This window comes from Aulostomus chinensis, chromosome 14 (genome assembly GCF_037954235.1).
Source record: "Aulostomus chinensis isolate RoL2024-O1b breed Wild chromosome 14, RoL_Achi_v1.0, whole genome shotgun sequence".
Taxonomy (NCBI): Eukaryota; Metazoa; Chordata; class Actinopteri; order Syngnathiformes; family Aulostomidae; genus Aulostomus; species Aulostomus chinensis.
In genome coordinates, this window is record NC_141333.1 from 8,507,165 (window position 1) to 9,075,822 (window position 568,658).

At 41.1% G+C, this 568,658-nt stretch overlaps 37 protein-coding genes and 2 long non-coding RNA genes across 73 annotated transcripts; 14 read left to right on the top strand and 25 right to left on the bottom strand.

Moving 5' to 3' along the window:
- Positions 1 to 490: 490 nt before the first annotated feature.
- On the bottom strand, positions 491 to 12,309 carry arrdc2 (arrestin domain containing 2). Of its 2 annotated transcripts, XM_086224283.1 has the most exons (8): positions 12,150 to 12,309; positions 10,934 to 11,188; positions 2,779 to 2,996; positions 2,596 to 2,698; positions 2,247 to 2,503; positions 2,012 to 2,174; positions 1,271 to 1,431; positions 491 to 1,053 (listed from the first exon to the last, which is right to left on the bottom strand). In XM_086224283.1, the coding sequence occupies exons 2-8, from the start codon at positions 11,184 to 11,186 to the stop codon at positions 1,000 to 1,002; spliced, it is 1,209 nt and encodes a 402-aa protein (XP_086080409.1). In that variant the 5' UTR covers positions 11,187 to 11,188; positions 12,150 to 12,309; the 3' UTR covers positions 491 to 999. The 2 variants fall into 2 exon arrangements, with proteins under 2 accessions (XP_086080409.1, XP_086080408.1); XM_086224282.1 differs by lacking the exons at positions 10,934 to 11,188; positions 12,150 to 12,309 and adding an exon at positions 4,498 to 4,928.
- A 2,330-nt stretch (positions 12,310 to 14,639) lies between these two features.
- LOC147249626 (uncharacterized) lies at positions 14,640 to 15,789 on the bottom strand. The gene is made up of 4 exons (XM_086225569.1): positions 15,623 to 15,789; positions 15,236 to 15,336; positions 14,808 to 14,929; positions 14,640 to 14,728 (listed from the first exon to the last, which is right to left on the bottom strand). Exons 1-4 carry the CDS (start codon positions 15,760 to 15,762, stop codon positions 14,717 to 14,719), a joined length of 375 nt encoding a protein of 124 aa, XP_086081695.1. The 5' UTR covers positions 15,763 to 15,789; the 3' UTR covers positions 14,640 to 14,716.
- Positions 15,790 to 18,636: 2,847 nt separating this feature from the next.
- uba52 (ubiquitin A-52 residue ribosomal protein fusion product 1) lies at positions 18,637 to 20,493 on the top strand. The gene is made up of 5 exons (XM_086223236.1): positions 18,637 to 18,734; positions 19,158 to 19,269; positions 19,475 to 19,561; positions 19,890 to 19,992; positions 20,338 to 20,493. Exons 2-5 carry the CDS (start codon positions 19,167 to 19,169, stop codon positions 20,429 to 20,431), a joined length of 387 nt encoding a protein of 128 aa, XP_086079362.1. The 5' UTR covers positions 18,637 to 18,734; positions 19,158 to 19,166; the 3' UTR covers positions 20,432 to 20,493.
- A 1,042-nt stretch (positions 20,494 to 21,535) lies between these two features.
- Positions 21,536 to 69,622, bottom strand: LOC147249628 (homer protein homolog 3-like). Its single transcript, XM_086223238.1, has 11 exons — positions 69,204 to 69,622; positions 65,646 to 65,694; positions 51,744 to 51,900; positions 49,222 to 49,353; positions 48,620 to 48,727; positions 41,165 to 41,173; positions 39,328 to 39,464; positions 35,340 to 35,496; positions 30,488 to 30,598; positions 29,121 to 29,201; positions 21,536 to 26,145 (listed from the first exon to the last, which is right to left on the bottom strand). Exons 2-11 carry the CDS (start codon positions 65,666 to 65,668, stop codon positions 25,960 to 25,962), a joined length of 1,101 nt encoding a protein of 366 aa, XP_086079364.1. The 5' UTR covers positions 65,669 to 65,694; positions 69,204 to 69,622; the 3' UTR covers positions 21,536 to 25,959.
- Positions 69,623 to 71,155: 1,533 nt separating this feature from the next.
- On the top strand, positions 71,156 to 77,888 carry ddx49 (DEAD (Asp-Glu-Ala-Asp) box polypeptide 49). Its single transcript, XM_086225419.1, has 13 exons — positions 71,156 to 71,420; positions 72,037 to 72,160; positions 72,790 to 72,875; positions 73,215 to 73,336; positions 73,827 to 74,014; positions 74,826 to 74,966; positions 75,207 to 75,282; positions 75,649 to 75,725; positions 75,833 to 75,930; positions 76,070 to 76,144; positions 76,333 to 76,421; positions 76,627 to 76,698; positions 77,604 to 77,888. Exons 1-13 carry the CDS (start codon positions 71,306 to 71,308, stop codon positions 77,769 to 77,771), a joined length of 1,431 nt encoding a protein of 476 aa, XP_086081545.1. The 5' UTR covers positions 71,156 to 71,305; the 3' UTR covers positions 77,772 to 77,888.
- Positions 77,885 to 92,800, bottom strand: LOC147249630 (regulator of nonsense transcripts 1). 2 transcript variants are annotated; one of them, XM_086225418.1, is made up of 24 exons: positions 92,416 to 92,800; positions 91,851 to 91,993; positions 91,158 to 91,247; positions 90,020 to 90,187; positions 89,062 to 89,242; positions 88,652 to 88,813; positions 88,262 to 88,346; positions 87,886 to 87,984; positions 87,622 to 87,730; positions 86,947 to 87,106; positions 86,207 to 86,325; positions 85,601 to 85,765; positions 85,047 to 85,161; positions 84,790 to 84,933; positions 84,145 to 84,358; positions 83,923 to 84,040; positions 83,393 to 83,549; positions 82,941 to 83,083; positions 82,564 to 82,738; positions 82,327 to 82,408; positions 81,866 to 82,030; positions 81,529 to 81,749; positions 80,855 to 80,977; positions 77,885 to 80,698 (listed from the first exon to the last, which is right to left on the bottom strand). In XM_086225418.1, exons 1-23 carry the CDS (start codon positions 92,584 to 92,586, stop codon positions 80,858 to 80,860), a joined length of 3,306 nt encoding a protein of 1,101 aa, XP_086081544.1. In that variant the 5' UTR covers positions 92,587 to 92,800; the 3' UTR covers positions 77,885 to 80,698; positions 80,855 to 80,857. The 2 variants fall into 2 exon arrangements, with proteins under 2 accessions (XP_086081544.1, XP_086081543.1); XM_086225417.1 differs by having other exon boundaries at positions 88,259 to 88,346.
- A 279-nt stretch (positions 92,801 to 93,079) lies between these two features.
- On the bottom strand, positions 93,080 to 101,345 carry LOC147249631 (pyroglutamyl-peptidase 1-like). 2 transcript variants are annotated; one of them, XM_086225420.1, is made up of 5 exons: positions 100,925 to 101,345; positions 99,220 to 99,272; positions 97,987 to 98,103; positions 96,971 to 97,203; positions 93,080 to 96,168 (listed from the first exon to the last, which is right to left on the bottom strand). In XM_086225420.1, the coding sequence occupies exons 1-5, from the start codon at positions 100,956 to 100,958 to the stop codon at positions 95,973 to 95,975; spliced, it is 633 nt and encodes a 210-aa protein (XP_086081546.1). In that variant the 5' UTR covers positions 100,959 to 101,345; the 3' UTR covers positions 93,080 to 95,972. The 2 variants fall into 2 exon arrangements, with proteins under 2 accessions (XP_086081546.1, XP_086081547.1); XM_086225421.1 differs by lacking the exons at positions 97,987 to 98,103; positions 99,220 to 99,272; positions 100,925 to 101,345 and adding an exon at positions 97,323 to 97,648.
- lsm4 (LSM4 homolog, U6 small nuclear RNA and mRNA degradation associated) lies at positions 100,970 to 104,507 on the top strand. Its single transcript, XM_086225126.1, has 7 exons — positions 100,970 to 100,982; positions 101,028 to 101,195; positions 101,503 to 101,600; positions 102,232 to 102,273; positions 102,519 to 102,617; positions 102,888 to 103,068; positions 103,383 to 104,507. The coding sequence occupies exons 1-7, from the start codon at positions 100,970 to 100,972 to the stop codon at positions 103,499 to 103,501; spliced, it is 720 nt and encodes a 239-aa protein (XP_086081252.1). The 3' UTR covers positions 103,502 to 104,507.
- Positions 104,508 to 110,353: 5,846 nt separating this feature from the next.
- LOC147249633 (transcription factor JunD-like) lies at positions 110,354 to 112,401 on the top strand. The gene has a single exon (XM_086223394.1). It carries the CDS (start codon positions 110,523 to 110,525, stop codon positions 111,348 to 111,350), a length of 828 nt encoding a protein of 275 aa, XP_086079520.1. The 5' UTR covers positions 110,354 to 110,522; the 3' UTR covers positions 111,351 to 112,401.
- Positions 112,402 to 113,801: 1,400 nt separating this feature from the next.
- On the bottom strand, positions 113,802 to 133,173 carry rab3ab (RAB3A, member RAS oncogene family, b). Its single transcript, XM_086223335.1, has 5 exons — positions 133,087 to 133,173; positions 121,799 to 122,023; positions 117,977 to 118,095; positions 117,451 to 117,575; positions 113,802 to 117,095 (listed from the first exon to the last, which is right to left on the bottom strand). Exons 2-5 carry the CDS (start codon positions 122,021 to 122,023, stop codon positions 116,905 to 116,907), a joined length of 660 nt encoding a protein of 219 aa, XP_086079461.1. The 5' UTR covers positions 133,087 to 133,173; the 3' UTR covers positions 113,802 to 116,904.
- Positions 133,174 to 134,790: 1,617 nt separating this feature from the next.
- On the top strand, positions 134,791 to 139,846 carry mpv17l2 (MPV17 mitochondrial inner membrane protein like 2). Its single transcript, XM_086224024.1, has 5 exons — positions 134,791 to 135,321; positions 136,371 to 136,532; positions 136,861 to 136,937; positions 138,095 to 138,223; positions 138,412 to 139,846. The coding sequence occupies exons 1-5, from the start codon at positions 135,132 to 135,134 to the stop codon at positions 138,508 to 138,510; spliced, it is 657 nt and encodes a 218-aa protein (XP_086080150.1). The 5' UTR covers positions 134,791 to 135,131; the 3' UTR covers positions 138,511 to 139,846.
- Positions 139,847 to 140,282: 436 nt separating this feature from the next.
- cist1 (colon, intestine and stomach enriched 1) lies at positions 140,283 to 145,739 on the top strand. The gene is made up of 4 exons (XM_086224318.1): positions 140,283 to 140,374; positions 140,760 to 141,110; positions 141,723 to 141,886; positions 144,771 to 145,739. Exons 1-4 carry the CDS (start codon positions 140,314 to 140,316, stop codon positions 144,813 to 144,815), a joined length of 621 nt encoding a protein of 206 aa, XP_086080444.1. The 5' UTR covers positions 140,283 to 140,313; the 3' UTR covers positions 144,816 to 145,739.
- Positions 145,740 to 147,025: 1,286 nt separating this feature from the next.
- pde4cb (phosphodiesterase 4C, cAMP-specific b) lies at positions 147,026 to 229,115 on the top strand. 4 transcript variants are annotated; one of them, XM_086225453.1, is made up of 18 exons: positions 147,026 to 147,227; positions 152,754 to 152,801; positions 157,262 to 157,464; positions 212,333 to 212,524; positions 213,114 to 213,155; positions 214,459 to 214,495; positions 215,157 to 215,230; positions 215,315 to 215,364; positions 215,664 to 215,776; positions 217,925 to 218,018; positions 220,730 to 220,902; positions 220,989 to 221,087; positions 221,379 to 221,543; positions 221,647 to 221,746; positions 222,574 to 222,728; positions 223,204 to 223,326; positions 224,068 to 224,250; positions 224,530 to 229,115. In XM_086225453.1, exons 2-18 carry the CDS (start codon positions 152,787 to 152,789, stop codon positions 225,085 to 225,087), a joined length of 2,376 nt encoding a protein of 791 aa, XP_086081579.1. In that variant the 5' UTR covers positions 147,026 to 147,227; positions 152,754 to 152,786; the 3' UTR covers positions 225,088 to 229,115. The 4 variants fall into 4 exon arrangements, with proteins under 4 accessions (XP_086081579.1, XP_086081581.1, XP_086081582.1 ...); XM_086225455.1 differs by lacking the exon at positions 213,114 to 213,155; XM_086225457.1 differs by lacking the exons at positions 147,026 to 147,227; positions 152,754 to 152,801; positions 157,262 to 157,464 and adding an exon at positions 202,444 to 202,661.
- Positions 229,116 to 229,131: 16 nt separating this feature from the next.
- Positions 229,132 to 234,111, bottom strand: LOC147249638 (uncharacterized). The gene is made up of 4 exons (XR_015119379.1): positions 233,982 to 234,111; positions 230,885 to 231,037; positions 230,707 to 230,775; positions 229,132 to 229,347 (listed from the first exon to the last, which is right to left on the bottom strand). It is a non-coding gene; the product is annotated as an uncharacterized LOC147249638 (long non-coding RNA).
- A 4,557-nt stretch (positions 234,112 to 238,668) lies between these two features.
- Positions 238,669 to 243,003, top strand: LOC147249639 (gamma-interferon-inducible lysosomal thiol reductase-like). The gene is made up of 7 exons (XM_086223642.1): positions 238,669 to 238,882; positions 240,076 to 240,264; positions 240,584 to 240,655; positions 240,730 to 240,819; positions 241,489 to 241,641; positions 241,736 to 241,804; positions 242,858 to 243,003. The coding sequence occupies exons 1-7, from the start codon at positions 238,751 to 238,753 to the stop codon at positions 242,915 to 242,917; spliced, it is 765 nt and encodes a 254-aa protein (XP_086079768.1). The 5' UTR covers positions 238,669 to 238,750; the 3' UTR covers positions 242,918 to 243,003.
- Positions 243,004 to 246,099: 3,096 nt separating this feature from the next.
- On the bottom strand, positions 246,100 to 261,469 carry LOC147249640 (phosphatidylinositol 3-kinase regulatory subunit gamma-like). The gene is made up of 12 exons (XM_086223755.1): positions 260,922 to 261,469; positions 258,270 to 258,982; positions 255,696 to 255,833; positions 255,119 to 255,224; positions 254,225 to 254,323; positions 253,486 to 253,666; positions 253,244 to 253,366; positions 252,878 to 253,020; positions 252,218 to 252,391; positions 251,706 to 251,777; positions 251,170 to 251,331; positions 246,100 to 250,821 (listed from the first exon to the last, which is right to left on the bottom strand). The coding sequence occupies exons 2-12, from the start codon at positions 258,496 to 258,498 to the stop codon at positions 250,632 to 250,634; spliced, it is 1,617 nt and encodes a 538-aa protein (XP_086079881.1). The 5' UTR covers positions 258,499 to 258,982; positions 260,922 to 261,469; the 3' UTR covers positions 246,100 to 250,631.
- On the top strand, positions 261,133 to 277,118 carry LOC147249641 (uncharacterized). The gene is made up of 3 exons (XR_015119171.1): positions 261,133 to 261,196; positions 276,900 to 276,941; positions 277,076 to 277,118. It is a non-coding gene; the product is annotated as an uncharacterized LOC147249641 (long non-coding RNA).
- LOC147249642 (uncharacterized) lies at positions 268,672 to 270,861 on the bottom strand. The gene is made up of 6 exons (XM_086223964.1): positions 270,460 to 270,861; positions 270,128 to 270,237; positions 269,460 to 269,515; positions 269,285 to 269,316; positions 269,116 to 269,200; positions 268,672 to 268,959 (listed from the first exon to the last, which is right to left on the bottom strand). The coding sequence occupies exons 1-6, from the start codon at positions 270,728 to 270,730 to the stop codon at positions 268,830 to 268,832; spliced, it is 684 nt and encodes a 227-aa protein (XP_086080090.1). The 5' UTR covers positions 270,731 to 270,861; the 3' UTR covers positions 268,672 to 268,829.
- Positions 277,119 to 278,411: 1,293 nt separating the features above from the next.
- kank3 (KN motif and ankyrin repeat domains 3) lies at positions 278,412 to 307,512 on the bottom strand. 6 transcript variants are annotated; one of them, XM_086224437.1, is made up of 13 exons: positions 307,356 to 307,496; positions 306,483 to 306,603; positions 291,477 to 291,551; positions 290,267 to 290,347; positions 287,970 to 289,754; positions 287,586 to 287,682; positions 286,996 to 287,220; positions 286,702 to 286,792; positions 285,073 to 285,292; positions 284,670 to 284,812; positions 282,655 to 282,855; positions 279,966 to 280,067; positions 278,412 to 279,367 (listed from the first exon to the last, which is right to left on the bottom strand). In XM_086224437.1, exons 4-13 carry the CDS (start codon positions 290,301 to 290,303, stop codon positions 279,308 to 279,310), a joined length of 2,961 nt encoding a protein of 986 aa, XP_086080563.1. In that variant the 5' UTR covers positions 290,304 to 290,347; positions 291,477 to 291,551; positions 306,483 to 306,603; positions 307,356 to 307,496; the 3' UTR covers positions 278,412 to 279,307. The 6 variants fall into 6 exon arrangements, 5 of the variants coding, with proteins under 5 accessions (XP_086080563.1, XP_086080566.1, XP_086080564.1 ...); XM_086224440.1 differs by having other exon boundaries at positions 290,267 to 290,343; positions 306,478 to 306,603; XM_086224438.1 differs by having other exon boundaries at positions 306,478 to 306,603.
- Positions 307,513 to 321,083: 13,571 nt separating this feature from the next.
- LOC147249644 (angiopoietin-related protein 4-like) lies at positions 321,084 to 325,105 on the top strand. 3 transcript variants are annotated; one of them, XM_086223923.1, is made up of 7 exons: positions 321,084 to 321,822; positions 321,994 to 322,101; positions 322,219 to 322,306; positions 322,925 to 323,038; positions 323,373 to 323,468; positions 323,559 to 323,840; positions 323,936 to 325,105. In XM_086223923.1, exons 1-7 carry the CDS (start codon positions 321,334 to 321,336, stop codon positions 324,100 to 324,102), a joined length of 1,344 nt encoding a protein of 447 aa, XP_086080049.1. In that variant the 5' UTR covers positions 321,084 to 321,333; the 3' UTR covers positions 324,103 to 325,105. The 3 variants fall into 3 exon arrangements, with proteins under 3 accessions (XP_086080049.1, XP_086080050.1, XP_086080048.1); XM_086223922.1 differs by having other exon boundaries at positions 321,135 to 321,822; positions 321,991 to 322,101; XM_086223924.1 differs by lacking the exon at positions 322,925 to 323,038 and having other exon boundaries at positions 321,085 to 321,822; positions 321,991 to 322,101.
- A 414-nt stretch (positions 325,106 to 325,519) lies between these two features.
- Positions 325,520 to 338,615, bottom strand: LOC147249645 (dipeptidyl peptidase 9-like). The gene is made up of 21 exons (XM_086223921.1): positions 338,055 to 338,615; positions 336,646 to 336,736; positions 336,211 to 336,455; positions 335,280 to 335,392; positions 334,761 to 334,934; positions 333,932 to 334,100; positions 333,746 to 333,856; positions 333,377 to 333,505; positions 333,149 to 333,210; positions 332,916 to 333,016; positions 332,636 to 332,813; positions 332,394 to 332,553; positions 331,954 to 332,033; positions 331,243 to 331,413; positions 330,614 to 330,749; positions 329,255 to 329,400; positions 328,903 to 329,049; positions 328,555 to 328,707; positions 328,328 to 328,470; positions 327,986 to 328,097; positions 325,520 to 327,719 (listed from the first exon to the last, which is right to left on the bottom strand). Exons 2-21 carry the CDS (start codon positions 336,699 to 336,701, stop codon positions 327,627 to 327,629), a joined length of 2,679 nt encoding a protein of 892 aa, XP_086080047.1. The 5' UTR covers positions 336,702 to 336,736; positions 338,055 to 338,615; the 3' UTR covers positions 325,520 to 327,626.
- A 120-nt stretch (positions 338,616 to 338,735) lies between these two features.
- Positions 338,736 to 358,243, bottom strand: dazap1 (DAZ associated protein 1). Of its 4 annotated transcripts, none has more exons than XM_086223981.1 (13): positions 358,109 to 358,243; positions 357,050 to 357,090; positions 354,971 to 355,137; positions 354,469 to 354,534; positions 353,471 to 353,578; positions 353,238 to 353,286; positions 349,913 to 349,995; positions 346,405 to 346,552; positions 346,172 to 346,204; positions 345,476 to 345,625; positions 344,078 to 344,242; positions 341,244 to 341,336; positions 338,736 to 339,631 (listed from the first exon to the last, which is right to left on the bottom strand). In XM_086223981.1, the coding sequence occupies exons 1-13, from the start codon at positions 358,138 to 358,140 to the stop codon at positions 339,459 to 339,461; spliced, it is 1,308 nt and encodes a 435-aa protein (XP_086080107.1). In that variant the 5' UTR covers positions 358,141 to 358,243; the 3' UTR covers positions 338,736 to 339,458. The 4 variants fall into 4 exon arrangements, with proteins under 4 accessions (XP_086080107.1, XP_086080108.1, XP_086080106.1 ...); XM_086223980.1 differs by lacking the exon at positions 338,736 to 339,631 and adding an exon at positions 339,652 to 340,808 and having other exon boundaries at positions 353,471 to 353,575; XM_086223979.1 differs by lacking the exon at positions 338,736 to 339,631 and adding an exon at positions 339,652 to 340,808.
- An 8,944-nt stretch (positions 358,244 to 367,187) lies between these two features.
- gamt (guanidinoacetate N-methyltransferase) lies at positions 367,188 to 372,509 on the top strand. The gene is made up of 6 exons (XM_086224250.1): positions 367,188 to 367,564; positions 368,938 to 369,083; positions 370,141 to 370,204; positions 370,562 to 370,629; positions 370,811 to 370,921; positions 372,243 to 372,509. Exons 1-6 carry the CDS (start codon positions 367,387 to 367,389, stop codon positions 372,381 to 372,383), a joined length of 708 nt encoding a protein of 235 aa, XP_086080376.1. The 5' UTR covers positions 367,188 to 367,386; the 3' UTR covers positions 372,384 to 372,509.
- A 1,423-nt stretch (positions 372,510 to 373,932) lies between these two features.
- ndufs7 (NADH:ubiquinone oxidoreductase core subunit S7) lies at positions 373,933 to 378,558 on the bottom strand. The gene is made up of 8 exons (XM_086224251.1): positions 378,463 to 378,558; positions 377,653 to 377,689; positions 377,152 to 377,223; positions 376,946 to 377,066; positions 375,991 to 376,170; positions 375,581 to 375,627; positions 375,065 to 375,153; positions 373,933 to 374,371 (listed from the first exon to the last, which is right to left on the bottom strand). The coding sequence occupies exons 1-8, from the start codon at positions 378,476 to 378,478 to the stop codon at positions 374,274 to 374,276; spliced, it is 660 nt and encodes a 219-aa protein (XP_086080377.1). The 5' UTR covers positions 378,479 to 378,558; the 3' UTR covers positions 373,933 to 374,273.
- Positions 378,559 to 380,993: 2,435 nt separating this feature from the next.
- Positions 380,994 to 391,617, bottom strand: LOC147249649 (uncharacterized). The gene is made up of 5 exons (XM_086224143.1): positions 391,404 to 391,617; positions 388,009 to 388,293; positions 385,401 to 385,961; positions 384,661 to 384,874; positions 380,994 to 381,692 (listed from the first exon to the last, which is right to left on the bottom strand). Exons 2-5 carry the CDS (start codon positions 388,280 to 388,282, stop codon positions 381,452 to 381,454), a joined length of 1,290 nt encoding a protein of 429 aa, XP_086080269.1. The 5' UTR covers positions 388,283 to 388,293; positions 391,404 to 391,617; the 3' UTR covers positions 380,994 to 381,451.
- A 1,443-nt stretch (positions 391,618 to 393,060) lies between these two features.
- ctdspl3 (CTD (carboxy-terminal domain, RNA polymerase II, polypeptide A) small phosphatase like 3) lies at positions 393,061 to 401,434 on the bottom strand. Its single transcript, XM_086223750.1, has 11 exons — positions 400,980 to 401,434; positions 397,639 to 397,756; positions 397,385 to 397,525; positions 397,081 to 397,189; positions 396,565 to 396,676; positions 396,078 to 396,164; positions 395,784 to 395,846; positions 395,535 to 395,614; positions 395,141 to 395,267; positions 394,590 to 394,685; positions 393,061 to 393,541 (listed from the first exon to the last, which is right to left on the bottom strand). Exons 1-11 carry the CDS (start codon positions 401,106 to 401,108, stop codon positions 393,476 to 393,478), a joined length of 1,128 nt encoding a protein of 375 aa, XP_086079876.1. The 5' UTR covers positions 401,109 to 401,434; the 3' UTR covers positions 393,061 to 393,475.
- Positions 401,435 to 402,105: 671 nt separating this feature from the next.
- On the bottom strand, positions 402,106 to 446,319 carry arid3a (AT-rich interactive domain 3A). 3 transcript variants are annotated; one of them, XM_086223749.1, is made up of 9 exons: positions 446,003 to 446,319; positions 429,302 to 430,039; positions 428,936 to 429,218; positions 413,457 to 413,529; positions 411,704 to 411,887; positions 410,685 to 410,932; positions 410,102 to 410,389; positions 408,862 to 408,951; positions 402,106 to 408,246 (listed from the first exon to the last, which is right to left on the bottom strand). In XM_086223749.1, exons 2-9 carry the CDS (start codon positions 429,643 to 429,645, stop codon positions 408,110 to 408,112), a joined length of 1,647 nt encoding a protein of 548 aa, XP_086079875.1. In that variant the 5' UTR covers positions 429,646 to 430,039; positions 446,003 to 446,319; the 3' UTR covers positions 402,106 to 408,109. The 3 variants fall into 3 exon arrangements, with proteins under 3 accessions (XP_086079875.1, XP_086079873.1, XP_086079874.1); XM_086223747.1 differs by having other exon boundaries at positions 410,102 to 410,392; positions 446,003 to 446,312; XM_086223748.1 differs by lacking the exon at positions 446,003 to 446,319 and adding an exon at positions 445,530 to 445,990 and having other exon boundaries at positions 410,102 to 410,392.
- Positions 446,320 to 447,329: 1,010 nt separating this feature from the next.
- r3hdm4 (R3H domain containing 4) lies at positions 447,330 to 457,132 on the bottom strand. Of its 2 annotated transcripts, XR_015119311.1 has the most exons (9): positions 456,913 to 457,132; positions 455,339 to 455,496; positions 454,669 to 454,790; positions 454,445 to 454,562; positions 454,283 to 454,368; positions 453,641 to 453,726; positions 452,857 to 452,912; positions 452,325 to 452,545; positions 447,330 to 449,813 (listed from the first exon to the last, which is right to left on the bottom strand). XR_015119311.1 is itself a non-coding variant. In XM_086224821.1 (8 exons), exons 1-8 carry the CDS (start codon positions 456,951 to 456,953, stop codon positions 452,442 to 452,444), a joined length of 771 nt encoding a protein of 256 aa, XP_086080947.1. In that variant the 5' UTR covers positions 456,954 to 457,132; the 3' UTR covers positions 449,824 to 452,441. The 2 variants fall into 2 exon arrangements, 1 of the variants encoding a protein (XP_086080947.1); XM_086224821.1 differs by lacking the exon at positions 447,330 to 449,813 and having other exon boundaries at positions 449,824 to 452,545.
- A 613-nt stretch (positions 457,133 to 457,745) lies between these two features.
- Positions 457,746 to 466,134, top strand: LOC147249653 (uncharacterized). Of its 2 annotated transcripts, XM_086225195.1 has the most exons (4): positions 457,746 to 458,697; positions 458,824 to 459,041; positions 459,476 to 459,660; positions 465,034 to 466,134. In XM_086225195.1, exons 1-3 carry the CDS (start codon positions 458,029 to 458,031, stop codon positions 459,615 to 459,617), a joined length of 1,029 nt encoding a protein of 342 aa, XP_086081321.1. In that variant the 5' UTR covers positions 457,746 to 458,028; the 3' UTR covers positions 459,618 to 459,660; positions 465,034 to 466,134. The 2 variants fall into 2 exon arrangements, with proteins under 2 accessions (XP_086081321.1, XP_086081320.1); XM_086225194.1 differs by lacking the exon at positions 465,034 to 466,134 and having other exon boundaries at positions 459,476 to 460,007.
- On the bottom strand, positions 459,317 to 486,765 carry abca7 (ATP-binding cassette, sub-family A (ABC1), member 7). Of its 4 annotated transcripts, none has more exons than XM_086225191.1 (50): positions 486,558 to 486,765; positions 485,104 to 485,202; positions 484,813 to 484,906; positions 484,005 to 484,146; positions 483,307 to 483,431; positions 482,041 to 482,159; positions 481,369 to 481,560; positions 481,194 to 481,286; positions 480,471 to 480,708; positions 480,183 to 480,322; positions 479,720 to 479,836; positions 479,423 to 479,620; positions 479,115 to 479,320; positions 478,762 to 478,938; positions 478,339 to 478,561; positions 477,825 to 478,046; positions 477,466 to 477,670; positions 477,245 to 477,358; positions 476,944 to 477,115; positions 476,536 to 476,667; positions 476,240 to 476,379; positions 476,010 to 476,147; positions 475,225 to 475,451; positions 475,081 to 475,138; positions 474,768 to 474,970; positions 473,150 to 473,276; positions 473,009 to 473,032; positions 472,387 to 472,532; positions 472,154 to 472,278; positions 470,857 to 470,964; positions 470,565 to 470,754; positions 470,308 to 470,402; positions 469,560 to 469,592; positions 469,371 to 469,476; positions 469,222 to 469,296; positions 468,532 to 468,701; positions 468,176 to 468,353; positions 466,577 to 466,692; positions 466,230 to 466,374; positions 465,830 to 465,953; positions 465,420 to 465,549; positions 465,025 to 465,154; positions 464,839 to 464,901; positions 464,308 to 464,414; positions 464,081 to 464,222; positions 463,847 to 463,981; positions 463,255 to 463,358; positions 462,959 to 463,051; positions 461,728 to 461,977; positions 459,318 to 461,402 (listed from the first exon to the last, which is right to left on the bottom strand). In XM_086225191.1, exons 2-50 carry the CDS (start codon positions 485,167 to 485,169, stop codon positions 461,025 to 461,027), a joined length of 7,035 nt encoding a protein of 2,344 aa, XP_086081317.1. In that variant the 5' UTR covers positions 485,170 to 485,202; positions 486,558 to 486,765; the 3' UTR covers positions 459,318 to 461,024. The 4 variants fall into 4 exon arrangements, with proteins under 4 accessions (XP_086081318.1, XP_086081317.1, XP_086081316.1 ...); XM_086225190.1 differs by having other exon boundaries at positions 470,565 to 470,757; XM_086225192.1 differs by lacking the exon at positions 473,009 to 473,032 and having other exon boundaries at positions 459,317 to 461,402.
- Positions 486,766 to 486,892: 127 nt separating this feature from the next.
- Positions 486,893 to 494,762, bottom strand: LOC147249655 (amyloid-beta A4 precursor protein-binding family A member 3). The gene is made up of 11 exons (XM_086223485.1): positions 494,480 to 494,762; positions 492,691 to 493,633; positions 492,463 to 492,493; positions 492,226 to 492,371; positions 491,689 to 491,775; positions 490,898 to 491,086; positions 490,144 to 490,323; positions 489,333 to 489,545; positions 488,406 to 488,525; positions 488,137 to 488,277; positions 486,893 to 488,009 (listed from the first exon to the last, which is right to left on the bottom strand). Exons 2-11 carry the CDS (start codon positions 493,618 to 493,620, stop codon positions 487,938 to 487,940), a joined length of 2,109 nt encoding a protein of 702 aa, XP_086079611.1. The 5' UTR covers positions 493,621 to 493,633; positions 494,480 to 494,762; the 3' UTR covers positions 486,893 to 487,937.
- A 297-nt stretch (positions 494,763 to 495,059) lies between these two features.
- On the bottom strand, positions 495,060 to 497,646 carry pex11g (peroxisomal biogenesis factor 11 gamma). Its single transcript, XM_086225376.1, has 5 exons — positions 497,453 to 497,646; positions 496,905 to 497,102; positions 496,499 to 496,677; positions 496,291 to 496,362; positions 495,060 to 496,185 (listed from the first exon to the last, which is right to left on the bottom strand). The coding sequence occupies exons 1-5, from the start codon at positions 497,513 to 497,515 to the stop codon at positions 495,972 to 495,974; spliced, it is 726 nt and encodes a 241-aa protein (XP_086081502.1). The 5' UTR covers positions 497,516 to 497,646; the 3' UTR covers positions 495,060 to 495,971.
- Positions 497,647 to 498,054: 408 nt separating this feature from the next.
- Positions 498,055 to 507,642, bottom strand: LOC147249657 (FYN-binding protein 1). 2 transcript variants are annotated; one of them, XM_086225360.1, is made up of 16 exons: positions 507,516 to 507,642; positions 505,001 to 505,601; positions 504,077 to 504,188; positions 503,620 to 503,675; positions 503,341 to 503,378; positions 502,934 to 502,965; positions 502,381 to 502,513; positions 502,044 to 502,206; positions 501,097 to 501,247; positions 500,894 to 500,910; positions 500,505 to 500,565; positions 500,256 to 500,298; positions 499,262 to 499,427; positions 499,013 to 499,046; positions 498,535 to 498,572; positions 498,055 to 498,421 (listed from the first exon to the last, which is right to left on the bottom strand). In XM_086225360.1, exons 1-16 carry the CDS (start codon positions 507,516 to 507,518, stop codon positions 498,387 to 498,389), a joined length of 1,683 nt encoding a protein of 560 aa, XP_086081486.1. In that variant the 5' UTR covers positions 507,519 to 507,642; the 3' UTR covers positions 498,055 to 498,386. The 2 variants fall into 2 exon arrangements, with proteins under 2 accessions (XP_086081486.1, XP_086081487.1); XM_086225361.1 differs by having other exon boundaries at positions 498,056 to 498,421; positions 504,077 to 504,185.
- Positions 507,643 to 507,991: 349 nt separating this feature from the next.
- Positions 507,992 to 524,769, bottom strand: LOC147249658 (uncharacterized). 10 transcript variants are annotated; one of them, XM_086225367.1, is made up of 14 exons: positions 524,557 to 524,768; positions 523,042 to 523,243; positions 522,223 to 522,913; positions 516,967 to 517,102; positions 514,921 to 515,198; positions 514,667 to 514,765; positions 512,545 to 512,684; positions 511,458 to 511,556; positions 510,537 to 510,668; positions 510,089 to 510,175; positions 509,954 to 510,001; positions 509,812 to 509,874; positions 509,010 to 509,124; positions 507,992 to 508,818 (listed from the first exon to the last, which is right to left on the bottom strand). In XM_086225367.1, the coding sequence occupies exons 6-14, from the start codon at positions 514,734 to 514,736 to the stop codon at positions 508,472 to 508,474; spliced, it is 1,101 nt and encodes a 366-aa protein (XP_086081493.1). In that variant the 5' UTR covers positions 514,737 to 514,765; positions 514,921 to 515,198; positions 516,967 to 517,102; positions 522,223 to 522,913; positions 523,042 to 523,243; positions 524,557 to 524,768; the 3' UTR covers positions 507,992 to 508,471. The 10 variants fall into 10 exon arrangements, with proteins under 10 accessions (XP_086081493.1, XP_086081492.1, XP_086081494.1 ...); XM_086225366.1 differs by having other exon boundaries at positions 515,744 to 517,102; positions 522,223 to 523,243; positions 524,557 to 524,769; XM_086225368.1 differs by having other exon boundaries at positions 516,973 to 517,102; positions 522,223 to 523,243.
- A 4,231-nt stretch (positions 524,770 to 529,000) lies between these two features.
- LOC147249659 (prostaglandin E2 receptor EP4 subtype-like) lies at positions 529,001 to 533,957 on the top strand. The gene is made up of 2 exons (XM_086225363.1): positions 529,001 to 529,868; positions 531,648 to 533,957. Exons 1-2 carry the CDS (start codon positions 529,062 to 529,064, stop codon positions 531,975 to 531,977), a joined length of 1,137 nt encoding a protein of 378 aa, XP_086081489.1. The 5' UTR covers positions 529,001 to 529,061; the 3' UTR covers positions 531,978 to 533,957.
- A 1,104-nt stretch (positions 533,958 to 535,061) lies between these two features.
- slc35e1 (solute carrier family 35 member E1) lies at positions 535,062 to 547,715 on the bottom strand. Its single transcript, XM_086225362.1, has 6 exons — positions 547,327 to 547,715; positions 545,010 to 545,080; positions 541,814 to 541,951; positions 540,997 to 541,122; positions 540,664 to 540,909; positions 535,062 to 539,430 (listed from the first exon to the last, which is right to left on the bottom strand). The coding sequence occupies exons 1-6, from the start codon at positions 547,652 to 547,654 to the stop codon at positions 539,203 to 539,205; spliced, it is 1,137 nt and encodes a 378-aa protein (XP_086081488.1). The 5' UTR covers positions 547,655 to 547,715; the 3' UTR covers positions 535,062 to 539,202.
- A 790-nt stretch (positions 547,716 to 548,505) lies between these two features.
- On the bottom strand, positions 548,506 to 553,689 carry LOC147249661 (mediator of RNA polymerase II transcription subunit 26). 2 transcript variants are annotated; one of them, XM_086225196.1, is made up of 3 exons: positions 553,297 to 553,689; positions 552,059 to 552,136; positions 548,506 to 551,946 (listed from the first exon to the last, which is right to left on the bottom strand). In XM_086225196.1, the coding sequence occupies exons 1-3, from the start codon at positions 553,657 to 553,659 to the stop codon at positions 550,414 to 550,416; spliced, it is 1,974 nt and encodes a 657-aa protein (XP_086081322.1). In that variant the 5' UTR covers positions 553,660 to 553,689; the 3' UTR covers positions 548,506 to 550,413. The 2 variants fall into 2 exon arrangements, with proteins under 2 accessions (XP_086081322.1, XP_086081323.1); XM_086225197.1 differs by having other exon boundaries at positions 552,059 to 552,133; positions 553,297 to 553,685.
- Positions 553,690 to 554,765: 1,076 nt separating this feature from the next.
- On the bottom strand, positions 554,766 to 556,933 carry smim7 (small integral membrane protein 7). The gene is made up of 5 exons (XM_086224038.1): positions 556,828 to 556,933; positions 556,566 to 556,607; positions 556,401 to 556,453; positions 556,174 to 556,264; positions 554,766 to 555,460 (listed from the first exon to the last, which is right to left on the bottom strand). The coding sequence occupies exons 1-5, from the start codon at positions 556,851 to 556,853 to the stop codon at positions 555,445 to 555,447; spliced, it is 228 nt and encodes a 75-aa protein (XP_086080164.1). The 5' UTR covers positions 556,854 to 556,933; the 3' UTR covers positions 554,766 to 555,444.
- Positions 556,934 to 557,383: 450 nt separating this feature from the next.
- On the top strand, positions 557,384 to 565,885 carry tmem38a (transmembrane protein 38A). Its single transcript, XM_086223925.1, has 6 exons — positions 557,384 to 557,930; positions 561,994 to 562,150; positions 562,679 to 562,863; positions 563,961 to 564,048; positions 564,643 to 564,760; positions 565,060 to 565,885. Exons 1-6 carry the CDS (start codon positions 557,807 to 557,809, stop codon positions 565,252 to 565,254), a joined length of 867 nt encoding a protein of 288 aa, XP_086080051.1. The 5' UTR covers positions 557,384 to 557,806; the 3' UTR covers positions 565,255 to 565,885.
- Positions 565,886 to 568,658: the final 2,773 nt, after the last annotated feature.

A 568,658-nucleotide genomic window follows, 5' to 3' on the forward strand; every position in this document is an offset into this window, starting at 1 on the left:
GGGTCAGAGGTCTCCTCCTCCTCCCCCTCCTTCTTTTGCTTAGCAGCTGGGAGAGCTAATTTCTGAGCCTCGTGCACCTTTATACACAAATCGCTCATCCTATTTTATCATTGTGCTAAAATCACCAACCACAACTATCTGGTACTCAAGTGCCTTACTCGTTGCATCAACACGACTAACTGAATTCATCCGCATACAATCCAACTCTTTTTGTTGTTGCCTTTCCGAATACATTCAAATCTATGAGAGAACATCTCCCTGAAACTCTCATGCAATCTTTGACAACAGATATTTAAGGCATAAGCATTTTTCCCTTTTACATATGTTTACCTGCATGCATAACATACAACTACATCTGCTTATTTGACTTGTCTGCACCACCATCACACCTTCGGATACAGTATGTGCTTGGTTAACAGTAGAAATCATCATGTTGCATAGCAATGTAGGCTGTTATAATCCACTGTGATGACTGGTAAAAGTGAGTTGGAAACCAAGGACAATAATTACGCCTCTCTCTTTACGCCATTCAAAGATGACAATGTGATATTAAACATGAGTCAACTTATCAAAAGCGCTTTTTCCCCCCAAACACCAGACGCAACTTCAATTCTCCACTTGACAAATATCGAGTGACCCCCTCCCAACATGTCCCGTTAAATCTCAAAATTCACTTCAGATGAGGAAATCGTTGATTGGGAGGTAGCTCACTTCGTCGGGAGCCAAAAATCACTTGGGGATTGGACGGGAACCGATGTAGAGAAGTTTCTTCCTTCACAGCAGAACAGCAGTGTCCTCTGTATGGGCTGGAAACAGTTTCCTCCACTGTCTTTCAGCTCCTGTTAGTCCGCTGACCCGCTCTATGGCGCTTCAGTCCCTCTCCACCACACTGGGTAGGACCAGGTGCCGTTTATCAACGAGAAGTAATCCAGAAGAAGACAAATCTCTTGATTTGTTTCATTGCTTTCAGTTGCTTGACGCTCAGGCAGGGCTTGTGGTTCAACACGTCATGCAGCGAGGTCTCATGTTGAAGGGCTGAGGGTTGGGGTCAATCTGTGAGCAGGGAAAGGAAATAAAAGCAAATGAGATTCAACACTGCGTAGGTCGATGATTCGATCCGTTTCCAAGACAAATACTCAAACCTACGATACGTTCTACATTCTGACTACACCTCCACACTTGTTTTTATATAGTTCAGCAGCGGTCGAGAGTGTTTCAATCTAACCTAGTAAACTGTGGGAGTGAGTGGGTGTGCATTTTAGTGACTCACCTCACTGTACACTGGTGGAGGTCGAAAGCGAAACTCCTGAACAAAAGCCATGAGGGGGCGCTCCAGGATCCCACTCAGGTCCTCGGCAGGTTGCGGGACCACTGCGTTATTGCACTGCTCGGCCTGCTCCTCGCTGACCACAGAGCTGTAATCTGGAGGAGCTGCAGGGAAAAGAGGCAGGATTAGTTGGCTGGCCTGACTCCGAACAGTACAGGTCCAAACATGAAGCTGCTGAGTCACCACTGCAGTTTAAAAAAAAAAACCTGATTAACATTTACTGCCGTTTTCACCAACAAACACTGATTTGAACCTCAGCTGAAATGAAACCTTTGTTTGTTTACACATGTTGGCATCTGACCCGGCGGTATGTTGGCGTTCCACCGCTATGAAAATATATGAGGGGGAAAAAGCCAACAAACTCATTGAGGTTTAAGAGGCTGTTGGGATGCAACCATTTCGTAATTTATCAAACTAGAAAAAAGTTACTACAGTATTAGGGCAATAAAAAAAAAATCTAGTTTCAAACAGACAGCAACAGACATTTGCATTCATTTGTCTGGTTATTCTGCTGCTCTTGTGTACAGTTTTGTAATCTGGACTTGAATCTTAACAAAGATTCACTGCACATTTCAAAAAGGGACAGACAATGAAGCCTGATTATAAGATAAGTAGATAATATTGAGCCAAAATCTTTTGGTTTCGCATCTTGCACATTTTTGCCAGTAATTAAAGGACACTCACGCTCAGGCTGCTCAGGGATGGCCATGCGCAGCCACTCCAGATTAACGCTGTACTGGCTGCTGACGCTGGAGGTTCGGCTTCCGAACGGATGGAGGGGGATGGTGCCGATGACCAGCGGTAGCTCGAGACACAGCTTGGATGTCCCAGGAACATCAACACATACCTGATGGGAGGAAACCTTTAGCGACATCTGAGTAAAATTGGTCGTATCTGGCAGCTGTTGAACTGAGCTCACCTTGAGCATGTACTCCACTTTGATGATGCGGCACTGTAGGATGGAGGGACCCACAGGTGGGATCTTGATGGCTCGACCATGCCAGGTCTCTCGGCATCTTGTTCCCACAATGTCACCACAGAGTGTGGCTACGACTGAACGCTTCTGCTTCATGGTGCCCCGAGCAATAAATGTCTGAGTCTGAGTGATGTAGGCTTTGGGCACAATCGACCGAGAAGTAGAATTGTCAAACTCCGCAAAGACAGGTATGACTTCACCTGTGGAGAGAGGAGGAGATGTTAGGAACGGTGTTCAGCTCTAAAACCAACCAACATGGGTTTATGGATTATTTTTGGTGTTCAGCTCTCACCCGGTGTATATCCTTTGCGGTCGATCTTTGCAGTTACGGACACTTGTCCAAAGTTGCGGTACCACATCCGGGCCATCTTGTCCTTTGTTCCAGCTTGTGGTGCCTGAGAGGAAAGCCATGAGTGTCAAATATCTGCAACATCAAGAGGTGTTTTATAACACAATCTTAAGCTGAGAGACTCACCAGCAGGGCCGGTGTGTTGATGTCAATGGGCTCGATGACTGTAAACTCCTTCTTGATCTTCTTGACAGTAGCCCAAGGCCTGTGTAGCTTAACTTTGACCCAGTAGCGAATGCTGCCATGTTTGCCCTCGAAGGAGGTGACAAGTGTCTCCTCAGGCAACTGGAAGCTGAATGGAAATTCATGGCGGCCAGCAGGAAGGATGGTCACTTCGCCATTATCTGAAGGAGGCAAGAAAAAAGTACATTTAGGTTGCGATGCATTAATTTGTCACCCTTTTGGTTTTCCCAATGTGAAATACAGTGATTCAGCAACTGAAAGCTCAATTCCTTCATGGCCAGTTTCTGTAGTTAAATTTAAAAACTAATTATCATATCATTCAAATTAGTACAACAAAATAAAAGTTGCTCTGACTTTCAACTTCATAAACCACCAGAATGAATGGCCCCAAAAGGCATCATGCTGAAACTACGCCTAACTCACACAACTGAGGCAAAACATTTCACACCACCAGTATTCTTTACAAATCCACATAATCAAATTGACCGGACAAGAGAGTGAGAACTCAGAAGTGTTCATCATGACTGCTGCTGAGACAGAAAACTCTTTCTCTACTATCACATGGCCTGTGCTTGCTCAGAGGGGCGGTTCCCGCTCCATTGTGCTGACTGGGAACATGTTTTCCTCAAGCTGTACTCGACAGCCAGTCTCAACTGCTGTTTTCTTTTTTTTTCTTCACTTGCGCAGACCCACCAACACGTGTTTGTGTTTAACAGATGCCATGTGTTTTTAGGTCCCTTTGTTAGCTGCAAACTCCTATTTGATTTCCACCACAATACCCATCATTGTCAAATCCAATTCATGGGTCAAGTAGGTTGAGTAAGGAGGTGCATGTTTTCATGCATCCCTGCAAAATAAATGTACTTCTAACACCAGATAGCAAACACCATTTGATTTCTGTTTGCAAGCAAATTTTGAAACTGCACTGGGCAACAAACGACCGAAGCCCTGGCTTGAATTTGCCATCTTAGCTCTGTGGTCAATGAATGAAAAGTTTGAAACCTCAGGCACCCAAGGAGAAAAACAAGCCAGGATTTACCTCTAACCAGGACAAGTCTGATGTCAGGACTATTGCTTTCAACAGATGTTTTCACAATGAGAAAGGAGCAGACAGCTGCCCCAGCACAATTTGCTCACTTCATATACAGTGGTGGGGGTGGGGGGTCTTTTTTTGCGTGCGGACTGAGAAGCGACAACAGCAAGTCTCTAGATGGAAGTAACCTACTGTAAAAAATAGTAAATGAAAGACTGAATCTTTTTAGTGCACTTTCTAAATCTGTGGGGCTTCTTTTTTTTTTTTTTTTTGGTTTCACTTCCTCAAGGAAGTACCCAACAAAAAGGACAGCATCATTCCAGAAGCCCCTATGAACTGTGCTAATTCAGATTCTTCATTCATTAAATTTCATCGGGAACAAATTATATTAAGTTGATCCAGGCATCTCTTTGTTTGAAAAACAGACCATAACTCAAATGAGTTGAAATTAACTCACCACAAAAACAAATGCATCAAGTTGTTCTGCGACATACAAATCAAATATGAAAACGCTACTAACAACTGTCACTGGGGGAGTAAACAACCACTGATACACAAAGTCTCCAGTGTTCAGACAGGATGCCAACTGTGTTCTCTGCCCCATCACCGCGCCTGCAGCGAGGACTGACCTGCCTGCAGCAGCACCTCTCTCCGGTTCAGGTACTCCACCTCGTCGCTGTAGTTCTGGGTGTATGCGGTGCTGGAGCCAGCGGACCGAGACTCGGTCCAGTGCACCTTGGCAAACCCTTCGGCATGAAGCTTCAGGGAGTCCACCCGACTCTCTCCGGACAGCTCCAGAACCACCCGGCCGGACACCACGTCCCCGCTACTGTACACAGGCGGGCAGTCCACCTCCGGGGAGTCGAAGACGATGTCCAACTTTTTCAACTTATCGAAAATCATTTTTTTAGGGGGGAGTTGTGCAAGTCCTATCAAACGCAAAAGTATTTCCTCTCGTCTTGTTTCGCAGTATGTGCAAGTTTAGTGAAGCGGATCTCCGGTAGGAGACGGAAGGCAGTCGTTCAAGGCTGAAAGTGTTGTTGAGTTTCGCACCGCAGCCTTATTTGCAGGCTGAGAAAGTGGGCGGTTCTCTGTATTTATTATGTAAGGCCGCAGGAGAGGCTTCAGCGCTGCCTTCAGGTGCTTCTCCCCCGCACAGACTTCTCAAAACCAGCGTTGAAAACATGATCTTGTTACTTTTGTTTGGCTCATTTTCAACAATAAAAACTTCAAATATTCTCTCCAGTAATAATCACACTTTCACCCCCCGGGGTGGTAAGAGTGATATATTAATCTGGAGACTGCTACTGAAAATCACAAGCACAAATCTCATAGTTGGAGACCAGCTTTGTCAGGTTTAAGCAGTTGTTACTGAGTTTTAAAAGCCACTAAAAACACCTCTAATGCACTTCGTCATAAACGCAGGCATGAGTATAAAAACGTGTCCCGACAAAGACCAGGGACAAAACTCCCTGATGTGAAAGGGAAACAAAATCACATCACATTTACAGTGATGAAGCTTAGTAACACATCAGCCACCTTCACAAGGCATCTTTACCATTTCGAGGTCCAACATACACTTCCCACTTCACTTCCTCAACCCTATTTACTATGCAGCTGAGTTACTTTTTCTTCGTCTCTTTTCAAACAAAACCCATATTTCCGGATTGACCCCGAAGGCAACATCATAAACATGTGGGGTGTGGAGGCAGCAGTGAGGAAAACAGGGACTGATGATGACTGATGGTTACAGGTTCTTAGAAGAAAACAGGCTTACTGAGCATGTCTCAGTCTGGCATAGATCCTCCCTGAAGAGCTCAGAGGAAAATAGTTTCACTCGGGAGCAAAGCTGTTTACTCCACTTCTTGCATGTCGCTTTGAACATGCTGTTACCAGCGCGTACATGGAACACACACACACACACACACACACACACACACACACACACACACACACACACACACACACAGCTATTCACAAAAGCATGCAACTTATGACACAAAATCCCCTTCTAGAACAAGTACGAGCCTGCTGTTGCCAATTTCTACAGTCATACAAAACAATTAAGTACTTTAAAGTGAGCATCAAGATCTTAATTTATTAAATAATTACAAGGAGATCAGATATCGAGCGTTAGCGTTAGTTCTGTCAGGCCGTGGTAGTCAAGCGCTATTGGCTTCCCGTCCATCAATCAAACTGATCAATCAGCTGATCCCAACTGCTCAGCATCAGCTGATCAAATCCCTTGCTTCTGATTGGCCCCTCTCAACTTAAATATCACCCAGCCTCAACTCCCGCTCTGCTAACTTCTGCTCTGCCTGCCTCATCGCTGCTATCTGCTGCTACCTTCTGCAATCTACTGCAATCTACTGCAATCTGCTGCAGCCTGCTGCTGCTGCTGCTGCTGCTGCTATTTGCTGTACAGTTGCTCCTGCTCACAACTTGCTACCCTCCACCTCCCCAGCTCCACCTTGTCGTGTATACATGGCATAGATCGTTCCATGTCATGTTGCTGCTCTGTTCACGGGGGTATGTTTGCCCTTCCAGTCTTAAACTGGGAGAACCTTCCCTCACGCTGCTGGTCCCCTGTTTCATGGTGCTCATGAAAAATTCGCAGGGGACTCCTCTGAACAGAGCCATACCGCCAATTTGTACAATAATAAACAAATCAAGCTCATATCATCTCTTGTGTTTCTTGACGTGAATGGACCTGACAGAAAAGCCATTTTGGGGTGTTAGGCCCCTGACTCAACAGGTCAAAGGCCAGCATTTGTGGTCTTGTCTGTGCCTGGTTTTCTGACTGCTGGCACTGGTTGGTGGCAGACCAGTGCTGTATCGGTGCCAGAGGCCATTAATGAGACGAATCCCTCTGATTGGTTAGAGGAAGACATGCTAGGTCTCACCCCCAGTTTGCTGTGTCCCCAGTCTTCCAAGAGGAGGTTTTCACAGAGAAGATGAGTCTTCTGATTGTTTTTGTTTGTTTGTTTTTTTAGAAGACACAGTGGGACTGTCCTGTTTTCTGTCAGCTCATTCCACCATCAGGGAACCGCAAACCAGAACAGTGCATAAGGATTGCAACGCCATATGAAGTTCCTCATCTAAGACGCTGAGAAGGAGCATGAGTTTGTGTTCAAGTAAATGTGTGCAGACCCAGATGTCACCCTGTCGGCAAGCACTGGTGACACGCATTTTATTAGCACAACCATGGGGAGCCTGTGGATGTGAGCAGCAGAGTGTGCCCTTTTAGGCTGACGGAAAACCAGGCGCCCCGCCGCATTCTGGACCATCTGTAGTGGTTTCACCATGCATGCGGGGGGGCCACTTAACAGTTATTGTAGTAGGCAATGTCACAAGAAGACTCCATATAAACAAAACTAGGAACAACTAGGTCACTCACATTCACCCGTTATGCTCTCTCTGAACACTACAGACATTTTCAAGAGTCAGTTCATGAAAGATCTATTCATTGGTCTCAGTAAACTAACAAAATACTGCTTCATTTCTAAAAATGTTCTGTCTTTCTCAAATCAAAGTCTGGGTCTTGAAAAACGAAGTTGTTTACTCCTTTGTTCGCTAGTGATGGAGAATTAACTCTTTACTGCCATCAACTGACGATCTGGAGGCAGTGGTTGCAGAAACATGACTGCTGGGATGCTGGCCTGGACCAGCCAGGAAATGAATGTGAACCTGGGAAAAGTTGGAAAAGTCTGGGTAAACAATGATTGCTCATGGAATGACAAGATTTAAAAGGGCCCATGCCATCTCAAGAGGGCTCCTCCCTTGAGAATATTTTTTTTCCTTTCTTTTCTTTCTTTGAAAATGTTTATGACATCCATCAAATATCTACTAATTTGTGGAAATAAGTAGGAAGCGGAGTTATCATTAGGAGCAGTCGTATTATTACTGTGTTGATTTCAAAGGTTTGTGGTCCACTTTTCATCAGTTTGGCAGTTTCTGTAAAAACATGCACTGTTTTGGGTTGTAATAAAGCCAAGCACGCCACCTGCTGGTGATCAGGGGTAAAAGCCCAGCTCAGTGGTCCGTCATCACCCCCACCTCAGGACTGATAAGATAGGCATCTGGGTCACTCTCTGCCTCCTCCTGATAAACGCGCCCACTGTGCAGATGACTCTGTATTAACAGTCATAGTGTAGCTGGAAACACTCCTGTAGTAAAACTATTTATCCTTCACGCATCTCTATTTTGTTCCCCTGAGCACAAAACATTGGAAACAAACATTTAAAATGAAGACGTAAAAGATTGCAGAAGTTTTTGGTTTTTTTTAAATGCTTTTTTCACAAGATCCCCCTTTTTACACTAAGATCTACAACCTCTAAAGTTGGAGCAACCAACCAAAATTCTCCAACACAACCGGACCGACTTCAATTCAGCTTTTTCAAGGGAAAAGTCACTAACTGAAAATTCTGTTTTTAAAGCACAATGACGTAATATTGTTGAATGTACGAGGAGCCAGAGCTGGCGATGTGGCAGATGAGAGCAACCCGAGAGGGCCATGTGTTGTTTTCCTTGTTGTCATGGTGATGCAGGCTGCATTTTGTTTTAAACTGCCACCACCCCTTCCTTCTTTCTTCCATTCTCCTCCATTTCACTTTTTCCTCCTTTCTTGCTTCCCTTTTCTGACATGAACAGAACCTCACTCAACATCCTCGTGTCTACTTTGGAGCATCAGGGTTTCACAGCACTTGAATACATTTTTGAGCAGCTTAAATAACTGAAGTGTTTTGTGAACGATGGTTAATAAAAATGATTCTGCCCATGAAAGATTTAGGGTAGCATGTGAAACACTTAGCAAAACCCATTAGTTAATTACTTACCGTATTAGTTACTTTGGATTTTATATTCAAAATGAGAAAAGAGGGCTTTTTGGGAGAATCATCATTTTAGCCCTGTTAAACGAGTGTAAATCATTATTATTATTATTATTATTATTATTATTATTATTATTATAGTTATTCACACTATAACAGAGGGGCAGCAAAGTTTGTTCCCTTGGACGAGGCCTTGAATTATGCCCCCCCTTCCCTCCATACTATAGCATTATTTCTGATCTGTATTATTTCATAATCTAAATAATGACTCCAAAAACTCACCATTTAAACATTTATTTGATGTAAGAGCAAGTGCGCGGCCACCGTAAACGGGTGATGTGTGATTTATCATAAAAGCTGAAAGCTGGACTGGATATGGACCTACACAACATGCCCAGCGCACCTTTAACTACACGGTATACATGACGCAGTTATTGAAGATCTCATGATCACGTGATCTGGACATCGGATGCGAGATTCAGATACTTAGATACTGGTGTAACTGTCTTTTGCTAGAGCTGGTAACAAAAGTACTGTCTTTTTATCCGAAGCTCACTTGCATTTACCACACATATATGTTTATTTGTTTAACCAGACTGAGGGGACAAACTAACAGAGGGACCAACTAACAGAGCTTTTGATGAAACATTAACCGCTCTACTGTTTATTTGCTCTGCTACAGTGCCTTATAAACTCCCTGCCTGGTGCTTTCCACAACAGGGAAATTTCACATTTACGTCCCTTACAACAGAAAACTGTGCAAACCAGCTAGGTGTCAGCACTAATGCTTTGTGTTTAATTTTAGGATTATGTTATCTGATGACTGTATCGGTGCCGCCCGACGACGGCACATTTGGCCCAGGCGGCTTCATTTTGATAACTGCAGAGAGACTTCGGGACACAGCGGCTACCAGCTGGTGCATGACAAACTAAATCAGTTTAACTTGAATCAGAATCAAAAGGAGGAATGTTTATCCACCAGCTGAAATGCAGGAACTATGGATATCAAAGCAATATTATTGCGATACATAAGTCGTGCAAAGTCAGCACAAATTCTTTTCATTATCATTCCCCTCGCACCTTTGAACTGAGGGTCAATTGTGCCAGAAATCCCTAATCTACATTTTCAAATAGTCATGTTTATTTCTGGATACCTTTGGACTACTTTAACTTCCATCACTGCATCACGACTGAACCTGTTGACCAGACACCTCTGACACTTCCCTTAGAAAATATTTTTTTAAATCCTTTATCTTGCTCAATTATAATTAACATGAGAGCATTCACCTTTGGCCCAGTGCTCATTCATGTTCAGTACGTGTTTAAAGCTGCAAGCTGCAATGAAAAGGTCCTCACCCCCCCCCCCCCCACCCCCATTGGATTTTGCAATGTAAATATCACTTCCTGCATCCGCTAGAGAACATTTGTTACTGTATATTATATGACGATAACACTGTAGTTTTGCTTTCTTCAGGCTGGGAATCTCATCAAATGTAAAGTTTTGGAAAAGATCATAAACATTTTCTATCCTTAATGGCAGGTACCATCAAGCAACCAGCTAAAACCCACGCAGACATGGGAGGAACATGGAAACACACAGAGACACAGAGAGGATGTGGGACCTGCAATCGTGTTCTTAGAAGAGGAAGAGGACATTCACAGAAGGTGCTAAAATGTGGGAAAAGAGAGTCACAAGAGTTTTACCATCCGCTAATGGCTCAGTCAGGGTGAGGCTAGCCGAAGGCAAATGCAAATGGACTTGTATGCTAAAACTGTTGTTCAAGAAAATGGTCACAAACTTGTGATCGATCATAATCAAGAACAATGTGATAGTAGAAGATCAAAAGTATTTTCAGAAGATGTTTCCTTTCCTCTCTGTCCCATTCTTGCTGTCAAAAAAACAATTCTCAAACTAAAAGAATTGAGAGAAACAGAATCTTGTGATTCACAACTTTTCACTAAGAGGCTGCTGCCGCTTGGCTACATAAAATGCTTCAACCTTATTATGTTTGCATAACATTTTAAGGACACTTCATAAGGCTAAATCTTTTACATATTTCAAAGCAAAAACACAAAAACAAAACAAATAACACATTAAAAATGGGAATACACTGCAGGACATTTACTTTGTCTCGCTCCTGGAAGCTATAAGTCACCTGCATTTTAATAGTGTTCACAGTAGGACAATAACTGATCAACACCAGGACAATGACACTCTTCAGCTTTCACTACTGACCTCGGATCAGGTGCTGTCTCTTCCTGAAGTACGTGATCTTGGATGTGTAGTCATTATAGACGGAGTTCATGCCTCGGTTTTCCAACCAGTGTGCCGTGGCTACACCTCTTCCCTGCACTTTCATGGAGTGGACTCTGGTGTCCCTGCGGAGCTCCAGCATCACCTGGCCGGACACGACCTCTCCTCCAGTGAAAGCAGCATCACACGGACCATCCAGCTCCAGCTTGAAAGATTTGATGGAGCTCAATGTCATTTCTATGTGGGAAGATAAAATAAAGGATGAACTCTGACAAAGCTGATGGATTACAGTTATATTACTTATGTGTGTTAAACGTGTGAACATTACTAAACAAAAAAAATGTATCTTACTGCAAAAATAGATGGAGGCAGATAACATCATATGCAGGAAACTGTATTGTATATGCATGCTCGTTTGTTCTGTGTGTAAAAACCAGGGTGCATTCTTTGCCATGCAAGTGACTGCTGCTCATGCCTTTTTTTTCTGACACACATTTTGAAACTGTTTGACAACATGTGAAAATGTAGCATGCTGTCAACCTTTAACATTATGAGATTATTTACATTAATATCATGCTATCTAACACGCACATGCTAGCATGTAGGAATGTTCAATTCATCATTTTAAATCACATATTTAATTCCTGGCTTTTCATGATGCACACACACACACACACACACACACACACACACAACATATATATATATATATATATATATATATATATATATATATATATTCAAACTGCTAAAATCTCTCAGTATCTCTGTTGCTGTGGTATTGCTTAGTGTGTTGCTTTGCCTGTTATTTTTTGTTTTGTTTCTTTTGGACAGTATACAGAACTTTGGTTGTTTCTTTTAATAAACTTCATAAATTAACATAAAAACTTTAAAATTAACTTAAAATGCTGTATATATACATATAGATCTCTATATAGAGATTTATATGTTGTATTTAAAAAACAAACAAACAAAAAAACATCATACAACATTGTAATAACAACCGTCACGGTCGCTCCCAGGCAACGAGCTCTGTGACAGCAGTGAATGATGATTATTTTCAGTCTTCCTATCAATATTGACAGCTTCCGTCGACCGGTGTGATGGACAACGGTGATATTTATAAAGCGCTGAGACTAGACATCAACCAATCAGGGTTGAGAAACGGAATTACGTATTACAGAGAGTTAAAACTCACCGGCGGGGCAGGGGCAGCAGGGGTCCTCTCGAAACCGAAGACTTTCACAGAAAAGTCTTAAATGTGTTCGAGCTAATTGCACGTTCCGTCGGAGTCCCGTACTTATCAACGAAGTCAGGTTTCAACGCCCAGAAGCACGGCGCTTCTGCGTTCTACACCAATGACAAAGAGCACATGTGAGTCACGTCCACCCTCTTAAACATGGTGGAGGAGGAGCAAAGCCATGGCTTTCCAAATTAAAATTCTATTTCATTCATTCGCTCTTAAACAGTCACTTAGACCTCTCTAAAAGCAGACTCTAAAAATCCAGAGCATCACAACAAATTGCTAAAGACACTGAAACAAATTATTACAGAGTACACACTCCAAATTGAATGGCTGGTGGGCTGGAAGCTTTTATTTTGACAATAAAGTAGCTCAATCGTGGCACTCTCTCCCCATCGCACACACATACACACACACGTAGACTATGTGATTTAAGAGACTAGTATGATGAGATATTTTTTATTTTGTGGAAAAAAATTAAGATTCCTTAAAATTCCTTAAGCGTCACGGGGGGCTGGAGCCTATCCCAGCAGCTTTCATGTGAGAGGCGAAGTTCACCCTGGATAGACAGACAACCTTTCACACTCACAGTCACACCTACAGTCAATTTAGAGTATCAATCAGCCTCGTCCCCTCTTGATGTCTTTGGACTGTGGGAGGAAGCTGGAGTACCAGAGAGAACCCACGCAGGAACAGGGAGAACATGGAGACTCCACACAGAAAGATCCTGTGCTGGAGCCAGGACTCAAACCTTGAACTTTCCTTGCTGTGAGGCGACAGTGCTGACCACTGCACCACCGTGCAGCCTAATGTGTTTTTGATTAAATTAAAAAATAACAACCAAGGAGTTATATCAGAAATAATTGAACCAGAGCTGTCTGGCTGACTTAAAAACCAGGGTAGTTTAATCAAGTCAGATATTAAACCATGTCTGTGCACCTCTGGTCCTTGGACCTGAACCTGACTGGGTTGGCAGACTCAGGTGCCAGCTCATGCCTGAACTGACAGCGTTTTGGAGGGTTAATGAAGTCTAGTTTAACCTTATTTACATCTGTTTGCTTGCCAATACTTTTTTTTTTTATCAGCACAACCTGCATCTTCGGGTCGAAGCTGTGTTATTGTTACAACAAAGATTGCTTTTATGGCGTTTTGTGGTCAATCATGCTTGAAGGAGGGGATGAGAATCATTCTGCCAAACAAATGCTAACCTTCTTCTAAGCTGTTAAGGTTGACTGTGTAAACAGGGTGGAAGTAGGACACTGAAGTCCTGTGTTGTCCTAAATATGCCAGTTGAGGCTAAAGTTTATATTTAAACCACCTAACTTCTGGCTGGAATTGCATGTTGCTTCAGCATTTGACGACACTCTGATAGCCTCTGCACTGTTCTTGGTAAAACTTTGTTTATTCATCAGCCCAGTGAAATTCTTAGTTTTGATCTGCAGCTGAATAAGAAGCAGACAACACAGAGTGATGATGTGATACACTGGCTTTGGTTTGATATGCTTTGTCAAAAAGAACTTTGGGTAATGTAGGAAACATTTATTCAAGAGAATTCATTAGCGAGCATTTTCACAAACATACCCCCCCCCCCAAAAAAGGCTCCATGTGAACACTGTCTCATTTACAATATGCCCCATAAGTTTTATGTCATGGCCCATTGAGTGCTTTCAGAAATTTATTTCATTCCTTTCAAAATCACATGCTTTTATTAATTTAAAAAAAAATTCAAAAATAAAACTTGAGTGTTTTTTTTTTACATAATATTGAATATTTTTATGTCTCCACGCCAGCAAAATTTCTCTGAAGTGCCTTTTTCTTGTCTCGCTGTATACGTTGTATTTGTGAAAAATGGTGACCAAAAAAAATGTACCAAAGTATGCTTGAGGGAAGAAGTTGTGATCCTTAATCATTGTATGACAAAATGAGTGAGGAACTGGCTGCAGGCAGGACGCTGCAAAAACAAAGGTTTGGCTACGTAGTCTTCAGTGTGGGTGGTGCTGTAGCCCTGATGGGACAGAGGGAACCGGACGTTGCTCTGTTTAATTAAAGATATGAGAGAGATTCAGTAAATCATATAAAATAGAAATTATATAAAACAGAGTGAACTGCTGCTGATGCTACTACACTTGCTACTTATGCTACCAGTTAGCTCACTACGATGACTATTACACATAAATCTGACCGACTTTTAAAATGAATGTAATTAACTCTCACCCTCTGATGTGACAGACAAGGAGTCTGTGTGCAGGTCTTCAGTGGCAGGAAGTCAGCCCTGTTCGTGCTGAGGTTCTGTCCGTGTTCTGTCAAACAGATAGAAAAACAAGCTCAACATCAAGTAGAGTCTCCTTTTATGCTCGCAAACTACAGTCATCCATCACCTGGACCACTCAGTATTTTGCTGGGCAGCTGGTTGATGGGTCTGGGCTGCTCCCCGTTCTTTCTGCTGAAGTGTTCTGTTGCTGTGGTTGTGTAGCACAGGTCTGACTGATGGTCCGGGCCAAACTGCACGTGGCTTTTGGTCATCAGGTCAGCACCTGTTACATGTACAGTCAAATCTGATATGATAAGTTTTCTTTTTTTTTCTCTTCTTTTTTAACATATTTCAAATCTCACATTGGAGAAGGAGGCTCTGTTGGTGGTGACGGACATCCTGTCTTTGGTGCGTCCTTTATCACTATCACCCCTGGGTAAGGAGCTGAAATTTTGGGTCCTCTTAATCCGCACGACTGGATTTTCTGGGAAATGAAACAAATTCAGACAGAATCAATTGATGAGGCGAAGTAAATTTGACACTCGTGTCATAGTTCTCCATTTTAGAATTGAAAACTTTTGAGTTTTTCAATGAACTGTTAGCAGTATTAGAAATATTAAAAAAAAAAACACAATAGGGTCTTCGCCTGAAGTACCTTCAGGCTCAGGCCCTAATTATGCTGCCTTTAAGGTTTGGGTGACAATTATCGCATTTTTAATGGGACACTGAAGAATTAGATCTGGCTTATCAGTAAGCGCAGACCAAAAACATAAACACAGACAACACTCACCCAGTTTGTGGTTACAGAAGGTTTCTCTAGATGTGGATGACCACTGGTCCTTGGAGAAGTGCTTAATGTCGAGCTTCAAACACTCCTTAACCAATGGTGCACTGTATCAAAAAACACTCCTATTTATGACACTTGTGTATGGGGATTAGCTAACACTGAGTGATATGTAATACTGCTAAAGTATAATATTTCCGATTTTGGGGTAAGTGAACTAAGCACCTCCAAACTCCTGACCCTTTAGACCCCCACATATTTTAAACCAGGCAAGTAACATACGCTGAAACCAAAACTGGTCAAACCCATCTGATTGCTTTACAGCGGTGGTTTTAACTGCGTTTGACTGAGATCTAAACAGAGTTTTTCCAGTCGAACAGAAAAACCACAGACCTGCAGACAGTAGGCCAGATGAATGACGCAGCTTGTGTTGTCTCTCTCTCTGCAATCTTCTCAGGATTACCCAAAGCCACTGAAGAGGAGTGCTGAGTAAAGACACCATATAAAAACAGTTTTGTGTTGATAACACCCATTTCGTGGAAAGTTTTATAGAAAGGTCAACAACCTTGTGAGTCTTGTGTCTACTTAAAGCTGTAGGTGCTGGTACTTCAGGTTATAGAGTGTTTTTATTAGCATGCCTACTGCTGGGCATACAGCAGCTTCCCTAATCTGTCTGTCTGTGAGTCAGAGAAAATAGCTGCAGGTTTTTTGTTCCAGTCATGTAGTGTTCAGTTGGAATAAAAATCTCCTTTGATCATGATGGCTCATGGACCTTTTCCACTGGCTGAGCAGGTCTGCCCCAGGCTCCTTGGAAGGTGTTGTGGTAGTGGGAGACAAAACTGCGACGATGCCCGTCTCCTTTTATAGTTGGAAAGCCCTCTGCTCCAGACAAACAAATCATTTCTTAAACAAAAGGTGGATTTTCACAGGATTCACAGATGAGCATTAAAACAAATTACATCATCATTAATCATGATAGTGTAAAAAAAAAAGACGTTCAGCCACAGTTTGAATTAAGATTTGAATATTCAAATCAAGACTGAATGGTTCACCACATAATCCTTTATCAGAAAGTAAATTCAGAACAATCATTTGAGTTAATTTACACTGACACTGACCTTGATGCGTGACTGTGGCTTTTACAACAGGAGAGCTGTTGTGTGAGGTAAAGGAGGCTTTGTGGGTGGTTTCTGGAATTTTCTCCACTTGCTGGATTTGCTTGAGGGCCAATGTTGGTCGATCCAGTGTGAGAGGGTGCTGCAAAGACTGAGGCCAGAATTTCTTGGACTGGATTGCTGAGAGGGCAGCTCCACCTGGGTCTGCTGACATCTTCATGCTGGTGATGGTCCAGCCTGTGGTCAGCGAGGGCTGGGGTGAGCTGATTAACAGGATCTGCCTTCTGGAAACCCTCCTGGAAATGGTACAGACATGGAGGAAGACCTTGTCTACAAGCTGGACCGAAATCAGTGTTCTTACCTCTGCAGTTATGTTGAATTGTAGCAGTGCCACCTTGACATTTGCTACAATGCTGTAGTTAAGCTTAGCCAATGTCTTCTGAGGTTGGTGAAAAATGTAACAATGGCTCACCATGGGAACCTCTGTGATGTGGAACATGAGGATGTTGATACTGTTTCTGCTCCTGCAGGGAAACGAATGCATGCCGCGGTGTCCTATTACCTGCTAAGAGGTACTGAGTGGACATAACAAACAATTCAATTGTAACATTCTGAGCAGCCCCCACTTAACAAACAATAGAAAGTCAAATATGAAGAATAGTTTATTTGTTAGTGTGATTAATTAGTCTTTCTTTGGTAGTATCATTGCAAAAGACCCAGCGTCGCTCTACAACCACTTGAATTAATGAATGATTGTGGTGAAAATTGCATGATTGTGTCTCATTGCAGATTAACTGCATGATTCCATCTCCATTAGAATTCACATTGCAGTCTAATTACATCATATGTGCCTGTTTATTTAAAATGAGCATTCTGAGGAGAGCTCTTATGACATATGAATGTTACTATGCATAGAATATAATACATCTTCAAATTTTACCAAATGGTACAAACTGTTTACTTTGTTTGTTTCACAGTGTCACATATAATCACCATCAGTGTAAACCAACACAAATCTGGTGTTCCTGCTTCGGCTGCACCCCGAGGCATTGGCTGTACTCATGCAGGGTCACCATGGTGTGACCCAGCATCACACTTATAATTATCATCATTACAGCAGCTCATTCAAACTTCATGTGAAACAATTAGCCCATCCATACGGTGGCCTGGGAGTGCAAAACAACATTACAAAATGTGAAACACTTTTATAAAGCTTGAGACACATTTACATTTGAGAAAACAGTTTTAGTATCATAAAAAATTACATTACCAAAACACATTTACAAAGACTGAAAACAAATTTACAAGCGGCAAAACACTTTTACAAATGACAAAAAAAATTTACATTTCCCAAAACAAATTTACAAGTGGCAAAACACTTTTACAAGTCCTGAAACAAATTTACAAATAAAATTTCAACCGGAAAAAGGAATGTACCAGCTCCTGGGCTCCACACTAACAACAAAACCGAGTCAATTGGCTCATTTTTTGGCCACAAAACGGACAAAACATCCCTAGAGCGCTGTCCATCCTCCATCTGCAACAAAACCTTGATTTAGCTGCTTCAGCTAATCAGTCCGTTCTGCCCAGGAGCTGGTACGTTCCTTTTCCGGTTGAAATTTTAATTTTAAATTTGTTTTGGGACTTGTAAAAGTGTTTTGCCACTTGTAAAATTGTTTTGTGAAATGTAAATTTTTTTTGTCATTTGTTAAAGTGTTTTACACTTCCAGGCCACTGTACATCCACCATGAAAACCACAAAAGGTCTTGACTCGACAAAAATAACAGTCGACGCTAAACCCAAACTCTGAGCGAGAAATGTCAGTGTGACAGTATTCTTTTTTTTTTTTAAATCGTTATCATTTATTATGACTGGTTTTAAATTTTGATGAAAAAAAAAGCCTAAATGCCTTTGATATTTTGCGCAGTTGGAAGTCGGTCAAATAAAAACTTTAAAACAATAACAAACAACAATAACAACAACAACAAATGCATTATAACGTTTTGGGAATCACAAATGTCTCTGGTTCACTCCTCAGTTTGTATTTAGGATCAATTGTTAAATGCTCACGATAGGCGGACATATCCATGTAGTAAACATTTTGAGCTGTAGAAAGCACTGCTTTTATTGTGTGTTTAACTTATATTTAGCTTTTTTTCATGCCCGCAAGCTGTTAAATACGAAACCGTTTTTTTATGTCATTAGTCTTGGGCGTGAATCAGAACAAACAACAGGATACAACAAGCCCTAATAAAATATATATACTGTATATATATATATATATATAGCCACGGGGACTTAATTTTCATCATCATCCAGCAGGAGGAAGTGACGTGTCCCTGACACAGCTTGTTCCGGTCTCTTTTCGTTGAGGCTCAGCTAGCGGCCGGGTGGGTTCACATTTTGTTCACTTCTTTCATGTCAGTTTAAATCGATTATTTGGTCTTTAGTTGCGTCTGAAACAACATATCATTGATTATAACACGACCGTACGTACATTTGAGTTACCTTCAGGTCATTTCTGAGACTGAAAATACAGATAGTGAGACTCCACGCTAACTGTACGCATGTGGCGAGGCCCCGTGTCTGTTAGCATCAGCTAACCATGACATAGACGTCAAGTCTACACATTCTTTCATTGTCGTTTAAACTGATTAAGAATGTGGACAGTGTCGTCCGTGATATATGTACTGTTCCTTGTCATTCCTCATTGATTATGTGAAGAGAAAGATGCTGGCAGTTTCCGGGTGGGCAGCAAGCTAGCCGCATGCTTTAGCCCAGCGATAACGTTGCCTCACTCTCTGCCTGAACAGCCTGCAACCATGCAGATCTTTGTGAAGACATTGACGGGGAAGACCATCACCCTCGAGGTTGAGCCCAGTGACACTATCGAAAATGTCAAGGCAAAGATCCAGGATAAGGAAGGTGAGCAGTTTCACTGAACTTTAAGTTGTCATCAGGTTTGGTACTTATGAAGGAGTGCTCGTCTACATTGCGTGATTTGTCATTTGTAAGCAAATATTAGTTGTTAGAAAGACGTCAGAAGTTGTAGATCTCAATTATGAAGCTGGGTGCAGAGTTTCTTTGCCAGTAGTAGAGTTTTTTGGTTATGCATTTGTCTGGTCCTTAGGAATCCCCCCTGATCAGCAGCGTCTGATCTTTGCTGGCAAACAGTTGGAGGACGGGCGCACACTGTCAGACTACAACATCCAGAAAGGTAACACTTGTCAATTCAGAGTGTCTCAATGACTATGAGCCGTCTTTGTGCAACAATGAGAAAAAGACAAGCCTTAAAATCGGGGTTGTCCTTAGGGGTTGAGTGTTTGTTGCAATTGAATGTGTTACCAGTAAATCTGTAAACTTGTGCTCCATAGTTGCATAGAGATACAGTCAACAGTAACATTGAGGAGTTGAAGTAGTAAGCTTCAATATTTTTATGTACCTGGTAATATTAACATGTCCAGGGAATGAAAATGTACTACAGCTCTGTTTTTGAATGTGACTGGACTTGAGATTGACATCTAGGTGTCTTAACTTCCTTCCAGAATCCACTCTGCATCTGGTTCTACGTCTGCGTGGTGGCATTATCGAGCCTTCTCTCAGACAGTTGGCCCAAAAATACAACTGTGACAAGATGATCTGCCGCAAGTAAGTCGTGGAAAAGTACAGGTCCTTCTGTTCCACATTATATTTTTTGTGCCAGGAAGGAATCTTCAACTAGTACCGCTACCTCTTTAAATCATCTGTTAGCAGAGACCCGCGGTCAGACGGGATTCTCTTCAAATTGAAAGTGTATAAATGTGAATAAAGGCAAAGTGACAAAGTAGTTGCTTGATATTACAGCGTCAAAAGCATCGTTAAAGGGCAGTGTTTGAAGTTTAGGTGTCAGTCTAGCTGGTGTTTCTCATTAGGTTGTTGGAATAGTGAAACATTACTGTAATATATGATTTCATTCTTTTGATTGTGTTGACCTCTGACCTCCCTGTTTTTCAGATGCTATGCCCGTCTGCACCCACGTGCTGTTAACTGCCGCAAGAAGAAGTGTGGGCACACCAATAACCTTCGCCCCAAGAAGAAGCTGAAGTAGATGTTTCGACTGAACAGGCTCTTCATGCCATTTTGTGTTAAAATAAATCTAACAAAACTTTACTCCATTGGCTGATTCGCCTCATTCAGCAGAAAGAAATTAATCCATAGCTTGATACTAATTCCCGGGTTTGCAATACACAGTTGAGTTTGTTCACGGTTTTTGCAAGAAACACAAACCTAACCCAAACAAGATGAAGAAATAAACTCATTACAGTTTGCCAAATGTTCCCAAATAAAGATTAAATGTATTCACGAAGAGTTGGGCAAACAGCTGGTGTCAGAGGCCTGTTTTAAAAAGATGTCACTGAATTATCTGGGTGACTCAGTAAGCCTTCCTGCCTGCCTGAGCAGTCCCCAGTTGAGACCAGCGGGTAGGAGCTACATCCAGCCGGCTCAGTGCCAGTGTCTATTTTAATTTGGCACAGAAGTTGTGGCAGACAGAATCAATTGCACAGTGCAGCATGTGATAAAATGCCACAAACTCCCAGGAGCATCATTGATTATAAGGATGTATCATTTTGTATGGCTGTTGGGATTGAGTCCAAATGGAAATGTTGAACTCAGCCAACAAAACCAGTAAAAGGTACATGCTTACTGCTGTCATTACAGTTTGGTGTTCTGACTTTCAGATGGTCATACACACCTGCAAGTATCAGTTCGATGTACCTGCTTTAAAATTCTCACGTTTCTGACAAGATATCACTGGAATAGAAGAACTCAATTAGTCAACCAGCGTTTTCATTCTAATATGTCAATGAAAAAAAAAACCTATGTGGAACTTGAAGGAATGTTCAATAACACTGATCATCGTCTTCCGCTTATTCCTTACTAGTAAGGGTCGCAGGGGGGCTGGAGCCTATCCCAGCGTCTACGGGCGAGAGGTGGGGTTCACCCTGGACAACATAGAGAGACGAACAACCATTCACACTCACATTCATACCTACAGTCAATTTAGAGTTTCAATCAGCCTAGTCCCCATATTGCATGTCTTTGGACTGTGGGAGGAAGCCAGAGTACCAGGAGAGAACCCACACAGGCACACACCGTACATCCCTCAATAACATTGATCTCTCCATTAAATACAGCAGTGATTAAGCATGAATAAGTTTTAATGTTAATTCTATACAAATATAAGGAACTCATTTCACATTGTCACAGCTCATACAAACATCTTCTATCATCATATTCAGTAATTTGTCATGAAAAATCAGAATCATGGCCTTGGGCTGACCAACACCAGTCCACAGTTTTGCTTATTTTAATGAAAATACCCTGAACTGAAGTGGTTTGAGGTATTTGGAGTCATACTGAAACAGTTGAATGATTAGGACACTGCGCAACTGTGAGAAGGGTTTTGATTATGTGATGAAGATTAAGTTCATCATACACAAGGTGCGTTATTAATGAACAGGTACTGTGTTTTCCTGTAGATGATTGCAAAAACGAAAAGGCCTTATTCCAGTGTATCAAGCATGGAACTACTATCAAAAAATTAGTTTTGTTTTTTTTATATAACTTGGTGTATTATTTACCTTACTGCTTAAATTTCTGTCGATTTTCATGCAAGTCATAGTAAATGTTACTATGTTTCTTTCAAAGACAGAAATTTTAGTGCGTGTGTGGTCAGAGGTCATGGAGAACAAGTGTGCATCAAGATGGGATGTACCACTGTAGCAGGTCCCCACAAATGTCAAATATCAAGTGGATTCTTTTAAGGATCAGCTAAAAATCAATTGGAGATATTATATGGGGTTACTTTAAAACTATGTTTTGTAGAATGTCTCAGAAGAGTAAACAACGCGACAGCCCAATAGGTGCTTCAAGGAAATGTGTTTTTGCTTCCTATTGTAGCTTCTCCGCAGGAAGGTCAGAGGTGAAAGTTGAATCCTTGTGATTCCCTGATTTCAGGGGGAAAGTTTACAAAGCAAGGAAAGGACAACAAATAGAAATAGAGATCTGTCAAAGCAGTGAACGTATGGAACATGTGACAATGAATTAAGGTGTAAAATCATTTGAAAAGTTGAAAACTGAGACGATGAATCTCAAACTCTGGTATGAACAGTATTGTGTATGTTTTCTCTTCCATTTTGTAATGTAGAAACGGTAGCTTGAGCTTGTGTCGTTTCAGTCTAGACGATTTCTTCGGTAAAATGTTATGTCTAAAAAAAGGTTTTCCAGGACCAAAATAAATTTCTACTCTTACTGGTGTATGAACAGTTCTGTACTGTACGTTTACGCTGGAATAAGGCTGTTGTGAAAGCACTGATGATATCAACCATGTGGTGCTCATGTGGAGGAGCCAGCTAGCCTGTATTTTCTTCATGCTTCATATATGCTGGTAGCAATCTGTTATTGTCTGATGAAGCCACCAGGGGGAAAATGGATGAAAATATCCTTTACAGAGGTCTCATTACCTACAAATTACAATTGACAACTACAAATAGGCATCTATGCTAAAAATCTTATTGCTAACTCAATGAAGCTTGTACATAGCAGCTGAAGCCAGAACTGTCAGATAACGAAATGTTAAAATCCTTATTGGACTGAAAGCAAAACCAATGAATGTGACGAATACTTAACTGCCATGTAGGAGAATCGCTGATCTTTTGATGTAATAATTATCGCTTTTTCAGACCTTGAAAGAAAGGTAATGAAGTAAGCCAAGCCATAACAAGCATAAGACAAACCCTCTGCTAATAATAAAGGTTTAACCCCATTTAAATACAATAAATTGAGGTTCATATTGAAATCAGGTGCCAATAAATTATCTGGCAATTTACCACATTTACCACTGTTAAGGGTGGCGTGGGGTTGGAGCCTGTCCCAGCTGACATTGGGTGAGAGGCGGGGTTCATCCTGGATGGGTCACCAGTCCATCACAGGGTCATCAGGAGCAATTAGGGGTTCAATATCTACAAAAGGATACTTCGACATGGTCACTGGGGGAAGTGAGGATCGAACCAGCGACCCTTCGGTTGCTAGACGGCCACTCTACCTCTGAGCCTTGCTACCCCGAATTTTTGTCTTAAGACGTTATTATAACTGGCAGTTTTGCAGCATCCACTGCAAAAGCCTGCACCTTATTTGTACCTATATTACTGGCATTTAAAGAAAAACAAAAAAGTATCTCATCAGGGGTGCAAAGCAAAGATTCATCGCTATTGTGCATCAGAAGATCACAAACAAAGCTGATAGACAAAAATCAATTCAGTACAGGTTTACTAAAGCTAACTGCAGTTGTGCTTCTTAGCTGGAGCAGTGTGAGGTCGCACACTGTAGAGGCACGTGCACGCACGCACGCACCTTCACATTACTTGGCAGGTACAGGGTTTCTGCAGAGCTCATGCAGCGCTCTCTTAGTGATCTATGCTCTGCAGCTCTGCTCAGCTTCTCTGAGGCTTATTACTAGAGATGGTAGATGGTAGTATTGGCCAAAACAGAGAAAGTACAGAATGCAAAACTGGGTCTTTTTGTGAACACTGGAAAATGTAAACAACATAAAACTTGGCACAAACATTATCAAGTGCAATCTCAGTATGTCCAATGCTTTCACGAGAGCAGAAAGGGAGGACGAGCCTTCTTCGTTGCTGTTTCAATTTCAGCCGGTGCTGCCCTCCCATCATGACTGTGAGCAACGCATCAATGAACATGATTATAGAATAAGTGATGAGAAAGAGCAGTCCACTTGAAACTAACATAAACAGTCGTATGCTGGCGATCTCCAGACAGAATGGGAGCAGGTTATGGAGTCTCTTGAGTTGGTGGATGTTCTGGCTGGTGTGAGGCCCGTCAAGGCTGCTGATGGTGAACTGGAACCGGCTTTCATCAGGGTCCTTGCTTCCGTATGTCCTAACTTGGGTGCATCTCCACTATCTTGAAGCAAGACTACCAACAAAGTGGACTCATGGTTATGATGCAAAACAGACTTGCATATCTCATCTTATGTCATTAGGTCTTGTTTTAGATAACCAGAAAATACTGGCTTACAGGAACACAACGATTATGGGAAATACATGTATTTACTGTCCTCCTTAAATCCAGACAAAAAGATAGATGCCTTTCTCTGCTGCATTAGGGAGCTGAGATCCATAGAGACCAGCTGATTGCTAGTTAGCTTAGCACAATTAACAATAGTGGATGGGCTCTTTAGCATAGCACTTCCATCTTGCCCGCTCACCTTGTAAAACCTGTAGGATTCTGGTTCACATAGATAATATTCTCCGTCTGGAAAGTCATTTCCAGGTATGTGTCTGCTGTTTTAACATTTCGTAATTTAAATCAATCATCACAAAAATCATGCTCAACTGAAGTTCTTCATTTGTGAGGAAAATAAAGTGGGGTTTTTTTGTGACTCGTTACCGAGCTACGCAAAAACCCATCCATGACCATACATTGCGCTAACCTAACTAGCAGACAGCTGATCTCTGTGGGTCTCAGCTCAATAAATACACGTGCAGACTAGTGAGGGCTCTCTGTCTTCTGCTGGCTCTGAGAAGGACAGACAATAAACACATTTTCCAAAATGGTGTAGTCCTGAACAAGTCATATTAATACAGGCTATTAGGTTTAATGTGAAAAGGCTTTTATGCCAAATTGCACTGCAAAAACTCTTCATGAATGGCCACTTTGCTGTTTCTCTAGCACAAATGCCAAGAATCATGATATAACGTTGATGTTCAGTGCAGGTATAAAATGTTACTGTCCATAAAACCTGAGCTTTGAGCCATCTAAAGCAATGATTCAACTCCTGCTGTTTCAGGACTACAGTTGTACTGTCGACATGGCTGAGATTAAAACCCACTGCTCTTTATGAATATAGAGCCCCTCTGGCTTTTATTAATGCTGTGAGACTTTTACCGTTGGATTTGTTTCAAGTCTTCATTCTTCTCTTGTATTTTGAGCTAGTAAGAAAATAAAGCTATAAAATGTATTACATGGGTGGCAAGAAAAGCTGTTCTAATCCTGTGTTTTGTTGTTATGTTTGCTTTTGTAAAACTGAATTTTATTCTTTTAGAGGTGCTTTGTGTATCGTTTATTGTTGTTTACTTTGAAGCATCTGTATTATTACCCTCAAACAGGTATGATCATCACTAAAGACTGTCAGCTTCTAGTGTCCAGTTCTCTGCATTTTAGATCTTAAGACCTTAATTTAAGTGTCTGGTTTGTTTTATTGCATCAAAACAAGGGAGGGAAGTTTCAGTGATCACAGATGTTGGAAGAAATGAAATCTTGGTAGAAAAAAACTCCTCTGGGTTTGGGTGGAGGTGTGTGACAAATGGAGCTCGTGGTTTTTCAATTGTAAAACGGAAAAACAAGTTGCAGTGGTTTATCATTTTGCCATATTCCTGTGACAATAATATACAGTATAGATCTTTAACTATGCACATAGCACCTTTAATATTCAGTTTACCTGCACTGATCCCAAAAACAGATCCTTGGTCAGTTCTTACATCAGTATAACTAATCAAATCCAAGTGGGGGAAACCTGCCTTTGACTGTGGAGATGCAGCCCACCTGCAGCTGAGACTATTTGTCAATTATTTTTGCCAGGCTTTGTCGCAGGTCATTCAGGTCACAAATTTTCACATCCAGGACTTCAATGATATGTCGGACCTCAACCTCCGCTTTTTCCCGCTCCTCCCGGCTTGAGGCCAGCGTCTGTTCAGCACTCTGAACTCGATCCTCCAACTCGGTGTTTCGTCTCTCCAGATCCTTCAAACACATGAACAGCTTTTAATGAAGTGGCTACATTTCTGGATGCTTTCTGCTTGGTTTGGTGACAAAATTGTACATTTGACACATGCTTTATAATCTTTTTACACTGAGGAAGTCCTGCTTGATGTCGTCAAGGAATTTGTTTTGTTCAGCACACCTTGTGTATTATAAATCATTTCGGTCAAGGTATCTGCTATAAATGTAAGCCTCAAGCACAGTGTTTCCTGATATATATGCCACCTCTGTCTATAATAAATATTCTAGTAGGAGAAAAAAACTAGCAGTGATGTACTTGAGTTGCTTTTTTTCTGCCTTGTAATCTCTCCATCTAATGTTTGGCTAAACAAGATCAATCATAGTGATGAAAAAAAATGATACCTCAGTGAATGTCAACATACCTTTTTGTACATTATTTGTGTATATTTAACTCCACTGTCATGAAGAATAAAAGCATTAACTGCAGGACATCGAGACAGTTACAGTTTAAAGAATGAGATTTGGCTCAGAACTCTGGCTATAAAACTAAGAGAGCCTATAACGTCAAAGACTTCATTTAAAATTCAACATTCGCTTGTGAAGATGTTTTCTATCTGGGTCGGAACAAATGTTGCTTATGTGACCAATTGGTAAAAACAAATATGATCCATTGGAACAGGTTATGGGATTGTCCTCCCAGGGGTGAAGCCCCTGTTACATACAGAAGGTCTAGTGTCAGGCCATGTGTGTTAAAATGTCTCCTCTCTGTGTGTCACTGCCCCACCTCCATTTCCTCACCTGTGCCTAACTGACATCCAAAGGAAAGTGTCACTTTTTCAGCTGATCATATCATGAAAATCTAATAGAGAGTCTACAAAATTATAACCTCACAAAAACAGAAACTGCATATACAGTGACTAAACATGATTGTATTTTAAGGTTTTTTTTGTTGTCATTTTCACATTTTCTAGTGTAATTTGTAATGTTCCTTTACATTTTCTACTGTTTTACTTGATTTTGGGACTGTGTAAAGGCTGCCTTGATGAAGTGATAATTGTTGGCATCTGCCACGTTCTAATAGAGGCTGTTTAACGCTTCTCTGCCCTGAGGGCCTGGATCTACCCATCATTCCCAAGTCTACAATCCCATGTGAAACCAGCCTTACAGGATCACCATGTTTGGACTTCCTTGGGTGTTTAGTTGTCATAAGTATGACTGTTTTAGATTGTCTTTATTGAGACCTGCAGGTTTGAAAACCCAGCTCAGCTTTTTCTTTAGAGTCTGTCAGTTCTTTTCCTGTGTGGTTGCTTTGCGCTGGAAAGTTTTACGAGAAAAAAAAAATATTTGTAATGCAAATTTAAATGTGCAATTGTGTTCTTTACGAGATCACTCTGTATGGGAACTGCATCAATGAATATATTATAGAATGAACACAAAGACAGAAAAGGTCAGATCTGAATAGACATAATTCATGACTGACACCTCGACTAAATATGATCGACAGCCTAATAAAGGGCATGCAGTATGCACCTGGTACAACCTCCTGCATTAACATGGAAATTCAGTAATTCAACATAATTTGTTTTCTCCTTGAAGACTTTTCCTGTCCTAACCCACAGCTGAGCTGATGTGAACTTTCATAGGTGCAGCATGAATACTTTGATTTTTCCATTTGTTGGCTGTGTGGTCCTGTTTGGTTTGGAGAGCAGATAAAACCAGCATGTGAGCACAAGCCATCTTTGAGTTACTCTTCTGGTCCAGCCATTAAAAAAACTCAAGAATGCAGTGAGCCAAGCTCAGAAATGAAATCTGAAAATCTTTTACTGCCCACCCAAACCTTTGATCAACAAAAGCTCTGATCAAACGCACGATATTAAGAGGGAGTGTATCACAAACAGAACAACTGTGAGGGAACACAGAGAAAATGAACTAACAATTCATTCACTTATGTAACAGTTTGATAAGAAACATGCAGCATAATAATGAATAGTGAATTGATAGTTTCCTTTACACTGCATATCTTAATACTTACACATGATACCCCACAATATCCTACCTAATATCAATGTGATATATTTAATCATAAATGTTTTAATGAAAGTTCATTGCAACATTGAAAACAATTCATTGTAAATGAAATACCTTGATAACCCACCAGGGGGTAGCGGCAAACACCTTGGGAATAGGTGTTGTAGACTGAATGTAATAGTAAAAAGAAAATAGATATACAGTGACATCAAAACACTAACTAAATAGATGAAACGGTTTCTGTAAAAACATCATAATGAGATGAGAAAATATGACCAGGGCAGATTGTTCTGTTAAAATAAAGCTTTAAAAACTGGTGACCTCTCAGCAGTGCGTACTTACAAGCATCAGCATCAAAAAATGAATTCTTTCACTTTACTTTTTGTATGTATCTCTGTTCAGCCTTGCCAAAGCAATTCATAAATGACAAGAGAACCAAAGTGCATCAAAGATAAATCAATAAAATAGAAACTAGGAGGTGAATGTATGTGAAATCAAAAACATAAGCTCTTTTTTTCCATCCGCCTGAATGTAGCAATGACTTGTTTTCTGAGTTTTAGAAGTGAAGAAACTAACTAAGAACTGTCTGAGCTGTCCACATGTCAGAGAAATGAGCAACTTATCCTGTGCGATGCTGCTCTCTAATCTATTTTTAACAGTGTAGCATCTGTGAATGTAAAATTCTGATACGCAGCATTGTCTTATTCACCCCTCTTTCCGTACATACATTATTGTATTTCTTAAATTTTGCAAGATTTTCCAGGTGGCGGTGACCTTTACGTGCATGGCTGAATTAATTTGGTAAAGGCTTGAACGTAAGAAATGTTTATTCATTTGAAATTGAGCTGCCACTGTATCTTTACGGTAAAATCTGAAAACAAAGCACCTCGTTCTCACCGCTTACTGCAGTGTCGAGTCACTCTGAGAACAACCTTTACAGGCGGAGAGAAACCACACACTCAGCTCACCTGCAGTCTCTGCATGGCCTCCTCTCTCTCCTTCTCTAGCTCACCCACGTCCGTTTTCTTGCTCTGCAGATTGTTAATTTCCTGAAAACACATTAATAACAGACTGTCACAAAAACAACTTCACATGCCATCCTCATCCCCACGAACCCACTGTTTATCACGACACGGCGTGTTCTTGTCTCAAAGTTCTTTTAAAAATGTAGTTATAAAAGAGTAGAGTAATTAATCATACACAAGGGGTCAGTGATAAAATCTGGGACACATTGATGCTCCTATGCTGGAGAGGAGCTTTAGCCCCGAGGGACATTTACCACTGTGACCTTGAATGAATCCTGTTGCTAAAAGTGTGTGTTGAATTTGTTTAGACGACACCACAGACATGTTAATGTTGATGGGGCTGGAGAACAGAGGCGTGACAACAGCAACTTTCAGGAAAATATCCAGGGAGCATAGCTTTTGGCTGAGTGTGCTTAGCATTTTGTTGACCCTGCCTTGGAGAAAACAGGACAATAATTCCGTATCATAAAATCATGTATTGATGTAAACTCGGAAGGCGTTATTTAAGAAAATCAGAGAGGTGATTAAGTCTTGATTACGGCGAACATGTAGACGTCAGCTCCTCTAGTCGTCTCTGTCACATTATATCAAAGCTCTCTTCAGCTCAGCCAAAGCCACGAATCAACAACAATGAAAAGTGCCTTGAGGATAATTCAAGGTCTTTGCATCAATAGAGACTTCCGGGGGATAAAAGAATACACACTCTCTTATGTCCACTTGAATGAGAATACACACTTGACTGAACCACTCCAACACTCTCCCAGCTCCTCTATTACTGAATATAAAGTATACTTTCTGATCTAACTCAACACCCAACGGATATTTAGGGTATACTATTTCAGTGTTTCTCAACAAATGGGTTGGGGCCCATGGGTTGGCCGTGAACAACCTCTAGAGATGCAAAATACTTTCAAGTAGAAGCTCACTTTATTGAGGGATTGTGCTTCAGTAAAGTTGAATATTCATCTAAAAATATGGTAGAAGATAAATTGCAAACCATATACATTTTTTAAAAAATAATAAAATAATTATTAGGTCTTTAAAAAAATCAATCCATATAAGCAATATCAGTAACATATCGTGTTGTGAATATTGGACAAAAATCTTGAAGTGTACACCAATACAGTTTTTAATAACCTGGTAGTTTCCTCTTATATTTGTGGTGTTGTTGGAATTCATTTATACATTTATATCATTAGATTAAAATAAAATACCTTTACATTTCAAAATACATTTTTAGTAGGTTCTTTCATCACAAGTATGACTGGGTAGGTCTTGAAGTAGAAAAGCTTAGGAAAGCTGTGTCTTGCCTGGTCTTTGGCGCTAAGCAGGGCTTCCAGCTCCTCCACTGAGCGGCTCAGCTCCTCTCCACCAGTCTGACCAGCAGCAGGATGCCCCAGCTGGGCCTCCAGCTCTGCCACCTGGAACGCAAATGTATATCATTTTAGATGCATCACAAAATCGTTTTTACAAAATAGATCTAGATATGAATCTGTAGTCAAGCTATTATGGGGCTTTTTGATTAAATGCTTATGTGAATATGCTAATATGTTCATAGTGACAACAGCAATAATAATGTTTATAATATTTACCATTTTAATTTGGGAGGTGAGCAGAAAATCCATTGTTTACGCATTATAAAGTGGGAAAGGATGCATTTGGGTCTCATTCAAGCAATTATCCAATGAGAAAAAGGGGTTTCGTAAATCTAATGTGTGTTAGTCTGTAAGTATCAGAAAAGCACACATGACCTTTCACCTCCTGTGAAAACAGGGATAAGAGCTCGATTAGCATTGAAAGGCTTTTGTGAGATTATGGCAGCAACAGTGATACAATCATACACAAGTGCGCACAGACACACTCAGACACACAGGGATATACAAATATATTTCATACATTTTATTGATGGAAATGAGGAAAAGCAACAAAGGGTCATCACCAACCAGCCCACACACACAGACACACACACACACACACGCACACATACACACTCATGCAGAGCCGATAAAAATAGAGTGTAGTATCCATCAAATATCACTGCTGTGAAATCTGCAAATGAATCATGGACATTTTACCGACTCATTTCCACTCATGTCTCTTAAATCTCATGAACACACACACACACACTCAGTTTGACTGACAGTTGTCTTCCTAACTGCTGCAGGGGTGTGACCTTAACATGACGTAACGTATTTTTCCCTATCTGACCCACTTCCAAGCATTTAACATATTAATAGAAAAGCCAACGATGGCGAGCGACATTTTTACTAAACAAGGACAAACTGTTCAGCCTTTGAAGTCTGAACGTAATGTGATTTAAAGTTTATGGTCCACTGTGTATCGGAGCAAGACACAAACTGGGGGTTCAATTCCCAATGGGCTTTTCTTATCACAATTGAGAAGAGCATACATGTTTACTTGCATGCTCTGGATGTAATCAGCTTAAAGCAATAATCCAACTGTGTCCCCAGTGTTTACTCAGCATGACATTACATGATTTGTTAATAAGCCTTTTTTTTTAAACGGGCATTTATTTTAAACAGATGAGGGTGTCATTGCATCATGTAAGACCTCTGACATGCACAGTTTGCAAAACTGAATTAATCTGAAAGTGTCTGATAAATATACATAAATAGGCATGTTGAACAAATACGGTCAAACCGTTATATGATGGTTCGACGATCGAGGTGATGTGAGCGTTGTACCGGGTCAAACAGATCAAATATATTACACAAGTGTCCTTTTGTGCTCACTACATTCAAAACCAGACTTGAAACATCATCACAGCTTATGATTCTTACGTTTGATTGTTAAATACGGTCTGAGCTGCGGCCGCATTTTCAGATTTTTTTCAAAACCTTAAATATCCCTTTTATGCCTTGATGAACAATCTCCTTATCTTAATAAACTGTTCAAGAAGATAGGATGCTTCATTTGAGAAATGTTCAATTTGTGGATACTGGGTTGGGTTTTTTTTTGCCCTTGTTATGACCACTGAGCTGGAAGGGGTGGTTGAATAATAGTGCGAGGATGAGCAGGCCACATTTAGCAGATCCGGCTGCAGTTGCAGGCAAACGACCATATCGAGTTCACACTTTGGCTGTTAATCACATATATAGCATATATTCAGTTCAACAACTGAATCAGTCAGATAAATATTCAACTTTGTGGAGCGCAAGGATTAAATATCATGGTAAAAGTATGTGAAGACAACAATATAAATGGACTGGAAAACTGATGGAATACAGATGAGAAACTTTTTTTTGGATAATTCGCTGTTTAGTCACATTTGAAAGACTTGTCACATTTTTGAGTAATTGTGATGGGACATTTTTCACTGTGTTCTATTATTCTGTACTACATGGTTTGGAGAGGAATGGAGAAAATAATTGATAGCCAGAGCCATAATTTGTTGAGAAGTTCCAGCTGGGTAAACTACAAAGGCCGGAAGTCTCAAATTCAAATGTTTTTTGTGACATAGTTTCTTGCGTGTCAACAAATCCCTTTCAGCATTTTCAAACCACGTTCTTTATACACACAGCTTCCAAACCGAGCTGCAAAAATTAAGTGGAAGGAGGGGTTGAGGACCACACAGATCCTTTTAAATCTACTCTGTATGTGGTAGCTTCAGCCCCAGAGGCTCCTTCTCTGTGAGCTCCATACAAATATGCATGGAGAGAAATCTCTGATATTGATCAAAATGAACGTTGACATGTTGAAGGTGGTTTCATCTTTGTAAAGACAGAAGAAAATATATATTGTTTTTCACATCCAGGAGAATTGAGCTTAATAGGACAACAGATCCAATTTTACAGTCAGATCAATGAGCTCTGCCCTGTTGTAGTACAATTCCAAATATTCCACAGAATTCAACTTCCGGAAGAAATCGAATATATCTACAGCCGGGGGGGCAACACCACTTAGTAGAGCCCAGTTTGATTGCAGAATTCTCCATAGAACCCTTTAGTCAGTAAGTATCCTTCAAATGCTATTTTTTTGTAAATCCAGGGTCTGATAGTCTGTATCAAGTGTTATAAAGCCCTCCGAGGCACGTTTATAATGGAGTTGTGTTCTGCTGCTTTGTTAAAAGTATGAGCTCTCTGCCTGGTAACTAGCTTTAGGGTTGTACCTGGAATAAGACAGTTGATATTAAGTACCAATATAAATTTCTCTAAATATGAAAATGTGTGAAAAAGTATGAAATTACCAGGGATGCTGCGGTGCAGGGTTGAGCTCTATGGCCTCACAGTCAGAGGCTTGAAGATTTAAACCTGCCGGGGCTTTTCTATGAGGAGTTGTCCTGTTTTCTAAGTGCGTGGGTTTCCTCCCACAGTCCAGAGACATGCAGGTTATGTTAACTGACTGCATTAGTTTGCTTGTAAGTATAAGTGTGCGTTCACTATATACAACCATATTGTTTATGTCATTAACTTGCAAAGATAATGGATGGATGAATCCAGACACACAAGAAATGACAGCAGTCCAACGCTAATAGCAATGCATCATATGACAAAACACCATGGAATTAATAAATGTCTGTTGAAAAAAATGCATCAAAACAAAAAACAAAGATGGACACAAACATGATGGAGCTGAGAGTGTGAGAGTGAGAGTGTGAGAAAAAGCCAGTCAACGTCCCTCCTTCTGCTCCTACGGTGATTTATCATCATCCTCTAACTGGGGCAGGGGGTGGGGGGTGGGGGGCAGTATAGGGTGTCCCCCCTCCGCCAAACCCTGGGGGCCTGCTCTACTTCCAGCCACCTGGTTGACTTTGCTGCAGTGCATGCGTGCACACGTACTAGCGTGCATGTAATTGTTGGGGGGCGGGGTGATAACCTTCACCTGGAATGGAGACTAAAGACGTGATCCGTCATTGGCGATGACGGTTGTGTTGAAGGCTGGCTGCGGCAGCACTTAATTCTGTCACCTTGAAGAGGCTTGTTAAGCTTGACCAAGGGCATAATGTTCTCTCCCTAAATTAAAGATGAAATGTCTGCGTTCTCGCCCTGCGATTATCACGGGAGCCTGTCAACAGAAATATCCCCAGGAAGGGGGGGCCGGATGAAAAATGCATCTGCAGTTTGGAACAGACCAAGTCTGTGTGGGGGTTTTGATATGATACTTTTACGAGTTAGAATAAAAAAAAAAAAAAACTTAGCACAGCATCTAGATGCCACGTGAGCACTGGTATAGTGGAGGGGAAAGATCTTCAGCTCTTTACTCACCTCCTCTGATGTAAATTCAATTCAGGTAAAGTGCAAGAAAAAAAAGACTCCATATTTTGGAGTTTTCAGATGAATCTCTGCAATAAGCTCTGTAGTGAATACAAGCTTTCGTATTCAGGTTTTGTTCCATGCTGTTAAATACTTGTATACTACCACGTTATAAATACATGACCACAATACAAAGCTTGAATGTGTCTTATGTGATTTGCTAACGAATGGCTAAATTAGACTACAGATGTTGACGAGGAAATTAAACATCATCGAGCCGAACACGTAGAAAAAGAAAGAAGAAGCCCGAAGTTCAGTTGTGATGTTGCAGTCGTGCATCCACGGTGTGGTTCAGTCACTGCACAACATTAGCTCTTTAGCACTCTCAAAGTCATTAAAGTGGTGTTAGGTCATGAAGGTTACCTTGCTGGAAAACAACATAAAAGTCTAAAAATCCAAAATCCCAATGTGAGAAATCCCATTGGCTTTTCGTTGAGGGAAGCTACAGTGGTGCTGGAGTAAAAGTTGGCCCGCAAAAATACGTCAATTTCAGAAGTAATGCTGCTTTGAGAAGAACTGCGGCAGATATCCATCCTAAATATCAGAAAGAGACAATGATAATACCTGGTATTATCGTGACTAAAAATGAATTTTAGACTTAGTTGAAGTTGAAGGATAAAAGAAGCAGAGTCAGGAAACCTCAAGAATAAAAAAATCCTCTGCCATTGTTGATTGTTTTTGAGGCCTACAAGTAATTTTACAATATTTGTTCATTATGATTTGCAAAATAATGCAATGAATATTCTGTAAGTACACTCCTTGAGTACAGAAATAATTTTGCTTGAAAATATTTCAAACCACAGCCTATTGCCACAAACTCTCTGAACCCTAATCAACAGCAGTTTGTTTTAGAAAGCGTTGGTCGTCACCCCTCTGGCCGCATGGTCACCTGATCTCTGAGGCGATCCGTCTCTTCCTGATACTCGGCCAACTGTTTCTTCCACTGTTCCACGCTGCTGTTGGCTTCCTGCAGCGCCGCCACCAGTTTGGCGTTACTGTCCTGCAGGGTGAAGAGTTCGGCCTCCAGGTTGATCTCACACATGGACCTGAGGGCATTACAAGAAGACACTGAGACTTTGTTGACCTACAACAGCGACATATGGTCAGCTTGATATATCATAAGTTTCTTAGTAAACGGTTGGCTACATACTTCATTTAGACTAGGATTTCTGATTTTAAAACCAGGTGAATGAAGGTGTAATATTCACTCTCCTTATAGCTGTTTCTGGTCAACTTCCGGAGGGAAAATATCCATCTCTTAAATCGCTTCATGCTCAAAGACATTCAACAGCTCGCTGTTAGCTGTGTACGTTCATCATGTGATATACTGTTATTACAAAATCTCTATCCATAAAACTTAATTGTCTATCACATGGTCTCAGGAACTTTGGTTTAGGCTCACTAATATTCCGAAAATCATATGAAATCCAAGTTAATATTAATAATTCCAGTACTTTTTCTCTGACTAACTCTGCCTCTGACCTGTAGTTGGTATAACGGATAGACAAGTGCTGAATGTACGACTAGAACAGAGGGTTGTTGATGATGATGGAACAGAGAAGCTAATAAGGTTTTAGGCTGCATTAATATCTGAGAAATCTAAGGAGCAGCAAGGCACAAAAATATGCGGTTTACTTCATTTAATTCGTGAACGTACTTCAATTTAAAAAAAAAAAATCACATTTTGTATTTATCATCTTTCAAATGGACCACATTTACATGGTGCCTCAGCTAAAAGCTCTATACAATGTTCATGTCACAGATGAATGTGAATCAAATGACTAACCCTGCCATTAATGGAATACCCACTCTTCCTCCTTGAGAGGCTCTTTACTATGGAATCCTGAATAAAGGACTGTGCTTTTCAACAAGTTCAGGCCAGTTCCGCGACCCTGCAAACGAAGCGGTGAGATATTCATGCTACGTAAGAGTGATGCAGATCTTGGACTGTTGCATTACATCATACAATGTGATGATAGTTTGTCTCACGTTGCTTGATAGAAATTCGGCTTTTACAACTTGTAAAAGAGCAGATGAGTAGGTGTGGATCGATGGATCATGGCAGAAATAAACCAATATAATTAATGTGTTATCCTTCATTAAAATGTAGGAATGATGGATCCAGTCCCGTCTGCAGTAAAGGTCAGGATTCTGCAAGGATTTTTAGTAACCCAGAGAGCTTTACCCATGACGACCATCTTGGCAACCATAAAACTACTCACCATAGCAACAGGAGGAAAGCCTGGACTGGCTTATACGAATCATAAAATAAAATTATTGAGATAATAGGCTGTAAAGCTGCTGAAGACGAGTGAGTGACTCCTTCCTCAATGGAAGTCTGAGTGTCCAATAATGGCTGCCGTAATGATAATTGTGAGCAGCTAAATTCAGCACCAGTCAGGCCTGGCTGGACCCAAGTCACGCATGCACACACATGCTTACACACACACACACACACACACACACACACACACACACACACACACACACACACACACACACACACAATAAAAATTGTGCGAAGCTATGGGGGTATGATTCATGTGTTAGAAAGTTTTTTTTGCACAGTTGGGTCTGCATTGTACTTTAAAATAAGTCTTTCTCTCAGACACACAAACACAAACACACACACACACACACACACACACACACACACACACTTATAGCGCTGTCTTCTGTGTACTTATTTTGCTTTGTAATAAAGTAGTCTCTGACTCATTGCTGCTGAGAGTCAGCCTCTCTAAACACACCTGCCACTCTCCGATGCTTTCGGACAAAAACAGAAAAAGACAATCTTTTTCCGGGTGCAAGCTTTTCTCTGGCTGTAGCTCTCATCCCCTGCTGTCAACGTTTCTCTCATTGTTCCTTCACTTAGATGTTTGACCTTCACAGTGTTGAACGATGTTTGTGCAGAGTTTGACAGACTCTACACCTGAGGTGTAAAGTGCTGCGTCAAATTACTGCACCCCGTCAGGAAAGTAGTTCCAGTATCTGACTCTAAACAACAGCTTGAAATTTTCAACAGATTTTCCATCCATCCATTTTCTAGCGCTCATCCTGTTAAGGGTCGCGGGGGCTGGGGCCTATCCCAGCAGCCTTCATGGACGAGAGGCGGGGTTCACCCTGGACAGGTCACCAGTCCATCACAGGGCCAACACATAGAGACAGACAACCATTCACACTCACAGTCACACCTACAGTCAGTTTAGAGTATCAATCAGCCTCGTCCCCTCTTGATGTCTTTGGACTGTGGGAGGAAGCTGGAGTACCAGAGAGAACCCACACAGGAACAGGGAGAACATGCAGACTCCACACAGAAAGACCCTGTGCTGGAGCCGGGACTCAAACCCAGAACCTTCTTGCTGTGAGGCAACAGTGCTGACCACTGCACCACTGTGCCGCCCAAAAGATTTTCTTCACAGCCAACATTAAACTCAACATTAGTTCTATTAATGCAGGATTTTGAGACAGTTTGCTCCCTTGCTAGCCAAGCCAACAAGCAGTCAGCTGTCCGGCGGGGGCCTGGAGCTCCGTAAAGCACACAGGGAAGATAGAAGGGTTTGTTTGTCACTCTGGAAGCCTCTGTTTTTTTTGTGAAAAATCATGTGTGAGATTATTTAATATTCCAAACAGAGTACCTTTATATCATGCAACATGCCAGGAGTGGATTTTAACTAAAGAAATTAATTAATCTTTTTGAGAAAAAAACACATAGAAAATCAGCCTTTTTACAGAACCCGAGTGCTGCTTATCATCACCATCTACACGTGTTAAATCGGTGAGGAGCCCCTTAAACAGCAATACTCTACTGCCAGAACACCCCTTTAACTTTGGATTTATGCTCTGAATGGGCATCGGCCTGTCAGGTAGTGAAAACTTGATGGTCCTTTTCATTTTCTGCTTCAACTTCTTTGGTAATATGCCACTTTTTTTTTTTTTTCTCAAATCACTGCTTTCATTTCAGAGAGAAATCCTTCAGTAGCAGTTTGGGAAGCAGCTTGGCTCTCTGTGACAGTAACAGTTTGTGCTGTTTGTCGACAAAATCCAGACATCTGGTGCCTCTGCTAAGGACACGATGTGCTGAAATTTGGATGATATATTTCTATATGATGGATATACCTCGAAAACCTAGGAGCCACTTTTAGTGAATTTAGATGAAAACATGGACCAAAAACCACGAGTTGGCAATGGGATGTTTTCAGTGTAAATACAGATGACGTTAAATACTATATCACACGCTATAATTGCATGTTTGACTGTCTTTTGACATTTATGGTACAGTCTCATGAACTTCTAAATCCTGCAGAAACAAAACAAGTCAACAGCGGCACGGTGGTTCACGTCAACATTTTATAAACGTGATTATGTTTTGGATTGTGATGCTATGTAATGGTTTCTTTTCATCTTTTCACTGAAGTGAAACAGAGCAGAAGTGATTTGCATGAGCATCTGCTCATGTAGCCAAGCTGAGGTTAAACACTTTGTAGTAAATTTTCTAAACTCTCCAACTTCTGCCACTGTCAAACTCTTTTCAGTGTGTGTTTTTGCATCACTGTAAAATGCGTGAGTGTAAATCTGCTGTTCTTTCTGCTGGCTGTTTTCCAGATGACATGTTTTTCACCATAAAGAAAAAAATTAACATTTTGTACAATTTTCCTGGAGCCTAGAGTGATGTCTTGAGTTTAAATTGCACCTTTTGAGTAACCACCAGCCGAACGTCCAAAGATAAGCAGTTACACAGGAGGCTGGAACAATGTTAACATTAGAAGATTGTGATTTTGGGTCGTTTTTGCTTAAACAGGTTTCTATGGAATTCAAACAAGTAACTCTTTAAACTTCCTAGAGAAATACATAGATGAATAAACCTGCATTATTACCCTTCGGACAACATCTTCTTGACCCTCTCCTTCTCTGCCGTCAGCTCCACATCGGCACTCTTACTGCGGAACAGTTTTTCCTCGCCCGGACCGTTGACTGTCAGCAGCGGCGGAGAATGACGCTCCTCTGACAACTCCTGGACCGGCAAAACACAAAGCGATGAAATCCGAAACACACATTTTAAACAGTCTGCATAAAAACAACCATGAGAACTATGATAAAGAGAAATTAAATGCAAATTTAGTGTAGTTGTATTTTGGACATGAGCACACAAGCATCTCTAGTTGGAACCAGTACAAAGCGAGCATGATAGCACACTTGCAGATGGACACGAGGAGGTCAAGATAAAGCAAACTGATCTCCAGAGTTTTGGGACAGAGGTAATTTGTATACGTCCAATTGTTGAAGTTGAGAGTGACTTTTCATTAGAATTAACATGTCTGCATCTACAAGAATTTGCTACTTTATCAAAGCTTGGTTTTTGAGTTTGAACATTATTATATGTCATGTGGTGGCCAGAATGTATGCAAGTATAAATAACTGCAACAAAGAGTCTGATGTTTTTGTCTTTGCCCTTTGTGTGTGTGTGTGTGTGTGTGTGTGTGTGTGTGTGTGTGTGTGTGTGTGTGTGTGAGTGAGTGTGTCAGTGCCTCATTAGGAGAATCTTACTGTAAAAAATGATTAAATGAATAGTGTTACAGTACTAGCAGAGCTATTCATCTTCCTCTCGTTAGAAAAATCATTTTCAGTATGACTTAACAGCATACTAATGGCTCTACTCCCGCCTGGCGCAGTCAAGTTCAACCGGTCCACTTTGATATTTTCCCTCACTGCTGCCCAGAAATGGGCTCAAGCCTCTTCTCACAGAGTTTTGTGAACCATTTTCCTCACTGCCAGGCTGTGGGCTAAAGACTGTTCAAAGCATGTAGATGAATTAGTTGGGGCACATTTCTGGCCCCCCCACCTCCACCCGTTGCCTTGTTTCTTTCTATGTTGAAACCTAAACCTGTCAACGACCAAGTGCCTCACTAAAGTCTTACAACCCTGCACTTACTGTAGAAAACCCTTGTATTATTAATTTGAGCGAGCCTGACTGTATTCCCCCGAGGATGATGGTTTATTATCTACAGCTTTGCAGCTCTGTCTTTCCTTAAGGATGAATATGGAAATACAGCTGCCGCATGTGGATGAGCACAGTGTCCAGAGGAAGGAACCCAAGAGCAACGAAAATCAAAGTAAAGACAACTCCAGTCCAGCTCGAAAGCCAAAGGATCAGCTGTGCATAACCCTGAATAATTCATACTGTGGATCATGTTTAAGTCATAAATGAGATTACAAAATTACAGCAGTTTTCTGTAAGTTGTTGGCTAACAGGCTGAATGGAAATGAGTCAGAAACACTTGAGCTCAAGACTGAAAGCAACCAACTAATTATTACCCAGAGTTCAAAGGACCTGCGAGGAACTTCCACTTTTAAAGGATATGCATGTTTTGTGAAGTGAAGCAACTACAATTTGAGGATATCATTTCTCAATAAAATGTTATTTATCTCAATATAGTTGCACTATTCCATAGCTTTTACATTTTAAACAATATGATTTGATTGTATTTACATTGTTGTTGCCATGGAAAGCAATAGCTTCTCTTCATGGCCAACTCAAGCTGTGTTCTGAAGGTACTTTAGCTCTGAAGTCAAACTTGATCAGACTCCAGATGAATTATTCAGCATGATAGTTCATGTAACACAAAGATGCACGACTAAGAACACCACAGACAAAAGAAAATGGTTGTCCGTGTGTTGCTGTCGGATTTTGTTTTTTAGTGTGTGTTCACGCACCTGGGACAGCTGGAGGGGATGAATGTCCCATGATGCATCAGAGAGGAAACAGGAGAGGGGAAAAAAACAAAACAGTTGTTAGTTAGTAAAACCAGTTGTACTCCTGAACTGCAAAAAACAAACAAACAAACAAACAAAAAACCCACTACAGCTTCTTGCGACCCTGTACCTAGTTCATCAAAGATTCACTGCTCAGATTACATTTCTGCACAAGAACTGATGCCTTTTATGTTTCTCATTTAACAGGAGCAGAACAGACTGTGTATATATCATATATATATGTATATATGTTCTTTTAATTATATATATATATATATATATATATATATATATATATATATATATGTACGTGTGTCTACATGTATATATATGTATGTATGTGTGTGTGTGTACATATATACACATACATACATATATATATAAAATTAAAAAGAACAGACTGTATAAACAGAAGAGGAAGAGTCTCTCTGTGACACTGTTTGACTGGCAGGTAATCCTGCAGCTCTGAGGCGGCACCAGTGAGCATTTGGCAATCAGGATGGAGACGGATTACAGCTTGGATGTTTGTTTTAGTTCTCAAGACTTGCTTTTACTCACTATAACCTTTTTTTCAAAAGAGAAATCAAGTTAAGAAAAAGACAATGCAACAAAAACCATTCACATGTGAATGTGTGTGTGTGTGTGTGTGTGTGTGTGTGTGTGTGTAGTTTTCTCATGTCCTCAAAGCAGCAAACTCTAAGGTCTTGAGAGAAGTATTGCTCTGTAATCAATGGAATCTCAGATTTACTTTAAATATTAAAATGGCTTTCCTGAGAGCTTTCATCATGACGTCTCAGCTCTGCTGTTCTTCCAAGTACATCTACACTATTTACTTATTTATCTGAGCATCAGTCCATTTGCTCTCTTAGCTTTATAAAGCTCCTGTTCCTACATCCCGAGTTTCATTGAGACCACAAACCTTTTTCATTTATTCATGTTTCAATGCAACAGAGGTACAGGCTTCTCCTTGAAGCACCTGCCCTCCCCACTATACAGCGGACACACACACACACATTTTAAGGATGGTTTTAATGCCAAGATGATTTAAAATATTGATGACTGGCATTTCTGTTTGCCTTTCTGCCTGTCTCTGCGTGGATACTGTGTTTGAGAGGAGATCTCAGAGGGAGAAAAGGCTCCAATCAGCAGGCACCAACAAATAACAGCATCTTTTACGTCCTGCTGCACTTCAGTGCAGCTACCTGGAAAAAGACCATATTACTTCTATGCTGTTTCTGGCTTTTATTGACTGTCACTGCATGGTGGAATGGTTCTTAACCTATATTGTAACAAACCTCTCATCCCTGTTGGAATGTGTAGACTTCAATTGTGTAAGTAGATTGTATCCAACAGTAATAATTACATAAAAGTGAATACTTTGGCAATAACTTGTTAATAAAAGTTACTGTGCTCACTGTCGGTGTTGTTTCATTCTCCAACCTCCAAGAGAGGCGGGGGCAAGGAGTTCCCTCCATTTAGCCATGATTTCTAGCAATCAATGCTGAGAAGACGTGCAGTGAGCTGGTATTTAATCGTATTTGGTGATAACAACATGTACACACTCATGTGTAGCACCGTTTCATGATTTGACTAATAAACACAAATGTGTAGATTTTGATTTATTTAATTTTTCAAGATCACCAGATCCGGAAAGCAATGCAAAAATCCCCGTCTGCAATATTTCAACCCAGAACATAAAGTTTCATCATACGTTTCTCCTTCTGAGCATGATTGCTCATATCAGACACAAATAATGGCGAACTATGATTGAAAGATCATTGTTAATGCAACACTGATCAACATGAGTACTTGTGTTGGACTGTATAAAGCAGTCTCCACATCTGAAGAGAAGAAAACACCATGATTTCTCGTCAAAGGTCAGCAGGATATATTTTGCAAAAATAAGTCTGATTGAGTCTGATTAAAGCCTATGAGACGTATTTTTTCATTTATTTAATTGTCTCAGTAAAAAAAAATTGTCCTGTTCAAACTTTTGTGTTAATAGCGAGTGTCTTTTTCAAGACATGATGTTAATTTAGTCAAATATGGGCTGAAATAGGGAATAAAGCAGGGTACGTTTAGAGTGTACAACCAAAATACTAAATCATGTATGCAGTCTTCATTTATATATGATATTTTAGCATTAATTCATGACATCATGCAGTATTTGTCAGTTTTTTTTACAGCTCTCATCATCATTCTTCATGTACATCTCACTGAACCTCTCCATCTTTTCTCTGAGTACATCAAATACACCTGACAGCTGAAGCTCAGCGCCAGCAGATCCCCTGCTGCCATCCGCATATCACAGTTGGACTATGCGGTCTGCAAAGCCGGAGGCTGCACACATAGATACCAGTGACATAGATGGTTCCTGACGAGCTGCAGCCAATACAGAACAGGACACATTGTATAAACCAACTTCTGTCAGCACGTCAGTTTGTATAGTTTCTGGCCCTGATGGATGTTTTTCTAACATGAAATATCCCTACTATTACACCTTCATCATCGTGACATTGTGAGTCTGATTTTTGGCTCTTATGTGTTACCAAACAAGGGAAGCTAGTGATCTCTCGGATGTTTTATTCTTTTTTACAGTGTCTAAGATGATTGTGGGGAAACTTTAAATAACTTGTATAGGTAACTGTTGTAGAAAAGCTGTGTCATCCTAATGGAATTCTGTGCCAGCTTTAGTGGTGACACGGCGCCGCTAACAGTGCTTTGCTGTCGCTCATACATGTAAAACCCTCTATGAAAGAGAGTCCCTCGTTCTTCTATGAACGATTTAATTGGACAAATACTGTATATAATAACACATAGGTTCTGACAGTGAGAGTCAGAGAGGATATGATATTAACCACAGCACCTCTGTGTTTACTGTCTGACACAGTCAATGGATGGCTGCTGTCCTATCTGGAAATCAGTGCAGGCTGATGTGTGTGTGTGTGTGTGTGTGTGTGTGTGTGTGTACATCTGTCTGTATTCCTGTTTGCACAGTCAAATTGTGGGGACTCGCCTGCCTTTGGGGGGACAAAAAAGGTCGCTGTCTAGCTGAAACACATTTCATGAGTGTCTAACTGCTCTACAGTGACTTATTCTCCAGGATAGAGAGAGATTTGACTGAATCACTGAAAAGTGGTGGGTGTAACCGGAGTGTGTCATAAAAGGTTAGGTGAGGCCTCGTGGTATAAAGGATAGAAGTATCCATCAGGGGAAGAGAGAGAGACAAAACCCATCTTGTGCTCCATGCAGTCACTGGAGCAGTCCTGTGTAAAATGCCTTGTCTGGAGCTGTCACAGATCTCACTGTCCTCAGCATAAATAACTTTGAGTCAGGGAGCCAGTCACCAATTGTTTGGAAGACAGAAAAGCTTTGAGGTCACAAACAGCCACTTTGTCATGACAGTATTATTGGTTGAAATTAGTTGGTACTTTTATATGTGAGCAGGAGTTATAATTTGTTTTACTGGGAGAAATACATTGACGTTTGATACAAAGAATACAAAGAAGTATCTTCTCTTTTTTTCTTGGCACATGTTATTGAATAGGTGAACAATGTTTTCAGCTAAACTTGATCCCATTCGGGATATTTACACTTAGAGAAGTGATCCAACATTTTTAAATTTATGCCAGCTTTTTCCCCCACAACTAAACGACACTGTGAAGCCATAACTCCGGGAGGCTGAATTACAGGAGTTCTATAGAAATGCAGTTCCTTCCCCGAGGATAGTGTGAGGATGAGGTTAGATGAATAGTGGTAATGGCCCCAGGACATGAACTGAAGCCAATGATGTGTCCTCTGAACTGATGAAACGTGCATGTGTGTGTGTGGCCTTGATTAATTATATTTGTGAAGGCAGAGAACTGGGAGTAGTATACTTGTAAGCTGTGACATGGCAAGAATGGCTACTTGATTATTATTTGCAAGGGAATGCAAACAATGTGTGTGTGTGTGTGTGTGTGTGTGTGTGTGTGTGTGTGTGTGTTTTCTTGCATTCAGCCAATCACTGCACTGGTTTCCATGGTGATTCTACATTGCTTCACTGCTGTTCGGCTAGCGACCTTGACCTCTGTGGACATCACACTGACACGCCGATAATGCAAATCCAGCCGTCTTACACCGATTTTCCTCACCGCCATCAAAAACATCCATTCACTTTATAACCTTCCATTCTGACCAAGCGACATTGGTCATGTTTGTGTGTGCTGGTTTATATACGCTGTTCTATGCTACGGCAACTCTGACATGCAGGGGCAAGGATTTCATTTCACGCAACACCTTTGATCTTGAAAATCAGCACGATGCATATGTGCGAACCAGGATCATGCGCTCAAACCACACTTCAGGAAACTCTTGTCAGTGGTCGCCACATGCTTTGGCTTCACTGGTATGTGTCCTTTACATCTCTGTGTACAGTCATAACGTGACCAATCGTCAATGAATACTGCTTCTTTGTGAGTGTTCCACAATCACAGCATGCCAAGAGAGCAGAGCATCAGTATCAGAGAGACTGGGTCATTGTATGTTTGGTTGCTATTCAGATTCATGTATGTATTGTACTTCAGAAAATGTCATTTTTAAACTAATTTGAAAAACTTTCAAATTTCACAGTGAGCCCATCAGAAGAGCACCGGTCTGACCAACTGTATGGAATCTTTGGTGCAGAGTAAAATCTCTGGATATGGCCAAGATCAAACATAGATGAATGGATCAAAGTCAAACACTCGAAAACATTACAAACAGAGCCCTGAACTGAAGAGAGTCAGAATGCAGTAATAGTTACAAGTCATTTACTTTTTAATGATGAGCGCACTGCATACCAAAGCTAGGAGAATACTATATTCTGGTGTAACGTGTGTAAAGAATGTCAAATTGCACGTGTCATTATTTCCTTCAACCTATCAGCCCCTCAAAGCTTTGAATGGAAGACATTTAGAGAGATTATCAGCATCCAGCACTGGCAGAATACAGTTACATCCGGTCAAATACACTGGGCGGAACCTTTGACTTTCCAGTTTGAGTTCTTTTTTTTTTCTTCTGCAGTTCATTCTACCATTAAAAGTCTGGTATTTCTGAAAAAGCAAAAAAAATTCCAGTTTGATGAAATATGGTTCAATATGTTTTGTAGTATCCAGGAGTTTTTTTCTCCTGGCCTCACTACATAAACTACAAGAACCATCAGCTCTCATCTCCGGGTCTGAGAGCCCCAGGTCGAGGTTGGCAACACAAGCCTGCAGTCCCTCAGACCTGCAAAGTGGCTTCTTGTTATGACACACAGATGTATGTTTATACAACCAATAAAAAAAATGTACATTCAGCAGAACTCGCCAATAAACAAGAGCAGCTGGCAGAGCAGCTATGACACTTCCCAAATGTCTGGAGGACACATTGTTTCCTCCACATTAGCCATCTTTGTAACCATGAACTGTACGAAATCAGTGGCTAAAGCCAGTATGACGTCAGCCATTCGCATGAAGTTTGACACCATCGTGGCTTTTTGGTGAGGGGTGAACTGACAGAGGTAGCCATGCCCTTAAGTGTACCCTGCTTTATTATCTGTTTTACTCCAGCAAACACCCAGCTGGTGTGTTAGTCAAAATCTCATAGACTTCTACAAAATACAGCTCATTTTTGCAACCATTGAAGTTGCCCCCTGTTGGCCATTATAAAAAAAAAAAATGCAGGTTTATGACGCCTCTGCATTGGCTTCAATTTTCAGGCCAAGGAGGGCTGTTCTATTCTTTAATATAGTTTTAACTGCTGATACTGTAAATGTAAGAAAAAAACCCAAGAGGCACTCAATGCATGCTAATTAATCCCAAATATTCTTACATGAGCTGTTTTTATGAGGAAAAAAATGTGAAGGACAACAAGTTTACCACAGCAGCGAACTTTCACTTCCCAAACCTAAACCTCAAATTTATCATCAACTCCTCCAAGAAACCACACAAGCTGGCAGGATAAAAGCTGGCCATTGTCCTTTAAGCAGCAGCCAGATTCCTTTCAATTATAGATGATTCAGCCGCCTTCCCTCCATTTCCCCTCTTTCCTCCTCATTCCCCTGGTCCCTCATTCTTCTTTCTGTCAGCTACTACTACCCCTCCAAACACCTTCAGCTCTTGCATCTCTGTCTGCGTACCATCTTCATTTGTCATGCATGGAACCATTTAACGGTGTGAACCAATGGGGAAATAATGGGGCAGCCAGATGGGGATCCATCTAATCCGTCACGACTCTCTATACGTCTAAAATAGAAACAAAGACACTGGTTTTGTCTGGATACTAAAGCTCCATACTGGTGAACTGGCCTGAGAGCTACAGGTGGCTTCATGTTCCCTCAGGGTCACGGGTTCAGTTTCTGAACCTGTTGTCCAATGCCTCACATCCCATTCGCCAGTCAGCTCCCTTCTGAAGCATGAAGGCATTTCCCTGTGAAGGTCATAATGATGACAGGGATTCCTGTCATCTTTGTCACGATGATCAAAAATGCTGTTGCTCTCATGACCTTAGCATTCACATGAGCTTTATTACTCATAACTGCTTTTTTACTTTTACTTTTTTAATGATTCATCATTAATAATCATTAAACAGCTCCGATGGTAATTCTTGTTCCAGGTATTGATTTAGCCCTTGGATTTTTCAAAGCAATGTAAGTTATAACTTGTAAAAAAACAAAAAACTATTTCATAACTGAATGATGTTCTTTTTTTGATAAGAGAACATGGTATAAGTATGATACTGCTCAGGATGATGCCATTTAGAAGGTTATTTAATAAGCAAGCATCACTGTAGTGACAGAAGTGATGCTTACGTACAATTGTAGAGACACAATAATTACCAACAACAGGAATGTGACTTATGGCTCCTAAAGCTCAATTTAAAGACCTCAACGGTAACAGGGGTATCTGGGAAACAAATGTCTCAGTTATAAAACAGTTCTTCTTTTCATATCATTGACACGTCACAGCAGGGTAAACGCAGCTGAGACTGGTATCATTGTCTCTGACAACCTTCTATTTAGAGTCACAGCCGTTCCACTGAGGGGCTACAATTAATGTTATTAATCACATCTGTGTTTGCCCTGCAACGAAAGTTCAAAATGGCTGCTGTGACAAGGGCCTAGTGGAAAACGTGAAGTATTTTACTGAAGTAAATTATTCCCATTGGAAGGAAAATGACATAAACTAGCACAGACAAATTAGTTTATCAGTATGTGATTTTCCTTTGACAGCATGGTGGTTTGGCTAATGAAGCTTCAACAGAATTACATAGGTTAAGGAAAAAAACGTAAAGATGAAATTTGTTTGCGCTAAGTCACGCTAAGTCAGCTTGAAAACCTCTACAAATATGAAACAAAGACAACCCAAAACAGGCTTGGAAGGTGCAGTAGAGCAGAGGTTTAATAAGGAGCTTCACCTGTGGGGCTGCGATGTTGAGAGCAGGATTGGCCAGTTCATACCTCTCCTGGGATTTCTCTCTGGCCAGACGGGCTGCCTCCTTCACCTCCTTAAACTGCTCTGCAAACTGGAGACGGACAAAGAGAAGAAACAGCCGTCACACTGCATCTGCCAGCAAAAGCTCCTGCTGCAAAAATCAAACAAAAATCCCTCCTCCATACCTCCAGTACCTGTAGGTCTATGATGAATGATTAGTGGATAGGGAAACATCGAGCTTTCCACCTTTACATGATCATCTCTATTGTGGAGATTCATTTCACAATGTCAATGAGGACATTTGCCGAATTTGCAGTCCAGGTACCGTGAACTCATTCATTAAAATGCTTTTACTAATCAAAGGAATGTAAATATCAGATTTCCTAATACAGCAAATTTGCTTTCATCTTTGATGAGCAAATGGCAAAATGTCTGAGAAAATCTGCATCACAATGTGAAAACTAACAAATTGAACATACAAATACCCCAGAAAAAGATTTTGAACATCTTTATGTTGTCTCATCCACCTTCTCTGTGTCATATCTAATAAACGACGGACACTTGGAGGTATTTTGTTGTGTTGACCTGCTGCAGCTGCTGCTCTGTGGAGAAACCCAGGCCGTAGACGGTGTTGGCCCGGCTGTCCGCCCACTGGCCAAACTTCTGGGAGGTTTTAGTGAAGGTCATGTTAGGGGTGATGGTGCTGTTGATGATGGCCTGAGAACAAAGGAGGCAATGCACAAAGAATCAATAGAAAAAAGGATGATGGGGGGGGGGGGGGGGTTGTACGTCTGCCCCCTAATTGATTCAACTCATCTGTCAAGAAGTTGGCTTATTTTACTTTATTCTACTCACTGTCCTTTTGGCTTCATCACTGTACACACCAGCTACTAAGAATAACGGCATAACACTGTCTTGTCTCAAAATTTACTAAACGGTCAACCATCAGAGAGGACAGGAGCATGGTGGGTGTCTGTTCAAGGCTCCGCCACGCTCTCACGGGTACTGTCGCGTGTGATTTTGAAAACAGTGACCCAGACAACCACTTCCTGATTGACTTTTGGATTGATCATGCCTGATCACGTGACCATACCAAAACATACAGTAACAGACAGCTGCGTACATCTATGAGCCCAACCACTGTATTTCTTTCATTCAACATGTATAATGAATTACAGGCGTTACCGTCCACAGTTTCAGTCTTCTTAGCGAGGATAGAGATTATTTGTGAATAATGCTACATCTGAATGGAGATGGTTTTATTTTTAAGACTTTTTCAAATGAAAACATTAGAACAGAGGGAGCATTTTTTTCCCAACTGATAACCAGCTGACAGGGTTGTCAGCATGCAACCATACACGACAGACGCTCTGTGAGGAGCTAAATAGTTATATCACAACAACAACAACAACAATAATAATAATAATAATTACTTATTTGGATATTTGGATTTATACACGGACTGTCCAGGACCCAAGGTCACTTTACAAAGAGGTAAAGATAAACAGGGGGAAAACATGCAAAGCTTAAAAATAACTGACTTTTGGGGGTTACATGGAGCTCAAGATTAAATGCTTTACTGAGCAGGTGAGTTTTCAGGGTGTCTTTTTCAAAGATGTATAACTAGAGTACAGCTAAACTATGGCATCTACTTGCTATTGTTCTGCAATCAGGCACTCTCACATCTCACATGTTGAACAAAGGCATTGAATACATGTGATTTGCAACCATTACTACCCTGCTACATGTTTTTCTTTGTGATGCATCATCCTGATCTACTGACTCAAATGCGGATATGTTGAGACTAACTGAGTGCAACTCTTCATGTTTGCTCAATTAAAGTACGGTACCCAGCAGAGTAATTTATGATATGAAAAAAATATTTTCAATTTCTATTTTATGCGCTTTGTTAATCAGTGGAGAAGATTACAAGAAAACATTATTTTCACACCTTATTTTAACATTTATATGGGATTTATTTGATAAATTTCCATTAGCACTTGTGACTACGGTGTTTTTAGTTCTTATTTTTTCGAATAAATCTAAACTAACAGTATCTGTGGTGTAATAAAAGTACTCTGACTTCATCTGTCACAGCTGAGAGGCTTCCATTCTCTCAGAGGCGAGCAAGAAACCAATCAAGCTACTTCACATGCTCAACAACCCCCTTTCAAAAGGTCATTTTGAATGACTCATATTCAGAAAAACTAAAGCCAGCATAGAGAAACTTGAATAATTCCTATATGAATTTCATTATATGCCATTCCTACTTTTCATTTTGCTCAGCGAATAATCTGATTTCCATATGACTGATGATCCTATGATGATTATCAACAGGCCTGGCTACTATTGATGATGCAGCCGCTCATTACAGGAGGGCCACGCTTTTCCTCTGCATCTTCATTGACAATCAAAAACAAAAAAGCAATATTGATGCCACAAATAACATTTGGATTCTGTAGTATCAGCCGGTGCAGTTTGTGCCACTTTGCAGTTAAATTAGCATCACGGTGGCCAACTGGAGAATAGATGTGAGCGAATGTAATATCCAACAACTGTGCCAGGGAAGGGGAGCTAAGTGAAAAAGCTTGTTGTGGTGGACGATGATCTGTTCAGTCACATTCTCAAGTGAACCATCTGATAAAGTGGATTTGTTGCCAGATCTTTCCCTAAAAGCCTCTTTTCTCTGAGCGGTAAATTGGCAGAAGTGCTGTGCTGCTTTGTAGTTAATGCTGATATCAAGTTAGTGTTGAGACTCTCAGGTGCTTTGCTACGGCTGTGAATGAGAGACAAAAATAGGCTGAATCAAGCTTTCATGCTGTGTTACGCAGCACATCCAGTGTTGTCTTTATTTGATAGAACTGTAATAATCAATAAATAATATTAAGCTTGTTAAAGAGAGCAATTTAAATATCAATCAATGCTGAAAAAAAGGAAATGGTTTATACTTGTTGATCCCATTCTTAACATTTCCCAAAAAGCAGCATTATTTATTTTCGTGCCTTGACCTGAAAGGAGCAATCCGATCATAACATGACTATGACTGTCAGTGAGGTCATGTGTCTGTTTCTGCACATCGAGATACGCATGTACGTAGAGGCTCTTACTTTTGTCCCGCCCACGCTGATGATGCGGTAGACGCTGCGGCTGGCATCGTAGAAGAAGGACACGGTGACGGCGTGTTTGCTCGCAGGTAGCCAGTTACGTTTGGTGGCTGGGTCGATCTGGAAGACATGGGCTCTGGCACTGAAGATGGGCTGCTCCCTTTGAAAACACACGACAGCAGAAAAAACATTTAATCTAAAGAGTACTGGTGAATTTGTTGTCATTTAGAAATCCCTGAAGACGGCTGTGACTGTCATGAAGGTGCCATGCTCTGAAGAGAAGGCCTCGTGGGGGTGATGCTGGTGACTCGCACTAGTTTGCGCAAGGAAAACCCACAGTACATTTATAGAGTGACAACATGTGTATATTTAAGATAACAATTCAACGGATTGTTTGAAATGCAGAAACTTCACTCTAATAAGACAACGCAAATGATTTAAAACTAAACTGAATCCCGTTTGTCTCCACCTTCTGATAGTGAACATTTATGTCAAAACAATTTGATCCATTTGCTACGATAATATTTGGAAGATCTAGAAGGGGCACAATTATGTTCACATCAGCAGAGGGCTAATCGTAATTAGCAAGGTAGGTCAGAGTCTGTGCATGCTCTATATACGGGCAGAGCTCCATGCACACTGTGGCGAAGAGCTTCATGAGCACTGTGTAAACTCGTTTGGCGAGGACTTGAATGTAAGAGATGTGATGTATGTAAACATGATGAACAGGGAAGTCTTTCAGCCCTTCATCTTCGACTGAGCACAAATTTAAGCATCCAAATGTATGAAGCAACCTTTACCATAGTCATCTATCACATAAACATCAGTGAATGCCATCTTATATGCAAATGAGCCACTGACTGTCAATGAGGCAAATAACAGCAGATAAATCTCAGCGTCCCGAACAACTATTCATGTATTGTCATGTCAGCAGACATTCGCTCTTCCTGCACTTGGACAATCACGTCACACCAACTAACATCAACAACAAAATGTTAATGAACAAACATACAAACACACACTAAGACAGAGATTCTGCATGTAAAGCAGGAATTAATTCAGTAGCATATAATTATGACTCTATATGCTAATTCAAATAATTGCATTCAGGTTTTTTTCTGCCTTGTAAAACTTATTCGTTTTTTTTCATTTGAATTTCCCTATTGAAAAATGAATACAGGTTTGGAAATCCCACTTTAGAGTCATGGCACGTTCTTGGAATCATGACAGCGTTTCACGTTTTTTTAAGTTAAATTTCAAATACCCACAGAATACCAACACTCTAAAGTATTATCATAGAGAACAATATCTTAGCAGTATTATCCACCGCCAGAGTACAGAAATCAGGATGTTCTCTGACGTTTGGACAAACAGGAAAGCAGGGGGGTGTTTGGCAGTTTACACTGATGTATTTTGCTATCTTAAGATTACACCCCAACTTTATTGGATGCATTACAGTGTTGTTCCACGTACTATGTGTTTATTATTGTCCCCAGAGCGCCTGCTGGCATCAGTAAAGTAGTTGTCTCCCAGCTGATCACTTTATCCCTTTTTGAACTGAAAGGTATTTTAGAGTTTCCCGGCAAAGCTACTTTGCAAAGTTTTATCGTGCAAGAGAGAGAAGTAACGGAACTCCTTCTGTGGAAATATCAAACAGTGGTTTGTTTGTTCCACCTGATTCATTTTTCTTAAGAAAAGAGAAGCCTTACCAATGATAACATGCTACAATAGAGGACCTAAGCGCTTCCAACATCTTTCACTGAATCATTTTTTTACCAGCATGTTTCATTTTAATCAGAAACTGAAACCTTCACTCGTGTCTATCAGAGTCGGCGAGGTGAGCTAAAGATCACCTGTCCCCTTACACGCCGACTTCTAGACATAAATCTGATGCAAGTGACTCTTCACAGGGTTAGCTTAAGATCAGGAAACTCTGGAAACTCTTCATTATCAACAAACCTGAAGTGAATGGTTATCCTAATATTTTTTTTCTATTTTATTTTACCGCTTTTACTGCCAGGCACAAAACTTGCATGTCTGTTACTCCTCAAGAAATTCCACATAAAATGACCTGAAATAACCTCGTCGCTGTGAATGGAGACCATTACTTTGATTGATACATTTATTTGGCATTTAAATTCTTAACAGGACTGGTATTCCTTTTATTGAAGAGAACAGAAGAATTATATAATCAGCAGTAATAAACAAACCCTTACACTGAGGATGGAAACAAGAACTTTCTGGGCAGTTTGTGTATTTGTAGTGTTACATTGCACTCCACTGATTTATCAGATGACATCTTCCTACTGGCACATAATGTTAAACCAATTTTGGGGTTATATTCAACTTTCTTACAGTCAGTGAGTGGGCTTAAAAAGTTGCTCTGCAATTAGGGAATACAGTTGCATCCTTGTAGTCTTGATACAAAATGGTTTATTAAGTTAAAAATATCAAATAATGATCACAAGAAGTATTGCATTAAGTTGCATGCCTCTAAAATGCACTTAACTGTGTGTTTTGTTACATGGAATAATGACAAATCCCAAGAATTACAAGAGGTCACTGCGACTTCGACCTTTCAGTACTAAAGTCTTTTGAGGTCATCCTTGAATCCAAGTGGACGTTTGTGCCAAATTTGACAAGAATTCCCTCATAGTGCTCTTGAGGTACTGTGAAAATGGGACAGATGCACAGATGGACAGTCAAACTGAAAACGGACCACCTCTGGCCCACATCTGGGCTGCACAGAAAACAAAATCCCAGCGGGAAACCGTATTGATTGTTTAATAATTTATGTTGAAGAATACAAATGCATAATGGAACTATCAGTGCCAATGAATCCTAGTGGCCCGGACAAAGCCGAGAGGATTAAACATCTGTGTTCATCATCATCAATGAACTGAGCATCCTGATTGTTTCATTTTGCTCACCAGCTGGAGTGAGAAACACTTGTTTAGGACCCTCATCTTCCTTTCTCTGATCAGGATGGAGGACGAAAAAGGGACACAAATACACTCAATTTCCAAATTTGATTGCAATTCTTTTTTCCTCCCAGAGACCTTAAGGTCTTTGATGCTCTTTGGGTGTAATGAGGCTATCGGGGCAGCTGCTGAAGATTTGCTAACCGCTAGCAGTCCAATTAGCCATCGTGCTCCCTCTGAAGATAGAGTACATAAACTTGCTACGGGGACTAACGGTGGAATGAGGCTCACAGGACAAAGAGAGACTGCACACACACTTTGGTGAATTCATGCAATATTACACAGCTAATAGAGTTTGCATATTGTTAATGTATGTAATGAGCCATTCCCAGTGGAAGTCAATTATACACTGACAATAATGAGGATAATGTGTGCTGCAAGGAGGCCCGTTCATTGTTTAAGTAAGAAACATAACATTTATATAGGTCAGCATTGGCTATATGAGGCATTGTTCCTTTGGTTGGAAATTCTCTACATTTGCATAAAAACAATAGCCGTTACCGTTTCTACACGGATTACTGAAACTGCAATTGACAATAGACAATAGCAGCAGGGTGAGGGAATCAGCTTGAGGTGTGTTTCAGGTCCAGCGCCGCATCGGCTGGAGATGCAATATGACTAAATGATGACTAAATGATGGCTAAATGATGAGACACACATGAATCTGAGGTAACGCGACAACATGAAGTATATTTGTGAGTTTCATGGTGCTGCATCTTCTAAAATATCCAGATACATTTCCTGACAGAGGTTGAAGAAGTAGTAACATCTTATTTGACGAGCAGCATATATAAATGGCATTTTCATGATAAAGATTGGTGGGGATTTTTTAGGTGGAGATAAAAGTGACAAACTACTCTTCCGCAACAAACAAACAAATTGAGCGACATTTTTGAGCAAATCCCTGATGCTTACCTGGATGCTTTTAAGGCATTAAGAAATCTTAAAATTCTGCTTGAGATAGCAGGAAGAATAGGTCATTTACAAAGGTACAAAACTTCTTTTTAAAAACATTTTTTCAATTAAAAAAATAATTTTAATTTTTTAAATCCAAAAGTTTACAAGGTTTTCAGGATATATGTAAAAAAAAAAAAAAAAAACTTTGATTAAACCTTCTTTTAATATTGGTAAATTTGTTTCTTGTGACAAATGTAAGGAAATAAAAATATTCCCAAATTTTTTGAAAGTAAAATTTGAGAATTAACTGTACAATTACTTGAACTATGCAGCCAACAGGCTGTATGGTGGTGCAGTGGTCTGCACTGTCGCCTCACAGCAAGAAGGTTCCGGGTTCGAGTCCTGGCTCGGGTACAGGATCTTTCTGTGTGGAGTCTGCATGTTCTCCCTGTTCCTGTGTGGGTTCTCTCTGGTACTCCAGCTTCCTCCCACAGTCCAAAGACATCAAGAGGGGACGAAGCTGATTGATACTCTAAATTGACCGTAGGTGTGACTGTGAGAGTGAATGGTTGTCTGTCTCTATGTGTTGGCCCTGCGATGGACTGGTGACCTGTCCAGGGTGAACCCCGCCTCTCGCCTGAAGGCTGCTGGGATAGGCTCCACCCCCCCATGACCCTTAAGAGTATAAGTGGTAGAAAATGGATGGATGGATGCAACCAACATATAATAAAAAATGTGTATGCGTAATAACTTACATATTCACATTTGCAAAGGCAACGTTTCCCACTCTGACTTTGAAGTGGAACAGCCCACATGGCTTTAGATCATTTAAAATTTGAAGCTACTGGATGATTAATCAGCAGTAACCTAATTACAGAAATGCTGCTTTTTCCAAGAGAATGAGTTCATGTTCAGAGATGTTTGACCACGTATCCCTGCCATGACTTTCTTCCGTCAGAGCCCTTTTCACTGCAAAATTTTTGACATTTAATAGGACCGAGAAATTGCAAAGGCAGGGGCAGTTGCACCACAATCATTTGTTCCTCTTTAAAATCGTTACATCTGTAAGATTGGTCGCTTTCAATAACAAAGATACAGGAGGTTAAAACAGTCGACATCGGCAGGATGCTACAGAGACAGTTTTTGGTGCCATTTAGTGTTCAGTCACAGGGATGACATCTGTCTGCAATTTAATTAAATTCATTTATGTTTCATTGGTAATCTAAGAAGTGAACTCTGCCAAGACATGGCCAAACACCGCGACAGGCATCAGCAGGATGACAGATGTGTACCAGATGTGACTCCGTGATCAATCACTGAGCATGAATAATAATCCCTATCACCTTAAGCACCTACTGTGCACTTGCCCTTTACAAAAGCCATTTATGTAACTATACATCAAGTGAGGTGAACAATAGCAACTCTAACAGTCTCCTGCATCTCCCTAATCCAAAAGTGTAATTCTATTAAAACAGCCGTCTCAGCTCTGTTTGGGAGATCCTCCGCTCTGATATTTGTGGTAAACGTCAACCTTTAGCTGTCAGTCAAGAGGTATCATGCTGCTCAAAGCATCCACATGAATAAAACTAATAAAGAGCTTCATGAATTTTCCTCAATTAAACCTAATTACATGGAGGCACAACTAATAACCAAACCATTAAAAGAAATAAGCCATTATGCCAAAATAAATAATTATCATCAAAGCAAAACGTCCACTCTATCATCCTCTAATCTTAATCAGGAGTGATGAGTGACTGCTCGTCAGCTCCAAACCGTCAAACCGAATCACACAGGAATTAATGCGCTGTCACTCATTTGGCTCGTCTCCATGTTGCTCTGTGAAAAGCCTCTCAAGCTAATCAGCTCAGACAGGATGCATCACACTGGGGTTTGATGATGTGAGCAGATTAAAACGGGATTAAATTCCTCCTGGGGTGAGGAAGAGCAAACACGGCACAGCAGCTTGACGGTCGCAGAGAGATAGAGTAAGACGAAGGTCTGTTTCATGTATGCACACCTGAAACCATGTAGCTTCTAATTAAATCAAGTGTGACAGTAAACCCCTGCATGACTGTGTAGACAGAGACAGATGTTAACATCTGGCAGCCCTGAAAAGAGTCATACAAGAGGGCAGAGAGTGACAACTGCAGAATTATCCCACCATCTCCAGCCTGACTAAATGAGAAGTTATCACGTTCAATAAAATAACAGCAGAGGAGGTTTTCTCTTGTATTTAAATCATATATCAACTATATTGCACAGGTCTATGAATGTTAAATTACCCTAAATTTGATTTTTAGACTTTAAACTCTCTGAGGTAAAATGGTAAGTCTTCAGTGTCGGGGGTATTAACGCCTAACTGGATGAGAAATAGGCCAATAATTCCACAGGATTTACTCAAATACAGCCTGGGTCTCTGCCTTGACTCGATGCAGCGCTTTCTTAAATGTCTTCATTGGCTCTCCACAGGTCACCTGACCTCACAAAAGGTGACAGAATTGAGGGAGTACACAAAACAGAGCAGACGATGCTACACTAAAGACAGCTGGCCACGGATACAGAGCCCCATTAGCGTTGTGGCATTTTTCTGTCTATAATCTTTTAATGCTAAACCTCATCAGAGGAGAGCAATTTGTTAAATTTGCTATTAATCTAATTGCTTTGAGATTTTACATACAATGAATAATATCCCAACAAGAATTTCAAGAAGTTTCAAGCATAAAGCTCAGTCCTAGTGGCTGTAGGAAGGATCTGTTAGGCTACGGCGCGCTGTTTGATTCACTGTGGGTGTTTCACAATGTGTCTCAATTTAATTAAATTGCATGTGTCACAATGTGAACTCAAAGTTATATAACTATGGATGCCTATATATATATAAAAAGACATACAACAAAAAGTATACTGTGAATAAAATAGAAAGTCAAATCTTAACTCAACATTTGAAGACTTTCTATTCCTTTTTAGTCATGATATTAAAAATTTAGGTGTTTAACTTTCTAAAAAAATATATGGTACATAGTTTCCTTCATTACGACCTGACACCACAATTCTCATAATGGTGCAAGCTCCCGTGGAAGAGAGAAGGAACTTGGGAAGTACTCAACCCTGGAACATGTGTACATGTTTGCTAGGCCTAAAAACTTCCAACCTCATGATTACATTTCTCTCACGTTCTCCCAGTAGCACCTCGGAGTTGTTGGCTTTCCAGCTTGCCATCATTCAAACGTCTGCTACGGTCACAGATATTAGCCCTGATCAGTAAAAAACCTGGAATATCTGCCAAGATGATCATCAACCTCCTACTGCTGGGTTTTGGACACATTACCGCATGAATGGGACCTGCAGGACCCCACAGTCGCTCACTGCACAGGAACTTTTTTGGGTGGTAGCTTTAGGATGTCTACATCCTTCCTGGTGCATTGACACTGAAGCAGAATTGTGATTGATTTTAATGACTAGTCACTAATCTTATCATTTTCTCAAATATTATACTAAATCTGGGGATGAAGAAACTGTAGCTGTAGCAAGCGTGATCAGCATGACTTTAAGGAAGGCAGCATTCAGACGGTCACATGCAGGCTTGCTGTCCACCACAGCTGCGTGGTGAATGTTCAGTCGTGTGCTGAGCTGAGGTGGACCGCCTCCTGCCAGAGGCCTGGATCCAGTGAGGGGTCAACTGAATTGATTTACTTTCATCAAATTCAGGTCAAAACATACATCCGTTCATCCCCCCTCTGTCACACACACTCACTGCTCCTCATCCACACACACGTCCAGCTGCGTTCACGTTACATCTCTGTAAGCACAATGGGCTACATTTCATATACTTCAAGTTATATTTTTACATAATTTTTGAATTGAAAATAAAAACCCGGTATGTGATAGAGGGATTGACGGGTATAAGGTTTTACAAATTTCATTGAAACACACCGGCAGATGTTTATGGCAATTATTTTGTGACCATGGAGGACGGAGGCCGCCATCTTTAATGCTGCAAGTGACGTCAAGTCAGAGTAAGTAATCCTCTGACTCAAACACTTGGACTGCTTTGAATGCAGCAGAAATTTCTTCATGGTACAGTATATCAATCACACAGTTTGGTGGTTTATTGATATTGCAGGAATTTCCCATCTCTCACTTGGCCTGTCAGTGCCTCTGATGCCCTGCACATGCAGCCTCCGACAGGGGGGGAGTGAGGGGGGCATTTAAGATATTTGCTCACATATATTTGGATGCAAACACGTGCCGGGAGGAGATGAGGCCTAGACGCCAAACTATGGACTGTTTTTGTGATGAATATTTCAAACATGAGTTGTCTGACTGAACATGAAAAATATCTTGTGTTTTAGAAAGTTCCTTGTCGTAACAACTGACTTTTGGACCCGTCCTTGTATCATTTTGTTAAGTTTCTGTAATAAGTTGAGCTCAATTTGTTCTTGCTTGCTTTGCTCATTGTCTCATCTCACATGAGAATCAGAGCTGGGGCAAACCATCAGTTCTGTTTATTCATTTGCCAGTTTTTTTTTTTTAGTTTTTTTTTTTTTAAGGGATGGCCCGATACCACAGGCGTGGGTCTGCCAGTATCGATCGTTTACATCCATATATATATATATATATGGATATACAAGATAGTGATTTGGGCCAGTATTGATCCTAGTTATTTTCTTCATAAATCACTTGTTTGGTGTTGTAATGTCAGCTCAAAAACTCATATAAAGTTATTATGTCTGACCAACGGTCCAAAAGAAAAAGGTATTCAGTTCGATCAAATAACAGAGGATTAAGAAGCGCTGCATATCCTTGCAACTGCGAGAAGATAAAAAGATCAGTCTGTTAATAAGATAATCTTATGCTGTTTTATAAATCAATCAATTCACTTCAGAGAGGAATATCAAATATGAAAAAAAAATATTCATCAAACAATTACAAATAAAGCTGCAGTTTAAGATTAGAGGCCAAGTTACCTTTGTGAGAGAGACTCTGGCAGAGCTGCCCATTAATGAGAAAAAAAACACTGTCGTGTAAAAGAGAGCAGCTAGTGGAGCTTCCTTTGGATTTCTTTCACTCAGAGGACAAAAAAAAGAGACACAAACTGAAATGCAGGACAGAAAAGTGTGCTTTGGGATCTGAGCTCAGACAGACTCCAACCTCTGTGGGACAAACAACTCTTCATGCCTTTGTGGGACATTTTTTATATTTTCACCTCTGCGGGTCTTGAATTCATAGACTGCAGCAGTCTGTGGAAGAGGACTGTCACCACTGGATGATCTGATGATTTGCTGCCAGCTCAGCTTTAAAACAACTCTCTCCCTCAAAGAATAGTCTGAGGGTTTGCCTCCAGAAAACCTTGACTTGATATTCTGCTGTGCGGAGAGAAAGGAGGAGCAAAGCAGCTGAGTTTGAGTTGAAGCTGAGTTTAATCCACTGACTGTTAATGCTTCTTAAAAAGGGCCACAATGGCGCCCGCAACCTTCATGCTATACACTCCACCCTCATCATAGTAAATGTAGTGAGGGTGTCATGTCTACATACAGTGTGATGAATGTGATGAGATGTAGAAGGGCAATAGAATAAATCTGTCCTGGTAAAGCCCCTGCTGAGTATGAAACCTCACTTCTGAGATTCACGCTCACACAGATGAAGCCAGGAAAATATTACAAAGATACTTGGCTCCTGCCTGCGGCAAACTCCATAAACACAGACTTCTATGATAGCTCCATCTGGACGAGCTGGACGGCAGACAATACAAGAGCTGACTTTTCTACAGGGAGCCTGGAGCCATCAGAGAACTCACTTCCTCTTACCTACGTGGCTGCATTCACTGCACGCCATCCATTTCAAATGACTCCACGGACCTCTTTGATGACCTCCACTGAAATAAGAAAATCGTATCCCACGCTGTACTGTACATATAAATACAAAGGGAAGTTGGAATGACACAAGCCATGTGAACAAAAAAAATAAATCAAGAATATCATATTTGGATTTACACCAACCCTTTTCCATCTTTACTGACAAATCAAAAAGTGTATTTCAAATGTAACTTTTAACACAAATGAGAGAATATGAAAAATTTAACAATACTAGAAAATGATACAAACTAAAGGTAGAAATACCGCATTCAAATTTTATGAATATTATGATATTCTGTGAAGCACCTGTAACAGTGACCTTGCCCGCCAAAATCTATCCATTACCAAGTAGAAGTCTGTGCAAAATTTGAAGAAATTTCCTCGAGGCCTTCCTGAGGTACCAAAAAGGGATGGACAAATGGATCAAGAACCATAATGCCTCCAGTCCGCAGTGACAGCGAAGAGGAACACAACTAGCTATCACAGTTCCCTTAATCCCAAAGTGACAAGTCACATTTTTTTTAATCCCACCAAATATCAAAACTTCAATTTTACTGTGATATATAACAGAGAAATTCAAGAGTTTGAACCGATCATTTGGTTGTTGCAGCTCTTTTACAGCACAGTAACCCAGACCAGCACAAATGAAAGCTCTGTGTGTGTGTGTTTTCACCCAAAGTCATCACTTTCTAATCTGATCTTTTCATCACTCTTTTTAACCTCAGCACCCGTTCAGCACCCCAAATCCCTGATCTGTGAAACAGAAGCTGCACCCTCCTGTCAGACCCTGGAGTCATGACCAGCCAGGCTGTTTATATTATTTTACTGCTAGAAAATATCTACTCGTCAATAACAGAGCCTATAGGCTCAGCTGGCAGTAAATAACCAGGAGGAGAAGGCCAAGCTGCAAAACATGATGCTAAAAATCCTGCTGGTTGTACTTAAAAGCCCACGTGTCAAAGGAGGAGACGTGAGGAGGGGAGAGCTGACCGCCAGCTCGAGGCGGGGTCAAAGAATGAGCAGTCACGCCAGTCTCCTCAGAGATGTGGAACAAACGCAGTTTCACTCAACAACTCTGGCGCCAACATTTCATTTTCTCATAAATAAACAGAGGTAAGAAACATCAGCGGGCGTTTCACTGAGATGATAAGTAGTGGTGAACGCAACAGCTGGAACGCAAAGAAGGACATCATGTGACTTTTACTCAGGAACACTGAGTACACTCTGAAACAATCGATGAATCAGTAACACTTAATTAACCCTGAGGAACTTCTATCACGGCACGATTGAGCAAAACATGTTCCACTATCAGCCGGGCAGGACTTGGCTCTTCTCACCGCGACATTTCACGCTTGTCTTTGGGGTTTTGAATGCGTTTTGACGTCCAGGAAGATGTGATGGGGTTCATTCCAGCTTTTATTCCTGCACTTTTATTGCCTGCGTCGGCGATGCGCTTGCTCACTGTTGCCCTGAGATAACTTCTGTTACCAATTCAACCAATAAAAATGGAATTGGTATTCATTTATTAGCTACAGAAGGTGGTCAAAGGAACATTTGCAACAATTTTCATAAGAAGGTCAAGATTTTTTTTCCATAAAAAAGCTTTTTGTTTGAGCTCCTCTTAATTTATAATATAGTCACCTTGTGACAAAAAATATAATGACAAAGTACTCAAGAGCTTCAAGTGATAAAACGCATAGGTGAAGACGCTGCCATCAGCGTTTTCACCACGGTCAGTTATATATTGAAATAATCCCACACTTTTCATAGAATCCCATTTCAGTACGTCAGATTGCATAACGAAGCGTTGACCCATAAGCTTCAGTTTGTCCCGGTTTCTGCTTCCTTCCAAAAACTACAACTCTAAAGTCTAAATGAGAGCATCAGCTTTCTGCTTCAACAAAGCCTCTTTCTCACCATCTGTGTGTTAAGACGACACCAACCAGCCTCTGGGGAGGTCTGGCTTTCCAAACAATTTAAAAGCTTTTTTGTTGTTGTTGTTGTTGTTGTTGCAGCACGTTTTGTTGTTGTTTTGGAATATTTGCTCTGTTCCTCTGAAAGTATTTTGCCTTTACAGCCTTGAGAGCCAATGCCTTGTGCACATTCCCCTGATGGCAAAGTGTCCGGCCCAGTCCAGCAATATGATACGGCTCTGTTACCAAAATAGCACCGTGAGGGTCAACAAAACACCTTAACTGCAGCACAAGAGCCGAGCCAACGTATACATTAAGTTGTGTTTTGTTTTTTTTACACCTGCGCTCAGCAAGGACAAAAACAGAGAATCTGATTTATTATTCCGTTTCGTTGCCTGACTCACAGGCATCTCTTGGTTGTTTGATTTACAAAAATACACACCTACGTCTTGACTATCTGCCAGTGAGAATACGCACTCTGAAGTGGGAAAGATGGCACTTATCTGAAAGCCAGCTGCTCTCACTTGAATCCGTCTGATAACTCACTGCTGTCACTTATTGTGAAGGTGATTCAAGGCTGGAGTGTTCCATAATATCCACAATATGAAGGTCACCGAGAAAGAACTGATCTCTCATCTCCACCCTATGGCGGCGCCGTTATTCTTTTATTATATGCAATGACACGAGGTGAACAGACAAGAAAATGAATATTTGTTCATGCAATTGGAGGTTTCCCCAAAGTTAAGAAGCTCCTTCCCTCTCCTTGGCCGGCAAGAGGACGCAGACTCATTGAAAGTGAGCAGTTTTTATGGTTTTGTGCTGCAGAATAACTGATTATGATCCCCCTGAGAGCAAGGTTTGGCCGGCCTCCGTGCTGAAGAGATTTCTACAGTTAATGGGAGGATATGAGAAGGAGTCCTCCACTCATATTACTTTATGGTCATTAAATAGATTGATGAGACTGTGAGACGCCCTGCACATTCTATATATATAGAAGGAGTATCTTTCAACAGTTGTATGATCCAACCTGCCAATATATTTTCGTGTGTTAAGCGCCGCTGAGCCACAACGCTCAACTTTGAACACAGGATACACACAACGTGAAATCAACAACACGTTACAAAAATGCAGACGCTTTCTTAAACAAACCTTAAATGGAATACAAGTTCATGAGAGATGTAGAGAGGCTCCTTGTTCACGTGAAGCCGTTATTTGAATTTTCTGACGCAGTGCTTCTCTAAGATAGAATAGATTAGAGAGGAGGAATGGGGTTATTGATTGGGGCTTGTGGAATGTTGTTGTCTCATTCCTCCACAATCAGCTTGTTTGCCAAATTGTTGAACTATTCCTGTAGTAACTGAACTACTCCCCAAATGAATAAAACACGGATAAGTAATGACGGCGGTCAGTTTTCTTTAGGCACACCCACTGAGGTTTCAGAGTCTGTGGTTTTATACATGAACCTCATAACAATACAACAGTAAAACCTTCACCATCTTCACTTAGAGCTTTGTAATGTTAAAAAAAATAATAAAAGCTGGCACGCAGGACACACCAAGAGCTTTTTATAACATGTTAAAACCAGACAACATCAACTTTCAGCCCTCCTCCAGAGTCCTAATTGAAGCTATCAACAGCGCTGACCAGACCTCGACACCCCTGCACGTGTCACAGCGTCTGGCAGTTCCATAGAGCCTGAGGACCAATGTGCCCCAAAATTGAAAGGTGGACCCCTCCACCTGTTGAATATCAAGCTTGTTGAATTCCCATAATCCTGCTGACAGAGAAACAAACAAACAAACACACACCGAAGACGACTTTTGCAGCGGCAGCTAGCCAACAATATATGAAACAGAGCAGCCGCAACGGAGCGATTGACATGATAAAATGATGAAAGAGAAAAATCCAGGCAGCAGCGCGAGGAGGAATAACATCTGCACATCATGACAAGCATGAAACCTCAGATCAGACTGTAATTAAACACTCAGATACTGAGAGGGGTTGGATAAACATTGAGGGGATGGGAAGGGATAAACGAAGATACAGGGATGGGCGTTTTAGGGTTATTATTGGATGTGGAGTCTGACTTCTGTTAACTTATTTCAGACAAACAGATGAATTACAAATAGACTCCAACTGAGGCTGGAATTGGTAGAAAGCATCAATATTAGTGAGTGAAACTAATTTAAGGGTAACGACTCCAAATCATCGCCCATCCCTGCCATGCAGAGCCACAACACAGAGGCGACGACGTGTTTGTACCTCTCTTGGTGTATCGGGTACATTTTATAGCTGGCAGACAGCTCCTCTGCTGCAGAACAAGAGAAGAAAAAGAGGATCAAAGTCACAAGCTGAAATGTATTCATGTGTAAAGGTAGGCAGGTGTTATTAAAGCCCATCACAATCCCTCTTTTTTATTTAGTTTTAAGCATCTGCAAACAGTTTCAACAATTATATTCCATTCAGCTGCACAACTTAAAAGAGTTGATAGCTACAATCTGGGTAAAGCCAACACAAATGTGTCAGTAACTCATAAACAGGAGGAGAGTCTGCGCCACACTGCACTGAAATAAGAATATAAAAAAAGAAAGAGGTAGAACTGTTTAAGCTGCCTCGTGAACTTTGACCCAAAGATACTTCTGAGTCCGTCCACAGATCATCAAAATTGAGGATACAGTTAGTGTGTAAAAGATGCATTCAGGTGATCCTCTTTAAAATCAGGGCAAATGTTGGACCAGGTCAGAGGAAAGGCTGGAATGAGCCCCCAGAAGAGCTGCACCTGCGCACCGAGCATTCATGTTGCTTATGGACCTGAACAAGAGTTGGGTACCAAACTTTCCAAGGAATACTTCTGATTTATTAACGTGAGATTGAATGAGGTATTCAGCCATTACCTTCAGAAGATGTGGGTCAGTGCATCTCGCATGCAGAGAACCGTGAGCAGCTCGGGCGTAACTGAGGCTTAACTCACTGAGAACTATTCCCATACTGCTGATTTCAGAGTGGAGGAGTACGCTTCTAGCTCCATCCATTTTCTATATTGCTTATCCGTTAAGGGTCGCGGGGGGGCTGGAGGGCTGGAGCCTATCCCCGAGAGGCAGGGTTCACCCTGGACACGCCACCAGTCTCGCATGGCCATCAGGAACAAATAGGGGCTCAGTAACTTGCTAAAGGATACTTCAACATGGTCACCGGGGGAAGTGAGGATTGAACCAGCGACCCTTCGGTTGCTAGATGCCCACTTCAACTCTGAGCCATGCCGCCCCTCTACACTTCTAGCACAGTTGATGTACCTCCACCCTCAGCAGTGGCGATGGTGGCTTGGCTGCAGCTACAACTTGCTAATGCTAACATACTTGCAGCTGTTGTTCTATTCACTTTAGATGCCTGCTGGACAGACAGGAACCAAACAGGGAGGGGTGGAGAGGAAATAAAACACTGTGAGGAGAGAAAGAAAACATCAGGACACGCCAGTTCCTACATATGCCACTAATTTTCTTATTCCTCAGCAGCACTTTCCAATTGATGTGCTGTACTGTGGAGTAATACAGTGCATGGCATGAATACAAGGGAGTTCTAGTGTTAAACTGTGGTAAAATGGCACAGAAGACATGCTGACCCACATCTACTGAAGGCAAGATCATCTTAAAGGCCAGTAAATCCAAAATATCTCTTTAAAAGTATTACAGAGTATTCATGATTAATAAATTGCTACCACACTCAAGTACCCGAGAGAGTTCTGGTTTAGAGAGAATGAGTTAGAGAACGACAGAACGGGACCGTGTGACATCACTCCTGAAATGCACAGCAAAAAGCAGTATTGCACCTTTATACTTGAATTTGCCACTTAAAGCAGCACATGTAGTACAAAATACATTCAAAAGCTGAATGTGCTGCATCTCATTTTTTCAAGATCTCACTTACAAGCGAAGTTGTGGACTGAAATGACATTTTTGTTATTATAGGGAGCGTAGATTACCAAAGACTACATCAGTACTGCTGGGTACTGATGTTGAATTCCCAGGTACCAGTGCTGGTACGAATTTCAAAGCTTTCAATTGTGCTTCGGATGCTCCAACTGAAGGATTTCTGCCAGGACATTTTGGTCCGGGACTCTCTGACCACCACCCGGTCTGCTCCATCCGCATTTACACTTTTACTTTCCCAAATCTTCTCCATGAACTTGGCTTCAACTGCAGACATGGATGAGTGATGCTGGAAGCTGTTCAAGCCTCTACTTTCAAGAATGTGAGCAGGGAAGAGTGGCTTTAGAGATATGCAGCCAGTGCACAAGTGGTTGGTCTTTAAGGTACTTCAGTCTCCAATCAGTACACGTTGAATATGAAAAAAGACCGATGGTCTACAGTCTCCACTCAGAAATGTACTTTCTATTATCTGCCATTATCTTGGTGGGATTCATCTGATTCATCATGTGTTAAAGTGGAAAATTAATCACTCTAATTTTGTTGGCTGCTTTGATAGTAACAACCAGAATATGAGCATTTGACCAGACCAGTGGTTGAGCATCACCTGAATGCTGTAATATACTTTTGGTCTCCCTGGAGTAGGAAGTTCAGCAGAGACGTAAAGGAACACTAACTCTTTTGAAAAAATACACTTATTTAAAATCCTTTTCAGTACCAGACAAGAGGATAGATATCTTTCTCAGGAGCTGAGTCTGCCCGACCACTATTTAGCTTAGCACAATGAGAGGTGTAGGTAGGAAGTGTTGGCATCCTTAAATCAAACATCCATCCATCCATCCATCTTCTTCCAGTTATCCTGTTAAGGGTCGGGGGGGGGGTGCTAGAGCCTATCCCAGCAGCCCTCAGGCGAGAGGCGGGGTTCACCCTGGATGGGTCACCAGCGAAATCAAACATCAAAAAGATGAAGTTTAGGATTTTGATTTGTTTAGAAGTAAACCTCATCTTCTCTTGGTGCATCAGATTCCAGCAGTTTTGTCACCCTATAGAAAAAAAGGGCATTTTGGAGAAAAGTGTATTTGATGAATTTTGACCAGAGGACTGTTAGCAGGCCCACTTGCTATCACTCATCATGCTAAGCTAACTAACTCATAGGACATAATCCTGAGAATCAAACTTCGGTTGAACTTTTATCAGGGACAACACACACACACACACAGACACACACACACACACACACACACCACAGCTGATGAGAAGGAGCACATCTTGACACCAGGAGCTTCCTAAAGCAAATACACACACAGCATCCACAAATCAAAAAATAAAAAAGAGGGTTTGTGGAAATGGTCCAAGTTTGTGTGTGTGTGTGTGTGTGTGTGTGTGTGTGTGTGTGTGTGTGTTTGCAGTTGGTGCAAATAGAGGAACAGAGAACAGGAAATCACTATAACTTAGTTGCTGGTGACAGGAGGATGCATGCCTGCCCCAGCTTTGTGTCTCATCATATGACCATAAATCCCTGTTAGACTAACTGTCTGTTAGCATGTAGCTTATTAGATGCTGACTAGAGTGTTGGTCAACGTTTGAACCTTGTTGAGGTCAGAAGTGTCAATGTGTCTGCGGTCATCAGATGAAACCAGGTCAAGCTTCATAAATAAAAGATGAGCTTCCTCTGTCAAAGCGTGGCTGCATGAAAACAAAGAAAAGCGCGCAGGAACACAAGAACTGGTGTTCATGTCTTCATATCGCTCCCACATGTGCCCGGAGACAGAGGTGGTCTGTTTGCACCGGATTAATTCAACGTGAAGTTCGTTTTAACCATTTTGTCACAAACGAATCACTTCCAGACAGGGGGAGTGGGTAAACTGCTCATTTCAGACACACATCTCTAACTTACCCCATGCTCCGATGATCTGAAAGCCGAAATGCTGAAACTGATTCCTCTCAATATCTGTTTTACACCTTCTCGCTTCAAAACTGACACGATTCTTCCTCGAAATCCTGGATGCAAGTTACATTTCTTCAAGAAACAAGAGAAATCACTTCCGACTCCCTCCGCTTCCCTTCCAACAGTACTCCTCTCCTCTCAAGTCACTTGTACTCCAGCCTGCCTCCCTTTGTCCACGGGTTTCCTCGCTGAGCAACGCCGCGGATCTGACTCCGTGCGTAATTACGCACCGCGAACACTTTGACAGCTCTGCACGCTAGTCAAACCGAAGAATGTCGCTGAAAGTCGGCCAACAGAGTGGTTAAAGCTCAAACCTTCTGCGGGACTTGTGCTCTTCTCCCCTCCCGCCAGGTCACACTGGGATCCCATTCAAGCTTCAGAGTTGGACTGTGGAGCCCCTTCAGCGCCATCTGCTGGTCGCAATGCAAACAAGGCGCCACCCCACCCCCAATTCTTCCCTGATAAATGTCAGAATGTCAAATATATTATGTGGGAATTGCCTGCGGACTTTGTGAGACGCAGAAATCTGAATGTTTGCAGCATTTGAAACGGATCATTTTGAAGTGAATCAAAATGTCTGCTTTGAAGGAAAAAAAACCTAATCAGAGATGTACTGTTGGGCATGTAGTACATGTGATGATAATATTAAACCTAAAGCTGTTTGTTCCTTTAATCCCATCAAGCACTATAGGAATACAACCACTGGGAGGACATCAGATATCATGTAGATGACGGGTGTCTGGACTGGAATTATGTCTCAAAACAGAGCTGCTAATTGGTTAAGAAATAGCAAGATTCTATTACCTTTTTGCATCTCGTTACTAAAGCTTCATAACCTTCAGAATAAATCGGATGATAATAGCTGCTGAAACACGCATGGAAACAGTTACACACACCTCATTAAACCATACTTCCTGGCTTTAGTTAAACCAGTTCTTTGCATGAGAATGGGCACGTGAGAGCGGAGCATCAAATGTAGTGGAAGAGCTGCTCCTGTGCTCTGATGGTGCTGCTCAGTGGCCTGTGATGGAGCTGACTGCTCTTCTGTGCTGCAAGGAGACAGAAAATCACATCTCTGCCTGGCATGCAAACAACTCTTGTTTTCGTATCGAAAGCCCATTCAAGGCAGTTTGAAGCACAGTTGGAGCCTCTGCCTTGAACACACTGGGCATTAACCACCTCTGGCAGCCCAGTGTGAAGATGCAGACGGGTGTTGATGGTGAAGACTTCACTCTCCCACCAGCTGAATCACATAAAAGGCTTCTCTCTCACGCTCACCGAGGCAGGAGGGAAAGATGGTGATGAACATGACATCATCCACACCGGTGTGCAAACGCTTCTTCTAATTTGTTGTCAAATTTGATATCTACAAGTAGAAAAATGTATTGAGGAATATCACAAGACGTTCCTCGGTTTACAGGCCTTTGTTTTTCAACGTTTGTCTGGTGAAGCGTTTCAGAACAGTGAATCAGCCGAAAACTTACAGAACATTGAACATCCAGGTTCCTTTTGCAAACAAATCGAGGCAATTTTATTTTCTAGTGGTATTCTGGGAGGGACGACATGTGATATACCTGAAAAGATGGTTGGGAACAGTTTCAATCTATATTATTAGATATTAGGATTATTGTAAAATCTTTAACCTGTTCCTGTCATGATGATCAGCAATGAATTATATTCTGGGCCTTCATGAAATGATGCAGTCACTCCAAACATGGCTGCTATTACAAAATCTAACTCCAACTCAATATATTATTCCATATTGAATCTCCAAAGCCATACTTAATTTAAGTGCTTGCTGAGCCTGTGAATCTCAGACCTTTTGGTGATACCGACATGTGACCACTAGAGGGCGGCTGCGTGTCGTCTCTCTATCCGGTCTGTTGCAACGTGAAGAAGAACGATAGCGTCCATATTGAAACGTGAGGTATTTGATGGACCACACGAGGATACGTCACTCTACGTTGAAGTATTGAATTTGAAGTGGTTATTTCTTTGTTTTGTGCCATCTAACAAAGAGCCACATCTCAGGCGAGCGAAGTGAGCCGGAAATGGGTGACTTTTCGTCGCTCGGGCTCTCGGACTGGCTGATAAAACAATGTAAACAGCTGGGGATCACCAAACCTACTCCTGTCCAGGAAAACTGCATGCCAGCGATACTGGAAGGTAAGACCCAAGTGGAAACCTTTCAGGACAAAGCTATGTATTTATAACTTTAGTTTATATCGTCCTTATTTAGTTTTGAATAGGTAAATTTAACTGTCCTCAAGGGCAGTTCAGATCTTCAATGAGAAAAATGCATAAATCTAAAGCTCAATGATCGTCAGGCAATGTAAACACGTTGGAAAGCATTTACGTAAGAAGACACCAGTTTTCCGTCGTATTATGTGCATATGCATTCGGCTTATGAATGAAATGTTAGGTGTGTAAGTAAAATATTTATATTTTTTTCAGTTGGTTGCCTTGTTTTTGAAGGGATTTAAATATAGCTACTTTGTCGTCTTTCTCTCCCCTTGAAAAACTAAAACTCTCATGTCAGGCAAGTGGACAAGTGTTGTTGTTGTTGTTGTTTTAATTTTCAAATAAGCCGAAGTTTCCAGAACATCTTTAAACCAAAGTGAAGGAGATTTTCAGCGTCTATCCGTCTGGAAACATTGAAAGACACTATTATATTCAGGTTTCTCCATGGAAGTTTGGTTTGAGGGTACACAAATGATTGACAGGTGAATCCGTGGACGTCACAAGGTTCGTACCTGAGGTGTTTGGTGCTGTTTTTGCCCAGGTCGGGACTGTATGGGCTGTGCCAAAACTGGAAGTGGGAAGACAGCAGCGTTTGTGTTACCAGTCCTGCAGAAACTGTCGGAGGACCCGTATGGCATCTTCTGCCTGGTGCTCACTCCCACCAGGTGGGTGGTGCCGGCTCAGAGACTTAAGCACTACAGATGTGTTTCCAGGAACAGCGATGTCTTGCTGTTTCTTCAAGGGGGGTTCTCAGTTTTTCTGAAGTCTCTTATTCTTTGTTAATCATCAATGATGAGGAAACAACAACAATAAATACAAGATTTATGAGGTTTCAGAATGTTTTTGAAAACAAATTCACACTTTTCACACGCGGTTTTCAGTGAGTACAAAACGTGAATGTCATGTGAACAACTTGTTTTCATGTAAATGATATCCATCCATCCATCCATTGTTTTCCACTTATTCCTGTTAAGGGTCATGGGGGGGTGGAGCCTATCCCAGCGTCTACGGCGAGGGGCAGGGTTCATCCTGGACAGGTCACCAGTCCATCGCAGGGCCAACACATAGAGACAGACAACCATTCACACTCACAGTCACACCTACGGTCAATTTAGAGTATCAATCAGCCTCGTCCTCTCTTGATGTCTTTGGACTGTGGGAGGAAGCTGGAGTACCAGAGAGAACCCACACAGGAACAGGGAGAACATGGAGACTCCACAAAAAAATCCAATAGTGTGCATCTCTGTCCCGAATGCTTCCAATTGCTGATGAACGTGAATGTGATGACACACAGGGAGCTGGCCTATCAGATTGCGGAACAGTTTCGAGTCCTGGGGAAGCCTCTGGGTCTGCGGGACTGCATCATCGTTGGAGGAATGGGTAAAAGCTGCTTTTCTTTTGGTACCTTCAGTTGCACTGAGGTGCTCAGGAATATCTACCAGAAAAATGTCCTTTGTGAATATCTTCATCACAGTGCTGACATCTGAAATACTTGTGTTGTTAAAATGAAAAGAAATGCAGTGGCTATCGATCCATTTGGAATCACGAACGAGATTTAATTGCCTCTGTGGGGTTTCAATCCCATGTGACCAACCTTCTACGAAGGCTGTCATAGTTTCAGTTGTTTGTTGTCACGTTTTCTGCAGGAACAGAAAGGAGGACTGTTGTATCTCTCTGTTTCCCGAACGCTGACGTTGTCTTCTGCTGTGTTACTGACAGACATGGTGAGCCAGGCCCTGGAGCTGTCCAACCAACCGCATGTAGTCGTGGCAACGCCGGGCCGACTGGCCGATCACATCCGGAGCTCCAACACCTTCAGCATGAAGAAGATCCACTTCCTGGTGAGTTGAGGAGTTGCTCACTACAGCTTAAACGCAGTATTTATAATTTAGAGATGCATGATAATATTCACTCCTCATTTGTCTCATAACGTATAAGATGAGGAAGCAAAATAAACATGATTCATGGGCTTTTCCAAATGTTTTGAAAATAAAAGTGTTTCAAAATGTCAAATTCCAAATGGTGGACTCAGATTAGAAACCTCGGGGACCTACAAGACCTCTGTAAAAATGTGATGGCCTTCAAAAGAAATTGCTTGGTAAGATGGAATTGCTATTTAAAGAGTAAGACAGGAATGCCTTCATTACTGAAATCAGCATTAACGATGCTTAGAAGTTACGTTTTAGAAGTTGCTTTTATTCCACAGGAAGTCTGAGCTTTGTATTTGTTTCATTTCTTACTGTAAACCATAAAAGTAATCAAAGCCCTTTGTCGTCATCCAGTTTTAGTTGAAAAGCTGAACGAGTGTTGTGACGTTTTTTTCTGAGCCAGATATTAGACGAGGCGGACAGGCTGTTGGAGCAGGGCTGCACCGACTTCACCAAAGACCTGGAAGTGATCCTCAGTATTTTACCAGCCAAACGTCAGACGCTGCTGTTCAGCGCCACGCTCACGGACACGCTGCAGGAGCTGAAGAACATCGCCATGAACAGGCCTTTCTTCTGGGAGAGCACGTCAGAGTGAGTGGCCTGCCGTGCCCTGGCAGAGGAGACGCTGTATAATTTTAGAAACCTTATATTGGATCCTTGTATTTAAAAATGGTGGAAGTCGTCAGGTCCAGATGTAGTTTTGCGCCTCATTTCAGATGCATTCTGTGCCTGACATCTTGCACCGTGTTATTTATCAGGCAGGAGCTGCAGTCTGGAAGATCTATTCACTTGTCGTCTGATCTGAGGTGCGACTTGCGTGTTCTCGCTGAAGTGCACCTCTCGCACGAATGCCTTTGGTAGGACGCCGAGACGTGCAAGTCATGGGAGCGGAAACGTTTGGCGTGGTTGAGCGAACGCTAAATTTACTGATGTTCGCACAATATGTGGGGTGATGATGACGCCAGTAAAGGCTGCGATAGAGGATTGGTGCGGTGTGTAACAGCATAATGTGATACAATATAGAACATTTAACATTGTCTCAGCCTGGCTACTTCTTCTCCATATTTTACTGAGGTTCATGATACCAAATGCATGGGTTTAGATGTTTAATTTGATGAAAAAGTTAAGTTGAAGTTATTTTTCATTTGTCTGGACCTGATAACAGCACCCCCTCGTTAGCTGTGTGTATAGTGAGCTCATCTGATGTCTGATGTTGTTAACTAGCTAACGCTACTTGGGGTTATTTCATTAGAATAACGATCTGTTCATGGATGTGCAGGTGACAGTAGCACTCGAATTCTCTGTGTGTGAATCTGTATTAAGTCTGACACTGTTGCCTTCCTGTGTTATGACCTCAGACCTCACTGGTAAAATGGTGGAAATGCCTCTTTGTTGTCATCAGGACGCGTACGGTGGAGGAGCTGGACCAGAGGTACATCCTAACCCCAGAGAAGGTGAAGGACGCCTACCTGGTCCATCTGATTCAGACGTTCACAGACCAGCACGACGACTGGTCCGTCATCATCTTCACCAACACCTGCAAGTAAGAATTCAGCTCATACATGGGATTATCTCGAGCATCTGACTGTTAAAATTCTGTTTGCTAGTGTGGAGTTTGGTGACTGATGGCCATAGTACATTGTCCCTTCATAAATATACGATAGGTTTAACAACACTTAAAAGATTTGATTTGTTGGACACCTGAACGTGCGCGTGGCAACAGTTGAGCGTCTGTGTGTATGTTCCAGTTGGTGCTGTTCGTATTTACTGTTGCTTCCTTCAGGAGCTGCCAAATCCTCACCATGATGCTGCGAGACTTGAACTTCCCCACCATCTCCCTTCACTCTATGATGAAACAGGTGAGACTGCAGAAATATGAACCCTTGATTACTGAGAAGTAATTGAACCACACACTTTGAACTACTGTACTGAACACAGCTGCCAGCCGAGTAGAGATACAATACACCAAGTACCAACAGTGAAATTACCTACAGATACCTGCACACACACTGACAGCATGATTCTCAGAACCAGACCTGGGTAATTGGGTGTCACTGAGATGCGACAATTGAGAGTGGCGCGTTCCGTGAATGTTCTGGCAGCCATTTCTGCAACTTTACTTGTGGAATTAAAGGGACAAAGACAGAACCATCACCATAACCAAGTGAGCCAGATGTAATCACATGAACGGACCTGCAGAATGAAAGATGTTCTTTGTTCCTCAGAAACAACGTTTTGCCAATCTGGCCAAGTTCAAGGCCAGCGTCTACAAAATCCTGATAGCGACAGATGTGGCTGCCAGGTGAGAATCTCCTCAGAGTGGACCGGGGTCCTCAGCTACAGCTGTAGGGAGCTGCAGGCTGCCTTCCGTGTTTAAACATCCTCCTTCCTGTTCTCTCTGACTTCCAGAGGTTTAGATATTCCAACTGTTCAAGTTGTCATCAACCACAACACCCCTGGCCTGCCCAAGACCTACATCCACAGAGTCGGGCGCACCGCAAGAGCAGGTACTGTGACTGGACAGCATTTTTTTTTTCTTCACCGGGGTGAAATATTACTTAAATCTTCCTGTATGTCCTGAAACGTTGACGTGCTCTTTGACTAAGATCAATGCAGCTTTAACATGAAGGTTTCCTTCCTCTGCAGGGAGGAAGGGTGTGTCCATCACACTGGTGACCCAATACGACATCCACCTGGTCCACGCCATCGAAGAGCAGATCCGTAAGATACTTCTCTTCAAAGACTGAACATGTGGTGCTCCGGGGAAAAAAACAAAACTTTATGAGAGCTTTCTTAGTGTTGTTTGTTATCACTGCATGCAACGTTGAAGCAGCTCGAGGCTCTGCCTGGTGGATGTGTGTCTACTCACACATGGCTCAACTCCACAACTGCACCTTGTGTTCTTACAGAGACCAAGTTGAAGGAATATCCTGTGGAGGAGGCGGAAGTCCTGAAGATCCTCACTCAGGTCAACGTAACCAAACGGGAATGTGAAATAGTATGGACACCTTCATATCCGCTCATAATCTCACGCCTTAGTAGCCGAGCGCATCAGTTTGTCATCTGTGAGAGGTTAAAGTACCTGAGATGATCAAAGAAACTGAGCCCTCTGGTAGACGATGGTGATGAGTTGTCAAGTCAGGAACTTGGATTGTCTCCTAAAATGCTGACTTTTGATAGTGTCCCTCCTTTGTGTGTTGTAGAAACTGGAGTCTACAGACTTCGATGAGAAAAAGGAGATCAACAAGAGGAAACAGATGATCCTGGAGGGGAAGGCGAGTACATCTGACTGACACGTTTGGCATCATGATGCTGAGGCGGCGTCCAGATGAAGCTACAAACTCTGCAACCAGAACTTCTTGTAATTGAGAAGTCTGACATGCTGATGGGGTGATTAAAGTTAGAGTTGGTCCTGTGAGAGCCTCAGTAGTTGGAGGACTGTTCAGTCTGATAGACATGATGCCAGGAGTCACGACACTGGCATGACTAATACGTGTGATTGTATGATGTGCGTGTTCTACGCTCGCTTTATTAAGGGAGATGACCTGCTTGATTTGGTGCAAGTGTAAAAAAAAAAAAAATGTCCACAGGCATAAATAATTGCCAATAAGTACAAGAATATTTAATACTTGTTTTCCATACTTTGTTTTTTTTGAGGAAAAGGGAATTACTCCAGAGCCTTGAAGTGGTCAGCGAAAAATCTTGGTATTTTGTCACCTTCTAAAAATGTTCGCCTAAATCATTTTTTTCAAGTTTTTCAGAAAACACAAAAAACTGAAGACAAAACAAAGGGGGTTGATTCAGGCAAAAAAAAAAAGGCCAAATGACTTAGGCAGTTCTTTTTAGAAGGGGACGAAGGCACAGTAGAACTGATTTCCTTAATTTATATTTTTGGACAAGTTATATTTGGCTACTTAATAAGTGACTTTTTTTTCTCTTAAGTCACTCCTGATCTTCATGTGTTCTGTTAAAAAAAAAAAAAAAAGTCTTTTCCTCGTGGTGAGCACGAAGGAAAACTGGTGACCCTGCAAATAATGAATCAGACTAAAATGGCACCGCCCTTTGTGAGGCCATCTCAAAATCTATGACTGTATGAATCTTTTGATTTGATATCCGCATCAGTGACTTGGTTTTCAAGCTCATTAATATGTGGTTGGTTTTGTTCGTCCTGCTGTTCCAGGATCCAGACCTTGAGGCCAAGAGGAAGGCCGAGCTGGAGAAGATCAGAAGCCAGAAGAGGAAATTCAAAGAGAGAATCCAGGGGAGCGTCGAGAGGCAGAAACACAGACAGCTCACAATGAAGAGAAAACACACGAGAAAGAAAAAGGCAGCGCAGGCAACTGCATGAACCTTGACAGGCTCGACTCATGTATAAAAAATTTGTATTACTGTGCAATAGCTAATATTTTCATATTTGTTGGCAGGCAGTGGATTCCATACTATAATAAAACGAGTGCTCAGTTGACAGCCTTTATTGATTCAGTTAATGATTCAGTCACCATGTTGTGAGATACTTCACTGGAAATAAGAGTCTCAAACACATTTACATCACACTGAGATCTCAGTTCATCAATGTTCTCTCTGCTGCTTGATGGAGGATCACGGCTTTAGATGATGAACAGATATATCAACTGAAACGCTTCTTCAATGATCACTGCACATGTTGCTACTCAGCGTGGCTCAGGATGGAAAAAAACACCAAAGCAATATTACTGCAGCAGGTTCTTAAAGCTCTAACGTGTTAGGATTCCACTGAGAAACGTCAAAACACCGTCAATGAAACAGAACTAGCGCTAAGCTAACCATGGCGACATCTACTCACAACATGATTGTCACTTCTGCCGAGATGGGAAGCAGGTGATACCAATGTAGTACATTCTTACTGTATTCGGAAAGTAACTTTCCTGCAAAAAAGACAGTTACAAAACTACAATCTGTTGGACAGTTGGATATGAATCTTTAGAGACCAAAGGAAAGGCGAACAACCTTCTTCCTGTTGTCAGCAAATTGCTACAAAAAACAGATTTATTAAAACAAAAATGGCTAACATCTAACTGAACAAAGCAGCAAATCATGTGACAAAAGCAACCTTTGAATCAACTCAATGTTCACTTTCTATCACCTGACTTGCAGTGCAGTGCTGCAGGAGGGTTTCGCATCCACATTAACCTAGAGAGGAACGCCACAAGGGATACAGAAAGCAGGCAAAAAAAAACCGCTTTGCACAAATCAAAAGTTCATAGAAGCAAAAAAAGTCTACCAGCCTCCATTGTTTTATTTTACTCCAGAGAAGGAAGGTGGCCCATCCTTTGAGTATCAACCTGGCACCTTAACTTACTGACCTCGTTACCTGGCCTGATTTATATAAAAAAATAAAGTATCACAAATCCTCGAGCCCTCTGTGAGGATGTTAAATGCTGGTAGTCTGAGGTGAACTACATTCATGCTTGTGCTGCAGCCGTTTTTCTGAAGGTGATTGGTTATAGGCACTGATTTAGGTTATTCACCCACGCTTCGTGTGTCTATTTGCCATCATCCCGTCAATAACGACGGCCTTTTCACTGGATGACTTTTTAGTCCACACAAATCCCAACTCTTTCAGATTTAGGTTGACCCCCACCCCACCCCCCGCGCCCCCCCACCCCCACCCCGCAGTGCGGGTTGTAGCTGATAGGCTTGACATTCATTCAGGAATGTCTTCATTTTTCAACCCCGTGGTAATCTTTGGATTGGAAGATTTGGTCACTGCTCATTTGTTTCATACTTTGAGTGGCTGACTAATATGACCGTCAGCCTGGTTACACTTCAGGTGAAGTCATAAAATTAAACCATAACATGACACTGGGTTCACTGCTACTTCAGTGGGGAATGAGAATTCTTCATTCCACACGTTTCCCTCCAAATTTGAAACCCTGGAGCTGACCTGAACTTGTTTTCCAGATGCGTTAACTCCTTCTCTTCTTTAGCCACCTTCCTTTTCTACTCCCTACCTCTGGTGAATCCCGTTACCACCATCGCCTCTGAGCCTCAACTGTTCCTGTCCTCTTTTTCCTCTTCATTTAGCTTCCTTCACCTCAAGCAGGGGTTTGTGTGATGAACTTGGGGAAATTGGCATTCCCCCGGAGGAACCACTCAAACACAACGCACTTAAGCATTTCCCAATCTAACTGTGCACAGTTTTGAAAAAGACGTGGTTGAAAGGACAGCGGACACTGCTCATCAACAACCCTGGCTTTCAAAAGCTTAACGGAAAAGCCTTCACTGAAACATCAAAATACATTGAGTGTGATATTCAATGCTGGTCATGTTTGATAGTTTCGGTCACTTCTTTTTTTCTTTTTTTTTTTGCAATTTTGTGCTCTGTGATTATAAAGGTACTTGAGAGAAGAAAAACTGTCTCACAATGAACTCGATAGCGGTGGGATTCCGGTGTCGCACCTTGGGGAAAAAAAATAGTCTGAATTCCCCGCGACACTCTTTCGCTGATGTGTGGTCACAAACCACCTCACTGCACATTGTGATAGAGCCAGTGGTTCCCAAAGGCAAACTGAAGGTTTTTCCATTCAAGGCTCTTTAATATCAGTCTTAAGCACAGAAACCGTGTTTTTAACTCCTCACCAAGAGGGTGTGTCGACTGCTGCTTCCTTCAGAGACTGCTGAGGTTTTTGGGCCCAGTAGATGATTGTTACTGCTCTCCTCCCATGAGAAACCAAATTTAGATTAGTCCAGGACAAGAGCAACTTCAACTTTTAGGATGCAGTTTTTGTGTTGCCTGCTTGATGGCTGTATCATCTTGCCTCCTGCAAGTCTGACAAAGTTCTTGTGATTCAGCTGGAAAACTGTTTAAAGATGGCTTTCCTGGAGGCTGCAGGGTGAAGGGTGTCCATCAGAATATTTCGTTGGGAGTTGAGCCTCATTTGGATTCCCAAGAGGAGACCGTTGAGATCTCCACGCCGTTTCCCCTCGGCAGCTCGACCACACGCCGCCACCTTCTCGACTTCCCTCCTCTCTTCGCACGGGCATCGGCCCCTGCCTCTCGCTGGTCCACCGGCCTCTCTTGCCTCCCTGCCCGTCTGCTGGTGCTGTCTTCTTCTTCTACCCTCTCATTTCTCTCTCTGGTCATTGGTTTGGTTTCGCTATTCCGTCGCGTTCACTCGGTGGTGCTTCGGTTGTAGCAGAGGAAAACAGGTATCCATTTTATGTTTTTATTATTTCCCAGATTAAAAAGCTGATGAACTAAGCTCAGCTCAAGCCTAGCTCACTTCTTCAAGCAACCTGCAAGGCACAAAATGTGGTTTTTAATATTGGATGACTACATATGCAGAATTACACCATTTTTAAAACCTCATTTCTAAAGTTTATTTCGAGTTTACAACTGCAGCCTAAGTGGGTGTATATTAACCTGTCAATCAAAATGGTTGAACGACTTACACTCTAGTACTGTGACAGGCCAGTCACCCCACCATGTTGGTATGCACGTTCACCCTGGTATGTCGAGTCCTGGGACAAGGCCACGTCAATCTGGGACTTGAACTCGTCACCCAGGTAACTATCCTGAGAGTAGGAAAACAAGACAGCAGATTACACAATTGGAAACATCTTCAGTCACCTAAACCTTAAGTTTTTCTTTGGCTAACATGTTGAATATTGAGCACACATGACCAATTTCTCCTAAGAGTAACACTCAATACGGACAGGCACGAGGCAAATTAACAAAGACCTCACAACTAAGAACAAAAACATGTATTTTTTTCCAACCTTCCACAGTTGCCTACAATTGGTACACTCTTGTTTTCTCAGTGGGGAATGGAAGTCCTGTTTCACTGATTAATTCAATTTGAACTGCAAAAAAGTGGATTATAGCAGGTTTGTGCCTGCAGCAGACTGAGGGGGACAAACAAAAAAGGAAATAAAAGAATTATTGCTCTCCTAAAATATGACCGACAGACAAAAAAAGGAAGAGAAGAATTATCGCTTTACTAAAATATGACCGGATCAAAATTCCTAGTGATCTTCAGTACTGACTCCACATGTTCATAATAATTATCAAGAGAGTGATAATGATGATTATGATACTTCTTTCTCAGCCAAGAGTGATTTGTTACCTGGGACAGTTCTGGCTGAGACAGACCAGGCTGGCTCATCTGAGAAGGCTGGCTCATCGAGATGTACCCCTGAGTCAGAGGCCCCTGTGAGAAGGACTGGGAAGCCCCATCCTGACTGGCTTGGCTGTTTGGTCCGTTACCCTGACCGGCCCCCTGGTTTGCTGACCCCCTGGCTCTCTGCCGCCCTCCACGCCCAGGTTTGCCCTTCATAGCTCCACGACCTCAATGACAAAAGAGACCAGATCCAATCAGCTGATAACCAGCAGCCAGTTGAAGGTGAAACAGGGAAGGTTCTGTTCATGAAGTGGTTTAGGGGCAAGCGCAACAGTAGCTATACCTGCAACAGGGCCGTTCGTCTGGCCGAGGTAGCTTGGCGGAGGCATTGGTGGCATCACCAGGTTAAAGGGTATAGGGATATTCATAGCTGCCATGTGACCAGGGCCCGTCCCAATCATCCCAATCTGGTCATGAGTTTGAAAGTACATATTGGATGGACGTCCAGCTGCAAACAGAATTAAGAGATCACAGCTTAAATGTGTGTTTTAAAGAGAACTTAAGACGAGACCAGAGTTCTGCTGGATTGAAATAGTGCCCTTTAAAAGTTTGCCTCTAAAACAGAAAATCCTTTTAAGTAAATGTGACCCAAAATGTGGTGGTTACCAGTATCTTTTTAATCTTTACATAATCATCAACTGATAACTAGTCAAATACTCAACTATTATGTAATTCGCTTGTACTAGATGCACTGTTAATTGTGTTCTGGAACAAAGAAAGCCCTGTTACTCCCCAAACAAGTACCTGCATTACTGCGGTCATAGGCAGAACCAGGGATGAGAGCCTCGCGTGCATCGTACATCGCAGTACTCATGAAACGTCCACCCTTATAAAACAACAACAACAACAACAAAAAAACAACAGATTTTCATCACTTAGTTTCAAAAATACAATTAAGTATTGCAGATTCATATTTTACTTTAGGTAGACACGTGGTTACAGATGTTTTTGTTAGATATACACACAAAATGTACTACTCACAGGGTTGATGGTGTTGACGAGCTTGCGTGGCTTGCTGAACTGCATGAGGCTCTCCCTCAGGTTGTTGAGGGGTCCTTCCACGAGGACCTTCTGCTCCTTGTAGTTGTTCAGCAGGTTGTTCCACAGTGGCTGCTTAGACAGGGCCTTTGGGTTCCCCACAATGATCACACCATATCTGCACACACGTACACACACAAGCACGGCTGCTGTGGTAAAAGAAGCGCTCACATTACACTGAGGCAGTTGTTCCTATTTACACCTGCATAAAAATCCTCTTCATTGTATATAGAATTCTGTTATGTGGCCATTCACACATCAAGATCAATCATCATTCAACAAGATCGATCATCTAAACCAACACAGTAGTAAGGTTTTACTTGGCTCTGGTCAACGCCACATTGAGGCGACGAGGGTCATTCAAGAAGCCGATGCCCTGATGCTCGTTGGCGCGAACACACGACAGGATGATGAAGTCCTTCTCTCTTCCCTGGAAGGCATCCACGCTAGCAATCTCCACTTGCTATGATGGGACAGGACATGAGGGCAAAGAAGGAGAGATTGCACATAAAGCACAATGGAGGAGCACATTTGGTCCAGTGCCAGAGGGCAAGTTGACATGTTAACCTCAATAATGTTGAATGTGAATGCACTCTCAGCTTTGGCTGAGGAGTGGGGAGGACAATGCAACCGCTGCTGTGATGTCGAAGAGCAAGCACTCCTTCAACAACTCTGTTTAGTTGACATTTCTTACAATTTAAATAAAGAAGTACAAGAAACGAATCAAGCCTCCTCTCCCATCAGGATTGTATTTCAAGGGTTTGTGATGTACCTGATAGAGTTTAGTGTGCAGGGAGCCACTGAACTGCATGTACTGGACCAGGTAGGAACGCTGACCCTCATATGGTGTGATGATGCCAATCTGATCAGGCTTTGCTCCGGCCTTCAGCAGCCTGGTGGTGATTTTCTCGACATTGGCAGCCTCCGTCCTACAGGAAGCATCAGAATTAATCTAATTAGTTTGCGTTAATGATCAAAAGGATTATTTCCATGCTAATGTGGTAAAATAGGGTGACCAGAGTCTTAAATAAGAAGATCTAGAGAATCTGAGTACTTTTTGAAGTAGAGTGGTCATGTGCATTTTTGAACTGACTCTCTGGTAACCCGCAGTGTACAACAAAGGTTTTTTTAAATCCCCAAAGTAGGTTATCTTTTATATAAGTTCACAAAAAAGGATTCACTGGTGCTCTACCCTTCCAAGAATGTTGTCCTGTGCAGATATTCCCGTATCCTAGATTGAGCGCACATTCTTTTTAAAGAGACAGCCATAGAAATATCGATCAGAACAGAGTGCGATGATACCTGTTAAGGTAGGAGGTTCCTGAACTGGCAATCTCCTCCTGGCCTTGAGTCACATAGAAGAACATGGGCTTGTCTGGCTGTGGCCATTGGAAATCAAAGCCCTTCTTGATGCGGTCAGCTGAGAGAAGAGCAAGATTTCAGTCTTTGGAACTAGTGTACTTGCATGAAAATTGATTTGTTCCTACATCAAACCAAATAGTGAATAAAAGATTCTCGGCAGACCTGCAGTGACACCGTTCTGCAAGGAGCCCTCGTAGAAAATGTTTGATGGGAAGGCACTGAGAGCTGGATGCATTCGGTACTGGACTTGCAGGCGGATTGGGCGGATTCCCAGAACCACCAAGCGTTCGAACAGGGACTGTGACAAACCTGCCTTGGCGGCCTTCTTACACATCACCACAGGACCCAACTGGCAGTGGTCACCCACGAGAATGAGCTGTGAGTGTGACAAGTAGGTTAATATTATGGCACATGAGAGGATGCTTTTCAAAAGAACATTTTTATTATTAGATGGTATGTTTTGCTAGGAACTACAGTCCACAGCCACACATTTTACCGGAGTTTAAGTAAAATTTGTTAACTGCTGTCCGGGGGAGTTGCACTTGCCTCATTACACCCTTGTTCACATTCAGTCATTCCCAATTTCCTGTTTCATTGCACTGCTTTCCCCAGAAACTATACAAATGACAACAAACGAGTGGTGTGCAGTACTGTGTATGGTGTCATCTAACTACATTGGTGGGGTCTGAAACTTGGAAGCCTAACATTTTTATGTGTGCCATTAGGGGCCCAAAATGCTAAGCTCCTGAAGTTTAAACAACTGTCCTTCAAAAATATCAATATCTTCTCTGTGCATGTGTGTTATACCTGCTTGGCTCCCAGCACAACAGGCACCATACACTCAGGTTCAGTGGCCTGGGTACTCTCATCAATCAGAATGGAGCGGAACTGCATCTTGGCCAGACGTGGGTCTCCAGCCCCAACACAAGTGCAGCAGATTACATCAGCATTCTGGGTGACAAAGGGGGCACAATTTAAAACACTCCAACAGGAACCAGCCAAATAATGCATGGTTAGTGCATGCTTAAGCTTTTTTGGCCTGACTCTTTGGTGCTTCTCCTCACCATGAGCAGCTCCCTCTCAGCAGTGCGCTTTAGGGCTCTATAGCGTTTCTCATCAGCAGACGACAGCTCGCCCGTCTCATCCTTCAGCTGCTGCAGTTTCTGAAGCTCTGGCATGCTGAAAGGGGTATAAACTATTAACCAGTAAGAATTTGATGCTGGTTGCTACACCAAAATAGGATGACCATTAGTTAAAACAACAACAACAACAACAACAAAATATAACCATATCCCTTCATGCCAAGCTGGACAGGGGTATGCTGGGCGTGAAAAGTCCACTAAATGAAACCCTGCTCAGCCTGTAAAATGACAAAGTCAGCTAGAGAGAATAAAGATAGAGGTCGGTGAATTTTATTTTCCAAGTCTTTACCTGACATTTCAATCTTTTTTAGGCTGTGTAACACAATATAATCATAAATCCTAAAATAATGTTTCTGAGCAATGGTGGTAATTTAATCCAAACATTAGTTTGTGTGTGAAGTGAACCATCAATCAAAAAAATTGCAAATTCATTAATTCGGGTTCAGAGGGATTCTGTCAGCCTACAAGCTACTAACCTGTCCATGTTGCTGATCTGGTTGTGCAGGGCCAGGAAGGACACAGGAGACTCAATCGCCTCTCGGCTCTTAGCGCACAGCCTGACCACCTTCAGCCCAGTCTTGTCAATCTTTTCTGTTAACTGGTCCACAGCAATGTTACTCGGAGCACACACAAGAACCGGTCTGAAAGAAGGCAGACAAACATACAAAGACCTGATGAACAGCACATTGAGAAGAATTATGCCAAATACAGATAATGATCAGCAACATTATAAGGCTCTATAAATTATGGATGCCAGATTGTATTAATATTATATTTGATTGTCACTAATTAACCAGCAACTCTTTTTTTAAGTAGCTGTGACAAACTGTTTCTCAATGCGCCTCCTCAGTAAGAAGTGGTGCACCACAGTGCTACTGCTTCTTCAGTGAAGAGCAGCACAGAGCACCATTGTACACATTTCTTTTTCTTTTTTTTAAACGTTGGGCTGCAACATGTTAGCAGAGAATTTATGCAACTTAACTTGTAGAAAAACATGCACAACCAGTCAAAAGTCTTCTCAGCTGATCTGGTTGCCTGTTAGTGTGTGTGTGTGTGTATAATTATTTAAGTTTTTGTTTTACCCATTGCCCTGACGGGAGAGGTGGTAGACGATAGTAGCAGAGGTAACCGTCTTTCCAGTCCCAGGAGGTCCCTGGATGAGGCTGAGAGGCCTCTGCAGCACCGTCTTCACAGCGTAAACCTGAGCACACAAGTAGGATAAAATAGGACTGGGCAGGATTGGTATGGTTAAACAGCAATGAAGGCAAAAACAGAAAAAAAACATTTTGTTGAGGCCTTAACAATACAGCCAATAATCAATCATTTAGGGTAATCTTTTTCTCCTGAGAATTATTCATTCACCCTGCTACAGTTTTTACTAATGTTACTCCTCCTATTACATATAAACTTTCTTGATGATCACAACATGACAAGCGCTTGCACTGGAAAATTTTTACAAATCTTGGACAAAACATATGAAACACAAACAAAAACAAAAGATATGATGATTTTAAGATATTAATGCTGGTCAGCATTTAAAACCCTTTGTGGAAAAAGTGACAAACAAAATATAGGTGACTATTAAGCGATTAGTGACGCACACTGACCAGATTATAATTTTATCCTTGCACAAACCACTTTTCCTTAACTTCTGGAAATTGAAGATGGTTGAGGCAAAGCAAGTTTGCATTTTCATGTGCTTGTGTGTATTAAAGTTTTATTCATCCAGTTATACGTAACATTCCAGAACAATTGAGTCAAATCGACTCCTAAATTTTCCTGCACTCGTGGCAGCAGAGGACACTGATGAACAAGCTCTGACCTGTGAGTGATTGAGGTCAGGTAGACCTTGGGCAGTGAAGCGCTTAGGCAGCTGGCACTTGATGGTAACATCCTCGACTTCATGACCAAGCAGTTTATGGTAAATATAGCCAGACACAGAAGTTTCATCCACAGCAAAGGTCTTCAGTGCACTTTGCATCCTGTAACAGCACAAGCTTGAATGTAAGCAGCCATAATTTTCTGAAAAGGCAAAGACGACCCCAGCAACCCTTGAAATGACTTCAGGCTATTTTTTTCCCCCCATTGTAAAAATTTTGATTGCACTTTACATCCATCTTTTGCTCAGGGGACTCTTTTTGCTCTCACCAGTTTTCCTGGTCCCTCTCTTTATGCTAAAAAAAAAAAAAAATCACGCAAATAAACAGTTTTCAAAACAAAAATGACCAATGTTGCTATAAAGCAAACAAACTTAAGTCTAATGTTTTAGAAGAAAATACAGACACAGTGATTAAGTTATGTGGAATCATTTTATGGGCCGACTGCAATGACAATTGGCACCTTGCTGTTTGTTTCTTATTACACGAGAATTCACGCCATTTCTTTTTTTCTAACCAACACTAACACCCCCACCTGGTCTTGAGCAACCCCCCCCAAAAAAGTCTGAAATTGCCTATGCCATAAATTTTGAAAAAGGGATAAAAACATTTAGGCCTACCTGTCAAAGGAAGTGGACTTCCAAACAAAATCAACCTGGAAATTGTGTGGGATTTCCACAGGTGCCCCAACACTGCTCCGCAACTCGATGGCAATTTCATCCCCATAGTCTGTAAACAGGCGCTATTAAGGACAACCAGCTACATAATTTTTGACAGGTTATCCAAAAATGTCCTTTATTGTTAAAATGGTGGCGTAAAAACTAAAGCAGGGAGACAATGTTATGCGATGGATGACAATGTATCTGCAGAGAGAAAAAGGATACTGTCAGGGACTTTGATGACATGGCCGATGCCTTTCCATAGCGGCGCCAGGTCTCCTTTGTACCGCAGAGAGATCTCATCACCTTGCATCAGCCGCATGTCTGAGATTGGTGAAAGGATACGAGTTAGATTAAAATCTTTTTGTGTTCTGAATGACTGACAAAAACAAATAGGATTTGTTAATGGACCTTATGACACTGTAATGTGCAAAGACAAAACAGCACAAAACCCCACTACAGAACACAACCGAACACACATGCCACCCAATGATGCAAGGTTGGAGGAAGTTGCGTGCAATTCAGCGGTGGAAGAGGGGATGGGGAGGGACTCTATCTGCACCACAGAACGACTGGACGAAGTGAAACTCAGAATTACCACCTGAATCCGTCTTGGGCAGTGTGAAATAGGCAATCCGCTTTTTATTCAGCCCCAGGTCCCACCTGACTGTTATATTGTCTTGGGTCTGCAAAAGGAAAATAAAATAATAAGATACAGATCAAGACAAACGCTGCAAGGGGGACTGGCGCTGTGGTGTGTTCTTCTTGGTGTCCAGTAAAATTAAAAAACAAACAAACAACAAAATCATCAACATACACAAGTAAATATGTATAGGATGAAAACGGTCTATGGAGGTTCCAATTACATGTTTAATTAGCTCCAAATACAAATGACCATGAAGATCTAAGGAATACCCACCTGCTTCTGTATTATACATTCACAACAACAAAAGCTGGAAATAATTACTACAACGATATGGTGGTCAGGTACCTGGGACTCCTTAAGCTTCTTGTCGTAGTCAGCCTCCAGTTTGACCAACGGACCAAAGATGTTTTGGTACTGGTAGGCATCCTCATAGCGTAGCAGCACATGCTGGGGTTCCTCATCCACACCAGGTTTCTCCAGGTCTTCCAAGGTGGCACTGGGGTTGTCCTGGGAGGAAACACAGTAACAGCATCTGTTAACACATGTTAGACCTCATCACATCGGGAAAATTACATTAGGAAATAAGATTACATCTGCCTCAAAGACCCAAGAACAGAAGTCACTTACGAAATTAGGATGACATAAAAAAAAAAATCATTAGAGATGTTGAAAATTCCTTTCATGAACCACTTGTGAAAGAGGCCAAGTGTTCCACAACTCCAGAGGAAAAGCCACTAAGCATGCTGGGTGCATACCTTCCAGAGTTCCTCCAGCTTGTTGATCTGCTGGGCAGTGATCTGACGGGCCCGGAGCTGCTCCTGCTCAGACGGGATCTTCACCAACCATGACAGAAAACAACGATCCTGGATCAGTGGTTGCCACTGGGAACTGTCCCAGTTGATGTCTTTTAGGCTGCTCTGGCTGGCACAGGGCTGCCTGCACAGAGATATAAGTTTCAGACAAACAAAAATAGAGTCAAGTCAATTTTATCTAGGAAGCACCAAATCACACCAGGACTTATCTCATGGTACTTATCATATAGAGCAGGTCTAGACCGTTATCTCTCAAATTGTATTTTCAGAGACCCAACATTCCATTATAAGTGAGCAGAATCAGAATCTGCTGTTTACAGTTTTAAATTTGCTCTTGAAAGTACTATAAAAATAAGAAATTACAATAATTAGTAAAGTGCAGACTTTAAGAAATAAGATAAAGAGTAAGAATAAACTATTTACAAAGCACAGTTGTGTGTATTGAGAAAGAAAAAGAGTATTGCACAAGACCTCAAGCCGAACATATATAGCTCAGCATATAGAATTTAAGCCAAATGTAACAAGACATGGCAGACCAGAAATGTCAGTTATATATTTGAGGAAGTTAATACATAGAAATTATGTTACAAAGTTTGAAAACCAGACAAAGTCTATTTTTCAACTGTCACATCTTCTGCTCAGTAGCTACAGCACTGATACATCAATTGCCTTTGAGGTAAATGTTCATGACAAGGGATGGCCTTTGTCTGTCGCAATTTCCCACAACTTTCCCAACATTTCTGGCTTATTTTTCAAAAAACTTTTCCAGGCCTGGAAATTGTCACTTTTTTTTTTTTTTTTTAAATGAATGTAGGATTCTAGAGCAGAGGTTCGAAGACACTATCAAGGTCCTGCTGGACAGGACATTCTGCTCTGTGCAAATGCTGTCAAGGCCACTAACCTGCAGAGCAGCACCACCACAGAATCAGCTTTGGCTGGGATGAAGCCCAGGAGGAAGACATTGCGACAGCCACAGTTGTAACACTCCAGTACCGTCTCGCCTAGCGGTCCATCTTTATGAAGCGTCACCTCTTTGCATTTGGCCCTCACCAAATGGTTTACAATATGGCTGGAGGACAGAGCAAGAGAGTTAAACAGCTGAGAAAAAGAAAACACTTTGAAAGCTACTTCAATTTCTGTAACACTTCTGCTAAATGGATAAGGGACCACCTGAGATTAAAGAGAAAAATCTGAAAGAATTTGGATTTTGAAAAGGCAGGTTCCTCCTGATTAAGAGACAGCGGAAAAAATGTGAAGTGTGTGTAAAACAAACCACACAACTAGAATATGTGAACTTCAGCCTTTGGGTCATTAAAATGCAGTTTTACCTTTCAAATATATTCCAAGTGGTTTCCTAAGGTACCTGAACAGCTTTGGTGATGGAGGTCTATAATCACATTTTAAGTAAACAGGTTGCAGCTCATCATATTACACTGGCATTAGCAAAAAAAACCAAAACAAAACAAAAAACAATACGCTCACTGATGACATAGTCCAGGTGTAAACTTATTCCAGTTAATTTTACACATTGAGGCTGTTAGAATAACTGGGGACAAAAACAAGTGGGCAAATCACAGTTCTTTTTATTCCCCCCTCACATCCCAATTGAACTGTAGCCAACCCAATTAAAAAAGTAGCTTCACTTCACATCTGGTTCTCTGTCTCCAACACAGCCTGTTCTGCTGTCAGTGTATGTATATGTGTGTTGAGCCCCGCACTCGTTCAACCGAGCAGCAGACCGAGAAGCTTGTGCTAACACCCATGACAGCAACATGTGAAAAAGAACAGAGCATGGTTCTTTCTTTTCATTTGTTTAAGACGCTGTCATAGAAGAAAGCCATTTTTTTATGCTGGCTGTGTCTGGTTCTACAGCTCAGAGTTTACTAACACAGCTAGACTGACTGTGTCTCAGACTTCTACTCTCATTTTTTCCCCATTTAAATAAACACTGATCTCACACATGGAATTTAAATGACGGAAATCGTTTGTAGCAATGGAGAGTTTCATCCCAATGAAATCAGACAATGTTGACGACACACCTGCCAGATGTGTTGCCACGTCCATTACAGAACCACTTCTTGCTGGTATTGCAGTACACCACACATGCTGGGTCATGGATGCCACAATAGCTGAAACACAACATCAAAACAGTGTCAGAATATCTGACATAAATAACCAAAATTGTTCGTGAATAGGCAAAAATGCGGTTGAACCAAACTGACAGTTGACTGCACAAGAGAAGAAGAATATATATATATTTTTTTTGAGTCACTGCCAATGAAATCTTCAGTTTCCTTTACAATTTGTGTAAGTGTGTTAAAAATGAACTTCAACTAACCTGTATGACATGTGCTTCACAAATCAAGTCTGAGAGTTACATGCTGGACGAAATCATAACTATCAAGCTGGGATTCAATGTAAACTATAACACAACATCCCCATTCATTACCACACTGTAATTCAAACTTGATCTGAAGAATAGGCGGTGTATTTCTATGATATGAACTCCTCTTAGATGAGCTCCGCGCAAAACTTTGACAGCACGATGTACTCACTTTAAAACATGATGTGGAAACATCAAACTTTATAACCTTTACTGCTTCACTCTCCTAAACGACGAATATGAACACGATGTATGTTACAATATGAAAAATAAGAAAATGTGCTACATATGATGTATAAGTAATGATTTTCCATAGTGATCTGGACGCGCCTGGCCAAGTGTGACTTACCTGCAGGCGTGCACAGGCAAGTCTTTGGTGTAGTACGTGTCTTCTTCATCCTCCTCGAAATTTAGCTCGGCCAACAGCTGACTTGCTTTAGCCACAGAGTCCTCCACTCCGCCGTTGTGAAGTCCCTCATCGGGACCATTAACCTGTAGCACAACACAAGCTTTACCGCAAAGATAGCGTAAACACTGTATGCTAACCACCAGAAGCTAATGTTAGCAACGAGGGTGCAGAGTGCGGAAAAGAAGGATTTTTTTAAAGTTATGTTAAAGCTGTCACATTGTCAGAGCTCGTTTCTCTAAGCTTTGGTCATTAAATTATTAACCATGAGTCTTGGTTTCTGACACAAGCTCAAAGCAAGTGATATTCACACAACTAAAAATACTTTGGAGTTTAGTTTAAGGGTTGGCTTAGAGGGTAGCTAAAGGCTAATGCTAGCTAACGCGAAGCTAGGTGACGCCGGATCCAATAATAGCAGGCTAGAAGCGCCGTGTCGGCTAGCTAGACACCGCTAACGTCAGGAAACCGCGCTTTATTGTGCCTTCATGGGATATTGAAAGCCGCCGACCTGGCTGTCCAACTGGCTCTGGGTCTGGCCTTGAGTTTGCGTCTGGCTTGGAAGGGTGAAGTCGGTGAAGTCGTACTCGGAGCCCTGCGTGTCCGCACCGAGCAACTCCGTTTCCTCGGTGTCTAAAAAGGTGAGGGTCTGGGAGCTCGGCCCGTACGCCTCCACACTCATCTCGGCACAACTTTCGCTTTACTGAAAGGTTTACGATGTGCACCTATTGATGACTAAAATCCACACAGTAGGTCTTTATCGGTATCTCCTCTTAAATCCAAGGCCAAATATCCAAAATAGACCCAAGTAAAAAAAAAAAACGGTAACGAGCAGAACCTCGCAGGCTCCAGCGGGTCCAACAGCGACGTTGACGGACTTCAGAGTGGTGCCGCTCTGCGTGTGACGTTTACCCTGTGGCGTAGAGATTCGCGATTAAAAGGAAGAGCTCTCACTCGGCTATTAGTTCCAGTTATCAAATAAAATTTTTAAATACCAACTGCAGACAAAACCGCCCTCGAAAAGTCGACTGATTGTAACTGATTCTTGAAATATTTGAATTTCTGAAATGCATTACATTTTTCCATAATAAGAATGTGACGAATGTTAGTTTATTGTAAATAGTTTAATTCACTGTAAATTAATTTAGAGGACAATTCCATTACTGAGTTTTCATAAAATAGAATTTATTTAATACAGCTCTGTATTTCAGTCTACATTTCCTCAGTCAGGTTCAATGCAGGAAATTGTACATTTGTCATATTTACATTTGATAAACATCAGCTTTAAAAAATGGCAACTATTTTCCAGAAATAAAGTGTAGTTACACAAGTACTGTTAACCTTTGAGGAACTGAAATCTTATATTTACTTGACACATTGTACTTGAAGATTTTGCCCATATAATCTTAAATTTATATAATATGCTTGAGTTGTAAACTATTAAATGCAAATTTAGCAATTTTTTTTAACACTAAACGCACATTTTGATGATGAAATCTTGACTTGAAGCTGGTATTTGTTGTGGAGTGCAGTTTTGCAGTATTCCAACCCTAAACAGTATTCTGTGTTTGTTTTGATAAAAAAAAAAAATGCAGAGACTGACCGTTACATTTAATATTTAAATGTTCTGTATTTAAAAGCCGACATAACTCGTTAAAACAGTGCTTTGATATCACTAGCAGAGAAGACACCTTTCAGAGGAGGAACTCACAATAAATCACGGAGCCATTAAGACCGAGTACAACAGAGCACACACTTAAAAAAAAAGTCATTTTTGAGGTAGCCACACATCTGCCTGGAAAGCATCCGTATACACATCCAAACTGACCCACCGAACATTTTAAGGCCCTTTTTAAAAAAAAGAAAGAAAACAAAACACATCAACAGCAAGGCACGGAATAGAGTAAGGGTCAAAGGTGGTGTCATACATTAACTAGACATACTGTATATGGGGGCTTTCACCTTTGTGAGCAGCCACTTCACGGGGCAGCACTCTCTTTTCACATCGCCGCCCACAGAAAAAAAGTCAGAGGGAAATCCTGCACGATCAATCCAGAATTTCACATGAGTATTTTGGATCACCGAACCAAAACATCAAATAAATAATAAGATTACATTAAGGTCTGAAAAGAATTTCACTTCAGCTCTGCCCGGTATTCCAGGTTGCTACTTCGTTATTTCAAACAAACATGATACTGTAAAGCAATTAAAGTGAGACATTAAGCTACAAAAAAAAAAAAAAAAAAAAGAACATTCACTCAAATTCACTGGTGACAATTTGCTTAACTTGATAAAATAATAACTGAAAGCCCAAGCAAAGGAAGAGAGAGCACTACTGCTGCAATGTTACGCAGGGATCTGGTAGTGTGTGCAAGTGCAAGTTTCTCACAGACAAATAGAAAATACGGGTTTTGGGGGTTCGGATGTTGCAGAATCAGTACATACACTATTCACTGCTAAACGTTCTACTGAAGGTATTAACATCCTGTTCTGTTGTTGACTCAAAAGTCAAGGAAACAGGGACAAACAGAGGACAGTCCGATTAAAAATAAAAGAACAACAAAAAGAACATTCACACCTGGGGGTTGCATCATCACACACAGACTGAATCCATCTGCTGCAGGAAGAAAAAAAAAACTACACAAACAAACCTCAGCAAGAATAAAGCGAACTCAGCTACACCTCATTAGAATATTAAGAGGGCAAAATTTAAAAAAAAAAAAGCGTTTGCAGAGCTCTACGTCATCATTTAAAGGGAAATTAAAACAAAAAGAGAATTCACATTACCAGAAAATGCTGTCCAAATTCCAGATTAGGTAAAAATGAAACAGAAGGAAAAGTGCTGCAGAAATTAAAAAAAAAAACAAAACTGGCCCGAGTTCGAGAATCAGGAGAAGTCAGCAATTACGTCTGATTTGATGAAGAGAACTGAAAGCTCTCATTGATGGATATTACGATGGACTGCACATTGTGCAGTGGGATTCGTGTTTTGGTCTTGCAAAATGTAATGACAATTCGTCAGTTTTCTTAACAGTTTCATTTTAAATGAGTTCTATGAGAGAGGGTACTTGTAAAGGTGAAGGTCAAATAGGAAATGCCACACACCTTAGACCCCAAAGCAAAACGATAACTCTAAATTTCAATACATTTCTGCCAAAAACAAATCCAGTCCAGAGTGTAACTCACTGAAAAACTGATGAGAAAGAAAAGATCTTACGTTATTCTGGGTCATTGACATCTAGGAAACTTGTGCTTCCAACAGAAAGATTATTAATGGCTTTACAACTTTTTGATTGTATACTGGACTCTGGAAATGTTCCAATCTTCTATTCACAATGCTCTCAAAAAAACTGTGCAGCTACTAAGTGATGAAAAACCTCGAGATCTGTTAAATAACATTGCACAGCCAGATCTCAGAGGGATGGACTTGTGGTTTCCTGTCAGAACTGGGCCTACACACTGTGGGAGGGGGCATGAGCTGGAACCAACCCGTTCCCTGATTTAAATAACCTTTGTCAAAGAAGGCAAATTTACAACTTCTTATAAAGAAAAAGACTCAAGAAACAATTCAACATTGAATGTGAAAGAGCACAGTTAGTTTCTTTCGGTTGCTCTAAAACCTAACAGTTCACTGTAAAAACGTTAACAATATTTGTAACAAACAAATAAAACCTAGAGGCTTTGGTGGTGAATCCCACTGATAGAAGCCTGTGAAGGTCTGTTAAAAATTAAAAGCGTTTAAAAAGTCAACCAATGCAGCTGCTTGGTCTACGAAAAAGAAACAAGTCGTTATTTGCACCTTTTCCACTGTGTTTTTAGTAAACCAAAAATATCCATTTTAACTCACAATCGATCGTTAATGGCGACTTCACCGGGACAAAAGCTCGTCTGAAAAGGTGATCTGGAGACATACATAAATCAGGTCCACCAAAACAAGAAGCAAAAACACAAACTGACTGTGTCCATCTCAAGACAACAATTTAAAGAAGAAGTTTGGCTACTTGTAGTTGAGTGCAATTTCTCTCGTGTGGTAACGGCAGGAGAGGCTGGTTGGCATCTGGAGGTCACTTAGTGGAAGTGCTGCTGGCAGTGGATCTTGTCCTTGGCTTGGTCCAGAAGCGCCAGCATCTCCTGGACGATCGCCTGCAGCGCGCGGCCCAGGTCTTCACCACTGTAAGGCTTTCCAATAGGAGGCACGTGGATGAAGGCGGAGCGGCCATGACTCATGTACAGGGATGTGTAATAGGTGAAGTCACAGAGATACCTGGAATACAGAGAAGACACACATGAATGCAGGGTCTGGCTTGAAGAAACTTGCATACATACTAGTTGTGCTTTTCTGATGACCTTGTGAGCAATGTGATTCAGGACGTTTTGTCTTGTTGTATTTTAGACATTCCATTTTCACAAAAAAATAGATAGATAAATCAGAAATGATAACCACAACTTTTGCTAGAGTCCGGGGCATCACTAGCACTATAACACTGTATTATGTATGTCACTTTTAAATTTCACCACTATTCTGAACAAACGCACAGTCCAAATTCGCAGTGATTACCACGTTTGCAGGCAGCCAGCTTATGTTTGCACTGGTTTCATAGGGTGAAAATTACAGTTTTCTATTTTACAGTATTTCTCCGTAGAGCAGCACAAATGTCTGCTGAATAGCCTGAACTACTGACAACAGAAGTTTATCTATGATGGAAAAATATTTTGACAGTTTTCTTACATTTAAAAACAATTAAAGTACTGCGTGTGTCGAAGTTGGAAATATGGGACTTCAGTGCCCTGCCATGGTAACACCCAGCCACACACACCTCTCTCACACCCGTTAGCTTGCAGACACTGATCAGCTTCCTATGATTTCAGACGCTATGAGACAGGGGGGAGTTTTTACACCACATGTCATGTCATCTCTGCTCCCTGTAATATCCTATCACAATATTTGAATTTCTTCATACAGAATAAATATTGATGGTTCCTGCTTTGAAGAGCTGTGTGCATTTTCATGTCTCTACCCCTCAAGAGTTAAACTATGAAGACATTTATCATAAATGGAATTATACCTTCCAGCATCTTTGGAGACAGATACAGCTACTCCCAGCCCAGAAGCAGTCACTCTCTTGCAGACTGATTCCATGTCGATAACAGAATTGATGCAGTCAGGGCCTCCCACAATGCAACACTGTGAATCAGGACAGAAGCTGCAGTTGTCCAGGCCCTTATAGCCATGATTTCTGCCACACTTCTCCAGTGTGACAGTGGTGGCCATACCTGACACTCCGACATGAACAACCAGCTGGAAAACAAACATAAAAAAAAACAAAGTTATGAGAATGGTACGGTCCAATGGCACAAGGGACCCACGGTGCAGCTGCAGCTACTGTAGGTGTGGCACTTGTGTGGCCTGCCTGTCACCTCAAGTCTTTCCTGTTGGTTGTGTGGTGACACCCGATTATCCAAGCGGCTTCTCCATATTCTGTCATACAAGGAAACGTTACCACCAGTTTCTTTCGTTCTCTGTCCTAACAGCCATTCGTGCCACCCTCTCTTTAAGCATACAGAGTTGGGCCACATCAGGGCCACGGTGCGGGTGATGCTCTCTGGATGTGAGGAGGTTCTGTGGGACCATCCTGGACTTGTCCTGCTCTTCCTCAGCCATTCCCCTTCCCTGTTTTCCTGTTGATCTTAAGTGTCAGACTCTCGTGCTGTAAACTCTTGTTACCAGACACTCTCACTCAACTGCCTACTTCCCTCGGGTGAAACCATCTGCTGTGCGTGGCAGATCAAACTCTCTGTGCTCACCAAGTCTGCACCCCTCAGGATCGAGTGGATTAAGTTTTGCTCCTCCCCCCTTAAACCGCCTCAGTAAGTGAACTTTGCTCTTGGAAAGGCGCCGCATAAAATAAACATTGATTACTTAACTTCACATTCTCAACTGCTTAATGTGTTTGAACCTGAGGTATCATAACCACTGTAACAGACGGGAATTTATGTACATTTGACAAAAAAAATACATCTGAAGACTGGAACTGTGTCTAACAAAGCGTGTGTTGGTTCAAGAAACCCCATAATCTCTTACCAGTGGGTGATACTCCTTCCATAGGGACGGGACTAAACTCTGGACTGTCTGGTACTCTACAGGAACCTCGTATACATGCAAGTCCACTTCACTTCCCAGTCCAAGCTTCTTCAGTTCCTGTCAGAACAAACATACTTGTCACGGGATCTATTTTTTTCTCTTTCGATTATTCTAGTAATGATGGTTGGCACAGTTTTAGCCTGTGGTTCCGTTAATCTTGGCGATCTGGATGTCTGGTACCAGGTTCCATCCACAACCTGGTGACACAGCACTCAACTGGAGGGATACACCGATCTAATACAGCAGTTCAACCAGGAACAGTGAGCGGATGAGAATGCAAGGGTGTTACCACAACAACAAGCCAACGTTGCTGTGCACTACACATCTGATACAGTTGATAACCTTTACACACCAACTGATGCAACGTTTTCTACTATTACAGTAACAGAGGCCTTCCGCTTGTCCACTTTCACTTCCTATCATTTTACTCATTTCATGTCATTCATTATATTTATATCTTTAAAGTATTAGAGTATCAAACAATGCAGTAAAATAGAATCAATATTTAAATGTAATAAAATACAAGACGTAACTGAAAATATTGGTGAAAAATCAAAAGAAATTTGTTCTAAATCTCACAGTCAGTGGGCAGACTCCACCCCCTGTCTCCATGCAGGACAAATAGCCCTGGAGTCCTGGACACTGACCCCCTCTTGTATTGAAAAGAGGCTTGTTTGACCACATCTGTGACCTCGCCACAGAGCTGCCTTTTGTTTGCTTTTAATATCCTTATCAAGTTCGTCTAGACACCCTGACAACCACTGACATCCCCCAACAAGGGCTTTCAGCCAGCAGGGGCCTGTGACACACTGCAGGCCGGCACCACAGAACCATCATACAGAAAAAAAAAAGAAAAAAAAGAGAGACCATATTCATTTTTGAAAAAGTCAAACCTTCTCTTACTTCATTACGAACTGGACATGAAGGTGAATAATGGCCGAGTGAAATAACGATAAAGTCCGTACTTTATACGAAGATGCAAATGCTGAGATAAAAGAACATCTTCAAAGGCACAATTAATCATCCAGATATGGGAATGATGGTACCAGTCCATCGGATCATAACTGAAAAAATGGGTAATCAGTGCATCTCTAGCTTGTTTGGTATTGTGATCATTCATCATCACACTCACACACACACAAATTCTATTAGCAACAGAGAGGGAAAACTCACCTGTACTGCTACCCAGCTGGCGTTGACTGTGTGCTCTCCAAATGGCCCAAAACCTGCAAAACATGAGAGTTATTTCAGCTGCTAAGCTACTGCACAAATGGTGACTAAGCTATTATTTGTGTGATTACATTTTCACAAACATTACATTCAAAAGGGGGGCAATTCAAGATGGGAGAAAGGAAGATGTGACTCCATTAGGCCAAGTTAGTTGATGAATTGTGAGGTTGTGGTGGACACTAACTGGGGATCTCTCACCTCAGAGGAGACAGCCCAGGTGGAGGGGATTGGGAATAATTAGAGACAGCCCAGGTGGAGGTGATTGTGTGTTGAAGCTGGCCTTGGCAGTTGAATGTAATCAGTTTTGCGTTGGAAGTGCACCTGTAAAGAGCAACTCAACTGCACTGCCGTCTGCTCGTCTTTTTTCTGTTCCACTTCCACAAGGTAACTTATTTGTTTAAAAACCAAGAGAAATGACTTGATGGTCATGTTTCAGCCTGCTCCAACAATCCTGCTTTCCTTGAGTAACAAAAATAAAATCAATCACTCTCACTAAACATCTCTATCGCTGGAAGAATCACAGCAGCAGGCGACCGACATTCACTTGTTTGTATAGGGATCTAGCTGATCCCCCTCTACCACCCCTCCCAAGGTCAGCGGGGTCCCTGGGGGTTGGGTGGAGGGAAGATCAGTCTGTCTGACAGGCTGCTGAAAGGGAGCTGAGTGAGGGGCTGGTAGCTGCCAGCCGGCCTGCTATTGTGAGGGTGCTGTTCCCAGGCAGCCTCAGCGTCTTCCACAGCTGGGACTGGACGCCTTTGTGTCTGAGTCACTTCTACTGGTACTTCCACTCTAATTAAATGACGAACACAGAAAATACTACAGGCTTGATTTTGTAATAATAATACTACATAATAAAGAACATTAAGTTGAAATTAAGATGTAAGTTTCACTGAGGGAAAAACAGTGCTGGTCCCAAGTATTATTAATATCACAATTATAACAATACTTTGATGTTTCTGAGTTTGAATAATACAAAAAAGATTTGCAAAGCAGTGACAAATCTCATTTCTAGGCATAGCTTACTCCTTTGAATAGAATACAATGACAACTAAATTTAATAGATGGGGGTTGAATAATTGGTTAACTTTTATGCACTTCTACATCGGGGACCCCACAAACTGGTGGACTAAAGTCTGAAAACTAAAGCGCAGCTTTATGGGAGAGTAAATGTCAACTAATATTAAAGATTATGTAAGTTAATTGTAAGTCATTTCTTTGAAAAAAAAAAAACGAACATATAACTTTGTCCTGGTAACCACAATATTTTGTCTGGTAATGTTCGGGTAGACCACAAATGTCAACGGTTCCTTCGCGTGCATATTCAGTGAATTCACATCTTACATTTTATCATTTTGACATTTCTGAATCAAGAACGGTGTAATATTAAAGGATGCCCTCTCTCTCTCTGACACTCTTTTCAACACGCACAAATTTGGCAAAAACCTGTCGCAGCCATTGCTTGGTTAACGACAGCGTAAAAAAATAGAATCAGTTGAATCGGTGAAAACGAAGCGTTTCTTTCAGCAGTCAACAACAACGACAGCAGTCGCCATTAACGTTACAGCAGCTGTCATCAATATAACTTTTCCACGAGTTCTTCAGTCTTCCAGGAGACGCGACAACAATAGCAGCAAAACCGAAGACACACCTGTTACGACCACAGTCCGTTTCCCGTTGTCCATCTCCCGTCGTGATGCGGAATACTCGTCGCTTTTCTCGTTTTTAGTTGAGTTGAAGGACCATAGAGTAAGTCCGGTGGCTTTCCCCGGCTGAAGGCTCCTTTTGCCTGCCACACAAACGACGAGAAACCGGTCGTTGTTTTCACGGCTTCTTCTCTGAAAATGAATGGCGGATTGTAAACCGAGCTGCGTGCATACCGCCACCTACTGTCCGTGTGTGTAACACCAGCGCTTTCCTTTGTAAGAATTTATTTGTTTTTGTTTCCATTTGCCATCAACTGGCATGGAGTTGAACAGAATGCATTTACATATTCCCAGTCACCTTGTTCTCTGATGTACTGAGACAAACAAAAATGCAACCGCACTTATCAGGAGAACGTCTTTATAAAAGATAGCAAATATCAAATAGGATGTGTCATTTCTAACCCTGCAAAAAAACGACTTGACATTTTTTACACTGATTTTACTATGATTTATTTTCCTTAATTAACCTGCAGCTCTTTAAATGTATTTTGTAAATATGAATCAGTTTCTTCGTTCGTCTCAGCACGTACCCACTCTAAGGCGACCGACGGTAGAGGGCAGCATCCGGTGTTTGCCATATTTACGATCGAGTCGGCAACCTACCAGAAGAAGAAGACTGAGGTAAATGTGTCAGCAGAGAGCCAAAAGACACAAGAAACACATCAAATCTTAAAGAAATAACGTTATTATCACAATGGTAAGTAGGTATTTTGGTGATTATATAAAAAAGTTATCTCGCACAAAAAAGTGTTTTGGGTTACGCTCAGCTAACTGCGTTAAAATGATTACGTTCGCTTGCTCGCTAGCTGGCTAGTTAGCTGCTGTAACGTTTGTAAATCAAACATTTATAAATCATGCTTGCTTTGAAGTACTTGAGTGTCACATGTAGTGAAATACAAGTCCACACGCCTTGCTGGAGTCATTTACCTTCAAAGTTGACTATTTATGGTCCTTCAGACGTTTGCTGGACATATTAGACATGAGTAACTTAGCATTAGCTGCAACTCAATATTTTCTTCAAAAGGAATGTGGATACTTTTAGTTGTTTTACTGGAATAGAACACTGCAGGATAAAATTCTAGCAAATGTTAAAACTTATTGTCACATATACTGGCAGGCAAAATGTGAAATATTTACTAGTGAAGACAAACGTGGGTTAAACTGATAACTGTAATTTCATTTTTGCATTTAGTTAAATATGTAAATGGTGGATGAAATTACAAGATCTACCATGATTTTTGTTGCTTTACAGCTTCCTCTGTCACTGCTGAAGACTGCTCAGAACCATCCCATGGTGAGGAGATGCTGGATCTGTCAATAAATGAACATTTTTCAAGGCTCATTGCTCGCATCTTTCCTATTTACAACCAATCCTTTCATTCAAAATATATCAAATTAATAAAGCTGTAATATAATAAGGTTTCAGATCCTTCAGTGATGACTCACCGACCACCGATCAAGCTCTAGCTTGTGCTATCTAACATTGTGTTGCCAAGACTGTAATGCCATTGGTGTGTTTTTTTTGTGTCCTGTCAACAGTTGGTGGAGCTGAAAAATGGAGAGACGTACAATGGTCACCTGGTCAGCTGTGACAACTGGATGAACATCAACCTGAGAGAAGTCATTTGCACCTCAAGGGTAAAGCTGAGCTAATCTTTGGTTGCAAATGTTGATATAATTCTTCCAGCAACAAGGAGGAAAAAAGTGGACAACCAGATTTACAACATAGTTGCGAGTGTCATGGAGGATGCTGTTGTTGAACTGTCTAATGTGTTTCTCCACTCCCATGGATTTTTTTCTCAGTTTTGTAATCATCCAAGAAAGTAACATCTACACCTAAATGTTGACAAAAAACAACAATCACTAAAGCAGATGGCATATACTGACACATCCGCTCTCCTCTCGCAGGATGGAGATAAGTTCTGGAGGATGCCAGAGTGCTACATTCGAGGAAGCACCATTAAGTATCTTCGAATCCCAGATGAGATCATCGATATGGTGAAGGAGGAGGTGGTGTCGAAGGGTCGTGGGCGAGGAGGCGCACAGCAGAACAAACAGCAGGGCAAAGGAAGAGGAGGAGCCGGCCGAGGTGAGTGGTGGGAACACCCGCGGCTGATCGACAGACTGCTTTACTAGCTTTTTTTTTTTATCATGGAAAAGGGTTTGTCTGTCGCCACATGAATATCCACATGGTCCTGTTAATACTGAGACAATACACTCTAACTGGTCAGGTGAACCAAGGTCTGATATAAGCCAAGCTCTACTTTCCAGAAACACTATCATTCTAAAATTGTGGTTGAACTGCAAATATTAAGAATTGCTAGTTTTTTGATCTTGCTTTACATTATTTAGTTTTGCTACCAGGCTGTCTCCTTCTCTGACTTTCTTGCGTCCTCTCAATAGGCCTGTTTGGTGGTCGTGGCAGAGGAATGACAGGTCCTGGTCGGGGTCCGCAGGGTCAGCAGCAGCAACAACAGGACAAGAAACCTGGCAAACCACAGGGGATGAAGAACCAGCACTGACAGACGACGTTGATTCTTCAGCTACAGAACCTGTTTGCTCAGTACACAAAGACGCACTCTGGCGTTTCCTTCTGCTGTGATGTTTGCTGGCAAGTGCAGAAATCACACTAGGAGAAGCTGAAACAAGCTGTGAGTCTGCACTGGATTTAGGTTTTTTTGTTTGTTTTTTAGCATTTACAGTCTTTAAATTTGTATCAACGTTTTGTTTTTGTTTTTTATTCCCTCATACCAGTGTATCAGTCGCAACTAGCAGAGTCCTCTAGTCCTCTCTTCTTAAATTGTGAAATGTACCAGCAACACTTTGTAGAAATTTTTGTATCATTACACACATACTTTTGTTTCACATGGTACACTGGAGTTAAGTTTTTATTTCCTTATTGTTTATTTTGGTTGTTTGTTTATCTCCTCAAGCCTCTCATGGTGCAGGAACAGCCCCAACCTCTGTTGCATGAATATCTTCACAATTTATTTTTCCTTCGTTTTTGTGTGTCGTTGTGCCGCACAGCGGGTGGAACGGTAGATTGACCGCATGGAGATTCAGTCCGTGAAAATGAACTCTTTTGTTAAAAAGCATTTGTAAAACGATTTGGTGTTGATTATGATTAGAGGATTTCCAGAAGAAGAAAAACAATGTCTCTCATGCTTCAGGCTGACATTGTAAAGTCCAACATTGTGTCCTGTTGGTTGGATTTAGGTTTATTTTTGTAACAAAAGACAGTGTTGTAATTTATTTCCATGAGAAGATGAGAATAAAACAGCCTTTGTTAAAGTGTCATGTTAAATTATAACATTCCTTTTACTGAAGATTCAACTGTTTCAGTTAGCTTTAAACTAATCACGCAAATTTGCTGTCAGACTCATCTAGCCGGACTTCCTTACACTTCTTCACCTCCCAGGGTGCATCGCTCGTGATAGACAGTACAAGCATATACTGGTGGGTACAGTGAAAGTTACTTTCTTATAGAGTCAGTATGAAGTGTTTAAAAAAGAAAACTGATCACAGACAGTAAATAAAAGCACAACCCAAACTCACCTTCCCATTCCTCATGCTGCTTCCATAGACTTGCTTTTGTCAGACCCTGCTTTTCCCCTTTGTGTTCAGCAGGTGGCACTAGAGAGCGTTTCTACATTTACCAGATCACTCCAGCCAGTTGGCCCGTATCACTGACCCCTCCTGCTTGCTCCTGTCAACTTGGTCATGAAGATTATTCTGATGTTTTGCTCCCCCCTCTGCAAAATAATCTCAGATGTTCTGACTCTTGTGTTCTACAACCGATTTTTGCGCCTCTAGTTTTCAGAATTGCGCCTGAGATACTCTTCTGTGAGGACACACAAATAAATCCTCACGTGCAGGTCATGTGATACGCAAGTGCGTGATGAGACTTTCTGATAGCTCAAGTGCAATAACATTGCTGAACATCAATATTTCGATAATGCAGCTGCATTGGCATGCTGCTTTTATCACAAGTGACCTGTAGACAACCAGTAAATGGAGAGACCTCCATATGACGCAACTTTTTTCAGTAAATACTGGTCTCAAATGATCAATACCAGATGTCAGAATATTGAATATAATCCAGCAATTACAAGATGGACCAGCTGGACTGTGTTACATATTCCAGTTGTAAAAGAGGTTTTAAGGACTAGAATGAAGACCACAATAAAGACGAAGACCAGAAGGTAGGATAACCTTTGAAATGTATTTAAATTCAGAATCAAGATTTTGCCAAAGCCACTGAATTGCCGGAAGGTCTGTTTTAATGGCAGTGAAATGAAACATGAGGAAAGGCTCATGGAGTTCAAGTTAATATGGGGGGAAAATTTTACCCTCAAGCATCCATGCATATATTAGAGATGGCATTTGTGAGGGGGGGAAAACAACATTATTTGCAACTGCCTCTGAAGTCAATGCTCAAGGAGCGTGTTAAATCATATCATCTCATTGCCAGGCTGAATTGTTGACCGTGCTAACAGGCTTGGACCGTGTGTGTGTGTGTGTGTGTGTGTGCGTGTGCATGTGTGTGTTGGGGGTGTGGAGGCTAATCTCTCTTGCTGGGTTACTGAGTCCTCCTCCTCTTCCTCACCACCCACAACAAATCTCTGCCCCCCCCCCGCCCCCGCACACACACACACACACACACACACACACACACACACACACACACACACACACTCACACTATTGCAGTCGCCAGCCAATCAGTGCTGCTCCTCCACTCTGTTGCCTTTACCTGCGTCACTCTCCATGTGTTGCCATGGTTATCACAGATGCTCCCCCCCCCCACTTCTCTCTGCCTCTTCCAGTATGAGGATGGAGCTGAATCGTGGTTGCTGATGCAGGCAGGCTGCAGACGTCATCACTTCCCCTGGGATGAAGGCCTATTTTTACCAATGGGCACAAAGTCTACCAAGATGTCCGACATATTTATAGAACTGCATCTAATCCCATCCAGCCAACAAAAACATTTCTCCCCACGCGCAGCATCTCTCTCTCTCTCTCCGTTCATCTCCCTGGAACACTTTCAAGTCATATTTTTAACCACTAAACTGGGACGATAGCAGCACTGGAGAAGGTTAGGAATAGAGATAGTCTACACTGTTCCCTCTACACATGGGGGTCAGGGGTCACAAGTAGCCTAGGAACATCAGAATGACTCACGGGTAGTTGAGGTTAAGAAAGAAGCAGTATTATTCCAGTGGGAAAGCAGATTATTTTTCCCAGAGACCATCTACAAAGTCCTTGTTTGGTACAAAGTAGTATCCTTGAAACTAAAGATGTAAAGCATTTAAGTATAGCCATAGACTGACTGCACTCAAGCCAAGACTCAGGAGAGGACTAGAAGCTCTCAGATTGGACTCTTTTTTTGTAGGTTTCCCAGGAATTCTTCGGTTGTGTAAACCCACTAGCATCAGCTGTCTGGGTAGCACGGTCTCAGCTCTAGCAGGGGAAGAAGCCAGTTGTGGTGGTCCAGCGTCTAAAACACCATCTAACACAGTTTATGACAGTAAAATTACTGTTCTATTGACAGGCAGCAGTGCGGTGGACATTCTTGCTGTCAGCACCTAAATAGCGCACTTCCTCAAAACTTGTGAAATCTGGTGTTGAGATAAAACTTGCACATTTTAGAGTGTTTGTTTATGTGACCAGTCCAAAACACTGCTGTGTATTAAGATCTTGTTGAATCAGACTGCTGGTATGACACATCTGTCAGGTGGAGGGGTTTTCTTGGCAAAAATGAAGGGGTCACAAACCCAGATGTGAGCAAAATTAGTGATAAAGAAACCTGTGGTGAGAATATCAGCAGTCTTCTTTTACTTGAGCAAATGAAAATGGGAGCCAAAAAAAAGAAAAAACGAAGTGATGCATTTATTTTTCTTCAGTGTGTTCGGACTGTGGGAGGAAACCACAGAAATGGGAACACAAAAAGTCCCTCACAGAAGGGATCGGGGCAGATTTCTATGCTGAGAACTTCCTGGCAACAAAATTAACCGCAGGGACACTTTACCACCATGCAGAAGCTGAGTTTCAGTCCGGATGTGGTAGATCAACCTGCCACCCATCCACACTTAGAAAAAAAAATTTGAATACAGTCATAAATAGGCGTATAAAGAACCTGTGGATATCCAGGCTAAGCTTCTTAACTTTAAATCTAATTGACTAGAATTAAGTTACTTAAGTTTCTTCTCTCGGGGAGAGAGCATTCTTTTGAATTAAGGGAGTAATGATAAAAAAAAAAAATTCCACAGCATTTACATGTTTCTATTTCATAATCAAACTAAATGAATGGAAACCCCACATGTAGGGTTTTTCATTTTATTAGACAAATCATCTTGCTTCAACCCACCACACCCACTGGGAAAGAATTCCCTTATACAATATTTGATTACGCCCATGGGCGTTTTTGTCAAGCTTCTGAGATTAATGGCGAAATCTCAAATTCATAGAGACGAAGGTGAAAATAAGCAAACTTGAAAAGGTTCTGTCTGACAAAAAAGGACGGATGCTTATTTCCTAATGTGCACAGTGTTTGGAGGACAAACCACACGACAGCCTCGTAAATACCAACGCATTCTTGATTGGCCGTCCGGAGGCTCAAACCTTCCTGACAGCTCCTCTTTCCTTGCCTTGGCTTGTCGCATAAACCCACAGAAATGCAAATTATTTCTGGGTTCCAGTGTGTATTCCTCAACTGGGGGTTAAATTTAGAACACGTCGTTGACGTACGATGAGTACAAAATTGAAATGTTTGGGTTTTGTTCGAATGCTGAGTTGATTTAATGAAAGTCAAGAGCCACCGGGAATTGAAATGTAAAATGTAGGTTGTTGTTTGTTTGTTTTTTCAAATTTTTCACATTAAATTGAATTGAAATTATGCAGAGTGTTTGGAAGTCATGTCACACAAAAACAAATGAGATGTAAATATTTAAATTGAAAATGTATTTATTCTAATGTTACCAGCTCCTTTGCTACCAAATGGCAGACAGGTGTAAAATTAAACGGTGCAACAGAAAAAGATGATTTGTATTTCAGCCAGATTGTAAAAACGTGGGTTCACATTGTGAATTTGATGCCTCATGAACGTGTTTTCACTGCACTGGCAACAATCGCGCGACGCTGGACAAATGTAACTCTAACATGAAATTCAAAAGGAGTAGATGAGCAAGGGATTTGGACGTGGATTCCAACACCGTTGACACTCTCTAAAAGGTGATGTGGTTTTCATCATCTTAAGAGGTGGTGGAACTGCAAATCCATTCACAAAAGAATTTGACATTTACCATTGAATTTTGCTCATGTGTTGTTTTGATGTGCATTCAGGTTGTGAAATAGAGATCAAAGCATGTGTTTGTTTGTGTGTGTGTGCGTGTGTGTGTGTGTGTGTGTGTGTGTGTGTGTGTGTTTCATCTTTTTTCCAGATGCTGCCTGCCTTTTTCTCAACTGCAGGCTCAGCACTGATGCTCCCATTTGAGACGAAAATATTTTTCTTCTGTTAGTTCACACCCCCTGAACACACACACACACACACACACACACACACACACGCGCACGCGCACACACATACACACAAACACACATGCATTCACAAACACACACAGGCACATACACACACCCATACACACACCTCCATTTCCAACACAGCTTCAAGAAATCTGACATCACAGGGTCCATCACATGATCCGCCCGCACAATGCTTTGCTGTGATGGATGGAGCCTACCTGTGACGCACATGCAGATCCTCCTCTGCGTAACCCTTTGTATGCCAGAGAAGTCAAACACTCACAAATGCCTGATGCTAAGAACTTGTAATATTTTGACTGATTCAATACAAATGCAGTTTATCTGCAATAAGCAGCGGGACTCTGTGACATGCCACAGTGGGGTTTTTCCAAATGTGAACATTTACCAACCTTGAACAAACAGACAAGAGCAGGAAAGCCTCCCCACTGAAAACTCAGTTGTAAACAGATAAGACTTCAGCTTAAAATGAAAGTTTAGCCTTAACGCCTCTCTGAAATGATCTTAAAAAATAAATGTTCAAAAGAAAGTTAAATGGGTTTTTATTGGATGCCAACTTATCACCAGTTTGAAACCAGAAAACCTAAAACATAAATGGAAACTTTAATGGAAATGTACAAATCGCAGCTTTGCGTGTGTTGAGCGTGAATCCAACTAACACCAAAAAAAAAAAAAAAAAAAAGATTTAAAAAAAACCTCTAAACTGTTAACTGACCAGAGGAAGTGTTGAAATCCAATTAGTTTCGGATTCAACTTCTCTAAACTCTCATCAGCACGAATGCATCAAGTGTCCTGGAACAAAACAGAAGTGAGCAAACTATTTTCTGAGAAGGTATCAACGTATATCTGGAACACCCATTCTGTTATGGTCTCCTAATAAAAACCACAATATTGGGAAAGACAGCACAGCTATTAATTGCTGCGGTGTCGAAAGCAGGCTTGCAGGAATGAAGTACAAATATTCAGAAGTGGACGAAGTACTCCATGTCTGTAAGAAAATGTATAGTTTCATGTCACAAAGAATCTTCCGAATCCACTTGGGTGAGCCTCAAATTTGGACCCCCCCAAAAGTGACATATCATGATTGAAAGCTGAACGTGTGGCCATGTGTAAAGCTTTAAGTCATTGTTCTTTATAATGTTGAGGTGCCTGTCATTAATGTTATTTACATTTGAGGGCCTTTACACTTTTTCTTTCTGTTTTTTTTTTTACTTTACAACATTTCAAGGGAAATGAAAAACTTTCATTACTGAACCCACCACTTATTGGAAAAAAAAAAATCAAAACCCGATGATGATGATGTACTTTCAAATTTGAAGGTGTGACAACCACTATCACCCGACCAGAGGTTTGAGTGGTTTGCGGGTTGAAGGCTCCCCAGCACTGGAAACATCATGAAGGGTGTAGTACTTTTGATACTTAAAACCATGCTGCTCTTCTTCCAATTAGGGGTTTTTGACGTTTACTTTTAACAGAGTACTATTTTGTACTGACGTTTCCACTTTGAATCAGCAATAACTGCTTTTTTGACGTAAAGGGTCATTTCAGATTTGGAATAACAGTCTCTTTTGTGCGGTGCGCTAATTTAATTAAATGTATGGTTATATAAATGAATAAATAAAACGTAGCTTGTAAAGCGCAAATACTCCGACAGCCTAAGAAACTAACTTGTCTATTTCTTCTTTATTACTGTCCATCGTATCATTTAGGTGAATTCCTAATGCATCATAGTGAGACTTCCCCCTTTATTTGCTTCTTTTAATTCAAATGATTAGAAAACGTGATTCTTGACCAATACGCGCGCTCCGGTGTGACATAATGGAACGTGCGATCATAGAAGAGCTCGCGGCGCTGCGTGGGGGCGCGCATTCCTGTCAGACGCTGCCAGAGCGCGGACCACCACGGGCTTCAGTCACATTTATTTAAGATATTTCACACTCCGGGTTATGGGCAGGACACCGCTGTAACGGTGAGTCGAGCAGTACGAGTTTTACCTGCGGAAATAATGATGAAGAAGGATATTAACTTGAGTCTGGCGGAAGACGCGGACCTCAAACCGCACCTCCGCGACGCCGAGAGTATCCTCAGCTCCCCAGACCTGGGGCTCCTCAAACTGGCCTCCCCAGAGCTGGAGAGGCTCATTATCCAATCCAACGGGATGGTTACCACAACACCGACCAGCTCCCAATTCCTCTACCCGAAAACGGTAACGGACGAGCAGGAGTTCGCGGAGGGCTTCGTGAAGGCGCTGGAAGACCTACACAAGCAGAACCAGTTAAACGGAACCGCACAGACGAACGGCAACCTGGACCTGGGTACCAACATCGCCCCGGTGTCCGTCCCTGTACAGTTGGACCTACCGGTGTACACGAACCTGAACAGTTACGGCAGCGGGCCGTTGGGCACGACTGTCAACTACTCCACTGACACGGTACCTTTCCCGCCTCCTCCGTCGCATCATTTCGGGGGAGCCCCGCCGCAGCCGGAGATTTCCCGGGTCCAGCCGGCGAAGGAGGAGCCTCAGACGGTCCCAGACGTACAGAGCTTCGGGGAGAGCCCGCCGCTGTCTCCCATCGACATGGACACTCAAGAGCGCATCAAAGCCGAGAGGAAGAGGCTCAGGAACCGGATCGCAGCGTCCAAGTGCCGGAGGCGCAAATTGGAGCGAATCTCTAGGCTGGAGGACAAGGTCAAAACACTGAAAAACCAAAACATCGACCTGGCCTCCACGGCCAGCCTGCTGAGGGAGCAAGTGGCCCAGTTGAAGCAGAAAGTCCTCACCCACGTCAGCAGCGGCTGCCAGCTGCTGCCACACGAAGTTCAAGTGCACTAGAGACGGAGCCACCACACCGGAGCACTGATCAGCGGATAAGCTTGACGGACATTTGTCAGTGGTTTATTGTATAAAGCCTCGCACACGACTCTGTGTGTGTGTGTGTGTGCGCGTGCGTGCGTGTGTGTGTGTGAGTGAGTGTGTGCGCGCGCGCCGTTTAATGTGGGAGGAATGCCAGGCCACGTAGGCCAAAATAGCCACTAATAATCGGTTGTTCAATTGTTTTTTTTATCATTATACCAGATAAGAAAGGTTTACAACAATGGAATGAGACTGTCTCATCGCTAGGCTATGAGCTGCATTTTTATTTCTTTAAAAAAAAATCGGATTTAATCCGTTTTGCTCAGCAGGCGCAAAACCAACAACTCAAATCAAGAATAACCCTGTGGATTTTAATTCAATTAATGTCAAACGATTATAGTCATGCCGAACAGAAGAGTGGTTGCATTTCATTCGTCAAACGTGTTAAAAATCGTTTTTCTACGGATATGTATGTTTACCAGACGATGAGGGATCATAAACTGCCAGTTTTCTGAATGGAATTTGGTAATGTGCTAATCAGGGCTGTCTGCTCATTTTTTTGTAGTGAAGATATTATGTTTTGTTGGTTTGTTTTTTCAGTACAATGTTTACAGACTGTCTCCATACAGTCTCTAACCTGGACCAAACCGATTTTCAGCATTTTTTACAGTAATGTGCACATATGACACAGTATCAACATCGAAGTAAGATAGGTGGAGATGTAAGCGATATAGAAAAAACACTGCGCACAGACTATTTATCACATAGTCCTGTGGGGAATAATTTGCATGTTGTTGACACTCGAATGTTGCCCTCAGCTGGGTGTCACAGGGCGCCATTAGTGTTTACCCATTCACAAACACATACATACTTTTGTACATGCCTTATTTCAATGTGGGTTTTTTTTGTTGTTTTCATGTGAAAAGATGTATTTGCACTGACTGTCGCTGTCAACTCTAACCTATGTTTATTTGGCTGAAACACACCTATGTTGTCTGAATTAAATGCTGCTCGGCAATAAACACTGTTTCCTCCATTTTGGCAAAATTGTCATCTTTAATGTGCATGCTGATTACAAGTATTGTGAATATATACCTGCCTGGTCAGTAGATCCCCCTTTATGTCTTACTGGGCTATGTTGAAAAGTGTATTATGAACATGGAAGACCATGTTTAGTTATATAAATTTACCCCAAAAAAATGTCACATTTCAGTTACAACAGCAGAAACACTGCAGCAAACCTATAAGGGGTAAAATATGCATTGACATACACAATTTTGCCAAACACTAAAAGTTAACAAGGATTCATTAAAGTTATTCTCATTGGATTCTGAATAAATATGGAACTACGAGGCCATGCTGGGTTTGTATGACAGATGGAGGCTATCACTGCATCCAGTGGTGCGAATGATTCTGCAGCACACGGGTGTCTAACTCCCTCTGCTGGCTGATGAATTGCACGCGTTTCGGTAGCAAAGGAGCGTTTTCTGAAATGTATTCTTTAAAATCAGCCTGTCACAAACTTTCCAGGCCAACGATAACTTATCTACGTCTAAGCCTCACACATAACCTGACTCTCCAAGTGTGGATCCACTTCAAAATTATCTTGTGTACATTCACCAAATGATAGTTTTACAAACAGCATAGCTCACTCATTCATCATTGACTGTGAGTGACTAAGCGGAGGGGTTGCAGTCACTTCTTTTTTTTGAAAAAATCTTAAATCAAAGTATGAGTGAATAACTGAGGAAACCGCTGGACAAATGAGACATGAATTAAACCACGTGATGTAAATTTTTATACAATCTTTTTCTGACAGTTTTGCTATGTCGAGAGGCTTAACATTAGCTTTAAGCTAAATACGTGTAGCTGGCTCTTTCTGGAGTCACAAAGCAGTAACGCAGGAGGGATAGAACTATATATTTAAATAAAGTAAATGCTAAATTCACTGTTTGTGTGAAGTATTGCTTTAATGGATTTTTTTTTCAGATTTCCTTTTGTTATTTACATTGTTCTGCCACCATAAACGGTGAAATCTTGAGGTTGTAGGACCATTTGTGTCCAAACATCTGCAAATGCGAGGATTCTGAGCCTTCATATCAACAACTTAAGCAACAGTCCATTAACACCGCCTCACTGTAGGATGCTGACTTCATTAACAAAGCAGGAAACCTGTTAAATAAAAACAGGGCTCTGTATGTTAGCAACATTTTTATTGTTTTACCACAAAGTACAGATAAAAACACCCACAGCATATATTCTCTCACCTTAATGGCCCAAACTGAGGAGGGTTTGTGGAAACAGTGATACAAGACCAAAGTACATGTCATTGCGTGCTAGTAGAAGATCTAATGTCGGCAACCTCTACCAAGCTTGATGGCATTTCTATTGGAGTAGATACTGTAGTGTGTATTGCTTTGTAACTGAGTGAAACATTCATTCACAAGCAAGCCAATGCAGATACAGATCACCATGACTCTTTTGGGGTTTCACCAGCTTTTTCTTTTTCTTTTTTTTTTTTTTTTTTTTTTGCAAGCCTGAGTCAATATAAACTCAATCCACACGTATGACTTCATATATCAGGTTTACATAGGGAGGAAGACATATCAGAAAGGAGAACAGTTTGGGAAAAAAAATAGTCACAACCAGTAAGAAGAAGTAAAAGAGTCTCCACGTGTTTGTTTTGATCACTACCGATCAGTTCTGATAGGAACATCCCAATTTTGGGTGGGACACTTCGATTCAGGTTTGGAAAGTAAAATCCAGTGGATGTTGATTAGATAAAATCCCAAAGCAAAGGTAAATTGCTCTACTATCTGAATTCATTTTCATCGTGCTTTGCCCTCTCAGTCCATAATGTCACATGTTATCATGCTTCTGTGAGATTTTTCAAATTCGTATCGAGCTGCTCTGGAGCACCGACTGGAATGGCAATGACACCAAACATTATTTCCTTAACCAGGGTTCACTCAAGCAGTTGATTTATTAATATTTCATAACATGCGAATTCTGGCATCCCACAGTAAAAACAGCTGCTTCTAAAACAATCTTTGGTGAATTATGAAATAAAGAATACTTAGCAAACCAGTTTCAAGTGAGGAAACTGTCCTGATCGAGTGATGCTGATTTGACCACAGAAACAATGGTAATCGCGATGACAAAATAAGAGAACGCAACATCTAAGTCTTCCATCAACTCAAAATAAAGTCAGCAGCATTAATCCTTATTTGACTTTAAAAATGGGAGGTAAACAAACAAACAAACAAACAAACAAACAAACAAACAAACAAAACATGTAAACTGAAGTCAAGACAAGAGCTCACCAGCTTCTAGAGTAATCATACTGATTCTGTAAAGGTCTTCACTGTGAGCAGCATTTGTTGTTTAAGCAAAAGGGCACTCAGGAATTTTCTCTTCTTTTAAGTAAAGAGTGAAAGCACGACACACACACACACACACACACACAGAGTCTTGTTATTGATCAAAATCTTCTGATCACAAAATAATTACATCGTGGGAACAAGTTCTATCATGTGATCACAAATGATCAAACTGAGAGAACGCGTCTCATCTCATGGTCACAAATTAACTAAATTGAAAAAACAAGTTACATCCCGTTGGCTCTATCAATCAGAGTGAGGGAAGAAAATATATCCTGTGGCCAAAAATGAATCAAACTTTGGGAACAGATATATCTCATGGCAACAAAATTTTATTTTTTTCTCTCTGTGGCCACTCAGGGGCTCTTTGTCACATCAGACTGGATTCTGCGGTGTGCGTGTTTGCTCTGAACTCCACATGTCAGGAATCGTTAGGGTCTCAAAGTCTCAAAAGCAGCTAGCCAATTTTCTGTACAACTGCTGTAGTTTCCAAACAAAGTTGTTCTGCTTTGATGTATTCAGCCAGAAACTACCATTGCTGCACAAGTTTTAATGGTGTTACAAGTAAACCAGTAGATCCCACTACAACCCATTAAGAGCCCATTCTGTTCAGTCTCTTTCCAGTGTCAAACTGGACTAATCAAGGCAAAAACCATGAAAATGATCAAACAAAACAAGAGTTGTCATGTCCCCCATCCCCATTCCAGCCTCTTCTGGAGAAAATTGAATTGTTACGGGAAGTTTTCCGTATTTCCTAAAGTAGTAGTGACCATCACAACAGCTATCAGGAGGAAGAAAACAAAGAGAAGCGCTGTGTTCAAGTCTCACGTCAGAAATAGCCAGCTGATTCAATGACACATCAACCTCTGGGGCTCACAGCAGCTCTGATGCCTGCATCTGGTTTTCTTTGCCTGATGAGGAAATACTGTTCAACCAGGATATGTAGCCTCAGAGGTCACGTCACAGTGAGCAAGGTTTGACCAACACACCGTTTCTTTACATGTTCTTTGTTTTCTTAGCGGTGTAGCGTCCATATGCCGACAAACTTCGGTCACTCTCTGGGTGAAACAACAGTTAGGTTGCAAGCATCTTCTTCTAATCTCACATGCGGTTCTGCGTAGACTCAGAGAACGATAAACCTATGACCAAATTTCCGACTTGCGATTCCCAGTTTAAAGGGTCATTCCACTGCATATTTCTCAGCAGGAGGTGGAAATTTCTGACTCTGCAAAATCTCAGTAAAGCAGCGTGAGACTGAACCAACAAGGAAATGAGGCGAGGAGTTGCTACACGTGCAAACAATTCCACACATCATCCAAACAAACCCCACGTAGACCCCATATATTTGATACTATCCTCATAGAATTTCATAAAGTTCATCTTCAGAAATGCATACCTGTATATATTATATATTGCACAATATTCATATGTACAACTGAAATAAATATAATTAAATAAAATGTGTTTTCTCTTTTTTTAATCTAGCTATATCTTGTTCATACTGTCCCCATTCAGTGTTTAATGTATGTAGAGAATAAAAAGGGAGCAAGAATACAAAAAAAAAGTGTAAAAACGTCAAGAAAAGGCTCAACAAAAACCGGTATCGAGACAACAGATGAAACACAGACGTCTGAATCTGTTGTTGACCCTTTAAAGAAACATAACACACTGATTTGGAACTGATTTCAGGTGGATTGTTCTGTCCTGACAAACACACAACTCAGCTGTTGACTCCCTGGTCACCAGATCCAAGTCTGACATGAAATCAAGTACTGTAAACATCAGAAGGATTTAAATGGCACGATGAGGGCAGACGCCGTCAAATCCTTCCTGTGTAAAACACACTGAGAAACAGGGGAACAAAGGAGCACGGGTCAGGAACCCTCAAGAACCTGAGCTGCAGAGAGTCTGAAACACTTTTCTTCGGCATCAGAACTTGAACAGCAATGACAAAGAAACCGACGCCAACAAACGCTGGACTGCCAACACCTCAGAGTATTTCAGACACTTTCCAAGCTGGTTCTTGTGACCATCAATCCTTTACTAAGTTATAGAAGGAAACAGAAAAGTGAGTGAGAGGGTGATGGAGTATGGACCTGAGGTCCCACTGGAGGAGGACAGAGGGATTGAAGGAAAGTGGGGAGTAGTCATCTCTAACATGCACAGTCCTGATGAGGTGGAGCAGGCTGCTCTGTCAGCTGGGGCCCCTGTTTGGCCCCTGTGATGGCGGGATCACCAGCATCCAGGCTCTCTGACATCTTTTCGCAGATTATATCAACCAGGCGCTCGAAGGTCTGCTTCACGTTGATGTTGTCTTTGGCGCTGGCCTCAAAGAACTCAAATCCTGGAGGGGAATGAGGTGTGAGACATGCAGAAGGGTTTCATGAAGACACTGTTCCTCTGTGTGACTGAATAGTTTAGTGGTGGGGGGTCCTACGGAGTTAGGAACAATTTTAAAGTGAAATATCTCTCTTGTTCTTAAAAATCAACACAAAATTTTGTGCAGAATGCATTTTACGCAATACACTGACAGCTCATCTGAATTGATTGAAAATATTCTACACCTCACCTGCAAATGTCAAAATCTTCTTGAACATTCAGAAACAAAGGAACTATATTTCAGGTTACTAAAATAGTCGGGGTACATAAATCGACCGACAGGTATGACGTGTTTGTCTTTGTGTGAACCGTGTACTCACCAAGGTGTTCGGACAGCTGCCGGCCTCTGTCTCCACTCACCATGCGCTCGTCATCCATGTCACACTTGTTTCCCACCAGCAGCACCTGAGCGTTGTCCCAAGAGTAGGTCTTGATCTGGGTCGACCTGGGGACCGACACACCCATCAGATGGACGGGAAGCTACAACAGCGGTGCAATAAACCGGCGCATCTCTAAATACAAAATCTTTGAATTGATTTTCATTTGTTCTGATGATCTAGATAAGCGGTTCCCAGCCTGGGCTCCACAGACCCTGGGGTGCATAGGGCTGTTAAAGATTTGCGCACACACAGTTTACTTCATACGAAAGTTTGCATAAAACAATTTTTCAATTTTTCATGACATTAGGTCAAGACAGCTATAAAAGATGATCATTATGCCAATAAAGTTTTGGCATGTATATGTCTATTTTTCTGGGGCTCGAGTTTCCTCAGATACCTAAAGGAACGCTACAAGGAAAAAGATCTAGATACTGTATTGTTTCCCCTGTGGTTTCTTATCACATACCAGTCCTGGACAGCATTGAAGGACTCCTCATTGGTGATGTCATACATGAGGATGAAGCCCATGGCTCCTCGGTAGTAAGCTGTGGTTATGGTGCGGTAACGCTCCTGACCCGCTGTGTCCTTAAAAAGACAAACAGGTATGAGAAGTTAATGTGATGTCATAACTGACTTCAGATGTCTTTTTAAGGGGGGTCGGGGTGACATGACTTGATATCAGGTGGTCAGACATCAAACACAGCTCCAAGGTAACAGCCCACGAGGAACCCCTGAAATTTGAGGGCGCTATTTTTTTGTTTGACCTTAACAGTCGTTAAATGACCTCTGACCCTTAACTTGAATCTGAATTATTACCCAAGAATTGAATGGCTGACTTTATTGGGTACATTAAATTTTATATGAGAGGAAGACAAGTCTCCACAGTTTGACTGTGAATAGATTTATGTCCCCACAAAATGAAGAATACACACACCAAGGGTCAAATACTAAACCTGACAGACTAGCGCCTTGCTGCTGTGTTGCATCGTAATATTATTGAAAGTTCTCGGGAGGTTTTCAATCAGCCAGCAGGGAACACCTCATCGGCTCCTCCAGCAGCTCTTGTTGCGCTTCACGTCCTCGCCTCTTCCGCCCTCGCTGGATCTCCTTGGCCACAGATCTAGATGAGCTTGAATTTCAGCACCAAGCTCTAATGAATTCAAAGGGAATGAAGGCCAGGTGTGTGTGATACACAACACCCTGTGTCTCTCCGATCCAACATCATCAATCTGCTGTCAGCATGGAGATCAACACAGCAAACAGGTATCTACTGCACCGTCTGGATGGAAGTAGACATTTGCAATGACTGTATCTCCTGTCTGTATATGCAGAATAATTAGTGAAGTTTCATCTCCATATTTTGTGCTTTAAAGTTCTGCAACAGCGGTTTACATTCTATTCTGGTCATCCTGTCGATGCGCAGCAGACTAAGATCATCGTCATCATCATCATCATCATCATCATCATCATCATCATCACCATCACAGGCCTAAAAAGTCAATGTAGGTAGTGTTGAGTGCTGTTACATAAGAAACACATTGTTAGTCATCTTTCGTGAACCAAAATAGCCTTGAAAATGTACATTAGTACAGGTTATATGCAGATACATTCAAGTGTTACTTTCCCAGCATGCATGATCAGATGTATTTAAGCACTTGATGTTTTAAATGAGAAAAGCGGAGAAATTGGGTCATTGACTTTACTGAACACTGGACTACATTAATGTCTCCATAAAGTCATCCTGCCATTGTAATGACAGCATAAAAACCATCTGCAACAGATACAGTATAAAGAAATAGTGATATTAAGGTTTAAATGAAATTTAAAAAGAGCCATTATTTTACTCTTAAATGGGAAACAGGGTAGATTAAATGATTTTTGTACTAATTTTTGTTTGACTATGTATATTATACTATCCTACACCCTGGACCAAATGAATTTTGGGCCCATATTTTCATTTTCACTCGCCTTCTCAGCCGTGAGGATTCTGAGATGGGGGGTAGGGTGTGTGTGTGTGTGTGTGTGTGTGTGTGTGTGTGTGTGTGTGTGTGTGTGTGTGTGTGTGTGTGTGTGTGTGTGTGGTGTAATAAGTGTTGAGATGTGTAGTAATGGGGGAGGGGAGAACAGCACCCAGTCATCCCTCTCTTGTACTCTGATTGGCTGATTGTTTCCTCCTTACTAGAGGAAGGACCTGGTAAAGGCTGACAACAGAGGCACACACAGAAAAGCATGTATAGCTATCTTTATGAGGACATTTCTCTGGCATTATTCACTCCCTAACCCTCTACCCTCAACTGAATCTAAACCCCAAATCTAACCTCAAAACAAGCTCTTAACACTCCAACCTCCCTTTGAAGGATTGAGGACTGATTACAATAGCAACATGCCAGGAAAAAAATAAAAGACTCACAGTCTCATGTTAAGATCTACATCCTGATACTGACACACCAGTTTCCTTGGGGATCCTGTTCTCCCAACACGCTCCTCTTTACTGGTACAACTGTGTTTGCTGTTAAGCCCTCAGGAGCCCACACACACGTTTGATGTGACCACACAGCTCACACAAACACAATCCTGTTTGTTCTTCAGGCCATGTCACTGAGACTAGCTGTGGTTTTGTCAGTGCTTCTCTTATATTGCATTGCATTGCAGTATTTTTTTTATCCGAATTTCAGCAGAATGAGGAAGCTGCAGAGGTGCTGCTGCAGCTACTGCCTGCAAATGCTTGTGCGTCATGTTCTCACCTTGCCTCCTCAGTGTTCCAGTGAGCACTGAGCATCGCAATACTTGAGTTCCTTGTCTATTGAATATGTATGCACATATTTATATCAGTACTCGTAGCGCGTAATTTGAAACTAGCCAACCGACCCTCATCAAGAAAAACAAAAGAAATGCTGCAGATGCATCACCCGTGTATCTCAATTAACACTGACTAGGATTATCAAATGTAAATGCTTTGATAATGAAATCAAGTACTTCATAGCATTTTTGATAATCAGTTACTGGCAGTTGTACTTTTTTGACATGTATTACTACATGAGGTAGGTCCAACATTCTCGCTTTGACTCGTAATTTCCACGAGACAAGGAAACTGTTCTTTCCTGTCACTTCACTAGAGTTCAGTTCAGTTACTTTGCTTCAATGCAGCCTTAGTCTGTCAGAGTTCAGCGCGTCTCTAGCATCATCAAGTGTGACTTTCACTCTCATCCTGCTTTTAAGTACATCGCAGAGTAAAACTGCCTCTCACTCGCCTGTTCTCAAACTCAAATATGGTAGAAAAAAGGAAACGTTCCCTCTTCAGGGCCCTACGGAATTATAATCTTAATTTTTATTTTTTTAAAAAATGCTCAGAAAATCATTTTTAAGTCTTTAAATGCAAGATTGAAACATTTTCTTTACATCATGTAAATTTAGGTTGACAAACGTTGTAGGAACATTCCCTGCTAGCATTGATGGTAGCTTTGTTTTTTTCATCATGTTTTGGCAGCAGCCTGAGAACAAACGGACACACCCCGAGAGTGCAAAGTGCTCTTTGGACACTCTTAATGTGTGTTATTACAATATAAATGGAGGACAAGAAGGTGCTGACTCAAAAGGAGTGTCCTGGCTCCTGTTCATACACACGCCCTCCATCAGGATAGACAGACGTTTCCACTGGCACAGCTTGAGGATGCATGACGCAGAGACCGCGTACCCTGCGATGTCTGTGGCACACGGGTCCAAGTCTGATTGAACGCTGGTGAACTCTCCAGTACAGCCTGCCAAGCCACACCACTACACCACGACACCATTAGCGGAAGGAGACACACGCCATATGTGACCTGTTTTCCCAGAACCAAATGCCAGAGTGGACCTGAAACTGTCTTGAAATATTTCCTGTGATAAATGGGGATATGCAAATATGGGGAAATTATAGCCACCTGGTTTAGACGTAACCGCTTCATTCACAGTAAACTTGAAAGTGAGTCTCGTTGTCCAGCTCCAGGGGTTCTTCGCAAATGTTTGTGCGGCACATGAAGCAGATTTTTGTTGAACCAATTTTGATAAACCCGTCATTCTGGATATTTGTGACAGAAGCAGTCAAATGGATCAATGATTTTCACACAGATCCAAATTAACAGCCCTGACTATGAATATATGAACTCTAGTTTCTTGCTCAACGTGTCTTTGAACAAGCCTGATATCTTTCTTAAATCTACGAACTCTTTACTCATCCATGCAAGTTCTTCAGCGGCTCATTGGTTTCCTAAATTCATGTAATTCTAAGTAAACTAAACAGATGTCTTACCCAGATCTGCAGTTTGATCCTCTTATCATTTCTGTAGATGGTCTTCACCTTGAAGTCAATGCCCACTGTACTGACGAAGGCGGGTGTGAAGGAGTCATCGGCATAACGGAACAAGAAGGAGGTTTTCCCCACGCTGCTGTTGCCGATGATGAGGATCTTAAACATGTAGTCAAAGTTCTGGTCTGAAGACTCCTTCTGTCCGTAGGTAGCTGTTGCCGAGGCCATCTGTGGACAGAGACGGAAGAAAGACCGCTGTGACATCTCCATGTGGCAATGACCTTTATTGATAGAACAAGGTTGAGTTTCCTGATCAATCCACCTCCATCATTATAGTGATGTAATCCCAGTTTCAGGGGAAAGTCTCCAATTTATCTTGACATTCCACACTGAAATATCCATACATTTGTATTGTTGTAGGTTATATTACAGGGCTAGATAGTGTAACACTGGAAATAGGATTAGAATAAATCATGAAGAGACGGAGCAACTGAGGCGCGTATCCGTTTCAACCTCAAGATTCACAAACAATATCAAGAAGGTAAAACAGCAGCAACAAGCGAGCACTCGGAGAACAAATACCTCCGTGTACCTCGACTATACATCTGTACATCGAGAGTAATCCTGATGTAAATCAAATGCCTGTCTAGTTTAGAAAGGATCCGACCACGTGGAGTAGAGTCGTTACAGTTTCATGTTCTACAGTGAAATATCAAATTCAGGAGTCGCCACATTAACACTGTTAAATGAGCACCTCTTCACGGTAACCCATCGCCAAGGACTATAGGGAGTTACGATCAATTTCAAGAAGAGGCTGATCGATCAGCTGGTTAGAGTACATCTAACGGTTTAAAACCAAAAAAAATCAATCAAACGGTTTAAACCAAAAAACAACAACATGTAATTTCTCGTTGCCACCAGTTGGCGCTATGTACTATTGGACCTGCAATTTAAGTGATTTTTTTTTTTTTTTATGTGACCCTGCTGACAGACAAATGGAGAGACGCCCCTGAAAACCTGACCTCATTGGTAACAAGAACTGACTCTGGTTGAAGTTTTCATCTTATGCAGCGAAGAAAAGAGGGAAAACAAAAAAAGAAAGAAAAAGACAGCAGTGAGTCTTGGTCCACATAACCCTGAACCAGATTCTACAAATTGCAAGTGTTTGTGGTCCCACCTGTTTTCAGATTAAAGCTCACTTTCAATGTGTGTGTGTGTGTGAGTGTGTGTGTGTGTGTGTGTGTGTGTGTGTGTTGTGTGGAGAAACTGAATGAAAGAGCGAGTGGTTTCTACTACGTGTGAGGTGAGTAAATGCAGAGCAGCTGCGCTGGCAGGTGAGCCACTCGCAGTTGGAACTCTCACAGGCAGCTGTGATTCAGCGGCAAGTTTCCCACGTCACTGCTAACCGTACGCAGCTCCGCACCGACCCCTGAGCTACTCTTGCTGGAAACCTGTCTTTCAGTTTGTATACAAGATTTTCTGCTTGAGTGACACAGCCAGAAAATTTGATTTCAGTTGATTCCTACACTATAATATCATACCGCTGACCATTTTAAAGACATTTCTTAAAAGAGGTTGATTTTAACCACTTTATTCATCAGTCGGACTCTTACTTCACTGTTTCGCTCGTTTTCAATCACCATGCCCCAAGTGAAACACACCTGTGAAACCATTAGCTGTTTGTCTGTTCCTCCAGTTGTATTACAGGTGGTTCAGCATCCCAACTACTGATATTTGTTAGTATTTAAATCATTTATATTGAATTAGACTCCACTGAAAAAAATCTTCTTCCAACCTAAGTTTCCTTAACAGATACCAACTGCTGTCACCAAGGCCTCGAGATCAGGACACTACTGCTATTGTAAATTGGTAAAGTGGGAACTGATGCTTTTTTGTGCTGTGCTGCTGCTGTTCAGAATGTCACAGCCAGTTAAACCTGCAATCAACTGTGGTTTTAACTGAGTCATATTTTCATTATTCACAGTGAAAAACCTGCATCACTGCTGGAGTATGGATTTGAGAACTAGCAAGAGTAAAGTAGACCTTTAAGCGCATTTGGACATGCAAGATGTCTAAACTGGCGTGAATGAAGATACCGCGATGAAAAGTTGATGCGCTTTATGGACGAGAAGGGACCCATGAACTGGGTTGTAAATTACATTAGGAGGCTGTTAGGGGGAAGTAATTAGTAGTCTTAAGATAATGAGCAGTCTGTCATCGCACATCTGCATCCTGTGATAAATGTGTTCTACCACGAACAGTAACAATCATTTCACTAAGATTCTGAACTATTTTTGAACCAGAAGAGACTACAATTCTCATCAAGGTCCTCTTAATATTAGTGTAAGATAAAGATCTCCCCAATAAATCAGATCTGTATCAAAATGGAAAATGATTCCACAAGCTGCACCCCTGCACCAAGTTTTTTGAAAGTCGGCCCTTTTTGCACAACCCTGCAGACGGACAGCGCTGAATGCACACTCCTCTGCAGAGATAATGAAATTAAACCAAGGACTCTCTGAGCTCGAGAGGCACAATAGCACACAAAAGTTCCTTCCTCTAATTAATGTTGTTAAAAAAAAATGATACAGTGGCAGTATAATAGGTGACAGTGATAAAACGTTTGCTTCACGGTGATTCATCAAAGCAGCCTTTGACAATATTGAGGGAGGAGGTATGTGAATTTTCTCTACTGGTAAATTGTTGGAGACAAATGGCTCTATCAGTCATAATCAGCTGGAGATGTGTGAGGAATAATTTATCTTGTATGCAGTGAAGGGGAAGTAGCTGCAGGCCAAGTTGCTGTTAGTTCAGAGTTTGATATGCATTACTGGCATACTAAAATATCTTTGGAGCCAGCATTCAGATCTGAAACATGTTGATTAACTGCACAGATGAAGGAGGTGCAGAATCCCAGAGATGCAGGTAGATGCACGACCTGCTACAATGAACCTTCAGATTAAAGTATCGGCAGTAAAAAAGAAAACATACCCTGACGTCTGCTGCAACACCAATCAGATTTCAGATTTGTAGTCTCCACTCTCAAAAATAACTGCAGCTGAAATGTATCTGAAGTGCTGCACTCTGCAGTTTGTTACCGCAACTCAAAGGGCTTCTGTGTATCATCCACTGCAAACCCCAAAACCTCAGCGAGTGAAATTATTTCCACAAATACAGTGAGACGAAGATGAGTGTATGAGAACAGGAGAGAGAGGGAGTGACACGCTGCTGTCAGTCTATTCTCATATATACACAGGGTTTATTCACCCTTTAAAAAGTATAATTTTAACACATCAGGCACCTTTCAAGGTACCTAAATAAAAATAGATGGAGAAGTGATGGAGAAACAGGCAGTTACTCTGGTACCTCTTGTATTATTTCACTAGCTGTCACTACAGTAATATATGTTTTACCATTTGTTCCAGGAACTTCCATACTGGACCAGACTTCACACACGATTAGTGAATGTTGTCTTTTGCTTCTTGCATAGGCCCACCCTCAACGCTGCCTGTGTCGGAACAAGAGATCAGAATTCCAGCAACAAACACACGGTTTAAGTAGACAACGTGTTTCGAGCTCCTCTGACGTGACGTTATGAGAGACATTCTGACTCTGGATGTCCGTCCCGGCTGAACACGCCGATACCCAGCATTCCCGGCCTGAACTGAACAAGCACTTCAGCAGAGCTAAAACACACAGCACATAGCGAGCACGGCACATAGCGAGCACGGTAGAAACACCAGGACTAAACTGATTGAAGAAAACTTGTCAGCTCTTGAAAGGATGATGACTTCAGCCCACAGGACTTGAGGGGTTCAGAGCCCTGCTCTATATTTAGACTGTTATCTTAACGTGACTGCAGTGGAACACTAGAACTCTCAGGGAATAAAGTGCAAACAAAACAACTCCAACCTCCTATCAGCTTACACGAAGGAACAGAGAGATGCTTCCTAAATAATGGAGAGGCACCGACCCTTCCTCAAAGTGCCGACCGTTTGTTACGCAAAGGCAGAACAGACGTCTTCTGTCCTGCTCGCTGCCAGAGGAAGCAGAGGACAAAAATAATAACAGAGCAGAAGTTAATGTGAATAACACTTGATCTGTTTGAAAAAGGTAGCTTGTTCCCGGCTTCTTCAAATGAAATGGTTTTTGACAGGTTTGTTTTTTTTTTTTTTGCCTGAATCAACTCATAAGCATAAGTACTGTTTCGTCTCCATTTTTTGGTGTTTCATGAAAAACTTGGAAAAAAAAACGACTGAGCCGATTATTTATGGAAGACGACGACATCATTAAATACAAGATATGAGCTAAAAGCCTAAAATTAAACGTATTCTGAGTGGTAAAGTGTGTGTTGAACATATCATGCATAATCAGGAATTGGATTTCAATTTATTGTACAATTTACATTTAAAGCTTCATTTTCTTTCAGTCTTGGGACTTTGCTTGATTTTGACAAGTGCAAGGAGTGTGTGTGTGTGTGTGTGTGTGTGTGTGTGTGTGTGTGTGTGTGTGTGTGTGTGTGTGTGTGTGCGTGTGTTAAAGAACTACCTGACACAAACTTTTTGTCATGAAATCACATTGCACTTCTCCTCTCGGTGTGACGGAGTCTCTCTGGCTACTTAATTACACTGTCTCATTCTTTCGTACACTTCCCACTTCCCGTGTCTGCCGAGGGTTGTAACATTCATCACCAGGTAAACTGAGAACTGAGACCTGCATTGCTGCCCATGCATTGATCTCCAACAACCTATATATATATATATATATATATATATATATATATATATATATATATATATATATATATATATATATATATATATATATATATATATATATGATAAACACAGTCCCTGTATAACTGCTATTTCCAACAGAAAACAAACCAGACTCAAGCAAAAAAGAAAAAAAGAACAGAAGAAAATGAGTTCCAATCAAGATCGAGTGATGAAGCATTTTTTCATTTCTTAATGTCTACATGACCAATCAGATTGCTTGGTCTGAACCATCATTGTGGAATATTTTGGTAACTTTAAGTTTTCTGTTTGTCTATATGACAATAAACTAGCCCTTTAATCAACCAAAATGCAAGAAATGTCACAGCAAACAAGCAGGAAAAGGTCACGCTTGATCACAAACAGGGTTAGGTGTTGGATTCCCAAGCTTATTAAAAATGGATCTGCTCATGTTACTCCTGTGTCTACTCAGCTCCACGCAAACTGGAACGTACACATTCATTCGCTAAATCTGCTTCAACTTGATGTTTAAATTTAAGTTGATGGGTACGCAGAAAAGCCCAACTGTTGGTTTAACATCTTAAAAAAGGAAATAAATATGACCAACGTTAATAAGAGAGAAGGTTAACAATGAACAGCGGCTGTTTAAAGTCTGGCTCTCGTCACACACTATCACAGCCTGTCAGGGGCTTTTCTGAAGAGGCTGCTCAGAGTCGGCTGTGTGTGACGGTGTGGTGAGATTACCGCAGCCTTCCCTCCGAGTTTATCTGAGGAGAGGAGAGTTGGCTCAACCTTCACCAAACACTAATTCAATACAGAAGCTTACAGACTCAGTCCTGCTTAATTTCAAAGTAATTAACAAATTCTCATTATGCAAATGTCCTTCAGCCTGCAGGATGCTGCGGGTGCTTTTCACTCTGCCTTGATGGTCGAGGGACTGTGCACAGAATCAGGTGTGCAGAAATGAGACAATAAAATATGAATTTGTTACTATTTAACATCTGAAAAACAAGCAAAAGAAAAACAACGATATTAAAACATGATTTAGAGTCGAATCGTGGTTTTGAGGTTCGCATGAAACCCGAGCAAAAGTTTCCAGGTTTCTGATCATCAGTTATAGTATTCCTCAGAACCGCATCCTCTCAATATTTCTTAGAAATGCAGCATGGAAACGTTTAATCCATTAGCTGATGGAAAGAAAAGTAATCTCCTCATATTTTGATAATTGTTTTTTTTTAGTCTTTCTTTTCCCAAGTAAAAATATCGTAGGGTCTTTGGACTGTTGGCTGGACGGAAGAAGTAATCTGACCGTGTCACTTTAGGATCTGGGTAACTGTGATGAGCATTTCTCATGTTCTTGAGTGAAAAGATTAATTATGAAAATAATCAGCAAATGAATCGATGTTGAAATTAATTATCAGTTGCAGCCCTGCGCCAGTTTTTTTGGGTTTTTTTTTATTCATGCTGCAGTATTCTGGTGTCTGTCTGGAACTTCAGATAACATAACCACGTTTATCAAATCGAGATAAAGACACTTACAAGCACAACATAGCCGAGACACTCTGAAACCATGACAATAAGCAGGACACCGTTTTGATGCGCAGCCTTTATCCCCCGGGGGAAATCTGAATGCAGGGGGTACTAAAACAATTTAACCCATCATGAAATACAACATGAAAAAAACAACAAACACAAAACAGAAACTAGTATCAATATTAAAAATCATACATGGTATATATGTGGTATTGCTTTATTGAAATTCCAGTATAGGGATGTATTTTTCTCACGCTTAATCATTGCGGCTCTATTGATGTCATACTGCTGAATCATCAGCCAGCCTCTTCGCAGGGATCAATAAAGTTTCCTCTGGTATCGATGTTGTTCTCATATTTGCTGGAAAATATCGTAGCGCTTGTTCGACACGTGAAAAATATCTTTAAGACTTTCAACATTCTTGCACACAAAGTGATTCTAACTCGCACAGTTTGCCTCTCAAGTGTGACAGGAGAAGATAAAGGAGCCAAAAATCACCTCTAAAGTGATCGCTTACATCTTTCACCCTAAGAGAGAAAGTGATCGCTTACATCTTTCACCCTAAGAGAGAAAGTGATCGCTTACATCTTTCACCCTAAGAGAGAAAGTGATCGCTTACATCTTTCACCCTAAGAGAGAAAGTGATCGCTTACATCTTTCACTCTCGGTGCGTCACACTCGTCATCAGCAACCCAAAACAGGACCTTAAGAAGAGACGTCGTCTTAGAGGTTACGTGGGACAAAATGGAGACTGACACACTCGGCTCCTTGGTCACAGACGAGTTCAGAGGGATGGAAGAGGACGTGCGTGGTTTCTATCGGGGCCTCAACACGTGAACAAAGAGGCCTCTCATAATAAAACTGTAATCTACTGATTCATACAACAGCAATTCATTCTACCTGCGTTGATTTCACTGCTCAGGTTTCATTGTATTTTGATATCATAGAGCAGAAAATGGAAGAGTTTTTATTGCAGTTGAGGTTATGAAAATGCATCGTTTTAAATATTTCACATAAATAAACATGAAGGAGATTCATGAGAAGGAGTTCTGCTACTTCACATTGCTTTTTATCAGCAACCGGACGCTCATCTAACTCAGAGCTCTGATTTACTGGAGAGAAGAAAATAGTCTATCCAGATTTTCTGCCTCTTTAACCACAGGAAGAGGTTGCTGGGTTTTTTTTTCATTCTAATTCAATCATGACTAAGAGCTGCGTGTTTCTGTACTAGACAATGACATCATCAAGCTCTCCCCTAAACCTGTCACTGGGAGAAGATTGATGGCTGGAAGGAGAGAGATTGATCCGGAGCTAAGAGCTGCTGCGGCCAGCTAATCAGCACCTTTTAATCAGTATCGGCTCACTTCCTGTCGGTCGACAGCTAATCCTCCGCTAATCCCAGATCACCCAAACACCTTCCCGCTAAAAGACAGCGACCAAACCAGCTGAGACAAGCGACAGCAACATATCTAACTAAAGCCGACCCCAGAGGCAACATTATAAACACCAAAGTAGGCAGAAGAATTATGTGAATGCTGAGATAACCCTATTGGTTTAAGTTCGGTCAATTTTTTAAAAAGACCGATCTCTGGGAAGGAAGCTTGAAGATGCAGGTTGATCCTGCATGTCTGGCTGATGTCCCACTATCAGGAGCAACAAATGCATGAATGTGCCAAAATACCAAAAGCTGCAAAATATAAAAGCTAGATTTACAAATACAGCAGCGGGACATCAAGGTCAGAAACTAGCTAATGTCTCCTCACACTCTCCTATTATTTCAGCACAAAAAGGCATAATAAAAGGGGGTGGGGTATTTGTGGGTTTTACCATTTCACAGGTCAAAGGTCAGACAGATACAGCCCCTTTTAAGACAAACAAATGAGATCTGCTGTGTTAGCACTAGCAACAAATGCCCTTCTTAATGCAAATGAATGGATGGCAAATTCTGCTTACGTTAAATGTCCAGTAGCCAGTTAAATTCACACAGGAAAAAAAAACAAAAACATTTGGAATCAGAACTAATGGTAAATGTGGTAAATCTGAACTATGTCACAGACTAGCAGAACACCGAGGAACAGAATAATAATCTAAAAGGAGAATAAAGTTATTTTGTAAAGGTGAGGATATGTTGCGGTTCCATTTTCTCTCTCTCTCTCACACACACACACACACACACACACACACACACACAGACCAGTAAAACAAAATCAATTCAGTTTGAGGGTTTATTGCCGTTTTCTGACAAGTTCAGCAGTTGTTTGACCTCTAACCCTTGTGGAAAACCGCAGGCGCCATTGTCTGCTGGGTTGTTGCGCTTCTAAAACAATGAGTTTCAATGAAAATCCTGTTGCTGCCAGAAAAAAAATGTCACTGGAAAGAATCAAAATAAAACAGAAAATGGAGAATCTCTGAATGGAGATTTGAATTTCACAGTTGCTTTCTCAGGTTATGAGGGTTGACAGGAGCTGTCCGTGGTGCTGAAGCGCTATTGGTTTTAATCTTGCAGTTTTAGAAACTGTTCATTAAACAAATAAAGAGTACCCCTTCACATTGACGTGACATGGCTTTTGTTAAACTGAATTCATGAGAATTGTTTAAGCAGCTGAAACTTAAGACACAGCGTAGGCGGACCAGTAGCTAAGAACTACGAAGTGTCTCCTCATTCCAAAACAAAAATATCTCTTCCAGTTTAAATTCAACTTAAAAATTCATATTTAAAATGCTCCTCTGAGGAGGGAGTCTGCTTATGAGTGAAATTGGGGTTTTTTTGTTTCTTGCTTGAGTGAAAGAAAAAAACCTCACTGATATTCTGAGAAAAATCAATGTGTTGAAGTGGGAAATTTGACAACATCTCCCGCTCTGAACATCCTGTCTATTTAATGTCTTATCTTGCCTTGTTAACAAAAGCAGGAAATCATTTGTGTTTCTGCCTCATGACGCAAATCCACTCTTTAACTTTTACGGGTTTCTCCTTCAATGCAGAATCATGGTCGTTTTTGTGAAATCCTGCTGACAGAAAAGTCTTTTCGTTGAAGGTGATTAATCTATCAAGAAGCATTTAAATAATCTGATGTTCTATTTAAAGCCCTGTAACATCAGCAATAAACGCTCTTTAATAAAATCCAATAATCAAGCCCAGCTTATTCGCTCGAGTGAGAAACTATGACTATGAAAGCACTGAGACAGAAGATGTCTCCTCCGCTCTTATGTAGCAGGTTTCCTGAGATGGCATTTTCCCCCTTTTCCTCCAATCACGTGCCTCCTTTTCTAGGAAGCGCGTGGATGCAGATGAGTGGAGCTAAAAATAGCATCTCTTCATCTTTTTTCTTCTCCACAGCAAACAGAAATGCAGAGCGGGCCGTGGGGGGCTGGGGGGTGCAGTCGGGATGCAGGGAGCTGATGCAGGTGAATCCAGGACGGGTGGATTAAAAACAGCCAGAGGTCTCAACATCAACCTGTACATATTTTCTCTCTGATATACCTGCCGTCTCCTTCGACTCTCTTGTGTATAATTCCAATTTCCAAAACATAACGCCACTGAAAAATGTAATTGTTCCTAAAAATATGATTGTAGCAGTCAACTTTCTGCTTTTTTTCTGGTACTTTTAGGTTTTGATATTGATATAAATAGTCCAGCTATTGATAGTTTGAATCGGCTGAGAACCATTATTGATATTTGATAAAGACGTTCTGGCATTTCTGTCCTTCAGATGCTCTCTCTAGCGAATACACAGCTCTAAACCACCACGGGAAAAGAAACATCTCGACTGAATGCAGGGGATTTTCTTTTAGTAGGAGCGGGTCTTTAATGAACAAAATAAACGTCAGACAAGAATCTTTTAAAATTATATTAACATCGGAAATGCAAAATCAAAGAAACCATCTGACTTTAGTTTTTCGTTGTTGTTTGTTTCTTCTGTAGCACCATGGATATATGTTTTCCATTGAGAAAGAACAGACGCATCACTTTTGCCCTCAGGTCTGACTGCCAGTAACTTTATTGTCAGCACACTTATCTTCAGCCTAATTTGAAGCCAACAATAATCTAATGTCCCATCGTCTGTGCTGATCCTGGAACATCCTTGATTTTAACCAAACTGCTGACAGGCTGAGCTGAATCAATAATTCAATTATCACAGAGAGTAAAAAATACTGTAAGACTTTGAAATCTTTTGTGGACAAGAGTCAAACACACACACACACACACACACACACACACTTATGGAATTTCGCAGCATCGATAAAAATATATTGTATGATGTTGTAAATTATGATCGGTTTCTCAAAACCACGTTGTCATGTTGCATTAAGGGAAGAACAAACACTGAATGACTCAGTTATGCAGATTTAAGTTACTTGCAATTGTCATGAAGACACTAACCGAGATTTGACGAGTGAAAATGTTTTAGTTGACCACGGAAAACAGCAGTGGCCCAGTAGTGCTCCTCTCCAACCGCATTTAATTTGGGACCTCATCCATCGATATTCCAATGTGCTACTGAGACGTATGTGGCATTATTTGATCTTCTTTCTATCTTGTTTCATGATAACATTATAAAAATGTTATTTCCCAACCCCAACAAAAAAGACACTCTTGTCAATTTAATGAGGGGAATTAACTGGTAATACTATTTTATTGTTTTTAATATCTCAGATCCATTTGGACCCGCTTTCTGGATTTTAAACAATCGGACAGTGAAACGCTTTTACCCGCAGGACGGGCCCTGAGTCACACCACAGATCCTTCAGAGAACCACCAGCTCTGGCCCCCAACATCCATCCACCGCTCAGCCGAATACATACACCGTTTTATCTCTGGGAATGAAGCTTTTGTGGTTTTCACAATGAAAACAGCTGCTCCATCACCTGCATCGTCTATGAAACGATTTCATTCTGAAATTATTAGTTAGAGATTTGAATTAAATCACCATTAAAAGAGCAAATAACCAAAACAGTGCAGCACAAAAACAGAACAGTGTTAATTTTTTATGTGAATAAGACGAATAAAGACCGAAATCGCACCTTTGTCGATTTCTTTCCGGCTATCCACCGCGTCCAGCACCCGCAGAGACACCACTACCGTCAGGTTAGAAAAGATGAGCAAGCACACTTCCGGTTAAGAATTTCCAGAAAAAAAGACTGGTAAATTCAGCGTAAGTGTGATGCCATAGTGCGGGAAAAAAACATGTTTGATATAACTTATTTAAATGTGAAGTTGCAAAAGTCAAAATGAAGTCATTCCGTTTTACCTACCTTTCATACTTTTGGTACACCGGCTTATTTTAGAATTTATTTTGAAACGATGACTGATTTCCGGTATTTCTCTAGCTCCGCCTCGTCACGCTTAATGAATCACAAGAGGGCGGTGTATTGACAGCCCGTCTGACCAATCAGAAGCTGCGCTGTAAACCGACCTGAAATATTCCTCCTCAAACACTCAACCAGTCATTTATTATTGAAGAGCGCTGCTGGAGGGACTGAATTACTGATGAAGAGGTCAATAACCGCTGCTGCCACCTTCACCCAGTAACAAACTCTGCTGCTACGATGAGAACTGTAAAATATCACCACACAATCACGCAGTAGAAGCCAAGAACAGGAAGATACATAGATAAGAATCGATATCTTTAAACGCAATGAAAATATTATAAAGGTATTTTATGAGACAACAGTATCAGTACATGCAGACATTTGGATACATTTTTTTTAAAATAACTAGCTGTAATAGCTGAGGGGAAACACAGGGGGGAGCTCCACACACGCACACACACACACACACTGGCGGTCAGACTGCTTGTGTATCTCATTGTCATTCAACAGCTCTATCAGCAAAGACAGCACATGCGAAAACACAAGCTGTCTGGTTCCAAATGACACTCTTTATTCAATCCCGTTTTTCCTGTAATTTTATCGTTCTCGTGAAATACAGTGAAATAAATCTACCTTAAAATGTTTAATCTAACTTTAGCACCAATTTAGAAAAGCCTGTGAAACACCTTGTTCCCTCAATCCCGTGGTTTTTTTTTTTTTTTTAGTATCTTCTCCTTACATGATAACCCCTCATTCTTAAACAAATACATTTAAGACCCAGGAGGAAATGAACATTCTGCCCCAGTACATTTGCCTTAAACTGGACAAGATTGGACTATTACATTTGTTTATCATAATCTCATATGATATTATGCTGTATGTATAAAATATATTTCACAGACTTTGGCCTTTTACTTAATTTCATTGCTGTGTATGTACTTTGCTTATTTCTGTATGATGTGTGCATTGCTTGTTTTTGACATGGTGCCCAAATTTGGCCACTCACTCACGTCTGAGGGATGTTAAGGGATGTGATGTTCCGCCTGTAGGTCTCGTGGTGATTGGATGACATACTGAGATGCCACAGCACACAACTGTTACAACTTGACTCAAATACTATGGTGCATTTTGTCGTGCATAAAGAATCAAAGAATGACCCTCTGCTGGAGTTTAATTTGACAGGCTGTGTGGTTCAGCTTCATCATTAAAGGAGTTAAATTACTATTCAACTATGAACAACTTCTTATTTTGATACTTCAAATACAATTTACGTTTTCAAGCAAGAAACGATTCTATGGTAATACTTTAAATCTATTTTAACACTTTAAATTTAGTTCTTCATGGTTGAAGATGCTAGTTCCCTCCAAGCCAGCAGGTGGCGCTCATATTAATCTACTTCCCTGCTTCTTCTCTTAGCCTGTGTTACATGAGGAGTTCATGGGACCAGACAAGGACACACAAAATACGTGTCAGTTTGAATAATTTATCATCAATACAGAATTTCTTCAATTTTAAGTCAATATACCCTTTTCATCGCCTGTGTTTCTTCATCGAAAGCTTTTGTCTCCGTCTGCAAACTCAAGGAAACCTGGTTGTTATTACTGGCTGTGAATGAATGACTGGCTAACTTAGCTAACATTTAGCAACACCCGGTCAGTGAATTACAGTAATAATATCGACCATTTAAAGTCTGTCGAGGCTTTTTCTACCAGAGGATCTTCCTCAGATGACAGTTCTCTCTCTACGGTCCGAAAGACATGCTCCCCCGGGCGGGTAAAGATTTTCTGGTCCGCATACGGTTCCCCTGGAAGCAACTCTTTCAGGGCCGATACCTGCTACTCACGAACACCTTGAGCGGTGGAGGCATGCTGGCGTTGGGAGACTTCCTGCAGCAGAGCCGGGAGAACCACAACGACCCGGGCAGAATTCGGGACTGGAACAGGACAGGTGAGAGGGACGAATGGGGCCGGGATAGCATTTGTTTCAGCGTGGGAAAAGTATCATAAACCCTAGAAGTGTAGGTGCACGTTCGAGACTCAATTAAATTTAGCAAGAGGACTGATAAACCATGGGCTTAATCTGATATGATGTGAAATGTTACTGATATTGATCCTCATGTAAATTACACTTTGTAAAAAAGTCTTCTTAAAATGACTTGTGCTCGACTTCGATGAACTATATAACAAAACTCAATATATGTTTAATATCGGGTGGTCACTTTCAGATTTTAAAATAAAATAAATACTCGTGCCTGAGATCGTACGACAAGGAGCTGTTCAGGTACGGATGCACGATATTGGATTGGTTTTTGTTTGTTTTTTTGCTGATATTCACAGCTGATTTGGTCAAAACATTTAGAAAAGCCAATACATCATATATTTATCTCATTGTTCCTTAATCATCAACAACAGATGATTTTCAAAGTAGAGGTTTGGGCAAAGTTGTACTGTTACCGATGCGCTGTATACAAGCGCTGTAGACTAATATCTGCCAATTTTTTTACCTTATGACATGTCCGGTGTATTTAGTTGCTCTTGCACCACTCACAAAAGTCCAATGTTGTAATGTAGCAGTGTCAGGACCTCGGTTGTATACCAACATTGCAAACTGGTTTCCTTGTGAACAAATCCAATCGAGATTTTTGCCAATTGTTATCACAAGCCCATGCAGTGTTATGAAGTGGATCCTGGATTAGTTGTGAAGATGATGGTGGTTCTGACACAGTTTCAATGTTGTGGTCCCTTCTGGCGTCTACCAGGGTCACGACATCTGAGGTTGTTGTTGTTCAGGGTCTTTAAACCCAGACTGTATAAACGGTCATTTAAATAGAGAAAAACCTCTACAACAATATATTTTAAGTTAATTTTCCTATTGAACCTTCAAAATGCTTTTGGTTTAATGTTGGAGACCAGTTGTGCCATGTTTTTTTTTGTTTTTTTTTAATTAACCGCATTCCCAATTGGAATTCTGTTTTTGTTGTTTCTCTCCTCCTGAAGGTCGTATGTTTGTGGTGGGCTGCTCCATGGGCCCAGTTCTGCACTACTGGTACAGCTGGCTGGACCGAGCATTTGTGGGAAACGCTCTAAAAACGGTGGGCAAGAAGGTTCTGGTGGACCAGTTAATCGCCTCACCAGCACTCGGAATGTGGTATTTCTTGGGTAAGAAGGATTACTGAGTTCATCAGCTGCCCTGATCACACACATACACACACCAGCGTTTCTAGGGGGTGGCACATTTGCCGCTGGGACATACTCACACTCCGAGGCAAAGGTTGGACTTGAAAGACATGGCCGAGAGAAGACAAAAGCCAGAGTATGTAAACATCAAAGGTCGTCTTTGATAAATCGTTTTCAGTTTGATATTTTGTTCATGGCCACCATGTTTTATTAGCATGGCACGCCTCTGCCAGCCTCTGATCTTATCTGACGTTGTCCTGATGGAGCGTGGCATTGACGCATGTATGACTGACGACCGGGTTTATTGCAGGTATGGGTGTCATGGAGGGACACACTTTATCTGACGGATGGGAGGAGTTTAAAGACAAGTTTTGGGAGTTCTATAAGGTAAGTGCACACAACAGTGTCGGACTAATGAATGCAGGTGTGATAAATTGATCTCTTTTTTTTTTTTTGCATGATTCTCTGGTATGTTAGAACAACTCTAGAATGTAATGGTCTCTTTTCATTTGTTCTTGAAAACCAAAACACGTCAAACCATTCTCCATCACACTTCTGCTGCCCTGCTATCCAGTTAATCTCGTGATTGATCATGTGACCAAAACATCAACGTGATAAATGCCTTCTTCGTGAGCTACCAAATTGCTGCTATTATGAGACATTCCTGATCAATCCTGATTAGCTGCTAATGCCTCTGCAGCTTGTCGGCGGGCCTCCTCTTTGACAAAATTTGAATAAGATGCCCAGCCTCTTCACATTATTAGAGTTTTGGTTCTGGATGCTTCTGTGTTATCAGTATTGTGTTATTTGTTTAGATTATTTAGCCAAGCTAGTTGAGTATTGCTGTTTTACCTAAGTTTGAAGTACACCAAATATATGAAAACATTCTGTTGTGAGTCTTTTATCAGTCTGAGTTTTGGAAAGTTGGACCAAACTAAAAGATGTTTTCTGAAGTCTGTAGATATGCTGGAATATCTCTGCAGCACCCATTTCACCTTTACCAATACTTTGAATATAGCACTACTGAGCCATAATGCTATTTCAGTACAGTTTAGATATATGAGTCAGCCCAAAGTGCCGTGCTGGCTTTAGAATCAAAGCACCACTGTTGACTTCGTCTCCCTGTGTTTTGTAAGCCTGAAGTGCGGGCAGTTGTGTACATGTCGAGCAGAGTCATTGTCGTTTCTGCTTGAGTCGCTCTCCTCCTTTTGTCCTGAATGGCTGATTCTCTGACATGTGATCCGTGCTAACTCTGAATGACTTCTGAGACGTGTTTCTGTTCAGGAGAATAGTTTCTCTGAAGAAAACCAGTGGTGGTTTCCTCATTTGTTGCTCTTATATATCAAGACAGAAATCTTGGTTGCAGTCCATCTGGAAGTGAGTGATGGAGCGAATGCAGCTCCCCTCATCACGCTGAATGTTTACCAGCGTTTGGCTCGTAGCCCGTTATAGCAGCAGACCTCCCTCCTCATGCTTAAACCGTGTTTGCTCTGGGTAATCAGCCGAGGTTTGTTTATGCTAATCTGTGTTGTTCTTGCTGGCAGGCCGACTGGTGTGTTTGGCCCACAGCTCAGATGATCAACTTCTACTTCCTCTCACCCAAATTCCGCGTCTTGTACGTCAACACTGTCACCTTAGGGTGGGACACCTACCTCTCCTACCTCAAACACAGAGTAAGTAGCAATGCAGGAGGTAAAATTCATTATCATATATAACTTGGAAAACAGGATCTGCCTGCTTTTGTACTGAATGCAAAAAGTACAACATCTTTTGAAATGTTTTACACACTCCCTTTGTGTCTGCTTGCTTTGTAGTACAAAGGGTGAAGTGGTATTGATGTGTGTATCGATTGTGTTGACAGGATGACAGCAAGCAGTCTGGCCTCTTTTCAGACAGCAGCACGGCAGACAAGCAGCAGGAAGCTCTGCCTCAATCCAAACCTGTGGAGGAGAAAGCTTAGAAACCGGAGGGAACATGACATTCTCGAACATCTCACTGGATGGGTCTCGGACGAACTGCTCCCCCCTCGAGTATTAAACCTGCTGCGTGTTTAAACTCGAAGTTGTGGATGTTTTAAGTAGAAGTGCTGGAACACTCTCCTCATCATGAAGTTTTAATGTGTCCTTGTTTGGCTCTTTATTTATGTGTGAGGGATGCTTGTGTTTGCAGGAGCCTTCAGGGAGAAAAGGCTGTTTCACTGCCTCTCATGCTGATAACTGTGAAGGTTGTTGTTTGTTTGAATCTCAAGCAAAGCACAGCTGTGTTAGTCTCTACTTTCCAGTGGTTGACACTGGTTTGCAGTTGTAGTTGACAGTTGAAAATTCATCATCCAAAACATTAAAGCATTTTATTTTTGTGTGGCGATTTGGACCAAAATTCTAAATGAAAAAAAAAGGGGGGGGGGGCAATATTTGTATTTTGTCCAATGGAATTTGTCAGGTTTTTTTTTTTTGTTGTTTTAAAAAAAAGAAAGTGATGCTTCACATATCAACCTTTTTTGTTTTTAACCTTCATCCGCAGGTCAACTTTGCCTTAATGTGTAGTCTAGTGCTACGCTCTGTGTTAATGCCAAATATTCTCAACCTTCTTCTCCTTCAACATTAAAAGCAGGTGCATGTTTGTGATTATCTGCTCACGAGAATTCATGCTGTTAAATCATTAATTATAGGGTGTGTATTTTTACGATGTCGCACTCATCTGATGGTGCAAAATTCACTTTTAGAAACTGCACTGAATTTTTTACTGTAAATATCATGATAGACTTGACTAAGTGGTGTATTCCTCCAGATAGTGTGTATACTTAATATATATGTTTAGTCATTTTTGTCTGGTTGATTAAAGCTGGGAAAAGTGGCATCAAATGGATCTGATGTTAGAAATCAATTGAATACTACATGTATGTCTAATTTTGTTGACATCTGTTTTGTTTGGTACTGTTAATGTGTTTGTTTTTTTTTATCTTGTCAGATTTACCATAAATATGAGCTACTGACTAGCTCAGTAGGTGCAATGGTGATAGAATAAGGTTCCCGGTTTGATTCCTGACCCGTGCAGAAGCTATGCCGAAGTGTCCTTGAGCCCTAATCCTGTGTGAGTGTGTGTTGTAATGTGCTTTGCACTAGATAAGCGCTATGTAAAGGCAGTACATTGACTGCATTAAGGATGTTGTGAGCATAATACATAAAAATACAAAAATTGAGAATTCTACATGCTGATGAATTGTATTTTGTTTATCTTACAATCAGTATTGCCAGAAAAGGATATTAAATTTGTCAAATGTAATAAAAATCAAGTTTCCAAGTATGTGGTGGTATTTTTTTCAGTACCTAAATCTATATTCTCCAAAGTGGATTTTTTTTTCAACATGATAAAGTGTTTCACCAAAGATTACTAAATGATGTTAAAACACACAAGACAGGGTGTATCGAGGGTAACGTGAAGCGGCTAAATACAGTACAGTCAGACAGGTGAGGACGCTCACCTGTAGAAACCAGTAGAACTCATGAATGAGTTAAAGTCAGTTGAGAATTAAAAGCTCTTGTCTAACTGAACAATAGCAGCAGGGATGGAGCTGTGAGCAAATACAGCGTGTTCAAACAGTGACTAACCAGCTGGAAGGATTTGATATCCACTGGCCCAATGCTGAACACACTCCTCCTCAACCATTCACCGCATCCTGCTCTCAAGGATGTGTTTATATGTGTGTATGTGTGTGTGTTTATGAGGGCTGACCATATGACCAACAGCCTTTTCCTTTCTCAGCATGCCTGAAGCGATGCACCTCACTGTACTGATCTTCCTGTTAGCAGTGACTGTCTGTCAGAGTAAGTCAGCTTTTTACATTTTTTTGATCACTTATACTGATTCATTTAATTTAAAATTTGCCTTTAAATCTTCTGCAAACTGGAAACTTCCTCTTGTGCGGAGGGTGTTTTTACAAGTTCTCCCATTCAAGTATGAAAGTATAGAGGGCTGATACAGGGATGATAAACAGAAATGATTAAATATGTGCATGCTACCTCCATAAAATGATATACCAGTATCACTGAAATACATGCAAATCAGAAATATGTTAAAAATGTGCCTTGTACTTCATTGTGTTACAGGAATAAGTATATGTAAATTGAAAACAATATTTTACAAAATATTTTAAACAGCAGGCCTTGAAACTATTTGCAGTGATTTTTTTTCCCCCCTGTTCCTTTGCAGGCATTCCTCATTCTTCTACGTCTAAACAAGCAACCATGACACCAGCAAGAACTACACTCCGCACCACCAGCTTTCACAAGACAACGATACAGGATATCAGTCCGTCAAGTGTTAAAACCACCAACATCACACGTCAGCAAAAAACAGAGAGAGCTACTCCTGCAGGGACATCGTCATTGAGACCACCGCCCGCCACCCCCTCACAGACACCCAACGGGACAGAGGAGGTGACTCATCCCACCCCTCCTGCTCGGAGTACAACCACCAACCAGACGGTCACACTGGGATCAACGGTCCCAGCAGCCTCGCCCAATGACACTGCAACACCCAGCGTAAACACAACAAGCCCAGGTCAGACAGCTGCTAGAGGAAGGAGTTTAGATTCCAATATGTATGATGCTGCATGTATCCAGGTCATAAAGCTTTTCCACCGTCAGAATATTTAAGAGAAAGTTGGTTACCTGAGTTAACTTCAGTCAAAGACCTCTAAAAAATTCAGTACAAAAATCAAAAGCACAAGTATACCCTGAAAATCCAGTTTTCACTGAGGTAGCGCTGAAGTTACGATGGTAGCAAAGGAGCTCACAGCATCTTCTTTTGAAACTTAAGTTCATGTCTTTCATCACTTTCAATTTTTTGAGGAGAGAAAGCTGTTAATGCAGGATGTTTTCTTATGCAGGTGTATTGACGAAGCAAGTTCATTTCCTCTATTTTAAATTTAATGGGACAAAAGTAAGTAGGAATACAGACCTTTGACAACCAAAATCATAGCACTTTGAGTCCCAGCAGACATTTGTGCCAGATTTGAAGAAATTTGCCCCCAAGGTATGGTGACATATGATTTTATTGTACAGTATTTCTAAGTTACAAATGCGCTGACTTATTTGGAAAATAATATTTTTCAGGCTTAAAAATAGATTGATTTGTTTAAGAACATAATGTTTGTGTTTGTCTCATCTGCAGTTCTCACACATGATTTTAAAAAAGGGGATTTAGTTGGAAATCCCGGCCTTGTGGCAGTTCTCTGCATCTTCTGCATCATCCTCTTCCTCGTGCTGGTGGTGGCCACAGTAAAATGTATCCACTCACCGAAGTCCAACTTTGAGAGGCTTGACGATGTGCCGATGGTGAGTTAGAAACTGCCTTTATTAAAAAAAAGAAGTTATCACTGTCAATTTTTCTATTTTTGCAGTACACGCAGTTTATGTGACATGATCTGAGCGTTTCACGACGTGCACATAGTTGCTCCCCATGGTAAACAAGTATGAACACAAATAATATTATGAGACAAAGAAATGGAGCAAATTAAAGTGCACAAGAAATAAGAAGAATCTACAAATCGAGGTTTTCTGCTATGCGTGTCAAGAAATACAGAAAAAATAAGAAATATGCTGTTTCCAGATTTATTTTTCAGTCTCCTTGGGCAACAAATAAACTGTAGCTGGCCCCAAGACAGATGAACCACATTCCACATGCATCATATTATAGTACTGCAAAAGTCTGCTTCTTGTGCGTCATCAACCCCCTGCACCCAGTTACACCACCCATTCCCATGCATTCTCTGGCCTGACCTTCCAGCAGGACGTCAACTTTAGCCTGGATGGTGTAACATGACAGCAGCATTCACACCAGCAGAGGAAGACTAATAGGATGCTAGTGAACAGGAGAGCACCGCAAATATATATGACTGTAAAGTTGAATTATTCAATTTGGTATGTAGTACCCTTAAGTATCATTGTATCTATGAATATGCCATATGTAAATAGTAGTAGTTCAATTCTTATTTATTAGGCAGGTATGTGGTGGCTCACTACCTCTGCTCTCTAGACTTAAGATTAGAACTCACGCTACCACAGAATATATAACCTCTGCGCCAGCCTATAGATAATTCAGTGGGCTTTTTTCCCCCCCCAACCATTCTCACAATCAGTGTGACTCCCTGCAGTTATTTCAAAGTCAAGTGTTGTTTATCTGCCCCAGTCCCCAAGAAAGCTTTTAATCCATAGCTGCAGGGCTTGTGTGTGCTTTTATCGAGATAAAATCAGTTTGACACTCTTTTAGTAAAAAATAACCCTCTTCATAGAGCAACCTGTGTATTTTGAAGCTAAAATTTGCAAGCAGGGCAAGCAGTCCCACCACCAAGAGGACTGGTTTGTTTCAGGTGTGAGTCGACCTGTTGCAGTCTAAAATCTGGGTAAATTGTGACTTTTTCGCATAATCAAGCGTCACTTTGTCCTTTCCCTCCCTCAGCAATGACAAAAGTGGTTTTCTGTTCACTCTTTTACACAAACAGGAAATCTGCCCCGATAGTTGTGTGTGACAAAGCGTGTCATGACTAAGCGCTTTTATGAGAAATGAGAGTTTATCATGACTACGTCAGCATTTTTACTCAGAAACTCTCAGCATCCTCACATTTCATTGTCAGGCCTCTGTCATCTTAATCTTCCAGTGACGCTTGACCTGAAACATGATAGACTGTTACAACTGTCAATAAAGCTTTACTGCCGCATTGTAGCTGCTGTAAAAGGCCATCAGGGTGCACGACATATGGACATACGCTGCAGCACGTAGAGCACATGGCCGACAACATTTGCTTCAGTTTCTGCAAACTAAGCAGGTGATGAGCAGATAACACGCAGGCTTAATAAGTGACAGGACTGATAGACGGGTTCTGCATCCTCATAAGCTCCATAGGACAATGCAGAACAAAAAAAACTTGCTGGTTTTATGATGCCTTGATCCAAAATTAAGCAAATGTTATTGATTTTGTTTGTGATTAAAAAAAATGTGAAGTTTAATTTCAAGGAAGTATGAAAAGGAGGGAGAATTTGAAGTTAGTAAAGAAAAGCAGTTTTACACAAGAAAATATTCTGCATCCATGGAACGTGAACATCAATCAATCCTCAGGTCATCAATTTAATTTCCCTCAATTTAACATTTGAAAACCACTTGATTCTTATTAATTATTTTGTAAAATGATTTCAAATTAGGGTGGCACGGTGTTGCAGTGGTCAGCACTGTCGCCTCACAGCATGAAGGTTCCGGGTTCCAGCCCCGGCTCCAGCACAGGATCTTTCTGTCTCCATGTTCTCCCTGTGCCTGTGTGGGTTCTCTCTGGTACTCCAGCTTCCTCCCACAGTCCAAAGACATCAAGAGGGGACGAGGCTGATTGATACTCTAAATTGACCGTAGGTGTGACTGTGAGAGTGAATGGTTGTCAGTCTCCTATGTGTTGGCCCTGTGATGGACTGGTGACCTGTCACAGGTGAACCCTGCCTCACACCTGAAGGCTGCTGGGATAGGCTCCAGCTCCCAAGATAGACAATGGATGGGTCAAATGAATGATGGCAGACACTAAAACCTCCTGTTAATGAAATGATTAAAACCTGGGTCACGTGCTGTACATTTGACACTGCAGAATCTGATCCTATGCAGAGAATTTCTGTTGAATTCAAGGTACCACTTTTGTGGTACATTCGCTAATGATAATAGTTTCCATTTAATCCTGATGGGCCTGGTGTGGTTTAATCTATTTTTACCATCAAATTCTTAGTATTTGAAGATGGTAATCACCTATTTAGGTTTCTATTTCATGGAAATTTTTTGTATTACAATATCAAATATTAAAGCATGTATATAACCTCATTATTAGAACTTTTTACAAATTTACCATTTTTTAATCAGCATTTTTGCCAATTGGTGATCATATCATTAACTAAACATTTCTATATCATTACTGAATAGTTTGGCTTCCTTAATTCTGTGTCCTTATCATTATCTTGTCTTGTGAACAATTTAACAATCGTAGCAACGGAAATGTAACCTGGTAATTACTTCACTGATTTTACTGAACTGAGAATAAATTCTCTATCATGCGACCATGTTAATTCTGAGCTGTAAAGTATGAGCTCAGTCAGGACATGTAAAGCAATTTTGTAACCCCGAACGACCGACTGTGTTTGTGTATGTACGTCTGTTTGATTTGTGTTGTTGTTTTTTTCATCTCTCCAGGAAAGAGTGAATGAGTCGTCTCCGTTCGCACAGCACTCAAAATGACAGCGGAGTTCCTCTCTAGATGAGAAATGCAGAAATCGACACCGGCAGCGATAACAACAACAACTCTCTCCTGTTTCATCATATAACACTTCTTCTTTTTCTTCTTCTTCTTCCTTCCTGTGAATGACAGGAATATTTCTACCTCTGTCTGACCTTCGACCAGCTTTGTTGCCTGATTGAATTCGTCCCAAACTGTTGCATTAACAAAAAGCAGCATTTGTCAAATTCCCTTTTAAGCACTTTACAATTAGTAATTGCGCTCCAATGTAGGTGGCCAATGTTGATACGAATAATTTCAAATTCTTGAAAGTATGTTTACCTGGTGTAAAAAGCGTAGTGTCACCTGCATGTTCAGACATTCAGCTTTAACTAGATAAGCAAGTACATGCAAAATATTGTTTTTAAGATTAATGACCACCTTTTATGTATTCATAATGTCCTCCCCTCAGAAATAGAAGCTGGTTCAGCTGAATACAAACAGTCAACGGCGTGGAAGGAAAAAATGTTAGTTAAGAAATTAAAAATGCAAGCAAATGTTGAACCCTTGGAAATTAAAAAGCAGTACCTTTATTTTCATGTGTTGAACACAAAAAGGTTTTCATAGTGAAGAAACACTGGCGTGTAACGAATGACAATTGTACAAATTATACAAATACAAAACTGAAGTGCTTCTGTTTATGCTGTTTTGGAACGTTTAGGTTCCAATCTGTCACGCTCGCCTTTAGAGACTGCAGATATTTCATTAGCAGGTTTGAGTCTGTTGCCCTCCAAACATTTGTTCTTAAACAATTTCAATATTTTGTAAACCCCTCCATAAAAATCTATACATGTATTTTTTTTGGTTCCTCTATTGATATGATGTATTCAAAGCAGTCTGGTTCAGATGTGCAAAAATCATTTGCAGAAACAAGAAATAAACACATCTCACCACATTTGATTGACATCAGACAGATGACTTACAGGATTCACAAACAACTCTTCATTTATTTTACCTCTATCAAATGCTGGCAAGCCGAAGTGTAGATATTCATTAAGTCTAAACATCATGACACTATCAAATTAAGGGAATTTGCTGTAGTTTCATGTATTCATCTCCATTTTCTTTAATCAGTTCATCATTATTACATAACTCATCCTCCTCTGTGTGCCTCAAACACCTTCATCGGGTACAAGGACCAACGCTTTGGAACTATAATGTTTAGTTCTCGTTGTGATCGTCTTTATCGTTAGGATCGTTAGGGCAACCGTTAAAGCAGCCAGCAGTCAGGAGCCTACCCAGCGCCACCTAAAGCCACTGTTGCAAGCATCCGGGAGATTTGCCAGGTTTGTTTTCAAACCTAAAGCTAACCTAATTCCTATCTTAGTCCTGAATTGGTTAAGTTTCTCCTAGTTCAGGCAACTGGAACTTTTGGTTAAACGTCTTTTGTCACAGGCTTGTGATGTTTAGTGCACATACTGACTAGGAACTGTAGGATGGAAAATTAAGCAATCATTGGTAATATTAAGATTTCAGTGTATAAATCAATTAAGCAACAGACTGTAATGAAACATTCTAGCAGGAATTATTGTACTTTTCACTCCACTACATTTCCTGATGATTTGGATTGCTTATGAATTTAAAAAAAACAAACAAACATGATAAACAATAATGAAGGTGAACATTCTTTTATGAGAAATTAAGTTGTTGTGGCAACAGAGATGACAATGAAACAGACAAACAAGTATAAACTAGACAGGAAGCTAGACAGGAAAAAGCCCAAAATATTACATATTTAACTGAAATCAGATAAAGTAAATGCACTTTTGCAAACTGAGTTTGCTGATAGTACAGATGATACTGTAATAGTAAACATATTTATTGTTGACTGTGTCTTTCTATACACAGGCAAAAATACTCAGTGTCTGTACTTGTGTCCTTCAGAGTAACTTGAGTTAAAGTACTTTATTCTTATTATGGATTTTATTCACTCATCAAGTTGGACTTTGACCTAACAAATAGATAGATAGATAGATAGATAGATAGATAGATAGACAGACAGAAGCATTGATAAAACATAAACAAAGACAAATGAGCTCTTGTTTAAGTGTCATGATTTTTTTTTTCTCAGCGTTAGCAACTGCGTCAATGTTTGCCAGTAAAAGAGAAGAAAAGTGCCAGAGCAGCAGACCTCGTGGCCGCCTGTGTGGTACAGTTGTTTACGTCCTGTCATGTGATCCGGTTGTCGACGTCACGGTGACGGCGGAGCATGCGGCGCAACATGTCGCAGAGTTTGAAGTCTAAGGAACTAACTAACTAACTTGCAGCAATAAAAAATGAAGGCGACGGTGAGAGCCGCAGAGTTACCTGACTGACAACTTCTACAGGTCGAACGTCATTTCCTTGCAGGAATCGATCAGGAGTGGAAGCTCCGGGTGAGTGAAACTTTTATAAAGAACTTGACTCATTTTCTTCTACTGGGCTTTTCTCGATGTCCTGAATGAAACAGTCGATGTCTTAAATACGCACAGGTTTCCTCTCAGGGAGGAACTGTGCGTGGCCTGACTTGATTAAAGATACTGCATCAGTATTCACATAAGGACACGAAGCATTCCCAACGTCTCTGGTCCATACTCAGAAGTCATATTTCATCTCAGCAATACCTGCAGCAAGTTCATAGTTTAGAAGCGGTTCTTTTACAGAAGATTTTCTCTCTCTTTTTCTTTTTTCCCCCCTATCACTGTGCTGGAAGAATTTGAAGTCTTTCTATGATACTCATCGTCATGGGTTTTCCCACACTGGCTCATCTTTTCCCGTGTCCTCAGTGGTATTTCTCAGGATTCTTTATTATTGTGTTGCCATAAGCAGCAGTGGATCTGTTGAGTTGTTTGTAATTCAACTTCATGAGCAAATCAACATGGAATGTATTTCCCCAAAATATTTATCCGCACCCTCCTTCTGGCGTTATCTCCTTCCTTCCTCCATATCTGCTTCCTTTATTCTGCCCCCCTCAACCCCAACAGATGGAGAAGGTCCCTCCACATGCTTTTACTCTTATTTCTTCCCTTCTCTCCTTGTCTTCTCAGGGGACGAGGGAGAAAGATTCATCATATTTTGTTTCCTTTTCTCTGTTCCTTCCTGGTTCAGGACGGTTGCGGTTTTATCAGTTGTAGTGTCTGTCTGTTGCGCTGAACTTTTAATTTTTGTGGTTTAATGCCTTGCTCATAAGTTCACGAAAAGAGCGTATTCATTTCTCTGGGTCTGTCTGCAGATTCAAACCACCGACTGTATCTTCCTAGAAAGCAAGGGGCGAAATGTGCAGTAAAAAAGAAAAGGAAAAAGGCTCCAAAACTGGCCGATACTTCAGCATTCGAGATGCACAGATGGACGTACATCTGTGATGATGTGGGAAATGATAATTTAGCTCATAGGTGACGTCAATACTGACAGGTTTTTTTTTTTCTTTATGTTGTTTTTGTTGATCTTTATTCTCCCTTTAGTGCCTGGTTAACAAAAAACGTTTCACATCATAAACATGGACACTGCCCTCTGTGTGTGTCTTCTTATTTGCCGATAGCTGTGAGCGAGGCCAAGATTGTGGGATTCTGACCGTCATCATTCTCGTTCCACAGGATAAAGTTAATATTCATCAACTGCAGTCTCGTGTCTAAAAAACTGGCGATAACAATACAGCTAATTGGCTCTGGCAAAAGAAATAATTTGCTCATTCTGTACATAACAGATTCAATAAAAACAGACTGTGGAATGATACTTAGTGATATGAAACCTGCTCCTCCACTTCTCAAAATCAGAACCAGTTTTTGTTTGTCATCTTACAGAAATCATCAAATATTGAATCCCAAAGTTCAGTCACAGAGATGCAAAACTGATTTAGCATTAATGTGTACATGTCGTGCTAACCGTCACACACACACTTACAGTACCCTTATATAAGAGTAGCAGCAGACCCCTGGGGGCGGGGCCGTTAAGGCTGTTTGTCAGAAGTGTTGCTTTGAAATTTCCCTCTGTCATCAATTCTGGCATTACTGAGTTGTGATCGTACTGTGTGTGTCCATTAGATGGCATGATGCTGCAGCGCTGAGTCGCCTGCTCTTATCATTCATCCCCATCTGAAGCTGTTTGCCCTGCAAACACTTGCAGAGATAAAAACCTAAATCTGTTCCCCTTTGTTGTTTGTTGAGTCGGAGGGAATCTGACAGGAAATAAAAGCATTTGTCATTTCACTCTCAAAGAAATCACTCACGAGAAGAAGACGCTTTGTAAGAAAAATAGACTTTAAGTGATGGGTTACTAAATTACAAGCTGTGTTCATCTCGAGTGAAGTTTTTCACAACAGCTGCTTAATTTCTGACAAATTGCTCAATTTTTTTTAAATTTATTTTTGCTGCCAGGAGCAGAACAGCTGTCATTGCTGATGTATTTACAGAGCTTCTTCAGCTCCCAGATTGTGTGTTGCAGAAGGAGGGGCTACGCTAGAAGCACTGGAAGTTTGAGATTTCTGCTCACTATGGTACATGAAACTGATTCACACAGGAGAAATTTTGAAGTAAAAAGAACACAGATACAGGAAAAAAACACCTAGTCAGTGAGTAACGGCACTGTGTTCACCGCAGCGTTTGTTTTTCTCCCAGCTGAAAACACCACGTACGCATTTGAAAACGCGTGGCTGGGAGGCTTTGGAGGAGGCGTGTAGCATTTTTCAACTGAGACACTTGGGTTGCCATGATACGGAGTCTCGGTGGAAGTAAAAATGTCTGTACTAGGTAGAGTACTTCCTCTGCCCTTTGCTTTGGATTTGTCGGTCTGTGTGGGAAACGTCTTGGCGAGTCCAATCGTCTGGTTCAAGAGCTCCCTCTTTATTATATTGAGCAGAACAAGATCAGCGTTTTTAAATGTTTCAACCCTTGGTCACTCAGAAGAAAGCCAGATGCTCAGCTAAAGCTGCAGAATGAATCGCAAATGACAGAATGGCCTACTGGTTTTGGAATGAAAATAAAAAAAATCGACGTTGAACATGAACATTCCCTATGATAGTGCAAACGATATCACAATATCAGTCAAAAATAATCACTCTTAATATTTCAAAATCATGCAGCCCAACACTCAGGTGTTTGTCGCACTGCGCAGAAATGCGGCACTGCCATTGCAAACAATTAAAGCTTTACAGGGTTGATGGAAAAGTGTGTGTGTGTGTGTGTGTGTGTGTGTGTGTGTGTGTGTCGGTCAGGATGATAGAGGCAACAATCACATTTACCCTCAGTGGCTTTATTGTGCTTCAGTGAAACTCTTGAACATTGCTCAGACTCTTTGCTACCATATCAGCTTAGGTTATAACCAGCCTATCTGCTGTGCGTCACCATGACGACATCATCATCACAAGAAGCCCTGTGTTCCCATTGTGACCATTGACTGAAGAGTTGAAGACGAGGACATCACCTCCGTAGTAGTTAATCATTACAGGCTCTCCTGGGGTTCAGCTCACTGGGCTCAGTGAATAACTGCTTCCAGGTTAGTGCGATGGTGTAAGAGGCTGACCTTCCAAATACACCTTTTGTTAATGAGGCACTAATTACATGAGCCATTAGGACCCAAGAGCTTGCAGATTAGGCTCTTAAAGGAACCCTGCTCACAGCAGGACTCCAAGGTCCAGTCCGTTTGAGTGTGTCAGGTGCTGTGTCATGCCCATTCAACGGATTCTTTTTTAGCTTTATTTTATGCTTGAATTGCTACCAATTTTTTTCAAATGACATGTTGATCATTTTGAATTATGTACAAAATTATGCTAGACATCACAACTACAAAACTGACACACACACACACACACTCTCACTTGATAATTTCTTATTTCTTATTTTACCAAAAATGCCCCAAGCAAGTGGATTGTTTAGAGTTTTTTTTGTTTTGTTTTGTTTTTTACACCAGTAATTCTCTTCAGAGTGTTGGCACAGAAGTGAGAGGCTGCCACAGCCACGTCACAAGTTAAAGCTTCAAACATTTTAGCGTTTTTTTTTTGGTACGTTTTTTAGTTTTTTTCTTTTTCTTTTTTGATAAAGTAAATGTGCCAAAGTTATTAACCAGCCATTTTGTTTTCACTCTAATCCCTGGCTCCATGCCTGGTGTTTGTGCAAAAGTAAAATCTAAAACAGTCACAAACTTTATGAACATTAAAAATTTCCTTAGAGTTTTTTTTTTCAATTATTGGGGGACTGTGGGATTAAACTGAATTAGCTGCAGCTAGGCAGCTGACTGTGTGTTTTTTAGTTTACGTAAAAGCAAGCGCAGATTAGATCCAGTCGTTTGTCTTTTTTAATTACTTACTGTATACATGCACATATGAGACTCAGGTGGCTCAGGAAAGGCTCGAGAAAGGCTGTTTCAATGCGTCATTTGAAGAATGTTTGAAGTGTGCTCATGACGCAGTTCGTTCTGCAAGTTTACCGTTTGTGTGGAGAAGAGGCGTGTGTGCGTCTCCACCTCGAGGCCTTGTGTCTCAGTCAGACACACAGTCAGTTGTATAACTCCCAGCGCCGGAGGACAGATGATTAGAAGTGGCAATTAAAAAGAGACCAAAAAAACAAACCAAAACTCAGATATATTGTTTGTGGGCAGCGTCTGATTCACATTGAGATTCAGAAAAAAATATTTATCCCTGTGGGGGGCAATTAAGGGAGCAGAGAGCGGTGCAGTTGGTTACACAACAGCAACACAACAACGTACATAAGGTGAGGAAGTCTGTACCAGGGTTAGCAGCAGTTACATGATAGAAGTAGTAGTGCACAATAGATAAGTCGTATAATTACATTAATGAATGAGAAGTACTTTGCAAATATTGTGGTATGTACAGGATGAATGTAAATATGGCTGCAGCATATACAGGAAGTACAGGTGCACACGAGGTGTATGACAAGTAAACATGATGTTACAATCCAACCGGTTAAATCTGAATCATTGGGGTAGACTGAGGATGGCTGTGTTTAGATTCATTTTTTTTAATTTATAAAAAGAATAAAACCGTAGGAAAAAAGAAAATTTGATTGATTTGACTATTAAGTTTAAGGGGAATTTTAATAATGCATGAAGTCCACTGACGTCTGTGACTAAGAAGAAATTACTAAAAAGTAATAAAACTGACTCCTCGCTCACAAATCTCTGGTTCCGCTCCTCATGCCTTGTCGCCTCGAGCTGCTATAGGTTGGTTATTGGTATAGGGTTATCCTGTAATGTGGTGACACTGTTGCTTTGATTTCAGCATTTCTTTCTCTCTCTTTATCTATCTTTTCTTTCCTTCTTTCTTTCTGTTTCTTTCTGAAAGCTGGAGTATATTTACAATTTATGATTTATTGTTCCTCATATCAGGCATTAAAAATGTCCACTAATTGAATTTGGCTTTGATGATAAACTAGATCGTGTTGTAAATCAGTTTACTGTAGTCTGTATCTGTATAATTAAGAGGACTGGGTTTTTTTCATATTTGATTATAAGCAAATCATATACTCAAGTTATTCTCTCCTTCATGAATATGATTTGATGCTTCATTTTCTGCTCATCCAACAGCACTGAATACATGTATGCTACATGGTGCCATACAGTATATACACTATACTTGATAAAAATCCCTGTTCATACATGAATTATTACAGTGCAACTTCTTGTAGTACTTCTTGAAAAGCAGTAGTTAGATTTATAACAGAATATGTGATGTAATTGTCATTTAGTTTAGTTTTTAGTTCAAGTTTTTTTATTCTAACTTGTCAGTGAGCATTAACAGGGAAGTGTCCACTGGGATTGAACCTGTTTCCCAATCTCCCCTTAGAACCAAACCTGTTCTACTTGTGCCCTGCCCGATAATGACTTCTGACAATATACTTTTTATAATACTGGATCTTGAGAGTGATGTCATGTGATCGCTGCCTCTCATGATTGTTTTTTCTTTGTTTCAGCTGCTGTGTTACTGCAACAACTAACCAGCATCAATGTCTTGGTTTGAGGTAAATAACATTGAAACAGACACACACGCACACACACACACACACACATACACACACACAATTATTTTTAAGCCATAACAAGTCCTCACCTTAGATGTAAAAATTGATCTAATGAAGACATTCTTTTTTTGTCAACAGAAAGGGATTTGAGTCCCCACAACAATGTGATGTTGTGGGGTGATTAAAAATTTACCTCACACACACACACACACGCGCGCGCGCTCCAACACAAGCTCTTAACAGTGTGATGATGTAATCAGAGATGATAAGAGCATTTAATCAGGTTATGCTGGTCTTCTACAAACTCATGAGAGCAAACAAAGCTGCTGCCATTTTCCTAATGTGGAAAATGAATATTAATTCAACGCAGGGGTGTGAACAGCGCCCTGGATGTACCTTCTAACCGTGTGTCTGATGGTTGATTTGTGTGAGTGAGTATCACAGCAGACAACCAACTCTTATGAAGATCAAACTGTATGTATCATGATACACCAGGGTACAAAGAGTGTGATTAGCATCACTTCTGGTATAGAGCCTGTTTCCAGTCAACCGTATCTATCATCCTCTCCCTCTTACTCTGCCCCTACCTCTGTGTGTGTGTGTTTGTGTGTGTACCATTATTAAATCTGCAGGCACAAACAAAATATTTTTTCAGAAAATCAAAAAATCTCCAAAGAATACTTAAAAGGTTAAATTTAGCACCCAGGGGTTACGCTGTGGGGGGGGGGGGGGGGGTTACGTTGGCATTTGTCAGCTTCCTAATCTTGAAATAAACCAACACTCCTTTCTGTCATGATGATGCATTTCTACTCTCTGTTTTACCTCTGTTTTCCTTCAACTGTTATGGCACAGTTAACTTTGATTTAGATGAAATGTTTTATTGCAAATCTTTATGAATTGTCTGTTTTTTAAAGCTTCAGAGCTTCCTTAAAAATGAAATACATTTTGGAGTGTATGAAAGGCACTACAGGGAGATCTTGTGCACTGTCAGGAAAATATGATGAAACCAACATCAGATTTATTTCTTTACTCAAAGACATTCTATCACCAAACTGAGAGTTTGAAACATTCTCATCGATGATCCAGTATCCACTCAGAGGCTCAGTAAAGACATGTAATAGAGAAATATGTCTTACCGTGTACTCTGAAGTTATGAAAACAGCAATATCAGACTGACTCAAGAACATACATACTGCATCTGTATGTACACATCTGTGAGCGAATACTTCACACGTCCCTGTGCTTTATGCACAGGGACACTGTAAGGGTGAATGTGTGCATGCTGTGCACAGCAGGATGGAGCCGACTCGATCCCTTTGGCATCAAACTGTGGATGCATGTCAGAGTGAGGTCTTAACAGCGAGAGCTCATAGCTTCCACTGATGGTGCTCTCAGCAAACCTCACACACATGCACACGGACATCAGGTGCTGCCTCCTGTTTTGGGTTTAAATCTCCGTGGTGACTTTTTTTGCCGTTTTGTTTATTTATGTCGGTCACTGGCTCTTTACCAGAATATCAGGATGGATTGATTGGCTAAAATAGAAGACTTGGACTGTATTTTGTTGGATTGTTTGCTGTCAGCTGTCAGCAGCAGAGATGATCATATCCTGTACAAGTTACATGCGGATACACTTAACCATGACTTCTGCACTGACGCAATGTTCAAATCAAAATGTAGATCATTAGCAGTAGTAGTGCCAGTTTGGCATTCACCTCCAAAAGCTGATGCACTCTGCAGCTGCATCAAAATAAAAACAGTGGTTTACTGTTAAAAAGCAAGCAAGTTTTTAATGCAAAGCAGCTGCAGACAATGTAGGTCAGGCAGTTACGTCAGTTCTTCCTCTCAGTGGTCAAACGTACCCTTTGGTTCCATTGGGGACACATCTATGATGTTATGGAGGCGGCGCAGTGTTGTTGCTTTACTGTTTTGGTATTTTTTTCCCCTGATTTTTACATTTCGTCACCCATGGATTAGTGGGCTGTGTCGTTAGATGATTTACCTTTTTTTTGTCAATTCAATGACAGCAGTTATTGTTGCTCTTCCTTATTTGATGGCGCTGGAGCCTGCAAACGAAAATAATTCAGTTCTTCCACATAGTTTATTTTGTTCAGCCTCTAAGATGAAACTCTTTTAGATGCTGAAAACCCCCTCACTGGTGGACTTGGTCCTGGTGCCTCCATGACGTGGATGTAGAGATGCAGTGTGATGTACATTCGGGACTTTCTTTCGAACGTTGTGAGGATGCTCCTAATCAGTCTTGCGTCTGCCTTCTTGCAGGGAATGTTCTAGCATCAGAGAAGAACAGAGAGTCACTTCTGTGACAGGCTGCAGCTTGTTAGGGATAATCACCAGCATTCTATAGAATGGTGGCAATCAGCATTAAATCCATTTAGTGTTCTTTTTTTGGTGAATATATTTGACTTTGAAAACTGTTCAGTCTTGCTCCTATATTTGTGGATTATTAATTAACTTAAGCAATGAGTCAAGTCAGTTTTGGGTACTGCGAGCCCCCTGCTTCAGCTCAGCATGATGCAAGATTAACGAATGCGCGAAGGCCTGTGATGTATTGATTTGCTCATGTTTCAAAGCAGAGCTCGTTTGAACAACTAGGATCACTGTTAGAAAGGCTTGTTTTTTTAACCTTACTCTGGTACTCATTTATTATTTTTCTTTATTCTTCTCAGCTGAAGTATTTGGTAATGACTATGTTGTTGTTACAAAACACATTCATCTACTATAAGCCATTACTTTGTGACGCAGACACTGAAACAGATGAGATTTGGGGTTTGATGTCCTGCCACGCTGCGCCATAAAAATGAAACACATTTTGGGAGCGAGTGTGAGTCACAAGCATAGACTCTTGATTAATGGAGAAGCACAGCGATGATGAGAGCAATCAGCTCATTGGTGTTTAGAAGCAGCGACCTGCTGAGCGTCTTCTTTCCCATCTGATCACACGTCGTCCTTGCTGCTTCCATCTTATTTTCACTTCCTGTGTTTGGCATGGTGGGAGATCAGCCAGGTAGTCACAGTGCTCCTTGCTGCTAGTTAGCTCCAGGAGAACATGGCATTCAAGTAACGAAAAACAACAAAAGCATGCTGAGAATGCAGACATATATTGTGCTGGTGACAGTGTCACACCTTTCAAACGTCAACCTCGGCAAGAAAATGTAACATTATAATTTATTGAGGTGTAGTTTGGTGTTTGTTATGAGGACAAGAAAAAGTAAGCTTTTGTGCCATCTTTAACACCGGGTAACAAGAAAGGAATATCTTTTGCCAAGTTTCTTCACTGAGCTAATTTCTTAAATGTCAAGTAAACTAGAAACCCAGCTTATGTAATGACTGTAAGCTGCAGGGGCTCAAGCCTAAGTGGGCATTGATTTTCAAGGTGTGTGTTTTCTTGGCTGCCTCTGTCTCAGCTGACGCTTTTAAAATGGGTTACTTCGTGTACTGTTTGCACAAACACACACACTCACACACATATAAAACAGACAGACTTGGATTTGCCCTGCTCTCATTTGTCATCCAGACAAAGCTGCTGTCTCTCCTCCTGTTGCCTTTCACCTCAGCAATCCATTATGCTGCATATTAAATGCATTTGCCAGGAGAAGCTGCAAAAAAACGGCCAATATGATGATCAGAAATAAAAAAAAAAACCAAACAAACAATTGAAAGGTGGCTTGTGCCATGACTGCAGATGCCATAGATCAGTGCACCATTAAGAACTCTCAGTGCCAGATTATACATCAATATTGTTATTATGTTGGTCCTTTTAAATTGTTTGTTGAATTGGACTGGATTGAATTTTTATTGTTGAATTATACACAAATATATTGTTATTGTTTTTCCTGGCAGCTGCCGCTGATTAGATAATATGTCCTAATTTCTGTGGGACAACTGCATCTCGTATTCAGTGTTTTATGAATGGGCTTTTAATGAGCATTTTTGTTTTTGTGTGGCCAGTTGAAAAAAACGTCTCCGTCATACACATGATCGAGAACGCATTGTCCATATATGTCTGGCCAAGCAGCTGTTCATTGTTTGGCTTGTTTCTAATGTTAAGTCATAAACAGTGTGTGAATAAACACCACAGAACCACAAAGAATGTATCGTCTTCTGAGATTTGGCCGTCTGTCAAGGTAAAGACGCTACACAGTGCCAAGTTGAATGATTCGTGGGATAAAGGGCTTGAAAAGTTTTGGAACCACAGAAGCGCAGACCTATTGTACTGCAAACTTAATAAATATCCTCCTCACCAACAAACAAACACACACTGGTGATTACACAATCTTCTCTTGCAGAGGTGATAAGGATGCGTCATTAAATAGATCAAGGGAAGCACTTATGTTAACGCTGAGCACTGTTCTAACTGCATGGAACCAACAGGCCACTGTTGTGCACGTTTGACCCTTCACTCAAACTCACACCTCTGCTGCATTTCTCTCGACATCCAGGGTCGTCGGGAGTCACTTCCTACGAACCACCAGGTGGTGCGACGGCGTTTCTCTGGCCCGTTGATGCTTCCTCCGCTGTGGAGGAGACACTCCTGCCAGGAACACCCATTTGATGGCCGACGACCGTCTGCAACCCATGGGCTGCCGCTGGACCGACTGGAAATACTGTATAGCCGAGCGCTGGCCAGCCATGACGAGCAAAGGTCAGTTGCGTTCTTGCTTTGTATTCATCTTGTACTCACATCAAGTGGTTCTTTGCTGTTGTAACGCTATTGAGTGTTTGTACCACTTCAGCTTTTTTTGAGGTCAAAGGTCATTGCAGTAAAGGTTTCTTTTCCAAATCTAACTTGGCTAACCCATTTAGACCGAAAAACATCACTTAAAAAAAAAAAAAACCTCCTAAAAGCTTAATGAAACTGTCATCATTCACTAAAACATTTATTATTATATTATGGCTTTTATTTCTTGTTGTTCATTGTGGAAAGTTTTTGTGGCATGTGTGATGTGATATGACATGATTTTAGATCAAAGTTGAGGCGTTCTCCAGAACATTCAATCAAAGTGTCATTGTGCCAGAAAATAATACTTGGGTTCTAATATCAGCGTTCGATTGTGAGGACAGAAGACCTCTTTCTTTACACTGTCTTAAAGCTTCGATTAAGAGTCAGCCAGTTAGTTTTCTGAGTATCCTTTATCACGGCAGTTGCCTCGGTTCAGGTAGACACCAAGGGAACAGCAGGGTTTCTGTCTGAACAAGTGAAGCGTGACAGTGAGTCAGCTGAGTGACAGTGAGGGAACACACACACTCACACTCACACACACATGCTCACACCAATTATGAGGCTTGTCGTAGGTGTGTATAATTATTTCTCTCCATTATAGTTACTGCATATCTTTGCTCTCTTGACATATAAACATCCATTTTCATGCTTAGAAGTGTAGAATCATACCGTCTACCCATCGATGATTGGGACAAACTTTATAACATTAAAAACCTTCCTGGATAAACAGCTTGTTAGCTCATTGCACAAGCCTTGACTGCACTGCTTGATAACCTTTGGGACTCATTTGAATGAGTTAATATAGCTTACATTTATTATGAGGCCATAGCCCACCTAAATGGAACAGGGCCTTAATTAACGTTATTGTGTTTACCTTTTAGGGTCATATAAAATTGCTTTTGTGACCCAAATCCCCATTCTTCCCGTCCTAACTGTAACAAATCAATAAATTTATCAAAATGTCTCTCCGTTTTTGTTGATTACGTCATCTGCTAATAATTGCTGCCTCGACTGAGAAAATTGTGACATAAAACGCTTCTATGAAATATTCGCCCGCGGGATAGTTTTGTTACTAAAGAGACAAACATACGGAAATCTGGCAGGCGCGACGTGAGAGGTGAGGAGAGAGAGAGAGAGAGAGAGGAAGAGGAGGAAGAGGAGGAGGAGAGCGTGTTTGGAGTGAGAGGCAGACAGTCTTTTCAGCACTCGGGCTCGTGGACAGCAGCGTACCAGCATGTTGCACGCGCCGCTCCGTTAAGCGCGGGCTTTCCTCTTCTGTCCAGCAGTTCGCCTGTTTTATTTGTTTTGTTTTGTTTGTTTGTTTGTTTTACACCTTCTCAAGTTAAAAAAAACTCGATTAAACAACAAACCAACGGGCTAATAAAGTAGAAAAATGGACTGCGCTACGCTGAGCCGGGAGGGAGCAGGGCTCGCCAAGCCGCCTAAACATCTGTGGCGACAGCCGAGGACGCACATACGCATCAAACAGCGCTTCAACTCGGACACCGAGCGCTACTTGTGCCGGAACCGGACCCTGGAGAAGCTTCGACCCGTGCTGAAGAAACCCCGCATGTCTTGGCCCTCTTCGCTGAAACGGTAACCCCCCCCCCCCCCCCAAAGTCAACGCAGAAAAACACTCACAAGTGTCAGCCTCAGGTTGCCACACGGAGGAAAAAGTTCCAGCAGACTATAGCAAGGTTTGGTCATTTTGTTTTTAACGCAACGGCTCAGCAGAAACAAACACATTTTCTTTGGTGACAAAGAGAAAACTGTGGTTGTATGGGGAGAAAAAACGGAGGGGGGGGGGTCCTTTGTACCCTCAGTACTGGAAACACAATGTGCTGTTGAGGCACTTCAGGTGATCAGTATTTGGACAAAATCTTTCCACTTCCTCTGGAACCAAAATTTTCAAATCAGCAGATAGAATGAATGCCATGTTAGTGAAGTTCTGCTGTTAATTAAGGTACTAGATTTTTTTTTTTTATGTTGAAGAGAGTTCCTAAACTACTATTGGGCCTCATTTGTTATTTATTTAATTGCACAAATTGAAATTATAAATGTTTTTGTTTACTACTGACATTGATGGTGTAGGTTTTTAAAGAGGTAAACAACAGATGTCAGAGGAAATTAGTTACGAATAGTTGACAGCCTTTGCTTCCTGTCTGTTAGACTAAGAACAATTTCAGACTAAGAGGAACAATTCTTTGTGAGTGTTTCATAGGTCGGGCACATTGTGTTTAATGCAATGTTCAGTTGACAGTACAATTGGTCAACCTTTTTTAATAACTGCTAACTATGCTGGCTTTATCTCGAATAGCTTCCAAATTAAATGCTGGATGTAGTTTATTCACATGGTTAAAAATCTGCATTTTCTTTTTTTAGTGTTTCATAAACAATGCTGTGTAAATACTGCTCACTGTGTAAAGCCTAGTGACATCATATCTTATTGCAGACAGTCATTTTTCTGTAATTTTTTTTCAAATACAGCAGCTGCCTATTTTCTGTTTTTATCAAATGGTTTTGTTTTGTTTAATAGATGCTGAAACATGAATTCAGCGTGTTTAAAGGACGCTTGTCCACCCATACACTTTTCAATGATAGACCTGCATAAGTGCAGGGTGATGGAGGGTTAAGAGCTATTTAATTTCTGGGACTTTTTTTTTCACCCCTGAACTCAGTCAGTCTGCCCACACTCCAATTATCTGCAGTGGATTAAGATGGTGTCTGTTTAGTAAATTTTGCATAAATCACACCCATTAATGTGTTTCCTTGGGAACGGTTCATTACAAGATGTGTTTTGTCAACAATGTAGAAGGCTTAATGAAAGATCATTTTCAAGTTCCTTTTTTATTTTTATGTAGTTGTGGGTAGCTCTCTCTCTCTCTCTCTCACACACACACACACACACACACGTACACTGTTGTCCTTGGGGTGTTTGATATTGCATGCTTGGAAAACATGCAATGATATGATTATTTTGTTCTCTAAATATTGAAATTAACCAGGAAAGCCCACTAAAGGTCTAAAATGGCAAAAATACAGAAGGCTGTAATTTAGAATCCGTGTAATCTGTGTAGTAGCTGGTGTATTGGTTTAGAAATCCCACAAAATTGCACTTTGTGAGTCTCGTGGATGTCACCTGAAAGGGTCTCTTACCTGTTTTGCAAGCTGAACTTTATGTTCATCTACTTGATGCACCATGAGGGATGGTAGTAGAGATGCGAGTGGTGGTTTAGCGAACAGGGAACTGCTCTGTAAAGCCCATTTGCCAAACTGAAGGACTGACCATTTTTACTTCATTCCTCCTCGTCATTCCTCACTGGCTTCTACATAAGCAGTAAGAGGGTTAAGGGCAATGGCTGGTGTTCATGTTTCTCTTTTTCCAATTGTAAAATGACAATATCCTTTAGAAATGGAGAAAGATAGAGTGAAAGGTAGTTAATGTTTAATATCTGCAAGGTAGATATACAATGTACACAGAGCCTGCACAGCAATTATAGAATTCAATGCATCAGCTGTTATTAATTTCCAATGGCCATGTTAAGAGGGCAATACTTCACATTTCACTATGGTTGCATGAGTCTCCATGAAAAATGTATTTTAATCAATATGGGCTCACAGGAAGCTCATTTAGTGGGACGTTATTATTTAGTGTTCTGTGTGGAGATGTAATGTCATGGAAATTTAAAGATTGCCTCCAGATATGTTAGAATGAAAAATTATGAAATGACATCAACTAACTTATGGGGGAAAAAAAGCCCTGTCTCCAAATTTGTATGCAAATCAAGAATCTCTTTTAAATAATTTAATCACTTAGCATGGAATTTGGTCTTTATTTAAGAGTATAAACAGAGTGTATGTGCCATGGAGATAGATACCAGTACAAGCATCAGACTTGCATCTAATAATGGACTACAGATGTAGCATTTGGGAGTATGCAAGTCTGTGCACCAATCCAGTACCATATAGTTCAATCAATCAGAAACAGGACCCTATTAATTCCCAGTTTGCTTTGTTATTGCTGACTGTTACGTACGGGAAATTAATTCTTCTCTGCCCTAAAACAATAGCCTGCGCAGGAAGTTGTTCTGTACATTGTACTTCTACTGGCAACTACTGCCAGTTAAGAACTGATTGATATGTAACATTAGTGGTCGATATGAACAAAATGTCAATAATGTGTAGGGATGCACAATATTGGATTTTTTGCTGACATCCAATATGCAGATATTTTTCAACTGATTTGGCCAGTAGTCAATATTTTCAGAAGCTGATAATATTTATATCAAAACAATTTTATATGGTATTTACATTTTGTTCATAACAAAAACTGAAACTGAAAGAGTAACATTTTCTTTATTTGCAAAAATTTGGAAATGGCCATTACTCATTGTTGCTTCATCATAAACAACCATGAGCAAAAATGAAGAAAGTAATCTTGATTTTTCTAAACCAGTACCGATATTTTTTTAAAAAAAAGATCAAAATCTGCTAATACTGGTAATATGCCTGTATTGTCTTGCATCCTGAGTAATGTGGTAATATTTTACAGCGTAAAATCCCACCAATAAAAAAGTGACATGATCAGTATAAGGCTGCAGTCTGGAGGATGTCCGTCAAAGTAGATGATAAAACAAAGTTATTTGGCTTCATTCTGGGTGTATTTGCTCATACTGTACAATCAATCCATACAGGGTAAGTTTTATGTACAGTATTTGGTATCAGCTAATATGCAAATTTGATTATCGGACAGACGAAATTCCCTTTCCAGCAGATAAAAGGGAAAACATCCAAAAATGGTTGCATGATGATGTATATGTGTAGTGATACAGTGAAAATTATTGGATACTCAAGGTATGTTTTCTACAGAAAAGACGGGGGAAAATTTTAATTAAAAAGTGTGTGATTGCCAGCTCTTAAGTTGGTCAGGCTTGACAGTAGCTCTGCTCCCCAGACGACACGTGCTGGCACAGAGTGATGGCAGCAGCTCGTCTCACCTCAGAGACTTTTCGTACACAAGCTGAAGTGCTGTTCTCTCCTGATAGATAAGATGATCACGATAAATTGTTTCATTTTGCAAGATATCTTTAACACTGGGGAACATGAAAGGAGGAGGATTGTTAAAGCATCACAATGTTGTGTACATCAGCATTATGAGTGTGGAATTAAAACGGGTCTTGATCAGAGCTGTAACATTTAATTAATTAGTTGATTGAAGGAAATTGTCAAATATTTTCTGGTTCTAGTTGCTTGGAGTTTTTTTGTTTCCAGGGTGCTTTATCATGTTAATGACTCTAAAAGTGAACATAAACTGTAAAATTTAAAAAAAAGGGGGGGGGGGTCACCCCCCTGTGGCCTGGATGCATGTTGAGGTGTTAAGCCACTGTATATTCCACTTTCTACAGGTGCAAGAAGAAATAAAAGCAGTGGATTTGGGGAATTATTGTGGAACTGATATAGTTGATTGCTTGACTATGGCTGAGCAACATTTCTGACATGTCAGAAATCTATCCATCTGTGTCTGGCAGCTAGTTGGGAGAAGTTGATAGTTCATCACAACCCATTCTATGCTGCACTAAAATAATGCCTGACGAGGCTGAAAGTCGTACCTACTCTGTCCCATATAAAATCATGCTGGACTTCCTCTGGGTGTCACTTTTCAATCAATCAGAGAAACAGAAAAGTCAATTTTTCCCCCTTTCTCCCCAGCTGGTGCTACCACAGGCGATGTCAGCTTTCCTTCACCTCCCCCAAAGTGCAGACATCATGAAATGAATGCCCAGCTAGAGGCTTGCTTTCAAATGGACAGTAGAAACCTCATCTGACTTGTTATGAGAAACCTGATATTCTTCTGGCTTGTTGTGTGCTGCTGTGACAGGAGATGGGTAGACCACAGTGCAGAAATCAGCAGCAGAAGGCAAGGAAGCCAAGATATTAAACGGATAGATTCTCATAATTGGACAATAAATGAAGCAAACTTTGAACTCAGTGACTAGCTGAAACTAGTGACATATACTTACAAGCTGAACAGACATCACCAGGCATACAAGAATGAACAGAAGATCCAACAAACAAAATCTGATCACAGGGTTAAAATACAACAAAATGAAAACACAACAAGAAATATGTGATAAAATGGATGGCAGATGGCATAATGAGGGCAGATACAGGTGTAACGACAGAGGGGCTACAGGAAGACAGGAAGGTCACACCGAGCTGGAAGGCCACCAAAATACACATAACACAAAAGTACTTCTCCCAAACAGAAAACATCAGAAATCCAAACTCAAGTCCATGAAGTTCAAAATGAAAATCAACAGAGTGTGACTGTGCTTGATATGAAGCTATTGTTGCTTAACAGCAAGGTTCTCTGGGGACTCTGTGCCTGCTGTCTGTTGTTTTATTGCATTCAAATTCACAGTATAGCTGGTGTCCTTTACATATTGTTCTGTTTATTGCCAGCCGCTGGAGCAAATGTCATGGACAGTGCACTTTAGCCAGGATCCTTCATAGCTTCCGTTAAAGATAATTATTTTACCATTGCAACTGACACCTTAAATTAAGTTGAATGTTGTCAGCCTTCTTGTGAGTAATGCTATATTGACAAATAAAATTAGTGACAAAGGATAAAGTTAGAGGGACCTTGTCTTTTTAACTACCGCCAGACAGAACCTGAGCAAGTTCTGTCACTTAATCTGCATGGGAGGCTGAATCTGTGACTCTCATCCACATTCCTTTGGTAGACAAATTTTGTAGTTAAGTTAGGAACATTGTCACCCAAGAGTTAAGTAGAGATCAAGAAAAAAAAAAGACTATTGATTAATTGTAAATAAGATCAGAAAGTTTGATCTGACTGTTGCAAGTGCAAGAATTTAAGTTGCATCAGACCTTCTAGACCCATGGCTGAAATGCCTCGATATTACAGTAGAGAAGAATTTCTTATCAAAGATGGCGAATGCATGAATGTACCTGTGAGATGATGCACTTTGTTTGTGTGGAGGTAACAAAAATTGATATTGATATCAAAATGCAAAAGGGTGAATTCATGAACATCTGCAGGGTTAAAGGGTCCTAACTTACCTGCCAAGAAAAGACTCACCCTTGCTGTTAGAGTGCTACTTTGACAGGTCCTGTCACTACTGTTCCAGCAGTGTGAATATCACCATTGAATGATGGTGGAAATCAGACCGGTGAATCAGTAGGTGTAGTCAACAATGACACCACTTGCATTTCCTTTTTATTATTTGCTGAATACTTCTTTCCTTTTTTACCCATCCAGATGGTCATTTTAAAAAAAGTGTAACATCCTCAATGTAAGAGAGATTAAAATGTCAAGAGTAGAGTGTAAAATAGTGACGACAGTCCAACTTCTATGTTGTAATCACAGAAGTCTCTGTCTCCTAATAACTGAGGACGTGTAATGAGGTTAAAAACATATAGCTGGACAGGGATTTTTGGATTTATTTTAACCTTTTTACTGAATTATTCTGGGGAAACATCTTTCTCTGTAAGAACAAATTAGTTTATGAAATGAACTCTATTAATATGTTTTCATGCTGTAGTGTTTTTTGAATGGCTAATTCATAAGCAGTGAGAAAGGAAACTGGTCTGACACTACACCAGTGGTCAACAGCAATGCTCTTCTCCAGAGGTACCTCTTACACTTGGAAGATTGTGGAGCAACTGAATCACTGTTATCCCTGTTTTCCACTGATAAGAATAGAAGAGGCTACCCTGTATGTAGAGTTCAGTGAGGGGAGGACAGCAACTGAAATAGAAGAACTGAACATCATCTACAATTCACATGACCTTCCTTAGACAGCTCTTTTTTACACCGCATTTTAATTCTCTTTACATTTGCAGTCTAGTCAGTATAGTCTGATTTGTTCTGGTCCTGATGAACGATTTTATAATCAATATCGCTTTTGTTGAGTGACCAAGCAATTAGGTTGTGTCTTTGAGAGGCTTGAGAATGAGTTGTTTTTGTAAAGGTGAAGATGAAAGTACTGTGGCTGCCGTATTGATTTTTTTTTCTTTTAAATTATTGATGTTTATTGAAAAGTCGACCAAGGAAACATGAAGCGGTCTGCTCAGTTCCTTCAGACTGTCAGCCAAAGACAATTACCACAAGTCCGGGGGGAAACTGTTCAGTCCCTGAGTTTGTTTTCCTGTAAAGATTGGCCAGGATATTGGACACGGCTCTCAGACACATGACAGACTGATGATAAGCTAGAAAAATATCGTACTTTGTGTGTGTGTCTGTCTGTGTGTGTGCGTGTGTGTGTGCGCGCGTCAATTTTGAAGGTTGCTACCAATCACATTTCAAACTGGAATTAGACCTCAGTGCTCCATGCTTTTTTCAAGACATCCCAATTTTAACATTTAACATCACTTAGAATTTTTCACACAAAATATATTTTTTGCCTGGCCAATTCAATACACAACAGCAAATCACGACAAAGTTTTCTCACGACACATTCACAGATTATTAATGACTCAATATTCCTGCATGAGCACTTGGAGGCATTGCTGATGAAAAAATGGCCTTTAATGGGCAGTAACATCAGAGCAGACCTGGGCTCAAGGTGAGTGGCCATCTGTCTTGACCAGTTGGCACCAGAGGGAGATAAAGAGAAGCATTACAAGAATATTAATAATTGTAATAGCAAAGTGAAACAAAAATTTTATTGGTATTATGTAACAGCAGCCTTTGTCACTGTCTGCTATCGTCTGTAGTGTCCCAGTGTTGGAAATTAACTTTGTAAAGGCCATTAAGTCTCTTCAAACAGGCTCATGATGCCTAATTAATTTAATTAATTTTCCTCAGGAACAGTGCATGACAGAGACTTAGTTTTCTCTCCTCTTTGTCTCTGCTGATGAAGGGTGTGATGCAATCAAATTGTAAATCAGATGAAGTTTAATTACTTTCCAAGAAAAAAAAAAATCCTACCAACTCCAGTTCGCTTGACACATATCAGGAGTTGGATAAGAGAAACCCACGAAAGCTTTATTTTTGTTACATTTTCCCTACCCCTGCTGCTTCATTCTCCCCAATGTGTTCCCCATTACCTGACAAACCTATTGGAGAGTAATAGACCATCACTATGGACTCTCATAGGTACTCTTCCATGGGCTCTCTCTTCACCCTGATACCAGATGTATTCCAACCTCTTGATATCTGGCTGGTTCTAGGAGGTTCTGCTCTCTCAGTGTTCTCCCTCTTCCCCTGAGGGTTTATGTCAGGGCTTTTCTGCTTGTGTTTGACATTGTGCTTTGTATTCTGAGCCCAGCCAATTGCCATCTTCCTCTTGGGTTGCAATACCAATTTCACATCTGATTTCTTATTCTTTTGTTGCTCTATGCTTGTTCTTGCTCTGACATCCTCACCTTTTCTGACCTTTTTGATGTTACTTCATTAATATGTTAAGGCTGTTGCTATTGTATTGTAGGTGAGTGGTTTGAGGGTGGTACATAGCATTCATCCTGAATAAAGTCTTCACTGGTGGATTTTAAGTCCTGCTAGTGAGAGCCAGTTGTAGTTGTGTGGTGGCTGAGGTTTCGTTTATAATTTTTCTCTTTGATTCCCATTCCTTTATAACAGTGCTAGGTTCCTTAACAGTTTTGGGTTAAATGTTTTAAAAGTTTATAGTTTCAATCTCTGGCCGATTTTAATATAAATGTACACACCTCTTATGATAGACATCATAATATTTTAAGTTATGTAGATTAGCATCGTATGATAATCCACATCCCTTGCAAAACATGTTTGATGCCTTTTTGCTGTGTATGCATTTGCCTAGAGGCTGGTTGAAAGCTTCATGCAGAATTGACAGTGTTTACTTCTTTCCTAGGCAGACCAGTTGCCTGAGGACAAAACAGGTCAGGCGTGTTCCAGAAAATAACTACTGTTGCTGCCTGCTTGATAAATTTGTTTGTTGATTTTAGTCAGGATGTGATTTTTCATGGATGCGTGATCCCTGTCATGCTTTCATCAAATGTATTTTTTTACTGCCTTCCTTTTTTAAAAATTTATTTTTTATAAAAGAACAGTAAATGATTCTCCAAAACCTCACTATGGGTGCAGCTTCAAATTCAAAAGTCTTAACATTAAAAATTGCAGGCTTTAAATCGAAGGCTATACATTTTAACTATATATAGAAGCAACACAATACTTAAATTTATGATCTGCTATATGCTGAGTGCAGACTTTCATTCTTGCCTTTCAATAGTTACTTTAGAAGCACAGAGCAGCAGCTATAATTGGATTGGAGTTTTTTTCTTTTTTGCAGATACACAGTAAGGGAGACACATTTGAGACTCATTTGTCTCATGAATTTCTATTGCTTTCCATCATTTAGTTCATAGTGGCAATAATTTAACATCACCTTGTTATGAAAAAAGAGAGTTGAACAAATGTAATATTTTTTCATTATTTTGTCAACATTTTTAGTGATGTCAAAATGTACCATTTCAGAACCTTTGCACAATTTCACAGGCTGCCTTGTGATAATGAAATAGCACCAGAACAGGATACTTAATGTTTATATATACAGATCAGCCTTAATATTAAAACCACTCATAGGATTAGTATATACTTTAATGGACCAGCAATAAATCCCTCATGCAGAGAATGCCAGATAAACAGGAAATGGAAAAACACGATTGTCAACAGAGAAAAACAACAAACAAAAAAACAACAACAATATATATATATATATATATATATATATATATATTATCACCTCTTAAATGGCATCCCACTCCTAAGAGAGAAAGTAGAGATGCACCGATGGCATTTTTTTCTTGGCCAGTTCCAATTTTTGATTTTTTGTTTGTTTGTTTGTGTGACTGGCCAATATAGATTTTTGCTGATTTCAATTTCCTGTACTTTTCTTAATCCAACAACCCTAAAAAAATACAGAAATAATTAAAAAGCTCTCCTGCTAGAAAGAGGAACAAATAAAATTCTTCTAGAAATGAGTTGCTGTATATCTAGCTATGTCTGAATATATACATATGTATGTATGTATGTATGTATGTATGTATGTATGTGTATATATATATAGGTGTGTGTGTGTGTGTATGTGTATATATATATATATATATATATATATATATATATATATATATATATAGATAGATAGATAGATAGATAGATAGATAGATAGATAGATAGGCAGATACTGTATCTACCTTTCTATCTATCTATATATATATATATAATATATATCTTTTACATATGGAACGAAAGCGGTTGAATACAGCCACCAATGAAGGATAGGAGAGGCTACAGGCTAGTTCTTGGCTCTGGACTCTGCCTACTAGCCTAAACTGCTTTCCCTTTTTTTACCTTCCTCAAATTGGGCTGATGATTATGTTTATTTTCATTTTTGGCCTGATATATTTTACACATTGTGAGATTTATGTCCTCATTACTCACATGGAAGAACTTCCACACTTGACCAGAATTCCCACCAGGTAAAGCTTTGCTGTGTCCTGGCTGCAACACCGATCACATTGGTTGACCACACAGCTGCAATCTCCCATTGCCTGCCAGTTTTGTTAATTTGCTCTGATTCTGCTGATTGGGTCATTGTCTCTTGATTTATGTTTCTGTCACATGCACGTAGAGTAGGTGTTTACAGGTCTGTTTTTGAAATCAGGAGCCTGCACACGGTGTTTTATTTTGAAAATTGACCAGATATGCTATGCTATTCATGTGGAGATTTCCTGTCTGGCTGGATCTGCTCTGTAGAGATTGACATGCTGTCCGTTGGAAATGGACTCACCGCTGTTCCTGGTGAAACAGTGTGCCACCAAGTGACCAGTTAGAAATTACGTAATGTCCGGCTGGGTGATTGGTGCATCCCTTGTTTTTGGCTGATTCCTTTCAAACATTGTTAGAAAGAGTTTGTTGATTTAGCCAGTTTTCACAGTGTTTGTTCACAGCAGCAGGATCAGCACCATGGAGAGTGGTCAGTCAGAGTCAGTTCTTCTGACAGTTATTGTTCCATGATCAATAATGCATAGACAAATATCAATAAAGCATGAATTTAGACGTTTGCATGTCGAGGATGGGGTTAAGGCCATCAATTAATGTGTATCTTAGCCCTCAGAAGGGTTCGTGTGGATGCATGTTTTAAAAAAACACATCTGCACTCAATTTCATCTGTCTCAGTGAGATTTAAAAAGAAAATAGAAAGAGAAAACCTCTAATGTGACCAAGGCCATTGTTTTGTGTTTATCCACAGTAGATTGGTTTATGAGGGGTTATGGCACCGTATTTCTGTGTGGCAAGCAATCATAGCAGCAAAAAGGGATTCTGATTTATCTGGAAGCAACAGAGCAATATCTTGGCAATTGAGCACTTCAGGACATGATTACAGCACTTCCTGTCCATGTGTATACAATGCTCAATGATTCAGTCATTGTTTATCTTATCAGATAAATGAATGTAGCAGCTCTTGATAAACCTTTATGAATTAATAAACAATTCTCTGTGAGTAGAGTAGATGTTTATATTCTTGCCCCTGTTCTGACCTTACTCTTGTCATTGAGTCATTCTTCTTTTGTTTAATTTCCCCTCAGTGTGGCGAGACAGAGGGGACATTCATCTCCTAATATTTTGCCATTGTCAGACTATAGAGCTCAAGGATGACACGCATCTTTGCCCACTTCCAACATATCTCAAAACTTCAGATTGAAAATAAGTATCACTAATAATTGGCACAATAGTGGACTAATGAACACTGTGGGTATAAGCTTGCTGTCAGGATATTGTCTCAGTAGGCATTCTCCACCTCTTTTAGCAATCAACACACTGAAAATGGCACGGATCGCCATCTAACATACAAAAAGAAAAATTATGGAAAAAGTAGACCCATTCAAAAATGTATTCATACTGAGTATTAAATTTAACCAAGTACAAACGGAGCCAGTACATAATGTGATTGGGCGAAACAGATCCAAGAGACAGGCAGGTCGAGAAAAAGAAGAGCAAATTGTCCTTTTTTCCCCCCAGCACTTCACAGTTCACACTCCTGGTGTCACCTCACTTTCCCCTTTTGATTATTGTGGAGAACAACAGACAGAACGGGTCTACACCTGTATGAGATATTTTAACACATTGATTGGGACCCAGGTTCTGTGAAGACCACCACGCATTTGACCCCTGATAATGTGCAAGCCCTGACAAAGTTAAACAGTTAAACACATAAAACATAATTTTCTATACTACTATTAAAAGTGTATATAAAGCTTTGAGCTTGAGCCAGAAACCAACTCTAAAGACAACAGCCAACATTTCCTGAACTTAAACATAATCTTTAAATACAGTTATTTCAATGCTAACAAATACCAACATAAACAATTCCCTTAATTTCAGCTGTTTTGCAGGTCCATGACGTTGCTGCTGTTTTTGCAGGTATTTTTTTCCACTTGATTTTAAAACTGCGTGTTGTTTCCAACAGGTAGTTAGTCAACTTCACCCTTCTCTTTGCTGCCCTGCTTGCCACCTCCCACAGAAAAAATAAATCTGTAATATCTTTAATTGCTTTAGTTTGACCAGTAATATGAGAAGCAAAGACAGCAGATCCATTCTAGTAACAAACAGGAGGCTGTAGGCATAATGACTCTGATTCATCACATGCAGATCTGTTGGTGTGTTGAGTCAAGGGGAATCTTGGTGCCGATTAGTCAGGCACAAGCCGAGAATGGGAATGCAGCAGGAGAACCATCTTGTAGGGCAGCATTGCAAACAGTTTTCTTCTTTTTACCATTATGAAATCAATGATACAAAATATTAATAATTGTCAAAACATTGCCAAATTCAATTAGACACAGTTTAATTGCCATAACTGCTTATACAAGACTAGAAACTGTTTGTTCCATGCATTTGCATTTTGGGTTGCTGTCTCTTTGTCTTGTTAAGCCAATTAATTGATGCGTTTATTTTGGCAGCTGCTCCATTGAACATAAGTTCTGCTGCTTAATCAATGACTTTGCTGCAACAACATGGCTGGTACAGTTTTCCCATGAGTTTGTGGCTACCCGCAGCTTTGTATGCTCCAATAAAAACAGACTTCACAATGCTCATATTTCCAGATCAGCTCTTAGCTTTTACCTTCAATACATCTCCCCCGCGACAGCACTGACCCAACTTCCACTTCCCCCCTGTATTATTTTAACGTGAACACTAACGACACAGTTCCTGTAAATGCTATTGTGCTTTGCACTAAACATCAACTTCCAGAATTTGGTCTGTTCCTTTGTCAACTCCTCACCTTCACCCTCAATATCTTTAACATTCACATCCCTAAAAAAACTCTAAAATACAATGCAAAATCACCATTAGGAATCTCAGATCTCCTCATCAGCTCTTTCAGCCTCTCAATATGCCCCTGAAATCTCTGCCTCCCCTCTTCTGCTTCTGATGATCTCCCAGATCTTGTCCGTTATTGTAACGACACAATCTCCTCCTGTCTCGATCAGCTCTCTTCCATTTAAATATTCCCTGATATACAAATCTACACTGAATTAAATCTTGAAAAACTGTCAAAGAAAACTGTCTTAACAATCCATCTCCAAGCTACATATCTTCGACAAAAATACAAATTCAAAACTCAGTCGTGGCCCACACTACGGCTCCACTAACCAGACTGCTTTCTTCACCATGATAGTCATCCCCCTTCCCTTCAGTCTCAGTTCTCCCTGAGTCTCCAACAGAGCCGTCCAAATAAAAGGCATGAAGGAAAATTCCACCTGTGTTCTGGATGCCTTCCCATTAACCTTCTCAAGGAACTTCTCATGTCCTCACTCATCACTTCACTTATCCTGAACTCCTCCTGCAATTCTGGCTCTGTCTTTTAATCACGCCAACTGTCTGCTCTCACCTCCATCCTCTGTGAAAAAAAATAGAATGAGATTTGGATCCGGTCGCTTGTAGTTGCTTTTTAGTATTTTGTAATAAAAAAAAAAAAAAAAAAATATGAAGCTGTCTGTCCCACTCAACTTGTGAATCAAAATGAGTGTTAAATAACTTTCTATTGTGAAAGTGCTTCATGTGAAAAGGCTGTGTTTTGTAATATGTACAACCAAAAATCTGTGGTGTGATTATCTTTCTATAATTCACTTCACAGTAGGTCTGTTTTTTTTTCTGCACTAGCAATAATCACACTGTAGCCCTGAGCCGTCAGAGTTATTTTAATTAGATAAAGTAATGAATCATGTTTTCATTTATTTCTAACAAAATTAAAGTACCATCGGGCAATATTTATTAAAATACACTAACTTACAACCTAGTGCTGAAAAAACAATGATACGGCATGTCCCCTGGCTGAGAGGCTGTTGATCAGATCTGATTAAATTTTATAGACACCAGAAAGAATGTGAAAATAAAGACACAGGAAGTAAGCCTGATGCAAAAAAAAACAAAACAGAATTTGACCTACATTAAAATTAAACTGTGTTGGCTTTACGTGATGTACGGTGTGTGTTCTTTAGAACAACCTAGTTTTACATGAGGTGAAGCACCTTGACAGAGATACGCACTCTCTGTAGTACTCTTAACAGTAGTTTCTTCAGCAGTTTAAATGTAAGTTTTATAAGTTATTGGGTTTGTTGGTCAACAGGATACTTAAAAGACAACAATCATGACCTGGATCTACCACATTTCACCACCGCACGGTTTGACTGACATACACACCTGTCTGTCACAATTATTACAAACTGTCAAGGAATTAAAAAAAAGTTTAAAACATTTACTGGCTTAAAGTGAGATCCGATTAATATGTTAAAGGTGTGAACAAGGCCATAGAGGTAAACTCTGGGTGACTGATCAGTCATATTTCTTTGTGCTGCAGCCACGACCACGTTACAATTCTTACACTCTGTTCTATTTTAGTCAGTTATGAGGTGTTTCCAGTGGACTGAATCAGCGCTACAGTTCTTTCATCTTCAGCGGCAGAAATACGTTATGTCTCTCTCCAGTCTCTCAACTGGCTAGAAGGAGAGGGCTCCAGGTTTACAACATAAAACAAAATGTAAGACGCCATAGCGTAACAGACTAACGGTAGTCATGACAATAAAGGGGTGGTTTGATTGATATTCTGTCAACATACACTTTTAAATTGACATTCGCAAGTCTTATTTCAATAGCCTGGAATGTGTTGTGGAGTGTGGAAGGTGGTATTTGAATGGCAGGCGCTAGCTTTAGCATTGCAGATAGCGTAGGCAGAAGGTCCAGGCCAAATGCGTCGCAGTGACTGGTAGCACCCTGGGTAAACTGGAAATAAGGCCAAATGTTCAAAAAAGTGAACCTCCCCTTTTAATGTGTTCACAGCAATTGTGGTAATCAAATTGTCATTGTTGCTTTTTTTCCCCCCAGTAAACAATATTACTACATTACTGCCCAGCCCCTGTAAAGGACAAATTATCTTGAACTGGTCACAACTCTGTGTTTATAGGACTGTATGGGTGCATGAAAGCATGAATACTGGACCCTGCTGTATAGACTTGTATCCGTGCAGATGTGATACCTTGAGCCTTAGCACAGAGACAGATGATTGCTGTATTGTGTTATCATCTATCGGGGCTTTGTCCACGAGCGACCAGCAAGGAAGGGCTGTCAGTGTGTGAGAGAGAGCACGAAGCTGCACAAATTAATTTTGCTCCTTGCAGGTCTGTGGAATATGTTTTCAACCATTTTATATTGTAAACAAGGCTATATGACTGAATTGTGTGTATCAGTGGTTGAAAATGTAATCAAAGCAGTGATCATAATAGCCTATAATGTGGCCTTTTTGAACATTCAGTCATTACAGGAGGGGATGCAGCTGGCAGGTCAAAAAAAAACCCACCTCTGTTGAATAATGCATCTGCACTGTAAACCTGGCAAGTGTCACCACCTTAGTTTTCATTTAGCCACTGTTATATTTTTGATTATGACAATAATGATATTCCCAAAACAATTTTGAATCATTTATTTGTGTTGGAGACAGTGACAGTTCTGGTTTTAAATTTCAGATGACCTTTAAGATGACATGTTCTCTACTGTTCCTGAACCCATTTGCTGATAAGCATCAGGGTCAACATCATGGCTTTATAACACAGTGTGAGCGAGTCAGGAAAGCTCAGCTCGCTAGGGGGGCTGATCTCTAAACCACTAAGTGTTTGCGTCTCATGGGATTTTTTTCTCCCTTAAGTCTCTGGAGGGACATCCCTTGCTTTTGTTCTTTCTCATTTCCTCATTGAGGTTGCCAGGCGTCACACCACACACACAGGTATACAGTTTTTGCCTGAAAGACCAGTGATTTCAGTCACGATTCAGCTTACACCAAAAGGCAGAAGAGAAAGAATTGAGAGACTGTTTAAACCTGTGGAAGAATATGCTTCTAAAATACCTTCTTTTTAGTGTATTTTTGACAGTGCTAGATGTGCTCTATTTAGCCAGCCACACTGCACAATACTGAGATGTGCTAGAGGTGGAAAAAAATGTGTGCCAAAATTGTCTGTTTTGTACCCATAGCTGAATATCTTTCATAATGAGAAAACAGTGATATTAGACATGGTGTGAGTTGTATGTAAATAACAGCTTGGACATCATTTGCAGGAAACCCCAAATCCTGAATTTATTGCTGAATACATCATTGTTTATCCAATGGGTTAGTCATCAGTTCAGCTTGCCATTAACACCTGAAAATATTGATGCATTTATGAGATGATTAAAGATAAATCATACCTAAATATGTAGTGCAAACAATGCAAAAAAACCAGAACAGTTTAATGTCAAGAAACAAATTAGATTTAGAGCCATTTCCTTGTAAATTTTTCAGATAATCAAGCAGAGAAAATAGCACATCAACACTGGAAATGCCATGGTATTTATTTACTTTCAAGGTAGAGATGAAGGTTGTACACTGAATAAAGATTGTTCTCCAAAAAGACTCAGAACCACCTAGAGTTATGTGCTGACCTTTTGCTGACAGAACCAGGGTCTTAATCCCAAGGAAACAGAGCTGTGACCTTCTCTTTTGAAACTTCATCAATGACTGCCACCCGTGGGACTGTCAAATGGTTCTTTGTTTTAGGATTAGGGCTTCCTTCCTGCCTCTCCCTTTCTTATAAGCTAATTTGGCCTCAGTAGTATGAAGAGGATAGATTACTGTCCTGTTTTATTTTGAATTTTGGTGTAAAAATGATGAAATCAGACTTCAAACTTTGAGGCTCAATATCATCAGTGTCTACTGACTCATTAAAAATGTCAAAGCCCTATCAAGGCACAATCGGCTGGTGAGAGGAACAAGGTGGTGATTTAAAAAAAAAAAAAACAAGCCTGGGGCTGAAGGGGTCAATAAATGGGTGCTGTCAGATAAACCTTTTAACTGTACTGCTGAAGACATCGTATTTTAAACTCTTTCGCTGTCAGCGTTTTTGATCATTTTCACTAATATTTTAAGACCCCAGAATATTTTGTGCTATGAAAAGAATACCAACCATATCAAGAGAAAAATCAAAGCATCTATTTTCCTTATAAGTCCATCCATTCTTTTTCAATCATCATATGAATACAAATTGATTGAATGAAAACACCCCCCCCCCCCCCCCCAAAAAAAAAAGCCAAGAAAACCACATCTGAAGACCTCTCCAGGCAGTCTGGACCACCTATATTCAGTGCCTCCGCCCATCAAACATGTAGTGCAAGTGAAGCAGTGTAATTGGATGGTGACATCAGCAGTGTGGACATGTGTAAATGAACACTCCTCAGCTTTAATAACACATTCTGGTGCTACTTTCCTCACTATCGGCTGTTGATTCATTCCCCTCCCAGCAGACCATATGCTGCTTCTTAATATGGAAATGTCCCGTAGTGATCACGAGGCTGTTACAGCTACTGCAGGTCAAATAGTGTCTGTTTTTTTAATTGAAGGCAGAATAGTTACTAAATTTGGCAGGGTGGGTGGTGAGATTCAGACATTAATCCAGCCTGTTACAGACATGCCTGAATCCCATTGATATTCCTATAGATAGACTATTCAGCAAGATATGAAATATTTAAAGGGAGATGTAAAGGGAGCATGTGTGTTTCTGGGTGCAGCTCTGCTAATTAAAGCCATGATTTTTGCGGCTATGTGAGTTGTTTTTTTGCTCTACTTTTTATGATCAAGGAACGTCTGCTGCAGCAGATCTGCTTTGTTACAGTCAGGGCTAGACTAGAAAAGAGTTTGTTGGGGTTTGAGTCACTCTATGTCTGAGGGATATCGTCTGTCATTGCCAGTATAATGGGACCCTGAGTATCAACTGGATCATTCATATGTGGTATATGTTGTCCCTACAAGCTGTGCGTCTTCATTTTGTTAAATGTGTTGCTGAGAATTTTTTGTTTCTGGTTAGACCAAAGAAAGGACATGTTCAAATCAGAAAGGTAGCAAAAAGCAGGTGCATTCAAATCCGTATAAGCAGCAGCAAAAACCTTTACCTTTATGTTTTTACTTTTCTATTATTTTTTTTAATCTTTTCTCTTATAAAAGTGCTTTTAGAAGAAAAACTGTTTCTGTCTGATTATCTCTATTATAATAACTGAAACTATCAGCATCTGAATATCTACTCCCGTAACAAAACTCCTGGCTCTCAACTTTTTTGCTTTTTTTACCTTTAATGTTAAGATCAGTGGGATTTAACTACACTAATTTAGTGGCTGCAGTCTCAGATTTTAAGAAGGATTAAAGGGAAGGAATACCTTAGCAGTTGTGCTGTTTGAATAACAACACACTGTTTGCAATGAGGAGCTCCTGGTTGCCTAGGAGATGCAACAGACCCTGACAGACAGATCTGATGCAGTGTGATGAAAGATGTTATGGCTGAGTCTTTTTCTAGCTGATTGTCTGGCCCAGGTGTTAAACATCAGACACACATCACGCAACCTCATAGTTGAGGTTAGTGGAATCTGTAGCAGGGCAAGAAACATCAGTCAAGATGCCATCTATGTGTTAAAGACATTTTAAGTACATTTTCAGAAATTATTTTTAAGAAAATATGAATTAATGCATGTTTCCATCCACTACATTGATGTTCTACATCCCATCTCTTTCTCTTACAGAATTAGACTTTTTTCATTTTAATTTTCAGTCGATGTCAAATATAAATCATGTACTCAGCCTCATCTTTGATTAAAGTCTGTCCTTGCAGGAGGCAGTCCCTTTGTTATGAGTTACTATTTCGAACTTATTTACCAAGTTTTTTCAGGCTCTAAGTCACTTAAGCTTCTTTTTTGAAAAAGGCATAAAAAAAACTTCCCCACGGTAAAAAGTGAAAAACTCTTCGAATGATTTGCAACATTTTTTTTTGTTTAATTTAATGCGTGAAAGGAAAAATTCACGTAAAAACATGAAAAGGTAACTTGAAAGACCTGCTTGCGGCTGACAGTTCAGTGAACTACTTTTAGAGTAATGGAAGATCATCTTGAATGAAAGTGCACAGACATGTCGTGTGCTCCAGTAAACTGCTTCTCATTACCTTTTTTGTGTTTTTACCTGAAAAATTATGTAATACAGGGACAGTGGGTTATTAATAAGAAAGACTCTGTGGCATTAATGTGATTTTTTCCCCCCTCATTTTTTTAAATATTTTTGTTGTTGCAGTGTATTGAAACTGCAATATGAATAGCTTTAATGTCAGATACAATCATGTATTCCACTGAAAAAATATCATACAAGTCCTTTTAAAAATGATTCATGGAGGCTCAGTGAGATAGGTAATTCTCTTAAACCTCATCCAGCTGGTTCCTTTTTTATATTGATTTTTATTTTACCTTTATTTAACAAGCAAGCCATTAGGAATAAATTCTTATATAAAACAATCGCCTGACAAAGGGAGGAGCCTCTAGGACAAAAGAAAGGTATGGAAAATGAATTAAATTCACTGTACCATTTACTCAATTTTAATTTACATTTAAAATGTTTTTTTTTCACAGCAACTGAGGGATTTATTTAGGATAATTGCTGAATTAAGTTTCTCTGTGGTATTCGATTCAGTAACTGCATCATATTAAACCAGTAAAATGGCAAAATTTGTCTTGCAAATGTGTAACATTTGAACATGGATCTTGACAAGCATGTGGTAATCTAGTGGTTGGATCCGCAGGGATGTTTTGACTGTGTGGTGAAAGACTCCACAACATAGGATGCTGGCTTTGGTCCCAGCTCTTGGCCTTTTCCAGAAGACATTGTCCAGAACGAGCCTCTTCCTGGGTCGTCTCCTCAGGACCTGGCTGCGGCTCAATGCTGCCATCTGGACAAGCTTGCATCTCTCCTTTCTGCAACCAAATCCCAACTTTTTCTCTTTTTCCTGCTTTTCCTGGTACCTTTTCATTAGAAATTAGACATTTTACACATTTACCTATCCTCAGTATTTTTAATTTTCAAACAATTGTTGACTAAAACCAACAACAAATTCATCCTGGGAGAAAGTAGTTCTTGTAGGGCTGCATTATTAACCCTAAAAAATCTGATTGCTTTCATTTTGATTTATGATCCAAATGAGAAATGATTTCTGAAAATAGGAGTGTTCATTTATATATCATTATTGTAATTTTCATGACCATTATTCTAATTTTCATTAAAAATCCCATTAGACTGATTATGCTGTGATGTCCGTGCATGTCTGTATCAAAGGTGTCAAGTCTGTATAATATGATGTGTCAGCAAGACGTCTCTGCAGCACCATCATGTTTTATGTAAAATGGTATTTTGACACACAGTTAACCTTTCAGAAATATTTCACTTTCCTGCAATTTAAAAATTTTTTATTGATATTACTGCCCTCAATGATCGATGTCAATGTTTTGAAAGCGTTGAATTTAATCAGCGCTTGTTTAGGAGCGTAGCACACGTTGGTCTGAAATGACTTTGGATAGATGAAGGGAAAAAAATAAGGTAAAATAAAAATGAATTTTGTCACATTGGGTTAGATATCTTGGAGCTTTTTAATTGATGTAGGAAAATCTCCTGTTTTGAATATAGTAAACTTCATATTGGACGTCACACTGTGTGAGCATATTCTCCTGACATACAGATGTGACAGCGGCAGGGACACATCAGTAATCAAAGGTGTCGTAAAGCAGTATATATATTATTCGTATTTTACAAGACAATATTTAAAAAAAAAAAAGTGGGGAAATGTCCGTAATTTATCCTTGAGTCAGGGGGAGAAGTTTTCCCCTAGGTGGAAATAATAGTTTAGCCTAGTGCTTGTTGTTGTTGTTGGTTGTTTTTGGCCACAAGAACTCTGGCCACTCTGGAATTGTAAGATTTCAAAATTTTGCTCTGTTTTAAGACTATTCACAGTTTATTTTCAACAAAGTAATGGCATACCTTTCATCTATATTAAGATAAATAACAATAGTTTCATAATATTTTTAAATACAGCAGCACTACCATCTATGTCAGAAATATTCACACCATCTCCAAACTGATACTGAATGTAGTGATGAGGTATAAAACCACAATTGTGCGATGACCAGGTTGGCCTGCTATAATCCATCATTCTGCGGGAAAACAAGGCACCAGCTGGTCCACAGTGATGCTGCTGATAAGGTTTAGTATTCGTCAGTTGCATCACTTGGTGGTGGCTACTTTAGCACTCTGTACATGTACATTCTAGTCTAATGATGCTTTTATTGACTTATTTTTTGTCAACGATTATTTGTCACTATGTGTTGCTATATAAAACCAAGCATCACTGATAAGCTATGAGAATTCTGAGTACATTATTCATGATGCTCTATTTGTTTTGTCCTTCTCAGTTTACGGTTGGTCCTTGAAATCACTTTTTTGAAATTTCATTGTTTTGTGCTGCCTAGAACCCCTTGAAATTCAAACAAGCCCCTAAATATATAATCACGTACTGTGGAAGCATAAAACACCCCCGCTGCATCCTCACAAAGCACTTGAAGGCTTCTTCATTAGAGAAGCTGGTGAAAATACAGACACGTTAGAAGGAAATCTATTAAAATCATAGCCTTGAGAAAGTGGCGTTCAGTTGGAGCTCCTCTTTGCTTCTGAGAGGAGAGGAGCGTGTTGATTAAAAGAAAGTGAGTATGTCGTTAGGTTATTTCCATCCTTTTTGTTATTACATCCTTGATAAACAGTGTCACACCTCCACATCTTTTGCCAATAAAGCATTTTGCATACTGTTAAATATAAAAGGTTTTTAACACAGGATTGTCTTTAGTGTGTGTGTGTGTGTGTGTGTGTGTGTGTGTGTGTGTGTGTGTGTGTGTGTGTGTGTGTCTTAGATCAACCGGCTGTAGTTGTATTCTTTTGTGTTTGTGCTTGATATGTTCCTGGTGGTGGGAGGAGGAACAGTATGTGACTCACTTCAATAAATACTTCCACATATCCTGGCATTAGTCATGTAAATGGGATTCAGCCCCTTGTCTTTTCTCCTCATTAACTCATAATGGCAACAGTGTGATTGACTTGGCACACACAGTCTTTATTTGTCATGTTTTTAAAAAAAAAAAAAAAAAATTTTATCTTCACCCACTCAGCCAACCCCTCATACAGCCCTAGTAGTGTTAGCTGGTGATGTGGATCATTTCCAGAGTGAGAAACTCCAGTACTGGGGCTGCCTTTCCTGGAAATACACCTCTGATGCTTTCAGGTTTTTGGATCAATGTTTCACCAAATGTCAGAACCCCAATTTTCTAAAGTTGATTTTCTTGCAGCCAAAACCCCACAGGATGATTTGACATTTTGTGGTCCTGGGCTTCTGCCGTTGTGACATACTCATGATAGTGTTTGTGTGTGGGCACCATCTGCTGGCCACATTTGGCAGCAGTTTAGACAACAGCTGTGTTTTTGTTGGTGAGCTAAATGCAGTGATCCCTCCTGACGCTTCCTGAGTTAAATCAGTACTTTGGCAATTGGGCCCTCAGACCGAAGAGCTTCTCTCTCTCTAGTATAATGTAATTAATATGGATGCAAAGCTACACTATGGAAAATGAATAATATGTTTTGAACCTCCTTCTATATTTATCTAAATATGTTAATGGCTTAAATGCCAATGCAGACATGACTGTAATTATTGGTCCGATTATGTGTCACATGGCTGTTATGTGACAGCTATTTTATATGACTTTAGGTTCAGGAAAAAGCAAACTCGAGAGTAAGAACGATGTTTTTACAATTCCTCAGTCATTATTTGTTTAAATCTTAAAGCTGCTCTGTGTTGTGGAATTCTGATTTGTTGTGTGCATTGTATCCAATTCAACATGGTCAAAAAGACCAGAGCCACCTGATTTAAGAGTCGCCTAACTCAAGTGATAGAAGAATCAGAAATACTTAATAAGTTACATTTAAAGCAGCAAACTGAAATTGAATGTTATATCCACTGATGAGGCAACAGATCTTGTCTTGAAATCCATATTTAATATTCAGATTGTGGCGATATGGCAGGCGTATTATTAGCACGGCGAGCTTGTCAAGGAGCTGCCACCTGCAGTGACATACATTATACATGAGAATGAAGTGATTACCCTGATTGTTATTAAACTCCTTTAAAAGTGCTGACATTTTGATGTCTGAAAAAATATGCCCTCTGAATCTTATTAATTTCTTTTTCTTTGTAATCTAAAACAATTTGTAAAGAAATATTCCCCTTATGCTCTGTTTCTCGTACTTTGAAACAGGCCTTGATCTAAAGAAAGATCCATTATGTTGTACATCAACAGGTTCTTGCCAAGGTCTTAGCCAAGCGCCTGGACAGTTGGCCAAAAAACCTATTCAACCTGGTCTACGAGCCTCCATTGACTGGATGGGGTCAAAATATTTTTTTTCATCCAAAGGTTATGCTTAAAATTATGTTTATTGCTTTAGGATCTCTTAAAAGCTTAAAATTAAACATAGTTCCAGCTTGTCAGTTTGATGAATTGCAGGAATACATATGGAATATAAAGGTATTTGAGGTGTATTGATCTGAATTTATGTAATATAGGAGAAATTTGTGTTGCCTTACAAAAGGGGAATATTTAACAACATGATTTTAGTTCTCAAGTTTTGTTTTGGGAAGCAGTGATTGGGGTCAAAGATGGAACTCTGCTTGATGTGTTTTTCTATCCCTGTCTAAGCTCCACTGGGAAAGCACTATTCACTTGAGATACAAGTAAAAGTTTAAGTGACATTTCCAGGGTTCTTGTTATCTTTTATCTGAAGCTGGCTCTGCTTTTAGACAATGGGGCCCCACTGACCAGCGTCATGAAAATCTATCTTGGCTGCCTACTCTTGACGTAAACCAGCTCTGGTATTTGTCTGCACAGGCAGAGCTGTAATCACTGTTAATGTTTGTGTATTGATGGGCTGAAGAAGGAGGCAGATGTAAACTGGTGTGCTTTGCCATTGCAAGTTTCCTCCTGCATGAAAGGAGTACTGGACGTTGCTACTGAAAGCCCATGGTACGAGCTGACGACTCTATAATTCAGGCCTTGCCATATTTAGGCAGGGCTCAGTGCTATGTAAACAGAGCTTAGTGCAGAGGGGAGGGCTCTTTTCCTGCACTCGTGCCTGTGCCCATCAACAGAGCTTTCAGATGGCTCTCTTAAGAAAGATAATGAAGGTTCTCATGTCGTGAAATATAAGTAGATTAGTGAAATCCAGACTTCCACAAGTACCTGCTAGCATGCTTTGCTTCACTCTAGGACAAACTTCAGAGTTGCTTTAAGAATTCCCTTAAGGAACTTAATGCTGCTGTTTTGAGATGGACCACCTGGACTACCTGTCAAAGTCAAGACGGCTGCACAAGAGATCAACGTAAGACATTGAACCCTTGCACAAGAGCATGAGTGAGGTGCCCTGGGATAGCTCTGAGGAGGCTGGTTCCTCATCACTCAGCAGCACTCAGCCCATCAAACTGAAAACACAGTCCATGTCTGGCTCGCCTTGTGGATCCCCCAGGATGTCCCCTTGTGGTTCTCCTCGCATCTCTCCCCATCATTCACCCCTGCTTTTCCGCAAGCTGCTGGTGAACCGTAGCATAGCCCTGCAAAGACGCTTTACCCTGGCACACACACCCAGGTACTGTCAAAACAGTTTCATGTCTTTTTTGGGGGGGGAGGGGTGTTTGGGTTTGTTTACAAAGAGAGCTCACAGCATGCAGCTCAGAGAGGTCACCCTCTGAGGCTTTTTGGCAATGGCCCAAACACATTTGTATAAACTTTGTGTACTTGCATCGCCTTCAGAGGCTGATAGTTAAGGAGGTTTATCACAGAGTTGCAGAGGCTGCATTTTCAGATCAAACTATGTATCATGGGTTTGCTGAGGCAAAAAAGAGCCATTGTCTAATGAGTAAGTAACTGTGGGAAATCATGATTTTGTTGATGTCAGGAATGGTGTCATCTCAATAGACCCCCTTGTTCCTGCCATGAAAGCGCAGGCGTTGTGTTGTGCCTTAGGTGTTCAACCTTGCATTCAGGAGGCCTGGCAAAAGTCAAAAAGTCCTGAGGTGGCTGTTTTGGAACAACAAAGCTGAATTCAGAGGGATTCAGTATACCCCACCACAGTTAACAAAGTTAACGGCAAAAGCTTCACCTTCTTTTCGTATCTCAAGGCTGAAAACAGGCAGCATGTGTCCTCTTCACGTCAGAACAGATTGTAAAGCTGATTACAATTTTCAGGTTGTCCAAATAGGTGTACTAATAATTGAAATGATTAGAAATATATTTAGAATTCTGGGACGCATCATTTGTCAACAGATAAAGGCAGTCTGGCAGGTAATAGAATGGTGAAATAAATATCCATCTGACCACCGATGACCTGTAAGTTAATCAAGGAAGGACTGTCCTTGAAGAACACTAGTCTGCTTTAGAAAAATACATAAAATATACTTATCAGGTTTGTTGAGGGTTTACTCCACCCTTAGGTGTGTAAGCAACTGATTAATTCAGTAATTTGTAGGAATTTTTCAAATCTATTTTGATGAGATATTTTTACAGACACCTGCTTATTCTGAAGATGACATTATTGTGGAAAAAGTGGCGTTTCTCTCAGCTATCTCAAGAGTGATCTTGGTCATTTGATATCATCAACATGCTGTCATCGTTGGGCTGATGAGATCTCTTTAATGAGATAGCAACCGTTTTGCTGCAGTAATATTGTGTTTATACTGTGAATTTCATTATAAATCTTGTTAATTTCATATGACGCCCATATAAACACAGTAAAGACGAAACAGAGGTGCTTAAGAACCTTTGGAACCCAGAGGAATGTTAATGTTTGAGTATGATGTACTGTGCCATTTCTAATATAATTACTTCGATTAAATGATTGAGCCTGGGATAGACACTATACCCACCTTTGCGTCTTCTTCCTTTTCTGCTCATTAATCCAGTTTATGCTCAAGCCCTTTCAAGTTTCTTTTTAAACTGTGAAGTGAAGACAAAAGCTTCATAGTCAAAGGTCAAGTTAAATCTGACAATTATTTTATTCTTGAAATTTGCACTAAAAAAAGAATGCTGTTATCATTTGTGATGATTAGAACATAGGCTGTTATTCTCTTAATATTCAGCAGAAAACTAATCCTATCATAGTTTGGCATTCAGTTAACAAGGGGAAAAACTGTGGTGTGTTATTTAAAAAGGTGAAATGATATAATTGATAAAAAGATATAATTGGGGAGGATAAAGAGCACCAATGACGTAAAATCCAATCTGTCAGTTCAGAAACTACCTCTTTATGTTGATTTTTTTTCATCATGCTATTTTGAAAATGCATGCAAATCTGTACTTTAGAGCATCTTTAGTCATGTGAATATTCCTGCCTGTCTGGTTACTAAATGCAGAGAAGGAAGGTTGTAAGTTAGATACCTCTGCATGTGGGTGTAAAACATAAATAATACAGTAATTTGATAAACATTAGATATGTCAAGCTCATAACTTGGATATTTCTGTACTAGCATTACCTCATTTTATTGTAATGATAAAGTATGTCGGATATATCCACCATGTGACAGCCCAGTTTTACTGTACCAAATCTGTTCAGCATGAGCATCCTCTTAATAGTTTGACAGTGTTTATTACTGTAGGTACACAGGAAAGTGGTTGATGTGGCTTTGACTGTTGCCATGCAACAAGTGTACTTATCAAGAGCAGAATCTGTGATTTTAGAGTCTGTGAATTTAAAGTGAGGCTAACAGAGCAGACAAAACAGAATAAAAACAACAACACAAAAACGTAGACTAAATACACAAATGCAAACAAAGACCCACAGACATGTAAATTCTACAATTCTACAATTTCATTTAGCAGACGCTTTTGTCCAAAGCGACGTACAACACAAGCAAGAATTTAGACTTAATTAAGGAAAAGTCCATAGGAAGCACAAAAGTGCTTCAGTTGTGATTTGGTAAATGATACAATCAAATGCACATTCAAAAAAAGATTATTACAAAATCAATTGAACAAGCAAATGGGCGTACAAGGCACCAACCAGCATATCCAGAGCAAGTGGGGTTGAATGTCTTGTTCAAGGACACAGTCTCTGGAAGAGCCGGGGCTCTCATCAGTCACCTAATACCCAGTAATGTATTCTCCCTGCAGCAAGTACACTAAAAGCAGTGGTACACAGGTCCTCAGCTAGAATGTGACAGTAGTCGTTATTGTCTCAGGTCTCTGCTCTTCTAGCAATTTGTTCCACATTTGAGCAGCATAGCTGCTAAAGGCAGTTCTGACACTAGAAAGAGTCAGTAATCCCAAATCAGCCGACCTGGGAGCTCTGTGAGATTAGAGTCAGGAGATCTACTGATTATAATTGTCGACCTTAAACTTGATGAGTTGTTTATGGTCAACCAATGAAGTCTTGAAGTTGATTCAGTAAGGAGCTGTTAACCATTGCTGTGCTCTGAGAACTGGAACCATGATGTGTTCTTTTGGTCTTGGGTCTCAGCCTGGCAGCTGCAGGCTGTCTGACTGGTGTCTAGACTGACCTGTGAACAATCCACCACAGTATTCCAGCCTGTTAAAGCATAGACAAGTTCCCCCATGACATGTCTGAACATCAAATCTTTTATATTTAAGATATTTTTAAGATGGCAGGAGGCTGATAAAATTTGTTATTTGATGTGGCCACTGACATTTAAATTTGAATCTAGGAAGGCACCAATATTTACAAGATGGAATATTATGTCATCAAGCTTCTTTTCAGTTTGAAGAACTTTCGCTCTGTTCCCAAATGACTGGTCTATTGAACTGTGCTTATTTGTTGGCACAATTATATTTGCCTGCGCACATGTGATATGAAAGCATGCATTTTGAGTAATTCCAGCTAAAAGGAGATCATTAAGATTATATAACAGAGGTCAGAAAATCTACATTGATTTAGCCACAGCTACTAATTGTCACAAAATGGTCTTTGTCTTGAAGGTAGATCTTGAACCAAAGGCCATTTTCACACGACACCCTGTTCTAACACTCATGGTTGGAAGTTAGAATGCTGGCTATACTGCTTTATTGCGCAATTAGTTAGTTAGATAGAAGGTGTGTGTGTGTGTGTGTGTGTGTGTGTGTGTGTGTGTGTGTGTGTGTGTGTGTGTGTGTGTGTGTGTGTGTGTGTGTGTGTGTGTGTGTTTGCTTGGGGTGTAATCTCACCTCTGACTTCTGACTCATTTCTCCTTTGGCTGTGGTGGCACCGTTCATGTTTTACTTGCTATCATAATGTGTGAAAAGTTAATGAGAGCAGTGAAGCTGTGAAATGTGTCGTTATCCACTTCTTCTAGCACCCCTCTCACTCTGGCAGGCTCTGGTAGTAGAAATTAACTTTTCCTGCTTGATTTGAACTTTTTATGCAGTGTTTGACAAACAGTCACCATAATTCACAGTGTGCCATAAATAATTTGAGTAAATTGTTTGTGTTTGGCTCCTTTGTGTAGCAGCTTAAACTCTCCTTACCAACCCCCCCCTTGCACCCTGCCCATGCAGCACCAACAGTATCCCCCTGTAATTCTGTAGCTACAGGGCAGGTAGAGGAGGATGTTTGGTCAGGCGGCCCGTTGGTCTCATGTCTCCACAAAGGCTGGGCCAAACCAGCTATACCAGACATAAAAAAACCACCCACCAGTCACACATGAGAGTCAGATCTCCGTATTCTAAGTTGGAACACTACAAATGTCCTCTGGTGTTTGGCTTTGCCATGTATATGGAAAAGTGTAGCTTAAAAGAGAATCAACCGGTAACTTGATGCCTACACTCTTACATGTTTGCCCTGGCATTGGATACCCTGTAAAATACAGACTCCTTGACAGCTCCCGCGGACGTAGTGGGCTGTCCTTAGCCCCCGCAGTGACCTCAGGGGACCCTGCAAGCTCTCACACTGCTGGAGGAAGAGGTCAATCCTCGCTGACGCTACCCTGCAGTAGCAGCAACTCAACTCTTTACCTTTATTGGAAACAGAGCAAGAGACTGACAGAGGAGTACAGTAACAAAGCAACTACTGTTGTATTTTTTATTTTTTTTAATTTGTTATGGACATGATTCGTTTATAAATGTTCTCGATGTCACGTCTTAGATTAGGTTTGGAATTTACAGGAATAAACGAATGGTTGAAGAGAGACAACAGTGACAAATTCGTTATAGCTGAATCTCCATGCACAACAGCTTCCTTTCTGCTTCCTCCTCCTGGACAGACTAATTGAATATCACACTCCAGTTACTCTTGTATAGGCTTGCCTGGGACTTCTGGGGATCAACTCTGCAACATTCCTCAACATTTTTTTCCCTGCTTCCCGAGGCTCTGTGGATTAACTCGATACAACCTATCTATACTTCTTTTGTTATTTTTTTGTTCACCTGGAGTCTTCCCATGTTTTGGTTTATCGAAGAACAAAACCTCATGGAGTTAATCCACACCCCCCCGCTGGTTCAAGGGTGAAAATAACAGGCTAAGTTGTAAAGATCAAGAAATTCTATTCCAGCCTTGGTTCAGATGCGCTGGTTATTTTCAACGGTGTCATATGAGTCTGACTTCAGGGAGCAATGAACAAAGATCTCAAATTTGCAAGGAAAGGGACGCCAGCAGGTTTCGGACCTGGTCGCAGACACTCCTGGCTGGGGTAGGTTGTTAAAGTATGCATCCTTTCGGTTCTCCTATTCATGAGAGGGAGTGCTCTACAGCCTGTGAGACAAAGTTACACATGGCTCACTTACCTGTTTCACTTACTAGTTTCACTGTATGGTTTTCAGAAGAAGACAAGAAATAATGTAGCTGTAGAAGATATCTTCTCGGTAGAGCAGGCACTTGGTGCTCCACTCATGTTTATTGTTGATAATTCATACAGTATACTGCTTTTACTGTGTGATGATGAGTTTTTTTTCACTTGATGTTTGAAAATGAACACATTTTATTGATATAACTTTTCCAGCAATATTTTTAAGGTTATTATATCCATTTTTACACTATTTTCAAAGGCTTGATCTAGTTGTGGGGAAAAAAATGTATGGAATTGAAAATACACTATACATTTTGTGATTATTCACAAGCATAGTGTATACTCTGTGTGTGTGGGGGGGGGGTGTCAAGTTCAAACAACTTTAGATGGATGTATCATGGCACAATTTATCATTTGAAGTTAAAGATGGATGAACACATGGTATCTCTTTTTTCAGTATAATTTTGAGCATTTCCCTAATATGGAGTCCCTGTCAGATTAATTTGAGTCTTCATCAAAATTACCAATTGTGTTGACGAGGTAAACGGAGATGAATTTGGTCTATTGGTGTTCTGATGAATGAATTATTTGAGATACAGATGCATTGTTCAAATATCCTACCCAAATAATCTCAAAAATGCCTGTGACACTTATCTCATAGACATTGATAACATACGTTGTACGATGTGAACTGCAAAAATGGTAGTATAGATCCACATTGTTGGCTTGAGCTACTTAGCACATTGTGAGTGGACATCAGTATGTGATTAGGTTGTTCTCTTTTTGCAGTGTTGTTGTCTTTTCTTTTTCTTTTTTTTTAAATTTTTTTGGCTTTTTACCCAAGAGCTTTTGAGCAGTTTCTAGCAAGAGACTTCCTGTTTTTACTGAACCTTTCCCAGAGACTTTCTCAGCTCAGTGACCCAGAGACAAATGTAGCTGACTGAGTGCTGAGATCTGTGTTAGACCATCTTTACGTTTTTTGCATAAGCAGCTAAAAAATAGATGATCAAACAGTACTGCTCACATTCTTATGAGTGGTTTGATCTGTCAATAATGCACTTTACTGTGAGAATTGTGTAAATGCTTCTTACTGTTATTGAAACCTTAGAGGAGGGAGTGTATTGCCTGTTGTTACTGATGTCAAAATGACCAAAGGATTCATGTAATCCTGGTTACACAAATGTGTGCAGTTTTCTACATTCCGTCTGACTGTTTAATATGTTTTTAATAAAGCTGAGTAGTATATCAACTTTTCAAGAAATAACATTTTCTAATGCGATATTGGCTGAGACAAATTATTTATTAATGTAATTAATTGTTTAGTTTAATGTTTTATAAAAAAAAAAAAACATGCTATAGCTAATTTATTTTCTAAAACAAAGCCAGATTCTACATTTGCTGCCATTAAAACCATTCCAGTATGAAGAGGTTGCTAAAGTGCTAACCAACCAGTGCTACAGCTCAGACCACGAAACCTCACGTTCTACAGATTTTGACCTCATTAACTCATCACATAAAACGTTGTTGGAACGCAAACAGCACTTCTGTCCAGCTACAGTAAAGTGGACAAGCACTCTAAAAATAAAAAAAAAAAAGCAGTATCTTCCCTCTTATACAAAGAGTATTATCAAAACATGAATGGCCTTTGCATATATTGTATATACAAAGTTACTCTCAGTCAGGCTCTGGCTTGTTTAATTCAGCTTAATCATTTTGATATCACGCTTTCAGAGGAGAAACAAGTGAGCATGATGTTTCCAAAGTCAAGGATAAATCATGTTAAATGATCTCAATACTGTCAAGAAATGATCACAATCATGACTCTTTTTTTTTTTTGCTATAACAGAGCAGCCCAACCTTTTTGTGAGCAGGTTTTGAGTTGTCATGGATTAGACAGATACAAATGTGTGAAATAAAGTTGCTAACTCTGAGGGACCCTGGCAGACCAAACACTGATGCCTGTATATCCTCAACAGCACTTTTGTTTACAACCTTTTTACGTTTTATAAATTGCTGTGAGGGAGCTCCATATGAGTCTCATCTTATCAGCTTTTGTACTCCCAGCAAGAGACTTTCTCTGACCCAGCAGCCGCGGCCAGTCCAAGTGGCGCAGGAGTGATAACGGGGGTCAACAATAATTCAGCAGACCCCCAAAATAAACCCCCCGAGCCTGGAATAGTTCCTCAGCCCCGCCAGCCTGGCTGCGCGTTACACGTGAATGGGACATGTGTTTCTTGTTTCTCGTGTATACACACATGCACACACACTCCCAGAGCCACTAGTCCCCGAATCCATATTTATTGTTCCAGCAGAGAATCCCTGTAGATACTTTGCTGCCTGTAGAAAAGTTTGGGTTATGAGTGCTGAAAAACAAGGGGAGAGAGTTTTGCTCCTGTTGAAATATAGTTAAGATGTTGAGTGAAAGAAATTAGTTTGGGATAAAATGTGTTTCTTGTCTTGGTCATCTGTGGTTGTGTGTGAGTATGGAAGTTTAAAGGCACACAGTGACCTCTGCTGGTTACTCAATCATTTTCAGGAACATTCTGTGTTTACTGGACTATCAATATTTTCTGACCTCAGCTTAACTTAAGTGAACTCAGTTAATATCAATCGGGGTATTGAAACTGCTGAAGCTTGCCCAGTCCACTAATCTTGAGCAAATAAAGATTAAAGCCAAAGAAAGAACCAAATCAAAGGACAATACCCGCTAAAATAACACAAAACACAGTCTGTTAACCTCCAGGTTGTGTGTTTTGTGGGTGGTAGAGGAGAATAATAAGCAACAGGCACCAGACTTGTGATGCCAGTGTGTTTCATTAGGTTCCTCAGCACACTTACATGGACACCAATAATTTGTCCACTCAGTTGATTCTTAATCAGACAATATTTTGATTAAAGATATTTAAGGATTAAGATCATAGAATGATCCGTTCATATTCCTATGTTGTTGCTATAGAGCCAAAAGAGATTGACTGAAAACACATGTTGACATTACATTGCTGCGTTTTAGGTTTCCATCTGGACACAAAACCATATTTGTTATGTTTGAATCATGGTATATTTTGAGTGTTTTCTAGCTAATAATAACTTACATTGTGCAGCTGAATTTGCTTCACTCCCTGGAAGCTGGACCTTGCATGGTAAAGTAGTTAGACTGCCACATGTGTTGCTAAATGCTGTGAAAATCCAGCAGGACTTTGTTGTGTGATTAAGGTGAATATATGCTGACAGACTTAATGGGAAGAGCTGTTATGTCTTGATTATTGCATTCTTCAGCTGTGACTTTATTCTAGTCATTGTTAGAGAATGCTGTTTACATTGCAGTGTCTTATTCAGACGATTGCTCTACTTGTGAATAATATTTAATTTTGGAATATTTCTGTCCATGTATGCACCTGCAATGTTCTACAGGCCTATTGCCCATGAATTGAGTTATGACTGGGTGAAATCAAATTTTTCAAAGCTATGCGTTTCTTGTTATTGCTCACACACAGGATGCTGAATTATATTTACTTACATTCTTCAGATCCCAATTTGAGTAGTTATTTCTGTCCCTGTGCATGTGATCCATGTCCACAGTTCCCAGCCAATGAAGAATGATCAGAAAACTGTAGAACTCTCTGATTTATCCAGTTTCCAGGTCCTTCAGTAGGGGTGGGGACATTTTACAGACAAGGATGGTGTTCACTTTATCTATTCGATGCAGATTGTCATTCAAACCCAAACACCACACAGACTTTTTTTATGTGCTGGTCTTTAGCAGGGTAAAGCAGCTTCTAACTTGATGGTTGTCCCTCTGTGGTAACTCCCGCTATTCTCCAGAAGGTGGTGCAACACAGCCTCTGATTTGTTGTAATAAATTCCCTCCAATAATACAGCAAACCCACAATTGAAGTTCTGCCAGCTTTTAAAGGCAGTCACACCCTATTTACTTGTGCAGTTATATTCATATTCTTTGTTCTTTTAAACAAATGATTAAGTAACAGTTAAAACTAACAAAGGATATGTCCACGGTATTACGACCTAGACTGTCATGTTTAAAGATTTAAATATATGATGCTAATTATTAACATTGTTAAACAGTTTAATAAACAATTTATTTTAACAGAATAAACTATTTTTTAGACCTTGTAATGATAGGAAACTCACATACTTGACAACTTAGCTTTAATGGATCAGAGAACTGCCACAAATCAATATAGTCTGTCACGTAGGCTGTTATTTTGGAAAGCATTTTGGTAATACCGTCAATGTAGAGTGGAAGACAGCATACTAAGTCTCTGAGTGGAACATTGAGTATAAACATGTCTCACTATATTATGAACTTCCTGTTTTCAGAAAAGGAGATCTATTCTTTCTTTGGAGCCTGGAGCCCCATTGTCTCATCGTACTTTGTTTCTATTCAGTGGGAATGCAAATTCATCAGCTCTCAAGCTCAGTGAGGTTGTGTAATCAGGGTTATATAGCACAGACATTTTTTTTAATAGACATCTGGGTTGAAGGAATGTGGACCTACCCCTTTAAATGAATTATTATATAAAACCCGCCTGGTTTCATTACTTCCATCATGTCAGGCGGCATGCTTGATATTTCATATCTGATTAAATAGTCAACGTAACTTTATTATTACATATCAGTGTACAATTACTACTGATTCTCATACATTCTTGAACGCTCCAAAACACACAAACACACATACATTATGCTCCTCCCTCACATCTTATTCTCATTAGCAGAGTTAATGTCATAGGAGCCATCAGGCAGCTGGGCCCTTGAAGCCATTTGGCCGGTGGATCGGTTACACAGTGGCCTCACAAACACCTCATTCTCAGCACACATCCACGCCAGCATCTGTTTCACAAGCATGTTGCACAAGAAGCCAGGAGGACGTTAGTGGGAGGGGTAGTAGGGGTTCTACTTTGTCGATTACAGCAGGAGGACAAGGTATTAAGCATCTGAAGATGATATCAAGAACCACAACATGATGAGTTTAATGGTTGGTTTTGCTTCTGAGAAGGAAGGAAAGAAAGCGTGGTGCAAGAAAGTAGGAGCGGCAACGGGTGGCAGGCTGTATGTGACTGTTTTTTTTACAGTTGTGATTTTTTTTCATTTCCAGTTAATCTTCAACCGTAAGAGTAACTCCAACCAGCTGGGAGTTTTCAACTGAATTAATCGCAAGTTAGTGTTTTCATGATGGAGGGGAGAAAGAGCTGTCTGACGGTTTGTTCCCCAGTCCTCCCATAGTTGGGTGGAGATCTGATGGCTGCGGAGGCTAAAACATATGATTCACATCATGTTCATACTCACCGAACCACCAGTGATCCCTCCTGTTTCTCCAGTCACTTTCTCAGGTTTTCCCCTTATTTATCACCTGTCTTAGGCGTGAGAGGATTCTAGGGTCTGTTCCAAATACTGGATTCATACTGTATTCCACTTTCCCAGAAAGACATGTCAGAATCCTGGAAAGTTGAATCAGAACCTGTATCTCAGGGTGTTTTCACACTTGGTCCCTTCCAGCCATCCCAGCAAACTCTGACAGATTTGTCAGCATTCACTACCTCTTGGCTGAAACGGATCACGGAGATCCAATTTGGATCCCTTTAAAGAGGACCGAGTTCTGGTTTACTTAAAGGGACAATATATGAAAGGACCCTCAGATTCAAAAGGAGCAATAAGTGAACTTTATTCTGGCAAGATTACTATAGTGGCCTTAGTGTCCTAACAGGTGTGTTTATTGACTGACATGGAGAATGACTGCATCCCTCAGGGATCATGTTGGGGGCCCGTGCGCGTGTATGTGTGCGTGCATGCTTGCATGCATGGAATATAAGTTTTGAGTCTGCTGAAAGTGAGAAAGTCAGTGTACAGCATATTTCAGGATAATAGTTTGATAAACTGGTAATGGTGGAGGGATCATTTCATTTGAGCAAGGAAGTGAGCTTGTTTTTGTCTCAACAAACACAGAAAAGTATTTGCCCTACAGCCTTGAATATTCTTTATATTCTGGAGACTGTTAAAGGAACTTGGCACTTCCAGGAACAGGCCAATGTCTTGGAGCCAGAGATAAATACCCCTCTTCTTGTTGGGTTTTGGTCAGAAAAGTTGTTCAAACACTGTGTCGGATTCTAAAAATACAATATCTCTTGTCAGCATTTAAAAGTGTTGTTTCATAATGAATGTTATTCACAACTATATTATCATAATGCAGGGAAGTACTATTGAGGAGAAAAGTGTGTTTGATTACCTTTGACAGAGGTGTACTAACTACTCACTATCATTCATTGTGCTAAGCTAGCTCCTAGTTCTCTGTGGGTTTCTAATGCATAAACAGAAGATAGAGATCTATCTTCCTGTCTGGTTCTGCCCGATCGCAAAGTAACATATTAATAAAAAGTTGACGTGTACCTTTAATTTCACTCCCTACATACTGTACTGTTACTAATACTATTTGAAAAATAGGAATCACAGGTTGCCTGACATCTTAGCAGGCATTCAGTTGTAGATTACATCGATAAATAACTGATGTACAAAACATTTTGTACACAGTATGAACATATTGAAAATATCTGAAATTGACATTGAAATCCAGCCCTTTATCAGAGCTTGGCGGTCAGCAGTGATGTGGTCAGGTCAGGCAGACTTGAGTAAAGGCACATTTCAGATAAGGCTTTACGGTCCTGACAACCACATCCTCCCCGTGAGCACTGTTTCTGCTAGGTTTCAGTTTTTGAGGTCCCCCCACCACCACCAACTTCTCTTCCCTCCTCTCCTATGTGCCTGCCGACACGTCCGACACAGCTGCCCGCCCTGTGTCTCAAAAGACAAATATTTGCCTGTGATGGCGACAGCAGCTCGCTGGTCAGTTAGTGAGATCATCAGGTCCAGTGAGTCCATCACTCTGTTGCGGGACCACACTGCAGCTTGCATGAGTATGTGCACCATCAGGGGCAGTTGTAAACAAAGATAAATCATTTGTAATGTTCAAATTAAAATACATGAAATGGAAAATCAAAAGCATATGTCTTTTAATGTGGCAGGGGTTTTTTTTGTGTGTGTTCTTTTTGGCTGTGTCTCCAGAGTCTCTGCTGTTAACATATTCAAACGCTGCCTCAGAGAGATTCCCCCATAAGAGACGGTCCCTCGCTGGATACATAAATGCTAGCACCACAAATTTAACCAAGTGAAGAACGGGACACACCAAACTTTTGAGATGTTGGTGACAGCTGCCTTATCAGCACCCCTGAAGCATAAAAGTAGATGGCCCGAGAGGATGATGAGTTGTTGACCTGGCGACTATCAGACATATCAGACAACAGAGTCAAAAGGAAAATACTTCGAATATGTTCAGAATTAACTTGGATGTGTTTGTGCTTAAAATACTGTTTACTTAATCTCTAAATTTGAATCTCGGAAAGACGTGATTGAGAGAGGGAAAGCACCACTTAGTGGAAACCAGAAGTGATATTTTCACAGCAGTTTATACATGAGCTGCTTCATGCAAGATCTAAATATTATCAGGTTTTTAGATGATGGCGGTGGAGAGAGCTGTGTTAACATGTCCAACCTCTCCTATATGTGCCAGTTGCAGTGAGATGTGGTGAATGTGAAGGCCACAGCATGTGATTGTCATCATGTTCACAGTCATGCCATTCACTGACCACTCATGCTCTATGAATGGGGCATTGTCACCCTGTCTCTTCTCTCATTTATTCAGGTTGTTCCTATTATTTGTCAACCACATACAGTACATATACGACATGCAACTGTGTGTGTGTGTGTGTGTGTGTGTACTACGCTCCCCTTTGATACATACTCAGATGGTAAAAACGTGATCTATATTCATGTGTAAGTGAGGGGTGCAGGAGACATGTGGAGGCTACTCTCTGATGGCTGTGGATTTTGTTGCCAGCGGTGAGCGCTGGCTTCCATATTCCATCTAAGCCGTGATCATTCGGACCCAAACCGGGATCTTTTCCTAACCCAAGTGTTTTTGTGCCTAAATCTAACCAGACCGTGCTAAAAATGGGTCGTGGCAGAGGGTCAGCATAAACAGCTTACATAGCCGTGTGGTTTGGAGGACTTGTATCCTTCACCAGCAGAGACGTGCATACCTTCACAAATACACCACATGATTCCTCACTTGTCAAAAACTCACTGCACACACTCTGGTTATGCAGCTGCTACAACCACACACACACACACACACACACATACTCACTCTCTCACACACACACACACACACACACACACACACACACACACACACACACACACATATAGTTCGAGTCACTCCGTCCATGTGCCTAGAAGGAGGAGACAAATCGAGAGACCAAGTGAGGGAGGAGTGTACCCTCAGAAGAGACTTGAGCTCCTCAATTAGGATTTGAAACGAACCGCCTCGCGCTCCTCCAGTCTTTTACTCTCCGCGTTCATCTCTCCAAAACCGCATGAAACAGTCACTGAGGAAAAGGAAATGACTCTTTAAAACCCGCAGTGCCTTGATCCCCTCATCGTTTCTTCACTCATTCCATGTTTCTGACTGTGGGTATGCCGCTGAAACACGCCGAGGAGGGTTTTCCCCCGTCCGTCCATGCGTCAATGGAAACCCGGTGCGGTGCGAAGGGAAATGAGAGAGCGCACAAGAACCGAGGAGCAATGGAGCGCCCGGGGAAGGAGGAAGGGGAAGATTAGTTGAGAACAATCAGAAAGGAGTTCAGAACAATCCGAAAGATGAGTTTACCGAATAACTGTGTGTACCTGTCCCCCTCAGTCCAGGATCGCTACTTCAAAGTGCGTAACGGGAATATCTGCGGATCTCCGTGCGCCGTCAACCGGCCCATCGACATCGTCCAGAAACGAAGACGGTAGGGGAAACGTAGTTTTAATACAGCTATGTTGTCACATCATTTGACATTTTATGTCAAAGAAAAGGCCCCCAGTAGAGAGTTGTAAAGATTTTTATCATGATTAGTCTTAACTGCAATATTTACAATTAAAAGAGGAAAGCAATACTGTCAGGACGGTCTTACCTCTCATTTCATTTCTAATGTTTGTCAGCATATTGCATAAATTGATTGTCAGGCCAATGTGTTATATGTCTGTTTTAGTTTTCAACCTGTTTTTACTCTTACATGTTTTATTATGAAGCACTAGCAGCTACACTCCCTGTCATGGAAAGATTCTTCCACGCATGTAGGCCTACTATGGTATAAATGCAAAATAATGCATCTGTGTTGCACAAAATAGAGATGAATAAATATTGAATTACTCATCTTCTCCTTTTCCCTCCTTAGAAATGTTGTGAGTGTGCAATATTTTTTTCTTTCCACAAGTTTACCTGAGGAAAACAGATGTCTCATGCTCTTAGCCCTGCCTCTTAAAATGTTTTTTCTTTATTGAGCACAGAAGAAATTAGTCTTGTAAAAATGAATGTGAAAACAATCGTGTCAAATTCTGCACATGCACCATTCTACTCAGTTAGGCTCAAACATTCAACTGCAGAAAAATGATTGGGGGCTGATTTAAATTGATGAAATTATTACTTTCTTTTTTGTTCGCTTTCTCCACAAAACATGATTCATGCATAACCTCTGTAGTATGTAAGTCATGGTACTGGTCTTACTTCTTAATTTGCCTTTTGACAAACATTCAGTTACACTAATTCCTAGTGTGTGTGTGTTTGTGTTGCGTTGCTAATGTCTGCACTAACCTTGTATTTGTATCTACTAATGATATTCCTATCGTGAACTCTCAACGCAAGTGTTACTCAGAGTTAAAGTGACCTCAGCGCATTGATGACATCCTCTCACATCCCGGCATTATATCTTAAAATCTTCCTTTTTTTGATGTTACTGCTTTGTTTTCATTCACATTCGGGACATCTTAATTTTCTATTTTTCTGATTTTATCAGCACAATCTAGGATGATTTTTTTTCTCACCAGTATTCCCACAGTGAAATAAGCTTCTTTCCTTGAAATGATTTCTGAATTTTGTCAGGTGTATGAAGCTACAGAGGCAGCTTCTTTGGAGTCATGTGTATATCATAATTTTGGAATGAAATTATTTGAACTCAGGTGGGACACCACAATTTTTTAACATGCTTCTTATAGATTTGGTGTGAAATATGAAGAGCAAGCCTGTTGATCTTTTAGGGTCCATTTAAGTGTTGGTTCTGTCTGGCTGGGAATACCAATCCTCATGTAAATGATTATACCCAAAAGCAGCTGCTGTCTTAAGAGTCACAAAAGGAAATATGACTAATTTTGCAGTCAGCCTTCGAGAGAGTAATGACAGCGTCAGCCCATTTGGGCAAGGAGGGGATAGTATCTTATAATGTCAGCCAACCAGTAAAAAAGCCTTCAAAGGGATACGGCTAATGAAGGCAGAGTCAACTGTATTTATAGGCCTGATGGATGGACCACATGTGTGTAATAACTAAGTGAAAAAGCAGCAGACTATAATTGTCTAAACCCCTTTAACCCCGCACCCTGTGTAGTTTCCATTAATTCCTAGACGGAAACATAGTGCTCCAATCGTCATCGCGTTACATCATAAAGGTTGTGGTTTTACAGTTAGTTTTGGCAAACAGACATTCAAGTGCATCAGTCCAGATATTTTGTTACAGTGTGTGCAAATGTGGCAGTCGTAATGTTTCAGTTAGTTCCCTTTTCCTTAACTACTGATAAGGTTATTTCATTTCTTCTCAGTTTTCTCAAATGACTCCACGGGCAATGAGTGCTGAACACAAACACAGACACACACATTCCAAAGGACGTTTTTTTTTAGGATACCTTAACTGTGTCGTAGTCGTCCTGTATTTCCTTCATGATTGCGCTTTCCATCAGTAAAGTCAGTGATATACGTGATGATGATGCTGCTGCTGCTGATTGCCAAGACTTACTCACCACGTCATGATATTGACTCCTACATTAAGAAAGGGATGATAATATAAGAGCTACAAAAAAAAACAAAAAACAAGGGCGGAGCCAGGTGATGTAAACATTTGGGGCTTAGCCCCAACCTGTAGCAAGATTTTTTTCCCCATTCATAGCAACTACATTTACCATTTTCAAGCCATTAGAAAATAGAATACTTAAAAGCTGCAATACACAATAGCCAATCAGCCTACATCCTCCCCAGCAGAATGAATTCTACTTCTATCACCTAAAATGACGCAAAAATAGATGCTGCTTTTTTAAGATAGAGGGCAGATAAGATGAGGCATGAAAAGCATTACTCATCTTGAAACCTACCTTTTCAATAGGGTGTAGTATACTTAAGAGGAATCCACAGCTGTTATGTCGATGTGATTGTTGGCGTTTCAGTTTGTGAAGCCACCCCTCCCTCTGTGTCGGCTGCCTGGAAATCAATAGTGATGGGTTTTTTTAAATGAACTCACGGCAAAATTAGGGAAAGCAACCTTTAGTGAGGTAAGAGGGGATTTGCTCAAAGTAAATTGGGGAAATCAGTCAAGTTTTGAAATGTCCTCTGTATGTGATTCGTGTCCTCTTTGAATTTGTATTTTAATAAAACTCTGCTTAATGTTAATTTACTAACAGAAACCTTTCCAGTGTAAAGCTCAAAGTTGGCTTTTTAGTTCCAACTTCTGTATGATTTAACAAATGTAATTAGCCATGTAAAATGTGCCACAAGCCAAGTCTGATGTTGGACAGCAGTGAAATAGGTTCCTGCAACTGGTGGACTGAGTAACTGACTGACTAACTTGCTGGCAGCAGCAGTGACCGCAGCGGCCATGAACAGCATGAGATGCATATTTGATTTTAAACAAAGATTATTTTACAAGACATTCACATTTAGATGAATAATTAAGAAAAAAATTCAATGTCCTATCAGCATTGTGTTTTTGTTGCTCTACCTAGAATGAAACCTTCTTCCCATAAGAGCTGGACAGTGACTTGCTGAATGCAGATATTTAACAACCAATGCCAACATCTAAGTGCAGTGTCACACATGCAGGCATCAGCTAACTTTTTCTGTGTCCCATCTCTCCAGCCTGTTCAGCAATCTGCATCTGACCTTTGATGGGGTCACAGCAGGTTACTTAGCCCTCTGGGCCTCAGCCCATGTCATCACACTGAGACATGACGCACAGCTCACTTTCCCTAAGGTCAAAGGTCACTGAAAGCTGCCAGCATGTTGTGACATAATGTAACTGCAGAGCCATGTCAGGTCTGCCAGGGCACTGAAAGTTAAGAGAGTGAGTCAGATGTGATTATCAGATGTGACGGTCACAGACTGTGTCGGCAGTCTGATGATCCACCCGCAGCGTGTTAGACTTTTAATGTATTTATTTTTTGTCCCTGTCTCTTGTATTTTTAAGCTTACCCCAGATATGAGTGACAATTGAGAATTCTGAGTAGGTTCTGTTGAGTGTTCAGCACTACTGGGCCGCCCCATCCTCAAGAGTAGTATTCATTCTTCTGAACGAATAGTTTGTATCCATTAAATGTAAGTGTCTCGTCACTGAGAGGAGCTGTATAGAGTGTAACCTGAAAGTAAGGATTTCTTTTCCTGCTCAACTTCAGCAATCACAATTCTTAAAACTGCAAGTGTTGCAGAGATTTGACCTCATTAATTGATGATCTTGTAAGATTAGCATTATGAGACGATCATTCCATTTCTACTAAATGTTTGAAGGGAACTTTGTTGCTTTTGTGCCAAAGGCTGGCAAAGGGAAATATCTAAGAGCCAGGAGTGATGTTTATCAGCTAAAATAGTTCAACCGCTTCCTACAGTCTTGGACTGTTTTTGCCCCGTTGTCATGGAGATGGCTCTGTTGTTATCATCTGGCTGGAGTTTGGAACTACGGTCCTAAGCAATCATGTATTGGGGAAGACAAAACCGCTGTCCATGTTCAAAGATGTCTCTGATGTCAGATGTGTTCTTCCTCCTCCTCATCAGTGACCGCTGACCCCATGCTGTGACTGGTTTTATTCTCAGACAGCTGATGACATTCATTTGGTTTCTCATGCAGGGTGAGCACCATTTCATTAATACAGTATTCCCACAGCTGTTAGATGCGAGACCACGATGATGTCATACATCACCCCAGGTTTCTTCTCCGGGGTGTCCTTTTCCTTTGGGTGTGCTAAGAGATGTTGAAAACATAATGTCTATATAAAAGATTCACTGACACATTGTTATGATGATCTAGTATTCATGATCTAGCGTCATAAAATGATTCAGACCAAATGAGAATTACAGGAATCTACAGTTTTGTCAATGACAGCTTTTGACCTCAGTTGAAGATTGACAGGAAATGGTGACGTGGGAACATGAGAGAGCAGCTGCTCACTGGACTTGATCCTAAAATGTTGATAATTCATGCTTGACGCCTCAAGCCAGTGAACCGCAGGACGCCTCTGCTTCGAGTTACTTGTTCTGTTCCTACAACAAACATACCTCAACAGAAATCCCACTGCGTCTACAAGCTCGGCCAGCTGGTTTTCCATCTGTATCTTCTTGCTGTATGTTTCATAGTATCCTTTGTGTTGTATTCTTTTATTTGGTGGAACAACAGAAGTGCGCTGAGCGGAGCATTGAGCCGGCAATAATTGAAGGCCTGCGAGGTGGTCGATTGGCATTATAGTGACAACATTAAACCACCAGCTGACGTCAGTAGATGAGTGCAACTGTGATTGTGTGACCATTGCATAAAATATCATTGCTACAGTAGCAGACAGAGTGTTCTTCTCTGTGACTCCAGGAATCATGATCGACTCAGGGACAGATGATCGCGCCGCAAAGAGCCTCTGTTCTTGACTACTGCAGCAGGATTAGATAGCAGAGTCTTAGCGGGACTTTAACGCAACGCAAAAGAGGAAATGAAGACGCCATCCTCATGCAGTTAATCACAGCTGAACTTCATCTCCGTAGTCTTCAGAGTCCTGCCTGCACTGCAGGATGGCAGGTAGGGAAAATCTGGTGGGGTTCCGCTTGTTTTAGGGACAGGATGGTGTTGGCATGTGAAGGCTGGTGTCTCTGATATTAGTTTGACGCAGCCCACACACTCAAAAGGAAACTTCTAATATCTGCATATGGCACGACATTCAGAGAAACTAAATCCTCCAAATCGTGAAATTGTCATCTCACGTATAATTTTGGACCGGTGATATTTCTATTGTATCAACATATGTCAAGTTATTTGTATTAAAATATATCATTTGTGTTACATGTTTAAAAATTAATTACTCTAAATCATTCACATCAACCCATTTAAAATAGTTTACGTGTGTTTTGATTAATATGTTAATAAATGATTAGATACTATTTGGGAGTAAAATCTTTTTTTATTTTTCATTCGTTCAGAACACTTCACACAGTTGCTAGATAATTTTGGTCATGACAATAAAAAAATCTGACATTTATTACCTCCACTGCATCGCGATTAAGAAACGATAGGGTCAAATGCAACTTTTGTACCCATTCTTCTTTTACAAAACTACTCAGTTTTGATACATCACTTATTTTTCCAACCTTAAAGAAATATTTTGTAATAGATTGATATAATTGTACTCAAATATAAGTGCCCAAAGGTCAGAGAAAGACTTAAGAAATCATACAGGTATCTTCATTTGTGTCCTGCTGTGATTTCCAGATAAATTGCCCCCCCCCCCCCCCACACACACACACACACACACACGCTTAATAGAAGAAGTGGCACAATCTGGCCTCACCACCGGATACAATTACTGTATACTTAAAGGTGGCAATTAGTGCTATATGAACATGATTAGAGGAGGGCTCCTCGCAGCCTGTTACTGGGCAAATAGCAAATGCATGTGTGTGTGTGTGTGTGTGTGTGTGTGTGTGTGTGTGTGCATGCGATTGCATGTGTGTGTGTGTGTGTGTGTGTGTGTGTGTGTGTGTGTGTGTGTGTGTGCATGCGATTGCATGTGTTCATGTGATTGCGTGCGTGCCCTGAACTCGCCTGTTCAGGTTCAGTGTGATGTAAGGTTGTTCGATTTTAAGATCAATGCTGAAGCCAGAATTAGATCTCCACTGCTGTGGCTCTAATCACACACTGCCTGGGTGTGTTGTGTGGTTCTGGGTGGTTCTGGCCCAGTGTGTTACCTTTCTAACCAGTTTCTAATGATGTTAATGCTGATCAGCCACAGTATTGATTTCTGCATGGCTGGACGGACAGAGCTAATCACTGCCCATAGACTCCAGGATCGATACCTGTCCGGAAAAGTGAATCAACCTGTGAGGCACCCTGCACTCCAAACATTTAACCACTTCAGCAATACATCAATTGAGATTATATTAATAGGAGCAGTCTGCATGAGAGGCCACTCTAGCCTTTCACCTCAGCAAACCCATTCAAACACGTATGACAGCGACGTCACACCCTACTTAAGTATCTGGGACATAATATGAGTTATTGCCTTCCCTTGCCAACTTCTAAGATTTCCTCAAGAGGAACATGGAAGAGAAAACAGCTTCCTGACAAATATCACCATTACCCAACAAAGAAAGAGCAAGCAGTTGTCTTTCTTCATTGCGCCTCTCTCCCTTACTGTGTAAGGGAACTTGCACCCTCACACTTCTTAACCTCAAGCATAATACCTCAACTGCTACCTTATTCCAATGCCTATAAGATTTTCTGATGTCTAAGAAATAGATTAATAATGAAGACTGAGGTATGGTTGGGGTTGGAGCTTTTCCAACCTTGAGCTCACTGGACTGGACTTGAGGTCCGCCATGACAGTGGATCACCTGAGTAGTTTTGCAGTCATTAGAATGAATTTTACAGTTGCTGGGCAGATCTCTTGACCTGTGACGAAGTCAGTGATGACGATGCAACAAAGAAGAACTTGCCACCATTTGTTTCTGCAAATGCTCAATACATGTAAAAGTAAGAAAGGTAAAAGAGTGTCCATGTCGGATGTCAGAAGGTATTTTGGAAACCGTATGAAAACACTGACAGAAGTCAAGTGACATGCTTAGACAGAGGTGTTTACCATATGTCCTCTGACTGTCGTGTCTTGTACTGAAACCTCAGACCACAACATTTGACCCAACGTGTACTGCATGACCTGATTAACGGGAAACTATCAGAGGATTAATCGCTTTACCAAAAAAAGCATTCATGCGGTTTTCAAAGGCAAGAGTCCATCTTCTCCCTGTAGGTCAAAGATCACACAGAAAAAATAAACAGAGCTGCTGGCTGGACTTGACACAATCTTCTCCTCCCCTAAGCTATATTTAGAGAGACATGAGCTGCTCTGAGATCAGATGTTGATGTTGGAAACAGAGTATTTTGCTCTGTTTGGACAACGATCCACAGTGGCTGGTCAGGTGGATGGAAAGAGTAGCTGGCTCTTCTTGGAGGTGTGGCCTCAGTTCCAATCCAGCATGGTGTAGTGCAACTGGGCAAATAGAAACCTGAAGATGATGTTGGTTCCTCGATACGTCAGTGTTTTCTTCAACATATAAAATGTAGCAAACCTCAACACCACTATTTAAGGTTGGTCGTGCTTTTGGAAAGCTTTGCCCTCAGAAATAAACACCTAGACAGAGCTGAAAACATTTAGTGAAAGGGTGAAATACTGTCTCAAACAAAATTGAATTCTGTTCTGTATCTATGAATTTTTTTAGCTATTTTTTACTGTCCTCTGCCTAGGATGCTCCGTGGAACATAGTAACAACAAAATGTATACATAAATTTTCTTCGCAACCTCAAAAAATAGTTGTTGCACATTTCCAAGAAATTGTATTCAAATTCTTCTAACCTATCCAGAATAATACCACTACTTGCTACTGTATGTCCTGCCAATAACTTTATTTTAAAAGGCCTGCAACTGTCTGTCACTCGTCTCTTGTAATATTGCCCATCTTTCCACCAAATATTGATCAAAATTTGTCCATTAGTTGTTGAGATGTCCTGTTTTCAAACCAAACTCTGATGATGTTAATCGATCATTTGACCAATAATGCATCAGTAACAGGATTTGCATTGCAGTGGTACCATGTAAGAGAACTTTCTGTTTATGTTCTCTGTTTTTAGTATGCTCAAGGTGAAAGGTGCACATACCAGACTATAGTCAGGTCTAACATGATTGACGAAATGAGGTTGATGAAGGGTACTCATTACCTTTTATAGCAATTTAATTATCCCTTTGTAATGGTTTGTATATTCATTTAAGGGTTTATAGTATATTCTACTCATTCAGGTACTTTGGGGGAGTCTGGCAAACTGAAACATTAATTTAACATGCAATGGCTCAATAGAAGAGATTTTGATGCTAGGAAAAAGCATTTTTATGGGAAAAAAGGGGATTATTTGAACAGCACCAGGTAAATGTATGAAGTTTAAAACCAAAGAGAAGACACAGTCCTCTCAGTCAAAGGAATTTACACTCAGAGTTATTAAGCTGTAGAGGGCGGCTGATAGGGCTGTAGCGATACACGAATCTCGCTATACGGTACGATACGCGATATTGGCTCATGATACAATATATATCACAATATTCAGCTCATGATACAATTCAATACACTTACCTCCTTTTAACAAAGTGACTTTGGTGACATCTTGTGAGTGTTCCATTGACTTGGATTGAATTAATTGAACTGAAAGCATCGATTACACAATATACGGCTCTGACTGGCAGCTTGCAAATGCTGGACAAAATTATTCGAAGATGTGGTGAGAAAATTAGTTTCATTTATTGTAACTGAGTGCAAATTGTAGCTTGCAAGCTTTTGAAAAGTAAAGTGAACAATAGAGAGTTTAAGTGCAGCAAGTGGCCTTCTTTGGCAGCTTTTTTAGCTTGATACTGAACATATGAGGTAGCTACTAGCCAGTCTAGTCACCAGGTTAACTAAAAATAAACCATGGCAGACACTAATTCAATTTGCGGGTGACTATAGCATAGCGGGGCTCCATTGCGTTCACCATGCACCTAAAGCCAGTGTTTTCCACCACCAAATAAGGTCTCAAATCCTGACAAATAAAGTAGGCAATGGACTCTGTAATTTTCTGCGACCTCGGTGAAGAAGATGGGAACTTGTGGCAACCACTGCCGTCACTGTCCAGCGTGGTTTGTTTCAGGTGGTGCCGCAGTGTCTTTGGCTCGGTCTCAGTTTGCATTTCCTTGTCTGGGTGATGACATTTTAAGTGGGCTCGCAGGTTGGTGGTATTTCCAGAGTTGTTAACGTCGGTGTGACATAGTTAGCAAACCGCCATACTTTTGTCTAAATCGTCCCTTTCCTTGTTGTTTTTGAACCCAAAATGTTCCCACACATCTGCGTTAAAGCATGCAGGCGCTGGGTTTATTCTTGCCGCCATTCTCCTGAATCTCTCAGCTCTAACCAGATGAGAAAGGCGTAGGTGTCTGGGTAACTACAAAAGCTCTACGGCGACACTAGCGGCTGGCAGACCGAATTGCTCTTCCTGCATAGTGCGGGACACAGGGGATTTTAATGGGGCTTAATGTATCGATACTCGTGGCTGAAAAATCGATACTCTCTGGGGAAACAAATATCCATATACATCTCAGAATCTATAAAATTGCTCAGCCCTAGCGGCTGCGGTTTGCTTCTTGCCTTGATCCGCAGCTATCTGGGTCTGCATAAATAAGTATTGTGCTGGCTCTTCTCTCACCCTGCCTCCTAGCATCTCCTCCCTGTGTGCAGTCATGACAACACAAAAACACACACACACACACACACACACACACACACACACACACAAGTGGCAGTGAAAGGAAAGATCAGTTTGGCATGGCACTGGATGAAGGAAGTAGGTTGTTTTTCTGCTTTTTTCAGATCAAATATACAATAGGCTTGAGGTGCAAAGCAAACAAATCCTCTCTACTCCCTGAACCCACTCACACATGCATGCACACACATGAACACACACACAAATACATACACATTGCCTATAGAAGGTTTGTGCTGTTTTTTTAAGTAGTGCCTCTCTCTCTCTCTCTCTCTCTCTCTCTCTCTCTCTCTCTCTCTTTCTCTCTTTCTCTCTCATACGCACACACACACACACACACATTCATTAAGTGTTCCTTGTCTGTTTTGCTTCTCTCCTCCTCACCTCTTGCCTCCTTCCTGGTGTGAAGTTTGAGGCCCCTTGGCCAATTCCCACGCTACAAGGAAAGAAAACAGGAGGGAACATGTGTTTATGTGTGTGTGTTGACCTTTGACCCTGGTCCTGTGTCACCCACCAAATAACATCTGGTCTTGACTGTTGTGTTCTGTATCAGTCTCACATACACAAGAGAAAGTAAATGAAATCCGTCTGCCTGGTTCCCATGAGCACATCACACGCATGCATCATACATGCACACTAACAGGAACTGCTTGTACTTGGCATTTCTCATCCTCATGTTGTAACTTTTTGTGCAGTTATGAACCCCAAAAATGCTTTGAAAGAAGGACTTTTGGAGATCATCCTCTGAACCATTACGAGGTTCCAACTAATTAGGTATAACAAGTTTAAAATAATGCAGTATAATTAGACTGAACAATAAGAACTGAACAATTAAAAAATGAACATTATAATTTTCATGAAATAAGGATCATTATGTTTTTAAATGTTTCTGAAGCAACATTTTTATTGAATTTGTTTAAGAGTGGTGTTGATTTATACAGTATTTATCGTTGTTTTGGAGGCTGTAATTTGTGGTGTCATTGCCTATCCCATTTTTATCAAGTAGGGATAATTAGAATTTTTTTTTTTATGTGTGTGCCTGTCACAGTGACCTTGACCTTTGACCACCAAACTATTTTCAGTTCATCCTTGTGTTTTAGTGGATGCTTGTTCTCTATTTGAAGCAATTCTTTCTGGGGGTTCCTGAGATATCACGTTAACATGAATGGGACGGCCTGACCAACAATCCCCATAGCATGATGGCTGTCGCCAGCAGGCATGACAAAATATGAAATATTTATCAAAGTAACCGAAGACCCCGCTCAATCACAATCAATCAGAGGGGCCCTCGAAGAGCCCCACTCACTCCCGCACTCTTGAGTCAGATACAAGGAGATATTTCCAAAAGTATCAGACACATGCCCCAGATTTTTCATGTAAAAGTTCATCTCATTTCCTGAAATAAATGAATGTCTGATTTTAAAAAATAAATAGATAAAAAGAAAAGAAGTAAAAATTCTTAAACTTAACTCTTAAACTCTGTTGACCTGAATCTGCAATACAGTTCAGACCATAAACCAATTAAATCAACAGACACAGATGGGAAAAAAATCTTGGTATTTATTGTAAAAACTCCAGATAAAATATTACATGACACTGTAGCTAATGAAGGGAGGAATATATGCGGGTGTTAACTGCTGCTATGAACTGCACTGGCAAGGCACCTTTTTAATTATTGAGTGTTCAATGGATCAAAGTTTAACTTGTTTTGTGAAAACACATTTCCCAAGTGACACTTTTAAATGGCGCCTTTTGTTGAAACCTTAATGTGTGGTTTTAAATAGCGATCTGACTTTTAAAGCAAACTGTTTCAATTTTCCCCCTATAAAACTTGAGAAATTGGTGATCTCAAATCAGTCCCACAACTGAAGCAGATTACGAACTCCAGGCTTGTATTTGGTTTGAATGGCAATGAGGTGCAAACCAAACATCCTGGGAACAAAAGCGGCATTTAGGATGTGGGTGTGTGAGAAAAGTTTAGTAAAACAGACGTAAAGAGAGAAAAGGGAGCTGTCATTTACGTCAGAGAAATGGAGAACAATGCTGGAGGCAGGGAAAGACCAAGGTCAACTTGCTGTGTAGGCAGTTACTGAGCAAGACGCCAGCCTGACCGTCAGTCTGTCTACCTGTCTGCTTGCCTGCTTGACTCTCTTTCTCTCTGTCTGTCTGCTTGCCTGTCTGTGGTTCCATCTGTCCACCACTCTATAGTTTATCATGTGCTCTACTCCCTTGTCAGACTGTAAGTTAAGTCAGAGACTCCTTTAATATTCTTCTCTTGTGGTAGTTTTCTTAACACACTTAACTGTTGCTCTTGAGAACATATTCTTGTCCGTTCTTTATCACTTACTTTTCAGCTACTTTACCACCAATGAGTAGTTTACTGGACAGATGCAGTAGTGCAGGGTGTTGCAGTACTCTCTTTTTATCAATAGTGGTCGCTGTCTCCCTACTGTTGGATGTCTCTATTGATCAGCAGGATGCACCAGTAACCTAGAACTGCTGGGAAGCCCGGGGTCTGAGTTGATCTTGACTGTGTGGGATGCAGTATATCATGAAACTGTTTCCAGCACCAAAATCCCAATGAAACATAATTCCTCCATGTCCATTAGTGGCATCAAATAGTGCTTTTCATATGACTCACTCCAGGCTGAATCCAATATTTGATTGATTTTAATCTGTTGTGGTCTGTCTTGTTTTGATTATATTGTTCGATACCCTATTTTTACAGAGTAATTGTTCTTTTAAAGACAAAAAATCTTACTGACTGGAACTAATTTAATTTTAACTTCTTTTTTTTGACAAAGTAACACACACTAAGCAGAGAGCCTCTGTTAATCTAGACTGTCAAAGTGTCCTTGAACAACACATTTGAACAGCCTCCCTGCTCACTGACAGCATCGGATGAATGAAAGCGTTGTCTTCAGCGGCATAAATGACTACTATGACCTCATTCAGGATCATCTTAGAGATACTTGAACATCCGCCAGTCAAAAGTAAGAACGAACATCTTTCATATATGTAATGACGAGGTGGGGTGGGGGTGGGGGGGTCTATGTAAGCTCACAGTTCTCCCAGTTCCCCTCTTTCCTGGCAGGCAGTTCTATTTTTAGCTTCTGACGTCACTGGTCTCCTCCGGAGCCTCGTCACGGCCAGTTTCACTGAGCCAGGGGGAGGGTGGGGATTGAAATAGGGCTTGGTGAGGGTGTGGTGGTGTTGGTGGTGGGGGGTTATCATCATTGAGGTAAGCCCTGCTGGAGCCCTGCCCCTTTCTACCATGTCACACCAATCAGGTGTGTGATGATGAACCACATCACAGTACTGGATACAGCCCCCCCCGCGCTTATGTGAACTGGGCCTGTTTCATTCAGCATCAATTGCATAATAACCATCTTTCATTTAGCAGGCGCTGCTTTCGCTGGAGTGCTCCAGACAGGCTGTGCTAAAAATAGCCTCCAGCCAACCTTCCTTTTCTCTGTTATTGCTCTGTTTTCTATTGTTAAACCAGGGGTGGGGGGTGGGGCTACTTAGTAAGGATGAAATGAAACTGGGTTTTACTGCTAATCACTTCCCATTTTATTCCTGGGTTACTATATGACTACATGTGTACAAGATGATTTCATAGAATAAGTTAATTGCTGTTATGATGCAGTCTCTGAACGATAAATGCATCCTGCACTAAGCATCTGTATGTTCTTGGTCAAGACACAAACCCAGTGAGGGAATGTGGAAACCGGAGTGGCTGGAAAAAATGCATGATGATGAGGTCAGGACAGGAATTGCTACCTGACCTAGGCATTGGTAGAAAAGAATTGGAGTGCATCCCCTGGGCTCTGCACTGCGGCTGCCCAGTGCTCCGGAGATGATGGGTCGAATGCAGAGGATACATTAAATTGTACTCTGTCAAATGACAATAAAGACTTTCTTCTTTTTAGCCTCCGCTTCGCTATCACCCCCTTGAGCTCGGCCAAAAGTGAAAATCAAGGTCTTTTCTGTTTCTCGCTCTCTTCCTAATGCAGTTTTCCTTGCTTGTTCATGTTTGCATCCAGACTACAAAATCTAGTTTAAAGGAATTCGGGTTATCGGGATTTATGTGAAAACTCGGTGACATTCACACTCAGTCAGACAGTCCATTCTCATCCTGGCTGGAAACATTTAAAGGGTGTTCAAGTGATCTCCAGGCCTAGTGGAGCTGTGTCTGGGGCGTAGCTCCACTGACGTAACCTGCATGACGTCAATGTTTGTGTCATTCAGGAATGAAAGGTGTGTGTGTGTGTGTGTGTGTGTGTGTGTGTGTGTGTGTGTGTGTGTGTGTGTGTGTGTGTGTGTGTGTGTGTTTGTGTGATAAAAGCAAGGTTACCTGTTTTAAAACAATATATCAATAGAATGCTCCTGACCCTCAGTATTCTATATAAAAACTAAATCCTCAAACAACCGTCCACATGAGGACACTCAACGACAGCACTCCCCTGAATGAATACCTGTTTAACCTTAAATCATTTGTGATGTTTATGGAAAAAAATATTTTCGAAACTTTGTGTGTTTTAAAATTATTTTGGATCTTGATTGTTGAAATATTCACTTGTTTCACGTCTTTGGTCTTGTTGTTAATACATCACAAATTATTTCTTGCTTTGTCTGTATGATTATGACTAAATTTCACCTGTGAGTAACTGATTCCGTTTGTTTTCCTGAAAGAAGAGTTTAAAGATGTAATTCTGACAACGCCTAAAACTGTATTTGTAGTATGGAAATGTCTACAGACTTCTGCTTTGTTTGCTTTGGTTTAGGTAAAGAAAATGTTGATGTTTTGTTTTATGATTTTGTTGAACACACACCTTTTTAACACATGTTTGCTGCGCTACCAGCAGGTAAAAACAGTAGCCCCAACGGTTATGTATTTTTTTTCCTCCTCTCTTTAGTTTCGATGTGGAGAATGGCCTCTCAGTGGGTCGCAGTCCAATGGACTCTCAGACGAGCCCGGGTTCTGGTCTGGTGCTGCAGGCCAACTTCCCCCACAGTCAACGCCGCGAGTCCTTCCTCTACCGCTCCGACTCTGATTTTGACCTTTCGCCCAAAACAATGTCACGCAACTCATCCACTGCCAGCGACTTGTGAGTATTGTAAATCATTTCAACACCAGAGAAGTTGACGCATTACTGTTATTAATGAATACAACCTGAACCTAAATAAGCCTGCTGGGCTTTGGCCATTTTTACTTGCATTTCACATTGTTGAATCAGACAAGATAAGGAATCATCAAATTATTTATTTCCCTCTGTATTAGTTGCTGGACATTCCATGTTTCTCCTTTGACCTCAGAGTAGTGATATCAGTCGTCACAATGCAAATGTTATAGATTCTGAAAATGCATCATTGTTTGTATGGAAGTACTGTATAACTGTGTTTCATTGAGGATATTTCATTTAGGAGTGTGTTCATGTGTAAGATACAGGAAGTGTGGACAGTTTTTGTGAATATTCTCCTATATACATCTATCCATGGTTGCCACCAGATGTTAAGTTGTCATTGTAACGATTTCAGTTGCACAGCATTTCTAGCTCCAGTTGCAATTTTAGCTCACAGCTAGTTTTTCACCCTGTTTATTAGGCTTGAGGTTTCTCTGTGTTGCTAGCCGTGTGTCTTTTAAGCGTGTGTAAGCGGCACCTCCACCACCAATAGATGTCACTCTTTGTTTTGAAGGGAGGAGGGATTGAAGCATTGGGAAATCAATTGGCTACCTCGGTGAGATCAAGTGTGAAGACTGCCATGATTTAAACCCACCACTTCTCACAGCTTCCCTCGTAGTCGTCACCTCTTCCTGACCACAACCTTAAAAAAATGTTTGATGTTCAACTCCAAAAGCATCCCCACTTGGAACCTTTTTTGGGAGAAAAAAAAAAACCCTCAGTCCCAGCAATCATTTGACATACAAGTTTAATGTGAGAATATAAGACTTAGCAAAACTGACACAAGAACATCAATTTGAAACTTAAGCTTTGTCAACAAAGACAGAGTAGTCACAGGTTGTCAGTGCCGACACAGGCCATTATAGCTGCACTTATTCAACGTCAAAATGTTTGCTGGACTAGAAGCCGTGAGGGATGTTCACACCTGCTGCTGAACTACTCACTGGCTGCATGGATTTACCCTGAAGACTAAATGTTTACCTTCCTGGCACCTGATGCATGAACACCCGTCCACCCCTGCACATACATACAGCAGTTCTATCCATCAAGTATATCTTGGAAGCATAGTTTGTTTTAGAGCACAATTGTATCTGCCTTAAAAGACTTTATGCCACACAGCGTCCATAAAAGTACACGCACAGAACCAAGGCCTGATATTGCCTTCTCCTGTTGGCTTGGATAGCAAACATGTGCCTGCTTACCTGACGGACAGAGACAGAGTATCTAGTCGTCGTATCTGATCTCAGATACATTTCTCAAAAATGTCTCAGGGGGAATTTGTCTATTTTGATTTTCCACCAGGCACATAATGGGTACGAGTACCGTTACATCCGTATTCTTTGCCTGAAATAGCTGTCATTGTTTTATGTGGTGAAGTTAATAAGCAACATCAGATTAGTACTAATGTGTTGATCAGGAAATAAGAAAAGTGAGCTTAGACTTGACACTGATTTGAGTCATGAGACTCCCAGTTAACCCTAAAAATTCACTTAACTCAGCTTTAATATAGTACGCTAAATAAAACATCAATGTGCACATGCAGTAGAAATGAATTTTTCTCACAGAAGCCATATTAGCATTCATTTCTCACTAATCTGCTCATAAAGCATCTTTGCTTCTAAGAAATATTTGTATAACTGCCACCCCCCCCCCCCCACACACACACACACACATGTATGACACTCCCCACCCCCACCCCACCCCGTGTGATATTGGAGATCAGCTATGGGTCTCAGTCAGCTGGAGCTTTCATCAACTGTCCCTGTGTAGATTTTTTTTTAATGTGGAATAATCTGGCTTCTCACAGGCTTTTTTTCCCTCAACATGCCTTTTTTAATGTTTGACTGTGTTATTCACAGGCATGGAGAAGACATGATTGTGACTCCCTTTGCACAGGTAAGTAGTATTTACAGAGCGCACAACATTTCCTCTCTCTCTCTCTCTCTCTCTCTCTCTCTCTCTCTCTCACCACACAATGTTTAGCAGCAGTGTTAGAAGCATGGCTCTGCAGCATATGACTTCAATGCTTCTCTGTTTAGTTTTATATTTGTATAAGAAAGTATCTCTTAAAGTCTTGTTAGAGTGCTTCATGCCAGGGGAACTTAAATAACCCTCGGCCTGTAAACTAGCTCGTTGTAGATCCAGCTGCTGCTTTATACAGTCCCTATTGATTTATTTGATCAATGCATTAGTTATTAGACATATGATCAATGTCAGCAGCTCCTGGAAAAGAAAAAGAAATCTGTCACAACCGTGGAAGTGAAAGATGGAATCAATTCTATATTAGAGAGCCTGGAGTGTGGCACAAAATGTTTTAATTCATGTCTTTACACGGAAGATGTTGATTATCACAGAATGAAATCATTGCATATCATCACATTGAAATGGTCCCATTAAGAAATATCTTCCTGGGAAATAGTAGTTGGTGTAGTTGTAACCGGCGTAGTACTTATTTCTTTTCTCTGTACTGTGTCTTACTTAAGTCATTGAAATTGTTTGACAATAATAAATGGAGTTCTTCCTCTGTCCCATATGTCTCCTTTGATACTCTTTTTAGATTCTTGCCAGTCTACGGACAGTAAGAAGTAACTTTGCTGTTCTTACACATCTGCAAGATCGTGTGGGAAACAAGTAAGAGGATGATAATAGACTGATTATGCAACTGGTTGTTGTATATTTTTTTTAAATTAACACTTCGCCTGTTCCTTGATCCAGGCGGCCATCGAGCAGTAACCAGCCAGCCATGTGTAAGCCATGTCTCCCAGGTAAGTGCTAACATCACTGAAAGCTGGGATGCTCTTTAATTACAGATGAACCTCATTCTCTAATATGATGCCAGTGGCCCGCACCAGTACATCAGCAATTTGTTAATACGATGCAGTAATTGTTGATTTGATGCATGAAATAAAAACATGGCGTGAGAGACACAATGTACCACCACCCTGATTTCTGTGTTTCACCAAAATAAACAGCTTTTAACAAAACATGACCACATAGTTGAATCATGCACATTTGAAATTTTTAAAACTTTCATGACCACTTGCATGTTTTCATGCCCTTTCAGAGGATTCTTACCAGAAACTTGCCGTGGAGACACTAGAAGAGTTGGATTGGTGCCTGGACCAGCTAGAGACGCTGCAGACGAGACACTCGGTCAGCGAGATGGCATCCAATAAGGTGAGGTGACTCAACTTCAAACAGACGTCAGTTTCTCCAAAAGGTCCATTACTCTCATCAGTCAGCAGGTGTCAACAGGTTTTACTGTCAAAAAACTCAGAATTGGCCAAAGGTTAATTTAAACTGGTTTGTCAATGGCAGACACAAGTTTTGAAGATCATTTGGGACAAATTTACCATGTCACAATGTGGGAGGAATGATTTTGTGTTATGTTTTTGCATCAGTTTTAATTCAACTTTCAAATATTGTTCAAAAGCTGTGGAGTTGATTTTGTAGTTCATATTTCTGGTGGAGCAAGCAAACCTTCCCTGTTACACTGTTTAGAAACAGCATACGAGGGAAAAAAAAGGTTCAATGACGTATCCACCACCACCACCCCCCCGTCTGCTTTGTTCCACCATCTGGCTGCTACACTCAACCCTCCTTCATCTTCCAGTCAGCCAATCACATTAATCTCCTCTACCCAGCCCCTAAAGACAGAACAATCTGATTGGACAGAGAGAGGCAACCAGCTTGCAGGGCGGGGGAGAAGGGGGGGGGTGTCCTCACGGCCAACAGTGTGGGACAGTAGTTGAATGAGCGACTGCAGTCACACCCTTTCTCCCCTGATAGCAGACCACATCCCCATTCTCCTCCCACCTCACCCTACCCCACTCTCCCCCTTTGGACCCCCCTACCCCCCACCCCTCCTGCGTCTGCCTCCAGGAGTCCACATGGGACTGTGGGAACTTTTCTTTCCATGGGGACTTCTTTCCATATTCAAACTGCCCCCGCTGAAGAACTGAGAGTACATTACAAGACATAACTAAGCAAGCAAACTTGTCTGGCCATGATTTGGGATTTTAGCAGACAATAAAGAACATGCGTGGGCTGGCATGCCCACGCCGGCTCTCTGGGTTTGTCTGTGCGGGAGTCTCAGACAGGTGAGTGACGAGGAGCGCTGCTGGTTTGCCTTGTTTACATTTGAATGCATTGATCAGTAGTGCAGGCTTGACAGGGCGGCTGAGTGGTGAGTGAGTCTCGCTGTCGGATGTGACTGGCTCCGAAACAGATATGAGGGGGGAAAAAGGAGACAAAGACATGCATGTCAGAGGGAGGACCTGGACTTGTACGTAGCAGAATATGAAAAACTGAGAATGGTTTATAACAACAGGAATGTGTATTATATATTCAGGAGATGGAGGGAGGAAAAAGCAAAGAAAAGCATGACAGAGTGAGTGTTTGTATTAAGAAGCTATTGAATTAAACTATATACATGGGGTTGCAGCTACAGTGCACGATTATGTCTCATCTTTCTGTGTTTGTCTATATGTGTGTCACATAGTATCTGTGTTACCACTGCAGCATCACTCTCTCTCCGAGTTCCCCTCCCGCCTCACTGCCACCACGTGCCAAAGATGTTATATAATCTGCTTGGAAGCTACCGCTGCCATAAAACTGAGCGGGGGAGACACTGAGCACTTCTGTTTTTAAACATACTTTTGGGGAATATATGACACGCTGGTATTTGTTCATCCAAACAGCACAGATCCTCTCTGGATTTTGCAAACTGGCAGCTCAGCTATAGAAATTAGAGCTCTTATAAAATAGACATTTCTTCAATAAAATATATCTTTGAGCCCCAAAGTGGCAGTATTTCTGCCCTGTTCATGTGATTTTTTTTCATTAACCAATGAATTTGCTTAAATGCACTATTCCATCCCTGATGTTGGTGCTGTATTACTGTTCTCAACAGTAGAGGACTCAGTTGCTGTATGTCAGTTGTGTCTGACCTTTGTTGTATTTTTACTGCATACATCTTGCGTTGAACTTTGCACATTCTTTTGATATTTAATAATCTTGAGTTTTTAAACATTTTTTTTTCAACAGTGGGACAGAAAAATCGTGTAAATTAACAGTTAAATATCAAAACATGATGACACCGGGTGATGATGAGAAATGTGGTCTTAGTGTATAGAATCACAATTTGTTCCAACATGGTCCAAATGCTCGTGTCCAGTTATCATAATTGTTATACACCTCAATATTAATGTTTGAGGAAGCAACACATGAACCTTTAACCTTGTTTGCGTTTGTATGCTAAATTCTTATTTAAAGTTTACAAGGACTAATCCCACCTCTGTTTGTGGTTTTGATGTGTCCACACAGTTTAAGAGGATGCTAAACCGTGAACTGACACAGTTATCAGAGACCAGCCGCTCAGGGAATCAGGTGTCAGAGTTCATCGCCAGCACCTTCCTTGGTGAGTTTGAACAGCAAGCAGAAACAATAACAGGATATTTGCATGGGCTGCTGCTGAAATCAGTGGTAAAAGAAACTTTTTGCAAAGCAATGAGTCCATGAATGATAATTTTTCATTTTGGAGAACCATTGAACTGCTGTCATTTGAGGGCAATTGAACTGTTCATTATTTTCAGTCTATTCTGTTGTATTTCATACATACAGTTTCAGTAATACTGTTGGACCTTTAGTGTATCATGCCTTTGTGAGGGTTATACAGTGCAGTTTTAAAGAAATGATCTCAGAAAGGTCCTGATTTGACTGTTTGGAACAGCACCATGAACTCTAAAATTAGCAGAGTGTGATACAGAGAGGTGTTTCTCATTTTTGGTCTAATCACATTGATACAAATGCAGTGGAAACAGAAGTTCTTGTCCATGTGTAAATTACATATTTTAACTCTTATGTCAGTGCTATGTGCCTGTGGTGGCACTCCAACAGATTATATGAGTGTTACACCAGCTTACAGGATGTGAGTGTGGTAGGAGTACTGTAAATACAATAAATAAAAACATAAATAGATGAAAATCATTGTAGAGCAGAAATTATTCTAGTGTTGGTCATTATTCTCATTTTCATCCAAGGTTCATTAAAATGGAGATCTTTATTAAACAATAATGTTTTCTTAAGACTAAAGAATATGAAATGTAGGCAGGACATCTCTGTGGCACCACATTATTTAATTTAGAAATGTTTTTTTGACACACAAATATTGCGCCTGCTTGCAAGTTCAGAATTGCAGTATTGGCCATAGTGCAATTTTTTAAAATAAATAACAGGGAAGATTAACGATGTTGCCTAACCAGTGTGTTTTTGTTTTGTGTTTTTATTTGAGATGATTTTTAGCATATATATATATATATATATATATATATATATGTGTGTGTGTGTGTGTGTGTGTGTGTGTGTGTGTGTGTATATATATATATATATATATATATATATATATATATTTAAGAGCAGTGTGAAAAAGAAAATTGTATTTAAAAGGAAACCATGCAAATTTTTCCAAATGTAGAGGTTTATCAAACAGATGAGGTACAGGAGTAGCTAAAGAAAAGGGGGGGGTGAAGAACATACACAAAAAAGTAAGTGAGAAATTAAAGGAAATAATTAATAATAATTCCAAGGGTTTTTATTGAGATGAAGAGAAGATAGCACTGCAAAAGAGAGGGATTTTTGTATTTTACGTTGCAGGAAAAGAAGGGGAATTGTAAAAACAAGGGAGAGAGCCTGTTTTCAAAGGAGGAGAGGACTGTTTGTTAATAGGATGGAGAAGGTGAGAAGGTGGATTTTTCCTTCCCTAAAAGACAAGGAGGCACAGCGATAGACAGCATTCCCGGACACATTGTGTGGCGTTGTCGTAGCAACAGGGTGCAATATTATTAGACGGCATGTTGCATCAATAGGAGAATCAGTCTTCGGCAACCCTGCCGGCAGGATGGAGGTCCAGCCAAATAAGGATTGAGCTGTCAGTCTAACAGCGTTTTGATATGAGTGCCTCGGTGTCAAGCCTGGCTGTGTTTGGAGATGAACACCATGGTTTTGGGTGTGAGGAAGAGGAGGCACTGTGAGAGAGGTGAGAGGGGACAGACAGCGCCTTGTGTGACGCTGCCACTTAGGTCGCTCTGCATCCATATGGTGGTGTGTGTGCGTGCGTGCTTCTGTGCTCAGATCTTGGATAATGTTTGATCGTTTCTACAATCTGGGTCAAAACAGATGGGAAATACTGAGGATGATACATGGACTAAAGTTGGCTGTCTGATGTGTACCCTGCAGTATGTATACTTTTATTTGGCAAAATGGTAGTTTATTACCTTGATATGTACAAAAACTGATGAGTCATTTCCAACATTACTGGAATAGCATCTTTGTGTCTTTGGAAACCTCAGTTTGGTGATTTCCATGCTTTGCTTAAGGGATTGCATGCTTCAATGATGACAGGGAGATCTCCAACCTGTAAGCAAGATGAAACCTTTACAATTCTCAAATTCATCATCAAGCTAACACCAACTATGTCTCCTGAAAAGCTGCTATTCTCTAATTACACTCATATTCAATATATATTCGCTTATACTGCTTCTATGTGGAGTGAGGAGGCTGTCTGTTCTCATTTTATTTAAGTAAATGCTCAGATGCTTAATTCATAACATATACTTAGAGCAGATTAACTTGTACACTAATATGCCTCTTCATTAGGTACACCTGTGCTGTGTAATGCCAGCCAATGAAACAGCTCTGCCATGAATACTTCTTTTATTAATTTTAAAGTTTTTCAGTTTTTGTTCACTGTCAGAAAGGTTGGAGAGATGTGACGAGATCAGATGAGAGTGGCTGTGAGCTCTGGAACATTGGTTTACTGAAAACAGTTACCAATATTTTAGTAGCAAACTAGTTCAAAACTTGCTTTTTAAAAAAATGTTTGAAACAGGCTTAAAGAGCTCATTTACTGTATCATATGTTGCTATGTACTGTTGTGCTCCGGAGACCTACAGGCTAACATGCATTATACTGAAAACCAGTAGTTTGATAAAAGCTGCTCACTTTGCTGAATGTTTAACTATCTGTCTTCCCCCATTTCTAGTGTCTGTACACTTAGAAAATTCAAATATTGAGCCAAAAATGACCAACAATGTTTATGTGTTTAAAAATACAAAATTAATCATATTGCAGAGAAACAACATGATGTGGAGATCCTGTCTCCACCTCCTAAGGAGAAGGAGAAGAAGAAGAGGCCGATGTCACAGATCAGTGGTGTGAAAAAGGCCACACAAAGCCCCAGCCTCGCATCCACCTGCATTCCCCGCTTCGGAGTCAACACCCCCCAGGAGAACCTGCTGGCGAAGGTGGGTCTGTATTCACCAAGAGAAACATACATACACGCATCCTTAAAGAAACAGGCGTGTATAAACGTCATATTTAACATCTCCAGGAAATTGAAGACATCAATCGTTGGGGTATGGATATATTCAAGATATCGGAACTTTCTGGAAACCGTCCTCTGACAGTCATCATGTTCTCCATCTTCCAGGTAAAAGAATCCAGCAAGAGAAATCGTGGTAGAATGAGCAGAAACAATCCATTTCCTCATTTCAGCACCCTTGTAAAGATTTTAAATCTGAGACTACTATGGTTATCATGGTCAACCTTTAACACCACCAGGTTGGATCTGCCAACCAAAATAATAAATATAATGTGTCTTTATTTTGCACATTTGTTACTGGACTGTTGAATTGAATTCCATCCTTCCATCTCACAATTCAATAGAAAATTGGTTGTCATCTCATCATGACCTATACTCTCCTCCTCCTAACCGTGCCAGGAGCGAGACCTTTTAAAAACCTTCAAGATCCCAGCTGACACCTTCATCACCTTCATGATGACCTTGGAGGACCATTACCATGCTGATGTAGCTTATCACAACAACATCCATGCAGCTGACGTGGTGCAGTCCACCCACGTGCTCCTGTCCACCCCTGCACTAGAGGTGAGTTGTTATATTTTTGGGATGTAGTCCTGGAAGTAACTACTACTCTTAGCGTAAAGCGAGAGCCGATATCATTGTTATCTTCCACTCTTGTCTGTCCCAGGCCGTCTTCACAGACCTCGAGATCATGGCCGTTTTGTTCGCCAGCGCCATCCATGATGTCGACCACCCGGGAGTCACTAACCAGTTCTTAATAAACACCAGTAGGTTCCTTCTTCTTTCTGTCCACCACTGCCAGACCAGGTTCAGAAACACAAATCTTTAAGTGTTTAGTTCCTTTGAAAAACATTTGTAGACAAAATGCTTTTTACATTCCATTTCAAAAGGATGTCACCCAAACAGTGTGTTTCACCTTTTAGTGACTCCCCGTTAGAGGATGTCCTGATCCCACAAAAAGAAATTCTTCTCTCTATTATTTCTTTGTCACTCCAGAATTCAGAAGCCGGCCACATATTATTAGTTGGAAGCTAATGGACTTCAGAACTGTCCACACACACTTTTTCCAGTATAATTCAAGGTTTCTTTATCCACTTGTATGCTCAATAATCCTCAATCACTTTGACTTTAGCTCGTTCACACTTGAGCCGAACCAGAGGCATCATGTTCTAGTCAGGAGGGGGGGTTCTTCTTTTTTTTTTTAGCTTAAATAAATGTGTTTTTGAAATACTAAACATTTAGCATGCTTGGATTATACTGGGCGTTTTAGACAGGTTTTCTGTCGGTAGTTATTCATCTCCATTAGAGTCAAGGAAAAAATATATGGCTGCCATTTTTTGACAGCTGAAGCAAGAAAAAGTTGGTGAGTCACTCAAAGGCAACAGCCATATTCCAACATTCATACATCTATATGAAAATATCAGAAAAGTCGAAAAACGCTGATATTTATTGAAATACTTGGTGCTCCATATGCTGCAGAATCCAATGTCCATTGGACTCCCGTGAACACTGATTTAGAACACTGAATAAATAGGAGCTAAGCTTGAGGTTTCTTATAAAACATATTTACCAGCTTCCACGTTTACCTTTTCAGGTTCCGAGCTGGCACTGATGTACAACGATGCCTCTGTGCTAGAGAACCACCACCTCGCTGTGGGCTTCAAACTGCTCCAAGAGGAGAACTGTGACATCTTCCAGAACCTCAGCAAGAAACAGAGAGACTCCCTCCGCAAGATGGTGATTGACATGGTGAGACATTTCACATCACACACTAACGTCATATTCTGGGGAGATTGTCATGTTTTATAGAACCCTGACATACATTTGTAGTTGACGGTCTCTTATTGCTTACTTTCGAAAAGAACACGAAAGGTGGAACTTTTGAGAATGTTGAGGAAAAAGGCTAAATACAAGTGAAATTACACTCATGCAGGAACATGCAGAACAGTTCTAGTTCTTTCAAAAAATCCTATGAGGGTTTTATGTTGACGTCTGTGACTTCTTAGTAGTGTTTTTATTTAATCCTTTGTGTTTTGTTTTGGGGTTTTTTGATGAAGGAAACTGTGGTTGTGTTGTTGTTAAAGAGCATTAAGCATTAAAAGGCCAATAACCACAAACAATCTCTCTCCTCACACAATTAAAAGTGTCACTGTAAGACTTATGATTCATATTTCTGTATCAGCCGTCGTTCTTAGATTGTGTGTGTTTTTCTGCCCTTAATTAGGTGCTGGCCACTGATATGTCCAAACACATGAACTTCTTGGCAGACATGAAAACAATGGTGGAGACAAAGAAGGTGACCAGTCTGGGAGTTTTGCTGCTCGACAACTATTCTGACCGTATCCAGGTAAGAGATAAATGTCTGTATTTATATCTGCTAATTGATCAGTACCACATATTGTAGCATATTTTGCTTACAAGTCTGTTAAATATGGTGTAAAATGAAAAGTGCATCATTAATCTGTTGGAAAAGTCAGAAAATTTTAAATATTGTAGTTCAAATGCTCAGCAGTGCTTTTTCACAGTAAAAAGATCCATCATAGGGCGCACTGCACTGTTTGTATGGAGATTTGTGTGAAAGTGCTGCAGCCTAGTGGGCACATCCTGGTCATTATGTCTTGTAGTTTTGTGCCGGTACAGCAGTATCAGCAAAATACAATGGGACAAAAGTGAACACTGTACAGTAGAAGTGAGACTCTTTCAAGGATTGTAGGATCTGAATTGAGGCAAGAAACCTAATCCCAAAAATTTTGGTAAACTCATGATTATTTAACATGATAAGTCATTGGATTTAGAAGCCGTGTGCATTTTTTGAACATTTATGTGTGGTTTTCTCCTAAATTGATTAAAAATAAATTAATTAGATCAGTAAAATACCAAAATCATATAAACACACACATTTTTTTTTAATTTCCTTGTAGTGCAGGGAAGTTTTGTGCTGTATTTGTAGCATAGTTCAAAACTACAGCAGCATAATGATCATTTTATCTTAAATTTTTTTGAAAGTCTGTAAAACAGATGCATGCACATTAAGTTATTGTGTCCAAAAAACAACAGTAGCATAGCCTGACTGACATGTCTCCTCCAGGTTCTTCAGAACATGGTCCACTGTGCTGACCTGAGCAACCCAACCAAACCTCTGGAGCTTTACCGGAAGTGGACGGACCGCATCATGGTGGAGTTCTTCACACAGGGAGACCGAGAGCGGGACAAGGGCATGGAGATCAGCCCCATGTGTGACAAACACAACGCCTCCATAGAGAAGAGCCAGGTAACACACAGACATTTAGACGAAATAGATTGAGACAAAATTAAAGGCCTTAAGGTTATATTTGTGTGTTCTTGCTGCCATGCTTCCTCTAAAACGCTGAATAGCAACAAATGTGGCTGTAGAATATTTTACTCTTTTATCTATGAGTCTGATTCATCCTGTGTCTTCTGGAATCTCCTCACTGACATCTTAGACTAGACCAGTTTGCTGGTATGAATAAATGTCTTGTTTTTGCGCTGCATCAGTGTGTTAATTGCTGTCATTTTAAATGTTGCTCAGGTGGGGTTCATCGACTACATTGTTCACCCTCTGTGGGAGACGTGGGCAGACTTGGTGCACCCTGATGCCCAGGACATCCTAGACACCCTGGAGGACAACAGGGAGTGGTACCAGAGCATGATCCCCCGCAGCCCCTCACCCTCCAGTCCAGAGGGGCACCATGCCGAGGTGGGACCAGGAGGGGGAGCTGTTGGGGCTGGAGGGCCTCACCCAGGAGGGGGAGGCACAGACAAGTTCCAGTTTGAACTCACACTGGAGGAAGAGGAAGAGGATGAGGAGTTGGAGTCTGACTTAGAGAGTCCCCTCGAGGATGATTCACAGTCAGGTCTGGAGAGGCAGCAAGACTCCTCCTCCCCTTCTCTGTCCCCAGACCCCCGCAGCAGCAGGTACCGCCCCCCTTCACCTCACCCCTCGCGGACCCTAAGTCTGGTTACCATGTCGGTGCGGAGCCCCCACCCTCACAGAACACTAGCCTCACCAGGGCGGGAAGGTGCCGACAGGGACAGAGACCTCAGCCAGGAGGGTGACGGGGTTGCCTGCCTCCGTATGGGCACATAACAACCAGCACAACCTGCCCTGCCTGAGAGACAGGACCTCTGGGTATAGAAGACAAAGGCAGGGCAGGCCTTTGCCAATAAAGTCTGTAAGATCACCACAGTCCCTTTACACTGGAGACATCCTCTCTGGAGAACCGAGGGACATGCCCCCTCTGGTTTATTTTGTTTTTCAGCAAGAGAATTTTGCCTCTCTTTGGGTGCCTGATCGGCCTCTGTGTCCCACCCTGCTTTGTTGTAGCTTCAGTTGGGAGTGTCCCAGAACAAGGCTGCCGCATTTTAACTGGGAAGAAGAGTTGAGCCGAGGCGAGGTCCTGTACCAAGAACAAAAAGGTAAAAAAGAAAGGAAATGTCTTCCTCCAAAATCACATTTGGACATGAGCAGCAAATGAAGATGTGACGGTTTGACAGGGTCTTGGAAATTATTTTGCACCATAGTTTTAATTTAGGACATGAAGTTATCGTGTCCGCTTGGAGAACGTGAGTATGATTTCTTTGTTTAAGCCTTTTGAGAGTGATGTGAGAGATGAATCATTTACCAAATACAGGATGTAGATGAGCAGTGAGAAACTGATGGACCTAAACCTCAGGGTATGAAGAGAAACAAACATTGAATGTAGCACGAATGTAGTGGGTACCCCTGACCCCAAACTGTCCTTCCTGTTTGATTTACCTCTAAAGCAGAGACAGCTGAGACTCTTTTGAACCAGTTTTGTCTCTACATTTAATTAAAAACCCTTTAATAGAGAATTTGGCACCTGAAGCAATCAAATAATATTTAAACCAGCGTGTAGCACCACAGAGATTGAGCACTGAAGAAGACACCACCTGTATTATTGGTTGGAGCTTTATTTTTTTTAACCTGAGAAGATTTCTAATGGTGTCATTGTTTTGAACAGTTCTTCGTTGTACGTTTGCTGGTCTTGTCTGTGTTTATGTGCTTAAAAAGCATTTTTTTTAATCAGGGTGCCTCCAGTCCGCAGTAGCACTTTACCGTCTCTGCCGCTCAGCTCTTCGAATCAGTTACAAAGGGCTTCACCCACTGTAGGCCTACCGACCCCACAAAAACAGGACAGAAGATCTGATGCGACGTACATGAAGGCGGGCAGGAAACTGACTGATTTGATGAGCTGCTGCTAAATCTGTTAACATAATTTGATGAATTCCTTCCTAATTCACTCTATAAAAAACAACAACTGGGTTTGATGTATGCTTTAGGTAAAAAAAAAAAAAAAACTACATACATATGTTACTAAAACAGCTGGCCACTGTAGTTTTGAGCAAAGGATAATCAAGTGTATTCAAGTTCAGTGTTCAGTAGTGGATTTACTGCTATACTGAGGATTGGACAGTCCCAGTCTCGTGTCAATGAAGGAACATTCACCTAGTGCAGCACAGCAGTTCATTCAATTTTCTTTTAGTCAACAATTTAATAATGCCGAGAAATAAACTGTCTTTGGGTCACACTAGCAACACTAAGAAGATTTGACTACAAATGAGAAAGATCAGTGGATTTATCCTGAAATTGGGACGAGATGTTACAAGGTTGTTGTTTTTTTTAGTTTTTTTTGGTTTTTTTGTAAAGTTACAAACTCAATTTAACCTCGAGGGGCAGATCCTCAGTCTGAGTGAGGACAAAACTTCCTGAAAAACCCCTCTAACAGATACAAAAATTAAAAAGGATAAAAAGGCCGGGAACCTCAGGGAGGGCCGCAGAGGAGGGATGGCACTCGCTGGACATACAGCCATGCTGGCGGTAGAGAGCAGGTACAGAACCACAGCTTCTACAACAACTGAAGAGAGAAACAATCTAATACAAGTACATGATGAATGTATACAAAGAATCCCTATGGGGGGGCAGTTTCAGAAGTTGGCCCCATACATTGAACCTCATCTCCTCTTAGAGCACACACCTTGTGTGGACCTAGTCAGTACTAATAATGTGAGAAAAATGTTCAAATGATATAGCTTGATCTTACTAACTCAAACCTTAAACGCATCTGAGCCAGAACCATCCTGTTCAACAAATACCAAACTATTTAAATCAGTATTTCTACACACAGAAATTTTCTCCAAAGTCAGAGGAGGTTGGACTCGTTTCCTGCCCTGCCGACAGGTATAATTGGAGGTTCGTCAAGGAGCACAGTTTCAAACACGGCTTGTTTAAGTTCAAACTATACAGATGGATTTCCATCAGTCTTATTTGCTAGTTCGTGCTCGACTGGGACAACTGTGTGCCATAAGTGTTGAAAACACGCAAACACCTGCCAGCCTACGATGCTATACGTTTTTACACTAGAGATTTTAACCTGATGATTGTATCACATAGTGTTAGTTTTTACCAACGATTCATGTTAACTGTATTTAAAAGCAGATTTATTAGATTTTGTGCAACTTAGAAGCAGTCTATTAAGCCCTTTCCTAATCTGATAGCTGAGACTTGAGAATGTGTGTGTGTGTGTGTGTGTGTGTGTGTGTGTGTGTGTAGTTTCAGGAGCTCATGAGTCGTCCGTACATGTTCTGTCTAGATCAGTGTTCGTAGCCATCACTGAGGTAGAACCACCAGGAAGCATGCAAAGCACTACACAGGATTTAACGCACTTCCTGGTCAGGCAGTAGTAGGAAACACTAGTCTTACAGTATTTCATTAACTCAGTACGTTTTATGTTCAGCCTTATATGTGATAAAGGAGGTTGGTGCCTGATGTTGAAGAGTCACTGTGCTATTTTTGACATGCTGAGCCCTCAGAAAAGCGTTGAGATTTTAAGAGATCCGAAGAACTTCAAACATGTAGTTTAAAAAAGAAGTCAGCTTATCATCATAATGAGTGATAATGTATTAAATGCATTGATTTGTTAATTATCTGATTCTACTTTGGTTTGAAAGGATCAGACAAAGGTTTCTTTACATGGATCATATTTGTATCGATTTATGAAAATTAATCCAATGGTCAGCCACAGAACATAAGGTGCAAAGCTCTACTTTCCCCCCCGGTACCTTGATTACAGTTTTCACCATCAAAATCAAGTGTAGATGCCCTCACCATTATGAAGCGTTTCATGGCACGATGATAATGCTTCTCACAGACATAGACTGCCATCTTCAGGCTAAACTGTCTGCTCATACAGTACACATTTAAAATATAGTGAGCAAGATGCTTTGAGGTTTTCTCGGCAGCTTACTGAAGAATGCTTAAGTTTCTTTAGCATCCCTTTAAGAGAAAATTTAAAATGTTAACACTGAGACAACAAGCTGGTCTTTGTCTTTTCCATCCAACAGATATTATTGGTCACACAGGGATTTCTACTCTCTGTTTTACTCGATAATCCAGACTGCCAATAGTTTTCAACCATCACTACAAATGTGCAACGTTCACCTGACTGCTGGAGCGGTAGATGCTTCATTGTGCTGAATGTAAACTCTTAGTTTGTCTTCAGCTCTTCTGTAGCGTTGGAACCAATGAATTGTGAAGTTTGCATGCTGTAAACAAACTGCAACAGATGCAATTAACTAGTTCGAGGCGCCATAAAAAGCCCCCAAGTAATTTCGGGAAATGGATCGCGCACAAGTTAACGCAGCATTTTCATCATGTCAGTAGTGAAGAACTTAAACCTTTAAACAGCAGAACAGAATGAGGCATTGAATGGCAAGTCAAACTCAGCACTCTGGCTCTTTGCAGGAAAAACATCAGCATCAGACACTGTTAATTGTGTTCAACAGTAACACATTTAAACTCTTGCTGTTCTTGTGCTGCCAACAAATGTTCATGCTGTCTCGTTTTTTGTTTTTCCAGCTTGTGTTGTGCAAACTTCAAGGATATTTATTCTTCAAAACATGTCTGTAGAGACAAAGTACTGTAAAGTAGGACATTTAATGTTATGTTCTCAAGCCTAAAAATCAAATATACTTTACAAGTATGTCTACATCTGCCACTCCGATGTTTTTGACAAAGACAATTTTTGTTTCTCATTTTAAGCCAAATCAGTTTTAGGAGTTCAGGTTGTTTATGTGGAAAATGCCAATAAATTATATGAAAACTAATGTCAGACTGGCTGTTATTTATATGTCCATCTAATACATGAAAAGAGTCAAGACCCGCAGTTTAACAGTCCGATTTTATCCACTTTCAGCTCTTGAGGTTAGTACAGAATGTAGTAATGTGACACTACATGCTTTTTAGATATGAGAATGAGTTTTGTTGCGTTCAGCAGAAGCTTCTGTTCAGTCTGACTGGGGCTCCTGTGCAGGCTGGAGGCTTCACTCTCTAAAACATCAAGGTCACATCAGATCAAGACGCTCTTCTTCAGAAATCTATAAGTGTTGATACAGTAAGAAAAGACAAGGACCCGATTCACACGGCAACATATGAAGACTGATGCAACTGCCAAGCCATACCTAACACAATGACAAACAGTGTGTCGTGTTGAATTATGAGAGAAAATGCACAATAAAAAAAAGGTATTTGCAGGTTTAACTCACCAGCACCAGTCCCAAAAATCTAGGACTAAAAAACTGAAAAACTTTCCCACACATTTACCATGGGGCTGGGAGGCTGCTGATGAATAATTGGACGGGGGGGTCGTCCAATGTCTGGGGCTGAGGTAGTAAAACAACTCCGCGATGGCAGAGCTCCAGGAGCGGATGAGATCCACCCTGGGTATCTCAGGGCTCTGGATGTTTTAGGGCTGTCTTGGTTGACACGTCTCTGCAACATTGCGTGGACATCGGGTGCGGTGCTTTTGAAGTGGCAGACCAGGGTGGTGGTTCCCATCTTGAAGAAAGGGGACCAGAGGTGTGTTCTAATTATCGGGGGTTCACACTCCTCAGCCTCCCTGGAAAGGTATACACCAGGGTACTGGAGAGGAGGGTCAGGTCGATAGTCGAACCTCAGATCAAGGAGGAGCAATGTGTTTTTTGTCCTGGCGGCCAGGACAATGGAGTCCATTGTGGTAAAGAGGGAGCTTAGCCAAAAGGCAAAGGTCTCGATTTACCGGTCAATCTATGTTCCAACCCTCACCTATGGTCATGAGCTTTGGGTAACGACCGAAATAACAAGATCGCAAATACAAGCGACCGATGAGTTTCCTCCGCAGGGTGGCTGGGCTCTCCCTTAGAGATAGGGTGAGAAGCTCAGTCATTCGGGAGGGATTCAGAGTACAACCGCTGCTTCTCCATGTCGAGAGGAGTCAGTTGAGGTGGTTCAGACATCTGGTGAGGATGCCTCCTGGACGCCTCCCTCGGGAGGTTTCCTGGGCATGCCCAAACAGGAGGAGGCCTTGGGGCGACCCAGGACATGCTGGAGGGATTTTTATCTCTGGGCTGGCCTGGGAACGCCTCGGGATTCCCCCCGGAAGAGCTGGTGGATGTGGCTTGGGAGAGGGCAGTCTGGGTTTCCTTGCTGAGGCTGCTGCCCCCACGACCCAGACCTGGATAAGCTAAGGACAATGAGACGAGACGAGAGAGAGCCTGTTTTGCTAACGCCTTATGAGGGATCATTGCCAAAAGGAGGAAATCCATTTCAGCATCTTCACACAAATTCTTATCAGCCAGAGCCTTGTTTGCTTAATCTTCTTGAAATAAAAGGTCTGCTTGGTTCAATTCAAACAATGGATCAAGTTCTCACCTTGTAAAGTTGGCAAACCAAACGGAAAAGGGACGACATGGCCTTGTCCTCGTTCTCTTCTGTGTGTTCCTGCAACACAATTTAGGCTTTTTTTTTTAAACAATCATTCACAAGTCAGATAATATCACTGTATGTGCATCCACTGTATGTGCATCCATCGGCCCCACTGTTGTTTTACCCCGTTGAAGGTGACCCAGGGGACGTGTGTGTGCGCGGGGTTCAGCGCTCTGGTCATGACAGCGTTGGCGTGCATCAACCGGCGGCCCAAACCTCCCTTCACACAGGAGTCAACGCTGCTCCAGGAGACAGAGGGAGCGTAGAGCTGAAGACACTGAGATGACAGGATCACACACACGGATATTTAAGCCTCCATGATGGGATATTATATTGTTAAAAACACAAATCTCAGGGTGTTGCAGCTTCATGCTTCAATTATTTTCCCTTATGATTAAAAAAAAAGATTAAAAAAATTAGCAAACATGTTAGTATTTGATTTTTTTTTTTAATTTAGCACTTTGGGTGTGCTAAAATTTCTATGAGCTGATCTTCAGCGTAGGTGAGAAATGCATCCTTCTGTTATCATTCCAAAATTTGACACATTCAATACAAATTCAAGCAGATGATGGGAGTCAATACAACCCAATAATAGTCAAAATAACAGTAGGTAGGCGAGGAATCTTCAACCCGATTTTGGAAGCAACACTGCCATCCACTTTGTGGACCAGAGGATTACAGGCTTGGATTATTCTACGAAACAGTCGCGTATGGTGACATCAGTCAAGCCGTTTTTACGAGGCGTCTGTATATGCTGAGGTTTAGTCTCATTTCCTTTTGTTACCATCATTTACAACCGAATTGTTTTTGCATTCATGAGCAGACATAGCACACACACACACACATATAGAAGAAGTAGATCAAACAGTTTTATGTCGCATGTAATTATGGACACAGTGACCTCATCATCATACTCAGCAGCTGGGCAGCGCTGACAACATCTGAGGGAGATGTTGATAATCTTCAAACGTTGTTGGGGGGGTTTGTGTGTGTTGGACAGCTTTGGTGTTGTCATGGGAAGCGTTAACGAGCGAGAAGCGTTCACAAAGTGCTTGGATTATATTCAGTGGATTAGCGATGTGGCAGGATTTAGCAGTAACTTTTATCTGACAATTAAAAAAAAAAATTATAGTCATTACAAAAAAATGGACCCTGCAACATTTTGGGTAAATATTTATTTTTTTATCTTACCCGATATCAAATGAGAATATTCTTACCAACATTTTACAATCATAAAATGTTTCAAATCCAGGGACATGTGGGCATGTTTTGTTTCGTGCATATAATCAAGTACCTCTACTTGTCCCTCTATTACATTCAGCTACACACCTATTAATGTTTCTGTAACTTCGGCTTTTAGTTTTTTCCATTGCGATTGTATGAATTTGTCTCTCTGCTTAATGCTTAAGCATTTAGATGCAGTTAGTTAACTTGTCGCTGAGAGAAAATAATGTTGCGGTAAATGTTTACTGCACCAATTATGCAATGACATCGTGCGTTTTGTCCTTTACTGGTTGGTGGAATAGCTCGTCTTTCTTTTAGGAGTCACATCTCTAGACATCTAATGTTTTGAAACATTTTAGTTTGTGTAAAAGTCTCCCTCTACTTCGGAACATCGTTGTTCATGTATGCACTTTGATCCCCAATAAAGTCAAAATGATCCAAAATTCCTGTGTGTTTCCTCCGCTGATTTTTGTAAATCACTGGTCTGATCACCGGATGAGCAGAAAAGTGGTTGACATCAATCCATGAAACATGTTTGAGAGAACAAGTCCAAGTACTTTGTTGCGCTCCAAGTTTAGACTTATTCAGTCCCCTGTTTTAGTACTACACATTCAAAGGTAACTACCAAAGTCTCAGAGAGAAAATGTCTCCACCACGGTGAGCCCAACCCAACAAAACAAGCAGCAGTGAGCTGGTAGCCTAAACTTAGAACATTATCCCAAATGTTTAAGATGTCTGAGCAAATTTAAGAGTACAGCAAAGTGTACATCTTACAGTTTGTAAAATCAAGCCCTGTTGATTTTGCCTGATCTTGCTAACAAACTGAGAACAACACAACTGCTATGTGAGCAGATACACGATGTGTCTGCTTTTCAGACGCTCAGCAGTCATACTGACTCTCACAGAGAGAGAGAGAAAGAGAATCCATCCATCCATCCATTTTCTTCTGCTTATCCTGTTAAGAGTCAAGGGGGGTGGAGCCTGTCCCAGCAGCCTTCGTGCAAGAGGTAGGGTTCACCGTGGATGGGTCACCAGCGCATTGCAGGGCCAACAAATATAGAGAGACAACCATTCACACTGCTGAGGATTGCAATGACTTGAGAGATGCTGCTGAGGATTACTCTGATTCGACGATTACTCTTGAGGACTACTCTGACTAGACGGTTACTCTTGAGGATTGTTCTGAATAGAGGATTCATCTTGAAGATTACTCTGACTTGAGAGATACTGCTGAGAATAACTCTGGCTTGAGGATAACTCCGGAGGATTACTCAGACTTGAGGATTACTCTTTGTGATGCTATGAATTAATAACAGGCGACACGGTGGTGCAGTGGTTAGCATTGTCACTTCACAACAAGAAGGTTCCAGGTTCAGGGTTCAAGCCCCAACTTGACTTTGACTTGATCTCTCTATATGGAGTCTCCATGTTCTCCCTGTTCCTGTGTGGGTTCTCTCTGGTACTCCAGCTTCCTCCCACAGTCCAAAGACATCAAGAGGGGACGAGGCTGATTGATACTCTAAATTGACCGTAGGCGTGACTGAGTGTGAATGGTTGTCTGTCTCTATGTGTTGTATATGAGCAGCCCCCCTGCAAGCCTTAGCAGGATAAGAAAATGGATGGATGGACGGATTCTCTCTCTCTGAGAGTCAGTATTACTGCTGAGAGTGTGACACGCAGACACATTGTTTGTCTGCGCAGTAAATCACAGTAGAACTCCAGTTCCCAGCATGCCCCGAAGTTCCGCATTCCCGGAGGAGAGGAGTTGATTCAGTGGTGTACGCACGCAGACCGGTAAATACAAAAACGTAAAGTTAGTAATATGCCTCGTTTATTTTTTTTTTATCGTAAAACAACAGACATAATATGGTGTCAGGAGAGGCCGATGGCAAGTGAAGACAGAAGTGAAGAAAACAATCTGCAGTGGGCCACGAGAGAGCCGTTATAAGATCACGGTCGCGTGAGTCAAGATAGAAGCAGGATACGAGCTCGCTCACCTGACGGCGGCCAGTGAGAGTGGAGGGAGAGAGGAATTATAGTTAAATAGTTCCTGAAGACAACTAGTAAATTACTCGACCTGCATTCCAGGTACCTCGACCTGTCACGCATAAACAACATCCACCCTCATGCGTGCAGTGACTGGTTATCTTGCCGACAATTGGAAGCGGCAGAAACCACTCGAGCTCAGGCAAAGGGGCTATGCAGAGGTAAGACGTCAGTGCATGCAGTGAAAAAGGAGCTGCAGAAAAGGACAACATTTAACAAAGGAACCAAAAGAGAAAACCACAGAGTTCAAGAGAGCTAGATGAGGAGGCAGAAACAAGCCCAAGTCATGTCCAGCATATGGCAAGTCCTGTAACAACTTTTGAAAGAGCAATCACCGCTCGAAATGCTCAGAAAGTGGGCAACTGGACTCACCTATTCCAAGTTGCCTAGTTTGATCATTTTTGAGAATTACGATGACCTGGATGACTGAGAATATTCACAAGTACGCTCAAAAAGTGGCCTCAAAGAAGAAAGTCCACGCAGCCAAAGAGGAGGGGGACGCAGAGTTCATAGTGGACAGTGTGCAGACTTGTAGTGCTGACAAAGCTGAATGGATTGTGCCAGTAGAGGTGAATGAGACAATAATAGCATCCAAGCTTGATACAGGAGCCCAGGTAAAGCTGCTATCTATGGAGGACTACAACACACTTACCCTAAAGAGCAAGAGCCATCCTATAAAAATGAAAGTGACAGGATACACTGCAGAAAATGTACCAGTCCAAGGGAGCTGTGTAACAACCTTCAAAAGCAAGGGAAAACAGGTCAAGGCACAGCGACTGATCATGGATGAGACTGTTCAACCAATCCTTGGACTTGGTGCATGTGAGTTGCTCAGTCTGGTCAAGAGAATGTTTGTATCGTGACATCACCAGAGACCGCAGATGATCATGACTCGCTCATGGAGTACAAGGGCTGTTTTGAAGGACTTGGATGTTTACCTGGAAAACACAGAATATCTGTGGATGAAAGTGTGTCCCCAGTTGTGCAAGAAGGTCCCGTTCACGCTAAGGGAAAAACAGAAGGTGAAACTGGCAGGCTGGAAGATGGAGGTCATGACGAACTTAAATGAGCCTACAGAATGACAGGTGCTTTGAGAATTTGCTTAGATCCAAGGGACCTCAAAAAGGCAATTAAGAGGGAACACTTCAAGTGACCAACCAGAGAAGAAATCATGGTGCAGTTTGCTGGTGCGGGTGCTTCAGTAAACTGGATGCTTGGTCAGGTTCCTGGCAACTAAAGCTAGAAGAGGAGAGTTCGAGGCTTTGTACCTTCAACACACCTGAGGGCAGGTACCGCTCTCTTTGTCTGCCTTATGGCATCTTGTCAGCACCTGAGGTGTACCACAAGATCATACACATGATATTTGAGCACACACCAGGCGTTGACACCATGATGGATGATATGATAGTATGGGGGTCCACTTGAGAAGAACACGACACAAGACTGAGACAAGTGCTGGACGAGACATCAGAGGTCAACCTAAAACTGAATAAGGACAAACCTGAGTTTGGAGTGAAAGCACTTACCTTCGTGGGAGATGTCGTCAGCGAGGCAGGGGTGAGGCCGGACACAAGAAAGACATCAGCAATCAACAACATGGAAGAGCCCCAGGACAAAGACGAGGTCAGACAGTTCCTCGGGATGGTAACTTAGCTTGCCAAGTTTATACCACAGTCGTCAACGCACTCAGCTCCTCTCAGAAAAACGAGGGGACCTGGTCCCATGAGCAGGAACGATGTTTTCTGAAAATGAAGGAGATTCTTACACAAGAGTCAGTGCTGAAGTTCTACGATCCGGAGAAGAGCATCAGGATCTCCGCAGATGGGAGCGGTGCTACTGCAACAACATGACGAGCAGTGACTACCGGTCGCCTACGCATCCAGAGTCTTGACAAGCGAGGAGTACAGGAATGCACAAATTGAAAAAGAGCTTCTAGCAAGTTCATATGCATGTAGAAGATTTGACCGATATGTTCATGGCCAAGCTTTTGAAGTGGAAACGGACCATAAACCTCTGTTGTCCATCATGTCCAAGCCACTGAATGACTGTCCTGTACAGATACAATGCATGTTGATAAGACTGCAAAAGTATGACATACACATGATAGTCACACCTGGAAAGTACATTTTCGCTGCCGACACGCTGTCCAGGGCAGTCAATAAGAAGGAGAGTGCAGACAGTTGGAAAAGCGCAGAGATAGAGGCATACGTTGACATGATCGTGACATCGCTCCCTGTGTCTGCTGACAGAACAGAACAGAACGGAACAGGAGAGAAATCGCTGCAGGCAAAACTATGAAAGAGCTTAAGGAGAAAATAAAAACAGGATGGCCACAAAACAAAGCCAGCTGTCCAAGGAGAATACAGGACTACTGGAACCACAGAGCGGAGCTAACAGTGGTGGATGACAGTGATGAAGGGGAACAAGTTCGTCATACCATCCTCTCGACGCAAAGAAATGCTCCAAAAGATACACGAAGGCCACCTCTGAGGAGTTGAGTGCAAACGCAGGGTATGAGAGGTGATGTACTGGCCAAGAATCAATCACGACATAAGCCGGACAACAGCGTCTTGTGAACTTTGTCGCACCTGCAGACCAAAACAACAGGCAGAGCCACTTATGCCTCATCCTGTTGCCTAACAGACCTTACTGTAAAGTAGGAGCTGACCTGTTTGTGACGGAAGGAGTTACACAGTGGTCACAGACTACTTTTCCAACTCTCCCCAAGTTGGAACGCTGCAGTCCACATCAAGTAGAACAGTCATCAGCTACGTCAAGACTGGGTTCCTGAGACACGGCATCCTGTGTGAACTGTTTACAGACAATGGCCTGCAGTTTTCTAGCTGTGAGTTTGCTTCCTTCCCCAAGGAGTGGGGATTCCAACACTCTACTCCAAGTCCCACCTACCCAAGATCCAACGGCTTGGCAGAAAGCTTTGTAAAGACAGTCAAAGGTCTGATGAAGAAGGCTGAGAACAGAGATGACTTTCAAAAAAGCTTACTGATCTACAGGAGTGCGCCCCTGCAGAACAGCCTATCACCAGCCCATATGCTGATGGGTTGGCGTATTCGTTCCAACCTACCTATCGGCGAGGACTTGATGACGCCCAAGTTATGTTAAAAATGACTGTTTATAGTTATGTACCTACCTTTACTTATCGTTACGTCCCTGTTTAAAAAAATAAACTGTAAAGAAAAGTGAAATCTGAATGTATTGAAAGATTGTTAATGCATTATTTCCTCTTAAGGGATAAGAATATAAGGTTTGGTTCAAGTTAATATATGTTTGACGAATCTTGCTTTCTTTTATAGGGGGAAAGATGGGATGTTATGAGTTAACATTAGAACTCCAGTTCCCAGCATTCCACGGAGTTATAGGCATGCACACTTACCTGATAGGAGGAGAGCTGTTGGTTCGGTGAAGATGTCTGCAGGCAGACCAGGAAATACAAAAACACATGAAGTTAGTAATAAAAAAATTAATAAAACAACAGACATAACACTCTTGAGAATTACTCAGACTTGAGGATTACTCTTGAGGATTACTCAGATTTGAGGATTACTCTTGAGGATTACTCTTGAGGATAACTCTGACTTGAGGATTACCCTTGAGGATTACTCTGATTTGAGGATTACCCTTGAGGATTACTCTGACCTGAGGATTACTCTTGAGGATTGATTGAAGAGAATGAACCACATTTGAATCAGGGCTTCAACTGAGCTGCTTGTATTATTTTATATCATAAAATAACTTTTTAATATATTGTTCAGTAGTTTTAAGATAAAAACTAAACATTTGAAGTTGTTTTCTTACTCTCTGCGTCCCACTCTGGTCCCTTGCCTCTCTGAGGTGTTTTCTGTCCAGGGGTGACCCAGGACTTGTGGGGCCCGTCCTGGTGCTAAGGTGTGACACTGCTACAGATACACAGCTGTGTCACGGCAGCCAGCGGTGATGTTGGTTCATTAATCTACTTTTTGTTTCTTGTGAGGGAGAACTGAGACTCCAAAGGTGAGTCAGCTCCTGTCTAGTCTTGACTGATCGTCCCACAGGCAACACTGTTGATGGGTTGTTGTTTTTTTAGAGTGACAGAGGGTCTCTGGGGCCTGTTGACTCACCTGGATTTAAAGGTGAAGGCTATCCTTGTCCTCCTGGCTTGAGTGGAGAAACCAGACTACATGGGGTGGGTATACCTGGACTCTAGTCTGCGTATCGATTTATCAACCAATATTTGCCTGTTTGGGCCTTCATGTTGAGCTTTCTGCTGTCGCATCAGCGTCTGAGTGTCCTGTCTTTATCTACCAACGCACTTTTTGTGTAAAAGGAAAAAAAAGAATTAGGAGAAACAAATTATTTCACAAAATATACATGTATTTGTGAGAGAAACAAACTTTGAGGACTTTTTCAACCCTCAATTTAGTCTGACAGACAGGAGGTCAGACCTGATGGCTTCTTATAACATGAAGGTTTTGTGAGTTACAAGAGGAACGCAAGCGCGAGTACAAAGAAATCTACCAGAAAATTTACATTACGTCCTCTAGAGGGGGCATCATTGTAGCCCGTGGTTTCACTGGGCCGAGAAGAGAAGTATCCGAGGGTCCCTGAAGGCAGCAGCAGCAGCTGATCACACCTGGCGTTAATCAGATGACGCCGCTCATTAGGAAGCGCAGTTTCAGTGAGCTCGGCGCTCGGCTTGACGCGGACTTTTCTCCGGGTAAGAGGCATGGAACTGGCCTGGATCTTCGCTGCGTTCGTACTCGCCTGGAGGAGTTCAGGGACTTCTCATCCCAAACCGTCATGTCGCTACCCTCCGTCACAGTGGTGTCGCTCCCTCGAAATAGCAATAGAGTGTAAGGTGAGTTGCTCTGCTTGCAGGAGATATTTTCTTTATTCATTTAATGGCGGTAGGAAATATTACAGAAGCTGAAGGCGTTGCAAAGATGCGAAGATTATTAATATGATATATGTATATATTGTGTTCGGAAATTCAGTTTTAACAGAACTATGTCATTTCATCGAGAGATACATTTCTTTTAATGCTGCCTATTTGGTGCCCTAACTTTTAAATGAAGATTAAGTTCATTTCCCAATGCAACTTTTTTTTTCTGATGGAGGTTATTTTATGTTTACCTCGTGAATAGGCCTAAATGAATTAATTTTAATAAAGTGTATTTATTCCAAAATGTGGAGGGATTGAGTTGGGATCACTGTCTTCCTGACTGGAAATGAGAGTCATGCTGCAGAAATTGAGCACCAGAGGTTCTTCATATGACTTGTGTCCAATGACAAGTTAATCAGATTAAAGAGGACTGAAGGGGAAAATGCTGCTTTACGTTTGTTTGTTTTTTTCTTAATGAAATTTTATATTTTAAGTGATCGTTTATTGTGTCTTCTAAGGATAAGCTTGGTAAACGAATAAAAAAAAATATTGCAGAAAAGCTCAAAGATGTCTTATGTTACGTGTTTTCAACCCAACATCAGGGGTGTGATTTCCCCCCCCCCCCCCCCCCCCCGGAATTTTCTGGAAATCTGGCTTTTTCGACCTGAAAATGATGCTCTTTGAAATTATGCAAGTCTGTTTTTTTTTATTATTTTTTGAGGGGGTGTATGCCGGGTATGTTAAACAAACTAGTGGAAATCAACTTGATGTAGCTGCCTGTATGTGCAGAACGTGATCGGTCCGGATATTGTGCTAAGTTTTCAACCCCAAATGAAACGATCCATAGGCCTGCCTCATGCAGGCAGCTACAGACAGGTGCCTGCCCTACATAAGACCATGCACTAAGACAGACAAGCTGGGGATGACCGCTACTGGCACCGCTAACGTGTTCATCAATTCATGTCTCTCCACAAGTAGGCTAGTAGATGAACGCAGAGCTCCAAATAAATGCTAAATGTATTTAAGCAATGTCAGTCTGTGTGTGTGTGTGTGTGTGTGTGTGATGTCACATCACGTGACATGCACTGTATATTTTCCTACTTTTTTTTTGTCCTTTGCCAATCACACCTATGCAACATCTGACCTGCTGCCTTGTTGTTGTTGTGTAGGTGCAGAAACAGTGTATGGAGGTCAACGCTACCAGGCCGGACGGGGCGGTCCCTCCAGTGTCTGTCAAGCTGTACTATGAGAGTCTGTGTCCAGCCTGCAGAGTCTTCATCACCCAGCAGCTCTTCCCCACATGGACGATGCTGCAGGACATCATGACGGTCACTCTCATCCCCTATGGCAATGCTAAGGTTTTTTTGTTTTGTTTTTTATTCAGATAAGTCGCTACTAAAAGTGGTTCATTATGGCAACGTTTTGGAGGAAAACCCTTTGACGTTAATGTCGCTAGAAGTCGTTACCGTCCTCTGAAGATGTTACGAATATATTCAGAAACCAACTTCTTGAAAGACTAAATCCGAGCATAACAAAAGAGTGAGTTAAACAAAAGAGTGAGTTAATATTTAAGTTTGTCCTCTAAAATACTGTTGATGGTGTACTTTTAAGCCTTTGAATGTCTTTTTCTTACTCACTTTTGAAGATCTGCTCAGCAAACTCCTGCTCTCCTTCTAGGAGCTTCAGTCAGTGAACTCTCCCTTCACCTGCCAGCACAAAGAGCCTGAATGCCACGGAAATATGATTGAGGTTTGCATTGTTTGACACAGTTGCACCCCCCCCCCCCAAATTTTTTTTTTAAGATTAATCAACATCTTCCTCAGGCTTGTGTCATCCACTTGACGGGTCATGCAGCCTTTCAGATTATCTACTGCATGGAGTCTGCAGCAAACGTTGTCAGCGCTGCCCAGCCGGTGAGTATGATGATGAGGTCAGCGTCCATGATTACATGCAAAATAAACTCTTTGATCGTGTGTGTGTGCGAACGCAGAACAGATCTTGCTGCTGTAAATGATGCCAACAAAGGGAAATGAGACTAAACCTCAGCATATACAGACGCCTCGTAAACTGATGTCACCATACGCAAGTATTTCATATCAGAATCCAGAGGCTGTGAGCCTGCCATCTGTTGCTCCCTAAATCAGGTTGCAGCTCCTTCACCTCACTATTATTTTGAATGTAAATCAGACAAATTTATATATTTTTTTTCTTTTTTAAATGACACAGATGTTTGATTTCCAGTCAGAAGCATTTGCTGTCCCAACTTTTATTGGGTTGTATTGACTCCCATCATCTGCTTAAATTTGTTTTTGAATGTGTCAAATTTTGGAATGATAACAGAAGGATGCATTTCTCACCTACGCTGAAGATCAGCTCATAGAAATTTTAGCACATCCAAAGTGCTAAATTAAAAATAAAAATCAAATACTAACATGTTTGCTAATTTTTTTAATCTTTTTTTTTAATCATAAGGGAAAATAATTTAAGCATGAAGCTGCAACACCCTGAGATTTGTGTTTTTAACAATATAATATCCCATCATGGAGGCTTAAATATCCGTGTGTGTGATCCTGTCATCTCAGTGTCTTCAGCTCTACGCTCCCTCTGTCTCCTGGAGCAGCGTTGACTCCTGTGTGAAGGGAGGTTTGGGCCGCCGGTTGATGCACGCCAACGCTGTCATGACCAGAGCGCTGAACCCCGCGCACACACACGTCCCCTGGGTCACCTTCAACGGGGTAAAACAACAGTGGGGCCGATGGATGCACATACAGTGATATTATCTGACTTGTGAATGATTGTTTAAAAAAAAAAGCCTAAATTGTGTTGCAGGAACACACAGAAGAGAACGAGGACAAGGCCATGTCGTCCCTTTTCCGTTTGGTTTGCCAACTTTACAAGGTGAGAACTTGATCCATTGTTTGAATTGAACCAAGCAGACCTTTTATTTCAAGAAGATTAAGCAAACAAGGCTCTGGCTGATAGGAATTTGTGTGCAGATGCTGAAATGGATTTCCTGCTTTTGGTGTTAGCAAAACAGTTATTGGATGATTTGCAGTTGAACAAACTTTGTCCATTGACCAGAAAAGTCACTTCACACATTTTCTAAAAAGTAACATCTTCTGACTGAACAGAAGCTTCTGCTGAACGCAACAAAACTCATTCTCATATCTAACAAGCATGTAGTGTCACATTACTACATTCTGTACTAACCTCAAGAGCTGAAAGTGGATAAAATCGGACTGTTAAACTGCGGGTCTTGACTCGTTTCATGTATTAGATGGACATATAAATAACAGCCAGTCTGACATTAGTTTTTATAAAATGTATTGACATTTTGCACGTAAACAACCTGAACTCATAAAACTGATTTGGCTTAAAATGAAAAACAAAAATAGTCTTTGTCAAAAACGTCGGCGTGGCAGATGTAGACATACTTGTCCTACTTCCCAGTACTTTGTCTCTACAGACATGTTTTGATGACACGGGCTTGAAAAACAAAAAACGAGACAGCATGAACATTTGTTGACAGCACAAGAACTAGAGTTTAAATTTTTACTGTTGAACAAAATTAACACTGTCTGATGCTGATGTTTTCCTCTAAAGAGCCAGAGTGCTGAGTGTGATCAAGTCATGGTAATCCTCAAATCAAAGTAATCCTAATATCAAACCAATCCGGAAAAGTAATCCCCAAATCAGAGTAATCCTAATGTTGGAGTAGTCCTCTAAAGTAATGGTTCTCAATACATAGTAGTCAGGATCTTAAAAAATTACGCATTGACTCTCATAACTTAACAGTCTGTGTACTTGTGTTTGTGCAGAGGTCTGTCTTTTAAGTTGCATCAGTCTGTATATTTTGCGATGTGAGTCTGGTGCTTCTACTTTCTTACTGTATCAACACTTATAGATTTCTGAAGAAGAGCTTCTTGATCTGATGTGACTCTGATGTTTCAGGGAGTGAAGCCTCCAGCCTGCACAGGAGCCCCAGTCAGACTGAACAGAAGCTTCTGCTGAACGCAACAAAACCCATTCTAAAATCTACCTTCAATCTGAACCAACCTCAAAAGCTGAAAGTGAATAAAATCAGATAGTTAAACATGTGGGTCTGACTCTTTTCATTCATTTAATGGATATATGAGTAACAGCCAGTTTGATACGTTTGTTAGGCTCTAGGACAGATTAATATTGTCCTACTAGCCAGTACTTTGTCTCTACAAGACATATTTGGAAAAATTTGCTTGAAGATGTTTGCATAACACAGCCTATAAAAACTAAAAACAAGACAGCAGCACAAGAACATCAAGAATTTAAATATGACTGAACAAAATTAGTGTCTGGTGCGGGTTTTATTTCTGTAAGAAGCCAGTGGAGTAATACTCAAATCAAAGTAATCCTGAAAAGTAATCCCCAAATCAGAGGAATAAAAAAATAATCCTAAAAAATTGTAATCCTAAAATGTTATCCTCAAAAGTAAACCTAAAATGAAAGTAAACCCTAAAGGTAATCCAAATATCAGAGTACTGCACAAAAGTAATCCTAAAATAGGTGTAATCCTAAAGTTTGAGTAAACCTAAAACGAGAGTCATCCTGAAATGAGAGTAATCCTCAAAAGTAATCCAATGATGAACATCACCACCCAAGTAGCCTATTGTTCTGGCATTACGACCACTTGTTTTTGCCACCACTCCCTTGGGTGGTTATATACCTGATACTTCCCACCAGAATTTCAGAACTGAGAAGCTTCTTGGATGAGAGGCGAAACGTCTTCACTTACAAGAGCGGAGTCCAGTTGCCTAGTTTGATCTTTTTTGAGAATTACAATGACCTGGATGACTGAGAATATTCACAAGGACTTCAAAAGTAATCCCCAATTCAGAGTTATCCTCAAACGTAATCCCCAATTCGGAGTTATCCTCAAAAGTAAGCCCCAATTCGGAGTAATCCTCAAATGTAATCCCCAAATCAGTGTAGTCCTCAAAAGTAATCCCCAAATCACTGTAATCCTCAAAAGTAAACCCCAATTCAGAGTAATCCTCAAATGTAATCCCCAAATCAGTGTAGTCCTCAAAAGTAATCCCCAAATCAGTGTAATCCTCAAAAGTAAACCCCAATTCAGAGTTATCCTCAAACGTAATCCCCAATTCGGAGTTATCCTCAAAAGTAAGCCCCAATTCGGAGTTATCCTCAAAAGTAAGCCCCAATTCGGAGTAATCCTCAAAAGTAAGCCCCAATTCGGAGTAATCCTCAAAAGTAAGCCCCAATTCGGAGTAATCCTCAAAAGTAAGCCCCAATTCGGAGTAATCCTCAAAAGTAAGCCCCAATTCGGAGTAATCCTCAAAAGTAAGCCCCAATTCGGAGTAATCCTCAAAAGTAAGCCCCAATTCGGAGTAATCCTCAAATGTAATCCCCAAATCAGTGTAATCCTCAAAAGTAAACCCCAATTCAGAGTAATCCTCAAATGTAATCCCCAAATCAGTGTAGTCCTCAAAAGTAATCCCCAAATCAGTGTAATCCTCAAAAGTAAACCCCAATTCAGAGTAATCCTCAAATGTAATCCCCAAATCAGTGTAGTCCTCAAAAAGTAACATCTTCCGACTGAACAGAAGCTTCTGCTGAACACAACAAAACTCATTTTCATATCTAACAAGCATGTAGTGTCACATTACTACATTCTGTACTAACCTCAAGAGCTGAAAGTGGATAAAATTGGACTGTTACACACGTGTGTCTTGACTCGTTTCATGTATTAGATGGACAAATAAATAACAGCCAGTCTGACATTAGTTTTTATAAAATGTATTGACATTTTCCACATAAACAACCTGAACTCCTAAAACTGATTTGGATTAAAATGAAAAACCCAAATTGTCTTTGTCAAAAAAAAAATTTTTAAAAATGGAGTGGCAGATGTAGACAAACTCGTAAAGTATATTTGATTTTTAGGCTCGAGAACATAACATTAAATGTCCTACTTTGCAGTACTCTGTCTCTACCGACATGTTTTGAAGACTAAATATCCTTAAAGAAGTTTTCATGACACAGCCTGGAAAAACAAAAAACAAGACAGCATGAACATTTGTAAGAGTAATCCCCAAATCAGAATAATCCTCAGCAGTGTCTCTCTCTCTCTCTCTCTCTCTCTCTCTCTCTCTGTGAGAGTCAGTATGACTGCTGAGCGTCTGAAAAGCAGACACATCGTGTATCTGCTCACATAGCAGTTGTGTGGTTCTCGGTTTGTTAGCAAGATCAGGCAAAATCAACAGGGCTAGATTTTACAAACTGTAAGATGTACACTTTGCTGTACTCTTAAATTTGGACTTGTTCTCTCAAACATGTTTCATGGATTGATGTCAACCACTTTTCTGCTCATCCGGTGATCAGACCAGTGATTTACAAAAATCAGCGGAGGAAACACACAGGAATTTTGGATCATTTTGACTTTATTGGGGATCAAAGTGCATACATGAACAACGATGTTCCGAAGTAGAGGGAGACTTTTACACAAACTAAAATGTTTCAAAACATTAGATGTCTAGAGATGTGACTCCTAAAAGAAAGACGAGCTATTCCACCAACCAGTAAAGGACAAAACGCACGATGTCATTGCATAATTGGTGCAGTAAACATTTACCGCAACATTATTTTCTCTCAGCGACAAGTTAACTAACTGCATCTAAATGCTTAAGCATTAAGCAGAGAGACAAATTCATACAATCACAATGGAAAAAACTAAAAGCCGGAGTTACAGAAACATTAATAGGTGTGTAGCTGAATGTAATAGAGGGACAAGTAGAGGTACTTGATTATATGCACGAAACAAAACATGCCCACATGTCCCTGGATTTGAAACATTTTATGATTGTAAAATGTTGGTAAGAATATTCTCATTTGATATCGGGTAAGATAAAAAAATAAATATTTACCCAAAATGTTGCAGGGTCCTTTTTTTATAATGACTATAATTAAAAAAAACAAAAAAAAATTGTCAAATAAAAGTTACTGCTAAATCCTGCCACATCGCTCATCCACTGAATATAATCCAAGCACTTTGTGAACGCTTCTCACACTTTTCCCATGACAACTCCAGAGCCATCCAACACGCACAACCTTTCCACTTAGCCACCTTTAACATGCCACCTTTATGCTGAAGCTCTATGTCTCTTATGTGGACATACCCCCCCCCCCCACCCCCCCAAAAAAGAAACGACTATACCTCACATCGTAGAGTGGTGCAGGAATGAGTCCTAAGTTAGCATTGTTGTTGAATGTCCAGGTCCCTCGTCTTGAAATCAATGTGGGGTTTTTATAATTTTTTTTGAAAAAATTCTTATTACATACCTGAAATGAGGTGAGGTTTATTAACAACTACAGCTTAAGATATTCTCATGTTTTGGTCTATGACATAAAATAGTCATCAAAAATACCACACTTGTGAATTGTGATGTTTTTTTGTTTTTTTTTAATGTGTCCGGGAAAAAGTGCTGTTGCTAACAAACGGCTAAACAAGACTACAGAGGTACGTTTGACATCAGCATGCCGAAATGAGACGAAGCACAAAGCTTAGTCGTGATCGCGCTTAACAAAACGGTAGAAACTTTCACTTCGCTTCAGACGATCAACTGTCCACTCATTAATAATCTCTGCTGGCTTTGGTAGGGGACCCACAGCTATGCTAACTTACAGGCTGGCCACAAAAAAAAACCCGTCATCCCTGCAGCATTCTACATTTCTGTATCTCAACCCTGTCACCACGTAGAACATTGCTGTTGAACAATTCAGCAATGGTTTGCTAAAGGATTGCATCAAAATAGTTTTAGGTTCAAATGGTTTTGAATAAGTAGTGCAAATATTTTGTCGTTATCATTGTTACAATATCCATGCAAGAACATGACAACACATTTAAGGTTCGGAAAATAAAGTTACTTGATAACAGTTGAGGAAAGATTGTTGTGATTTTTTTTAAATATAGAAAAATTATTAGGAAATGAACAGTGAAACTCATTACGTGGCCATTCATTAGCAACCAAGCTAGTACTCTGCTTCCTTCACTGCTGTTCCAACATTGCTGTTGGACGTAAATGGTACAGGATCCTGAAAAAATGGGAACTCTAGAGGCTTAAATTGGTTAAAAAAAAAAAGTTTGACTTCTAGGACTAAAACCTAGCATTACTACCAGTACAACCATTATTTTTAAACACACACACACACACACACACCTTCGCTCCCAGTGATTCCTCACAACATCCAGCCCTCCCACCATCCCACTTAAGTGTGCTTAGTTGACAACACAGTCAAGTTTTTAAACCCTCCCTAAAGGCAACTTCATCCATCCCATATCTCCTCCTAGTGCACTTTTTTACTGGTTATTTAGAACTTTCCTGGTTGGAGCCCATAGCCGTAGTTGTCTGGAAGACATGTAAGTAAACAACTCATTCTTAATGGAAGAAATAACAGTCAGTAATGAAAACGTGAGTGGCCATCACTTCTCTATTCCTTCCATTTTATTATTGTGATGTTGAAACTACTCCCAGATAAATTTCCTAAGAGCTGGCTGCCTGGATGAATAGACAATGGTATATCTAGAAATCCAGAATAAGGTTGTTGTCTTTCAAGAGAATATTTCCTTTAACTGTCTATGTAACACTTTTTTTTTTTTTTTTTTTAGAACTCTCCATAAATACAGCTGAAGGTAGACTAGAGAGCCTTGCATCAAATCCCACCATCACCACGGAATTTACCGTCGATGGTTTTGTTTGCAGGGCGACGAAACACTGACGACACGAACAGGATCCAAATGTGTAGATTTCAAAAATAGAATAGAAAGTTCTCTGTGCAACACAGTACTGTTGTGAGCACTACAAAGATCAGTACTATGGATACCAGTGCTAACGACATGTAAGTCTCATCAACATCGTGCCTGCATTTAGCACCATCGCAAATCCACCCGCTTCAGTCACAGGTCTGACGTATGAGGACCGTCATCGTATCTCCACCTCACATGAGATACTTGTGTGCAAATGTTATGCTTGTAATTTCAACTTCACAGAGATGTGGCTCACTTAAATGTGACGTGCGGGTAAATTCCATTTATCTTTTTTTTTTCTTCTTCTTTTTTTTCCTAGAAGCTACAAAATGAACAGGGGATATGGGAAGTCTTGCTGTTGTTGTTGTTTTTTTTTAATGTACAATATTAAATAGATTTAATTTAACATTCACACGATTCTCTATCTAACACAAATTTCAGTCACATGTGTAAAACGAACACACAAAACATACCTACAGGTGAGACTAGCGTAGATATGTGTCGCACAGAATCCCATCTGTGTTCTTCTAGACTACTCCACTATTACCCAGTCCTCAGAGCTGCGCACAGGTATTGGACAGTCTGAGCGACTTTTGATTTTAAATTACAGCGTGCATCCACAGCTACTCGTGGTCACAAGCACGTCAGACCACTCCTCCTGACGTGAACGATCTCGCAGACATGCATTTAAGAAATAACAAGCAAATGAGTCATAGCACCCATAATGGAGACGATGCAATAAAAAAAAAAATCTAAAGAAAACAAAACATATTTTTCATTTCTGGAGGTGAACCTTTAGTACCTGGACTGGGATGAAAACAGTGCCAAACAGTAACGTCTGTATTACATGAAGTAATACACATAGTAACACGCGATTGGATCGTTGTTGGTTTTTTTCTCTTTATAAAAATAGCTTGATTCACTGTAACTGATGAGCACCGCCACCCCCAGAGAGCACAATCAAAAGAGCAAACCTATCCAGATCTGGTAGGACCTGGATAGATCTGAAATGTAAACACATTTTGATTTCAAAAAATAGATTCCTTGTCATAGATCACCTTTTTGATTGTGCCTCAAACCTCAGGAGTACAAGCAAAATGTCCTCCTGGTGTTGTTACTGTGCACCAATAAACTATTATTTCACAGATTTTGAAAACAAACATGTAAGAAACAAATTAATTCTAGTCTACTGAAAATTTTAATTACATTTGATGTTTATAGGTTTTCATTTGGTCCTCAACAGCTGCAGTCTCACGGTGGGTTAGCTAACAAACAAAGCTAGCTAGCTAACAGTGCCTTCACAATTAAAAACAGATTTTTTTTATAGGTAATTCTTTCAACTTGGACACAGTTGGATCTACGTTCCTGAAATATTTTTAGCCAACTCAACAAAATACTTGTTGATGACTACAAGAGCATCTGCTACGACTAATTATGGCCAACAGAGGACAAAGGCATGCTAACACTTGCCATCCACCACCATTTGTGGTGCTAAGCTAATTAGCAGTGAGCAGCTCCTTGTGGGTCTCAGCTCCAGAATGCACAGAGGAGAGAAGGTCATCTACCTTGTGCAATTCCCTACGAGTTAGCATGCTCCTTTGAAAACTAACATCTATATTTTCAATCACATACCAATTTGGGAGTTCTTTTTTTCCATAAACACATTTTTGAAGCATGTAAAAGCACTTTTTCAGCTAGAATCCTGGATCTGAAAGACATGTACGCTATCAGTATACTTCAGGAATCTAAAGACTTTCCTAAGCTCCTAGATCACCAACTCCACACACAAATCCCCTCTAAACCACAGATCAAGTGAAAACACAGCAGCGGAATCATCACACACCAGTTGGATTCTTCACATAAAGCAAAGAAAATGTGCTTCTTTAAGTTGGTTTTCCAACTGTTTGCTCAGTAACGGGTCTCTAACGGGTCATCTATTAATGGATCTATTGCCTTTATCAACTTTATCATTACATGTGCAACAGTTTTCCATTTAAACCAGAGATTTTTGGCATGGTGTTAACCCCCAACATGTCAGCGGATGATCTGACAACAGGACATCCGCTACAGACTACAAATAAAGGCTTGACAAGGTTTTACGAACGGTCAATCATCCAAGTCTTCTTCAACCAGATGTATTTTTATAAATCATATTTTTTTCCTAAATTTTGAAGTGAATTATTGGAGTGACTGGGAATGGCACATTATTATACTAAATGAAGCTACTTCCACTTGTGTACCTGACTGCCAGAGGAAACTCAAAAATGCGTGCAAAAGCACAATCCATTTAATCCATTTCTCCATCCCATAAACAACAACAGCTTTCTGAATCATTGCGTAGAATGTTTGCCGTTAAAAACCTCGACAGTTCATATCAGACACGTGAACAGTTCAGTTCACATGAGGTAAAGATGTAATTCAGTACGATTATCTTTTGAAAGCTGTGCCAGTGTTAAATAATTGAGAGTATTAGCTTATAAGATGTAGTGGAGCAAAGCTGCCTTTTTTTTTCTTTTTTTTTGAATGTGGACAAGCAGCTGAGAAGATGGTAACAGAACTAATGAATCCATCAGACTGGACCCAAATCCACCGCAGATCCTAACAAACTGCCACCTGGAGCCAAACACGGAACCATGTGATCTTACTAAATGTACGTTTGGTAAGAAGTATTCAATTATGTAAAAATACATTAGACCTAATTATTCCCTTGAAGTGATGTGGAAAAACTGCTTGAAATTACATTACCGTGCTTTTTTTTTTTTTTTTTTGCTATGACATCATCCAAATCTCATCGTTGATCTTGTGTATGGTGCCGCCACTAACCATTCCTCTGGGCTTGGTAACAGTGTCCATCTGGGTGCCGTCTGAGTGCTACAACAGTGAAGCTTTGGGAAAGTGCCATCAGTATAACGTGCTGGTGGTTTCTCAGCTGGGCTGCTGGCTGAGAGCAGGCCAGGCAAGTGTTACATTCAGCTGCTGGTTGTGTTGGATCAGGGATGTGTGGCGATAGTGGAGGACCAGCTCTCTCAGTGATGAATACAGGTTGTAGGGCTCGGCAAAGCCGTAACCTGTGGATGTCCTGTAGATGACGCAGTGCTTCACATCCCCGTCCACGCTGTGCGAGAGGAGAGAGAGGAGGAGCCCGTCACTTTCTGTGCACAAAAGTTCAACCAAACACCATAGTAACCAACTTTCAACGTGCAAGAGTAGTGATCTGAAAACTTTGTTTCTCCCCCGCTGCCTTGTTTGTCAGACATAATCCGGACCAGTTGCTTTTAAAATCACTTCAAGTTCGGTGATCTTTCCTTCAAAATAAAAGCCACCATGATTTATCAATTATAGGTTCATAAAAGCTGGCTTTGAGAGCCTTACTCAGAAAAATTCCATCCGAAATACAAGCAATTCTAGTATATGCTAAACTAACATCACTCCGGCTCTCCGAAGATGCAGTCAAGGTACTCACACAACAGAGCAGGCAAAGGAGCCTGTCTGAGTTTGACTGTCTCTGATGAGGAAGGTCCCGTCCCTCCTCCCCTTCAGCAGCTCTTCTGCCTCTTTCCGTCTCATGGCACCAACGTACCAGCTCCTCTCCTCCTGGTGGGTATCATCTGCTAGCGTGTATGGGCTGAGGCAAGGAGGAGGGGTTAGCTTTATCAGAGAAGTAACAGTACTCCAAAAACTATTTTTACCTCACATCTTCTTATCTGATGTCTGCTGTGTCATACACATCATACTTCATGATCTGGACGGTTGCTATTGCAAGATGACCTCAAGGTTGTGTATTTGAGGCTATTGTATACTTGAAGGGTACAATAAAGTCCTTTGTGGTATGAAGTCATTTTACTATGGTACATTGAATATCGCATAATTATAGTATTGTAAAAAAGTTCAAGGATCGTGATTATTTTTGATTTGAATCAATGGCACTTGTGCAACCTGACATCTTTGTGGTTATTCATGTTTAGGGGGATTAGACCAGGAGCAAATGCTAATACTCACTCTTCTTCTTCCTTCCTGATACCAAGCCAGTTGTTAATCTGGCTCTGTCTGGTGCCTTGCTGGGTGAGCCACCTGAAACGTGGACAACAAGCTATAATTCACTGCAACCGAGTCAGTTTAACTAAACTGGTCCAAGTCACAGCTGATTGTGTTTACAACTCAGCTGTGTCGCTGTCCTTAAACTGAGACGACAGAAGAGATTTCATCCAACGTTAGCTTCTTAGCTCACCCGTCCGGCTTTGTGATTTGCAGACCTCTTGATGAAGATGTTGTTCTACTGGCTTATTTTAGATACAAAGATCAGTGTTTGTAAAACGTCCCTTCACTCTTGGGGAAGATCATCCGTGTGAAAAAAAACCAAACATGTTAGCATGTGTGCCAATCTCTGTGTGAACCCCTGGTGATGTCACTGCACTGCACTGCACCGGCACTCGTTTAAATATCCTGCGACAGCCCACAAAGCTGAGAAACAGCTGATTCTGGTTGCCTGGGTATCTCTAGTTTGGACTTACTGCAAGTACTGATCTCGGATCTTCCTGAGCTGCACAAGGTCGGGCTTCAGGCTGTTAATTTTCCTGTCAACCTCCATGTGAGCCAGCACCTTTCTCTTCAACTCCTCCTCCAACTTCTTCTTGCTGTTGTGAATCTCCTCCACCTTCGACTGCAGCTCCTCAGAGTTTTGGATCCTGAAGTAGGGGGACGAGGACAGACTTGAGGAGAGAATTCTGATAAGCTTGCACTGATTGATTTCCTCTGGCTCTATTTTGTATAGTGGTTGGTTCTTCTGTCCATTTACAGATTTTGTAATTAAAAAAAAGCACTATGTCTTGTATCAATATTATTATTATTATTATTATTATTATTATTATTATTAGTGGTGGTGGTGGAATCGGGAGAACAGTTGTCCACCATTGCCTGTGTGGGGAAGGTACAGGACTTTATAGGAGCTAAAGTTTGGGGGTAAAACATAAACATTTTAATTTTTTGTGCGATTTGATTTGAGGATGAGCAGGATGGACGTTGTCAATATTGACGATCAACTGATTAAAAATTGGTTTGACTTAAGCAGAGCGCCTTTAGATTTAATGTACTGATCGTATTTGCTTGCTTTTGCAAATGAAGCGCTGTGAAAATCTCTGGGCTGTGAGAAGTGTCGGTGTTTGGAAGCGTACTTGTCAGTCTCTGTGCTACTGTCTAAGGTGAGGAACATGTCGATGTATTCCTTGCTGTAACGTTCCTGGGTCTCACACTCCTCCTCAAAAATCCGAATGATTTCACTGAAAGCTTCGATGGCTGTTCGCTTGGTCTGTAATTCCTGGAGAAGAGAGGACGCAACCTTTACTGTTGTTGTCAACATTTAACAGCTAACTCTAACAAAGAGTTTAAAATTACATATTAAAACTTCCAGTATTCCAGTATCACAACCAGTGGAAGAAACCATTAAGCGTCTGCATCAACTCCATAACCAGAAAAATAGAATGCATTCATACTGGCTGCATTTACCACAAATCTCCAGAAGAAGAGTGCCGCTTATGTACCTGTGAGGTTTGGTTAAACTCTTCATACAGACGGTCGAACTCTTTGCTCCTCTCTTCATATTGAGCCTGAAATATCTTCAGCTGTTCTCCCACCGAATCAATGTCGACCTCCCTCACAACCTGCTGCTCAGACAGAGGGTTACAAAAGGTGAATAAGTCATTCTATTAGACATTTGTGTGACTTGTGCAGTTGTTTGTAAGAAAGCATACACCCCCCCCCCCCCACCCCCCACCAAACCTACCTGCTGGTGTTTGGAGACGGGGTAGAGTAACCGTGTATCCAGTTTAGAGTTGTACTGTGCCAATGACTTGTTCTGGTAGTACTGGATGAGGTCCACCACAGAGGGGAAGGCCAGTGGCTCAGAGAAGCCGTACTTCCCTCCACGATGGAAGATCTTTATCAGTCTGTTAGAGCCATCTTTTCTGCAAAGATTGAAGTATAACTGTTGTAAAAAGATGCCAAAACAAAAACCTCTCATTCAGACCACACATACACATCTTCCTCCCCCATCAGAGAGAAACATGATGAGGGAATTATTGCAGCCACGCACCCATGTGGAGCAAATAGTTATCTGTTATCATTCGTATCATGTATCCCCACTAAAGACTGCAGCATAGTCCCACCCTTGCCAAAGTGACACCAGGGTAACAGATGATGTCACTGGTGGGTAACTGAGTCTGTTAATAATGTTCTGTATCTTCACCCTCTAAAATTCAAAATCATGCAGAAACCAAGTCATATACAATGATCTGCTCTGAACATGTTTAACCCAGAAAATAACAATGAGTTGCTACTAATTGTTATATCATTTCAGAGGTTAAAACATCCACACAGAGCAAGTGTCACCCTTGATTTGCTGTACCCCGTAGAATTTACCCTGCCTTTAGGCTTTCAGTGGGGTGAAGACAGTTCCCACCATTCTCCTGACTGAAAAAGTTTCACATCCACCCACAACACGTAAGAGACAACCCGGTAGATACCTCAGCGTGAGAGTGTATTCTCCCTTCACTCTGCTGGAAGCATCTCGGACCAGGAATGTGCCGTCGGTAGTGTTTCTCATCATCTCATTCACTTCGTCCCTGGTTAAGTACAAAACGTTGAAATTTATCAAAGAGCAAAGAACAGAGTGAGCTCTCCATGCTAAAGATTTCATTATTACAATGCTGAGAAGTACATGTGAGGGTGTGTCAGAGTACTGTAGCATAGGAATTGGTCATTACACTCATCTATATAAAAAGGGGGGGAGGGGGGAATTCCCCTAAAACTCTTGAAAAGCAGGAATTGTGAGTAGATTCACTAAATTGTGGTGTCACTTTCACAAATTGTTTTCATAAAGACATTGACATTTGGCATCAGCGTATCAATCGCATATCTCAGGAAGAAACATTGCAATATATTGCAGTACTGAATGAAATCGGCCTCAACGATACTTGACATGTGACAAATGCTGCTCGTAGGCTCGCACACAATGAGCACAGAGAAGAAGGAGGGTCAACGATTGTTAAAAATGTTTCAGAGTGTGAGACTGTAGGCTACTGACATCATCCTGCGTTCAGGAAGAGCAACACATTATTGACTGGAAGGCGACGTGCTGCGGTCAAAAGTGTTTGTGAGTGATAAACGTTCATGTTAGCACACTGACAGTTTCCGAGCACACACAAGCGAACTATTGATGTCCTCGTTCTCTACTGTTCATTGGGCTTTCAGTTTTATTGGAAACTGCTTGCTTGTGTGACTGAGGCACAAATTTGTATTTTGTGTGTTTCGTTTTTACTTTGAAAGACTCATGCAGTTTTAAGGGAATTACATCAAAGAAAAAGCAGCTTAATTTTCTGAATCACATTAGCGGACAATATATCAAATCATCAAAGTACCTTGAGATGTCGCCCCAGTACCACTCAGCATCAGACAACTGGTTATGATCGCTGCTGGAATCACATGCTGCCATTGCTTTGGTTATGCTGTTCTTGGGTTGACACTCTTTGAAAATGAAAAGGGAAAGACAAAATTACAGAAGAAACTGTGATAATTGAGGTGGCCAAGTGTTCTTTAAAAAGAAGAAGGGACTTTCTTTGAGTTAATGGTGACAGTGCGTGTGTCTGTACAAAGAAAATATCAGGCTCCTAGTATTCATTCCTGTCAATTACAACAAACAACTTTGGCAGTGAGTGAAATCAGTAATCTTCTCTGTCTGTTTTTCCCTGTTTGACCCATAACCTGTACTGAGCCACTGTGCTGAACATGCACCAGTAAAACAAAAGGCTCATACAAGCTTCTTTCTGGGTTTAAAGTTCAATAATTACTAAAACTGAAGGCTTTAAGAAGGCAAATGACATTGAAGATTCAGTCACTGGTTGCAAAAGTAACACAGATTTTGCTGAAAATGATTAGATAGTTGCAGATGTACTCCTGATTTAGAGGACAAGTGACTGAGCAGGTTAAATAGAGTACCTTCTTCCGTGGCGACGTTTGTTCTCAGGCCAGGAAAAACATCATTATCAACAGGGGAGGAAAGGTCCTGCAGGAACGCTGTCAGAGTGTGAGACTGAGCCTCGCTGTTGTTTTGGCCCAGCCCCGACTCCAAGAACTCTGCAACATCAAATGTAGAACTGCTCAGTGTTACCCAGCATGGAAGATCTGGCCAGTCCGTATGTGGCTGCCCCACTTTGTGTGTTACCCATTTGCTGCTTGCCTATTGACAAGGACTCCAGAGACGGATATCGTTGTGCTGCTTAGTCTTGCACCATGTGGGAGACTCTGTCCAGACTAGTCTGCTGACAGGTGACACTGTCTGACTGCCTAAAATACCAGAACTGGCACTCCTCAACGCTCAGACACACTCCGCCAGAATCAGCGTTGCTTAGTGCACGACCTCGCCTTGCCTCGCCTCGCCTAACAAACAACAGCTGTCTGCAGCGAGATGCCATGTCGGTCTGAAAAACTGGAGCTGATGTGCCTCTGGGTTTGTTTATTGTTCCTCTATTTCTTTTAATCGCAGAATGAAGAAAAGGTGAGAAACTCATCTGTCAGACTTTTTCTAAAAGCTTAACCTTTATTTGTAAAAGTTTACCAGTCGGTAACTATGCAGCCATGCATGCCCACATGGGTGTAGAGCCCGGCATGCTGTTTGCAGTTTATGTAAACCATCCCTTCACCACTTGTGATGGCATGCGTGGAGATGCATTAAATTGCCACTGAAGACAGCGCCGTATGTAGGAAGAATCACATGTATGCTGCTGTAAAATTAGAAAGGGCACGAGGGCACTCATTAACCCAGGGTCGACATACAGTGGAGTTCTGTCAGAACCTGCCTGGTAATAAATTCCCTGCCTCTAATAAATCATGGATCTATGTGAACAGCTCAACTCAGTAAGCCCTCAGAACCATGTGACCCAAGATGTCACTGCTCCTCTTTGAATTTGTTATAAAAACATGACCTTTGACTCACAATTCTATAACAAAACAATAATGTGCTTGGTCAGAACTTCCTTCATTGTTGCTCCTTCAGTGCTTGGGGTCTGAACAGAACAGCTGTCACTGTAAAGTCAATTCAGCCTAAACTATAATTAAAACACCAGTTCACTAAATATTTACTTATATGGACTGCTTGCATCAAGATTAAACACATCAGAAAAGTCAGTCATAGTTTCAATCCATTCACCAAAATCTTTTAACTCATGGACGGTCTCAACAGTTTCCACATCGACAACAACAACCAAAAATTGCATCATAAATATGCAGCCATGCCAAGTGAGGAGAGCAGGATTTAGAGTCCAACTGCGCTTACAAACCAGTTGAATCAATAAGACAGAGGAGCACCAAACATCAGCTTGGGGGAAAAAAATTGGCCCTGCAGCCATACTTCAATACGTCAGATCACAAAAATATCATGCAATAATGTGTGGTGCCGAGGGTTGACCCAAGATGCTGCGTCACGGAAAACCCTGTCTTAGTTCGCCGCAACATGGAGCACGTCTCAGCTGCCCCCTTCAACGCTGTGCCAGACCGGCTCCACCTTCACACTCAGGCCCCCAACAGGTGCAGAAACATTGTTGCAGCTGTGATGTGGATGGTTAGTCTTTAGAATACTTCAGGGTGGATTTACAGTTGGAGCTAATAATTCTGCTATTTAGTGGAGGTCTGAAAATGAATAAAAAAAATACCAAAAGTGACACTAAATAGCACTTGAGGCAGAAATCAATGATTTTGATTTTTTTGAGTCCACTGCTTTATGAGATGTCAATTAATCTCTGCCATCAATTGCAATTAAGATTACAGTGGAGCATGTTTGCAAGTGTATGGGTGGCAATTTAGCGACAGAAATGGAGGCAAACAACAGTCTGTGTGATGAAACACAAATATTCCCTCAAACTTCATCCTTTTCTTTTGATTTTATTGAATGTGAAAGTGATACTTCATCCTCAAAGTATATTTTATCATTCAGGTTAGCTCACAGAGACATTTTTGCCCTCCCGCATTACTTCCCTGCGACTCCAGATTGCAAAAGACGCCAACTGCATGTATTTATGTAGCTTGAAGCTATTGGTGACCTACTACAATCTACAGCAAAATTGCCTAAAATGTTCATTTTTAAAGTCTCACATTTGTTGTCTGGGATAATCCTGGTTTTCTTTATCCAGCCATATGCTCTGTTAAGCACAAACACTTTGATCTGAGCTAAAAACAAACTGTATAATACTTCCGCTTTGGCGCTACAGTGGGCTCATCAAGTTCATTCATGGGTAACACAATGGAATGGATACAGATGATGTGAAAAAGAAATCCGCAGCTACTGGGGATTTATTTTGTTTTGGAAGGATCATGTGACCTTACATTTTAATAGCGTTGCGTTCGTAGGAAAGAGATCTGCTGCATTTTCGCACCCAAAAGAAAGAGGGCGCTATTCTCTCTAAGTCAAAGGAGCTACTTTATTTGCCCATGTTTTTCTGACTGATCACAGTTGCCGATATTAAAAGAAATACAAATTAATGACTCAAAACATGCAAATAGCATCTTTAATTTTACCTTGATCTGCTGGTGATGGCTCTGGCCGGATGGATAAGTCTCTGGTGGGTTGTGATTGGTTGAGCGGTGTGGACTTCATCAGAGGACATAGAGAATGGGGCTCAGGATTATCCCCCATATGGTTGGTATTTTCGTCCATGAGATGGAGGGATGCTAATGATGACGTTGGAGAATCAGCTGGCTGGAGCTCGTTGTCCTCTGCCCCAGGCTGTAAAACCTGATCTGCCATTTTCACAACAAAGACTGAATTGTCCAGTTTTATTGAGGTGGGGAAACAGCGGGATGCTCTGTGCCACGGCGCTGTTGATCACATACTATCAGCTTACAGTTACCTTCATGTTGGAGGACACAGAGGGTGACGCTACAGAGTTCATGGATGCCATGTGTTGTGGAGGTAGAGCTCATTCTGCAGCCTGAATCCCCGGCTAAACCACATCCTGGAGCAGTGCATTGACATTGCCCGTAGATCTTGTGTAGATCACTTTTTTAAAAATTTTCTACAGAGGAGTTTCTTTATTTAAGTACAGTTCTGCGTCACAGGCGTTCGCTTACAGGGATCCATACCTGGCACCCTCAGAACAGGCAGGGGGGTTACTGTGGATGCTTCAGCCACTGGCTCGTTCACTCTCTGGCTCTACTTGTGGAGATGGACAGTGACTGACTGAACTGACTGATTCCTCCTCACACAGTCATACATCACCTCACACGGAAACCTAAAACACAAATGTAACAGTCTGAGAATCAGTTCTACAGAAGGAGATGATGAGATTCCTTTTTTTTTCATCGAAGTTAATTTTTGTTTTTTTGTTTTTGTATTAGGCTGGAAATGTCACGTCCGGCCAAGTAATGCTTGAACCAACTGGATTATCATTTATATCCGTGCCGCCAAAGAGGTGATGTGATCACTGCAATTTGTTTATTTGCGGGATTACGTAACTAAAAACTACGAGGCAGATTTTCCTGAAACTTGGTGCAGCGTTGCCTGTTAAATTCAGGCTTAACTCCATTTAACATAGAGAAACAAAACTGCTTCTTTTTTTTTTTCTTTTTTTTTTTACATCGGTTTTGGCTGAAGGTGAAACTGAGACAATTAAGAGTTGTCTGCAGGATATACTTTTTTTTTCTACAGCACAATAAACAAAATGAAACGGTTAAATGAATGCAACCTAACAGTCAATATCCACTCAAACTATGTATCTACATGCATATCCTTTGCTTTGAGCAAATATACATTTCAAGTCGTCCTGACAAACAAGTCTCTTAATGTGCAAAATAGTAATGCTGTATATTTTTGCCTTTTGATATTTCTAGGAATTTTACAGTGTTGCGTCCAGGTTATACATTTTTAACAAGACTTCACCGCATTGGAAACCCATTAAAGAATTCCAGAGGATGCAGTTAAAGCCTTCTCATCCGAGCGTCCGGGATTAGTCAGCGATTTATGCTCCTATACCCTTTAAAATGAATATTGGATGGAGACGAAACAAAGTATCATATAGCTCCCGTACAAGAGCAAAAATAGCTGTATCTTACTTGAATCCGAGTTTATTTAAATAAATATTTTGTTTTGGGGGGATTTTTGCAAAAAAAAAAAGCTCCATGTGATCCTAGAAAGGGTTTTACAGAAAATGCCAGCTGCAAATGAAAAAAACAAAACACTGACATTGACTTTTCCGCCTTTGCATTTGGACAACAAGTGCTTTTCAACATCGACTTTAATGTGCTTTAATATATCCGAGGCATCAAAAAGCAAGTTACAGTGATTATGTGGCAAGTCAGATTTACGTAATCTGTATATGCGCTATTACACGATTTCCTAGAATGTGGTCCATTTTCCCATAAAATGAGTGTGGTGAAGTATCTAAATTTATGGTTTGCTGCAACATAAGAGATTATAAGTCAAAGAGTAGAAAATGGCGACAGCTTTAAAATATTTTCAGTGGTATTGCAGCCATCATTTGAATCAAATCTTGCGGTCCCAGTTTCTATTTTTTTGTGCGTCCTGAAAAAACTTCCAGGACACAGATGTCTGTGAAGAGACAAACATTTTTTGGTATCAGGAAAGGCCTCTGTAAATTGATATATTATCTGTTTATGAAGCAGAAAAAGTGCCATCTTGAATTCCAATCCCTGTCTACGTAATTGATGATGACCTTATCAAAACAAAGTAAATCGCATTGCCCCGCTGGTGTTGTCGTTTTGTTTGCTAGATCCATGAGGAACAGGGCTGGTGAGGATGCAGATTTAGTGTTACGATAAGCTCCCAACCTATGTTGCATTTTACACCGCGCTCCTGAAAATGTCGCATACTTAACGTAAAGGTTCGGGCAGCTGCAATCTTCAAGGCGACGTCCAATAGTTAAAGCTGATAATGCAGATCGCGACTATCTTTGATGTTGTTTACGTATATATCGCCATGGTACGTAATGAATCAGTGTTGGTTTCCAAATGCGGGACGGCTGACATTCGCCATATCTGCGACACCGTCAAGCTCTCCATCGTCCCGTACCTAAGCCGTTATTGCAAGGCTATGAAGGCTGAACATGCACTGAACTTTCAAAATGGCAACTTGTGTTGTACGTAGCATCCAGACATCCTGACAAAATGAACCATCACTGGGAAAGTCAGCAGCACGGGACAGTCCGCACCTACCTGGGCCGAGACAGAAGGGAGCGGGATGCAGAGCAAGCCAACGTTTCTTCGACATCCATGAAGCGGCGAAGAGACATGGCTGGACGCACACGTGGCTCAGATCAAACCAACCACTGGCCTTGGTCCTCACGCCATCCTATGTCTTTCCACCCCCCAACTCCTCCTATCCTGTTCTGCCTTCTGTCCCATATCCTCCATCTTTAAAGATCCACTCCACTTGGTTGTTGTCCAATCCCCGCTGCGTGACACTTTTTCCCACGATGCCATTCCTCCAGGTATTTCGTCTCCACTGACACATTTACTGTCTTCATGAAAATCAAGCCCTCCAGGACATGGCCCACTTTTGTTTTTACTTTTGCATGCCTGTGCACAAGATAAACTCCATTTATGTGCGGGGTGCTGATAAAAATGCATAAAAATGTACATGAATATTAAAAAATCCATTTAAAAAACTAATTTGGTTTCAGAGCTTATGCAGGTAAAGGAAAGGAAAAGGAAAAAAGGCAGCACTGGTCTTCGCACCGCAACTCTTTTTCACAGTTTGAGAGCACAGTGTGGATGCACAGTGGGGGGACGGAAGCATGAGAATGAGTCGGTGGGAAAAAACCCCACATATAAATAAATAAAGGAAGGGTGCCACTGTTGCTATACAGAGCGAGGTGCTTAGTGGTCTCCTGAAATTCTATTGGCCGGCCTGTTGCCATGTGCTCAGGAATCAGCAGAGATGCTGCGAACAAATCAAGGAAATGTTCTAATATTAGACTGTATGTATCTAGGCAGTGGGAGCCCCTGACCTCTCAACTCCGCCAGCATTACGTTCCACTTCACAGATCAGCATAATGAAAGAAGTGGTGTGGAAGTGAGTGGTTAAAAAAACTGTTAGGTCACCGTAGACAAAACAGCAGCCCCCCCCCCCCCCCCCCATCCCTCCACCATCGTTCTACCTCACTCCGTGACATCCTAGCAGGATCGTCACAGAACAAGACCGAGGAACACACAACTGATTCATCTTGGATGTCAGCTTGGTACAAAATACAGATGCATGTTATCGTAGTGGACCTCGCTTCTCCACATGATGGTGCTTTTAGAAGATGTAGCTGGTGAAAGGAAGTTCTGTTGGTCTAACTGTACGTCCCTGCATGAAAGATGAAGTAAATTGTGACTAATTAGAAAATCCTTATTACTGATTTTACTGTAATTTGTATTTTTTATGTGCTGGGGCAGCTGTGGCATGGGGCAGCTATTACGCTAACATCAGGCATTGCAAATGTCCTCGGGCAAAACTGAAGTACTGGTGGTTAAAATCATTAAAATACCTCTTCCATAATCCACATCATCCACCGTTAATTCTTAATCACGATGATGTAATCAAAATAGTATTTTTTTAAAATCAGCTCCAATATGGAATTGAATCATGTTAATAAACAGTACTTACTTACAGTAAGAGGAAATTAAATAAACTACTTGTATTTTTTTACCTCACAGTATTCACCCTCATCTTCTAATCTTCATCTGATCCCGCACTTGTCTATACTTCATAATTATTCAGCATTCTATCTGGTTGTATTGTCTCTTTGTCGTGCTGCAACAAACGATCCCAATGCACGCTTGACTTTTTTTTTTTTCATCAAATGAAACGTATTTCCATTTGATAGGCTTCTTTGTAACATATGTGTTGGGACTAAATCCTCACTTTAAGCTCCGCAGTGGTTGGCACTTTAATGACGCACATTTAAGTCCCTAACAAACCAAGAGAAGTTCACACTTATTCATGGTTGTGATCACTTATGCTCACCATGTTGTGGCAATGATCCATAAAGGTGCACGTACAGTCACAAGTAATGTCCAGACACACGATAAACGCCAAAGTTCCCCGATGAAATACACAACGTATTAAAAGTAGTCCAAAATCTATATGCGCCCCCCCCCCCCCCTCGTCAAGCAACAACTGACACCCACATGAAGGTTCCACCTGTATTGTGTGAACCCAATTAAGGTAGAGCGACACCTAGTCTCCCAATTAAAAACAATCAAAGATTAATCCAAATACCCCTCAGACCCCAATTTTGATGGCCAACAGGCACACAATTCCAATACATAGCAAGGAAGGAGCCATTAAAGAAGGTCACAGAGTTTACAACACATATATATATAGATACACCACAAGTTCAAACATTTAACAAAGGGCTTGAAAGATGAACATTTTAAAAAGGGCTAACCTATGACTCTTGCAGCAAACAAAGTTTTGTCACAGGTCCTTCAACAGTATTTGTCTTTGTCTGCAGACGTACTGATCGTGCCCGAGCCTTTAGGGGGCCCAAAGCAAAATTTGATTTTGCAGCAGGGTCCACGATGATAACAATATCTCCAGGTTTAACATTATTCCTCCTTTGATTCCTGCAGTAAAGGTAGATAGTCACGTATCCATCTTTTCCAAAAGAGGTCAGCGATATACTGGGCTTGTTTCCACCTCCGTCTGATGTACAGGTGATGTCGCTGAAACAGTCCAGGTGGTAAAGATGGATTTCCTTTCATGAGCAAAATATGGTTAGAAGTCAGGGGTTTGAGATCATTTGGATCATCAGACAGTTTGGTAATGGGTCGATCGTTTGAAATGGCTTCAGCCTCACACACGACTCTGTGAAATCCATCATCGTCCAGCCTTTGCTGTTGAAGCACCGCACTCAGGATTCCCCTCACCATGCGGATCACACACTCTCAAACACTACCAAAATGTGACCCTGCTGGATGATTGAAGCTCCACTTGATTCCCTTTTGTTGTAGAATTCCTTCAATCCATGACTGATTCAGATTTGACAGTGACTCTCTTAGCTCTGTCTCTGTTCCAACAAAGTTGGTCCCATTATCAGATTGAATATGAGAAACTTGACCCTTCTGCAAATAAATCACTGCAATACATTTATAGCGCCATAGCACTTGAATGTACCTTGTCCTCTTTTCACCTCTATTGGTCCAAAGTAGTCGACCCCCACGTTGGTGAATGATGGATGATTGGGAAGGATCCTTTCCTTTGGCAAATATGCCATTGTCTGCTCCACCATCTTAGCATTGTGTCTTCTACAGAAGCAACATTCCGCCATGATTTTCCTCATAGCTGTATTAGCATCGGCAATCCAGTACAGTCTCCTCAATGGGGGCGCTACATGATTATAGCCACTATGGCCGAGTTGTTGGTGAATGTGCTTCAAAATGAGAGTTGCTACATACTGGTCATTGGATAGAATCAGTGAATGTTTAGTTTCCTCTGGCAAAGCACCCTTTGATGAGTGTGCAAACTCCATCTGTTCGGTAGGTAAATTTATATTCAATTCTTTATACAGTATCTTTACTAGGGCTGTAGCGATACACTAATCTTGCGATACGATACGATACACAATATTCATCTCACAATACGATAGATATCACCATATTCAGCTCACAATACAATTCGATACACTTAACATCCTTTTCTGAAAGATTTTAAAGGGACAAAGTGATTTTGGTGACATCTTGTGAGTGTTCCACTGACTTGGATTGAATTAATTGAACTGAAAGCATCAATTACACAATATACGGCTCTGACTGGCAGCTTGCAAATGCTGGACAAAATGAATCAAAGATGTGGTAAGAAAATTAGTTTCATTTATTGTAACTGAGTGCAAATTGTAGCTTGCAAGCTTTTGAAAAGTAAAGTGAACAATGGAGAGTTTAAGTGCAGCAAGTGGCCTTCTTTGGCAGCTTTTTTAGCTTGATACTGAACATATGAGGTAGCTACTAGCCAGTCTAGTCACCAGGTTAACTAAAAATAAACCATGGCCGACAATAATTCAATTCGCGGCTGACTATAGCATAGCGGGGCTCCATTGCATTCATCATTCACCAAAAGCCGGTGGTTTCCAACTGAATAAGGTCTCAAATCCTGACAAATAAAGTAGGCAATGGACTACATAATTTTCTGTGATCTCGGTGAAGAAGATGGAACTTGTGGCAACCACCGCCGTCACTGTCCGGCGTGGTTTGTTTCGAGTCACATCGCAGCTTCTTTGGCCCGGTCTCAGTGAGCATTTCCTTGACCGAGTGATGACATTTTAAGTGGGCTCGCAGGTTGGTGGTATTTCCAGAGTTGTTAACGTCGGTGTGACATAGTTAGCAAACCGCCATACTTTTGTCTAAATCGTCCCTTTCCTTGTTTTTTAACCCAAAATGTTTCCACACCTCTGCGTTTAAGCATGCAGCCGCTGGATTTATACTCACCGCCATTTTCCTTAATCTCTCAGCTCTAACCAGATGAGAAAGGCGTTGGCGTCTGCGTAACTAGAAATGCTCTACGGCGACATTAGCGGCTGGCAGACCGAATTGCTCTTCCTGCAAAGTGCGGGACACGGGGGATTTGAATGGGGCTTAATGTATCGATACTCATGGCTGAAAATAGCAGTTATTTAAACGTCTAACATTAGACGTCTATAAATAGACATATATTAGTCAATTTATTTATATAGCGCCAAATCACAACAAAAGTTCTCTCATGACAGTTTACAAGTAGAGCAGGTCCAGTACCACACTCCTTCAATGAATTTACACCCAGCAATTCTCCATCAGCAAGCACATCCTGCAACCGCGGCGACGAACACCTTCCTTTTAACTGGCAAAAATGCGGAGCAGACCCAGGCTCGATGGGGACGGCCTTCTGCTTTGACCGGTTGGGGGGAAAGAGAGCAGGAGAGCGGGCAGAGACAAAGACAGATAATGGAGAAAGACAGATATGCAGAAGGAAAGAGACGGACAGAGATAAAGAGAGAGAGAAAAGAAGAGACTGATGGACAGACGGGTTATTTAAACGTCTAACTTTAGACGTCTATAAATAGACGTACATTAGCGGTTATTTAAACGTCTAACTTTAGACGTCTATAAAGAGACGTATATATGTTAACATTTGTAAATATGCCCTCAGTTGTATTCGTGAAATGTTTTCTTTCTGTATTGTTACAGAGGCAAACCTATGTTGAAGCAGGTACAGTATTAACTGATGGACAATGATAACAGCCAATAAGATGCACTGTCGGTGACACATGCCATGTGTATACTGTACATTCATGGGTGTGTCCAATAATGTCTCACTGAGTGAGTGAGTTGTTCCAGTCAAGACGAACTGATGCCCTACTGTGTGTCATTCCTCCGTAATTATTCACAATTTCGGTTAGGAGTTACTGCTGATACATTGAAAATTATTTTATGAGCTTATGTGAAAGAGACACTTTTGGTAGAATTTTTCCTTCCTTGAATCGATCCTAGTGCTAGCTAGCACCTATAGAGTATGCTAGGAATAACAAACTGTTACATTGAAAAATGACTTGCGAGTGTCGTAGCTACTACGCTACTCGATCAACTCTGCTTATTCCCCAGTGTATGCATGCGCACTAAACCCCCATCCCCAACTATCTTGTTGGTGATTGGCTGGAACGTGGTTTGTTTTGTTTATGTGCATATCCTGTGCCCTCAGTGTTTGTTTGCCGTTTGTGAGCCCTGTGTGTCTCAAGAGACCGGACTTTTTCATAGTGTATTCAGGCGGCAGGCGGCCAGCAGATCAAGGGGAGATACCTACGATTTTAGACAAAAATGAATTCGCGCTGAAACCATGCAACAAGGCTTCGTGCACCTTTAAGGAACCAAGCTACTGCTACCCTCGGTCTCCTCAAGTCTGAGAAGTGGGCAATAAGACGGTTGCTACCAGTAAGAGAATCACGCACATTAACTGCACTCACAACAGCTTCCCTTTTGACCTCAGCATTGTCTACTTTGAGTGCAGTATCCATTGCAGTGGCTGGTCAGTCCTCTACTGGCCTACAGAGAAACCCGGGACCGCCAATCCACCTGTTGTTATCAATGAAGTCCCCAATCCTTAATCCTCCAGATGCATCATCTGCTGGGTTTTCCTTGGGATCGATGTATCATCACTGTGATGTTTTTGATGCTTCTGTTTTAGTTGAGACCCTGTTTTGCCACAAAGGTGTGGAAACGCTTGTCTCCATTCTTTGAATATCTCAGGATGGACATGTTATCCGTCCAATAGACTGATTCTTGCAGTTGAATCCGCAGCTCTGTTCTAAGCATCAGATCAATGCAAACAGCAAGAACAGCAGCAGTGAGCTCCAAGTGAGGAATGGTAATTGCCTTTAAGGGTGTGACTCTGGCTTTGCCCATCAGGAATCCCACATGGAAATCATTTCTGTTGTTTTGCATTCGAAGGCAAGTAACAGTCCCAAACCCAGTCTCACTAGCTTCCGAAAAGTGGTCAAGTTGGCATGTATGATCTTTCCAAAGCCCTTTGGTATAATGCACCTTTCTACCTTGAACTTGGACAGCATATCCAACTCTGCCATCCACCTCGCCCAGTGATCCAGTATGTCAGGAGGAACCGCGTCATCCCATCCAAAGTTTCTTCTGCAAAGCTCCTGCAACATGATTTTAGCAGGCAAAAGGACGGGTGCAAGAAAGCCAAGTGGGTCATACACTGAACTGGACACTGACAACAGTCCACGTTTGGTGCAAGTCTTTGTTATAGGCCAGGAAAATGCTCTTTCTATGTATGCAACAGCTATCTTGCACTTCCAGCCAAAATGATCTTGTAGCAGCTGCTTTGCTTTAGCATAGCTGTACTCGGTGTCATGTGAAGGCAGCTACAGACCAGCTCACTTGGCTGATCCCTAGTGAACTGCTCAAGGTAGTATGGACAGTCACCGTTACTGGCGTTCTCCTGCACTCCTTGTTCAAATGCTCTCATAAAAGAGATATACTGCAGCAGATCTCCATCAAATAAGGGAATATCTCTGGCTGGTGATGATGATAAGTGTTGTTGTTGGACGAGTGCTGATGTGATTTCATTTTGCCTTTGCATAACTGTAAGGAGGTCTTACGACTTTGCATGCCTCAGATCTGTTGGTTGAATGTTGGGCTCCAGAGTCGGCATTAATGCCTCCCTTTCCTGTGTACGACGGCTTTGTCTGTTTGGAGATGTCCCCTCATTTGGTCAAGTTGCAAGATGTTGGCTAACTCCGTGGGGTGGCCTTATAGTTGGGAATGGCTTACTGCCTGGCAGGAACAACTGCTGGATCTGCTGGGGTTTAGTAAGGAATGGGAAACTCCAAAGTTCCCCGATGAAACACACGACATATTAAGAGCGGTCAAAAAGCTATGTGTGCTCCTCCTCCGTCAAGCAACACTTGACACCCACATGAAAGTTCCACCTGTATTGTGTGAACCCAATTAGGGTAGAGCGACACCTAGTGCCCCAATTAAAAACAATCAAACATGAATCCAAATGCCTCCCAGAGTATAATCGGGCATTTAACTGACACAATTTTTGGCGGAAAAGGGGGGGTCTCAAAACTGTCCTCCCGGCCATCGTTTTCCTTTTGTCCACGCATACTTTATTTTTGTAAGTAGTAAATCAATGAAAATAATTTGGCATAAGGAACACATTTTCCTCAATGACGTTCCAAATGAGTGAAATCATGATTTTCAGAAGGGAAACGATAAACGTGGACTGTTTAATCTTGTTCTTCCCCACATAAATGATTGAGGATGATCCACTGTGAGAGAATAGCACAGATTTTGTTTTTGTGTTCGGAACATGTGAAAGGAACACGCTGTATTAACTGACACACTCGAAACGTTCTGTTTATTTTGGTTGTACATTTACAGTTGCATGTACAGAATTCACAACTTAATGCATTTATGAAAGTGATTCCCTATTTGTTTTATTTAAAAAAAGAAACTTGTCACAGAAACCTCATGAAAGACAGCTTTATACTGTAAAAAAAAATCCTTAATAAACATGGAAGTAAAATGTTTATTTGAGTGTTGCTTGTTAAAACAATTGCCCCAGCTGACTCTGCTCGCTGATCTGGCTCATTTCCTCAGTGTGAGAGTGAGGAACTCCTTCCTGGTCTCAGGGTCCTGGTTGAAGCTTCCCATCATGACGCTCGTAACGGTGCTGGCATTCATCTTCTGCACGCCTCTCATCACCATGCACATGTGACTGAACACACACAAGTAACACTGTTGAATTTACTGTGAAACCCCTCAAGGTCAACTTATGGTGGCCCCTCATGAGAGGATAACCGGACATTACACTTAAATACTGCTATTTATTTATCCAGAACATATAAACCCTCGATAGAAACGGAATCCTTACACAGCCTCGATCACCACTGCCACCCCAGCCGGCTCCAAGGCCTCGGAGATGGCGGAAGCGATCTGTTTGGTGAGACGCTCCTGAACTGTGGAGAGACCAACACATTTAAATACAGAGCAGAATGACTGTTGTAATGAAAGGAAATAAAGGGACGTCAACGGTGTTTTACCTTGAAACCTCCTGCTGTAGATCTCAACAATTCTGGAAAGATGTAAAAAAAAATAAAAATAATAAGATTGGCTCTCTGAGACTCCTCTTAAGAAGCAGTATAGGGTTGATTTTAAGCTTTAGATCATGTGGAGGATCAGGTGTGGATCAGGGTGTGTAGTTATGAGGCGCTGTACCTTGCAAGCTTACTGAGACCAACCACTTTCTTGTTTGGGAGGTACGCGATGTGTGCCTGAAAGATTGAAACAGACTTATTAAAATAATGATAGCATTGTAGATTACTGAATGTACAATAATAGGTGCTTGTGAGAAAGCAGTGACAAAAGCACTGACAAATAATCCAATTTAAGCGTAAAACTGTTCACTAAACATCCAGCAGTAAACAGCTACAAATGTGGAGTTTGTGTTTGTCTCCACCTGCTGGATTTACATGTAACATTCTCTCTCGTTACACTCTGAAATATCTTTATTTTTATACGTCGGTAAGCAATATTAATTTTAGCCACTTTAAGGTACTTGAATCAGTGTCACACAGTCTCTCCATTAGGAAACATGTTGTTCTTAAAGGACGAAAAAAAAAATCAATGAACAAATTCCATCACATTTTTAAGTAACAAATATAAAAATTGATCATTTCCTCAAATAAATAATGAATTTAAATATGAGGCTTTTATGTGAATCCTCTGGTCAGGACCCCAAATTAAAAAAAACAAACAAAGTGAAATACAGTGGTACAACACACTCATATAAAAACTGATTAGATTTCATGCTGTTTTTGATGCCAAATATATATTCAAATTCAATTCAAAATTATTAGGAATATATGCATTTTAGAGTACATTACCTTTCCAAAGAAAGGTACCAGATGATGTTCGCAGAGAGAGAACAGCTCAATGTCCTTCACAATCACCATCTCCTCGTGGTTTTCATCAAAGATGGCATCATTCAAGATATCTGTGGGCAGATTTAATCTTCACACTCTGACAAACATGTTTCAGAATCTGAAAATGGGACCAGCGCAGCTAACTCTCTATTGTGGCAGTGAGACAGAAAGAAAATTCACTAAATGTTGTCTTTTATCTCTTCTGGCAATCTATTAAAAGAAACATTTGATAAAACCTGTGACATATTGGGACTGAGATTTGAACCACCAGTGAAAGAAAATCCCTTTCTCACCTTGTGGCGTTTCCTTGTAGCCTTTGGTGAGGAACTGCATAGCTTTGGCTGCACGTTGCGGCGTACGTAGGAGTCCCTCCCGCTCCACGTCTTCTCCAAGCTCACTCAGTACTGTGCTGTAAGCTTTTTCTAGGTGACATAATTTGGTTGCATCTGCTGAATCCTTGGAATCCTTCTCTTCTTTGCACACGCTGCTATGTTTAACCTCAGCACACATGTTCAGATACTGGTTGACTACTCTGTTCATGTCTGAGGCATGTTGGTACTCCATCCTGGCTCTTTGTTGAGGGAACGATACTGTCAGATGACGTGAAACCAGTCTGAAGCTTCCTTATTGTCTCTGTGGAATCTGAGAAGATGAAGCTCTGGTTATAAAGCCTGTTGTTGCTCCTCAAGGCTACGAACGAGACCTCAAGACAATTTGGTGCAGAAAAAATTGCTTGTGAATCATTTACCCGTCAGATGACTTATGATTTTCACACACACACATACACGGTGTGTAATTTGCATAAAAATCTAATTCTAATTGTCTTGTATCTAATGGTGCACAGCAGCATTTGACACAACATGTGATTGGTGTTAAATACCTAGAAACCTCATGTCCTGACTTGAGGTCACAGCAATCTTGCGTGCCCTGGAACAATCGCCAGGCTGGAACAGTCTCCTCATCAGCTGTTGACACCACTATCGTGAAATTACTTTAGTTTTACTAACAGGACATTCTTTAACAATTATTTTTGTTTATAAAAATGACCATCTAGGATTATTAGCCGTTTACAACTCAAGCTTCCAGTAAGCGTCACACGATATAAGTCGCATCAGTCACACACTGAGTTCCATAGATTCTTGCAAACCAGTTGAGTCCCACTGAGGCAGTGATAGTCCAACAAATCCAAATACTGACGTTGCATTAAATGAGGATAAGGGAGAAGAATTCTTCAGTTTGGCAATGCAAATAAAAAAATAGTAGTAAAAATGGTAGGATTTCAGTATGTTTACTAATTAAGAAATACCAGTAAATGTACTAAAAATAGAATATCTGCACAAATTTTAAGAAATATTATTTGTGGATATTTTGACACAGTTTGATTGTAATATTAGAGGAAATGTTCATTTCTTTTACATCATACTATTTCCTTCTATATAGGACTTTAGTGGGGATGTATTTGGGGAAAAAGATGTCAGAGCAAATCCAAAATATTTATGTGAAATAGTGGTTTGACACATAAACCTGCACTTCCCTGATATTTGAAAATTAAATGAGGTCACAATACAGTTTTGGTTCATTTTCGATCAATTGTGTTGCCCTGTTAACAATGTAGTGTGTGTGTGTGTGTGTGTGTGTGTGTGTGTGTGTGTGTGTGTGTGTGTGTGTGTGTGTGTGTGCGTGCACGCGCATATGTAGTGTTCACCACCTCATCATAAGATGTTGAGGTTTATTTGAATGTAGGTTGTAACATCAGGTGATATCGGCGCCGTGTCAGGGACAGTGACAAATGAGGTCACCATGTTGGTGAGGTTGCTTATCTGCTCCTTCACCTTCCAAAAGCTCAGTTTAGCTCACTTCCATTGTGTAGTGCTTCCTTCTTAGCCTTGTTGCTGGTTTCCAATGTTTCGCGGCTTGTGCTCAAGCAAGTTGTGAGACTCTTAGTTCAGACCTGGCCCTGCTGGCCCCGACGCATCGCGAGTGATGTGATTGCAAGTGGAAAGGTGAGAGAGTGAGTTCACACATTAAAATGCACCTCCACTTGTGATTGAATTTCACGTTGCCATCCTACACTACTGTACTGTCCCACGCGTTTTGTGTGTGTGTGTGTGTGTGTGTGTGTGTGTGTGTGTGTGTGTGTGTGTGTGTGTGTGTGAGAGAGAAAGAGAGAGAGAGAGAGGCTCCTTGTTGATACTATGGTCATTGTGTGCTCTACACAGTCCAAACGCCCAGCTATTGTCTCTTATATCCTCTTGAGTGAACCAGACACTGCTGTCACCCAAACTGATACGCTCAGTGAAAGATTTCACTTCCTGACTTTGTGCTTGGATTTGATGCACCTGAGATAGTGACAGGATGGCGTTCCAGCAGGATACTGCTCTTTACTTCCTCCCTGTGAAGCAGACCATTCCATATCCAGGGCAGGGTGGGAGGGGGTCCAGGGAAGAGATGCATCCTGATTATCCTGAACATCCACACAGTCAACATTACCATGATTTTCTTGATTGTCTTGAGTTTCCTGATTGTTCTCCTCCTCTTTGTCCAGTTGCACTGGTGGAAAGGGACGGGACTGTTGGGCAGATCGCCAGGAGTCAGCAGTGGTGGATGAGAGAGGGGGCTGATCAGGGTTCTTTTGGTGAAAGTCAGCAATGAGTTGAGGGTCGACAATAAAAGTAGCAGGAACCCAAGACCTTTCTTCTGGCCCATAGCCTTCCCAGTCAACCAAATATTGCATGCCTCACCGACAAGAACAAAGAAGGCGTCGGCCAGCATAAACAGGCCCGCCTTCAACCATGCCAGGAGGAGGGGGGGGAGGAGTTTGGGGTACCAAGGGACTTTCTGGAGCGGTTTGATTCTGGAGACATGGAAGGTGGGATGAATACATATAGACTGAGGGAGTGTGAGAGTGGATGAAGGTTGCCAGCAGGAACCTGATGGGATGTTTTTTGTTGGTTGCAAATAGGGCTGGTTTGACAAATTCACACACATCCTCTTCCATTGTGGGCCACCAGAACTGTTGTGACAGGAACTCCTTGGCTCTGTGTACCCCAGGGTGACAGGTGAGCTTGGATGAATGTGACCACTGCACAGCTGACCTTAATGCTGCAGGTACAAACAGATGATCAGGGGGGCAAGCACTGGGTCCAGGTTGGTCAGCTGAGTCAGCTTTGACTCTTTCCTCAATGTCCCAAGAGAGTGAGGCAGCAAGACTGGAGGGGGGCAAAAGAGGGGCAGCCTCAACTGGGGAATTTCCCTTCAAAAACTGACATGACAGAGCATCGGGCTTGACATTTCTGGACCCAGGGTGGTAGGATAGAGAGAAGTTGAACCATGTAAAAAGGAGTGACCAGCAGGCTTGATGTGAGTTTAAGTGTTTGGCTGTGTAAATGTTCTCCAGGTTTTTATGATCTGTCCAGACAAGAAATGGAACATTAGTTCCTGTCAGCCAGTGCCACCATTCCTCCAAGGCTAGTTTGACTGCTAGCAGTTCTTGGTTTCCATCGTTGTAGTTTTGTTCTGCAGGGGTCAAGGGGCAAGGAAAGAAGGCACACGGGTGGAGCTTCTGGTCTGAGGCTGAATGTTGAGACAGCACAGCCCCCACCCCCACATCAGAGGCATCCTCTTCCACCACAAACTGTTTTTCAGGGTCAAGGACATGCAGAATGGGAGCAGTGGTGAAGCGTGCCTTTAGAATTTCAAAAGCCTTATTGGCTGCAGGAGTCCAGGAGAACAAAGGGAGAGGGAGACCTACACAACATGGGGAGAGGTGCAGGTGGTTGAGCCGGTGTGGCGGAGGAGGTTGGCTGAAGGAGTGAGAAAGTGAGTGGTGATGCGTTCAGGGTGACACAGAAAAACCAGGGGTGAAAGACTGCAACCCGTGACACTCTCCATGATCATGTGATGCATGTTTACATTTTTTACTGTGCAGAAGATAATCTTAACAGGCAGTAAACTGGGAGGATTTCCGATAACCAAAGAATATTAGTGGAAATAGTGATGGCCAAGTGTGACTGTCACCAGACTGACTGGAATCACAGGCACTGCAGGAAAGGAGCTTCAGCTCCAGAGCATTTTGGTCAGAGTTAGAATCTCATTGGTTGATAATACTGAAAAAAACTTTGGAGTGATTTTCGTTTTTAGTTCTATTTTTATTTTATTTGTTGTATCAACTGGTCAAAACTCCAAATTATTCCATTCAGAATCATTTTAGTATTAAAATAGTTGCTGATTGATTTTCTCTAAATTTGCTTTCTATTAATAGAGAAACAAAGTAATTACTTAATTCTAAGAAGGCATTAACATGCATGATCAACTTCACAAACTTTCCAGAGTGGTTTCCAATGGTAATGTTCAGAATTATAATTGATTTTCCAGTGTAACAAACCTCAAGAGAATCTGCAGTGGAACAGAGAACCTCACAAAATGACTTTGGATTGAGCTAAATGATTTGATGGCTGCGGAAAAGGAGCCAACTCATGCTACTGCCGCAAAGTTTCCTCCTCATTTTTATGAATAGTTATTCAGCTGAATATCAGTTGTGTTTTTCTTCAGTTAGTGAATATGAATCTATAATATTCACTGTCTTTAAGCTCTGTTTTCATTCCCATCAATAATATCGGACTCATTTCGCTATCTTCTTGCCAACTGTGTCGGCCATCTGCCACTGAGCAGGAAATGCACAGAGGCTGTCAGCTGACTGCTACGAGCTAGCAGCTAGCAAAGGCTCAAGGAAAAGGATAAGAGTGACTGGAATTAACTCAGAGGTCAAATCTGTCAAGAGTAAACATAGTGAGACAGGGACAGGGACATGGGACTGAATGTCGAAGAAGAAGATACATATGATGGTTGGGAAAGAGAGTCACACTGAAATCTTCAGCTTCAGAGGGATATTTTCATACAGCTTAGCAGCTGCATGTAGTGACGTACCAACTCACTTTTGATGTCTAAAGGCCGAAGTGATGTCATAGCATTCAAACAAAGACATGGTGTCCAATTAGCATACAAACCCAATCAGAACTGTCCTCTATCTAATGCCATGGAGTAGCATTTGACTGATCCTCTGATTTGAATTTAAATCCCTAAAGGTCTCATGCTCTGATCTGAGGTCCATGAGGAACATTTCATGTTTAATCATTAACAGTCCTCTGTCGTCTTTGAAGCAGAGAAATGAGCAGAACCATCGCAGAGGGATCACACAAGATCAATTTGTCATGTTTCTTCATGTCAAATTCTTTTCTTTGTCAAGCAAAGTCTAGTAATTTTATAAAGTATTATTACTAAGCTAAATGTTAGCTTTTAATGATCTTGATTTCAGGTGACAATGCGCAGCTCAAACATCCTGCAGTGTGTGATAGCTCGGTTAAAGCTCTCTAATGCTTTAGTGGTGAAAAAAATGAGAACGTCTCGGAGAGTCACTTCTTCTGCTCTCGTGCTTATTTGTTGTTTTTGTGTTTGCATGCTGATTTTGTGTAACTTCAGCCCTATTCACAGTATCCATGGTGACATAATATTACAGGGTGCACAGAGGTGGGAAATTAATTATGGTCCCATTGTATTTAGTGTCACAGTCACTCCACGCACAAGGACAGATCTGCCTAAATGGAGCCCGCTGCTAACACACGCTGCTAACACACGCTGCTAACACATCTCAGATTAACTATTCAGTCACTGGCCTCTTCACTAAGTGCACTCAGACACACTGACACAACCAAATGAAGCGGCAATAAATGTATAAACTAATGCGCGTTTCTATATTGAAGTTGTAGTTTTACAGTGTTGTTGAACTGGACTGAATTATACTGAGAGGCGTTCTTAATTTTTTGGCTGCCGAATGAAAGGCCCGTTCAGTATAATTCACTGCTCTACAACACCTCCGTCCACTGTGACCTCATTAATACCGTATAATTACACAGTTGCCGATGGCCCTTTTACGTTAAAGTTGTAGAAGTTTCAATTAGGCAGAGAGACCAAATTAAACACAAGGTGGTCCACAAATTACGTTTGTGTAACACAATCTTCAGAAGCAAATTAGGTTAACCATTAGTTCAAATACCAAAAGTGTCGTGATTACAAGGATTTTTATCAAACCAAATCTATCTACAGTACCACAAATCTGAGCATGAAGTTTTAGTTTTAAACTAAAATCCCAGGATGAGTGATTCCAGTTGTACCACGGCATCAAATAAAAGAAAATGTGAAATTCATTTGTGAGCTTATATAAGTCGCTAAAATAAACGAAGCACACTGTTTTTTGGTTAGTTAATCAGGCTGATTGGTGGCCCAAAGTCTGTTTTGGTGGGATGACTTTTGAGATGTTTCTTTTGCAATAACCTTCTCTGGCTGATCAAAGGAAAACACTAGGAAAGCAAACAAAACAAAAACGAGTGAGAATAACTTTATCGTGTTGCTCTGCTAGGTTTTCCGAATGTGAACAAACCAAATGGATCAAATTCTGATGGTGAAATGAATCACTTCATTGTTGTGCGACGCTCAAAAACCACTCTTTTACTGCAGCAACACTACAAACGGAGTCCACAGCTGTTTAAGATGACTCTTACTGTCAGAAGGTGGAGACAAACGTGCAGCACTACAGTTTTTTGTGCAACAACAAAAAAGGAGGGTTGAGCACTGAGAGGTGTGTGAGATGCCAGGTCAGGGGACACTGAAGCCATCACTTCATGGAACCATGAAACATGGCAGATGTGGTTCCAACAAGATGTTACTTCTGTTTCAGGCTCACATAGTGAACCTCCCAAATAGCAAGTGTGCAAGGCAGGTACTGTAACACACACACACACACACACACACACACACACACACAGCAATGTTGACTAATCGTCTGGCTCTTTATTGCTTCATTGCATTATTCTCTGGTTTTACATGTGTGTTATTTATTCTCCACATTTGAAGAGCATCACCGGCTGCAACCACGTGAGGCCTTGGAGCCACCTGGAGCAGCAGTGGTGAGTGACCGGCCTTTCTTTAATCCCCAGAAAAAACTCCACTCATCTGGCTCTCATAGCTCTGTGATCGTCTACAATCGTGGAAAAAAAATCATAAAAAAAAGGCCTGATATAATAGTTAAGTGGAGGATTGTATAGTTTGATGATGATTCAAGCAACTGTCTTTGAGCATTTCAATCACGCACACATGGTGATGAGAGGTGCTCCAGTCTCATTCTGGTAAGATTCAATAAAGATTCCAAGACCAGTCAAGTTCCTCTCATCATGGATTTAAAAAATGTAACGTTAAAAACAGACTTCAACTGGACTCTGAGCGGTTCATCTTCCATTTGGTGACTTAAGTGTTGGCTGCTCTGAAGCTCTCAGGCAATGGAAATGTCAGAAATCGCACAGAGATTAAAACTTGATATTTATTCATACAGCGTTTATACTTTGTACATGTATGAACATGAAAAAGATAAACTGATTCTTTTGTCCTTGTATGTGTATTGTTATCGTGCTCCAGCTTCAGCTCGGTGGTGCCTGAGAAGACTTCCTTCTGGTTTTAAAGCCTGTAGCGGTGCCGTGAGACCACGACTGAAACCTCGGTGAGTGGAAACACATACGCAGGAGAAAATGGCCTGTGAATACTTTCACCACTTGAGAACAGTTGATCTAAACTTTCCAGACGACACATCTCATCACGATGCAAACGAACTGAAATTCTTCCTCCATCTGACTGAATAAATGTGGTTTAAATACAAGTGATTTCACACCTGATTGGATGCAGAACCATCACTTATATCCCTTGGAGTCCCCACGTGCTCTTTTGACCAAAGTTTGAAGTTTTGGATTAAATACATAAAAGATGAATAACTTTAATATGAAATAAATAAAAGCCGTACAGAAAATGGATGGATGGATGTTTAAGACTGATTCTTGCTGCCTAGTGATGCTCAGACCTGAACTGAACTGTAGTTCTCTAACAAGCTATTGGATTTGTATTCTGTAACAAAACAACTCGCGTGTTCTAACGTGCGCTCGGTTACAGTGACACACATATCGGGTGTTACCGACACGCTCCTCAGTCACTGTTTTAAGATATTAATTTCGATACAATGAATGCCTTAACTTACCATCATCCATGTGACTTTTGGGGTTTTGTTGTGGTTTATGACAAAAATAATGATGGCACTATACATTGAATACATCAGACTGCGTTTAGCTTTTCCACAGATTTCCACTGAACAGATAGAAATACACAGTTTTAACTGGGGAAAAAAAAATAGCACTTTGCATGAGCCTTTATGTAAATATGTTTATTTCCACCATGGAGATACAAATATATGTGTGTACTGTATTTATATGGACATATAATGGACAGACTGTTAGTGCAGCAGACTATGAAAGTGAGAAGGTTCACAGATCAGTTAAACAGTCAGGGTTTTCCCTTCCTGTTGAACTCAAAGTTGAATATTCACCTTTGTTGAATATTCAGGTTTTATCTTTAAAAAAAAAAGAAAAAAAGAGAGTAAAATGTGCACAGAAAGATTGCAAATTCGCAAGTTTTTTTGTTTGTTTGTTTGTTTTTTAAAAAACCCAATAATCTAAAAGGTGCCATAAAACTCACTCAGTACATCCTCTCCGGGCTGTGCCACTGCTGTATGAAAACAATCCGGAGAAAACTCTGCCATGACAGGAAGACAAAAGGGAAACACACACACTTCCAGCCACTGATGCACATCTCCAGACAGGCACAAGTAGTCAGTAACCAGGTTTATGGAAGCCAGCCTTGACACGTCATCACTACTGAATACTTGATGTTCCAGTATTTATTATGTGTACAATAAGAATAACCAAATTTCAAAACCAGAATATAATCAGAAACCCAGGGATAATTGATGCACTTCAAATGATGTGTGTGAAATATACTAGTGGAGTGCAAATAATCAGTGTGATCTGGTGTCACAGAGAAATCAAGCGATGGCGACCTCAATTAGACATGCTAGGAGCTCGTATTAGTCAAGTATATAATACAACCTTTCACAACTTTTGTGGAAAAATAACATTCTCATATTAACAATACTTTAAATGCAGGACATATGGCAATATATAAATACATATATATTTAGTTCAATTCCAGTGGAGCTTTTCACAGCTCAGATCCAGTTCTGTTTGCTGGTCTGTCTGCCTCAGTGAGTCACTCTGCAGGCCAAGGCTTGTGGGGGCTCGGTGGGCTCCGCGGGGCCTTTGGACTCCCCTGAAAGACACGACGTGACAGCAAAGCTGAGTTAATGAATCTTAAGGGGAAAATAACAACACAAAGGGTATTTCTGTAATGCCTGTAAACTAAATGTAAACTGTAGTGTAGCGAGGCCTGTAGGGGGCAGCAGTGCACCTCTAGTCAGTCTCGCCCACACCCAAACTAAAGCCTGGAGCTTTACTGACCCTCTCCGCTTTCAACACTGGAGTCACTGTACAGTTATTTTGTGAGCATGACCTCCACTGACTTCTGCTTGCTTGGATTTAGCAAAAACTGCAACTCTTCATAACCCCTTAATTATGCAATATAAGAAACTGAACTTTTGACTCCTTCAAGCTGATATTTGTTTCCTTCCAGCATTTGAAACTTAAGAGGAAAAAAAGCAGCAGGCAAAAACTGAGGGTGGCCAATAGTTTTCTGGATCTCGGATTGACTTTTACAACAGGTGACTGTTTCACTGGTTTGGTTTAGTTAATATTACTCTCATCATGATTAAACAATGACCTGAGATGACATCTGTTATGATTTGGCTCCTAAAGTCCCTTGAGTTGTGTCTGTGTGGGAAAATTTGCACAAATCAGCAACAACAACTCACCACAGCAGTCTGAGATTTTGCATAGTTCATGTGGGCGTAGAGCAGCACAGCCGTATCATTGTGAGACGCCTCCAGTGCGATGGAGAGAGCATTGCTGCCATCCTGCAGGGGGGGGGGGGGGGGGGGGGGGGGCAGAAATGAAAAATGAAAAACTAAAGAGGATGAAGGGCTTTGCAGTTGCAAATGGACTGCGTGATTGTCATAACACGCTGTACTTGATGAACGTTACATCACTTTCATGATGGCTACACACTTTGTGTTTTTTTCCAGTTACTAGATAAAAGGTATCAAGCAGGAAACAACATGAACTGGTTCTTCAAATCTGACCTGATAAAACTTGGTGTGGACTAACAGAGAGAGTGAATCTTCATCTGCGTTCAGTGTGACTCACTCTGGTGGATATTAGGAGAACAAAATCAGCACTTTGGTATGTAACTTGTTCGATGTATTTCCCTGAGCCTGAGTCGGCTTCCTCCAGCTGCTCTGGCTTCCTCCCTCAGACCAAAACACATGCAGTTAAGTTTAATTTCCTCTAAAGTTCCTGTACGTGTCGACCCTGAACCGTGTCAGCTGGGATTGGCCCCAACCCCCTGTGGATTCACAGAATAGCAAATGAATGTACTGAACATCTAGAAAATAAAACAAAGACGGGGATAATATTTTATTCTCACTGGGAAATGTCAGTGTTTACATGTTGAGGGTGTATTAGTGTTGGTTTGATTAAGCTTTTGATTATAGAATATTGAAAAATTGAAGCAAAAGTTTCCAAGGCACAACGTGACATCTTGGATTTGTATTAACCAAAAAGCATATTTTTAAAAAATCTGCTTTCATTCTGCAAAAACAAAGAGAAGCAGCAAATAACTCTTTAACTGGTAAATTAATAAAGAAAGTGCTTGTTATTTTACTGCAGAGGCAACTACAATGATTGATCAAATGTCATATTAAAATCTTGATTGATTAATGAACTAATTGCTTCAGCCCAAGAAGTGACATCATACCACTTTATACAGCCTAGAGTTGTGGAAAATTACTGGGAAACACCTTCAATCTCAGATGAATGATGCTGGAGTCGCTTCCAGTGACTCATTTTCTTCTCCATCTGAGCTCGACATCCAGAGACTAAGCTGCCTAGCATGGTGTCGCGAACAGTCTCCCACTGTCAAAACTTCCCAGGTGGCACCTTGACAGCTTTTATGTTCAGAACATGTTAAGACGTAAACCTAATAAAAACAGTATTCGGCTAATTCAACGGGGATGATTTCATTCCTAAGACCGAACCAAAGAATGTCACATGGCAAGTCATAAATCACATGCAGACTGGCAGGGAAGCAGCTACATGTTAAAACTGCAGTCGTGCTCTTCTTTGTTTTAGGAAGACTGGTTGGGGGGTGGGATGGGGTTTTCCCATCATCCCCCTCAGTCCAGCTGTGCTGTGTGAAACACAATCCAGAAGCAGCCGGCTGATTCTGGCACAGATGTGAACGCTGAATTATCTGTCTGTCTGGCTGAGGTTCAAGTATCCAGACAATCCACTGTAAAATCACTTTAAAACATGAGGTGAGTGCAGATGAACAAAAGGCAAGAAACACGAGAGCAAGCGATGGGTTTCTCCCTCATGCATGCTCTGCTGACACAGGCAAAATCCACACTTTGACTTTACAACATAGTAGGAGGTATCAAAGGATTCATTTGTACACCCCAGACCTTTTTAAGACTCTTATTCTTTTAAGGACAGGACTTAATTGTCGTGTGCTTGTGTGTGGCTCATGTGGTTAAATATGCGGAGGACAAGCGACTGCAGGGCATAGTGTCTGAAATCTGCAAGTCGGCAAACCAGAGGAGTTGCGGCTTTTTAATTCATCCCCTGAGGGTTTGTGAGTAGCCCACAGATTGTGTTTCCTGTAAACAAGCACTGATTTGAGAAGACGACAGACCAAACTAATCTCATCATGGTTTCTTAGCTTTCAGTCCATCTTGCTAAAACACTGAGAAAACTCAAAAAGAAAAGTTATTGACAAAGAGAGGAAAGTAAATCGACCAATTTCCCGCGAGGGGTTGTTTCCTGAGCTCGGATTAAGTTGAACTGCAGATGTGAACACTCTCCAATGTTTTCAGTCGCTGGCTTGAGCTAAAGGTTCAGAACAAGCAGACATGTAGACTGAGACAGGATCATGAACAGTGTTAGTTGGGATGTTTTCAGACGCCAGAATACTGCAGATCAGGTTATAAGACCTTTAAATCTGGGGAAATCATCAGTGTTTATTTACTTATGATGGGACATTAAACGGTAAAAACTTGAGCCTTATTCTTGGGGGGCTGATGCAGATTATTCAAGAGTAAAAAATTATTCTGATGTGATTGCATTAGCTTTATATTAAGAGACAGTGTGTTAATTCAATGTACCGAAGAAGTGAGAAGTAAAAGTATCCACGATGCATTGTGGCCTTCAAGACATGTCCTTAGTTACATTTAATAAATTATGTGTGACAAATTCATTGCATGTCTTGCGAATAAAAATTTCCATATCAGTGCACATATTGCCAATATCCATAAAACTGCAAACAGCCATTACTGACTGTTGGATTCATGTACAAATATCAGTTTGCATTACAAGTAAGTCACACGGCCACGTATGTGCCTGAGTCATCGCATTCAACGAGCCATAGTTCAAAAATGAAAGCCTTACATTGTCAACGATGGAAATGTCACATCCTGGTTGTTCCAGAAGAAGTTTAACGATTTCAGCTCGCCCGTGTTCGCTGGCACACATCAGAGCTGTGGACCCTTCGTCGTCCTGCACGTTGACATCAGCGCCGCACTCCAGAAGCGCCCGCACCATCTCCTGCCGACCGTGACTAACAGCCAGCATCAGCGCCGTCTGGCCAGCCTGCAGTGGTCAAGAATTAGAGAAAGAGCTTGTTACGTGGGCCGATCCATTAACTGCTGAGAGGAGACAGCATCCAGAAGTCCTCTCAGCAGCACAAAATCACCTACTGATGCTAAAACTGGTGTCCCAGGACGGGAAATAACGGGAGTGAGATGGGATGGGACGGGAATGAAACATTTTGGCTTTAACTAGACATTACACAGAAATGCATTTTCCCCTGTTTAAATATTAGATTGTTTTTTTGGGGTTTTTTTTATTGCTACATCAAAATTCCAACACATTGCAACCAGCACTGTACCACAGCAATCTTGAGAGACTGTAGTGGCTTAAGTGTCTCGTTTAGGAGCATTTCATTATGCAGCAGCCATTTGTTTATCTAGAAACTCCTTGTCAGTGAAGGGGCACAAATTAGTGACTTGCCCACAACAAGACTCTCCTGCCCTTCAGGCTGCTGCTACTCTCAACATTCCTCAAGGTTAAAAAAAACAAAACAAAAACATGGAATACGACAATGGAACTTTCTAAAAGCTTAAGTTGTCATACAATTTCAGTTCTCTGAAAAGGTATAAATACACCTTCAACTCTTCCACAAAGTCACATTTAAATTCCACTTTTTGAGCCACCAATGAAAAAAAAAAGAAACCACGTAACTTTCCAGCGCAAAAAAAGAAAAAAACTTCACATGAAATAGTATGAATTAAATATCATTGCGTGTCTTGTGTTTTGTTCCTCACAGAATCAACAAGCACAAGTAATTGGATTTATAGTCAGTGATGCTATAAATTCAGGGTCCTATGACTTGGCGCTGCCAGAGTCTGTCAGGCGCTGTGCCCTCACACATACAGTACACAACCTGATTGAATCAACCCAACCACACAAACAGATTCTCACGGATGTCACGTTAGGCTACACTCCCCCCTTTAATCCGATTGAGCTAATAACAAATACGTTTTCAAGGTTCTGGACTCTTCAGACCATGAGATTATGAGCTGTGTAATAAAGAACTCTGCGCACTTTGCACGTGTGTTATACTGGAACATGGTTACATCACAAAGCCATGCAATAACATTATTTCTGAAACAGAACAAATGCTTCCCCACTTCTGCACATTGCTTAGCATGTATATTCATATCATAACCTCATCCCACTGCTTGTTAACACATGACTAAGTAGAAGTGAAGCTTGAGTTTTTCCCGACATGCAGGCCAGCAGATTGCTGGGCGACTCCGCTGCCACCATAGTTGTGTGAATTAGAGGGTTTTGGATACCATGAAATGAAATATCCAGTGCATGTAGCACCAGTTTTAAAATATATTTTTGTTGTTCGAGTGCATAAAAAACCCTGTTCTTCTACTTTTGAACGTCTTGTGTTCAAATCCCTCTAGATTCACTCATTCATTTATTAATTGGCTAAAGCTTTCAATGGAGCAGAGTCAAGAATCCCAAGCTCTTGTTTATGACACATGCTGGTCATTCACTTTTATTCGGCCCTCTCTCTTTTTTTTAAATTTGGTACTGTATCTTTGCATATCACGTCAAGTCTGTTTTCCTATTTAACAGCATGTGGGGAAAAATGCTTTTGCTGGAATTTTTTCTTTTCAGAAAACATCATGAACACACATGTTAACATATCAAAACCAGAAAGTACTCCATCATCGTGTGTTTGAAGTTCATGTGGCTTTTTTTTTTTCTGACAGGCAGATACCAACAAAGCCAGAACAGAATCACTGCAGCGAGAGCGGCTGCAGCACATTCAAGCCTGGTCTAAAACAAGAGCAGCATAACTGACAGTGAAAGGAGAGAAGGTGACTTGCCTGGCTTGCCTTGGCGTTGACATTGCCCTTACTGAAGAGCTTCTTGACCACGGCCATGTCATCCTCCTCCTTCACAGTAGAGAGAGCAGCCAGCATGATGGCGGTGTAGCCCGCCTTGTTCTGTTTATCCACACAGCACACATCTGTACAGAGCAGAGGTGTAATCACTGGGATGACATACACATAAGCATATGTTTGTGTTTGAAATTGGGAGAATGTGCTGAAAATCACAATTAAATGCTGCTTACTAACTCTGCAAGTGGAAACATGCTGTGTGAAATGTTTTTACCAAGCATGAGTCTTACTCATGAGTGTACATGTGGCACGTAAATCAGTTGGATTATTGTCTGAACTAAGACTTTAGCCTGCAAGGTAACTGTGTGGCTCATCCTTGGCCCCTGACCTGTGTCCAGCAACAGTCCCACTACACCGAAGTTGGAGTGTGAGACGCTGTAGTGGAGAGCTGTGTTGCCGTTGCCATCGGTCATGTTGACTACGTGTTCCAGCAGGACCGCGGACACCTCAGTGAAAGCCATCAGGTAGTCAGACACCCGCGACGTCTGAGCCATTTTAGCACTGGAGATACGGAACCACTCCAGCTGGACAGTGTGAGTGCTGGAGAGCTGCAAATAAAGATGGGAATAATTGAGTGGACTCACTGAACAAAACGGACAGATAGAATCTAGTTTCAACATAAAACTTAACATAAGACTGCATTCACAGATAAGAGTTTTTAATGCTGTTTTTCCATCCATTTGTGTAAAGTAGTGGTTCCCAACCTTTTCCAACTAAGGGCCCACTTTAAAGTCTCAAACATTTTCACAACCTTCCTGTAATTACATTTCCACCCCCAATAAAAAAAAAAAAAAACTATTTTGGAAATTATTTGGCAGCGCACGGCGGCACAGTGGTGCAGTGTTTAGCACTGTTGCCTCACAGCAAGAAGGTTCCAGGTTCAAGTCCTGGCTCCAGCACGGGGTGCTTCTGTGTGGAGTTTGCGTGTTCTCACTGTGTCTGCGTGGGTTCCCTCCAGGTACTCCGGCTTCCTCCCACAGTCCAATTGGATACTCCAAACTGACCGTAAGTTTGGCTGTGAGTGTGAATGGTTGTCTGTCTCTATGTGTTGGCCCTGACACGGACTGGTGACCCGTCCAGGGTGAACCCCACCACTCGCCCGAAGGCTTAACAGGATAAGCAGTAGAAAATGAATGGATGGATTTGGCGGCCCACTTGCAATACCTTCACCATGGCCCACAGGTTGGGAATCACTGGTTAATAGAAACACCGCAACTTAAGGGGAAAGGTGCGTATTTGTCATTCACCCCAGAGCCAGACAGCTGTGTGTGCAGTAGGAGGCCAGAATCCCACAGTCTGACGACTAGTTAGCTTAGCACAATGAATGGTAGCAGATTATAAATCAAGCATACCTCAATTAATCAAAAGCAAGCAAAAAAAATGTTTCTCCCAAACAGTCTTTGCATGGGTTATTATAACTTGTGTTATGAAATAACAATATAAAATTAGAAGACATTTAAATTTTTGAATTATAGAACTACAACTATTTTTCTAAACTTTCCTTTCTTGTGCTAAGCTAACTAGCAGTTTGCCAGTTTCTAATGGTCTCACCTCCCTAAGAGGAGAGAAGGACATCTATCTTCTCGTCTGGCTCTGGGAAGACAGCAAATGAGTATTTCTCAAAAAGTTGCTGTGTTACTTAGAGTTAAAAATAATTTCCTTTTTTTTTAGAATTTATTTTACTTTTAACCCAACATTCCACTGGACATTAAGGGGAGTTCTGTATAGCCTCTGCTAATCATCCAAACAATGATTCAGTTGCTGTTTCTCGGTCAACATTCCCTTGTAACTGTTTCGTGAAAATCCTGAGGGTTAAATGTTTGCTGAGCCAAAAACATGCCGAACAGATCAAGAGCTTTCATCAGCTTGAATTATCGCAGTATGATGATCCAGCGCTGCTTCTTATTTTGCATCATTCTGGTAGTAAAATGGATTGAAGAAGCATGCAGGGACGCACCACTTCCTTACTCTTCAGTGTTTTGCCGTCATCGTTTAGGTGATTCTTCAGAATGAGGCAGGCTTCACGCATTTTTGAGCTCAACTCAAACCTGTGATGGACAAACAGTTTGGAAGTTGAGAGTGCAACATTTCCCTTTACAGATGAACATTTTAGAACTGACACGTTAAAGTTCTTTTTATGTTGACCTGTGTGCAAAAAACGGATTATTCTTTTTGAAAACATCTTTTTGATCAAAAAGCCTGCCACAATCTATATGGAAATACACAATGCATTGAAATAGAAACAACATACTTCTCTTTGACGCCATCAGATGAATAATTTGCTTTCAGAGTTTCCTCATCTGTGTCACTCTCGTCCAGGTTGACGTTTCTTTCCTCCTCCGATGTCTCTTCCTCCAGAGCTGCGTCCTCCTCCTCTGTGCTGTCCAAGCATTCACCTTCTCCGCTTTCTCCAGAAGAACTCCCATCTTCCTCCTCCTCTTCCTCCTCTTCTTCTTCACTGGATGTGGATTCATACCTTGAGGATAGAAACATTTGCTAAAAAAAAAAACCTTGTACAGTTAATGTACTTGGGTTAGAGTGTGACCATCTAGCCTGGGATAAACAATCCCTTTTCCTACTAACGTAATGCAGCCTACAGTCCCGTCATCAACTACGAGAACCAATCAGGAGCTGCATTACTGTTGGGTGTCAGACGAGAAGTTAGAACGTAGTCCTGATTAGTTTGAATGGTTCTAGATTGGAGGGGATTCAGACGTAGCTGCAGAGCTCAACTTTTGCGCTCCCAAGATACCGATGGTCTCACCAGGCTATCGACTATCTGCTGCCCTGATTTTTATTTTTACTGTGGTAGAAAATAAAGTCGGGTTTAATATTACCCACCCGCCATTCAGAATGCCAACGAACTGAAGGCTCTTCTTGCCAGTGGTCCGAATCTCTCCTGAGCCATCTTTTCTCTTCATGATTGATTTCAGCATGCCTGTCTCCATTAAGGAAGAAGGTGGATCAAAGAATAGTTTGAACAAAGAGCACATATTTCATACATGACACAATGTCTTCTCAGCACACAAGACTATGTCATCAGTTGTTGTTTATGGTCTTAGAAGTTTAGTCTACTTGCCTGTCCTCAGGTGTTAAAACAACGCTCTGTAGATTTGCAAATCCTATCAATGTCGCGTCAAAGTCAACTTTCTGTCCTCATCAAAGGCAACATTTGGTTCTAATTTCAAGCGCATGTAAATCTGCAATGAAGACTGCAGAACATACCCGTCTGGATGCTGCAGGGTGCTGTCATGTCTCCTTGGTCTCCGTCTTTCTTCTCACCCAAACTGACCACTTCTTCTGGCGAGACCTTGTATTCGGCAATGGTCAACTGCCTCTTCTTTGGCAGAGGAACTTTCTGGTCTTCAGTCTTTTCACCAAACAAATTCTCCCACTGGCAACCAGTACTGACCATTGCAACTGGAGCTGGTTTTTCTGGTATCATCACAGCATCAGTTTGGGTGCCCTTTTCAGTCAGATCGGCTGAAAATCCCTCACCTACACATGCGTCACTCACCTCTGGACAGCACAAAACAGCAACATCCTTTAATGCAGAGGACACCGTCTCTGTTGGGGCATTCTTCATGTCTGGTTTGGCAAGAACCCCCTTTTCAAATGTGACTTTGGATGTTCTCTCCTCAACGTGGGCTCTGAGAATTCCCAAATCTTTATCAGCCACACTTACCCGGCTCTCTAGAGTCATGATTGACTCCTGCTGGAATTTAATTGTGTCCTGTAAGGTTTCTATCTCATGCTGTGCCTCAGAGGTCAGCCCAAGTAGTGACTCCATAACCCAAACCCCAGTTTCCTCGGTCTCCACTCTGGTCTGTACTCCTGCCTCATGAACCTGAAGGGTTTCTGTTCCTGTGCCTTTCTCACTAACGTTCACCTCGGTGCCCTCTGAAGCATCTTTCACACCATGGCTGTGGTACAAAACAACAGAATCCATTGGCATATCACTCCCAACAGCCACTGATATCTTCTCAACAACTTTCTCTGGAGCTTTTAATACAACTTTAGCCGAGAGCTCTGCTGTTCTCCCCTCCTTCCCCTCAAATTTCTCAGTCAGCCTTTTCAACTCCCCAGATTTTCCAGGGCTTTTGTGACCTGGTGAGGTTGGTGAAGGTAATCGACTGTGAAGATTGGGTTTGGTTTGGGGGGTTTCAGTGGTTTGGGTGGAGGATTCTGTAGACTGTTTCTGCTGCTGAGCCACCTCCATGGCTACTTTCTTCTCATTCAGGGCCAATAGGAGCATGTCTTTCTCTGCACGGAGTTTGGACACTTCTTCCTCGAGTGCTGGAACACCCTTTACTCGTTCCTCCATCTCCTTCAGTTGCTTCAAGGCTGTAGCCATCTGCTCTCTAACTGTTTGCAGCTGGCTGGGTGGGACGGGAGTCACTGCCGTGCCAGCAGCTGGGGTGCTGCGCCCAGAGGTCTGGGGACTGGGTTTAACCCAGCTACTCAGCAGTGGCTGAGATGTTGTAGAGGCCAAAAGTTGCTTGGGAGGATCTGCAAGCTGAAATCGCCCACCATTCTGATGCTGGTGGCTCTGCTCCTGCTGTAACCGCCGGCTGGTTTCCAGAAGAGTCCGTTCAACTCTGGGGTTACGTTGAGGGGGTGGGGGTGGCACTTTGGCTCCAGCAGACAGAGGAGGAACACTGAGGAGGGTAACAGGGGAAAGGGAGAGCCCCTCACAGGGCGCCGAGCCAAGGCGATTGCGTGGTGGCGGTGGCGGAGGAGCCCTGCCATCCTCACTACCAGGGGAAGCAAGAGATTCAGTAGATGTCCAGCCACTGGTGCGCCCCCCCACACTCCTCTGGGAGAGTTTAAGACCTCGTCCTGTGCGCCGGGAGCTGACAGGTGCCCGGCGAAGATTGTTTCCACTCTCTATCTCTTCTACATATTTGAGGAAGTCCAGATCAAGCTGGAAACCATATGGTGTTTGGACGGAGTATGACCCCGGCTGGTCCGCTTCTTCCTGACTAGAGTAGTGGAATGAAGAGCCCAGATCTGTAACAAAAACAGGTGTTTTTAACATAGATTCTCATCTCTATTCAGACACAGATGGAGTGAGAGGAACCAAATTGACATCAAACATAAAGTCCTCCTCTTTAGGTTTTTAAAAATGATGTGGCAAGAGTTTGCAACCTGCAAAGACTCGCATTTGAGTCTCAGTCTGGATCTTTGAACAACAAAAAAGCGATGGCTGGTCGTGGGAAGGGACAAAAGGTGACAAGAAAAACTACGTCTCTAAAAGAAATAAAATTCAAAAACAAAATGCCATATAGACATGAGAATTTCCTTGTAGTAATATATCCAACTGGTCACTTGGTACATTTTACATTACTACCTTCAGTTCACAGTATCCCTAACAGCCAATACACAAAATAGTTTCAGTATTCCACAACTTATTGAAGCTAGTTTAGGTCTTTAAAGTCTGTCTACAGTACAAGTGTTATTTCCGAAGGCATTTACGGATTTGACATTTAAAAATTTGAAGAACATATTCATGCATTTATTACCAGGAAGCTTCGGGTTGACTTGCACCGACTGAGTCATTTTTCTGGACCTTTCAGCACACACAGCTTCAAATCAACACCTGGCTGAGAAAACACACAACGTCATGAATGACACAGAAGGAAAAAGGATGCAATGTCATATAGAGGGGGAAAATGTAGCTTTCCTTTTGACATTCAACAAGTGTCAACTTGTGATTTCATTAAGAAATTATACTGTAAACATAAAACATAAAAGTAAATACAACATCTCTAAAAGAAGTATGAACTACCTAACTTGGTCTCTCACTTCAACGGAGGACACAGACGTAACCTTTATAGGAGCCGTAAATTTAATCATAAAGTGCAGTAAAGCCTGAAAAAGTTTATGTGTTTTGTTATGGCTTGTTGGCTCATGTGACAGCCTGTGACTGAATTCAAGAGGGTGAAATCTTTCTGTCAAAGATAGAGAAGTTCTCTTAGATTTATCTGTTGCTTGCTTTTCCTCTTCAGACCTTTTCAACATTGCCACTGACATCATCTGTACCTCTGAGCAGCTGCATTCTACCATCCTTACTTGTGGTTTCTGGAGCGTACACAGGATGACTCTCTTTAAGAGACGATGACAACCTACTCAGGGTGTACATACATGTCTTTTAAGCGTGAGCTCGTGTGTACCGTGTGTGTGTTTGTAGATACTGCCGGCGCACTGTGTAGATAGACGTCAGGGGAAATACCTCAGATCGAGTCAACAATAAAGAGTTGAACAATGTCCAAAAACTACAAGGCCACTGCTCTATTAACAGCAATCACACATTACTGTAAAACTACAGAATACATCCACCACACCGGATTCATTCACCGGCTAACAATTTATTCCCCGCGTTTGTATAAACCAGGCTTCAAATCATATGTGGCGGCTATAGGATGGCAGCTGACTACGTAATTATTTATCTTTCGGGAGACAAACTTGATCTTACGGTTCGTTTCTCTGTTCAGTAGAAGTTACTTGACCATGTAAACAGCCTGACGCAAACAACCAAAGACAACAAATGTCTGCAATGATAAGAGAGCATGCTAATGGATAATGATAATGAATGGATATTTGCTGTTACACCAGCTATGGAAGGGGACATCCACATTACAATTTGACTTATTTCTACTTAAAAACAAATGCCAACAGAGTTCACACAACGTTTCTTTTGGCAGTTTGTTGGTGTGTAGAGGAGAAGCTTACGTCTCTCAGCCGCTCAGTGAATGATTCATGCAGCTGGAGTTCAGGCTGGTTCCCTCCACCCGGCTCCACGCAGCCCTGTGGACGGGATAGAGACCATCAAACATGCTGCCAGCATCGTGAAATGACACACCAGTTGGTGTAAAGGAAGAAATGAAAGAAAACTGAATAACTGAGTCAAGAAACATGAAGGTGCTTCCATTCAAGTGTGAGGATGAAAATGAGGTGAATCACACAGACATTACAGCCACCAGAGCGCAAAACATAAACAAAAGAGGTAATATTCCTGGAAGAAACGTATTCATCCGTCCAGTGGAGTTACACAGACTTACACAGCCTAAAGTGGCCAAACATCTGGATGGCGTTTTTTTTTTTCCTTTGTCATCCATCTGTTTTAACTGTATTTAGTGAGTGAGTGTTTGTGTTGTAATTGATTTGGTACTTGTCTGCTGGCCTGAGCTTCACATGTCCTAAACAGACACAAGAATGTTGTCGTTCATCCAAGACACTGGACAGACGGCAGTACGTCCTATCTCCTACAATGCCAACATGTATGAGGCTTAGAAAGCTGAAGTTGGCCAACAGTCGAGTCATGACACAACAGCTGGGGTGTCAACTACCTGTGTAAATCCCAATATGATGCTAACAAACAAGGCCATGATAACAACGGTAATTGTAAAATTTGTGCAATAAAAAAGGAAAAATAACAGCTAATTATGCATTCATAAAACAAGTGCCTCTTTAAAACACACACACACACACACACACACACACACACACAAATATTAACAACCTGTCCGAGGGGGGATTGAGGAGAATCCTTTAACAACATCGTCTGTTTCAATAAAAATATTAATATCTCATATCGTCGGGTCAAGATCGCAAGTCGAATGTTTTTGACCATTAAAGTGTCCATATTTTGATCCACCCCTACGGTCAATACTTTGCCAAAGCAAGAAGTCCAGGCCTGTAAAACAGAGACATTAACTGTAACAAAGATGGGAATCAAGAGCAGCTCCAAAATGTCCAAACCGTCGGCCTCCAGCCTCCATTCTTGCTGCCACTTTTCCTGATTGTTGCACATTAAAAAAACAAACAAACAAACAAACAAGGGCGATCTTCTCTGTAGGAATCATAATCAACGATGAAATTGGTATCAATAAATCATATAATTTTTCCATCTCTAGTAGCAGGTCCACCTGCACAACAACGAGGATGTGTGTAGGAGATAAATCGCTTCTACAATATGAACACACACAAAAAGTAACTTGTGTGTCTCGCACACAAAACATACATGAAGTCATTCATTTAGATCCAAACACACACTGATGTGTTTTTCAGCAGCCTGAGGCACATTCCTACCACATGCTGTTGCAACACACCAATCGTCCTTCTAGGGAACTGATAACCTATAAAGAGACACGCACACACGCCATCTATCAGCTCAGACAGGCAGTTTATTGTCAGCGTAAACATCACAAACCCCACAACAGTCAAAACACTAATTATCCCAAATTACATTTTGGGCTATATAACTAAAAATCCACAGTCTGAAATGGACAGAAAGTATGTCCTGTGACTGATAACAAGGATTCTGCACAGTTTCTTCTTATCAGCCGTTGCTCTGTTTCTCCTCACTGAGTCCGTCTGTTTATTCTCTCTTGGAGCACATGACCTTCGCCGCCTGGCCCAAACATGATGGGGGAACCTCACCTGAGAGTTTACTTTGGTCCAAACCAAAGTCACATCAATAATTCTTCTACCTGAGATCATTGTGTCTCACTGCTAATGTCGCATCTGAAGTCCAGTTGATTTTAAATTAGTTTGTCACCACACGGTCTGATTACACCTCCAGTAGAGCAGTGATGTGGTTTCTATCGACGTGCGTCCTGGAGCTTAAACAAACACATGTACCACTGCGATTTCAATGTGATGTCATTACTGGCACCCAGACACATTGATGGCTGCATCAGAGACACCGTCTACTTCATTTTTGGATGGCGGTAACACTTCAAGGAAGCACTTTCTATTCTGCTTCGACCAGAAAAACATGCATGGTGACGTCATTCTCCCAACAGTTTGCAGATATCACAACAAATCAGATGAGAAATGCAGTGCAGTTTGCAGGAATGTATTTCTGTGCATCTCTGTTACTTTAATATCGGGTGAGAGGACCTGACAGCAGCGTGGCTAAGATTTACATAACATTCAAATAATCTTGTAAACCTGAAGATAAATCTTCTTCATGTAAACACTAAAATTTGAAGGATGTTGAAAGGCAAAAATGAGGGAAAGCAACTAAAGAGAAAGACGGGTTCAACAAGTGGCACTCTGGTGTAGTCGCTGATCCATTAATCAAGGAAGTCTACATCGAGTCAAAAACTCTATCAAAGCAACACAGTGAAAGCACAGTGACACATCTTTTCCAAACTTGTACTTTTTTTTCCTTTTGCTTTTCTTTTAATGTCCTTCATTAACAAAAAATTTCTCCACCCCTCCTTTACCTACAGTACATACCCTCCTCCTCCTCCTCCTCACATGACTCTGGTTTCTCTCTTACCTCTCTCTCTCTCTCTCTCCACACACACACACACACACACACACACACACACTTCCCTCAGTTCCTCTCAAGCGTTTGCAGTTTTTCTCTGATTTGATGACAGACAGCAAATTACAGACTGCAAAGCGAAGATGCATTCCTTCACTTTACACCCCTGACCAGGAAAGACGGTGTAAAATAACACACAGACTGTATAAACACAATTGTTTGCCAACTTCAGTGACAGCTGGGAAGCACAGGTCAGGAAAATACTATCATACAAATAAAACACACACACACACACACACACACACACACACACACACACACACACAAAAACTCTCAATACACCACTTTAAAACCAGCATAAAGAGCACAAATGTACTCTCATTCAAAAGACTGCAGGTATACCGCTTTAATTTGGCAGCGTTATTTATTCATCCTTCCAGAGAGCCCAGGTCAAGAGGGCAGCACAAATAATTTCACTTGAAATAGTTTGAAATGTTAGAGGACAAAAGCTGAACATCAGTATCTGCCCTCATTGGTAAAAGCAATTTTTAAAAAAATGCTTCATTGTGTTTAATCAAGAGTTCTATTAAAAAAAATGTATTTTGTAGTTCATTCGGTGCTCATATGCAAAGGAGGGAAGAGTAGTTTCACCAAGCACAAGTGCCAAATGGAGACATTCAAAAAAAAAAAAACTGGATCTGGTCACGGACAAAAACTACATTGTTCCTCAGACTGATGTCAGACAGCGTTTGACTTCCACGTTTCAATGGAGACAAACTGGATGAACATGACTTTTGTGATACGGTTACGATGCATATTCCAAACATTGCACATTTAGCAGCGTTATCGGCGAAAATGTGAATCTAATTTATCATTGTTTATCAAAGTTATGTAATATTTTGGTCATTGGGCTATGGTGAACTGAGTCTTTTTTAGTAAATCAGTTGCAATATGTGAGTAAACTCAAGAGTTTACTCATCAGAAGCTCTTTAATGTTAAAATGTAAAAAAAAACATCACGACATCAATATTCTCAGACCTTTTCTGTTTCATGAAAACTTAAACTTCTGGCAAATTAAAAACTAGCATCCGTCGGTGAGAAAGTTGCACAGTTAATTGTAATATTCTAAAAAAATACGGCCAAGAAGACACAGTATCCAAATGATGGGAGCTGCAGTTTGTTTGATTGATGTGTCACTGAATGACAGTCGTGGTCTGGATCTCATGAGTGCTGGGTTACTGCGAGCGGATTTATGAGCAACTGGGATTCTAATTCACACATTAAACCCTTCAGATGAGAACTCCACTGACCAGAAATGTAGCACTGACAACTCAAATACAGGATCAGTACTTGGTGTTGGTCGAGTTTTTCCCTTCAGGCAGAGTAGGAACATGTGATGAGTGGAGAAGTCTCATGTTGTCTCAGAGAAATATGGGACACTTTCATGGAGACAAAATGTGCTGGTTGGAGGTTCGGGCATGTTTTGAAACTGTGACCTCATCTCCACCACCACCCTTTTCCCAAAAAGAGAAGCCAGAGAGACATAGAGAGAGAGAGAGAGACAGAGAGAGAGAGAGGAGGGAAAGAGGGAGGAAAAGCCAACATCCTCCCTCCTCACTGACAGCATCTTTAACTATCCGACTGTTTTACATGAGAAAACCCCCCATTGAGAAATCTGGACACACAGAGAGACACATAGAGAAGAGAGACACCATGCAAACACAGGCCTCCACCCTTTGATACATTCCACACATGCTCACAAACACTTACTGCAGAGGGCTTTCACTCTCATTTCTGATCCTGACTGAAGCGTTTGCGGGCTTAACTCATTTTTTTTTGTTTTTTTTTTTGCAATTATTGAGCTGAAGCATCGAGAAAGAAACAGTGGAGAATGACGCTTCCCAGCTCATTGAGAATTACTCATCATTTATATCTGGCATTGGATGAATCGTGTACTCAGTTGAAAGAAAACTGTAATTCCTAACATGTTAAATTTTTCTTATTCATTAATTTCTTGGACTTTAAACTTTCTACCAATTAGGCCTCCCATCAAAAACAGATCATTCAGCTGTTGGAATTTTGGTCAAATGACAAACTGCTAGTAAAGGAGCTTTAACTTCCTCTTAAAAAGGTCAAGAAAGAAATTGAGAGAATAAAAACCGAAAGATGTCACATGCTTGAGAAGCTCAGGACAATCACATGAAGGATGTTGTTCTTCGCAGGGTCAAGAACAAACTAATTTTGAACTTGTTTTCTGAGAAAGGAAACAGCACCTCAGTTCAAATGTTTTTGTAACCTTTCACCGCCATCACAAATACTCTTAAACCAAGATAATTCCTGAGTTAATCCCCAGTAGAGGTGACGAGCTCAAAAATACGGAGGCTGCATGAATGTCTCGAGCAAACAGACGCAAATTCACGCTTCACAAGGCCTCTCTGCTGCTGCTGAATCTCTATTTACTGAAGGGAAGTCAACGCTACTCCCCCAATAAATCCTCCTCATCGCCACAAACCCTCCATGCCCTAGCGGGAGACCTCCCATTGTCTCCCAGTAGGAACTGGGGGTGGTACGAGGAGGAGGAGGGTGGCAGGAAACCCATCGAGCCGTCCTGAAAGCTGCTTCCTGAAGGCAGCAGGAAAACACTGGAGAGAAGACAAGCAAAAGCTGAGCACTGAACAAATAGAAGCAGTGTGACATGAACACACACACACACACATCATGTTGAAGCCACTAACAGCAGAGCAGGGGGTGATATCACATGATGTATCGCTCTGAGGTTAGATAACTTGTTATCACTTCTGGCGAGGATTCCAGTGTTTTGTGGGCGGCGAGGCTCACACGCACCATAAACCTCTGTCATTTCAGTCTATTTACAGTTCTTATGCAGCCATTTCCTCCCTCCACATCAATCACACTCTGGCGTCACATTGCCAGCATCTTGTGTATCCCACTGTACCCAGAAGAAATCAATTTGAACCAGAAGTCAGGTTGACTTCAAACATCACATGCGTCTTGTCTCCCCTCCCTCTTCCTTCCAGCTCCTCCAACAAGCACAATCGAGCACATTCAGCCTCCACAATGAAGCATTATGCCTCTTTGGTGGCGACGCCGTTTTCTAAAAGTTTTGTGAGGCCTCGTTGTTTCTCTCCATACCAGAGCCCCTGCGCTCTCTCCTGGTTCAAAATGTCACTGTGTGAATTCAATCAAGTGGCTGGGGAAGTCTGACGGTTAGTCGGAGTTAAGATGTGAGCCTCTGAAGCAGCTGGTTGGACTCACATGAAGCTTCACATGGAGGATAAAAGGAGGAAGACGTCAACACATGCTGACATCCAGTGATATTTCATAAGCCAAATCCTGCTCTGAGCTGCCTCGGGTGTCACAACTCCTCAGTCTTCATTTGAAATGTTGCATGATGAAGCACTTCGTGCCTCAACCTCAGTCTACTTCAATAAGGGGTTTGAATTCATTGCTTTGCCCAACCCAATCAGTGGCATGTGAGCGGATGCTGCAGCTGTGGCGGTGAATATTCCTCACGTCTGAAGAAACACGGCCGTACCGGGACAATAACCAGCCTCGAGAGTCGTTCCCCTGCCATCCGTGCGCTGTCGTTCAGGGATGTGGCTTGGTGTTAGCAGCTATGAAGGAAGGATTTCATTCTCAATCCAATTATGCAACAATCTCACTGACAAAAGTCCTGACTGGTTGATTTTTTTTTTGTCCCGACAGCTGACCTGAGAACAGCGCCGCATCTATTTAAATTCCTAAGCAAATCAGAGATGAGTGGATCATTGTGCAAAACCTGAATCCTCAGCACGGACGTCTCAATGCGGGGGAATGTTTAGTCTTTAGAGGGATGCAACTAAGTTTTGGTTAATCATTTTGGTAATTTAGACATTAATAATACGCTTATGGTTGCTGGAATAGGAGCATCAGAAAAAGCCAAAGTCACCCATTAAAAATTTGATCTTGAAAATATTTTTTTCTCAGACTATCAATAATTACTAGTCATTTATTGACTGATTTAAAAGGCGAAAGATTTCAAGTCGACGTGTTCTTTTTAATGAATTATTATTCGCATCTTCTCTAAATTTCTGACTCAACGACATTTGGGAGCAATCATATTATCACCCTTGATGACGTGTCTACAATCGTCCGTCATCGTTTCATTGACAAAGCCAAGTTCAGGTCTTTTCAAGACTCTTACTTGTGTGTATTGAAATAGTTACGTGTCAGGAGAAAAACACCGCAAACTAAAAGAATCATAACATTTAATATCCTTTTAAAATTAATCTTAAATTGCCAAAAAGGAAAGGATTTTCTCCTCAAGTGTGAGGTGGGATCCAGTAACAACTCCCTGCATCTGTTGAGAAAGCAGGATTGTGGTTTTTCAAGCAGCTTCAAACTCAGACAGCTATAACCACAGAACCTAAAACCTGACAAGACATGAATGGATTCTTGGAAAAGCAACATTATATGTTTCTTTTTGGAAACAATGAAGTTGGCATCTGTTTACAGCTCAGAAAGCTTTGAGCTGGACAAGATTTATACCCCGACAGCAACATCCAGTCAGCCAGCTGAGGAGGTCCCATGCCTGTCGGCCCCTCCCTGAAACAAAGCAGGCTCACAAATCGAGTTCTCCCCAATTAGCCAGTTTCCAGCTCTGATGTCACGTGGCATTTCGGACCAAACATACCTTGTTTTCCATCTGTGGTGAGACACAAACTCCCCAGGCCTCCTTCTCCAACATAAACTGAATCTTTGTAGAAACTAAAAAATCTATTTGGCTTAGCAGCCTTTTTTCTCCCGACTGCTTTTCCATATTGACTGTAGCCCGCCCTCCCTCCCTCTCTCTCTCTCTCTCTCCCTCTCTCATTTCCTTTCTCTCTAATCACCTCAGCTCTTTGTGTTTTCAAGCTGAGCAAATAACAAAAGTAAACCAGCGTAAGCTGACCCAGATATCTGGTTCACAGAGTTGTGTTTATAGGAAGACCTTGACCTATTTGTCTCCTTCACAACAGTAGCAACCGGAGTCTCCAGATGTTTAACTACAGAATGACACCAGATGCTAGACGCTGCTGTTGGCTGCCCAGAAACAACAGAAATATGCATCTATTATCACGTTGTTTCCTGGTAGAAATTATACCAGCTCAGCATCTCTTTGATGGAGGTAATGACAAGGCAGCTGATGTGCGAAGGTCTTTGGAAACTCTTTGAAATGCCTCTGCAGGCTTGTGAAAATCCTGAGAAGACACACCGTCGTCACCTTGGAGATGCTCTCGGCTCCAGTGGAAAATATACGTTTGTGGACTCACAAACACGGAGCTCTGAATCAGCTCGGATCTGATTGTTGCTCCTGCTGTTGCGCTCAGACGCAGTTTCATGTCTGCCAGGCATAACAAACTTAATTGAACATAACTGCTGTGCACTCGACTCCTGCTAGATGATTTATCCAAATTGAAAAGGAGGCAGCTTGTCTGTTACTGCAATTACTGCATTTATTCTATCCATACATTTTATCACTTTCTCTTTCGCCGTCTCAGTTGTATTTTCCTCAATATCCTCATTTAAAGGAATCAGTAGAAATTCCACTGTGATAGAAATGAAACAGTTACTTTGGTTTTGTCTGAGGGCTGTCGTGAAGTCGCTGGTGTACCAACATCGTGTTAAGTGTGTGTGAGCTTTGAGTGACGCACTGACCGTCTGTGTGGGAGTGTTTATGTTCCTGACCTCACCAGAAACTCAACTTCATCCCACTATTCCTTCCCTTCAGTCTCACCTGTTCATCTCTGTATATGCCTGACGCAAAGTCAGGAAGATTCTGAGTTATGCTTCATCAAGTCGCGCCCCCTCTCTGGAATTTTTGTGTCATTTGCTTCATATTTACTTTGTAAATTAAGCAGCACCTCTTAATTTGGCGTTGGTTTCACACTGAGGTGCTGGATTTGTTTTATGAGTACTGAGCCATGGCGGGGGTTCCTTTACAGCAACATTATGTAGGTTTGCTACATTAAACGGTTCATGTGGTCAAATACAGGAAGCTCATTCATCAAATCTGCCAATATTAGAATTAGTAGAGTACTGCACTATTGTAACAGGATTTGAAGAGAAAAACTAATTTTTACAATAAAAACTTATCTGGTGCCCATACTTGAGTTTCTACTGTGACATTCTTCATGCTCAGGACTGATCTCATTTCTGTAACCGCCAATCTGGACCCGCAACCATTGTCACCAAATGCAGACAGCTAGTTTGACAGAGACTGAGTAACTAGGAGTTAAATAAGGATTAGTTTTTCTCTCCTTTACTCCCGCCTCAAAAAAAAGTCTTTAGTCTTTTTTTTTCTCCTCCACCATGAATTCCGAGCTAGCTTCTCGTACCCGGGCGCAGCACTACAAGCTAGCAGGAGATTCAAGTCCAGTTCGTAGCTTCAACGTTCGTAGCTCAGAGGAGGAATGAAAGAGGTACCATTCAAAATGATGCCACCATGAAAAATACATTCAAACTGTTGGTTGGAGCAAGAAATGCCGCATCATGTTGCTTCAGGACTTTTGAATGTGATTTATATAACAGCGCAGCTATGGATGGACACATGATGAAAGAATCAAGAGTTCAACAGCAGCACCAGAGCAGAAGAATAGGGAGAAGAACTAGCAGAACAGGATAAATGGGGATAAAACCTGCTATTAAAAGAATGCTTAACTGTTTTGGATTTGCATTTGTCAGCAAGTGTGGCTGCAGTGGGAAGAGAACGTGGCAGTGTTGGTGCCTGATTCTGCCTTCTTAAATGACTTCATAGGGCAGGGGTTCTTTTCCACAAGCACCTCTGAGTTAAACACAACATTTCTGCCATTATGAGCCAACGAACAGAGTTGATCTCTGTGTACCCCCCCCCCCCCCCCCCCCCCACAGGAATTAAGAAACCAAGTCCTTGTTTAGAGTTCGAAAGTGAAGTTCAAAGTGTCAGGCTCACTTTACCCTCAGTGACGTCTATCAGGCATCAGATTTAAATGCATAAACAGTGAGAGAGATCCGGAGTGTTTGCATATAACCTGAAGCTGCAGGAGGAGGTATTCTCAGTGTCAAAATAAAACCCAAAATGAGAATAGGGCTCAAGCCTTTGTGCCATGCAGGTTTCCAAAAGCAGTTACAGTTTGAGTCTTCCAGAGAGAAGCGGTAAGTTTGGCAGAGCAGGAGTCCGACCTTTTTGGCGTTCAGTGGCCCACAGTGGTTTGGTCCATCTCAAAAACATTTTACCAGCCAAAAAGCCTTTTAGGAATAATTATTACAACCTTAAGATGAAGAGAAAGTTGCTCGCCAAAGTGTCTGAAAGAATAAACAAATTGCAACCAAAGTGTTGCAGTGTTTGGTTGGTTTGGTGTTTCCCCACCAAGATGTTAAAGCGCAGATTAGCGCCTCTGAAGCCCTGCCAGTACTTAAGAGGAGGCGGGTATTTTTAGCCTTGTGCTTTTCATTCTGTTTCTCATGCACTCGAGACAGAGGCAGACACAGAGTCTCATTGAGAGACAATCATACAAATTTATATTCATCTTATTGTCCTGTAGTCAGAAGCTGTCTGGACACATAACCAGACACAAAAAGAGATTCCAAGCAACTCACAAGTCGAGTGGTTATCATAAGTATCAAAGAGAAATGTGTGGAAATCAAACCAACAATGGCTTCATCGCACTTTCACCTGGGCTAAAAGAAAAACACAGGACAGCATGTTCCTTTATAACCATGAACATGAGACGTGGGGTTTATTTTAACTCAATCTCATATACATTACCCCCCCACACACAAACACACACACACACACACACACACCAACACACTGTCCTGCTGCTGTAAATAATCAGTTATAAAATGTGTGTTGATCTGCAGCTGAAAATAGTTCCGAGCTGTCTGAATAATGTTTACAACAAACTACAATGCCAGCTGTGAAATTCTGATTATTATGCCGATTTTAAACTTGAAACTGTAGCGTTTGTTTGTTTTTCTTAAAGGTTTTTTCATCAGCAGTACCAGAACACACTCAGAAAAACACCAATACCACTAATAAATACTGGCGCGGCTTCTCAAAACCAATACATAAATATGGCCAGCCTTGTCCTCTCAATTGTTAACAAACTATTAGTGATATTAAGGGAATGCGTGCTGGCCCTCAGAGCCTGAGATAAGGAGCCAGGCTGACTGTGGAAGCTTTCAAACACGACCTTTGCCTTATCTTTGTTTTCCATTATAGCAATCAGCCAGTTAAGCTCACAATCACCTCTTATCAGTAGAAAACGAGGATGGCCGCTATCTTGAGATCACAACTTCACCATTTATTACTCGTTAGCTCAACGTATGTGCGGCCGGGGTCACGTACGGCCATTCAATACCGTCACAATAGTAGCGGCTGCTTACATTCCAACTATTGACTGTTGGAATTAAATTGATTCATACTCTTGTAGAGAAATAATTATCGGCCTAAATGAACGAAGTCGCCATTGTACCTTAACAACACGAGATGCTACAGATTGTGCCTTTAAATTTATATCACTTAAATAGGAATTTTAACGTGGAATCTTTAGCTGTTCCAACACTTACATTTGGAAAATGTTAATCTGTTGTGTTAGTCTGACCAAAACTGGACTTGGTTTACTCTGAAAGGAGTGTTTTAAGACAGACTTTACTTATATACTACTGTATATACTTAGGTTTCAGATTAGCCTGCTGTTCTGCATGTGTAGGATATTCAATCTTGAAGTCAGTCAGTCCGTGCATGGTTGGGAGGTACCATTATAGTGAGTACTGGAGCCAAAACAACACATTTCTGTACAGACGTAGACACAAACTTTACGTTATGTCGGTTTAAGGAGTCGATTCTTCTTTAACATTGAATTTAAGTCGGGCATGCGACGGGAATGCGGCTTGATGCCAGCTAGCTCGTCTGGTATGTGAAGCAATAGCTAAACCGGGAAAAGGTCTAACTGACTTGCAACCAGCCGTCGGGAGGCGCACAAACATCCCTGGATAAATGAAGTTCTCACAACAGCGGTCCGATGACATGGAATTATCAAGACGTACACCCCCCTCGATGATCATCATCTGCTATGGTTTTAAAAAGGCAAACATCACGATTATTCTCCCACAACGACGACGCATTACTTCCTCATGATCACAATAAAAGTATCTATTTAATGAAAATTAAGTATTGCTGAGATCCCACAATAATAAAAGTCAGACAGAATAAGAAGAAAAGATTCCAAGTGATTGAATTCATTCAAAAGCTTATATCCAGCTCAAACTCAATTTGTAGGTAATTGGCTTGAAAATTACGGACATAAAAGCTCTTTAATTGTTGTCTTGAGGTTAAATGCAAAATATCTGCAGCTCCAGTGATGAAATCAAGTTCAAATGTTAAAAAACAAAACAAAAACAAGGTTCAAGTTGGAACTATTTAAAGTCATTGTTTTACTATTTTGCATTTAAAAAGAATGAGATACAAAGATGAACAGAGAAAAAAGCAATGTTAAACAAATACACAACATACAGTATAAGATGCTGTATTAAAACGTCTCCGCATTTCCTGTCCTGGCGACTCTGAATTTTTCCTCTTATTCTTATTCTCGAATGTGTAATCAGCTCGAAGAAACTAAGAGGAATCAAATGAGGACTTGAACTTTTTTCTCCTCTCACTCAGCTTTTCCTCTTCACCATCTTCTTTCAGGGGTAATTTGAAAAGCTGTTACAATCAGAGAATCTGGCATGAAGAAGAAAGTGCCCATTTCCACTTTCAAAGCCTGGATGCCTGCTAATTATGATGAAAGCCTTCTGCTATCAGGTTCCACGTTGGCTTAACACTCTAAACTAATTGTTGCTTCAGGAGAAGAAAAAAAAAAAACTCAGCAAGGTAAATAAACCTCTGTGATTTTCAAAGAACGTTCGGGAAGCTTTGAAAGATCTCCTGGAACTGCTGCTGCGACCGCAATCAGCTAGGAGCTTTAATGACAAACCGATTCTTCTGTGGCGCAGCTGCACTAAAACATAACTTATAACCTGAAACGGCTTGGTGTAAAAAAGAAGAAGAAGAAAGAATTCAATAAAACTGAGTGATTTTGAGGTGACGCTTTGTATTTCAAAGTGATGTTTCATTTTTTTGGGGGGGGGGGGGGTCACTTTATTCTTACTAAAATGATTGGAATTGATTCCAATAAAACATAACGAATGCTAAATTGAATATCTTGACCAGATTCAATGAAAATCTCTCCAGTGGACACGTTTGGTACGACTCATGAGCAGATTTGCTGCTTTGTTGTCATTTTTAGTAGAAAATAAAGAGCGTTTGGGTTTTGGACAGTTGGATGGACCAAAGGAATCATCTAATCCCATCACTTCTTAATATTTTATAGATTAGGATTAGAATTGATTAAGCGCTACAACCATCGGCAGATTAACCAGTGATGAAGGTGAACGTTATTTGCTGCCTTGGTGGAGACGATGCGAGTCACACAGGCAGATCCGCTCTTCGGGAAGTGCATCTGGACGACTGCTGCTTCCGACTTGGAGTGACTCTCAGTTCATTGAAATAAAAAGATCGACGTAATGCCAGCCAATGGCATCATGGTGCCAATTTGAGCTTTGTGAGTTCTGTCTGCAAGATGACAAACAAGCATCTGTTAAAATGCTTGTTTTCCGAATGGAGTTTGGAACAATCAGCTACAGAATGTTTGAGGTGGTGTTACTCTTGAGTTTTATTTATTTGATGACACCTGATTTCGCAGCCTAAATGCAAATCTGACCTTTTTTTTAAAAATTCATTTATCAACCAGTTTGACTGGGTAGATCTAGCATTTCAGAGGTTGGTCACCGCTGCTGGCACGAGCAGCAAAGCCCCACAACCTGCACAAAAAGGCCGCTCCGTTCTTTCCTCCTGCAGTAAACTCTTGCGCTGGTGCTGCTGAGTTCTGTTTTGCTCTCTCCATCATGTGACTGCAGTACATTTGGGTAACTGATAAATCCAAGGAGCTAAAATTAAATCCACTCGTAACACAGCTAAAAATGGAAAACAGCGGCATGCGTGCATCAGCGGCGGTGTTCTGCAGGAGCACCGAGCTCAGCTGAGTTCAATTTAAATAAAACAACTGTCCTCCATTTGCTCAAAAACAAGGCAAGTTCATAAGACAAGAAAGGAGTAGGTAAGAAAGTAAAGACAGCAGCATGTGTATTACCCTCTATCAGACGCTGACCTCCTGACACTTCTGACTTAACTTACACAGCATCTATTTTTGGGAGCAATGGCAGTAAGTCAAACCTCGGGGTTCAGTTGCAGGAAGACACCCGAGGGAGCTCCGGAAAGTTGTTAAGAACTTAACACAAATTTAATAAGAACACGCATTTCAAGCTTTAGCACCACAATCTAATAATTTCAGTCTCTAGAGTTCATGACCCCAGCAGAGGGCTGATAGACTGAATGTTCCACCTCAAGGACCATCCAGGTGTCAGTCAACAAAGCCAGTGCGACTGATGATGTCACACTCATCCACCGGTTCCAACGTTTACTCAGGCAGCTTCAGAAATCACCGGACACATTTCCTACGCCACAACACTAACAGCGGTTAATCAAAGGTACAATGGCATCGTTGCTGTGTCTCTGCACAAACCACCGACAGTCGTTTTTCTTCTTCAGTGATGAAAAATAGTACCCATTTGCTGCTTTGATCGCTTTTTATGAAACTAATTTGCAAAGAATAACATTTCACGTTAAAAAAATGGATAAAATCATGTCCCTTGGACATTTATTTTCATATTGTATCATTACTGCAGCATAAAGATCCAGGACGAGGCTCCATCACTACGCAGGCCCGGAAGATGCTGCTCATCCCAACTGCTTCACAGGAGCGTGTGAACCGCCCGCCACATAGGAGGGGACAGTGTGATAAACCCAGCTGAGATGCAGTCTTGAGGTGTCCAAAACAAACGCTCCCTCACTGTTGTTTCTCCTCTGACTGCGAACACACCTCAAGGCAGCGACTCAGAATTGATTGAATTAACATCCGGGGAAAACGCCATCGTGTCTGAGTGTTTACGGGTAAGGAAAATAATAAGGTTTGGGAAAAAGATCGGCTCGGGGTTCTTGGAACGTCTCGGTTAGAGTGAGGAAAAAACTTGGATTGAATAATTGTACTCGGATTTGTTCAACAGCAACCATCACTTCCTGTCTAGCATTAGACTTGATAGCGTTCAATCAGGGCAGAGTTGTAGTCACAGTGTTTTCTCTCGATGCAGATGATACGATGGTGATATTTTTAAATCGGCTTCTCACTGCCAAGACCAACACGCTGCCATCAGATCCTTTAACAGTCAAAACTCATCAATCAGGCCTGTTAATGTTCATGTATCCCAAGATTCACGGTGAGGGAACATCGTCTGTTCTGACTGAAGCATTTTAAAATCAACAAACCGCCACCTGACCTGACCTGCGCTGCATCCTGGTCCAGCAGGAAGTAGAACCTGACCAACGTTTCTATCAGACGTCACCGCCGTGTCTAAAGCCTTGAAACAGGACGACCAGCGGCAGCAAAGCCACACGATGAAAGTCTGCTAATAACAGACAGGACACAAATCAGAGGAGGGGTTGAGAGGTTTCAGCACTTCTGACAATGGAGGTGGTGTGTGTGTGCGTGTGTGTGTGTGTGTGTGTGTGTTGGGGGGATTTCCATCTCACCTCACTCGCATTGATTTACAGGGGCAAATTCTGAGAAGACTTATAAAGATTTAATAGGCTCGGGAGAGAGGTAATGAAGACAAGATTGGAGTTTATGAAAAAGAATGAAAAAGCGTTTAAAAGGCTCACAAAAAAAAGGGCCAAACGAGTCAATTAGATGTTACTTTAAAAAAAAAAAAAAAAAAGATCTGCAGTGACTTTTGCTTTGATGAGGAATTAGGAGAGAGTCAACAACAGCTTCCACATCCAGGGTGACCACCAACATCTATGATCAGAAACTATGAAACATCTGCCAGTTTCATGATCAGAATCTAGAGAAACCTCCACAACATATAATTAAATAACCCTTGAAATAAAAACAGACATTATTTGCAGTTTAAAAAAAAAAAAGGAAAAGGAAAAAAAGTGCAGTACACGTTAGACGTATTATTCTGGCAACGTTGAAAAAGTCCACCAACTTTCCTGAAGACGTTAAGGTCAGTTAGTGAATTGACAAGAAAAGACAGTTTTATTCTGAAACACTCAGAGGTTCCATGGTAAGGAAAGTCGATCAGTTAGATGTAATCCGTTGATCAATAAGGGGATCGATGGATAGATGAGAATCGATCCCCCGCGTGTCTCTTACCTTCTGGCTTGTCTCCGTCCAGTCACACTGGAACTTGTCATGACTTTCCGAGAAGGTAAGAAAAGTTTGGGGAGGAGAGGGAAAAAAAAAACAAAAAACACCCACCCCCTCCTCCCCCCTTCCTTATGATTCAGTTTACAACTTCCATAAAATAAGAAAGGTGTTTCCGGTGTGAGCTTTCAAAATAAGACGTCAAGCTGATTGACCGTTTTGCAAAGTTGATGTCCAGCTTGCATTATGTGATGAGAGGTCGCTCTTATTTGGACCTTGCATCAGTTTAGCAGTTGTTTTGATAAATTTGGATTGTATGCAACGGAATGATATTATTGTTTCTGTTGTTGTTGTATTCTAGGGGACTTTGCACTTTCACTCCACTACTTTTATCTCAACCCATCAGTTCCTATGAAAAGACACATTTTGCATACAAAACATTGTTTAATCTTAACATTACCTACTTTGAAAACTTTAATTTGAACATCTTTGCCAACAAGAACAACCAAAAATTTGCCAAACTGTGAGAACAACTTTTACCTCGTCACCAAAGAATATTAGTATGCTGGTATATTTTTTTTTAATTCTACTAATTTGACAGAACATAATTAATCTGAAACATCCATCCACTCCTGTTAAGGGTCGCAGGGGGGCTGGAGTCTATCCCAGCAGCTACGGGCGAAAGGCAGGTCACCAGTCCATGGCAGGGCCAACACATAGAGACAGACAACCATTCACACTCACAGTCACACCTACGGTCAATTTAGAGTATCAGTCAGCCTCGTCCCCTCTTGATGTCTTTGGACTGTGGGAGGAAGCTGGAGTACCAGAGAGAACCCACACAGGAATAGGGAGAACATGGAGACTCACACAGAAAGATCCCGTGCTGGAGCTGGGACCTGAACCCGGAACCTTCTTGCTGTGAGGCCACAGTGATGACCACTGCACCACCGTGCCGCCTTGATCTGAAACATCTGCTCTAAATTTACAGGCACATTTTAAAAAGTATATTTTGGAATACACTGATGTGATTTACGCAAGCAACTATTTTACACTTGAAGAGAGCACAGTTGCTTAAACCCAATAATCCCTTACATAAAAGCTTCAGTTGTTTTTTCTTTGCTGGCCATTTTGTTTTTGTTTTGTAACAAATTTAAATACCTAATGACCAAAAACAGTCTGTCTCTAAGACTCTAAGAACACAAGAATTATTTGTGGATGACGTGGGCCGCACGCCGCAAGACAATCATGTCTTAAACAAAATATCTCTGTTCTGTGAAGAATATTTGGCATAATTGCTCAACACAACTACAGGACTGTGGGAAATTTGTTTTGAAATACTTTGTAACCCGTTGCACTTTCCGCTTTTATTTTGAAGGCAGAATGTTTACGTTTTCGTTGACTTCCTGAAGAACGAGCGCAACTTTCTCGAATTTGAGAAGGACATCAGTGACAAACAGCTGAATCCACCAATGAAGACGGAGATTTTGACAATGAGGCGGGGCAGCTGCACCAAACTGGTCAAACGGCGCCAAACAACATACTAACATAATAATGATAATAATTTTATTATTATTATTGTTATTGTTATTATTATTATTATTATTATTATTATTATTATTATTAGAAGAAGAAGAAATCATTTTATATTACATTTTATAGCCTGTATATCTTAACTAAATTTATAGCATCATATTATGGTTTCTCCCATATCTACTATCCTATCAAAGGTTAACTGATAGATTCACCGTCACCGTGAGTTTGAAGATGTTTCATGGCTTCAGACAGACACAACTTGTTTAACATAAAAACACTTCACAGCCTCTTAGGATGCACTTCCGTCTTCCAGCAGCTGAGGGCGCTGTTGTCTTTGTTGACAGACGTTTGTGCCTGGAAAAGAAATGTTGTTGTTGTTATTGTTGTTTTTACAGGAGCAACACTAACATATAACAACGTTGTCATCTTTTATCTCAATTTTGAAAAGTCGATGAGGATGACAACACGACGGGACTTCAAAAAGAGAAACTACATTTCTCATATGCAGCCATGGGAGATTAAAACCCAATAAAACAACGAACCAACAATAGACCTCGTACAGGAACAAACATAAAGAGAATTAACATCGAAAAGAGTGGTGGAAATCATTGTTTGTTCAATTTATTTATTGAACAACTGTGTCATCAGTCAACCTGAGCAGTGTTGCAGCTGATGACAACACAAATGGTTATCAGGGTGCGACTAGTTGAGCCTGAAGTTTCCTCCACCTGCAGGTTGTTGTTGGATGTGATTCTATTCATGTGGCGCCTTTATAGCATTCAAAGGGTTTTATACACATACTGCTGGCTGAGGCCGCCCTGCAACACACTCATCAGGAGTAATGAGCCGGGGAGAAACCTGCTCAAAGCCAGATTGCAGAGGAAGACGGGAAAGAACTAGCAACCCCCCAAGTCCTACACAGCTACCCGACCTCCTGAGCCATGTTGCCCCATGGGATGCTAATTTTCCTGTTAAGTTAATCTCTATTTCTCTCATTCTTTTTTGTCTGTTAACAAAATGGTAATTTTATTTATTTTCAAAAAGTTTGTTTAAAGGTCAGAAATGACGTGCAAATTTCATATATGATCAATATACTGCCTCATCTAGTTTCTATCTTTTTACACAGTTAATCACTTGGGTTCAAGGTTTATAAAGAGAAATATTAGCGTATTAGCCTTTCATTAGTTCCGCTTGTCTAAATGTGATGTCATAAATTCTGTATTTACGAATAAATGTTCAGTTTGTCCATGATCAAGGCTCTAGCCCGCAGTGCTGTTGAACTGAACTGAATTACATGGAGACAAGTATTTACAAGTGTTCCAAACACCTTTTACTGTAATAAACTCCAGTACAACAATTACATCTCCGACTACATCATCAATAACAAACCAGAGGAATGATTCCTGTTCGAATAGCAGCAACAAAAACTGAAACATTATGAGCTCCATTAAAGTAAAATTCAGGGCAGAGTTGTATTACATTGCACAGATGTATTTATTATGGAGCCAAGGACTGTAAATCATGGAGCGCAACATGACATGTTAAAATAAAGTGTTGTATATTTAAGTTTGATTGATTTCGAGCGAATGCGATTGCTTCATCTTCAAAGCTCTTTGATTGGAGTGTTTGTCCAGTGTCTGTGTCTGAGTTCATTCTTGACTTTGAAAATAGCAGTTAAACAAACAGAAATGCTCTGAGCTTCCAGCCACCTCTTATAGTTGGCGAGGATTATATAGTTATAAAACGCTGCCTGTTACAACACTCCATCTGTGCCCAGACACGGCTCCTCATTCAACCTTGACCTCTGATGGGTTTTTTAACCCAAGTTCATTTTATTTCAGCAGACTGTCTCTTATTGATTCTTTCAATGCAACAAATGCAAACTGTCTCGTTATAAACCCTTTAAACTTACTGTGTGTGTATGTGTGTGTTTGTGTGTGTGTGTGTGTGTGTGTGTGTGTGTGGGTGGGTGTGTGTGTGTGTATGTGTGTGTTTGTTTGTGTGTGTGTGTGTGTGTGTGTGTGTGTAGGGGGGGGTGGGTGGGTGGCGTTGCAGCACATAAGATTTGATCTGGAGTTCAGGTTTCCTCTGTTGGGGAATTGTGACTTGTATGAGAAGCAGTGGCAGGGATGATTTCCATCCTAGTGAAGTCGACTGACCCCTCAGACATTGTTTTAGATATTTGTGTTACTTAAGTCGCAGTGGGAATTAAAGCCCAGCAGCATGAAGGCGTTCTAGTCGGTCAGACCGGAAGGCTTGGCTGTCCGGTGGAGGGAACAATGATCTGGCATGTTGTCGTGACCCTGCAGAAACAACAGGACATCATCATGAAATTAATGATCACCACCACCCTGACAAACATGACCATCAGCCCAGGACAGGAAACGTGTTGAGTTTAAAACCTCCATGGAGTTTCTCTGTCCATCTTTGTTTGTGGAGTTTTACTGCTGAGAAAAACACTGACACTGACTCCTACACGAAAAAGATGCAGAGCTGCACAACCAGGGGCGTCACGATACTGAAACAACAGACGGCTTAAAACGTTCCCCCAAAAAGTAGTTCCACTTTGTACATCACTGAGTGGAGGGAATCAGAGCTCAAGCCTGCAGCCATTTGATTTAAATTAAAAGATCATTAAAAACACAATGTTGATGACATGAAAATAAGGCAGTCCAAGTACCAATAAATGTTTGTTTTACACGTGTGAAATTTACAGAAGCTGGGTTTGTTTTGGACCCTAGTTTTTATAACCTACTTCATATTTTTTTTAAATTTTTACTTCTTAGTTGTTTTTTTTAATTTTGGGTCTTGTAGTCATTTTCTTATTCTACTCTGAAATCTGCTTCCTGTCCTCGTCTCGTGCGACTCTCCCTTGTCGTGCATTTAGCTCAGTTGCATTTTAGTTCCGTGATTTCTACCCAGGCAGCACGCTGGTGCAGTGGGCAGCACTGTCGCCTCACAGCAAGAAGGTTTGAGCCGGGATCTTTCTGTGTGGAGTCTCCATGTTCTCCCTGTTCCTGTGTGGGTTCTCTCTGGTACTCCAGCTTCCTCCCACAGTCCAAAGACATCAAGAGGGGACGAGGCTGATTGATACTCTAAATTGACTGTAGGTGTGGCTGTGAGTGTGAATGGATGTCTGTCTCTATGTGTTGGCCCTGTGATGGACTGGCAACTTGTCCAGGGTGAACCCCGCCTCTCACCAGAAGACTGCTGGGATAGGCTCCACCCCCCCGCAACCCTTGATGAGTAAAGCGGTAGAAAATGGATGAACAGATTTCTTCATATCAACTCCACGAGTTAAGTTTAGTTTTTAAGCTTTGAAAATAAACTGAGCTGTTGCAACGTCCCTGCTGGCTTCCTGCTGACCTCCTTCATTACTTATTGATCATTGTGACTTTATAATTGAGTGTCTTGAATGCTTTGTGCTTGACAATGTGTGAACTTTTCCTCCCTACATCTACATAATTCACATCTCTGCTCCGGGTGAGTCACCTGCCGATACATGACTTTAACCTCACGTAGTTTCATGTCAGACTCTCCATCTCACACAAGTCCAACCGCAAGTTTGAGGAAGCGTTTGCAAGACAAATGTTTTCAAATGAACAGTACAGATGGAGGATGTTGAAGCATTTCATGGCGTCTACTTCCTCCAGGTCAGCCTGACCTCCGGTATAGAAGGTCAAACTCTCACTGAAAACGACCCGTTCCAGGAGAGCCAAACACACCCTCATCCTCCCCGACTCTCCTGATGAGCTTTTCACCCCTGTCAGCTAAACTCCACCTCATTTTCTTTGTCCACCATCATTCCCCCAGAGACCACTTAGAGCAAACAACAATAATCCTGTACAGACATATTCCTCGTAACAAAGCCAGCATTACAGCTTTTTTATATATACAATTCTAAATACTTTATACTGTAATAAAGACTCATTTGGTAACAAGTATGTACTTAGTCAGACATCCAAAAGACCAACATAATTATTTAATAATCACTGCTGTTGAAGCTCGTGTTTCCAATGCTAACCTGCCTCCTAATGTGGACTCTCTACCGTTCACTCTTGTTTGCATATTTGTACGTGTGGCTGTTATATTTGTTGTTGTTGAATGTGTATACGTACGTTATACATATTTCTATGTTTCCATTTCTTGAATGGGAGCAAAATGAAATGCGCCATTAAGATGAAACAATAGAGAGTTGCAGTCACTACATAAGACAAGCTAGCAAGGCGTTGGACAACAATTTGTGATTCAGACTCAAAATTGTAGTTGTTGGGTTTCTTCTAGAGACCCCTAGTGGTAGAAATCACATACTGCAACAATAATCCTACATTTATCTGCTGTTCCTCGCAGATCCAGTTTTAGAGGATAGTTTTGTTTTCTGCGATCAAAACAATACATGTATGAATGTTAATAATAAAGTAATGTTCTCCATTAATAAAGACATTCTACAGTCATCATCTAAGATGCTTTGTAAGCTTGGTAAATATTCACATGGATCCCAAATAAACGGCTGATGTCTGTGCCAATTATGACACTTCATCAGTCCAGCAGTTACTTATTTCATCATTTATCATGAGTTATGAGGTCTGTGACCTTGAGGATTTTAAGGTAGGCCAACTGTTTCCGTCACTGCTCCATCAATAAGCTCTCCCAGCATTAACATTTCATGCCACTTTGTACAACCTTTGTGGATACTGACAGATCGGGCAGGAAAACAAAGCTGGAGGCCAAAACACTGGCAGGTCCTTATCAGAACAATAACCCATAAAGTCATTTCCCTAGTGAGGGTTGAGTGGTACAGCTGCTGTGCTGACAGGATGGAGATAGGAGAATACCTGTCCATCACCTCGCCGCACACATCAAAGTCCAGAGACGCTGGCTGCAAAACATGTTTTCTTCTCATTAGTTTCAGAGGGAGTCCAGGGGGCCAAAGAGGAAGAGGTCATAAACACATTTGCATGAGTGTCAAGGCCTTTGAGGAAGGAATCAAGCTCCTTTAGCGTGTTTACAGGACTTGTAGAGCTCATAATACAACCCTTTATGTTCATTATTAGTCTGCAGATATTTCATTTTAGTATATTTTATTCATATTAATCTAATAGTAGCATAAAGCTGCTGATTTTAAGTTGTTGTAAGCTACTACTAGCCTAGCGCTACATGTCAAACTCCAAGTCAGTGGGGGGCAGCATTTTACCAGAAAGTTCACCTCTTTCTAAATGAAGAAATGTTCATTTTTTTAGCATGAGCTGAGGGTGAAACTCTTAATTAATTTTCTGACACTTCCCTCAGGGAATGTTACATTTTAGAACACAATGCTGTCCAAATTCCTCTGGGTGGAAGTGGAACCCAGTCAATGGGATTCGAACCGTGGATCTTCAAAGCTGAAGAGTGGCCTCTCGAGGAACAAAGTGCTATTTAAAGACCAGTACCTCACCTTGGTGGGAATAAAATCATCTGGTTTCAAGTCCTACTGTTAAAGATACATTTTTACCTCCCCAAAAAAGACAATACAAGGTTGTTTTTTTTTAATAACAGACAAGTATAAAGATAATTTAGAAATAAAACAATATAAAGATATAAATCTGCAAAGCCAACTACGATTTTAAGTTTCCATCTCATACCTCTTAATTTTTTCGCACACATATTTCATTTGCAGTATAAACATAAAATGTGCCATAAAATCACCAGTTAAACCGAGATTCATGGGTTCACCAGTCAGTCTATGAACATGTGTCCACAGGGGGAAACGTGACTATTTTCACACACCTCGGGCTTCACTCCGGATATCTGGGTAAAAGGTGAAATGAGTAAAAGTGAGATATGACCCGTCTCACCGCCGAGGTCATGAGCACGCAGAGCATTAAGTAATGGGATGGAGGGTGCAATGAACCGCTGAGACCCCATGTGAGTCAATAGACATCTGGTCTGAAACAAGAGATTAATACCTGGTTAATACGGCAGCAACTAAAGGTCACTCTGGGTTCTACTCTCACAAATGGAGTAGAGTTCAAAAGGACGATGATATTTCACTCCATAAAGTCACTGAGAGGGGAAAGTGAGATATTTTCTGTTTTTTCCATTTACTGTTCAAATACCACGCAAAAATAGATACACCAGACTGATTTTTTTGGGATGTGGTAAAGGTGTGCAACATGGGCCTGTTAAAAAAAACAAAACAAAAAAACAATCACATCAAACTTTGGGAAAGATATGTTCAAAAATCCTTTATTTCTGGATTGCCGTTTGTAGTGGTACTTGTACTCTAGAGAGAGTTTTAATGGTGAAAGCTGTTTTATCCATGGGTAGCAGTCAGCAGACATTCACACATCAGCTCTTTGCTTTGGTTTTCAGCCCAGCAACATTTCACCGTCTTCCACCGTTCTCATTAACATCACTTCCAGCATCGCGACTGAATAAAAACTGCAGTACTCAACATGCAAGGCACCAAATGACAGACAGCCGGTGAACAGGGTGGAACTTTTCACAGAACCAGATACTTTTGAATGGTTGGTGTTGACAAAAACAAAGATAAGTGGCATTGTTAAAACATAAAATCTAAAAACAGGGTGATTGATAAGCCAGTTTTTATCATACACTCAATTAAAAATATGTCAGAGTGGGTGAGAATGTTATCTAGTATACGAACTGACACTGAACGCAGCAGTCAGGGCTGGAGGGAACGTCATTAGATTCGGGTTAGAGACTGAAGAAATTAAAGCTCTGAATGAAACAAAAATACAATCACAGAGAGAAATTTCCATGTCAAAAACAAAAACAGTCATTCCACTTTCACATTTGGGCAAATATACTGAAACTTTAGAGTTGAACCTCATGATTTATATCACTAAAACTAAACATATTTTGGCAGACACCATGAAACAGGAGCAGCGCAGGGCTTTACACAGCAGACCTGTGTTTTCCCGCCTCCGCTCCACTCTTTGATCAGAGAGTGGACGCCTCAGGGAAACGACGCTGCTTTCTAGGCTAAAGTGCATGCCGGAGAATCGGATTGTAAAACAACAACAAAAAAAAAAGGGCAACAGGTCTGAGCGAGCAGGGACACAAGGATACAGATTCTGAGCGAGAGGAATCTAGGTAAAAGGTCACCTTGATAGAGGAAAATGAATGAAGAATCACCCTTTGGATTGTAAATAACAGCTGCTTGTAGTTCCTGGAGAAAGCAAGTCCCCTGTGAGTTGTTGTGAGCGATACCTTTGACTTATTTTTAAGTTCTGCCAAATGTGTGTGGTGGCCTCCCTTGGATGTTTGAATCCAAAGACATGGATTATCACATCAGAGGACTTTGCCTAGAATTACTTTCACCGTTAAACAAAAACAAGTGAACAAGGTAATCGAAGTACATCTGCTAAACAAAAACAGCTGGTGAACTGGTTTCTGCTCTTAAGAAGAGAACACCCTGTGGACTACTGGAGCCTTGACATGTTTGTGTCACTTGTGCTAAACTTTAAGTGCCTCAGCAATTAACACGTTTGTGTAAAAACATCAATGCTCCAACTGGGGAAGTTCCTATTTGGTCAAATCTAACTTCCCAGGTAGGAGTGTTTGCTTAACGACTACAAAGATGGCTTCCCTTGGCCAACACGTTCTAACAAAAGTGACATAGACTCATCATCAGCCAAAGTAAAACAAAGAGAAATGTAGCTGAGGAGGTTAGCACCATAGCTAACAATAACTAGCTCTAGCCACGCAGCTAACAGTGTTAGCTACATGAAAACTAGCAGCATGATGGGAAAACTTACAAAAGCAAACTGGGAAGTGATGTGACATACCATCACCTGCTAATGAGTGTGACCTAAATGACGAATCCCGCCATGTTAATTAACGTCAACCTTTCTTCTCAGAACGTTCAAAATAGAAAACAAATATACCCAGTATGATCAATATTGGTCATACTGCCCCCCCCCTTTTTTTTTCCCTGTTAAGAGTAAAATAATTAACACACTGAATCATTATGGTGTTTCAACAGGTTCTGTGGATAAAACAATGATGCTGTGTGATTCATATGTTATGATTTAATGCTTCTACAATAATTATTGTTTTTAAAGTATTATGAAGTTCAGTTTTACCTAATTTTAGGTTTTCTGTTTAGGTTATTAATATTGTCTTTCTGACAACCTCTTGTGTTTCGTATTTGAAGATGCTGATTTCATATATATATATATAAAAATATATACATACGTACATACATATATACACACACACACACACACACACACGTGTGTATATGTACACATATATGCAAATATCAAACCTCAAGGATCCATCTAATCCAGCTGCATCTCCACTGGATGTTTTTGTACCTCAGAGTTCCAGCGTGTCAGGTCACTTTCCAGCTGTGCATGTCTGATCCCAAACAGTGTCGGGGGGTATTTTCTGCTCCGGGGAGGCTGATGCAACATACCAGACACGTGACAACACCCTCACCTTTCACACACTAACCCAGTGGGGCCTAAAAAATCACAGTCCTCCCTCCCCTCGGAGGAAGCTCACGTACGTACTGTACATGTGCAGATATGATGAGACATGTTGTGTTATTGTAATCTCCACAGATGCAGCGTCCTAGTGGTTCCTAATCAATGCTGGAAAGTTTTGGGATGTGTTAAAGGATGGAAACTGATTTCCAAGATTTACCAGTGTGTCATGACATAAAGATAAATGTCTGATGTTTGAAGACGATATTTTTATCAGATAGCTTCTGGTCAATCTCAGGCAGCGATGTGACAATTGAAGTTCCCTCAAATCTAGAAGCAGACCTGTTGTGTTGCTGCATCTCATAATGTAGCACAGCAGTGAGGCGGCCATCCAGATCATTCAGTCACTAAGCAGAATTTGTGACCCCAGGTGAATAAAATTCAACAGGGAAACTGAGAGATTCACCCTCAGCTCATGTTAAGAAGTTCATTTATTCTTCCAATGGTGGTGTGCAGCCCAAGTGTCCGGCCGTGTGCTGCCTCTTTTTGATTTGGAGGGTGAAAAACAAAGGGTTTGCTTGTTGCCTCCGAACGTAAATAAATACTGACCTAACAACCAAAAAGGAAGAGGAATTCCTGCACTGAATATTTCATTCTCCAACAACAGATTTTCCATAGCACATCATCCCTTCATACAGTCAGCGTGAAGGGCTTAATGCTTCTTCTCTTTCTTGTTGAATGTGAAATTTTAATTCAAGGATGTTTATGTGTATTTCCTCTTTTTCGAGTGCGAGTATCTGCAACGTGACACAAGTCCTGGGATCAGGCCTTATCAAATGTTTCTGATCCTGACGTAAAATATGAACAGAAAAGCTGTGTTGAGAATGAATATTTCCAAAATGAAAACCAAGATTTATTCTTCAGCAAAGCAGATGAGTCACTGAACTCGAGGAGGACGTGATGGAGGTTCTGGCAATTACAATACAATGATGAAATAAGCAGAGAAGGCTTATGTAGACTGTGGAAACACCCTCAGTTTCATAACTTCCTGACTCAAGATTATATGACAACCACAACCTCAAATTAAAATTAGGATGATTTTTGAACAAACATGAAGAGCTGCCAGAGTCTGAACCTCCACTCTTCTGAAGCTCTCTGCTTAATACTCATACATTTATTCTAACTTACAGGAAACAGCTGTTACTGTAACTTGACCAAAGCATGGGCAAGTCCAGGTTCACGTCCAAACACAACCTCACAACAGTGGAACATTGTGTTCTGATACAGCTGAATAAGGATGGAAACCACCTCGTCCAGCTAAGTCGGGATGAAACTGCCGATAAAAGCTCCTGCCTGATGTCAGAAGAGAAGCAGGAGGTTGGAGGATACGTGCAGAACCGCAGCTGAGGGAGAGACACGTGCAATGACTCACCAGGAGCTCCGCTGCTCCCAGCATGGACTCACTGTTGAAAAGTTCCCCTCCAGTGTCACACTGGAGTGCAGAGACCAAAACGGTTAAAGCAGGTGAAAGTCCTGGCCCCAGCTATTTTTAGGGAATACAAATAAACCCAGGATCATTTCACAAAAAGTGGGCAATGTTCATTTTGATATGTGTCATTGCACAAAACGCGACAGTATGCAAACATTACACTGTATTACAGTGACTTTTAAGAGACGGCTGCTTGCTGGCCCCTTCCTACTTTTGGTTTGTATGTTAACTTTCAGATGTTCTCTAAAACAGTGGAGCTTTTAATATTACCCTTTAGGAAACAACGTTTTACTTCTGTTTATTTTTAACCATCTAATATTCAATATTTCAACACAGATTTAAGGTGAAGATATAAAACTTTATGCCAGCCCACATGGTTCAGGCAATTTCACTGAGAGCTCTACAATGACGTTTGATGTTTTAAGTTAAAGATTTCTGCAGTTATTAAACAGAATGTTATAAACGCAGCAACATACGTGCACGTACATGATTATAATAGCATGGGCCAAGAAAGAATCCATGAAGTTTTTAGGGGCAGCTGCACCATTATAAACGCTGCTCATCATGCTGGCTGAGGTAAGGCTTCTACGAGGCCTTCACACGGTGCATAAATGATGCCAGGGCATCTCTACATAGATACAAGCGCGTGCTAACAGTCACGTCGATCAACCACAAATGGTAAATGGTAACACACGTGCACCCTATAAACTAAATCCTTGCAACCCTCTTCGACTCACCTCCAAAACAATTTCATGTGTCCTGGCCAGCCAGAGGAAGCAGATAACATCTCTAGGACTTGGTGTTCATGAAAAATGAATTCAATATTTGGAACGCTGATACTTTTGGCCAGAGGGGCCACCAAAGTGCATACACACTGAAAGATCCCCTCCAGCCATGTGTTTCTGGAATACAAAAACACTCAATATTTTTGGTTCATAAGAACAACCATAATCACCACACTGAAATGCTTAAAACACCACTTTATCTTCTCCGTCGTATAAAAATTACAATCTGAACGAGCACCCGCATGTGTGTCCCTCGTTAAACTGCTGTCCTCTCCATCACTGTTTGTTACCTGGAGGCTTCACAGTTCCACATTCTTCTGTATGTGGAATTCTGAACCAGGATCAGCTTCCAAATTATTTGTGATTTCGATAAGGGTGCACCAGTGTGTGAGAAACCAGCCTTCCAGTGCCAAACCCTGCACATCCATCCTTCCACACGGTGAAGACCCAACATTCAACTGTGAGAACTTGGAGACGAACACATTTTTAACTCAAGGAGGACTTTTTAAACACTGATTAAAAACTCGTCATTATTTTGCCAGTTACTTTATCAATTGATAAAATAACACTTTCAGTTCTGCTGATAACTGCCCGAAACATTTTCATGTCTTCTTCCCACACAGAGTTTTTGTTATATATATATATGTATATATATATATATATACATATATATATGTGTTTTGTTTTTTTTTTCCCCCCTTGTTGTATGTATGTAGTGTGTGTATGTTTTTCAGCATTCCACATGCCATCTGTACCTCATCTGTACGTCACGTGCCTTGTGTGTCTGGGTGTGTGCATGAGTGTGTGTGATTGCTGGATTTTGTTGTCAGGAGTGAGATTGTAAAAGCCCTGCAGGGTGAACTTTCCCCTACTTCTCACAAAAAAGGCATTCCTGATCAACGTCAAACACTTGCTGCCCCCCCCCTAAACACACACACACACACACACACACACACACACAGAAATAAACAATAATCATCAAGTTATCTTGATTTTTTTTTAATTATTTAGGATTGGAAGGTTTAGTCTTATTTTTAAGCCCCATTCATTTTATACTCTCCAATGTATTTGAACAAACTGCCAAATAATGACAGATACGTGCAGTAATGACTATAACAAAACATTATTATATACATTTTGTTGGTCATGTAAAATGTATTATGGTCTTTATCATTGCCTGTGTAAAGGAAAAAAAGAATATGAATCATTGAAGATCCTGACATGGTTGAAAGCTGCTCAACATGGACCTTACTTAGTGAGTTCCATCATTAACTGTATTTGGTTAAATAAAGGGAAAGACATGCAAGTATTGGGCACATAAGGCTAAATTTACTTATTTCAAATCACTAAAAACATTAAACATTTTTTGGACATATTAAAAAAAGGAGCCGATTTAAATCGTCTGCCAAAGTTATCAGAGCATGTTTTTTAAGAGAAAGCGTGAACTGGTACAGCTAAACTGGATCCGACTGCACATCAGCCAGTTTTCATCCAGAAATTCAGACCTTTCGTTGCATCATGGTGGAACTCCTCTGAGCAGTGACCGCTATGCATGACTTTCCACGCCCCCGGCCCAGTCCATGCCCACTCCAAGCTCCCACAGCCAATCAGAGCGGCCCTCTGCTGCATCACTGAGCTATAAAAACCTCACAATGCCATTCGTAGAATTGCAGCACACAGCAGACAACAGACAGCGAGAACACCAGCATTCTCATCAAAACAGACCTGAGAGAGTTGGCTAAGAGATGAAGATGCCTCAGCTTCTCATCCTCCTGCTGACCATTTGGGTGCATGCAGCAGCAGGTTTCCCTGCAGACAGACGAGTCTTACCAGGCGGCAGAGAGAAACACGCCTCCTGGGATGATGTCAATGTGGTGGCCCACGGCCTCCTGCAACTGGGCCAGGGTCTGAAGGAGCATGTGGACAAAACCAAAGCCCAGATGAGGGACGTCAGTGCCAAATTGAAAGCCTTCAACATCACGATGGCTTCACTGGAGAGAAAGCAGCAGGAGCAAGAGGAAGCCCTGAGGGCTAGAGGGAAAGAAGTGGAGGAGAGGGAGAAGATGGCTGCAGAGATGGCCGAAGAGATGAGGGTGAAGGTGGAAGAGGTGAAGAAGCAGGCCAAGGACATCTACTCTAGGATGGACAGACTGGAGGGGAAGGTGGAGGAAGTGATTGCAGAGCCGATGCTGGACAGCAACTACAGTGATCACACAGGGATCCCATTTATCCAGGTGAGAGACCAACATCTGTTTGAGCTCGTGTTTGAAACAAACTTCTACTTATCTGTCACTGCACCCCATCAAATCACCTCCATCCTAGAGAGACGGAGGTGAGATTTGAGGATGTGAACATAAAGATGTAGCTAATGAGATGGGTGGGGTTTATCTGTTGTTTTCCAGAAGATGGTGGCAGCTCAGAACAAACGCATCGACCAGCTGGTGGACAAAATCAGACAACAACAAGACAAACTGGAGAAGCAGAGTCTGCACCTGCAAGCCCTGCAGAGCAAGGTGAGTCCCAATCAGACGGCTCTGACATCTGTAAAAGAACTGGAAACCTGCAATATCAGAACAACCGGGCCCTCCGACCTCAACACTTCGCTAATCCGTTCATTTTTATTTATTCAGGTTTCACAGAAGAGAGTAAAATCCCACAGACGGAGAGATGAAGAGACGGCTCTGAGGGGAGAGGCAAAGCAGAGCCACATCAAATCAGGTAAGAAAACAAACCATTTTCTGACTTCCACATATCGCATTACAAAAAATGATGGTAAATAATGGTAATGACCTTTGTGGCTGCCAAGAAACGCTGAATGTGTCAGCTGTGAAATGTCAAATGCACAGCAGTTCTCAAAATGTTTCTTCTTCATTCTGGGCACTGAAATATAAAACAGCTCACATTGCTGAAACTCGACACACACGCAGATACTTTGAAAAATGATAAAAACTTTAATAGTTTATGAGTCATACGGTGTAAAATATGTCACCGTATCTATTCAATCTCAACACACCCACAGAGAAATAGTCTACAGGTCATATAATCATTGTGAAACTCGAGGAAAAGGTCGTAACTCTTCATGAACAGTGATGTAAGAATAAAAAAAAAACCTTTGGCCCTGAATTTATAATCGTTCCTCGCTGGCAGAGCTGCTCCCAGACGGTCCAAAGATCAGAGGAATGAGGACAAAGGCTTTTAAAGCACAGGTAGAGCTGCTGGAACACAGTTAGCACAGCCCTCAGCGTGCTCCAACCCAAGAACTAACAACCACTCAGTGCTTCAGTCTTGTGATTTGCTGAATCATCTGATCGGTTTTCTGTGTCCTGCTTTTCTCAGGTCTGGCTCGAGATTGCCATGATCTGTTTGTTCAAGGGCAGCGAGCCAGCGGCGTCTACACAATCCAGCCTCAGAACTCCCAGCCATTCCACGTCCTCTGTGAAATGACTTCAGGTGAGCCCAAAACAAACTGTCCCGAGGAACTCATTTTAAAACGTTAAAATGTATTGAAAAAAATAAATTGAAAAAAATCACGGCCAAGGGCTGGAACTCTACTTGACTCCAAAATAAACTCTGAGCCACACCAGTCGATCTCAACACTGATACTTTAGGGATCAATGAATTGTCATCAGAACAGTGACACGCCAAGTTTAGTAATCTTGTCTTTTTTTTTTTTTAATTTGCAATCAAAAGAAGTTTGACAAGTCAAAACTTGTTAAGGCAAAACTGAAAAAAAAAACACTTTGGACAAAACCTCTTAAGCTCAACTTCCCTTTGTTTCCTACAGAAGGCGGATGGACCGTCATCCAAAAGCGTCTGGATGGATTCCAGAGCTTCAACCAGCGTTGGGAGAGCTATAAAAGCGGCTTCGGCAGCCTAAACGGTGAGTTCAAGGGTGATTCAAGATGTTTAAATACATGTGTGAGAAAATGACCATCAGAGAAATTGACCTTTACTGTTTTACATCCTTCAGGAGAGTTTTGGTTAGGCCTGGAGAACGTCCACTCACTCACCAACCAAGGCCAGTACATCCTGCAAGCGGAGCTCTCTGATTGGGTGGGACACACTCAGGTGACTCGTTACCAGGTCCGACTTGATGGGGAAGAAAAGAAGTTCGCTCTTCACCTGGAGCAGGACTCTTCATCTGGAGTTCAGGAGGAGCTCATTCACACGGGAGCCTCAGGGATTCCTTTCTCTACCGCTGACCGCGATAACGACTTCACTGTGGACGTCAACTGTGCTGAGCTGCACTCAGGTACGATCAGAGTCACAACCCCGCTAACGTCAGCACACAACAATCCTCTTCAGAGCTGGAAGCTAACAGAACAACTGCGGTTCTTTTTGTTGCAGGAGGTTGGTGGTTCAGTGACTGTGGGACATCAAACCTAAACGGCAAGTATCCCAGAAGGCCGAGCCTGCAGCTGAGAAGACAAGGGATGTTCTGGACCACGAAGGGACAAAATGTCTCTCTGAAGACAACTCTACTGAAGATTGCACCCTCCACAATAAAGCAATAAGTCTCAAGAAGTGAACATTCATGGACTTAAGTCAAATGAGCTGCAAAAGACTGAACTACGCACACGTATGATCTGTCATAGCACACTGGATCCTGGGGTATTTCTATGCTGTGCCATGTAATAATAATATAGTAATTAATTTATAAATATTGTGGACTTCTTTTGTCATATTGACAGTTGTACTCTTCCCTTTGTAAGGGAGCTTTTCCAAATACTACGACTACTTGCTGTACATATTTAATGTTTTATAGTATAATAATGTAAAGTCAAAAAAATTAACATTTTAACTTTAAATATTTTATATTTGTTGTATTTGAACTGCTGAAAATAAAGGTTTTCAACGGCTGACCGAAAGCTGGCACTGTGTTCTTGAAAACAGCCACTGAACGTGCAGAGAATTAAAACCACGACAAACACAAACAGATGTCACACCAGTAGTTCCAGGACGGGAACAACAAAGCACGACGAAAGTAAAAGAAGAAACTGATGAAATTAAAAAAAGAAAGCGATGAAAGTAAAAGAAGAAACTGACGAAAGTAAAAGAAACTGACGAAAGCAAAAGAAACCGACGAAACCAAAAGAAACCGACGAAACAAAAAGAACCTCATGAAAGTAAAAGGACGTGCTGCTCACGATGAGCTTTAATTTCACGATAACACGACAGAACTGTTTAAATTGAGTACGATTCAAAATAAACCACACACTTCGAGATGAGTGGAGCGACTGATGTGGGGGTTTTTAGTAATACATGTGATGTTTTTTCTTATATTTATTGCTTTATTATCTATGACCTTGATGAGAGCTTTGTGTCACTGTTTTCAATGATGTTTATCTGTGTGTGTTCTTTTGCATGGCCTGCTGTTTTGACTCGTATTCTATTTGCATTTATTAACAATATAACATGATAATACATCTTTGAGGTTGTGTGGGTGACATTTTTGAAATGGATTGATTCTGAATAAATGTATTTATTTATTTTGGTTTGTTCCACCCTATTTTGCTTGGTGGTTGCTTGAACACACTTTAAGTTCCATACCATTAGCCATCTCTGTAGATCTGCTGCCCCCTGCTGAGGGTCAAGGGAAACATCAGCTAGACCGCCGCAGCTTTCGAGTTACTTCACTGGTTGGCGTTTTACTTCAATCAGCAAGAAAGAAACTGGCTAGGCAGCTTGTGATCATCCTGTGTATTAAGTAGCTTTATTCTGTTGTGTTGAAAGTAGAAGCTTTGTCAGGTTCATGGAAGTGTTTGCCCGAATGGACTGAATCTGGTTTGTCCCAATGAAACTGGATCAATGTGCGTGTATACAACTCTGAATATTCATACTATAGCAGCAATGCAGATGTGCAGTGCCAACATGAATAAAATCTACATAATACAGAGACTTTTCCTTGTCTATAAAACTGCAATCGGAGAAATTCAGACAACCCGACCTGCTTCAACTCCTTAAATCTTCACTGCATGATGGTCCTCGTTTTCTTTATACGTGGCTAAATCCAATTGTTTTCTATTATGTTAGTATGGAAATGTGATTTATGTGCTCCATTCTTTTATACCAGGACTGCATATGACAGTCAAACTAGTTTATGTTCTACTTTAATGATGTTTTATCTTTGCGCTGGGTGACTGACACACAACAAGATTGTAAAACTATGAACTCAACCTGTATAAATTCAAAACAGACTTTTTTATTTCTTCTTTCAATAGCTGAAAGTATACATATGTACAGTAGCTCATCGGACCCTTCTGTTGTGGCAGGTCCTCAGTGAGACTCCTTGATACAATAGTTCTTGGACTCCAGCAATTAATCTCAAGACTGCAACAGTTCATCATGTTCTGGGTCAGTTCATTGGCACCAAGGTATCATACAGTGTGCAAAAGTCATCTGAGCTGGACCTTTAAGAGCCTTCAGCAGCAGAAGAAAAACAAGCTATAAAAGTAAACCAGAGCGAGTGAGACAACAGCAGCTCACCATAATTTCCCAACGTTAGTGACTGCATAAGAATCAAGAAAATATACACTTTGAATAATTCACAATAAAAATGTGGCATGTAGCATTTTTCTTGATGCTCTGTAATAATAACAACAACAAAAAAGAAGCAGGAATGGCACAAGACATATGGAAGGTATTCCTCCAAGCTGCTTTTAACAAATGGATCTGACGGTCATGGGTTTTGTACCACTCGTCAGGTATAACTTATATAACATAATATAAGCAACATTTTCAACAATATAATCATTGTCTTGTTACTTCTCCTGTCTGCGGTCACCAGGGGTCCAACAACCTCAGCCCACTTTACTCTGAGTGAGCAGCTCCCCCTCCTGGTTATGAGTCAAGAAAAGTCTATTTGACTGTCCTGTTGTTCAGTTGTTACATTTATAGATTCATATTTATTTGAACATAAGTTATGGATGCTAAGACTACATTCCACTCACGGGGCAGTAAAGGCTGTGACACAGACGCTTGATATGTGATCCTCTACTAACACCTCAATTCCACCGAGGTGGAGCTAGGTTGTGGTTTTATTCTGTCCTTTGCATGCCTCCATATCCCACTGGGAGTTTGACAAGTGCAACGTTTTGTCTGGCTACATAGGCCGGCTGCGTCGCTGAATTAGGTTTTATTTCCGCTTATTGTTATTTCCAACTTTGGTTCTAAGATGAAGCTCTCGTCCAGCATGGCGGCATGGCATTGATGTGTTGATGCGCTCTGCCAGGTCCATTCTGCTCTGTGCAGCTTGATGCATCTTCCAACAAACATAGAACAAGTGTGTATTTTTATCTCTTGAGAGGAACTGCAGTGTATCTGGTGGCAATAATTATGTAGACCCCCCCAAAATAAGGGTGCGCTCTGAGATGATTCAAGTCGTATGCACACACACACTAAGAGGCCCACCAAAATTTTAATCTATTTCCAAATGTTAACTATCATTTATAAGCATGATGTTTAATACATAATACATTGTATTTTACTTCTGGAAGCCCCGGCCTGGAGTGGCCATGATCATACAGCAATGAAATCATGAGCCAGGTGTATTTTTGACAGTAGCAACATCAAATGTCACAGAGCTGATCGAACCGGGCAGAAAATCAGACATGGGAACTGTCCATTACCTGAAGCCGCAAAAAGAGAACAATAACTACAATTAATTTTTTATTTTTGTAGAACATTTTTATGTCACAGTGAAGTTGACCTTTGACATTTTGTCATAAAAAAAACTTAACAACATAACTTTCTTGACGTGTTTAGCAAAACTCCTCGGAAAAGCTGCCAGTGGGGTGTAAAGCCATGCTGAGGATAGAGCAAAAAAACAAAAACAAAACTAACTAACTAACAGGTGGAACACAGCGCCACCTGGTGGAATCAGGGCAGGCAAACTCTTGAGGTAAAGTTTGGCATACCTGTATCTGGAAATCAGCAGATTATGAAAGAAAGTGGAAGCCGGTGACGTTTGGATAAATTGAGGAGGTAGAAGCCAAGGAGAAGACAGGAGGAAGGGAAAGTCAGCGTGTGGAAAGACTTATCAGAGGTTCTGCTGGAGGAAGTGCAGCAGCGTCATCTCATAATGTTCTCCTGACTCTGGACACCTGATGCTGTGTCGCTCGTTGGGATAAACCTAACAGGAAACCCAAACATGAAATACATGTTTAGTCATTGTGACATTTCAGACATTCCAGAATGTCTTTCATGTTTGTCAAACTACAGTTACTGTGCTGTTAACGTGGAAGAAGAGCAATTACCATCTGAGTAGCACACACTTATCACAACCAAACCTCCCAGTCTGAGAAAATCTTTTCTCCTACAGGTTTGTTTATCTCACTCTGGTTAGTTTAGGAAAAGCCCACCAGGCTCTTGTTTAATACATGAGTAAATGGCTCCTACCTGAAGGCTGTATGGCTTCCCTGCCCGGATGATTTGAGACACCAGGTAGTTGGTGTGGAAAAAGTGCACATTCTCGTCAAGAAATCCGTGCAGGATCAACAGTCTGTTGGGCCTGTAATTACAGACAGATTCTGTCTTGAGTCTCCTGTTTACATTTCAAATGATCTAAACAGAGGCAGGGCCAGATTTTACACTTCTAAACCACACTTGACAATAAACAAATATGTTGTTTTGTGACAGTGCAGCAAACGCAAATAACAGTTTGCATATGATAATGCTTCTCTTCTATGATGCACACATATACATAAACCTGAGTGTTTGAAACAAAAAAAAAGATCTCACTCGTTGGGAAGTTTGTTGACGTGTAGGGCGACGGAACAAGCCTCATAGCCCTTCTGGTTGATGTCGGGCATGTCCAAGTACCGCTCGGTGTAGCCGGTGTCATAGGCTGTCCATAATGTCACTGGAGCTCCTGCAATGGCAACCTAAATGAAAAGTAATATTTTTATTAGTTATTTCTTAATTACAAAGCCATTTGAAACAAAACGATAAATGTCAATGTAGCTCACCTTGAAGATGTCAGGTTTGTGGATGAGTCCCATGAGTGACAGGAAGCCTCCGTACGACCACCCGTGGATGGCAACGCGACTCAGGTCTATAAACTTGTACTTGTCAGCTACATAGTGCAAACCCTCAACCTGGTCTTCAATCTCCACCTGACCCTGAAGAGGGGACAGGAGCGAGGCCGCCCAGCTGTAAACAACCTTTATGTTTACACATATTCAAATACACAAATCAGGTTAAAGTCATATTTACGTTCCAAGGGTTCCTGTTATTTTTTTATGCAGAAAGTAACAACATTATAACACAGCACACTGAGCAGTGTTTTTCTCTCAGATGATTTATGTGGTAAATACCATTTTGTCCTTCACAGCTCCTTCAAACTTGAGTCCTCGCTGACACGAGCCCCGCCCATCAATGACCAGCACGGCGTAGCCAAGGTACGCCAGTGTGCTCAGCCGCAGATACTTCACGCCTTTATATGAGTTATTCACTAACTGGACCTGCAGGAAAGTTTTCATTTCTCATTTGATGTTTTTTTTCTTGGGTAATAATACTTGTCACACATTCAAATGGTGATATATTGTTGTAAAAATGCTGTGTTTCAAAATAAAACTTTGTGCTTTTTATAATATGTGGTGAAAATCTTCCTTCTGTTGCTTCTAAGCCTGTAACATGAGTCTAATGTGGCACTGCGGGGGCTTAAACCTGAGGACCGCCGTAAACAAAGACGACAGTGGGATGCTTCATGCCGGGGACCAGGTTGTGTGGTTTGAACAACATGCCATAAAGCTGGAAACCTGACTTCCCAGGGAAGCTAAAGATCTCTGGAGGAGTGTAATTGTGTGGGCAACCTGTAAACAAACAGCAGGCACATAAGAGAAGAAGATCTTGGTTAGCACAGTCTGTACATGAGGGTCACCTCCTTCAAGTAGGGCTGAGCCACAGTATCTTTTATCTTACTATGACGATTTCAATATACAAGGATTCTTAGGGAGAAAAGAAAGTACCATTATTCCTATAATTGTACTCCTGATTGTATGAGATATTCCTATTTATGTTCAATTGTAAGTAGAAAAAGGGGCGGCATGGCTTAGAGGTAGAGTGGCCGTCTAGCAACCGAAGGGTCGCTGGTTCGATCCTCACTTGCCCCGGTGACCATGTCCAAGTATCCTTGAGCAAGATATTGAGCCCTTAATTGCTCCTGATGGCCCTGCGATGGACTGGTGACCCGTCCAGGGTGAACCCGGCCTCTCACCCAATGACAGCTGGGATAGGCTCCAGCGCCCTGCTCAACCCTTAATGGATAAGCGGTATAGAAATGGATGGATGGATGGATGGATAATCATAAGAAAAGCCTAATAAAGTAAATTCCAGCTCAGAAAAAAACTGCACAATGTCAAGTAAGCAGGTCAGGAGGTTCAAACATAACTATTTTTCTGTTGTGGTATCACAGGAGTTTGCCTGATTGCTTCAGTATGGTGCACAATAACTTCTCCTAACAGCGTGCACGTTTACTGGCCTCACACATGTACTCTTAAATACACTAAAATCAGCAGAGTACAATCAAATTGAAAAGTAAATTTAATTGCAACAGGACAAGAACCTTTTTTTCCTTCCAACCGGCACTGGATGCAACACCTACAGTAAAAATCATCAATTGATCAGAGTGCTACTGCACCACTCCCCTTAATGAGCTCACACTGTTTCACTCACGTTGAGCTCATGAAACATTCCACTTTCCCAATTACTAATTTTACAGACATGCTTTTGCCAGCCTTGCATGCTACTGTTTTATTTCTTGTTTACAAGGTAAATAAAAGAGAATTTTCTGGGTTTATTTTCTGGAGGGCTGTGTCAAGAGGGACAGTATTTTTTTAAGTCCACAACAAGCAAAAAGAGGGAAAGAATAACTGCGCCGCACACAAACAGTGAAATAATATGTTGATATTGTGGGAGGGCTAAGAATGTGTACTGACTGCTTCTACCAAATATCTTCTTTGTTCAGGCAGCAAGTGCATACAAAATTGAAACACATAAAAACACTGATAAAATCTGCTTTAGTACCTGAGGACTCCATCATGCTGGCCCAGAACTGAGGCTCTTTGAGCAGGGGGTTACAGTCTGAGTTCTTAAGCTTGTAGATGTGCACGCTTGGTGTGCTGGTCAGGCTGCTGTGATGGCTGACAAACATGTCAAACGTCTGAGTGGAGGGACAGACGAGACAGGGGCAGATTAACAAAGCTGCTGCGAACACTGGGGTAAAGCAAAATGTAAACTGAACATTTCCAGTTCCACACTAGTTGGTTGTTTAATGTGAGAAAGACCCATAAGGGGTTTCTAGAAGATGATTCCAGAAAGAGTATTCACTATTGATGGCAACAGTGGCTAACTTTTTGTGACAAATACTATCATGTCCAACTCTAGTTTACAAGCCATCTTAAAAGCCTGGAAACAGAATTGCTGTGTTCTTCTTTTCCAGACTGCACGGCGCTGTGGACACATAAACTTTATGTCTTTGTAAATGTAGAATGCTCATGTTTCATTTTCACCATCCTTGCATGAAGGCAAAAGTGCTAACCTCTCTAATAAAACTGTATTACTGCAAATCCAAGATGAGTATGAACTGCTGTTATTTTTTTATAATTTATGAGTATTTAGACCATTGGTGTGTGTGTGTGCGTGTGTGTATGTACCTGGCTCACAGAACAGCTGTGAGAGAAACCAGGTTTAGTGAGTCGGATGATTTCACCCGGAGACTCATAGCTCACTACATATAAGTGATGCTCCAGAGGAGAGTCTCTGGTTCCCTGGAAGTAAACCAGCTTTTCTGTCTCATCCACCCAAATCTGAGGACTAGACGAACGCTGCACCAAACAGTACATACAACAAACAAAAAAACACACAAACAACAGAATTAGCACTTCACGCTCAAGTGTATGTAGTGTAGCCTGCTCTTCTCTCATGTTATTAGACATTTGTGACAGATCTTATCATACATAAAATGACGTTTCTGGTGATTAAAAAAAAACTGAATCAGTTCATACTTGTGTCTAAGTCACTGTTTGCGTCAAATTCTCAGAAGTTCCCTCAAGTCTGTGCGATATTATGCTCACAAGGCCGAAAACATGTTTTGTGAGGCTAGACTGTTCTTGACCTTTGACCTCCATTTCTAGTCATTTCTTCTTGGAGCAGATCCAAAGTAAAACCAAATTGAACCACTATCTCTGCTGTCAGCGCCTTGTGACATACACAGAGACATTTTCTCCGTCATCATCAAGCTGCACATTTGACATGTAGTTTATTAACAGTGTACTGGTACTGTACCAGCGATCTAATACTATTCTTCTGGATAAGAACTGAATAAAAGTCCACAAACTTTAACTGGTACAGGAGCAGGACTTTACCTTTGCTCCATGATTGGCCAACACCTCCCACTCTCCACTAGTTAATGTCACCTCCTCCTTGACTGGACACATGAAATCACCTGGTGAGAGAGACCAGAGAATGTAACATCATGCTTTTTTTTTCTCTTTTTTTTCCACACACACACACACACACACACACATGCACAGTGAACAGTAAATCTCATGTTCTACTACATGGCAAGAATCATTTTAATATGTGTGGTGGATAAAGAATGAAAAGGCAACGAACTGAAAAAGTATTTGAAAGTAAACCTTGATTGAAAAAAATGGAAAAGTAACACACACGTATACACACAATGGCAATGTCAGAATACAAACATGTATATTTAACTTGTATTTTAGATTTTTAGATAATTGATCTCTTATATACCCTAACCCTGAATCTGTGACACTGCTCGTCACTCGTCACACAGCGATACCTTCAGAGTGTGTGTAGACTCTGGCCCAGTTGTAGCTGCCTTGCTGTAACACAGACGTGATCTTATACAGGTGGCAGAACCCTGTTTTGGACTCATTTACAGTGATAAAGGTGATCTCCTCATCACTGGTTTGGATAAATGGATGGAAGATATCATGGACCTACAAAACAAACAAATAGCTTATCTGTTCTTTCCACTTACATTTAAGACTTCAGTCCATCTTATTTGCATTAACTGCTCACATTGATCCAGATTTCGCTAGACTCTTGGTGGATGATGAACGGATGAACTGTGTCTCCAAGAGCCTCGAGGCTCTTCCGCCTGCTGGCCTCATCCTGATGTGCAGGGATGAAGAACGCCGGCGGAAACAGGACCAACTGGAGACGCTGCTGCCGTCGGTTCATCATGACTGCCCATGCACTGGCCAACAGGAGGAAGAGCATGAACATGTGCACATGCAATATACCAACGTTCTGGAGTGCAGCATGACTTAACGACAATATGTGAGGTCAAGAAACTCACTATCGGCCATCTTTCGTCCATCCAGCTCGAGTGATGTATTCAGCGCCAGGGAACAGGCTGGTGAAGTGAACAGGCAACTCCTTTTCCTGTGTGCTGACAATCTGAGGGAGAAATGACATCTGGATCACCTCTGAATATCTTTCTGAGGAATTTTCTGACTGTTGTGTTTGATGCAGCGGGTGACAAGTTCCATAAAATTTGAGAAATTCTTGTTAAATTGAGTGAGAACTCACTCTGCCAAGATTGTCCATCCTAATTTCAGCTATTTTCAGAGTAGTATCAGGATTCTTGCTGCCTAGAAAAAAATTAAACACAGTAAACACATACATCAAAAATTATTGGAAAGCTGAACGAACTAAAGCACATTCAGAAATTTAATTAAACAATCATTTGTCAATCAAATCCAGAACTACACCCTAAAACAACACATCGCATCCTTAAACTTTAAAGATGTTGATCACCTGCACGTGGGTATCGGTAGACATCAGTCCTACGCTCCTCCAGAGCTGGTGAAGGTACATGGATGATCTCAACCTCGGACTCATCCACTTCCTCATATAAAATCTGCAGAGTTTTGCCACCGTCTGATTCTGCGACAGGGAGAAAAAAAAAAGTCAGGAACACAGTAAACAAAGCAACAACATAGACGGTATCGCATTTACTTTGAAACAGTTGCAACTGATCCATTTAAAAAAGTTTTTCTGTTTTCAGTTACTTTCAAAAGATCCCTACTGATCTGATAACAATCCATCTTCAAACTATTAATATCAGCATGACATAAAAAGAGCACAGAATGACAGTAATAGATTACTAGCATATTACTCATTCACCTTCTCCAGCAGTAGGTGACCACCAGTATCCAGTGAAGCGATCAAATTCTTCCTGAGTGACAAACGTGGCGACACCAGCTGACTTTGTGTCCTCTCTCGGGTTATTGAGACCTGAAATGAAAAACAGAGACATATAAACACAGTGCAAAGATTCCATGTAAGACTGTCGGTGAACATCTCACCAACCTTTATGGCAGAAGGTGAGTCTCCTCTCTTCACCCGTCTCAATGCTGCACACCCAAATGTCATTGTTGTTGATGAAGCCGATAAAGTTTGGGTCCCCTGGACAGATCTTAGGGTCCATGCGTGAGCCTGAAATGTGGCTCTTGATCTCTACAGGTTTCATGGGACAAGTCTGCACAAAGGAAGAACGATTGGATAACTGCTCACTGAGTTTTTATTACATAACATGTTTGACCAACCGGAACATGTGAAGAGGGAGATATAAATAGATGAAGAGATGTAAAAACTTACTGACATTCAAGAAATGTTTTGGTTTTCATCATAGAAGTAAATGCAATTGTCTGCAGCCAAAATCAATTACACAATTTTTAGAATGAATGACAGTTCAAACTAAATATATTTGTGCCAACTGAAATACAATGAGCAGGTACATGCAATGTGGGTCATTAAAACAAAACAAAACACTGTCCTTCAACAGCACACAAATATCAGCATAAAGAACACATGTTCATTTATAAAGTAATAGGTAGGAACCCTGCACGAACACACAGAGAGGGGAAGACAACTGAGCTCATGTGTACACAGGTAAAAATGTTTGTGTGACCCGAGATGGGCTTCTAACATCCTAGATGTTAATCCATACATTAATGGAAAACCAGCCAGAGTCAGCTTTGCCTGTAAGTATGTATCAGGGTGCTTGCAGGACCAATGTACAGTACATTTTGAAGTTTTAATATGCGACTACAATACTGAAACAAACATTTTCACTAGGTGCCCCATTACAGGGTCCCTTTCTGAGGGTTTGAGGAGTGAAAACATTCCTTTAACTCACAATGAAGCTGCTGTTTCCACCATCCCGGCAGTAGTACAGACTATTATTGGCCTGGAACAGAAAGACTCCGCTGGGCCGGTGGTAGTCATAGGAAGTGATGCCAGACACCCCCAAGCGCTTCCTCTCTCGCAGCAGCTCCTCCTCCCGGGAGAAGCCCCCGTGGTGAGGGCTGGCCTGAGTTCAGGGGTGACAGGACACACAAAGTGATGAAGCTGGCCAACTGAGGTTGAGGTCAAATGGTTTGTTGAGGGCATGGAAAACAAACAAACGGTGAGAGAACATTAGCGTAGCAGTGAAACCCTCTATCTCCCCTAGACAACGAGAAACTGTTTATCAAATCAATACATCCCGGTGTAACTGCTGAGTAGAAAGAACATTAGTCACGTCTCTTATGTCACTAGGGCTGGTAGACATGTGCAGAGTGGGTCACAACCATCTTTTAAATAAATATATACTCAGTTAACTTTCTCGGCTGAAAAATAATATATACAATATAAAAGAAATAAAACTCCTTGTCACCTGAAAGTGATCCAGCATCTGTTTCCAAGACAAAACCAGTAGAGCATCTTTACGGATCTTCTTGGGGATGTCAGAGTACAGTAAAGAGTTTACTCTGCTGGAGTAAGGCATTCCTGAAAAGAACAAGCACACCAAGCTAAGACAAAGAGGAGGTCGTTTTTATTGTCATCAGACCTCGATACAAAGACATTTGTCTTCTGTATTTAACCTCTCCTCTATTGAGCTGTGATGCGTTACGCAATCAGGGTCCAACTCCAGATCTTTGTCCTCAGGAGCACCCACAGGAGCATTAACCTAACACACAGGTCTTTCATGGGGGAGGAATCCCATGCAGACACGGGAAGAACATGCATACTCGACACACTGCTGTGAGGAGCCAGTGCCATACTGGCACCATAACTGCAGCTGCCACATTTTACTAGGAAATCTGATAACTGGTTTGTCATCCACAACTGGTTTTGTTTCTTCCTCTTCCTACATGCTGTTGAACTCTGGTGCAAAATAGCATCTTTAGAAAAAAAAGCCATTCCTTTTTTTTCTCCAACACAGCCGTGTCCACAGGAATAAAAGTGTCTAATCGATCAAACTCACACAGCCGCTCCGGCTGCAGCAGACATATTATATATAGCAGGTTTTGCTTCCTGCAGCTGGTCACTGGATATCAAATGTGCTGAAAACAGCTGCTGGAATCTAAACCTCTGACTCACCAGCTGCATCCACAGATACTTCATAGAGACGAGCTGTCCTGTAACACTACCACAGAAAAAAAATGCTGGCTTACATGTTCACCCTGACAAAGAGTACAAATCTGACAGGGACCTATTTATTGTTTGGTTGCTACTTGAACATTGCAGGGGAATCACCCAGCTTAGAAACTTTGGAAAATGGGTCCCTAATTTCAACAACTGTGTCAGACCACAGTATTTCTCACCGAGGTAGTAGATGCGGTGAGAATGTGGGCTGGTCTCATCCTTCTGGACAAAATGGAAGTCATGCGGAACCTTACTGATGACCACGCCGGTGTTCTTGCGGTTGATGTGGATGATTTTCCGCAGGCCATCCCACGTATGCTTCTCTACCTGGAAGTGGGTAGGATTCACATCCTCCATCTCCACCACCTCAGTGCTGTCAGAGAGCTCATCCACCCCCGTCATGCCCGCCAGTGTCTCTCTGACGCTGTGGACAGACATTCATACTAGCATACTATTCATACACTAACACTGGCAACATCCTAGATTCAACATTAAAGAAATCATGAAAAGTCTGAACTGTCAACATCTGATTTAAATTATATGAAATAACTGAATTCAAATAAAAGAAAATTAAAATTGAAAACCTGGCATCTGTGAATTCAAATATTCCATACCTGTCCCTGTCGTCTTCTGATTTGTCTTCAAATTTCAGCCTCTTTACTCTGTGCATTAACCGTTCAATGACCCCCAACCAGACCTGGCACCCTGAGGAACAGAGGGTTAAGAAATGTGACAATTCAGTACGTACAACTGAGAAAGTAAAAATAAAAATCAAGAACTTGGCAGGCTCCTGGTTTACTAATATTCAATCAACAATGAAACAGTTGCTGTTACAGAGGAGGCAGCCCCGTGGAGGGCAGACGTCCCTGCGCTGCTTCATCGAAGAGCTCTTCCACAGAATACTTCCAGCAACACGATCCGGCTCTGAAGACTCTATGACTCAGCTGCATGACTCTGGTACTTCCAACGCTTGTGTCAGTACTGTGGCAAATGTTGCACCACCGCTTCACATTTTACTGTAGATCGTATGTTGGGTGTTCTGTTGTAAGAGGCCGTCATGAAGTGCAAGTTCCATTAAAGCTCATTCTCAGAAATTCATATTTCACGTTATCAGATCTGTCATAATTTCACATTGTTTAGCGTATTCGTGTCTCTATGGTGTAGAGAATAAACGTTAACAGTCTTTAAGTGGGGAAACCTCTGCTATAAGAAAACATTAACTGCATTTTAACTAAACAAGCAAACATGGTGAACATTTCGAGAGGAAAAGATTGATATCCATTCATTCTTCTTCTACCACACTCAAGTTTCAAGGCATATAATCACAGCTGAGCTATTTTACACTTAAAGACAGCAGCCGAAGACGATGACATACTGTTGCAATTTTTTTTTCAACAAATTACAAATGCTAACTTGTATTTTAATTTGTATTGAACAAAGAATTCTCTAACTTCAATAGCTCAAAGGCAATTAAAATTCCATTCTCTAGCTGATATTTTCAATTTATGTTTCAGTATTGTGTTTAAAACATTTTTATTATTATTATTTTGAGTTTCAAGGAGCAATATGAGTAAAACAAACAAAAAACAACAATATGCACAATACTGGTCATGAAAATGGTGATGAATCTCAAAAGCCTAAACTCTGTGTAAATGACATAAATACTCATTAAGATGCAGCCATGACTGGAGTAGTTTTGTATACTGTGCTCTTTTCTGGATCTGTGTGTGGGGGGGAGAGACACATAAGAATCTAAGTGAAACTAAATGAAATGTATTTACCAAGCAGTCTTTAGGTTTTTGCATGAGCAGTACCTGCCTTGTGGTAGTTATTTACTTACCACTGCGAAGTTAACGTACACAGTGCGTTAATTACGCATTCATAGGCTCTCGGTATAAGCAGTTTAAATCTGAATGTATTTAAATATCATCAATTAGAAGTGGTGAGAATGTAAGAGTCAGTGACGTGGTTTCACCATTTTCCTTTTGACAGATGAGCAAACGAAGCTAAAACGTCCACAAACCTTCACTCCAGACCGCAAACAGCTGGCCAGGTGTCGCTGCCCACCAGTCACTGGACCTCTCCGGTTGTACGCTCGCGGGAGCTAGCAGGCTATCAGGAACTAGTTAGCTAACGTACCAAAACAATACTCAGAGAAATGAATCATAACAAAAAAAACCCGGTTCATTTTAATCTTACACGTCCCACCTAAAGACACTAAACACTCGTCTTCTTTTATAGTCCGTGTCGAGTGTTGAAAGCGACGAGCTCAGTCTGAATGAATTGCTGAAATTACTTTCCCAGAGAGAAGCTAGCTTGAAATGCTAACAATGCGGAAATATTGACATCTGCTGTGACCTTTAACCCGGAAATAATTCGTCTTTCCAGCAGTTTAAGTTTTACCTGGTAATTTTAGTTCTCAGAAGAGGTTTAAAATTTTATTTTCCATCTATTAGGACAGTACAAGAAGGGATCACTTCCCCTAACAAAACACTTAAGCGTATAATGAAAAACTCATTTGCTGCTGAGATTGTTTGCAATTAGGACATCCTTTCCAATGAGGACAAAATGTTACAAGCTAAATATACTAAGTACCAGCAACCAAAAACTGCATTCCAAACATCGGAAAAGGGGGTGTCCCCCCCCCCCCATCTCTCCCACAACCATCAAACAAACTCAAAATGACCAGTAATGTATCCTTAAAACATTTATTTTTGTAATAATTTGTCTTTTTTTTCTTTTTGCATAAGTGCAAAATGCACCCAAAACAGCCACCTGAGGGAAGTCTACATCTTTAAATAAAAAAAACAAGCAAAGTGTACATTTATAGTACAAAATTCTCTTTTTAAAAAATTGCACAGTTTGTGTATAATATATATATATATATTCATAATCTCCATTTTAAACAAACTTGAAAGGCTCAGAAAGTAAACAAAATTCATCAAATAAAAAATAAAAACATTTTTTCCCTAGAATTTAAAGCTGAGGAAACTTGAAACCCTGTTTTCATTTGTGTCCACCATAAATATACATATTTATATGCAAGTCTCTTTCCATATAGTCTCTGTGCTAGTGTTTGAGCAGACAATCAAAATTATTGCGAAGTAGTTTAGTTCTACTATAAAACATGGTTTGAGGGGTGGGGGATAAAAGCTTCTCTCTGCTGAATGTTCCTTAATTTATGCAAACCAAAAACAAACCTGGGTTGTTTTGTTTTGTTTTTTTTACACCCCTCTGATTTTACTAGAGTCCCTGCTTTCATAAAAGTTACTGCTTCACAAACTGTGTGCATTCAACATTCCCGTAGAACAATCCAGAATTCCAGTTTTGCTTTTTAGCAAGAACACGCATTTCCCTGACTCTTTTTTTTTTTTTTTTGATTGTTTTTGTTTTAACTTTACACAGCAGCCCTGCCCTAAAGTAGCAGTCAGCGTCGATATGGGTGGAAGCCCTGTACGTTGTGGTTCTGCCCTCTGCCAAATGCGGTGGCAGCAGGCTGTGGGGCGGCCGTGGGCTGTGCTGTCGGTGCCCCATATGAGGCTGTCGGCTGGCTGGGGTCTGCGAAGCTATGGCCAAACGCAGTCAGGTCCTGACTATACCCTGAGGTGGATGACAGAGACGCAAGGGAGAGAAGGAGGGTTTAGTCTCAGATTGAACAAAACGTGTTAGGGAAGAAGTCTTATTCTTTAATGTATCAAAAGAAGTAATATGGATTACTTTCTTTAAACTCGCAATTTTGGTGTAAAAATCCACCCCATCCTCATACTGTTACACTGATCCGATGTCTGATGGAAGTGCTACAACATCACATCAAAATAATGGCAATCATCATTTAACTACAATTTCATGTGTATGTCATAAAATGTACTTTACACCCAAGATCTTTTTTTGAATTTTTATCTGCTTGATGACACAAAGATTTGATAGGTGTAACAGTATGTTCCCCTAAACATTTTGGAAAATGTGGACAAGATCTCTTTAAACAGGAATACTTTTTTCCCATTCATGGATTTCCCTGTGGAAGTGTTTGATGTTAAGAGATTAACATATAACACAAAAAAGTGAGGTGACCAAAGGAAATGAAAATCTGCAAATTATCAGCAGCTAATTTTAAACAGTATTTAAGGGTTTAAGGGTGGATTTTTTTCCCCTCCACATTAAAATACTGAATTCGCCCAATGAGCCCCTAAGTGCTGAAAATGATTATGTAACCACATTAAAAAAAAAAAAAAACAGAGACAACAATGGAACTTTGTATAAATATATTTTTTTTAAATGTCAGACAGAATTAATTGAGAAAAGAATTTATCAGTTTATTCGTTCTCTTCAACGATGAGTGCAAAGTGCACAATGTTCATCTATTTAGACACTGGATGGCAACGTCTCCCTGAGAAAAGTCAAAGGAGTGACACCCGGGAATGGAAGCTGATCGGCTCAAAAATGACAAGTCAAAACCAAAATCAAGCAACCACTGATCCTGCCAAAGTGTCTTAAATATTGAAAAATGTACCCAACTCAAAAGTTTCAGATTGTCAGAGATAAAAAGAGGCAAACACATGAACAAGAAACAAAGAAAAAAAAGAATGAAAGAAAATAAGAAAGGAAAGCAAGAAAGAAAGAACAAAAAAGACATTTCTTAAGTGGTGCTTAAAGATCAGAACAAAAATAAGGATATGATTTCTGATGAAAAGAGAGAAGTCCAAACAGGACCACCAGACAGAAGAGTCAGAGAAATCGTGTCCTTCTTTAAATCTTCTTTTGTTGCTCATCTCTGTAGCTATAATGTGGAGACAGTACATGGGGAAAAAACAATGGGTGAATGGACTGCTAATGCATAGAGACAACTGAACCATGAACACGTTTTCTGACAATTAGATCATCCTTTAATAATCAGCAAAGCAATGCAGACAGAGACAAAAAAGGAGGGCATGGTTTGTCTTGGTATAGTAAAGCTACAGCCACTGAAGGAGGACATGCTCAATGCCAAATTTCAAATCAAATTTCTTTCAAATCCACTCAGCCAAGAGACAGACTATAGCTGTGTTTTACTATACAAGAATACACACAGTAATTTGTATGTACATGCAAAATGTACATGCAAAATACTAAACAAAAAGCAAAGGAGGCAAAGAACCAGGTTGGAGCTCAATAAACACTATAGAACTGAACATATGCTACTTTTGTGGTTTGAGAAGACGATGCTGGCACCTACCTGCACTATATCCTCCCTGCTCATCCTGACCATAACTGTGAGAAGGACGCGTTGGTCCGTAGGCAGAGGGGTCCTGAGGGTAGTTACCCAAGCCTATCAGGGAGATGAGGAGACCAGGTTGACTGAACCCAGATACTGCTGGCCGACTACTTTGCATAATCCTCCCAGCTAAGCTAACAGACTCTACTCATCTACTGCGTCTGCACTATGCTTGGTGAGACATCACCGATCAGCTTCATCTGGAAGTCAAAACAAAATAGAGTGTGAGTATGTCTGCTATCTGCTAGCCCGCCTGCCTAATTTGTCATGCCAGCCTGGTCTCTGGAAATTTTATGAAGTGTGCATGATAAACTGAGGATGCAAGAGATAATGAGTGAGAAATCTGCTTCCACATCATGAAAATATCACCATGAGAAAGCAACGCAGGAATCAGCCTGGTATTTAGGCAGCGTGCTATGGCAGTGAGGCTGCTTTATCTCCTTAAATGTACATTTTAAAAACTCCCAACCTTAATTGATGACATCAGAGCTTTTACAGATTGCATTCTGCAATACTGATGTAGTATGCTTCACATCACCGTGAAAGTGAGGAAAGGCTAAAGCCAAAGAACACCATAAGCTTCATTACTTATTCTGCAAGCAGCCATTATTTTCCACTAAGTTCTACAAGTTGTGAGAATTAACTTGAAACTTTTTTCAAGATAAGTACTGTGCCTCATAGCTCCATTAAAAGGTATCTTACTGTTGCTTACACTTCAGTCATAAACTAGCCATTTTCTAAAATTAGGGTTATTTACTTCTCTGAGCAGCATAACTCAATACAGGCTAAGAAAAATATTCATCTGCCTATTTTTATCAAACACTGGTGAACTATATGGATGGAAGGAATACAACAAAAAATGGACATAACTCAAGGGGAAATGTAAAGTCTGCCAAAAAAGGAAACTTTTTAGCAGTAACTTCTGTGGGTATCACATGGGTCTTTGAGAATGTCCAGAAAGTACAGAGATGCTGCCCCTCAGCAGGCCAATTCGATGAGCTTTTAGGAAGAGGCTTATAAGAGAAATTGCAAAAATGGTAAAAGGTTTGTGTGAATCGTGCTAAAATTGTGGAATCCAATATTGAGAAATAGAGCAGGGAAGAGGTATAACAGGACCTTGTCGAAGCAAATACCAATGGTCTTAAGTACACAACACCACTGGTTTGTTTCTCACTCTAAACAAATTATTTTCAATTGCCCAACTAGCCAAACTTAACCAAAACCAAAATTACCTAATTTTGCTAGCCTCATCATTTGCTGATTAGGCAGATCCACTGCTGCTGTTGTCACAAAAACTTTAATGATGGAAGTGTGTGAACTTCCCATTATTTGTGGTCAAAAACCCACCCCAATATTACCAGCATTTATGAACTTCACAAAAACTTAATGATTTCTTGACTGACAGCCTGAACTGCCAGCAAACACTGAAGGCAAAAAGCTGGATGGAGGATAAGCACAAGCAGGAAACACTGAACATGATGAGCACCTGTCATGGCTGACAGCAACCACATGTTTGAGGTGACTGTGAGCCACAAAGGCTACCGGCCAACCAAAAATAAATAAATAATCATAGCTTCTTCATAAATATTTCACCCTCTTCTGACAATGTGCTCTTTTTTTTATTTTTTAAAAATCTGAACATTGAAAGAAAAGCTTGTTTGTTTACAGTACATGATCAGTTTTCATAATATTTCTGTCTTCTGGTTTCAGAATTGAAACCAACAGCCTGAATTTGGCCCTCCATGTGATCTCAAAGTCTTACTTCTGTACAGGCATACAATACGTCACTGGAAATCCCCTGCGACCATGATGCATTACACAATTTTAAGACACATTGGTTTCATATTTTAACTAAAGTGACTTTATAAATGTCCCTATATGCTAAGAGAAATTTGGTATCGAGCTCAACAGCTCAGTAGAAACCCAAGAACATTGACTATCCAGGCCCAACAGAGCTGTAACACTAGACTGGACTGTCCAGCTACTATCTTCCAGAAAGTAAAAAAATATACATCTAAGACACAAAAATGTCTTTTGCCCAGGATTCCAACTAAAAACTGTATTTGTTTAAAAGAGAGACAAATTTCATACTTTACTGACAAGCATGCAAAGCTATGAAAATTGATGGACATCTTGAAAAATTTTGATAGGTAGCTTGGCAGGTAGGACACACCTTTTTCAGAATTAAGGTTTCATGAGCATATCATTGCCATGCTGTTGCTCTTTCATAGCAACATGGCCAAGACCAGGAAAAGAAGCCAGCAAAGTCATCAACAAGAAGGAAAGGAGAGGATGTAGGGGGTAGTAATTAAAGGGAAGGAATATCTGAACCAAGTCGGATGTCTGGTGCAGTAGATGAGTAAAAGGTTGCACTTCCTTCAGAAAATAAAGAAATAAAAAATGCAAAACAAAAACATTGCAAGGCAGGATGATCTAATTAAAACCTACCAAGACCTACCAATCTTTTTACCAATCCACATTCCTGCTGGAAAAACTTGACAGAAATGACAGCGGAAGACTCCTGATATGGTTGAACTTCTGCAGCATCTTCATGGCAGAGCCAGGAGTGTTCATGTATGCACGAAGCATGTATGCATGTGTAGCTGCTCAAGCTAAATGGTACCAAGAGCAAGCTCCTGATTGTTTAAGGATTGAAGTTACACACTTACATGAGCTGAAGTTGAACCCAACATAATATCCAGTGATATGGGCAGGGCCAAAAGAATAATGAATCAAAAAAATAAAAAAGGGAGAGATAAGGGCAGCAAACTGGCTGATGCACAATGCTTTCTTACCATACTGGCTATAAGGGAAGTCTGGCTGTCCAGTGGGAGCTTTGCTCAAGTCCTGAGTTGGTGTGGTGGCGGGTGCAAAGCCCAGAGGTGCAGTTCCTGGAGTGGTGGGTGGAGGAGGAACCTGTTGAACATACTGGTCTGCTTGGGGTGTGCCAAAACTGTACCCTGTTGGAGAATAACAAGATCATTTTTTATTTTTTGAACAATAAATTAGACACCATAAAACCCTTAAATTTAGTGGTCTCTCTGGAGCCTTGAACAGCAAACCCCAGACAGCGTTTCCGCTATATTCAGCATGGCTAAATTCTTGCAAACTCTGCTTTTGAACTGAACAGATTTAAGTCGCGATAAGAAACAATTCATTTGCCGATACACTGTGCACAAATTCTTTTCACTGGAGATGTGTCACAAGCACAGCCAACACATTTTCACCTCTGTAGCTGTAGGACACAACCTGTCAGGTTCCTACTTTCATCAACAGATGGGAGAATGCCACTGCGTCTGCTCCACTGAATTATCTTTAGATCTTTCTCCAGTTTAAGGATGAGCAACATGAGCAGTGACACAACAGACATTACTCACAGAGTCACAACCACCAAATTAACAACAGCACAAGTAGCATTTTCTCCTCAGGCAGTAAAAGCAAGAGACTACAGTCGAGGTATAACCCCCCAAAACAAACAAACAAACACACACACACACACACACACACACACACACACACACACACACACACACTGGTTTACAGTGCATGTATACACAGGTTATTAAGGTAGAAGCATATAGGAAGGATTTCAAACTGAAAGTGATACTCTAGTAAACATGATTTCACATTAATTTAGTCAATCAGTCGATAAAGATGAAAAAAAATACTACCGGTAAAAGGAATAAACATTGAACAAAATAAAATGTATCATAATCAAATATAATTACTCAAACTATACTTCAGATAAAACTGAGTCTTCATCATTAAAAATATCAGGACAGTCTGAAGTTGTGATGAATCATTCAGGTTTCCTTTCTACTTCTTATACTAATATTTTGTTCACCATGCAGAATCAATTTCATATGAACACAAATGCCAGTTTAAATGACTGAAATAATCCATCCCACCGCAGTTATCAGGATATTGTGTAGCATTGCTGGCTGTCTGTAAGTCACACTGGTCACCTCTGATAAGGTAGAGGATCCTCCCTGACCGCAAAAACAGAAAAACTATCTGGAAAACTGACATAGATTACATGTTTACATATTTTACTCTAAGAAAAGTTCTGAAGAACTCCAACAACAAAGAGGTAGAATTGGCACACTTGTGCCCTAGCTTTTTTTTTGTTTTTTTGGTAGCAGTCTGAACCAAATATAACATGTTTCTCCTTATAATGTGTTAGCATGACTGACCAAACTGAGGTGCTGTGCTGTAGCCCTGTTGAGCGTAGCCCTGAGGTGCAGCGAAACTGCCCGCTGGGGTTGTGACGAGGAATGCACTGAAAGGTGACGGAGGCTGTGTTGGGGTTCCCCGGCCTGCTGATAACGGAGGTCCATAACCACCTGATTAAACACAAAAGAGGATGTTTTATGAATGGCTGAGTATGAATATCTGCATCTTTCACATTCATTTATCCCTGACATGAAATCAAGAGAAAAAAAGGAGTAAGTCCGCCAGATATGCGTACTGTATAGTCATTACATCAGCTCAAATAGATCATGGTGTTAGTTAACAGCACTATAGCAGAAATTATGTTTTTTTTTAAAACAAAAAGAAATGCTGCGCCGGGGGATTTATAATATGAAACCTAGCATGACCACGAGCAGAGGGAGGCCAGAATCCAGTCCAGGCTGCCATCTGTTTCTATCAGCAAATAATCAGCAGCATCATCATCAGCCATTATGAAGCGGTGATAACACAACTGTTAACAGTTATCCACCTATTAGCCACACAGGGTGCCAGCTCATTTCTGTTGTCAAGAGAAGCACCTGACCACATCACAATGACACAAATCAATAAATGCCCAGTCCACAAAAAAAGAGTAATGTTTTAATGTGAGGAAAAAGATTATTACTGTATGTGTCGTCCAATAGACGTTGAAACCTTACCTATGGGTTGGCCAGTAGTTGACACCCACACTCCTTCATGAAAAGGGGGAAAAAAAATAGTTTAGCTATAGATGTAAAAATTTTTACTGAATGGAGTTTGGCATTTAACAGAGCATACAGTGACCTACGCATACAAGGGTAACACGGAGGATCAGAAACATTTTAACAGTTAATAGTTATACTCTGAACAGCGAGCCTCTCTTCACTCTGCTCTGGGATTTCTTCCCACTCACCCTGTGGCCCATACGGCTGTTGCCAGCCCTGAGCAGGCTGTGCTGTCCAACCATTAGCTGCACTCAAGATGCCTCTGGGCGCCCACTGGCCAGGGCCAAGCTGGCCAGGAGCTTTGTTGTCACGAGGTTCAGCCTTCTTTACTTCCACCTGGACAAAGGACAAGGAGGACACATTTGGCAACACCAGTATACATATGGTCCATGAAGTCCCTCACCTAAGCAGACCTGTCCTACCACTAATATTTAATTTCAACAATTTGGGCCAGGTTGAAATGTTTTGCTACATGTTTATTAGAATAATGTGGGGCAACTATTTACATGTAAATTACTGTGTAGCCAGGAGAGCTGTACGGCTATGTGTCTCAGGTACCAATAACCAAATGGGAATTTGACATTTCACTGCAGGCAGTAAATAATGTAAATGATTTTAGAATAAGGCAGGGTCTCTGACAATGTACCTGAGAAACATAGAATTATTTTTCATTGAATGACTTGGCCTATATATGATGTAGACATCTAATGGAAAGTCATGACTTACCTTTCTCCAGCTAACGCTTACAAAGAATCTCATTTTTATTTTATTTGGAATAAGTTTTAAGGGGGAAATGGATGTAGAGAGAAATTTGTATCTCAGTTCTAACAGAATATAAGGTAAACATGCAGACAGAACAAATAAACATTTTTTTTTAGTTCATATAAAACTGAATCTTCATACTGTGTCAAAAGTGACAAACATTTTTCAACTAAGTTCACTCTGATATAAATCACCAAATTGATTGCTGCAGGAGGACACTTTGTCTTGCAATCAAACTCAAATACGAGAATGACCTCCAAGACTTGATTTTATATTGAATACATGCGCCCTAAAAACAAATAGCAGCAACCTATTCCTTTTTTTTTTTTCATATCCACTATTGAAACATTTAATGGCTTACCAGAGATCAATTTAGAACGTCAATAACAAAAGTTTCTTCAGTGTGACAAACCAAAGTAAACAGTTAAGCAGAGCAGAAAAACAGGATGAGACTATGGGGGAGCCGACCAGAAATAGACTGAGGGGTTGAGTTATTGGGGTCACCTTGCAGGAGGAAAATGGATCGCGAATTCACCCTGCTTTAAGGTGTTGCTACCTCCCCCAGCCTCCCCTCTTCTTTCTCTGTCGACCTAATTACATGCACATGTTTCCGGCAGTGGCCTTGCCGCCGCCGGCAGCTACCTGAGCACTTTCTCCCGTGGGCATCACAGCTATGCGTGATGGATACCATGACTTCTTTACAGTCCCTAACAGCAGAACTGGGATTTGTTCCACAGTTTGATGTGCTCCAATTTCTAATTTTGTAACTCATATCTCCCAGGCTCCCTCAAGTCCCAGTGTAAGGTAATGTCAAGTCAAGAACAATGGATTAAGTTGAGCCTTGATTCCTGCCGAAAACCAGGGCAAAGTCAAGGGGGGTGCATACAACTAGACGCTACACAGGTTGGGCTGATTCATTCACGGATGGGATTCAACTATGTTATTAGTCTAAATGACACTTTAATGAAGATGTCCTGTGTGTTTAATCTGAACAGTTGAATAATTTGTAGGAGGAAAACAAACGTATTCTAAAAAGCAGTCAATGAATGTTTTTTGGTAATTTCACATATATATATATATATACATAAAATCTTATTGTAATTATTTGGACATTTTTATTTAAAAAATGTTCCATTAATGGTCGGTTGTGACATTAAAAAATTTGCAGTCTCTGTGATTTAGATGTGTCCCTTGTCCATATGTCGATGTGGATATCTTGATTTATTGTTCAGCCCTAGCCACTATGAATTAAGAGACAAAGAGTGTGCATAAAGTCAAAGCTCATCAAGGAAAAATAAAAATCAAAGAATGCACACACCATCAAATACTTAAGTTGTGCAGCTATGTGAAGATGAAACGGGAAATACAGTTTGGATAACACAAAATGACTTAGCGGGCTTAACTACTCTGTGTTTGATCATGTTCAAATCCTGGCTGTCTGTATTGAGGCCAGAAAGGACAGGGATTCCACTGGTATCTCCGAACAGTGGTTTTAAAAACTGCTAATTACAAAACGTTTCTACAGGGGAAAGGGCTGATGTGAATGAATAGAGCTTTAAACTGGCTTTTTAAATGGCAGCGTTCAGAGGGATCCTGACTACATCAGATACACACCAACTGGTATTTTTTGTTTGTTTTCATTCAGCTGAGGAGCCAGGTGGGCAGTGTTTGCCACATACTACATCACAATAGAAGCCAAAATGCCAGAAGGTTGGAAGGTGTGCTTTAATATTAAAGTGTAGTGAATTTATTATCATTTCCCGGATGGAAAGATTACCTGACACTATCTGAACTGACTTTGTGCAGTAAACCCCATCCATCTGCTACCCCCACTAAATTGAACAAACACTACAAAGTGGCATTCAAATATCATTGTGCAACTTGTGTCTCAGCAGCATTCTAGAGAGTCCTGTACTTGGTAATTACAGAACTGACAGACACAGTATGGAGACTCTTCAACTGAGGTCACTGAGTTGAGCTTTTTTTTTTTTTTTTTTTTTTTTTTAATTTCCAATAAAGAAAAGAAGACATGTTGACATGTAAGTGACCTGCCAACGAAATATCAAAAAACAAAAGAAACAGAACTGATTAGACCGATCCTTTAGGTGAATTATATTCAGTGAGATTTTAATGACAAATACAATTACATATGTATATACTGTAAATATACACTGGCTGGCCACTTCCTTAGGTACTCCTATATAATGCAATTCAATCAGCTCTGCCATTAATTCCACTTTTACAAAGCTTATTATTTTCAGTTCTGGCAGACACTGTCATTCAGGTAATAATTCTACTTCATATTTATTACTGAGATTGCAGAGGGTGGTGTTGTACTTGAGTGATATACCATGTTTGTAAAAAGGGTAGTGAAAATATAAAAACAAACTATTCTCAATGTAATGCAGTCAAGTTCAACACAACTGAAGCCTTCAAATCAATAATAAACATGTAGCTAAATTAAAACTCTAACAGTGTCAATCATCACTGACATATTTAAAGGCAGAGTTTATGAGAGAGCTGTTGTAAAGTATCTATATTTTATGTTATCAAGAGGCCATTTAGTGTATTTATCTTTTATTAAAATTAATTTAAGAATTTCAAGCACCATAAAAGGAAATTTGTTTAAGTCCAATTGATTGCAATAAGCACACCCTAAAGGAGTGGTCAAATGAAACAAAGCCTTGGGCGACAATCGACACTGTAATATAACAGCAAAAATGAAGAAGTCCAAATGCATGGAGAATAAAAATTTAAGTCTGATGCCTGATTGTTTTGATGTTAAAAGACAAATTTGTATTGTGTGATGCCACACTGAAAGAAGCACTTCTAATAAGCTAGCAACAAAAAAAAAAGCATGATGGCACAAATTCTCGCTCTGTTGCCCAAGCCTCTGTTTGATCTAAAGGGTAAAATAAAACTACAACTACACACTTTTTTGCCCATGATGTCGTGAAAATGCATGTTGACAGCCTGGTCCACTGATTGTTCGGCCTCGAAAGTAATAAATCCAAAACCTAGCCAACGACCAAGAGTGAATCAAGGTAGCAGGGGGGTTGTGACAACACAAGATGAAGAACAGTATTGGGCTTCAGCAGAGTGAGGATCCATCAAGACTGAGCAAGAGGCTCCTGGGGTTCGGATGATGTCGCAGACTTGCAGAACAACACAAATCCAAGACTTAAGCCTGGGGGATTGAAGGAAACTTTTCTCTTTACTGTGCAGTGAAATATTTCAAGAAGGTAATAATACAGGGTGCATAACTATTAAACATATAGAATGACAGGTGAAGCATTTGATTGAATGTGAAATGATGCATAAAAAGGTCAGTTAAATCCATCTTCCTTCCTCTAAGAAGACGAACACGTAGCTTCTAAGAAATGCCAATTGAACCAATACTACATGGTGTTACTTCATGCTGTTTCATCCAAACCCCACCTTGATCTGTCCCTTGGTATATTGCTGTGGAGCACACACTCGCAGCAGCCATTGTTAATGCATCACAAAAATATGGAGAAACACAAACTGTAGAATGCCTAAAGCTTTCTCCAAGCTTTCCCAAATTAAGTGTTTTACTTTTGAGTCAGCCAGGATAAGCCTAAAATGGACAATTAAAATATTGCTTATGGTAACACAAAGATATAGGCCAGAACTGGTTTCCCAAAGTCACATGTAGCTGATTTTACTCAAGAGTTTTCATGGGGAATATACAAAGTTCATCAACAAGTATGCTAAATCCAAAGCTCAGAACTATTTGGTCCAACATTTCATTCTCGTTGAATTCTCTGTAAACTACTTCATCTGCAGTGATCTACTTTCAATTTGATTAGCGTTTCACTATGGCAGAACTGGGTTGTGTGCACATCTCTGCTGGGGGACCTAACCTGAATCCAATTAAACGTCCTACGAGACAACTGAGATTTTAGAGACCTCTCGTGCCATGCCAAGGATTCCCCAGTCTCATGGTCTATTGCTATTAATAACATCTGTCAATGACCCGTCCCTAATCTAAATTTAAAAACAAGTTGGCACATGTGATATGACACTGGTGACATGGCACCGGTGACATGCCTTAGTTATGCGAAAGTTGAAAATTTAAAACTTGGTGCTCTTGATGAGTGATTGATGAAACTGACGTGATCTTAAAAATGTTAGCTGAAAAGAAAACATACTGTGACCATTCAGGCCACTTAGCACAGAACCCAACCAAAAGTTATCTACATCAGCCACGAAATGAATAAGTAATTTTACTGATGAATCTTTACAAAAATATGAATGAGTCTCAATCGGTTTACTGTTATCTACCAAAAACAAGGCGAATGCCGTTGTAGACTATTTGCTGTTAAATTATGGTAACCTGGAGGCAAACAGAAACCTTCAGCCTAGTTCCGAATACGATGCAACTTTGTGTACACCTCATCTGATCAAGTCAAAAATTTGGATATTCTTAAACTTTGGCCTGTACCTCTGTGGTACCAGTCAATGCACAGTAACCTAAAGGAGAAAAGACAAATCTTAAGAGACACAGTTAATCACATTCAAACCATTCACAAGGAGAAGGGGGACAGAAGAAAGAAAAATAGAAAGGGCTTACTTACAAAATACTTAACTTTCTACATACGGGAAAACACACTATGCCATTTAAGATGTATCAAATAGGACTAAAATTAAGGTAAAGTAAACTTATTCCAATGCTGAACATCTAATAGTACTAATAAAAGAAATCTGTTCATATCATTAAATATGTTGTGGCTGTTACTGGTGCATTACATCATGTTAAATTCCAATGACAAACTATTCTGGGTTTCTCCCAACAGAGAATGATAGGAGTTTTGAAGAAAGAGCACTGACAGAACCATGTTTTGGGTCAGTGTCCGCTGCATCGTTGCAATGTAGGACAAACGTAGATGAAACAGCTGTGACTGTAGCTCAGCAGGCAGCCTGACACCATCGCTGCCAGTGGCACGGGTCTGATTCCCAGTGAGGCCATTCATGCTCCAAGTGTCAGTACATGTATGAAAGATTTACGACTTAACTGGGCAAACTCCTCTGGGATATCAAAACCTGTTATTTCTACTGACAGGAAGTAAGTTGGAAAGACTTTTGAAGTGGCACAGAACGTGCAACATGTTCAAAATAATTCCATTGTTCTTGTGACACCATTATATTCTACCACCTTCAGCGTTTGGGCAGAAACCAGCTTCTTTGAAGGACAAATCCACCCTTTGATACTCAGACTGCTCTCAATATGCCAGTTGCATGTTGTGATAAAGTGCTGTGTTTTTTTGGAGCACCTACTTTCCTCCAGCCTGTCCCCTTTCAGTTAAAGATTTCCTTTGCTTCCCAGAAAAACTTCTAACAACTTTTCAATTAACTCCATAAACTTCTTGCATTTGATGATGTCTTTCTTTTTAGAAAATGTCAAGGAGAGAGAAAAAAAAAACTAAAGGATTCCTTAAAACATCAGCCGCACTACAGCATTCCTAGGAATTTAGGCTTCTGTGGGAATAAATTTTACAGCAAAAACAAAAAGTACTTTTCAGTTTGATGATTTATTTTTACGTTTTTGAGCAAATACACCAAAAATTCAATTTACTGCTGCTTGTCAAACAAGCCATTTGCAAATGTAGATCAAAGAATTTGTGGAAAAAATGACTGCAACAAATAATTCTAATTTGCAGCCCTTCTTCTAATCAGTGTGTAGATATTTATATGTGGTCTTTTTTCATTTACCTATAGAAGCAAATAGAAAATTTAAATCAAATAACAGCTAATATAACATCATATTGTAGTTGTGAGTGTAGTGGTGTATTTGTTGTTTCTTCGGTTAATAAATTAAAAGCTGGGTGAGTTAAAACTAGTAATTACATCTACGCACACAAATCCGAATGGATTAACAATCAGACATTTATCAAACAAATATTTCTGAGTCAGAGATTTATAAATATTCATGATCATTCAATCACATGATAACCACTTAAATTGAAGTTCTGATATCACATATTTCAGATTTCAAATTTCATTCTGCATTTCATGAAAGTTTAATTTCAAAATGCTTTTATTGTATTTTGTCATATCTTCATGATAACAATGAGGTGAAAATTAAAAATGTAAATATTCGGACAACAGTACTTAAACTGAAACTAACATCTAAGGCTGAATTGATTTTTTTTTTTTCTCTTTGGGCCAGAATAGTTTGTCATGAGATTTAAGATGCTAAGGTATGGAGAGGGAGAGAAAAAACGGGATCAGCTTTTACCTCGGGGCCTCTGCTTCTCCGCATCATAGATCATTACCACCTCTGTGACCTTGAATGGGACAAAGGAAACAGTGACTCCATTTAGAAATCCAGACAAGGTCCATTCTTATTCCATTCAAATATTGTGCCTCAATTTGGACAAATGGTCTTTTTTTTCCCCCCCAAACCAAGAAATTTCCATTTTTCCAGTCATAATTTCAATGTGAAGTGATTATGCACTTGACGATACTCACCACTCCAAACCTATTGAAATAGTCCCTGAGTTCAGGCTCGCCGCAGTTATGGGGGATTCCACCTACAAATATCTTCTTTGATTTATTGCTATCGGCTTTGCTGCCCTTCTGAAAGAAAACAGGGAGTGTATGGATTTCAATGTCTGTTAAAGGATCATTCTGGGAAGGGGCCAGTTAGCCATCATCTATTCAGACAGTGCAGAAGAAATTAGGTTCTCTTCTTGCCCTGGGGTATAATTCTTAACATGTCATGTCAATGCAAACACTAGTCTCCACAGATCAGGGAACACGGCTTCCTCTACTCACCCTCTTCACAATCATCAGCACTGCACTCAAACTGTAAAGGCTAGAGGCTGCTCACTACAACAATTTCAATAAATACATCTTCTGGTTTGTTAGTACAACGTTCAGTACCAGCTACAAAACCTGAAGTCAGTGAAAGAGGCTCAAATAGCAGGCAAAGGACACCATTTATGAAGGCTTCTGTAATGCAGCTAGTGCTTAAACCACTTATGTTTTACTAACAGTCAAGTAAAAGAGGTTTGCTTAATCTTCAAAAAAAAAAAAAAGCTGTTAGAAATAAAAAAATGCATATATTTTATTTTCTCATTATTAACTTTATTCACTTGGGCCTATAACTTTTTTTATGCTTCATCTGAGAAAATATGATCCTAACGTGTCAAACTCAGACCAGTTTAAGGCGTGTATGAGATCTGCTGGTAATGTTGCAAACCTTTGGTCGCAATTACTGGACGCAGTTCAACACAAGTCAGATTTTTAAATATTTCTGTAAATTGTCAAAACCCATAACTAATTTCTTTCTTTCCAAAGCAAGAAGCTTATATGATTAAAACAACTGCATTCCGTAAAAAAAAAAAAAAAACTTTTTGGTTTCTTTTCAAACTTTTTTTCAAGGGGGGAGGGGTCTGATGCCCTAAATCTTACCCCTGCAGAAACACCTATCCTAGCCTCCCCAGAAGAAATCAGATTCCTCTTACCCAGCCCTCCTTAGTTCGAGACTTTTCAGGTTGCATTCCTCTGGGAGTACATGGCTTCGGGTCAATCTGACAGAGACACAACATTCGTTCATCTTTACTAAATCAAATATATTGGCTTGCTTCACACAACAGAGAAGAACGTATTCCAACCAAACCAAAATTACAAGACGAATAAATTGTATCACAAAGAGCAAACTGTAAAGCGGAAAACTAGACAACTGCAGTTTCATTTTCAGCCATATCAGAAATCCAACATGAACTGTCAGTTTCACTCATTTGACTTTGAACAGGTAAGTCTTGTTAGGCAAACAAATGTAAGTTCGCAAAATGTATCATCTGTACTATTGGCTGCAGGCAGGTACAACCCACAGCAAAACTGCAATTCACCTGAATTAATGACTGTGGATGAAGAAATACAAGATGAGGTTATTTCGCATTGCTCACTCAAAAGGAAGACAGATTGCTGATGTTACTATCTGGTCCTTTGATTAAACATACTCACATTTCTTCCATCAAGATTATGAGGCTTTGTCTCCAGCACTGTCCGTACACAATTGGGGTCTTTGAATTTGACAAAGCCAAAGCCTCGCGACTGATTTGTAGTTTTGTCCTTCATGATGACACAATCTACTACTTCCCCATATTGTGAAAAGTAGTTTCTCAGGGTTTCTGAGAAAATAAAAAGAAGAGATACCAGTGAAGCTTTGCAATAATAAGCACAGAAATGGGAGATTATAATCAAATATATGACTCAGCCTTGTTTGCCTCAAGAACACAAAGTGTAGTCATAGGACTCATGCTTTCAATATAATCAATGATGCCATGAAAATAACTTTGGCATTTAAACTTGTACTAAATGTGTAACTGCGACCAAAAACAAGTAAGGAAAGAAAAAGCAAAACTCCTTACAAGGACAGAGGTAACAGGATGCTCAGGTCATTTAGTGCAGTTGATTTCGTGTTACTGCAGGAAAAAAACAGTGTAGCCACACTCAAGTCACATAGACACTCCTAAAGCAAACAAAGCACTGACCCGCTGTCATCTTACATAGTGCCAAATGTACACCAAATACTAAAACGCCTGCACACGCCCATTGAGGCAAAGCATGCAAGTTCTAACAAATGAGGACTCACTTTGTGGAGCGTTACCGTAATTGCTTTTCTCATAGCTGGGAAGCCCTGGGGCATCGCCAGGGAAACAAGCTCAGAGTTACACAGCACAGTGGTTCTGATCTGTGTGTTAACAGTGCTGTTAACACACAGGCAAGTCTGAATACACACAGTGGTCAACCAAGCAAGAGCCAATAAAGGGCTGTAGACAAGCTAGACCATCTCTGGCAGGTCAAAATTAGAGGAGGGTGTATAAGTAGACTCGATATATTTCATTTAATCAACAGTGTTTTCAGTCTGTGACATCAGAAATGAGGATAGGATAAAGGATAAAGTATGAGAATGGCATATTCCAAAGACACTACAACCACCAGCGGTAGCCTGTAAGACATCCAGGAACATGGATACACTGCTGGAATGAAGTATTCCACAGTGACTCTGTTCTATCCAAAATATGTCATGTTAACATGAAAGGTGTAACTATTAATTGATTGCAATAACCACAAGGCAAATCCTGATAAACGAACGTGATACATAAACATCAGTGAGCATGTGGGGCATCTGTTCAAACTTAATTATATTAAAGTCTTGTAAATCACATTGCTTTACTCGCTTGTTTAGTGAACATGGCGATACAGTAAGTTTACTCAGAGCAACTGTACAATTACACTTTTTTTTTTAAATCCAACTGCTTATACCTACTGTATATGATATCACAAGTACTAACAAAATGTTATAAGTATATTTTATAAATGCAATTGATTGTGTGAAATTGCGTTACATTATTTCATAATGACTGCACCCCAGCATTGCACCACATAACACTGCAGCCATCTTTAAGCTACATCACAAGGATACTGGCAAAATTAATCAGTGCAGGGCAACATTTTGATGTTAATTATGACTCACAAGCCTGGCTAATAGAAAGATAATGATTTATGATGTATAATAAAATGTACCATAACTATTTCACACTCTCAGTCACATCAACACAAAATATTTTCTGAAATAATGGTATTTTCAGGGTCACATGGCCAAATACTTAGAATTTTCCATTTATAGTAATCAAGCTTTTACCTGAGTGAAAAATAAAATTCACAAAAAAAACACATCTGGCCATCTCCCGTGCCAGACATCATATCTATCAATAACATGAATGGTCAGAGACCCTAACAAACAAATTTCTGTATGAACACACCATACCCTTTGCCATATTAACTCATAAGCAGAGGATGCAAATTATCAAGATGTTGCTTTAGCACCTCTCATCTGTAATTTGTATTTCACAGTAAAATAAAGACTTGATTTGACCCCCCCAGCAGGAGTCCCCCTAACACACAACCAGCCAGGTCCTCCAGTATGACAGCTAATTCATGCACTACATCAGTGACCCTGAAAAACACTGTCCCACTCATTTGCTACACTTTGTAAACAAAGCAGCAGCAGTACCTTAAAAAGGGATTTTAACTTACCTTGTGTGGTACTCCAGTCCAACCCACCCACAAAAAGTTTCCTGAAAAAAATTAAAAAAAAAAAAAAAAAAGTTTATAAACTGCAATCACTGTGACAGCCAGAGAAAGACAACAGCTGATTTAACAGTCAGCATCAAGAACCCATGCTGGTGCTACATGGGAGGAGGTACACACAGCTTAAGCAGAAAAAAATTAAGCATGTTGTACGTTCATGTCGTCTGTTCATTTAGTTTTTTTTAACAGAATACGACGGCCCCTTCAATAAATGTCTTTGTACCTCTTGCCACGTAAGTTAAGCTGTGAAAGAGGAGAAATATAGCATTTAGCCATCTAACTCAAAACTCATCTGATAAACTGACTGGAGCTGCAGCCATCGTGTTCTCCTAAATTCGGTCTCCCCCACTGTTACCGACAGCCGAGTATATTCCATTCAGAGCGGAGACGAGAAGTGAGCAGCTCCATGCATGCGGACCGGACCAGTGAACTCGGATGCTGGTTGACGTTGCATTACTAGAAGTTTAACGACAGTGTATGCACAACCACTATCAAGCCAAGTTCACCAAATGCACGCTGGCAGACACGTTTGCAATTAATGTTTTTGGTTGTGACAAAAGTGAAGGTTTACTGCGGTCAACGAGGATGCTCCATCCTCCAGCAGTGCCCGCTAAATGTCCTCGCGCTGGCGAAGTCAGAAGAGGAGACTTTCGCCTCGCTGGTAAACGTCAGATAAGCTAGCATGGAAGCTAACAGAAAACAACACTGAAACAAGTATCTACACTCCTTCACATTCCACCGTCAAGCCATGCAGCAACACTCCAGACCAGCACGGTTTATTCTGCCCTAGTCAACATCAGTAGCACCGGCTCGACTTTTATGACAAGTCTCACTTTTTGGCCGTCTTTCCTCAGGCTAGCGGTCTCGCTAACTTACTGGAGCTAACCTAGCTTGCTAGCTGACGTTAGCTGTCAGATCCCAGCTTGTCAAGAGAGCGCCGTGTGAGTTATAATGTCCTTTACGGGCGACTAAGTCCACGGTAGCGCTTTGTTAGACGGCTCTTACCCGACTTCATCTCCGACTAAGTTGTTGTTCATTTCTGAAGCTAAAGCGGGGGACTGTAGCAGTTATGACCGGCTTCTTGCTTCAGTGCTGCCCCTCTCAGACTGAGAGCGGAGGAAGGTCACTCCGCTTTTTGGTTCAAACTGTTCTGCGCAATGACGACGCTGCAGGGGGCAGCGGCCGTTAAAGGAACATTACACCCAATCACCTGCATGCTTTAAACCTCCTAGTATTTAGTTTTTAGTCTATTAATATTGCATAAGAATTTAAAAAAAAAAATCGTTTTAATAACATGAAAAATAATTGAAGGAACCTAAGGTGTATTAACCTCCCAATTTTAAGCATCCCTGCCAATATAATACTCATATGATGATACAAAATTTAAGTGCAATAGAGACCTTCACCATGCTGGATTATCAACCTTGGATCCCAGACCTCCAGGAGACCCAGAGGCTGTGGGTTAACCACAAAATGCAATATAGAGCAAAGCCTTTGTCGTCATTGTTTTGTTCTGCATGAATTGCACAAAGCATTAAAAAGTACACAAAAGAATTGAATATCACAAGATATGACGATGCTATACATGTATGTGTGAGACTTAGTTCAAACACCAGTGGTATATATAGCTGCACTGGCATGAGTGTAGTTACTGCACTCATGTAGGGTCAGATATTGCACATGAACAAAAAAAGGTATGACAGTAAATATCATATGATCAACCATCCATCCATTTTCTATACCGCTTATCCATCAAGAGTTGAAGGGGGGTGGAGCCTATCCCAGCTGACATTGAGTGAGTCACCCTGGATGGGTCACCAGTCCGATGTAGTGCCATCAGGATCAATTAGGGGTTTTTTTCGTGCTCAAGGACACTTCTACATGGTCACTGGGGGAAGTGAGGATCGAACCAGCAACCCTTTGGTTGCTTGATGGCCACTCTACCAGCCAAGCCAAGCCACCCTCTCATATGAATATGTATGCAATATTAAAATGATTATTGATAATATATAATTTGTATTTTATATATATATGTGTGTGTGTGTGTGTGTGTGTGTGTGTGTGTGTTTTTACAAATATTTTTAAATATATATGTTATAAAAGGCAATATGTACATACAGTTAGTAGTACTACACATGATAAATAGCAGTGTGAATGGATATAATTTCAATTCCAGCTATTTCAACAGTTATTTCAGTGCTCGATTTATTGTACTGAATTCCAGGGGAAGACACTGTCTTTGAGTCTGGTGCACTTGTAACACCAGCCAGAGGGCAGTAGGTCAAACAGGTGTCCAATGTCCCTTAAGAAATCTCCCTAACAATGCTTGTGGATCTGTTTGGGGAGTAGAGCAAATAATATCTTCCTAAGCTTTGAGCAGCTAACCTGTGTCTGGGCAGTGTTGATGATTCTCTGCAGAGCTCTCTTGTCTGCTGCTGAACAACCAGCATACCACACACAGACACAGTGCATTTGATGGTAGAGTGATAAAAGGCCACCAGGAGCACCGCTCTTGGTTGCTTTCCTTGAACCATGTCAGGAAGTGAAGTCACTGCTGTGGTTTTATTAACAGTGTTGTAAGCAGTCTAGGAGACGTTCTCAGCGATGCGGCTTGCCAGGAGTGTGAAGGTGTGAACCAGATCCACACATCCCACACAGGGTGGAGCCAGGTCTGCACTGCACCACCTGAAATCCTGGATGAGTTCCTTTGCTGAACTCCATGCTCTCATTTTCTGGACCATACCTCTGTTTGCAAACTCATCACTTCCTGAGAAGAATCCAACCACGGTGGTATCGCATGTGAATTTGATGATGGTGTAGGTGGGCTGGATTAGTGTGCAGTCACAAGTGTAGAGAGAGTAGAGAAGTGGACTCAGCGCGCTGCCTTGTGGAGAGCCAATGCTGAGCATGCAGGGGTGAAGTTGAGTAGTTTGAGGGCAGGTGCATTGGGGTGGGGCTGGGTCAGACAGTTTGCAGTCCAGTCATTTGTCCAGAATGACTGAGGTGTAGTCTATGAAGAGCCTACTTTTACTACTCCCTTGGTGTTACGTGTTGTTCAGCACAGTTGGTATGTAGAGCAAAGGCTCTTTTTTTTTTTTTTAAACAAGGATGATGATGGCTGATTGGACGGGATCGAGGCTTGTGTCAACTAAAGTCTTTGTGATTTGGTCAGCACATGTTATGAATACCTTCCTGGACACTCTGTCAGGACCAGTGGCCTTTCTTAAGTTCGCTGACCTGAGCACATGCCTCACTTCATGTTTTGTAGAGAGACTGTATGGGTGTGGATGGTTTGTGGTTGCCTCAAAGCAGACAAAAGCATGCCTCTGCCAACAAGGTGTCAGCACTGGCTGCCATAGTGCTACAGCCATTATGGTGCCGAATTCCCTGCCTTACCCTGAAGGGGTCCTTGACTCTCCTCTTGTTTTTTATATATTCATTCTTGTTGACTCTAATAGTGCTGCACAGGGACGTGTCACTGGTGAGTTTTGAGAAGCATCACAGCTTCCAGGGTTTCTGGTTGGGGAGTAACCAGATTCTGTTGTCGATGGGGACGCCGTCAGTAGTTGATGTAGATGTCTAGAGTTTCTGTGTTTTCAGATCTGAACTGAAGAGCAAACCTGCTGCACCTGCACACACCAACATCCAGCATTATCCCATATTCATGTGATCCTATCTTACAACAGGGCTCAACAATATCTCACTCTTATTTCCAAAGCTAGCCAGCTGCTTGGTTTTCTGGGTATGTCGGCAATGGATCTCTGTGCCGCGACTGGAGCCCTGCATTACATCTTGCCCCAGGTTCCCTAAACAGATTAATCCGGCCTTGAGTTTATAAAAGGATGAAGAGAAAAAGGTCACCAAAATTTGAATGATCTTTTCCTGTGGGAAGCATGAATTTACACAAAACATTTTTTTCTGTATGTGCGATACTAAAAGAAGCAAATTGCTCTTTTATTTCCGAATTGAAAGCTTGACCTGCTGTGCACAGTCGCATGAATTAATTCAAGGGGTTGAGGGTAAAAATAATATCATGAATCCCTGTAGTGTCACCGTCAAGGTGCTGTGATAGCTTATTCAGTCACCATTTGCTAGAAGGGTATCTGATAAGATGTGGTCATTTGAACACATCACTTGTTTGTGTTTTTAAGCCTAACTGAACCCATGCAGACTTAAATATATGATGCTGGCAGAGTCAGAATCAAGGAAGAATCCAGTAGCCACCATTTTCATGTCATTTGATACCGTGCTTTAAATTTGTCTTTACTTAGATTAACTGACATACAGTAAATCCTGTGCAAACCTTTACGAACACTATCAGCTTCTGTTTTATCTCTGCTTTTTTTAATAGATATTTTATTCAATAAAATAAGAAAACTAAGCATCTCCTGAAAGCTCAACAAGATTTGGATTCATGTCATGTCAGGTTTAGTTAAATCTTCTGAAGCTGGAAGAAAATATTTATGTCACACTTCCACTAAGTAGATTGTCTGTCATTGGCTCTGTACTACATCAGCAATATGGCAGTGAATTCACATGGAAGGTCTTTGGAAAGGGAACATCTGTTAATAAAACAAATTGTGCATGTGGTAATAATTAAAAGCAAAAATAGTACAATCTGAATAACTTAAAGTAGTATTCCCCATGCTGTTCGATGTCCCAGAAGGAAATGAGATTGTCAGAATGAGTTGGCCTCATCATTCTGTGTAATGTTTGCCTTTGGAGGCTATTCTTGTCTGTCTTTATCTCCTTAATATCATTTTGGAGGGCAAACTGAGGTCATACTACAGTATGTCAGGAATTATAGCAGACTCTCCACTGGGACTTAAGTCCATAACAAAAGGTTTTTCAAATTTCATTTGATGTGATGAGGAGTTGTTTGTTGAGTAGTCAATTTAGAACAGAAGGAGAAGGTGACAATGTCACGACAGCAAGATGACATCACGTCCTTTTGAATATCCAGAGCTGCTGTTTAAATGTTATTTTACTGCCGGGTTGAATTAAGTAAATATTGTTAAATTATTACATGTTGTTTCTCCACTGATGGTAAAATAATAACGTCAAGCTTTGATCTTGTGCGAAGTATGAGTCACTTTATGCTGGATCATGTATGTTTCATGATTATAAACACTTCTTCGGTTCAGATCAGTCAGGTCATTCCTCACAATCATCCTCTTCTAGGTTTCTGTATTATTCACCATGTGGTCCCTGAAAGCTTAAGCAGAAATATAGTGTCAGCAAGTGGTGCATGACCCATGAAGGATACCACCCAGGCACCTCAAAAAGGCCATATTCCCCTTTTACCGTAGTGCAAATCAGAGATAATCACATGTCCCAGCGACATGTGGTTGCAAGACAGGAACCTTCTAAGTCCGTGGACCAAACTCAAACACAATGCTACTCAGCCAGGGAGTAGTGAGTTCACACGTGATGTCTTTCACCCTGGTGAACACCAAGAAAAAGAGAATCCAGCCTTCTCAGGCACTTTGGTAGGCACCCAAATAGCTGGTATAATTCAACCTGCCAAACTACTTCTAGCTCCTTCACCACGAAGGAAAATTAACATTCCATGTGCCTAGAACTACTTTACTACACCAGGATCAGGGTCATGCCTGGATCCACACTTCTGCTTGCCTCCTGTTGGGCAAACCTCTCCACACAGGTGGTGGGCAAATAGCGTGCTGGTGCCATGTTGCTCTTCCAGGTTGAGTTCAGCCAAGCCACATGGATCAAGGTCCAGTGTTCATATCCATCGTCTACATCAACTCTTTGTACATTTCACTACTTGTGTTGGATTCACTGCTGATAAAAACATTTTTTATGGCTGAAGACATTCTGTTTTTGAGTTGGTGTCCAATGTCTGTCCCATTCGCAAAACACAACATCTTGAAAATAATAAATTTGAAGTGACTAGGTTGGGATGGCCAAGGTCACTGTGACTGCACAAAAGAAGTTTTTGTCAGTAACTCGAGTCTTATAGCCTGAAATGACATGACTGACATTTCATATTACGCTCATCTTCAATGCTGAGTGAGTATAGCTGAGGTAGTAAAGATGACAAGTTGTATTTAAAGTCTGCAAATATATAAAGCAGAATATGAGTACTAACAGACATGGACGTCAAATGCAATTTGACAGATTGGCAGAAGCAAGCGGCTGTTTTGTTGCATCCTACACAGTATATCTTAACATTTACTACCACCAGGGGGCTGATGTCCATGATTTCTTCCAGGTGAAAAGGTATATTTTCATACAATGTAAAAGGCTTTTGTTTTGTATACATATATTAAATAAAAAGTTAAACCCAGCAAATGATACAAAAGACATAAGAGTTTCCTTCTTCCCTTTGGCAACTGTGTTCAGAGACAGAAAACGATCTCCCATATTTGAATAGTTCAAAACGCAGTCTTGCGGTACACAAAACTGAATAAAAGGGACACACAAAGTAGTTTATATCAGTCAGACTTCAACTAAAGAAATCAGAATTCAAGACAAAAATGAAGATTTTTTTTCACATCTATAACCATCTCATCATCACCATCATCATCAATAAAATGCCTTTGGTAGATTCACATTTTTGTGTCTCTGACGCAATACATATTGTAGAGAAATTTATTGGAATGTGAAAATCTCAAGAGACCTCTGCACTGACTGATAATGAACTGAGGTGTTATCTGGTCGCCCTTTACCTCCGATCACTGGACATTATCTTTCCTTTGAGCCTGACAAAAGAATGCTGAGGACAGCAGCACGCTACCTGGGAGAGAAGCAAAACAGGAGACCTTTGTTGAAACAGGTCACATAATAAATCAATCAGGCTCCTATTGATGTATCAAACAAGTACATGTGGACGTGAGTATAAGAAAGGCTGCTCTGACGTGTCACCTCCATCATACAATTTTTTTTTTTTTGATTTGAATGAGAAAAGGAACAAACTGTCTTTGCTCTACAACTTCAAAACTTCAAATATACAAGGGGATGGTGTCCTATAATAACTGCAATAAGGCTACGCTGTTCAATATTTCACACTCCCTCCCCATTTTCAAATCCCTCACCAGACAGTTGAGCTCTGTGTATTATTTACTGCATCTGGTTTTTTAGATAATTGCTTTTTTTTTTTTTCATGCATCCATTCATTGTTATACAGCAACAGGGAAATTGCCTAAAAATTGTGTCGTTTTCATATTAATTAGCATGTGATTAAGTGTGTGTTTGTGTCCTTCTGAAGATAATTCTGCTCTTAATTTTAGGACACAGCAAAACTGCAAATATTTGATGAGAACTATTGTTTTACAAATTCAATATTACTGACGGAAATTTGTGTTGTTAAGAGGAATGTAAAAAATGCGGGATACGACAGGTATTATTACTTATTGCAGTCTTTGAGTGGGCTTCAAAAGCAGTCTCCTTCTCAAGCAAGCAACTTTTTGAATTCTTGCATCACAATGAAAACGTAGCAAAGTAGAGAATGTAAAGAATGAAAAAACGGCAAATACACAATCACCTTTAGGTTGCCGTTTAGACCTTGGACAGGTTAACAGTCCTGCTCTCAGTATCTTTATAGTCACGTGAAGGATCATGATGTAATGTTTAGTGAATATAGGAGATACTTCAAACCACTGTAATTGAAATAACTGGAAATTACCCCTGTTAGATTACACTCTCGCCCGACTGAGTAGGTTTGCAATTCAAAACCAACATTTACCAAAGTGGAACATTTCCTGGAACATCTCATCAAATGGTTTGAGATGGGCTTCAGGGGGTCTGTTACATGACAATGTTTGAGAACAGCAGAACAAGAGTCATGCTTTACTGTTCTCCGTGTGCTGAGGCAGCTGCATGAATGGGAGTTCTTGTGGAATTAAGTATTACTCAAAGGCAGTGCAGATGAAGAGCCTGGTGTAAGAGAGGTAGGTGGATGAAAATCTGCAATCTGAAGAGGACCCTCACTGAGGAGCCGAGCCCACTCAGCTTCATCTAATGGGAGTGAAGTGGATGATGGGTAACCGTGGCAGAGGGGATGTAAAGTTGACCGTCACACTGTCCCGCTGCATCAGGAACCACGCTGAAAGGAAAAAAGCCAAGTGTGAGGGATTCATAGAAGATTTCGAATTTATTACACGGGCCTCATTTGCAAGTTCTTTTTCATTTTTATGTAAAATGTTTAACACTAAAAATGAAATATCCTCCAACTACTCTCAATGAGAAGCACACAGGAAGCTCATTGAAACCTGACACTAAATGCTTTTTTTTTTTTTTTTATTCATTCCATTTCAGTAATATTCCCACATGGATCAATAAAGTCTACCGTTGCACGTTATCACTTTTGTACCGCTGTAAAACATCAACAGAGTTTTGGCAGTGTCCCTGACAATCAACTGTGAATTTATAGTGACGTTATCAGTCATAAACCAATTTCTCACTTGATGCCATTATGAATGTTCTATTTTTATACCAATAATTTAATAATCCTACCCCCTGTTTATCACACCGACTGTACATCAGGTGTGAATAATCAATGATTAGAGTAATTCAGTGTAACACACCACTCTATTCTGCGCGAGCACTTCAAGAGTAATGCGAAAATCAGAGTGAGAGTCCACAAATACTCTACTTGGCCAGTTCTGATATTTCTGAATTGAAATGACCACATTTGCTCACCGCCATTCTATTACAAACCCCATAATATTAGTTTTCATCGCACAGGATGTTTGTAAACAGAACTGCATGGAACATGTTTGCAGACAACAGAAGCATTCAAAATAGCCGAAGCCCGGCGGAAGCAGAAGTTCTGACCCCTTTGAATAGTAATATAAGTGCAGTGTAACTGCAATATTACATTTAGTTTTATTTTCACTGGTAAAGAAGTATTTCATATAGCAAGCAAAGGCTGTATTTATTCTCTTTGCAGTTCATTGGGCTGGTCAAATCAGGTTATGCAACAAGAACAAATGTTCATGTGAATAAGATCCAGTGCTTGACTTCAGCTGTCCGTGCCAGCACTCAAAGAGCAGAAAAACACAACAAGTTCCCACTCTGCTCCCAGTCCAGGAGACCACTAATCCTCTTATCGGTTCCAAACAACAACAACAACAACAAACCACTATCTGAGCACTGTTATATGAGATGAAAATAATTTGTTTTATGTAAAAGGAGTTGTTCATGTTTCTTCTTCCACTTGCAAGGACAATAACTAGTCAGGCACTTTTTTATTGGTGGACAGGCACATTCTGGCTGTGACGTCCCATCGATGCCAGGATGTACACAGGAAAATAAAATGAAACAATTAAAAAAGAAAACCAAAACAAAAAACCCAACTATTTTTGCACACTAAAAGCAAAATATGTACATGAAAATTTTGTCTGCAGATTGTTCTTTTAGTCCCAGGTGATGTAAAATATGATTACTGTGGCTGACAGAGCCCTAGAGTGGCCATGACATAAAGGTAGCCACATATAACAGTCAGGAAATAAACCATGTGTCTGATCAAGAAACACTCCATCAACACAAATCAATCAAAGATTGGCCACAAATTACACATTACAATTTTTTTTTTCTTCAGGCAAATTATGCGTTCTTGTCATATCAACAAAATTATTTGCAATGGCTGGCAGGCTACCCCAATTAAACACAAAACTGAAAATACAATTTACAAAGTTCACACATGTTCACCGACGAGTAAAATGTCGAGGGTTTATCCTCTGAAACGTCTGTTCGAACATGAACACGCAGAGAAATCCATGTCAAAATTCACCAGCGTTCTGAATTAATACGCTACAACACATGAACCCATTTAAAATTAATATCAAAGTGCTTGTGAAAGAAATCTTTGTGACCTTTTAAACATTTTTAAGGATTTATTATTTTAAATTCTTCCAAGCCTGGTGGTTCTTATTTTCAGATACCAAGATTTTCCAGGTATTTTATGACCTTAAAAAATCCCTGGATTTATTTGTCAAAATTGTGACTGCGAAAACTATGGAGGGCTAGTGCAGGAAATTTGAGAATAAAGAAAACGAGCTCTGAACACACAGCTGGAGTTGTTCTCCAGAGTGAAGCATCTCATTCGGGGAGGATCTCGGGCCCAGCGGCCAGCGTTCTTTCTCCGGCGACGTGCTTGCGCCTTTGACCTGTAGTCAAACTCCCGCAGCGTCAGCACTCTGAGCCCGATATAAACCGACGGCTCTTGCTTTTCCGCCCCTCTCGTGTGTGTGGAGACACAGACAGCCAAACTGTTAACCGGAACCAAACGACAGCCACCACCTCCTCCATAACAAAACAAAATGACCACCGCTGCTCAGCCTATATTCTCTAAGGGGGAGGACTGCAAGGAGTCCTGGCACGACGCCAACGCCGGCTACAATGACGCTGATACGCACCTGGAGATCATGGGCAAGCCCGTGATGGAGCGCTGGGAGACCCCGTACATGCACTCCCTGGCGACCGTTGCCGCCTCAAAAGGTAAAGGGCTAAGTTTAATGAGTGTCGCCCATTATCGGACGCGACCCTGCCTTGCACGTACACGTCCGATAATGGGGATAGGGTGAAGTTGGAGGCCTGTAGTTGGTGCCCATTAAGTGTCATCAGAGAGTCTGTAGGGCTTTATAGCTGTTTTGTAGGCATCTTTGTCTGTTACTATGTAATTTAAACTGTCAGGTGGATGTTAAGTAAACATGTTGATAATTTAAAGGTATGTTTTCAACCTTGGGTCAAACTTTTATCAGGTTAGTGGACAAAAATCCAAACAAGTGTTGAAGATTTTACTTTAAAAGTGTGCAGTGCTTTATCAGAGTGGCTGTACTTGCTTATTTCATCCACACTTGAAGTTTTTTTTCCTGCCTTTTCCTGATGGATGTGGAGGACACGCGTGAAAGCGTGAGCAACATGGTGTTCAGTGTCAGCGGGAGTACTACAGCAGCTGTCACTGCTCATGGGAAGTAGCCAAGATCCTGCAGGGGAGGCAGCTCATCTTTGCGTTAAGTGAAAATAGACTGATCCACACATCCTCATGGACATGAGGGGAGGGAACAGCATATGGCCCTCAACCGTCAAATAGCAGTGTGTAGCTGTGTTGGGAATTTGGGATGTTGAAATGTATTTTGTTACCTTGTCCTCTGCAGGTGTTTTCATTTGAATATTTTCAGATAGCACACAGACAATGCAGATCATAAAGTGTGGAAGGCACGGGGGGGGGGGGGGGGGATAGTCGAAGGCCAGTTCCTACATTGAATGTTACACTTTGTTCCAAATTTCAAGTGTTAATTTTGATACTTTTTCCCCAAAATATTTTTGTTTTGTAACAGGTTTTTTTTGCGTCATGAAAAAAGCCATTTACATTTGGGAAAGGACACCTGAGTGTCTTGGGTTATTTTCGCCATATCTGTGCTCATTTCAGCTTCATGAAAATTCAACACAGGGCTGCTGATGCGACTGATTGAAGACCAGTAAATCATTATGGGGGCGGGGGGGGGGTCGAGCAAACAAATAGCCTTCTTTCCTATCTATTTATATTCCTCTCTGAAAGGAAATGAAACCCTTTGACCTTTTTAGCTACGTGGAACCAACTGGCTATCCATTTATTACTACACAGCTGGGAGAAACCACACCCCTGAACATTAAATATCTTGGAAATGCACCTGCAAAATCAAGGGGAAATATGCTGGCTCACCTAAACAGAATAAGCCACCTGCCAGCAGGATGCAAGGAAGTGGGAAAAATGTCACATATTAAATTTGAGAAACAAAGTGGAAAACAATTACTGAGTTGTCGAGCGAAATCACCCCGCAAATCTCCAGGAGGTTTAAAGTTGTTAACAATTGCTGTACTTGTGGTAGGCGGTCGGGTTCTGGAGATCGGTTTCGGCATGGCCATTGCTGCCACTAAAGTTGAGTCTTTCCCCATCGAGGAGCACTGGATCATCGAGTGCAACGATGGCGTCTTTGCCAGACTGGAGAACTGGGCCAAGGCTCAGTCACACAAGGTCAGTGGCACCTAGCAGTGAGTTATCAACCAGTAGCTGGGAGGCACTGATGCTGTTACAGATGTTTAAAATGGGCGGCATGGCTCAGGGGGAGAGTGGCCGTCTCGCAACCAAAGGGTCGCTGGTTCGATCCTCGACCCCGGTGACCATGTCGAAGTGTCCTTGAGCAAGATACTGAACCCATAATTGCTCCTGATGAGTAGGTTGGCGCCTTGCATGGCAGCCTCCACCATCAGTGTGTGAGTGTGTGTGTGAATGGGTGAATGAGATGACACTGTAAAGCGCTTTGAATACCGCTAAGGTAGAAAAGCGCTATATAAAATTGAGTCCATTTACCATTTAAAATAACAATTTAGCCAATGGTTTTTGTAGAGATTTTTTCATTTTTATTTATGACCTGGAGCCATGGAGACAAATCTTCACTATAAGAAATACTAATAGGTTGTGAATTATAGGGATGCACCAGTTGTGAAACTCTGGGCCAGAATCGATAGAGACATTTAGATTAGTAACTGGGCTAAAACCAGTCCAGATGAGTTTTTTGTTGTTGGTTTTGTTACTCCTCCTTATGTGCCGGGGGGGGGGGGGGGGGACAACATAATACTCAACTGTTTTCAGCCTTTTAATCACATCATCTTAAGACAAATTCAGATCTGAAACCTTTCTTATAACCTTTTACATCTACATTGGCCACTGCTGTCTGTGAATGTCATCTCATCTGCTGATGGCTGGTGAGGTCAACAAGGCAAAAATCTGGTGCGATATCAGTGGAACCCCAGGAAAATGGATGAGAAGAGTTGTAGTCATAAAAATATACAAAACAAGCTTTTAGATTAATCTGCTTTCACATCAACAAATAACCCTTAGCTTCTGTTATCGGTGAATACCCTCTGACTGATAATAAAGCTAGCATTGTCCGGTGCTGTTATGATGGCCGCTAAATGGGAAAGTCCCTACTTCTCACAGATATATTAGTTTAAACTTGGTGAACCTGCCTGCAGATGTGGTTCATGGTAAAGTTTCCCCATGAGTGAAAGTGTTCTTTGTGTGGCTGCAGGTCGTCCCTCTGAAGGGTCTCTGGGAGGAAGTTGTTCCCACCCTGCCAGAAAACCACTTTGATGGTAAGAAGTCATCCAGATGTGGAGGGAAGTGGGCTCATATGTGCAACTGTTCTGCTTGACACACCCTTTTTACTGCGTCGTCGTGAGCTTGGAAGGGGAAGAAACGTGTACATCTCAACATGCAAACTGCACAGTCACACCAAACGGTGATAAAGGAACGGACAGTTGTGACACGGGAAGTCAGTGCTGCTACTCACAGCGTAGATGAGTCAAATACATATTAGCAAAATTCAAATCGCTGGTGTCAGAAATCATGTTGTTTTTTTTTTAATTCCCCTGCTCTAGGATTAAAGGGGGAAACATTTTTAGATGTAAAAGAAATAAACGGTTAATGTGTTCTGTTGTGTCCTCTGGCAGGTATCCTGTATGACACATACCCTCTGTCTGAGGACACGTGGCACACCCACCAGTTTGACTTCATCAAGGTAGGTAGTTAATCAGAGGTTTTACATTTACATTTTCTGGATTAAATGAATGACCTTCATTCAAAAATATGGGGTTTATTTTGGTACACATAGTACAGACTGTCAGTGTTGTTCAGGTCATAATACTCTGCTGGGCTTGGTGGGCTGATTGATTTGTCAATCCGTCTGGGTTTCTCTGCAGGGTCACGCTCACCGGCTGCTGAAACCCGGCGGCGTCCTCACCTACTGTAACCTGACCTCCTGGGGCGAGCTGCTCAAGACCAAATACGACAACATTGAGAAGATGTTTGAGGTTGGTCACCTTCACAATCTCCTCCAGAAATATGGATCAGATTCACGTGAATCTGTTTAAAATCCATCACCGTACCAGCTCGCATCCTCTCGGCAACTTTGCTTGGGCAACCAATGCAAGGCGTTAGTTTTTGCTATTATTTTCTCTTGATATTAATTACTTTGGTTTAACACTTGGAGGGAATGCTGCAGTGCTTTAAGAAGTTGTAAAGATCAAATTGTAATTTTAGAATGCCACTGCCATTCAAAGTTTACAAAAAGACAAATGTGTCGTTCTAAAATATTATTGTAAATTTTGCACTTGGGGTTGGCGCTGTAGTTTCCCTCCTATTACACATGATGGTGCAGGAATGATTCCTAAAACCCAGAACTAACTTTGCATTTGTCAGACTCCAGTTCCATCATCTCTAAATCAAAATAGGTGTTTTGTAAAATTACTAAAATAGAGTTCTACAGTATAAATATGTCAGTTAATACCACACGTAAATCAAAAGGCCATTGCTAGCCTGTGGCTAAACGAGACTGTCAAGGACCTTAAAACACCATCAAACTGAACACAGGGGAAGGATACAGCTTAGATAGTGTTGCTCCGGGATAGCGTGTTAGCTTTTTACTTCTAGCTGCTTCATTTATACTTCCAAAAACATAAAAAGGGTGTTCTTTTGTAAAGACTTTCATGGCGAAATGGTGAAAAATGTTCGCCACAGAGCTTTTTTTTCTGCAATGATGGAAAATCCAGTGTAAAAATCCCACTGACTTTTGGCTTAGCAGACTTACAAAACTGATGCTAAATTCAGAGTTACACATCATCCCTGTGGCATTGCGGGGTCAGACAGTAAGTTACATTTACAGCCAAGTTGGAAAATGCAGACTTTTCACTGCATCACTCATCGACTGTGAATGCATTTCAGAATTAAAAATTGCAAAATGTTTTTTTTGTGGGATTTAAAAAAAACAACAACAATTATGAGGACGCCAGCCACTATTTGGAACTGGAGACAAGATTCAGCAGCTTATACCAGCAGTACAGTCTGAAGTCTGAAGAGGCATTCTGCCTTTTAGAAGGGTGAACACTCAACTGACACTTGAAATAAATCTCAGTGTATCACGTTGTTCTTAGGGCTACTGATACCTGTCAACCATCAACAGATGTACTACATTGTCAGAGTATTCATTCTTGTGTTTGATCGTCTGTTTAAAAGCTTCCGAATTGAGTTACGTGCAGCAGTAACCTTTAGGTTGTTGATTAGCAGGATCGGGCTGTGCAAGCCGATAACGCTGTCTCACACCGACAACTGACTGTGAATGTTAATGATTTTCAGGAGACTCAAGTGCCTCAGCTGCTCCAAGCAGGCTTCAAGAAGGAGAAGATTAGCACCACCACCATGGACATTGTACCACCCAGCGAATGCAAATACTATTCCTTCCATAAGATGATCACTCCCACCGTTCTCAAAGAGTAAAGTCCCAAAGCACTGCTGCAGCCTGTTTCTTTTTTTGTTTTTTTACACCACCGTGCCTTCTATCCTGACCTGCTCAATGTCTTTACCTCACTCTCAACTTTTCAATAAACCCAAGTCCGAACCATGCTTGTTTGGCCATTTTGTTTATTATAAATTGACTTGGCATTACTGTTTTCCACTCAGGTCAAGACTCGTTTTCATACTGATACATTTAAGCTGAAGTCAGTAGCCTCTTAGAAGCAGTTCTGTAAAACATGCAGACTGCTCGACTATCGCAGAAGTAATCTATTGTAGTCACGCATATCGAGATAACGAGGGTTTAAAAAAAAAAATTGCACATTGATTTTGAAAAACCTCATGGTTGCTCGTCGTTTCTCATCTGACTCCTTGAAACCAGCATTTCCTATCTGCTAGACTTGTTCTCACTAATTCTCTTCATTTCATGAGAAATCATCTACTAGCAACATGTGTGGTTGTTGAATGCACAAACAGAATGGACCGGCTGTTAATAATCCACAATGTACAGGGACAAACAGTTTGCAGTACATTTTAATTTCTGGTGGTAGATAGCAGCACAGGTTATCTGAACACGTGGGGGAGAAGTTAGCACCTGGTGAGGACACATAAATCATTAGGAGTGATGATGCAACACCAGGCAGTGGGGAGACTTCAGCAGCTGGATGATCCTGGAGCAGAATCAGGAGGCATGTGACTTATATTTTAGGAGTTGAGTCCACACTCTAGTGCAGAGACATAAAGGGGCGGAAGAGATCTCACAGTCACAGAAGAATTATTTTATAATATTTGATTCCATACAAATGGTCAGGATTTTTTTTTTTTTAATATTTCATTTATACTAAGAAAAAAAGGTTAATAAAAAAAATACAGTGGTTGTTGGGAACTCTGAAACATTGCCATAAACCTTTTCAAGTGCATTAACACAGAATGTAAATAATCCGTTCCGCCATTTATTAAACTAATTTGAATTTGTGGGACAAATCTTCCTACCATATGTAAATGACTTAAAAATCTAACACAAGGATAACCCAATATTAAACCCATACATAGTGACTTTGGCCCTGAAAGTGTTTCTTTCATCTTTTAACACTGCAAAGCTTCATAAACATAAAACCAGTTTATTAGATGCAAATGAAAGCAAACACAGAAGCAGGGACTGAAAGTGTCACCCTTCAGCAGTGCAGCCCAAAACCAAACCTGATTCTGTTGACTCTTTAGGAAGATGCTTATAAACAGTGTTCACATAAAATCAAGATATTCTGCGTTCTCTCTGAACACAAGATGATGGGAGCTGGTGTACAGCAGAGTGAGTGCTGCAGCTGACAGAACACACAAACCCCACTTTCAAAGCCAACTTTTAAGCATGTATTTTATGGATTTGCATATTTTAAGAAGACAATGACCTCAAAGTATAATTAACACAATAAAAAAATGGTTTCGCTTCCAGCGACTGCTCTGAGTCTTAAGGTCAGACTGGGAACTCACAAGAGCCACCTAGTGGTCACTTTGACAATGACAGATTCTACAATCGTGCTTTTCCATGAATCAGGTTTATTTAAAATAATAGCCAGGACAATGTAGGATGATACTCACATCTTACAGTGACAGGGTCTGATGTCTGAACTATATCTGTAAATGGCTGTTTGAATAAATATGAACTGATGTCTTACATAAAGCTCATACTTGATCAGAGAGGAAAACTGAGCTGACTACATCTGTTGAAAAGCAGCAGTGATACAGCTGAAGATAATGAAAACATTAACTTATTGAAATATTACTTGCAGCTCTATGTGGAAGAGGAGCAACGCTCCAAATTAAACCAGAAATACAACATTTACATACTGGATCGACACATTCACACATACTGCACGCTCACTTCCGATACCAGATCGCGAGCTTCTTCTCACGTTTGATTTTTTTCTGCAACTGTAAAGTTCCGTAGAGGAGAGCCTCTGCAGTGGGTGGACAACCTGAGGACAGGAGAAGAGAAATGTGGGCTTCACAGGGTTTTGGTGGAGATGTTTAACCCCCCATATTCGGTCTGACTGAGCCTGCATCCGTTCCAACTGTCGGTGTGTTAAATAATGGCCCACAACACACTTTCACTTCGAGAATTAAGGGGCTTGAACAACCAAATCTAATGTTAAACCTTAACACAGGGATGTCCTCACTCACTCATTTGTGTGACTCCAAAACATTTCCCACTACACAAATCCATGGGTTGTTTAAACCTGAAACTTGAACCAAAATCACCCGAGCGTAGGACCTCGGGTTTTCGTAAACAATTAGATATAGAAAAAAAAGAAAAAGAAAAACAGCATATTGAGCAGTCACGCTGTTTATGTGGTTACTATTTCATTTTTTTTTAACCAAAGATATGGAACGCTCCAAAACTAAACACCAACTGAGCAATGTAAGAGCTCCGCTTGAACACAAACAGGTCGAATTGAGGCCAAGGAGACAAAACTGAACCACGGAGGCGAAAGCTTTCATTGCCTTCATGGTAGATAAACTTCCATTGTAATATAGTTATCAACAGGACCCAATATTGGCTGGTTTTTTTAGCCAGTGGGAAAGGGGCATCCTGTATGTCACAATTTTAATGGTCTTCATTACTTGGGTATTAGGATTTTCCTGCAGTGAGTGAGAGCAGCTGAGTATACCTGGAACATAAATGTCCACTGGTACGATTCGGTCGCAGCCTCTGACCACAGCGTAGGAGTAGTGGTAGTAGCCTCCTCCATTAGCACAGCTGCAACAGAGAAATCCGTTTTTAGAGTTTTATAATCACTGAAACATCGTTCGAACAGCTTAACTCTCCAATCGCTATCTTGTAAAATACAAATTAATGTGACTTTTTGCGACCTGCAGAAAGCAGGATGACAGTACACAGCCTGACTGGATAGAAGACACCGACGCAGAGGTCTAGCTATGGAGCTGTAAGATTAAATATCTCTGCTTGGGCCCATTAACATCAGGACTCCGAGGAGAAAGAAACAAAATCACAGTTAAGAGTCACGTCAGCTGTGGAGGCTGGATGCTTGAGCAGGATACTACAGACCATAAATCAGAAAGATGACAGGTGCTGAGGCATTAAATGATTACTGGGGGAGGAAGGGAGCTATGCTGGTTATAAAAATTCTGTTGCTTAAGACAAATGTCCTCAGCTGCCAGCTTACCTTCCCATGGAAATGACGTATCTTGGCTCGGGCATCTGGTCGTACACCTGTTGGAGGGAAGCAATTCAGCGGTGTTATGTATACGTCTGACTAAGAACTAATCTGAACACAGACAGACGGGTCATAATCCTGCCAGCGTTTACACAGCTATACTGTTCTCAGCTCTCCCCTCCTGCACACACAAGTTGCACTGAGGAACCGAGTGTCTCTGAGCAGAGAAGGAAGATATTTTTTTTACCAGCTAACCAGCATCTCATAAAGGCTTCGTTTCATTGATGTCAAATCAAACTTGACATGATGTTGTATGATGCATGAACGTAGCATGCTGACTGTAGCTGACAAAAGTACATCTCATCACAGCATCTGGCAACATTGCTGCTGATTCTATATCTGGACCCCCCCCCCCTCACCTTCCGCAGAGCAGGAGCCATTTTATTTGTCAGCGTTCCTGCCACAATCATGACATCAGCCTGTCGGGGACTTGCTCTGAATACCACCCCAAAACGATCCATGTCGTAACGGGGTGCCGCCATGTGCATCATCTCCACTGCACAGCATGCCAAGCCAAAGGTCATGGGCCACAGAGAGCTCTGAGGGAGAAGCAGCACGGAAGCTTTAAGTACTGATGAAGAAAACAATATACACACTTTGGTGTATAATCATACAGGCTGAATACTTGTGGCTTCAACATGTCACCTGACTGTTTAAGCAATTCACCCAATAAAGCAGTTTGACAGGGTTCATATTGGTTCTATTTAACTGCGACTGAGCTGTAAAGACATGTCACATTCTCTCACACTGACCAGCTAGAACTGCTGAGACTGGCTGCAGGCGATCCCATTAAGAACCCTTCAGATTGTGTCTATATGGGAGGCCTTGACTGCTAGGAGATGGTTCAGATTCAGACTGATTTATTTATCCAAGAAGGGCTATTCAAGTTTCACAGCCTACTGATCAAATAAAAACAAAACATATTAGTTATTATATTAACCAAGAAGAGCTTAGTTATAAAACAACAGCCAGGAATCCCAAAAAAATAAATAAACAAATACCTTATGGTTTATCAAAGTTTAACAGTAAATGAAAACTCTCAAGCATGAATTCACAATGTCTGGTTTCTGTGTGGGCTCTGGATTTATTCTCAGCCGGACTCAGAGATAAATTGTGTTTATTTGCAACGCTATGGGAAGCTTTTGCAACTCGCCAAGATATATGTTGTGTTTGCACCTGTTGCCCCAAATCACTACAGTGCAGCTGGCAGGCACAACATTAGTGTGACCAATTGACCAACAATAGCCGCATTATTGGAAAAAAGACCAGGTCCAAACAAACCAGCATTAGCCTTTATCCTTCTTATCTACTCACCCTGCGAGCCCAGTTAATCAAGTCATCCAGCTTGGTGATGACATATTCGCCCTTGCTGCTGGCTACAGATGCTGGTTTGGCTGCTGCCACTGCTGTGCTCTTCTCTCGGGCTGGAACCACGCTGCAACAGCAGGACAGAGAAGAACTTCGCTCGGTGCCAGACACTTACTGGACTTCTACACTGAGAATTATGCAGGTTGTCTCACCTTGTCGTGGTGTTCTCACTTTTAGCACCGCTATGCAGACTCTTCTGTTGAAGGAAAAACACCGAAATGGGCCTGTTGGATGGAGAACAGGCCACATCATAAAAATAGTGAAGAGAAAAGATATTACAGTTTTAAGGAAAGTTACATTCAAGTACCAGTCAGTGGCAGTTAAGGGTCAATTGATTTGTCAGGAAGAAGTGTGACATGAACATTTTTTGCCAAAAATGTAAAGACAAAGCTTGGTTTGCGTCACGTTGATAAAAATCCCAGGCAAGTCCTACTGCTGTGAGGTAAATAAACACATCACATTTTGGGTGTGCATTGTGCCCTGTTATTTTTCCCAAAGCAGTTTCTAAACAAGTAGCCAGACCTAAGAAATGGCAGTACCGCATAATAGTATAAATACATAAAATGACAACACATTGTAACAGCAGGGGGGAGGAGCAGGACAGAAGTAGTTTGAATTAATTTTAGACAGGAGAAGGATTAAAAGGTTCTTACCTTGTTGAAAAACTGCCAGACAAGGCCAGGCGAGGCACTGCAGAATAAAAGCATTCCACACACTGAAGAAAGTATACTTGTTCCTACTTCAGATATTTCTGATATATTAAGGGTACTTCAGGAACTACTATATTATTACTTTCACTCGTGTTAACTTGTTTAAATGACATAGTGTCACCATTACTTATTAAGCAGCTAAAAGCAACACGGAGAACTTTGACAAGGACACAAACACAAAAATCACAGTCTGTATAGCTTTTACATACTTTTGCAAAGCATGAACCTTTGGTGAAACCTCATCAACAGAAATCTGACGGCATGCATGAATCTGAACCGTTCTGGTTACGATAAGAATCATCTATTTCCCCTATAGCTGTTAGTACCTCAATACAATCAACATATACGTATAATATCTTCTGACAAGGCTAAACCTTCAGTAGTGTTCAACTGATCCCTTCACAACAAAGTGCATGCACATATGAGGCAAATCAACACCAAGTTAGATAAATAGTGAGTGGTGTTACACAGAATTAGTGAGTGTTAATTTGCCCTCTGTTTGCTGCTGACGTTACAGCTGGAGTTTGTGTAAGAGCTAACTTAGCTAACACGCTTAGCTGCCATGCTAACGCAGACGCAGCAAGGTCAGTGTGCGTATTCACTTAAAAGTTACATATTCCGGCTACCGACACAGTGAAATCACTCGGTCCTATCCCGCCGTGTGCTTGAATTTCAAGTTATATTCAGAAAACACGTATAGAAATACCGCGACGACGTGCAAAAGCAAATCATTTTAACCAAAACATCACTCACCGACCAACGCCGCCATCTTTGAATTTCTGGTTACGTCAAACCGCTTCAAGTCTATGCTCGCGCTGCTGAGGGCGCTGCTGTAACGACTCCGGTCAAAACATTCATACTACGATGTTTTAGCAGCTGCTTATTTAAGAGTGACTTTTACATTTTTATATCTGACATGACATACGAAAGCAGGAATAGCAAAGTAACCCCGCACTCGGCCACCATGGCAGGGCAACTGTCTTGAAATTGTATTAATAGTCTGGGTTCATGGCTTCCATGTAGACCTGAGCACTGTTCACACATTTTATTATTATTAAAATCAGAATCAAATGCTCTTCCCAGAAAATGTATCTCATAATTCAAGTGTGATTGAAATTCACTAATTAGGCATATATGTTAAAATTCCTCTATACTCTGCAGAGTGTTGCTGGTTCAAATCCCCACTAATTGGACAAGAAAGGTCAACCTGGACTAACAGAGGGGGTTATTTATATGACATATGTATGTATTATGTATGTATGTATTATGTATAAACATGCAATTAAAAAAATTGTCTATTCAGTTAAGAAACTGGGTTTTAAAATGTAAAAAAAACAAAACTAAAACCCTGACAGAGTAAGATGAATGCTTCAGATAGAGGTAGTTTTAGTAAACAGACCAAAGTTATGATTATTTGTCACACTGCTGGTTGCAGTAATGAGATTCTATGATGAACTATTATATATATTTGTACGAATCTCTGCAATCATTTTATTTAAATGAAGTTAATCACAAACAGTTAAACTATTCACTCACTTCCAGTCAGCTTGTAGTAAAATCCTCAAGCTGCTTGACTGTGTTTTACTCGAGGAGAGCAGTGATGATGTGGAGCCTTTTACTATATGAACGTAACCTAAACAGCTGGGAGAATTTAAGAGCAGCACGACACATGGATTATTAGCTAATCCAATAGTTATTGTTTGATGAATCTGTTCATCCACAAGGGGAATTGCAAACTCGAATGTCCTCTGAGCCTCTGCCTGACTCAGCTAAGATTTAAAGGTACTATGTTTAAGCTTTGTCCATTTCACTCTTAGCAAACAAATTAAACAAATGTTGCTTTTTATCAGAATTCAGAGGATGGAACTGGGAATGACGTCAACCCAGACTTGACCACATTCCACTTAAAGCGGGAAAGCAAAAAAAAAAAAAAAACCCCACAAAAACCCTCACACATTGTCAGCATCTAAACTGCAATATTAGGTCATAGCAGTGCTCGAAGTGCAATGTTGCACATGCAGACATTGTCACTGCGCATCTGGAGACAAATGCAAACCTCTGAATAACAAGTAACATTAACCGCCCCCCATGGAGATAAATAAAGTTTCCTGAGTCTGACTCTGAAAAACCTGTCCAGGGTGTACCCCGCCTCTCACCCGTTGACGCAGGGATAGGCTCCAGCCCCCCACAACCCTTAATATGGGAATAAGCGGAAGACAATAGATAGATGGATGGGGATGGATGAATCTGAAAAAGTAGGAAGCCTGACCTCAGGATTCGTCCCGCTTGAAATTTCCAACTACGACCAGAACTTCCAATAGTCCCTCCAAAAGAATGTGATTATGAATATATGTAACAAAAATAAATTCCCTGCTTTGAGTGACTGATAGCTTTGTATCAGTGTCTTACCTTGCAAGGTAGCTGCTTTAGCAAGATCACAATGTCACAAAAATCATTGAAGAAACTAGCTTGAAAAGCTTCAAGATATGCATTTTTGTTTTGGACCAACGAGCTCCTCTGAGGAGACACTGGCAAGGTTTAGATGTAATAAGTGTTGGTTCTGAACAATGATGGTGGCTCTTAAAGAGGTCAGGCTAGATGCTGCAAAAACAGAAGTTCTATCAGAACTGGAAAATGTGTCTGATTTAAAAGAACGGCAAAGTACAGCACCGAAGGCGTCCTTGAAGGAAAATATGTTTACACTCTCAGTTTGTTCTGATTGGCTGAAGAGGGCCAATGATGGTACATAGTTCATCCAATCACTTACCAAGTATTCTTTAAACATGTCTGCCCTTTTCCATACAGTTCCTATGAACGAGTTCTCGGATTTTTCAGTGAAACCAAACATTTGACATGGCAGGTTATCAGTTCCCACCGATAAAAATGAAAGCAGTGAAAGAAAAAGAAGTTTGAATGTCTGCGCAGAGTTTATTGTGAAAGGAGCATTTCTTTCCACAAGTAGAGAAAGTTTGAGCCTGTTATAACTGCCGCTCGATAAATTGGCTTTAATTATAGTAATTCTGGCAGCTCATTAATCTCTTGAAAAAGAGCGAAACCATCTGTCGCATCCTGTTTTGGCCTTGTTTTGGTGCCACAAACCAAGAGAGCAACATCGGCAGCAGCGAGGACGCCAGCAGGGTGGAGATGAGAGCAGCGCTGGGACTGTCATTATGTGATAACATGCTCTCAGCGCTGCAAACACACACTGCAGTTTGTCCAGGAATAGCTGCTTAGTCAGAGCAAAAACCCAGTCAACTGAAAACCCAGCAGCAGAGACAGAAGGACACTTTTATAAACGGCTTTTATTCTGCCATTATCATGTACAAACTTTTTGAACAATTAAAATAATCAAGTCTGAGGAGTGAAGATGCTTTGCTCATGTTTTAAGGTCAAACCCAATTCAGCCATATACATATACATATACATATACATATATCAGAGCATTTAAGTACTTAAGAATTCCAAACATTAAATATAGGCACTGGAAGAGCTTAAAAGGACACGTGTTTTTAAGACTGGATCATTGTTCAAAGGCGTCCCCCGCCAAAAGCAGAGAAAGAGCTCTAGATAATAAGCATGAATCCACATTTTTAAGAAGTCCTGCAAAGGAGCAGCAGAAATACAAGTTAAGCCGTCACAGACTTGGAGGTTATAGTGGCAGCGTGTGTAGCTGTGCTGGACTGCAGACCACAGGAATGACTTATTTTTGGAAAGATCTCCTCCTTTGAAAGAAGAAAGCTTCTCACTGAGCATCCAGGAAGTCTGGTTTGCCACTCGGGCTCTGTGATGTCTCCCCTGACCAGGAAGATGGGGTGACCTGATTATAGAGGACGTCCTGGGAGCCAAAAAGTGGCTCTTTGAGATTCAGGGTGTACATGAGGAACAAATTGAGAGCCACCATAGCAAGGAGCGGGAAGACGGTCAGGCCGGAGCCGAAGCCTCGCCACGAGCTGCACACATTCAGGCTGAGCCAGTAAATAAGCCTGTAAGGGGAAAAAAACCCGACAAAACAGATCAAGTTTAAACCTCATTGATAAACATTCGCAAGCTCCCTGACACGTGTTGTGGGAAGCTAGATTACGGTTAAACCAGTAGCAGCATTCTGATCTTTCACTTAAGTAAATGTTCCAGTGTAAGAACGCAAAATTATAAGTTAATGTTCTGCATTCAGTAAACAAAATGTACGTCAAGTATGAAAGTATTCGTACTGTATCTGAAGCAAAATAGCCCTTTTTGCGACATATTAAAGGAACACATCCAGTTTTTGGAAATATGCATATCGTCCATCCTCCCCAGAGCCAGAAAAGGAGATAGATACCCGTCTCTGCTCCGTGTGTGACTTGGTGAGACCCACAGAGACCAGTTGACTGCTAGCTAGCTTAGCACAAAGAACGGTAGCGGTTGGGCAGGTTAGTGTACCTCTGGCTTAAGTCATAAAACACACATCTGCGCAAAACAGTGTTTGCCTGACATTGTATAACACGGGTTGCGCACAACGTGCTGTATGAAACAATTCCAAATGATGAGACATTGTAATTTTAGGATCTGACACATAGAAGAAAAGAGTAACTGCTGCGACTTATCAAAGTCAATTTTGTAGGAGAAGGTTGAGGAGAATTACCTCTGGATGAAACAAGATCCAAGAACAAGAACCATACTTATTTGATTACATTTGACTGAGGTATGTTAACATTTAACACCCAAAACAAATCACTGCGCTAAGCTAACAAGAACATCTGTGGGTCTCAGCACCCTACTGCACACTCAGAGGAGAGAGAGGGGCATCTACCTGCTTCTTTTCGACTCTGGGGAAGATGGACAATAAGTGTGTTTCCTAAAAAAACAACAAGAAAAAAGTCAGTGTGCTCTTTAAACCCTGTATTATCTGATTAGCTCACCGGTAGCATTTTAAAGTTAATAAAAATGTTATTTTAATGTAGATCACCAACGTGGACTCAATGTTAAAGGTCAAAAGGATGAAAAGTCTGAAAGTTTTCAAGAGGACTGAGTAAGGAAGGAAAAACTGTTGCATAAATCAATATTCATAGTTGGAGATTTAAAAAAAAAAAAAAAAGTGGATGATTTTACTTCTCTAAGCCACAAACTGCTGCTCTGAACTACACTGCTACTTCTCTCTGGCCTCGCTGACAGTGGTTTTGGTCGTGTGAAGCCTGCCGGTCAGGCCACAACTGCAGTCCTGGCTGAAATATCGCAACTATCGGATGAAACTTCGTACAGTTCTTCGCGGACTCCGAAGGTTTCTCTAGTGCCGCCACGACAGTGACGGACGAATTACTATGAAATCTAGTGATTTGATGGAAATTAGTGAGTAGTTCATCTGTTCACCTTAACCTTTGATTAGTGGTTGTTCTCAGTTCAGTTGAGGCCTCACGGAGCTGCCAACATCATCCTTTAACTGAGTCGGTCCCAGTCTCAAGGTATCTCTTAACTCCAGGAAACTATAGTCTATATTTGTCCTCTGGACGAGAATAAAATTGTTAACTTCATAATAGCTGCTGAATCTCTCTAACCTCCTGTTTTGTTTCCGTTCGTCTCCTTGAGCTGCTCTTCCCTCTGTTTCTCTCTCTGGGATTTGTCCGCTCAGCCATGTCAGCACGGCTGAGAGGACGTCGTGTGGTCCTGATGACACCCGAAGCTGTTCCAACGTCCTCTGGGATCCATAACCTCTCATTTTTGTTTTACACTCCACAAATTTCTCTTTCTCTGTCTATCAAAAGTACATGCTTCTCCTTCTCTGGCGGTTCTATTCAGACTTCCTCACATTTTTTTGAGCCTCTGTTGCCTCTGAGCTGTGTCTCGTAGAGGGAGAGGTGGTCCCATGCTTGAAGCCCTCGTTAGGATCCATCATATATGTTTCATTATTTACATGGATCAGAATGTTTGTCATTAAACGTTGTACATACTGTGATTTGCTTTTTTTCTGTTGAATTTTTTTTTTTGGTAGTTATTCCTCATTTGAGCCAAGGTTCTAAGAAGGACTGGGGGGTGTTGGACCTTGTGATTTTTGTGATTTTAGGCTATAAAAGTAAAATCTGTCTTAACTCGAGTCCATTTGAAAGAGATTCCTGTTTTTTTCTAAATTATCCCAGACAAGGTAAACTTGGTCCAGACATTCAAGTCCTCCTCTGGATGAAATGAAGCAAAACATTTTGTTTAATTTGAGTGACATTTTGGGTTGTTATGACCAAGAAAAAGCTCAACTAAAGACCGTTCCATCCTGCCTAGATGTATTTTGTACTGACATGGATAACTGCAAACAAAGTATGCTCAGTGGTGGGTAGTAACAAGAGAGGAGTTTGTTGATGGAACCTTGCATGTTACTTTTTCTGTCCTAACACTGTTTATAACATATTTTAATTTCCCCTTTTTAAATTTTCATAATCAATTTCATATTCATCCATCCTTATGAGTTGAATTCAACCTCACCTTCTTTGTTTCACAGAACAGTTTCACCAAGTGCTGATTTTTAATATTATTATTATTATTATTATGGTTGTTGTTGTTGTTGTTGTTGTTGCACCAGCAATCACCCAACACCCCCAAAAAAATATATCAAAAAAGAGGGAGACTAGTAAAAAAAAGTTATGGGAGTAATTTTACTCGATGATAGATTTTCCATATTCTACCACCACTGATTGCTACGCTTATTTTAGCATCCTAACACACAAAATTGGGAGAGTGGTGAGAGAGCGTGTGAAGCCCTAAACAACTGCCACCTCCAAGATGAAATACTGCAGTATCCTGACTGGTATTTAGCTGTGAACTCTGTCACTGTAGCATTTTACTTGATGTGGTTAAAGTTAGAACATATTTCATGTCTTCATTTTCACTTAATGTGAAACTTTTTTTTATGTGTTAAGCGTTTCAAAAATCACAGCTGGATGAAATAAGATCCGAGCTGGTTTAGGTGTGTGATTCATGAGGCCTCACCTTCCTAGGATGAACACGGCCACCAGTATTGGTACCAGTTTGAGTTCGTCTTGAGGCAGCAACGCAGCCATAACGACAAGGTTGAGGACGTAGAGGAGTAGCAGCTCCAAGGACGCCGTGACAAACAGCTGCTGAGCCGCCCGCCTTCTGGGAAATGGCTCCTGCAGATTGAGTGAGCCGGTGCAGAACTGGCACGCTGCGTTCAAGAGCATCGCTGGGAGGGATACAAGAGAAATAAGTCAGTTAGTACCTTGAATCTGAGCCATCTTTCCAATCCACACGAGCGACTCCTTGCTGGACTTGATTTGGTCTGACTTTGTTTTTGTAATGTCTTCATTTGAATACAGAGGGCCTGCATGCAGACACTCGGTTCTGTTTGTCATCAGCTTGACAAACTGGTGACAGGAAAATGGTTAGTTTGGACGGTTTCTGCTCTCTGCCCTCCTGTCCCGTCCTGATTGCGCAGGTTGGGACGTTATTAAAATACTTAGCAACAATGAGGCTACAGCCTGGGAGATGAGGGAACTTCTTATTGTAGTTTCCATTTAAAGCTACGTGTAGCAGAAGGAAATTATGCTTCTCCCCAGAGGCTTGACGAGGCAGCATTGAGGTTGAAAAAGCATGAAATTAAAGGGGACAGGAGACATTGAACATTCCAGGACGAGGCGGCCAGACAAACCAAATCCTCCTCTAATCCTTATCTCTCATTTGTCTTTCAATGTCAGGTGTTTGACGCGTACCAAGTAGGATGGGGATGGCGGCCACTGCACAGCAGCAGAGGGTGAAAATGACGCGGCTGGCCATGTCGGGGCAGTAGGGGGGTTTGATGTGGACGTAGAAATAGAGTCCATAGAGGATTCCAGCTGCACACAGAAGAGACGCCAGCACAGAGAGGAAAGCAGGAACGCGGCCACTCTGACAGCATTTGCACCGGCAGCAGCATCGCCCGCCATCTGATGCCTCCTCTGCAGCCTCACAAGTCTCTCCCCGCCCCTCTGAGCTCCACACAGTCAGCTCCACGCTCTCCGGTGGTGGGCCTATCAGAGGTCGACCCTCGTCCACAGAACAGTCCAGATTAGTGGATTCTGGACTCCATCTTGGCATGTCTGTGCCATTGGGAAGGTCTCCCTGAGAGGCCGGCGTTGGACTGCTGATGCAGTTTTCCGTGGCAGCGTCCAAATTGTGTGCTGTGATGATCGGACTGGAAAGAGTTTGATCCAGCTCTCCCTCCTCTGTCTCGTCTGCTCTCGTCCGCTCCTCTGGGAGGCCGTCGCAGGGCTGCTGGTGGCAGGAAGCAGAGCCTGTTCAAACCAAAGCAACATTTCAATGAAGCGTCCAAAACCAGAAACTCAAAGCAATCGACTGCAGCCTTAAACTCGACAGGCATTTACTGCTTTATGTCCTCAGTACAAACAGGAGCTAGTTTAACATTGTGCAGGCGTGAGAACAAAGTCGGCTCGACCTACCAGGGACCTGAAAATATTCTTGGACCCACCTCTCTTCTAAACTCTGTCACTTCCCATCAGCCCCTGTTTGTACTGAACAACAACAAAGTATTTCTCCCATGATGGAATACTTGGATTATTTAGCTGAACATAAAATTATTTAAGAACACACACATAATCAGAGGTGGATGAGCTCCCGCACTTAAATGAAAGTACAGTTCAAAGTTCCAAAAGTTTTCATGACAGAATTTACAGAGTCATAAAGTTGAACCTCTCCAATGTCTGAAAGTACACAAAGTACAATTTGACTTCATGATTGATCTTGAGGGAACAGATAGGAAAATAGAGAAACAGTCACATGAAGGCAGTGTGTGAAATCATAATTTCCGTGTTATAATTTACCCTCACTTTTTTGAGCACGATAACCTGGATTTCAGTGAAGAAATAATACTGGGAAACGCAAATGGAGTGAAGTACAAAGTACAGATCCTTGATTTGAAATGTAATTGGCCCCAGTGAGAAGTACACACAATGCTAAAAAAAAAAAAAAAAGGTGTCCAGCTTAGAACTAAAATGTATATAACAAAAGTAATACAACAAAATGCTTCTACAGATTTACTGTTGGCCACTGGCAATGATGGACAAAAAAAGCACTAAGAGACACTTTCGACTTTATTTGTGTAAAATCATCAAAACTTTGAGTTTATCCATTTGATTTAAAACAGCTGAGCGTTTCCTGCCTAGTCGCGTTCATCTTGTTGAACTGACAAAGTTTTTTCTTTAATATCCAACAGAGTTGATTTCTAAATTTCCTTTAAACATCTGGAGGCAGACAGATGAACCCAGACAGAACGTTTAGGGTAATAAATCCAGTCTGACTTGCTAACCAGCTCTCAGCTTTCGCTTTATTTCTCTCGTTTAACTACGCACTTCGGGCCGCTGTATTTACTGTTACTGCACCTTATTTTGCATGAGGGAATCATTGAGGTACTGCACGTGTACTTTGTACAGTTTCCTCCACCATGAAGGTCTTATTTTTGGAGCCGTTTGTTCCCAGGATTACACAAAATAAAACAAACCGATTCTTTCCAAACCATGGTGGAGAGGTCAAGGAAGAATAGATTCAGTTTTTAAAGCCGATTATTTATAGCACCACCTAGTGGTTAAGGGAAGTAAGTCTGGTGGAACTAACATAAAAAAGACCAAGTGTTTTCATGCGATGTACAACAACATAACATATAGAATGTGAGTGTTCTTTAGCACCACGTGACGGACGCGGGAAGTGATATTTGTACCGCAGTGCAGCGTTAATCTGCTACTTCCTGCAAAATCCAAACATGGCCAGGTTTCACCATCAACCTTCCCTACGAGGAAGACACGCTACGCTCATCGCTGCCTGCAGCGTTTCTCTCTCTCTGAGTGCTTTCTAGTTTTTATTATGCGCTTCTGCTGATGTGTGCCATCCTTCCACATGCTTTCCTGTTCACACACGACTGGCTGCTGCTATTCCAACCTCACACAAAATTTCACTTCCTCTCCTCAACCCCCCCCCACATTCGACAGAGATTCTTCACTCATAACCAGAATCTGATTTTGAAGTTACTTTATTTTAGGGTAACAAGAAGTGTCATTCATTGTTTTCGCCGTTTGTGTCCCCGTATGTGTGTGCACGTGTGTCAACATCTGGTTCGAGAGACATCGACTGTGTATTTTAGCACAATGGTGAGGGTTTATATGTCTGTCTGTGGACTGATTTTGTCACCGTGAATTATCTGGACTCTCAAACCTCTTTGGATCCAGTTGGGACTCATTTTCAACTGAAGTGGCCTTCGCTAATTTGCTCTTGGCTCCCTTCATATGCTACAGCACCATCAGCCAATAAAAAGCAGCAGTAATAACTCACTCTTTGGCTGATTGGTTGCTGGTGGCGGTTCAAGGGAATGCTGGGAGCCGGAGACGGAGTGGGAGGACGAGTGGAGCTCCTCCACCGAAGACTCAGGACTGTCTGACACTGGCGCCAAGCAGATCTGAGTGTCCAGGTCCAGGAAGGGGGAGAAGGAAAGCCTGGTGGGGTCGATGTCCTGGAGCTGGTTGATGATGTCACTGATGGACTCCTTCATGCTGTCGAGCTCCTTGACGTTCTGCCGATCAGTGGCCTGAAGCCCGGAGGTGCTCATAGTCACACAGCCTGAGAGCAGCCAAACACGTTAGAAACACCAAACCACCAAGAGCCGTAAAGTCACATATGAGCCAAATCAGATGACACAGTTAAAAACCTCAACCCCTGTTTGCTTTCTCTTTACAGACCTTCGTTTATCACACCTTCCCCGCACGTCCTACCTTCTCAAGTTTGTTTTTGAACGGGAATGAATTACGTTTGTTTACAGCACCTCAAATGTAAAGACTGGACACTTTTCCTTCTCTAGTTTGATGGTAAAGTGAATATTTTGAGGCTTTATGCCTTTTTCAAATGTTAGGCTCTCAGTTTTCTTCACGGGGAAAAACTATTATTAGATTCATCAAGACATTAATTAGCCGACTGAGCTGCAGCCCTACTTTTAGACACCATGAGGACTGATGTTAAATGGGTTAGGTTATCGGAGGGAGGGGTGATGAAAATAGAGGAAGCCAATGTTGATTTGAGGTTGTTGTCCCTCAATCCTGGCTGACAGGATGCCAGAGTTTATCTTCCTCTGCTGACCCTGCGCTGCAGGTTTGAACTGTCATCAGTTTTCTTTGTACAAAACCTTCACACGTTGATGTCAATTAACGTAACACGTTAGGCTGACATTAAGACGGTTAGCTGCCTGTGATACAATGGCAGGTGGCAGCTTGAGTGTGACAGACGAAGTTGAATACGCAAAACGTCGATGTCTGCATGTCTATCTATCTGTCTGTCTGCCTATCTGTCTGTCTGCCTATCTCTCTCTCTAACTGTCTGCCTGCCTAGCTTTGGCTAAGCGAAAGACAACACAACTTTGGGTGAAATACACTTTTTGACACCTCAAAACTTCCGCCAACAAATCAAATGCTGCCAACTAAGAGTGACTGCTGCTACCAAACATGGCCGACTCTGTGAGAGAGCATGAGGAGGATTACTGAAGAAATTAAGATCCTGAGCCTGATCTCTCTGAACCAGAACACAAAGGAGGAAAAACTACTGGTTTTGGAAGCTGAAGGAGAAAAATAGATGAATGCTAGCCTGCCCATCCACTTCCATTCATCACGCTAAGCTAGCAAGCAATCAGCAGGTCTCTAAGGGCATCTCGCCTCTCGCCCGGCTCTGGGGACGATGTTTTCATCTTTAAAAATCTGCCGTGTGCGTTGCTGGTGTGTCATTGAAGTTCAGGTCTGAGTTGGAAGTCTAAAGGGTCTGAGAGCTTTGATGTCGTCTCTTGAAACCCATCAGGTGATAAAAGCAGTCAAAGAGGTTTTGTGACATCGCACAGCCTACGGCCCCTCAAACAAGGGCCACTGCATTAGATAAAGGGGCGGGTCATGTCGTTGTGATTGGATGATTTGTGATATCACATGACCTGTAGCTGCACAATGGGAAATGCATGAGTAAATTTTAAATCCTACTGGTGCGGAGAATTTCTTTTATCTTTTAAACAGCTTGACGGGAACTGAGGGGAAAAACACTGGTTCACGCTTGATTATGGAGTAAATCACAGTCTGCCAGCCGCTTCAGCTGGAATCGTCAGGCTGGTGTTTTCATGCAAGCCTAAGCTAATCAGCTCTAGATATAAGATGAGAATTAATCTTCCCAACTACTTGGAAGAAAGGGAATAATCAGATTTCCCAGAATATTCCTGAAAACAAAATGTTTCAAATCGATCACTGCACCAGTTAAGAAGGTGACTCAGCCTTCCCATTTTCACACTCCGGGACTAGGATTGAGGTTTCAGCTCTGTAAAGGTTTATTCCTAAACATCAGTTTATCTTTTTTTAACATGGAAAATCAGCATAATAATTAGAAAAACAGCAACCTGCTCTCCCCAGGTCATGGCGGTTGGCTGTGCATGATTTTCCTTCTATGATTTGAAGAATTTTCACGAGACGTTTTGAGAGACGTAAAAGTACTCAGACGCTTTTTTTTTAATTTTTTTTTAGTAATTAGGTAAGTAAAGAAATGAGTAAAATAGAGTGGAAATATTTTCACGATCTATCTTTGTTTGTGCTGTTTCATCTTTATTTCTTGTTCATATTTGATCTACATTATAGCTGTTATTGTATATATTGCTTATGAAAAAGGAGAAGTGTTGGTGTATTTTTACCAGACTATTTCTACTCTGTTACTGCACACTTGTGCCCAGTGATTTTTTTAAAGGAATATTGTCCTCATTTTGTACTGAGACTTCTTTTCCTTCAGTAAATGATCTGGAGAGGCTCCTACCACCATTGGTAACTTCTATTTTACTCAGATATTTACCTGTAATTCATGCACATTTATTTGATTAATTACAGGGCTTTGCCTGGAGCGTCCTTATGGTTTATGACTGCTATTTTTCTCTAAGTAAATGAACTGAAAAGGCTACTTCCAATATTGTAGTTATCTTTCTTTTGGCCTATTTATCTTTTTTTTTGGGGGGGGGGGCTAGAAGCATTTATTCTGCGTATTTTAACTGGAACTTGCGCCAAATCCATGTTAACGCCAATAAAAAAAAACCCACTTTGGTTTAACTTCAAATGGTGACTCTCATCAACATCTGCAGATTGAATTTGGAGCATTTTTTTTTTTGGCGCATACCCAACTGTGGCGCAGTAGGCACGCCAAATCTGCAGCGAGGATCTTTCTCAAAACAAATGCGGACGTTACCATGTATAGAGCGCAATTAGGAGCGGTGGCGCTTTGAGGTCGTAGGGGAATAAATCTCGGGTGTTATTAGCTGGCGTGGATGTGGAAACGCGCGCAGGGGGGCAATGTGCTTCTACTCCCCGCTGAAAAAATAACTTTCTCCCGCTGCTGTGCGACTCTTTCAAGCACGTTTTACAACTCTTCTTCTTCCACACGACAAACAACGTCTGGTCCCGACTGGTGAAAGACTTCTTAACTGATAAACAAAAAACGTGAAAGACAGGGGGGAGTGAGAGAGAAAGAGCGAAAAAAACCCGCAATCAAATCTGCGCGTAAAAAATCATAACCGCAGCGCAAAGTCAATGAAATCTTCTATTTGTGCCCATTCAGCAGCAATTAGAGCCGCTCAGTGAGATCTCACAGACGAATGAAGCAATGAGAGCCATGAAAATGCCTTTCTGAGAGTTAATTAGAAACAGGACTCGAATAAATGAACTTACTTTTTCTCGGAGGTCGCAGACTGTTTGGCGAGTTTATTCTTGTCGCTCTTAAAACAAAAAATAAATAAAAACAAACAAAACAAAAAAAGCCCTCCTCCGTCCTTCTGCGCCTTTCTTCCCTCCCCCTCCGTTTGCTTTTTGTCTTCCAGGATCCCGAACTTCTGAATCAAATTTCAGGACGGACAAAATACTAGGCTTTTCCTCCGCCCACACAGGTTTTTTTTTCTGTCCTGGGTACCATGTCAAACACCATATGGAGCAAATAAAGCGGAGGAGGAGGAGGAGGAGGGAGGAGGAGGAGGAGGTGGTGAGGTGTGTGTGTGTGTGTGTGGGGGGGGGGGGTGTCTGCACTCACTTTCAGTTTACCTTCAGATTCAATGCTGACAGTCGCATCCATCTCCCAGCAGTTTATCTAAACAGGAATATAAATATTTAAGATCCAACTAAACCAGCGACCCTCCGGTATTTATACGCAGCCTGATGATGTATTGATAACCTTTTTATTATAATTATTATTGATTATCAAGTCTGTATACGTGACGTCGGTGTCCGTGTCTACAGTAAAGTACCCGTCCACCCTTTTTTTTTTTAAACATAAAGAATTAGTTTGGATTTATCATCTCATCTTTATGTCAAACCTCCAGGGTGCACCGCTCCAACAGCTTAAACTCTGTACTTCAATCATTCCAAATGAATTCAGCCTGTTGTTTCATGTCTTTTACCTACAATCCTTTTCCACTCGCACCTCTGACCGAGTCTCTTGCCTGCTGCACAGGAAGTGATGAGTTTTATTTTGTCAACATCAGGAACAGATTTGATTTATTTTAATAAAAGCTGAAGTGAAGGTGGTGAATCCAGAGGAGATGGCGTGATTTTTGTCATTCTAACTAAAGACGTGCTGACTTGACACAGGACAGAATCACCGCTCCGGATCTCTGCAAATTGAAATTTAAACATTTAAATGTAGCTGTTAAAACTTCTGGCGTTTTAAATAGGAAGCTGCAGTTTTGTTGTGTATTTAACCCCCCCCAGCATTTGGGTTCGTATCCGTATCGGTCGAACGGCCTACATTCCGGCTCAGTTCTGCTCTAGTTTCTTCTTGGCTCATCATCAGTGAAACAATAAATATGATTTATGGATTTTTTTCTAATGTTTTGGATCTCAAGAAAAAAAGTTTTTCACATTAGCCATAACTATATGTAGGTTTTATGTGTAAGAATGTACTAAAGTGCGCGTCATGTAAACTTTTTATAACCCAAACCAGCATATATTCCATTATTGTGTCCCCAATCCATTTCCATGACTTATCCACACAGGGGGAGAAAAAAAAAAGAAGTTTTTCCTACAACACATCAACTCATGAAATATAAAGAAGAAATCGACGTCAGTGTTTACCAGAGTGTTTTCTGCCCTAAGGAGCTGCAGCACACACTTCATATTCAGGTATTTGTGGCAAATGTCCCAGCTTTTGTTTTTTTGAAAACTTTTCCAGGACTGTAAATTGTTGTTTTCGAATCCCTCCACTCCTCCAGCATTTCGTGACTCAGTGTTTTACTGTTGCCACATTCACGTGACATGGCTCACCTCTCATGTCAGGATGCTGATCCTGGATCAGTTCACACATTTTCAGCAGCTCAAACACTGTGAGGAAGACCGGTGGAGTGTCTATGGGTCCCCACTTCTACTGGGGTCAATTTATTGCATTAAAAAGCATATCTAAAATATACAGGGATGACAGAGTTGATTAGCAATACAATCAATAAATTATGACTATATATACACACACACACAACACATTTCATGTTGCATATCTGGTAAATACACTGGGTTTATTGCCCTGTGGAATGAGTCTTAGGAAGAGTGGGTTTTGGTGAGTAACGTTCGGCAGCATGTTTGTAATACCAGTCGACCATCCCTTTGAGTCATCAGAGAGGCGAGCAGGTCCACGACGTCATGGACGCCAGGTTGGCCCGTTCCAACCGGGTTCTGCTTTCAGCCAAAGCAAGAGAAATGCGAACAAGAGCTGAGAAAGTCAAGTAAGGTGGTTAAAGTGGGAGTCTTGCAGAGCCACGTCAGTCCTCTGACAGCAGCCGGTGGAAGTGATCCTTCCTCTTCTTCAGCACCTCCCGAAAGTCCTCCTGAAAAAACACGACAGGACATCCTGAGACAGTACGAAGAACCCGAGGGGAAAGGCAGCAAGACTCCAGAGGAGATAACCAGCTGGTTTATTCACAACTGGCTGGAAAGAAAAAAATTCACAGAATGAAAAGTTGGTCGAGGTGATTTAAACGGAAACCAAAGCAGAAACTAATAACGGGAGGAAATTCTAGAAGACGGCAGGTAGTTTGTCCTGAGAGATTAATGAAACCGTCCAGTCACTCGATGTTTCAAGGAAACCAACGATTCATCTCGCTCCCTTTTTGAAAAATCAAGCCTTACACGGGACATGCCGAGACCGTATACTTCTGCCAAGGCAAACGTCGGACGCCCAACCTTTGAGCTCGGTTCCTAATTAAAACCGCAAGCGGTGATGGGCGGAGCCCTGCACCCCTCCTGGTCAGTGAACGTCCCTTAGAGCCAGAGGGAGGCGAGCCTGAGAATAACCTGATTTTGCATGAAGGAGCAGACTCGTGCGCTCACTGTGGTACAAACATCACCGGCACCAGAGGACACCGCTTAAACATCATGTTGCTGCGTTACATGAAGACAACAGTGTCATTTTCATGTAAACCAAACAATGGTCGTGACATCGGGCTCACTTCCTGTGAGGTTCATCTTGAGGAGGTCTTCAGGCTGCCAGAGTTTGGGAGCGATCTAACAGTTTAGTGTTCTGTTATTACTGGAGGCGGCCATTATTGGAATCGGTCCAATGTTGACACGTCTCCTTAGGAATCGTGTCCATTATGTTGTCAAACATTTCTAAACGCACTCAAAGACAGACTCTAACATGGACAACTGCCCCGCTGCAGCTGTTTCACAGTTGTCACCTCCAGCCTGCTCACTTAGTGTCTGACCCCCTCCAGTGGCTTGTTCCCTCACACTGCTGGCTGGAGCTCACCTGCTTCAAACCTGACCAACACCCTACACCACCAAGCTCAAAAACACAAACTTAGATTGATTACCTACATTTGAGGACAATAATTTCTGCTACAAAAAAGCAACAAAGTGTATATAAGACGGACGAACCGCTGCAGACAGTTTCTCCATGTAGGGGACGAGCCTGTGGAGTTCTCGGTCCTCGGACTCGCCGGACCAGCTCTTGATGGGAATCGTGTTCATCAGCTGCAAAAACATCATCTCAAGTTAGAAAAAAAAAAAAGTTTCTTTTGCTTGTTTTCAGTATGAAGGCTCACAAATAAAACTCTGATCTGTGTGAGGTCAGAAGCTTTCAGAGTTCATCTTTAGGCCGTGACAACCTAACAAGTTAACTGCAACAATCACACACGTTTTTATTTTGACTGATCGTTTTCCTTCACTCGACTTGACTTTCACACCTTCGAGCAACATTTTCAAGACCACGCGCTCTCTGAAATTAACAGAAGTCCACCTGATGCTGTTTAATACGATGTAAAATTGTACTAAAGTGAATCCTTACAAACCAAAAAAACTCCAACATGCAGGCAGTTCAAAAGCGACTTTCTTGACTTCAGAATTTATTTATTTTTAAAAACATTTCCAAGCTTGGAAATCGCTATTTTTAAACTCCGTGTCTGGCATCTTATCTCTGAGGAGCTTACGTGGTACGGGTAGGTGTGAGGAGCGTTGTCCAGAACCACAGTCTTGGCGAGATCCCTCCCGAGGACGCTGAGATCTTTGATGTAGTGGCCGAGGACGCAGGCACAATCATCCTGATACAGACGATGCCTACAGGGAGGAAGAGAGAAAATACTTTTATGCAATATCTATTGGCTGAATTTAGAAGGAAAACCACATGACATGAAATCATCTGAATCGACTGGGGATAAGTCGGCTAAATCCCTCACGCTGATGAGATGGGTTACACGAGAACATGGGCTGAAAGATCAAACACAAATGGGCCACGGAGCTGTTGGCCAGCAGGATGCTAGCGCTAACTGGTCTATGAGCGCACGTCTGAGACACATTCATGAAAGTGGAAGCAGATCTTAATACCGGAACAGTTTCCTCTGTGGGTCCAAGACGTCCAGGATTTTCTCAGCGTACTCCTTCTTTGCACAGGTGTAGACAAACAGCTGGAACACGAGGAAAAAAATAAATAAGAGCAGCAGCTGGAACCAACGAGACACCGAGCGGAAGTGCTGAGGTTTACTTTCACATGCAACTAATGAGGACAATGACTGTAGCGCAGATACCTACAGCCACCAATTACTGACCATCAACACTCATTAGATTTGCACAAACCTCATAGACTTTAGCCATGGACTGCAGAAACTCCTTCACGTGAGGTCGTAGGACCATGTAAACCTGAGGACAACACGAGAGCAGGACGACTGTTACTTTAGGACCCCTTCAACTTTGTTCCAGGCTTTAGTTTTCAGTCAGACCTGGACAGGAGTTACAGGCCTGAAACAGTCAAAAGACCCTCAGCGTACTTGGGGTGATTTGTCAGCATCAACATTTTTCAATATTCAAGCTTAAAAACAATCATGCGATAGAATTTCTGGTACCTAAGATCAACATGCAGCGAGAACTTGCCTTGTACTGATGATCCTGGAAAGCAGCTTTGAAGGTGTATTCTGCGTTCTCCATCACATTCAGAGAGCTGAGCATTAAGGTCTCCTCCTGAGTCGGCAAATATTTTAAATTGAAAACAGTTAAGACTCAAACTGGCAAAACAATCACTGCGACAGAATCTGATTCAGGAAGGAAAACATAATGAAGCTCATGTGGGTTGATCTGAAGATTGCTGCTTTAACTTGCAGGAGATTTTGAAGCCATGTGGAAGTATCGTTGACATCATTTTACTTCTGTCACCTGCCCGAGCACCACGACAATAATCATCCACACATAGGACTAGAAGAGATTTGTTAGTATTTTACTGCCCATAAAAACAAAGTCAAGCGCTACGTTCCTCTAATTCTGCGTGTTAAATCCCACGACTCGCTGTTGGTTGTCAGTTTTGGTTTATTTGTTTAACTGCATTTCTGTTCCTGTGTTGCCAATATGCGGAGGCTGAACTCACCAGGTCAACCACTAGCGTGGCCTCTGGGGTGCTCCTGGTCTTTGGGGGAATGTCTCGGAGTCTGGGTTGGGAATACTGGGACTGTGAGGGCATGTTCTTAATGAAGGTAAAGCTGGAAAAAGAAAATAGTCCCATTAAAAGTACTGGGTGATCGACGCACCTAGAAATAAAGACATTAACACTGAGATTTTAGGTACAGAATCAAAATTGGATGGATTTAGAAACCAAGATAACCACCCGCCTCATCTTGGTTAAGTCCAATAACCGCCCACACAATGTTACTTTAATATAGAGGATGTTGTCACGCCACCATTTTATTTAGTGAGGTGTTTTCTGGGATCTAAGGTGAGCTTCACCAGGTCCAACCAATCTGTGGAACCTGAAGCCTGACCAGGTACCAATGCACAGGTCCAGGTCAGGTTCTGCTCCATTACTGTGGGTCCAGAGTCTTTTTAGGATTCTGTCAGCGTAAGATTGTGATCAGACAATCGAAGACGAGTGTGGTGTTACACTTACGGACTGAAGATGATGTCGTCCTCGTCTCCAACCAGGAGGTCAATGGAGCCGTAACCAAACACACCTTGTTCTGGGCTCATCAACACGTTGCTTCCCTTACACTTGACATCTGGGTAGGAGACAAACATCATAGTGAAAGACGAAACACAGCAGCAAGAAAAACTGGATGATGACTCGCAAAACCTGTAGGTATGAAAAATGATCGAGGAAAGTAATAAAAGTAGAGAGCTGTTTAAGTGGCACACATTAACTTTAATACACACTGATAGAGAAGCCTTGACAAAATACGACAGCTTGGACTCACTCTCTTTGCTGGGTGTGAGGAAACGCACGATGGGTGAGTAGATGTTTCTGGCTGTTGAGTTACGTGGAGAGGCCGGGTCAATCTCTGACAGGATGTGCTCATGGCGCTTGATGGCCCTGATCGGAGTCTTGAAGGCCAAATCTGAAGATGATGAATATAAAAACACAAGTTTCAAACAGAATCATTCTTGAGAAAAACAAACACTGCTCTCTAGTGGAAGGAATTAATCTGAAGCAGTGTGCCATCATCATCACCTGTTTCTCTGTCTTCCACGGCAATAACCCGTTTCCTTGGCCGCCCACGGGGCAGCGGTCGCCTCGTCATTGTGGGAGTGTCTTCCCCCGACTGGTTGGACTCCAGGCTCCCTTCAACCTGCACAGAAAGAACGAGATGCCTTTAGAAATATCCATCCATTTTCTTCTGTTTATCCTGTTAAGGGTTATGGGGGCTGGAGCCTATCCCATCTGCCTTTGGGCAAGAGGCAGGGTTCACCCTGGACGGGTCACCAGTCCATCGCAGGGCCAACACATAGAGACAGACAACCATTCACACTCACAGTCACACCTACAGTCAATTTAGAGTATCAATCAGCCTCGTCCCCTCTTGATGTCTTTGGACTGTGGGAGGAAGCTAGAGTACCAGAGAGAACCCACACAGGAACAGGGAGAACATGCAGACTCACACAGAGAGATCCCATGCTGGAGCTGGGGCTTGAACCCAGAACCTTCTTGCTGTGAGGCGAAAGTGCTGACCACTGCACCACCGTGCCGCCTCTTAGAAATATCAATCAATTTTCATTAGCATATTTGGCACATTATTTTTTTTGGCATCAATGATAGGAAAAACAATTGCACTTTTAAACAGAGGAAGAGACAAATAAATTACTTCACCACCTGCCACCAACCATACCACCAAACCTGCCTTTATAACATAAATCATGATAATATTCATTCGCGACACGATGGACATTATTTTCACAATGAATCCTCCAATTTCAGTCAATAAAGTAATAAATATGCTCATCAGCTTTGCAGGGACCAAAATGGTCCCCAACAGTCCAAAACCCAAATCAATCTTATTTTACTGACATTTATTAAAGAAAGAAAGAAAGAAAGCAAGAAAGAAGCAAACCCTATACATTCAGAGCCTGGAACCAGCGACACTTATCCTTGATTTAAAGTCAGAAATAAGTAATTAATCATCAACATAGTAGGCAATTAATTTTCTTTACACAGACGATTTGATTGATTCTTGCAGCTCTTGTCCAGCGGCATTTCTGCTGCCATAGATGAGCTGATACAGCTAGAAAGACTGCTGTCGACGTCCACACCACAGGGTAACATGAAGCCAGTATACTGCTCTAAAACTAGTCGGCACCATTGTGCATAAAACATGATCCTTTTGAAACAACAACACCGCTCACAGAGACGAGACTGGCGGCTATAAAAACAGCCACATCAGGCGTCAGGCTAAAAGACCACATTGCAGAATCATTTACTTTTATTTAATATAATATAAATTTGTTCAATGTGACGTACAATGTTGCTTTGTCATCATGAGTGAAAACCAACCATAAAAACAGTTTCCATAAGTTAAGACCGTTAAGGTTTAAAGGCCTACCTCAAAAAAACGATTAAACTCAGACTAGCAAATTCAAACTCGAGATGGGCTCACAAATCCGTAAGCAGATGACCAGCATTTTCAAGACATAAGCCATCAGGAATAAGATTAGTCTCAAAATGTTGGTCAACTTTAATGTCTGTTAGTTCTATTACATCGTTGGATTTTACGGCATTAAGACACAACATACATCAGCCACCAGTCTCTCTGCTGTGTGAAGTACCAGCTTGGGTCAAGCAGCAATTCTGAATGTGAAATCTATAATCTGCCCCAGTAGTAGAAGTGACATGTGGCGTGTTCAATCGGCATGGTTTTGAGATCAATCCCAGTAATTGTGGCATTAGTAACACATTGATCAGTCACATTATGCATCAATATTTACTGTCAGTAATTTGCCACATCTGCAGATCACTACCAGGAACCTTTCTATTGCAAAGACAGAAGAGCTTTGTGCTGAATGGGGCCTGTTTTGCATTAATTTCTTCTCCCTTAACTCTCACGGTGACTCGGAAGGAAAATGCCTACATCTGAGCTGTGTACACATTTGTTCTACATGGCTTACTTCCAATGTGATGTCAGCCAGCATGCACAAGTCCTGGTGACCTACTTCCTGAGACCCTCTCTCACAACATGTAACTGGGCAGTTTAATCCTCCGCCAGACACACAGCAGGTCACGGTGCTGAGCAGAAACTTCCACCGTGGAGCACCGTCTGCTTTCGTCTGCACTCTGTCCACTATGTTTTGCTTCTCTTTACATGAAATGGTGGCAGTTGATATTCAAAGAGTTGACACAAGACAGACTGTCCACATACGTGCTACCGTCCAGACAGAAGGATGATGGAAATAACACTGAAAGTAGAGCCTGGTGATGTGGACAGAACACAATATCGCTACATTTTGGACATAATACCTTGATGTTGCTACTGTTGCTCTTATGTGACGGTTAGTCCTTTCACAAGAATATTAGCAAGGAAACTCTTTAAAGACAGGACCATTAATAACGTGGATGTAATTGCCGAGTGGATGAGGAAAGTTTTAAAGCAGCTGGAACATCTGGTGAGTTCAGAAAATGGGTCTTTAAAAACAGAAAAGGACTATACTGAGGCTATAACGTCTTGTAACAAGGGATCGACAGATACTGATTTTTTTTTCTAAATTCCCGGGCAACTTTCCATCATGAATAAGACAAAGAGGTCGCAAACGGAAACTTGGGGCAAATTTTCAGTTTCAGAAAATTATTTAACTTTCGTGACAAAATCCGCAACAATAAAAAAGTCGACCCTAGTGGAAGGTTTCCTTGTGAGCAATACTTTTAGAAACGTGCATTACGTAATAACCTTGCATATAATGAAAAATACAAGTCCTAAACCTGATTTTAGGGCGAAGATTTAAGTTTATCGAGGTCAGGTTTCACTGAGCTGAAACTGACAAAAAAAAAAAAAAACATGTTAAATCTCTTTTTACAGACTTTACTCAGAAAAAGACAGAAACCAACAGGACAATAAACCTGAATATTTCTGAGACTTCTCTGGTTGAGTTACCTATCTTAACATTAAACACAAAATACAACCCTCACGGAGGGTTGGTTTACTATGGCGTTATTAGACAGAGTTAGCTTCATCTTAAGGCTCGTCTCGGTAAGTCAACGTGAACCCACGGTATGAGTCACCCCATCCTCGTTATAATTGAACAGTTTAGCCGTAAACCAGTCAGTTTACCAGTCCGAGAAGCTACGAGTGGATGAACCCGATTCAGCTTTGTAACATCAGAGCTATGACACAAGAGCGACCACCTTGCTGTGGTAGCATTAGCATGCTAACCACCGTCTGCCTGGGTTCATCGTACAGAAAAAAACAAATGTTAGCTAAACGTAGACCATCTTGGTGAGCTAACCCACATAGCGTCCAGCACTTAACAAACTATAGAACACATATGTAATCTCTAAAATATTAAAATGACATGAATGAATCATACCTTGTTTTGAAGAGGACTTCCAGACACCGCCAGGCGCGTTCGTTTCGGCGTCGCTTTGTTGGACGGCGTCCGGTTTCTTCTCGGTGTCTCTGAACATGCTAACAAGGTTTTCTGAGACCTAAGTCTCATTTTGCTTTTCAGTTACAGTTTGTATTGGTAACACATTGAAACGCGACCTAGTCGTTGTTAGTTTGTCGTTGTTCCTCTCCACCCGGGTAAGGTTTCGTAGCTGCGGGAGATGGCGTTAACTCCGCCCCGCTCATCCCCGCCTCTTCTCGAATCATTCCGTGTGTTTAAATCTGCCGGGGTGTGATAGGTTCTTCACTCCCCACACTTTTATTGGGCGGTGCTTCAGGAAGCTCCACCATCAACGTGAACCACTGGTCACGTTGCAGGTTCTCTCAGCGGAATTTGGATTGTGAGGAAACACATAAAGACAACAAATATTACATATACACACACATATACATACATACACACATACATATATATACATATATACATACATATATATACACACATACATATATACATATATATACATATATACATACATATATATACATACACACACACATACAAACATTATATATACATACATTATATACACATATAAAAGTACATATACTTCTGTTCTTTCAAATGGCCAGCAGGGGGCGACTCTACTTTACTTGAGTAAACGTCCCTACTTCTCCCTAATTAACTACTTCCTCGTTCCTTTTAGCCAGACTTTAAAAGCTGCATGATGTTCGTTTAATTAATCATGGCTTAGAAGAGCTATTTCTGAATCTAAGAATGCATAAACCGTTATCATCTATGATGATGAATAGAATATATTGGCGGACATGGGGTTGCATAAGACAGAAAAATAAAGGATGGGTTAAGTTAAACCCATAACTGTGTTTTATTAGTTAAAATAATATATATTTTTAAAGGCAAATCTCTTATAACTTCACTCGGGAGTACTTACCAGCCGCCATCATGAAGTACCATCATAATCCACCAGGGGGCCGCGACCCACTCTCGGTGAATAACGTCACAAGGATATACTCATTACCATGGCAACCAGTGTCTCAAGTCAGACAAGCTAACGACACAATTAAAAAGATCACACTCTTTGGTGACATTTAAGAAAGGTGATATTTTATTAATTTCAGATTCAAAATTAAAGTATTCACACAAACACATATTGAGTAAATAGGCAAGAATAGCTCTTCACCCTTCCAAAAACAAAGAAAAACAAAAATAAAACAAAACAAAAAGAAACAGTTGCATTGCCTGCCCACTTCACTGTTACCGTGGTTACCGGGAAAGATCCCATTCATCCAAATGTAATCATATATATTTAAAGAAAGAATAAGCACACATTAAAAGAACAGACCAAAATCTACTTGCAGTGCTAACAGTGGTACTAAGAGCAGTACTTGTAGTACTAGTAGTAGTTAGTTGCTGAGCTGTAGGTTCCCTGGTTTTGGTGCTCAAATAAACTTAACAGCAGAAGTGTTACTAACCTGTAACACAGACAGAGAGAGGCCTTCCCAGTGTCCAAAATGAACCTCTACATCCACCTACCAGGGTGGAAAAATACCCACTAAGATTTTACATCCCCTCAAAATAATGATACAAATATATCTCAGTACATGTTTTTAATACAATCTCATGTTTACCATCATAAAACTGCATCAATATATCTCATTTTGGAAACTGTGCTGACACTTGCTAGAAGTTTATTTCAGACCTCGGTGCCTGCTCTCATGCCCTCTTTGTGTACCCACTAAACTGTAACTTGAGCCCCAACTGGGTTAAATGCATCAAACTGGAGGTAGAGGTAGATTTTCCTGAGAAGTTGTAAAAGACAAGCGACAGAGCCTTGTTTCAAAATCTGAAGTTACTTGAAGACATGCGAAGCCCACAAACGCTTCCCTAAAATAAATCACATTATCATCATCATCATCATCATTATCGCTGTATTCATAAATCTGCTCTAAATGTAATCTCTGTGTGCTGGGTTGCTACAGCATAACCAAAAAAAAAAAAAAAAAGCAAATAAAGAGCAAAACAAACAATATAAACATGATATAATCCATAGCCCTAAAAAGGCATATTTTAGAAATATTCTATTCAATGAATCTTAGTAATACAGGTTAATTCATACAATTGTCACAGCAGAAGGCATCTTGTTATTTTTCTCATCATCATCATCATCATCATTGTCTGCAGTCCACCTGTCAGAGGTAAAGTCAGTGGTGAAGTCCAGTCAAAAGCCCCTTTTCCGCTTGCACCGTAACCCATAAATGATCCGGTGAGATTTCCATGAAGGGAATAAAAAGCAGCAAAGTTTCGAGGTAAAACACTTAAAACATTATGACACTTTTACTCTGAGCGGCTGAGTGAATCATGTGAGATTCCAAAGGTTTGTGGAGAGTGGAGGCTGCCGCTGCCTCAACAGCGCACTGCCAGGAAAATACGTTTGATTTAAGATTGCGGTGAAGATGAGTTCTGATCCGCACATGAACGCACAAAACGACGAGACCTCTGTATTTCATCCAAGATTTCAACTGCATTATCACACAGCAATTACAGAGAGTTGACATACAAAAGCCAAGAGCTGCGGACCCAAAGTGCTGTTGTAGCACACGCTGATGTAAAGATGCAACTTCAGAAAAATATCGTCGCGTCCCTAAAACACAGAACGACCTTGTGGTTTCATACTTGGTGTGACAGAGTTAAGACTGATAGTTTTCACATTGTTCCAATATCCCCTTCAACAACCAGCCACATCTGTCTGACCACAGCTGCAGCAAAGACAGGACAGTAGCTAACAGTGTGTTTTTACTTTCAGAGCTAGTTTTGAATGTGAATGCCTCGAAGAGCTTCTGACTCTTAAATTCATCTGCTTTGAGTGTAGTTAGTGTTGTAACTGCTGTTTCAGAGACTTTTTCATCCCAATAAGAAGAACACTCTGATATGTACTGAAATATGTAAAAATTTAGTAGTAAATAAACGTTGCAGATCACTGGAGATTTCGAAAACAAAAAAAAACTGAAAAGAAAGTCTTCCATCGAGGGGAGCTCTTACTTCATCTCGGTTCCCTTTGTATGACTCAAATGGGTCAAAGTTAAAGAGTCGCATTTGAGCTGATGTCTGATTGTCTATGGCTATTCAAATAAATCTTTATGAACCAGCATCACTGAGGTTTTCCTGCATGAACACCAATGTGAAGAAATCAGCTAAAGGTTTAAGTCATTGAGGTAGAAAGGAGGCTTAACTGAGGCTAAAGGGATGTCTGAGAGTTCGGAGGTATACAGTGTTGTCATTATGTCTCCTGATTGTCGCCACCACACGATTAAAACGTCAACCTTTCCTGAAATTGCTGCCCTGCACAAACTGAAAGAGCAAAACTGCTCAATCACAGAGCAGGTCGACAGTTATGTGATAAACATGGATCCATATAAAGGGGCAGGTTCTTGAATGTTGCCTCAGGGGCCCAAAGGTCACAGGGTCAAATAAAAAAAAAAAGAAGGGCAATGTTGATCCTTTCGATCAGGATTGATTGAATTTCTTCAGCAGCCCTCCCCCAATGCAACGATTTCAGCAAAAGCTCGTGTCTTATTTGATTGTCGGCTCTAAACAGGGACATTTGCTTTTCATGCAGAGACGTGGAGACGAGCGCTAAGCTGTCTACTGCCTCTCTCCGTCACAACATACGGAATCTCCAAAAAAACATCTTAATATGTAAAAATAATCCTCAATTGTGAACGGAGTTGAAAGTAGCCTAGCTTGTTAGCATGTAATCACCACTGCAGCAGCGTCCTGCTCAAATTACGTCTGTTTTACAACCGAAGAACTAAAGGTCAGAATGAATTAGAACCCTATGATTCAGTGATGGCACTTTGTTTACAAATCTGCAACATTTATAAGCGTAGCTGTTAGTTACCAGTGAGATATTTCATGAAAATGTGGAATAACATCAGTTTGAGTCATCCAGGGGTTTCTAAGTGTGAGATGGTCTGGACCCCTTAGACAAGGCTTAGAATAAAGCCCTGGTCCTTCCTTATGTTACTTATAGCTAAGATGACAAATGCTTCTATAGGATCATTTTTATTTTTATGTCCCACAGTGACATATTTCAAATCAAGCTAGCCTGATGGTGCCATTACACAACTTCAGAGTTTGCCAAATGTGAGCAGTAAAATTCCTCCTAAACTCTTAAATTTACATTTCCCCACCCTCCTGAGAAGCCCACCTCACACTATGAAAACCTTTGTTTTTCTGGGGTTTGGAAGAATATGACGCTCACCGTTGTTACAGTAAGACCACGCTGCAGAATGACATCTGATTTGGGTCAGATAAGCGGCAGATGCTTGGTATTGCTTCGCCTAAATGACATGGAAAGAAGCCACATAAGCGTTAAGAAAGTGTGTGTGTGTTTGTGTGTCTGTTTTACATGTCTCCAGCGTTACTTCCATTCTGAAGAAACAAGACTGGAAGATTCTTTAGAAATCTACCACCATTCTTTGGAATCCATGTGAAATGACTGATGGAAGCTTCTGGAAATCATCTCGATCTGCCATCCAGAATATATTTTCATTCTTATGTTAATGGTTGACATCTTTGAAAAATATAAGCATCATCTAATTAAACTCAGTGAGGTCATGTGGGCTGTTCCAGAGATAAGATTTTTCCATGCTCTTTGCTGCTATTTAACTGCATGTGTGCAGGACTCAACAGCTACTGCCAATACTCCTCTAGCACATCAGGGGTGCAGGTTTGCCGGTACATATCTGCTCCTTGGTTACTGAACAGCACCCACTTGTGGAAAATGTGCAGCCGTCCATGCACAGGATTAAGTTACAAACTACTTTCATTAACTGCTTCACATCTGACTCACATTTGACTGTTTCAGGGTTTTAATGACTGCAAGATTCCAGATGAAACTCAACAGATGAGACATTTAATGCTGCCTCAGAGATATTTTTGTCAATCAGCTGAGTAAGTATCGGGTTTGTGAAGCAGCTGGAGGTGATTTCCCACTGAGAAGCATTTTCAGAATCAAAGCAGCAACAGCCATCTGCCCATCTTTGACTGGGATAATGAAAACTGGTTAGACAGAGTTACTGATGTCTCTCTTGTCATCTCATGCTGGGTTAAGGCCTCAGAACAGAACCGACAAACAAAGCCTGATTTACTTCCACTCATGAGTAGGAATGAGGTTGCTTTGCGTAGATGTGGGGTCAGGGATTGAGTAACAATCCTTGCCAGCTGACCGAGAGGTAAGAAAGGTCAAAAGTTCAAAAAGCTGAAAGATAGATCTTCAAAACGCAGAGACTCGACTGCTTATGATGTGACATGATATCTCAACTGTGGCAGATTCAAATTCTAGAAATTGAACTGCAGAGAGTGTAAGCGCAAACACGAAGATACAAACACGCACCCAGTCGCATCTATAATTACCTCCATGCTCATATTGTCAAAAGCCCCGATTAAGCAACATCTAAAAACAGTCAGAGGATCACAAGATATTCTCTGATAAATCCTTGATAGGTGGCAAGCTAGCCTCAGAGAGACCTGGATAAGAAGCACTTGGATCAGAAGAAGCACAAAGTCATGCAAAACACAAAGCTGAAACCAAAAATAAAAGCCTCTGATGTCAATAAAACAAAAATGAGGAAATGAGCTGAAATTACTGTCAGGATAAGTTCCTTTTGAAGCACACAAAGTACCCCCTGACACCCGATTGTCCAAGTGAGCGTCTCCAGAACAACAATGTTTAAATCGACAGACGACTCCTGTGAGTTTCAGACAGGAAATCACAGTTTTCCTGCTTCTGATCGCTGTTAGGCTTTATCTACAAATGCAGGCATGCAACTGACCCAGAGACAATCACTCAGGAGCATAAAGATAAAAACTGTCTGTCAAGGGGAAGAGTAAAAGAGTTGTTTTTTAGTTGCTGTTTTTTTTTTGTATGTTGTTTTATGTTTTATGTTAACAAGGCGTAATTCATAAAGGAGGGAGTGGACACCTGAGAACAGTTGAGTGTTATTCATGTAAAATCTGAACCCCATACAGCAACAGGAACAGTCAAGAGGAGAACAGCGTGTTGTGAAGTGCAGCGAGAACTGACCTCTGAGAAACAGCCATTTTGCTTGACAGGCTACCTTCAAGATAGGTGTCATACTGAACTGGCCTTGTGTCATCATACGGAAACAACTGAGTGTACAAATGGCTAAACCATGCAGCTGTCTGAGGAATAACAACTGAATCAAGCAGGGCCGTAGTTACTTAGCCACCACTTCATCTCTGGTTGCCAGCAGTAATGAACCAAAACTAATAACACCTGAAAAAAGACTTTAAAATCCAGTTCTGTAGCACTGATATGACGATGCTTCTTGGTACGCAACGGGAGCACAGACCTGGACTTGCTACTCTACACACAACTCCAGAACCATGATATGTGAAAAAGAGTTTTTACACAAAATTAGGTCACAATGGTACATTGTTATATGCCCTCAAGAAACAACATACACCTTTAAAGCCTTCCTGATTAAAAATAGATATTTTCTTTCTTTTTTTTTCCATAAATTCTTAATATATAGATGTTTCCTGCAGAGAGAGGATCGATAAAGATTTAAATGATAAAACACAATAATGAAAACAATGACAATTAAAGGTAAAATAATATATATGTATAAAAAAAATATCTCTTCCCTAGAGGAAAAAAACAATGGTGTCAGTCAGTAGCTGTGTGTGTGTATCTGTGTGTACGTGTGTGTAAACAGTGCATTTACCCTTCCTAGTTATTACCTTCTCTTTTGTTCTTCGATAATCTGTACATTTATGCAGAAATAAATAATTCACAGGTTGTACCTACATATATGTTTAGCATATACTGGCTCTCAGTTGGGATTTTTTTTTCTTTCAAAATCATTGTGGCTATGAAGAACAAAAGAGGTGATTTGGTGAGCGAAAACCTGAGAGTGTATTTCAAGTGATTTGACTTTTCAGTTTGTGTCTTTGTGTACAGTTGATGGTTCGTCTCTTTTTGGCATAGATCGTATAGAAAATGAGGTTGATTTTTGGCTTTGCTTAGCATGATAATTATAAAAGAAGGAGGAAAGGCTGAGGGTTTGTTAAGACAACGGGTTATTGGAGGTAGAGGTAGGTGTGTTCTGCTGCTGCTGTGGAGCTATGCGACTGCTCACAGCCTTGTTGGCGGCGGCCGCACTGGCTGAAGTCGACCCAGCTGCTCCCTGAGCAAAAAGAACACCTGGAAAGCAAACAAAAAACATGCAATCAAATCAGTATATATATTTGAAAGTAATAGTTTGGACTATCAACTGATTTTATTTTCTCTCTAATACTTATTGTCCAAAAGTAGATCGGACAGTAGATTGATTGCACTTTTATACCTGTGTGTTTGGTATGTCGGTGGAGCTGGGGGTGACGAGCTTAGCTTACCATAAAGACTACAAACAGTTATTTATAAATTTAGCTCCATCCCACCATAAATGTCTTCCAGGACAGAATGTATGGAAAAAAGTGCACAATTTATCTCGTTTCGCCGCCTATGTATGGCAATTCAGATTAGTTCAACACAGCTCTGGTAAAGCCCAACACTACCGGTGACAACAGATCTCTGGGAGGTCTTTGTACCGAGCTGCCACTCACCCAGTGTGCCTCCAAATATGGGGAACTGTTCCTTTACACATGAAATATTGATAATAAAGACAAAAATAGCAAATAGAATCTATCTATAAGGCACCTTGACTGCACTCAAACTACTTAGTAATGTTGCCTCATCTTAGTAGCTTGCCATAGAAACCCAGTGACAAATCCTCACCAGATTAGAGAATAAATTCTACCACATAATGGAGAAACTCACCAGTGTACATGACTCCATTGAGCTCCACTGACATGGTAATGCTGCTTGTGCCGTTGGTGGTGAGGTTCAGTGCCGAGTCCTGCCTGCCCTCTGTAAGAGAGACAGGGAGTGTTAAAAAAAACACATTCACACACATAAACGTTAAAACTATGGTTGTATGGCTAATTTAGAACCGATCTGCCAAACATCAAAACAGGCCATTCAGGTTACCATAGAAACTCTTGATGCGGACATGCAGAACTGTCTCAATGAACATTTTATTTCATTCGCCGGAAGAATCAATTCTGAGAAACAGCTCAGCTCGAATGTTCTATTAGACAAACAATCACCGAGACAAAAAAACACTTGAAAGAACTAAAAATGTTCTACCAGAAGGAAGGAATCCCCCAACAGACAACATATGCATGTGAGGTTTGTATGCAGGCATGCTCCTGCAAGAGGCTAAACAGGTCAGCGTATGGGCCCCTGTGCATTACTTCTTCGTTATCAGGTGCTGTGTGGTTTGTGGTAAAATTACAAGACAGTGTAGCAATATAGCCCGTCAGGAAAATACATCAAATTCAGCTCAAAGACAGTCTGAGGTGTAATGCACACAGCAGTTCTAATTTTTTTTTAAGCTGTTGATGATGAATACATAGCAGAATTATTTAAGTTTAACAGGATTAGTTACATTCTTCTCTTGTGTAATCCAGCGTATAAGAAAATGCTGGTAGGTCAACTGCCATCACTGATTGTCTTACATTGCTCCATTTTGATTGATGACTTGTATTCTAGCAGCTTTTCCGCCAGTCCACATATGTGTGCAATTTATAGGCATCATAATTTATCCCTGCTACATATTTCATTTTTAAATAACACGTATTGAGGTTTACTGAATCAAAGTACCCTGATTCTATGCGATGTAAATACAGCAACTGGAATAACATATAAATCCTACTTTTAGTCTAGATCCTTTCATCAAGACTAAACAATTTGGTTTCCCTAGAAAAGGAGGATATTGAACGAATTAATTAAATCGTTCAGAACTTGAATTGAAAATCACATCAAATCAGCCTTCTTCTATCTTACAAACTTTATTAAGATTACATCCTGCGCAAAAGACCAACCACAGGTTCAGATTTTGATCACCCTTAGATCATGTATCAAACCCAGAGAAAGTTTTAACTCTTTGATCTGATGTGAAACTGTAAAAATCATGGCTGACCTGCTCTGCTTGTATCAACACCTGAGTGTCCAGTACCTTGGTGGTTGATGCGGATGTTCATGGGTATCTGGGCGGTTGTGGCCAGCAGGTTGTGTTGCAGTGCTCTCTGCAGCAGTCGATGGTGTTCCTCAGCTGGTAGTGCCATCTTCTTTTCTGGCGGCTCCCCGGCCTCCAGTTTGTCCCTCAGCTGCTCCAGAGCTGCCACCTGAGCTGCCATCGCTGCCTGGACTGCTGCTGCCTGCACAGCAGCCACTGAGTGACCCGCCAATGCCACTGCTGGCATGCGAGCCATACCAACCCCTGACAGTGGATGGCCTCCCTCCTCTTCTGATCAGACGACACAGAAAAACAGAGAGGATCAACTTGAGTAAACAAAAACGTGAATGAAACACAAAACTCCCAGATTCAAGTTTCTTACAATTAAGAAGATTACAGGGAGTCTAATGCGTTGATTGCTTACTCAGTTTACAGGATTAGACTTTTTTAACCAAGTCAAGAGCAGGTCAGATACATTAATTCATAAACTGATTATGAAAGTTAAACCAACCAAAATTAAAGAATTCCATCTTTCACATTTCAATCATCAGATTATTCCCAGTGATGTAAAACTGAATCTGACCTTTCTTGATTTTCTGGATGGGGGTCAGCGAGGCTCCATTGGTGCCCACTGTCAGGCCCATATTGGGTGTGGGGAGCTTTGGTGAAGAGAGCATAGTGGGAGTCCCATTGGGGGAGTAAGTGAAGAGGGAGCTGCCGAAGCTCTGTCGTCTGCCCTCCCGCCGATTACTGTCAATGGCTGCCTGGAGTTCATTGGGGTTGCTCAAACCCCTCTTATCACATTCATATGGGTACAGGTACTTCATGTATCTACAAGGACACCACAGTTTCATGTCAGGTTTGCAGCCTCTTCATGTAGTTGCACATATTTTAGATAACTCAGGCAAGAAACTAATATAAACCCCCAGTTTAAAACACCACAGCCATTTTATGCAACAACAAAAAGAGAAAACAACGCAGTAACAAAGAAATTAGAAATACATAGAAAATTCACAAAAGGACAGAAATGAACAAAAAGGACTTTTTACATGAGATTTACAACTGTCTGTGGTAAGAGACAATCAAACAAGTAGAGGGAAGCCATTTCACAACTTCGGCCTGGCCCAGGATTTAGATGTGTTTAGTCAACAGCTGACCATTTAGATAGATTTCTTAAGTTGAAAAACATGCAAAGCCTTACAAAAACAAAACCATCTAGTTGGATTGAACCATTAATCAATTTCAAAGATAAATGAACCAATGTTGAAATCAAAGAAAGACATACTGAATCTTTTCCGCAAGGTGCTTGAAAATACAAGTCTCGTTCCTTTTGTAAGAAGTGTGGTAGATAATTATTAAAAGTGCTAGTGTGCAGCACTCAAGCTACATGAGGTTACTCAAAACACTTGCAGCTATACAATCTAATGACACTACATGAAAGTGTCACTGACAAGCCCATGTAACTTTTTTCCAAAGAGTAAATCTAAGAAACCAAATATGGAAAGCAGTCAGCTGTGTGTGTGTGTGTGTGTGTGTGTGTGCGTGTGTGTGTGCATGTGTGTGTGTGTGTGTGTGTGTGTGTGTGTGCGTGTGTGAACTGACTGTGTGCGGAGGGTGAAGGCTGCACTGGTGATTGAGGTAGGCAGGTTGAGTCCCTTGGTGATCTCCCTCCACAGCTTCTTGTTGATGACCTCTACCAGGCCGCCCTTCTCTGTGACCAGCCTGTAGAGCATGTACAGATCCAGGACCTGCTTGGCCATGATGGGAATACGATTCACTGGGGTTCCTAGTACAAGAGACAAACACATCAAGAGGAAAAAACACTGTAAGGGAGGAAACCTTTTTTTTTATGTCAACAGCATGTTGCTTCCTGTACATACACAGCAAAGGACAAACAAGCATACAAGCTGACCATAAATCAGTCAATACAATTGGAAAAAATAGGAGAAAAGCAATATATACAACAGCTGCAATCTTTGGTAAACACATGAGTGGTGCAACAAGGCCAGTGAAGGCTAAACTACAATGTCCCCTGTATTTTTGTCTTAATTCATTTTTAATTTGCTAATGAAAAAAATCGAATATTCGCAGCGAATGTGTGACTGGACATATTCGGAAAGTGTCCTTTCAAGATGCAAAACTTGCCAATAAGCCACTTTCACCATATTATCAGACAAATCTTTACTCAACTCACTGCTTGTTAGACTTGTGCTCTACGAGGACCCTTACCTCCAGGTTGCAAAGAGGCTGGCAGATCCCAAAATATAAACGATGATTCAATATTTTTTATCCAAATACAGGAAAACTAGGTATTTTTTTTTCCAAAATAACATACCTGTAATGATATGGTTAACATTCTTTTGCTGCCCAAAAAGTTTTTTTTTTTCTTGAATTCATCCCAGATATCCTGAGTTGGAATGACTATACACATTTAGCGAATCAATACCTTTAATTTCCTATCTATTTCTGAAAAATATCATTCATATAAAAGTTGAGCAATATCTCTGTGGCTACTTGAATTACAAAAGAGACTGGCTCAAATACAATATTTGAACTGATAAATGTATGAAAATACATGTATTTTATCATTGATTTGCATATTAAGGGATGGTATGTTATGACTGTGACCTGCAGAGGGCGCACTCAGTTACTCAGAGCAGCCTCAGCAGACCCGCCCATCATTGATGGCTCTGATACTGTAAACATCTAGTACTTTTTTTTTTTTTCCAGTTATGAATGCGTCGGTTGTCAGGTGGTTGATCTGATTATGTCAATCAACTCTTCAATGTAACAAGCCTGTTTTGAATTAATATTTGCCTCCAAAAGTACAATATTGCATAATTCAGAATGGCTTAGGAGTAGGGGGGATGTTAGCCTCGGTTTACAGATGGTATGATGTTGTGTACAGCACCAGTGTGAGAGGTTATAGTATTGGAGGGGTGGGCAGGGGTGGGCAGGGCTGTGTGGACGAATAGGAGGATGGGAAGGTAAACCGATCCATTCCCAGGCATTGATATGATGTTGAAGCCTGGGAACAAGGATGGACTGTGTCACCATCAAGCAATCATCTCTGAAATGAATAAAGACCCCACCCATGTGAGTGAAAGACGAGCACACGGCTCTGTGTCGTATGTCAAAGAGCTAACGACCTAACTATTAAGAGCAAGGAGATATGATATGACAAGATAGGAAGCTGGATGGATTACAGTGTCCCCCCATCTTAATAAACCAACACCGATTAGCAACATTAGTGGAGAAAATACACAAAAACACAAACCTCTTCTTGATAATTCAAGACAATAAAATATATATAAACAAAGTTTCAATTAAAAGAATTCAAAACACACTTACATACCTCTTTTTTGCATGAAGCTGAAGAGGTCATCCAGAAACTCTTTTCTCTTTGGATCTCCATCCAGTTCATACAGCTGTAGGAAGGAGGAGGAGGAAGAAGAGGGATGAAGATAAGTTTTATCTCACAGTAATTACCAGGTTTGAGATCTGACATTGAACTACCAAGACGTGCTATCACAGAAAAATCTCTATTTATGATTAACTGAATAACTGTGACAGAAAATTGTCACAGTTACTATGGCAACCAATATCAGCATCTTGACAAAACTAGTAAAATAAATCAAGCTTAAAAGATCAGTCATGAGTGACCAATCAGTTGCCTCTGGATCATGAGTAGGGATGACACACAGAGAGACAGAGACATAAGGAGATGTGGACGATGTGGACCAGCCAGGCTTGATTAGAACCTGATGCGGGTCCATCTGCTGGTGGGGCCCCGGCTCCAGAAAGTTCAGCGAAAGTTTGCAGTAAAAGTGGGGCGCCCACTCGGGGGGAGTACAGAGAGGCTATTGAGCTGATGGTTGTTTTTCCCATCTAGTTTGCCAGTGTAACAGTGAAATATCATGTCGACGGCACACATGGTGCTCAGGTTGTTCTCTCATCAGTGAGTGGAGCCGACTATGTTGCACGCTCACGTCTAGAGTAAATATCGCAGGAAGGCATTAACCTCAGCACATAAATGACACAACTCACCATTAGGCACTACAGCTGAAATGATTATTGATTTGCTGACTGACGGGAAATTAATCTCATCAATGATTCTGGTGATAAATTAATCATTTTTCCAAGTAAATAGGCTCACTGGTTTCTGGTTGCTTCTCAAATATGAGGGTTTGCTACTGTTTGTGTGATGTGAGGATACATTTAGTGTCTTTAAAACAAGCAAACAAAACAGGCAACTTGAAGAGGTTGTCTAAAGCTGCAGGAAATTGTCAAATTTGATTTTTTTAGACACATTCACAAAAATTAAAAGGGTTATCTGCTTGTAGTCTTAGCTAACAGATATACATTTTAAAAAAAACAATGCCACATGTTATGTTACATTACAATAGGAACTTTATCAAATTGTTTATTTCAAAACGATTTGGTAACAGAGCTCAAACTCCCTGAAAAAAAACAAACCACAACTTAAACCTTTCCCTTTTTACAAAAGGCCAGAAACTAGTTTGACTCCCATTGATATGAAACACACACTCCTGTGACATTTTTGTGACATTATTAGGCATTTTATTTCTATTTTAACTGCTGTATGCTATTCATGAACAAAACTGTGCGCACTATCGTGTATTTTCTTCTTCGTACGTTTACATTTACGAGTGTGAGGTGACTGAGCACCACAGAAAGGGCTAAAAAGCAAAATGTGCTCTTATTATTATGAATATCTTAGTGATTCTAAAGTCTCCAGGGAAAAGGTGTGGTGAAACTCAAAGAGCTCCTGGGTCTAAAGGAAGAAACTGTGGTCTGATGATATTTAACTACTATTTGCATGTTGGGATCGATTCTAACGTTCCTGATAACTGTGATGCAACTGCCTGTTAAGGTGAGATCGTCTTCTCCCCTCCTACAGCTTGAGCAGGGTTTGGAAAAACTCACTCTGTTAACTATGAGATTCCTGTGTGTACTTCAAGCCCCCACAAAGAGAAAATGAAAAAGGAAAAGCTTGCGTAGCTCAAGTTGTGTATGATGGTGACAGTAGTGGCCTCTAACCACGAACAGACTGCCCCTCATTGTGGCATTCGGCCCTCATTAGAGACTCCAAGCTGCCATAAGATCTTATTATCTCGTGGGGGGGGGGGGGGGGGGGGGTTGTTAGATTGTAGAGGGTTAAAGTTGATGGGGTGGTGGGGGATTCCTGCTAATGTATATGCCTGCTGGAGACAAGGGGGAGTTTTAATTACAGGATGCATGCATTTCGTGAAGTGCCGCGCCATAAATCTTGGAAATTACCCCCCTTGCTCCCATCCCCCAACTTTGCTTTATTTGCTCTCCATCCCTCCTTCTCTGCGTCCTAATCACACAAACAAATATTTCCCCAGTGGCGTGGTGGGTGTGTGTTGTCACATGGAAACAAGGGGGTTTAGATTGGAGTCCCTCCAGCACTGAATGCAAGTATTCAAGGGAAATGACACACAAACATTTTGAGTGACCGAACTGACGGTTGCTCAGAGTCAGTGTCGCTACACAGTTTTCTAGCTATGTTACGATGTGCATTGCGGTGGCAGTGTTGAAAAGGAGCTGGCTGGCTATAGCTAAGTGTGTGACCTGTACTCGAGCTCACAACATCCCTTTTACTAAAACATATCCAGTTTCAAGTCTCATTCCGAGCTCAGCATTAACACGCACATGGACACGGTATTCTGCTTTGGGACAAGAATATGAATTCTCGCAGCTGCTCCTTTCTGTTCCCGCCTGCTGTCACGTTTGGGAATACAATCACCTTTTTAGTATCACATTTTTTCATCTGAAAGTTTGTTTAAAGAATATAGAAGTAAATGATCACATGAGCTGTAAAACTGTATTGTGGCCCCCCCCCCAAAATAAATAAAAAATTAAAGTCTGAGATCATGTTTACATGATTGTAACCATAAAAATAATATCTGAAAATACTTTCTCATTGTTAGATTGATCTAAATACCTTAACTGGAATAAATCAGCATACATAAAATGCTAAAAAATATAAAACTAAATCCTTAAAATGAGTTAAGTCTGATTCACAAATGATCCAGACATCAGCTGCATCAGGATATATAGGTTTGTCATATTTCTACACGCGTACATTTGGCCAAACTCAATTGTGTTGCTAGAATGACAGTTGTGACATGACAGGGGAAGTTAAATACTGCGAGTGAGGTGATGCGGCAACAGACTGCGGAGGCTAAGTTATGCTCTCTCGCAGCGAAAAAACAGGCATGAACTGCATGTTTCTACAAGCAGCGTAAGGTAACTACGGTATTTCAATATATTCACTGTATGACTCTATTACAGCAAAAAGTAGGAAAATGAAGCAACAGAGTGGGAAATATTATTACATAAGTGATGAATGTCAGAGAAATGTTTGACTAATGGTTTGTCCACATCATCACTCTTCATTCATTCACTTAAAAACAATGACAACCTACGGCTAAGACAGAAACTGATAATGGAACAGTTGCATTATGGAGACAAATAACTAGAAACTACAAGTTAAAGAGAGGTGGACGCCTCACTTCTGACTGCAGAGGTGATGTCATCACAGTGGGACACCTGGTTGACCACAGGCAACCATTCAAGATCCGATCCAACCGGTCAGACCACTACCACCCACTACCCCTCATCATCTTTTCTCTGCTGTCTTGATCTTTTTTGTGTCTTCCTTTATGTGTTTGTCAGCCTCTTGTCTATTTTTCTTACAATCTTCTATCTTTTTCTCCCTCTTCCTCTCTTTGTCCTTAGACCTCTATCAGTTTCTATCCCTTTCTGTTTCTCTCAATGTATATAATAACCCTTATGCACATTAAAGCTCCCACCCCCGCACACATACCTTATCAGACACAGTTAGGTGTGGTTGGAGTAGGCTTATACAACTTTCCACGTCTATAACATGTGTGTTGGGGCTGTGGCCCCTCCTAGATTAAAGCTCTTCTTTTCAGATACACAGCAAGAAACAAGATAATCAGCTAGAAACTAGGCGAACTGGTATTACCGAAAAACAGTCCCTGCCCCTTCTTTTCACAAAAAACACTCCAAACATTAAAACTGATGAGAACTTTAAAATCCAGCTAATTTAATGGGAAACAGTTTTTTGACATTTTATGAATATTTTCAGCATCAAAGTCAACATTTTGTGATGGTGACAAGGGAAAACTAATCAAATACTTGACTTTAGACCTCACCGCTATGGAATAACAAGTATGTAGTGTTTCCCTTCCAAGCTGTGTATGTAGGTTAGCTACTGCCCATCTGCAGATAAATTCTAATCAGGCCACAGACACAGAAGACATGGTTTTATACTAAAAGTAACCAGTAAGCAAAGAGCAGCCTGTTGCTACAGCTTTGCAGTCATGAAAGTGCTGCTGGTAGGTGATACTGTATAAGGGAGGTGTGCGTGTGCATGCATGTGTGTATGAGTGTGTGTGTGTGTGTGTGTGGGTGGGGGGGGGGGGGCACTTCAATGTTAATGCAAATGGAGGTTAGCAAGCCAGAGGCACACAAGTGTCACATGGCACATAATAAAGGCTTTGCAACTGAAAACCAACACTAAGAGGAGACCGGGGTATCGTCTACACGCTCCCTTACACCCGCCAATCACTTAGAGGTGAAGTTAACATGCACACAAACACGTATACATACACAAGTCAAAGTTCAATGAAACTTTTAAGAATTCTCTTTCAGGAGCTCAGAGGCAGATGGCTTCTTATTAATTTACTTGTTTTAATGTGTAATCTTTCTGTGGGACTTGGCTCCTATATAGGAAACATCTGTGGTGCAGTGAAGTGTGGAACTATAGTGTATTTGAGTTTAAAAAAAAGAGGTTTTCTCCAAACTAAAGTTGATAGCTACATATTTTTAGAGAATTGAAGCAATAACATAACCTCCATGTCTCAATTTAGGGAAGTTAGAGGTGATGATGCTTACCATTCAGTTTATATATGAATGTAGGATGTCATGCGTCGAGTATACTGATATAGAGTGGATGCACCGTTTGTTATTTATCTACAGACTATGTAGAAATGACTGGAGAGCTTTGGATGTGTTATTTATTGACAAACTTTCATTCCATGGAGTGCTTTTAATACAGAGAACAAGGTTTAACAGAGCTGCAGTATTCGTAGTAGTAGTGTGTAGTAGTTGTAGCACAAGAGAAACAAAAGACTTTTAAATTTGATGCTGATGGACCAGTTTCACTATGCCATATATTAAATAGCCCGAACACATTTTCTTCCATTATCCTGCCTGACCCGAAACTGAAAAATACTGTTTTTACATGAAGCTGCTGACATTTAAGCCTAAATATATCCATGTATCTCTGCTAATATAGAGGATCAGGGGAGACTTATAGAATGTTACCCAACAAAATGTAAACACAGGCATACGCATCAAAATGGGGGAAGGTAAGTCATAGCCAGCAGGAGCGAAGGGGTCTGTGTTGATACAGCCCATGAACACATGATCAGCCATATTCAAACACTGCATTGTTTCAGACCAAAGCCTCTTTATGAGTGTCTTTAATGTGCAGGAACCGTACAAAGTAGTGTGTCCATAGCGTAATGCAGTGCTCGGCCTTTGCTCATGAGATAACATGTCAGTGACTTTTACAACAGTTTGATCATGACCGAATGGGAACAAGAGAACAAGGAACCCTTGCATTGTGACTGTTTACATAAATCCATTTCCACTGCAGTGCCTCTTTATTCCTATCTGAAATATTCCGAATGAAAGCCGTCACAGAGTAGGTAATGAAATCAAGCTTTCTAAAAGGTGTTTCATCAGCCTTAGGGTCACAGAAGTTTAGCTTCGGTGGAAACAGATTCTTGTGTGTATAGAAGGAATTTCACTGAATTGGTTTACATGCAAGGCCTATATTAAATTTTACTGTGGTGAAGGCATTACTCTGCCTATCAAGGTTATTATGTGATTCGAGGAAGAAGTGAGATGGCAGGTCCACAGAACCTCATTTTTATTTTTATCTTAGGCGAATAACACTGTCTATAGATAAATATGTATACGTGTGTGTGTGTGTGTGTGTATATATATATATATATATATATATATATATGGATATAAACCTGCACATCATCGTATCTAATTCTGCGGCATTGAACAGTCTTAAAACACTCAAGAGGATGTATCCTATGCAGACGATTATCAATTTGTATTTTAATTTGAAAGAAGCCTTTACTCCTTTAATACAGGTGATAAATTAAATATTAAAATTTATCTCCCAACTGATTTTGAATGTCTCTTGATGTATGATGGGTTGTGTTCTATTGTTTTCAGTAACGATGCACATCACTTCCAGACGATGTGCCGACATTAGGAATATGAAAGCAAAACATTTCAGCCCGTCGAAATGTGTATCATTGCTTGACATTTAACTATGTATCATAGCTACTGGTATGTGTTGTTTTGGCATCCAAAGCTCAGAATCTGACAGTAGGGGCTTCTTTATGAAGCAGACAGACAAAGACATTGCAGCAAAAAAAAAAAAAGAACATGACAGACATATGAGGAAGATCTGTGTCTGTAAATGCAATAAAAGAGAATGGGCTGCTATGCAATATAAGAGTAAGGGAGCCAGCTGACACATTCTTGTCTGATGAAAAGCAGCACATGTGCACCAATTTTCTTAAGAGCAGATCAATGAAACAGACACATGGCAACCACTGAAAAGGTTAAGACACAAAGCTTTATTGCTAAACAACTCCTGGAACCTACTGAGCACAACAGACTAATCTAATAATGTCATTGAACAACCAACCCCCCCCCCCCCAAAAAAACATTGTGCTACAAATTTATTGTCAATATGCCCACTGACTGGGAAAGAGCCCTTTCTCGCGACTGTGTCACCCTGATAGTAATTGCTTCCCTATGCATCTTAAATTCAGCTGGAGAATGTGAGCAGAGTCAACAGTAATGTGACAGAAACTGCACCAACATGTCTCCATAACCTGACAGCCATAGTGAATCCATCTTTGTCTTCTCTCCACGAGTCCTGTGCACCCCCCACCACCACCACCACCTCAGGCACACAATTAACAGCAACAATAGATCTGTCTGATTGCAGATGCATTGAACAGTGTTTTATTGACAGGCAGGATCAAACGCATCATAATCCGGGCTGACCAGCTGACCCCTTAACTCAAACAGCATTGACTGAGGACGAGGAAGAGAGCTGAAGAACTGACGACACAAAACAGCTCTGTGACTGACTGAGCTGAAGCAGCTTTATCTGTCACAGTCACACTTAACGAAGAAAAAAAAGGAAAAGAAGATGAGGAGCAGTATTTGAATATGTTAACTGTGGTGTGACACTAGTTCTTCGCAAGTCCCTGGCAAACAGCCATCTTCGCTTCAGGGTGCCGCACACGGCCTTGATTAACTACTTCAGTAAATGTCAAAGCTTTTACAAATTTTTTGCTAATGATGTTAAAATTTATTTATTAACTGGTCTGTTATGTTTCTCTCTCTGGTTTCTACCTGAGCCAGACAGTAGAATATTTTTATCAATAGCCAGTCTGTTATTTCCCTAAATGACTTTGCTTGAGCATGAATATAATTCTGGATATTCAATAATGCCAGCAAAACTCTACTGCCCATGAGGACAGGACTGGTGTAAGGTGTGACAGGGTGAAACTTAGGTGTCAGTAGCAGGGCTTTGCCAAGGGTTTTAATGCTCAGCTTCAGTTGGCTATAACTGATATACAGTATCCTCTGCTGACAGGGCAGGAAGGTGAAAAACAGTTGATGAAGGCAGGACATGAAACCAGTATGAGCACTATTCAGCGCTTACATGCACTCCATTCCAGCTCGCTACCATCAGATACCTCGCCTTGTGCCATAGATTTGGATAAGAATCAAAGCTGAATAGCAGCAGGCTTTCCCAGGCCCTCGAGAACATGATGTATGTATCTGTGAGCAATCTGTTGTAACTGCACAGCTAATGACTAGTATCACAAAGATAGATGCCAAACCAGGGCAGGGCCAGACTGCTGTGTTGAAAGAGGCATCATATAATTGATGTCACAATAAGCCATGACCTTTTCAGCATAATTCAAGATCTCACGATTATCTAAACAGGATTTGTATTTTCAAATCAGTTTTCTACTCATAATGAACGAAAGATTTCAGCCAGATCGCGCATGGATTGAGACGGATATGGAGGGGAAAAACTGTGGTCAGATATAGAACTGCCACGTGCCCCAGTAAACAGCAGAAATGAATCATCCCCTCTTGCTGTTAAATTCATGGTGAGCCCGATGGCTTGACCAACTACTTGGTGAGCCAAAACAAAGGTAGCACAGGCCATGTTTGGTCCACACGCCTCAATATGGGCGTCCCTGTTTCAGGGGGGCAATCTGTAACAGTGCATGTACTGTATGCAAACAGGATGCAGACATGTAGGGAGATGTTTAATTGACCTCGAAGGCGGTAAGGGGCATTTTGCTTACACTGTCACTCAGGTTGATGGAAGGGTAGGGCAGTGAGTTTAGTGGCTGACAACAGTGGTTTTAAAAACATATCAGGCCCAACCAGCCCCATACATGACAGACATCAGAGGAAGGGATGCTGCTCCCACGTGGCCAAGCTTGCCCCAACCTGATCTAGGTGGGTGTTATTCAGTTTGCTCTAAAGCAATAACTCAATCTCTCTTTTGAATACTGCTACAGCGGTTGGATTTTTACATTTCAACTTCTTATAAGCTCAGCCCCAAACTATAAAAAACTACATAAGTGTAGGCAGTAGGAAAGGGGTACGAGTTTCACATGAGGACTTCCTGATCTGATGTAAAAATAACTGCAGAGAAAAAGGGCCAGTTATCTGTTCATCTGCTCATATGTGTGAGATGTACTGTATGTTAAGAGTAGATGTTTGTGTCTATAGTGACATCTCCCATCAGAGCCACACAATAAAGAAAGGTTTTGTCATAGAGGTCAAATGTGCCTCCAAGACTGAGACTGGATCAAAACACTAATAGGTTTCTTTATGCTGCAGGGACAAGTGCCGCCCCCTGCTCAGCATCCTATTTGGACTATTCACTGCGCAGCTATTTACAGCCCTTTTTTTCATGTTGTGTATTTCCCACTGCTACCCTTGAAAATGTGCAGCCAAGTATCTCCGTGTTTGACCTGTCTCATAAGCGATTATTTCAAGAATCAAAGCTTTCAACACATGCAACCTTTTCAAAAGCATCTAAAGGCAACAGCACACATTGGCTGCTTTTGTTCAAGTGAATGCCTTCCATGGAATTGTTGAAAAGATGCAACTTTTGTCCAATGACATCTCCAACCATTCAGCATCTGTATTCTTCTGTGCTTATATAAAGACACAAGGCTACAATGCAGGGTTACTAATGTGAACAGGGTAAGAAAGAAGGAGAAGAAGGCGAAGCACTGACACATGTTGTTTAGAAAGGAAGACAGGATAGATTAAAAATAAGACTGGCATACCAGTGGCAAACACAATGAAGGATGTAGGGTATCTGAGTGTCTACAGGTTACATAATGAATGTTCATTTCCTCATTCCTAAAGAAGGCGTATACAAATGGATGTCAGGAGGCTTGCAGGAGCACACAATCATCAAAGAATTTGTCAAAATGAAATTTAAAAAAAAAAAAAACAGCCGAATAAGAGACAGGAAGAAAGACCTTGTCTCAACTGGATCCCAATCTTTGTTTACATTTCTACTGTAACCCCCCTTACTGAGCGCCTGCCCATTTCCACAATTCCTATGGCAGTACAACGATGTGACATCAGCTGCATGCTGCACACTGGGCGCTGGATGCGATTCAAATGCTAAGCAGTGCCTCAGTCTAAATGTGCATGTACTGCACACTCCTATTGGCACAGGTTCAAAGCTCAACACCAACTGGCTCTCTTTTCCTTTTCCCTCACACCCGTTCCCTTCCTGTGCCGTTTCTCCACAACTTGACAGGAACACTCTGATAGGGCTTTCCATGCTGCTGCCTTTGTTTTCCCAATATGAACAGGCCCCATTAACTTGTTTTCCTTTTGTTTAACACACCAATGCACCAGGGTTTCTGTAGGCATTGTACTAAAAACTCACTCAAACCCTTCCAGTGCTGATTCTTTTAATAACTGCTGACTCAAATTAGGAAACCCGATTGCTGATGATGCACTTAATAATGCTCGGTATTAAACTTTTTGATACTTTTATGGAATTGACCAAATAGCTTCAATACTACTGATTATTGTAATGGCTCGTAATTCAAGAACAAATTTAAACACTTAAAGAGTCAATCTAGAGTCTAATAAACTGTCTAATTAACTAATAACTAATGTCGTAAAATGGCTTTCTGTGGGGAAAAAAATGCGATTGTGTTAAAAGGGTTGAAAGAGACAAATTACACCTTTTGGTCAATTGGTTTGGACTGTCATGTTCTGACAGTGTTTTGAATGTGTGAAAATGCAAGGGAACTTGATGGTAAATCAAAGATCAGTTGTTTTTCATCGGTATTGAAAATGAGCCCTTCAGTACGGGTGACGACATCAAACATTTTTGAACTACACCAAGCTCAAGGCTTTATAACACTTTGTAGGAGTTGATGGACTTAAATCCAAGTAACTATAGAAGTACTTTTATCAATAGTGCTTGAAAAAAATAATGCAAAATTTTACATAGTTTTTCAGTGTTTCCTGATCAAAAGGTAAAAAATGAGGGGACCTGGGCATTAAAAAGGGAAATGAGCTATAACTTAGAGAAAATAATATAAATAATATCAAAATACATTCTTGTTGTATATTATTGTGTGACTATCAACAAGTGTTTGGTATAAGGTTTTCTTTAAACATCTAAAATACATTTCTCAGTAGATTTCACATCAATCTCAATTGGACTTGAATTTTTAAAAAATAAAAATTCACTGCAGTGAAAATACAGAAGTTCATATAACATGCAAAAACAACCCAGCCAGACCTATTCATAAAACACAAAGGCAGATCAAAAGGCTTTTATGAAAACTGCAGTGGAATATAAACCCAACAGGCACTTATCAGACAGCTGTATCAGCAGAAACCTGACGGGCAATCCCAATAAGTGTCGCTCCCTATTGGCTCTCATTCAGGCTATACTTCCTGTAGTCACTAACAGCCCCCTCCCCCCTGTTTGTGTGTGTGTGTGTGTGTGTGTGTGTGTGTGTGTGTGTGTGTGTGTGTGTGAATGCGTATGTGTTTGTGTGAGCAATTTAATGTTTAATGCCAACTGCCCTCCATTCACCCTGATCATGGTGAGTTTCATGAATTTTTAAAGACACCCTTACTTTACTGTCCATCTGGGCTCCATCTGCCCAGCTGCTGGTGTAAAGAGCAGACAGAGGCACAGGAGAGGAAACTTCAAAGGCTCTGCATGGCCTCCAGACCATTTCTGGCCTGAGGAGGATATTGTTTATAAAGGGGCATGTGGCGTTTGTACCACAATTCTGAAGGTATGATAGGCTAATTAAACAATATTGAGAGTGAGTGCTACTTTGGGGTTACAAGAGCAACTAACTACCAGTGTCTCTAGAGTATAGATTACACGATTGGTTGACTCACCTCCTAAAGGTGTGTTGGGCAGCGTAAGGTACAGTGAGGAGTCGGATTCTACGTATCTGAGGCAGTTCATCAAATTTCTAATTGTTTTAGAAAGACTACGTAAATGTTGGTACTGGTGACAAACACGTAAATCATTATTTAACCTAAATTATAAATATAGAAAAGTGACCAATAATCTTGCTATTAAATTAGAGGACACTTAGACAGCACCTCAGGGCCTGACCTGGGCTGATCATTAAGCTCAGATAACCTTTCAGTAGAGAGTAGACAGAGAGGAAGTGGAGGCCAGATGATCCACCAGGAATGCTGATTGGCTGATGTGTACCAGCCTGGGGCAAACCTCACCTAACTGTAGGATTTGTGAGACCGTTTACTCACCTACACGGCAAAACAAACATTGATGTATCCATACTTAATGTATTCATGAACTTTATTTTAATTTGAATAAAAACTAATTTTACCGTATTTTCATTAATTAATCCATTAGTACTTGTCATTGTGTTGCTGCAGTCCAGTCCCGCTGTTGTATTTTGCACATGTTCTTTTTTAAATGTTATTCTCCTCTGCCAACATTTTCTTTATTTCCCCACCCTAAACCCATTTTTACTGAAACTTTAATATTGCTTGAAAAAGTTAAGAAAAGGAGAGATGGAGACATTGTGCAACTACTATGACTTCAAATAAGAAAGACAAAGGACAGTTTTCAGTTGGAAGAGCTCTGACTGCTATCAACTGATAGAGGCACACAAGGTTTCTGCTGAGGATTTGGGGTTCCAAGTGGCCACATTATCACCCTCCCTCAGGCACATTCCAACAGCCTCCACCCACCTGCCCAAAATAAACTGTACAGCCTTAACTCTTTCCTCCCCACCAAGTGCCCTCCATAGCGCTCAACCTAAACATAAACTAATGTACTGGAAGTCGTGATCTTGAGCTTTAAGTTGTGTGCTTCCAGAATTTCAGCAATAAAATGCATTCAAATCACAAATAACACACTGCAGGCCTGATTACAATTATGACTGTAACAGTCCAGCCCAGCTTTTATGCCAATACCGATATCAGTATAAAGATTAAAAAATCTGATAATATGCTAGAATTAGAACGATGAACATTGCAAGAACTTCTGGGGTTTGCTGCTCCCAAGCTATGTTCCATGCCAAGCCAAAACAAACAAACAAACAAACAAACAAACAAAAAAAGACAGGCTTCCTCACTAAAAGAAAATAGCTAGACCACCTAAAAAGGTCAGTCCACCTTAAGTGAGCCTACATTGAAGTTGTTGCTGGATGCCTTCAGGGCTACTCCATTCACTTTCGGCAGTAGAAAACAAGGCTCAGTTCTTGAAGAGTTTCAGCATTGATAGCTCAGCCCGCAACACAATAGCATAGCACAGAAGCTAAAATAAGCTCATGATCTCACGCACGCTTGCTACACTACCAGAATCCCTGTTGTCTCCATAGTTGCTTTTCCCCAAATACACAGGCAGACCTGTTATGACACCATTTGCAATATAGCATGTTTATTGTACAGAGAAATTAAAAAAACAACTACTGTTGTCACATTTTCAGAATTTTGGCATCAACTCTTGGTCCTTGTGATAACCCTGTACTGAAAAAAAAACCCATCCCTGTACTACTGCCTCCTTTCACACGATGAGAAGAAACCACAAAATGTGGGTTTAGGCTAAAGAGAGAAGAAACTAAACAAAAATCACACACCAAACACAAATTAAGGCTTGAATGACTGAGTTTGATTTGCACGAGGTTATAATCATCCATCTTTACAATCACAGGCTGGTCACACTACAGTCACTGCTCATTGCCACAAAATCTTCACCATTATCGTCCAGAGTGAATATTACTGGGTTCCCAATATTGCAACTATTATGTATTAAGGAGGTGTGGAGACATGTCTGCCCAACAAAAAGTTGCCCCGTCTGTCTAGCATGACATATATGTGACAGTCGTTGCAAATACTATCGTGCAGTTTGGTCTTCTACCCTAATCTGTCTCCATAGTTAAAGGAGTGTGACTGTGTAGGCGTGGTACAGATTTTAAACAACAATGGATTGGGTAACACCATCTTTGCAGTCAAGATACTGGCTGTCTCGATTATATAACTGTCCATTGTACTTAATTCATGCTTACATGATTAACTGCTGACATGTTATGATAAAAACGCTCTGTATTTTCTACCTGATGTATGAAAAACACCAACTGTGAAGTGAGAGTATCAACTGAAGTCACACAGAGCTTAACAGAGGGAGTGGTGAACTATTTGGAGAACCAAAGCATACATTTTAAAGGAATTATGTTCCATATACTCTGTCATTACAAGGAATAGGCCTTAAATTACAGAATCTATGGTTGGGTTTATAAAATGAAACACATGTACCCAGCAAGCAATGTGTTTATTTGCATTCTGTATCACAAACATAGGGAAGACATTCATTCAAATTTACATGAAGGAAAAGATCCCAAACCAGCTATCGGTTCTAAAAGAGCTATCAAAGAGTTAAAAAATCAAGTTGCTGCTCAGACAAAACAAAAGCTACTGTTCTACCTATCAAGTATGATTTATGGTCTGTAATGTTTCTGCAGGCCATGAGTGTTTGCATTTCAATAGAGCCTTTCATCATATAATTTAAGGTACCTTTGCATTAGATGGTGGCTCAGTAGATGCATCACTTTAATCCGTGGTTTAGTCCCTAGCCTCTACACAGGAGCTGATGCAAGTGTTTCACTGATACATGAATTCTGGTAAGGATGATTGAAGAGAAACCTTTCCCAAAAGTACATTTTTGCCTTTCAAGTTCTCAAAAATAGGTGTCTTGAGTTCACAAAGACATTTTTCACAACTGTATCACTTCTTTGTGACTACAAAATGCAGAAAAAGCCAGTCATGTGTATTTAACTTGAAGCTAATGGCTCCCAATTGCAACCCAAAATAAACAACAGGAAAAATTGAGCATATGGCTGGATAAAGAAGACGTAAATCATACTGGAAAGTGCACTTGAGAGTTTATAAACAGACATTTTTGGACAATTTTTCTGTTCCTTGTAGCTGCTGACTATCAGGCACCATTAGCTTCAAGCTAGATATACATGGTTGGCTCTCACTTCCCCTGGTGACCATGTTGAAGTATCCTTGAGCAAGTTACTGAGACCCTAATGGCTCCTGATTGCCCCGCGATGGACTGGTGACCCGTTCAGGGTGAACCCGCCTCTCACCCAATGTCAGCTGGGCCCCACTGCCCCACCCCCTTAACAAAATGGATGGATGGATGTAATTTCAATGATGATCACTATGACATAATACGATATGACAATCACTAAATGTTCTGTTTAATGTCAGAAAAGGTAATACTAATATTCCATTACTTCGATATAGATGCTGGGTGTGACTGATAGAACTTTTCATCTACTGTGTTTAATGTGGCAAATAAATGTAATATTTATATACAATAATGTTTTCCTCATCAGTAGCACCCAGTAGGATTTTTCATCGTTCCTCAGTCTCTCTTTCAGTCAGCGAACAGAAGCCCTCCATCAAAATGTAGTGATGACAGACCTAAACCTCTTCACGTTAACAGTCCATCTTATTCCACTGGGGCCTCCCTCATAATATCCAGCCCACTTGCATGTTTACAGTAAACACCAGCATGGTAAAGCTGTTAAAAAATAATCCCCTACTATATCCTCTCATTGCTCTCAGCTTCTTCCCTTGCTTGCAGGCTGATTATTCAGGCGGAAACTCGTTTTTATTGTATACCACAGTAGTTAGCAAATGTTTGAGCTGACTGTGGATTTAACACATGTACTCTGCCAGAATGTCAGGTGTCAAAGACAAACATAAACGCTCTGGATTAAGGTTCATCAACATTTGCCCAGAGGCTGGTGTTAACTTCTCACCCTGGCTGGATAACTTCATGTGCAGCTGAGAAAGTGACATGCAGTTTCGATGTGAGGGTAAAAAGGTCAGATGTAGCCACTGATGTTTTAGGTATCTACTCCACATCAGCTAAGTGGGAGCTTTGATCTCCATTCCCTAATACAACCAACCCAAGTTAGTTTATGACAGTTTGAATATCTGAAAACGCTAGTTGACTAGATACTAATTCAATTTAGCAGACTGTCTTTTTCTGTATAATGTGTATAACCATGTATTTGATTCCAAACCAACGTTTCCACTCTGGTTGGGCCCGTGAAGAGGGATCTAAACAAATCCTACCTGTCTGAACTGCTCCTCGTAGGTCCATTCTCCATGGTCCTGGCCGCCCAGGTGACTGTGTGTGGCGTGTGGAGGCAGAATGGCTACACGAGGTTCTTGTTCAACATTGGGACGGACCTTCAGGAGCTGAGAGTGAGGGTGGAGCTGGCGGTGGGGCAGCAGGAGGATGCCTTTCCCAGGGACCACAGCATTGTGGCCTGTTGGCAGACCCTCCTCTGCCAAATCATCATCAAAGTCTTCGTCCATCTCACCTTCAAAGTCCTCCTCATCCCATTTCTGTTTGCTGTGGGTGTTAAAAACAATATTTTCCTTTTAAAAGTAGACATCAATGAAGATGAAAGTATTTACAACGAATTTGGTTCTTACATCTGCTCCTCCTCATCTGACCCCATCATATCTTTGTATTGCTCCTCTCCTTCCTCATTGTCATCATCTTCACCATCCTCCACACCACCGCTGCTGCGCTCTGACATCGGGCTGTCTGACACCCGCTGCAACCCAGCCGCCGCAGCACGCATGGCAGCCAGTGCTGCCATCTGGGCCTGCTCGGCCTCCGGGGCTGGGCTGCCCATTGGCTCATCCCCTCCTCCTGCTCCACCTGAGCGGACCTGAGTGTGTTGTGCGGCGGCTTGCTGCTGCAGTTGCTGCTCCATCAGCAGCTTGGCCCTCTGCTGCCTGTGCAGGTTCTCCATGACAGCCTGCAACTTCATCTCTAGGGAAAGCGGCACAGTGTTGAGCTGCCTTCCTTACCCTCCCTCCCCCACTGAGGGAGCACCAGTCGGGGGTCAGTCGAGGGATGATTGTTGATCCTTCTGCCCAGGGAGTGCAATTGCAAATTGCACATGTGATGAAATAACTAGGAGCTAGTTGGAGGTTGTGGACTATGGATATGTAGAAATGATGGTCCTTGAGGAGAAGTGGAAGAAGGTGGAGAAAGAGAAGGGGGGTTGCTAAAGAGTCTGCGACATGTAGTCAGAGGTCTGGTTCTTGACAGAAGCCTCTTTCGTGTCTTGACTTTTCAGAGCAGTGTCGCAGCGTTCAGTGAGGCACAAACAGTGGAAGTGAAGGTGGGAGTGCAAGTGTGCATTGACACACTACAAAAACCTGTGGGTGAGAAAGAAAACCAGTTTTACTTCCCCTGTCTGTGTTAACATCACCCCCCGTGGTTGAAGGGCAAAAGCTTTTTTATTGTGGCAGCACCAAAACTGGTTCACAACTTTCCTGAGAGCAGCAGTAAATACTTATGTTCTGATTTAAAAACCAAAAGCTTCTCCTGAATTCCCAACTGACCCGATAACACCAGTTATACGATTAAAATCATAGTTTTTGTTTTTGCTTTTGCATTGGCTCAGCCTCCCTGTTACCACCATTTGTCCTTCAGAGTTAAAAAAAAAAAAAAGTTTTCCAAAAAGCAGAACCACTCATCAACTCAAACCAAGGATTAAGAAAATGAGGGAGAAGGTCTAATTTCACACAGAAATGCAAGTTTCAGTTTGGATCAACATAAAGCATCAGCACAGTCCCTGAGTTCATGTCCATTGTGCAACATGTGCAGGACTACTGCCACATACCAGACCAGACTCATACAGAACTTAACCTAAACAAGAGGAAGTGAAATCTCAGAGAGAACAGTTTATCAGTTTATTTACCTGGTTGGCTCTAGGCCTAGATACATTTCAACCCAACAGAAAAATAGAGCAATGTCAGTAAACATTGTAAAAAGATAGTTAAAACAAACAATTAACATTCAGCTCTATTTATTCAGGAATGACGTGTTTCTCTACAAATTAAAATGTGACAGCATGGAGTTTACAGCTTCTGTAGGCAGGTATGCAAAGTAGTCTTCTATGTATCCTGCTGACTCTTCATTTATTCGTTTATGAGGTGAAATTCTAAAAGAGTCTTGGTTTGGTGAAACCGTTATTCAGATCAGTCAGAAAGGGAAAAATTAATCTGAGCCAACTGCACGTGGGGATGTTTTTTTTTAGTGCAGGTGCCGGACATGCACAAGTACAAGTCATGACAGGAGGTTGTACTGACTGTATACCACCAGGCTCAGCTACAGTGACTAAAACACAAACACACACCTGCACTGACTGTGGACTTTTACTGTGAGCACACTCTAAATGAAAGCAAGAATAATGAATCCAAGTACAGATTAATCCACACTACTAACACAATCAACTACACTAGTGTGTTTTTTTTTTCCAAGTCTGCTGAAACAAAACAGCAGTGATACATTGCAGATCTACAAAAACCTCCCACTTCTCCATCATCTTTCAAAGGTGATGACCTCAGAGACACTTGAGATTAGCCAATGCTCAATCACAAGGATATTATTTTCTAATCTAATCTACATAAATATGAAGGAAACAATGTTATATAATCTTCTCAGAATAACAGTTGTCTGTTTTAGTCAATATTCCTTCTTAACAGAAAGATCCTTTTCTGGTAAATGTGCAGCATGAGAAAGTGAAAGGGCTAAAGCGAAAAGTTTTTTTCTTTTTAAAATCCCAGATCAGGTGGATCAGTTGATAAAAGCAATCATTCTGATGACTTGCTGATGAGTAGGGACCTAATACATAATTTATGATCAAAATCTTGATTTCCTTCTCTAAAATAAAAAAAAAAAATAGAGCTGCAGAGCTCATATAATACCTGTGTGCTCATGGTGAAGAGTCGCAGTTCTCTGACAGCTGTATTTTTTCCATGAAAAAAAAAAAATCAGAAATAAGAAATCAATAACACCACACTGCCCATCTGTGTCTGTCAGTTGGCTTCCTGACTCCACACTCGAGTCATGTCCACACACTCGGAGATCACCTTTATGCTGATTTAATGACACATTATGGTCAGAAAAGTGGACAGTCATCAGAGAACAGTCCCTTGGTTGTATCCTTGGGTATATACAAGCAATCTATATACAATATTGCTGTATAGACACCTCATCTACAAGAAGAACATTTTTTTGATGGTGCCTGATGGTTTCAGAAAAACATCAAATGGCAAACCAACATGGTTAGCACATAACGAATAAAACAGCTGCACAACAAAGCCTGAGCACACTCCCTGTCTACCTGGCTCATAAACAGTCGATCATATCCTTTAATAATGGTGCGTGACATGAGTGGCACGGAAAGAGACACCCATTTGACAGGTGAATCATCATCAACGTGACACTTTCCCTGTTGCAACTGTTGCAGATTTGTAGTGAGTACTGTCTTCCAAAACGGTTACAAATCATCGGTGAAAACTATGGATTTTTTTTGGGATGACGTTCAAACACCCTGGTTTGGACACATGAATGTTGAAATTGATGGAAACATCCAAGGTTTGAGTTGTAATGAACAATGCTGTTTAGGCTTGCAGGAGTGAGTCACAGCTACTGGTGAGTCAGGGACACACGTGATACTCCAAATAGCATTGAGAGAGCAGAGAGAACATTTCTGCAAAAAAATTTTTTTTTTAAAAGTGACGCCAGCTTACCACTGAGGCCAGTTGTTCTTTGAAAACTAAATAATAAAAAAAGGTGGGCATATTTTACGTTTTAAACTGTATTTTCTTGGGAGAGTCAGGAGTGCAGTCCCCTTGGGTAACTACCCACTTGAAGTACACAAAAAAACATTCCTCAGAGTAACACAGTAACACTCAGATAATTACAGTGCTGGCATGTTGTGCACACAAGAGAAGAATGAACAGTGTATTACTTTTGGTCTCTCCATCATCCATGAAATGTTATTTTACCTTTCACAGCAAAGGAATCTGTTTTTTCATATTTTGTGTTTCGACAGTCGTGAATCCATGAAGACAAGAGCAACATCAAGAAGAATCCAGATAGTCGCACTTTACTGGAGGTACACACTGAGATCTAGACTAAGTCTAGAGATCTTGGAAACTAGACTACCTACCACTCAGCCATTACTCATCTACAAGATCAACTGGCTTTACATAAGATCACACATTTCAAATTTGTAAGAAATTATGACACAAGTGACGCATTGCATGAGTAAATGTACATTAACAATGCAATCAATGATTTGTTCCACTGCACTCGTTTCCAGGGGGATCAGCTTACGCAGGTTACACAACAGGTTCTGCTGTTGCTGCAACACATTTGAAAACAGAAAATGTGTGAGAAACAAAAGCCGAAGTGCCTCTTTTAAAGGATGTAACAAAAAGTGCAATACATCTCTCATCAAGAGGAAAAATCCATCATAATGGAGACGCCCTGTTATCTAAGACAATGAAGGCGTGTATGAGGAAAACATCCATCCAGAGGTAATCAACATGCAGCTGACAGCCTGCAGCTCCTCAAGTGGTCTAATCATCTAAAGATTTATGACAGAACAAGTTTAGCTACCTGAAGCCAAATTCACAATACGCAACTTGCCATTTTTAACGTGGACTCTCTACGTCATTTATACTACACCGCCTGTTTTTAAGAGTTCACTACTCCCGGCTGGTGTCCTCTGCCAATTTGCCTCTAATCTGGAGTTTTTGCTGTCAGGTGAAAAATCAGAACTAAAATCAAACTAAACTAAGAAAATGCGAAACACACAAGATAAGAACCAGAAAATGGTGGATATGTTTTAGCCACAGTGCGCACAAGGAAGGAAAATCAGTCACCCTATACTACAACTGAATGTCAGAGAAATGTGGTGCAAGGAAATAAGAGCTGTGAAACTTCCTCAGAGGGTGAAGGAAGTGACAACTGACAGAACAGATGCTGCCAGCGAGGCAGCCTATAGATATTCAATATTGATTCATTCAATTCTTTAAGGGCAATATAGGGACAAGTGAACGGCTGCAGTTGTCATGAGGAGATCTGCAGCAGTCTAGGCGGGATTAAAACATTTTACCTAACTGGATCTGGCTTGACTGATACAACTCGTCTGTATTACGACAGCAATAACATGAGAGTGGGGGCTTGAAGTGGAAAAGAAATAAAGGAACGGCTGCACAGAGATTTAAGACTGGTCTGTAGAGTTATGTTTGTCGTAATTTTACTCTTAGAGTAGTCAAATGGTAATTAGACTAAATTAAAGAGTTATTTGCCTTTGGGTGAGCTTAGAGATAAATCAGTCAGGAATCAGCTAGAATGTGGATATCTATCTACCTCAAGTCTGACTATTACATCTGAACTAGAGTCAAAGTGACTTAATTAAAATGCACTAAGGCCTTAGGCACGACACCTTTGGAGTACCCAGACCACACATGCAGTACATATGCACGCGATATTATATGCAACAAACGACGATCATCTCTGACATCCCCTCCCCCCTTCCTATCTCCCATCTCTTGGTGTGTCACATATGTCATTTCATTTCATTTCAAAGACAGAAGTGATTACAACAAAGCTTTCTGTCGACTCTTCCTGTGCAGAAGGAAGCAGAAGTGGTTGCTTTGTTTCATGCCACTGTTCATCGTAAGCATCATGATTTTCTACATGCGAGATGGTGCAAATAACATTGCGCCACTATATATGTTCTGCCCACTTCCCCGAAATGAACGAACAAGCCTTTTAATGCAATGGAACGATCATGAGATAAAGTCACATGTCAAATGTACAGCACGTGTATGTATGTGCTGACAGCTAAGCTGTGGACGGTCAGTGGTCAGGTACTAATCATTTAGTCTGTGTTTTGAGGGTTTTTGTTTCCACTACTACAGCTGATGTCATCATTCAATCTACTGCTCAACCTCAGTAAACACCAGCAACAGGAGAACACAGGCTTTTGCCCCTCTAGCTGTTCACACTTTACTGGTACTTCAATAAAATGCTAATCTTATGTGTGCATAACAAAACAAATAAAAAGAGCATTTTGTTATTCATGTTGTGTTGGATTGCACATAAATCCCAAATACAAAAACTATTTACATGTGACTTTGGGAATTTGACTTGGTCTTTGTAGCAGCAGCTCTCAACAGTAATCTTTTATCATTATTACAATCAACAAACTAGCACTGGAACACCGGGGTATACAGCTAAGAACTGTGTTTGTAAGCGTGAGTAAAATGGCTGGAGCTCATCTTAGGTATCTCCTTTTCAAACACTATGAATACCCGGACCTTGGCTGAGGTCATAAGACATTCAATATCTAAACTACAGCTCCATGTGTAACCAAGTGGTGTTGGTGATCCTGGGCTGAGTGCCCTTTAAATTCCCTGCTGTATGTTGGATCAACTCTTGACAGTTTCATTGGTCAAAATGTTTTAGAGCTACATGACAGCAACAAGTTTGCCCACCTCCCCCCCTCCCTATCACTGGCTCATATATCTGATCAGCTAGGGAAGAGATCATTTGCCAGGGAAGGAAAACCTATGCACACTCTACCTGCAAGTCAATAGGACTTCGGGGCATTTGGTTTATCAGAGAGTAAAAGACAAGTGTAAATACAGCTGGCATGGCTCTCATATGGTGATATAAGAGCATGCAAAAATGAGCTAGTACCCTATGTGACAAGTGTGAACGGTTCCACCTCAACACTGTCCTTTTGGTGTCATGTCATACCATCTTTGTCTTTGTACCCTCAATTTCAATTCAGGTTGAATAACTGAATTTGCAAGACACTCAGCACCAGTTTAACACCTTAATTGGCTCAAAGGACTCAGGCTTGCCGGGCTAGGTGGCAAGAACCTATGTGGGGGAGGGGAGGACAAACCAGGATGAAGTAGAAACGATGAGAGGTAATGGGTTAATCCTCTTTTTTTAAACCCACATTCAAGAGGTGGAAGATTGCAAGGTCTAAGCAAACAGGACAGAGTGATAAGGAGGAGAGCTAAGGGTCTAATTCCAATGAGATAAAGGGACCCACACTGCCTCAGATACACACACATTTAAAATTTTATATATATGTATGTATATATACACACACACACACACACATATATACATATATATATATATATATACATATATATGCATATACACACACACACACACACACATATATATATATGCATACACACACACACATACATACATACATACATACACACACACAAATACACATATAATACATATAATACTGCCTGCTGGCATGGACACATAATGTGTCATCTGCACTCAGAAACAGCACGAAAGCCTCCTAACATAACAAAAGTGAAGGAATTCTATCATACCTGTTTTTCATGAACTTTCTGACATGATGTAACCCTGCTGGTACAACTCACACTGGAAAACAAGGTGCTGCCAACAAGTGTACATCAAACTGGTTTTGCAGCATGTATGAACACAGGGTACAACAAGAAGAGGTTCACGTGCCAGCATCAGATATGCAAGATGCATTTCAAAATTTGGGATGAGAATTTCCTTTCATCTACTGAGAGAAAGAACAAAGCACCTTTCACCTGGTAAAGCTGGGAGGTTTGAGATGACAGGGAGGGGCTCTGTGGTTGAAACTGGGTAATAAACCTTGCTGCTCGATCTTGGCCATATTCATTTTAATTGATTAATTAATTTTAAGCAATGAACTGTTTGGCATCAATGTACAGTTAGAAGATCAGCCTGGTGCTGAAGCTCAGTTAGTCATCTTCCCTATAATAAACACAGTCAGACTCTATTTCTGTGTTCCATTGTTTGCATAACTACCGATTAGCATGTTCAGCAGAAATATCCTTGTATTTTCAACAGTAAACAGAACAGGATGAAATAAACTTGGAGGCTGTTTACACAAATATTTAGTTTGTTTCAGGTAAGAGCTTTGAGCGCTTCCCTTTGGCTGTAGTCCAGACGTTAAACAGCTGAACTTTTATTTGTCTCATCTTTTCTCATGTTTGGCCACAGGGTCTGACCAGTGGACGGCGCCATTATGTATGGAGCAAAAAAAAAAGAAAAGAAAAAAAAAGGTCTATTTATTCTTTGCATTGGTATCGTGTGTATGAGACGAATTCAATCTGTCTTACAATTCAAAGACAGGAAAAGCAGGTATCCAACAAAATGACTCCTGCATAAAAACTGTAACTCTTCAAAGTCCTGGAGTTACAAATGAATATCCAACCTGATCGTGGAACTCTGCTAAATCATACGCATGGATTCCTAGTTTAATATGAAGTGAAAGTATGAAGAAAAAAAAACAAACAGAGGAGACGCTAACTCTGGACTTCTCATGACAGACAAACTCCCTTAAATGTGGGACTTCTTTTCCATGTTATGTTATACCCTGGCAGTTTCTCTCTCTTCAAAGTATTGTGTCCAAGTTACACACTTTTGTTGTTGAAAAATTTAAAATTCAATTTAACTTAAACATTTTTAACACATTATAATGTATTAATTGATCGTGTGCTCCATGAGATTTTACGTTAAAAAATAAATAACACTGAATCCCATGGAATATTAAAGTTGTCTATTTGTTTAACATATTTTTAGGGGATTTCCTTTCTAACACCTTGGGGCACTCATTTGTCATGTGAACACTGGTTCGCATTTGGTGCAGTAGAGACATGAAAGTAACAGCGTAGCAAAACAATCGTGATTCATGATCCTTCTGACATTAAATAAGAACATAAAGACAAGAAGTTGGTCAGTGGTGCTGGTCTTGATTATGCATCCCTCGCTCACATTCCTTGCAGTATTACCTCGCAAAGGCAATAACACAGGCTCCATTGAGCTCCACTGCACTAACAACAAGATCATTGAGGAAGTGTTGCACAGGCTGGTCACGCACTTTCCAATGACCTCTTCCACCCAGCCACAGCAACACTGTGAGCCAAATCTGATTAGACGGTGCAATTCAATAAATTAAGTGGGCAGATAGCAAAAATAATCCAGTGATCCACTTCTCAACATGGAAATCTGTGGTTATCTATCAAACAGCAGCGCATGTACGTGGGCCTCCAAGTGATCCGCCGTAAGCACATATACACCAATAAATGTAAACAGGAAACTTAAATAAGTGCAGGTATGAAAGGCCGTTACTCGAACTGGTAAATTCTTCTCGCAGTAAAGTTTTAATTTTTTTTTTTTTTTAAATCGAGTATCCACTAAAACATGACCACAGCAACAATAATATTGCAGAGCAGTTATATTCATTATTGAGGTATTGAGGATTTAGAGAACAATGGGGCTTGAAAAAGCTAATTGTGTTATTAAAGAAAATTTAATATATCAACACGTCATCAGATACAGCTGTGCTTGAAACTGCCATATGGTCGACGGCAGTACTCCATCGCTGGAGCTGCATTCCTTTCATTAGAAGAATACCCCTGCTAGGTCCCCAAAAAATCAATTAAAATGACCAGAGAGACTTATATTTATCATTTCATTATATCATTTTCCTGAGTCAAAGTTTCATTGACATGTCTGTCTTCATACACAAGGTAGACTGGTCATCAGAGGCAAGAGCCCTGTTCATTGCTCTGACAAAAACATGATGAAACGATGTGGCTGTGAAGACCAGTTAATCAGAATTTCTGACACTAGTATAGTTCCCACTCTGTGTGATGCCTCTTACTCAAGCCTCTGAGCATTCCACTGAAAAATGTCCTATCTCTTAATCATAATGAAGGCTCTGTGTTTCCATCTTGTGAACAGATCTGCCCCAAAATCTGATGGGTTCTCCCCTGGCTCCTGCTTGTCTCTTCCACAAAGTTTCATGAGAAACAGTCAAGTTGTTTTTGCAGAATCTTGCTAACATGCAGGCTGACAAGCAGGACTAAAAACCCAATGTGCACTTTTTTAGCACCAAGGTGATGCCTCATCTAAAAATCATCTCCTTACTTTAAAAGCTTGTTTTGCCTCCAGCCTGAGCAAAGGTTACATGATTTCACATTTACTTTTTTGAAAATCAATGCAAAAATTGCCATTCTCACTAAATTTATAAGCCATAATAGAAATAATCACTGTCAAAAAAATAATATGATTTCTTATGCCATAATACTACAGGGGGGCTAACTAATGAATAAATCAGTCTATGAACACTCAGACTTCTTGAGTTAATGAGTCAAAGACATCGGGACACTGAGTGGAACAAAACATTCTTACCTTGGCTGAAAGCAACATAAATGTTGTTAAGCATGCGCAGCTCCCTAGTAAAATATAATAACCCCTGCTATATGGATAAGGACTTTATATAACCAGATAAGTCTTCAGATATGTTTGGTAAGAAAAAGAGGTTTGCTGGGTCAGCAAAGATGTCCACCGCTATGCTGGTAACATGGCAACATGTTAAAATCTACCAACAGCTTCTCGTGGAATCTGTAGAATTATGTAAGTAAACACAAATCTCATGCCATGACAGCTCTTGTGGGCAAAGAGGCGATCAGCGCGACAACTGAACTAAATCAAAAGCTCTGAGTCCCTTTGTTTTTTGGTTTTTTTAATCGCTGAAAACAGGGCTATTGCTCTGCTTTATTACGGTTGTTATTCTGTCCTTTCACTACACATCTTTATTCATTAGTTCCTGTCACAGCTTCCTAGAAGTGAAATGAATTCATTTTACCAGCCGAAACACGTGATGACTTGCGAAACATTTCCCCGAAACTGTGCATTTACATTTTACCCAATTTACCTAATTTGCCGAAATTTGCTTGATGTGAGCAGCAGAATAGACCAAACTTCTCATACCATGAAACAGATTCAGGAGAAAACAGCCTGCATGTTGCAGCTCGCATGGCTAAATGTGCTGCTATGGTAACAAGTACATTTGGTGCAGGAGAAACGGGGGGTTGTGTTTTTAACTTTTTGAATACCGTATCCCAAACTGGATTAATTTGTTGGATTATTTGTGCAATCGTGTCATTGTCTTGAGAAGTTTCAGAGGCACATCTTTGTCAGCTTGGAGTCAGCGGGCGAGTGGAAAACTTGAAAGTGTAACATGGCCTTCTCTGAGACATGCAGAGCAAAAATTTTAAATTCTGAGCTGAAAGTGGATCTGAGTTCCTAGTGAATGCACACATCAATACATCAAAAGATAAAAACTAGCTGCTGTGTCTGCTAACAGGTGTATTTATTTTAGCATGGATCTGATTAAATTAGCATTTGATTGCTTGGGCAGGCTGCCAGTGCTAACAGACACAAATATGAAATGTAAATGCTTCAGGTTTGATGGACAAGTCAGCATGTTGCAGCTGTGTGCCGGTATCCAGGCAGACAAGCACCAGGATAGATCCTGCTGGCTAGTACTCAACCCACAAGGCCTGCAACTGTCTTGGCAGCTTGGTTGAGAAACTGGGGGCATCCCAAAACCTCAGATCCTTCCTTAGGCTACTCTCTGCCTGCGTCACCGTCACTACAGCTGGGATTCCCCCGTGGCTCCAGCCCAAGAAGTGAAGTAACTTGCTTTTTTCCTGCGTTTTTGGCAGGATAACCCAGTTTAAGACCCACGTGGCGTGCAGGCCCTTCAGAAATGTAGTTTTTGGCAAAAGTACAACTGAAAACCAGCCAAGCCACAGTTTTTCCTACTTCTTGAAAGGCAGACAAACTTGCGGTGTGCAGACAGAACACATTTTTCTGTCATACAATTCCTGCTGATAATTACAGGTGGGTAATTACTGAATGTTTGAGTGAACTGGGGTCTTAAAGTCCACATTCTTAAAACTTGGAAGGAGATTTGAATGTCAAGACAAAATAACAAGCAGTCCTGACAACAACGCAAAGGATCACAGTTTGATAATAAGACAACAAAAAGGCATCAGACCTGTTTGTCTAGTCTGCACGTTTGTCATTTATTCACAGACACCAACCAGTTTAGGGCCAACTGCCCTTGAGTGCCGCTCACGCAGACATGATGCAAAGAGAGCAAACTGAGCATGATATTTGCATTTTTACTTGCTGCTTCCAAATGGTTTTCAAATACCCTCCGGCCGCGACCGAAGATCTAATGACAGGAGGCTGTGAGGATTTCTAACATTTGTGCCAATTTGAATCCACAGACCTTTCAATCCTTGCCAGCACCAATCGGTCGGACAAAGAAGAGAACGGGGATCAAGATGTAATCAACATGGCAACTACAAAAGGTTGTGGACTGAAGTTAGTTTCAATCACACCAAACACCTTCAGCGTCAAAAACAAGACAGTCAGGAGACAGACCACCAGAAACTGAAGAGGAAATTTCCTGGTGAATAGCAGTATTGATATTTTGTCCCAAGCAGATACTGAGGTGATTTTCGTGAGAAGTGAAAACAGACGAAGATGCGTACGCAACAGCCCCGTTGTAAGAGATTAATTCATATGTCAATTACAGTAAAGACATTTTGCACTTCCTGGATTTTCATCAGTGATTTGTCGCTGATAAAGAAAGCAGTGATTAACATCTATCATCAGGGACCCTCCCAGAAAGCCCAAGCCATTTTTATTCACACTTAACAAGAGAAAAGAAAAAAATCCTACATCCTAAAAAATGCCAGCATTTTGACTCAGATGATGAATCGGCTATTCTAGATATTTTATATTTGTTACTGTCTTTTCAAAAACACCTACCACTGGGGGATATTTACGAAGACGTCCCTGACATTTTTAGATAAATACTGGCATATTATCTGCAACATCATGAATGCTATCTTAAGAGTTCTATGTTAAGTTTTCTTTATTTGCAGGAACTGCATTGAAGCTAAAAAAAAAAAAAGAAGCAACAATTAAGTATCTTAATCACTGAATAAAAATGTCAAAATATGAAATATCAGTATATTGTCACTTGATACATTGGCAGGTCAGTGGCTACTGTGTTATCTTTATAAAAAGCACTACACTGACATGTTTATTTTTACAAGAATGTAAACCTGGTTTCATAACATGACATGTTTTTAGAACTGCCTACATTGTGAGGAGGCAAAGAGAGGCCTTTAAGGGTCTGAACCTGATCGCAGACCATACGTTTCTAATCCACAATGGGCCGCTCGCAATATAAATGCTTCCCCCCACCTGCTTCTATGAAAGCTGCAATTAGTAGGTGCCAGTCAGAGAAAACCATATGCCAGATTGCACCAAACAGATTAGAGCGCTAACTTATAGGCAAGCCCCTAAGGTGATTGCAGGATGATGGTGAGCTATAGGGGCCCGGAAATCTCTTAAGAATTTCAGTGTTCAATAATCATGTTGCTAAGGGTTGCAAGTTCCACAATGTAAAATATCGCTTTATCTTTCTTTTTGTGATGAGGCAACAATTAAATTTGACAGAAAAGACACATATTCGTGAATTTGAGATGGTTACTTATCTGCTACTATGACTGGCAGGTGTAATTAAACCAAGGCCTGGGTTGGAAAAGGGTCACGATACTTATAGTGGCCACCTTGTTGATAATAACAGATTTCCATCCATTAATAGCACCAGGTGGACATCATGGTTCTGTTCCACTTCAACAGACACACACACACACACACACACACACACACACACACACAGCTAAGTTTTAGTTTTTGGAGTGTAGTGCAGTTTACAGTTTGTTCCATGTATAATCCCCCTTGAGGTTTCTGGTGAAGCCTCCAATAATAAGCAAAAATTGCAAACAGACATCCCAGTGTTCTCTGTTTACATGAACTACATTACTTTATTTGTGGCGCCCGCCACAATATCAACAAAGACTGCTGTGCACACTGTATTGTTTAACTCAGCCTTGCTCTTGCTCCTTGAAAACATTAAAACAGATTCACCTGGAGGGTGATGGTGCTTGTAGTTAGTAAACACATTTTCGAGGACAAGAGTATAAGAATGTACTTACATTTGCCTTTTTTTTTGTGACTTTGCCACTACGCAGAATTACCCACATTTGGCTGGTTGCTACTGTCCAACACTGGTCTTGCTAAGGAGAAAATGGTTAAATTCAACATGTTTCTCAACATTATGAGATTCATCAATATTGAGCAATCACCTGAAATTTCAATTGCCCAATATTGATGAAACCAGATCAGTATCTGCTAATGGCTACAGGACGTAGCATAGGAATGCACCAATGAGACTTTTCATTCCCAATATAGCAGTACAGATACTTGGGCTTCAGGTACCCCTCTGAGAATGTTTGATCAAGCGATGTCAGTCTTTTACGCGTTATGCAACATCAAGTTTGACTTAAATATTGTTTTCTAACTTTTAAAAACTAAATCTACAAAAAACACATTTATATTTACCCAACTGGTACTGCAAGCAGCAAATGAGTAATACTAACAAACTACTGAGCCGTTGCTTTTAGCTTTCTGTACACTGTTAGTTCTACTTATAGAAAAATGCAGTACTGATGCAAGACATAGTACCTAGAAATGCAATTACATGAAACTGACCAAGAAAAAAAAAAAGGCCTTTCATCACCAATGGCTGATCCACCTCTTTGAGTCAGTATTGGACTGATATCAATATCAATATTCAATTAGTCTATCCCTAACAAAAAATAGAAAGGAAACTTCAGAGACACTTCTTCTCTTCACTCTCTTCCTGTCATTCAGATTTCTTGCTCGGGTTTTTGGGTTTCAAAACTCATTTCCTCATTGATTTCATGGCATTACAGCAAACCACAACAGTGTCTAGGAACATATGTTAAAATAAAGTTTCATCATGTCACGATTTCATAACTATATTCCTGTCAAACACAAGTATAGTGGTAGAGTGAAATGTATAGTCCAGCACCCTCACGTTTCAAAATCATCACACAGTGTCTGAAAAGTATTTAGATCAAGTAAAATGACAAACTCCAGTGAAACCATACTGTTTTAAAAGATAAAGAGCTAACAATAAAGATCTTCATGTGTCTATAACCCCCCCCCCCCCCCCCGCACCACCCCTGCTGATGGTTTATGGTGGAACACCTACCGCAAACCAAGTGCCAGCCGCTTTTGGTTGTGGCAACACATTAAAAGGAGCCTTTTTTTTTTTTTTAAGAACTCTTAGTAAGGAAAAGCTGTATTTTCCAGCCTGCTTTAAGTCAACAGAAATTACACAGAGAAACACACTGCCTGTTATGCAGAGGGCAGCTTCCCTCCACCCTGCTGTAGCACTCGTAGTAGCTAATCGTCACTCCCCACATGTTGGACTGGTCTTGTGGATGTTTTGACTCGACTTCTCTTGTTCTCAGATGCTACAAATGCTTACAAACCTTTTATCCATCCACTCCACCTTTGTTTTGCACTTCCACAGACATACAGTTTGGGGATTGTTAGCTGTGATGCAACCTGAGAAGTTTTGTGAAATCATACTGTCTGTGGAGGAATTCATCTCTGATCCATATATGCTCTTAATTCCTGACTATCTAGCCCTGCTGATTTTCCATCGGCCTGTAAAGTTGATTTTGCAAAGACTTCCAAAAATGACCCCTCAATCATACTTTCTTTTCTGTCAGCTACTAAAACAGGTTAACCAGGGGCAGTGTACATGCTGAATGGTGAGTTTAATTTTAAAGACTACGAAAGTAAAACAGACATCTCATTTAGCTGAGATAGCATTAAGTTTGTCTTTGTCCGGAAATGTTTTTGCCTGCCATGGCGATAATAACTCCCTTGACTGGGTTCTGTTTGACTTCCGGGTTAAATGCCTCAGCGTGATCTAAGGGAGCGCATGTGTGGCCAGTTCAGCAACAATCAAAGCATATACATGCTGAGTGAGACAAAATTCTAACCACATTATCTTGGTATGTTGTCAGACCTTGAAACATACTTTTTTTTCCAGTTGGTATGTTTACATGTATTCTAAAAGTCCACTTTAGACTAATTGAAACAAAAAAATAAAAAAAAATGTAATATAATTAACTGTACTGGGTGTAACATATGAAGCACAGGCTCACTCAATCAGCTCCATGGCCCTCAAAGTGACAGGAGGAAAATCCAACTGACTCGGAGTATCCAGGATTTTCAGGACAGAAGTTTAAAGAACATCTTCAACTCTCTGTTTCTGACATTTCTTTGGACAGGACAAACAAACAACTCATTCCAATGATTTATGTAGAGTCTGTTGTCTATCACAATAAAAAAATAAAGAAGCAACTGCCCTGAGCTTGAGGAGTCTCTCGGTTGAATCCTCACTCAATAAAAACTAAGCAGTTAGCACCATCACAACAACATCTAACTGCAAGGGAACCCTCTCAGTTGTTTCAAATAAACTTGTTAGTTTTTTTACTAGGACATTTCTGATGTTCACTAAACGTAAGACTGCCATTTTTATGACTGCCATATGTTAATTTGTACAAAATTACAAACATCACCAAACATTTTCATCCACTTCTCCAAAAACAGACCGTAAATTGGTGGTAAAGATGGAAGAAATTGGCTTTGGTCTCTGATCCTTATCTGGACAACACAACCAATTCCATACTGTTACCCCAATAGAAAAACCAGATACATGGCACCTATCAGCTCTGTTTTGACCCCCCCAACATCACAGTGTGACCAGCCAAACTTTCTCCCAAGGCCCAGTAGCAGCTGCTGTCACACGCTGGCTTTTATATCGGACTTAAAGGGCAGTAGGATGCACCCAAGTTACACAATCTCAGCGCACATGTTTAATGGCTCAGTAAAAGTCTGCTACTCAAAATTGGTGCTTTCACGGTGGACAAGGCGATCCTACATCGATTAAGTCCAAGTAAAAAATAAAATAAAACCCTTTAAATTGCGATTTTCTCGGTGAATCTGAGAAAGAGCAATTACAAGTAGTATCCGTTTTAACCCCAAACTAACCTTATAGTACGTTAATAGTCGGCCGCTCATGTTAACCGGAGCCAAGTTGTGTGTGTGTGTGTTTTTAAAATCATGTTAACGTGGGGACAGCGACCGTTAGCTAAACTGACAGTAAGCCGCGCGAGCTGTTAACGTAATTATTGGTTTTCTTCTTTCGTTGTATTTACTTAAAATTCGGTCGATTCACGTTTATTACACATCTTATTGCGGACTATCTCACTGAGCTTAAATTGGATTCGTTATGTGACATATGGCAGCTGTGTCCATCCGCCACCTTGGCTATTGGTTATCGATCAGGCGGATTTGATAACGTATCGATGAAAAAAAAAAGAAAATAAAGAAAAGCTGAGTCCAGTGAGTGACGAGTAACTTAAAAACAGACGCAGAATAGGAAAGGGAGAAACCATGGAAACAACGTGGTTTCAACGGCTGAAATGGCAGATAAACAAAAAATAAAGACAAAAATAACTTACCACATTAGCTTCTGTTCGTTTTTTACACTCTTTGGGACCGGAAGAAACATTCCCGTTTTCCCCGTCTGTGAATCCAGTCCCCCCCACCCCTCGATTACACACAGACAAAACAGCACCAAAAAGAGGAAGAGAGGTGGTTCGTGTGTTTATCAGCTAGAAATAAAGTCGTTTCATGTGACTGCATGGTATCCAGGCGTTCGAGCTTTTGTATTTGTGTTTTCAGAGATTGAGTGTCGCTTTGAGAGCCCGCATCGTTCAGATAGACAGAGAGGCGTGGAGAGACTCTCCGGCCTGCACAGTCAGACCATTGGTTGACAAACAGCAATCAAATGCAAATTCCTAACCTCTGAATCAGCAGGGTCCAGCCCCTCACTCCCCCCCCGGAGCAGGGGACGTCGTTAAATGAAGGCGTGCGAGTGGGCAAGAAGGGTGTATGAGAGGACAGAGAGGGGGAGCCAAAGATGAGACCAAAATAATAGCATTTTCTTTTTTTGGACTGATTTCTTTCCTGCAATAAACAGCAAATTGTTAATTTAAAAAAAAAAAGATTCTTCATACATTGCACACTTACCCAGGCTATAATGGTCTACCAAGTAACTGAGTAAAAATACTCCTCTTAATCACCCGTCAAGTTTTCCCCTTCAAAAAGTGAGCATAAATAAGATTCAGAAAATATAATCCTTCATTAGTCCCTGAATGGGGAAATTTCATCGAGACAGGCTGTTGTATTGCAAATTCTGGTATTGACGTCGTATTTATTGATATCTATAAACAGCCACATTTATCGTGCTTTTCTTGTAATTGTACAAAATATGCCAGTGGTTCTTTAGTGTACAAACATTTTTATTGTACAAAATCACCATGTTAAAAAAAAAAAAAGGAAACGTATTCCTGCGTGCTGTGAATATAAATGTAACATACACGTTTGGTTGGCGGTATGGTACTAAAAATTTAAGGGTTGTAGAGTGCTTTACATGGTGCGCACAACAAGTAAAATACATCACCAAACATAGACTCACGCATATTCTCAAGTGATAAATGTTTGGTGAATTGTTTGTTGATTTTACATTTAATTTCAATATGGATTTTTGTTGACGGCCCCTTGGTGAAGAGCCCCTCTACAGCAGGTAAGGTGAATGAAAGAGTGGTCTCATGAGAAAACTATGAAATAAAAAAGTGAAATACTAAACCTCTGCAGGTCGATGACGTTGATGACGTCATACGATCTAAATTTCATTCATTCACATCATGTGATTATTTGATTTTTTTAAAAATAATTTGAGCAGAGGCATTCACCTACCCCCCCCCCCCCACCCCCCACCCCCTTTGTGATTGTAGAGCTGTGCAAGTGACCGGCTTTGGACTGATTTATTATCCATCTTGATAAGGACTTAAATTATTGTGACAGTGCTGCTGCTGATATGATTTAACCTCAATAACACTTTAAATAACATTAAGATGAAACCTTCAAACCGCATTTAACCCTGGAAATGAAATAAGAAACAATTCAACACGGATTCAAAGATTCAGGACATGAAGACACCCCCCAAAGTAGCCTCCCATCTGGACGTCACATCCTCTGAAACTAAAAACTGTAGTATTGATACTCAGTCCTACGATGCAGAGACCAACACTTTCAGGGTCCCACGCCCTGAACCCTGCAGCAAGACAGACAGCTGGGGACAGAGAGGGACAGAGACAGAGAGTCAAAACAGGAAGACACGGACAAAGAGAGACAGAGACAGAAAGATACAGAGACAGAGAGAGACAGAAGGACAAAAACAAAAAGAGACAGAGAGACAGATAGTAGTAATTGTAAATATATGAATTGAACAAATACTAATAATCATACTAATACTCCTACTGCTACTATTATTACTAACTTCACTAAACAGCTACGGCTGCGTTGGTGCCTCTCTTGGCAGCCTCCGCCATCAGGGTGCGAATAATAATTGTGAAGCTTTGCGTCCTGCCAATGTAGGGGAAAAGCACAAGATGAATAATCTGACATTTTGAAAATAATTCGGCCCAAATTAAATCCAGCTAAATCATGGAGTGTCCATCCTTGTCCTCCAAATGTTGACAGCTTATTTACACTCGAGCATAGTACCAATGCAATCCTGATAATGCTAATACCAAAACAATTCTATCACTGTACCCACAACGCCGCAGCATGGCTCAGAGGTCCAGTGGCCGTCTAGCAACCGAAGGGTCACAGGTTCATCCCTGTTCACACCTTCATTCAAGTGTCCTTGAGCAAGATACTTAACCGCATGTTGCTCCTAATGAGGAGGTTGGCACGTCTCATGGCAGCCTCCACCATCAGGGTGTGAATAGTAATTGTCAAGTTTTGAGTACTGCCAAGGTAGTGGAGGGGGGGGAGCAGGAGTCAATAGTACATTTTGAAAATAATTCTGCCAAAATTAAATCAACCAAACTCATGGACTGTCTGTCCTTGTCCTACAATTGCTGACAGCTCCCATATGGCACAAGTCACTTTATCCATTTCCAAATGTAGCCTAACTTTACACTAAGAAAATAGCCCCCGAGTGTTGAGAGGTCGCTGGCTGTCCTGCAGCTGCTTACTAAAATAAAGAGCTTGAGATATTTAAAACAGAAAAAGGATCCCTTCTTTGCCTCGGTAGATGTAACAGGATCCAGGGCAGTCGGTGTTCATTGCTCTGACACACCATAAGAGATGACATTAAAATCAAACGCCTCTCAGTCTCTCACCAGTGATGACAACTGTAATTTCACACTTGATATCAAAGCGATGGAAAGGTTGCTGTTAGATTTCAGCATGTGGTTGACACAGGAAGAGATTTACACGCGTGATATGAAGAGAGAAAACATTTCAATAATAACAGTGAATGAAAACAAATCTTGTGCTTGTTTCACACTCAGGTGATGAACCTGTCGTCAGAACTGAGCAGTCCAGCTGGAAGAAAACATACCCGGAAGAAACGTTGACGGAGTTTGACGTGCTTTTGTTTGTGTATTTCTGATGTTAAGCAAATGTGTGTGTGAGTCTTTAACAATGAAAGTACGACAGAAGTTTGACTTGTTTATTGCATTTATTCCCCGACAAATCGATAACCTTTAAAATACAAGTAATACTACTTAAAATACACGACAATGGCTAATCATATTTAGTTATCGATCAAAAGCCACCCTTTGATGAGACCTGTCACCACCTATTTATTTATCCTAGTAGGTAAGTGAAGCTCTTTTATTTGTCTTAATTTTAAAGTGATGGTTTCTAGTAGGTACACCAGTACAAGACCTCCTTCATTGTTATATTATCTACTATATAGTTGCAGCAAATTACTAAAGGTGGACACACAATACAATTAACTTGATCAGCTCCCACCACATTGCGTTTTTTTGTGGTCAATGTTGCTGTAGTTCAACGACAGTCAGTACTACAGTGACATCTAGTGGTCGCGGTCAGACGTAATCGTGGGCATCATGTTTTAAACTAAAAGTGAAGTGAAATGAGGTGCTTTCAGCTTGCGGTTGCCTCTTTATGTGCGTCGGGCCTGAGCACACAGCGAGGATGACATCACTTAGTCTCTCTCCTCCTCTGTTTTTTTACCCTCTCAATCAAAGTGTACGAGCAGGCACCAAAATTTTGGTTCGCAGCGCGATGGTGAAGTGATGACGCCCGTGCATTTCCACCCAAACACAAACCAGGACTGAACGAATGTATGGAGAAAATATGGTCTCGCAGACACCTCGTGAGTTTTATGAGGATGATGATGATTTCCAAATCCGAATAAGACCAGGAAGCAATGAATATTTCAGTGAGTAACTGAAAGAGATCAGAGGAGATAAACTGATTTATTAAAACAGTCCTTTCAGACGTTTTTCAGCGTTCTCAAGCAGTTGCAATGACAGTTATAATTATAAATACGTACTGTAACACACACATCGTTATATACACAAACATGTTTCACTCGAGTGTATAAAGCTTTCAGACTGATAAAGGCTTCTTCCATCCAAATGTTGGCACAAATCTGATCGATATTTTACAGTACCAGTATTTCATCATGTTGGCAGCGCAACAAGGTTCTTGGGGGAACATGATCGAAGAGTTTTCAGTCGTTTTAGAGAATGTACAATACCAAGAAATTCACGACATGACATTCAGAGTGAGCCTGAGAAATTGGATTTTCACGCAACAAACGCACAAACTTTGGTTGACAAAATGCACCAACGGGTCAAGTTTTGTTACACTGCCAACGACAGTAGAAAAGAATCGGGATGTGATTTTTTTTTTTTAAACCCGGTCAAGTACAAATGTAGAAATACAAACATAGAAAGTTGTTTTCGTAAGGCAGAAGTGCTTTTCCAGGGTTGTAAGATAAAACGGAGCTGAAGTATATCTGAGTCAAAGCCTAGCAGGGTTCACCGTCAAACTAAAGAAATGTGGTTATTTTTCTATCAATATGACACATCTACTGTCAGTGGAGTACATGGACACTAACCGTTTGTTACTATAGTTGATCGTCCAGCCACGACTGGTCTAACATTTGAACCTTTTCCGCAACAGCGCTGAGGAAACACACGACATTTGCTGAGCATAAAAGTTGAATGAAGCCTAAAACAACACTTCAGGTGGAAAGGAAGGTTCCACGGCTGTGAAAGACTTATTTCTCTGTCATTAGTTGGTATACAGGTTCTGTCAGACATGCAAAGACAGAGCTGGCGGTGACAGATTCCAAGGCAGATCCTGAAGAATTGCACCTAAAACGTGAGATTCTGGAGGTAAATACACGAGATTTTAAGCTGTGCTTCTACACCAACAAACATACATTTAGCTCTTGACTTACAATGAGTGATGTGTCTGTGCATATACAGAGATTATTCAAATTCATGCTTCATAACTCACTACTTACACAAATTCTACAGGCTAAATCTTTAAGTATGTATTGTACTGAGCTATTCCTCGGTTTTAGCACCATTGCAGTTTCTTGTAATTCATCATCAGGACCGAAAACTTCTTAAAGCCACAACAGAGCTACAGAACTCAGCCTATACACAAACACACACACTGGTAACAGGTCCCAAGTAAATTTTCCACTCTTTTTTTTGTGTCACTGCTGTCAAACCCTAATAACTCTTTCAAAGTTATGAAATTCAATGTCATTTATTCATACAGAACCACTCGGAAGATTTACGTTCCAAGATCACGTTGTGAGTCGGACGCATTGAGCGATCGGCTCGGACTCACAATGTGATTTATGTTCCAAAATCATGATATGAGTTGGATCTCATTGCTCAGGAGCTCTTTTGTTATTCAGGTTTGAAACTTCCTGAGGATATGATGATGTCATCAGTGATGTCATGTTACTACGTTGTGATATGAAGTGTGCTGGAAGGCAGGCGTGAAAAAAAAGACAGTGCTCACTTGAGACCGAGATTTTAAACTGACATTACATTCTAAACTTGCAACGTGAAATTACAGTACTTGCAATCTTACGGAATTAAAGCAGTTAAATATTTGTCCGTTATAGTGCAGCAAGGATTTCTGCCTGACATGTCAATTTAGCCTTAAAAGCTAACGACACTCTCCACCAGTTTTTGTTGTTTTTTAAAAAAAATCATATTAGAATTTTTCAAGGGTTGTATTGTGAACCCCACAATAGTGAGTGATCAGATTATAGTTTTGATATTAATGATTAATCATTTATAAATGACTCCATTTATCATGTGTACATAAAGAAAGGAAACTCATTGCATTGCTAATGCTGTATGAGAGCAACAGCTGAACAAGAATTAAAGGCTGACGCTGAAATGTTCCTGACACACTACAAAAGCATCTTCGACAAGTTTGCTAATCTCATGGAGAACCGAAAATATTGTAACGGTTGATTTCACCGATGTCCCGCCAGAGCGTACGGTGGTTATTTCCAGACGTCGCCGGCTGAGCGGGCCAGGCTCCGCTGTGTTAGAAGTTAGCTTGAATGTTCATGCAGATCAACCTGTGCTCATCTTCATATGCTAACATGCTAACAATTAGCATGCTGACATTAACATATAAACGTTGATGTAAAAATTTAGCATTTCTCTGTCAAAGGTTTAGACAAACCTGGCAGGCGGAGAAACGCTTAAAACAACAACAACACTGCTCACGCAAAACTAAGGTTACGATTTCTGTGCCAAGCAGTAAAGGGCAAAGCGTACATACTACTGTTTTAAAACCCTTGCGCGTTTAAATGATTGACCGCTATAACCTGTAAACAAACACACAAGTTGGATGAACTGATTTGGTTTGCAGATAAAATTAATGGAAAATTTACCACAGAAACCAGAGACCCACCAGAGAAACAGGGAGCAAACATGTTTCAGAACAGGTTGAGGCTGGCAGACGTTACACGGACGCTACATACAGACTGCAGACTTCCTTTACATGTAGCAGACAGGTGTGGGCCTGGTCTCAGCTCAACTGGTCCAGGTAGGCAGACAGCAGAGGTGTGGGCGGCAGGAACTCTTCTTGCTTGTTCACCACTTCAGTTTGACGTGACCCATTGTAGTCGGTGCCTGTGGGTCCCACCAAGAACACACAGACTTTGATCACTCTAATATGATAGCAGCCAAACCGCATTAAAATAATAAATAAAAAGAAACAAAAACAAACTTTTTTAGATTCAAAACTTTTATTCTTACTGCCTACTATGTGTGCTTTGGTTATAGAGTTTGATGGCTGAGACAAACACCAAATGCTTAATTGATGGCTCCTGAATTTACTTTTTTAGTGAAATGGTATTATTCATAAACCAAAATGCATTGTGTGGAAAAGCAACACTCCACAAACAATAGGGAAAGGTTATACTTGAGGAATTTCCACTCACTTGCAGAGGCGAGGTCCATGTACTGGCAGACAGCGTGAAGCAGCAGTCTCTCAAAGCTGATTCATGAACAGCAAAGACATTACTACTCACAACCACCCACTTGATTCATTCAGACTGAATATCGCGTCACTGCAGGAGCGACCCAGTTTCCCCATATGACACTTGCGTGCAATTTCCTCAAACGCTGTTGACGTGTAATAGAACAGTGGCTGCATTTGCGGGAATCTGACACATGAAATCTCACCTTTTCAATATTGGAAACAATTCAATACAACCAGTATTAGAACAGTAAAAGCCTGTTTCGCTCACTCACAGCCTGTTAGCTTGTTCACACACACGCACACACTCAAACACACACACTATTCACAATCTATCTGAAGCGAAGTTAGTTTTTTTAACGTACGGAGCCAAAACTAAGCTGAGAGGAGGGGCTTGCGGACACATCAGCGATTACTGAAATGGAAATGAATGAACGTCCATGTGTACTAACGGACTTACAAACTCCATTTATTGGTATGAGAAAACCAGGTGTAAGATGGTAATGAAACTGATGCCATTTTGAATACCCCGGGATACCATAAAACCACCCAACCTTACAAGTAATGGGCAGTAAGAGGTAGAGTCTAGGCAGGTCCTCTCAAAAAAAAAAAAGCAAAATGATATCAATCATCAGCAGAGATAAAGAAGCTGAAGTTCAAGGACTAAAACATTATGGTACAAAACTGTTCAGAATGAATTTTCTAGTTTATTTATGTTATAAAAGCCAAATAAAAATGTTTAATACCTGCTTGGGAGGTTGGTTGTGTAAACTGAGTGAGGCTGAGTGTTGAAGAAGCTCAGAAGTTTTTCCTCGAGCCCTTCCAGAGTTCCCTGTGACCAGAGTTCAAGACAACAGTGAGTCGTAGGAAGAGAGACAGAGGTTCAGTGTCCCCAGGAGAGACCGTACATCGTTACCGTCACACGCACTTAAGTTTGAGAGGAAAGATGACACCGATGACATTTATCCTTGCAGTCTTATTGCAAAATCTATAAAGCAAATATTTTTTCATTAAGAGGCCTTCGACCTTACTTATTAGTTGCAGCATACCAGATGCACTTGAAAGTCATTTCAGTTTTCCTGCTAGCGACACACTGCTGTCCATCATTAGGTAGATTCATTTATGTACACACTGACATTCTGAAAGCCGACTAGCAACAGTCACTCATCCAAGACACCGACAGGCTGCATTCCTGTTTTTCTTCATTGAAATAGCAACAAGTGACTCGTTGACATTATTTTAGTTGCAGAGTGACATGAAAATGTAGTGTTAAACGGTCTTGTGCCAAACTCTTAGTACGGATATATTTGCATACTAATGGTCAAATAATGGTAATAAAAACTGAATTTTGAGAGGAGGGAGATTTTCTCTGAGGAGGTGATGCTCACCAGCGGGATTTGTTTCCGCCTCAGAGTCGTTCGCAGTCTTCGATCGATCCTCCGGAAGCAGTCCTGAGCAGTGAAGGCAGGATTTACTGTGGAGAGACGAAACTATTAAAAACACAGCTTACAGACAAAGATAATCACGGAGATTTGAGTCTGGGCGCGCACCATTCCTCTGGTCTTTAAGGAGAGGGTTGGTGCTTTTCTTCTTGGCCACCTCCTGCTCGAGGAGAGACAGAAGCCTCTCCTGCTCCTCACCAGAGCAATTCATGAAGTCGTTCCATGGCTAAAAAAACCCAAGAGGAGGAGAAACATCAGTTGGTTCACATCCATAATGAGCATCTGATTTCTCAGGACGTTTCTATGAAAACATGGAAACACAGCTGATGTACCTCGATGTAGTTGCCGTTGGTGCAGGCCTCGGTGAAGATGGATGGGATTGCTGGGTTACTGCAAACCTCCAGATCATCTTTGGAACACTCGTCCCTCTCAAGAAGATTGGCAAGAAAGCGCGCTGATTTTTCAGCAAAAGGAACAGACGGAGAGTGGCAATCAGGGCTGGTAAGCAAACTTTTATAGCACTGATCAAATGGCTTCGAAATCATCAGGTAGGGAAGGACTCCACGCTGTTCAATATCAAACGTCAGGACCTGGGGAGGAAATCTCAAATTTCTGATTAATTTTTTCATGTCACAAAACTGTTTCGAATTAAAAAAAAAAAAAAAAAGACAACGTGCTGAAAAATAAAAATGAAGAAATGAATCACAATGAACATATCTTTACGTTGCGAAACTGTTGTAAGCGTGCTAAAATGCCAAGGAGATGAAACTAAAACCACCATTTTGTATTGAAATTTGTACCGTAATTTTCATTTTGCTACAATGCATTTTAATTGATACAGCAAAAAGGTATTGATCATCTCCAAATTTGTGGTGATGGATACACATAAGGAATAACAGTTTAAGTGTCAATGCTTGCGATCAATGTGAGGTGACCCAAACTTCTTACATTGCTCAGGCACCAGCAGGATCTTAAATCTGATCAGTTGTGTAAAGATCTTACTGTTCTCCTGTCGGCGGAGGCTCTTCTTGCCTTTGGCTCTGGGGGTGAGGTCAGAGTTGCGGATGGCTTGGTTGATAAAGAACTGTTTCCTTTTGGATGCAGACACACGCTTGGCAGGGGAGTTGGGCAGGGAGGTGCACTTGCGCTCCTCAATCAGGCTGGAAAAACAAGAAGAAAAAGTTCCAATTTGTACCTTTTATAATCAAAAACACAGGGAAAAAAATACCTGCACCTTACATGTCAGTCTGAGTTCAAGGCAAAAAGGTTCATAAATACTTAACTTTTAAAAACAATTACTTCTCCTCAGCCTGTACCTCCAAAAAAGCCACAAACACATAACTAGATGGATAATGTTATGAGTTTTAAATCCCACTCGTGAAGTCATTGTTGTCTGTCAAACAACTATCCTATTGACAACAATGAGAAGAACCTAGCATCTGAATGTTGTAGAAACAAGTTAGATGTTAGACAGTGGTTATCACAGACAGGACACTATCAGCAACTAGGCTGGGCTGGACATGAGTATGTTGAAGGCCAAAGTGTCCGATATGATAAACATTTTAATGTCTTGCCATTGCCTCAACAACAGGTTACTTTCATGATAATGCAGCAACAAGATTAAATAGCTTTCGTGATGAAGCCGAATCTTGTGAAGAATGAGTCCGTCCACTGGCTCACTAACTGCATATTTGCTGCAAAATGGTGCCAATAGAAATACGCTGAAACATTTTGATATACAACTGTGAAACACAGTCCCAGAAAGATAATACAGCATTGAGACATCACCCAATTACACCAAACAGCCCAGGTTGCTGAAAAAAGTGAGGAGGATTTCAATTCAAGAGTTTTACAATGGATAATATCATGTGATATTAAGTGGGTCAAAGCAAGGAATAGCATCCTGCAGCCTCACATGTAGGTCAGTGGGTGTAGAGAGAGGAGCACCGCCTCTGCTGGGTTCTCTACCTATGAGGCGCCAACATACTCAGCTGATGCAATTCTTTTTCTGAGCCCTGCAGGTTAGCAACACTGCTGCTGAGTGGTTTGGCAATATTATATGAAGACGCCTCTGCTTGGGTTGGTTAGGTTACACAACAAATTCGTAATAATTAGCAGACTGCACCTAGAAACCTGACACTAATACAAGTTTTGTTACCATCATACTGTAGATGTTGATCCAATATTCCATACTCAATCTGTGTGACTTGATCAATATTACGTTTGATCGAAAAAAAAACAAACAAGAAAATTCCAATACAATCTGTATAAAGCCCACAACACTGGCGTAAATTCTAGGTTGATAATAGAAACACAATTATTCATCATGAAAACAATAAAAACATGGAAGCTCTTTAGCAGCGAGAAGGCTACGTGAGACAACAGATTTAATTGTGTGGCAATGAAAAAGCAAAATATTAAATATTTTCTAAAATTAGCAACTTGGACTGTGTAGTTTTTAATCGTTAGTGAGCACGATATTCTGATACCAGTTCAGCTAAATGAGCTAAGTTTTGCTATTTAAATGTAGGCTACTGCTAACTGGCTAACGTGAAGACTCGTAAATTCCCACTCACATATAATCCTGTTCTTCATTGTTGTTTGTCAAAACGACCATCTTATTGAAAACTTAAGAAAATAACACTGCGTCCGGATCTTTAAGAAACGTGTAAATGAACAGATGTAACGACAAAGAAGGTAGTTAACACAGTGGCTATGTGTGGCAGGTTATTTTGGAAGGAGCCAGCTAGCCTTAGCTGCTGCTACTGCTATCTTGAACCTGCGGAACAAAAATAGCTGTTGTCCTCCCCCTCTGACAAAGAGAGGAGGCAGTAAGAGCTCTCACTCTGCCGTCCTCACTCCTCCATCAACACCAACGACTGTGACGAATCGTCACCTACTTCACTTGACGAATTTAAAAACCTTCAAAGGGCGTTGCAGCTGTATCACCAAAATTTAATGAGTTTTCATAAGTTCATACAAAAAAAAAACCAAAGCCTTATATCCAGTGAATTAAATCACAGCGTTATGGCACCCCGGTGGAAGACAGTAATAAACTGGCAGGCAGTGATTTTTTAGGGTAAAAGATGCATCAGGGCAGCTTTGAAATTAACAGAATGTTGCTCAGTTATGTTTTTTGCAGAAAAGAGTATCATCAAACTTTTTGGTAGCTTTCAATTGTTTCCTCAAAACCATCTAACAAACACCATGGATACTACTCGGCATTTCTGTAGATCCAAAACCTCACATATTTGCATGACTGGTGTGTAGAAGGTTTTAGATGCTCGTGTGGGTCATCTTTTCAACAGGCAATCTTTGGCGCAGCTCATGTAACATTTCATAACTTGCTTGATAAACACACTTCCATTTAAGTTGTCATCCAAGTTCAGCAGCATCAGTAGGACAGAAATGATCCCTGGCTTCATGTCATTTCATTTAAAATACAACAACAAGCTTTCCAGTTAATGGGAAGGATCAGGGTTTGTGTGTGTGTGTTACCATAACAGCCAGTTTAATAGTTCTGCCACATAGTCAGCTAATTGTTCTGGGCTTTTTTTTTTTTACACTGCTTCTGAAAAGAACAGCCTCACAGTAAAATATCTGACAGGAAAACAACACTGCGGAGTTAAGGTAGCAGTTGGTATTTTAATGAGCTGTTTTGTGTGGGGGACAACATTGGCAGAGATTCTCAGATGTGTTTTTCTACAAATTTGGGTACGTGGAAAGAGAAGAATTTGAGGAAACTAGAAAGACTTGAGCCAGGCGAACATCCAGCGACTGAAGTGATGACATCAGCTCCCAGCATGAGGACTTTAAAATCAAAAGAGAAGATTCAAGTTGCGGCATCAGTGATGAGGAATTCAACGTCAAAAGGGAAGGGAACCGCGGCAGCATCAGAAGATGGACTCACTCTGGGCAGGATTACAACTACATGCGAGAAATCCGGGAATATCATGAGGCTCAGCATCAACTTGATGCCTGCTCTGGCTTCAGCCAAAGAGCCTGTGGAGGAGAAGAAAGAAGAAAAGAACTGCAGAAGTGCAAAGAAACCGGAATCTTGCAGCGCGTCTAATTTGGGGAAAGACAAAGATGATACAAATGACTTTCATACAGGATTAAATCTGGATAGAGCCACTGACACCAAACATTCTGTGAGTCCTCCTTTGGTCCTGCTGCCTATAACTCACCCTAAACCAGCTCATGAGGGTCATCAACAGACCAAGAGGGACCCCACACATCGACCTCCTATCTGTGTATCTGAACCAACATCAACCGCCTCTCCAAACATAGCAGCACCTCGGTGTGAAGACAGCAGCCCAGATAAAACACCCCGGACAGATTACCAACTGTTCTCTAAAAGTGTAAGTTAAATGAATAAATAAGTTGACTTATTTGTCCTGTACTGTTCCATTCATCTGTGTTTCAAATCCCTCTTGCTCGTCATAACGTTTCTTGACTGACTTGCTTCCCTTCTCACTGTTTTGCAGCGATCAGCTGAGTTTCATCTTCCTGACATCTCCTTGTCCAGTCTGGAGGACCTGCTGCAGATGGTCACACGGAGACTGGCCAGGAAAAAGGGAGATAGAAGTGAAAGACTACAGAAATTCATCCAGTCTGGTCACTTCCTCATGGATTATCAGTGTTTTACAGAGAAGAGGGTCAGGCAGCGGACTGGTCACTACACGAAGGATGGATGTTCAAAAGGGTATGCTTGACGCCTCTGAATTCTGTCAAAAAACGCAATTCTATATGTTTCATTATTGAAAGTGAATGAACAAAACAGTTACCCCTCATCATTTGCTGATGGTCAAAGTAGTAGTTTCTGTTCTGACAAATTATTTATTGCAGACGCTGGTTTGTAGACTTTCTTTTTTAATCTATATGTAATGTAGAGGCAGTGACATGCAATCCAGTATTAGCAGAAAGCAGACTAAGGACAGGCCAGATGGTACTATTCTAATCCTGAAACTCACCCCCGCTTCTCAACAGTAATTTGACGGTTCACATTAACGTTCATTATTCAAGGGGAAAATGATGCTGTATTGAAAATAATGTTCTGCAGAATGGCAAACGTGATATCTGTGTTTAAAGAAGTTTGTAGAACCCTTCAGTACTTCGGTACATGTTTCTTTTATACAGCCAAGCAGTGGCAAAAACAGCAGTGGGTGGATGGAGTCTGGACAGACATGGGAGCCTTCCTCCACTCTGCTCTGCCCCAAAACCGACACTCGTCTTCACTATGACGAGGAAAAACTTCCTGACGACCAGAACACTGCAGTGACTCGTCAAAAATAATGAAACAGAGGCGGGGTTTTTCTGTCAGGGTAAGACATTCAGACCCATTTTCTTTTTTACTTGCATAATGCCAGCATATAGCGATAAGCAAATGCTATATTATACATCTATATGCATCAAACAGTTCAAATACATTCAAGTTCAAGTAGAACCGAGCAAGCATAAACACTTTGAAAGTATATTCAGTAGTTAAGATTTCATTCCATCATGAGAACTTGATGAATGTAGTTTTGTCGGTTCTTCCAGGTTTGCATTATATTTTGACTTAACAAGTTGTCTTTTTAAAGATTTCAAATACAATTTTAATACAGCTCTCACATTAAATAGTAACATTTAATACATCCTGTTTTCCTCGTGCCTGTACACCTTTTAATGAATATGTAACATTACAGTGATGTCTTTTGTTTTTTGGAGAAATAAAAACATTAACATGTAACACGTAGGAAAAGGTTCCGGTTATATTGATCCTGAATTTCATAACTTTGTTGAATATTTTATATATATCAGCTCTTTAAAGTTTTAGGTTTACCAGATTGGAATGGAATTGCAACACTATTGAGTCACGTGCTTTACCAAAAATGTGTGGTTTCATAATATCTCAATACTTTATAATTTGTACATTAAACCAGGTTTGCAGAGCTGCGAATTCAGGATTCCTTCACTTGCAACAGAGAAACAATTCACAATTATGTGCTTAAACAACTGAAATAACATTAAATACCCAAGGATTTTTAAGCCCCTGTTTACAATGACAGACAAAATAAAAATGTTAAAATATCTTAACCCATACAGACAAAGGAATGACTTATAAAACAATAACACGTAGGAAGATTGTCAAGAAATATTTAGGAGGTAATCAATGATGAACACCCGCTCAAATGTGTTCTGAAATATAAAATCAGCTACATGATTATTTTCAACAAGGACTAGAGGAACGATTTTAATTGGTACAGCATTTTCAGGTTTAAAGTGCAAAAATAAAGCTAAGATTGTGAGAGGTCTAGTGATCGATCCCTGAGGAACACCACTCAGTTTCTTAACTTAAATTCTATTCTTCCACGATACTTAACTTCTTACTTTGTAGAGATGAGATAGTAAGAAAAGACAGAGTGGGTTTCATAAACCCATAAGTATAAAGCTACATGTCTGTTAGCGGATGAACAAGGCACCACAGCCATTTTAGGAAGTTTGGTTCTTAGAAACTGGACAGACCTCAGTGAGTCGGTAACAAAATGACATTCACTTAATTTATACTCTCCTTTCTCGTGTCTACTTTTCACTAACATGGACTTTTCTATGTTGCGTTTGCTGCCACAATTGAGCAAAATTCAAATGAACACAGACAAATTTACTAAATGCTGTAGTCGGTCCTGAGTCCTTGAGAGCTGCAGAATCACAGTGGTGTGTCCTGTGTGTTCGGTCCAACTATAAAGAGCGTAGAGGGATTTTTGCTGCTGCTCTCTCCTTTTTGTTTTGACCTGCTGGATTTACTCGATTCTCCTTGAGTGCCACCATTATTACTCGAGCCACTGCTGCTCCTCCGGTGTGTCTTCTTCTCTGGCTGAGTTTTGGCCTTTTTGGATTTACTCTCTTTTGGTTTGATGGCAGATGATTTTCCACGCTTCTGTGGGGTTGATGACTGCAGCTGGATGGATGGAGGGTTAATCTGGGTGGGCAGGGTAGCCACGTTGGTCTGCACTGTCCCATTTGTGATGACTACATCTGTGAGGTGGTCATCATCAGTCTGCTCCTTAGCAAAGTTGACGAAGACCTAAAAAAAGTATGTTGTAGTGAGCCATCTATCAATGTCTTGCTGGTTACTGATCTTTGGAGGAGAAAGAGCACAGAGCTACATTTAGTTTTGACTTTTGGTTTGCATGGTGTGTTTGGGAAGAGGTGCATAAGGATTCTTTGAACTACAGCAGATTATCAGCAAGACGAATCAGCTTTGCCATGACCTCAATTTAAATAAGGTAGAAAACTGAGATGTGTCACAGCGGCAGAATATTAAAAATTTACAAGGTTTAAACATCCTGGTGATGTCAAAGAGCTGCCGCCATTTGCATCTGCCCTCCCAGTTACACCGTTGGACTCACCTGGTCCAGGGTGGTTTGTGAAACAGAGAAGTCAGCAATGCCCAGCTCATCGCAGTTGTTAGCCAGCACATCAAAGACACGCGCCAGGCAGCAGGCGTGTGAGGGCAGCTGGTACTGCAGCACGTTCTGATGGTGCTCTTTCAGTTCGATGCTGGCAAAAGAGTTCTTGATGTAGGCGTTGACAGGGCACGATTCCGGGTTGGATTTATTGTCTGCCAGACGAAGGATGATGGTGTAGCCGTCACCAAACCTGAACATGAGGGCACATTAGGTTTTAACATTGATGCTATGTCAGTTTATTTTTTTGGAATTCAGTTAAGCTTTAAAAATTCATCAGAGCCAAACATGACGTTGCTGGCTTAGACCTGTTTTGTAACACCAGGGCTATTATAGCAATGGGCATTACGTTTTGTTTAAGAGGGGAAAAGTTGATGTGTTTGACAAATCTGCCAATTTACCGTCATTGCCAACAAAGATGGTTTGTTCCCTCGTAGTGAGGCAAGAGGCAACATTTCATTTAAAAGCACTTCATGGATAGAATCATTAAGAAAGAAAAATGTCAGAGAACAAAACGGAGTAGGACCCATCATGATCAATGTATAATGAAGTACCGGATCAGTGGAGACAATCCATAACTATGTCTCAAATAATTGTAAGGGAAGGGGTGGCTATTAAAAATAGAACAAGTAATTTGCCACACTTATGCAAAAATCATGAAAATCCAATATTTCTACAATATTAGATTCAAATTAACACAGTCTGAACAATCAGGCAGAATCAGCAGCAGTTGATAAATGTATATTGTCCTACTGTCTCCCAGTATGCATTGTTATTTTGTCACACTCCTCATCCCATATGTTTATCTGCACTTGTTGGCTCTGAATTCTCTTTAAAGTAGTTTGGTCAAAAAAAAGGTGATGGTTTGTACAAAAGTCCAGACAAATACTGCAAAGATAAACATTTGAATTGTTCTTCAGTGGCCTCTTAGCTGACATCCCTCTTTAAGTCATCTCATGACCGTGAACCTCATCAAGTGAGGTTCAAGTGAGTGTTTTTAGTGCGTCTTAAAAACCAAGGGTTAATGAAGTCAGCGACACAGCTGAGGAGTCAGGCAACGTGGAGATTTCCACAAATGGGACCCCAATCAATCATTTGGTCAATGACCTTTTGAAGAATGAGCTCAAATCTGCAGATACAGATGAGAACAGTTAAGAGTGTGGCAGGACGTTACCTGTTCTTCAGGTGTTGCACAGATCCGAGACACTGGAACCTGCCGTTCACCATGATGGCCATTCTGGTGCAGAGAGCTTCACATTCCTCCATACTGATGCAGGATGAAAACAATTGTGTTTCACACAATGAAGACATTACAAGCTGTGAGCGCAGAGGTGATGCAACAGGTAAAAAATGAATCCACTGAACAGCTGAACTTATTTAAAGACACCGTTTGGATCAGTGTCCTGTCTTTGTCCTGGACTGAATTTATTTTTCATGGGTGTGCATATTTATGTAAACATTGCCTCCTACCTATGGGAGGTGAGAACTACAGCTCTTCCCTCTTTGGTGACACTGAGGATGCAGTTCCACAGGAACCTTTTGGCCTTTGGGTCCATGCCAGTGGTGGGCTCATCCTGACAACAGTCACAAAAATAAAGTTTAAAACACTTTTTTTTATATAATTGACTGTGATTTTTTTCCTTTTTAAAATCTGTATGTATTATTTTGTTGTTATGTGTGGTAAATTATTTTTCTCTTGCCAGAGCCACATGAGGAGAGCAGAAAAATTGTCCAAATTTGCTGGAAAAGAAATCACAGATTCAAATCTTTGCAGGACGGACTTTCTCTAGTTTAAGATTATTCATGAGATTGTTATTATAACAAACATCAAGCTGCATGTCTAAAAACTGCTTGGATATCTACATATTTAAATTGTAAATTATGTGAAACATTTATGATCATATCCAACTGGAAAGATGATGCTATTTATCTTCTTCAACTACATCTGTTTGCTCCCACTATTGTTATTGCTCTTTATCTCAGTACTGTCAATCATCAGGTGACTGTTAGTGTCAGTGAGTCCTAACGTTTCATCCTTCATTCTGATCTCTGGTCAAATCACCAGAAATATGACAGGCGGAGCCCCGATGAGGGAAATGGCAGTAGATAATTTCCTCTTGTTGCCTCCGCTGTAGCCTCCAGCTTCCCGCTCAGCATACTGGGTCAGTCCCAGCTTCCTCACCCCCCACTGAGCCACCTAAAGGACAACAGCGAAAATGCATCTGAATGAAAAATGGGACGTCCTGCACAGTGCAGCAAATTGTCATGCCTTCATAGAATTATTCCTTTATTGCACCTTGCTGACAGACTCCTCTGGTACCCCTCTTAGACGGGCATACAGCTCCAGATGTTCCCGACCTGTCAGCAGGTCGCTGATGGCATCAAACTGTGGACAGTAACCCATCAGCTGGTGGACTCGCTCCATCTCTGTGAGGACACTAAGAAAGCACAGACAGATTCATGGTCTTCTGTAAAGGCTGAACAGAAGTTCTTGCAGGAGTACGTGGCGCAGAACGTTTTTACCTGTGATGATTGAGGAAAGCCTCTCCGGAGGTGATGGGCGTGTCTCCTGTCAGCATGCGAAACGTAGACGTCTTCCCTGCTCCGTTCACCCCGAGCAGGCCAAAACACTGAAACACAACAGAATCATGTGACATGTAGATTCTGATGAACGGAAAGTTTACGTAAAACATTAGGCAAGATACAACAAATATTTTTGACTCTGGTGTTGCTACGGCAGCAACTACAATAAAAGTGTGGTCATATTTATCAGTAACAGTAGAAATATCCCATGCAGATGCAGCAGCGTTGGTGGTGAAAGTATTCCTTGCAGTTGCAGATATAAAAGCAGTAATTGTGCCGATTGTAGTTTTGTAGTAGTAGTATTTGTAGTTTTGGTAGTAGCAGTTGCAGCTCAAGATGCAGTGACAGCTGAAGCTGCAACCTCCCCCAGCAGGCGATGAACAACACTATATTAGACTACAACCGTAACCACGAGCCTGCAGTGCTGAACAAGTCCGGTTGAGTGTTGTGTGGGGTTTACACATGTCTCACCTCACCACGAGGAATCCCCAGACAGAGACGGTCCACAGCTGGCTTCCTGCCTGCTTTGTAAATCTGATAAATACAAAGCAGGCTGTTAGTGGAATCTACAATGAGAGGATCATGGAAGTCTCTCTTCACACTAAGTATGATCTTAGTTTATACAGTAATCCTTTCAGGTGTGTATTCTGGTTCTACCTTGCTCAGATCTATCATGGTGAGGATGTCCGCTTGGGCTCTGCCACCTTTGACCCTCTCTCTCTCCCGGGCAACATCCTCATCTTCTGGACCAAGAAGAGGGATCTCAGGCTCGTTCCACTGCCACGGCCTGAACAGACATACATTTTTCCTTTGCTTTTGCCGAAATGAACGGAGTAATTGTGAAAGTTGCATGTTTTAATGCTTTCAAATGTATTCTGTATTCCATGTATAATGAAGACTTTGTAATACACACACAAAGCGACAGAAACAGAGCTTAAATTCCTGCAGCACAACTTTGCAAACAGAGGGAAGAGAGAAAATTATATTTGAAGACTGAACACAACAATAGGAAAAGCAGAAGATATTCTTGGAGAAAGGAGATGTGAATATACCTGAGGCGAATGAAGAACTTGTACTGCAGTAAAATGGTGAAAATGAAGAAGATCACTCCCTCTGCTGCCATCGCAAACAGGTTCTTCCCTACAAAATCCCACTGAAAAGGGTCCAAGGTCTTTTTGGTGCCTGAGGAAGGATTGAAATAAACGTTTAACATATTAAGTAATATGTCACTGTTTTACAGTGCAATGAGCAGTTTCAGCATTTCAGAATAACCACAGATGACAGTCGGAAAAATACAGATGAAAAAGAAAAATCCCCCTCTCACACACACACATACACATGCACGCACACACACACACACACACCTCTCTTTCTCCTTTACAGCACCCCTGTATCGGAGTTCCTAACTCATTTGCAGGGTGGTGTATATTCACATATACAGTATGTTCAAAGGTCTCCGTACCCAGTCTCTGAAAGGCGTCTGCCATGGCTTGGTTCTTAGCCATATCGATGAGTCCTCGTCCCAAGCAGAAATGAGGGAAGATGAGAAACACCTTCTTCAGGATCCTGTTCACCTTGTTTAAATGCTTAAGAGAGAAAATCATCCAGAAGTCATGACCTAGTTAAACCTGCTTCAAACAACATGGCTGTTATGACTGATCAACATGCTGAGCACTGACTCCCATTGCTTCATTTTACTGATAACATTTCAAAACTGTGATCAATCGTTCCCAGTCTTCTCATGTTCAGAGCTGGATGTGCTTGTTGCCTCGCTGTATTAAAAACAATAAATGTGATACCAAAATTGATCCAAGATCATTGTTGCACAATCTTATTATTTTTCTATTGTCACAGATTTTTACCTCATCTACAAACAGCTCCAGGACAAACGTTGCGATGCTGCCATTGATTCCGATGAAGAGGTTAATGGAGGTCAGAACAACATAGGCTGTGCTCGGAACGGTAAACACAAAGGATGCTGGGTACATCAGTGGTGTGATGGACCACCTGCATGAACAAGTACAGGTAGACATTTATTACAAACAGTGATCCGACAAGTGGAGTGGGTCAACGCCGTAAACTGCTCCTCATTTACCTCCATCACTCACTTTTATTGGGTCATTAGATAAAAAAAAAAAAAAGACAAAACCAATTCAAATGCAAGACAGTTTAAGATCAAGACGTGTGCACAGGATGTTAGAGAACGAACCCGTAGAGCAGGAGAAGCAGGACGAGAGCAGGCAGGTTGGTCTCTGAGACGTACGACTGCTGCTGGAAACTGATGAAGATCAGCACCACCATGGTGGCGGGGACGGTGTAGTTCAACTGAAAAGATGAACAAATATCCTTTCAGGAAAAAGAGGAAGGCTTTGCTCACTTTAGTCTTTTAATAGAGGACGAGGGGGAACTCTCTGTCTCTTCTGCCACTGTCTGCAGATGTTATTACGTTTGTTCAGGTGTCTTTACTGAAATATATGAGGTCAGTTATAACAAGCAATTCATGTTTGATAAAAATGACTAACTCATCATTTAATCATGAGTTGGGATTAAATGTGATTATCCTTAAATATATATGGTAACCTGCAGGGCTGAGCGATTTTATCAAATCTGCGATATAAATCAATATTTCGTTTCCCCAGAGAGTATTGATTTTTCAGCCGTGAGTATCGATACATTAAGCCCCATTCAAATCCCCTGTGTCCCGCACTTTACAGGAAGAGCAATTCGGTCTGCCAGCTGCTAGTGTCGCCGTAGAGCATTTCTGGTTAACCAGACGCCGATGCCTTTCTCATCCGGTTAGAGCTGAGAGATTCAGGAGAATGGCGGTGAGCATTGTTCCCTCTAATTTTTCATGTGTCTGGCATACACACAAGCTCCCTGAGCACACTGAGGATCAATGTGAGCAACATCAGTTGTGCACGCTGTGGCCACACACCTGTATCACACCTGTTCAACACCTGGGAGTATAGCAAGGTACATGGCTTATTAAAAGAATCAAATTACAAGTTCCCATCTTCTTCACCGAGGTCGCAGAAAATTACAGAGTCCATTGCCTACTTTATTTGTCAGGATTTGAGACCTTATTCGGTGGTGGAAAACACCGGCTTTAGGCGCATGGTGAACGCGATGGAGCCCCGCTATGCTATAGTCACCCGCGAATTGAATTACTGTCTGCCATGTTTTATTTTTAGTTAACCTGGTGACTAGACTGGCTAGTAGCTACCTCATATGTTCAGTATCAAGCTAAAAAAGCTGCCAAAGAAGGCCACTTGCTGCACTTAAACTCTCCATTGTTCACTTTACTTTTCAAAAGCTTGCAAGCTACAATTTGCACTCAGTTACAATAAATGAAACTAATTTTCTCACCACATCTTCGAATAATTTTGTCCAGCATTTGCAAGCTGCCAGTCAGAGCCGTATATTGTGTAATTGATGCTTTCAGTTCAATTAATTCAATCCAAGTCAGTGGAACACTCACAAGATGTCACCAAAATCACTTTGTCCCTTTAAAATCTTTCAGAAAAGGATGTTAAGTGTATGGAATTGTATTGTGAGCTTAATATTGCGATATATATTGTATTGTGAGATGAATATTGTGTATCGTATCGTATTGTATCGCGAGATTAGTGTATCGCTACAGCCCTAGTAACCTGTAAATTACAATTTCACTGACATAAATAAAATTCAGGCTCTCTGATGTCTCTCTTAAGCCTCAAATATGACCAACCACCAACCTGCCTGTCAAATAAAACAAGATATTTTGCATGCCATTTAACAAAAACATATTGTTAGAACGTAGGTCACTGACCATGTCCCAGGTGAAGTTTGCCAGCCAGTAGAGGATTGGTTTGACCCCGCTTACGAACTGGAGGTGTTTGGCTTTGCTGACTCGCTCCTCAATCAGGAAAAGGACAAAGCTGGCCGGTACAAAGGACATGGCAAAGATCACGCAGATGGAAACCAGAACATCCACTGAGGTGGTCATCCTGAAAGAAAAATAACTGGCTTATGATCCTTGTGGTCACCTCTGACAAAGATATACTGTAAATACACATATTTATGTTACTTTACATGGTTAGGATCAGTTTTTGAAGCATATTAGTGTGTCAAGCAGACTTTCTATCAACCAACTTTCCCCCCAATCACCCGCAGCAGAGGACTAACATTGCCATTTCAGTGAGTTGCTCCTTTGTGAGGTTGAGCGGGTGATTGTAGGCAGTGATGCCGTGTTTCCTCCTCTCCGGACCAGGAGGCAGGCTGGCTCTTAGCAGACCGTTGTTCATCACATTGACAAACGACACCATGGCATGCCAGCCTTTGTTATTGTACCACACCTTTTATAGAGAAGGAGAAACATTTCTCACTACTACTCCTGATAGACAGGTCTGAATGCAGAGTCTAAATGTGTGTGTATATATATACTGTATAGTAATATATATATATATATATATATATATATATATATATATATATATATATATATATATATATATATATATATATATATATATATATATATATATACATACTGTATAGTAATATATATATATACATATATATACATATATATATACTGTATAGTAATATATATATATACTGTATAATATATATATATTGTATAGAAAATATATATATATATATATATATATATATACTGTATAGTATATATAGAGAGAGAGAGACAGAGAGAGAGAAATATATATATATAGAAATATATATAGATATATAAATAAGAGAGAGAGAGAGAGAGAGAGAGAGAGAGAGAGAGAGAGAGAGAGAGAGAGAGAGAGAGAGAATAGGTCAGAAACACTTAATACATCAATTGTTTCATTTGAACAAAGACAAAATAAAAACCTTGACATTGTTTTGACTGTTCAGTCCTCTCAGAAAACCTGGCAGTCTGTTCAGGAGATGATCCAGTGAACTGTTCTGTGATGAACCAAAAACATGATGAGCATTCAGTGAGACAGCGGAGATAAGAAAAGCCCGGAACCTTATGATACCTGAAGAACTGGGAAACGGGTTCTGATTGCGGTGATTGAGTCTTGGACATGATGGACCTGAGATGGGGTCTGGGTGGCACTGCCCCCCAGGGAGAAACCTCCATACCTGCAGTACAATGATTTCACTTAGGGAGCTCATCGTAAAAACAGTTTGAACTGTAAAATATTGCAGTTAAACCAACAGTTTACCTGAACTCATTCACCCACTTCTTAGTTTTCAGGCTGTATGAGGACACAGAGGAGAAACATTAACATTTTTATTCTGCCTGTTAACTTGGAACATCTGTGGTTTGACTGGTTGGTTCTGTAGCACACTGACGGACGACAAATACACGGACAGAATCCACACGTTTCCTGTGAAACCCGTATGTATTGAACTGCTTCAACTAGTACATATGATCACAGTTAAGATGCCTTTATCAATCTGGCATGATCATATTGAACCTTTAATAAACTCTGATACATTCTGGCTTCAATAAAAATATTCATTTGTTAAACACGAGTGCCTTGGAGGGAAATGTCAGCAACCAAAATTGAGTTTGAGCTTTGACTTTATCCTCAGTAGGTTTAAGATGAAGGTTTTGAACCCAAAAACACAAACCATCCATCCATCTTGTACTGATTATTCCTGTTAAGGTTCGTGCGGGGGTTGGAGCCTATCCCAGCAGCCTTCGGGCAAGAGCTGGGTACACCCTGAACAGGTCGCCAGTCCATCTCAGGGTCAATGCATATTTAGAATATCCAATTAACCTAGTCCCCATTTGCATGTCTTTGGACTGTGGGAGGAGGCCAGAGTACCCAAGGAGAACCCACGCAGGCACAGGGAGAACATCCAAACTCCAAAAACGCAAACCTAAAGTTAAAAGTATGATCAACCAAAATAAGAACACACCCAAGAGCAATGGCTACATGTGTGCTTTGGTTTTATCTGACGTACCTTTTCTTGAGGATTTGCGAGTATGTCTTCACCAGGTGATCTGAGATGTTATAATTTGTCAGATTTTGGAGGACATCTCCGGTCAGCCTCTTAATCTGACAAAAAAATTAAAAATGTAGCGACTAAAGTGGCAGGGTCACTTAAAGATACAGGCTTCAATATATTCCACCACGCAAAAGCAAACTGATGAAATGTTACAGAAAATGTTCCACAAATGAATCAGTCCAGAATCTGACCTGACATCAGCTCATACTGACCTGGGGAGGAGGAAGTCCGCCGGCACCCAGCGGACAGTCGGGGAGCATGCGGCGGACTTCCTCTGTGCTACACTGGCAGTCAGGAGAAGCTCTCGCTTTGCTCCAGTTGCCTGCGTTGAACATTTGCCAAGTGGAGTATGACACCTGCGGCCGCATGAACAACCCCCCCCGCATGGTATCACATGGAGCACTTCTACAGAGAGACGAAGGGGTGAACATGATGGAGAAGTTGAGGATTAATTTATAAACATGAGAGTGCCGTATTTAGTGAAATTTGAGTTTCAAATCCTACGTTCTGTTCTCTTCTTCCTCTTTTTCCATGCATTTGGTACCAAAACCTGGCTGGTCAAGCAGCGCTTCCAGCAGATTCTCCATGGCTGGATTACCAGGCGCATCATTGCTATGTGAAACCAGAATAATAACAACAAGTAAATCAAGCAGTTGTTCCTCAGTCATGAAACACTCAGCTTATTGAGGAAAAAACTCACACACACACATATATATATACACACACACATATACACATATATATAGACATATATATATGTCTATATATATACACATATATATGTATATATATATATATATATATATACACATATACATATATATATACATACACATATATATACATACATATACACATATACATAATACATATATACGTGTATATATACACGTATATATACGTATACATATATACACATACATATATATACACATATACATATATATACACATATACATATATACACATATACATATATATACACATATACATATATACACATATACATATATATACACACATATATACACACATATATATACACACACATATATATACACACATATATATACACACACATATATATACACACATATATATACACACACATATATACACACACACATATATACACACACACATATATATATATATATATATACACACACACATATATATACACACACACACACACACACACACACATATATATATATATATATACATATATACACACACATATATATACACACACACACACACATATATATATACATATATACACACACATATATATATATACATATATACACACACACATATATATATATACATATATACACACACATATATATATATACATATATACACACATATATATATATACATATATACACACATATATATATACACATATATATACACACACACACAGACATATATATATACACATACATATATATATATATACATACATATATATATATACATACATATATGCTGTTTATATGCTTCCCCTGTTTTACAGCTTTCTTAACATTAGATTTTACCATCATCTACAAAATGAGCATCATGCTGCATTGAAGTAGAATTGAAACTCTTAAGACCATTAGCAATTAGCAAAGTCACCACCTGCTGGCCATTTGACAGAAAGCAGGATTAAACCACTTTGCACTGACTTCATTTTTCAAAAGCTACATCCACTGTCTTTTACGATCTATGACTACAAATGTACCTTTTTTTTTGATAAAACTGAACAAAAAGGGTGTTAAATCAATGGTGAATATTCATTCACAGCTACCTGAAGAAGGTGTACTGTTCTCCATACATCCAAGGTTGCAGCTCCAGGGCAGGATACTTTCCAAATGGAGGCACAATGAGGCTGAAGAGCAGAGCGACCAGCACAAACACTGCAGGCAGAACAATCTAGAAGCCGAAAAAAACCTCAGTGATATTTAGAAACATTGTCACATGACACACAAATAATTCCCTTTATAAAAACAGTCTGTGGATGGAGTTACTGCCTGTAATCACCTGAGCAAAGAAGCCCCTGCGACTCCTGCGAGCAAAAAGCCAGCGTTTGATGAAGAGGGCTCTCAACTGCTGCCAGGTCAGCCACCATCCAGTCAGGGGTAACGCACCTTGGCCTTCTCCACTCAGCAGGTCTGTTTCCTGAGGTTCTGCCAAGCAGAAAGCACAATGATGATGATACATAACATTCATAAATCCATCTTCAAAGGAATACCTCTCTGTTACATTCGATTCTCCGCGTACATCACAAGCAATGATTCATACATTTACCACTGCATTTCTTTTTCATGCCTTTGAGGCAGTTTTCATGCTCTTATTCAGTCTGTGTACACATGAAGAACCTACCACGGTATGTTTAACAAGAATTATAGACAAGCTACATGTTTTCAAACAAAAATAACATTTATTTGAGTAGATTTAATTAAGTGAGGTGTTTCTCAGTTAATCTGCGCTGTAATACAGAGGCAGAAGCAAATTTCCACGGCTTTTGTAAAACTCTGGTTTTCTTCCAAGCTCTCCAAATTTCCTGCCTTCCACCGCTTTCAGGACTGTCTAAAACCTTCAAGGGTGACACTGACATAACTTTATTTTCCTGTCTTATTATGATTTGTAGATTTGAAAGTACCTTTCTTACGAAGCCTTTTCCTTCCTGGCAGCATAATGAAAACAATCAAAGGTGGAAATGAAGCAGCAGACTGACGGTGCAAGAAAAAATACACTGTATGATGATACATCACAAACTGTGTGTGTGAGTGTGTGCACACACCTGTCTCTGGTTCTTCTCCATGTTGTCTCTGCACTCGCTGCCCTGATGGCTGCAAGCTTTGGGGAGGATCAGCCTGCAGGTCTGGTTCAGCATCCACACCGGTCTCCTCTGCCACTCTTAGAAAGATCTGGGAGAGGTAAAACTCCTTTTTACAAACATTATTACATCTATTATATCACTACTTGTCACAGTGTGGAACTCAAGAAACACTGCAGATGGTGTGTTTGTGTAATAAACTTATTAAACTTTACTTACCCAACATTCAAAATTACATCTTTTTCTCGAGCTGCCTTTGAATACAACAACTAACAGCAGTGGACAACGCAGGCAGGAGAGGTCAGTAAAAGAGCATCCAGAAGATTTACGCAAAGGTCAGAAGAACAGGAAATGACTAATTCTCACAGACAACCATTATCAGGCTCTTAAGGGTCACTATCACTGCTAATCTGATGATAATGTTAAGCCTATTATGACCAATGCTGCTCCATAAATATCCAGCCTTCCAGCTAAAAGCTGGCTGAGGGCACACAGGGGGGAAACAAAGCAAATCAGACTCGGTTATGGTTTGTCCAACATCCCGCAACGACTGATCCTGCTATAAAAAAAAATAAAAAATGCAAAGGTGACCAACTTTCTTGGAATACCTTCCACCTTTGGTTATTAGCTTTATCCCCTGTGCTGCTCCTGCCAGGGTGTGAATATCGACAAAGCAAAAGAGCTGGCTGGAGTAAACAGATTACTTTAACAAGTTTTTATTGACCTGAATAAAACGCAATTGAACAAAAACTATTTGCAGGTTTAACCTTGTCTTCTCATCGGCGAGTTTAGCTCGCTGACAAGAAGCATTTAGCATTTTTAATTTGTCAAAGTAACACCTCAAACATCAAGGATCAGTTCAAGATGGAAGCATTCATCTGCTGCTCCTCATTTAGGGTCTGAGAGCAGGTATGAATCAGCTGATGAGCTGAACAACCAGAGAATGTCTACACAGACAGTCAGGAACTGAACTCTGCACAGCTATTGTGGAGGAATGAAAGGACATTCCAGTTTCTTTCCATACACCCCCCCCCCCCCCCCCCCCGCTTATCCGTTAAGGGTCAGGTACTGGTGGTGGTGGTTGGGGGGGGGGGTCCTGGAGTCTCATTCCAGTATCCTCAATCAATAATCTCATTCAGTCCATGTGAAGAAGGAAATGTACTGCATCATGAACTGCAGGAAGTCTCAGCATCTGATTGTTGTTTTCATTTACCTGCATATGATAAAAAGTTTAAAGCCACAAGTACACAAAATGGTACGGTACAAAAACACGTTGCACTGTATAAATCTGGATCCTGCTAGAATGAATACTTTTGATTAAACCTATGAGCAGGTGAGTGGTTTGTGTTGTCATGTGTTCATCACGTCCTCTGTGTTTACGCCTTCAGCTGTGCAGTGTGTGACGTCGATTATTTAATTTGACTTACGAAAATATGACGACTGATTCATTAATACAAGGTGAAAAGAATGCAGGATAGGCTCCACCCCACCCACCCCCCACCCTTAACAGGACAAGCGGCAGGAAATGGATGGATGGATGGATGGAAAAGAAAAGAATCCAGAATGAAACACGAATGCTCACCTCCTCCAGCGTGCTGTCTGACAGGCCATAGCTGCTGATACCCAGCTCGTTCAGTCTATGATCCAATTCAGACAGGAAGACAGCCAGACTGCTGTTCTTGGCAGCTATCTGGGGCAGGTTTATCACAGCCTCATGCCCCGACTCCTCCACCAACCTGGCACCAGGGATGTGGTGTTGTGCCAGGGAGAGCAAAGCTGCCAAGCCTACCATGAATGTGAAGGTCAGCACGGAGGTTGCATTGTTTATCAGACCCTGAATACTCTTAACAGTCTTTTCTCCTTCGTTAAAGTTCATATTGCAGCGTAACACTCACATAAGCTGCTGTCCTCACTCCCCAGCCCCGTGTCCTCGCTCATGGAAGACTCGCTGTCCTGAAACACAAATCAGATCCACAGAGGTAAATAAACAAATCGGATTCTGAATGCGTGTGATTGAGAAGCCAAAATTAAACACGAACTTTGGTGAGAGGATGTAGCTTGTTGGTGCTGGTGGAGGTGCTGCTGGGCGTACTGGTGTCCAGTCCCTCCTTCTTGACCACGGTCAGGTAGTAGCCAGATCCCAGTTGAGATTTAAGAAATAGTGGTGAGCCACAGCAGCACAGTTTCCCCTGAGAGATGATGGCGATCCGATCTCCTAGCAGCTCCGCCTCATCCATGTAGTGGGTGGACAGGATGATGGTCCGGTCTGACAGAGAGCCGGACACACACAAGCTTATTTTTATACTTCTGTGTTTACCTGCATTGTTTTTCTCACTGGGCTGCACGGTGGTGCAATGGTCAGCACTGTGGCCTCACAGCAATAAGGTTCCGGGTTCGAGTCCTGGCTCGGGCACGGGATCTTTCTGTGTGAGTCTGCATGTTCTCCCTGTTCCTGTGTGGGTTCTCTCTGGTACTCCAGCTTCCTCCCACAGTCCAAAGACATGCAATTGGGGACGAGGCTGATTGATACTCTAAATTGACTGTAGGTGTGACTGTGAGTGTGAATGGTTGTCTGTCTCTATGTGTTGGCCCTGTGATGGACTGATGACCTGTCCAGGGTGAACCCTGCCTCTCGCCCGTAGACGCTGGGACAGGCTCCAGCCCCCCCCCCCCCTTTTCTCACTGTATTTTATTGTCTGAAGTCTGTCAGAATAGTATAATAAATCCAATGACAGATTTTTTTTTTTTTTCTTCCATCAATCATTTCACCAACCCCTCATTAATTACATCCCCTAGGGCTCACACAACTTCCCCTGTTCCACACCTTTGCGATATTTGAGCAACAGGTCCCAGATCCCTCTGCGGGAGTAAGGGTCGACTCCAGCTGTAGGTTCATCCAACACGACCACCTTGGAGCCTCCGACAAAAGCTATCGCAACAGAGAGCTTCCTCTGCATGCCACCTGATAGACAGAGGAGGGATTCTCAGTTTTGGAACAGGAATTTTTTCTTCAACAAACTCAGAACAGGATCAAGGTGCAACTCTGGAGTTCACCTGAGAGGTTTTTGGTCTGCTCATGTCGTTTGTGCAACAGGCCGACATCATCCAGCAGAGTGTCCAGTTCAGCTTTCACCTCTGCTTCAGACAAACCCTTCAGACGGCCGTAAAACCACACGTGCTCTTCCACGGTAAGACTGAGAGAGAGAGAGAGCGAGAGAGAGAGAGAGAGACACACACACACACACACACAAGACAAAGACACGAATCAATTATAAAGAAGACAGATTTCTTTCATAACAATAAGAAAAAGACAAGACAATGGTTAATGAGAGCAGATATCAGATCCTTACATGTCAAACAAGACATTGTGTTGTGGACAAACTCCCAGTGTCCTCCGGATGATGTCCACGTCTTGGCGGATGTCCATCCCCTTGATATAAACTGTTCCCGAGGTGGGAGGGAACAGGCCAGTCAGAACAGATCTGTCCACCATAAGAAACATCAAATGAATCATTTGTTTAAACATAACCTTAAATTAAAACCTAATGAGGTGACGGACAGTCAACATTTTGACTTCCGGACCTTTAAGACCTTGAACATGTGCAAAGGCGTTAAAAGGGTGTGAGAAAAGGACATGCTCTAGGGTCGCTGGAGGTTTTGGCGCATTAACTTGATGAAAAAAGATCATATAAGTCTTAAATCCTATAAAAAACACAAGTCTAAACTCCCCTTCTATGAATAACATGATCAATTCCTACATGGTAGTAGTCTTGCCGGCTCCGTTGTGGCCAAGAAATGAGGTGATCTGCCCCTCGTAGAACTTGAGGTTGAGGTGGTTGACGGCCAACTTGGCTCCCTTCTTGTAGATTTTCACAAGGTTTCTTATGCTCACTCCAAGGACGAGATCTTTAGGTTCTGGCTCAATATGATCTGATGACACACAGAGTTGATTTATTCTAGCTAATGGGCTTCAGGGCTTAGTGGATCAATCTTAGTACTTAATCTTACGAAAGTACCAGTGTGGTCTGAAAACTCATGCATGCGGTTGCTTCCCTTTACCTTCATCTTGCTCTTCGGGCGCAGGGGGGATCGGCAAGCCTGCCTCCAGAGGAACTCCGCCCCAGTAGTTAATCTGGAAGATGAAGTACCAGGGTTTGGGGATTCCATATTCACCTGGTGCACACACAAAGGTGTCAACAGTAAGTTTATGATATTTTCCTCTTTGAAATGAATCTGTGTCTCCTGTCTGTCACAAACATCTAGAGAGTATGGATTCATACCAGGGAACACGGCTTCGATGTACCAGGCTGCGGTTGCGTAGATGAAGGCATCAACGTACAGCATGACGATGGATATGGTGAAACTGTACGAGTCTTTCTCCACGGGACTCAAGTGCAAGTTGTACCACTGGATCCCCACACCTTGCTCTTCATATTGAGAGAAATACTCACAGCCGAACCCGAAGGCCACAGGAGAGAGAAAACTCTGGAAGAGGAAGGTACAAATTATTTCTAATCAACCAACAGCTTTTTATAATGAAGCCCCAAACATTAGATGTATTTTCTGATACAGTCTCATGTGAAAAGACAAAGTTCGAAGAAATAATCTCTCGGATTCTCCCCGTAGTTACTTTACTCACAGCAAGGACTCTGTGAGAGGTGTTGAGGTGGTCTCTCCAGGCCACGCACAGTACATAGGGCAGGTAGAGGCCAAAGTATATGAGCCCCCCGCAGGCAGCAGACAGGTTGGCCTTGGAGAAGAATGTGCTGATGAGAAAACACTGCATGATTGTGGCGGTTGCGAACGCCATCAGGAAAAAGAACACAACAGCTGGGTCGCTGTATGGCAGGATGTCACCCCACTAGGAAGACAGAGGATAGGAAAGACAAGGAACATGAAATAAATGTTAAATTAGATTTAAAAATTGGAATTCATGAATCACTTGATGAAATCCCATTGGCTACGTCCATATTATAGTGGTTCTAACATTGCAGGATGTCATTTTCAGCTGAAATAACTGTACGTAACTTAACATACATAACACACTTTCAAGGTTAAGTGAGCAGGCTGTTCCCACCAACACTGCAAAACTGCAATGTTAGCAAGTAATTTTTCCATTAATACATTTCACGTGCTGTGGGTGGCCATCTTGCCTTCAGTAGAGCGATAAGGAGCGCTGCCGACACCAGGAAAGGGACCATACTGCTGATGAACCAGCTGAGCCACAGTGTTCCTGTACTCAAACCCATGATTCTCATTGTCTCTTTCAGCCGCGCCTCCTTCTCATACACCACACCCTTGATGATCATGGCCACTGAGTAGATCCAGGCCAGGGTCATGAAGAGTGGAAGGGAACGGTTCAAGACCCGCAGGAATCTGTTAGAAAGGGAAAAAAGGGTGATGGAAAATAGCGATACTGATACACACAAGATGAAGACATGACTTCAAATGTCTTATTTTTATAATTAAGGTAAATATTGAGACATTTTCTCAAAGAAAAGTGAGCTTAATGCCTAAACTCTTGTTTAAAACTGCTTACGGCAACATACTCAACACTGACAACAACTTTGACTCACACATCGTCCACATAGCAGGGGTACGGCATCTGCTGAATGTAAATGCCAGTGCTTTCTTGAGCCCTGGTGAGGATGCGAGTCACCGCTCGCTCCACCAGGTCCTGGACATACACAAAACCACCCCAAATGTAGCGCATGTCGTTAAATGGGTCGGCTGCTGGACCAGGATCCCAAAACCTGTAGAAAAATGCATCATACATCAGTCTTGAGGATATATGTGCTGGTTCTACCATGCGTCAGAGCTGGATAAATACAGAGTCAAGGAAAATTATTTCCTTGTTGCAACTGGATAACAATTCAACTAATGAAGAGGAACAGCAGGATAGAAGCATCATGGGTTGTGTCCTCTGTACCTGTCTTTAATTTTATTTGTGCGTGTAACATCATCAATGTCCATTCGGATCTTGTAGGTGACGTGTGGTGGCAGCTCAGGTGATGAAGAGTTAGGGAGCTGGAAAACCACACCAGCCCAAAACTGCCTGTCCTCCAGGAGCTCCAAAGCCCTGCTGATCAGCTGACTTTCAGTCTCTAACCCCTCCAGTTTGTTCAAGGAGAAACACTGCAGGTGTTGGAAGGTAAATATTACAATTATTTACAGACGAATTGCTGAGATATTTGGAGAATGTCAACAGAAACAAGACTGCTATAAGCGGATGGAAACCTCAGTGACTTGTGCGAGCGTGGTAATGGTGTGGTTGAGGTCACTGTAGACGTCCAGCCAGGTAGGAGGGGCCCCAGGCTTCCGGGGTGCATCTGGCGAAGGTGTGGACAGGAACCTTGCAATTCGCGAGGCTGTCCAGGATGAATTTTCCAGACGCAGGTTGACCAGCACAGCGACCTCGGGCCGCTTTAACAAATCCTGCCAAACAAAAACCATCCAGTGTGCTATATCAACAGACACGTGCACTAAAACACAGAGTCATCCCTCCTGTACAGTTTCAAAGCTGCTAAATCAAACCTGCAGCAGCTGAATCTCCACGCTGCTCTCCATGTAGTTTTTTACTTGAGGTCCCACCTCCATCCAGGCTCCATTCAGCTCCTGGAGGATCTGAAGGTCCTGGAAAGTCTGATTCACCTTCAATAGGCAGAAGTCACAGTTGGCTTTAATAGATAATTCATGCACTTTCATTTGTCATACAATGTGAGCAACAACACTATAAATTAAAACACCTGGTTTTTAGATCTAAAGGGGCTCCCCTGATATTGTAACTCTAAAATAAACTTAAGTATCCTCAGCAAATAGGAGGATTTCTGTTGGTGACAGGGAACTTCTGAGCAAACAATGAACACCAAACTCTGGTGTCTCGTAAAAAGTTTGAACCATCTTAATAATGGCTTGTCACTGTGGGGCACAGACTTTATTTTTTATCAACAACGTAACAAAAGACAATCACTCAGAGTCTCTCAAGTTTGACTTGTACCTCTCTCATGACTCGTTGGATTGCAGGTGTGTCTGGCGTGTAGAGCAGTTTTCCAATAAACAAAGGTTTGATTCCTTGCCAAACAATGCGGGACAGAGGGTTGGACTCAAGACCTGAAATCAAACTTCTACAGAATGGGGCTGAAGGGAGGAAACAAGAGGGACAATTGTGAGAGAAACAAGGCCAGTCAAACAATGCTAATGAAAGATTTTGAGGCTAGTAAAAAGAATCCTATTTTTGGCTTAATTGTTTATTTGAATTAACAATTAAAATGAAAAGGCCTCTCACTGGTGCTGTTGTCATGGTCAAAGTCTATCTCCTCAGTGCCGTTTTTTCCCAAGAAGGATTTGATGTCGTTGTCTTCATACCAGTTGAGTGAAGGGATTCGCTCCCCGCCAACCTCAGGATGGCCACACATGATCCTCGAAAAAGCCCTGAAACTCTCCCTGGGCATCGCTGTCCGATTCTCCGGAGATAGAAGACGGAGGGCGGCGTTCATCTCTCTAAAGCTGGAGAGGGATGAGAACTGAGGGAATACAGAGATGTAAGACCAACAGGTTTGGAGGAACAGAATATCATATGAAATTCTACAATTCTACAGTTTCATTTAGCAGACGCTTTTGTCCAAAGCGACGTACAACACAAGCAAGAATTTAGACTTAATTAAGGAAAAGCCCACAGGAAGCGCAAAAGTGCTTCAGTTGTGATTTTGTCACAGGTACTGCCATCTAGTGGCAGAAGAACTGTCGCCCCCCCCCCTCCCTTTTTTTTTTTTGGACAAACATACAACATCACACAACACAGTTAGTGCTACATGATCACTAAGTGCTGGGTCTTGGACCCTCTGACTGATTCTACCCCACAGCACAAAGAGGAGAAGAGTCAGGTTCAGTGCCTCGGTGCTCTCTGAACAATTGAGTCTTCAATTGTCTCTTAAAAGTAGAAAGGGACTCAGCAGAACGCACAGACAAAATCTGAACACATAAAATCTGCCCTCTCTTATGCTCTTACATCATCCATGATGACGGCCAGCTCCTGGGTAATAGTGGTGACGGCTTGGCTGATGACCCTGAGGTCACCGGCATTGGCCATCAGACGCTCCCGCTGACAGGAGAGGGAAGAAAAACAATGAATCCAGTGAATGTGGGGAAGAGAGTTGGTGGATCCGTTGTCTGCTGATTCCTACCGTGAAGAACTTAGTAAAGTCGAGCTGAGTGAGAAAGCGACGCTCGGCCTCCAGCAGGATGTCAGCGGGCAGGTTACAGAGTTGAGTCTGCAGATCAGTCATGTTTCCTCCGTCCACCGTCAGAAACTGTCCTAACATGCTGGCGTTACACACCAGCTCCATCAGCTGCATCTCAGCTCCGGCCACAGAAACCTGAGGGAGTTTGGTAAGATAACATGACAGTAGATATCAGCCAAGGCTCAGTCTAGTTATCAGAGGAACATGAGGTAAATCCTGTTTCTCACCTGCAGTTATTGCCCAGGTTGATGGTACCAACTACTCTCCTCTATGTCACATGTATGTTAAACTGCATGTTGTGCTTCACGAACGTGGGATTTCTTTTACATTAAGTGACATGATTTTTTAAATTATGCTTAACCATGCTTAATGCAAAGCTCCAACACTGTAGTCTGATAAAAGATAGAATTACAGGTCCCCTTTCATTCTTGCTATGGTCATCGTTTTCGTTGATACCGCCAAGTGACATTTCACCTGCTTACTTTTCATCATTTCTGCATCAGTTCTGTATGAAAAAAACGACTTGTACTCTTCTACGAAATCCTTACCTTTTTTTTTACCATTCATTTGGTGTGATATTTGAATTTTTTTTTGTGAGAAAAGTTGATACCTCACCTGAAAATTGAGACGAGCCTTTAGCAGCTGATCAACAGTTGAAGGAGACATGCTGCCGTTGGTCAGGAGGAAGGTGGAGAACGTCTCATTGGCTCTCAGGTATTCTGCTACCGGGAGATCTGCAGTGGAACAGAAAGATCATCCCAGCATGTAGCAAACTCTACTACAAAGGGCAGCAGCAACAAGCTATGAGTGAAATAATTTGTCCTCTTTGAAAAGATGCTATCCAGTTCGGAAATCAGGACTTACATACATAATGATGTCATAGTTGACGTCTCCTTTTGAAAACATGAGACTGTGTTTGCTTGTGGCTCGCAACCTTCAGTTGGCTTCATCAGGCCAGTAAACCGGTATAATTCAAAACCCATCAAATTAAATTAAACTCAGTTTTGGATGTAAAAGCTGTCAAGATGAGTTATCTGATAATAATAAATCAATAGTATACGATGGTTCACCTGTTTCCCTGCAAGCCATCAAAACAAACTATATATTTGGCCAGTTTCAGACTAAATCATATCAATTCCTCTTTTACACTTTGGGAATCTGAGAGGAGATCCTTGCAATGAGAGATCGCTGAGCAGGAAAAAGTGGTTTTGTTTTGTTTTCCATTTCACCCTGTGAGTTAATTCTTCCTGCTAAAAAGCTACACCACATGCAAACTCTTAAGATTTTAAGGTGCTATTGGCCTCAGTTAAAGGAATTACAACACTGAGGTTTTTAAGAGAAGAAGTAGAGTAAGTTCTTAACGGTATCATGGACATCAGACATCTGTTGCCCCGTGAACAAGGGGACCTGCTGCAAAACAAAGCCTCCCGCTTTCACTCGGTCGTGTAACTCAAGCTGCTCGGGGCAGGAGGAGGCGAAACTGCCTGAACTCATTCAGCCGCTTAACACCTGCTACTGTAACTCTTCTCATGAGGCTGGGAACAGTCCTGGGTAAAATATGAACCATTTATTGGTGCTGGTGCTGGTGCCTGCAGGGAATTTACCCTGTCATATTTGACATTTCTTTCATTGCGTCTGAGCAGCATAGAGATTTCTGCCTTCACAATGTATTTCTAAAGCTGTGTATTGACACAATACAGTCATTTCCAGTCAATGCGTGTCTGACTGGACAGTTATTACTGGTAATCTTGTGCAACCGAATCAAATTTCTAGCTGATGTTTTCTGACTCTGATGTTGTATTTCAAGAAACAATTAGCAACAACAGCTCAAAAAGATGCTGCTGTGGAAACTCTGAGTGTAATGTATCAGTGGTAGAGTACTTGGCCAGGCTCCAGGTCTCTCTCCCAGCTTCCGGACACTCTCCGTCAGGTCCTGGAAGCCAGAGAAGCTCTGGTATCCACTGTAGGCCAGGAGAGTCTGGGCGTCTACAAAGAGACGAGAGAGTCTAGAGAAGAAGAAAGAGAGCAGTTACGTTTTCAAATACTGCATCGCAAGAGGTTTTTCTCATCTGAGAACACAACTGATGACGTTCATCCAATTTACCTTCTACATGACAAACCGTTTATATATCAGGCTCTGAAAACAGATGAGTCAGTTTAAACTTCCCTAAAAACTAAACGTCAATTCTGTCTGCCTGTGATGCAACAGCCATGCAACCTAACCACATTAAAAAGTCATCATTTCTAGGTTTTCGTTGTTTCAAACCAGACTGACATGAACTGAAACCAAGATAATTCACCTGTAATTCAAGGTATGCTTTGAAAAACTTGAAAACTGTGTTGAGGACAGCAATAAGGATTGTTGATTGAGACACACACACGCAATAAAGGCAAACACCACACAGCAGTGTCGCTAACCGGTTATAGCATTGTGATCTAAAAACAAACAGTGAATCCTTAAATAATAATCCTTAATGAATTAACTTAACATTTTCAGAAGATCCTGTGGTGTGTCTGTTTATCTGCACTACTCCAGACACACCACAGGGCCGCCCACGTTTTACTTCCCGTCTACCTACATGGAGTTGTCAAAGTTGCCAACTTGGCCTGGAGTCTCGCCCGGTGTTGGGCTGTGGAAGCAGGGATTGTTGATGTTGCAGATAATGCCTTGAATCCACGGCAAGGTACCGGCCGAAGGTAAGGCTTTGTTTGGAAAGTGACCTAAAAAAGCAAGCATAAAAGGTTTAGAAGCAGAAGAAAAGCCTTGCATGTGACGTAATGAAACTACTGTGACCTGAATCCAATTTAAGAAAACAATGTTGTTGTTTTTGTTGGTGCAGCTGTGATTAAATGATACTGCAGTCTTTACATGCAGTCCTGAGCTGACGAAAACAAAAAGACACAAGAAACAAAGCTGCAGGCTGTCAAATTGTCTTTTGCTGTCTTTTTCACACGAGCAAAACAATTGCAGTTGTGTTTTACAAATTTCGAAGTTCATGAACATGTCCAGGAAATGTGAACCCCTCGTATTATCAATTAATAATTACAGTAGAAGACCTACAGCATTGTGTGTTTTGTTTTGTCTCATTTTATTACAGCTGGAAAGTTTAACTGCAAAAATAAGATGACTTCGATCACATCACAAAAAATATAAGATTCTCTATTGTGTTGTGTGCCTCATTGTCAGGGTTTATTTTAACATTTTACACTAGAATGCTACTGTGTCACCTTGTGCTAACGCATAACATCTAAACAGATCAAGAGCAACTGTGTGTGTGTGTTTGTTTGTGTCACAAGAATTATAAGTAAGCTAATCCTCTTTAACTGTGTTGCACGAAGCCATTCTCAAGTCTTTTCCAGGTGATTTGATGACATAATATCACTCACATTGGCTCTGTTTGTAAGGACGATGTGAATGACGAACGGAAATGAGGATGACAAAGAGGAAGAGCGGCCAGAGGAGCTCGATGATCAGCTGGATCTACAGGAGAGGAGAACACAGGAGTCTTTCAGGGTGTATCAATTATCCAAAAGACTGCCTCTGACACCAATATTTATGATTTCTGCATGAAATATCAGACTGTGGTGATTGTTGTGGTCAATTTCTTCCGTTAACTTGTATAAATATCAAACTGATATTTCGTCCTGTTGCTTTCTGAGATGTAAACACGTTGACACCTTGTTTCTCCTGCGGTATGTGATGTTCTTCCAGAGCAGGAGAACGAGCTGCCGGAAAACCCCCATCGCTCTCAGCAGCTACCTGACCATGATGGCACACTGCAAAAATATACAACAGAGAAAAATAGCCAACTTGTTGTTGATGTCCACAGTTTATCACATATGAGTGTCCCCTGTTTGCTGTCGCTCGCTAATATTTTAAAAAAAACAAGCCAGAAAATGCATCTCGATCTTCAGAAATGATGCAGACATATCAATGGAACTACTTTTGGTTTATGGCTATGTGTCTGATCATGGATTAAAAATTAATGACTGGAATCAGCAAACATGCCAATTTCTGCTGATATAACAGGCAACTGCTGCCTTGACTAAATGGTGAACAAAGACACAAATGAATCTCACGTTTCCCTTTCAAGAATTTGTCGTATAAAAATAAATGTCATCTTTTATATATCCTAATGAACTTTTTCTGATTTTGCCTTGTAAAGAATATATGCGTGTGTATGTATGTATGTATATGTGTATATGAATATATTTACCTACTGATACTGATATTATCCATATAAATACAAGTTTATATGATATTGAAGTTTGTATATGCTAAGAAACACATAAATGTTGTCTTTGTCCATATTTCCCAAAGATTTGGAAAAGCTGGTTAATTAAGAAAAGGCAATATCTATCTATCTATCTATCTATCTATCAGCCATCACACCAATACATTCATAAATAAAACTGAAGAATATGTGTCAACACAATGACTTGCTGAAATCATTGTGCATCTCTAATATCAATAGGAGTTATTTGCCAAGCCACTTTTAAAATTTTGGCCTATTAAACACCAATAAAAAAAACTCATCCTGTTGCACCACTAGTTTTTAATGGTAACCAAGATAATCGGACTTTAGCGCAGCAATTAGATGACATGAAATCAGAACACAGTGATTTGTTTTCTGCTCCTGACACACTCGTCAGTAGTGAGAAACTGAGCAGGACACTACTTTGTTGTCTTGAGTGTGTCCAGCGTGATCTGCTCAAGTCTGACAATCCCTTACTGCGTCCTGAAATCCTCTTGATCCCAACAGATTACCTGAAACTTAATCACTTCTGCTCTCTGATGCGCCTTTAGAGTTATTTCTTGCGTTGTAGTAAATAACTGATATCACAGGGTTAAAAAGCAATCTTTGGGCTCATTACTTGTCAAAGCAAAATTAATAATTAGAAAAAAATACTTTAAAATCTATGGTGGGATAAATGTGAGGCCATTTCTATAATTGCCAGTTTATTTCATTAACTGAACTACAGTGAGTATACAGATACTTAACTATGCAGCTTCCTGTTACTAGCATGCTGCACGTTGATGCTCTTAGCAGGTGCGCAGGCCTTCACCGATGAAACAAACACAGTAAAGACACCTTCAAAGGTTCGAAAAACTGTAAAACTTTTATAGTTACCTTTCTGGCTGACTGGCGATAAAGTCATTCACAGATAAGGACACAAACGCTGGCTGCTTGTCATTGACCCTCCATTTCCCCGGTGTTTGTTACCGCAGACCGGAGGTATTAAAGTCCCGCCCATTAACTGCACTCATTGGTTAATATACTAAAGGGGCGTGGCCACAGTAGACGGTGAAGAAAACGATTTGTCGACGTCAATATTTTGGTAATTTCAGACAGCTGATTGGCCAGAAGACAGAACAGCGTAACATTGTCCATGACAGGGTCTCACTTAACAGTTTTATCCATTGAAATGAATGTCATTATTAGCGGGTTTTTTATGATAAACTTTATTCCTCTCCCCAACAGTTTTTCCTCAATACTTCCAGAAACCATTTAAGTATAAAAAAAAAAATCTATTTTTTTAATTTCAGAATTTATTCAGCTCACAGCATTCATAGTTTATATACCAGCTGGAATATCGGCAAAATCACGAACGCTTCAAATCATCAAAATGCAGTTGTAAATCATGATATATGTGCAATGATGATATTATTACTCTTATATTATCAATTTAATAAGGGTTTTTAATTGCATATACATTGAAATGATGGCATACAAGTCTGCCTTTGTTTGAAATACACAAAAGCTCAAACTAAGCTGCAATTCTGGCCGTATGACTGGTATCTAAAATATTAAATTCTCTATAAAACTAAAAACCACAAAAAGCAACATTAGCTGCATTCAGTGACCACTTTCTCAATAAATAACATCAAATGATAGCTTACATATCCATTTAATGAGCTTCCAAAACAGCAAATTCTTAAAAATATACATCTCTCTATCAAACAATGCAGTTACTTATAAATGTGCATGTCTACTTTCTGTCAGGCACAGTCAGGACAGAGCAGTATAAATTAGCCGCAGTCCTCTTTGAAGCATGAAGCTGACACCTGATACGCGCACGTACATGACGGACCGGGAGTCCATCACTAATTAAATCAGGTCTCGCCTGTGAGCACGTTCAGGTCAGGCACACCGGCTGCACACTGGAAGACCCAAAAACCATTTTGAAATACAGTGTCCATGTAAATGAAAGAGGTCAATTTTTTTTTTCCATTATTGCATTTTACCTACAGTTTGCATTATTAAATATCTGATAAATACAAATGGAGAGTTATCATCTATCCATATCACTTTAAAAGTCTGTTTTTACAATATTCCAAAGTACTTTACATCTTAAAAACACAGAGAAGGTCTAGTCTGTAGTATTTAGTGGTGTGACAACAGCTGACGATATGCTGCACAATCACTTGCATAATATTTTCAGAGTTTGGCAGAAGTTCACACAGCTTGAACACTGAGCAAGTATTTTGTCCTGTACACAGCAGTGACAACTCAAAGGAACACCGGCTGCTCTTGGCCTGTTAAGAGACGATAAGTCGAGGCTGGCATGGTCTTCAAGTGAATCTGTGAAAAAAACCATTAGTGGTGATAAAGCTGTGACGCTGTGATTCAATTCAAGAAGGTAAGAAGCAAAACAGTCTTTTCTATCTTGGTACAAAAGTCTAATCGAAGCGTGTATGAGGTGACTCACCTCTCCGACTGCATTCGTCAGGATCTGGATGATCTTTTCATGCGGCGTTGCAACAACACTTTGTCCGTTAATTTCGATGATGCGGTGTCCGACTCTGATGCCTCCTCTCTCTGCTATACCGCCTCGCATCAGACTGCAGATCTGCAGCAGGACGAGTTGAAAACCAAAGGATGTAATAAAACTCTGGACATCAGAAGAACCTGGAACTGGTGAACATGGTGAAGAAACCTGACTGAGTTCAGGACTGGAGGATCATAATATTGACTTACGATGCCGTCCTCCACACTAAAGCCCAGCTGAAACTTGGGATCTGGTCTCCTGATTATCGCCATGGTAACCGGAGGGCAGTGAACAATACTGAGTTTCACATACTTTTGGCTTTTCAAGTCCTGAGAAACAAAAAAATATGCAAGTGAAGGTTTTAAAAGGGTTTGTTGACTGGAATTACAGTGTAAAATACTGCATCTTATCGTTACCTCTTAATTAATTCTTTTTTTCTATATGTGATGCGGTTGTTTCGTGATGTCACAGGGTGACAAACAGGGATCCCGACTCTTTCCATTAACAGGTGAAGCACTGCGCAGTGAAAATTTCAGGCTCAGAGCACTTAATTTCTTCACTTAAATCTGCCTTTTGTACTGCTGCTTGTTAATACTTTACGTGATGCTCTGAACCACCAAATTATAAAATTTATCTCAAAAATCAGTAACAAACATGGGATTAAACAGTCACAGTTAAGAGCTCTGGCGAAGCCTCACAAACGACATGAAACACGACCAGTCCAGCTTCAGGTATTCAAAGATCCTTGGCAGTGGTTAAATGTTCCAATTAATAATAATTTTCAGGTTTCATGGTGTTGTCCTCAAAGTCAAGGTCAAGGTCAACTTTAAATGTTTCAAAAGAAAATGTTTAGACATTGAACCTGAGCAGCAGACATTGTCTCTGAAAAACAAACACACGAACAGTACACTGTCAACGCAATTGTTTCACTCTCCTTCTGTGGGGAAACAGTGCCATCTAGTGCAACCAGAGGACAGTACAACAGCAGTTAAGACCAGGCTAATTTTAGCTAGTTTAACAGAGCCCTCAAAGAATTATTCAACGCTTACAATATAATAATTGCCTTTCTCTGATTGTTTGTTATCTTAATATCATCACAAAAATTGATCGGTAGTCCCCCCTTCTTCGCTTCTTACCCGGATGATGTTCTGGCAGGTGGTGATGGGTAGACCCACCAGGCTGGTGCTGTTGACTGACATGATACGGTCACCGATGCTGAGCTCACCGGAGCGCTCAGCGGGGCCTCCGTGAAGGAGGTTGGCCACCATCACAGTGGGCAGGATGGAGCCCCAGCCAGACTCAACCACTGCCAGCCCCAAGATCTCCCCAGGAGCCTTGGTGATGATCACCTGAAGCCCAGAAACAAGAAAAATGATTTGATCAATCAGTGATTTTGAGAGAAGGAAAAGCTTACAAAAGATTTTTGTTTTCACATTTAATGAGAATTCTTATTTGAGCTCATATTTCAGGAGGTGCCATGAAGCTGTGACATGCTGTGATCAATTGGTCTCTGAGTAGAGACTCACACCAAATGTTTGCCTCAGATATTACGGAAGAGGATTTTGTTGCGAAGCGATTCTTCCAAAGTATCTAAGAGGTCATTTTTTTCAAGAAAATGGGTCATAGAAGTAAACCTACTGAGAAAAAAAGCTGTGTGTGCACAGAGCAGGTCATGTAGCAGAGAATGTACAGCACAGCAAGACCGAAACCCCCTTAGGCTTAAAGGTACCGTGCAGCGAGGTCAACACCAGAGAGCCTCAGCTCCAGAAAGGAATTCAATGTCATAAACCAGTCATATTTTTGCAAATTGATTATTGTTATAATTCTCTCTCAGGTTAAATCTTCTACCTCAAGACCAACTTGTGCAACTAAAAAAAGAAAAAAGAAAAGAAAGAAACGTAGATGACTGAAAAACTTTAAACTACATCTCATAATCACTCTGCTTACGTCTCGGAGGTTCTGAGAGTCCGAGAAGTGTGCCAGATCTCCATTGTAGAGCTCCTGACTCTCCAAGTAGTCACTGTATTCACCAGGCCTAAGATCGCTGGCTTTGATGCCGTTGGCCAGAAGGAACTGCTGGTAAGCCACCCCGAAAGCCTGGCCGATGGCCTGAGCTATGATCTGTGCCTGCACAAAGACAAAAAGGATGCAACAAATATTCTTTGACTAACAACAAACTTTTACTCTCTCTAATGAACAAGCGAAGGCAAATAAAGAGTTTTTCAAAACATGGCACAGCCTGAAACGGAAATATCAGGAAAAACAAAATGAGTTCCGTTGGGAAAAACCAGAAACAGAGGCAGAGGACTCATGGCCTTCAGTATCCCGCAGCTAATTAGCTTCCAAAAGAAACTCTTCCGCCTCCTTTCAGTTCTGCCAATTCTGGGAAACTGGGACGACAGCCAGAGCATTTTTACATTCAGGAGAACTCACTGGCCGTCTAGAGGAGAGAAACCAGGTCAGGCCGAAGCTGAAGTTGTTCCCCGACAGAAAACTAAAAATGTAATCCGAGGCAGACCTGTTGTGGAGCAGGAGACCCTTTAATATAGTCCCTCTCTTTGAAGAATATGGGATTTCAATTCTGAAGGCTTAAGACTTCCAAATGCACAACAGAAGTCACAGCATCCAAACAAACATCACATTTGAGATCTAAACCTTCCTCCATCACCTGGACTAAACATCCAATAATGGACTCACTCACATCTTCAGAGGAGAAGACGTGGCAGATCATTAAGCACTTCTTCTGGGACCCGGAGGATGAGGAGGGTGACGAATTAGAGGGCGAAGCTCCGTCTTGGCCTTTACGTTTCCTGCGTGCCATCAGGACAACAATGTCCCCGATGTCTGCGATGTAAGAGATCATCTGCAAAGCGTGATCCATCATGGCCTCCTGAGGGGAAACCAGGCACAAGGGGGGTTAATTATAGGATGTGGAATAAAATCAATACAGAAACTTTTTTTTTTTCATGATACAGCTGTTGCAATTGACATCAAATTACAATAAATCCGTTAGACTACCCAGGTGGTGCACTGCAAGTAATATTTTTTGCTCTGTTTTGAAATTTTCAGTAAATTATATAGAGTATTGCTCCATATAGTGAACAAAAAAAAAAACACGCGTTGAGATCCATGCAGCATGATACGTATTGTGAGGTCCTTGCCAATACCCAGCCCTAGATAACTGTATTCAAAAGAAAGGAGGATGGTCTGGCTTTCTGGCTTTCACTTCAACTTGCAGGAACTTGAAACTACAAGACAAGATTTGTCATGCATTACCACGAGCAATGCCCTGCCTTTAGTTTTTGTTTTTTGACTCCGTTTGGTTGTCTGTGCCTGAGGAGACCTTTTTATAACCTCTGGTGAGACATTTAAGGGCAACGTCAAAGAAATGACAGCTGCCAGGGAAGTGCTGGACAGGAAGTGAAGTAATCCTGTGATAGACATGTTGGGAAGTGTTTTTTAATGAAGTTTCTGAGCAGCTAGAAAACGTACCTGTCTGTCAGCAGAAAGTACTTTGATACGCTGAGTGGAGATGAACAGATCAACCTCCGTCATTGGCTGGGATTCACCTTCTGGAGCCTGAAATGATCACAAACTAACATCAGTACAGGGCCAGCCATCAATTCGCCTCATGAAAAAGTAGGTTTGGTGAGATTACGAGAGAGATCATCTCGTAAGGCTTCAAATGTTCGGACATCCTGAGGAGGAATAGGGGGTGTGGTTTAGGTGACTGAAGATGAGGCTAGCAACCAGCTACCAAGAGTCTGTCGTTTTCCAAACACTCTCTACGTGAAACCATCTGACATTTCAGGTTAGTCGTTCATATGGATGTGTATGATGAGCTGTGTCATAATAGAGGGAGTACTCCATGATTACATTATGGTTTTTTTTTTAAGAGTCTACACCTACATAGCACGACAACCCAATACTTTATTTACATGGTACATCAAAGCCAAAGCCATGTGATGCGGTGTCCTGTATCCGTGAAACAAGGTATCCACAATTTAGCGTAGCTCTTAGTGGATTTACCTTTATCCGGTCCACAGCCTCCTGAGCCTGAGTCATACGGGCGTTAGTCGAAGGGTTCCTCTCTGATTTGATCTGGGTGGAGCCCAGGTACTTGGCACCAAAAATCACTCCGTCTAACAGGTCTTCAGGGTCACACGGACCAGGCACTAAAAAGCAATTCATTGAAATATCAAATCTCTGTATTTGTCACTGCAAACTGTCAAGTGAATTGGTTTTCTGAGATCTGAAATGGTTTACCATCTTTATATGAAGGTTGGTCATCAGCAGCCTGCAAAAACATAAATGAATGGATAGTCAAGGTGGCTTATAGATCAAATGTACAGTACATCAACAGAGGGGTGATAAAAATACTCTATCAGTTCATTTAGTCAACTTCATTCAGTTGAAACTTACACAGTTACACAAGGAATGCAGCCTTTGGTAGAGAATAAACAAAGGCATGACAGTGGCAGCACTTCAGCCTACCTGCTCAGTCTCTGCAGCAGCTTCTTCCGTTGGAGGCTCCTCTCCCAGCTTCATCCACACCGGCTCAGGATACTCATCATCGGGCAGCGATGTGACCGAGTCGTCTCTGTGCCTTTGCTGTTGACCGTTCCCATAATGACCCCAGAACCTCTGGGCATCCTCCTGGTTGTAGGAAACAGAAACTACAGCGTCCACCTCCCCTCTGTGAGGCAGGCAGGTGGGATGAGGTGGAGAACTGATCTCTGTACACTGCAACAGTCCCAGCATGTCTCGCTGGTGGCTTTCAGAGAACAACAAGCCGGTGGTCTCAGTGCTGTCGTCTGCTAACAGGGAGGAAGAGCATGCCTCAAGATGCTGGCTAAAGCACGGTGGTGACTTGTCCCTTGGATGAGGTTCTTCGCCCATCATCTGAAGCTGGCTGAGCAGAGTGTGAATGCGGCTGTGGTCTTCATCCCCTGATCTCCTGTTAGCAACTTCCTCTTCAGAAGCATTCATTTCCTCCTGGTGTTCCCTACTTCCCTCCAAGTCTTCAACCCCGTCACCGTCCTCTTCAGCTTCATGCTCTTCCTGCACTTCCTGGGTCGGGTTTGTGCTTTTTTCCTCATGCTCCTGCTGGTTAATGTCAAGAAGAGCCATGGAATCATTTAGCACCGGCTCAGCTGAACTCTCCTTGCCCAGATCTTCAGCAGACAGAGGGAAGCTGTGGTCATCTACATTGTCAGCTGAGCCCTCTTCACTGGAGGAGTCTGACTTCCAGTCTAATGGAGGAGGTTCAATCGGGTTGAATGAATCCAGGTCCTCCACCTGTGAAGCTGATATCCAATGACTGTTCAGCTCAACATCCCCAGACGGTCCATCGACAGAGGCAGAGCACTGGGCGTCTGAGGGTGGAGAAGCTGACTGATCAGCAGAGCTGAAGTCCAAGTCCATTTTGTAAGAGAGCCTACCAGAGAGAGACGAGGACGATCCTTGGTTCAAATCACAGTGCAGTATCTTATCATTGAAGAGGACATTTAGGTCAACTAATTATCTCAATATGAACCAACAAGTACCAAAGCAGTGATACTGAGCAATAAACAGCCCATATAACCAAAGACCCTGTCCTGCTGTGCTGGTGGAAACAGCTGAAACAAGTAACTTCTGAACAAATACATGACCCATGGCCATCAAGATATGGAAAGACAAGCCTGGAGCTCAGAGTCCACTGACAACATAAAATGAAGAGGCTTCATCTCCAAAAGGACAAGACTGCGACTGTTGCTCGAAGAGAAGCATGCAAAACTACATCCGAAATCATGCAAAACTACATCCGAAATCATGCAAAACTACGTCCGAAATCATGCAAAACTACGTCCGAAATCATGCAAAACTACATCCTGAAATCATGCAATATAACGATTCAACTATTTCTAGTGAATGGGGAGGACGCGTTCGAAAAATTACACACCACTTATCGTACAAAGAGGAAATGTTCTGGTGACTTCGGCATAGCAATGGATAAAAATCTGTAAACAAACCTGTTGTGATAGCAGCTAACAAGCATGATGTAAAATGTTTTGAAAGATGAAATGTAAAAAAACAAAAACTGCGCTTAATATATCTCGACTGGAAGACTGCAAAATTGGGAGGCTGGCAGCTTATCCAAACAACGGTAGCACCTCAAACCACATTCAAGGTAGCTTAAAGCTAACTAGAAAGTTAATCGTGAGAAACAGCAAAACTACATCCGCTTAATAACAACATGCGTTATTCGTGTGAGTGGAAACACGAATATTACTGACGTTCTTACCTGGTATTTTGGGACTTTTTGACTCTCTTTGTGCCCACAAAGATACCTCTGTGAGTGCCACGACATATAAATTGACTCGGTTTGGGATTTGAGCCTTAGCCAAACGTTGGCCTTTAACATATTCGTCATACTAGCAGCGGCGCCATTAAACTTGACTATTAAAGATTATTTGGCAGAGGAACTAGAAATAGTACGGCGTTTTCTCGACATTTTCCCCTCTTTTTGTCGAGTCCCCGTCTTCTTTACTTATTCGCTGTCTGTACTTGTGCTGCGTTCAAATGTTCCGGTAATTGTTCTAATCAAAAAGACATTGGGCTTAGTATTAGAAAACTACACAAAAAAGGGTCAAACATGTATTAATTTAAAAGAAAGGTAATTTTTTTTGAAAAAAATGTGGCTTTATGGGTCTCCTACGTGGGAAATTAAAAAAAAAATCTCTTTAAGAGGTTTTTTATTTTGAGCTCGAGATACTCCAGCAATTCGTGAATGCAACATCACCTCAATGTTCTACGTCATTGACGAGCTTTCCAGTCATGCTTAGTCGAACACCGAAAAACAACTCAAACAAGAGATTTCTGTGTAAAAGTTCATTGTTTTCACAATTTGTCAGTGCTCAAGCAGCTTCATCAAGATGTACTGGTTCTGCTACAGTCTTAAGTGCATATGAATCACTGTGAGACAGAAAAAAAAAAACAAGTGACAATCGTTTAAAGTTTATCTTCAACAAAGTCTTGATTTGTCTTGGAATCACCTTACAGCTTTAACTTATAACAACATCACCATATTATTTATTTAAACTACTTGTCCATCATATAACAGCAAACAAGCACAACATCATATGTGCTCTAATCTGAAATTAAACACACTGTTAACGTTTGACACATTTCGTCTTGGAAAAATTTTGCATATTTTCAAACAGACAAACAGCATGTACGATTTGGACAAGAGGCATCATTCCACATAAAGATTAGGAGATTTTGTTGGATGAATATAATAGAGAGTGGAAGATTTTATCTGCCTGATACAAAACAGATAACACGATGTCATCTGAACTTCATTCTAATGTTCACTCTAATTTGTGTGTAATAAAACGTAATTTCTAAAAAAAAAAAAAATCAAATTTCTTTGATTGTGTTGATGGAACAGTTGGCTGAGAAATATGAGGACTACATGAAAGACATCCTGATACGAATTCTCATCACCTACTCATAGCTGTCTGATAATGGACAGTTTTCTCAATAAATGTAAAACAGTCCAGCAGAATCAGACATTTGACCACTTCGTCGAAAGGCCACAAAATAAATACATTGATCTTCATGTGCTTTTTTCTTTTTAGCTAAAAGAACAGACAGTTTAGATCCTATGTGCCTTTTGTACATTTTCTAGCTAGAATCCTGAACTAGCGGGATCAGTTCTACATCTTCAGCTCTGTATTTTCCACCCCGTCATTCAGGCACTGCTGATCAAATCGTCCGTCGCAGTGAGGGGCTGACTAAGCACTGCCAGACTGGTCGCTGTCACCAGCGCTCATCTGTATCAAACCAATCAGAGATGAGATGGTGCCCATCAACCCCACCAGCCAGGAGGGGAATCGTCCTGCCCACAGGAAGCCGTGTGGCATCCAGTGAATGGCGTTACTGAGGTCTGCCATACTGCCAACAACAGACAGCACCTCCACCTGCATCTGCGTGCGGAGCTGAGAGAGACTGTAGCATAAAAAAAGCTAATTAGGAGATGATTTTAAAAGTAAGAATAGAAATGGTCTAAAAAGCCTTCTAGCCTGCTAACAGATGAGAGAAAACAGGACAAACCTGCTGCTGCCATCGTCGTCCCTCTCACATCTCTTCAGCTTCTTCTTCAGCAGCAGGAGAACTCGGAACGACCTGAAGAACCCAAGATTTACGTCACAGTGGTGTGGTGGAGTAACACAAACCAGAGACTTGGTGAGTTTCCGTGGTTTAAAAGAGCTCCACTTTCAGGTGTGCTGAGGAAGCTGAACAGGTGGAGAGAGGAGCTCACCTGAAGATTCCCAGCAGCAGCGAGGTTCCCCACAGCACCGTGCTGAACAACCACCACTTATCAGACTTGACTTTAATGAGCTCAGCATCAGCAGCCCAAGCAATGTGCTCACAGGGGTAGTAGAGCTGGTCGGCAACGTTGTTCAGCACCGATATCCAGCGCACGGCTCCGTCCTCCTCCTTTGGACGACATTAAACGTGTTTATTAAAATGTTGTAGAGCTGTGAAGATGGTGCGGGCATGTTCAGGGAGTCTCTGTGTTTCAAGCATGCTCATCCTTAATAAGTTATTATCTCTTGCTGTAATGGAGAGAAAATGGTTTTCATTCAAAGAAATGTAAATTAGCAGTTATTTTGTTCTTCCGGTACTGGATATCCCGTGTGAAAGTGAGGAGTGATGAGGCCTACCCCGGCTCCAAATCCATAACTGCGGGAATAAGCCAGCATGGACAGGTCATCGAACAGCCGCAGCACCGTCCTGCAGTGGCTCAGCTGAGCAGATAAGAGCAGCAGACTTCTCCCGAGCCTGTAGAACGACGCGTCTGTTTCCTCCTTCTGGGACAGAACTCCTCCGACCAGCTGGGAGCCGTAACAGACCGTCCGGATCTGGAAGGACCAACAGAGACGAGGCAGAAGAAAAGGAAATAAAGTGAAAATCAGCTCTGGGTGATCACAACTTCTGCTAGAGATATTTGGTCATTGACACTTGTGAGCCACAGTAATTCGTAATTGACTTGACTTGATATTAGAGTGACAAGTTACTGAATTCTTCCCCAATCTGGCAACCCAAAATTTGTTTGACATCCGTGCAGATTTGTCCAACTGGAGATGTGAAGTTGGTATTGATTTCGAGGAGAAGGAGGACAAAAATTACAGTGCAACGAATTGCAATGAGTGAAAATTCTATAATTCTAACGCATAATGGGGGGTTTGTTTACAGTCCTCATCTTACTCACAACTTTATCTCTTCCTCTGTAGGACTCCAGCACGCGGACGAGAGACTCCACCGACTGCTGCATGTCGAAAACACACAAACACACTCGCTATTCTGAATAAATACACTCTGGTTTAAGAAGCCGCACATCCTCGGGGTTCTGTTCTGTCCATCGCTGCTGCTGCGATCCTTCGCTGGACTTTGGACAGGAAACATCACATAGACAAATGCAGTCGATCACCGAGCCTTCCGGTCTGCTATCGTTTCTTCCTCAGTTGCAAATTTACGGTGACGCTGCTGCCCCCCTCAGGTTGGCTGTGGTTATGTGAGGTACAGTTATTGTGCCTTGAAAAAAAAAACGCGTTTGCTGACATTTTACAATTAAGTGGAGCCTGCAAATTAAGTTTGTTGCTCAGACGAATTTCAGAGATTTTTTTTGTCGTATGAAATACGGATTAAATGTCATATATTCAGCAGCCACTTCAGGAAGTACACTTGTATAATGTTATTTAATCCAATACAACTCTGCCAGTGTATGAAATATTAAACAAAGTATTAGAAACACTTTTTTTCGCAAAATGAACTTAAATCCAACCTTTCTGACGGTTCATTTTTATCTCCACAAAGGCGGAACGGTAGTCAGTGATCCCCCACAATTCTCCCCTGATTATCCAGGATTTAATTCAAACAGATATAAATATTAGACAACTTTATTTTACATTATCTCTGGAGTTGAGCATTACAGAAAGCTTCATAATAGTGTATCTACAAAATGTGTCCAGACTTCTCTCGTAAAAAGAAAAAAAAAAAAAAAAAAGAAAGTATTTAAAACTTTTGTGGCTTTAGTTTCATCAGATCTACTTTGTTTGTTTGTTGACAATGACAGCTCTGTTCTTCCCATCTTCAGCAGTTTTGGCACAAAGTTTGATTTCGTTTTAAAGTCAGCGTGTGTTTCGTTAATAATCGTGCAGAGAGTCGTTGTCGTGCACATCTGAAGAGATAAAGAAAACAACAGAAGAGATATTTCAACAATGAGTGCTTTAAATCAGTTTCCAATAGTACAATTTCCATTGGATTCAATCTCAAAACCTCAATGTAACTCACCGCCTATGTAGTCAACGTCATCGTAGGTATCTCCCTCCCTGCGAATGAAGACCAATTAGAAACCAACAGCAGAAAATTATTTTTATTGAAAGTTCTAAATAAAATCGAACTCCAAACATGATATGAAGACATAAAATTCTAAGTTAGTTTTCTTTCTTTTTAATGATTTCTGTTGATCTCTTTTCTTATGTCCAGAACCTTGTATATATATATTCAATAACCGTTGTACTGAAAAATTGCAGTTGCACTCCAGCTTCGTCGTATGCTACACAACGACAATGAAGGCTTTTGAGTTTGATTATTTTTGAATTATTAAATTAATTTTTTCATCCACACTAGCAACAAACATTTTTACTAGTATTGCCACAAATAATCATAAAAATAAGATGTTACAAAAAAAAAACCCAAAACACTATAAAATATGTTATATAAGCAAAGTCATTATCTACTTAACATACATTATGATTTCAGAACTTACAGTGGAAGAAGAAGATTCCTGGGCACGTAACCATCTGTGAGGATCAGACAAACACACAAACATGAATGTATAAAACAGATCACTCTCCGTATTCTGGTCAAAGCTGCGACTTATTCCTTATGTCATAAATCTGGCTATGTCCACATGTACATTTTTAGCTTTTTGTGTACTTTCCCTGATCGCCGGATCCTTTACCCGCCCTGTTAAAACTTTTTCTTTTTATGGGTAGAAGTGTAAAGGGTTACATACATTTTCCATGTGTGGGGTTGTAACACAGAGCCTTCTTGCTGTTGGTGAGTTGAATAACGTCCAGAATGTCTCCTTGAGTCACGGGCAGATATTTTCCTCCTGGCTTCTTTATGACGCTGTGAGGATCCACCATGGCGGTGTGCAGCACCTTGACCGGCCCATCGAACTGACACAAGAGTCACACTTCATGTCTGTGTCAAATTATATGCATTTGTACTTTTCTAGGCTGATGACACTCTGCTTTATTCAACCAAACAATCTAAATAAATAATAAATCAATTCAAATCATTATCTTTTTTTCCTTCTCACAACTGTAAGAATAAAGCATAGAAATGCTCTTAACTTTAGGTGAACGTCAGGTCTACACTTGCTTGTTCAAAGTGTCACTGGTCTTCATAAATAATAAATTAGCTGAATACTAAAAGAGAGAAATTTTGGCCTCTTTAAATTGAGGTGGACAGTCGATGGCATGTCACACTTTTTCCATTATCTGACATTTATCGGGTTTCAAACGAGAACAGTAAGTGTGGGTGGTTTTATTGGTAGCTGTGAGAATCTTCATAGTCAGTGCGGCGTTAAAATTGGAGTTCTTCGATACACCCCGCATATCAACAGCAGAATGTCTTGACACGGGCTTTTCTGTTCATTTCCTCTCCGATTATTTCACATGCAGATCATACATCTTTCATGTTGTTGTTCTTTTAACAGACGTATTTATTCCTTGACATTTACAGATACCGCAGCAATAAAATATAACTGTATATACTGCTGCAAATTATCGTACCAATATGCAATTTAACAGATAGATCGAGAGATTTGAGCTGTCATGTGATCAATCATGTGATCCTTTGCACTTGGAAATGATTTTCTTATATTTACAGAGTGCTGCGTGTATGTGAAAGTCACTTGATTAATGTGTTCCTCCGCTAAACCTCAATATATAACACTTTGCCCCGTATGTGGTATAAAAGTGTGGAGTGTGAAAAATATTCACCCCAAATTTCTTTCTTAGTTCCTTCTCCATTTTGTGCTGGAAGCTGAAATGAAGATGATTCCATTAGTTTGCTAACTGAAGACGGAATAATTTGCAATCATGTACAGTTAAAACACAGCGCTCCCGTAAAGACGTGATTACTGGTCTCATCTCCCATAAAATCTACAGTAAGCTGTTGATATGACTGCAGCTAAACGTATCCCGAGGTATTTCTCGTTGCCCGTCGGAGAACCAGATGGGAAAACATACTTAATTTCTGGCGGCGGCGGAGGAAAGTCATCCATTATTGCTTGAACATCATCATAGTCATCTGAGAAAGACAGTACAGAATAAAAGAACTGCACAATTTCAAATTTTCTTGATTTCTCCAGACAAGACAAACAAACAAAACAAACAAATTTTCTTAAGTCTTCCAATTTTTCTTTAAATTGTCTTTGCTAAAGCAATTTAAAACACAGCCAACTTTAAGTTTCTGAGACAGTTGGTGGTGTATTTTCATTTTCTGTTATTTGGGATGAATCAAGAGCTGCGAGGGTGTAGCATCTTTGGTTCAGTAAGGGAGCAACAAATGCAAGTGTGTCGTGATGTGTGTGGTTTACACTGCAGCATGCTTGTGATGTGTGTTTGCTTTCACTTACCATCATCCTGACTCGCGCTGCAAATGAGAGGAAACGCAAGCATGTTAGCTGGAATTGACGTAGGCAAAACTGAGAAAACAAAGAAACCAGCTCTGCAAATGACTGATCACTAAACAATTCAAAGTGTTGATATTTGGTGTCTTAGAAGCAGATGAAAAAATGATTTGATAGGATGGTTTTTAACACGCGGCAGGGCGACGTACCTGTCTCTGTGAGTGGGCTCAATACTGGCCATTTGTGGAGGGTCAGGAGGTGGCGGAGGTAATGGTGATGTGCCTGATTTCCTGGACTGGAGCACTTTGAATTTCACAGCCTCATAGTCTACATCCACACACGTGTTACTGATGTATCCATCTGCAAGGTAACAAGGATAAGATGATGCTCACACGAATCGGCGTCAAAGCTGATCGTATCAGACAAAATAGATACTCTGGCTCCGGGGAAGACGGCAAAATAAGCGTAGGAGCTGATGTTTTCTTTTCAACAAAAACTGGAGTAAATGCATCATAAGATGAGACAGGCTGAGTCTGAAGAGAGGTGTTAGCAGAAGAGCTATTTGGTCTCGTAGGCAGAGCAGAGAATCATCTGCATAATATGTCACATTGTTGATGTTGGAGACATTGTAGGATCACAGGTCTTTGAAAAATAGAGGATCCAGCACAATGGGTAGAAGGGAGAAACAAAAGGTAGAAGGGAGAAAGAAGGAGTTCAAAGGAAGGGGGGAAAGTCAGCCTCATGGTTGAGTCCCTGGGGGTGCACTGATAATTTTGGAGACATTTTGAATCAGTGCACTACACCCATGAGCGGTGCCTGTCACTTTTCAGTTGACATGGTTTGGTGGACACCCCTTTAAATGATGCATGATCATGTGACTATCTTCTGTCTCCACCATACCCTGAAGAAGACTCTTGGTCGAAATGCGTAGGTCCCTGCTTTTTTCATAACTACATAAGAGCCTCTGAGGACCCTCCTTTTTGACTGCAATAATTTTGAAAACGGCTGTCACTCATCTTTCATCTGTTTGAATCACCCTTTGAAGAGCGCCTGATTCTTCATGCACTTTTTTATACTCCTACTCAGACCCACCGAGCACTCGCCCATTTTAAAAAAAAATTTTCCTGAATCCAGAAAGATTTAAAATGAAACTCACAATTTCCATTCAGGGAGCGAGCCAACCATTTGCCCCCAGGGTTATTCCTCACCCTGAGGATATCCACGCTGTCACCTTGTCGCACACTCAGGTCCAGTTTACTTCCACCATGCCAGTCGTGCCGAACCCTGGCTGTATGGAGAACTTCCACTTCCCCTTGCAACTAGAGAGACAAAAATATAGACGACACTTTACAGATGTGAAATACAGCTGCTTCGAAATGCAGGCGAGCTAAGTTGTCCATCAAAATGTCTGTTTTCAGATTATTTCATGCGAATGACATTCAGGATGTTTGAAGAAGAAGCCAACTTGAGGACGGATGGTGTTTGGATCCTACCTGAAATTTTTTCCTCAACTCATACTCTCTTTTCTGAAGCTCTATCTGCTCTTTCATCTCCTTCTTCTGTTGCCTCTTCTCTCCTTTTCTGTTATTTTTCTCAGGATTAACAGGGTTCACTTCTTCATGGCCCCTACAAACACACAGTTAAAAGGCCAAAAAATAATTCAGTCTTTTTAGAAACAGTACAGCTACTCCATGAGCAGCGTTCTCATAGCGGTCAGTTATGGATAAATGGTGTTTCTTCATAATGTTTAACTTTCTACAGTGAACAAGTAACATACTTCATAATTTTTGAAAACGTACACAAGATTCGTTTTTAATGTAGTAATAACTCCAGCAACGACCTCCTTTTACTTTAAGGTTTGTGTAAAAGTACCTTCAAGTCTTCTGTTTTATTTTCTAACATTTTCCTCTTTCAACAGGAAATGCAGTCATCGTGTAGCATGATTGGAAGTGAGACAGCAGATGAGGTATTAGCAGGTGCAAATATAAAAGAACAGAACTGCTCGGTTCACACAGCTGCAGCCACGGCGGTACTTTGAACACTTACTCATCTATAAACTCGTACACTTCGTTGTCACCCTGCAAGACAAAAGATTTGCAAATCTAAAGAAACAGTTACATAAAAATATAACTTGATTAATGGTCGGAGACATTTTTTTTTCTCCTCTTCACATGTTCTTATCTTTACGCTCCAGATCGGATTGTGTTTGTATGGACATTTACACTCCCAAAGCTCGACATCAAAGAAACCACTTGTAAAATCTGTGGCCTCCACGAATTACGAAGACACTTCAGTCGACTACTGGATTCGTAGACATGAACAACGATATCCAGACTTTACACACAACCCTGCATTAGAATTTAAATGTCCTCTTTCCCATGTGAGGTTCTGGCTCATTCTGAATTGTTCCAATGCCATTTTATCTTTACAAAACGTCAACGTTGTGCTCTTACCTCGTCTATACACCGTGAGCTGTGGTCGCTCCTGGACCCTGTAGAATCACACAGTGAATACACCGTTTTCATTTTGAAACCAGTTACAAAAACAAAACACAACGTGCAATTTTTAAAGCATGGTATGATTGAGGTCAGACCAGGAAAAAGACGGAGTGTCATTTTCACTCCAGTAGCGGAAAATGTTGTTAAATATAGTTTTCAAGCACCAGATCAGCTACAATTGAACAAATGAATGTGTCATGTTTATTTTATTAAAAACTTTTTCTTTTGTTTTACCATTGTTGTCAAAGGTTGTGATGTCATCATACGTGTCCTGATCATCATCGATGTCTCTGCATGGAGTGAATAAGAAGAACCAGATTTTGAATTTACCAAAAATGTACTTTTCTGCAAATGGCGTCTGGCAGTGACAAGAGCAGCCACTGATGGTGACACAGAAACTCTTTTTCTGTCATTTTTCCATCATTAAATGGTTCAAAATAAAGCATGACAGGTTTTAAATGTTGGCATTTTACTTTTAAATAGTGTGACATGCTGCTGATATTAGATTCAAAACTTGTCATTAAACTTGATTTATTCTGATTACTCTGATCGCGTGGTACATGTTTTTATTTATAAATAAAATGGAATATTTTAAACTTTCAGAAAAACTGAGAAGGAGATAGGAATCTGATTTTATTTTGACATACATAAGGAATATTACTACCACGACCAGAACTAGCAGAGTACTCACACAGAAGCCATACGTGGTGGCATTGTGGGTTTGCTGGTTCGCTGTGAAGGTTTGGGGGGCCTGGTCATTCCAGGTAAAGATATGTCTCTCCCTGCTGAGGCCGGGGAACCTGCTGGGAGAGCAAGGAGATCGTCTATGAAGAAACCCCATGATGACAACTGGCGATGAACGTAACGGCTCAGTTAACACCGCATTTAAAGTCACTGCACCGACAGAGTCATGATGTTTCTAAAGGAACGCTGAGGAAAGTTACCGACAGAATGATCTGTGTTTTAAAGACGTCTGTGTTCGATGTTCTCATTAATAGTTATCCGCACAACTGAGGTTTGCAACTTGAGATTTTCCTTTTTCACGTCAGCATTTCAGATGGATTAATGTAAATGTTTTTACTCAACTACTTGAAGGTACAAATTACCCACCTACGTTAAATTAAAATTAGAGCGACTTCGATCAACCACAGCACTGAAACCTGCTTGAACAAGACACAAATGTTCTTGTACATAAAAATACATGCCGTAAAAGCTTCCGTAGCATTGTGAAGAATTAGAAATAAAACTTTTGATGACTCATGTCCAGTGCTGTACCACGACAGCTTGTCATTTCTGCCTCATGTTCAGCTGAGAACTGAATACATTTTCTAGAACTGTATTTAGATGATTAAAATTATGAAGTAACTCACTAATTGTGACTTAGCATCCATCACATCAGAATAATATCAATAGCTGAGCCAGCAGTGAAGACACCATGTTTGACTGATGCTTTTGTGAATAAAAAACTGAAATCAAATGAATAGAAAAAAAAAAACAGATTACTTTGTCCTCATTATGTATCCACCAGTTAGTGTCACAGATTTGCCGGTCCAACAAAACCTCATTAGGTTTCTCTGTGCAGGGAGCAGACAGATCTACAGCCCGGGAGACTCACCGTTGGTCCTCCTCGGACCAGGGAGAGGCGGAGCTCCTCGGACAAACCTCAGGAAGGGCTCCAGGTTAACGTTTGGCGGCCGCTTGGGTTTCAAGGGAAGGGGTCCATCACGGGGTAGTGGTCTCCTCAGTGGGGTAACATCTCCCGTGCTCCTCTGCCTGGGCTGATTTCTTCTTTGGAGAGGGTTGGAGGTGGGAGCTGGAGGTGGAAGTGGAGGTTTAGTGACTGCAAGTCCCTGATACCTTTGCATCCTGTTCAGCAGCATCTCCCCTGTCTTCTTGATCTTGCTGCAGTCTGTCGGCTGGAGGGATGCTCTGACCCCCGGATTGGGAGGCAGCTGTGGGACAAAAGCAGTTCTAGGGGGAATTGGGGCTGCCACTTGCTCTTCTCTCTGGATCTTCCCCAGTCCTGGGCTAGCCACTGGTGGAGGAATGGTGGGAGACAGTTTGTAAAGGGCCAATTCTCTGCTCTCTACTGCTGGGGGAATTGCTCTACCAAACCCAGGCCGTGGAGATTTTGGAGAACTGCTGTCTCGGCTGCTGGTATCAGAAGCGCTGTTGTTGAACCTGTCCCTCAGAGCCTTGACATCCACACTGTCCCCCTGAAAACACACAGCAGCTCTGTTTCAGAAGCAGGAAGTTAGCAGCGCAGCACAAAGTGAGGTATACCCCCTACGCTCACAAACACGCATCAGCCGTAAAAATCCTGTGTTATCTTTTCAAACCAAGAATGCACTGTGCAACAACACTTCCTGCTTGCTTTTGATCTTTCTAAAGATGATCATTCTCCTCCAGCTCTGTGCAGCATGCAGATTATATAAAGATGGAGTAGATTAGAGGAACCCTCGGTAAATCCTGAAGTTATAAAACACATAATTTATCAGTCTGCCTTTTCAACCTGTGTCACACCCACCACCCATGATCCACTACTGTGTTTTATCATGTACATATTTTTGATCATGCCAAATAACAGATACAGAGACGTGTCCTCTTTCCCAGTTTAATTAGTAAGAGGTATTATTTTCAGGCTGCCAAAACATGCAACCCTTTGACACAGAGATCCTCCTCCAAGAAGCATATGTGACCGGTGGTTTTGTTTATCTGTCGGCAGGATTTCTTCTGCTTGAGGCTGATTTATACCCAACTTTGTGGGGGGAATGTAGAATTTAGCCAAGGAAGAACCCATTAAATTCAACATAGCTGAAAAAGGCTCCCTTTATATTCTTTATCAACAAAGTCTCCTTGGTGAAGGAATGCAATCTGAGTTCTTGACTCATTTACTTTCCAGGAATGAGGAACCAGCTCAATTTTTGATGTCACTGACTTTTTAAAATCATTATCTCGCTTGTGTAGAGTTTGTGTCCTCACACTCAACCCAAAGGCACCAACTTGCTGACATGTGGAGGTCTTAGTGAAAGGACGCAGCGGGTCCTCAAAGGCTAATCTCATGCTTAGAGAGTAAAAAAATCTCCATATCAGCACAAACATGAGGACTTAATGTCTCTCTGTGGTGTAATTTGAAGTTTGCATGTTCCCACATAAATGAACTAAATTAAACAAGGGAGGAGTTGACAGCTACATTCAGCTGTTAACCTAGCAGTTATAATGGTGAAGCGAATGTAAACAGGCTGTGGTAGAAAGTGAAGAAACCACTGTAACTCGGAACTAATCCACAAATATATTGCGTACCAGAAAATTCACAAGATAAGTCGACATGCTGACAAAGACAAAGCACTATGTCTATGCACATACGTTATAACTTTTGGGACACCAAACACAGTTTGTGAAGAAAAGCAGGAAGTGCACACAACCCACAACTTTCTGTATCTCAACCAGCATTCCATTTTGGTTGCCATAGAAATGGCATGCATGTCTCTCCTGCACCTGAGAGACAGTGTCAAGCTGCAAGCTTCACTCGCAGACATCGCAGTTACGAAGAACAAAGGAAACAGAAAAACATCATCTCCACACCACAAACACACACTCACACATGCACGTGCGCACACACACACACACACACACACACACACACTCTGCTGCTGACGACAAAATGATGGATTGGGCCTTTAGTTACGATGGTGTTGAGGGTTCAGGTTTCCTTTGAGGCAAACTGTAATTTAAACATTGCGTTTCCTTTTTCAATTTTGACTTCAAAAGTGTTGTAAAAGTATTTTAAACTCTAAATGTTTGATACCATTTTTTCCCCCAAATGTAGATATAGATTCTTTTGTGCTATGAAAATTAGAACAATACAAATTATTGAATGTGTTGTCATGACTACAAGCCAGTTGGGGAAAGATCCCAAAGAAGATTCAGTGAGTCCATAAACACCTGACAGAAATCAACCGGTTTCCCGTCACAAAGAAAAAGCCACACTTGGATGGTGTTACTCAAACTGACAGTCAGGAGGAAATAGCTTCAATTACACCACAGGAGAGAAGTGTGAAAGGTGCGATGGAGTTCTTATGTTTAAGAGAAGAAAAAAACAAAAACAGTAGTGAATAATAATTTCCTACCATATTTGTCTTGACAGGTGGTTGTACTTCCAGAACTAACTGACAGGAAAGTGCTCCATGTCCAGCGGGGATCCAGGATCCAGAATGATGCTACTGTACTGACAGCTGCATGACCTGAGTTCCGAAACTTACTGCAGTGAGGAAGTGATGTGAACTCCAGCGAAGGTGAGAATGTGACTCATAGCACTACAGCTCAAGTGTCTGGTCTGTGTGGTAAAAATTATATCTTAAAGGCATTACATTAGATTAGAAGGATTAGATTGTAGATTGTAGGTGATTTTAACTGTTTGTGTTTGTGTGCGTGTGTGTGTTAGACACTAATGTACAAAAGAAAGGAAATCAAAAGCTTAAGAATTGAATTAGATTTGAAACAAAAGGAGATTTTGTCTTTTGAAAAGGAAAAAGTAAAACTGGTTTAAGGTGTCTCTTCATATCTTTTATTTTATCTTGGATGTAGCCTACAAATTAAGATGAACAAACTCAGATTTAAACGTGAACTACGGAGGAGTTCTGAGTTATATTAGACAAATCGTGAACGATGTGCAGTAGAGACAAAGTGTTTTTTTGGATGAAATGTGAACATCAGGCTACTTCATCATCAATAACAGAAAAATACTCTCGCGATTCCAATCATTCGTCAGCTTAAACTGACTTAAACTTCAAATCAGTGTTTTGTCTTCTAGTTCAAATCAATTCTCACTACACACACACACATGCTAGCAGCTGAGATACACTGAATGCTGTTTTTAGCAAACTGTTGATTATGATTGTTATTAGCATATATTAAAGAATGTGAAAAACTTTCAACAAACTCGGAGGAATAACAGTCTGGACCAACTGGGCTCCACTGACCTCTGTAGCTAAACCCTGACTGAACTCCCGAGGATGACAAATAGATTATAACTCAAATCTTAGGCATCAGATCCAATTTCTTATTTTCCATTTTACCCAGTATGTCACAGAGAGTGGTGAGGGTTCAAAGTGGGGGACAGTAGTGGGGGTGCTGCGGCTGCCCCAGGGTTGGTGCATGGGGGAATGGCATTGCCTCCCTCCCTCGTGACTCCAGGCTGAGAGCCGTGAGCCTGATTACTGCCTGCTGGTGGCCAAGCCACCACGTTGCCAGGCATGTTGGGCCACGGCGCCACTGCTGTAACATGCCACTGGTTTCCCAAAAACCCCTGCTGTCCCCAGGGCATGGTGGTGGGACAGTATGGGGGGGAGGAGTATGGCGAGACCCCTACTGGCTGCTGTGAGGGAAACATGGAAAGGATCTGAGCGTTGGACAGGGTTTGCTGAGGAGACTCTGGAAGAGAAGATGGGCAAAAATGAAACCAAAAATCAGTTCACGTCATCTTGAACAATTATACATTGTCATTGTCTCTGAATACTCTTGAACCACCAACAGCAACAAAGTAGTCTCTTGGCTTGGTAATGCTACTGTATATTTGCTGGAAGCACTGGTATCTCACCCGGCAACGACCCCGATCCTCCTACCTGGTGTAACGTTGTTAAGCTGAGCCTGCTGACTGTTACAGTGGTTCTGGGTGGGCACCAGTGGGTCCTCCAGCTGGATGGTGAAGATGCTCATCAACTCATTACAGGAGGCTGACTAGAGGAGAAATTATTGTGTGTGTGTGTGTGTGTGTGTGTGTGTGTGTGTGTGTGTGTGTGTGTGTGTGTGTGCAAGAGAGAGAGAGAGAGAGAGAGGGAGATACTGTGCATGAACCATGACATTTAGAAATATTGAAATTCTGCCCTCTCCTCTAATTTGTACTGTTATCAAACCAGCTAACTTGGTAAAAGTTATAAATCCACAAAGCCTGTTTGAACTTCTCTATAATAACTTTATTGGTTATGATCTCAACCTTAGGATGAGATTAAATACAGTTTAGTATCCAACCAGATTGCAAAGACACATAATTGCAATGCATTCTATATTAATGAAACAAAGCCAGTGCAACATATGTTGATGCATTTATCCAGCAGTAACAGTAATGATGCACAATATGAATATGAGCTGTTAGCGTAGACATGAAATATAATTTGAATATGGAAGATGTTTAAAGTAAAACACATAGACGGTACTGATCTATGTGAATATTAGGAGATTTGAAAAAGCTTTCAAGATAAACAGTGTAGCTTCTTGACAGAATGGCCAGTGGATTTAAAACCCTTTGAGTTAAATACATTTAACTCCTGATTTATGCTTCTGTGGTTGTGTCAAGATGACATGTTGTCGGACGCTGATTCGTGTTGATGAGCACCGCCCACCCCCCCAGTTAGATAATGTGTTTACCTGTTTAGTTTGTCCTGATGAATCATCCGGTCGTGGACTGAACAAATCTTCAGAGGCCGATACCTGAGAACAACGACGAATTGACGTGTAATAAACAAGCATTTGTGGTAGTTTTAGAATTTAACTGAGCTTCCCACTTTACCTCAGGTGGAGAGGGGGAATTCTCATGTAGAGCCAATATGTCACTGATCTATTATCAAAAACAAAAAAAATATATAAATGATAGCAAAAATGATAAACAGAAACCAAACAAACAAAAGAAAAGATTTATTCTGACTTGTGTTAACGTCTCCGTAGGATCTGGTGTTGTTTCTATGTCAGCTCTCTCACAGATTTCCTTTAGGTTGTCCAGGACAGGATCCGCCTGGCGAAAACATGGCGGTAATACGAATATTAGTATTCTACAGAGCAATACAGAATTTGTGTTTCAGTACAAAAACAAACAAAATCAATGCATAAGAAAAACCCTAAAAACAAATACAGGAGTAAAAAAAAAAAGCATGCCACAAATTAAAATCTCTATCTCATACATCCCGAATTCCTGATTTGCCTCAAGGAGTTTTAAAATCTGCACAGAATAAACCTGAGACCAGGAGACAGGGTTACACAGTAAAAATGAATTTTACACTTGAATCAGTTGTTATTGTCTACATTTGTTTGACACTCATGAGAAACGCCACACTCTGTAATCACTTAAATGGAATGAGGAGTTCCTGGTGTGTTACCAGGTTGGCCGTCTTGATGTAGAAGAGGCTGTAGGTGTCCTGTTGTTGGTAGACGTAGGCCAGAGCTCGGGGGTCCGACTTATCTTTGGTTAATGAGCTGATGCGGCTCCTCTCATGGTCGTGCTGCACAGCCTGCAGAAACAAAAAGAAACGGAGATTCTAGCTTTTAGCTTTGTTTCACTGCACCAACGTCTTCTGATCAAAAAATAAGGCGCATTTATACCCTCGTGAGTTTTTGATCGTGCAGCTTCTGATTGTTTCTCTCAATGACTGCATTTTGGCTTAAGTCTTGTCTGGATCAGCAGTTTAATTACTTTGGTAAGGTAAATCCTGCATCACAGATACATCGTGTGCCTGTCACAGTGACCTCGACCTTTGACCTCAAAGATGTTGTTATTTTTTTCAGAAAATCCTTTAGCGCCAGTGGAAGTTTCTATTGCATCTGGAGAAATTTCCTTTCCTTATACTTCCCTTGTGGCAAAAGGTTCTTGTAGTGGAGGAAAACTTTTTAAAGACCATCAAAAGTGATTTCCTTGACTGGCAGCCTGAATCTGATTTTTGGAGTGACAGTCTGAACGAGCTCAGGTGACTTACATTGGACCTTTGGTAGCTCAATGGATGCCCTTTTGTTAGGGAAACTACAAAGCAAAGTATTCAATAATAGTTTTATGGCACTGATCCACTTAAGTTGCATAAATACTCAGCTTTCTCTCCCAAAGAGAGCCAAAGAATGATCCGGAAGTTGTTAGGAAAAAACGAAGAATAGAAAATTGGTATTAGAGCGCTAATCCAAGCAGAAAACAGCTATTCAGTACAAAGGAAAACCACAACTGTTGTTGTGGGAAGAGGAGTGCGTGACAATAAATCAACACACCCAAGGGGGGGCGCTGCAACTACAGAGAGAGAGGTGGCCTGACTCACCCCGGTCCTCTCATCCACTATCTTCAGGCCTCCAGACGAAAGTTTCAACCAAACTCTCTGTTTGTGTTTCCCCTGTTTCCTTGCTGCTGCCTCAATGCCCTTCAAAACACACAGACAGACAGACACACACACACAAACGCACAAAGTATTTGGACTACATGTGAGATATGGCAGAACTGTAAAACAATATTATTGTAGATGATAATAACTACAGTAAAATAAAATGAAACATCCATTGTCTATATACAGCACAACATACACAAGAATAACAGGAGATTAATTGGTTATTGGTGTATTTTCTACAATTAATATCAGACCCAAAAATCAGTCAGTTCCTAAAACAGATATTTAAATAATTGTTGATGAATGTGAAAAGACAAAAAAAAACAAAAAACACTGTGGCGACGAAGCAATTCAAGGAATTGTTTGATCACCACAGTGGTATGACTGGTGTAACACTGGCTTCATTATAAAGTACATTTTTTTTTCTGGTTGTTAGACTAAAGAAAACATCTAAATGGTCTCCTTTAATGGAGGTTTCCAGGAATGACCCTCCACTAATTCTAATCTCTGCCGTCATACGATAGCGGACGTCTGGTGTTTACCTTTAATTTTCTTGTAAAAGGAGCGATGAGGAATTTTAGCTGGTATCCTCTTTTTGAACTTTCTTGGGCCTCATCCTCATAGACCGTCTATGAGCTTAAAAGCTGGAAACCTGTGGTGTCTTCCATGAATTCTTTCTGTTGTTAGAACACCTACTGATAGTAAAGCCAACACTTACGACGCCAGCGTTTTCCGGATGCATAACAGTGTTTAGACTACGTGAAGGTCACATTTGTGCAGGATGTTCCAATTCTGTATTACTGGTAGTGGCCCACATTACCAGTATGACTGTTTAAGACGGCACAGATGTTCCGGGGGGGCTGACTCAACCTCATCTCACAGTGAACCCTGTACATCTGTAGTGGACATCCAGTAAAGAGTCCAGTGTCAGCATCTCTGAGTCTCCCGCCTGCTTCCTGTGTCCGGCGAATTCTATCATCACACTAAATTCCTGACATGAGATTATTTTGTCTGTGGACGACACCTTTAATTTCATCATGGAGTCCCAGCACATCTTGTCTCCATGGGCCCCGGGTACCGAGTCCACGCCAATCAGTTTGGCTTTGAAGCGAACTTCGTCTCCATGGAAACGTGAGGTGGAGTCAGTGGGTGACGTGGTAGCTCCTCACAGACAAGAGAGAACAATCTTTGTGTTAATTTATATTGCTGGTATTATTTTTTTTCCGAACAAAATAACAGTGCAATTCAGTGGTTTTATTCATTTACATTTCTTTTGACGCCTGCGTGTTTTGGTTTCTACCCGTTGTGTTTTGTGTACATACATCTACATGTGTTTATCACAGCAAAAGTACATGGGCGTTTAAATGGCTGTTAGTGCGTGTAAGCGATTCGCTGAGTGAGCGTAGTTCTTGCTCATCCTTGGTAAATGTTTCAACTCATTTTCACGAGTGAAAAGTGTAATTTGGCGTTTATGGGACACGTGTTGCCGTAACAAAGGTCGTCCTTTGAAAACCTTCACTGACTCCAGTTGGGGAACAAATTTACTGCGTTCAGCTTTATGTTCAGAGTAAACACAAGTACAACACAACACAATTTCACATCCGCATTGAGTACACTTCTCTGTCCTGTCCTTAATGATTCTTTTTTTGGAGAAAAGTAAAAAGAATAATCTGCAAACAGGTATTTTTAACAGTGACATAAAGTCTCCATCAGCTGCTAATCAGCACTCAGACACAACTGTGGTTTTGCCGATTCATCTTTGCATTGCCACCTGCAGCAATTGAACGACAAGTTAATTTATGTTCTGTTGATCAGAAACAATCTGGAGACGTGTAAGTTGGTCACAGAAAGGTTTTTCCTTCACAAATTGCTCGTTTGATCTTGGTAAAGTTTTGTACGAGTGAAAATGCCAAAGAAAACAATTAGAACCAGCCCAGAAATCTAGCGTTCCACTAAAAATAAGTCCAAACAATAATAAACCAACCAAATAAAATCAGAGGGTGTCGCAAAAAGACTTGACAGGTTTGGTTTCAGCGTTCAGTTGCTGTTCCTTCCCATTTCTATAAATGTTCGGAATCAAAAAATGGGCAGAAGTGAAAGATGTATTTGGTTCTTTTACCTGAATGAAAACAGCAACACGAAAGTGCAAAAATATTAATTTACAAGAAAAACTTTGCAATGAAAGTCAAGAAAGTTAAACAAAATTACGACCCTTTCATTTTGTGGCGTGGACAATATCCCAGTAATAAGTATGCATTCGTATATCTGGAATAACAACGATGGGTTTGTACTGAAACGCCGCAGCAGGTAATGGTTGCAGCACAAATGTTGGGATTGGAAGCGCCATCTTATGGTGACACCCTGCCATTGAAGGAATGAGCGTGAAGTTACAGGTTATAGCTTCATCTGTAAGACTGAAACTTCATCCTGTTTTAAGAAATGAGAATCACTGAGTTTTGGCGTCACGGGAGTTGAATTTCAGACCGGATGAAAGGACTTAAGAGCTTCCCAGAGGTGGAAAAGTTTTAAGGAGATCCTTGTAAGACTCTTGTGTACATCCAAACACGTGAAACCAAAACTGCAAAAGCTGGACATCCTCCAGAGTTTGACACAAGGAAGAGTAACGTCCTGTCTAAGACCGGACCAGGGGATAGGCTGTAGTTCTACCCAACATGGAGGTCACACTATGTCCAGACATCTTGATTCAATATTAGCAGACTAGGACTTCATCAAAATAAAGTTGCCTATCTCAAAAAGGAAGGAAGTCTTGGTATTAATCTTACTTTTGCGACATGTACACAAAATAGTGCATTCATTTGTATTGTTACAAACCCTGAAAGACTGATGTACTTTTGCATTGATTTAAAACTTTGTCTTGGGGGTCGTTACTCCTTTTGATAGAGCAAATACGAGAGTCACGGTTCAGTAATTCGTCATAAATGGTGGGATCCAAAATAACTTGCAGACATTTTAGGTTTACGATCGCCGATATCTTCAAACTTTTATTGCTGTTACTTCGGCTATCAACATTTTGAAAGTAAGTTGTCAAACAGAAACAAAACGTTTCCGTGCACTCGCCAGGTTTTGAAAGGTAGAACTCTGAGCTCAATGAGGAAATGAAGCCGGCGGCAGCCAAACACTTGTACCTCCAGTGTTGGAGGAGACGCAGGTCCCCACAGCAGCTTGGCTACAGGCAGTTTGCTTCCTGTCCGTCATGACAAAGCTCTGTTTGGAAATTCAAGATGCTGTAAAAACAAGGTGGCGGTCACAGTTATTGGCTGGAAAGCTTACTGCGTTGGTTTGGCAGTTTAAGCGTCAGACAAGGAAATTCAACCATGCAAATTAAAATCATGCAGATTCATCAAAAAAAAAAAATTCTTATTCCTGTGGTGCGCCTCACCTGCTGCTGGGAGCGTGTCCCTGCTCCAACCCTCCCGTTTGGCTCGACTCACAGCTGAAATGCCTCGGAGTCAAAGGTCAGGCAGCAGACTCACTGGTGATATATTAACATCCGCTGGGAGGCCCAAATACATGGGAACCAAGTCTGAGGAGGGTCTACTTAGCATCTCTCTCAGGGGATGAAGCTCAGTTCATGTGTACCCTCTGCCGACATTCTTGAGGTGGTCGTTCCTTGGAATAAAAGCTGAGCTGTATGTGCTACGCTGGCAAACATGCTTGCTGAAGGAGGATTGTGGAACGGAAGGATGACAAACAGATTAGTAAAAAACAAAACAAACAAAAACCATTAAACTGCACTTAAGAGACAGATTAAAGTGAAGATACTGCTTACACTGCACTCATGACGTTATGTAATGCTTCTTGAATGCCATGCTGGATGAAGTGGTTACGTTCTAGTGATCAACCATTTTGTGCTTTGGTGCTCATGTACCATGTTTTGTGATGGAATCCTCAGCCACGGAAAGCCCTCCTGCTTTGTGTGTGGAATATAATGCAAGTGATGCTCTTTCTTGCGTAAATATTTATCAGCCAGATAAACTTGTGACGTGATATTTAGCTTAGTCAAGAGGTTTCCTGCACCCAGAATCATTTTCCCGAGGAGCGGGGCTAATTTCAAATCTCCCACAGTCAGGAAGAGTTTTATGTCAGATTATCTCCAAATCTCCTCGAAATTAGATTGATTCTTTTATAATTAAAATAACATGCAAACACACAATATCTGGGTCAGCTGGCAGAGAATTTAATAACTTGAGAAAATGAAATACCGGAGTCAGTCCTCTTGCCCCTACTGGGAAACACCATAGTCGTCGTGCCTGGGGGGGAAGTGTCACATTTCCTCTTCATAACACGTTGGGGAACTTTTAGGTTTCCCGACATTAGCATCCATAGCTGTGTGCACACCCAGGCTTTTTTTTTTTTTTTTTTAATGTTCGATGAAGGTAAAAGTACACATGTGGGTGAAAGGATAAATATTACCTTGGATTTTGACTCATAATACTTTACTGATGATGAAGCAACCCAACAGAGTCTTCCTCCACCGAAAGCTGAGTCAGTGTTCAATGTCTGAGCACCAGAACTGTTCATGTCATGTGACCCGACTGGAACTGGCTCTCTTTTAAGGTCCCATGAAATAAAAATACATGTCCCCTTGCTGTCACAGGAACAATGTTATTCTTTCCAGGATTTATTTTAATCCTAAATTTAGTCTAGAAGCAGGGTATTTGTAACTCCTTGCCCCCCCTCGACCTCTACTGTGTCGCTCCTGTCCTCAAAAAACAACAACTTTGTTACAATGAGTCTAAACATACAGGAATCTGCTTGTAAAATACCATGCAAACGCATAAATGCTGGATGCCCTTCACGAAGTACGAGGCCCCTCAGTGGGGCCTCCACAAGGGATGTCGTGGCCCAAATTCAGCTGAAATGCTTGACCGCTGGATGCCTGCCAGGACTGACATGAATAATTCCCCAGAAAAGACACTGGTCCAAAATAAGCTGCCAAAAAAACAAACAAGTAGCAGATTCCATGAACTCAAAAAAATGTGGCAGCCAGTGTATGAGCTCACGTTTTGCAAAAGCAGAAGACAGTGACGCGGACCCGTCTGCTCTGTCTCCGCAACTTCGGCGCGTATTTCACAGGATTTTTGACTTTTATAAATTGCTGACAGGAATTTTGTGGCATTCAATTATCAGTTTGTGGTTGTTGTCTATTGGAGAAACTTCAGGGTGTACTTCTGCAAAACTAAAATCTGTGAAAGTGTATAAAGACTTCTATAATTTCATATTTGCCACCATCACCCAAGGAAATAATTTCTTGTCTGGTTTGAAGCCTTGAAATGGTGAACTTGAGACTGTTGCATGCATATTGAAACTTGAGGTTCTGAAGGACAAATGTTTATTTTTAAACTTTTCGCAGATGTACATATGCACTGGTATTGACAGTCGTTTTTGAGCTGAATTCACAAAAGTAACTTCGACATTTACTCACACGTACAAAGCTGGGAATCGCATCATTCCTCTCAACTCTGGTTTAAAACCCACAGTCACAGCGTCTCGGTGTTACAGTGGCCTTCGATCACGAGTCCCAGAGGAGGTTTGGGTCTGATTTGAAGAAATTCCTGTTTCTGGAATGAGACGAACAGGCAGACAAACCAAAGACACGATGAAAAATAAAATTAAAAAAAGACACCTTCTAGTTTGCTGCCTGCTGCATGTTGATTCATATGTGGATAATTTATATGAGCTAATGTTTCCTCAGATGTCATTCACTGTCCACGTGCCTTCACGTATGCTGAGCACATCTGCCAGTCCCACCTGACAATGTGATTCTTTTTTTCTTAGATATTTTACAATCCTTGAAAACTCCCTTTCGATCTTGCAAAACCTTGTTTTATTACATCTAAAGCTTTCCAACACGGAGTCTCAACCTAGCTGCTCATACCCCGACAGGTACAGTAAATGCAGGAGCTTCAGATCGGTCAACCGGGATGCTGCTCTGTATAATTCAAACGTCATCTGATACATTTATTCAAATGTTTGCCGACAGGAGCCGTTCTGCTACTGTTGCATGTTTGTACTGGGACTAGGGGATTACACCCACTTCACTGCGTACTGTGGGAACTCAACGACCTCTGGAACAGATGAAAGGGTTTGAAACCCTCACTGGATCGAATCACGCTAAACCTCTGTTCTGGTGTTCTTAGTCGTCACAGAACCAAACCTGAGTTGAAGAGAGGTTTTTATTAAAAGGGATACAATTTTGAATGCTGATCTTATTAAAAATAATATTTTATAAAGGTGTGTAAACTAGAGTTATGACGATTTATTTCGCTATTGACGCTTTCATATTCACGATGACTGATGACACATTACACGTCCTCTTTCCCTGTGGTATGAGGAAACCTACCAGCGACCTGACTGAGATGGTTACCACACGTGAAAAGGACCACAGGGGTGCAGGGTGGCCGGGTGCCAAACTCCTCCATGTCCATAAACAAAGCCTTATATGAGGAGATGTATAGAGGAGGGAAGCAGAGCTGAGTGATGACGTGGTTCTCAGCTCAGAAGTTACAACTCATTCGAAGGAAATCGATACCTGCCCTAATTCTTTTTCTTCATCTTACTGTCAATCATTAATGTTAGCTGTTTTGTTCTGTAGTTTCGTTAGCTCTTGCTACCGTTGAGCGTTCCATCAGTGGTTATTTCACTCTTCTGTGTCTTGGACCGCGGCCTACCTTCTCCCTCATGTTTTCTTTGGATCTCTGTGTGATAAATCTTGCGCTTAAGTTAATTTTTTTGTGAGCCGCGATTGACTGGTAAGTTTTTTCAGGTCTATTTCCTTTCTGGTCTCCTCAAAGCTTTGAAGTTTCATCCCATCCGTGTCCACATGTAATCCCAGGTCTTTCTTTGGGGGGACAACCCCACCCACCATAATCAGGTCCAATGCTTGCACATTAACATGTGAAAAGCAGGTGTTCTACATATTTCAGTTAGGTTTTTACGTGTTAAATTTCACAAATGTGATCACACGAATCCATACGTCACTTAACACACATTTATTCAACAATGAACAACAACAACAACAACAAAAATGTGATGTGACGCAACCCACTTGTGAAATTAACGCCGTTTCTCAGAATTAAAAGTCACGTACAGTCTCACAGGTTAAAGGTCATTAAAAACCATTCATATTTCCTCCTTTATAAATCCCTGAATTGTATATCGCTGATATTAACAATTCACCAGCATTGTTGTTGTTTTTTCTCCATTCACACAACAGTGGTGATTTTTACAGAGCCTGTGTTGATTTCATTCCTTCTCCAATGTGTCACTATTTATTGTACTTGTGTTAACAACTGCTGAACTGCGAAACACATTTAAAGTTCATTTACTCTCAGATTCTGTCACAGAGTCGACGAAGTTGGGTGAGAACACAATAACATGAAGAGTTTCAGCATCTGCTGCCCAGACGGCCTCGAGATGTGTGAGAAGTGGGTTTGTGTTGTTCAAACAGGATGCCGCCGGCATAGAAACTGTTTTCGGATTGCATCAAAATGATTCCACCTGACTCCAATGAATAAGACTGAACACACACATTTGAAATTGCACGTGTAATATTTAGTCATTGGCGCATGAAGCTGTGGAATTAGTTACAACCGCACCTGCAGTTCTACCACATGAAAATTGTTCAATGTTTATAAATTCTTGTTATATAAAAATTTGAAAATAAAAAGAGTATGTAGATATGTAAAAAAGGGCCTCCAGGTGCACTAAGCGTTGCTGCCTGACGTCACTTCCGTTGATGTTCATTGTAAATACCAAACAAAAACAGAACAAGCTCGCCCCCCCCCCCCCCGAGTTTCTGTAAGTGTCATGAAAGAGCGTTGACATGGAAAGTGGAACTGTGCTGCGCTAATGTCGCTAAGATGAGTGAGCTAACTCCAACTCTTCGGTGAGTAAGTCTTTATACAATATCTTTACGATGTTAGGTTTTTGGTGTGTCCCAAATCGCATACTTCCAAACTAAATACTTAAAATTTTGAGTAAACTCAACTCAAAATGGAAAAAAAAAGTATGGATAGTATGTGAAAACTGAGTATGCAAAAGTACCCTGATGACGTACTCAAATCGGTGTATGACACTGTGGACACTCGCCGCACTTGTTTCAGCTGTGGTGAGGGTCAGTACACTGACTTGTACGGAGTCAACGTTACATTGAATAATGGGACAGGTTTGAAATTCTGTGTGGACACGGGTTTGAAAAAAAAAAAGACTTGTCACCAAAATGTTTTGCTAAATGGATCACACAAACTCTACATAGTGTTGCATCTTCAGCCAATAGGAGGAGGACATCGCGTTGTCGGCGCTGATTGTGGCGTAACAATGCCCGATGACCGTTTATTTTGATGTTTTACTGCTTCAAAAATCGACAAACAAGCACAGGCAAAAGGTGGCAGTAATTAGCTGATGCTGATGCTGATGCTGATGCTGATGCTGATGCGGAGCTAGCCGGTCACAAATCGGCGTAGAAGAAGAAGACATCGCGTCGTCATTTCCGGGGAGTGAGTGTGATAGTTTGTCATTCCTAGCAAACAAACGATTACAGCGAAAAATGGCTTACGAGTGTCGTAGCGACTGGACTACTCAACCAACTCTGCTTATTCCCCAATGTACGCACACACACAAACTCCCCCCTCCTCCCCAACCATTTTGTTGGTGATGGAGCCTCGTCTGTGAGCCCTGTGTGTCTCCAAAGACCGGACTTTTTCAAAGTGTATTCAGGGGGCAGGCAGCTAGCGGATCAGACGCCTATGATTTGAGACAAAAATGAAAGCATGTTGAAACCATGCAACGAGGCTAAGTGCACCTTGAACGAGAGAACCCATGAGACAAGACATCGAGGGAACCAGTTCAGTGGTATTTGTTGTCATAAGTATGTTTTAAGAATGTTGATCTTTTAAAATAATGTTCACAAGTCTTAAAAAGTTTATCGTTGCAAGAAAAAATATTTTAACTGCAACATTCAACGACTACAACTGCTCATATGTAAAGCTTTTAAGAGACATGATTTTTTTCCTCACTCTCTCTAGCACCACCTTCAGGCCAGATTTAGCAATTTTTAAAAAATCTGAGCAAGCATGTGTTTTGTATCTTGGTCACACAGTTGGCTTTGCAAACCGGAAGTTTCATCTTGAAACCATCAGACACGTGGGGAGAGTGCAGTCATGAACTAAAAGCCCTCCTGAGGGCAGACGAACAAGGAAACCAGTGGTTTCGTAAATTTCACAGCAAACTCATAAAATCCATCTTCAGAAATTTAAAAAAAAAAAAAAATTAATCACACTTCCTCCTGCAGTATTTGATTACTAGTCAGCCCACCGCAGGGAGAACTGAACCATGAATGATGACACATGTTTAAACTAAAAACAGACACATGGCCCTCGAAATGTTATCAGTTTTCTGCCTCTCACTTGTGAAATCCCACTAGTGTCTGTTCCCTGGAGCCACCAAGATGACCAGAGACTTGAAGCGGAAGCAGCAGTTCATGTATCTTTACCATAAATGACCTCCCTTCTATTCCAGTAAGTGCAGGAATGCCACATTATTCGTAATAATACAACATATCTGGGGCCCCATGTGAGAGGAGTGAACCTACAGGATAAGTTAGAAGTTAAAGTAGTGTCCTTCTCTCAGCCTCACAACAATAATTATCCATTCATATTTTGCTTTTCTACAATTTCATTCTGCAGAGGCTTTTGTCCGAAGCGATGTGCAACGCAAGTCAGAATTTGGACTGGAGGGAACACCTTGGTCAGTATGACAAAGTGCTTCAAGTTTGAATGGCCACAGGTGCTGCCATCTAGTGGCAGAAGAAGTTGGAGTATTGTTTTGTTTTTCTTTCTTCATATAATTTAACCACAAACAATTATTTAAAATCAACAAATATCTTTCAATATTCAACATCGTCAGTGCTAAGTATTCACTCAATTAAAAGTGGAAAGGGACTCTGTGGATCATGTGTATGTATATATATATATATATATATATATATATATATATATATATATATATATATATATATATATATATATATATATATATATATATATGAATAAAAGTTTTTCTGTGTGTGTGGATGTGATATTAAAAGATTGCCGAACAAAAATCTTCTCGTCGTGAGAATTTTTTTTTTTTTTAAAGATAACTTACAGCTTTCAACTCCATTTAAAAACCAGTAACAGAACATTTGAACCAGCATGAACAGCCACAACATTTGTTTTTTGTTTTTCATGCAGGCACAAGAGGTTTTGCCAATTTGAGTCTTACTCGTTGGGGAATTTATACAGATTTGAAGGATATTAATAGTCAGCAAACATGTACTTAATTCAAGAGATGAACTCATTTTAATTGTTCTGGAGCCTCCCAGAGCCACAGATATTCCAGCTGAAAGTGGAAGAAGAAGTGTTTTAAAAATTAAAAATCTGAAAGAAACGTTAGTTTTTAGTTAAAAATGAGCAAAACAGGGCATCTTCTTGTTTCTAAAGCGGATTAGATAACTTAGTATATCCCGTCCAATTGGAGTTTATTAAAGAAACCGTCCATCCAGTCAGGAAATCTTTCTTCCGATTCTGTTCATCTATTATACAGGACTTTTAAATCAACTTTAACACTCACCTACTAACTGCTTGCTGTGTTTTTTTAGCGTCAAATCTTAAATAGACCCTCTGTTGCCCAGACCATATACCTTATATAAATGATGAAAATGTCACAGTGGTGCAGTGGTCAGCACTGTCGCCTCACAGCAAGAAGGTTCAGGGTTTGAGTCCGGCTCGGGCATGGAATCTTTCTGTGTGGAGTCTCCATGTTCTCCCTGTGCCTGTGTGGGTTCTCGCTGGTACTCCGGCTTCTTCCACAGTCCAAAGACATCAAGAGGGGACGAGGCTGATTGATACTCTAAATTGACCGTAGGCGTGGCTGTGAGTGTGAATGGTTGTCTGTCTCTATGTGTTGGCCCTGTGATGGACTGGTGACCCGTCCAGGGTGAACCCCACCTATCGCCCGAAGGCTGCTGGGATAGGCTGCAGCCCCTTAGCACTTTTAACAGGGAAGGAATGGATGGATAGATGTTGCCCCGGTGCCAGATACAGATTTGTGCGGCGGCCTTGCACTGCTCTGAGGGGGGCACATTTTTTAAGCCAGAAGTGTACAGTCACAGGCCTCTTATAGAACAATACTCAAAAAAATAATGAAAAACACCAGATAGCTCACCATTAGAAGAGCGGGAGTCTACAATGGGCCACTGACTTGAATCTATGTAGGATGCCCTTCCTCCATTCTTTCCTAAAAAAATTTTCTCAAGTCTTTTTCAAATGCTGGTTTAATGATAGTCGATTTTCACTAGTAGCATGGACTGTCGATGATCAGGGAACACGTTCCTGAGTGTGGAGAAAGAGATCTCAAAGTGTGCACCAAAAGTCAGCATGTTTCAGCGCGGCAATAACACTCAGCATTGCTTCTAAGGGTTGATGGATGTGTTTTAGAAATTTTCCCATATTCCATTTACCCCCGTCAGGTGGAGTTGAGTCTTTAAATCGGACACGGAGGGACGGGGTTAGCTTGGTGTCGAGTGCTAACGTTGGTAGACCGGCTAACGTTAGTGTTAGCTCTAGCTTGGGCAGAGTGGTCAACCTCAGGTGACCGTGACTCTTCAGAACACTCCTGGCTTCCACCAACTCTCTCCCTCTCTTCTAGGACCCTCCGTGATCCTTGACAAAAGAAACACCGTAGTTTAGCACAGTTTTCACTTGAAGGGTATTTTTTTCAATTCACTTTGCACTCTTTCACAGCTAGGTACAGTAGTCAACACTCTTTACAAATCATTTCTGTTTGAAGTTTCCAGGTTTTACCAGATCATTTCATGGACCAATCAAACCATTTAAAATTATTTGATCAAAGCTAGGCCTAAAGCACAGTGTGTTTATCAATATTATTATGACTCATGTATATTGGACATTTTTTACTAACTCATCATTGTAGCCTGCAATTTTGAAGAAAAAAAATTTTGACGAGTGACTGACTGGCTCGTCTGTCCAGGGTGGGCCCAACTGACTCAGATAAGGCACCCTTAGACCCGCCCGTGATGCTGGGTTTGGATGGATGGATGATGAAAATGTACAGTTTTTCCACATTTCTGTTCCTGAATGTAACAGCTTTCTCCTTGGCCTGTGCTCCAGGACAGCATCCTCACAGCCAAGCCGGTGAGGGGGATGCTGTGAAATCGAAGAACGGGGATGTTTAACTGAATGAGCGGCTGATCCGTCTCTGTTATCGTTCTCAAACTAGTTTATATAATTCACTTAACTTTAGGTCCCCTCGCGCTTCTCATCTTGACTCGCTTCCCAGAAGGAGCCAAGTTGTTTTCCTCCACTCTGAAACTCCCAAACATCAAAATCCATCACAGATGGAAATCTGTGTGTGAACATCGCCTGGCACTTTGTTGCTGTTTTTATGTTTCCCATCTGTTACTACATAAAGACTCCCTTTGTGTCTTGAACTGTCTCACATGATACTTTTTTTTCTCTTCCAAGTGTGTCTCAAATTAACTTTTAGATTTCATTTAATCTGCACTCACTTTTTCTTTTGGAGTGAACAAAAACACATCGCAATTCTCCTCAGTGTGTTGTTGTCGGAGATGCTCATTAAGGAATGTGATCTCGTGCCTCTGTGGTCATGATTTTGTTTCGCGTGTTGTGAAATAAGTTAAGAGGATAATAGAACTCAACATTGTTTATCCTGTTAATTGTTTCTCTGTGGTCGGGATTTAGCATTCAGTACATTTGTGTTGCTAATCTCCAGCAATAAAAAAGATCAAGTACAGGGAAGTGAGCGCATCTTGTGTCCAATATAAACTCAAAAAAGTCTCTATCGAGTGGAGGCGAAACGAAAATTAAATCTTGGCGAAACAATTTACAGTCTCATCCTCACTTAACACCTGACCTGGAATCAGATTGGGCCGGGGGCTGGAACATCATTTGATTTGTACAAACATAGGAAAGGAAAAGAAGGATTATCTTCATACCGGAACACATCAGCCAACCGTCATGGACGTGAGGGGGCAGGACTCAAATACCGAGGCAAGGAGGCAGTCATGAAGTCGTGAGTTTAAAGTTTTTGGGGCAAAACACTGAATTTAAAAGAACTGCGATGCCAAAGAAACACAGGGAGCGAGGAGAGACAATCCAACGACGACCGAGACAGAGAGCTAAAATACAAACTCACCTAATGACACAACAAGCAACAGGTGGGAGGAGTCAAGGGCAGCAGGGAGGGAGCTGATTGGAGGATGGACACCGGGGACACAGCTGTGAATGACCAGGAATGATTAACAATACACACCTGGTGACAGAAAAACTGAGGGGGAAACGTACAAAGGCAGGAAGTACGGCTGACAAGGCACGAGAGATTTTAAAACTAAAAAAGGAAGCAAGTATTCACACTAATACCAAGGGAAACAAAGAAATGTAAAACAATAAGAGTATGAAATAAAATACATGAACACCGAACTAAAAATCAACAGTTCAGAGAGGACTGTGACTCCAACGTTAGCCAGTATAATTCTGTCACGCATCATCGGCTTTTGTCAGGAGTGGATTTACCTCACCGCTCCTAATCAACACTTCTACGGGTGAAATATGAAACCGAGTAATCGTACGTCAGCGCGTTGTTTTTTATTTTCTTTAATAAAAAAGACAGGTTCAGAGTTGGTTCACATTTTGTAGGTCATCAGAACAAGCTAGATGATTCCACTGAGTAAAGATTGCTAGTTTTCGACTGGTTTATTTTTTAGTTTTCGTCAAATGGTGAGGTCAGAGGTGATGGTAATCTCAACCCACATTACTAAACATGCCAAGGACTGGACAACCATCCAGGTGTATCTTTTTTAATCTAAGGATTTTATTCCATTGTTATCTGCATTCACATGTAAGTTGCGTTACAATGCATCTCCAGTCACCATCACTGGGAAACAAAGAAGAAGTCTCGGCCCGCGTATCCGCAGGCGCTAGTGACTTCAGGTGCTTACAACAGGCCATTTAAACGCTGATAATCACTTATGAGACCTCTAAACTCTTTGGATTATTAATTACTTAAACAAACGACATGTTTGTTTGTAAATTCTGACGTTGAATCGTCACTTCCTTTTAGACACTTAACGACTGACCAGCTCTCAGTTAGATCACGCGGTTGGCGTCACTGAGCATTTTACCGTAAGTAAATGAAGCCTGAAAATACTTCAAATGCTTGTATATTATTTCAATACCAGCAGGTGAAGAGGCCCTTGAGACGTTCAGCGGTGGTTTATAGCCGGACGACCTCTTCCGCGATGACCTTCTTTAGGTATATTTGGTCTGATGTGCAGGTTAGTCATCAGCTTGGTGCACTTTTATAGTCTCAGCCCACAGCAGAGACCACAGACAGAGACAATACATTTTAAGTGTTTGCAATTAATGAATTAGTTTTTACGACATCCAAGAGAACTATAAACCACACGGGCACGGCTTGTACGCGCCATGATTCAGTGAGAAACCTGAGGACATTCCAGCGAGCATCGGAGTTTCCAAACCTTGCCACCGCTTAAGTGGCTTGTTGTGTTTAAGAATCTGACAGCTCCCTTTTGTCTGCAGCAGATGAGCAGCGGTTTACCTCTCAGAGATGTGTTGTGTTTTGTCTTTTAAGGTCGGCTGCAGGCAGAGACCCCTCGCTGCTGCTACTCACTGTAAACATAAGTCACGTTGTAATGAATGTGTGATGGTTGGAGAGTCGGAGCAGGCTAAGTGCACTGACGTCCCGTGTGTTCTCGCTGTCCATCAGCTCTCGTGTTTCTCGCAGCCATTTACAGTCATATCTGTTTGGGACAAAGTTGTCTGGTGTATTTTGGATACAGAGGTTTGTCACCCCAGTAAAAAAAAAAGGAATACATAGCATCACTGACAACATGGCCACAAGAAGCAGATTATTTGCCTTCTTCGAGGATAAAAAGGCGTTTAGGTGACTGGTTTATAGACGTTTCAGATTCCTCTTTCGTTCAACTAATGACAGAAGCCTTCCATCATGTCCCCACGTTCCAGGTCTGAGCTTCCCTCCCTGATTGGACCAGCAACTGTTTCCATCATGTTGCTACTGTGGTTCAACAACATCAACACATCTGCTCGACGGCAAACAAATCAAGCTTCGCAAAATGTGTTTGCATCGCAACTGGAAGCTGCAGTTTAAACATCCAGAAAACTCCGCTGGGACGCCATATTGTGATTTTGCCGCGTTCATGTCTGACACACTTCTATAATCAAATCAGATCACACCACATGTCTTATTAATGGTCTTATTAACTTTCATGAGAAAGTGCGTTTTATTCGATCTTATTTAGGTTATTGCCACAATCAGGGTGATGTTAGAATATTGGAAAACACAATTCCTGTGTTATATTTCTGTTTTGCAACTATATAATTTGTTATCTAACCATCTATTTATCTATCATCTACATTGTTTCGTGTATAATGTGCAGTTTTGTCACTGTTTAACGCAAAGTTTGTCGCCAAAAAATTCTAAAATTTGCATTTATAAACAGCAGTTTTAAACAAACAGTTTATAACACAAGGCAGCAACGCGGAGAAAGGAGAGTTTAAATACACACATATGTGCAACAACCATAACTCCTCATCCCCGTGCGAGGGCCAGTGTGTAAACGGATAAGGAATGACGACACGAAACATAAACAGAGGCAGATATTAAATATGTCGGACGTTGAAACTGCTGACAAGCGCTGTTCACCACCCTGCGTCCGTCCTCATGTTGCTTACGATATTTAAAAAAAAAAAAGCTTCTAAATGCTTAATAGGACTTTAAATATAGTGTGGATGAAAGAAATTTCCCTAAAAGTATTTGGAGTAGACGCCGTATTCATTCATGCTGGGTTTGTATGTTACTGTTTATTGGATGCAGCCAAACATTCATCTTTCGACAGTTCTTGGGAGAAGCAGCGACGTTGCTGACGTCAGTTCAGCCCTCGCCGGCGCTGGAATCAATTTAGCTCTAAAACACGACAACCCTGTTTTGCAAGTGTTGTCGGTTTCTACTCAATTATTGATGATATGTGGGTGTAGTAAGCAACAATAACAACAACCTCTCAAAGGAGGATTTTGCAACTTTTTTTTTTTTTTTTTACAACCCTAAAAGTATCATCTGTAACTACAGTGGAAAAGACGCATGTAAACATTTCCATTAAAAAAAAAAAAGGACTTCTGAACATTTTGCAGCAACAATCCAGCACATTGAGCACCAGTTCCTGTCAGTGGAGTGACATTCACAAACACCACGCAAGTCACAGAAGCGCGAGGAATGTAAATAAGTAGATGTGCTTTGTACCTTTGTACCTGTGACAGAGGAGTGCTTTTCTCTCTCCGCTTCTACTCGAATTCAACTGAAAGCGGTACTTTTTACTCATTACAACATTTTTTCCCCCGTCACTTCTGTCCTCTCACATTCATCATGAGCCTTCAACACGACCAGAACAACCAATCCGACTCCTCGGAGTCATTCACGTATCTGATTTATCAGTCACAGGGAAAAGCTGCACTTTTAGATCAGTTCAGCTGATGATACCTGTCCTTAAATGCAGTTTTTTTTTCTTCTTTTTTTTTTGAGATTTAATGCTGTGTTTGTTTACAGATTGAAGTGCTTGGCAATAAAAAACCGCCAGACTTTTATCTTCTAATGTGAGAAAGCTACAGTACGAAGCCTTATCTTTTAGTGTGGTCAAAGTTTGTGAGATCAGATTACTTTATTCAATGGGAAGTGATGGTTGTTTGTACTCAAAGTACAGATTATTATCTTTTTTATGGTTAATATTATATTTTTAAGGCCATGTTTGACATTATATGATAGTCAAAGTCATTATCTTGGGACCAAGCAAAGATCTTGAGATAATTCTGATAAATTATACTATGATGAATCATTTATGAATTATTTTAGTGATTTTAAAACAGATGTAATCATGTTTGCTTTGTAACGTCATAGAGTCTGTGTGACTAATGGCTGTCAATCAGAGCCTTTTCATAGCTTGAGTGGCAAACTTTATCCTTAAATGTATGAAATTAGGACTAACAAAAAGGTTAATAATTATATATTTTTTAAGGAAACATCCTTGCGTCATGGCAGTCATGCAAACCCTATCTGCTCTCTGACAGAGTGACAAAACTTTCCCTACAGCGACTTGTCCTATATCTTCACCCCACAACATCTTGTGACTTCCTGCCACAAGTGATGACAGTGGCAGATGATCATGTACCGGAAGTGTAATGGACAACAGCTCATCGCTGAGCGCATTCACCCTGCCGGCCTGCTGGGGGTTCACCAGTTCTAGAGACAGCCCCCCTCGCAGTTGCGTGTAACACCCCTTGTGGTGAAATGCATCTAAGACTGCCAGTGAACATACCGCTGCTGATATTCTAGTCCAAGTCGCTCAAAAGTCTCCGGAGTCCACAAGAGAGCAGTCACATTACCCCTGCCGACCCGCGGCTGCATTTGGCGATGGCGAGTCCAAACTTTACGCACGGCTCTGTTTCCACCAACCGGTCACAGGCCCAGGTCCCCGCGCTTGGGAGAGACATCGCTTTGCCAATACTGATGTTTGCTGGAGGAGCCATCGGGAATTTAATCGCGATAATCGTTCTGTCACTATCAAAACAGGAGAGGAAATCTTCTGCCTTCTACACGCTGGTGTGCGGTCTGGCGGTGACGGACCTGCTTGGGACGTGTCTGGCGAGCCCGCTCACCATAGCCAACTACCTGGACCCTAATGTGCTGACGGAGGGCTCCCACCTGTGCGAGTTTCTCTCCTTTTTACTGCTGTTCTTCGGTTTAACCGGGCTGAGCATCATATGCGCCATGGCTGCCGAGCGGTACCTGGCTATCTGCTGCCCATACACCTACCAGCGGTGGGGGGTGGGCCGTCGCTTCGCGCAAACCTTCCTGTTGTCTATCTACATCAGTCACATCCTGTTCTGCTGCCTGCCCATGATGGGTATGGTGAGCAGCAAGCTGCAGCAGTCCGAAACCTGGTGCTTCATCGACTGGAGCACACCTAAACCTCTGGCCGCCGCGTACTCCGTCCTGTACGGCGTCGTCAGCGTGCTTCTCATCCTGGGGACCATCGTGCTGAACCTGGCCGTGTGCGGAGCGCTGCTGCTGATGCGCCAGAGGACCGTGCAGCGGCCGGTGACCAGAGCCAGCGTCCGAGAGCGGTGGAGGGCACTTTCCTCCGCCGCAGAGACGCAGATGATGGCAGTGCTGGTGATGACGTCCGCGGTGGTTTTAGCGTGTTCAGCGCCACTTGTGGTGAGTCAAGACAGCTCTGTCAGAGTGTTGACCCACTTATTTTCATGAAATCACTCCAACATCGCAGGAAGTTCAGTTTTTTCCTTAAAAAGCCAAAAACAAGTGAAAGCACAAGTGCATGTTATATCTTAATGATTAAATAGGTCTCAGATTTATACACTCATAATTCCAACAGTCTACCAGAATAATATACAGGCTTATTACCAGTAAAATATAACGGTTATTAAATATCAAACAGTATGGTAATTGTTTATTATTATTGTTGGTTTACCACTGCTGATGTATTTACTGAGGGCAGAAATTTTGGGGTTGTGGTCCCGGAGTTACATTTACTGCTTTAATGGTGGTTTCCATCTGTAACAACTGATGCCATTTTATACCTTAACTTCTTCCATTACAAGGAAATACTCGTGAAATGTAGACGTACTTTAAGTTTTTAAACCTTAATAGAATGACTTCTCTCCCATTGGGAAAAAAGAATAGTTTTTATGTTGAGCTTCTCCTCACTAAAGTACTCTATATTATACTAATCGTTGGCAGGAGGAAGACGCAGCAAAATCTAAAAATGACGATTTGGACATATTTTGTTTCTATGGCTGTAAAATGGTCAGGAAATGCCCTAAGTCGGAGAAATTTGGTCTCTTTTCCCAGGAGTACTTGAACTTTACCTTTCAACATCTGTTTAATGATTATTGCACATTATTTGGAATTGTCAGCAGTTTAAATGAAGAAAAATACCAACAAAAAAAAGTTGTTGTTTTTTACAATACTAAATTGTGTTATTGCTCATGAAGTTTTGATTTGGTATTTGAAGTGTGAACCTGTACATTTTTTTAGAATAATCACCAGTCATTTTTTGAGTCTAGGACTCTGGGTGTGCAAAAGATAACTAGATACGTATGCGAAAATTAGTGCAAATAACAGCAGTGAAAGGTGAGCAGAGCCTGGAGGGCCTCTGCATCGCCCTCATGGTGGGATGCAGTCACCATGGCTGGGACCACTGCAGGATAGCGGCTGATCACCAGAGAGAACACTGAAAGTGATGGAAATGGGGGAAATGGTTAAGACCCACGCTCAGTCACACCTCATCTCATGTGTGCAGTGTAACTTGAATTTCCCCTAACCGACAAATAAAGATTTTTCAATTACAAGTGCTTTAAATTTTCCATAAAAAATCTGCATAACACTAATAATATATCTGACATTATGACTCTCTCTCTCTCTCTCTCTCTCTCTCTCTGTCTGTCTGAAAAATAATTATAAGAATAAAGTTGAGCTAAACTCCTCTATGTACCATAGCAGCTGTTTTACCCTGCCTGATGGTCTTCCCAGCATGACAAATGTGTGTAATAAAACACAGACACATGCAGACACACACAACTGCAACTATCTAGCGCCATTTTTTTTTTTTTATACCTTAACTCTCATTTTCTCCCTCATCATATATGGGCACATGCCCACAAGTCTCAGCTTTTCAACACTGTTGGAATTTATCTGATTGGATAAACTTTGATGGAGTTACGGTAATATTACTCCAGAAATAGAAAACATAGCGTAGGTAAACTTCATTTTACCACATGAATTTCACAAAAAATAAAACAATGTAATGTAAATGTAAAAATGGAATGTGTAAATGTGAACTAATTAGATTTTTCAGCATTTCAACAGAGACTTGCATTCAATAACCATTAGTTTTTGATAAATGACCACCGTTTATAACCTCTTTAAAATTTCAAGTGTGGGGATCCAAGCTGAAGTATGTTTTTTTCTTTCTTTAAGGTCCGTGTGTTTGCCAACCGCTTCAGGCTGAATCATGACTCCTCAGCAGACCTGGCTGCTATTCGGATCGCAGCTGTTAACCCCATCCTGGACCCCTGGATCTACATCCTCCTCAGGAGATCTCTGTTTCGCCATTTGCTCAGTTTAAGGCGAGGCAGGAGAACTAGCAGGAGCTCCCCGTCAACATCACAAAGGAATTTGTTTTATTCTGAAATCATGAAGGACAGCCACGTGTTCACCCAGCTGATGTGCAACACCAGCATCATCACTCAGCTCCCAGCCACCACCAGTTTCACACGGTACCACACAGAGGGCCTCCGCCAGACTTAAAACACTTCACATCTATAAATGTTGGTGATGATGCAGGAAACTGTCTGTTTTAGAACCACTGGCAGCTGGATAGGACAAACAGAAAATCTTTTTAGATGACAGCTGGACAGTACCCTGAATGCCTCAGTGGCATGATGTATGAGATTGAAGTGGAGAGCTGCTCTGATGCCTCTATATGGATGTGGAAGGCCAAGGCCGCTGTGAGAGACGACTGATGGGAAAAATGTTACTTGACAGAGATGTTGATATACAATTAGACAAGACTGCCCATTTATTTTGTCCCTTTCGCCAACATCCAGCCTCACCTCCTCAAACCAGCTCCTCATAGCATAAACTAACATTTTCCTCTCTCTTTGCCACCCCTCAAGAACCCGCCAGTTCCCTTTTCCACCGATTCAGTCCTCCAGTTGATGTGAGTGACTGTTTAAAGGAAGTCCCCAGTCCACAGCTCATTTCACCTTGAAGTGGTTCTACCATTGACTCCCAAAGGATGCCATTGTTTTCATTCAGTTTAATAGAGCCTGGACATATTTGCAGCATAATGTAATTTACGGGCTGAAACTCCACAACATTTTTTTTTACTAAGGTGGCCTTAGAAAGGCTGCCACTTGTGCGCCCGTAGCTAAACCTTTTGATTCTTTTAGACTCCTCCAGTGAGCAAATGAATCCCCAAGAATCACTTGCGTTGCGCCAAGCCTTTTGTCGTACTCCCTCTTACCTATTGCTAGTTCTATAAAAGACCTTTTTCTTTTGGAAGAGTTTGGATCCATGCTTGTCCTTGATGCAGCTCACCCAACACCGATCCAACAAGGCATTGATAACTGCTTTAGGCTTCCTGGTCTCAGCCTTTTGACGGACAGCTACGCTGCCCAATTAGGTGTCGTTTGGTTTCGGCTGTTGATGGACAGTTATACGGCCAACCAATCTAGTTGGTAGCAGGTTTTGATTGGGTGGAGGTAAATTTGGCCTGGCACCCTTTATGTATTAGGGATTTTGATGCTTCCTTTTTTAATCATCATAGTTTGATTGCCATCGAGACATCATGACAAATTCAGGGATTATAACAAAAAGTACATCGACCCCTCCTCTAATACCTGCTTCGAAAGTGCAGCAAACACCTCATGAGAGGAATGAACCCGCTTTTTAAAACCTGAATGTGACAGCTGGAAGTCCCCAACTTTAGAGAGTAAGTATTTCTGAGATGATAACAAAAACAGTCTTGGATAGAGTAGATATGTGCTTGTTAATATCAGCACACAATTCTAAAACTGTGTCAGGCTCACAAGGTTTTACCTACAGGAGAGGAAATGAGGGAATGAAAGGAATCTCTGCTTTGGCCCTGAAATCATAAAAATGTTTTGGTCATCCACATCGAAGTATGCATGCATCCTTCTCCAATGTTTGTGGCAGACACACACTTACATATAGTGGTTTATCATCAGCATATGAGTGGTATTAAATGAACACAAGCGGCAGCTTCAATAAATGAAAAAGCAGTGGACCAAGAATTGATCCTTGTAGAACTCCATATGGAATCATAGAGTAATTCTAAGTTTTCAAAAGAAATCTGGAGATGTCCTCCCGTAAGAAAAGGAAAATTCCAAGGCACACACCTATCCAAGGTGATAACTTTATTTAAAGCGGAACTGAGGCCAAGAAGGACCTGAAATGACACTTACTATAAGATCATGAAGCCATTCGATGAGGGGAGTTTCTGTACTCTAAAAACAAACAAACCAGTAAACATCAAGCAAATTGTAGATACATCCAGTTGGTGTACATGAATGTTGGTACACATCATATTTATCAACAGAAGGTGTAAGATTGTCTTTAGTTCTCTGAGGCAAATGAAATGAGGTCACTCTTTTCAACTACGGTGTTAATGGTAACATGTTTGAGACCCATGTAGAAGATTCCAGAGTAAGAAGGCATCAACAACCTTCATCCATCAAATGTTTTTGAACAATGGTGCAATTCTGCTATGAGCTTCTGAATGTGCCACATGTATCTTTTTGTATTAAAGGTCATTTTGGCAGTAGACATGTGCCCACTGTTTTTGTTTTAGTCTCACAGGGAACAGATAATGTGGCCTGAGTTGATCTTTCCTTGATTGGAACCAGGCTCCTGTTTCACCTCAGCTACAGTTTTGGTAAATGATTTATTACTTCTTCTTGCTTTACGCTCTCCTGGAACTCAGACTTATTTTCAAGTTTGTGTGAACCTACTTCTGGAAGAAAAGATGTGCTGCAACCTATTAATTTTAGTAATAGAGAAAGGAACAGTAATCTGCAACTTCTACTGCCCTGTTTTCCACTTAATTAGGACAACCCAGAAGCTCACGGGGAGCAAATATAATGGTTCTGACCTTTTCCCAGGTACTTTTCACTTGATTCAGTTTTCGCAGAACTTTCGAAACTTGGCATATAAGTAGCAAGCAGTAGGACATCATGTGCGTTAAAATAACACTCGCTGCATACAAATCTTGAATTTTGGTTTGCAATCACACACCGGACAGACGTCATCGTTGTAACTGAAACTACCGCCTTTCATCGTAAGCAACTGCGGGCTGTTGAATGGAGCCTGAGATTTTCTGCTGATTTCTTGTTTTACCATAAAAGATTCAAGAAACTTTTCAGAAAAGCGCCACTCGATCAAAAAATAAATGAATATATAAATAGAGAGAAGAAGGTGATAAATTACTGAGGCATGTCTAGATAAGCTGAAGTAGCTCACAGCACCGGCACCCTGAGCTGCATTCATACATTTTTTTGGCCACCAGGGAGCAGGACACATCACACTGTCACTCCATACCGGAGCCTGTTGGTGCAGCTGATAAGACTGTTATTCTCTGGTCTTTCAGCTCTATTTCAGGCAGCTTTGGTTCTTAAGTAAACATATCTGGGACCTTAAATATCAAGTTATTGTGCTATGTTTAAAATTAATGTATTTATATATTCTCAGCTTGCAGTTCGATACTCAGTTCTCTTGCAGAGCCAGTTTAAACTTCTTTATATTTTACAAAGTACGCAGCGTTGACCTTTTCCGACAATACCTTTCAGTTCTGAAATGTTTACTATTTCTTCACATTATAATCTCCACGAAGAAAAAAAAAAACATATTCAACATTATTCAGTTCTCTGCAATGCATTTATTTCCCCCCTCCCAACATTTAAAAATAGCATTTACCAAACAAAAGCAGAAACATAAGTGCATAGCTGCACCTCTGTACACCATTTTGTACCATGACACCATAAATAAAAATCTATAAACATTGGTTAAGTAAAAATCCTGTTCAAGATCATTAAGACACACAAAATAATAATTATACAAGTTTTACAAAGTAACCTCCCCATCCTCATGAACATTTACATCCCAGTTAATAGTTTTTACAGCAGTGAGCTGAATCACCAGTCTTCCCAGTTCCTGCTCACTGTACACAAACCCACAGTCAGTATGACACAGAGGGAGAAAATTGAAGGGAGGAAAAAAAAAAAAAAAATTTCAGTAACTGCAAAAACAAGGCCTCCATCCTGTGATGCATCAGCAACGAAGAAAAAAAAAAGCTACACATTTTGCTCTCTGTAACGTGAAAGAAGAAAAGTAATATATCAACGTATTCGGGTGATCAGCGTGTTAATTACAGGTGAGGATTCATCAAACCGACATTCATGGGAGGAGGATGTATTTTTCCCACCAGCAGAAACCAGAAATCTTTACAATATGTAGAATACACCTCCTTCTTGAGCTTAAAATGTGAACGATAATGCAAATATTACATTCCAATGCAGTGAAGAGATTGTGTGTCTTTTGCTGGCTCTGATTGGATTGACTCACAAGTCAGCCTTGAACATCTTCGGACATATAAACAACAAACAGCTTTCTTCTGGTCTAAACGTGAAACTGTTGTCAAGACACCTCACATTTCAGATGATTTATTGCACCGATTTGATATACAAAGAATTGTTTTAATCACAATGTTAACTTATATTCAGATATGCAAGTGAGAATCGAAGAGATGCCTTTTCGCGGCTGTTGGTGTTGATTAGAGGACGTCTAATATTGAAGAGTCAAAAATCTGAGAGCTCACAGGAATTGCATTTGTTGTAAAAATCAAATGCAAGAGCAAAAATGATTTAAATTGCCTCAACTGACTGTTCAGTGTTTATCGTAAGTTCAAATAAAACAGTGTTCTTAAGATGTACGTATCTACAGTACAATGGTGGTGGAGACGTCTGCTCTGATCTGGTTTGTATTTACTGGAGGCGGTAAATGGGTCTGCTGTTTGGCGCTGTCGGTATCGTGCGGTGATCTTTAACTGTGTGAAGAGATTTGTCAGTGACAAATGATCAGCTGAAAAACCCAAAATGCAAACAAGAGGTAGCGGGACGACGCTGGTATGATACCAGAGTCGTGTGGATATCGCTTAAGTTCTGAGGTTTGAAGCTAGAGGTCCTACCCTTCTGATAATGACTCGGTTATGGTTGATAACACATTTCAAGGGTTCACTTTGATTTTTAAAAAGGCAGATGTATATAAGGGTACACATACATACATGACGTCTTCCTCCACCCAGAAATGCTTCATACGTCTTTGATATTTGTGGGGAATGATGTTTGTGCAGAGTTTAACACTGGAGGGCTGTTTTTTTAACGTGCATCTGCTGAAAGTTGAAAGCTTGACCGTCCACGAGAAAATTTCATTTTAAGGAGAAGGATGGTCTGAGGCATCAGAGCTAAATTGGAGCCGGTCACAGTCCAGTATGCAACTTACACGAGTCTGATATTCAAATGAAATCCTCCAGCGCACAAACACTGAGACGAGTCACTGAAGTGGGAAGCACCTCATATCCAGTGATTAAACTCGAATCATGAAGCATTTGTATATCCAAGAGTTTCTGGATCTTCTCATGACGACAAAAATAAAGATGCGCGGCTTTTGTGGAGAACCCATAATAACAAGCAAAGAGTTTGTTTAGACACTTTAAGAAAAGAGGATATCAAAAGGTTTACCGATAAGCTTCACAAAAATAAATGCCTTGTGCAAACACATTAGAGCAGCAGTCTTGACGGAAAATGGAAGGCAGGAGCTGTGACATCTTTTGAGAGTGGCTACGAATTTCCTCCCCACTGAAGCTCTGGGATCCTACAAACTATCCATCACTCTACTCAACATCTTGTTTGCCCCATAAATTCAAAGTAGAGTAAACAAAAATTATTGGTGCTTGTTTGTCTCTGGGAAGCCCAGAGCACACAGATCCCACACAGCTCCTTGAAGGATAATTTGTTGTTGTTGTTGTTTTTTTAGACTTAATATTGCAACAGCTTTTAATTTGTCAAAGAAAGAAAAACATACATTTTAAAAATGTGGTATAATTAGATAATAACTGCGATGTCTCAGCAGCAGCATGTACCAGGAAAAAAATGCCATCAATGTGAACGATTTGTACAAAAACAATAAATTATTTCAACGCCGAGGCATAAAAAAACCCTTCAATCATGATTAATATCGCTTCATGAAATGGTCAGTGTGCAATAAAGACATCAATTTAGCTGAAATTACAGTTTAATCTTCAATATTACTAATATTTCATGCATCACATCTGAAATGTAGTTGTCGGATGATGGGCAACCTTGAGATGGGCCTTACGAACTGCAATGGAGCGATTTTGGATCAGGATAAAAAAACTGATGGGAGAGAGAGAGAGAGAGGGAGGGAGAGAGAGAGAGAGAGGGAGGGAGAAAGAGAGAGGGAAAGAGAGAGAATGGCTCGCTCGGCCTGAGACTCTTGGCAGATCAATAAATGCCAACGATCAGTTAATAGACGATGCGTGGTTTCGAATGGATTCTTCCGCTCCAATAATAACTTCTTTTAACATCTGTATCACACTTCACCGGGCCAGGCTCTCGAAGAAAAGATCTTTTAAGTTTGCAGATGTTAAAGTGCAGATTACAGGCATGCTTTTTTCTGGTGAATCTACTTCGTATTTTTTTGACATTTACAACTCTTGACAACATATGAGAGCAGGATTTGCTTCCTGATGGGAGAGAGTTTGTTGGCTACTGTCTGTTCAGGGGAACAGAACTCGTCTGAGACTTAGTGTTAATGATTCCCCCCCCCCAAAAAAAAAGTTTTGAAGCCATTTAGAAGAAAAAAAAGAAGGCTAGAAACTCATGACTGTCACAATCACTAATATATCGACTAATCATACAATAAATCAACCATGATTTTGCAGATCTGAATATATCACCCATTGTGTTAACGTGCATGTTTGTTCAGAGGTGAACTTCGACATTTTTTTGTGGTTCATTTTAAATTGGTTTTGTTTATTTCGGATATGTTAATACTTTCATATTCTTATTCTAACATCTGACCCTGAATATTCTCAAAATTAATCTGACTTTGAAAGAGTTTACTTGCACCATTATGCTGTTATATTATCATTTTTTTCTCTCTGAGTGACCATTTCATCATTTATGTCCAATGGAATCTGATGTGGTGACAGGCTCACACTTGCTGCCAACAAGCCTCACATGATCTTTGTGTGTGAAACTCATCTCTCTCTCTCTCTTTTTTTTTTTTTTACATTTATCTTGGATGGGCACTTTTACTTATTCCAATAACGTTAGCTTTAAGCAGTTTACTCCACCTCATGACAACGTGTGCATGTTGAAGGACAAAGATAATCCCAAACACAAACTGCCGAAAACCCAAGTGTTAAGGCCTTCCTCCACTATGCTTGGTTTGTTACAAATGTAACATGACAGACTTTCTGTGCGAGTTAAGAGTTCACAATAAATAACTACAGCTGGCATCCTTTTCCTCTGAAAGTGAACAGATAACCGCAAACCATTTATGTCTGGCTGTGAAAACAAAAACATTTGCAGACGGTAAGGTACGGATCATTTGACGGATCACGTGCCAACTGTGTTTGGATCACATGGGAAGAATCGCCAAACACCCGTGAATGGCTGACGTGAGTTTTGCTTTCTGTGGCCATCTTACACAGTCAGTGTAGAAGTAAGAACTCAGGACAAAGAGTGAAGTGTCAGAAGGTTTGGACAGGGAGGAGCATGGGAGAGGTCACGTCACTGGCCCTTTCATGACACGCTCGTCTCACTCTTCCTATCCGTAACAATCAGCACCACGTGCCTTCAGTCTGGTGTTTGGGGCGGGGCTGCGAAACCCTGCAGCTACACACAGTCGTGTCTTTGACGGCCGCCCCCTTTTACACCACATACTGATGGTTGCTGCTGTAGTTTGTCGTGTAGGTCTGACGGCTGTACTGGAAGTGATCGGTCAGCACGTTGTTCCAGCTGTGCTGCTGCTCTGAGACGTGGGAAAAAGGCACTGACCCGTTGGCCTGGATCTTTTCCATCGCCGGGTTGTCGAAGGTAACCAGGTCCTGCTTGGAGCTCGGCAGCAGCTTCTTCTGTTGGTTAGCGTCATACTTGGCCTGTTGGCAGAGAGAAGCATCCGGGTTTGAAATGGTACTGTGGCTTCAAACTGATGCTTCATGGTTTGAGGGGGTCAAAGGTAGAAAAAGATTTTTGTTAAGATGCTGATTAAAGGCTTGCTTAACAGTAATTTTAGTCACTAGAGAACATAAGGGGCCAGATTTAACAGCTGCACCAACACAAACCCTCCTGGCATTACAACTGATGGTCTGGATTGAGTGAAGAGATGCAGTCAGAATCAGTCCTGGATCATCTATATTTATGGAAGGAATATTTAAATTAATCCCAAATATGATCTATTAAGAAAAAAGAAGATCATTTTCTTCACGCTCCTTTCTTGGAATGTAATTACAGAGACAGACGGCTCCAAATCTTTTGGTTTTGGATGCAAACGGGTGCTGCTTAGTAAATCTGGCCTGGAGACTGTGTGTGCAGCGCTTTGATAGTGTTTGAGTTTTAAAATGACATATTCATAGGAGCAGTTTGTTCTGAGAGTGTTGGTAAACAGAACCATAAATCACAGCAGTCAGTACACCAGTCTGTCGGTACACCCGTCTGTCAGTACACCAGTCTGTACATGTGGGACATGCAGAATTTGTATTTGTATGTATACTTGCATTAAAATTATTTGTATTTGTGTTTTGAGGTACACCCCGAATTTTGGATATTAAACGGTTCACATGTGTTTTCAATGAACTAATGACTAAATAATTAAATATCAATCTGTGGTTTTCATAATTCCAGCATGAGACATGTATAGCTCACAAATCTTGCAGGGATAGGACATGGGTGTACAGTGGATGTGGTCACGACGGTGGTGGTGGTGGTGGTGGTGGGGTTTGTTTGGGTGGAGACCAGGGCAGAACACTTGAAATCCAAGTGATTATTTAACATCTTTGTCTCTGCTGAATTCTGTTTCCTCCACCGACAGCATATGAATAGTTCCAGCGTTAACAACACAAGCCTCGTCTCCTCCCAGTCAAACAAGTTTTGCTGCATCCGCGTCTTCTCAGAATCAGAATCAGAATCCTTTATTCATTCCCAAGGGGAATTCTGTTCGTAACAGTGCTCCACTCAACAATAAACAGGGAATGAAAGAGAACAAGGCTGCAATGACAGCTGTGATTGAAGTTTTGCAAGTAAAACCTTCAACATTTGGGTTTTTCTTGACGCAGTTTTCCACTGCACTGATCACTACTATCTGCAAACATCCAGAGGTTGGGGTGACTGACCTTGTTGTAGAGGAAGACCCCGACTATTGCCGTCATCATGCCCAGCACATTAGTGAGCGTGACCGGGTTGCGCAGCATGAAAAGCGAAATACTGATGACCATGATCCTCTTGGTGGCGTTAGCGACGGCGTAGCTGAGCGGGCTGACCAGGTTGAGGACACTGAAGGCGATGACATTCTGGGCAAAGTTGCAGAAGCCGCTGATGAGAAGGAGGATAAAGGTGCCGCTCCATCCCGACGTGTCTGACTGCGAGGACCACAGGTAACGTTCAGGGTCATGAAAACAGGTGGCGCGACGGAAGGAGAAAGTGTATTATTAGATGCAGCAGCTCACCAGATCATCGTTGACGAGAAACGCAGAGAGGTCGACCAGAACCCAGGTGGGCAGCATGAAGAACACAGCGTTGAAACCCAGGATGTTGAGCAGCCTGAGGTGATGGATCCGCGTGTCACGTAACACCTTCCAGAGGACAAAACGATTACGTTAAAAAAAAAGGAAGCAGAAAAATAAAAAATATTCATGATCACAGCTGTGGCAGCGAAGGAAACGTTCTCAGTCTTCTAACTTCCACTTAAAGTAAAAAACAACAACAACAAAACATGATAAAGACCTGAATCAATGACTGATTTCTTATCACAGAAGCTGACTTGCCAAAAAAACAAACAAACCAAAATTAGCAAAGATGGACAACTTTGTCCAAAAACCACCTTTCTTGTTGTTTTCAGACTTGCAACAGCGGTAAAAGCATGAAAAGAGTCAGCGAATCTCACTGACACTGAGTATATACAAGTGTTTCATCATTTTGATGTTATCTAAGGAGAAGTACATTAAATCAGTAACCAGCTCCATTCTGCATTTGGGAGTTAAACTCAAACCGAAAATATCTTTAAAACACATCCAGAGAGAAGTGATATCGTACTGCTGCTGAAAAAAACTGAAAAACTGTACCAAAAAAGAATGTAATAAAAGCAAGCAGATATGCATACAACATCCATTCTTAGAAGTTTAATTTGTCTTCTGTCATTCTTGTAAATATCAAACCAATGGAGTAATAGTACACTCCACACAGGAACCCCCCCCCCCCCAAACACACACACAGCATTAGAAACCAAGAAGGTCTTTGAAGCTGTTATCATGAGAGTAGATGTACCTTTTTGGAGAAGATGTTCTGCAGGGAGAAGCAGAGCGTGGCAGCCAGGGCGCTGATTAGACCCGAAACATCAAAGGACAGCTCAGTCACTGTGGCCAGCAGCACTCCGCCGATGATGGGGATCAGAGATATGTACACCTAAGACCAGCAAAAACACACAGCGCTTCAGTTCATTCCACTAATCACTGAGTCAATCAAGGATTTTTTCTTTCCTTGCAAAAATGTCTGATGTTTGCTGCATGCGTCTGGTTTTTGCGACGGTCAACTGAACAAATACTGGTCTCAACAAGCTATTTGAGGATTTAAGGAAATTGTGCTGTCTATTTTCAATATTATCTCAAATTTCATGGACCAACAATGCCATTAACATTGCTGGCAGTAGAATGAGCAAGAATATGTGCAGCCTGGAGGTGCACCATCATGGTCCAGAGAAAGTTACGGAACAAAATCTGGATTGGTACTTAGATCTGCATGGTAAATACTGTCAGTATCACAACCGAATTCAGACTTTCCCAAAGCCACATCCCCTCTCCAAACTCATCACCAGGTATTTAAAAAGTCTCATTGCTGCTTAAAAGAAAATGCAGTGTTTTCAACACTCTCACGAACAGAAAAACCACCTACAGTCCTATCCGTGAGAGAGGAAGCTTCCTTAGACCTCAGCGGTTCATTAATCTTTCCACTTGCTGTTAAGGCAAAACAGCATTTTCAAGCAAAACTGGGACCACAAGTGTTCTGGAGCAAACTGGTTGGATCACATACTTAAAAACAGCATTTACAACCAGATGAATGTTCCCATTCCAGAGGAGAGACCTGTGCACCCACTCGCTTACTCACTAACTCACTCACTCACTCCCCTCAACCAAGAACTGAGAAATACGACACTGCATTCAACACTTATTAGCCAAAAGGACTACATCACCGACATCTGAGCACTTAACTGAGCGGCTTTACAGTCCGAAAAGTTTGCTCATTTAGTCAAAAAGAACAGGCACAATGATGCAACCACAGTGAGGTGGGGATGGTGATTTAGTCTTAAATTTGAAGATGATTAACATGTTGCCTGGGTGCATGAGAGAGCAGAGCTGGTTCAGGAACAACGCGCACCACCAGTATGACACTGAATAATTCCAAGTCTACAACTTATATAAGAAGACATTTGAAAAGAGGAAGCTAGATACTTGTTTCCCTGAACAATAACCAAAGTTCTCCAGCAGCGTCCTAGATTTTTGTCCCATTTCAGATGTTCAGACTTATTTTGAAAATCTATTCACAAATCCCTTCACTCAAGAGGAAAGGATGGCGACAGTTGTTTGAAAAGTATACCAAGGAAGTGACCTGCAGGCAATTTTTCAACAGCCAACGGGGTTTGTACGACTTTGCCGAAGCACTTGCTGTACCAGGATTAATAGGGGTTTCTACAACTCTATTTCCATGACTTTTCCTCACCTTTGAGAAAAAAAATCTTTTGATCATAATTCTCTGTAATTATACAGGTAATGTGAACTGAAACACACATTGTTTATAAAGCAGCTGCTGCTTCTCAAACAGGATCTGTAGACACACCGTAGCCACATCGACACCTACGCTTTCCTGTCTGAGCACTGAACTGTCGACTCCCAGGTCAACATGGCATGTGGATGTTACTGGCGAAATGCTAGACTCGGGTCTTGTTGTGTCTGAGTGGTCTGATCACAAGTGGACAGCTCAGAGTGAAGTCACACTTGGTTTAAAAGTGCATTTTCTCTTCCCCTCTCTTCAAGCAAATAAACCTAGAAAAGCTCTGTTTGCCAAGTTCTGAATCAGCTTATTTCCCTGTGAAAGTTTGAATCTATCAGGAGCAACACACGAGGGTTTGTTGCTCAAACTGTGCAAAGATCAAACAGTATCCATATCATGTTCATGTGGATTGGGTTGACCATCGCATAAATTCAATTGGGACACTAACATGTTAATTCTACCAAGAGGATTCATGCTGGTTTGAATGAGCTTATCTAAAGTCAGGGAGTGAGTGAAGGGGAGGGAGAGAGGCCGCTGGGCGAGCTAGGTTGTATTATATTTCAATATAATATAACAGTGGAAGAGGGCCACGACACAACACACTCTGGGTGGGTTCCTTGCTGTTTGCCTGGCAAACAAAACCCTCCAAGATGTTGAATACACCCATAATATTTCTCAGTGGGCTTTAACTTGTCAAATGCTGTGATAATAAGCTGGTACTGGCGTTCTTACCAGACTTGAACAAAGGACATCAATGCGGTCTCAGCGATCAGATCTCAATGAGATACCGCGTATTCCCACCTGACCTGGATTCAGAGCTGATCTGATCCCACAGCTGTGAGAGCCTTTCATCGTCTCTACTTCTGCTTGTCATTTCATCGTTATAACTGCCTCTGTGAAATGATATGGACTTGAACACAATGGTATTTAGTTTGGCTGGCAGGACTTCCACTATTGTGACGGCAGACAATGTGTGCCAAGATTAACTGGAGGTGCATTAGACCCCGTGCACTTAAGTGGGAAATAGGCCACACAGTTCAAACCAGCGTTGTCCTCCGGTTGCTCTCTGGGTTTTTTAATAACTCCTGCACATCTTGTTTCTCTTTTGTTGCTGTGTTTCTTCTGCTTTGCTTGTGAAAAAACTAAAAAAAGATTAAACAAAAGAGGTGGAGCTGATTTACCCGTCCATCGAGTGCGAATGCTTCCTGGTGTTGCTCTGCTTATGGCTGATAATAGCGCGCAAGTCATCACTGGCACAACAGATAAATGCTCACAAACACCTCTCAGCCAGAAAAATAGAAGACGATGCTTCCTCTCGGTTAGGTAGAACATCTAACTAGTTTGACATTGGTCAGCCACCTGTCGGAAGCCTCTTTAATACCTGCACACTGTGACCCTGGGCATGAAAGACCCAAACATCCTAGAGAGCTCTTAAAGTCGCATATGTAGAGGAGTGATTTGAGGGATTTATTACTTGAAGGTGGCACACCAGGGGTGATAACAATGACATTCCCTGCCTGACATCCCCCCACGCTCGGAGCGTCTGATCACCTCAGGAATAAAGCATGTGCAGGTGACGGTAATACGAGATGCAGCAAAGTCTCAAACTTTGCCACATCACCACTGCTGAGTCTCAAACACAGACTGTGGAACAGAGGAGGCCTTGTGCCTTGTTTGCCAAGTCCAACCTACTCACCTTTGTGGTTTGCTTTTCCCTCATGATAATTCTTGATAGCAACACAACCCATATTGGCATTGTAGCTTTGACTGAAAAACAAACAAACACGAAAAGATAAGACAACGTCAATTTACAAAGTGCAATTTACAAATGAACCATCACAAATAAAAAGGGCTGGCAGAAAATTAGAACTATAAAGCATAGTACGAGGCTAAGTTTAAGAGCCTTCATCAAACACAAAGTTATGTCACTCTGGGAATCACACGCCTCCATAACAATGTATCATTTAAAGTTTAACTGAAGTGGAATCATTTTTCACGCAGGCGTGTAAACATTTTCCACCGGAAGCAGTGTGTTGTATCAGGGGAATGTATACGATTCTCTCTTCCGACATCAGACTTTGTGATGCATTTAAATGAGAGTCAACTCATATTTCCTAGCCAATGTATTCAAGTTTTGATTGATTCGGCAAACCAGTCAGATTAATTGATAACAGAAACTTTGATCAAACAAAGAAAATGTCCACTGGTGGTAATATTATACGAAAGTTTTATAGTAGAACTCCATCACACATTAAGTGCTAGACTAGATCCAGAGAAACATGTTGTTTCTAAAAGGCATTAAACTACTGTCATTTAAAATCTAAAAAAACGCTGCACATATCCAAACAAAGGAATGTGCATCATAAATGTTTTATTACTGCTTATTCTATCAATTATAGCACTACGTGTACAAGTACATTCAGGATAAAGACAGAATTCAGGAAGTATTTATACCTTTTGAAATGTAGGTCATTGACAGCACATGGTCAAATACATGGGGGGGGGGGCAATAACTGGTGTGTTATACAAGCACCTGCTGTCAGGAAACGGCCCGTGTTCGTGGCACACAAGCGGCACAACACTTGAGGGACTGGCATGTGCTGCTGAACCACTAGTGGTCTCCCATCAGCTGCTTTTTTTGAACTTGGAATTTTCTGATGACATGATTTACTGCTGGGCTGCTGTTAGATTTAGACGTATTAATTTCATCTAAGTGTCTATTTGTATGTTGCATTAGTTTATATAGTGACTATAAATCACTTTTAGCTTTCACCAAACTGTTGCAAATATCTACCTATAGAATCTAACTCCAAAAATATCTGTTATATATACATGATGACAATCATACAGGCAAAAGGAGACACTAAGATTCTTGAATTTTTGAGCAGACAGGGAACAATCATCGCTTGTTACAAAGAAAATATACTATATGTCATTCTGTAGTGACACAACTCAGAACTGTTTCACCTGTGCTTATGTAATATCTGTGCAACTTCCTTTGGGTAGCTTCATTCTTTTGTGATTCAAATTGTCCTTTTCCTGTTGTCTGATTCACATTGTACAAAAGAAATGCAACTATTCTTAAGTCATTAAAACAGCCTCTGAACCATTCAAAAATATACTGAGGCTGTACAATTAAACCGCCACCGAGTTAATAAGAGCTGATGGTACTTCAGACATGATTGTAAAGTTGCAACTGACATGTAACAACAACAACAACAACAAAAAAAGAGTCCAATTTGTGACTGACGATATAATTGGCATTGAAGAGACAGGAATAATAGTTTGTAAAGCACCAGAATGAAGCACTGAGTTATGGGATAACTTTACATGCCCACCACAAAGTAAAATAATAAAATGGTAGGGACACTTATAGAGTACTTCAGCAACAAAGTACTTAAGTTACAGCATGAATGTAACAATAAACCACACTCAGAATGTTTAGACCTCCTGTAAATCAATCCAAAATACTCAGTAGTACAGTAGTCTATGGGAACCACAAAGCACAGAATGGTACAGTTAGCATTATTGAATTCATGCCAGATAACCCAATATATTAATTAGGGTTATTCGTAGAGAAACTGTGATTCGATTTATAGCTGCCAGCGTGAGTTTAAAGGTAGACACGCTGACTTCATTATCTGCTTCAGGAGGGGACCCTCCCCCCTGACGTATGTTATCAACGCTCCTCAAGTTGGCTTGCTAGTTGCTAGCATGGATGTAGCCATTCAAGAGTCTCTTGACAGGAAACGAAAGCTGTCTGATTTACAGTTAGGGAGGCTGTGGTAAGTTAATTAGTCCCACAAGAGCTTGTCTGTTCGCCACACACAGGAAGGTGAGCTAAACTGAGGCCCATTTGCTAGTTAAATGTTGGTGACGCCGAGTTGTACGGCGTTAGCCGACAAGCTAACGTCAGCTGATAGACAAGAAGACACATCATCAAGTTGCCCGGGCTGACTCGCTCCAGGTGGCCTAACATTACCAACCAAATCACGGCATAAACCAGTACTCACCTGTATGTGCATATGATACTGGTACTTTCCATATGCTGAAATGAGCCGACACGGATGCAAAATATTTTCCGAAGGCTAAAGGCAGGATGTACCACCGGTAGTACCTGCTCGGCAGTTCTGTTTTGGGGACTCCCCATGCTCGCAACAACGGCGGGAGGAAGACGACGATAGAAATAATGTGAAAGAGAGAAACCGTGACCGGGTACGGGAATCCATTGAGGATGATTTTGTTGACGACGTTACCCCCCGAGCTGACCGTGTACCAGCACAGACACAGTACAACTATCCGGAACCCTTCCCTGACCTGGGTCCGCTCCACTGCAGCCATCTTCCAGCACTGAGTGACGAGTCACGGCGGTGTGTCTGCGGCACGGGGGGAGAGCAACGCTGCTCGTCGTGAGACTTTACACAATGGAAGCCTCTGCTTCCTGTTCCAGCCTTCAAAATAAAAGTCCAACTGGGAAGCACGAAAGGGGAACCAGTGTTAACAAAGTCAGCTTGGCGTTTCAATGGAAACCCTTAACACCCCCCTCCCCCCAAAAACAGTATGAGAACCAGAAAATGTACCATTTAATTTCATGTCCTTAATGTGAATGCTCTTTAAGCATCCGCAATGAGATCATTACTTTTATTAATTTTCCATATATTATTTGTACTATTTCACCTCCTTAATTCTTTATACAAGAAACCAGTAAAAAGGATAAAAAAAAGTTCACGCACATACCCCCCACCCACCCTCTGCCCGCTTAACCTTATTTCTTTTAGTTTTATGGCCATTCCAAGGCTCCATACTCACAGGACATTGTCAAGAGTATTTTGTTTTCCATAAGACAATAAAAGCATCATTGTGTGAGCGCACATACCAGTGCAGTGACTGTTCAAGGGCGGTTCGAGGACCCCTAACCAATCTAGAACTTTGATATCACTCAGTGTGGTGCCCAAATTGTTGCTTTGATCACAAAAACAATATACAACATCCAACTACCTGGAATCCTGAGTCATCCAGACTCCAGACCCTCAAACTGAACACTGCACTTCCTGGAGGATCTAGAGATGAGAACACCAAATTTGAGTTTTCTCAGTTTAAAGATTTTTGAGTTGATCAAGACAGATGGACACACAGAGATTTCTTGCCTGTAGTAAGACACCCAGTAAGAAGACCAATGCTATTTTCTCAGTTTTTTATTAACACATATGAACATGTCCACTTGAAGGGACTACGTAGCAAATAGGTTCTCTTCTGAATTCAACTGAACACAAAAGGCTCATTTTTCTGTACATTCACTAAGGCTCTGTTTTAAGGGAAAACACAGGTTTCCATAAGGTGAACAATATCTAAAGGAATGATATTAAGTACTTTTATCCAGCATGTCAATTTATATTCATTTCTTTCTGACAGTATGGAGATGTTCAGCTAGTAGCAAAGTCTGCTCGGCCATATTTATTCATGTTTCCCAACTGAAGAACATCAAGAAGGGAGAAGGCAAGAACAGAACAAGCTGGAATATTGCTACTGCACTGAACCGATTCTGAACAGAGAAAAAGATTCAGAACTTTATTTAAGAAAAAAAAAACAACTTAAAATCAATCTTAACAAATATCACAGAACAGTCACCCCTTTTTATTACGGTGCTGTAGCTCTATGCAAAACTTGTTATCCCTCAGTCACATCTGCCAGTTTCACGTCACTTTAAATAAATGTAAAAACTCACACACAAAAAAATGCAAATATTTTAAACCATCAAGTTTCGGTACGAGGCAGCCATGCAGTATTGGAGCAGCGGTTCTGATAAAGGAAACGTTTTCGCAGGACAGTGAAAGGTCTTTAGTCCAAGTCTGTTCTGCAATACTGACGTGTCCATATGTTCATGGAAAGTTTTTGATTTCTGTTTCGTGGTGAGGCGTCAGCGCTCAGAACAATTATGACCTGCTGAACATTAGATGGAAGGCACCAGTTACGGCCAGCATGGACCGGAAGAACAATTACAGTGAGCTGAGACCGTTTTACTGTACATATGGGCATGTCAGTGTTTAATCATTTGGACCTCCGACAGTGGAAATAGTTAATGAAGGTATTTCTGAAAGGACAGCTGCGAAATAGCAGCTTCATAAGATACATGTTTGTGACAGTGATGTAGTTATGATGCTCAAACACCGAGGAAAATTAGCGCTGCTGAACGTCCCCTCGTCTCAAAGTCAGTGGGTTTTTTGGTTGAGTGCCAGGGCCAGAGGTTTACACTATCTTGCTTAATATACCTCGATGCTTTGTTTTACACAATAAAACATCAGTAAATATCAAACAACGATGGTTGCTAAAAATTGTCTAAACAAGAGTCGTCGCAGTCATACATCTACAGTGTAGCTCATTCGTAGCATAATGTTGGCTTTGTACTCCTTACGTATTTTTTTAGGCTTTCTAAATCTCAACAGTGGTGTAAGTTTTGTAAAGATTACCTTGGTGAGCAAAACATATACATTTCAGTATCTTTTGATCAGCACAGTTTATTTTCTGCGGTAATCAAAAATTCAATGTAAAAACCCCATTGGTATTTGGTCGAGGGAACCCACAGCAGTTTGGCCTCCAAAAATACGTAACATCTCCACAGCTCCCTCGTGAAAAGAATGCAAGGTAGTGAGAGTTCAAGTTTTGGATGCAAGAACAAGGTTGAACCAAAAGAACTTTGTACGGTGAACAAAATATGGATGAAATTTTCAACTGAGCCACATTTTAGGAGGCGTGTGCTTATCAACAAGCGAAATTAAAAATATAAAGGTGTGTGCTTGATATAAAGTTTTCTGAGAGACAAAGAATAACAGATAATCAGGGATGGTTTGCATCTGCCTGTTAAACTGTTAAGCAACTGACCATTGAAAAATTGGGTAGTTTATGCAGCACATTTCCTCTTTACACCATCCTCACTATTTTCAAAAACTCATGAGAACACTGAGCACACCCTGCACACAGATCCAATCAGGCAACACATGGATTCCATTTTAACCGACAGTGCAAAACAGCAGTGAACACTTGGATGAAGTCTCTGCTGCCCAGGGAAGGCAACGTACCCTCAGTGAAACCAGAAACCTGCTTCAATCCAGGCAGACGTACGGGAGGATGCCCAACTTGGTCTCGTCTCCGTACCGGTTCAAGGAGATGCACTCTGTCCAGTCGTACCAATTACCCTTCGTGTCAAAGCAACCATTGACCCCAGGCCAGCGCTGTGTGTGTAACCGGTTCAGGTCCTCGTTGCTGACCTCTCTGGTAACTCCAGGTAAATCCCTGGGTGGGGGTTCTGACATCAACACTTGTGTTTTCTTATTCTCTTCACTTCTGGGTTCATCTTCCTTCACAAGGAAGTGGGCACCGGGAATTTGGGAGCGAGATGATGACAGCACATTACTTTGCTGACTTAGGTACGACTGGACGATTTCATTCTTTGACAGCTCTGTCCAGTCAGCCTGCTGGAAGAAACCGGGGAGAACCGGAGTACTCTGTTTGGACTGTGCTGTCAATTGAGGCTCAGCTCTGTGACCCAGTTTGTCTTTGTCCTCCAGGGAAGACTCCTGAGGGAGGGAGGGTTTGAGTTGCCCTGTTACAGGGTTAAACATCAATTTCCTGTCTTTTAACCTGACCGATTTGGACTTGTTTTCAACAGTCTGTATATCTACATTTACCGCATGGTCCTTGGGCCTTTGTATCTGTCGTCTCCTTTTCCCTGCATTACTACAAGCATTGTCCTCTTTCACACTGTCACAACTGAGATTTGGGTTCAGAGACACATTGGTAGGTCTGCTTTTCAAGTCCAATCCTGCAGACCATGAACCCTGAACACACAGGTTGAAAGACGGCTCCAATCCCAAGGTGTCCGCAGACCTGGGCTTCACAGTGCGGCTTGAGACACTCTGTGTTTGTGGTGCAATTTGTTTGACAACAGCTTCCTGCTCTTGAGTTTGAATAATGGGCAATAAATGTCGGGCACTTCTGCGTAGATGCTGCCCCCCAGAGGCAGCTGGTTCTGGTCTGGCTTGCTGCTGTTGGACTGAGGCTTCTGACAGCAAAGAGGTGCTAGGAGACTTCTTGTATCCCGGAGTACTTAGAAGAGGTTTTACCGAGCTGAAAGGGATTTTATCTCGCCTGTCATGGTCCTGAGGCTCAGCATTGTCCTTCTCTGAAGGCAGATGTACACGAGATTCTGTAAAAATCTCTGAGTTCCTGCCGATCCCATTGATTGGCGGCTGTTTGGCATTTTGTCTCTTATCATTACAAGTGATTTTTTGGGATGTCTTGGCTGGCAGTAGCTGCCCTTCATTCTGGTCACTTTTACGTTTCCCGTTGCTGGGCTTCTCCGCCGTAGGAGGGTTGCAGTTATTAAAGTCATTTCTGTTCTTCAGCTCCTGGCCGGTTTTACCTGATGTTAGACTGGCAGCTGGAGAAGAGACGCAGGGATGAGCTTCACCGTTGGAAGACCATGATGCACCAGGGTGGCCTTTGGACAACACCTCACTCTTCACCGGCTCAATTAACTTCTGCCAGGTTCGCAGGAGATTCTTGGCCCTTTTTGCAACAGCCTCATTCTTGGTGTTCCTCCGGACATCATTGATGAGTTTACCAAGTCGTGTTTCCTTGACAGAGATAAGATGTGTAACAGTGGCTGTGATTTAACATCTAAAAAAATGTAAAAGTCAACTACGTTTTTATTTTAACTACACACAAATAGGTCGTACTGTAACCTACCTCCAGCGCCTCTTTGGTGATAGGATATTTCTCCAAAAAAGAGATAACCTCCATAACCATTATCAAGTTGCATATCTGCTGAAAGACAGGAAAGTTGGTGCATCACAATCTGGAGACCTCGTACTTTTGTCAGCATTTTATTGACATCCAAATACAGTTGGGATTTGTGAATCTTATGGGCCTTAAAGCCAAAATTATTCATATCAAGAGAGGGTCTCACAAACTCAAGATATAATTTGAATAGACTTTCAAATGTGCACCTGTGCACCAAAACACAAACAGGTTTCAGGCACTGCACAACAAACCGAGACTGCATGCAAATGTGCTTTTTTGGTTCAACAAGAAGTGATTTCTACATTGTAGTGAGGACAAAGTGTAGACTAGCCGCCTCTCAACTGGCTGTCAGAGTTGACTTTTAACTAAGAGCGCACCATTAATCAAATTTTAATCGTAATTTCCATACACCCCAAACCACATTACTCAAATAGCAGTGGGGTGATAATTGTTCAGTGCTGATTGTGTGTCAGGATACCGTTTATAAATCAATTATTGTGCTCCTGGCTTGAAGTCATAGTCTATATACTTAAAAAAAATCTTTGTATGATTCACATCCTCACAAAAATCACGCCATTATCCCTCTAATGTATTTTTTTTAATGAAAATTAGGATGATGGGGAAAAAATAATGTTCCCTCTAATTTTAAGAGTAGTGCTTTATGACAATAATGTAAGCCATTTGTAATTTCTGTTTAAAAAAGTCTCTAAGATATTCAATAAAGGAGAAATTCAAACGCTAATGATGGGAATAATCACTGTTATGACATTTTGATATAAACCCACTGGGGCTCCTTTCACAATGGGTTGTTACAAGTTATTACAGGGCATTAAAAGTGCACTCTTCGTTGATGCATTAGCTTGAGTAAGTGGTGCATTATATCTTTGTGTTTTCCTGGTGGGAGTTATATCCTAACCACAGATTCCCCCTTCTTAAATCAAGTCTTGTGCATTTACGTGTACATTAATGAGCAAACATTCCCACATCTCCAGCCCCCAACAACAGCCAGCAAGCCAGCTTTTCAAATGCCTCACTTTCGCTAACTAACGAGCTAATTAGCAAGCAACCAGCATGTAGCTACACCGGTTGTCGCTACTCTTGACAACGGTCCGCAGCGACCTGAGCACGGTTAGGCTCGGCTGCCACTCCGCTCATTCTTGGGAAAGTAACGGGTGTTAACTCACATTGCTCTGGTCGTCGATGGCCTGTAGCAGCCGGTCTCTCATCACCTGCGGAGTGGCTATTGCCGCTGTCATCGCCGGGCAGTGAGGCAGGCTGAGACGGTCACACACGGCAGAGGTGGACGCGATGGCAGACCCGCCAACACTCACAAGCTTGACGGGCTCGTTTCTGTGGCAGCCAGCATGTCTTTTCTGATGCTTGCTTCTTTGTTTTTGTTTGTCGATGTACCGTAATATCCGTCCAGAGCGTAAAGTCAGCCCGGGGAGGCGCCTCACCCGGTTGACGATCAGCCTCCGGCTCCTCCTCCGCTCCATGCTCCGCCTCTGTCCGGTGGCTCTTTTTTGTGGAGCGCGTGCGAAGTGCATGATGGGAGACGTTGATGTGAACGTCAGTGAGTCGAGCTGTCAGGCGGTTGTGTGCTTGGAAAAAATGTTTGCAGCTTCATTTTAATACCTATACATTTTTCAAACACACAAATTGCTCAAGATCTTTAACAGCAAACGAGTGAGACGTGTGCTGTTGGTATTTAAGTGCAAACCCTAACCTTTAATCATAATTCTAATCATAAAAAAACAAATAGAAATTACAATAAAATGTGCTGTGCATATGTTTTTTTTGTAATTCATTACTTTACTGTAAATATACTTCTCACTTTTATTCTGTTACACCAACATGTCTGGAATGTTCTGCTTCATAATATTTACGTGACTGAATGACGAGTGAATGTTTAAGTGTAAAAATATAAATTAAAAAAAAATGAAAAAATTGTCTTAAGACATGTTGCGTTTCTTGTTTTCTTCCAAGGAAGCTAATTTACGATGGAACCCTCAGAGGAAATTGAAAAAAACAATCACAATAAATTGAAGGTTCTCAGTTTCACCAGAAAAAAATCAAAAACAAAAAGAACCCACACATTTTCCCCTTGCTTATTTAATTTTTTCTTATTTGCCTTCGAGGCCATTTTGCTGTCAGTTTAATGTAACTTATATGCGATTTATATTTTCACTTAAATCCTAATTTTCTTTTAAAACAAGAATTTGAATGAAATAAAACACGCCATTATCCCAGCACAGCATTTGCCACAGAAAATATTTTATCACCTAGAGTACTTGTTTTTTAAAATACTTTGTGTTTTCTACATTTTTCAGAATTTTATATTCAAAAAAATGTTCATTCACAGGGATAACATACTCGTCACTTGATGGTACTGTTGCCTTATTATAAGGCAGATAGATAGATGGATGGATGGATGGATAGATAGATAGATAGATAGATGCTGTAGATAGATAGATAGATAGATAGAGATAGATAGATAGATAGATAGATAGATAGATAGATAGATAGATAGATAGATAGATAGAGATAGATAGATAGATAGATAGAACACACTTTTCAGGCTAGCATGCCAACCAAAACATGCACAAAAACCAGTTATAATCTTAATATGTTCATCAAGTCATCTCACAGTCACTGGATAAGAAAACTGTTTTTACTGAAAGTGAACAGTGATACACTTCCTTAATAATGCAAATACATTTACTTCCAGCTCCAGAGAGAAAGAAACTAGCATTTTTATCTGAGTGGCCGCATCAGATAATCTGAATTGATACACACCTGAAGTCTTCCAGTTTATGGGTGAATTTTAAGATGTTGATCACACAAAACCATCGGACTCTTAAAGTAAATCTGAAGGAAACAGGACTAAACAGATGTCGCAGTCCATCACAAAACTACCAGCAACAACATGAACTTGGTAAATCAGAGCTCCACCTCTTACTGCAGCTGTATGTGAGGTTTAAGGAGGAGGATGAAGCGAAATCTAGCCATAATATTTAACCGTGCTATTTCTTTAAGAAGTAAACAGACTTGGTAGAGAGAAAAAAGTTGTGTGAAGAAGCATCGAACACCAGAGTTACAGCCTTAACACAAAGATTAAAAAAAAAGTTGAAACATTTAAGTCGGTCTTACTAAGACAAAATAAATACAGCAATTTATAGATTTCTGTACAGCAAGCAGGATGTAGTGGGCGGTCAAGAAAATAGAGCACCGTTACAATTAAAAAAGGGTCGAAGAATCAGGAAAGTTCTAACAGGAGCATCCATCTTGAAAAATAACCATTCCAGAGAGATTCCAGTCACAGCCAGCGTTGATCACGACCCAAATAATCTACGAGGAAGGACGAAATTCAGTTAGACAAGACGCAAGTTCACATTCTGTCCAGCAGATTTCTAAAGGAATGCAATTTATACATGTTAAGTCTTTACGCAGACATTCAAGTGTTCGAAAATAATATAGTATTTGCCAGCATGTACATGTCATCTGTGTCTTCAAAAAAATACTCATGGTCAGAACAAAGTGAATAAGAGGACTTGAGAGTTTCTTCCTTATCAATACATGTTAGGAAATGATCAATGTCAACAATGAAGTAGACTTTCTCCAATTCTTCAGCTTTACTGTTATGGCTGTAGTTTATAACCAACAATTTTTTTTTGTCCCCACTGGGGATTTAGTTCTTAAATATGTGACAATAATTGATCATTTTACTTCACATATTACAATTTAATAATTCCCTAATGCAGTGGGGACTTTGATGCTTTATCAAGTATGGGTAAGATTGAGTCACAATATACATCAGTTCATGGAAAGGTGGAACATGTCACCTCAGGAAACAGGGTGACGGATTGATGCATTTTATCAGCTTACACACAACAGAGGAGGTGTGCAGCAAAGTCAGGATAACATTGATCTGATCAATTCAAAGTCTAGTCTTTTAATCGCATTTGTGTAAATATATGTACAAATATCCAATAATATTTCCAGCTGCATCTCAAAGTGTAACATTGTAACTCCAAACTCCAATTACATCTAGCTTTACTCACAGTATCATGCAGAACATGATGAAGATGTTCCACAGAGCGATGAAGATCCTGAAGTATCGCAAGCTGAGCAGAAACTCTCTGATGTTGTCACCTTAGAACGTAATTTTTTCCAGGTTATGTATTGAGAATACAGGGAATTTCTGTTTCCTTTTGAAGAGTCAACTAACACACACACACACACACACACACACACACACACACACACACACACACACACACACACACACCTGTTGTTGGTGCTCTGGACTCATCTCCAAATCCTTGGGACTCCTTCCTTTTCCTAGAAAACAATTCCCCCCTCTGATTAAACTTGTTCTTTGAATGTGTAACTTTGATAAGGTCTTTACGTTTATTACAGCGACTAATTCCTGACTGTGTCAACTGTTACTTACAGCTTGAAGTTCAGCACAGCCCCAGCATTCACCAGTAAGGTCCTGGAGAAAGAGAAACCCTATCAGTTGTGTCATGATGTCGTCTATCCAGCTGAGCTAAAGTTAGCTGGTGAGCTGGCACTAGCATGGAGCTAGTTAGCTTGAATTTAGCTTGACGGCTCGCTCCCTAAACAACAACATAGTGAGTCATACAAATACAGCGGAAATCCATGTTGATAAAAATGTGCTCTAACACGAAACATGACCAAATCAAACACATTACCCGAATATCAATAGATCTCCGATCATCGTGTCCCCAAAACATCAAAGTACAAGGCTTACTTCCGTGTTCGCATCCTGGAATGTGACCAATAGGATGTCAGAATCTAAAGCTACATATGGGGTATTTAGCCCTAGTTTTGGTTTGTCAGACAAGGCTCTTCTCCCACAGCGATCACAGCTCAAAAGATTTGAAGTATTGTTAGCAGGAATTGTCAGAACTGGACAGCTTTATGAAGGGATTCAGAATATTTTGACATTTATTATCTATTCATATGGCGACTAAGATGTTTCCTTGTAAGACCTAATGGGGGGGGGGGGGGGGGGCTGAATGATGCATACCTAACCTGACATCAGTAATGTGGTGTTTAGGGCCCCCTGGTGGAGGCGGCGGTTGCTGCCCTGATTATGATTACAACATAAAAGAAAAAAATAGGGATTTATTGTATTTCATACAAATCAAAATGATGGTTTTATTTATATATTGTGCCTTACATGTCATTCGCTGGGGCTGTCACAGCCGGTGACGTCTGGTGATAGCGAATGTTGCCGAGCTGTCACCGGTCATTTGAATGTGACTTGAAGACTGGATCCGGATTAACGATCGTTGTTGTTTTTATGAGTATGATTTTGTTATATTGTGTTGTCCCTGGTGTAGTGAATATAAACAAACACCAGGAAGATGATGGAAACATGAGAACCAGCCTTTTGATTCGCATTGCCAAGCATCTGCCGTGCAAACCTCCTCCTGCCGCCGAGAAGCGGAGCAGCTGGCAGGGAGCGCAGGCGGTGAGGACGATGATGATGATGAGGATGATGATGATGTTGTGGAGATGAGTGGTATTAATAGGACGACTTGAGCGTCACAGGCTTTCACTGTCGAGACCGGGGGGCTTGGTGGAGAGTCCGTGGACCGGGTTGGGGGGGCTTCGGATCTGCGCAGTTGGACTTAAAAGAAAACAGGAATTCACCGTTTCTCAGACATGGATGTGCTGGCAGTTCTGAATTTGGGCGATCTTGCCCAGGTTTTCTCCAAAATGGGAATGTTTCCTGTGTTCGATCTCGCTTATTACATCGTGTCCATCCTCTACCTCAAGTATGAGCCAGGTGAGCTTGTTTCACACTTTTTTTGATGGCTTTTATTTGACAAGTAGCTTTGACACATAACGCATGCTATTTAGCAGGCACGATCGTCTGTGTGTACATTTATTGTAGAATAACAGATTTCCATGTCAAGGAATTTCACAAATAATGAAAAAAACACGTTAAAGTTGCATCATAAATGGAAGTTATTTTGTCGGTGATACAACTCTAAATTGTTCTGATATCCCTACAAGGACTTTCTGCTGCTTATCATACCCCCCCCCCCCCCCCATATAAATATAAAGCATGACCTGTTACATAATTGCGGAACACTGCTTGCTGGGTCTGAGGGGAAAGTGTGTTGCCGCAGCACCCTGACCCCATTTAATCACTGAAGTAGATTAAACCACTTTGGGTATTATGTGATATTTTCCACGTTTTAACTCCTTTGAGAATGGAGAGCCTGAGGAGGATGAAACCTGAGAGATGAGCCTGTGCATACCAGCAACTTAGGCAAAAAATAGAAGATCCTGAAATAGACATTGAAGCCCCTCTGCTCTTGTAGGCCTCGAGACAAATTGTTTGTTAGTTACACTGAATTTTAAGCTGCCGAGCGAGCATTTAACTATTTGTTGATATGGTTAAATGTCATAAACTGTAGCGCTTCAATGATGCATGCAACCCTCATCAACTCCCTCGTTCAATGTAACTCAGTCGTTTTCCTGTCAAACATTTGTTATGGGTCCAAAAGACTGAAATTTATCTCATCAGTTCCGATGTATTTCTCAAAAGTGATGCTCCAGTTTGCAGTCAGGACAACACTGTAATCTGCAACACCAGAATTTAATCATTAGGCTTCAGTTCACCTGGATGAAACAGTCACTAAAGAACATTAATGGATAGGTGCTTTTTCTCACGGAGTAAAATTTGTTCTGGCCTCCTCTTGAATAATTCTGCAGGAGGTTTAACTGTGCTCCGTTTGTTTGTGGTGTTCAATCTGAAGATATAAAAATAAGTTTCTTTTTAAAGTTTCTTCTTGGAATGAATATTTTAATTGACTTTCCAGAAACGTTAGTCTAAATTAGTTGATTTGAACAGAGCACATTTGTAAGGATATGACAGCATAGTTTTTGTAATCATGAAGTGGCATGAACAGCATTCAACGCACCACATTTATGTGCTAATTCAAAAAGGCTTTCCTGCGTCTTTAACAGTTTAATGTGGTTTAACTGAGTCTGTAGCAGGCAGCAAACAGCTTCATGCTGTACCTGTGAAGGCATCATTTTATTTTACAGTAAAATCCCTGATGCTGCCAATAATTGCATGATAACATTGAGGCCACATGTGTGTTAGGTCACACTGCATGCTGGAACGGTTTAAGGGGTCAACATGGGTGTGGTGGGAGAGACAAGTGTCGGGGTCAAAGGTTAAGGCAGACCTGACAGTTGCAAGGCAAGAGACACAGATGAGCCGGATATATTTATAGGGTGGCATTTGTCAGCATCAGATTGCTTTCAAACCCAGCGCCAGTTGCACCAAGACACCCTCACCCACCTGTTGTTGGACATTTGTGAGAAGCAGCCGTGCTCTGCTCACGTCTCACTTTACTGTCTCTAACAATGTGTGTCACATAAGTCCAAGTATATGCAGAGTCTTAAAATCATACTTACAGATAAAGAAGCAATCCTGAGACAATATCACATTCCTTTGACGGTATAAGAAGACAAGTTGGATATACTTGTACTTAAAGGAACACGAGAGCTTTTGGAAATGTGCTAATTTACCATCCTCCCCAGAACCAGACCAGAGGGTACAGTAGGGAGCTGAGACCCACAGAAACCTGTTGTCTGCTAGTTGGGCTCAGGGCAATGAATTGCAAATGAGTGGGAAATGTTAGCCCGACTCAAAGTCATCACATAGATAAGGCTCAAGATCTAGGTTTATCCATGATGGGTCATCCTGTTCTAGTAATTAACAACGGTTTTGTTTTATAGGCTGAAGTGGCATTGGAGCTTTTAGGTGGTGCGTTAGCAGCTTTGTTGGGAGAGTAGTTAGGACTGTGTCTGATTTCAAAATGACAACATCTCGTGGTTTCAAAGTGTTATTTCATAGTGAATATAATGCGCAGTTATATTGGTGCAGTAAGGGATTGGTTTGGGGAAAATGTGTACCTGATGACTTTTGACAAAGGTATTCTACCACTTCCAACCAGCTATCATTCATTGCGCTAAGCTAAGAAGCATTCAGCAGGTCTCCGCTGGGTTCAGCTCCCTCACGCTAGCTCCCTGATGCTCTCTCTGCTCAGCGCCAAACACACACAGTCACCAACTAGCTGGTTAACAGTAATGGAAGATAAGAGCCAAAGATTTACCCAGAGAGTGAAAACAGATCTAAAGAAACATGAAGGTAGATGACTCAAAATGTTGCCCCCGAGTTTTCTGCTCAACTTTTTGCATGAACACATTTCCTAAAGCAGAGTTTACAAATTGTAAATTTGCTGTAAATATTAACCTATGATAAAAAGCGTGCTATCAGGGCGTGCACTGAAGTGACGGATTGGGTGTGGACTACAAAAAGCCACATGGACACACAAGGCTTTAACTGATAATAGATGTTGAAGGTCACTGCCTCCTTAAGGTCACAGCGTCGCTCTGCAGGAACTAAGTCAAGCGTTTCATCTGACCTCTCTAATTCCAAAAAGAACTTTCATGTTCTTTGATGAATTTTGACAATTAAACATTGTTCATAGATCTAGAAAATGAAATTGCAACAAAAAAAGCTCTACAATGGAGATCGGTGTGTGTTGGTTTAATTAATAATTGTTTTCCACTGTTATTTCTTTGAATTAAAGGGGAACTCCACCGATTTTACACATCAAAGTCTGTTTGAAGGCATTATGGAATGCTGCTGCACATGAGAAATAATGTTGAGGGCCTTTTGAGATCTAACTGTGTTTTTATCTCAGAATATGAATGAAAGCAAGTAAACACAGTGTGCTTGTGCCTGTGTGTGTGTGTGTGTGGGGGGGGTGTCAGGTTCTCTTGATTTCATTGTCTTTCATGATAACGTTGTTAGAGTGAATTGCTAAATTCAGTTTAAAAATGTACTTTAACATTACGCAGCATGTTTTTGGCTATGTGGCTAATACAGTGATGTTTTTTAAAAGTGTCAGTCATAAAGTTTAGGTTGGTCTTGGAGGCTGCGACAAGCCCACCCAAGCCCCTGATGTTAGTGGGTCTTAGTGTGAGACCAGTAGAGAGTTGGTGCCAGTCTGGAACCAGCTTTTCCTGGGCATGAAAATCCCGCAAGCGTGTACTGTGTTTAATTACTGAAAAACATGAACTTGTATATCAGAATAATGCAAAGAAGGCATTTATGAAGGAAGCTAAGAAGGGAACAAGAGAAAAATGAAACCCTTACCTGCTGCTAGTCACTAAGTCAGAGCAACACTATCATCGTAATACATCCACACTGTGGTGGGTCATGATTGACAGTTAGAGTAATGAGACCCATCAATAACACAAAAGCTGTCAAAGTGGAAGCAGAATTCATCTCACGTATAAACACGTTCCTTCTCCTCTCTCTCCCTGTCTTGTTGACAAGACTGACTTCATCATGTTGCAAGAGTGCAGCGCTGCCAATTCTCATATTTAGCAGATTTGAATGAGGCAGCAGCATTTTACGCTTTGTACCAGCAGAGGGAGCTGCTGCTACGCAAAAATACGTAATGGTGCTTTAAATGGTTTTGAAGCTGATTTGCAGCCACTAGGAGTTGTTCAAGCCTGGCATTCCCAGTTGGACACATTGCAGCATAGAAATGTTTTAATCCAAAGGTTTGATTTCAAACCTAGAGGTTCATTGTTTGTTTCTTATTTGTAAAGGAACACTTTCAGCAACTGGCCATAACAAGTCCTGGTTTAAGCGTGGGGTCATAGAGACCTGAAATTATCCCTACATGATACTGACTATGTGACATATGATATTTATACACACACACACACACACACACACACACACACACACACACACACACATGTTCCACTGTGTGGGAGTGATAATCCCTGACAGCTCTTTTTCTGTTTTGCAGGCTCGGTGGAGGTTTCTCGCAGGAGTCCCGTGGCCTCCTGGCTCTGCGCCATGCTCTACTGCTTCGGTAGTTACATTCTGGCTGACATCATGCTTGGAAGCAGCCCCCTCGACTATTTCCAACACAACAGCCACATCCTGCTGGCCTCAGCCGTCTGGTGAGAGAATTTACCCCTCACGTGGTTAAACCTGTCTTTTTTTGGTCACATTTTATAGCAAAATACACACTCTCTCTCTTTCTTTCTCTCTTTCCTTCTCTCTCTCACACACATACACACACACACACACATAATATATAACTGAATCAGATTTGGCCGATGACTTCTGAGATGATACCAGGGTTGTCTGGCTCTGTGGATAGTTTTACATTTATACTGAAATTTTAAGACAAGTAAATATGTGCATGGCGAACATTCTTTCGGAAGGATCAAATATTACATTACATTTAGGAACCGATCAGCTCTGCAGCTTCAGGTTGAACATGTCATGAACATCAGTATCACTGTTCAGAATCACGCAATGGTGTAAAAATGGTGAAAATGTCCACATCGTGCTCTGCATCTTATCTTCTCCGTCATCTTGTGATATCAGCAGCTGAAATCTAGTAAACAGGAAAAGGTTTGCTCCATCAGCGGGAGAATGACCGGACACATTCCTCTGTATTTCTCTCTTTGAACCCATCTTAGGTACCTCATCTTTTACTGCCCACTGAACCTCTTCTATAAATGTGTGGCGTTTCTGCCCGTCAAACTGGTGTTGGTTGCCCTGAAGGAGGTCGTCCGCACTCGCAAGATCGCAGCCGGTGTTCACCACGCCCACCACGCTTACCACCATGGCTTCTTCATCATGGTCATCGTCGGTTACGTCAAAGGTCAGTGAGTGTCTGGTCGTCATCCTGTCAGATTTAGCCACCTTTACAAGTTTGAAACACTGTAATCTGCAGACAAGAGTTTCTTCGAGTGAGTTGCTGAGAGATAATCTGGTTCTCAGTACTATTAAAATGTTAATTTCATTCTATTAGTGAATGAGCAGTGATGAACTGCTTTATTGTGTTAAACAACAAAAGCATCTGAAGAAAAGTTGCTAGGATTTTGTGAAAGAATGAAAAGTACAGTGACAAAGAGATCTGGGGGTTCATAAAATGTGAGATTATATTTCAAAATGTAGTCAGATGACAAATTAGCTGACTACTTGTGAAAATATTAGCTACATCTCAATGAATAAAGTAATCAGAGAGAGCAGTAAATAAGCATGTTAAGTCTGCACCAGGCCTTTCATACAGGTAAAAGAGGAAAAGATGAGTTGTAAACCAGAATATATTTGACTATCTAAGAGCCAGCGACAAAAATTAGCTCCATGGTGGCACACAAGCTCGCAAAAGAGAGCAATGAAACCGAAGTTTCAACTCAATTCTGGCCCTTTGGGGCATTTATAGTCACCACGGCTGTTATCTGTGGTGCTGACAGCTGCTTTTATTGAGTGACAGCAAGTGACACCTTCAGTTGGATCCACAAAAGCCTGGTTTAAACATGAATGAGTTGCACATGTGCACACGAGTGAGGCCGAATTACCGACTGGGCAACTGGCCCACAGCTGCAGGATTGAAGGAGCCTCAAGGAGCTGCACGTCACATGTAGTCGAAATTTACCCTTTCAGGTAGAAAGCTATGATCAATCTGATTTCCTAATTATTACCACTTTATGTTTATACTGAGTATTCTTGAAGACCTGGGATGCGGGTAGTCCAGTGTAGAAATCATAAAGAAAACACAGTCAACATTTATTTTGAAGGACTAATGGGCAACTTGCAGTTAAATTTGCTACTCTCTACCACGCACTGGAATAAAATTCCGTTTAGTTGAAATATTACTTGATTAAAGTGTATTAAAGAGTATGGAACTAGCGCAAACGTATTCAAGTGTTTATACTGAGGTCTCACATGCAACAATGTTTATTTTTATCCTCTCAGGGTCTGGAGTGGCTCTCATGTCCAACTTTGAGCAGCTGCTGCGCGGAGTGTGGAGACCTGAGACCAACGAGATCCTCAGCATGTCATTGTAAGTGTATGTTTACTACTTTTTGAAGTACTCAATGCTGCATCCCAGTGGTGGATGGAAATACTTTACATTTGAGTATCTGGAGTCATTATTGATTAATTTATGGACATTTTTGGGATATACTGTCATGTCTCTTGTCTTATTCTGTGGAGGAGGGAGCATTAAAGCATGTTTCGCAGAAATGTTGTTGTTTCCCTTTGAAAAGGAGAGACTCATTACATTTTCCTCATTACAAGAAAAAAGGGACTTTTTTTAGTTGATTTGACATTTAAATATTTATGACTTGGACTGAAGTAAACCCTGTGATGAGAATTTAAAACTTAAGTACAGATGTTCAACATTTTGTTCACACACAAAACAGAGAACGTTTTTTGGAGGAAAAATGTGTAGGGTTCCTGTGTGTAAGTCATGTGGCTTCAACTCTCCGTCACATGACAACTTCTTCCTGGCTTTTATTTTTCAGCTTTATGAGTGATGAATTCTGAATAAATTTTAGTTTCATCTATCAACCAAACACTCAACTGGGCTACTCTCTGATCCAAGTAAACGGTCTCGGTTTCTTGGATGTTTCACGGTTGTTTTCCGTCTCTGCAGCCCAACCAAAGCCAGCCTGTATGGAGCCATCCTCTTCACCTTGCAGGAGGCCCACTGGCTGCCAGTGTCCAAGAGCATCCTCATCCTCGTCTTCACCCTCTTCATGGCAACAAGCAAGGTCAGTTACAGTGTTCTCAGATGAAGCCTCAACTTCTGCCTGATAATAATACTCATACTACGAATAATCATGGTATCTTGATTGCTTGATTGATTGAAACAACAACAACAACAAAAAAGCCCCAGATCATCTCATATTTAACACTGGTGGGTAAATTCAGGATTAAAACAAAGATTAGGCTGCATTCAGACCAAACTAGGTGCTGCTGCAGGTTTTCTGATTATTTGAATGGTGCAGTGGGGGTTACTGGTCTGTAAATATAATGGAGCCAGGCTAAACCACCTCTCTACCCTCCTCAGGTCTTCATGACTGCCAGACACTCTCATGGCTCCCCCTTCGCCCTCATTGAGTCCTGGATTTGCCATCTGCTTTTCGGCTCCCCTTTGGGTGGCTCTGAGGACGACCACCACCCCGCTGCCTCATCATCACCGCTCAAAACCAAGGAGGAGCTGAGCGACGGCGCTCGCAAGAGGAAGGCTAAGAAAGCAGAATAGAGGCACTGAACCAGTGAAACTGCATCTGACTCGCCCTCATGGCCTCCACGAGACGGTACGTCCCATTCCTCTCACGGAAGGGGGGCAGCGTGATGAGACCCTTATTATTAGAGCAAAATGGTGCTCTACATTTTATATATCTCCAGGACTCTGTAAATACAATGGCCAATGATTCACTCTTCAACCCCCCAACTGGACATTTGAAAGCTTTTTATTTATCTGCAGCAACACTGAGTGGTGGCCCATGATGGCTGGATGAGGTTCCACATCAGACGTTGTTTTACCGACTGTTTTAGTCCATCTGTCTTTCTTTCAGTACATAAAGAAAGTACCAACACGATCAAAATCAATCAAATGTGAATAAAGCATTATGTGAAAGAACATTGCTGCTTTTTACATGAAGATGAAGATAAATCCATGCCTTTAAATAAAATAAAGAAAACCTTTTTTTTGGTCTTTGTGGTTTTTAATTGTATTTTTTCATTTATATTTATCCCTGTTTTCGCTATTTGGCAGTGACAAATGATGAATGCCAGCGTTCTATTTTTAATCAAGTCCAGTTTCATTTTATAATATTTCAATACATCAACATGTTTTAAATTGATGATCAAGGTTCGGTCTTTGCAGAAGTTGCTGACTTTTTAAAGGATGTTCTAATTTATCTTTGAACTGAGAAAATTTAGTGAGCATTTTGGCATTAAACCTGTAAAAGATAAACAAATGCGCAATGTGTGATTGTTTCTCATTTTGCTTTGACACTGTATGTGTTTTTTGTTCTTTAACATTCCAAACTACGTAACAATCAAAAATACCCTGAGATTCACTTAATGTGAACATTAAGAGGTGTAAAATCAGATCCTTTTGTCATATTTTTTGACAAAATTTTACTCTTAGAAGCTTTGTAGTGACCTTGAGCTCACTACTTGCTTGATTATTTACTTTCCTGACGGCTCAGATGGTCTTGGAGTTGTGTGTTTATCGTTATTATGCAGCTTTATTGATCTGTTAGACCCCGGAACCTCTTAAACATTAAAAAAAAAACACACAAAAGTCTCCCTGAGATTATAAATGGATGTCTCAAAACTTTCTCCGGGTAGATCACCAAAGTTCTGTGTTTTCAATCAGTACGTCACGCAAGTTCTTCGGTCTTGCTACCTGCAGATGAACTTTTCAACATTTTTTCAGCAGACGGTGAGTTGGTAGTTCAGGTTAGAAGCTATACTGTACCTAGTGAAGCAAACACACAGCAAGATTACTCATCAAAACCTCAGATTGTTCTCTTATCATGCTGTCATGACTCTGGATAACCATCAAATTTAGAATTCAAGTCAATCTAAGACCTAAATGATCTTGGTTCACCCATCCATCCATCTTCCTCTTATTACTATTAAGGGTCATGGGGGGGCTGGAGCCTATCCCAGCGTCAACGGGTGAGAGGCGGGGTTCACCCTGGACAGGTCACCAGTCCATCACAGGGCCATCACATAGAGACAGACAACCATTCACACTCACAGTCACACCTACAGTCAATTTAGAGTATCAATCAGCCTCGTCCCCTCTTGATGTCTTTGGACTGTGGGAGGAAGCTGGAGTACCAGAGAGAACCCACACAGGAACAGGGAGAACATGCAGACTCCACACAGAAAGATCCCGTGTCTGAGCCGGGACTCGAACCCAGAACCTTCTTGCTGTGAGGCCACAATGCTAACCACTGCACCACCATGCAGCGAGCTTGGTTCATGTCACACCAATAAACTGCTCTATACCCCTGCAAGGTTCTGACTGGAAACACAAGGGGACTGTGCATTGCTGTTCATCACCGCTGGGGGAAAAAATTTTCTTCTGGGAGTCAAGTTTGCGATCTCTCTTTGGAGTTTAGAGTCACAGTTCTATGTGTTATTGTGAGCTATTATGTACGCAATAATCCTGATATTTGCTGGATTGAACTGCGTTTGCTTTTCAAGGTGCTCCTGCAGTAAAACATATCCTTCTCTCGTTTATTTTTTAGTGAACCAGGTATTGAGAGGTCTACGGTGATCAGCTGGCAGTCAGGAGGAGACTCATGTCTTCATCGCCTCTCTGTTACGTAACACTAAAGCTGTTAGGGGGTGAAGGGGGAAAGGTCTGAGGTCAAGCTGAGGTCACACATTGAGAAAGTCGGAAGCCCCCCCCCCGCCCCGCGCGCGCCACTGTGCTGACACACTCTTGTAGCTCAGGCAATAAAGCATCACTAATGAACTTTGCAGGACGCTGTTACACTCGACCTTTGACCTTAACATTCCTCACCAGAGCAAGGACGATTGTGACAGTAAAGTTACTTCACTGTTGCAACTCACTTACTAAAACAGCTCATTCGAAACACAGATGCTGGTGAGTTTATGTGTCACGCCTGCCCTGCCAAACCTAATCTGGAGGTGCCGTATAAATTAACCAGCAGGGGCGACACTTTTCCAGCATTGTTTGGTTCTGTGTAAACAAGTCAAGCATCATAACAGCGGGGTCATTATAAAGGCGACACTAGAAAATCTCTGCGATCCGGTTCCATTTTTTTCAAACGGCCTTTTAGGTGATATTTCACCTAAAAAGTGTCATTAGTGTTGTTTTGCATCCCTGCATGACTTCTATGTGACTCCAGATACCAGCCACACATTAGTAGCTTGAAACCAATGGAGACTGATGACTAATAATGTCAAAACTGTCCAAAATGTCTGCTTACAAACTCATATCATCATCCAGTGTAATCCAAGATGGATTATCAGTTCACATTAACGAGAAGGATTGAAGTAGACTCATCAAAACAAAAGACTGCATGGAGCGTAAACAAAAACTTTGTTTGATTCTCATCAAAACCCCCAAATGGACATAAATGTTGAACCAGAAAATTCAAACTGTTCGCTAAACTCACACAGTTGGATACAGATGTGTACGTCTGACAGAAATATGCTGCAGCCTCACAGCTGGGAAGTATTTTTCTCATTTAATTCACTGAAGGCTCCTTTCATCTAACAGATTAATCTCAGTAAGTAACAGTGTCCGTGTCTCCAGGCATGACAACAGAAGGAGCTGCTGTGTTAGTTTTTCCAGAGGAGGTGCGGAGTGACGCTGCCCTGCTCCTTTGGGCAAGCAGCGTCAAGCAGGCAGAGACAGAGAAAAAGGAGGTGGTGAGACATCGCCAAGGTGATCAGGAGCAAAACCTCCAACGCAAAGAATGTTACCTCCATCTGCAGATTGCATTACTGAACCACACACACACACACACACACACACACACACACACACACACACACACAGAATCATGTTTCTTTCACTCCAGCGGACATTGCATTTATTTGTATTCATTTCCTGGAGACTTAATGTAACTGTGACCGTAACCGTGACGACCACCTGCGTAACTGTTCCTCCTA

Coding starts and splice junctions, on each gene's coding strand:
- pex11g (XM_086225376.1), bottom strand. CDS start 497,515: ATGCAGCAGTCGGTGGAGTCTCTCGTCCGCGTGCTGGAGTCCTACAGA. Junction 496,678..496,904: donor GTTATGGATTTGGAGCCGGG/GTAGGCCTCATC, acceptor TGTCGTCCAAAG/GAGGAGGACGGAGCCGTGCG. Junction 496,363..496,498: donor CTGCTGCTGGGAATCTTCAG/GTGAGCTCCTCT, acceptor TGGGTTCTTCAG/GTCGTTCCGAGTTCTCCTGC.
- LOC147249644 (XM_086223922.1), top strand. CDS start 321,334: ATGAAGATGCCTCAGCTTCTCATCCTCCTGCTGACCATTTGGGTGCAT. Junction 321,823..321,990: donor CAGGGATCCCATTTATCCAG/GTGAGAGACCAA, acceptor GTTGTTTTCCAG/AAGATGGTGGCAGCTCAGAA. Junction 323,841..323,935: donor CTGTGCTGAGCTGCACTCAG/GTACGATCAGAG, acceptor TTTTTGTTGCAG/GAGGTTGGTGGTTCAGTGAC.
- smim7 (XM_086224038.1), bottom strand. CDS start 556,853: ATGATCGGAGATCTATTGATATTCGG. Junction 556,454..556,565: donor GCTGTGCTGAACTTCAAGCT/GTAAGTAACAGT, acceptor ATTGTTTTCTAG/GAAAAGGAAGGAGTCCCAAG. Junction 556,265..556,400: donor GTCCAGAGCACCAACAACAG/GTGTGTGTGTGT, acceptor TTACGTTCTAAG/GTGACAACATCAGAGAGTTT.
- lsm4 (XM_086225126.1), top strand. Junction 101,196..101,502: donor TAACACCAGCGCTTTCCTTT/GTAAGAATTTAT, acceptor CGTTCGTCTCAG/CACGTACCCACTCTAAGGCG. Junction 101,601..102,231: donor ACCAGAAGAAGAAGACTGAG/GTAAATGTGTCA, acceptor GTTGCTTTACAG/CTTCCTCTGTCACTGCTGAA.
- abca7 (XM_086225190.1), bottom strand. CDS start 485,169: ATGGGGGTTTTCCGGCAGCTCGTTCTCCTGCTCTGGAAGAACATCACA. Junction 478,562..478,761: donor CCCTGCTATGTGGACGATGT/GTGAGTCAAAGT, acceptor CCTTTCTAACAG/ATTCCTGCGGGTCTTGAACC. Junction 474,971..475,080: donor GAGTGAGGACAGCAGCTTAT/GTGAGTGTTACG, acceptor CATTCATGGTAG/GCTTGGCAGCTTTGCTCTCC.
- uba52 (XM_086223236.1), top strand. CDS start 19,167: ATGCAGATCTTTGTGAAGACATTGACGGGGAAGACCATCACCCTCGAG. Junction 19,270..19,474: donor AAAGATCCAGGATAAGGAAG/GTGAGCAGTTTC, acceptor TCTGGTCCTTAG/GAATCCCCCCTGATCAGCAG. Junction 19,993..20,337: donor GACAAGATGATCTGCCGCAA/GTAAGTCGTGGA, acceptor CCTGTTTTTCAG/ATGCTATGCCCGTCTGCACC.
- cist1 (XM_086224318.1), top strand. CDS start 140,314: ATGCCTGAAGCGATGCACCTCACTGTACTGATCTTCCTGTTAGCAGTG. Junction 140,375..140,759: donor AGCAGTGACTGTCTGTCAGA/GTAAGTCAGCTT, acceptor GTTCCTTTGCAG/GCATTCCTCATTCTTCTACG. Junction 141,111..141,722: donor CGTAAACACAACAAGCCCAG/GTCAGACAGCTG, acceptor TCTCATCTGCAG/TTCTCACACATGATTTTAAA.
- slc35e1 (XM_086225362.1), bottom strand. CDS start 547,654: ATGGCTGCAGTGGAGCGGACCCAGGTCAGGGAAGGGTTCCGGATAGTT. Junction 545,081..547,326: donor AGTATCATATGCACATACAG/GTGAGTACTGGT, acceptor TTTGTTTTTCAG/TCAAAGCTACAATGCCAATA. Junction 541,952..545,009: donor GGGAAAAGCAAACCACAAAG/GTGAGTAGGTTG, acceptor TGCTGGTCTTAG/GTGTACATATCTCTGATCCC.
- LOC147249640 (XM_086223755.1), bottom strand. CDS start 258,498: ATGGCAGATCAGGTTTTACAGCCTGGGGCAGAGGACAACGAGCTCCAG. Junction 255,834..258,269: donor GCCATCACCAGCAGATCAAG/GTAAAATTAAAG, acceptor TTGATGTTGCAG/AGTTCTTGGAGTCGGGGCTG. Junction 251,332..251,705: donor ATCAGGAAGGAAGAAGAAGA/GTGAGTATTAGC, acceptor TCCTTGCCTCAG/CCCATACACGCTAGCAGATG.
- LOC147249645 (XM_086223921.1), bottom strand. CDS start 336,701: ATGCACAGAGTAAAGAGGCTGAAATTTGAAGACAAATCAGAAGACGAC. Junction 332,814..332,915: donor TGGACGAAAGATGGCCGATA/GTGAGTTTCTTG, acceptor CCTGTTGGCCAG/TGCATGGGCAGTCATGATGA. Junction 332,554..332,635: donor CTAGCGAAATCTGGATCAAT/GTGAGCAGTTAA, acceptor TTTGTTTTGTAG/GTCCATGATATCTTCCATCC.
- LOC147249657 (XM_086225360.1), bottom strand. Junction 503,379..503,619: donor CACAACCTTTGACAACAATG/GTAAAACAAAAG, acceptor GTGATTCTACAG/GGTCCAGGAGCGACCACAGC. Junction 502,207..502,380: donor AGTTGAGGAAAAAATTTCAG/GTAGGATCCAAA, acceptor TTGTCTCTCTAG/TTGCAAGGGGAAGTGGAAGT.
- mpv17l2 (XM_086224024.1), top strand. CDS start 135,132: ATGCTCCCCCGGGCGGGTAAAGATTTTCTGGTCCGCATACGGTTCCCC. Junction 135,322..136,370: donor TCGGGACTGGAACAGGACAG/GTGAGAGGGACG, acceptor CTCCTCCTGAAG/GTCGTATGTTTGTGGTGGGC. Junction 136,533..136,860: donor CGGAATGTGGTATTTCTTGG/GTAAGAAGGATT, acceptor GGTTTATTGCAG/GTATGGGTGTCATGGAGGGA.
- rab3ab (XM_086223335.1), bottom strand. CDS start 122,023: ATGGCCTCGGCAACAGCTACCTACGGACAGAAGGAGTCTTCAGACCAG. Junction 118,096..121,798: donor GGATCAAACTGCAGATCTGG/GTAAGACATCTG, acceptor TGTCTTTTTAAG/GACACAGCGGGTCAGGAGCG. Junction 117,096..117,450: donor GCAGCTGTCCGAACACCTTG/GTGAGTACACGG, acceptor ATTCCCCTCCAG/GATTTGAGTTCTTTGAGGCC.
- ddx49 (XM_086225419.1), top strand. CDS start 71,306: ATGGGTGACTTTTCGTCGCTCGGGCTCTCGGACTGGCTGATAAAACAA. Junction 71,421..72,036: donor CATGCCAGCGATACTGGAAG/GTAAGACCCAAG, acceptor GTTTTTGCCCAG/GTCGGGACTGTATGGGCTGT. Junction 75,931..76,069: donor CGGGCGCACCGCAAGAGCAG/GTACTGTGACTG, acceptor CTTCCTCTGCAG/GGAGGAAGGGTGTGTCCATC.
- LOC147249642 (XM_086223964.1), bottom strand. CDS start 270,730: ATGGAGTACCAACATGCCTCAGACATGAACAGAGTAGTCAACCAGTAT. Junction 269,201..269,284: donor CTACAGCAGGAGGTTTCAAG/GTAAAACACCGT, acceptor GTCTCTCCACAG/TTCAGGAGCGTCTCACCAAA. Junction 268,960..269,115: donor GCAGTGGTGATCGAGGCTGT/GTAAGGATTCCG, acceptor GTGTGTGTTCAG/TCACATGTGCATGGTGATGA.
- LOC147249658 (XM_086225366.1), bottom strand. CDS start 514,736: ATGACGGACAGGAAGCAAACTGCCTGTAGCCAAGCTGCTGTGGGGACC. Junction 510,002..510,088: donor CTACGGAGACGTTAACACAA/GTCAGAATAAAT, acceptor TTTTGATAATAG/ATCAGTGACATATTGGCTCT. Junction 509,125..509,811: donor CATCAGGACAAACTAAACAG/GTAAACACATTA, acceptor TTTCTCCTCTAG/TCAGCCTCCTGTAATGAGTT.
- ndufs7 (XM_086224251.1), bottom strand. Junction 376,171..376,945: donor TGATTAACTGGGCTCGCAGG/GTGAGTAGATAA, acceptor CTTCTCCCTCAG/AGCTCTCTGTGGCCCATGAC. Junction 374,372..375,064: donor AGTGGACATTTATGTTCCAG/GTATACTCAGCT, acceptor TCCTGTCCTCAG/GTTGTCCACCCACTGCAGAG.
- LOC147249649 (XM_086224143.1), bottom strand. CDS start 388,282: ATGAGCACCTCCGGGCTTCAGGCCACTGATCGGCAGAACGTCAAGGAG. Junction 385,962..388,008: donor AGCAACCAATCAGCCAAAGA/GTGAGTTATTAC, acceptor TGGTTTGAACAG/GCTCTGCTTCCTGCCACCAG. Junction 384,875..385,400: donor CGCCATCCCCATCCTACTTG/GTACGCGTCAAA, acceptor TATCCCTCCCAG/CGATGCTCTTGAACGCAGCG.
- gamt (XM_086224250.1), top strand. CDS start 367,387: ATGACCACCGCTGCTCAGCCTATATTCTCTAAGGGGGAGGACTGCAAG. Junction 369,084..370,140: donor CCAAGGCTCAGTCACACAAG/GTCAGTGGCACC, acceptor GTGTGGCTGCAG/GTCGTCCCTCTGAAGGGTCT. Junction 370,205..370,561: donor GCCAGAAAACCACTTTGATG/GTAAGAAGTCAT, acceptor GTCCTCTGGCAG/GTATCCTGTATGACACATAC.
- tmem38a (XM_086223925.1), top strand. CDS start 557,807: ATGGATGTGCTGGCAGTTCTGAATTTGGGCGATCTTGCCCAGGTTTTC. Junction 557,931..561,993: donor CTACCTCAAGTATGAGCCAG/GTGAGCTTGTTT, acceptor TCTGTTTTGCAG/GCTCGGTGGAGGTTTCTCGC. Junction 564,049..564,642: donor GAGATCCTCAGCATGTCATT/GTAAGTGTATGT, acceptor CCGTCTCTGCAG/CCCAACCAAAGCCAGCCTGT.
- arrdc2 (XM_086224282.1), bottom strand. CDS start 4,771: ATGATTTTCGATAAGTTGAAAAAGTTGGACATCGTCTTCGACTCCCCG. Junction 2,699..2,778: donor TCAACACACCGGCCCTGCTG/GTGAGTCTCTCA, acceptor CTTTCCTCTCAG/GCACCACAAGCTGGAACAAA. Junction 1,054..1,270: donor CTCCACCAGTGTACAGTGAG/GTGAGTCACTAA, acceptor CCCTGCTCACAG/ATTGACCCCAACCCTCAGCC.
- LOC147249659 (XM_086225363.1), top strand. CDS start 529,062: ATGGCGAGTCCAAACTTTACGCACGGCTCTGTTTCCACCAACCGGTCA. Junction 529,869..531,647: donor CGTGTTCAGCGCCACTTGTG/GTGAGTCAAGAC, acceptor TCTTTCTTTAAG/GTCCGTGTGTTTGCCAACCG.
- pde4cb (XM_086225453.1), top strand. Junction 215,231..215,314: donor CAAGATCGTGTGGGAAACAA/GTAAGAGGATGA, acceptor TCCTTGATCCAG/GCGGCCATCGAGCAGTAACC. Junction 215,365..215,663: donor GTGTAAGCCATGTCTCCCAG/GTAAGTGCTAAC, acceptor ATGCCCTTTCAG/AGGATTCTTACCAGAAACTT.
- LOC147249639 (XM_086223642.1), top strand. CDS start 238,751: ATGGAACTGGCCTGGATCTTCGCTGCGTTCGTACTCGCCTGGAGGAGT. Junction 238,883..240,075: donor AAATAGCAATAGAGTGTAAG/GTGAGTTGCTCT, acceptor GTTGTTGTGTAG/GTGCAGAAACAGTGTATGGA. Junction 240,656..240,729: donor GCCACGGAAATATGATTGAG/GTTTGCATTGTT, acceptor CATCTTCCTCAG/GCTTGTGTCATCCACTTGAC.
- LOC147249655 (XM_086223485.1), bottom strand. CDS start 493,620: ATGGACTTGGACTTCAGCTCTGCTGATCAGTCAGCTTCTCCACCCTCA. Junction 491,776..492,225: donor AGGCTGTGGACCGGATAAAG/GTAAATCCACTA, acceptor TGATCATTTCAG/GCTCCAGAAGGTGAATCCCA. Junction 488,010..488,136: donor TGACGAATGCAGTCGGAGAG/GTGAGTCACCTC, acceptor TTTTTTTCACAG/ATTCACTTGAAGACCATGCC.
- LOC147249631 (XM_086225420.1), bottom strand. CDS start 100,958: ATGGACAACGGGAAACGGACTGTGGTCGTAACAG. Junction 99,273..100,924: donor ACGGACTGTGGTCGTAACAG/GTGTGTCTTCGG, acceptor CATGTTTTGCAG/GTTTTGGGCCATTTGGAGAG. Junction 96,169..96,970: donor GTCTCCAAAGATGCTGGAAG/GTATAATTCCAT, acceptor TCTGTATTCCAG/GTATCTCTGTGACTTCACCT.
- ctdspl3 (XM_086223750.1), bottom strand. CDS start 401,108: ATGAGACTTAGGTCTCAGAAAACCTTGTTAGCATGTTCAGAGACACCG. Junction 397,757..400,979: donor GAAGTCCTCTTCAAAACAAG/GTATGATTCATT, acceptor CTTTCTGTGCAG/GTTGAAGGGAGCCTGGAGTC. Junction 395,847..396,077: donor TCCAGGATCATCAGTACAAG/GCAAGTTCTCGC, acceptor TGTTGTCCTCAG/GTTTACATGGTCCTACGACC.
- LOC147249626 (XM_086225569.1), bottom strand. CDS start 15,762: ATGGGTGTTATCAACACAAAACTGTTTTTATATGGTGTCTTTACTCAG. Junction 15,337..15,622: donor ATCTGGCCTACTGTCTGCAG/GTCTGTGGTTTT, acceptor TTTTTGATACAG/TGCACCATTGGTTAAGGAGT. Junction 14,930..15,235: donor CTTCTGTAACCACAAACTGG/GTGAGTGTTGTC, acceptor TTCATTTCCCAG/AAAATCCAGTCGTGCGGATT.
- LOC147249630 (XM_086225417.1), bottom strand. CDS start 92,586: ATGAGTGTGGAGGCGTACGGGCCGAGCTCCCAGACCCTCACCTTTTTA. Junction 83,550..83,922: donor GGAACCTCCTACCTTAACAG/GTATCATCGCAC, acceptor TGCTTCCTGTAG/GACGGAGGCTGCCAATGTCG. Junction 80,978..81,528: donor CTCAGCCAGAACTGTCCCAG/GTAACAAATCAC, acceptor TCCTACTCTCAG/GATAGTTACCTGGGTGACGA.
- arid3a (XM_086223747.1), bottom strand. CDS start 429,645: ATGAAGTTGCAGGCTGTCATGGAGAACCTGCACAGGCAGCAGAGGGCC. Junction 429,219..429,301: donor TCAGATGAGGAGGAGCAGAT/GTAAGAACCAAA, acceptor TAACACCCACAG/CAAACAGAAATGGGATGAGG. Junction 408,247..408,861: donor CAATGGAGTCATGTACACTG/GTGAGTTTCTCC, acceptor TTTGCTTTCCAG/GTGTTCTTTTTGCTCAGGGA.
- kank3 (XM_086224439.1), bottom strand. CDS start 290,303: ATGACTCAGTCGGTGCAAGTCAACCCGAAGCTTCCTG. Junction 289,755..290,266: donor AGTCAACCCGAAGCTTCCTG/GTAATAAATGCA, acceptor TTTTTGTTACAG/ATCTGGGCTCTTCATTCCAC. Junction 286,793..286,995: donor TCTGATGGCGTCAAAGAGAA/GTATGTTGTTTC, acceptor TGTCCATCACAG/GTTTGAGTTGAGCTCAAAAA.
- r3hdm4 (XM_086224821.1), bottom strand. CDS start 456,953: ATGGTCGTTTTGACAAACAACAATGAAGAACAGGATTATAT. Junction 454,563..454,668: donor CCAACGGCAACTACATCGAG/GTACATCAGCTG, acceptor GGGTTTTTTTAG/CCATGGAACGACTTCATGAA. Junction 454,369..454,444: donor CCTTAAAGACCAGAGGAATG/GTGCGCGCCCAG, acceptor GTCTCTCCACAG/TAAATCCTGCCTTCACTGCT.
- LOC147249633 (XM_086223394.1), top strand. CDS start 110,523: ATGATGAAGAAGGATATTAACTTGAGTCTGGCGGAAGACGCGGACCTC.
- dazap1 (XM_086223979.1), bottom strand. CDS start 358,140: ATGAACAACAACTTAGTCGGAGATGAAGTCGG. Junction 355,138..357,049: donor GGACTGGAGTACCACACAAG/GTAAGTTAAAAT, acceptor TTATTTTCTCAG/AAACCCTGAGAAACTACTTT. Junction 341,337..344,077: donor CTTCCCTTATAGCCAGTATG/GTAAGAAAGCAT, acceptor TCTCCCTGATAG/GCTTGGGTAACTACCCTCAG.
- LOC147249628 (XM_086223238.1), bottom strand. CDS start 65,668: ATGTACCCGATACACCAAGAGAG. Junction 49,354..51,743: donor TCAGCGTGGGCGGGACAAAA/GTAAGAGCCTCT, acceptor CTTTGTTCTCAG/GCCATCATCAACAGCACCAT. Junction 35,497..39,327: donor AAGAAGATGTTGTCCGAAGG/GTAATAATGCAG, acceptor TAATGCCCTCAG/GTCCATGTGTGAGATCAACC.
- LOC147249653 (XM_086225195.1), top strand. CDS start 458,029: ATGTGTTTTTCTACAAATTTGGGTACGTGGAAAGAGAAGAATTTGAGG. Junction 458,698..458,823: donor ACCAACTGTTCTCTAAAAGT/GTAAGTTAAATG, acceptor ACTGTTTTGCAG/CGATCAGCTGAGTTTCATCT. Junction 459,042..459,475: donor AAGGATGGATGTTCAAAAGG/GTATGCTTGACG, acceptor TCTTTTATACAG/CCAAGCAGTGGCAAAAACAG.
- LOC147249661 (XM_086225196.1), bottom strand. CDS start 553,659: ATGCACTTCGCACGCGCTCCACAAAAAAGAGCCACCGGACAGAGGCGG. Junction 552,137..553,296: donor CCATCGACGACCAGAGCAAT/GTGAGTTAACAC, acceptor CCTGTCTTTCAG/CAGATATGCAACTTGATAAT. Junction 551,947..552,058: donor TCACCAAAGAGGCGCTGGAG/GTAGGTTACAGT, acceptor ATCTCTGTCAAG/GAAACACGACTTGGTAAACT.